Raw genomic sequence first — 566,004 nt, forward strand, 5'->3', positions numbered from 1 at the left:
GTAAGCTCCGCCTCCCGGGTTCACGCCATTCTCCTGCCTCAGCCTCCCAAGTAGCTGGGGCTACAGGCGCCCACCACCATGCCCGGCTAATTTTTTACAATATTTTTAGTAGAAACGGGGTTTCACCATGTTAGCCAGGATGGTCTCAATCTCCTGACGTGATCCACCTGCCTTGGCCTCCCAAAGTGCTGGGATTACAGGTGTGAGCCACCTCGCCCGGCCAAAAGCCAAAGTCTTATAATGGCCCACCAGGCACTACACAGAACGCCCCCCAACCTCTCAGAGCTCATCTCCTGCCTCGGCCCCTCTCCCTCACTCCACCCAGCCCCTCTGGCCTCTGCCATTTCTCCATCCCACCCAATGTGCTCTAACCCCAGAAACTTCGCACTTGTGGTGTTCTCTGCCTGGGATACTCCTCCCCCAGAGATATCCTCATGGCTCCCTCTTACTTTCTTCAAGTCCAATGTCACCTCCATGAGGCCATCCCTGACTGCCCCATTTTAAATGGCAACACTTGCTCAGGCTGAAGTGCGTTCACTGCTCACTGCAGCCTCCACCTTCTGGGCTCAAGCAATCATCCTGCCTCAGCCTCCTGAGTAGCTGGGATTACAGGCATGAGCCACCCGCCTGTCCCAACTCTTTATGTTCCTCACTGGACCCTTCTCTGTTTCTTCAAATAGCCATTTTTACAGTCTAGTTTACTACTTTATTTTGCTTATTTTTCCCCCAAACTGGAATGTAAGCTCTCTCAAGGCAGGAATTTTGTCTTTTTAGTTCATAATTCTATTTCTGGCACCTAAAACAGCACCCAGCACGTAGTAGGTGATCACTAGACAGTTGATTCACTGAAAGAACACAGCGGGACACCTCCCTAGCTCTTAGTCTAGGTGGCCAAGACAGGAGGCCTCACCAGTGACTGTGCCTTCCCCTCAGGGGGTCCGAGAGCTGGCGTCTGAGAGTGGCAGCCCCTGCCTGGCCCTGCTCAGCCGTCTAGGGCACCCCGGCAGGTGCTGTGCCTTGCCTGGGATGGAGGAGTCTCCGTCCACCTCTGGCTGGGTAGGGGCTAACGCTGCAGGGCAGAGGGGCACCTGCTAAGGGGCACAGGCCAACCGGGCCCCAGGGAGCCGCTGGCCACCTGAGATGGCAGGACAAACTCGGGCCAGCCTCTCCCTACCCCTCACACCCGGCTCACTGGTCCCGTCAGGCGGTGACCTTCCCCACGGTCACTGCCCTTTCTTGGCCCTACTCCTGGGGGTCCAACCCGCTCCCAGGCTGTCGCTAGCTCCCTCCTGAGTCTCTCCCTCCCCTTCATCCTGCCCAGACCCCTCACCCTTCTTGGTCAGATCTCTCTCCTACCCGGCTCCCCCACCCCCATCCCCACTTGCCCTCCGTCTCCACCCCGCCCCAGACACCCCCAGTCCCTGCCCCTGCCCTCCACGCCCACCCCGCCCTTCCTCCCGCGGGCCCCTGTTTCCCGCCCTAGCCCCCGCCCCGGCCCCAGCCCCGGCCCCGGTCCCCGCCCGTGCTGCGGCTCCGGCCCTGGCCGGCAGGGGCCGCTCCTCGCGGCGCCCGGGGCCCCGCCGCGCCCGCCGCCGCCGCCCGCCTCCCCGCCCCTTCCCCAGCCGGCGCTCCCGTTACGCCGCGGAGCCGGGAGCCGGAGCCCGAGCCCGCGGCGGCGGCGGGAGGCGGCGAGGGGGCGCCGCGGCGGCGGCGGCGGTGGGGCCTGCGGGGCGGGCGGCCGGGCCCGGCCAGGCCGCGATGGCGACCAAGAAGGCAGGCTCGCGGCTGGAGACGGAGATCGAGCGCTGCCGCTCCGAGTGCCAGTGGGAGCGGATCCCCGAGCTTGTCAAGCAGCTGTCGGCCAAGCTCATCGCCAACGGTACGTGCCGGGCGCGCCGGCCTGGGCTGCGGGGGGCGCCGCGGCCTCCGCGGGAACGGGCCCCCGAGGCGCGGCCGGGTGCGGGGCGCGGGCAGGGGCGCGGCCGGGCCGCGAGGGAGCTGCGGCCCAGGGGATGTGCGCGGGGCCGGGGCCTGGGGGAGCCCGGGTGCCCTGGAGTCACGCGGTGTGGGGGTCCGGGGGGCGCCAGGAGCTGTCCCGGCGTGTGGGGCTCAAGCGTGCAGGGCGGGCTTCTGCGGAGTCTGGGGTGTCCGGGGGTCTCAGCGAGTCCGCTGCTCCACTGGGACCCCAGGAGGTCAGGGGCCGGCCTGGGGCTTCTAAGAAGTTGGAGGTAATGGGGGTGAGGGGGGTTCCTCAGGACATGGGTGAAGTCCACAGTGTGTATATGGTGTGCTCAGGGAATCAGGATGTATTTATGGGGTCTTGAGAATGGGGTGTTGTACACAGACCCCTGGGGAATCTAGTTTGTAAACATATGGTGTTTAAGGGGTTCTGGGTGGAAGCGCAGACTCGGGGTGTGTGGGGTGGTGGTAGAAAGCAGGCTGGGATGTGCGTCCTGGCGTTTGGAGAAGTAGCATCAAGGCTGCCGACCTAGAGAGGTCAGGGTTGGGAATAGAGGAGAAATAGAGTCAGGGGGACCTGGAGGGAGAATATTGTGAAGCGAGATGGGAATGTGGTTGAAGAATGTCGGGAGATGGAGTTGGGTGGGTGAGGGGTTGGTTCTTGGGCCAGAAGGGGGTCTGAGGCAGCCTCTGAGTAGGAGCCTGGTGCCTGGAGTTGGTTCATGACCCCTTTAACTGGATTGGTTCTTGTACCCAATCAAATAAAATTGCATCCAGAATCCCATTCCAGTGCACAGCTCCACGTGGCCTTATTTGTTTTGGAAGCGAGTATCTTTAATATTTGCTTGTCTTTTAGTACCCGCCTAAAGCGCAGGCACCAGCGCACTGTGGCCAGAGGGCAGAGGGTTTGTCTCATTTCATCCTGGGCTTCCCCAGGCCGAGTGAGCACATGTTGGCTGAACAAATGAATGAAAGAGTGAATGAATGGATGGCGGCGCTGCTCTAAGAAAGGACATCTGCACTATTTTCAACCTTCTCACTTCAGACTACCCAGAAAGGAGAGGGATGTTACGTGTCCTCCTGGAGGGTAGTTTATGTTTGTGTCCTATGGTATTAGTGCCTGGAAATTAGAATTTGGTTTTGCGCACTCTCAATGATGGGTGCGTGCTGTAGGCAGGTACCTTCTGGGTGAACGCAGGTGCCATGGTGTGTCAGGGGCATGGAGATAGCACAGACCCTACCCGGGCTCCGCTTGGTGGAAAATGTGGACTCTTCTCAGTTATGTCAGCCTTTGAGGAGATGGTGTTCAGTGCCCTGGGCCCCAGAGGCAGCTTGCCCTTGCCCTCCGTGTCGGGCTCACCTGCTTCTCCGCTTACCTGCAGCATTTTCTCTTTCCCTCTCGGAGTTGCACAGGCCTGGGTCTACTTTGTGGCTTCCCAGCTGTGTAGGCATAATGACACCTTCTGTGCAGGTTGATGTTAGGATTAAATGGGTTTATTTGTGAGCCTCCTAGTCTTTTTTCTTCTGAATCCACTTGTTTCCTGCTGTCTTTGCTTATTCATTCACCCAATATTTGCGTGCCCACCTGTGCCAGTCACAGAACAGTGGTGAACAGCACTGACCAAGCCCCTGCCCTCATGCCCTCATCCTGCTCTCAGGAGGCAGGTGATAAGCAAATATGGAAATAAATAAACAGCACAGCTTCAGATAGTGAGAAGTAATTGAAACAAAACAGATGAGTTAATGTGATTGAGAATGACAGGCAGATGAAGGGGGACTCAAGCTATGGTGGTCCCTGGAATGAGAGGGTAGATGGGTTTTTGGTGGCCTGGGCCCTTCCTATTCACCTTCATGGCCCCCGAAAGGCTTAGCTCTCTTCCCAGGGGCTGCTCCTGATGGCCTAAGATGCAGTCATGAGTGGGGCTTGGGGAGTGGGGTTTGCGGGGACACTGTGGTCCATGGGTCTGTGTGCAAGTTCAGTTTGGGGAAACTCATGGGAGATAGATTTTTGTCCTAGAGACTCACATGGTGAGTGGTAGCCATTGATGACAAAAAGTTACCCAGACTTGAAAAGATCAGACAGAGTGAGTGCTCAGAAAAATAAAACGATGAAGCCAAGCAAAAGATGAAACCAAACTGGAATGATCGTGGCTCTACTTTGGTGTTTGCAGGAGGAGCCTTCCCTCCCTTTGACTGGTGAGGTCTTCCCACTCTCGGACTGGTAGAGGGACTTCTTCCTGGCTTTTGGGGCACCGGCTCCCCCATAGATTCTCGGGTGCATGAGCACAAGTTCTGGGCAGATTTTGCAAAATCCTGAAGTTAAAGCATCTTCTGCTTAGAATAAGGAAAGCAAGTGAATGTCACGTTTGTCACACTAAGACAGTTGCCTTGAAAACAACCACAGGCAAAAAAAAAAAGAGTACAGTGTTTGGAGCCAGCCAGACGGGGGCCTGATTCTTGTGACCTTGGCCACTTCTTGACTTCGTGACATTGGCCAAATCACTTAACCACTCTGAGCCTCAGTCTTCTCATTTTAGAATGGGATTTAAATGACTTAGCTTGCAGGGGTTGTTATGAGGGTTCAAGTAGCTAATGCCTCTCAGGGTCAGCCACTCATTCCTTCCTTCCTTCCACAAAGATTGAGTACCTGCTCTGTGCTAGCCACTGTTTTAGGCACTGGAAATACACCAGTAAACAAAACAGACAAAAATGGCAAAAATCTCAGCCCTTATGAAACTCACATCCCAGTAGGGAAGGGGCAGGGAGACAGATAATCAATATAATCATTAGGTAAAGTTTACAGGGTGTCAGATGGTGGTCAGTGCTATCAAAGAGAAAAAGGGGAAGGGGAATAGGTGCTTCGGAGTGGGCTGGGAGTGGGGGATGCAGGAACTACTAGTTTAAATAGGGTGGCCCTGAAAGGCGTCCCCAAGAAGGCAGCATCCGAGATGAGACCTAAGGAGGTGGAGATGCGTGTTCTAGGGAGGGAACTTCAAGGGCAGAAAGTGGCGGGGCCTGGTAGGCCGAAGGTAAGGCTTTGGCTTTCCAGTGAGTGAGACAGGGCCACGGGAGAGTTCTGAGCAGAGGAATCCCTCCTTCCCAAAGCTCCCACTTGTAGTGGGCTTCCCCACCCAGCAGCATTAGCTCCTTACGGGAAGGAAGCGTGGCAGCCCCTCCCCGTTAAGGACTCTAAATAGTGGACACTTTCAGAGCATACTGCCCCAGCCTGGCTCCTTTGAGATGAATTGGTTTAGACGTTTTGCCAAGAAGTGGATAAGGAAGAAAAGGACAAATGCCAAGTTGAAAACTGAACCCAGAAGTCTGTCTTCTTCCTTGTACCCTACTGTAGTCACCATTTTCATTGCACCATCTCAAAACACCCAAATGTGGTGGTAGCTAGCTGTGTGCCAGGCCCGGGTGAGTCCCAGCGAGAGAGTGGTCACCTAAGTTAAGGGTGAGGGTGGGAGACAGACCCCCGGAAGCTTAGGCCCTCGTGGGCTGAAGTGTGGCCCGGGGATGAGCGGCAGGAGCACCACCGGGAACCTGTGAGAAATGCGGATTCTTGGGCCAGCTTCAGACGTGCGGGGTTAGAATCCACATCTCAGCAAGGTGTCCAGGGGTTTGGGGGACTCAGAGAAGCCTGAGGTGTCCTGGCTTGGAGCTGAGGCAGCAGCCTGAGTGCTCAGGGGTAAAGACAGAGCTGCACACTGGCTTCATGTGGGCTCACAGGTCGGTCCTGGTCTCTGGGAAGACAGGCCCAGCTGTCCTCTCTCTCCAGAATGTCACCCTCCAGCCTCCCCATGATGAGGTCACCACTGTGTGTGAAAGTGCAGTGACCTGGCACCGGGGCTAAAATTTGGACCTTACCTGTAGTGGCTAGGTGATCTCCAGCCAGGTTCTTAGCCTCTCAGAGCCTGCCTTTCCTCCCTGCTCAGCCAGCTCAGAGTGCCCACTCTCGGCACCTGTGAGGATTCAGTGGGATGGTACCTGTCAGCCAGGGCACATGGTCATAATGGGGTTGGTTCCCTGCAGCTGACCCCGTGTGACCCTGGGCAAGGTAGGCCAGGTCCCAGCTGTCAGCCTGGCAGGGAAAAAAGAGAGTGGGGGACCAAGAAATGACACACTTGAGCTAGTGCCTGGTCAAGACTCCCGCCTATTGCAATGACACAGACAGGCACATTGGAGGTCTGTGACCGTCCTGATGGACGGCCGCTCCCTTTTCTGAGGCAGTGTGGCTTCCCTCCTTCCCCAGCTTGTTAATCTTCTTAGGCAAGCTCAGCGACTGAGTTCACTTAGAAAGATTAGGCCCCAAATGGTAGCTTGTCCCTTAGGAGATCATTGCCTGTCAGATCCTACAAGATTTTGAGACATTTTAATTACCTCGTGGTGACGGGTAGGTAGGGAAATGGTGCCTGAAACAAAGAGTATTTCTGGGGCATAGTTTGGTAAGCAAATGTCTCCAGACCATGAAGAGGGTGCGGAGATCTGTGTTGTTTTAAGCGCGGGCATCTACAGCGATGTGGCTTCCCCTTGGTGGAGGGTGCAGGGTGCTGGGCTCCTAGACGCCACCTGGTCATGCACACCCTCCTGTGAAGGAGAGGGGTCGGGGTGGACTGTGGTCCTCCCTGGCTGGCCTGAGGGTCTTCTCTGGAAACATGACTGGGGTTTAACTGAGAGTCTCTGCTGTGGGGTGAGGCCGCCCCTATTGTTTAGAGGTGGCTTCTTTGGACATACCTGGGGCATCACAGACTCCTGGGAGCCCAACTGCTCCCAGAAGGAGGGGAAGGACACCAGTGAGACCTCCAGTGACCCTCTGTTTTGGCCTTTCTGGGCCAGTCTTCCTGCTTTCTAACACTCTGTCCTCTTGTCCTCAGAAGACCACACCTTTGTGGCAGACCATATGTCCTGATTTTTGGATTCAGAAGACTCATTTATTTGACAGTGGCTGATTGATGGCACTGAGCTAGGATTGGGGCTCGTGGCCATGGTAGTCAGGGCAGAAGGACCTGGATGTCTTGTGGCTGTGCACAGTGGGACTGGGGCTGCGCAGCTCGTCCCCAGCCTCATCCATCTGCTTGGTCTGGCCAACCTTTCCAGCATGTCCTCATGTCACCTGCTGCACTGCCTTCATTCCCCCGACTTCCCTCAGCTACTTTGGCCTCCTGGACCCTCCCACACACCTTGCTTATTGTCTGTGCACCTTTGCTCACACTATTTGACTCGAATCCTCTCTGCAGATCAAAAGCCTACCCATCTGTCAAGGTCTGGTTCAAGTTCCTCCCAGCTGTCCTTTCATCACAGAAAAGGCTGTTTGCCTCACAGAAGACAATCATACAGTGCTAGAACCAGAGAAGACCTTACAGAGTATGCTGTGTAGCAGTTTTCAAACTGTGCTGTTAAGGAACCCCTCTGGGAACATGCTTTAGGACTCTGGTGGTTGGGTGAGCAGGCCTCACTCGCTGGAGCAGTTATACTTTTCCTTAAGGTTTCCTTTGAAGGAAGGGCTAATACACTTTTAAAACAAAGAACTTTGAAACCCATTGATGTAGTCCAACCTCTTATAGATGACAAAACAGTGCCGGAGAAGGAGATGTCTTCCTTAAAGCCACCAACCAGCAAGTGGCAGAAGCAAGCAGAGTGGGTAAGAGCCCTGGCTTGGAGTTGGGTTGCTTGATTTCAAAGCGTGGCTCACCTGCTTCCTATGGGGGGTAACCTTCAACTTGCAAAGCCCCCTTTGGTGACACAACATCCAAAACCCTTTTCGGAAGCCCTTGGGGCCAGATGTATTTCAGAATGCAGAATTTTTTGGAACATGTTTTGTGTACTGCACATTATGTGACATTCCCAATGGGGTCTGGGGTGGCATTTTGTAATAAAACGGGTCAGTATTTCTGCATCAAAGCATATGAGCAGTCACTGCAAAAGGGAGAAATAGACTATAAATAGCCTCACATGGGTTCAGTTGAGGTTTCTGCCATCCCATAAATGATTAACAACAAAAAACAACTTTTGGTTTTGAGAGAGTCCTGGATTTCAGAAACTGTAGGTAAGGTATTATGAACCAGTAATAATAGTGTCAAACTTATAGGGAGGTTGTAAGGATCAAATGAAGAAAAAACCAAAATACCTAAAAGTGCTTCTTAGTACCTGCATAGAGTGAGCCTTCACTAGCTACCAGCTGTTGTCTGTTGCTGGTAGTGGTGGGTGTTATCCACTCCCATCTCCCAACTCAGGGCTGTTTCCCTCCCATACTCCACTGATTTTGGCATGTGCCTTGTCTTCTTACCAAATGGTCAGCTTCTAGAGGGCCAATTCTACCTTTCTGGCCCCATGACATGAGTTGGGTTCATAGCACACGCTGTGTTGAATTGGCTCGGCTTTCATGAGCAGTTGGAACAGGTGTAAGTAAGGAAGTCAGGCCGAGGGTTTTCCAAAATGGAAGCGAGGGCCAAGTTACATGAATATTACGTGATGACTCTGGCCCTGAGAAATGGCGTCCTGCAAGGACAAATGTTTGCCCTTGGGGTTGGTGGGGTCTTGTGAGTCAGGGCCAGCCAGAGGCTCCCTAGTTGTTAATCAGCATTAGCCACCCCTGTCCCCCAGCCCAGACTCCCACCCATTTTCCTCCTTGATTGGGCCTAGTTTTGTTCAGCTGTCAGCAGTGGTGCTGTGTGCTTCACTGTAGGGGCCCTGGCCCCAGTAGATACACTCCCTTGCCTGTGATTGGCTGAAGTGCAAGCATGTGAATTAGTTCTGACCAATGAGACATCAGGGAGCATTTGCTCAGTGGAGGGGCTTCTGGGAAAGATTTCCTTGGGCTTAAGGGTGACATCCATGCTTAAAAAGGAAGAAGTAGTCTCTCTTTTTCCCCTGGAAATCGTTCATATCTTTGAGGCCTGGAGCTGTGGCCATCTTATGGCCATGAGGGCACCTGACCCAGGAGTAAGGCAGACCCAAGGAGGGTGGCAGTGCAGAGAGACAAGAAGAATCTCACTTGATTATATCACTAGGCTGCTGATGGCAGTTGGGCCTGGAGCAGCCCTTCTCTGGACTTCCTGTTATGTGGGAGAATAAATTCCTTCTTGTTGAAGCCACCCTGACTCAGGCGTTTGGTCATTACTGGCTGCTGAAGGCATTCTAACTGGTACACCTCTTACTTACCCAGAGCACCCCTGCACCCCAGCTGCCTGGCCAGCTGTGCCCTGGGCACTCAGGAATGGCCTTTGGTCCTTATTCACACTGGCCACACGTGGGTGGATTCCTACCCCTCTGAGTGACCTCATGCTTGGTAGATGGTGGCGGGTTGCAGGCCTTTGACATATGTGAAAGCCAGTGTCTCCCACCTGGGAAGCCCAGGAAGAGGGATGAGGTTTTCTGAGACCTCAAAAGCATTCCCATCAGCCACCAAGACAAGGATGAGCGGATGTCTGACCCAGAGATAGGTCAAATGGGTGCCATATAAATATGAAAGATGGCCACAGCCACAGGAAAGCTAATGGAGTGGCTGCAGCCCTTCCCCCCATGGGATCTGTCTGTCCCTGCTCATTAAGTGTGGCTAGTGGTGGCAGCGCCAGAACCATGTAGACCAGATCTGGTCTGGTCCTTTCAGAGGCCACCAGGCCTGGAGTCAGAATCTTCTGCATTTGCCCTCCAAGCCACCTTGTATACATCACTTGATCATCTGAAACTGTAGCTGTCCTGACTTGATGAGTGTTGAAATAGTGCTAGCAGGGAAGAAGAATGAACTGCATTTCTTGGGTCTCTCTCCCTCTATCTCTCTCTCTCTCTCTCTTCATTTTTTTGTAGAGACGGGTTTCCCTATGTCGCCCAGTCTGGTCTCAAACTCCTGGGCTCAAGCAATCTTCTTCCCTCGGCCTCCCAAAGTGCTGGGATTACAGGCATGAGCCACTGTGCCCGGCCTCTTGGGTCTCTCTTGTGTGCCAGATTCTGGCTATGAACTTTTACATAGATCTCAGTTAATCATCACAACAAGCGAATGAGGTCAGGGGTAATTCTCATTCAGGAATTGAGTAGACTGAGGCTAGAGCTGTTAATTGAACTGGATTCTAGCCCACTTCCAACTAGTTTCACTGTTCTTCTATTACACTAATGTTTTTATAAACTGGTTGGATCAAAGAATCACTTAGACAGCTTGTTAGAATCCAGATTGCAAAGCCCCATTCCCAGAGATACTGATATAGTAGGTCTGGGGTGGAGCTGGGGTTCTGCATTCTTACGCTCCCAGTGCTGCAGCTATGCGACATGCTTTGAGTAATACTAAACTAAGTGTCGTTTACAGATTACCAGACATCTTGGCTGAGGTTGGTGATTCTCTCGGCCCAAGGTAGAAGTTGGAAATCTACATTTTTAAACAGCCTCAGGTAGTTTGAGTAGGCAAGTGTGGGAGCCTTTGCTCTGAGCCACAATGGTTAGCATTTAATGAGCACCTACTATGTGTGGGCACAGCACCAGGTATCAGAGGGGCATCAGAAGAAATAGAGTGAGCAGGTCACCAGGCAGGGAAACTTACAGTTCAGGATTGTCTTTCAACCTCTGGACAGCAGGGTCCCCTGGGGGCTAGTTAGCAACTCCGACAGGCAGGCTGGACCCGACCTTCTGCTTCAGGAGGTCTTAGTGGTTTGGGGACTCAGGAAGCGGGATCCCAGGGCCCCAGGTGATTATGGTGCCCGGAGTTCTAGGACCAGACTTTAGACATGGTTGTCTGAGTGGGAGACAGAATGTGACCCTGTAGCCTGAGGACAGCAATGACAGCATTGCTTACAAGGCACAGAGGGTACAGCTGGGAGCCTGGAGAGGCCAGACTCAGTGGCAGTGAGTGGGTAAGCAGGGCCTGGCAGGGCACCAGGAGGAGGATCTTGGGCAGGGTGGTGGCATGAGGGTGACCAACTCGTCCTGGTTGGCCTGAGACTTTTCTGGTTTTAGCATCCAAAGTCCTGAGTCCCAGAAACTCCCTCAGTCCTGGGCAAGTGGAACAGCAGTTCACCCTTTCAGGTAGATAGAGGTATTTTAGCAAAGGGGAAAGGAACCCCGGGCAGGAGAAAGCAGTGGGCTTTGCCCTGTTAGACCTGGGTTCAGATCTTGGTTCTGTCACTTCCTGCTTGTCTGGCCTCGAGTGAGTGAGTGACTTAACTTCTCCGAGCCTCACTCTTTTTGTTTTTGAGATAGGGTGTCACTCTGTCGCTCAGGCTGGAGTGCAGTGGTGTGATCATGGCTCAGTGCAGCCTCAACCTCCCAGGCTCAAGCAATCCTCCCACCCCAGCCTCCCGAGTAGCTGGGATTACAGGCATGTGCCACTATGCCCAGCTGATTTTTGTATTTTTTGTAGAGATGAGGTTTCACCATATTACCCAGGCTGGTCTTGAACTCCTGGGCTCAAGTGATCTGCCCGCTTTGGCCTCCCAAAATGCTGGGATTACAGGTGTGAGTCACTGTGCCTGGCCTAAGCCTCACCTTTATCTGCAAGGTTGTTTTGTGGAGTAAATGAGACAGTGCAGTTTCCGGCACCAGCATTATTTGAAAGCAGCCTGACTGAGTCAGGAGTCTTGTGTGTGGAAGTAGGATAGAAAGGTTCAGATGCTCGGTTTCTTTGCAAAGGTTGCAGGGGGCAGGTGGGCTGATAACAGCAGCAGTGATAGTGGATGTAGCAAGCCCTGCAGCGGGGAGATGGGGTTCTGGTTGTACTGATTGTGACTCAGGCCCAAAGCTAAAGCAGCGCGGTGTTGGCTGGGTCACAGAACGAGGCAGTGCAGAACACGGGCTTCAGCCCACGGCTGCCAGACTCCACAGTCCTCCTCCTTCAGCCGTTCATTCAGTGCTTTGGCGAGCCCAGCACAGAATGTGGGGGTGCTATGTGTGTAGTGGGAATGCAGACAGGAATGTGACCACTAGACTCTCAGCCCCGGGAGGGCAGGGCTTTGTTCATTGCTGTATCCCAACCACCAGTAACAGTGTCTGGCATACAGTTGGTGCTCAATTAATTATTCAATGAAACGGAATTGTTGACTTTTTTTTGTGTTCCTGTCAAGTACTTCCAGGAACAGAGAAGAAACTCTTAAGTTTTTTCTTTCTCATCTGATCAAATCTTTGCATGTCAGCTGCTTATCCTGCAAGGTTAAGCAGTCCCTTCCAGAGGCAAAGGCCACAGCCCCACCTTCCGGCGGGGGGGGGGGGGGATCAAGGAGGCCAAGTGCCCCGGGGCATTGAGCCATGCCCGCTGCAGGGCTCACAGGAGTGGCTCCGATGAGCTGAGGCAGGGCACGGACCCCCTGCAGGGCGGCTAATTCCCCATATCTCTTTGATGAGAGTCTCACTAGTGGTCTCTGTTCCGCTTCAGGCTTTATCTCTATACAAGTCGTTGGGAGCTGGTTACTGCAGCCTCACTTAAACCCCAAATAATGCCCGAGGGAAAAGCGAAGCCAGGTCTGGGTACTGTTGAGTCCCTCCTTACCCCTGTTCCAACCTTGCAGGTAGAGGTGGGGCTTAGGCTGGCGCGGTGGCCCATGCCTACAATCCCAGCAGTTTGGGAGGCCAAGGTGGGTGGATCCCCTGAGGTGAGGATTTCGACACCAGCCCAGCCACATGGTGAAACCCTGTCTCTACTAAAAGTACAAAAAAATTAGCCGGGCGTTGTGGTACACGCCTGTAATCGCAGCTACGCGGGAGGCTGAGGCAGGAGAACAGGAGAATTGCCTGAACCCGGGAGGTGGAGGTTGCATTGAGCCGAGATCGCACCACTGCACACTACCCTGGGTGACAGAACAAGACTTTGTCTCCAAGAAAAAAAAAATAAACAAAGAAAATTATTAAAAGAACACCTTGGCCTCTGCCCTTGAGGAATTTACTTAGATTCATTACTCATCAAACTCTTACTGAACACCTACTGTGTGCCAGCCACTGGCCTGAGGCCCTGGACTGATGTCTAAGATGCACCTGGAACTCTTAGCAGACCCGGGCAGGTGCTCAGGGCCAGGAGTGGCTGTGGGCGTCCACCTGAGACCTGGTCCCACACCGAAGACTGTTGGTGTCATCTCCAGGGTGGCTGTGTGGCCCTGCCTGCCTGGGGCTCCGGGTGAGTCCTGGCTTGCTGGTGGGGCTGACGGAATGCCCACGACCTTCCCTTCCTGTGGCTTTTGTGGACCTGCATGGTGGACACTTGCTGAGCAGCCTTCCCCAGGGAGGGGTTCAGGTCGCTTCCACCGCCCCTCTGTGGTCCTCATCTCTCCGCAAATGCAGATGGGCTCAGCCCTTTTGCCGTGAGGCCTGGTTCCCTTGAGGAACTGCCCCCCGCCCCCGGCCCTTGCAGGCCTGAAGCCTAACAGGAAGCAGTGTTTTCTCTGAAGTGAGCTAGCCCCAGTGAGCGTCCAGTTGACCAGGTGCCAAGCCCTGGGACCCACAGTAAATGCTGCCTACCAGGCCAAGGGAGGTGAGTCGCCACTGAGTCTCAGGCCCTGAGGCCTGGGGAGGTGGTCTCTGAGACCCTTTGCAGCTGGCTTGCAGCCTGTGGCACCCCTTCCTGGCCTCTGCTCCACCGCACTCACAACCGTGCTGAGCCTCCTTTCCGCCTGGAATCACACTTGGGAAACTCCTGCCATGCTTGGAGAAGTCCCTCAGGCCCGGCCCAGATCTCACTTGCTCTGGACACTCCTCTCAGCGTCTCGGGGGCCTCTCCACACCACCAGGCCAGGACTCAGTGCCACTTGTCCGCCCACAGACCTGCAGCCTTGAGGCTTCAGCTCTTTCTTTTCTTTTTTTTTTTTTTGAGACGGAGTCTCGCTCTGTCACCCAGGCTGGAGTGCAGTGGTGATCTTGGCTCACTGCAAGCTCCGCCTCCTGGGTTCACGCCATTCTCCTGCCTCAGCCTCCCGAGTAGCTGGCACTACAGGCGCCCACCACCATGCCCGGCTAATTTTTTGTATTTTTAGTAGAGATGGGGTTTCACCGTGTTAGCCAGGATGGTCTCGATCTCCTGACCTCATGATCTGCCCGCTTCGGCCTTCCAAAGTGCTGGGATTACAGGCGTGAGCCACAACGCCCGGCCACAGCTCTTTCTTTTGGCTCTCTGCGAGGGTGTTGAACTCGCCTGTGTGGAGCTGGCTTCCTGAGAGGCCATTTCCAAGCCCTCTGGGCCGGCCTGATAACATCCCCCTGCCTGGTAGAGTCACTTCCTGCCCTGCTGGGCTCCGGGGACAGGCCAAACCAGCTCTACGCTAATGACTTTCAGGTTACCTTTTCTTGTATCAGGCTTCTCTAGGAATTTTGTGTGTGTGTGTGTGACCAGCGTACTCATCTCTTCTGCCAGTGTAGCGGAAGGATTGTCTTCTCTTCCCACACTTTACTCTCCCATCCAGTTCTTCTAGCCTCTGCGCTGTGTGTGTAGATGTGGGGGGAGGCTTGGCACAAAGCCTGGTCTCTGACTACCAAGATTTTCCCAGAATATTGTTTCTGCCAACTTCTTCTGGGCCCCTTCATCTTTGCCTTTTGCCATCTTTGCTTTTCAGTCAAGAGTTCCAAATAGCCAGGCCCTCTGAACTGGGCCACAGTTTAAACCAAGAGAGTTATGGGAGTTGGGAGGAACCAGCGGGAGCCCTGTGGTGGGAACGGGAAGGTCTGGATTCTGGCCCACAGTCATGGCCAGACTGTGTCCCAGGCACCCCGAGGGACAACCCGCTTGGTTGGGCTCCGTCTGTGAAGGGGAGATATATTGATTGGTTGATTCCAGAAATATTTATGGAGCCCCTCCTGTGGCCCAAGCACTGCAGCTAGAACATAAGTATAAGGGGATAGATGGAGGTAGGGGCTAGGTGGTAAGTTACAAGGATTTTGGCCTTCACTTGGGGGGAGAGTGGAACCACTGGAGGGTTTAGAGGGGAGGGGTGACCTGGTATGGCTTACATGGGGTCAACTCATTCATATTTTCTTTTTTTTGAGTCAGAGTCTCGCTCTGTCACCCAGGCTGGAGTGCAGTGGTGTGATCTCAGCTCACTGCAACTTCTGCCTCCTGGTTTCAAGCGATTCTCCTGCCTCAGCCTCCCCAGTAGCTGGGATTACAGGTGTGTGCCACCACATTCAGCTAATTTTTTGTATTTTTTTTTTTTTTTAGCAGAGACGGGGTTTCATCATGTTGGCCAGGCTGGTCTCGAACTCCTGACCTTAGGTGATCCGCCTGCCTTGGCCTCCCAAAGTGCTGGGATTACAGGCGTGAGCCACTGCACCCGGCCTCATCCATGTTTTCTAGGAGAGGTGTGTGCCCTTCTCTTCTAACCCCGCTGCTTGACAGCATCCCTGCCCTGTTATACCTGGCTCTCTGCCTCTCCACACCTGCACCTACGCAGCTGTGTCCCTGGGGAGTACCCGTCAACCCTGTTGACCACTTGCAAATGGTGACCAAAGACCTGGAGGAGCACCGCCGCTCTTCAGTAGGTCAGATTCCCATGCTCCAAAGTGTCTGTTCCATGTGCTTCTCCCTCCCTTCCTTTGAAAGCCACCCTTTCACGCCTAGCTCATGACCTTGCCTCATACTTTACCGAGGAAATAAAAGCAATTAGGAAACTCCCTTGTTTCATGCCACTAACTCGACCAGCTTTCCCCTCTGTCACTGCTGGCGCCCTCTGTCACTGCTTGGAGCCCTCACTCCCTTCAGAGGCCAGCGGGTCCTTCACCTGTGCTCAGAATCCCTTCCATTCTCACCCTCTCAGGACCAGGCTGCCGCAGCCTTCACTTCTCTCCTGACCCTTCCCTTCAGCAGGCACAGGCACACTAGACTTCCCTGCTAAAGGCTCCCTGAACCCCCATCGCTGTCTAAGGACTGGCCCAGGCCCCGCCAACCCTTCCCTAGCAAACCCTCAGTCCAGTGAGTTAGGCTCGTACCCTGCAGTCCCCTGAGATGCCTCACGTCGAGGCTGCCCACTGATGTGGCCCGTGTGCTGCCAGGTCTAATGGCTAGTCTGTGATCTTACACTTGATGTTCCAGCTGCTTTCTTTTTTTTTTTTTTCTTCCTGAGATGGAGTTTTCGCTCTTGTTGTCTAGGCTAGAGTGCAATGGTACGATCTCGGCTCACTGCAACCTCCACCTCCAGGGTTCAAGCAATTCTCCTGCCTCAGCCTCCTGAGTAGCTGGGATTACAGGCGCCCGCCACCATGCCCAGCTAAATTTTGTATTTTTAGTAGACACGGGGTTTCACCATGTTGGCCAGGCTGGTCTCGAGCTCCTAACCTCAGGTGATCCACCCGCCTCGGCCTCCCAAAGTGCTGGGATTACAGGCGTGAGCCACCGTGCCCGGCGCTCCAGCAGCTTTCAATGCACTCAAATACCCCTCTTTCCAGAAACCCTTCCTAATCTTGGTTTCAGTAGCAGACATGGTCGCGGTTTCTCTTCCCAAGTCCTTCCCACTCAGTCCTCCAGCTTTGATCTGGACTTAATTTCTCTGCTTGGATATTGAATGCTGTCTCACATTTCACTTGGCTCAAACAGAGCTCTTGGTTTTATTCCTCCTCGCCTCAGTAAATGGTAAAATGGCTCCACTCTCCACTCCACTGTGCTATCTCAAATCGAGGATTTATCTTCAACCCCTCTCCTTTCCTTATCTTGTGTGCTCATTTCCTGTGGCTGATGTAACAAATTATCGCTCATTTGCTGGCTTCAGACAATGCAGATGTCTTCTCTTAGCGTTCTGGAGGTCAGAGTCAGAAATGGGTCTCACTGGGCGAAGTTCAAGTGTCAGTGGTTTCGTGTTCCTTCTGGGGACTCTTGGGAAGGACCTGTGTTTGTGCCTTTTCCAGCTTCTAGAGGCCACCGGCACTGCAGTTATGCAGTGCCATCTTTTTTTTTTTTTTTTTGATAGAGTCTTGCTCTGTCTCCCAAGCTGGAGTGCAGTGGTATGATCATGGCTCACTGCAGCCTCGACCTCCCGGGCTCAAGTGATCCTCCTGCCTCAGCCTCCCCTGTAGCTTGGACTACAGGCATGCACCACAAAGCCTAGCTAATTTTAAAAATTTGTATAGAGACGAGGTCTCACTATGTATGCACCATAACTCATTTAACAGGTCTCCTGTCAAGGACCGTATATCCTGGTCTCAAACTCCTGGGCACAAGAAATCCTCCTGCCTCAGCCTCCCAAAGTTCTAGGATTATAGGTGTGAGCCATCGTGCCCGGCCACCTTCCTCCTTCTTTAAAGCCAGAGGTTTAGTGTCCTCTAGTCGTTCTCCCTACTTCCGTCCTGACATCTCCTTGGACTCTGACCTTCTAACTTCCCTCTTCTAAGGACCCAGTGGGCCCACCCAAATAATCCAGGATAATTCTCCTATCTCAAGATCCTTAATTACATCTGCAAAGTTCCTTTTGCCATGTAAAACAACATATCCACAGGTTTCAGAGATGAGGACGTGGACATGTCTGGGGGCCATTATTCTGTCTGCCACACTTCCAGTTTAATCCATTAGTAAGTCTTGTTTTCTTTCACCTTCAAATGATGTCCCCACTCAGTCTATTTCTCTCTTTCTGCATATTTCTCACCTCGTCCTGCCCAAGTCACCATCACCTCTCACTTGACTACTACAGTAACCTCCTAACCATTTGTAGCCTTGCCTCCAGCCCCACCCTGGGTCCATTCTCCACAGGGCTGACAGAGGCATCTTTTAAAAACTTAAATCAGGCCGGGCGCGGTGGCTCACGCCTGTAATCCCAGCACTTTGGGAGGACGAGGTGGGTGGATCACGAGGTCAGGAGACCATCCTGGCTAACACAGTGAAACCCTGACTCTACTAAAAATACCAAAAATTAGCCGGGCGTGGCGGCGGGTGCCTGTAGTCCCAGCTACTTGGGAGGCTGAGGCAGGAGAATGGCATGAACCCAGGAGGCAGAGGTTGCAGTAAGCCAAAATCGCGCCACTGCACCCCAGCCTGGGCGACAGAGCGAGACTCCGTCTCGAAAAAAAAAAAAAAAACAACTTAGAGCATTTCATCTCCCTGCTTAAAAACCTTCAGACTCCCAATTGCACTTCACATGAATGCCAGACCCCTTGCCACAGTCTGTGCTTACCTACCCCTCTGTCTATCTCCACCCCAACGCCCTTCCTTCCACCCAGCCACATGGGCCTTTCTGCTGTTCCTGGAACACACCAGCTCTGTTCCCACCTTGGGGCCTTTCCAGGAGCTGCTCCCTCTCCTGGAATGCTCTTCCCTCAGATCTGGGCATGACTGACTCCATCTCCTCATTGAAGTCTTGGATGCCCTGCCCTTGAGTCTTTCCCTGATCTGACCATCCAGTCCACAGTAGCCCCAGTCACCCTCTTTTAATTCTCTGCACAGCTCTTACCACTGTCTGGCCCTTTTCTGGTTTATCTCTTTGTCTTCCCTGTCTAGAGTGTAAGGTCCTTGAGGGTAGAGACCCACTAGGTCCCGTTCATAGCTGTAAGTCCTTGGTGCTGGCAGTTGCTGAATGAATGGGGGTGATGTGCAAAGTGCCACCAGGACCCTCATAGCCCAGGCCGAGGGAGCAAGGGAGGCTGCTCCAAGCTGACCTGAAATGTGTCTTAAAGGATGCCTGGGATTTTGGCAGGAGAAGGGAGGGAGGGCATGACATGTCCAAGCACCCTTGGGTGAGTCAGATGGCCATGGCCTTGGAAAGATGCTGAGGACCTGGAGCACGGGTGCGTGAGGCTAGAGGCCCAGGGAGAGTGGGAGATGGGCTCTCGGTAGTGATCGTAGATGTAAAACTCCTTCCTTGGCTCTGAGATGATGGACTGAGCCAGGGGAACCCCTCTGGGGCAGCCAGAATAGCCACTCTAGACCAAGAGCACACAGTGACATGGGTCATCTTTCTTCTTTTTAAATTATCTGGTTCATGTTTTTTGTAGGTAATGAATGTACATGATAGTAAAAATCGAATTATAGGGTATATGGTGAAAAACAGCCTCCTACATCATGTCCATGTCCTCTTGCTCCCTTCCATAGGAACAGCCACTCTTTAGACTTCCAGGGGCTCCTTTAGGAAGTATTCTGAATATCTGCACATTTATAAGAAAACATGTTATTGGTTTTTTTTTTTTTTTTGAGATGGAATCTCACTCTGTTGCCCAGACTGGAGTGTAGTGGCATGATCTCAGCTCACTGCAACCTCTGCCTCCCAGGTTCAAGCAATTCTCCTGCCTCAGCCTCTTGAGTAGCTGGGATTACAGGCGCCTGCCACCATACCAGCTAACTTTTGTATTTTTAGTAGAAACGGGGTTTTGCCATGTTGGCCAGGCTGGTCTCGAACTCCTGACCTCAGGTGAGTGTTGGGATTACAAGTGTGAGCCACCTCGTCTGGCCTATTGTTTTTTACACACAATAGTGACTATATACCCTCTTTTGTATCTTGCTTTTTTCAACTCTCTATCTTTGTGATTGTTAGCTATTGCTGTATAACAAACCATCCCAAAGCTTAGTGCCTTAAAGCAATCACCTTTTATTATTTCTCGTGATCCTGGGCTTGCCAGGGCTCGCTTATCCATCAGTGGCCTGCTATGGGTCAGCCCGGTGACTTTGCTGCTCTTGGCTGGGCTCTCTTACGCTTGTGGAGTCTTGCCTAGACAGCTCAGCTCTGCGCCACGTGGCCTTTTATCGTTCAGCAGGTTGGCCTGGGCTAGGTACGGGCTGGCCTAGGCACGTTCTCGTGTCGTGGTGGGCACAGAGAAGCAAGAGGGAAAAAGTGACTAAGCCCTTTTCTAAGCCTCTGCGTGCATTAACATTTCCACTGTTCCATCAGTCAGAGCAAGCCCTGGGGTCAAGCCCAGGGTCAGTGCAAGAGGCCACAGAGCATGGGATTCAGGAAGCATGAAGACACGGTCTTTCGTACAGCCAGGCCACCACGGAGTCGTATGGAGATCTGCTCCGTGTGTTTATGGGTGCACCGTCCTGCTGCATGGGGTGCACCACAACTCAGTTAACAGGTCTCATGTCAAGGACCTTATAGGTTGTTTCGTATCTTTTGCTATTACCAGTAGGGCTGTATGTAGTAAACATCCCTATCTGTACATCTTTGTGCTGAAGAGTGCATATATCTGTGGGATAACTACCTAAAACTGGAATTTCTGGGTCAGCTGGTATGGGAGTGTGTCAGTTGCTTTGTGGCAATTGCTACATTGCCCCCTGGAGACACTCATGCTAATTTATACCCCCACCAGCATGACACAGCAGTGTCTGTTTTCCTGTTAGCACTCTGGAGGCAGGGGGATCACAAGTACTGCAAATGCTGGGTTACCCGGGATTACAGGAAGCCCAGTAAACGAGGGGCTGGAGTTCACTCAGGTCATTCTGAGGCTTTTTTTTTCTTTAGACTAAGTCCCATTCTGTCGCCCAGGCTGGAGTACAGTGGAGTGATCTCGGCTCACTGCAACCTCTGCCTCCCAGGTTCAAGTGATTCTCCTGCCTTAGCCTCCCGAGTAGCTGGGATTAACAGGTATGTGCCACCATGCCCAGATAATTTTTGTATTTTTTTTAGTAGAGATGGGGTTTCACCATATTGGCTAGGCTGGTCTCGAACTCCTGACCTCATGATCCACCCACCTTGGCCCCCCAAAGTGCTGGGATTACAGGCGTGAGCCACTGCACCCGGCCTTCTGAGCCTTAAGAAATGGAGAACCTGGGTCAGGCAAGTTGGCTTGTGCTTGTAATCCCAGCACTTTGGGAGGCCAAGGCGGGCAGATCACTTGACACCAGGAGTTCCAGACCAGCTTGGCCAACATGGGAAAACATTGTCTCTACTAAAATACAAAAATTAGCCTGGTGTGGTGGTGTGCGCCTGTAATCCCAGCTACTCAGGAGGCTGAGGCAGGAGAATTGCTTGAGCCTGGGAGTCAGAGGTTGCAACGGGCTGAGATTGTGCCACTGCACTCCAGCCTGGGTGACACAGCGAGACTCTGTCTCAAAAAAAAAAAAGAAAAAGAAAGAAAAAAAAAAGAAATGGAGAACCTGGCTGTGTTTTGGGGCAACAAAGGGGACACTGAGGAGCCAGCTCCTCCCTGAATAGCGGTGTGTTTCTTCCTCCTGGATCCCAGCTGCAGCAGGAATGGTTTGAATAGATCTAAATGCTTCTCTAGCGACACAGAAATCGAGTTGTTGAGAATTTTTTGTGTTGATGTCAAGTACTCCCAGGAATAGAGAAGAGTCTTTTTTTCTTCCTCATCTGATCAAATCTCTGCATGTCAGCTGCTTATCCTGCAAAGGAGGAACTAGGAGGAAGGGCAGTCCCTTCCAGAGGCAAAGGCCACAGCCCCACCTTCCCCTGGGTGGGGGATCAAGGAGGCCAAGTGCCCCTGGGCATGGAGCTGTGCCAGCCACAGGGCTCCGGGGACTGGCTCTGTTGTGCTGAGGCAGGGCACGGATCCCCTGCAGGGTGGCTCATTCCCCATATCTCCTTGGTGAGGGTCTCACTAGTGGTCTCTCTTCGGCTTCAGGCTTTATCCCTATATAAGCCATTGGGGAGCTAGTTACTGCAGCCTCACTTCACCCCCAAATAATGCCCAAGAGAAAAGCGAAGCCAGCCCTGGGTACCCTTGAGTCCCTCCTTAGCCCTGTCCCCTGAGAATCCTAGCAAGTGAAGGAGAGGGACTTCAAAACTGTCCATCCAGCCTCTGCCCCAGGGGGGTTAAGTGGGCCGGGGTCACCCAGCTGGTTGGGAGGGAAGCTGGGCCCCTTCCGGAGGCTGATGGCGTAGTTTGTGCACGGCGTGCTGGAGAGAGTGTAGGGAGACTGCCTGGGTTCAAACCCAGCTCCAGGATGAACCAGCTCTGTGGCCTTAGGGATGATGCTGCTCCCTTCTCCTGCCTGCTTCCCTGTTTGTGAGATGGAGGTGATAATAGCATCCTAGTATTGTTTCCAGGACTATTAGGATCGGGGAAACTGCTCATCACACTGCATGGCACTTAGTATGAGCTCAGTTCTGCTGGGCTGTTAATGACTCACACAGCATTCATATCCTCCTGCTACGTTGCAGGCCTGTTGAACACAGAGCTTGTGTCTCCTAGAGCTTTCTGGCCCCACAAGATCCAACATAACTATTCTGGGAAATAGTCAATCCTAAATGGATGGTAATAACAGTAGCTAATATTTATTCACCACTTACTTCAGACTATATGCGTTACATATTATCTCTAATCCTCACGACACCCAAATGAGAAAACTAAGGCTCAGAGAGGTTAAGTGTCTTGCCCAGTGCCGCACAGCTAGCGAGCAAGGGAGGTGGGATTTAAGCCCAGGGCTGCCGGAGGCCAAAGCTCTTTCCCCTGCATTGCACTACCTGTGGCCTCTCCTTTCTGTAAACTGCACTTCTGGCCCCACTTTGCAGTCCGGCTGCTCCACGACCAGCTGTGTGCCACGCTCTGCCTGGTGAGTGTGTAGGCACATGGGGGATTTAAGCCTTTCCTGCGCACAATTCTGATATAAGGTCCCCGCTTCTGTGTTGCACCTGGAAGCTCTGAAGGCCATAGTGGGCTCACCTTGTTTGTTACCCAGCTCTCAGGGGTCACTGTTCTTTGTTGCCTGATGCCCGATGTCTTGAAAACATTTTTTTTTGTCTTGTTTTTGTGGTTGTCTCAGATGGGATAGTAAATTTGGTCCCTATTACTCTTTCTTGGCTGGAAGTAAAAGTCTATCTTTAATGTTTTGATCTTGTTTTATATTTAATTCTTTAATCTATCTGGAATTAATTTTCTTGTATGCCCTGGAGTGCCTTTTTTCCCTCTTGTCACACTGTCCTACCTTGCAGCTGGACACGTTATTAGGTAATAAATGTTGGTTAGGTGATGTCTTTTCTTGCTAGTGGGTTCTGAATTGGGAGCCCACGAGGTCCCTGACAAGGGCAGGCAGTGCTCATGGAGTGTTGATCACACCACCCAGTGCCCCTCTATCATTTAGGACTGAATTATGCAGCCTCTGGATGATTTCTTTGGCCTGACTCTTGATGTTTTTAATATCTCTGCCCTCCTGATTGGGAGAGTGAGTGGCAGGGAATTCACCTTTTTTGAGGGAAGCAAAGAAAACGTAATTTGTCTGAGAGATTAACTTAGGGCCTGGACATTTGAAAAATTTCAGAAATTGTTTTGCAGCCACCATGCTCAATTTCAAATGAGATTGTAGCCTCTCTGCCCGGAGCAGGCAGCTCCTTTTGGAACTGAGGAGCTGATACTTACCTGCCTAGCACGAAACTCCCCTGACGGTTCCCCCTTTCTCTCTTTATTAGTCTATTCTTACACTGCTATAAAGAAATATCCAGCTAGGGCTGGGTGCGGTGGCTCACTCCTGTAATCCCAGCACTTTGGGAGGCTGTGGCGGGTAGATCACGAGGTGAAGACACCGTGATGAAATCTTGAAACCCCATCTCTACCAAAAATACAAAAAGTTAGCTGGGCGTGGTGGCAGGCGCCTGTAGTCTCAGCTACTTGGGAGGCTGAGGCAGGAGAATCACTTGAACCCAGGATGTGGAGGTTGCCGTGAGCCGAGATTGCCCCACTGCACTCCAGCCTGGCGACAGAGTGAGACTCCATCTCAAAAAAAAAAAAAAAAAAAAAAAAAAAATACCCAGCCAGGTGCAGTGGCTCACACTTGTAATCCCAGCACTTTGGGAGGCCAAGGTAGGTGGATCACTTGAGGCCAGGAGTTTGAGACCAGCCTGGCCAACATGGTGAAACCCTGTCTCTACTAAAAATACAAAAACTAGCCAGGTATGGTGGTGCGTGCCTGTAATCCCAGCTACTCAGGAGGCTGAGGCATGAGACTTGCTTGAACCTGGGAGGTGGAGGTTGTAGTGAGTCGAGAGGTGCCACTGCACTCCAGCCTGGGTGATAGAATAAGACTGTTTCGAAAAAACAAACAAACAAACAAAAGAAATACCTGAGACTGGGTAATTTATAAAGGAAAGAGGTTTTTGTTTGTTTGTTTGTTTGTTTTGAGACAGAGTCTTGCTCTTTCGCCAAGGCTGGAGTGCAATGGCACAATCTCAGCTCACTATAACCTCTGCCTCCTGGGTTCAAGTGATTCTCCCTGCCTCAGCCTCCCGAGTAGCTGGGATTACAGGCGCCCGCCACCACGCCTGGCTAATTTTTGTATTTTTAGTAGGGATGGGGTTTTGCCATGTTGGCCAAGCTGGTCTCGAACTCCTGACCTTAGGTGATCCGCCCACCTTGGCCTCCCAAAGTGCTGGGATTACAGGCATGAGCCGCTGTGCCTGGCCAGGAAAGAGATTTAATTTACTCACAGTTCCACATGGCTGGGGAGGTCTCAGGAAACTCACAATCATGGTGGAAGGTAAACGGGAAGCAAGGACTTTCTTCAGAAGGCAGCAGGCAAGAGAGAGAAAAAGCACAGGGGAAATGGCCATTTATAAAACCATCAGGTCTCGTGAGAACAGAGTATCATGAGAACAGCATGGGGGAACTGCCTCATGATCCAATCACCTCCTACCAGGTCCCTCCCTTGACAGGTGGGGATTACAATTTGAGATGAGATTTAGGTGGGGACACAGAACCAAACCATATTACCCTCCCAGTACTTCATGGTTTGGTTCTAACAAACGACTTGTAATTCCCCAAACGAGTAGGGCATGCCATACCTTTGCATATTCAATTCCTTATGTCTGCAATGCTTTTCCCCACATTTTCCATCTTGCAAATGTGTAACATCACATTCTTGGTGCAGCTTTGTCTCCTCTCCTACCCCCATCCAATACTGTACACATCTTCATTAGAGCCTGTATTAATGTTGAATGGTCTTGAGAGACTGGGGCGCCGTGAGGGAAGGGACTGTGTCTCCTAATTCTGAGGAAAAACTTTTTTTCTCCTTTGATCATTTTCCTGCACTGTGCTCTCCCAGTTGCTGCTTCTGTTGTTGTTGTTGAGACAGAGTCTTGCTCTGCCACCCAGGCTGGAGTGCAGTGGCACAATCTCGGCTCACTGCAACCTCTGCATCCCAGTTTCAAGTGATTCTCCTGCCTCAGCCTCCCGAGTAGCTGGGATTACAGGCGTGCACCACCATGCCCGGCTAATTTTTGTATTTTTAGTAGGGACAGGGTTTCTCCATATTGGCCAGGCTCGTCTTGAACTCCTGACCTCAAGTGATCCGCCTGCCTTGGCCTCCCAAAGTGCTGAGATTACAGGCGTGAGCCACCGCACCCTGCCCCCAGTTGCTGTTGATGGAACTGAGCGCTCTCCACATCTTGGCATCACGACCCTGGCGCATTCCCCCAGCATTAGGATATCAGAGAAACACAAAGGCCCTGAATCCGCATAGCACTTGGATAGCAGTTTTTACACCTCTCTGCAACTATGAAACCCATTGTTTAAATGAAAATTTGGCAAGCCTGGGATGTAAAACCAAAGCAGCAGGAGAAGTGCAGGGTCTGTGGATTCTGCAAAGGCCCTCAGTTGGGTTCTAGGAATTCTGTCTGGAGACCAGTAAACTTGAGGACTTGAGGTTGATGCCGTGTTTCCAGATAGGAGTTCTCAGCCTGAAGCTGGTTTCTTGTTTGGGAGATCTGGTTAAGATTCCGTTTTGGCCCCTGTAACAAAGGTCAGAATCACAGTGACTTAGAAAGTAGAACAGGATAGAAGTTCATGTTTCAATCTCACGTAAGCAGCCGGGGGCTCGGTGGCAGCTCCTGGTGTTGGGGATCTAGCAAGCCTCCTTGTGTGGTGCTGCTCTGCTCTGCTCATCCTCAATAGGTGGCTTCCGGCTTGTGGTCTCAGATGGGCGTGACATTTTCCATCAGCACTGCCAAAGTCCAGCCTGTGGGGGAGGGTGAACAGGGACTGGCGGGCAAGCCCATTCCCTCTAAAGGCCAAGCCCAGAAGCTGCATGCAACACCTCTGCTCCCGTCCCATCGTCATAACGTAGTCACGTGTCAGCATGTCGCCATCAGGGAGCCTGGGAAGTGTAGTCTTTAACTGGGCAGCCATGTGCTCTGATAAAACATGGGAATTTTAATACTAAAGGAAGAAAGGGAGAGTGAATATTCTGGGACAACAAGCAGACTCTGCCACAGGTAATGACCACCCTAACCCCGGGGAGGATGCAGATGCCTTCCCCATCATCTAATTAATTCACCATTTATTGAGCATGGACTCCATGCCAGATATTGTGCACAACACACAGGTTCTTCCTTTAGGCCTCCTCCTTACAGTCTAGAAGGGGCAGACAGATTGATAAACACCCAGGGTGCTCAGGGTTCCAGGGGCTGCTAGAGGTGGTTTGGGATGGGGCACCTGGAGGAGAGGTCCGCAGCGCTTGGAATATTTGTAGGTGTTTACTAAGTAGCGGTGAATGGTGTCCTCAGGATGCCAGAGCATTCCAGAGGGGTGGCACATATGACACTCGGCCAGGACCTGTTTTCCATTGCTGAGGGCTTTGGATGTCTTCCTGTGGTGGGGGTGCTGAGTCGGGAGGTCGGGAGGGGGAAGCATTGACGTCTGGGCGTTCTGATCCCAGCTTGATTCTCCAGCTTTCTACCCACATCCTATTCCCCTGCCACTTGGTTCTCTCCGCTTTCCTGGGCTCTGTGCTGTGGCTTTGGTTGTGCTGTTCCTTCAGCCTGGTTTGCCCTTCCCTCTGCTCTTTGCTAGCCCAGGTCCTACTCATCTTCTGAGGCCCAGCTGGGAGGTGTGTTCACTCTGGGCCATAGAGTTTTCCCGCTGAGAACTCAGTAGCTCTAGCCCACAGTCTGTAAATGGAATTGCGGCTCTGAGAGGGTAAGTCATGTGCCCCCACAGCTAGAGTAGGTAGCAGGGGTCCTGATCTCCCGTTGTTTCTGCTCCCTGGCTTGGAGATTCTGCCCAGAGGAGCCATTTTCAGATGCAGGGTCCCTGTGGCAGGGAGGCGAGGAGGGGTGGGGTCGCGAGGAGGGGCAGGGAGACAGGGGTCCTCTGCTCAGGCTGAAAGAGGCGCTTTCTTGGAATTGCTTCCCAGAATCAATGAGGTTAAATCATTGGGCCAAAGTCACTGAGTGACAAGCTTGGGTTTAAATCTAGGACTCTGAATCCCAAGTTCTATTTTATTTTACTTTTTGGAATTTTAAAATATATAGAAAAGAAGTTCTACATAGATGGATAATCTTACCACTCAGAAATAACCACTATTAATATCCTGGTATATATACTTCCAGTTTTTAAAGAAGAGACGGGGTTTCACCGTGTTAGCCAGGATGGTCTCGATCTCCTGACCTCATGATCCACCCACCCCGGCCTCCCAAAGTGCTGGGATTACAGCTGTGAGCCACTGCGCCCAGCTGACCTGATAGTATTTTGGTTATATTTAGTTAAATAAAATATGTTATTTAAATTAATTCCACTTTTTTTCTCTTGCGATGTTGTCCAGGCTGGTCTCAAACTGTTGGGCTCAAGTGATCCACCTGTCTAGGCCTCCTAAAGTGTTGAGATTATAGGCATGAGCCACCGAGCCCTGCCTTCTTTTCCTTTTTTAATATGGCTATTAAACTTTATAAATTAAGGCCAGGTATAGTGGCTCATGCCTGTAATCCCAGCACTTGGGGAGGCCAAGGCGGGCGGATCACCTGAGGTCAGGAGTTCAAGACCAGCCTGGCCAACATGGCGAAATTCCATCTCTACTAAAAATACAAAATTAGCTGGGCATGGTGGTGGGTGCCTGTAATCCCAGCTACTCTGGAGGCTGAGGCAGGAGAATTGCTTGAACCCAGGCGAAGGTTGCAGTGAGCCGAGATCGTGCCATTGCACTCCAGCCTGGGCGATAAGAGCGAAACTCTGTCTCAAGAAAAACAAAACAAAACAAAACAAAATTTTTAAATTATATATGTGGCTTGCATATATTTCTATTGAACAGCACTGGTCTATTATTATAGTATTAATAAGTTTATTCATAAATATTAAAAGGAAAATGAACTTAGAGGAATTTTTTTTTGAGGCGGAGTCTCGCTCTGTCGCCAAGCTGGAGTGCAGTGGCACGATCTTGGCTCACTGCAACCTCTGCCTCCCAGGTTCAAGCGATTCTCCTGCCTCAGCCTCCCAGGTAGCTGGGATTACAGGTGCGCACCACCATGCACAGCTAATTTTTGTATTTTTAGTAGAGACAGAGTTTCACCATGTTTGCCAGGATGATCTCAATCTCTTGACCTTGTGATCCGCCCACCTTGGCCTCCCAAAGTGCTGGGATTACAGGTGTGAGCCACCACGCCCTGCCTAAAGGAATTTTTGAGCTCTAAATAAATGGTTCTTCATTATTTCCTGAGAGTTCACTAAAATTTAAACAAATTTTTGAAAAATAGTAAAAGATTAGATTGTTTTTTTTTTTTAAGAACACATGGTAGAGTGTTTTGAAAGCTAAAGGCATGACACTCTGAAGCTCCTCCCAATTTCGGATATATGATTGTTTTTGCAACGCATTGCTTTCTGACATTCATATTTTTTCTGTGGCTCTAATTCTTGTGGGCATTTAGTATTCTGTAAGAAACACTCAGGCTTTTGCCCACATGTCCTTCGTTCCTGAGTCCTGGGTTTCTTTATGAGCTGGGTTTCATTTCTTGAGAAGGGCTTGTGTGTCTGGGAGGAGGCTGCTTGTTGCCTTGGTGCCTGGCTGGTGTCTGGACCGGCCCCATGCCTTGGGGTCGCACTTTGTACCCCAGTATACTCTGTATGCACCACTTCATTGTCTTCTGGCATTGGATGCTGCTGTGGCCTTGCCTGATTTCCTCTTTTTTTTGAGTCAGAGTCCCACTCTGTCACCCAGGCTGGGGTGCAGTGACGCAATATTGGCTCACTGCAACTTCCACTCCCGGGTTCAAGTGGTTCTCCTGCCTCAGCCTCCCTAGTAGCTGGGATTACAGGCACACACCACCATGCCTGGCTAGTTTTTCTGTATTTTTAGTAGATACAGGGTTTCACCACATTGGCCAGGCTGGTCTCAAACTCCTGACCTCAGGTGATTCCCCCGCCTCAGCCTCCCAAAGTGTTGGGATTACAGGCATAAGCCACCATGCCTGGCCAGATTTGCTTTTTCTTCTTGGATGACTAATGAGTTCTTGAGTTCAGTAACTGAACTCAGCCCTGTTTTCGTGTTAATTGGCTCCTCCCAGGACTCTAGGTCTCATCTCTAAAAGGTTGTTTTAGGCTTCCCAGTACATAGACAGAGCACTGCTAAGACCTATAGATTCAGCAGTTTTGGGCCAACTTCTCAGAACGTGTGGAAAAGGCTTTTGTTTTAGCTCTTGACCTTTGGTGGACTTACCACCCAGAATCTTAGGGGGTCCTCGCTGATGACTTTTTGAATTAATTTTAGATTGCATATATAATAGGTAAATCTAGTCTTCTCTTTAGGACCAGGATGTTAAAGACAAAGCTAAAGTCCATTTTTGCCACCAACCCCAGTTGAGGTCCCCAGCACCTCAACTGTAACTACTATCATGGCCTTAAGATATGTCCTTCCAGACCTTTTAAAACTGATTTTATATTTTAATACAATTATGTTCTGTCCCATCCCAGAAAAATAGACCATGCTTAGGCTGGTGTATGAGTTGTTCTGGGTTTATTCAGAACAATCTGGGGGGTGGTGTGGATTCCAAAGAGCTGCTCCTGGAGTGAACTTTTCATTCGAATTAAGCCAATATAGACATCAACAAGTTATAACCATAAGTAGTATGCTCTCAGGAGTAAAAGCTTCATGTAAGCATTCCCAGATATCTGTATAGTTATGACTTTTAGACAGAAACAGATGAACACTCTGTTACTCTGCAAGAATACAGACTTGCATTCAGGTCATTTTGACACAGACTCATTTTAAGATCTGGCTGTACAGACATTCCAGCAGCTCCACAGAATACAGCACCAGAGCTGGGGATTTCATCACGTCTCTCTTGAAAATACATAACACTGGGGTTTGTGTGTGTTTTATAAAGATCATAATGAATACATCATAAGCCACCTTTGTTTTTTTCCTACTGAACTTGAACTCTCTCCATGTTAATGTGTATCTACCAGCAGCCAGGCGTGGTGGCTCATGCCTGTAATCCCAGCTCTTTTGGAGGTTGAGGTGGGCGGATCACCTGAGGTCAGGAGTTTGAGACCAGCCTGGCTAACATGGTGAAACCCTGTTTCTACTAAAAACACAAAAAATTAGTCGGGCGTGATGGCATGTGCCTGTAATCCCAGCTACTCGGGAAGCTGAGGCAGGAGAATCGCTTGAACCTGGGAGGTGGAGGTTGCGGTGAGCCGAGATCACTCCAGGCTGAGCAACAAGAGTGAAACTCCATCTCAAAAAAAAAAAGTATCTACTGGCAAATAAATGAGTGAGTGTTTGAGCCAACACCTATTTGAGTACATGCTACTGGAACATTCTTTAAATGAACTGAATTCACTATGAGGTGGTGCCCATTTAGACCCTGTGAAGGCTATGAAGTTCCAGAAGGGCCTTGCTGGGGGCCTGGAGCCTCGGAGTGTGGTGGTTCTGGGGTCCCTTGAGTGAGGGGGGGTCCTACATGCAGGCCATTCCTTGCTGCCACTCTGTTCTCACTTTGTTTGGCTTCTCACTTTGTTTTTGTAGATGACATGGCAGAACTTCTCCTCGGGGAGTCGAAGCTGGAGCAGTACCTGAAGGAACACCCCCTGAGGCAGGGGGCCAGTCCCCGAGGCCCCAAGCCCCAGCTGACTGAGGTCCGCAAGCATCTGACCGCCGCCCTGGACCGAGGGAACCTTAAGGTACCATGGGCCTCTGGGCTGAGGCGACACTTCCTTTGGACAGTGTGGGGTTGAGAAGGGTGCCCAGGGTTCAGCTGGGTGACGTTTGGAGCTCACCTGCACACCGCCATGGCTTGTCTTCTTAGAAGCGGGCCAGCTCCCAGTTGGGTGGATGTGCCAATCTGTAGGCTGGCTGACCACTGTGGGGGCTTCTGGCCAATAGGGTCTCTCTGATGAGAGTCTTCAATGACACGTCATCTGCACAATGCCACTTATCTCTCAGATGCTTGAACTAAAGCTGTCCAATATAACCCAGAGCTTAACCTGACATGTTACCCAGTTCTAGAAAAGAGAGAAGTTAATCAGAAGGGTGCTCAATGCACAGCTTCCTGCTCATCAGTGTAACAAGCCACTATGGCCCAGAGCTGTAGGAGGTTCCATACTGGTGCCAGCAGGCCTGGCGTCACAGTTGGGAGGGGGCCAGGAACTTCCCCGTGTCTCAGCAAGGACCTTCACCCTGTGGCACAGGGAATCTTAGGTGCTGCCCCTGTCTGTCCATTCTGTTTTCTGGTCTCATCACACCCAGGTTTCCTTTCCCTCTCACGTGGCTTTCCTTCCTTTCTTCTTGGACTCCTCATTCAGTTCCTTTTGCTTTTCATGGGAGTCATCTCCTCTTCCCACCCTGCCCTTCTGCCCCCCGGGTGGCTCACACTTTCTTGGCTCTAGATGCTTCCCCTAGTTCAGATGGCTGTCTGTGGCCTGCTCCATCCTGCCTGTCTTCCCCAGGATGTATTTCCCACTGAGGACAGTCTTTGGTGAACTTCTGGAGCTCTGATTTCCGTTTCCTTTTAACTTTGATGACTTCTTTCTCATTTTTCTTCTCTTCCTGTCTCGGAATCCTCTGAGGCTCCATTTTCGGTCTTTATTCTTGTTTGCATGTGCACGCTTCCCCCCAGGAAGCCATGCTTTCTTTGGCTTTACCTTTCATATCTGTACTGCAAACTCAAGCCTGCTCCCGACTTGCTGTGTGACTCCGGGGAGGTTACTCGCCTCTCTGCAGCTCAGTTTCTTTAGGTTTGAATGGAGTGGGCTTTTAAAGGGGTGAGCTTGGACCTTCCCGGCTCTAAGCCTGTGAGCTTTCAATTTGAGCTGTTCCTCTTCTTGGTCATCTGGCCACCTCCTTGGCCCTGCTGCAATGGAGGGCCTGGACAACCTTTGAGTAAGTTAGTATTGGTGCTGGTCAGTTGTGCAGCAACAGGCTTCTGGAAACCCTGATAGAGAGCTGCTTTCAAAATGGTCTCTGTGTATGTTATCTGCATGGACACAGCTCCAGGCCGCTAGGAGGTGGCTGGAGAGCATCACCTCAACATAGGGACCCCGCCCCAGGCCCCTAGGGGGTGGCCGGAGAGGTCACCTCAGCATATGGATCCCAGGTACTTAAGGACTCCCTGCTGCATTTGGCCTTCAAAAACCAGGTCTTCTCTTTCCCCATTCAGTTTCTCTGTAAGGGCCATGCCACACTTTGGTGTGTGGCAGATCACTTGAAGCCAGGAGTTCAATACCAGCCTGGCCAACATGGCGAAACCCTGTCTTCATCTCATATGTTCTTTTTTTTTTTGATACAGAGTCTCGCTCTGTCGCCCAGGCTGGAGTACAGTGACGCGATCTTGGCTCACTGCAAGCTCCGCCTCCCAGGTTCATGCCATTCTCTTGCCTCAGCCTCTCAAGTAGCTGGGACTACAGGCACCCGCCACCACGCCCGGCTAATTTTTTGTATTTTTAGTAGAGACAGGGTTTCACTGTGTTAGCCAGGATGATCTCGATCTCTTGACCTCGTGATCCGCCTGCCTCGGCCTCCCAAAGTGCTGGGATTACAGATGTGAGCCACCGCGCCCAGCCTCATCTCATATGTTCTTAACCAATGACATGATGACACAGGTGGACACGGGTAGGTCTTGATCTGGGGACACAGGTGGTAGGTCTTGATTAGCAGGAGAGGGTGGAGGGACAGCAGGCACATGGGCCACAGCTCACAGTGATGGCCAGCCAGACTCAAGTGTCCTGCTGGGAGGTGTGAGGGGAGATATCTGGCTAGTTTCTTTCCCCTGTCTACCCGCCCCCCAACTTCATCTTGAAAAATTCACCTTTCATTTCACCAGGTGCTGACAGGTTTTGCTTTCCATCCTCTACAACGCAGTGTGGTAGTAAACACATTGAATTTATTTTATTATTTATTTATTTGGTTTTTTTGAGACAGAGTGTTGTTCTGTCACCCACATGCCATCTCAGCTCACTGCAACCTCCACCTCCCAGGTTCAAGCAATTCTCCTGCCTCAGCTTCCCAAGTAGCTGTGACTACAGGTGCGTGCCGCCACACCTGGCTAATTTTTGTATTTTTAGTAAAGACGTGGTTTCACCATGTTGGCCAGGCTAGTCTCGAACTCCTGACCTCAGGTGACCCTCCTGCGTCAGCCTCTGAAAGTGCTGGGATTATAGGCCTGAGCCACTGCACCCAGCTGTTGAATTTAATTCAAGTTAAAATGCTTGAGTCTGAGTCCAGTTCTGGATTTATAAGCTGTGTGATCTTGGGACGTTACTTAACCTCTCTGAGCTTCATGTTTCTCAGCTGCAGGCCTACTTAACCCAGGATTGTTTTGAGGCTCAAATGGAGAAATTCTTTCAAAGCTGTATAGCACTAGATACACATCATATCTTGCTATGTTATTAGTTCTACCTAGAGAGTTTTTTTCTCCCATTGCTGTTTTTCACCTTCCTCTGTCTTATAAAGAATGTTCCAAAGCCACACATCTTTTGCATGGGTGTGCTGTCCTACTCACACTGACTAACGTGAAACTTTCTCTTTCCTTGAGCTTAAGTCCAGCTTGTCTTACGTGAATTGAGGCTGGGAAGACCAGAGCCAGCCAGGCATGTAGTGGGATGGAAGGAGTCCTGGACTAGGAGTCAGGACATCTGGCTTCTGATTCAAGGCAAGAAAATGCTCCTTATTGTGAGCAAGGTGGCCCCTGACACTGTGTTGGGGTTGTTCTCCCACTGCCCAGGCAGCCGAGGCGCCCTGGCCAAGCTGTTTCCTGTGCTTGGGTGGAGACTGGACTCGCCCAGGGAGGCTCTTCCAGTGTGTCCAAGCTGTGCCTCTGGGCTTGCAATTTTCTTCAAGCTTTTTCTCCACCTGGCTCTCCAGTTTGCTCTCGTTAACCATTTTTTTTTCCCTTTTGGTAAAATATACATAACATACAACCTAATGTTATAGCTCTTTGTAAGTGTACAGTGTAGGGGCATTAAGTATATTACCGTTGTCACTCAGCCGTCACCACCCTCCATCTCCAGGACTCTTTGCATCTTCCCAGACCGAACCTCTTGTGATGTGTCCATTAATGCTAACTCCTCATTCCCCCTCCTCTTTCCGTTCACCTTTAATCCAACGGTTCTCAGAGGCTAGAAGCCTGGGGAAGGAGGGAAGACTTCCCAGAATTACCTAGGAAATGTTTTCAAAATACCCAAGCCTGGCCTGTCCCCCACCTGGGTGGAGAACCCCTGTGGTGGATGCTTTTTTTTTTTGAGATAGAGTCTCGCTCTGTCATCCAGGCTAGACTGCAATGGCGTGATCTCGGCTCACTGCAACCTTTGCCTCCTGGGTTCAAGCGATTCTTGTGCCTCAGCCTCCTGAGTAGCTGGGATTATAGGTGTGCACCACCATGCCCTACTAATTTTTGTATTTTTAGTAGAGATGGGGTTTACCATGTTGGCCAGGCTGGTCGTGAACTTCTGGCATCAAGTGATCTGCCTGCCTCGGCCTCCCAAAGTGCTGGGATTATAGGTGTGAGCCACCGCACTCGGCCTGGATGCTTTTTTTCTCTTTTCTAAGTCTGCTTTGACTTCTCTGTCTCCAGATGTAATTCTAATTCCTCTGGTGCCTCTCTCTTGGGCCACCCATAAACACTTTTGCTCCTATCAGTCCTCCTTGCCCACTCCACCATCCTTTCCAATGCTGCCTGATGTCCCTCCCTCTTCCAAGAAATGCCTGGAAGCCGACCACGCTGGCTAAGATAGCTGCTATAACACACTGTACCTGGCTACCTGGCCATGTTGTCCACTCATCAAAGCTCTAGGTTACAGTATAAATAGTGCGGTTTCGTGGTGTGCTTCTGTAAGCAAAAACCTCAGCTTTGAACCGCTTGGGCTCTGAGGAGAAGGTCTGGCCACGGAAGATAAATCTGTTTCCTTATATAGGTGGCAGGGTGGCCTGTTCTCTCCCTAGGTGCTGGGGGACGGGTCAGGGAGGAGGGCAATGATGAGGCTTTGGGGAGAGGGGGACTGGCCAGGCCAGCCTTGCTGACTGGGAGGAAGGGGGGCCCACAGAGAACTTCCAGCTCTCAGTCTCTGGGGAGGGTACCAGGTCACCTCAGTTTAGAAACTTCAGTGGCTCAGTGAGAAACTTCACCCTGGAAAGCAAGCAAGTCCTGATCTTCGCATCCATTTGGGAAGGCTCTCCTTGGTTATTTGGATTACAGGGTTGTGGTGCGTCTCCAATGCCATGGCCAGACCCACCAGGATGTCTGGGCCGCTTCCTTTTCTGAGACAGGTGCTTGTATGTTTAACTTATGAAGCATTCCTTCCTTCCTTGGCCCAGCCGGCCCAGCCCAGCCACGGGCCTGATGAGGGAGAGCCGCAGGGTTTTGTTTTGGTTTGTTTTTTCCAACAGCTTTATTGAAGTGTAATTCACATACCATACAACTCACCCATTCAGAGTCCACTTCAGTGGTTTTTAGTATATTCATGAAGTTGTGCAACCATCACCACAATCAGTTCTAGAACATTTTCATCACCTCCCAAAGAAACCCCATCATCATCAGCAGCCACCTCCCATTCCTAGCCAAGACTAATCTGTTTTCTAACTCTAGACTTGACTACCCTGGACATTGCATACACGTGGAAGCATACAATATGTGGCCTTTTGTGACTGGATTTTTCACTTGGCATCATGTTTTCGGGGTTCGTCTATGTTGTGGCACATAACAGTACTTCATTCTTCACTACAGCTGAGCAATATTCCATTTTATGGCTAGCCCACATTTTGGTGGATGCTTGGGTTGTTTCCACTGTTTGGCTATGGTGGATAACACTGCTCAGAACATTCATGTCCAAGCTCTTGTGCGGGGAGCTGTGGGATTTTATGGCAGCAGCTGGACGGGCTCCGAGGGAGCATCATGCCTGATATTGTAGGAAAATGCTTTTCTTTCCTTTTCCTTCTAGTCAGAATTCCTACAAGAATCCAATCTGATCATGGCCAAGTTGAATTATGTGGAAGGTGATTATAAAGAAGCTCTGAACATTTACGCCCGGGTGGGCCTGGACGACCTGCCACTGACAGCTGCCCCGCCCTATAGGCTGCGGGTGATCGCAGAAGCCTACGCTACCAAAGGTGAGGCCCGTGCCTTCTAACACAGTGTCCCGTGGCCTGGAGCCAGCAGCGCCTCTTGGGAGCCGCCTGTTTGACCCCTGGCCCTTGGCTGGTGATGAACCTGGCAGTTCCCAGCAAGGCTGCTGGGGCTGCCCTGCAGCACGTGCTGGGTCATGCTAAGCCCAGCAGGGGTTTGTTCCTCTGAGCCAGTGGCCATCAGCTGTCACTGAAGGGGATGAAGGAAAAACATTTCAGCAAAGTTTCTTTCTTTCTTTCTTTTTTTTTGAGATGGAATTTTGCTCTTGTTGCCCAGGCTGGAGTGCAATGGTGTGATCTTGGCTCACTGCAACCTCCGCCTCCCAGGTTTAAGCGATTCTCCTGCCTCAACCTCCCGAGTAGCTGAGATTACAGGCATGCGCCACCACACCCAGCTAATTTTGTATTTTTAGTAGAGAGGGGGTTTCTCCATGTTGGTCAGGCTGGTCTCGAACTTCTGACGTCAGGTGATCCGCCCACCTCAGCCTCCCAAAGTGCTGGGATTACAGGCGTGAGCCACCGTGTCCAGCTTCAGCAAAGTTTCTTGATAAGTAATATGCAACTTCAGCGGGGGCCTTTCTTGGTAATTAAAATCCTGCACAGCATGTAGGGATTCATATCATATGGTCAGTTGGACACATGGCTGATGATGTTTTTATTCATTAATGCCACCTCTGGGTTGATTAAGGCTAATCGGTTGACACATAGCAATCACTAGTAATCAGTCCTCTCTTAGTTAACTGTGTACCTATTCAGAGACAAGAAGAACGTGTAAATATCTCACTGCCATGAAGCAGTTTGCACTCTAGTGTGAGATAATGCAATCTCACGGGAAGAAAAAGTATGGAAGCACAGGACACACAGACGATTGGAGCATTCCAAGCTGCCGCTTCCTCAATCTGTAATGGGCATAATCACACTCACTTCATGGGGCTATTAGGATGATTAAGTGAAATAATGTATGTAAAGCATTTAATGTAGTACCTGGAACATTGTAAATGCTGCATAAATGATATTTTAAAATCTTGACCAGGCACGGTAGCTCACACCTGTAATCCCAGCACTTTGGGGGGCCAAGGCGGGCGGATCACCTGAGGTCAGGAGTTCGAGACCAGCCTGGCCAACATGGCGAAACACCATCTCTACTAAAGGTACAAAAATTAGCCAGGTGTGGTGGCAGGTGCCTGTAATCCCAGCTAATCAGGAGGCTGAGGCAGGAGAACTGCTTGAACCCGGGAGGCAGAGGTTGCAGTGAGCCGAGATCACGCCATTGCACTCAAGCCTGGGCGACAAGAGTGACTCCATCTCAAAAAAATAAAAAATAAAATAAAATAAGAAATAAAACCTCAGCCCCAAACAGGGCAGCAAATGGTAAAAGCTAGGGATGGGTAATACGGAGAGGTCACTTCAGGCCAGCAGGGACAGGAAGGCTTCCTAGAGGAAGACGGACACTTTGAATGTGACTTCTTAAGGCCATGGCAATAAGTGGACTATCTGGAGTGGCTCCTGTCCTTCTGGCCATCTGCTGTTCAAACCATGTACCGTGACTGACTGTGGCTGGCAGAGGCCAGGGCCCTGGGTGACTCGTCCCTCCAGCACAGTCATGAGCTGGCCATTGTGTGCTGCCAGCACTTTCTGGCTGAGATGAGGGGGCTACAGGTGGTCCAGCCTGTCTGACTCAGTTGTCTTAGGCAGCGTTGAACAAAGACCCAGCCCGGGGCACACTTGTTAAGAGCTTTGTGATGGGGATGATGTATTCACCCAGTTCCCTGGGGACCCTTGAGTACTGCCAGGCTCCTCTAATTAATCTTCTAAATGTCCCCATGGGTTAGGAAAAAATGCCATTGCTCTCGACAGGGCACTCTGGCAGTTTAATGGGCATGCCCCTTTGAGGCTGCCTCTGGGGTCCTGACAGCATGTGGCTTTGTTTGCATCTGTCTGAGCTATGGGGAATACTGGGGTCTGTGCCACACGGCTATGCTTTTCTCTCCCTGGTGCTCACCCAGCTGCCTCACATGCCTCAGGAGCTGTGTGTATATGGCTAGCAACAGTATTCTGGAAGGACAGCAAAGCATCATCTGGCAATTTCCACCTGCCCAACTGCCCTGGGGCTGATGGGTTGTACCAGGAGTTGGCTTGCTATTTGGGGGTGGGAGGTGGCTTTGGGGCCTGCCCAGTACCCAGAGCCCACGTCCTAGGATTGGTTCTGAGATAGTTTAATGGAGGCAGGCTGTCTACAGGTGGCACTGTCAGCTCAGTCTTGTAGTTACCATGAAAGGTGGGCAAGGAGGACAGGCAACTTGGGCCCTGAGCCTGGCCCTGGGTGATATGTGGTCACCCTACCCATGAGGTTGTGACATTGGCTCTTGGGACACCTGCTGGCTCAAGGGAGACCTGGCTCTGGCTAGTTTCTGACTTCCGTGAGTGCAGGTAGAGTCACATATGTACCGGGAGAGGGAAGGGTCACTTCTGCCTAGAGGAAGTGGCCAGCAGCCTGGGGGCTCCAGGCCCTGGAGAGCCTGGTGGGCCAGGTGAGAGGCAGTGTAGAGGGACAGTTATGAGCACCTGCCCTGACCATCTGCCTGGGTCCCACTCTGTGTGTCACGTGCTGGCTCTGGGGCCTTGTGCAAGTTCCTTAGCCTCTCTCTACCCGTTTCCCCGCCCATCAAGCTCTCATTGGCTTGTCACGAGGACTGCATGACATAGCACACATAAAATGCTTCTACAGTGCCGGCACTTAGTGAGCGTGATGTAAATGTCAGATGAAGCCGAGTGTTGGGTGGGCCCTGAGGGACTAGAAGTGACTTGTACTAACAGGGCAATTGCGGGCCCGATTCATGGAGATGCCCAGAGACAGGCCTGCTCTCTGAGGAGTTCAAGAGGCCCTCGGTCCTAGCTCTGTGTAGGATATCCTTGGCTCTTCTTTCTTCACCAAGGTCCCTGAGGATTTTTAAGGGGAGGCTGCTGTCAGGGGGTTCTCTGAATGTTGGTCCCTCCCCTATGCTATGTGCACACTGCTCTAGGCAGCACGATTGACCTGCACACTTTCTTTGTCACCTCAACTTTTCCCTGGTGACCTGAGGTCTGAGTTGGCCAGGGTTTTCAGATAGAGTCCCTTCCCCTGGCTAGCCAATGTTAGCCTTTGCTGATTAGGAATCGGAAGCCCGCACGGTTCAGCTCCCAGAACCTCCTATGGGCCAGCACTGTGTTAGGGGATTTCCTGTCTCTTTAACTCTCCAAACCCCAAATTTACAGAAGAGAGAAATGAGACGAGGTGAGGTTATGCAGAAGCGTAGCAGTGGCCGTGATGTACTGAAAGATTCCTGCGTGCCAGGTGTGATGGCCTTTATCCCAGTATCTCATTCACTCTTTTAAAAAAAAAAAAAAAAAAAAAAAAATGGAGTCTCGCTCTGTCGCCCAGGCTGGAGTGCAATGGCACAATCTCGGCCCACTGCAACCTCCGCTTCCCGGGTTCAGGTGATTCTCCTGCCTCGGCCTCCGAAGTAGTTGGGATTACAGGTGTGCACTATCACACCTGGCTAATTTTTGTGTTTTTTTTTTTTAGTAGAGACAGGGTTTCACCATGTTGGCCAGGCTGGTCTCGAACTCCTGATCTCAGGTGATCCACCCACCTCGGCCTCCCAAAGTGTTGGGATTGAAGGCGTGAGCCACTGCACCCAGCCTTCATTCAGTCTTTGCCACCACCTATGAGGTAAACACCATTATTCTTTCCATTTTACAGAAAATAAACCTGGTGCACAGGGAGGTTAGGTAAACCTGCCCTGGGTCCTACAGCTAGGAAGTGGTTGAGCCAGGACTTGACCTCAGAGACTGGCTCTAGGGCCCTTGTTCTCCTCTGAGTGGCAGAATGGGGTCTCAGTCTGACGCCCATGTTCCTAATTGCTCTCCTCTATTGGCACATTGACTGGAACTCGCCTGGGCCAGGTAAGGTTTCTTCAGGGAGAAAACATTCAGGTCACTCAAGAATACCCTAGATTTGTACTCCTGCCCTTGGTTCCTCTGCCTTAATGCCTCACCCTTGCCGGGTTTCCTCCTGTAAGTTCTGTCCTTTGAGCTCATATTGCTGTCTTCTCTGAAGCCCCCTGGGAAGAGTCAATCATATTTGATGCTGTCATAGCACAGTACATTAGAATTATGTAAGAAATGACTGGAGTTGTATGCATGCTCACTTAAGGCGTTCTTCCCTTGCCAATCTAGCATTCCTAGAAGAAGGTCATCTACCAGTTACACTCCGCCATTTTGACCTTTAGTGTGCATGCTTGAGCCCCTCGCCCAACTCCTGAGAACTTATTGGGAAGCTGCTGATCACCAATTTCAAGTTTCTTCTATCTGCTGGAAGGCTGCTTTTTCCTGATGCAGGCTGCTACCAATTATTATTTTAGAGAAACAGTTAACAACTGCCTGACCAGCACCTGATGGTCACCTGACATTCCTGGTGTGTGTGTGTGTGTGTGTGTGTGTGTGTGTGTGTGTGTGTGTGTGTCACGGGGAGCCCTCTCCTGCCCTGCTCATGCCTGACTAGCTGCCTACTATAACAGGGCTACTTGGCTTCCTCAGCATTTTCTGTGGCCTTCTTTTCTGCATACACAGAGGAAAGTAAGCACCTATCTCTGCTTTATAAACAGAAACATAATAAAAGAGACAAAAGGAACAGTTCCCTTTTTAGTAAAATAAAATTTTAAAACTGGAAATTTTAAAATTTAAAAATTTAAAACTGGAAATTTTAAAATTTAAAAATTTAAAAAATGGGGCCTGGAAACAGCAGGGGAATTAACTTCCTTTCCAGATTGCATGGCACCAAAGCAGAGGACTGGCTCCGAAGAGCAAGTGGGGTCAGCACAGTCATCTCCCACCAGCACAGTCATCTCCCGTGCAGACATTTTATTTCCCAGTAGGGGAGACTGTGCCAGAGAGGAGAAGGGACTTGCCCTATGTCACACAATCCAGGGCAGGACCAAGATATGGGGATGTTGCTTGGCAGGAAATTTTTCCGTCAAGCTAAGTGACTTCCGTACCCAGATGGAGGAGGTCACACCATGTCCGGCGCTTTACAGAGCTCCTTTACCTTCTCCATTCCTCCCTGCTCCTGGGTGGAAATTGCTCTTCCATGCACTGGTTAAGGGCATGAAGCTTTGGGGTCAGACTGTCCAGGTTTGACCTCTGGCTTTGTCACTTACTAGCTAAAGGGTCTTGGGCAAATTATTTTCACCCCACTGGGTCTGTTTTCTCATCTGTAAATGGAGATAATAATAATATCTGCCTTACAGGCTTGTGCAGGGAATAGGTGAATACATGTCAAGCACTTAGCACAATGCCCGGAAGATCAACAAATGTGTTATTTTTATTCTTATGTATCCCTTGGGTTTGACCACAAATGACTGGCCTCTTCAGATGCCCCAGGTAACAACATCCGGTTATGGGGAGAGGGGAGAGGCCGGCTTTTTTCCATGAATACATTGGTGCCTTAGTGGATCTGCTTTGTCAGGCAGAGGGTTTGGCCATCAGGAAGTGGGACCTGGGATCCCTACATTTACGGGTGGAATCTTTTTTTTTGAGACAGAGTTTCACTCTTGTTGCCCAGGCTGGAGTGCAGTGGCACAATCTCAGCTCACTGTAACTTCTGCCTCCTGCGTTCAAGTGATTCTCCTGTCTCAGCCTCCTGAGCAGCTGGGATTACAGGTGCGTGCAACCACGCCCAGCTAATTTTTTTTGTATTCTTAGTAGAGACGGGGTTTCACCATGTTGGCTAGGCTGGTCTCAAACTCCTGACCTCAGATGATCCACCCGCCTCGGCCTCCCAAAGTGCTGGGATTACAGGCGTGAGCCACCGTGCCCGGCCTATCGGGGGAATCTTTAGGGGAAGATTACATGAAGATCAGAGGCCTGGAGTGCGGCTTAGGGAAGGGAAAGTTGTTGCTGATGTTGGAGGATGGGGAGTACCTAGAAGTCAGGGGCAGCTGGAGAAGCTACCTACATCATCCCTTCTGCCCAGCCCCAGCCAGATGCTTGGCAGGCAGATGGAGTGAGCAGGCATGCTCTGTTCACAGAGGGGGTGGAGGGGACAGTGCAAATCCAAGTCAGCCTCGACAACTCCATCCCACAGGGCTTTCTGAGGGCAGGGCCTAAGCTCCTGCCTTAGGCATATGCAGAGGGGTAAATGGTGTATGCAGCGCTGACTGCCCAAGCCACGCTGCGGATCCATTTTCTAGTTTCTGCCAAGATCTGGGCATTAGGGCCTTTTCAGTCGTAGGTGAAAGAAACCCCAGTTTAAACTGACTTCAGTGGCAGCTGGCTTCAGGGCTCAAAGACATGGATTCTTCCTCTCTGTTTCCCCTCCCCTCTTGTCGCTTTCCATCTCAGGCCCCAGGTGAGCGGAGCGGCTCCAGACTCTCATTCTCCTGGGTGTGATCCTCAGACATCTCGGCCGGGTTCTTGTTGTGTCTTATTGGCCCCAACTGGATCACATTCTCATCCTTGATCCAGTTACCATGGTGAAGAGGGGCTGGTCCCATTAGGGGGATCAGAGGAAGGGCAGTGTCCAGTGTCCATGACAGATGTCCACAGCAGTGGCTCTTCCGAATATAAGCCTTTCATCAGATAGGCCCAGGGCTCTTTATTTTTTTCTTTGGGGTGGCCCCTGCAGGGAAGAAGAGAAGGGAAAATCGGGGAGCAGCCAGGTGACTGCTCTGTGAGAGGGTCACTGTGGACTAGAGATGACCTTGGGACCAGACCGCGTGAGGCTGATCAACACCGAAGGAATGGGGCTTTTTGGGGGAAGAGCAGCCTCCAGGGGTGGAGGAGCAGGCCTTACCTGTGTGGAGGGCTCTTGGAGGAAGAAAGACTCGGTCTGTTTTGGCCTCAGGGACGGGGCCAGAGCCGGGCACTGGAAACCGCGAGAAGTTCAATGTTAGTCCCATTTATGGAAGCCGATTTCTAACCTCACAGCTGCCGGAGAGCTCAGCTGCACTGAGAGGCAGGGGTTCCCTGTGCCTGAGCATTTATTGAGTGCTGATGGAGAGTCTGGCATGGTGCGTGGTGATTTACCTGCGTGATTGTGCTTATCCTGAGAACAATCCCGGATCCTAGTATTATCATTCCCTGCAGAGGGGTTAAGAGGCTGCCTTTCAGAGTTGAGATGGGATTCAAAGCAAGGCCTGTGGACTCCAGCATCCATACTCTTTCCATTTTACTGAGCTGCCTGTCAGTGGGAGCGTAATCACTCATTGTGAGTGAGGATATGGTTGATGCGATTCTGTTGTGAGATAACCTGCTTAGCCTTGATTGTGTTCTGTGATTTGTGAATGATTTAAGTCTGGCTTTTCTTATCTGCAAAACAGAGCTAATAATACTCTCACAAGAGTACTGAGAAGACTAAATAAGACAAAATGGGAAGATGCTTTGAATTTATAAATCCAAGATCAGTGGAAGGGGATTTGAATAGTCAGATCTCATGGACAGCTGAGGCTGGGAGCAGCAGGTGGCTGTGATGGCCTTGCCCCTCCTGTCCCTGAAGGCCCTGCCTGCCATGCTCCTTAGCTGAGCTAGCCAGCAATACTTCTAGCTGTCCCTGGTATTGATCTCTTGTTTCATCCCCCACAATTTTATTTTATTGTTCTTTTTAAATATTTATTATTTATTTACTTTTTTGAAACAGGATCTCGCTCCGTTGCCAGGCTGGTGTGATCTCGGCTCACTGCAACCTCTGCCTCCCAGGCTCAAGCGATCCTCCCACCTCAGCTGGGACTACAGGCGTGCACCATCCTGCCTAGCTAATTTTTGGTATTTTTTTCTAGAGATGAGGTTTTGCCATGTTGCCCAGGCTGGTCCCGAACTCCTGAACTCAAGCTATCCTCCTGCCTTGGCCTCCCAAAGTGGTGGGATTATAAGCATGAGCCACTGCACCCAGCTTTATTGTTCTTAACATAGACAAAATACATGTGTTTTATATAAAATTCAGAAATGATGACTAATCAAAAGAACATAAAGATTTCCATTATCCATCTATTCAAGGCAGTTGCTGTTAACACTATAGTTCATTTCCTTCCAGATCTTCTCTACACCTCTTATATGTGTGAATTTTTTTATATAAAAGTGGGATTATACCACATATACTGCTTTGTGACCTGCTTTTTCTACTTCACTATAGATCGTAAACACTTTCCATGACAGTAGATAACTTTCTGCAACATTTAAGCAGCTGTATAACATTTCATAGTATGGATGAAGTATAATCTATTTAACTAAAGCCTCTATTTTTGGACATGTAGGTTGTTTTCAGCTTTTCACTGTTATACACAAGGCTGTGATGAGTACCCTGTCAGCCTGGTCTTTGTGCCTGTTCTTAATGATTTCCCTAGGAGAGGTTTCCAGAGTGGAGTTTCTGGGTCGAAGAGAGGTATTTCCAGATTGCCCTGCAGAACGGCGGTACCTGTGTGCTTTCCTTCCTGCAGTGTGAGGAACCAGCCTCCTCCCATTCCAGCCAACACTGAATGCAATCCCTTTGATTTAAAAATGAGCATTTATTCTTTAGCTGTGTATTGAGTGTAGGCTGTTTGGAAAATAAAGAAAAAAAAATATATATATATACTTAATATTTATTTTTAAATATTTATAAATAAAATCAGGTACCATACTGTTACTTGAACTGGTTAACCACTGTTACACACACAAGCACACACACACACAGTACATATATTTACTATTTTTATATACAATTGAGATTATGCTTTATATACTATTTTATATTTTTTCACTCTGTGTGTGTATGTGTGTACAATTTTTTTTCCACGTCATTAGATATTTTTGAGAACATAGTTTGTAAAGGCTGCACAGTGGTGTGCCTTATGGATTTTTTCCTTTTTTTGAGATGGGGTCTTGCTTTGTCACCCAGGTTGGAGTGCAATGGCGCAATCTCAGCTCACTGCAACCTCCATCCCCTGCACCGGACTTAAGAGATCCTCCTGCCTCAGCCCCCACAAGTAGCTGAGACTACAGGCATGCGCCACGACACCTGGTTAATTTTTGTATTTTTTGTAGAGATGGGGTTTGGACACGCTGCCCAGGCTGGTCTCGAACTCCTGGGCTTAAGCGAGCCTCCCGCCTTGACCTCTCAAAGTGCTGGGATTACAGACGTGAGCCACGGTGCCAGGCCTATGAATATTTTTTAAATAGCTTCCCATGAAACATCTAAGTCATTTCAGTTTTCATATTATAAATATACTCTATAGCTTTTTTCCCTAGTTTATTTTATTTTGGTAAAACACATATAACAAAATTTCCCATCTTCGTCATTTTTAAGTGCACAGTTCAGTGGGATTAAATGTATTCTTCACATTGCTGTGTAACTGTCACCACCATCCGTCTCCAGAACTCTTTCCCTTTTAAAAACTCGTGAAACAATAACTCCCCATTCCCCTCCCACCCCCAGCCACTGGCAGACACCATTCTACTTTCTGTCTGTCTGATTTTGCCTACTCTAGGTACCTCATATAAGTGGAGTCATGTGGTATTTGCCTTTTTGTGATTGGCTTACATTTCACTTAACATAGTGTCCTCAAGGTTCATCCATGTTGTAACATGTGTCAGAATTTTCTTTCGTCTGCAGGCAGAATAATACTCTATTGTGTGCACATACCACGTTTTGACTCAATTTGTGACCTAACACGTGGTCTGTCCTGGAAAATGTCCCATGCATACTTGAGAAGAAAATTGGGTACAGTGACTGTTTATGTCTCTTAGGTCTAGTTGGTTTATTGTGTTTTAAGTCCTCTATGTCCTTACTTCTGTCTGGTTGTTCTTTTATTTATTTATTTTTTGAGACGGAGTTTCACTCTTGTTGCCCAGGCTGGAGTGCAATGGCACGATCTCGGCTCACCGCAACCTCTGCCTCCTGGGTTCAAGCAATTCTCCTGCCTCAGCCTCCTGAGTAGCTGGCATTACAGGCATGTGCCACCACGCCCAGCTAATTTTGTATTTTTAGTAGAGACGGGGTTTCTCCATGTTGGTCAGGCTGGTCTTGAACTCCCGACCTCAGGTGATCTGCCTGCCTCAGCCTCCTAAAGTGCTGGGATTACAGGCATGAGCCACCGCGCCTGGCCTGGTTGTTCTATTCATTCTTAAGAGAGGGTTATTGAAGTTTCCAACTACTATTATAGAATTCTCTGTTTCTCCCTTCAATTCAATGTACGAAGTTTTCGCTTCATGTATTTTGATGGTCTGTAATTACGTGTGTAAATGTTTATAATTGTTGTATCTTCTTACTGTATTGACTCTTTATTAATATATAACATCCTTCTTTGTCTCTTATTTGTTTTCTTATTTTTAGAGATGGAGTCTCATTCTGTCGCCCAGGCTGGAGTGCAGTGGTGCTATCATAGCTCACTGTAACTTTGAACTCCTGAGCTCAAGAGATCTCCTGCTTCAGCCTCCCGAGTAGCTGGAACTACAGATGTGTACCATCATAACCCTGCTAATTTTTTTATTTTTTGTCAAGATGGGGTCTCCCTATGTTGCCCAGGATGGTCTCAAACTCCTCATATCAAATGACTCTTCTGCCTCAGTCTCCTGGATAGCTGAGATTACAGGAGCATGCCACCACATCCAACGCCTTTCTTTATTTAAAGTCTATTTTGTTGGATATTAGTATAGCCATCCCTGCTTTCTTGGTTACTATTTGCATGAATATCTTTTTGTTTGTTTGTTTTGAGACAGAGTCTCGCTCTGTCATCCAGGCTGCAGCACAGTGGTGTGATTACAGCTCACTGCAGCCTCAGCCTCCTGAGTTCAAGTGATCCTCTTGCCTCAGCCTCCCGAGTAGCTGGGACTAAAGGCCCATGCCACCATGTCTGGCTAATTTTTAAATTTTATTTTGTAGAGATGAAGTCTTACTGTGTTGCTCAGGCTGGTCTTGAATTCCTGGACTTAAGCAATCCGCCCACCTCAGCCTCCCTGAGTGCTAGGATCAGAAATGTGAGCCACTTTGTCCAGTCGGAATATCTTTTTCCATTCTTTCATTTTCAGTGTATTTATGTCTGTGGATCCAGAGTCTCTTGTAGACAGCATATAGTTGGATCTTTTTTAAAATCCATTCTGTCAATCTCCATCTTTTGATTGGAGAGTTTAATCCATTTCCATTTAAAGTAGGTACTGATAAGGGACTTACTTCTGTAATTTGCTATATTTTCTACATGCCTTATAGCTTTTTTGTCCCTTGCTTTCTGCATTATTGTCTTTTTTGTTAGTTGATTTTTTTTGTAGTGAAATATTTAAATTTCTTTCTCATTTCCTTTTGTGTATATTTGCTAGCTATTTTCTTTGTGGTTACCATGAAGATTCCATTTAATATCATAAAGTTTAACACTCTAACTTAAATGTATACCAGCTTGACTAACATACAAAGACTCCATTCCTGTAAAGCTCTATCCCCACCCCTTTCTGTTAGCGATGTCACAAAATTATATCTTTATACATTGTATGCCCCAAAACATAAGCTAATAATTCTTTTAAGTGCATTGTCTCTTAAATTATATAGGAAACAAAACATGGAATTACAAGCCAAAGTTATAATAATACTAGTTTTTGAGTAATAATTTAAAAATATATTAGTCTCTTAAGTCATGCAGATAATAAAAAGTGGAGTTACAAACTATTGTTACAATAATACTAGTTTTATAATTGCTAATGTATTCACTTTTATTGAGATCCTTAGTTCTTTATATAGCTTAGAGTTATTGCTTAGTGTCCTTTCATTTCACCTTACACGGCTTCTGTGAGCATTTCTTGCAGGGCAGTTCTAGCGGTAAAAAAAACTCCTCAGCTTTTGTGTTTACTTGGGAATTTCTTAATTTATCTCTCACTTTTGAAGGATAGCTTTGGCAGATATGGGATTCTTGGTTGATATGGTTTGATCTGTGTCCCCATCCAGATCTCATTTTAAATTGTAATACCCATGTGTTGAAGGAGGGATCTGTATTCCCCATGTATCAAGGGAGGGAGGTGATTTGTTCATGGGTGCGGTTTTCCCCATGCTGTTCTCCTGAAAGTGAGTGAGTTATCATGTGATCTGATGGTTTTGTAAGTGTTTGAAGTTTCTCCTTCACTCTGTCTCTCTCTCTCCCACTGCCTTGTAAAGAAGGTGGCTGCATCCCCTTCCACTGTGATTGTAAGTCTCCTGAGGCCTCCCCAGCTATGTGGAACTGTGAGTCAATTAATCCTCTTTCCTTTATAAATTACACAGGCTCAAGGAAGTTCTTTATAGCAGTGAAAATGGACTAATACATTGGTTAAGAGTCTGTTTCTTTGAGCACTTTGAATATATCAGCCTATTGCAATCTGGCCTCCTATGTTTCTGATGGGAAATCTGCTGATGATTTTATTGAGGATCCCTTGTATGTGACAAGTTGCTTCTTGTTGCTTTTAAGATTCTCCCTTTGTCCTTCAAAAGTTTTATTATGATGTGCCTTGGTATGGATCTTTCTCAGTTCATTTTATTTGGAGTTTGTTGAGCTTCTTAGATGTTTATATTCTGGAGCTGAAAAAGTATAATAAATGATAATTGTACTTTTCACTTAATATCTTTCACCAAATTTCAAAAGTTTTCAGTCATTATTTCTTCAAATATCCTCTCTGCTCCTTTCTCTCCCTCTTTTCCTTCTATAATTCCCACAATGCGTATGTTAGTTCTCTTGATGGTGTTCCACATGTTTCTTAGGCTCTGTTCACTTTTCTTCAATGTTTTTTTCTGTTTGTTCTTCAGTGTCTTAGTTATTTTTGTGCTGCTGTCATATAACACAAGAAACTGGGTAGCTTATAAAGAAAAGAATTTATTTCTCACATTCCTGGAGGCTAAGAAGTCCAATGTGAAGGTTCTAGCATCTGGCAAGGGTCTTCTTGCCTTATCTTCCCATGGTGGAAGGTGAGAGGGTGAGAGAAAGAAGGAAAAGGGGGCTGGACTTCCTCTCTTATAATGAATCTACTCCCAAGATAATGGCATTAATCACTCACTCTGTCTTCATGGTATGGTCACCTCTCATTAGGCCCTACCTCCCAACACTGTTGCAATGGGGATTAAGTCTTGAATACATCCTTTTAATGGGACGCATTCAAACCATAGCACTTATTCTCAATAATTTCTATTGTCCTGTCTTCAAGTTTACTGCCTGCTCAAGTTTGCTTTTGAGGCCCTCTAGTGAATTTTTCATTTCACTTATTGTACTTTTTCAGCTCTAGAATTTCACTTCTATTTTTTATTGAGACACGGTCTTGCTCTGTCACCCAGGCTTGAATGCTGTGGCACTATCACAGCTCACTGTAACCTTGAGCTCCTGGCCTCAAGTGATGCTCCTGCGTCAGCCTCCCAAAGTGCTGCAGTTACAGGTGTGAGCTACTGCACCCAGCCCAGAATTTCTTTTCTTTCTTTCTTTCTTTTTTTTTGGGGGGGGTATATAAACTATTTATTAACAGACAAGGCCTACAGACTTATTTCTTCTTGGACACACCCACAGTGCAGCCACGGTGGCCAGTGGTCTTGGTGTGCTGACTTTGGACATGAAGGCCCCAGGAGTGGCGCAGCCCTCTATGGGCCCGAATCTTCTTCAGTCGCTCCAGGTCTTCATGGAGCTTGTTGTCCAGACCATTGGCTAGGACCTGGCTATATTTTCCATCCTTTACATCCTTCTGTGTGTTCAAGAACCAGTCTGGGATCTTGTACTGGCGTGGATTCTGCATAATGGTGATCACACGTTCCACCTCATCCTCAGTGAGTTCTCCCGCCCTCTTGGTGCAGTCAATGTCTGCTTTCCTCAACACCACATGAACATATCTTTGGCCCACACCCTTAATGGCAGTGATGGCAAAGGCTGTTTTCCACTGCCCATCGATGTTGGTGTTGAGTAGTCGCAAAATATGCTGGAACTTTTCAGGGATCACTAGAGACATGGAGGCAGCGCAAGAGGCGGCATTTAGGCCTCCTGTCCAGCATTTCTTATTGGTTTCTTTTTAGGTTTTCTGTCCTTCTTGACATTTCAATTTTGTTCATACATCATTTTCTTGACTTTCACCACATCTTCCTTTAGTCCCTTGAGCATCTTTAAAATGGGTGTTTCTTTGTCTGGTAGATCTGCCATCAGGTCTTTTTCAAGGACAGTTTCAGTTGATACATACTTTTCCTCTGAATGGGCTGTTCTTTCCACTTTTGTCTGTGTGCCTTCTGATTTTTTTTTTTTTTTATGTTGTTGAAAAATAGACATTTGAATCTAATAATGTGGTAACTCTGGGAATAGGATTCTCCCCGTTCTTAGGGTTTGCTGTTTTTGTTTATTTAAAAAAAAATATTGTAGGCTGTCTTTGTGCCAAGGATCAGCCTGGAGTATACATTTGAGGGTCTTCTTAGGTCTTCTCTGAGTCTGTGCCTTTCCATGGGCATGCATGGTCAACCATCTAATTTTCCCCATGTATGTAGTTGCCTTTGAATTCTCTAGTCTCGAATGTCTGGCTCTCAAAAGGGAGAAAGAGAAAAGTGAGGCTGGGGGGAAGGGCACTGGCCCTTTAAATCCTCTAGATGTCACTTCTGTTGGTGTGTGTGGGGTGGCTTGCAATAATGTAGGGAGGTGCAGCAACAATGGCTACTGCCTCTTGTCTGCACCCCTGTGATCAGAAGCAGCAGTCAGTGATCAGAACACAGATACTCAATATTTGGAGGACAGGGTGCTCTTTGCCCACCCTAGCTCCTGCAAGCTTCATATTTGCTTCTCTAGGAACGTGTTCACAGCTTCTACTATGCTAAAAGCTGAAATTAACTGCAATTTACCATCAAGCTTTCCCCTGGAAATTGTAAGCCTTCAAGAGACCCTGGAGTTCCAAAATAGTTATATTGAACAGATTGTGCCAGTACAGTAGTTGTCTATGTGGGAAGATAGATTCCTGGTGCTTCATAGTCCACCATCTTCCCGGAATTCTGTTTATAGCTTTTTTAAATAACAGACTTATTGATATATAACTCATATACCATACAATTTGACCCTTTAAAGTGTACAATTCAGTGGTTTTTAGTATATTCAGAGTTGTGCAACCATCACCATAATCAATTTCAGAAAATTTTTATTACTCCAAAAAAGAAACCTTTACCCATTAGCAGTCATTTCCCATTTCCTGAACCCCCACCCCAACTCTGTAGCCCTAGTCAACCACTAATCTATACCCTGTCTCTATAGATTTGCCTAGTCTAGACATTTTGTATAAATGAAGTCATGCGTTTGACTTTTTGTATCTGGCTTCTTTCATTTAGCATAATGTTTTAAAGGTCCTTATATGTTGCTGCATGTGTCATTTCCTTTTGTGGCTGAATATTACATTGTATGGATATACCATTTTGCATATTTTGTTAATCCATTCATCAGTTGGTGGACAGCAGGTTGTTTCTATTATTTGACTATTAATAATGCTGCTATGAACATTTGTGTACAAGTTTTTTGGTGAACATAATCCCATCCAAAACATTTTGGATTTTCATTTTTCTTGGATATATACTTAGGGGTGGGATTATTGGATTACATGGTAACTCTGAATGTAAGTTTTTGAGGAACTGCAAGCTGTTTTCCAAAGCAGCTCACCTGCATGAAGGTTCTAATTGCTTCACATCCTCATCAACACTTGTTGTTATCTGTCTTTTTGATTATAGCCATCCTACAGAGTATGAAATGGTATCTCATTGTGGTTTTTATTTGCATTTCCCTAATGATAAGTGGTATTAAGCAATTTTTCATGTGTTTATTGGCCATTTGTATATCTTCTTTGGAGAAATATCTATTCAGATTCTTTGCCCATTTTTAATTGGGTTATTTGTCTTTCTATTATTGAGTTGTAGTAGTTCTTTATATATCCTAAATACAATTTCTTTTACAGATATATGGTTTGTAAATATTTTCTCCAATTTTGTGGGTTGTCTTTCACTTTCTAAGTGATGTCCTTTGAAATGCAAACATTTTTCATTTTGATTAAGTCCAGTTCATTTTCTTTCTTTTATTATTTTCGTCCTTTTGGTTTTATATCTAAGAAACCATTGCCTAATCAAGTTTATGAAGATTTACTTTTGTGGTTTCTTCTATGAGTTTTATAGTTTTTACCTTAAATTTAGGTGTCTGATCCATTTTGAGTTAATTTTTGTGTATTTTTGTGAGGTCAGCATCCAACTTCATTCTTTTTGTATGTGGATCTTCAGTTGTTTCAGCACAATTCGTTGAAAATACTGTTCTTTCTCCATTGAATTGTCTTGGCATCCTTGTTGAAAATTAGTTGAGCATATATGTAAGTGTTTATTTCTGGACTCTCTGTTCTATTCCACTGGTCTGTATGTCTGTCCTTATGCCAGTACCACACTGTCTTTATTACTGTAGCTTTGTAGTAAGTTTTGAGTTTGGGGAGTGTGTTTTCTAACTTTGTTCTTATTTTTCAAGATTTTTTTTGGCTTACATTTCATATAAATTTTAGGGTCAGGAGCTTGTAAATTAGTATAAGAAATAATACTTGATAGGGATTGTGTTGAATCTGTAGATCGATTTGGGAAGTATTGCTGTCTTAACAATATCAGGTCTTCCAATCCATGAACATGGGATGTCTTCTTTAATTTCTTTCAAAAATGTATTGTAGATTTTTTTGGCATTCAAGTCTTACATTCCTTTTGTTAAGTTTATTCTAAATGTTCTTTTTTATGTTATTATAAGTGAAACTATTTTTTAAATTTCACTTTCAGATTGCTCATTACTAAGGTATAGAAATACAGCTCATTTTTGTTTATTAATCTTGTATCCTTTAACCCTGCTGAACTCATTTATTAGCTATTATATTGTTTTCGTGGATTCTTTAGGGCTTTAAAATATATAAGATCATGGCATTTGCAAATAAAGATAATTTTACATTTTCCTTTCCAATCTGGATGACTTTGTTGCTTTGTATTGCCTAATTGTGCTGGCTAGTATCTCCAGTACAATGTTGATTAGAAATGACCAGAGTGGACATCCTTATTTTAGGGGGAAAGCTTTCAGTTTTTCACCACTAAGATGTTAGCAGTGGCATTTTCATAGATAGCCTTTATCAACTTGAAGAAGCTCTTTTCTATTTTTAGTTTGTTGAGTGTTTTTATCATTTAGGGTGTTAGACACTGTCTAATTTTTTTATTGCATTGTTCATGTAATTTTTGTGCTTTATTTTTTAAATATGGCATTTTACATTGAATGATTTTCATATATTAAACCAACCTTGCATTCCTGAATTAGATCCCATTTGGTCATGGTATATGATTTTTTAATACATTGCTAGGTTCTATATGCTAATATTTTGTAGGGCATTTTAATACTATATTCATAATAGATATTGGTGGTATTCTTGTGATGCCTTTGGTTTTGGTGTCAATGTTATGCTGGTGTCATAGGATGAGTTGTGAAGTGTTCCCTCCTTTTCTGCTTTTTGGAGGAGTTTGTGAAGAATTGGTGGTAGTTCTTTAAGTATTTGGTACAGTTCCCCAAGGAAGCCATCTGAGCCTGGGCTTTTCTTTGTAGAAGTTGTTTGATTGCTAATTCAATCTCTAGTTACCCTGTTGTTTTAATAGATTTTAATAGCCTTTACTTGCTCTCCCTGTTCTTTTGTATGGTATGTTTTCATTGGCGCCCTTAGCCTCTTGATCATGGCAAACAACCCTGATCCAAAAGTAGTTATCTTTAGTTATTTCCCAGTTTCAGGGGTGATGACTTTGAGGAGTAGTCTCTATTCTGTTCTATAACAATAATTTGAGTAGGAGCCCATCTCATATTATAGAGCAAACCCGATACATGTCATAGTCAAGGGAAGCAATACTTCCTATATTTGCAATTGATTGACAAAATCAGCCTGGTGGATAAGTCCTATTTTTTCTGCCAGGAAACTGCCAGCCCCTGCCAAGTTTTAAGCAGGAGGAATGACTTAAGTTTTTAAGCAAGAAAGATCTTTCTGGCACAGAGTGGAGAATAGATTAGAAAGAATTAAAGATTCTTGTGAAGGAGACTGGTTAAGGGGGTTAGTTGGATTTGGGCCCTTTCTCTGTTCTGTATTCCAGTGGGCTGAACTCTGCAGGCTTTTTCCCAGGTACCCAAGTCAGTGGTTTCTGCCTGGGTTTGGTCAAGCAGAGGCACTGGTAGGAAATTGGAAGAGAGAGATAAGCCAGGGTATTTCTCTCTGCCTCAGGCAGCACCTTTGCCAGCAATGGTGTCTCTTCAGTTGTCCTAGCTCCTGTCAGATGAAACCTTTCTCTGTAGTTTTAGTGCCCATTAGGGAGCTTCCTCTGGGTTTTGGCTCTCTAGGGCCCCAGCTTCTGGGCTCTTAAGACTCTACCTCCTCCCCATGTTCTTTCCAGGCCTAGGGATGTTAGTGGCTTCCTGCTATTTCAGAATTCTGGGGTACAAAACCATCCTGTTTGGCCTCTTATCTCTTTCATCTTCTATGCAGACAATTCCATACATTCAATTCCCTTTATTTGAAAGAACTAGAATGTTTTCATTATCCTAACTGGATCCTGACAGATATCAGAGGTATTGCAAAAGCCTAGATTCCAAGTACAAAGGGCTGAACCAAGGCAGGGGCAGGCAAGTCAGAATCCAGAGTCATTTGAAAGAGAAGCAGTAGGCCAGAGAGATAGGCTGTGTGTGTTGGGAGTTGGTATGGGAAGGTGGTTGAAGGAGGAATCCAGATGACAGTGAAATTTTTAGCTTAGCTCACTGGGCAGGTAATAATGTTGTCAAACCAAGTGAAGACTGCAGGAGTGTAATTGCCCATTGCATTCTTCCTGCCCACTGCACAGACAAAACCAACTCACTGAGACCATGGCATTGCAATAAAGAGTTTAATTGACATGAGGCTGGCTGTGCCACATGGGTGATGGAGTTATTAATCAAATCAATCTCTGAAAATTCAGAGGCTAGAGTTTTTCAAGGATAGTTTGGCAGGCAAGGGAATGGGTGCTGCTGATTGGTTGGGGATGCAATCATAGGGGTGTGGAAAATGGTCTTCATGTGCTGAGTCTGCTTCTGGGTGGGGCCACAAGGCATGGCCCTGTGGTGGATCTGGTGGGGCTGCTGGTTGTCAGAAATGCAAAAACCTGAAGAGATACCTCAAAAGGCCAATCTTAGGTTCTACTGTGGTGATGTTATCTGCAGGAGTAATTGGGGAAATTGCAAATCTTGTGACCTTTGGAACAATGACTGGTAATCACTTATGCCTTAGCAGAATTCAGGCTCTCTCATCCTCCTAACCTGGTGGTCTTTCATTAGCTTGACAGAGGCAGTTGAGTTTTGGGGAAGTGCTATTATCATTTAAACTATAAACTAAATATCTCCTAAAGTTAGCTTGACCTAAGCCCAGGAATACCAATGTTTGGGGGTTAATGGTAAGATAGGGGTTGGTTAGATCAGATTTCTTTCACTGTCATAATTTTCTCACTGTTATAATTTTTGCAAAGGCGATTTCAGGAGAAGGAGCCCATTTTCCTTGGAGGGTAGAGGGAAGATACTGGATTGGTTGAACATGGTGAAATCTCTTTGTCCACAAGAGGGTGCTATCCTGGGGAAACATTGGAATTCTTGGCTAGTGCTCAGCATAAAGGTTTCCAGGCTATTGGCTTGTTGGTCAGGATTCAGGAATAGGTCTGTGTATAGGTGCAGGACTTGGTTAAAACCCAGGAGCGGCTGAAGCTCGTTTGGAGGGCATGGCTAGAGGCTGGGCCCTGCAAGGCCCCAGCAAGTAACAAGACAGCTCCACCTATAAGCAGAATGCCCCCCAGGGCTCTGGGCTAGTGAAGGGGTGGAGGGATGCCGATGACACAGAGCTCTCCCCTGGGGTTTACAATGCCTGAAATACATGAGCATTTGGACATTTGTGCCGGATTTACATTCTCAGTTAAGGTGATGTTAAAATGTGGTGAAGAGTGTAAATAGTGGCCTGAGTGTCAGGACAAGCCAGTGTGAGGTTTAAATGTACCATGTTGAGATAATCAGGAGCTAATTATCTTGAAAAAGAGTCATCCTCTCCCTTATTGCTTGAATCTCGAGTTCAAGTCGTCCTGTTAACCCTGGCAGGTCTAGGTATGGCATGCACCTCTCCAGACTGTGGAGGATATGTCCTAGTCTTGGCAGGCTGGCTGCATGTCCTGCTGTGTCCCACCCATCCTCTGCTCCAGGCTGCCTGCCTCCTTGCCCACCTGCCCTCACCCCTGCCAGGCCAACCCCCCACCTCTGTTTATCTTCTCCATCCAACTGGGAGTCATCTCTAACCTGTGCTGAGTCCGCCCTTGGTGACACCCGTTGTTGCATACAGACCTCTCCAGCCCCGTTTGTCCACACCAATCTCTCCATCTTCTGATTCCACCTCTATTTATAGCTAGTACCATCTAATTTGGCATTCAGATTTTAATTATTTCACATCTGCCATTTGCCTTTCTCAAACTAGACTGTATAATTAATTAATTCATTAAATCAGCAAATATGTGAGTGCTTATTCTGGGTTGGGTGTTGAGGCTGTGTCATATCTAAGCTGCCTGCTTTATCTCCCTGTATTTGCGCCAGGGACAACAGTGCCTGCTGCACAGGGTGCCTGTGACGGGGCCATTCTTTAACATTTTGCCCTGGCATCCAGGGGCACACTATTGAAGATAAACTCTAGCTGAATAACACACAAGGTGCCTAGGCAAAAGGGCATCCTTCTCAGTATATTCTGAGATCCACTCCATTTCAGGTGAAAATAGATTTTGGTTTGGCCCTGATATAAAAACAAATACTCTTGTGTCTAATGCCTCTTCTGCCTACACTCACCGACGAGCTGGTTCATATCAATTTGTCAACTTTAAAGCTGTTTGGCTCTCAAGGGACTGCCTCCCACTGCTCATTTCCTCTGACAGCAGGTGACTCTCTGGGCCTCCTTAATGCAGTTTTCGCCTCTGTAATGTGTGGTGGTGGCCGCTGTAGTTTTTATTCTTAGGGTTTGGGTGCTTACTTCTAGGATCTCCTTGGGGCCTAGACTGCTTACAAAGCTAGTGAGGTTGTAAGACATCACCTAGGCCAGACTCGTGTTTTATATTTTAAAACTCCTAGTACGGTGCTTGTTCCGTCACCACCCATCCCTTGGCTTCCATCGTTTCCAAACCATGTCTGGTGTTCATTTTCTTCTCCCAAATGTTCGTGATGCTTTGGGAATGCAAAAAGCATCCATATTTGGAAAGCTCAGAACTCTCTCGGGGGCGGGAGCAGAACACAGATTGTTCCGTGGAGAAGGAGAGAGTCATGTGCGGCTCAGAGTGTGGCTCTCCGGAGTGGGTCGGAGTGGGGCAGAAGAGCAGGAAGGAAGCTGGGGCCGGCCTGGCTGGGCCTTCCCTGAAGCAGGCAGAGGCAGGCAGCTGCCCTGCAGGGCCCACCGCAGTCTCTCAAGACAGAGGAACGGTTCGTTGAGTGCCTACTGTGTGCCAGGTTCTGGAATTGTAAAAATATAATACATTATTAATAATGACTACAGCATTAAAATAATTCCTTCTAGACACTGTTCTAAGCACTTGTCCCTTAGCTCCCTTTATCCTCACAACAACTCTAGAGCTAGAGACAGGAATAGAGCCCCCATTTGAGAGGGGGAGTGAGGGGTGCCTGCTTCCTGGACTGGGGCTGGCGGGTCGTTTGCGGAGGGGCTTCCAGGTGCAGATTCCGCCAAGTCCGGACTGAAGGAGGACACGTCGATCCTGGTGTGCTGGGAGGTGCCTTAGTTTGCGTTTAGCGGCCTGTGAACGAGTCTTGGGACCTCTAAAAGCTGACTCAGGGCCACATCAGCTAGGACTCGCTGCTAGCTGCCGCCCAAGATCGTCCCGCAGCCCCTCGGCAGCCGCCGCCAGGGGTCGCGGGAGCCGCGTTCTAGCGCAGTAGCGCGCCACAGTCGCGCATGCGCGGAGCTGCTCTGGGCGTCCTCGGCCGGGTAGGGCTTGGGACCGTGCCCCCGCCCCGCCCAGCCCGCCTCCCCTCGCCTCGCGTTTCGTCCCGCCCCGCCCACTGCTCTCCCCGACCCCGCCCCGCCCCACACTCTTGCCCCGTCTCATCCTGCCCCTCCTCGCGCTCTCGCCCCGCCCCGCCGTCCTGGAGCCCCTGCCCTGCATCCTGCGCAGGTACCGCCGCAGGACTGCAGGACTGGTTCCTGCCGCGGCCACCGGGACAGTGGTCCCCCAAGGCCGGCTGACCATTTGAAGCCCCTGAACTTGGGTTGATTCCACGATTCAACTCGAGTTCAGGGATGGAGAAGAAAGGCAAACTTGCCAACTCTCTTGATTAACCTCGCATTAGTGAGCCTCCTTAGGGACTCACCAAGCCGAGCTCTCTGGGAGGCGTTCACACCAACAGGCCCTGGCTGTTCCCAGACGGCAGCTGAGCCTTCACTGATGTGCCCCTTTATTGTTTTCTGAGACCATATCTATAGAGACTCTCGTAGAAGCTGACAGCATTTAATGCGTTAAACATTCAATGCGTGGGTATTTACAAACAGAAAGGATGTAAAGGTGTGTTTCCTGCTTTAGCAGGAATTGAAGTACGTCCTAGTTTTCGTGGACCGAAAATTCCTGATCATAAGGACTATAGAAGCCCAAAGAGGATTTTCCTGGAGTGTTCCTTGAGAGCTTCATGTCTTCAAGTGAGATCTAATCCCAGCCTTTATGAATTGGATATTTGCTAATGACCATGATCTTCTAGGTGGCATCCTAGAGCCGTAGGACAGACAAGTGACCACTGACATTGCCTTTTCCCCGGCAGAAAAAGTCTCCAGTCTATTGGGAGCTGTGTGGCAACTGCTGTGGACCTGCTGTGGTAGTAAGCTCGTTGGATCAGGATTTGCCCATGTGACCTTGGGCAAATCATCTCTGAGCTTGAATCTCCTCATTTGCAAAGAGAGGGCAGGAGAGAAGATAGAGCTCAATCTTTTTTCCTTGAGAATCTGCTTTTCTTTTCTTTCTTTCTTTTTTTAGAGACAGGGTCCTGCCCTGTCACCCAGGCTGGAGTGCAGTAGTGCGATCATAGCTCCCTGCAGCCCCAAACTCCTGGGCTCAAATGATACTCCCACCTTGTCCTCCCAAAGTGCTGGGAATACAGATGTGAGACACCGCGCCAGGACTGCTTTTCATTTTTGGAAACATTGAGATCACTTCGGGTGCAGTGAAACAAGTAGTTTTATAGAAAAGTCCATGAGTGGAGGGAACGGGGTGGTTCAGGGGAGCTTTCCGGGGTGCTTTCTTTTGCCTATGTAGGAAACCCAGAGATGTGGGAGTAGGGGTTGTGAGGGGGCGCTGTGGGGCCATGCCTGGTGGAGATCCACCACGTTAAGCCTTCTGCTAGCTGTTTATCTCTGACTCCGTGATCTCTTCAGCCTCTTCCCATTCTGGATTCTGCTCATGGTGGGCGGCTAGATGGGGGTATTGCATGTGGCCACTCATCTCAGGTTGCTGGTCAAAGCTTCCTGTTTATATTTAGACAGTGTAAGAAGAGTAAGAACCCTTTGATTGCCACTGACCCATATTCATATTTAATGTTGCTTGTGTTAGTCGGCTCCTCATTGGTTCTCTTTTTGGAAGCAAGCAGGGACTTAGAGAGTCCAGAGGAAGCTCAGAGGGCTGGAGCTTTAGTTCAGGCTGGCTGAGGTGCTTGTTCTTAATTCTTCCGTGACACCATGTCTGTCTCAGTCACTGCATTTTTAACATTGTTTTGAAAACATCTTTCTCGGCCAGGCGCGGTGGCTCACTCCTGTAATCCCAACACTTTGGGAGGCCGAGGCAGGCAGATCACCTGAGGTCAGGAGTTTGAGACCAGCCTGGTTAACATGGTGAAACCCCGTTTCTACTAAAAATACAAAAAATTAGCTGGGCGCGGTGATGCACGCCTGTAATCCCAGCTACTCAGGAGGCTGAGGCAGGAGAATCACTTGAACCCGGAAGGCGGAGGTTGCAGTGAGCTGAGATCGCGCCATTGCACTCCAGCCTAGGTGACAAGACCTAAACTCCGTCTCAAACAAACAAACAAAAAAACCAAAACAAAACAAAAAAAGAAGAAAAGAAAACATCTTTCTCTTCCATTAGAGGTGAAATTTCTCAAGGACAAGGAGATTTCTTAAGGGCAGAGTCCTGTTCTGTGAAGCCCACCCCTAGCCCAGAGTGCTGCCCGCAGTTGGTGCCTGGTGAGAATTTGTGGAATGGAGCAAGTGCAGGACTCCTGTTCACTGGCTGCTGTCACTCCTTGCTATAGTTGGGGACCCCAGAGGCTACACTTACTCATCACTGGTGTGATGAGTCCCCTCTTCTTGGGAAGGAAACTAGAACCAAGACCAAAATTACAAGGCATCATGTGTTAGTAAGGTTGTGGGTCTGTGCCAGAATGTGAACTGTGTTTGATTTTGAACGGTGGGAATATGGGTGGTTGTTATTGTCTTCTTGATGCTTTTCTGCATTTTTCAGCTACCCCTCAAAAAAATTGAGGCGGATTATCATTGTCCCAGGAAAGGCATATATTGATGAGTACTTACCGAGTATTTACTGTATGCCAGGCACTGGGGCGAGCCTTCTAACAGTCAGTTGAAACAAGTGCTATTTTCTCATTTGCTTGATGAAGAACAGAGGCTCTGCGATGTTAAGTAGCTTGCTGCAAATCACAGGGCTGGTAAATGGAGAAGCAAGGGTTTGAATCCAGGTCTGTCAGAAGCCCAGACATTTTCTTGTTTTGTTTTCTTTTTTTTTGTTTGTTTGCTTTTTTTAGTGACAGGGTCTTGCTCTTTTGCCCAGGCTGGAGTGCAGTGGCATGATCATGGCTCACTGTAATCTTGAACTCCTGGGCTCAAGTGATCCTCACATCTCAGCCCCTTGAGTAGCTGGGAATACATGCGTGCACTACCATGCACAGCTAATAAAAAAAAAAAAATTATTATTTCTTTTAAAGATGAGGTCTCACTATGTTGCCCAGGCTGGTCTCAAACTCCTGGCCCCAAGTAATCCTCTTGCCTTGGCCCAAAAGCACTAGGGTTACAGGCATGAGCCACTGTGCCCAGCTCTGCATTTTCACTCTTAATATTTGACCCAGCAGTTCAGCAGTTACATAGTGGAGGTGATTTTTAGAAGAAAGATGAAAAATAATATAACAAGACAGGTTACCACGTGGTCCACCCTGGGTGTATGTCTAATTCCATCCCTAGGTATATATCTAAGAGAATTGGAAATGTGTGCCCACACAAGAGCCAATACCTCAATGCTCATAGCAGCATTCTTCATACATCCCCAAAGTGGAGACAACCCAATTGTTCATCAACTGATGAATGCGTAAATAAAAAGTGGTATATCCGTATAATGGAATATTATTTGGCAATAAAAAGGAATGAAGTTTTTGTGTTAGATAGAGGTCATGGTTGTGGAATATTGTGAATGTGCTAAATGCTACTGAAATAATCATTTTAAAATGATTAATTTTATGTCGTGTGAATTTCACCTCAATTGAAATAAAAGAATGAAGTTCTGATATTTGTTATAACAGCTATGAATCTTGAAAACATTATGCTAAGTCAAAGAAGCCACATACGAAAGATCGCATACTGTATGATTCCATTTATATGAACCATCCAGAAGAGGCAAATACATAGAGACAGAAAGCAGATTAGCGGTTCCCGGGGGCTGGGAGAAGGGTAGAATAGGGAGGAACTGCTGATAAAGATGGGACTTTTCAGGGGTGATGAAAATGTTCTGGAATTAGCTAATGGCAACTGTGTGAATATACTAAAACCACCAAACTGTACACTTTTAATGGGTGAATTTTATGGTATGTGAATAGTATCTTAATCAAGCTGTTATTTAATATATATAAAAGTAATATAATAAATAAAATTCTTCTACTTGGAGACTTTCCAGCCTACTGTTCCTAAATTTAATAGTGAGGTAATAAATGATAATAATCAGAGTTACTGTTTTCTGTGTGTCTGCTATATGCCGGGCACTGTTCTAAACACTTAGCGTTTTTGCATATAAAGCCAGCTGTGTATTAGAAAGCAAGGAGTCTGGCTTCAGATCCCACAGTCTTAGCCACTCCGCTTTACTGCTTTACATATAAAGACAGATACATCATAGAGATGAGAGTGTGAGGTAGATGCTGAGAACGAGAACTCAGGAGTTAGGCTGTCTGGGTTGGAATCCTAGCCCTGCTGCTTACTTACCAGTTGTACACTCTTGGGTGAGTTACTTGGCAGACTAGAGCCCTAGTTTCCTTATCTCCAATGTGGAGATGATAGTAAATCCCCCCTTGTAGGGTTTCACATAGGGTTCCCTCATAGTGTTTATAGATGAATTATCGCAAACTCTGAGAACAGTATCTGGCATGTAACTAGCACCCAATACATGTTATCTTTATTGCTATTATAGGTTTACTAAATAGAGACTGAAAGAGCATAAATTCAAGTTGCAAACTCTCAGTTAGTGAGCATTTCAGGTTGACCTAGCATCTCATTTGCTCACAGAATTGTGGAGCCGGAAGGGACGTTGAAAGACCATCTGCTCTAGCAGGGGAATGTCTAATCCAAGGCTGGCGTCTTCTTCTTTTATGAGGGATGTGTGTGTACCTGTGTGCACAACCCCTAAGAAGGATATGCTGTCTCTGGTAGGAAAACAGCAATTCAGGAAAGCACCCAGAAGGGACCAAATGTGGCTCCCAGCCAAGAGACCTCCAAAAATCATAGATGCTATGGATTCACAGGGACATCACAGGGGATCCAGGCCGGCGTCCCTGTCCCTCTGCTTCCCCCCAGCATTTGGTGGTTTCCATTGGCATCTTCTCCTCCCCTCTACACCCCTGCACAGGGCCTTGTCCTCCTATTGAGCTAAGTCTATCTGACACCTGTGGGAGCCCAGCCTTTATGGAGGCAAGAACACAAGACCAGCCATCGGGGCTGCCCTTGCCAAGGCTTTGCTTTGTGTCTCTTGAATCTCTTTTCCTGAGTCTCTTTTCAGCCTTGGAAATTGAGAGCCTTGGACGTTGTCTTACCACCTTTGAAGGCTATACCATGGGGCTGGGTTATTAGAAACTTGCTATTATAATAAAGTCTTTCTGGTACTTTCAGTTATAAACACCCCTGTGGGTCATGTTACGGCAAAGCATCAGGGTGTACCTGTCCCAGGCCTGGCTTCCAGAGATGTGGTTAAGATAAATGAGGAAGCAGTGCCTAGAGTTGTAGTACATAGTTCATGTCATTATATTTTATAGTCTTTTCTTGCATTCCATAACTTTATAAGGAATTAATTTCCTGTCCATTTCAATGCAGTTCAAAAAAATCAAAATATTTGTTTTGGCTGTTAGTCTCTTAGACTTGTACAGCTCAAGGCAATATCTCAGTAGTTCAACCCTTCGTGACACAAACAAGGAATAGGAGGCCCAGCGATCTGGGGAATTGCCTAGGGTGATGCAGCTCTTGGTAGGAAAGAAAATCAGCACCCTAAAGTTCTAGACTTTGATTTCTTGCCTTTTCAATTTGAAATTCATTTCTGTTGTCATTGCTGTTATTGAACACTGAATAGGCTGCTGTCAACAGCTCAGTGAGACAGGAGATTGTGAGCAGCACTTTGTAGTCAGATAGACCAGGGGTCGGAACGCGGCTTTATCGTTTACTAGCTGTGGAGGCCTTAATTCAGTCTTATCTATAAGGTGGTGTTAACACCTTCCTCTCAGGGTGGCTGTGGGAATTAGAAATAGTGCCTGTCATATCCTAGGCATAGTGCTGGGTGCTGAGTAGGGCTTTGATAAATCAACCTTTATTATTATTGAAACTGAAGTCTTACATACCCAGATAAGGCTCCTAGCTAAAGGATCTCAAATTTAGACAGACCTGAAAGAATTTGGGGTGCTAACCCCTCAGTGATCACTGGATTTTCAGGCAATGAGATGTGTAGCTTTCTCCACATCCTCAGCCAAACTTCCAGAAAATCTACAGGCCTTGGGGAGAGAAAATAGCTCCCTGTCAGAGGTATTGAGCCTGAATCTTTCTTTTTTTAAATTAAATTTTTTGTAGAGATGCGGTATCACTATGTTATGCAGGCTGGTCTCGAACTCCTGGGCTCAAGCAATGCTCCCACCTTGGCCTCCCAAAGTGCTAAGATTACAGGCATGAGCCACTGCACCTGGCCCTTAATCTTGATGTGGAAGGAAGCAAGGAGTGGAGAGTCTGGTTTGTTATACTGTATTCTGTTAGTTACATCTACATAGAACAGTTCAGAGGCTGGGCATGTTTGAGCTTTTAAAAGTATAGAGGGTCCTCAGCCTGCTTCTCAGCTGGCTGCCCAGCACCCCTCCCAGTGTGATGTCTCATTGGTCTACTGGCTTCTGTCTAGCACCTTTGCTTTCCATACTCCACCCTGTGCACTCAGCAGTCCTTGTTGCCCCTCTAGGACATTACCTACAGCAGGTGCATTGGCCTCAGCTAATGGGCTCCCTTATAAGGGGCTTGCACTTCTGACTCCTGCATAGACCTTGGGCAAGTCACTTAACTGTTCTGAGACTCTCATTCTTTTCCCATGAGATAGAGAGGAGAATAGTACCTATTGAACAGGACCAAACAGACACATGGAAGGGGTTTGAAAGCAAGTGTAATTATAATTTTATCATCGTTAATTTATTTAAAGTGTGTTACCTAGGCTGGAGCCAGTGGCTCATGTCTATAATCCCAACACTTTGGGAGGCCAAGGCAGGAGGATCTCTTGAGGTCAGGAGTTTGAGACCAGCTTGGACAACATAGTGAGACACTGTCTCTACAAAAAAAAAATAAAAAAAAAATAAAAATAAATAAATAAAAAGAAATTAGCAAGGCGTGGTGGCACGCACCTGTAGTCCCAGCTACTCAGGAGGCTGAGGCAGGAGGATTGCTTTGAGCCCAGGAGTTCAAGCCTGCAGTGAGCTGTGATTATGCCACTGTACTCCAGCCTGGTAGACAGAGTAAAACCCTATCTCTTAAAAATAAAGTAAAATATGTTACTCTTCTTAGAAAGGGCATTTCAGGAGTGAGTTTATCTGTGGGAATGCTCTTGTGTGGCAGGGAGATAAATTTTGGGTTGTGTGGCAATTCATTGTTCTTTAAATCACACAACTCAGTCAGCCACTTTTAGCACTCATTCTTTACAGCTGGTCATGGTTGGTGAGAAAGCACTGAATTTCCACCCTTTTTGTACATAGCTTTAACTTTGAAGATGTAGATCTTATTGAGATGTTTACTAGGCATTGCTGTCATACCACTATTTTTCAAGTCTGCTTTTCACTTATTTTTGTCATGCGTGTCTCTGGAAAAAAGAAAATAAGTAAAAACATTATTGATGATAGCTTCCCAAATTGACAGTACATCATCTGACATTTTAATGGGGACCAATTTTGTCCATGACCTCAGGACTCTGCTTCTCAGACAGTGTTGATATGATCCTGGACACTGGAAAATTTATAGACCAGTCCAGAGGGCCTGTAAATAGCTTCTGACAGAGAACTAAATTTTCTGGAACTGAGCTGCATAGGCACAAACTCACTGTGATAAATCAAGACTCTGCCATTGCTCTGAGATGTGTCCATGGAATAAATGTGTACATGGAATAAATGCCATAGCATGTGGGAGAGGGAAAGGAACAATAATTAATTTAATACCTTAAAGGGCCTCCTGCTCAAGAATGGACTTGTTGCTAGGCATCAATTTGCCAGCTCAGACTTTGGGTGTCCACATACCTGCCTAATTAGAACATGAACCCACAGGAAACACTAGTTTCTCCTCACTATGGAGGATTAAGTTGTGTAGCTGGTTTGAATCTTCTTACTGACCATACATGACTGTGGATTGCTGCCCTAGATGATTGGTTTTCAAGTATTTTAGAACACGATAAAATATAGATGATAGTAAAATTATGTTGAGCTGGATTTGGCCTTTCTTTGATTCACTGGGCTTGGCAGGTCTCTGAGAGCCTTGGCCATTTTCATGAGCATTAGTGGTGAGAGTCCAGCCTGAAGCAGTACAAAATGCCTAAAAGTACACTCAATTTTTCCTGACCCTTTGACATACTCTGGGAAATTAGTTTTTTAAATATTAAATCCCTGATATCAACTTGCACAATATTCTTGCTTTTCATATAAGCAGAAGGCAGACTATGAAATGATCTGTCTCTTTGTGTTCTTCTTGGTGGTTTTAATTTTGCACAAGTGAGCACTTAAAGCATATTTGGGAAGGTAATGCTTCCAAATCTACGATTTGCTTTTGAGTAGCTTTGGAACTATTCTGGCAAATGGTGAATTTGTTCATTTTATTGATATTCTCTTCCAGTGAAAATGTCAAGAGGTTATAACAGTTCACACTAGAGAGAGGCTACTTATTGATTATTTTCAATTGCATAAACAACATTGGTGCTAAATGGAAAGAGAAGGAATATTGAGCACCTAGGCTGGAGGGCCATTGAAAGTTATTAGAACTGTATTCCTTATTTCAGAAAGTTCAGTAGAGACATGGAGGATAAAAATAGACCTATATCAAATTTCTAGAGATGAAAACTACCATGTCTGATATGAAAAGTACACTAGATGTGATTAATGGCAGATTAGACATTGCAAAAGAAAAGATTAGTGAACTTGAAGACATAGCAATAGAAATTATCCAAAATGAAAGAAAAATTATTATTATTGGCCAGGCACGGTGGCTCACACCTGTAATCCCAGCACTTTGGGAGGCCGAGGTCGGTGGATCGCCTGAGGTCAGGAGTTTGAGACTAGCCTGACCAACATGGAGAAACCCCATCTCTACTAAAAATACAAAATTAGCCGGATGTGGTGGTGCATGCCTGCAACCCCATCTACTCAGGAGGCTGAAGCAGGAGAATTGCTTGAACCTGGGAGGTAGAGGTTGCAGTGAGCTGAGATTGTGCCGTTGCACTTCAGCCTGGGCAACAAGAGCAAAACTCCGTCTCAAAAAAAAAAAAAAAAAAAGACAAATTATTATTATTTTTTAAGTGGAAAGACCATAAGTGATCTGTAGGACAACTTCACATGGCCTAATATGTGCGTAAAGTCTCCTAAGGAAGAAGGAGGGTGACGTAAACATTTTTGAAGATAAAATGGCTGGATGTTTTTCAAATTTTATGGAAACTATAAACCATCAGTTCCAGGAAGCTCAACATAGCCCAAGCACTTCATAATCTAAATTACTCACAACCAGTGATAAAGATAAAATCTTAAAAGCAGCCAGAAAAAAAGACATATTATATACAAATGAACAAACATAAGGGTGGTAGTAGAATTATTGTCAGAAACCATGCAAGTGAGAATACAGTGAAGCAGCACCTTTGAGAGTAATGGAGGGGGCAAAAAGCAAACTGTTAACCTGAATTCCATACTCCATAAAATTTCTCTCCAAAATTAGAGCCAAATTAAGCATTTTCAAGGCAGATAGTAGCTGAAAGAAATCAACAGGAGCAGAACTACCCCACAAGAAATGTTGATACCAGGAGGAAATATGAATTTACTCAAAAGAACAAAGAAAGCTGGAAATTATAATTTGGTGAATATACAAGAATTTTTCCTTATGATCTAAATGTTTAAAAAATTGACTAAACAAAAATAATAACCACATAGGGTAAGGTTTTTAACCTGTGTAAAAGTAAAATGTACATAAGATAATAAAGGCTGGGAGGGGAGAAATTGAAGTATGTAATTGTAAAGGTCTTATACTATATATATGTGAAGTAGTATAATATCATTTAAAGTAGGGGCTGGGCATGGTGGCTCAAGCCTGTAATCCCAGCACTTTGGGAGGCCGACATGGGCGGATCACTTGAGGTCAGGAGTTCGAGACCAGACTGGCCAACATTGTGAAACCCTGTGTCTACTAAAAAAAAAAAAAGATTAGCCGGGTGTGGTGGTGTGCACCTGTAGTCCCAGCTACTGTGAGGCTGAGGCACGAGAATCGCTTGAACCCAGGAGGTGGAGGTTGCAGTGAGATCGCGCCACTGTGCTCCAGCCTGGGCGACAGAGTGAGACTCCATCCCAAACAAAACAAAACAAAGTAGACTATGCCAAATTAAACCTTGAAGCAATCTCTGATATGGAAAATAACAATTTTAGTGAATAAGCCAATAAGTAAAATAAAATGTAAAAATGCTCAAATAGACGACAGAAAAAAGGAGAAAAAGGAAAAATAGAACAGATGGGACAAATAAAAAATAAATAGCAAAGTGGTAGATTTAAACCTATCTGTTTAAAAAATTACATTAAATATAAATGATTTAAATACCCTATTTAAAAGGTAAAGATTGTCAGATTGGAAAATAAGCAAAACTCAACTCTGTTGGCTACAAGAAATACACTTTAAATACCAAGACACAATAGATTAAAAGTAAAGGGATGAAAAAATTTACCATGCTAACACTAATCAAATGAAGGTGGTAGTATCTATATTAATATCAGACAAAGCAGGTTTTAGAGCAATGATGTCAATCCATCAAAAGAATATAACAATTCCAAAGGTTTATGATCTTAATAACAGAGTTCTAAAATACATGAAACAAAAACTGATAGAACTTCAAGGAGAAGTAGGCAAATGTACAGTTATGCTTGGGGATTGCAATATCCATGTTTCAATAAATGATAAAGCAAGTGGACAGATGATTGGTAAGGATATAGCTGCCTTGGGACAACATAATATACCAACTTGACCTAATTGACATTTATATGACATTCCACCCAACAACAACAGAGTCACATTCTTTTCAAATGTAGCATTTACCAAGATTGACCATATACAGGGTCAGAAACAAGTTTTAACAAAATTAGGAGACTTCGAGTGTGTTCTCTGGACTGTGTCAGAGGTCCTCAAGACTACCATCAGGCATTGATATGCTGGAAAGACTTCCATAGCTTAGAAAAGCTGTTATACTCATGGTTACAGTTTATTACAGCAAATGGATACAGATTACAATCAGTAAAAGCAAAAAGGCACATAGGGCAGAATTCAGGAGACACCAGGCTCAAGCTTCCAGTTTTCTTCTCCCAGTCAAGTCCTATGGACAGTGCTTAATTCTCCCTGCAACGGAGTGTGACAGTACTTTTGAAATATTGCCAATCAAGGAAGATCACCTGAGCTACCTTGGTGCCTAGGGATTTTATTAGGGGTCAGTCACATAGGCATGGAGCACCCATGTTACTGACCTTAGTCAGTCTCCAGCCCCTGCAGAGATCAGACTGATATAGCATGGCCCTAGTCCTCTGCCATAAATAACATTGTTAGCATAAACTATCTGGTATGGCTTAAGGCCCCAAATAAACAAAGACACTTGTCAGGTAGGATATTCTGAGGGCTTAAGAGTTTTTCTCCCAGGAACTGGTAAGGGTCAGTCCTTCCTTTGGAATGTACAGGGTTTGAACATCCCAAGGCTGTGAGTCAGCCCTTTACTGCACAGATCATGATGGAACTAACCTGGAAATCAGTAAAAGAAAGATCTTTGGAAAACTCCCAAATATTTGGAAACTAAATAACACACTTCTAAAGAAGAAAGCAAAAGTTAAATTAGAAAATATTGTGAACTGCTGGGCGCGGTGGCTCACGCTTATAATCCCAGCACTTTGGGAGGCCGAGGCGGGCGGATCATGAGGTCAGGAGATCGAGACCACGGTGAAACTCTGTCTCTACTAAAAATACAAAAAATTAGCCGGGCGTGGTAGCGGGCACCTGTAGTCCCAGCTACTCGGAGAGGCTGAGGCAGGAGAATGGCGTGAACCCGGGAGGCGGAGCTAGCAGTGAGCCGAGATTGCGCCACTGCACTCCAGCCGGGGCAACAGAGTGAGACTCCATCTCAAAAAAAAAAAAAAAAAAAAAAAAGAAAATATTGTGAACTGAAAATCAAAATTTGTAGGATGCTGCTAAAGCAGTCCTTACGGAGAAATTGCTGACACTAAATACCTATATTAGGAAATAAAAAAGGTCCAAAATTAATAATTTCCACCTCAAGAAACTAGAATAGGAAGTACAAATAAAGCCCAATGTATTCAGAAGAAAGGACATAATAAAGATCAGAGTGGAAATAAATGAAATCAAAAACAGAAGAAGGATAGAGAAAAATCAATGAAACCAAAGTCAATGAAATCAAGAAATCTTTACTGAGAATTTCAGTAAAATTGATAAACCTCTGATATCAGGAAGAAAAGATAGAAATTGCCAATTATCAGGAATGAGAGAGGCGCCATCTACTAAAGATTCTACAGGTACTAAAGGATTATAGAATATTATGGACAGCTCATATGGTATACCAATAAATTTGACAACTCAAAAGAAATAGACAAACGATTTGGAAGATATAAACTACTAAAGCTCACTCAAGAAGAAAGAGATAATCTGAATGACCCTATATCAAAGAAATAGAATTTGTAATTGAAAAGCTGCTCATAAAGAAAACTCCCAGGTCCAGATGGCTTTACTGGTGAATTCTATCAAACATTTAAGGACAAAATAATATCAATTCTACACAAACACTCTCAGAAAATCGAAGGAGAGGGAATATTTCTCATTTTATGAGGATAGTATTTACCTAATATCAAAACCAGATACGGAGGCATTTCAAGGAAACTTTAGGCAAATATTCCTCAGAAACATAAATGACAGAATTTGAGGCTGGGCACGGTGGCTCACACCTGTAATCCCAGCACTTTGGGAGGCTGAGTTGGGCAGATCACCTGAGGTCAGGAGTTCAAGACCAGACTGGCCAACATGGTGAAACCCCGTCTCTACTAAAAAAAAGAAAAAAAAAAATTGGCCAGGTGTGATGCAATGCGCCCGTAGTCCCAGCTACTTGGGAGGCTGAGACATGAGAATCACTTTAACTCAGGCGGTGGACGTTGCAGTGAGCCGAGGTCGTGCTGCTGCACTCCAGCCTGGGTGACAGAGCGAGACTACATCTCCAAACAAAAAAAGAAAAACAAAAATTGAAGGCAAATTTTAACAAATCAAGTCCAAAAATATAAAAAAGGATAATTCATCTGGCCAAGTGATATTTTTGCCGGGAAAGGAAGGTTGGTTTAACATTTGACGATCAGTCGGTGTAACTTACCACATTTAAAAACTAAAAGTGAAAAAGCTATATGATTATCTCCATGAACATGGAGAAAGGATTTGAGCAAATCCAACATTGATTCTTAATAGAAACTCTCAGCAAAATTGGCGTAGAAGGCACCTTCTTCAACCTGGTAAAGGGCATCTAAGAAAAACTTATAATCTCAAACTTAATGCTTTCTGACTGAATGCTTTCTCCCTAAGATCAGGAATAAGATAGGAATATTTATTCTCACCACTTCTTCTTCTTTTTTTTGTGGGGGGGGAGACAGGGTCTCCATCTGTTGCCCAGGCTGGAGTGCAGTGGTGCAGTCATGGCTCACTGCAGTCTCAAACTCCTGGGCTCAAGTGATCCTCCCACCTCAGCCTCCCAAGTAGCTGGGATCACAGGTAGGTGCCACCACAGCTGGCGGTTGCTGTCACCCCTTCTATTCAGCATAGTACTGGAGATTCCTGCCAGTGCAATAAGGCAATCAATAGAAATAAAAAGCATCTAGATTGAAAAGGAGGAAGTAAACTGTCTATTTGCAAACATGATATTCTACAGCCATCTTCTGGCCCTCTAGAGCAATATTTAAAAATGAAGCCTTATGAAAAAAAATTCACTCAGTTTTTGTGTCTGATATTTTTTTAAGGACTTTGTTTGGAGAAGCTGCCTATTTCTTCTTCTACCAGTAATCTCCATGTGGACCGGGAACAGGATGTCATCACCTGTTATGAGAAAGCAGGGGACATCGCACTCCTGTATCTCCAAGAGATAGAAAGGGTAAGTGAGGACCATGTGTTTGTTCCTGATAACTTTTTCCCTCAAATCAGATAGTGGACAACTGTGATTAATCTCTAGGAAGCTTTCAACTTGTCTGTCTCTGTGTGCAAAGCTTTACTTGTACTCCTTAAAGCTAAGAAGAGGGTAGTAGTGATTGCTGTACCTTATGAAAAATAGATGGTTGGGCCAGCGTGGTGGCTCACACCTGTAATCCTAGTACTTCAGGAGGCTGAGGCAGGTGGTTCTTCTGAGGTCAGGAGTTTGAGACCAGCCTGGCCAACATGGTGAAACCCCATCTCTACTTAAAATACAAAAATTAGCTGGGCATGATGGCAGGCATCTATAATCTCAGCTACTTGGGAGGTTGAGGCAGGAGAATTGCTTGAACCCAGGAGATGGAGGTTGCAGTGAGCCAAGATTGTACCACTTCACTCTAGCCTGGGCCATTGAGCAAAACTCCATCTCACAAAAGAAAGAAAGAAAGAAAAATAGATGGTTCAGTGTTTGTGAAGCATTTTAGCATCCTCTGAGCAGAAATGACAGTGTGCATCTGTTCATACCTTCAACACCCTGAAGCTGGCCAGCCACCCCTGTTTTCGTAATAAAATGGGTTGAGCTTCATTTGTACTTGCATGGACTCTGTGCCAAGACCTGTTCATCCGGGGTTTGGGAGGCCTTACCTTGACGGATGTGGCAAAGGTCTGCTGGGGACGTGGACCGAAGTGGACTGAGCTGAGTACATCGGGTATCCCCGGAGACCATCAGGGATGGTCTGCTCTCAGCTGTCAGTGCTTCGCCTGTGGTGTGGGTGATGGAAACAAGCAGCTGACAAGAGGGCCTCTGAGCAGAGAACGAGTGAGCTCGGGGTTCTGAGCTCGCAGCGTCAGACAGAGGAGGTTGGAGGCTGGAGGCTGGAGGCTGGATGGGGCCAGGGAGGTGGAGGCAACATGCCTGTTTCAGATTCTCATCTTTGGGTTCTGCTCTTTTCTAAGTTTCTTCACCTCTCAGCCTCAATTTTTCCATCCGTAAAAAGAACATAATCATAGTTCCTACTTCATGAAGCTTTTGTGAGGATTACATAAGGTCTTGTGAATAAAGGCACTTAGCCCAGATTCGTGAACATATTGGATTCTTGGTAAATGTCACTTATTTTTAAGTAATTAATAACAATAGCTCCTAGCAGTTGCTGTTGCTGGCAGTGTTTCCTGGAGTTCTCACCAAGGACACTGCTATTGACCCCTTCAGATCCAGAGATGTACCCTACAAGAGTGTTCGAAATGATTAGAAACCCTGTGAGACTTTGAAAATGATCGGAGGTCTTGTTTTCCAGCAATTTTCTGGGCTCCTTGTTTTTATAAGGATTAGGATAGAGAGAGACTGCCAAAGTCTCCCTAGCTTTTGTTACTTTATAAATGAACAGACAGGAAGTAACTTTTTTTTCATAAATCATGTTGTCGTGTGTTGGTGCCTATGATGTGCATCAGAATTGCCTTTTTAGGAGGCAGGGAGATTAGAGTGAGAATCACAGCAGGAGAGGTGGAGAACGTGGTGGGAATAACATTTGACCTGGCCTCAACCAGAATGGATTATAAGCCATAGTTTAAGATATCTGGGAATTCAGGAAGATACATGTCTGTCTTGCCAGAATTATGTTCTATCAGAAGGTTGCTATGAGAAGAGAATTTGTTGTTGTTATTTAGAATTTACGATATGATCTTTAAAGGATTGCTCATCCAGGCTCCTTTAAAAACCCCCATTATTTCCTCTGTCTGCCTCCTTGATGGCCTGTGCTTGGCAATGGAGAAGTCTGCTTATCCCAACTGAGTTGTTCCCGCTGACTACACAGCCCTGGCCACTTAGGGCCCTATCTTGCTGCTTACCCTCCACTGTTGTCCAGCCCTGTCACTTTGGAGCCATCTTCTCCCGGCTGGGAGGAAGGAGGCTCATCTGTTACGTGTGTCTGTAGTGATGTAGGAATTGGTAGATCTGAATACACTTCTGTTATGTTCACTCACAACACCCCATTCAGTGCTGGGTTCTTCAGCAGGACCATCAAGGAGACTTGTATAGTCGTAGGATTTAAAAGAAATCCTTTTCTTTGATTTTGGGGAAATGGTGATCATAGGATGTTGGATTTCGAGAAGAAACTTGAGGTCTAGAAAGGGAGAGCCCAGGCACACACAGAAAGTTAGGCCAAAACTAGTTTTAGAACTCAACTCACATGACACCTAGCTTAGTGCTGGCTCACTTCATTCTCCCAGGCTGCTGCAAACAAAGAAAAAGCATGACATTTCTCCACACTCTTACTTAAAGAAAGTGCTCAATAAGGCTGGGTGTGATGGCTCATGCCTGTAATCCCAGCACTTTGAGAGGCCGAGACAGGAGGATCACCTGAGGCCAGTTTAAGATCAGCCTGGTCAACATAGTGAGACCTTGTCTGTACAAAAAAAGAAAGGAAGAGAGAACGAGAAAGAGAGAAAGAAAGGAGGGAGGGAGGGAAGGAGAGAGAAAGAGAAAGAAAGGATGGAGGGAGACAGGGAGGGAAGGAGAGAGATAAAGAAAAGAAAAGAAAGAAGAAAGAAAGAAACGAAAAGAAAACAAATTAGCTAGGCATGGTGGCACGTGCCTGTAGTCCCAGCTACTTGGGAGGCTGAGGTGGGAGGATTGCTTGAGCCCAGAAGTTTGAGGTTGCAGTGAGCTATGACTGTACCACTGCACTTAAAAATAAAAAAGTCAATAAATATGTTTTATTTGACCAAGTAAGCTTTAGCTTTTGGTAGCATTTGGGAAGCAGCTTCTTTAGCCTAAGGTTAAATTTCAGTGTAGGTACATGATTTTCAAATTTCTGGCTCTGATTTTTCAGCATGAGTTTTCTTTTTTGGAAAACCAGTTTGGACCTCCCCAGATTTCAGCGAGCTGAGATATTAGCAATGAGAGAGATTGAATGAACCCAACATCTGTTTTGACTGTAGTAAGTACTCAAGAAATTAGCTGTTGATTAAGCAGAAGGCTAGCGGAGAGAATAACCTTCCTTAGGTGACCAATGGGCTTGGTGGAAGTTTGCAGGTTTTTATGTGGCAAGATACTGTGTGCTATGTGAGAGATACTTGATTGGCCTTTTTCTTTTTTTAAATGTTGAACTTAATTGGCTTAATTTTGAACTCAATAAGAATTATGTTGGATTGAAAACAGAAAAGGAGTTGGAATCTGATCAAAGCCTTGAGCAAGCCAAGGCAAATAGGGCTTTGTTTTGGGATCAGCCCTGCCAGGTAGGAAATCACACATGCTGTTCCTGTTTGCTCCGCTGGGCAGAGGCGGCCTCTCCATGGTGCCCTGTCACTTCCCCGCCATTCTGTAGTGAAGAAATTTCTGCTCGCTGGGGCCTGTGGGCATTTTATTTATTAGTGCTGGCGTTTAACTTTAATCACTAGCAAGAGTAAAATTTGGGGAGGATTTTTGGAGACAGTTGGGAGTGTCGTGACCAGTGACTTTTCATAATTGTGCTTCTGAGGGAGTGCCGTTCTCTGAGTTTCTCTGGTAGTGGGGATGTTCAGTGATGTTCTGGGATGTTCTGAGTTATTGGTTTCCTGAAGGGCAGTGACACTTCAGAACGAGGACTGACCTGGCTTCCCCTCGAGGCAGCTGACAGGAGCTGCGGGAGGCTGCAGAGCACTGCGGGGGAGTGACTGCCAGTGTTGGGACCCTGGCCTTGCCCCCTTTAGCTATGGGACTTTGGGCAGGTTGCTCAGCCTCTCTGTATCTCAGGATCCTCGTCTGTAAAACCGCAGTCCTAGTGCCATGAGGCTGCTGTGAGGTGAGGTGGGTTAACTTATGTGCCTCCCAGCACATTGTCAGCGTGCAGTAAATGTCAGCTCTCTTGCCCTTATCTGTTCCTGTGTCACCTGGCTGTGGAATCTTTCCTAACCTTGGACAATTTCAGATATTTAGGTTAAAATCTGGAATATTATAAACATACTGTTTCATTAAAAATGTTAAAGAGGCCGGGTGTGGTGGCTCACACCTGTAATCCCAGCACTTTGGGAGGATGAGGTGGGCGGATCACCTGAGGTCAGGAGTCGAGACCAGCCTGGCCAACATGGTGAAACCCCGTCTCCACTGAAAATACAAAAATTAGCCAGGTGTGGTGGCAGGAGCCTGTAATACCAGCTACTCAGGAGACTGAGGCAGGAGAATCGCATGAACCCGGGAGGTGGACGTTGCAGTGAGCCGAGATCGCACCACTGCACTCTAGCCTGGGCAACAGAGTGAGACTCCATCTCAAAAAAGAGAAAAAAAAAAGTCAAAGAATTTCAGGGGAATGTTTATGCAGTAACTTTTTCAGGAGAATTTGCTTTTCCCTTTCTTGTGCTGAAGCCAGTGGAACAACGTTTTGCCTGGTGTCCCCGTGTCTGGACCTCTCTCTTCACTCCTGGTCGTTCGACCTTGGTTTGTTTCTGTGTGCTTCCAGGGCGGGGCTTATTCTGCCTGACTTGCCTGGTTTTCTGGGGCGAGAGAAGTGGCCCTTGCTGAGAGCAGCAGCATGTGCCAGGCAGTACCTAGGAGCTTTCCAGGTGTTCCTCTGCCCTCTAGTTCCAGACGCAGAGGCGGGGCCAAGAAAATGGGAATAAATGAAAGCTGTGTGCATCAAATATTTGTTTAATGTTGTCCTTGTTATATCAGAGTCACAGGGACACCTACGAATAGTCTCTGATAGTTTGTTTTCTGAAGTGGAATAACAGATAAACTACCCCTAAAATTGAGCATATAAAATAATTTAACCAAATAAATTACATTAGAGCAGATAGAATTAGAAATGGCATAGGATGGCCTTGATTAGTTTATCTTCAGATGATGGCATTGTGCCAATAGTAAATAAAGTTATCCGCCCTCAAGGAGCTTCTAGTGGTGCAGTGATGGGAATAAAGATGACTTCACTCATGGATATCATAATATGAGCCCTGCTGTTGGCAGATGAAATAATCCTGTCTCTGTCCTTTGCATGTATCAGCCAACCAGCTGGTTATGCCTCTCTTGAGCAGGAGTAGAGCCAGGGTGGAACTTGACCTTCTGCTGACAGTTCATTTCTCTACACCCTATTTTAGAAAAGAAGTTAATGCTAAGTTAGGGGGTACCCATGACATTTTATTGGCTGTTTTAGTGCTAAAGTTTCTAGAAGAAACACCAGGTCCCCAAATATTACAGTGCCCCACCTAGACTTCGCGTGTTCATGAAGGGGCTGTTCACTGGCAGCCTGGCCATGCCTTGAGTGGATTATGTTCTCCCGGCAGGAGGGGTTTGCAGTGATGTCGCTGAGGTGTTGGATTCCGAACTGGATTAGATGCAGGTTACTGCGGGTCTTAAACTGGAACCAGGTGTCCTAGGAAAAGCACTCAGTGCTGCAGCTGAGAAAGGTGGGGCTGTGGCTCTAGAGGGCCAGGTGATTTGTGCTTCTGACTTTAAAATGTGAGACAATAAAGAAAAGGCCAATTCCTCCTTTCCTTCCCGTTTCAGGCCTACCTTTTCACTCAGGCCAAAGCCAGAAGGGGACAGTTCATAGCTTGATGTAATATTTCCTTAAAGAGATGTCTAGAAACTGACTGGCCAGGCAGGTGTTTCTGCTCTAGGCACTTCTGACTTTGAGCCCTTTATCTGGGAGCCTGGAGTAGGAGGCTACAACACAGTGAAAACTGAGTTGGGAGAGTCTGGATACCAGGCAAGAGCAGTTGCTTATTTTAATTTTTGTATGTTTCCTGTCTGTGTTTTTTTGTTGTGTTTTGAGGCAGGGTTTCTCTCTGTCGTCCAGGCTGGAGTGCAGTGGTGCAATCTTGGCTCACTGCAGCTTCAACCTCGCAGGCCAAAGCGATCCTCTTACCTCGGCCTCCCAGGTAGCTGGGACCACAGGCACGTACCACCATGCCCAACTAATTTTTTTATTTTTATAGAGACAAGGTCTCTCTGTGTTGCCCAGGCTGGTCTCACGTGTGTGGCCTCTGCGATACGATGAACGTATTGTTGCATATAAGCTGTTGTAAATAATGCTTCCACGCCAACTTCCTTCAGGTTGCTTTTTCTCTTGCTTTACATTATTCCCCAAGGACAAATTCTCAGAAGTGAGGATATTTTTACTATTCTTGTTACTATGTATTGTGTCCAGAACCTCTTTTTTTTTTTTTTTTTTGAGCCGGAGTTTCGCTCTTGTCTCCCAGACTTGAGTGCAATGGCGCAGCAGTCTTGGCACACTGCAACCTCCGCCTCCTGGGTTCAAGCGATTCTCCTGCCTAAGCCTCCCAAGTAGCTGGGATTACAGGTGCCTGCTACCACGCCTGGCTTATTCTTGTATTTTTAGTAGAGACAGGGTTTCATCATGTTGGCTAGGCTGGTCTTGAACTCCTGACCTCAGGTGATTCGAGAGCTTGGCCTCCGAAAGTGCTGGGATTATAGGCATAAGCCAACGCGCCCAGCCTCTACTAACTTCTTCTACCTATGGCTGTATGGGAGAGTAGTGGTTTCTTTGCAACCTTGACAGGGCTGCTATTGTTTAAAAGTTATTTTGCTGAAATTGCTAGATGAAAATCGTACCTTGCAAGTTTAGTTCACATTTTTTGGATTACCAGTGAGGTTGAAATTTTTTTAATACTAATTATATTACTAGTAGTATATACTAGTTATATTTCTATTTTCTTTTCTCAAAAATAGCATTACTGTTACCATACAATTTACCCATTTAAATCGTACAGTGATTTTTAACATATTTCCAGAGTTCAGTAACCATCACCAATATTTAATTCTAGATTTTCATCACCTCAGAAAGAAACCTTGCACTCAGCAGTCAATCCCCATTTTATGTCCAGCCTCCCCAGCCCTAGGCAACTATTAATCTGCTGTCTGTCTCTGTAGATTTGCATATTCTGGACATTTCATAGAAATAGAATCATACATCGGGTGCAGTGGCTCACGCCTGTAATCCCAGGACTTTGGGAGGCCGAGGCGGGTGGATCACAAAGTCAGGAGTTTGAGACCAGCCTGGCCAATATGGTGAAACCCTGTCTCTAATAAAAATACAAAAATTAGTCAGGCATGGTGGTGTGTGCCTGTAGTCTCAGCTACTTGGGAGGCTGAGGCTGAGGCAGGAAAATTGCTTGAATCGGGAGGTGGAGGTTGCAGTGAGCTGAGATCGTGCCACTGCACTCCAGCCTGGGCGACAGAGCGAGACTCCATCTCAAAAGAAAAAAAAAAGAAAAAAAAAGAAATAGAATCATACAATGTATGATCTTTTATGGCTGGCTTCTTTGGCATAGCATCATGTTCTGAAAATTCATGTAGTAGCATGTATCAGTACTTTGTTTCTTTACATTGTTAAATAATTGTGCCATTGTGTGGATATGTGCTACATTTTATTTATCCGTTCACCAATTGATATGCATTTGGGTTGCTTTTACTTTTGGCTATTGTGAATGATGCTGCTATAAATATTTGTATGCAGGTTCCTGTGTAGACATATGTTTTCAGTTTTCTTGAGTATATTTACCAGTGGAATTTCTGGGTCATGTGGTAACTTTAACCGTTTTTTGTCTGCATATCCTTTTTGTCTAATTTTTGGAAGTGTTGTTTTTCTTACAGTTTGAATAAACCATGTCATAAGTATGTTAACTCTGTATCATATTTGCTCTGAATATTTTCCTAACCAGTAATTTTCCATGTTTAAGTTGTCATAAATTTTGAATCTGTATATAGTTGAATCTGATTATCTTTTTAACTATATTTTATTTTACTGTTTTTAAAGCTTGAATGTTGGAATAAACCTCCCTAGGATTTGATAATTTTCAACCATTTTCCATATATATGTATGTATGTGTGTATATATATGTATATATATATATATGTATGTATGTGTGTATATATATGTGTATGTATATATATATACATATATATATACATACACATATATATACTTTTTTTTTTAAGAGACAGGGTCCTGCTCTGTTGCTCAGGCTGGAGTGTAGTGGCGTGATCATAGCTCGCTGCACCCTCAAACACCTGGGCTCAAGAGATCCTCCTGTCCCTCCTGCCCCAGCCTCCCAGTTAGCTGGGACTACAGCCGCATGCCACTGTGCCCAGCCTATTTTTAAATTTTTTGTAGAGACAGGTTGTCACTTTGTTGCCCAGGCTGGTCTTGAACTCCTGGCTTCAAGCGATCCTCCTTCCTTAATCTCCCAAAGTACTGTGATTACATGCATGAGCCACCAAGCCTGGCCCCATTTCCCACCCACTGCGCCCCCCGCCCCCCCCCCCACTTTTTTTTGAGATGGAGTCTCGCTCTGTCGCCGGGTCTGGAGTGCAGTGGAGTGATCTCGGCTCATGGCAACCCCCGCCTCCTGGGTTCAAGTGATTCTCCTGCCTCAGCCTCCTAAGTAAGTTGGGATTACAGGTGCCCACTACTACGCCCAGCTAATTTTTTGTATTTTTGGTAGAGACGGGGTTTCACCATGTTGGCCAGGCTGCTCTCGAACTCCTGACCACGTGATTCACCCGCCTTGGCCTCCCAAAGTGCTATGATTACAGGCACCACGCCCGGCCTCCTCCCCTTTTTTAAAAAAACCAAAAAACAAAAAAAATTTTTCACTATGTACAAAGAAACCTTTAAAAACAAAAACAAATACACAAATATATTTTAATTTCCAAATACAGTTGGGGTTCATTTTGGTAAATATATAGCTCTAAATTAATTTTTCCCAATTAAAATTAAAATTTCCCAAATTCCCAAATTTCAGTGCTACTTTAAGATGATCTTTCCTTTTCACATTTTCTGTCATATATTTTTAGTCATTCAGTAAAATTCTAGATACTACAGTAATTTCTGGCTTTTTAATTTTGTTGCACTAATCTGTGTTGTACCAACATGACACTGTTTAATAGGCACTTCTTTATGATAGGTTTTAACATTTAAATGATTAGTAACTACTCATTACTTTTATTTTTCAGATTATCCTTTGTTCTTGTCTCATTCTAACACTTTCAGATAAATTTCGGAATAATTTTGTTGAGTTCAAGAAAAATCCTTTTGGGATTTGGTTGAATTTTTAATTCCATACATTAATTTGGAGAATTATATTTAGTCTCCTGTCATCTATAACCCTCTTCCTATTTTGTCAAGAGTTTTTGTTCTATATACTTTAGTAGGTTTTTTTAAAAAAATTATTTTTAAAAAGTGATGAGGTTTTGCTGTGTTGCCCAGGCTGGTCTTGAACTCCTGACCTCAAGCGATCCACCCACCTTGACCTTCCAAAGTGCTGAGATTACAGGCGTGAGCCACTGCACCTGGCCAGTAGGTGGTTTTATTCTCAGATCTTTTCTATTTTTATTGCTTTGTGAATAGGATCTTTTTTTTTCTTTTCTTTTTTTTTTTTTTTGAGACAAGGTCTCACTCTTCACCCAGGCTGGAGTGCAGTGGTGTGATCATAGCTCACTGCAACCTCAAGCTCTTGGACTCAAGCAATCCTCCCGCCTCAGCCTCCCCAGTAGCTTGGACTACAGGTACACACCACCACACCTGGCTAATTTTTAACATTTTTGTAGAGACGAGGATCTCACCATGTTGCCCAGACTGGTTTCAAACTCCTGGTCTCAAGCAATCCACCTTTCTTGGCCTCTCAAAGTGTTGGGATTACAGGCGTGAGCCACCGTGCCTGGCCTGGGTCATTTTTGAAATTATATTTTAACATATAAGTATGCCTGTGATGTTTTAATTCACTTGCACAGTCATGTATTGAGTGCCTTCTATGTTCTGGATACTGTTTGACTGCAGGGGCACTAGAATGGGTATGTCACAGAGCCTGCCCTTAAGTGGTTCACGCCTGTAATCCTAGCACTTGGGAGGCCAAGGCAGGTGGATCACCTGAGGTCAGGAGTTCAAGACTAGCCTGGCCAACATGGTGAAATCTCATCTCTACTAAAAATATAAAAATTAGCTGGGCGTGGTGGTGCATGCCTGTAATCCCAGCTACTCGGGAGGCTGAGGCAGGAGAATCACTTGGACCCGGGAGGTGGAGGTTGCAGTGAGCCGAGATCATGCCACTGTACTCTAGCCCGGGCGACAGAAACTCTGTCTCCAAAATAAATAAATAAATAAATAAATAAATAAATAAATAAATAAAATAAAAATTAAAAAAGAAGCTCATGAGGACACAAGTCCTTAGCCAGGAGGAGTGCTGTGGTGGGAAGTCTCAGAGAACTCTGGCAGCTCCAGAAAAGGCCTTGGGCCAGTGTGGGAGTTCAGGGATGTCTCCTGGAAGAGATGACACCTGAGCAGCATCTTGAAGGCTGACAAGGATAGCAGTGTTGAGGATGGCAAGGATGGTGGTTATTGTCCATAATACTGAATTCTTCTATAGAAACAGAGTTGATGCTTTTCAAAGAATGATAGTGATCATAGCTCATTGCAGCCTATGGATCTATGCGGTGGAATGATTTTCGTCGTTGTTTCCTCCTTTCTTTTTTTTTTTTTTTGGAGACAGAGCCTTGCTCTGTCACTCAGGCTGGTGTGCAGTGGTACAATCTTGGCTCACTGCATTCTCTGCCTCCCAGGTTCAAGCAATTCTCATGCCTCAGCCTACTGAGTAGCTGGGTCTACAGGCATGCACCACCACGCCTGGCTAAGTTTGTGTATTTTTAGTAGAGACGGGGTTTTGCCATGTTGGCCAGGCTGGTCTCGAACTCCTGAGCTCGAGCAATCCACCCACCTCAGCCTCCCATAGTGCTAGGATTACAAGCATGAGCCACCACGCCTGGCCTGTTTCCTCCTTTCTAATATTTTCCATCTTATATCTCTCATTCCTTATTGCCATAATTTATAAAACAATGTTAAGAAATAAAGATTTTTATTTTGTTTCTATTTAAAGGTAACTCTTTAATATATCTCCATTAAGGATTATACTATTTGTACAATAATGTATGTTTGTTCATGCAGTTAATATAGCTCCATTAAGGATTATAATATTTGTATAATAATGTATAATATTTGCTCATGAAGTTTCTCATTTGCAATTCAAACCAACCTTGTGAGGTAGGTATTATTATCCCCATTACATAGATGAAGGCAGTGAAGTCAGAAGGTCTGTGAGGTCAGAGGTGTTGTCCTAAGTCTGCAAATGGTGGGTGAGCAGTGTCAGAACCAGACCTTGCGCCTCGGTCTTTTGACTAAAATCTTCGGCTCCTTCCCCCGTGCTTCCTCGGTCATTGGGTACTTGCTTCTGCCAGAGCCAGCTGCGCTTGTTAAGGACGCTTGTTGGCAGTCTCCTCACTGGAAGTGTTTATCCACAGAACAAGTGGTGGCTTCAGCACTGCCAAACAATGCTTCTGCCCAGGCCCATGTGTTGGAGGCTCTTTGTGAGGAAGGGATTAAGTTCAAGATGCTTAGACTTCAGGGTAAGCCCTGAGCTATGCTAGTCCCTCCGAGGCTTCTCTTGCGTCTTTCCCATTCTTCCCATTTATAACCTTAAGCCACCTCCTGGCTGCCCTTGTGTTTTGGACTTTGTTCTGCAAGCAGACACAGATGAAGGGGAAGGAGCCGGGCTGTGGAGTCAGGGGGACCTGGGTTTCTGCACCAGCTCCACCGCTCTCAAGCCACATGATTCGGGCACCTCACTGGGCGGAGCAGTCTCCGCTTCCCCTCTGGTAAAGAGAGGACAATGGTGTGTATCTCGGTGGGTTTTTGTGGAGGAATACATGAGATAGCCATGTACCCACATGGTGCCTAAGACACAGTGGGTTATTTTCCTGTTGGCTTTTCTCTGCATTTATGATTGGCCTTGAAAGTTTATTCGTTTACTATGTATATTGAATGCTTATCCTGTGCTAGACACTGCAGTAGACACTGGGTAAGTAAGATAGGCGTGGCCTCTGACTTTGTGGAATTTGTAGCACAGTGGAGAGAGACAGCCAGAAATCAAGTGAAGAAATAACAATGCCAAATGCAATGAAGGAATAGGAAAGGATGCTGTGGGCAGGCGAACAGGGCAGACTTCCTTTATGCTGATTGTTAGAAAAGGCCCTTCGGAGGAAGCAAGAAACAGAAGCAAGCTGATATCTGAGAGATGAGAAAGAGGAAAAAGAGCCTAGGAGCAACATAATCCAGATTGGATTATGAAAAATTTTTCAGGAGCCAGGCACAGTGGCTCATGCCTGTAATCCCAGCACTTTGGCAGGCAGTTGGATTGCTTGAGCTCAGGAGTTCAAGACCAGCCTGGGCAGCATTGTGAAACCTCATCTCTACAAAAAATACAAAAATTAGCCGAGTATGGTGGCACACACCTGTAGTCCCAGCTACTTGGGAGGCTGAGGTGGGAGGATCGTTTGAGCCTGGGAGTTTGAGGCTGCAGGGAGCCATGCTCATGCCACTGCCCTCCAGCTTGGGTGACAGGAATTATTCAGGCTGCTTATAGAGAGTGAGGGAAATAGGGAGCAAGAGAGGACGTGGAGACTCCATTCAGGAGGCTGTTACAGAAATCTAACAGGAAGTCCTGGCAGCTCAGATGAGGTAATGGTAGTAGAAATGGATAGTCACAGACATAGTTGAGAAATAATTAGGAGGGACAAACTTTCTAAAGTGTAACTTTGGTTACACTTTAGTTCCTTCTGTTAAATTTAACTAAATTAAATATAATGGTTTAAATTTAAAACTAGCATATATAACATGATCTCATTTTTTTTTGTAAAATGATTTTTATCTTTCTCTGCTTGATACATGTGTCCACAAAGATATCTGGATTGTCGTTCAATAAATGTTAACGGTGGTTATTTTTGTGTGATGGAATTGTGAGGTGATTTTTTTATTTTCTTTTTTGTGCTGTACTGAATTTTTTGCTTTAAAATAATCATGGCATGTCAAAATTAAAACTCTGCTGAAAAGCAAATGAAGGATGATTTTTAAAAGTTTCCATGCTGGACCTCCAAGTGCAGCAGTTGGATTTGTGAGTCTGAAATTCACAGAGAAAGTCTTGACTACAGCTATAAACTTGGGCGTTGGCAGCATACTGATGATTTTGAAGCTCTTAGGGATGGATGCGGTCATCTCAAGAGACCTAAGAGAGAAAAGAGTGTGGCTCCGATGGCGCCGTGTGCATCTCTGGCACTTGATGGATGAGTGGAGGAGGAGCCTGTAGTGGGTGGAAATGAGGTTCCCAGAGAGGAGGGACTCCTGGAGAGTTGGGGGTGCAGAGCTGAGGGCTAAGTTAGGACGGAGCTGGGCAATTTCTATAAGATGCTGGGATCCGGTTCACATGCAAGGGTTGCCCACCTGGATTTCATTCCTCAATGTCTTGTTTATCATGTATCTTCTACCTTTCTTTTCCCCAAAGCTTGCGGGTTAGGGAACTAGTAATTACTTCCACTCTGTTTGGAGACTAAGGTTTCAAGACCTCTAGGATGTTTGGGGTTTGGCAAACAACTGGGTCTTTTGAAGAGCTGCTGACTTTCAGCAAATGTGGACAGCATGTTTGGAGAACATTGGTTTTTACATGAGCCACAAGTAGGCTTTCCTCTGAGAAATGCTTTGACTTGTGAGTTTAAAGAGGGTAGCAGCAGGCCGGGCACAGTGGCTCACGCTTGTAATCCCAGCACTTTGGGAGGCCAAGGCAGGCAGATCATGAGGTCAGGAGATTGAGACCACCCTGGCTAACATGGTGAAACCCCGTCTCTACTAAAAATACAACAAAAATTAGCCGGGCGTGGTGGCAGGCACCTGTAGTCCCAGCTACTTGGGAGGCTGAGGCAGGAGAATGGCGTGAACCCGGGAGGCGGGGCTTGCAGTGAGCTAAGATCGTGCCACTGCACTCCAGCCTGGGCGACAGAGCGACACTCTGTCTCAAAAAAAAAAAAAAAGAGTAGCAGCTACATGTTTACGCTTCAGTATACCCAACCCAACTTGCAAGTCTTCCTCCTGATTAGTTGGCAGTCCTTCATGCAGGGCTAAAAAATTAAACCTTTAAAAACCCCATTATCTGTTGACAAGCTAAGAAGTCAAGTTTGGGGAGAGAGGGTGTTTTGCTCAGCTCTCCCCTTGAGAATAGAGGACTGCCACGCAGCCCAACCTCACCAGGTTGCAAGGCTGCAATGTCCCTCAGCTCTGGAGCCTGGGGAGTCTGCCTTTTTCTGGTTGATTCCAGGGCTAGTGAGGATCATAGCACTCATCAGCCCATCTTGGAGCTCATCAAGCTCATGCAGGGCTACAGCTGCAGTCTGCCTGTGCGTGACCTTGGCCATTGGCGGATCACAACTATTTCCGCCCTTTGCTAGGACCCGCTTCTCTGTCCCTCAGCCTTCCTGTCAGTATCCTGGCATTCAGCAGGGCCTCTCTGCCTCTAGTGCTTCTTACGGCACCACCTGCTCATCAGCACCCCCGACTCCTCAGCTCTCGGTACCAAGAGGGCCCTGTGTGCCCCTGGGTTGCTGGTTGCTTCCTGTCTAGTAGAACCATTCTCCCTGCTTTTCTAATGCTTGCACTTCTACACCTGTGGCTCTGCACTGATATTTGCCTGAGGAAGTTGGATTTTTAGGTCGAGCAGTGCATTTAGAGATAGGGTTTGAAGGAAGTAGGCTTGGATGTGCATCTGATTAGTTTTCCAATTTTCTCCCCTTCTAGGTAATACTTTCTAATATTCAAAACAGAAGCCCTAAGCCTGGCCCTGCTCCCCACGATCAAGAACTAGGTTTTTTCCTAGAAACAGGACTTCAGAGAGCCCATGTCCTCTATTTCAAAAATGGGTAAGCCTTCTTCATTTTTTAAATCCACTTCCTAAAGAAGGAAAGTAGAAAGCCTTACAATGCTGTCTCCAGTTTAGTTATTATAATAAAGGAATTTTAAATATGAACTACCATTGGAACTTTTTTTTTTTTTTTTAAAGAATGAACATTGGCTGTTTTTGTCTCTTCTCTACCTGGCTCTCTTGCTTTCCCATGAGATGTGAAGGTGGGAGAAGGGAGGGAGGGAACCCGAGTCACAAGTACACAGCCCCAAGACCAGTGGGGTGGGCCTGATGGGAGCCACGCCTTCCCATGCCCTCCCTCCATGAATGGCTCTGCACCGGCCTCCCCATTTGTTAAGGAAAAAGTTAATGAATTGGAAATCCCGGCACACAGGAGCATCGCCCTTTCAGTGGCTGATCATTCAGGGAATTGGATTTGCCAAATCTCAGCCAGTTTTTATGAAAGTGAGTGTGGCTTTGAAAAGGCTTTTAAGAAGGGTTGAAGGACATGAATGGGAGGGACAGCTCTCGAATGCATTTGATGTTTGTTTTCCTTTTTGTGTTGCTCTTGTGAGAAATGTGCTGATTCTGTTCCAAATCTCTTCAGTTATCCCTTGTTTTGACATTGTGCTGCAGGATAGATGTGCATGAAGACCAACAGTAGGTATCTGGTTCCTCTGTAGCACCCCCGTAGGCTTTGCATGGGAGGCCCCTAGAGGCCCGTTCCCCTCCTCTAGAGTAGTCCAGTAGTGCTTTGAATGGCAGAGGGGACCCAAGCCCCAGCCTCTGGAAAAATGAACAATGGAGTTGCTCCCTCTTCATTTTTAAGAGCTTCAAACCTTGGGGTGTAGCTCATGAAATTGGGATTTCATCTGCCTGGTGGCCCAGAGCCGCGTGCATCCATCTCCCATTAGTTGAAAATAAATGCCTATTTTTCAAGTCCTATTAAACGGCTTGTGAGAGAAGGCCTGCTTTGGTCCAGAGGCCTCTGGCTGAGCGCCACATGACCCACGAAAGGCCATGACACACACCCCAAGGTTTGCAGCAGCTCAATGGCCTTGGCACAAAGATGCTCTTGCATTCGATCTCATCTACCACTGACTGAGATCATTTGAGCAATGGCGCACGTCCCCTAAGCTAAGATGAACTTCTGTTTTCTTTGTTGTTATAAATAGAATGAGAAGGGAGGGAACATGGAATATTTTTCTAGTGATGTTTCTTTTCCCTTTTCATGATAAATGGTGGTCATCGCAGAGGAGCTCCTGGCCCTTGCCCTCCTTCTCTCTAGCCTGTGTCTGTATGTGTTAATATGGAGGTCCAGACCTGGGAGTTAATCCCCCTGGGGGTCCCAGGGGTGCCATACCCATACATTCAGTTGAAAATGTTTTGTGTGAGATTAATAAGAGTGGGTTGGATAGTGTATTTTCATCTTTGAAGCCTGTTCCTTGGGGAGAAAGGAAGACTACTGGGCCCTGAGACACTGGCTGCCCACTGGAATCCACTAAGAAATAATGAGAGGTTTGCACTAGGTGATGGATTACGTGCCATGGATTGCTTACTGACTCATTTCTCATTTTATTTTACTTTACTCGAGTTCAAGGAAATGCCTATTGATGTAGCCTTAAGGGACTGCTTAACTTTGAAGCTTTTTCTGTTTTCTTGTCCTCTTGCTGTTCTCTCTGGGCTCTAAAGACCAGTGATGGGATTGGGCCAGGTACTCTCACTCTTTTTTAAAATTTTTTTTGGGGGACAGGGTCTTGCTGTGTTGCCCAGGCTGGTCTTAAACTCCTGAGCTCAAGGGATCTGCCTGCCTTGGCCTCCCTAAGTGTTAGGATTACACGCGTGAGCCACCACTCCCAGCCCTGGGCCAGGTGCTCTCAAAGGTCCCTGCTAGCTGCAGTCCCTGCTGGTGCAACCAGCTCAAGGCTGGGATGGTGCAACAGTAGTGAGGAATTACTTTTAGGAGGTGGAGGTGAGGGCCAGTTTGGGGGCCACAGAATGTACCCCAAGGAGAAAAAACACTGGGAGGTTTTGAAGATGCCAAGTGTTGTCAGGGCTGCTTGACCCATACCAGTGGGCTACGCAGGGCCCAAGGGCCACAGCCAGGGCTCATTTGTCAGTGGATGCCTACAGCAAGCGGGGACAGAATGGAGGTAACTGCTGTCCCTAAGCATCAGCAGCTTCCCACACTTCCTTGTGAGGTACTTGCTCCCAGTTGTCTCACTCCTTTTGCTCTTCTGCAGTTTTCTTCTGTGTATCTGGAAGTCTATAATGCACAGGATTGACTGATTTTCAGTAGTAGGAAAATACACTAGAGTTTGGCAATAAGAGATGGAATTGATGAAACACAATGTTTTTCTTTAGAAATATACTTAAATGTATACTTAGCTTTTTAGTTGTCGTTCCTGAGGACTCACTGAATTATAGTCTTGAATCTGATTCTTCTAGAACTCTCCCATCTTTTCCAGAAGTCACTGCTGAACTGGTGGACTTAGGTATCTTTTTCAGAAAACCTGACGCAGGGACCAGTTCCTAGGCCCCTTCTGATGCGTTAGATCCAATGGCTTCTTTTAAGTTTGGCTTAAACCTTTGTCCTTTACGGTCACTGGTCCTCACAGTGTTGCCGCTCCACCGTGTGCAGTGGGCAGTGTGAGCAGTATTGCCTCTATTGTTTAGAAAAATTTAGACTCACAGGGGATGTGCCTTGCTGCAGGTCACACAGTTCCTTGGGCTCCAGTCCTTTCACCACTGTACCACTGTGTGGGAAGTGCTGTAGCACGGTGTGGAGGGAGTCGATGGGAGGGATTGACTGTCCATCACCCTCCCTCTGTGAGGGAGCACTTGACCCCCAGGACAGGACATCACCCACAGACAGTTCCCAGCCTCTGTTGGTTTGGTGATTTCTCCTAAGGCTTTCCCTCGTGTCTCATCTGCAGCGCGTCACAAAGCATCTCTTTCTTCTCGCCCTCCTCTCCCGGCCTCCCTTTCTGGCTCCTCCTCTTCCCTCTCCCACCCCTCTTTTTCTTCTCCTTCACGTCTTTTCCTTCCCTTCTTTCCTAGTTCCTCTCTTCCTGGGCTCCCTCTTTCCTTATGAGGCAGGAGAGAACAGCTAGTTGTCATCCAGGCCGTTAACTTCCTCCGCCTCCCAGTCCCGAGTCTCTGGGCGTGGTCCGACTTGGAATGTACCCAGATACATTTCACATCTATTTCTCTTATCCCTCTGGGTGGCAGCAACAAGCCTGTTAAGGCTGAAAAAACATCTTGTTGAGGCTCCGCAGAGGGTGAAAGCAGAACAGTAGCCTCAGAGGGCCGGGATTGCCGCCTCCGAGGGCTCCAAGTCGCCTCGCCAAAGCAAGTGCTTGTGCGAGGGCAGCTCGGGTGCTGGGTTTGGAACCAGCCCTTTCTTCCTCTGGGTCTCGGGTTCTTTATCTGTGTAATAGGGTGAATATCAGTCACCTCATAGAGCAGTAGTGAGGAGCAAATAAAAATATGCACATGGAAGCACCTCGTGGGGTGTCAGGCAAACAGCAGGAGGTAAATTGTGACTTCCAATGGTGACGATGCCTGGCTGACTTACCAGCTGAAAGTGGGACCAGATTAAGGTCACATCCTGGTTGAAGTGGGAGTTTGTGGAGAAGCAGATGACTGAGCCGGAAATTGCCAGGGCTTGGAGGCAGGGCATTTCTTTACAGTGGCTGCTGGCTTAAGGAAATGCTGCTCAAGATGCATAACCATGAGCTTGGATAACATTCTAATCACTTTCAGAGAAAATACGTGGGACTGACTGGTCTGACTGCGGTAGCACTGGGTATTCATTTCACAGGCCAGCTAGCAGCAGAGAAATGGCTTCACCCTCAGGTTCCCCTCGGCCTTCTGAGAAGATAATGTTACTCCCTACTTGAGTCATTACCGCCAGAATTGCAGAGAAGCTTGATTTGGGCATGTCAATCAATTTTGGATTTTTACCTCTTTGTAGAGTCAGGGTCTTATTCTGTGGCCCAGGCTGTAATGCAGTGGTACGATCCTAGCTCACTGCAGCCTCGAACTCCTGGGCTCAAGTGATCCTCCTGCCTTGGCCTCCCAAAGTGTTGGGATTATAGGCATGTGACAGTGTGCCCAGCTGGGATGCCAATTAGTTACTGCAGGTTGCTTTAGGAATAGTTACCCATCTTTTGTAAACAAAGGGTAGCAAAGCACATTTAAAGTAACCCTGCTTCTTGTTAGCTGTGTCAGGTGTCCTGGGCAAGCAAAACGGATTGTAGTGTGTTTTCACTAGCTTTGAATTGATTTTAATTCAGGTGGGGTGGAGATAAATTGATGCAAAAGGCAAATGACTGTCAGCTGGGAGATGCACCCATGGGGTTGTACCATTTTCTAGGTTACATCACCGAGTGCTGCATGGGAGGCCTTGACTCCGAAAGCAGGAAGTCAGGCAGGGCTGGTTCAGACCCTGGGCTTCCCTCAGGTACTTGCAGCCAAGCCAGGGAATAAAGTGGTATGGAAGGGCTTTTGGACCTCTTGTTTTTATAATCAAACAAATAGACCACTCATCACCACTATGCATCGACTTTAAAAAGCTTGCAATCTTCCCATATAATCTCTTTGCAATTGTTTAGCCCTTCTCAGTGTAACCTAGACTTAGAAGGCAGGAAAAGGAGTCCAAGAGGCCCTTCTGTGTCCTATGGGCTGCTGAGGAGGGTGCTTTGTGGGCTTATGTCTCAGATACAGCAGCAGCAGCAGCAGCAGACAGGCTCCCACATCCCATGTGATTGTGGGGAGGTGATCATGGCGAGGGCGCCCGCCAGGACATGAGTGTGATTTGCTGGATGCAGTTGTCTCTCTTGGTGTTTGAGCAACTTAGCCTTTGCATTCTGGCCTTCCGGAGGTCAGCTTCCCTCTTGCAGTGGTAGCAAGTGTTCACGTTTAAAACTGCACACTACTTTTGACAGTATGAGTCCACTGCAGTGAACATAAGAGAATTCACACATTTCCTGTAAGCATTTAATAACCACCACTTTTTTGTATGCAACCCTCTTCAAGAGATACAGAGATGAAAAGGAAATGGGCCTTGTCATCTGGGAGATGGCAGAGAAAAGAAAAAAGGTGAAGACATAAACATTAGTAACTTTAAAGGTTATGACATCGTTCTATGAAGGAATAAACAATGAAAGAACACGTGATCACTTTAAATGAGCTGAAGCTTCCAGGCCCATTTATTCATGCATTCGAGTAGGATCATTTGTTCATTCAGTTAATGAGGATTCATTGTGTACCATCCATGCCAGGGCTGTGTTAGCCCATTCTCTCATTGCTATAAAGAAATACCTGAGACTGGATATTTTATAAAGAAAAGAGGTTTAATTGGCTTACAGTTCCACAGGCTCTACAGGAAGCATGATGCTGATATCTGCTTGGCTTATGGGGAGGCCCCAAGAAATTTGCAATCATGACGGAAGGCAAAGGGGGAGCAGGGCCATCACGTGGCCAGAGCAGGAGCAAGAGAGCGAGGGCTAAGCAGGGTGCCACATACTTTTAAACGAACAGATCTCATGAGAACTCACTCATTATCATGAGGAGTACCAAGGGTGATGGTGCTAAACCATTCTTGAGGAATTCACCCCTACGGTCTGGTCATCCCCTACCAGGCCCCATTTCCGACATTGGGGATTACATTTCAATATGAGATTTGGGTAGAGACACACATCCAAACTATATCACAGGGCCCACGTTAGGTTGTGGGGATGAGTGGTGAAGAGAAGAGACAAAGTCCCTGCCCTCCTAGAATTCATGGAGAACTGAGTCTCATGGAGAATTAGGAATTAAAATAAGCCATTTCAGGATAATCATATGTGTTATCAATGGGGAAGTCCAGGTTGCCACAGAAGCAAACAGGAGCGCTGCTCTGCTGGGAGGGCCATATGATTTGGAAAGGGGAGTGAAGATTTGGAAAAGTGGGCTTGAGATGGTGTAGATGCCTACAGATGGGGAAGCACCAGAGGGACGTTCCAGTGGTTGGTAGAGTATGGAGTTAGAACTGCACTCGGTATTGTGTGTATTCTACAGGGTATGAGACCAGTCTGGCTGGAGTGATGGTTTCTGTAGACATCTCGGGATGTTCCTATAAAACTTTCAGCATGGGACCCGGCATGCAGTGGGTTTGGTCAGTTATTCAACGAGTATTTGTTGAGTTCTGCTAAGTACCAAGTACTGTGCTCAGTACTAGTATATGTTGGTCAATATAAGAGACATAGTCCAGGCTCTCAGGGAGGAGACAGTCTAGTGAGGGAGATAGATAATATGTAAGTACTGGCCGTATATAATTACAAATTGGAATACGTGCTAGGAAGTGAATAGGTGCAGTGAAAGCAGATAACAGAAGGCCCCTGCTTAGATAGGGTGGCCTGGCCAGGTCTTCAGAGGAGGTGACATTGAGATGAGACCAAGACTTGAAGGGTGAGAAGGAACTAACCAGGTCAAGCACAGGAGAAGGAGAGTTCCAAGGAGAGGGTGCAGAATGTGCAGAGGTCTTGACCCAGGAAAGAGCTTGGTGTGTTCAAGAATCAGAAAGGAGTCCAGTGTAGTAGAAGCATTGGAAGGAGGAGGGTCACAGACTCTCTCAGTCTGGCTTACCCAGAAGAAGGAAGGTCCACTGTGCAGCATATAGTAGGAGAGTGATGGTTGTCCAAAGAGAAGTCCCCAAGTCACCAGGACAAAGGGTAGGTGATACTAGGTGGTGAAGACATTAGATGTGTATCTTAGAGATAACAAAGGGTATAGAGACCAAGAGAAGTGGATGCATTTGAGATGTCTGTTAGAACTACTAGAGTGAGGACTGCTGGTGGATTGGATTTGGGGGACAGAGGGTAACGGAAATGGAGGAACCAGAGATGACTCCCCAGTTTCAGCCTTGAACAGTTGGTTAGATGGGTGGAGACAAGGAGAGGATCAGATCTGGAAAAGGAGAAATCAAGAATTTGCCTTTGGGCATGTTAGGTTTAAGATGCCTGTGAGATGTCTAAGTAGAAGTGTCAACATGACCAGAAGACGGGTTTGACTTGAGTTATAAATGGGGAATTTCAGCATATTGATTATATTTAAGGCCACAGCATTGGATGAGATCAGTGAAGGCGCAGAGAGTAAAGAGAGAAGACAGCCCAGGACTCGGCCTGAAGACCTGCAAGAGTTGGAAGTTGAGTAAAGGAGGAGGATCCTGTGAAGGAACTGCCAGAGGTGGAAGGGAAATCGTGAGGGTGTGTCCTTGTGAAAGCCAAAAGGGGAAACCTGTGCTAGGAAAGAGGAAGTGGTCACCTGTGCTGAATGCTGCTTAGATGTTAATAAAGAAGACCAAATTGTGACCCCTGGATTAGATACCATGGAAGACATCTGTGACCGTGAGCAGATTTTGGTGGAGTGGTAAGAGCAGAAGCTGGACAGGGAAAGTTGAGAAGCAGATGATACAAGATGAATTGCAGCTCTGTATACAGGCCACTTCCCAGAAATGTTCTTCCCCTTCCATTTTCTTTTCTAAGATGGAGTTCGTGCTGGAAGGACAGATGGCAGAATGATGGTGGAAGATTAAACAGCAGGCTAAGGAATAGGGAATTCATTCTCTAGGTGTGGAGAAGCCATTGGATCTGGAAGGTGGGGTTTTGGGAAGTGCCAAGAACAGGGTAGTTCATTTGGCCACCAGGAATCTAGTGCCACCAGAGCCACGTCCCCTATTTCAGTAGGATCAGGTTCATTTTACTTGGCTTTTGGCCACAGGCTACATTTTAACCTCAGCAGGAACCATACTAGGAAGGTGGGGGTGATGGAGGGAGGGACAGAGCTGGGAGGGACAGAGCCAGGAGGGACAGAGCCCAGAGGGACAGAGCCGGGAGGGAGTCTGTGTGAGAGCTGCTTTAACAGCTTCAGAATGGAAGTTGATGGAGTAGCGTGAGGTATAGGGCGCCTTCCTGCAGCCTGGCCAGCTAAGGCCATCTTGGGGATGCCACATGTCGCCTGGGCACTCACATGTCTGGAAGACTTGACTTACCTAGATCGCTGTTCCACGCTCTTCATATGAGTCATTTCACTTTGAAGGGAGATCTTCGTAATAGTTGAACTGATGGTGCAGTTTCTATTCAGAAAATCTGGAAGCTCCAACAGCTGTTAGAGAGCATTTGTTTCCATCACTTCTCTTGATACATGAGATTCAGAGAAATCCTGTTCACTCATTATTCAACAAACATTGATGGAGACCCTTACTAGGTTACTTACTAGTGCCAAATACTGTTCTAAGTGAATGAGTCAGACCCAGTCGCTGGCTTTATGGGGTTTACATATCATTGGGGAAACAGTCGATTAGCAAGGTAATATGATTTTCTTCAGGGTCACACAGCTGACTAGGGCAGAGCTGGGACCTGTCCTCCTGCTCCTGGCTTCCAGTTCAGTCCTCTCATCAGTTGGGCCATACTGACCATGCCCTGTCAGTACCTTCTTGAAAATGGAGTCATGAGCAGCATAGCAATATATTACACTTGAAAATTAAGGACCTTAAAAAGCTAGTCTATCATCTTCCAATTGGTCTCATATAATTAAAAAATAAAAAATAAAGCAAGTCTAGACGTAATTATGTATGAATAAAAAGCATCAGCCATATCTTATCTGTTCTGTTTAAATGTGGGCTAGGTCTTGCTCATCCCTTAACGCCATCAAAACCTTAGTGTGGAAACAAAAGAATCTCTAACGATTTTAATTATGAAACTCCGAAACCCCTCTTTTCGGTGATGAATTATGGGGACAGGTAATTACTTTCAGTGTACTTTACGATTGCTAGCACTTAGTGAGGGTTAGAGACCTGATGCCGTCAGAAAGCTTCCTCAGCATTCAGCAAGATGGGTGTATTTGTGTTGATCTCTCCTTGGTTTCAGCAGAAGAATGGGGTGGGTCATTCTAAGCTTCCAAAGTCGGGGAGGAGGTTAGTGATTGGCATTTAATTGTATCTCCCAAAGGCCCCTCCCTGCATGGTTTAACGGTGATATGCTGCCTCTTGGAAGGCAGGCTACAGTTCCATTAATCACCACCAAGAGACTGGAATTCCGACAGATGAACTGGTTAGCATTTGTCTTGGGTAGTGGTTTTCAGTTTTAATGGGAGCAGGAGTGGAGGAATAGATTTCTTGCTTGTTTGTTTATCCATTCACATATTTATTCATCTGTCAAATATTTACGTGTTAGGAACTAGGATCGAGACAGCAAATGGTCCCTGTGGAATTTCTAGTCCAGCAGGAGAAGAAAAAACAAGGAAATTACCAGTGGGCTATGCCTTTAGGAAAGGGGAAGATAATGCTATTTTCTTTTCTTACCTTAGCTTTTCACCTGCAGCTTTTCTTTTAGAAAGATGGTTGTATAATTTCGTGTCTAAAAGTCAGAGTTAATTTTTGTAGCATCTCCCAGTACCTCTTGACATAACTGGAGACTCATTCCCTGGGAATTGCTGATATAAGACCTTATCAGACGGCAGTGTTTTCAGAGCAGCTCTTGCTCGTGCTCTGGTTGGGAGTATCGTGAATGAACACACTGCAGGAACACACCATGTGGTCTGAGGGATACTGCCCTCCGCTGTTGGTTTCAGATGATGTGTTACGGCATTCACTTGTTCTACCAGTGTTTATCAGCTTCCACTCTGAGCCAGGCATTCTTTGGGTGCTGGGGATAAAATGGTGAGCAGCCAGACAGGCTTTTGCTGTCAGAGGGAAATCAGATCGTTATACTCTTGGATGTATAACTATAGCCTAAGATAGTTATAGCATTGAGGAGGAAAGGTACCCATTTCTGAGAGTCCATTTTAAAATGAAATTAACCTACAATTGGTGGTTATGGGAGGTTTTCCTGAGGAAGTGACTGAGCAGAAACCTGAAGATGAATTGGAAAGTAGGAGCTAACTGGCAAAGGTGAGGCAGGGTGAAGGGAGTGGTGATCTCATTGTTCAGTCAGGGGTATCCAATCTTTTGGCTTCCCTGGGCCACATTAGAAGAAGAATTGTCTTGGGCCACACATAAAATACACTAACATGAATGTAAGCTGATGAGCTTAAAAAAAAAGATCTGTGCATAAATCTCATAATGTTTCAAGAAAGTTTATGAATTTGTGTTGGGCAGCATTCAAAGTCATCCTGGGCCACATGTGGGCTGCAGGTTGAACAAGCTTGGTTTAGATCCAAAAGAATCCTCAAAGGCACCTTGTCCAGCCAACTCATCCTTTATTCTCTGCTTTATTTTACTACTTAGCATTTAGCTGGCATCAAATACACTATAAACCAGGGATCTTCTTAGGTTTAGTGAAAGATTCCAACTCACAAGAATTTCATAGGCTGCCCTTGACACCCATCTACTTAGATAGATACAGAATAGAACCAAAAATTGCCAGCAGGGAAAGGTCAGGGGCTTCTTTCCACATGAGTTCTCCCAGCAGTTCCTACGGCCACCCAGGAGCTTCTCTGTTCCTTTTCACCTCAAGTGACAGCTCAGGTGCTAGGGAATGAGACTCACATTGGGTAGGTTTGCCATCTGCCCTGGCTTAATATCTCAGGCCCCACGTCTTCAGGATCTTCCAAGGGATACGCTAGGTTGTAAGAATCAGCACACTCAGGGAAGTCCAAAGACACAATGTTCCTATCAGATATTTACAGTTCCTCCCAGTCTGGCTGCAAGTTATCAATCAGGGGCCATTTTTATCATAGGAAGTGTTGCCTAGTAACATAATTGACATTTTATCTTTTTAGGCTTTCTAGGGAAACAAAACTAGAAAGTTAACCTAAGGTTATTTTTGTTGTTTTTGTTTGTTTGTTTTGAGGCGGGGTCTTGCTTTGTCACCCAGGCTGGAGTGCAGTGGTGCAGTCACGGCTCACTGCAGCCTTGACCTCCCGGGGCTAAGCAATCCTCCCATGTGATCCTCAAATAGCTGGGACTACAGGTGCATGCCAGCAGGCCCAGGTAATTTTTGTATTTTTTTTTTTTTTTTTTTGTAGAGATGGGGTTTCACCACGTTGCCCAGGCTGGTCTTGAACTCCTGGGCTCAAGTGATCTGCCCACCTGGACCTCCCAAAGTGCTGGAATTACAGGCGTAAGCCACTGGGCCCGGCCAACCTGAGGTTAAATTCTCAAAAGAAGAGGGAAGGAATTTAACCCTTTGCCCCCATTTGTATTTTGTCTTATTTAATTTGTTTACACTTGTCTCCCATCAGTAGAACCTAAGTTCCACTTGGGCAGGAATTTTGGTCAATTTTGCTTGGGAACAGATCTGTACCTGTATGCCCCAGTGTCTGGTGTATAATTGTGCATCCATGAATGAATGAATAAATGGATGCACTTTTCATTTTCAGCTGAGACGGCTGTGGCTCGTAGATGTCTATCTGAGAGTTGGATATTGTCTGTAAAAGTAGTTGATGTAAAACGTGTGCACGTTGTGCTAGGTGCTGGGGATCTAAGGCCGAATAGGACAGCCCAGACCGGCTTCATGGAACTCACGGCTCCTATTCTTGTTTCTTTGTGGTAAAGCAGGAGATACACTACGACCACCTAGGTCTTCCTGTATATGAGCTCATTCCGTTAAAGGAGAATGGAGAGTGCCAGGCATCAAACAATTTCCTTGACCTTAGCAAGAAATAACACGTTTTCTGGAAAGATCATAGAGACCTCTGCTTTCTACCCTGTCTTTGCGGTTGGAGGGAAATACAATAACAGTGGCTTTATTAAGTTCCTCAAGCTGGCTCTGACAGAGTCTTTTCTGGGAAGATCCTAGCCTGGTGGAAGTTTGGTCTTGTAGGCCTCCTTCTGAGGAGGGTGCCTAACCCACACATCTGGATGGGATTCCAGAGTTCCCGTAGCAGGAAAGGGAGCTATCATCTTCCCTGGTTTAGTTGTTGAGAACATTTGCTCCCACAGCCTCCCAGACTTGAACTTTTTTAAGAATTCAAATATGTAGCTCTTCAAGTTGCAACCTCATGGGGTGCAGCTGGACAGAGAAGCCCACAAGAGAGTTTAAGTGTGGCCTCTGCAGGCCACCCCTCAAGGGCAGAACATTGAAATAACACATGTGTGTGGGGAAAAAGGAATTCATATCCTGTCTGGTCAAGAAGGAAGCCAAGTTTCACCCTCTCTGAGCCTGTCAGACTGTAGGGAGCTGTCTTGGTAATTTAGTGAGTCTGCATCACAGAGGGGGGTCCACATGTATCTGTTGGGGAAGCAGGGTGGATGGGAAGGAGAGGAGGGGGAAGCACGCATCCCTGTTCTGACTCTGGCCCAGAGCAAAAGCTCAATCACCTACCTGCCTTTTCCCTTCCCGGGTTTAGGTGTCAAATGCATTAGTATTTTACACGAAGGTGGGCTGGGGGTGGGGACCCAGCTCTTTTCAAGGGATATTTCCTACCTGTTTTAAAAAAATCATCCTTTTCCTCTCCATTCTTTTTTTGCAGTGATATTTTTAGTCAACTGTTAGAGAAAATTGCAGAGAGATTGAGCTAAAGCCCAGAAAATGACTGAGACATCTTGGGATAATTTGTGACTCTTCTTAGGATACACTAGAGCCTTCTATTGAAAATGAGAGGGGATATAAATTTTTCTACAAGTATCCACCTTTATATTTGTATGGCAATGTCTGCCATAGACCTACCCACCAACAAGGAAATCTATAATATGATTGTATGTTCTCATAGCAAATTCCTGCATTAAATTACAGGGTTGGTTTAGAAAAGTCAAGGATTATTTCCTTTTTTTTTTTTTTTGAGATGGAGTCTCACTCTGTCGCCCAGGCTGGGGTGCAGTGGCGAGATCTCAGCTCACTGCAAGCTCCGCCTCCCGGGTACACGCCATTCTCCTGCCTCAGCCTCCTGAGTAGCTGGAACTACAGGCGCCCGCCACCACGCCCGGCTAATTTTTGTTGTATTTTTAGTAGAGACGGGGTTTCACCACATTAGCCAGGATAGTCTCGATGTCCTGACCTCGTGATCTGCCCACCTCGGCCTCCCAAAGTGCTGGAATTAGGCGTGAGCCACCGCACCAGGCCGGATTATTTCTTAATTGACATTTGTTTTTTCCACCTTCCTCTGTATTTTGGCTTTGAATTTTTACTTTTTATTTATGAATGCCTTCTGGTGATGGTTCTCCAGGTTTGGCGTGGACACGCTGTATCTTTTTTTCTGCTAGCTCTTCCTCCTTCTGCCTCCCCCTGGCATAATTTGCATCTTCTGTCTCTCTGTTCTGGCTGACTGATGGTTGTGGTAGCTGGTTCTCCTCTGAATCTCCCTGGCAAATTAGCAACAGAAGCAGTGATCCCTGCATCCTGGAAATAAGCAGTTAAAATACCAGGAAGAATCTAAAGCTATATTTCTTCTGAAGAATACCCAGAAAAACTCATTAGCTAGGCTTAGTAAAACCTGAATTACAGATCTTTTTAAAAGATGCAATTATGCTGCTTTCAAGTACATTTTGAGCTAGTAAATTAAACACACATACACACACACAAAAACAAACAAAAAAAACTGTGGCCTGCTCAATTCTATGAATGTTTATTGAGATTCTACTGGGTAAGCTCTGGGGATATAAGATGAACAGAAAGCATTCTTTGAGCTATGGGAAAGACAAGGATGTCAACAGACAAAGATTCCTTGCTTGGCCAAACTTTAGTCATGCTTCGAAATCTTCTGCTAGGCCCATCTGTATACGTCCATGTAGAATCCAGTTTTAGCAAAAGAACCTGTGAAGTCATTTTAGCCAGAATCCCCCATTCTCTAATACCTGATCATCCTCAGTGTCTGATTGGGTTCCTCAGCCACTACCATCCCCCAGGTGCTATCTGATCACCCTGGCCCATCTTCAGCAAGAATCCTGTTAGATCAGTTTAGCCAGAATCTTTCCTACTCCTCATGTTTCCTCTTAGTGATTTTCCACTCACTGACCCCCAGCCTCCTTCTTGGCTATAAATCTTCACCTGTTTAGGCTGTACTTGGAGTCTAGCCACTCCCTCCCTCCCACTGCAAGACCCAGTTGCAGTGGTCCCTCTGCTTATCGTGATGGTCCTGAACAAAGTCCTCCTTACTCTGCCTTAACAAGTCTCATTGAATAATTTTTTCTTTAACACAACAAATAATTATATCACCCTGTGAAAGGCAGTATAATGAAGGTCTGTACTGGGGGAGAAGGAGAAAGGACAGGAGGAAGGCGGAAGTATTATAGTTAACTACTTGGGTGAATTCATTAGGTTTCTTAGAAGAATTAACATTTGGACTTTGTCTTTGAAGGAGGGATAAAACATACCATCTGACAGGGGTCTTGGGAGAAGTGGGTGGGGTGGGGGTCATGGTTGAGTGCTGAATCTACAAGGCCAGATACACTTTACGTGCTCGTGAGAGGCAGTGTTGTGCAGCACTGACTCTGGATCCTCCTCCTGAGTTCACATGCTTGATCTTCTATTGATCAGCAGTGTGACCTCGGCAAGTCCCTTCACTTTCCCTCTGTTTCGGTTTCTTCATCTGTAACTGGGGATAATAATAGGACCTGATTCATAGGATTATTAGGCTGATTTAGAGAGTTAGTAATTGTAATGTGCTTTGAACACATTATCATTACACATAGCAAGTACTATATAAGGGTCTGATAAATGAATAAATCAAACCCTACAGAGTAGAGGGTTTGCCAGCTCCCACAGAGAGAAAGGCAAGAATTGGCAGCTAAGAAATCTGAGAAGGTGGAAGCACCAGTGGCAGTGTAGTTTTGGGTCTTATCCTATATCCACGTTAAAAAAGACAGAGCAACTAGAGAGCGGACCCAAAGCCCAGGAACAACATTTAGAGCTAGACGAGGTGGCAGAGTATCCTCATGAGCCCCAACATACCAGCTGATGGGGACACACTACCAACAGCCTCACAGCTGGCATATTATTTGCATTTGTGTGCAACAGGGCATCTGATGGGCCTGGGAACAGGAGACCCTAAAATAGCCATCAAGTATTTACTGGGAAGCTTGTCTGGCCAATTTGAGATTAGCAGCTGAAAATGAGAGGATTTTTGCCCAGCAAGGTCTAAGGGGCCAGAGCAGTCAGGCCCTTCTGATGACTTGAAACTGACTCACTAGGGCTGTCTTCTGGGACTGGGCCCTGCTACAAGAGAAACTGCTGAGAGCAGAGTGAAAATTGATCAAGAAGTGATGTAAGAGACGAAAGAATGAGAAAATAGAGGTAAAAATCGGGGAGGGGGAGATAGCCAGGAATTGTCATAAAGGAAGCTGCTGTATTTTTTAAAGCAGCTTTGTTTGTGTATAATTTATGTATTTAAAAAGCCTATAATAATTATGTAATTTGGTTGTTTTTAATAAATGTATACAGGCCGAGCATGGTGGCTCACACCTGTAATCTCAGCACTTTAGGAGGCTGAGGTGGGTGGATCACCTGAGGTCAGGGGTTCAAGACCAGCCTGGCTAGCATGGTGAAACCCCGTCTCTACTAAAAATACAAAAATTAGCCAGGCTTGGTGGCAGGTGCCTGTAATTCCAAGTACTCGAAAGGCTGAAGCAGGAGAATCTCTTGAACCCAGGAGGTGGAGCTTGCAGTGAGCCAAGATCGCGCCATTGCACTCCAGCCTGGGCGACAAGAGTGAGACTGTCTCAAAAAAAAGAAAAAAAAAATTTATACAGCTGTGCAGTCATCTTCACAATTCAGTTTCAGAACATTCCCTTTAGCCTGAAAACTTCCTTGTGCCTGTTCCAGTCAATTCCTACTGCCAGCCCCAGGCAACCACTTAGCTCTGTGGCTCTGTGTCTATAGATTTGCCTTTTCTAGAAATTTTGCATAAATGTAATCATAGAATACGTAGATGATTGTGTCTCACTTTTTTTTTTTTTTTTTTTTTTTGAGATGGAGTTTCGCTCTTGTTGCCCAGGCTGGAGTGCGATGGCGTGATCTCAGCTCACTGCAACCTCCGCCTCCCAGATTCAAGCGATTCTCCTGCTTCAGCCTCCCAAGTAGCTGGGATTATTGGCATGTGCCACCACGCTCAGCTAATTTTTTTGTGTTTTTAGTAGAGACGAGGTTTCTCCACGTTGGTCAGGCTGGTCTTGAACTCCCGACCTCAGGTGATCTGCCTGCCTCCACCTCCCAAAGTGCTGGGATTACAGGCATGAGCCACCGTGCCCGGCCTGTGTCTCACTTCTTTCACTTGGCATACTGTTGTTGAGGTTCACTCCCATCGTAGCATGTATCAGCAGGTCATTTCTTTTTATTGTGGAGTCGTCATTATTATTACATTTCACTTTTTAGGAAACCATCCAATGGTACCATTTTACATTCCCGCCAGCAATGTATGAGAGCTCCAGCTTTTTTTCTCTTTAACTCTTGGCATTGTCAGTTTTTTGAATTAGAGCCATTCTAGTAAGTTTGCAGTAATATCCCACTGTGATTTTAATTAATTTACATTTTCCTAATGATTAATGAAGTTCAGCAGATTTTCATGTGCTTCTGAGTATTCTTGCTGGGCGCAGTGGCTCAGGCCTGTAATCCATGCACTTTGGGAGGCAGAGGTGAGCAGATCACCTGAGGTCAGGAGTTCAAGACCAGCCTGGCCAAAATGGTGAAACCCCATCTTTACTAAAAATGAAAAAATTAGCGGAGCATGGTGGTGCACAGCTGTAGTCTTAGCTACTCAGGAGGCTGAGGCACAAGAATTGCTTGAACCTGGGAGGTGGAGGATGCAGTGAGCCGAGATCACTCTTCTGTACTCCAGCCTGGGTGACAGAATGAGACTCCATCTCAAAAAAAAGTATTCTTAGTATTCCTCTGTGGTGAAATGTCTGTTCAAAACTTTTGCCCTGTTTTCAGTTGGATTGTTGTCTCCTTATTTAGTTGTTGAAAAATCTGTTCTTTTCACATTGGATTGCATTGACACGTGAGTAAAAAAATAATTTAACATAAACATAAAGGTTTGTTTCTAGAGTCTCTATTTTGTTTCATTGATCTGTATGTCTGTCTTTAAGCCAATACCATACTGTCTTGAATATAGTAGCTTTATAGTAAGTTTTGAAATTAGGTAGTATAAGTCCTCCAACTTTGTTCTTTTTAAAAATTATTTTGGCTATTTTCAGGCTTTGATATTCCCCCATAAAATTTAGAATCAGCTTGCCAATTTCTGTCAAAAAAAAAAAAAAAAGCCTGCCAGGATTTTGATAAAGATTGTACTGAATCTTTAGATCAATTTGGGTGGAATTGCCAGATTCACAGTTGCAAATCTTCTAATCCAACCCCTCTCCATTTATTTAGATCTTCTTTGATTTCTCTTAAAAATGTTTTGTAGTTTTCAGCTTTTGTATTTTCCGTTAAATTCATTCCTAAGTATTTCATTCACTTCATGTGATTGTGAATTGCTTTCTTAATTTCATTTTCAAATTATTTTTTGTTATTGAAAACTTTTGATTTTTATATATGGATGTATCCTGCAAACTGACTAATCTCTTGAATTAATTTTTATAATTTTGTAATAGATTGCTTAGGATTTTTACTTATAGGATCATGTCATCTGTGAACATAAACAATTTTACTTCTTTCTGTTCAATCTCGATCCCTTTTATTTCTATTTATTGCCTTATTGCACTGTCGAGAATCTCCAGTACAATGTTGAATAAAAGTGGCAAGAGCAGACATCCTTATTGTATTCCTGATCTTAGAAAGCATTCAGTCTTTTACCATTAAGTATGATGTTAGCTGTAGGTTTTTAATAGATGCCTCTTGTGTCTAGTAATATTCCTTGATTTAAAGTCTGTCTTACCTGATATTAATATAGCCACACTATTTCTCTTATGGTTACTGTTTACATAATACATTTTTTTGTGCTTTTGTTTTCAACCTATTTGTGTCTTTGAATTAAAGTGTCTCTATCTCTTATACATAGCATATGGGTGGATCTTGGTTTTTTTAATCTAGTATAAACCTTTTTGCCTTTTGAATGGAATGTGTAGTCATACACATTTAATGTAACTATTGATATGATTGGATTTACACCTACTATTTTTGCCCTTTGTTTCTGTATGTCTCATGTCTTTTTTGATTCTTCATTCCTCCTTTCTACCCTTTTTAATGGTTGTTAAAAAATACTTTTTTAGTATACCATTTAAATTCCTCTGTTGATTTTTAACTGCATTTTTTTGGAAAAAAATTTTCTGTTTTCAGCTGGGCACAGTGGCTCACACCTGTAATCCCAGCACTTTGGGAGGCAAAGGCGGGTGGATCACCTGAGGCCAGAAGTTTGAGACGAGCCTGGCCAACATGGCAAAACCCTATCTTCACTAAAAATACAAAAATTAGCTGGGCATGGTGGCGGACACCTGTAATCCCAGCTACTTCAGGGGCTGAGGCATGAGAATTGCTTGAACCTGAGAGGCAGAGGATGCAGTGAGCTTCTATCGCACCACTGCTCTCCAGCCTGGGCGACAGAGCGAGACTCCATCGGGAAAAATAAAATAATTCTGTTTTCTCTATGGATTATAATATATATCTTTAAACTATCACAGTCAACTTCAAGTTAGTATTGACTTAATTTCAGTATTAGCAACTTTGTTCCAATATAGCTTCATTTCCCCCTGTCTTCTTTGTGTTATAAAAACAATGTAATATATTAATTTTCTCTTTACACAATGTTATTTTTTACAGAAATTAAAAAAAGAAAAGATAAAACAATATTTATACGGTCTTTTATATTTACCCACATATTTACATTTCTGGTGCTTTTATTAGTTTATTCCTATATATTCCTATGACCCTCTGGTATAATTTGCCTGTCATGTGAAGGCTTCCCTAAAATTTTGTATTGGGCAGGTCTACTAACAATGAATTCTCTCGCTTTTTGCTTAGGTGGGAATGTTTTTATTTTTTCCTCATTTTTGAAGGATAGTTTTACTGGATATAGAATTCTTGACTGACAAGGTGTTGTTGTTTTTGTTTTTTCTTCACAAGTTTGAGTACAGCCATACCTCAGAGATATTGTAGGTTTGGTTTCAGACCATACAATAATGTCAATAAAGCAAGTCACATGAATTTTTTGATTTCCCAGCACATATAAAAGTTATATTTACACTATACGGTAGTCTGTTAAGTATGCAATAACATTATGTCCAGTAAAAGGTACATACCTTAGTTAAAAAATATTTTATTGCTAAAAAATGCTAACAGTCATCTGAGCTTTCAGCAACTCATATCTTTTTGCTGGTAGAGGCTTTTGCCTTGATGTTAATAGCTGCTGACTGATGGGGTGGTGGTTGCTGAAGTTTGGGGTGGCTGTGGCAATTTCTTAAAATAAGACAACAGTGAGGTGTACCACATTGATGGACTCTTCCTTTCATAAAAGATTTCTCTGTAGCATGCAATGCTGTTTCATAGCATTTTACCCACAGTAGAACTTTTTCAAAATTGGAATCAATCCTCTCAAACCCTACTGCTGTCTTGTCAACTAAGTTGATATACTATTCTGAATCCTTTGTTGTTATTTCAACAATGTTCACAGAATCTTCACCAGGAGTAGATTCCATTTCAAGAAACTTATTTCTTTGTACATCTGTAAGAGCAATTCCTCATCCATTCAAGTTTCATCGTGAGATCGCCACAGTTCAGTCACATCTTCAGGCCTCACTTCTAATTCTAGTTCTCTTGCTATTATCACCATGCCTGCAGTTACTTCCTCCACTGAAGATTTCAACCCCTCAAAGTCATCCGTGAGAGCTGGAATCAATTTATTCCAAGCTCCTGTTCTTCTTGATATTTGGACGTCCTCCCAGGAATCACAAGTGTTCTTAGTGGTATCTAGAATGGTGAATCCTTTCCAGAGGTTTTCTTTTTTTTTTTTTTCAAGTAGAAAAGTGTATCCAAAATATTAACAGTTAGCAGCCCGAAAATACAATTTTTTTTTTTTCTGGCACATAAGGTTTTTTTTAATAAAAGAGAAACTATAAAAATGCACATGAAATTACACTCATTAGAAGAGATTTAATTTTTACATAAACTTGGATTTGCCACTGGTTAGATTTGAGCCCTCAAACATAAACTATATATAAATAAGGGTTGATGTCAATTAATATTATGCTAGACTTATGTCATGACTAAAGCATTATAAAATAATACCACTCTTTAAGATATAAATTATGTAATTGCTCATAAATATTCTTCTTTTTTTTCAGGTTGAGAAACTATTATTATTATTATTATACTTTATGTTTTAGGGTACATGTGCACAACGTGCAGGTTTGTTACATATGTATACATGTGCCATGTTGGTGTGCTGCACCCATTAACTCGTCATTTAGCATTAGGTATATCTCCTAATGCTATCCCTCCCCCCTCCCTCCACCCCACAACAGTCCCCAGTGTGTGATGTTCCCCTTTCTGTGTCCATGTGTTCTCATTGTTCAATTCCCACCTATGAGCGAGAACATGCGGTGTTTGGTTTTTTGTCCTTGCGATAGTTTGCTGAGAATGATGGTTTCCAGCTTCATCCATGTCCCTACAAAGGACATGAACTCATCATTTTTTATGGCTGCATAGTATTCCATGGTGTATATGTGCCACATTTTCTTAATCCAGTCTATCATTGTTGGACATTTGGGTTAGTTCCAAGTCTTTGCTATTGTGAATAGTGCCACAGTAAACATACGTGTGCATGTGTCTTTATAGCAGCATGATTTATAATCCTTTGGGTATATACCCAGTAATGGGATGGCTGGGTCAAATGGTATTTCTAGTTCTAGATCCCTGAGGAATCGCCACACTGGCTTCCACAATGGTTGAACTAGTTTACAGTCCCACCAACAGTGTAAAAGTGTTCCTATTTCTCCACATCCTCTCCAGCACCTGTTGTTTCCTGACTTTTTAATGATGGCCATTCTAACTGGTGTGAGTTGGTATCTCATTGTGGTTTTGATTTGCATTTCTCTGATGGCCAGTGATGATGAGCATTTTTTCATGTGTCTTTTGGCTGCATAAATGTCTTCTTTTGAGAAGTGTCTGTTCGTATCCTTTGCCCACTTTTTGATGGGGTTGTTTTTTTTCTTGTAAATTTGTTTGAGTTCACTGTAGATTCCTTTCCAGAGGTTTTCAATTTGCTTTGCCCAGATCCATCAGAGGAATCACTATCTATAGTAAACAGTAAGTCAGAATTACTCCTTGACCCTTGGGCTACAGAATGGATGTTGTGTTAGCAGGCATGAAAACAACTTTTATCTCCTTATACATCTCCATCAGAGCTCTTGGGTGACCGGGTACATTGTCAATGAGCAGTAATATCTGGAAAGGAATCCTTTCTTCTGAGTGGATCTGAAGAGTGGGCTTAAAATATTCAGTGAACCATGCTGTAAACAGATGTGCTTTCATCCAGGCTTTATTGTTCCATTTACAGAGCACAGGCAGAGTCAATTTAGCATAATTCTTAAGGGCCCTAGGATTTTCAAAATGGTAAATGAGCATTGGTTTCGACTCAAAGTCACCAGTTGCGTTAACTCCTACAAGAGAGTCAGCCTGTCCTTTGAAGCTTTGTAGCCAGGCATTGACTTCTCTGTAGCTATGAAAGTTGTAGATAACATTTTCTTTCAATAGAAGGCTGTTTCATCTACATTGAAAATCTGTTGTTTACTATAGGCACCTTCATTAATGATCTCAGCTAGAACTTCTGGATAACTTTCTGTAGCTTCTATATCAGCACTTGCTGCTTCACCTTGCACTTTTTTTTTTTTTTTTTTTTTTTGAGACGGAGTCTCGCACTGTCGCCTGGGCTGGAGTGCAGTGGTGTGACCTTGGCTCACTGCAACCTCCACCTCCTAGGTTCTAGCTATTCTCCTGCCTCAGCCTCTGGAGTAGCTGGGATTACAGGCACCCACCACCACGCCTGGCTAATTTTTTGTATTTTTAGTAAATATGGGGTTTCACTATGTTGGCCAGGCTGGTCTCGAGCTCCTAACCTCGTGATCCACCCACCTCGGCCTCCCAAAGTGCTGGGATTACAGGCGTGAGCCACCACACCTGGCCACCTTGCACTTTTATATTATAAAAACAGATTCTTTCCTTAAACCTCGTAAACCAGCCTCTGCCAGGTTCAAACTTTTCCTCTGCATCTTCTTCACCTCTCTCAGCCTTCAAAGAATTGAAGAGAATTAGGGCCTTGCTCTAGATTAGGCTTTGGTTTAAGGGAATGTTGAGGCTGGTTTAATCTTCTATCCAGACCATGCAAACTTTTTCCCTATCAGCAATAAGGCTCTTTTGCTTTTTTTAAAAAATTATTTTTATCATTTGTTTGTTGACTGGAGTAGGCACTTTTAATTTTCTTCAAGCAGTCTTCATTTGCATTTTCAACTTGACTAAGTGTTTGGTACAAAAGGCCCCACTTTCAGCCCATCTTGGCTTTTGGCAGACCTTCCTCACTAATCTTAATTATTTCCAGCTTTTGATTTAAAGTAAGAGATGTGCAACTCTTCCTTTCACTTGAACTTTAAAGGCCATTGTAGGGTTATTAATTGGCCTCATTTCAATATTGTGTCTCAGGGAATAGGGAAGACCAAGGAAAGGGAGAGAGATGGGGAAATGGCTGGTCAGTGGGGGCACATATACAACATTTATTGATCAAGTTTGCCATCTTAGGTGGGCATGGTTCGTGGCACCCCCAAACAATTATGGTATTATCAAAGATCACTGATAAAAGATAATGATAATAATTGATGGTGGTATTATTAGTATTATTCTGAAACTTCTCATATAACATGGAATAAAGCAACTGAATAGTTATGGAATGTTCTAATTCCATCATCCCCTGTGTCCTTGAGAATGAATATTCTTGCTATGGAAGAAAGGAAAAAACAGATTTAAGATAGGAGTAGTCTAGGAAAAACTGTAGTCCTGAATTTGAATAATCAAATTGTAAATAGTTTGAAATCTGAGGTATTTGTGTCTATGTGTATGTGTATATGCATGTGCATATACATACATATATACATGTATGTGTGTATGTGTTTATATGTGAGAGAGAGAGAAGTTCTGGCTAAGGTGACCGACCCATTAGCAGTGAACATCCCTGGCTCCTGGATTTTGATCTTGAAATATCAGATTTCAATAAAAGAAACCTCATGCCGGTTCTGGGGCAGGAAATGTGTAAGATGAGCCTGGAACACCTTTACCTACGTCCATATAGCAAAGAAGCTATCAAAGATTCCTAGGTCATTTTAAAAGGACTTGGGTAAAATATAGGATAGTTTGAATTTCAAGAAGGGTAAAAATTGCGATAAACTAGTCAAATAAGCTTAAGTTCGTGAGCTCTAATTCAGTATTTTGAAAACTAAGCAAATAAATGGAAAATATAAAACATTTTACTATGTGTACTAAGCCACTGGAAAACCAAATATTAGATGAAACATCTTATAAAAATTATTCCAGGGCCAGGAGTGGTGGCTCACACCTGTAATCCCAGCACTTTGGGAGGCCGAGGCAGGTGGATCACGAGGTCAGGAGATCGAGACCATCTTGGCTAACACAGTGAAACCCCGTCTCTACTAAAAATACAAAAAAATTAGCCAGGTGTGGTGGCGGGTGCCTGTAGTCCCAGCTACTTGGGAGGCTGAGGCAGGAGAATGGCATGAACCCGGGAGGCAGAGCTTGCAGTGAGCCGAGATCGTGCCACTGCACTCCAGCCTGGGCGACAGAGCGAGACTCCGCCTCAAAAAATAAAAAAATAAAAAGTATTCCAGCTAATAAATGAAAATGCAGTGGGAGAATTAGAATGTCACCACTTAGTAACTCCCAGGAGATTGATGCTATAAGTGTTGAATATCAAGGGCTCCTAATGTCAGAACAAGAGCACAACACTGTTGAAGTCTTGCCAAAGGGATCGACCCTGAATTGATCAAGCCTCCGGATCCAGCTGCCAAATTGCAGGAAATACAGAGAACAGAGGCATGTATTGAACTGTAGCATGAGTGTGCAGTTTTCTAGCCAGTGGGAAACTCTACAGGCCGAACAGTTCAGGTTTTCTCTAGCAGATAAGTTGTAAGAAAAAGAGGTAGGGGGGGAAGATGTAAAGCAAGAGTGATTTTAAAGAATCATCAAGTGAGGAAAAGTGGACAAGGCTATAGTGTAGGGATGCCTATATGAGTAATGAAGCAATTAACCAGAAAAGTCAGGGTAGTTGTTACTTTTAGATGGAGGGGGTTGTTCATTGGGATGAGGTGAATGGCAGTATCTTTATTTTTTTTGGTGGTGGTTACATGGTGTGTGCCTTCTAATAGTCCCCTATGCCATATAATTGTTTTATATGGCTTTCTGTATCTATATTTTATCGAATAAAATATTAAGAAAGAATTGAGGGGATCAATGAAATATGGGCTAGAACAGTACCCAGCAGAGGGCAGGGGAGGGAATCCCTGCCCTGGGAACCCAGAGGCCGGGAGTCAGGTCCTGGCTTAGTCCCTCTTAGAGCTGTTGGGCCAGACTCCCTTCTTCTCTCTCTGGGACTCAGTTTCCCTCCTTATCAGTTGTGAGTAACAAATTCCTGCCTGTGTCACTAGGTTGGCTGGCAGATCATCTGGAATAATGAGTTGGGGAATGGCACGGAACCAGTTAGTGGTATCTCAGAAGAAGATGATGGCTGACCTTTCCCGGGTGTTGTGGGAAGTCAGGGACCCCAAACGGAGGGACTGGCTGAAGCCATGGCAGAAGAACGTGGATTGTGAAGATTTCATGGACATGTATTAATTCCCCAAATTAATACTTTTGTAATTTCATATGCCTGTCTTTACTGCAGTCTCTAAACATAAATTGTAAAGATTTCATGGACACTTATCACTTCCCCAATCAATACCCTTGTGATTTCCTATGCCTGTCTTTACTTTAATCTCTTAATCCTGTCAGCTGAGGAGGATATATGTTGCCTCCGGACCCTGTAATAATTGCATTAACTGCACAAATTGTACAGCATGTGTGTTTGAGCAGTATGAAATCTGGGCACCTTGAAAAAAGAACAGGATAACAGCAATTGTTCAGGGAATAAGAGAGATAGCCTTAAACTCTGACCGCCAGTGAGCCAGGTGGAACAGAGCCGTATTTCTCTTCTTTCAAAAGCAAATGGGAGAAATATCGCTGAATTCTTTTTCTCAGCAAGGAACATCCCTGAGAAAGAGAATACGTGTCTGGAGGTATAGGCCTATGAACGGCCCCCCCAAGGTGCGCCTGTCTTTTATGGTGGAGACTGCAGGGGTGAAATAGACCCCAGTCTCCCATAGCGCTCTCAGGCTTATTAGGAAGAGGAAATTCCCGCCTAAGAAATTTTGGTCAGACCGGTTGATCTCAAAACCCTGTCTCCTGATAAGATGTTATCAATCACAATGGTGCCCGAAACTTCATTAGCAATTTTAATTTCACCTCCGTCCTGTGGTCCTGTGATCTTGCCCTGCCTTCACTTGCCTTGTGATATTCTATTACCTTGTAAAGTACTTGATGTCTGTGACCCACGCCTATTCGCACACTCCCTCCCCTTTTGAAAATCCCTAATGAAAACTTGCTGGTTTTTGAGGCTTGTGGGGCATCACGGAACCTACCTTCATGTGATGTCTCCCTCGGACGCCCAGCTTTAAAATTTCTCTCTTTTGTACTCTGTCCCTTTATTTCTCAAGCCAGCCGACGCTTAGGGAAAATAGAAAAGAACCTACGTGAATATTGGGGCAGGTTCCCCGATACCTGGCTAGTGACTGTGCCCTTTCATCCTCACAACAGCTACATGAGTAGGTGTGCAGCTGGATCTTACTCCATTCTAGTGGGAGGGACCCAGTCTCTGTCCTGAAGAAGACCAGTCTCTTGTGGGGACTTCCTTGATGAGAGAGTGCAATAATTTTAATTACTGTGTCAGTGGTTTATTAGTAAATGGCAGCTCCTCTATATGGCTTAGAGGGGCTTGAAAATAGCTTATTCCCCTGAGCAAATTAAATATTCTCCTCACAGATCATGTTTGCTCTGCTGATGTGCTTAGCAAAGCTTTTTTTTTTCTGTAGATAGAGCCAAGGTAAACCTGAGCTTCCCGTCAGAGTGAGTGAGTGTGAACTCTGACTGGGAAAACTGAATAAATGAGGTACTGTGCAATGAAAGAATTGACTTCAGAAGGTTGACTTGTGGTCAGAGCGTCTTCTGTGTTGTCACCATCTTATCAATGTTAGTCTTTTTCCCCGACACCATCTTTCTTCTGAGTCTTGTGTCTGCTGTGAAGCTCAGACGCCTCAGCATAAATTCTCTGCTATCCCTTTGTCACCCACTCCCAGTGGGATCCCATCCCCTTCTTTGCAGCCAAATGTGTCTACTAGGTTCAGTGACTTCAGTTGGCCTGTGCCGCTGGGAGCCTTCCTGGGCTGCTCTCCTGTCCCTGGGATGCCTTTGTTTTGTGTCATAGGAGGTAGTCACATTTTCCAGTTTGACTGCAGGCTTCTGCACGACGGGGATCATCTTCACCTTTCCTTAGCACTGGCATCAGATAGGGCCTGAGTTCAAGTCCCAGCTCTTCTGCTGTGGGCTGTGTGATCATGGGCATGCTCCCTGTTATTTCTAAGCCTCTGTTTCCTCATGTATAAAGCTACAATTGAGAAGAAGAGTTTGGTTTGGTACATCATAGAAACCAGTTCTGATTCTGCACTGTTTTCTATTAAACCAAAGGCTCACAATCACACCAGTGGCTGCTTTTGGCTTTTAGCCAGTAAATGTTTGTATGTGGAATGAAGGGCCGGATGGTGGGAAGTAGCAGCTGGTTGGGGAAAGGTGGGGGATTCACGTGTTTTTGAGCATGGAGTCAGAAGCTTTCCAGGTGCCATCTCATTCAGTATGGCAAGTAGGTGTTAGTCCTATTTTGCAGATGAGGAAGAGACAAGGTGAAGCCTGTTGGCCAGTCCTTCCCCATGTCAGTGCATGCCTGGCATCTGGTACTTGTTCCCCTTGCCATGTTCCCAGATGGCTCACATTCCACACTCGCTTCCGGTCCTTCTTCTCATGAGCCTCCTCAACCGTTGCCCTTTTTGTCTTCTCGCCCCAGCAGATTTGCCTTTCCCAGGCCCAAGTGGGTTATCTGGCCCCACTCCTGAGAATGTGTGACAATCCCATCGGCACCGTGCTGCCTCAAACCGAGCAGCACTGCTTTGTTTCCCCAAGAAAAATATTAGAGGCTTTTATTTACCAATTTAATGGCAAAGAGCCTCCCTTCGCTGTTGAGTTTCTATGTTATGGTTTTGAATTGGAGGCCTGCAGGCTTGCAAGGCCTGTCGCCCCACAGTCTGTCTTCACCCACCTCTGCTACCTGCTCGGCTTCTGGAGCCATTTGGGCTGCTGACCCCTGCACATTTAATGGTCTTTTTTTTTTTTTTTCCTTTTTTCAAATGATCCCCTTGGATTTTTTCTCACTGTCCTAGCTTTGAAATGTGGCCCCCAGAGTTGTGTTGGAAACGCAGTTCTCCTGTCAATTGAATGGAAGTGAACGTTGCACTCTTATCCTCACACTCAAACTTCCAGCTCAAGTGCTTGTGGTGCATTTGAAGGGACTTTCCTCCCCTTGACATCCTTTCTGCCTTTTTTTCCTCTCCATAGCCCAGTTGAATGGAGGGACAGGGTGGCCAGAAGTTCTTTTCCTATGTGACTTTGCCACTCAGAATTGATGAATGAAGGCATTTTGTTAGCAGGACATTTCTACCTTCCAGATTGTCTTTTTTCTGCACCTTTCTGGACTGTTAAAAATGAATATTGTTGGCCTGTGCCCATCAGTGTCCTGTGCAGCTAATTGAGCCCCGTTTTATGAAGCAGGCTGACGGGGACCCCGCCCTCATGCTTGTCTTCCAGCTCCGGCCTGGTCCGGAGCAGACACTTCCCCAGTGGAAGTGGCGAGCTTTCCTCTCCAGCTTTGTGTTGTGGGCTTATAAAGCTTCGGTGGTTCACTTTTGAGTTCACATTTTTTAGTGTGATCTGGCCCTTCTTGATGAACTCAGAACAGTCTCCACATGCTCACTGTGCTAAGTGTGATGGAGCAATCAGGATACACACCTGCCAGACGTGGTCATCTGTCCGTGCCCTGCCCCAAAGCCGTGGCTGGAGACTGTTCCCCTGCCCCCGTCAGGGGCACCAGCACTCTTAGGAGATGTCACATCATTTCCCAGGAGGGTGACCACAAGGCCCCAGAGAAAGTTTTTTACTGTTCTTACCTCGCATGGGTTGTTGTCTTTTGTCATTGTGAGCCAGACCTGGGAATTACGTAGGGAGTTCCTGGGACGTGGTAGACTTTCTGTAAACAGCAAAGAGGATCAATGAATCAAACTGGGGAATATATTTTTTCCTTCAAAATTAAATGACTTCAAAGAAGTAAAGCAGATTTTCATATGCTATAAATTGACTGGAAAACAGATTCCAGAATTCCAAAAGTTTTTTTTTTTTAAAACAATGGTAAAGTTTTGAGGCTAACAGAAGTAATAATGGCAAATACTTAAAAAGCACTTTCTACATGTATTGACTAGTTTAATTCTTACAACAAATCAATGAGGTGGGTACCGTTGTTACTGACTAGTTTAATTCTTACAACAGTGAGGTGGGTATGGTTAAATGAGGTGGGTACAGTTGTTATTTCCATTTTATAAGGAAACTGTGGCACAGGCACTTGCCCAAGGTCAACAATTAATAAATGGCAAAGCTTGGACTTGAACTCATGCTGTGTGACTCCAGGGTCTGTAACCACGACTCTTATTTTGTCTCTTTATGTTCAGGTATGTAGATAAGCATATGGATTCCCGGGTGAAGGACAATCCTTATATGATAGATAAGTTCGGATTGGTTTGTTTTAAGTATTGAAGGACAACACTTTGAAAGACAATCCTTATATGATAGATAAGTTCGGATTGGTTTGTTTTAACTATTGTTAGGTTGAGGAGTCCAAGTGTGTTTGGATACCGTTAGGGTTAAACTGAACATCATTAAAATACAAGTTCATGAGGACTCAACGTCTGCTGACTGTCTTACCATTTCGTTCACTCTGCCTCACTTTTTAGTGCATAGCAAGTATGGGTGTTCTCTCTCTCTCTCTTTATATATATATATGTATATATATATACACACACACATAGACATATATATATACACATATACACACACACACACACACACAGATATATATGGAGAGAGAAATATATATTTGTGTGTGTATATATATATGTTTCTTTTGGAATGAGTACTGATATTCTTTGACTCAACCCCAGAGGTTGAAAGGAAGGATGTGAGATGGGGCAAGCCTTTCTACACTTTGTGTTTCTCAGAGACTCGGAGCTTAGGGGAGTGGAGGGGACAGGTGAAGGGTAGGCGAGTTGCTCTTCTGGCTGGGCTGTCAGAGCAGTCTGGCGACCTTTCATTCATAGGCCTTGTGCACGCCTGTTGGAAGGGCTTGTTTATGTGTTCCTGTCCTGGCCCATGAAGTATGAACTCCAAGAAGCCACTCTCTGTGACTTCTTTGACTTTATGTGTCTGGTGCCACCTACACTGCCTGGGCCGTAGTCCCTACTCCCTGTACTGTGTGCCGCCTGGCTGGCTGACCAAATGTATAATTGACTCTGCTTTTGTCACGAGGAAGCCTCGATTGCTGAGGTAGTCCAAAAAATGTTGTTAAGCCCAGTACAGCTCTCATTAGGTTTGAGATGAGACATCCGGAAGCCTCGCCTGCTTGTTCTCATCCCGGCGTGGATGGCTGTCACACCCTCTGTCACTATATCCAGGCTGCAGCTGGCTTGCTCCGTGGGTAAGAGAGAGCCCTTCGCTAACGAGGCCAAGGTTGTGGGTTTGATCCCTGGCCCCTGACTGCAGCAAGCCATCTGTCTTCACAAATGCGTGTCATTGGATATGAGGAGGAGAGTGTGTACAGAGGGGGAAGCTGGACTCCATTCTGGGAAAAACAGCTCCCTGACAGCCGGCCACAGTGTCCTTTTGGACTGTGAAGGGTATCTGTTCTTCTCCCACTTTCCAGATCTGGGTATCTGGTTTTGATTTCAGACTTTTTCAAGATAGATGATGCTAAGGGTTACATAAATTCTCAAGCCTGAGAACTAAAAGTGATGGACCTAGAAGATACATGGTATGTGTCTGCTTTTCCGGAGTTGTAAGTGCTGACAATATCCAGAATGACATTGTCTTTGTCAACACTTACAACTCCGGAAAAGCAGATACATACCATAAGGTATACGTATATGATGATGGGATGTATCTTGTGGTATACCAAGTACCTGCTTTAGTTGTCCCCTTTGTAACTAAGATAACTCTTTTCAGCAAGGAGTTGGGGAAAGGGGTCTGGGAATATAAGATGGTGCTCACTCTTTTCTTTCTTTTGGGGGTGCCCAGCTTGTTAAACGTCACGGGTACTGGCTGGCCCTGTGAGGCAGTTGAGACAAGGAGTGGTGGGTACACAGGGGGCCTTTGCTTTCACAATGATTGCAGTTTGGTTGGTGAACAGATATAAACTCAAATGAAAATCAGTATGGAAAGGTAGAAAGTGCTATCTAGGCTGGCCTCGGCCCTGGGTCTTGACCCTGCAGACAGAGGAGCATGTGTGAAGGCACAAGGGCAGGAAAGTTTCCCTGAAATGCCTGGAACTTTTCTTTAAAAAACCTCAAAATCTCCATTATCCATGTAGCCCTCTAGAAGCTGTTAGGCTGGGCATGTCACTGGTGTAGGAGTACTGCTCCGCCAGGTCTCCAAGCTACAAGGAAAGCCCCCGAGGGCATACTAGGCTATTCTAGTTAGGAGAGTGTGGTGCTTTGCTGCCTGCTGGACTGTGTTCAGTGAGAAAGAAGGAGATAAGAAACCGGTAGGAAATGTATCCCCTCGTGGTCTTGGTTCATTTGGCTCATGATGGTTCTTTTTCATTCAACAAATATTAATTGAGTGCTTCCTGTATGCCAGGCTCTGTGTCAGAGGCCTTGGGTTATGTCAGTGAATAAAGCCAAGGCCTCTGTCTTGGAGGCACTTACATTTTTGTGGGGATGTGAAGCCATCTAAGCTCCCTGAGGCAGGGATGGTGTCCCCTCCTCAACGGTGCGTCCTCAGGGACCAACCTGGCCTCTGCGGTGAAACATTGCTCAGTCACTGTGGAAGTAACGTATTGCTTCAGCGTTTCGGGAGTGCTGGTTGGTGAGAAGAAAACATGGAGAAAGGCAGACAGTTTCTTTGCTCTTTGAGATCTACTGGGTTGACTTATTGCGTTTGATCTTTAGTTATAAAATTCTCAGCCACGTAAGAGAAAAAAAATATTGAATAGACTGTAGCAGGCCACCTTTTCCTCATTACCCAGGAAATTGACCCAGTCTTTTATTCACACCACTACTTTGAGTTTCCACGACAATGACAGTTGATATTGAATTTATGTGTATTGGTGCCTGGGTCAGATTTTGAGGTCTGAAGATAATTTGGAAGGACAAGTTAAAGGGAAGAATTGTCTTTTCCCACCCTACTCCCAAGAAATAAAAGGAGAAATAACAACACAACAAAAATGTATTGAGCTTGTTATTGAAGTAGCCACTCGTCACAGGCTGAAATGATTCTCTAGCCTTGGTTTTCCATTTTGATTTTGGAGCTCTGGCTTTCTTCCCATTTACATTTCCTCCTTGGTTTGATTACAGAGGGACAGATGGCAATATTAAAGAGCCGAGAATGTTGTTCAGAGTCAGAACAGGACAAAACCAGGTGCAGTAAGCTTGTACATTAGAATGTACATTTCAGAGCCTGGAAAGGTGCTGCCATGTGGCCCAAGGGGGAACTGGAACCTATTGCCAAGATAGAGGGTAGAGAGGGAGGGTCGAATGCTGGTGAGTCAGCAGACAAGCCCTGGAAGGAGGTTCAGCAGGAGGAGGATAAAACCAGATAGAAAAGATAGGAGAGAAGAAAAGATGGAAGTAGGTCAAAGGAAGAGTAGACTATGTCCCCATGAAAAGTGGTAGGCTTTCCTGCCAGTGGGAAAACAAGGATTTGAATGAGAGCAAGGCTGTGGGACTCTGGCCTGAGCTCTCCATAATGGGCTGAGGACAGTGATGTTGGTGAGCGGAAGCAGAGCTTTGCCTGTCAGGCAGAACGAGCAGCTGGCGCTCCGGGGACCTGCAGGCCCTTTCCTCCTTGGTCCCAGCCGCACTCCAGGGACCTGCAGGCCCTTTCCTCCTTGGTCCCAGCCGAGCTGTTGGGAACCATTCCATGTGGAAGGAAATGCACTCAGCTCAGGAAGCTTGTGAAGTAAAGTGCAGGAGATGAACCCCAAGTTCTGAAAGCTTGCCAGAGTGCCCGCTGCGCGAATGCTGGCAGGAACATTTGTTTTGAGAATAGTTTACCATAATGAATTCTGACATCATTGCACTCTCTCAGGCAAGGGTGTTGAAATGGAATAAATGACCTAATGTCAGGGATTTGTGGAAACCCTCAAAACAGGGAGATTGGGAGATTCCTTGGCTCTCTTATCTTCATTTTGAAGTGGAGTTTTAAGCAACAGTTCCTTCTTAGATACTTGATTGATCTCAACATTTTAAGAATTAACTAACAGTTTGGAGATATGAAGGCCATCGTGTGGGTTTTGTTTGCCTCTCTCAAATTGGGTTATCTCATAGCATTTGGAATAGAATTCTTGCAAGTTAACTTCCTCTTTTTTTTGTTCTGATTGTCCATGTACTCGAACGTTTTTCTCTTTCTGCTCTCATGGCAACAGTGGAAGCGATTAGTTGAATAAAATTGTGTGATTTAAACATGTTTGGATGGCAGGATTTCTTGGGACTCATGTTTTTGCATTTGGGCACTTTAAGATGTGCCTGTTTCACCTCTTCTTGCTGTCCGATTGATCTGTGGTGGGGCGGGGACCCTTCTGGGTGCCGCATTCATTGCAGTGGGCTGTAGCTTCAGGCCGCCTCAGCTCTGTGGTTACTGTGGCTTCTTTGTTTACAAGCAGATGCTTCCCAGCTTGAGGAAGAATTTGCTTCTGAATCTTAAACTCTCTCCAGGAATAAACTGGAAACAGTTTGCGAAAAACTTGTATTTGCTTCAAAGGCTTAATTGGGAATACGCACCCAGTGGCTGGTGTTGCCTCATCCTGCCTGGCCTCTTTTGGGGCGGATACTTCCTCCGTTCCTCCACCAGAGGGCCTCGGTCCTGCACGGGAGAAACCCTCTTGCACCTTAACGGGGGAATTGAATTTCTCTACCCGTCATTGATCTCATTCCACAGCCCAGGGCATTACCCGCATTCACTGGACTTCTTCACCTGGGCCAACGGACTTTCTTTCCAGTTTTGGACCAGTAATGAGTATCTCATTAGCTGTCATCACTGGGACACACAGAATTTATGTTATAAATATATGAAGTAATTTGCATATTAATGATGCAAAACATAGACCTGAACTCTTGGATTCATATTTTGTTCCTTCCTCTAGAGTTACACTTCTGTTTTAGAGCTTATGTGTACCCAGGAAGGTAACAGAGTGTGGTAGAAAGCTCCCAGCTCACTCTCTCACTGGGCCTGTGAGCTTGAGCAAGCTCTTCACTTCTGTGTCATAATGGACCAGATTCTGTTGGATCATTTATAGCTGGAAAATTCTGTGCTTCTGTAACTGTCTAAGTAGCTCATTCTATTTCCTAGGACACTGAAACATTCTGAATGACCAGTTCCTATTTGTAGGCTTCCCTGGGTTACAATATTTAGGTTTGATACTGCTTATTCCAGGCCTGATTTCTACCTGGTAAATCAGCCCCTTCAGCCAGGGTCTCCACTTACGTTGCCTCAGTCACAGCTTATTTCATACAATTCAAAGTACCATCCCTTCTGTACCCAGTAGGAGTTTAATCCGTGATTCTGGAACAAATCCATTCCCATATCCATTCCCATCCTTTGTTTAGCTGTAGCTATTTCCTTCCCGCCATGTTACTTAAGAGAACTGAGCTTCAGTCCAAAGCAAATGTACTTTGTTGCCTGTGAACATGGATCCCATAAAAACAAATGAAGGAGAAAGCAGAGTAGATTGCATGTCCCAGGGCCTGTTACCTAATCTTTATTCACGTCTCTGTTAGGTTTCCTTTAGTGCTGCTTGGCATCCTGAGCACAGCTTCTCTTTTTATGCCACCATCAAGCTTCTGATCTGATATCATCTGATATGTGTGGGTGAGAGGACTATGGGAGTATTTATGTACCTATGCCAATAAATCATTATCTTAAAGTTCTGGGGCCATTCTTGTGCATGAGAGCCCTGGGATGTCATGTAGGTATAAGATGCGAATTAATAGCCCTCATGAGTGCTTGTAACTTACAGAACCCACATTCAGTTTGATTTAATATCTTTGCGTGATTCAAAATGTCATCCAAGAAGACAGCCAAATACCTAGAGCATCTGCCACGGCCTGCAGAGGCTGGCTGACACGTTTGCACTGGCTGACCCACACTGTGGCTTTTTGGAAAGATGAGATATGTTCTAATGAGCAGGTTATAAATATCCCTGAGTTATGTCATAGGTGGTGGCAGCGCTTAATGTAAAGGGACTGGCTGGGGAGTGTTCCCAGCTCAACAGGCTGGATGCAGCTTTCAGAGAGGACAAGTGGGGTTTGAAAATATTGACCAGGATGTTACAAAATAATTATTTGTCTCTTAATGAAACATGTCACCAAATGTGTCCCTGTGGGGTGTGAGTAGCAGCGAGATGAGGTGTGCTCTGCTCACACTCAGGGAGCTCGGGTTCCAGTCGTCACATGCTCGCTCTCAGAAGGGGCCTCTGCCCTTTGCTTCTTTTTGTCAGTGTGGGGTTTGGAGGAGGGTTGGTTTGATGAATTTACTGGGCTTGATAAGTTTACCTTCTCAAAGATGCAGGGTGGTTGCTTGGTGGAGTTCCTGGTTTTTTTGTGCCTTTCATCTTCATATTTTACCCTTACCCATGTTGCGTACAGTGCCTTGCTCATATTCCTGTGCCCTTTTGCCCAGTGTTGTCTCCCACCTTTTAAATGACAATATAGATTTCAGTCCCACTCTACAGAGCCATTGAGAGTTTGAACACAGACTCTTCTAAGGTATCTTGCTTTTTAATTTGTTGGCCTCAACTGATTTTCAAATTTTTATTTTTTAGAGAAAATGTGCTCAGGGTTAGAAAACACAAAAGGCCATCAATCTTAGGTCAAATGTTTCATTTAACCAAAGATGGCTAGACACGTGCAGAGTAATCGTTTGCTTAAAATCTAGCCAACAGCTTTTATGCAGACAAAATGCATTGAAATGTGCATATAAAATATTTAATATTAATACTTGCCAGATGAAAACCGTCAAATTCTGTGTCCATACAGGAACTTGACAAGAGGAGTCGGAAGATTTAGAGAGCTTCTCAGAGCAGTTGAAACGAGAACGACTCAAAACCTGCGAATGGTAAGTGTGACCAGTGACTTGATTGAGGCCAGCAGGGCACTTGTCTCATAGGTATTTACATTCATATTTTTTTACATTTATGTATTATAAATATATGTGACATATATCACTGGGCTTGTGAACTTGGGAAAGCACTTTCACTTCTGTGTCATAATGGATATTTATGTGATGTATATTTATAATATATAAATAGCAGTTTACTCATTTAAAGTTCTTAGCATATTACAGAATTGTCCGGCTATCACTAATATTTAATTTCAGGACATCTTAATCACCCCCAAAAGAAACTCTATACTCATTAGTAGTCAATCCCCATTTTCCCCTCCCCCTAGTCCCTGGCAACCACTAATTTACTTTCTGTTTCTATGGATTTGCCTATTTGGGGCATTTGCTATAACTGGAATGATACAATTTGTGGTTTTGTTTTTTTGTTTTGAGATAGAGTCTTGCTCTGTTGCCCAGGCTGGAGTGCAATGGCACAGTCTTGGCTCATTGCATCCTGCCCCAGCCTCCGAGTAGCTGGGACTACAGGCGCGCATCACCACACCTGACTAATTTGTGGTCTTTTTGTGATTGGCTTTCTTCACTTAGCATAATGCTTTCAAGGTTCCTCTGGGTCACAGCATGATCAGTATTTCTTTCCTTTTTATTGCCAAATAATATTCCATTGTATGGATATATCACATTTTATTTGTCCGTTCATCAGCTGATGGACATTGGGTTGTTTCTACTTTTGGGCAATTACAAGTAATGCTGCTACGAACATTCATGTACAAGTTTTTGTGTGGACATATGTGTTCTTTCTCTTGGCTGTATACTTAGAAGTGGAATTTCTGGGTCATACGGTAACTGTGTTTAACAATTTGAGGTGCCGCCAGACTGTTTTCCAAAGCAGCTGTACCATATTACATTCCCACCAGCAGTTATGAGGGTTCCAATTTCTCCACACCCTCAACAACAGTTGTTATTATCTTTTTAGGTGTAACCATCCTGGTGGGAGTGCAGTGATATTCCACTGTGGTTTGATTGGCACTTCCTTGATGGCTAATGATTTTGAGCATCCTTTCCTGTGTTGTTGGCAGCGTTCTCTGCTGAAACCTGAGAATTGCACCTGTTAAGGCAGGTAGAATGTAGGCCCTCATGGCTGCCAGGGTGTTGAGGGGTTGGTATATGCTTATGATTCATACCAAACCCAGACAGAATAAAGCAGATTGGATCCTGAGGGCTGCTAGTTGTTTGGCTAATTACATTGACTATAAAACTTGGAAGAGAAATATACAACATAGTTAAATTAACTGGTTGGTTAGCAATTTGGCTCTCCTGTTGACCTGAATTCTTTCTTTTCCTTTTTAATCCTTTCACTTTAGTATCTAGGGATGTTCATTAGGTAGACTTCTATAACTTGCCCTACACAGCCATAGCCAGTGGGTGCTTGAGTGGAGGGCTGGTGCTTATTAAAAGCTAAGCAAATGCCACATGTCACAGTTGATGTAGCAACCTCATGTAAGATTGTAATTTATCTTTTTTTGCCCATACTTTTGTCTTTTCTTTATCATGAATCCTTTAAATGCTGTAGGAGATTATTCAGATGGGCAAGGCTAAGAGATTCATGTCATAGGAAATGACTTCATTGTGGTGTCTCCAGAGTTTTATGAGATGGAGGTACAACTCATGGGGCCAGATGGCCAAGCTGGGCTTTCCTAGAATTATGGGGGTGAGACAGGATGGACAACTTCACACACACACACACACACACACACACACCCCCTGCCATCACCACCACCAAGAGCTGTTGGCCTTCAAAATTTACTTATAGATCAATGTGATTTACAGGTGCCTTAAGAAGTTCAAACAAAATATTTCCATTTTTAGGATTCTTCAAGGCAAAAGAACCTACAAGAATATGGATAAAAGTTGTTGCCAGCTGTCTTTTCTCTCAAATTTACCTCTTCTTAGTATTTCATAAAACTTCCCAACTGGTCGATATGAACAGCTTCTTCCAAGATTTGGAAGCACATTGAAAGTAACTGACTGAATTGGCAAGTGTTTTCATAATTGTTTTAAAAGTGCATTTAAAAAGTCAGTCTTTCAAAATTGCTTAAATATGGAGCATTTGTTCCTGTTGTTGACTCTCACTGGTATCTTGATTTACATTGGATGTTAGAAAGTTTCTCCATCTAATGACATTCATAAGCAGCGTTTCCATCAGCCTTAATAACTATGATTTTTTTAGATTAGCTGATAATTACAAATTTATAATATTCTTATGAGATGGAAAAGTTGTTTTGTAAACTCTATCTGGTGTGAGATCGTAGCAGAGAAGGATTTAAAAGTATATTTTCAACAGTTCCACTCTTAGGTATATACTCCAAATAATTAAAAACAGGTGTTCCGCAGTGAGCTATGTGTGATTGCACTACTGCACTCCAGCCTGGGTGACAGAGTGAGACCCTGTTTCAAAACAAACAAAAAAACCCACAGATGTTCAAACAAAAACTTGTACATGGATGTTCATAGCAGCACTATTTATGATAGCCAAAAGTTGGAAGCAATCCACATGTCTAGAACTGATGAATGGATAAGCAACGTGTGGTATATCCATGCAATGGAATATCATTCAGCCATAAAGAAGAATGAAGTACTGATACATACACAATGATACGGATGAACCTTGAAAACTTTATGCTAAGTAACGGAAGCCGGTCACAAAAAGACCCATATCGTATACTTTAATTTATATAAAATGTTCAAAATAGGCAAATCCACGGAGCCAGAAAGCATGTTGGTTGTTCCCAGAGTCTGAGAGGGAGGGGAAGTGGGGAGTGATTGCCTAAAGGATATAGGGTTTCCTTCTGGGGTGATGAAAATGTTCTGGAACTAGATAGTGCTAATGGTTGCACAACATTGTGAGTGTCCCAAATGCTGTTGGATTGTATACTTTAAATAATTAAAATGGTGGCTTTTATGTTATGTGAATTTCATCACAAGTTTTAAAACACATACACACACAAAAAGGGCATTTAATGACCAAATTTGTACATAAACATCCACGTCTTATTTCAGGCCCACTTCCTACCTTTCTCTCCTTTGATTCTGAATTTATTTTATAATTACCAACAATTTAATGCATTTAAACTACAGGCTAAATGTAGGTTGAGTGTAAAAAGTAAAAAGTATGCTAGATATTGGTGATCTTGCTGGTAATTTCATATTTATTGTTTTTTTCTGAACTTCATTTGAGCTTTCAGTGGACATAACCAAATGGCCTTCTTAATAGGTAGAGCATTGGTAAAGTGATGTCTTTAAAATATGCAATCACTTCAAAACCCCATTTTTAAAAAATCTCTCAGGAAGGTTGATACCCTGAGGGAAAAGTAGACCTAGCATGAGCTATCTAGTAGTGAACAAGCAAACTGTTCAGGGCAGAAATTTTTACAACTTTAAAATCCCTCCATGGCAAATATATTCAGAAAATGAAATTCCTTGTTCATTTTTTTTCCTTTTAACATTTATTTCTCAGTTATAGTGAGTCAAAGTTATTTTTGCCAGTTGAAGTTTCCAGCAAAAGTCATTAGCTTATATGACTGCAATGAGATCAAAATGAAACTATAATGGAAGGTTTAAGAAAACAGTTCAGGAGCTGTTTAGGTCCTGAAAATTGTGTTCTTATGAGATCTTTACAGATTGCTCAGTTGGGGATGATCAGAGTGCATTTAATTTCACATTTTTATAGACATTTAATGCCAATGGGTCTTACTTGGGAATAATCAAGAAAATTTGCCTTTACCCAGTGGTTATCAGAAACCACTCTGTTGGTGATTTGGTTGGATTTAACTTTCCTTGTGGTGTTTTAAGAGATTTCATGGCCCGGCGCAGTGGCTCACGCCTATAATCCCAGCACTTTGGGAGGCCGAGGTGGGCGGATCACAAGGTCAGGAGATAGAGACCACCTTAACACGGTGAAACCCCGTCTCTACTAAAAATACAAAAAATTAGCCGGGCGAGGTGGCGGGTGCCTGTAGTCCCAGCTACGCCGGAGGCTGAGGCAGGAGAATGGCGTGAACCCCGGGGGGCGGAGCCTGCAGTGAGCCGAGATCGCGCCACTGCACTCCAGCCTGGGCGACAGCAAGACTCCGTCTCAAAAAAAAAAAAAAAGAGATTTCATATGGATGAAAGCTTAGCAAAGCCCTCCTCTTTTTAAAAAGGCTCCTTCTCAGAAGATCAGCAGTCTTTGTCTGCATCTTCAAAGAATGCTAAAACCTGGTGGAAAACCATGCTGGTTTATGATGCCACCTCTGGCTGATCATGGGCAGAGTGAGCTACCTTGGAATGCGGTGCTTCTCTTTTCAGAGGGATTTCTTTTAAATTACTTATCCTCTTCTTTGTTACTGGAAGATTATAAGCTAAGTGAACTGACATGCATCAGTCAACAGAACACTTCTTAGTACATACCACACATTCTTTCCCTCCATACATTATATTATACATCGTACTGTTTTAGGCAGTGGAGTTACAGAAGTTTGGGAAGCATATTAATCTGCATCTAACTTGGAGGACAGGATCCAGATGTTTCTGGGTTTTCACTGTGAAGAAGGGGATACCCATCCAGCTTTGAAGAAAGGACTTTCTTGATCGGGAACCATGTTCCCACTTTGCCTTCCCTATTGCACAAGGCCAGTGAGAACCTCTGGGCCAGAAGCCCAGGATGCACTGAGAATAGACACTCAGGTGCTGAGTCCTCGGGGTGGGAGGTATAGGGCCTGCCACTGGTACATTTAAGAAAGAAGATGTCTACAGTGGACATCGGATTGTCAGTGAGGATAATTTTTTCAGGGATAGCATTATCTAAGCTGAGTACAAGCATTCTGCCACGCTTAAGGTTTAGCACACATCATTAGTGATGCTAATATCTGCAGCTCACTTGTTACTTATAAGAGCTCTTGGGAAAGGGCTTAGCCAAAAGCTTCCGTTGTTTCAGGTATAAAACATGTTTAGTATTCCAGAGTGTGACAGATGGGGTGGCATTTGAAGTACATGAACCTTTTAAGTGTTCAAACATCTTAGTGAATCATATTTTCTTTTCTTTCTTGTCATAAACTGATATAATTGCCATCGTAAAAGAAAAATTTTTAATTATGAGCCTTGCAGTAGTGCTTAGCACAATGTGATGATATAAATATTTATTGACTGACTGAATGAATGACTAATACAAAATAGATTCATGGCCATGCTTTTCCTCGTTTATGTTCCCAGACAATAGCCAGGCAGCTGGCAGAGATCTTGTTGCGGGGTATGTGTGAGCAGAGCTACTGGAACCCTCTGGAGGATCCACCGTGCCAGTCACCTCTGGATGATCCTCTCCGCAAAGGAGCGAACACAAAAACCTACACTCTCACTCGGAGAGCCCGTGTCTACTCAGGAGAGAAGTATGAAAGTTGATGTCCTCACTTGTAGGTTATGGGATGGGAGGAAAACTTGGGAAAATTCAAGGATGATGAGAAGTACAAGAGTAGATTTTTTCCTTAAAAGAAAATCAAATGAACAAGTCTCATTTTCCAGTTGAGTAGAGATTCCTCATTACTGTTCTTAACTTCAGCAAATATCTGCGCACTAGCAGGGACATTTTAAGTAGGAGAATGCTCTCATCTCAGTGCTTGGGTGCCATTTGCAGCCATCAGTGTTGGTTTTTGGAATTTTCATTCCATTTATTATAAGACCTCAGCATCAGACAGCAATCAGAAATAAAGCTATCTGTAAGCCATCTAACATCTAACATCGATCTCATCCATCTAACATTTCTTTTCTTCAGCAATTCCTTGATCCTTTTGTTTAAAATCTTGTTCTAAATGGAACTAGATGTAAGAAGGAGAATCTAATATTTGCAAGTGATTGGAAGGTGATGTCTCTTTAGAACTTCTTTATCTTTTTTAAGTTTTAAATTTGAGACTTGATCACCTTGGAGGAAAATGGGCCAGAAAGTCACTACAGTCTTAGCATGAGCCTTCCCCAGGCCAGGGGAAGCCAGACAGAGGAGGGAGAGACAAGGAGAAGGGCTGGGAGGCCGGAATGGTTGTTGACTCATTCTCAGTGCCTCCCATTCAAGTCTTGAATTCCCATCTTTGCCTGCTCTTTTAAATTTTTAAATTTTTTTTATTTTTTATTTTTTTGAGATGGAGTCAGGCTCTTCTGTCCATGCTGAAGTGCAGTGGCACAATCTGCAACCTCTGCCTTCCAGGTTCAAGCGATTCTTCTGCCTCAGCCTCCCAAGTAGCTGAGATTACAGGCACATACCACCACACCTGGCTAATTTTTTTTTTTTTTTTTTTTTTTTTTTTTTTTTTTTGAGACAGAGCCTGTCTCTGTCACCAGGCTGGAGTGCAGTGGCGTGATCTTGGCTCACTGCAACCTCCACCTCCTGGGTTCAAGTGATTCCCCTGCCTCAGCCTCCCAAGTAGCTGGGACTACAGGAACGTGCCACCACACCTGGCTAATTTTTTGTATTTTAGTAGAGACGGGGTTTTACCATGTTGGCCAGTATGGTCTCGATCCCCTAACCTCGTGATCTGCCTGCCTTGTCCTCCCAAAGTGCTGGGATTACAGGTGTGAGCCACCACACTCGGACAATTTTTGTATTTTTAGTAGAGACAGGGTTTCACTATGTTGGCCAGGCTGTTCTCGAACGCCTGACCTCAGGTGATCTGCCCACTTTGGCCTCCCAAAGTGTTGGAATTACAGGCATGAGCCACTGCTCTGGCCTTTGCCTGTTCTTATAAGGACAAGACATGATGGCTTTTCAGAATCTCTGTGTGAAGGAAAGGGGAACACACATGAATAAATATTGAAGACCTTTTCCATGTTTTCAAATTAGAAAAACAGCTGAGAGGATGAGGTGGCTGCGTCTGAAGTCCCAGAGAAAGCACTATTAGAGATGGCGTGACTACACGCTTTCTCCATCCGAAGATCAAGATTTCAAACATCTGAAAATGATTGTTGTACTTTCAGAGGAGTCAGCATTTCTTCAAGGTTGCCACCTCTTAACAATCCTCTTAAGTTGACCCTTGCATTTCTCTCTCTTGTCACCTTCTTGTTCAAGTTTGTGTTTCTTACATGGATTCAGATGAGTTAGCATATTCGTAGCTTTTTCCCTAGGCTTATCTTAATTTAGTTTTCATCCCCCTTTTCTACAGCTTTGTTGAACCGTGAGTTTGCTTAATTCACAATCTGTGTTTACTCTTTAGTCCTTATCTGGATTCATAAAACATCTGTTCTAGCAATTTTCAATGCTCTTATTTTTAAAATGCTGACCCCTCATTATGAAGCAGGTTTGGGGTTCATTTTTAAGTGATATTTATATCATAAAAATAGACTAGAGTTTTCCCCTGCTTTAGACGCTTCTTAATAACCAAGGTGCCAGGTGCATTAAGGACCTCCATTCTCACCCTCTTCCCCCAGTCCACTTTGACACATGGCCGGAGCTCTGTGTCTCTTTGGGTGCCATCCAGTATGGCCTCACCCTTTGAAGGCAGAGAAGCTCACAGTGCTGGCCATTTCTCCAGTTCCTGAACCACTCAGATTTTGTCACTTTTCTAATGCCAGCTTTCCCATGTGTACAAGGAGAATTATAGAAGCAAAATGCAGCTCCAGAAAATGCAGTCATTAAAGGGAGCATTCCCATAGTAGCACTGGCTACTGAGTCGCAAGTTTCAGTTCACATGGATATGCGTGATCAGCTTTTAAAGAAACTGTTTTATTGAAACATAATTCACCTATTATACAATTCATCCATTGAAAGCGTGCAACTCAGTGGCTTTTAGTATACTTGCATAGTTGTGCACCCATCGCCATGATTGGAACATTTTTATTACCCCCAGAATGAACCCAGCACCTCTTAGCTGTCACCTTCCTGTCTCCTAAGCCCCTGAATTTCCATATGAATTTTAGAATTAGCTTGTCCATTTCTGAAAAAAAAAAAAAAAAAAAAAAAAATAGGCAGCTGGGATTTTAATAGGAATTACATTGAATTTGTAGATCAATTTGAGGAATATTTCCATATTAAAAATATTAAGTCTTCTGATCCATGAACATGAGATATCTTTCCATCTATTTAGGTTATCTTTAATTTCTTTCAACAGTGATTTGTATTTTTCAGGATGTAAATCTTGTATTTCTTTTGTTACGCTTATTCCTAAACGTGTGTGTGTGTGTGCAAACATGCATTATTCTTTTTGATGCTATTATAAATACATTTGTTTTCTTAATTTCATTTTTGGATTGTTCATTGCAAGTATATGGAAATACAACAGATTTTGTCAATTGATCTTGTATACTGTAACCTTGCTGAATTTGTTTATTGGTCCTAATAGTTTTTTTGGGATTTTCTATATCAAGATTGTGTCATCTATTAATACTAATAGAGATGGTTTTACTTTTTCCTTTCTAACCTAGATGCATTTTATTTTCTTCCTTAATTGTCCTGGCTAAAACTTCCAGTACAATATTGAATAGAAGTGGCAAGCGTGGACATCCTTGTCTCATTCCTGATCTCAGGCGGGGGAAATTATCTAGTCTTTCACAGGGTATGGTGTTCGCTGTGGGCTTTTTATAGATCCCCTTCATCAGGTTAAGAAAAGGACTTCCTATTTCTAGTTTGTTATTTTTATTATTAATGGGTGTTGAATTTTGTCAACTGCTTTTTCTGCATCAATTGAAATGATAATGTGGGTTTTGTCCTTTATTCTAATGCTGTGGTGTATCACATTAATTGATTTTCACACATTAAGCCAGCCTGCATCCCTGTCCAAGTCATGGTATATACTCCTTTTTATTATTGCTGGGTTCTAGTTGCTGATATTTTGTTAAAGATTTTTACATTTATATTTATAAAAGATACTACTCTGCAGTTTTCTTACGATGTCTTTGTCTGGTTTTGGTATTAGAGTAATATTGGCCTCATAAAATGAGTTGGAGACTATTCCCTCCTCTTCTTTTTGAAAGAGTTTGTGGAGAATTGGTATCAATCCTTTAAATGTCTGGTAGACTTCACCAGTGAAGCCACCTGGACCTAGGCTTTCTTTGTAGGAAGTTTTTTTTTTTTTTTTTTTAAATACAAATTCAATCTCTTAACTTATTATAGGTCTATTTATATCTTCTATTTCTTCTTGAATCAGTTTGAATAGTTTGCATCTTTCTAGAAATGTGTCTGCTTCATCTAAATTACCTAAGTTGCTTCCGTACAGTTGTTCATAGCATTCCTTTATAATTTTTTTGTATTTCTACAGGGTTGGTTGTCATGTTCTCTCATTTCTCATTTTAGTAATTTAAGTCGTTTTTCTCTTTTTTAGAGTCAGTCCAACTAAAAGTTTTGTCAATTTTGTTGATCTTTTTGAGGAACCAACTTTGGGTTTTGACTTTTTTCTATTGTGATTCTGTTCTCTGTTTCATCGATTTCTACATGAATCCTATGCCTTCATTTATCACCATCAGTTTTTAGCTTTGTCAATTTGTGGGTTCAGAGCTCTACTTCTTAGAATATTAGTAAAGAGGAACAGCTGTGGGAGTTATTCTTGTTTGGAGCTTCCCTTCTTACCAAGGCTGGACTCTGACCCATCCACATTGGCAGAAAGCACATTCTCACCATTCAGTTATGCCGGTTTGGAGGTGGGAAAGGGAATCCGTAGATAATGTGCAAACCTCATTTTGGCTAACAGTCTCCTTCCCCACAGTCTCTTATGAGAAGTATAATAAGTGTCAAGCAAAATTTAGATGGCAGAGATCCTTCTAGCTCCAGAAAACCACAAGGACCAATCAGAAGAGTTGGTCGTAATGGAACATAACTGAAAAACAAGCCCTGCCAGGAAGCTGCACCCCAGGTCAAAGAGACCTGGACGTGAAATGCATACAGGATGCTCACTCTGCCCATCTTGAATTTGAAAGGAAATACAATGTAGAAAATCCTGGATGGAATGAGAAGAGGGATCACCTGTCATAGGCTTCCTTGCTTTCTTTTCTTCTGGGTGGTTTCTGTGAAGAATTGTATCAGCTTTTGTTTACTTATTTTTTAGAGTCAGCTTTTTTGGATACACACCATACATAGAGAAAAATAAATCAAAAGTATGAAACTTGATGAACTTCCACCAAGTTCATCAACATATCCATGTAAGTAGCATTTGGTCAGGAAAGGACACTGCTGGAGCCCTACACACCCTCCCGTGGCCTCTCCCAGTCACCACCCCCATCCAGGGCAGCATTCTCCTGACTTCTGTCGCAATAATTAGTCTGGCGCCTTTTTGAAATTTATATACATGGAATCATACGATATGCACTCTCTAATGTTTAACTTCTTTTGTCTAACTTTATATTTGAACTATTCACCCATATTTTTTCATGTAGCACTGTTTTTCATTGCTGCGAGGTATTTCATTTTATGACTGTCCTCCAATATATCGATCCATTCTACTTGTGTTGTGAGTTTGAGTTGTTTCCCATTTGGGGCTAATAGGAACAGTGCTTCTATGAAGAGTCCTGTACATGTTTCTTTTTTCCCCCTGCATCTACATGTTTCTTAATGTATATATATATGTGTGTGTGTTTCCGTCAGTCAGGTATACTTTTTTTTTCATTGTATTTCTTCTTGTAAGAAGCATTTAAGGTAGCTTCAATAATTAAATGCACATTAGACTAGATAGTTAACACAAAGTAAAGCAGAAGATTAAAAACAGCTATTGTGGATACTGGTTAATATTGGATAATATTGCCAAGAAGCAGATGATGAAAAGATTCATTGAATGCTAGTGAGTGCCAGGCATTGTCTAAACTCCTTTGTAGGTCTAGGCGGAAAAGGTAATTATCATGGAATACTGAGTGTAGATCTGAACCTCCTGGTTGCCAGGAGTTTTTGGTAAGGATGGGGATGCTGTTTAAAATGGAAAATGGAGGGGTCTTGGCTGGGGAGGGCAGGACAGCCCGAGCCAGGCACTGGCCAGGCCCTTCCTTGGACACAATAAATCCTCAAGAGCTTGCAAAAATAAATAAATAAAATAAAATGGAAAGCAGAGGGATGTGGAAGGGTCAGGATGACTTCTTGATGGCCAAACCAAAGCTGTGTAAACGACCAGCTGCACTGCTGGCTGCCTGTCCTCTCCTTGCCTCTGGTGTACACAGCCCACCTTGGAGTTGTGGAGAGACCCGTCCTCTCAACAGGAACATGGAAGCACTTGTGCAAGGTGATGTTCTATGTGGGATTCACCTGACCCACTCAGCAGAGTGTAGCCCAGTGGACCGGCACTGGGCTGCATGAGGGACCCCTCTTTCTTTGTCGTGGGGAGATTTCTGACCTATGTGAATTGACACAAAAGGGAAGCGTGGTGAGGCCTCGATAGTCCTTACATCAGACTAGCTGATCCCTCATAATCAAGATGCACTCTTAATTTTCAATTTAAGTCCTATTCCTTTTTGGTACCCATTTATCCACATAAAACTGGGATCGATAGTAGATTCTGCCTTGGCATGTTTGCAGACAGTGTGACTTGGGGTCGGGGTGGGACTTCAGCCATTCTTGGCCTCCATGCCCCAGCTCTTATCTGGCTGGCTGTGGTTCAGAGGCTGTGTTTCTCCAGGAATTTCCTGGTAGTATCTCAGCCAGACATATTAAAATTATAAAGGAACCATTACTAGACCTTAGAGTTGATGTTGTCATTATTTACAAATCAACTTTCTCGTGGGTTGGCAGTGTTCAAGGCCCTCCCTGCACCTAAATATAGAGTTTTAGGGAGTGCCAGTGACCTTTAGACCTCAACTTGTCATTAGTTATATAATGGCTAACGATGACAGACGAGATGAAATGCAGTTGGGTAAAGTTGGATTAATTTCTTTTGTATGATTGTGTCTACCATTAAGGTAAAGTTTCTACCTTTCGGAGGAAATTTTTTTTTTTTTTTTTTTTTTTTTTTTTGAGACGGAGTCTCGCTCTGTCGCCCAGGCTGGAGTGCAGTGGCGCAATCTCGGCTCACTGCGAGCTCCGCCTCCCAGGTTCATGCCATTCTCCTGCCTCAGCCTCTCCGAGTAGCTGAGACTACAGGCGCCCGCCACCACGCCAGGCTAAGTTTTTTGTATTTTTAGTAGAGACGGGGTTTCACCGTGGTCTCGATCTCCTGACCTCGTGATCCGCCCGCCTCGGCCTCCCAAAGTGCTGGGATTACAAGCGTGAGCCACCACGCCCGGCCTTTTGGAGGAAATTTTTAAGAAAAAGCTATTATGTGGGAGCCCTGGCAAGATGATGATTACTACTTATACCTGAGAATTCTCGCCCTTGTTCCCTGTGTCTTCTGTAGAATCAGAAAATGAGTTGGTAAATTCATCCAAAGGAAGAAAATGGGCAGTTTGCCTAAAGGTCACCCAGTGAGTTGGCAGCATGGCTGAGACAAGGATGCACCCTCCCATTCTCAGCACAGCAGCTGCCCGCACTGCCGCCTCCTTTGCCAGCCCGCCAGCTCTTGGGAGCTTGTCCTCATGCCTGCTGAGCCCTGTTTTCTTCTTGTCCCCTTTTGTCCCCCACCTTCCCCTTCACGCAACTTCCTCTGGATCTAGGGCCCCAGTTTTCCCACCCTCCAAGGCTGAGGCCTGGGTACCCCAGTATCTCCCCCTGAGGCTCGTGGGCCCCAAAGAGGAGAAGGCCACAAAAGGAAGGCCCCAACAGTTTTGCCCCATTCACCCTGAGCTCCATCCATGCTTCCCTGAGCAAACAAGAGGGAAGAAATTGGCCGGAAATGGATCTAGAGAATTCATAATGATTGAGAAGGAGCCTTCCAATGTGTAGTTGTTTAGGTATGTCTCTTAAAACTACCTTTTCTCCCCCCACTTCTGCTGGTCTTGGGAGCTTTGCAGTGCTCCTGAGTACCCACCTTGCCTGCCACAAATAGGGAGGGTAGAGGAAGTGGAGCTGGATTAGGTTAATGTGCCACTTGTTAGCAACTATGGTAAAAATAACACAAACTAGCATTTAAGCAGGCTGGATGGCTCAAACAGAATTTGGAGATTAGCCATGGACTGAATTGACTGCTGTTAAGTCACAATTAGCATAGGCTGTCTCTCTTTTCAATTGGTGTGGACAATGCAGAACCGGCTAGCCATGAAAAAAAAAATGATTCATGTTACTGCTTTATTTGCAAGGTCCCAGTTGCATGTAACCACAAGCCAGGATATCAGGAAATGATTGCTGGGCATGGGTGTGCCCGTATGGGTGTGCACGTGCACACACACACAGACACACACAATGGTTCACGTTACTGCTTTATTTGCAAGGTCCCAATTGCATGTAAGCACAAGCCAGGATATCAGGAAATGATTGCTGGGCATGAGTGTGCATGTACATGCACACGCACACACACATACACACAACAACAACAACATACTGAGGTGGTTGTTTGGGAGACACTTAATTCAGAGCCTTTAGGCTCTATTTCAGAATCTAAGGGGAAAGAAGTGTCCCATCTGAAAAACCCAGATCATCTGAAGCTGACTTCTGAAGCAAGTCACTGCACATCCCCGAATCTTGCTCTTCATTCTCAGGCCAGCCTTTTCATAAAATTTTAGCCTCAGAAGAGCGATAGAAACCATCCTGCAGGTGGCTTCCTTACCTCTGGCGGTGTCAGCATTGTAACGAGAATACCAGGCGCTGTATTCCTTCTGTCTTGCTCTTTATCATTCTAAGATGCAGTACTAAAATTGCCAGCACTTCAAAGAAAACAAATGTTTATAATTATGTGGAATATCCTTTTTTTTTTGCCTTTTATTTGGGGGGGGGAGAAATCCCTTTAATTAAATGATTGTAATATTATCCCTGGGAAGACATAAACTTAGTTGTTTTTAGTCATCTTCAAAATATCTAGGAGTTTTTTTTAAACCACGTTCATTTTTATTTATTGCACACTGTTCTTCCATTTCATGAAAAAATATTGAGTTTAACCCAATTGGTGATAACATTCACAATTCTGCTCAAACGATTCTAGAGCTTTAGAACAGGAGAAAAAATGCTGCAATTGCTCACAACACAGAAAATAGGCTCTAGAGAATACAGATTGGGGTTCTGCTGAGTTTTTATTATTCTCTAATCTTGAGCAACATTGAGCTTAAAAAGCTCTTTCTTTTAATCCAAGATTTAGGAGTTCAGCCAAATTCCATAAAATAGATTAATAAGAGCTCTTGCATGCTACCCCATAATAAAACTTATGTGTCTAAGTAAGATAGCCCACTAAATTCTTACAGTATTAGAGAAATTATTCAAACTCTAAAATTGCTTCATAATCTCTTATTTCATCTAAATGACAGTATAAGATATGCCAGTTAGCAGGTAAGAGGTAAGAAGAGTACTGTTTATGAAATGCCTGCAATTTATACCTCTGTAATGGGTTTAGGAGAAAGCTTGTATTATGTAGATAATGTCAATTTATTGAAATCTAAAAGTCTGCCTCTATAATATGCACATATGTTATTTGGGCTTTTAACTTGGTTTTTACAGCTTTACTTTACCCTTCTGCCTACCACTAAAATGCATAGCTAAAATGTATGAATTCCATAGATTACCATAGAAATAGGCAAATTAATTCAAGTGTCCAAATTATACAGTATTTTTCATGGGTATTATATAAAATTCTGGAAGCTTTTACTGTTCAGTTCTGCTTGTATTTGTATATTTTGTGTTATTTTGAAACTGCCATATATCAAAGTCGGTTTTCTTTCAACTGCAGCATTTTTTGTCCTCAAGAAAATACGGAAGAAGCCCTGTTGTTATTGCTGATTAGCGAATCAATGGTAAGTGGAATGTATTTTTACATTGTTCTTTCCCCTGGCCCTGTAGTCCCTTTTTTGATATAGCCATTCTGCCAGTATCATGACTCTTTTTCTTAAGAGAAAATACTTTCTAGAGGGTATACCTGGATGGGAAAAAACAGTAGAGTTTTAAAAAGAGGGTTGTTTCTTAATTCCTGGACCAGCTAGCAATGTCCGTTGGTTAGCCTGGAGCTTGGAGCTTCTCTATCTTCTATCTTGAAGCAGGTATCTTAGTTCATTCATTCATCCACCCAGTACTGGCTGAACATTAATGCAATTGTATCTAGGTAAACCACAGCTAAAATGACCACGGGAGGAACCTTAAAAGGAGAAAGAGGCCCCCAAAGGGTGACCTTTATAAGCCTCTCAATTTGCCCTGGAGTGGGGGAGAATTTTAGGATAAGTCATTTATTGGATCTATAAAGCTCTGGTTTTCACAGCAGGAGCTTGATGAAAGTCTCATCGTCCTGCCCTGGTTGTCTCTTCCATCTCCCAGCTGTTGCCAGACACTGTGAAGTCCCAGGCTGTGAGAGCTCACTTCTGTTCCCTGTCACTGCTATTGTGAGGGAGTTTTTGCCAGACCCTCTGATTCCTTTGAAACATTTTCTTAGTATTTGGCCAGGATATCAAATTTTAGGTCTATTTCACCACTCATCATTTATTGGGTTTCGGCCTTGTGTATCTATCACTAGGCGTTGTGGCCCTGACTTGAAACCTTCAGGATCATGTGTGTTGTAATAGTGAATTCCTTAGCAGAAAAGTGATGTGTACTGAGCACCTGAGCAGAATGGGCGGGCTCCTGGAATCAAAAGATCTTGAGGGCTCACGTCCCCTTCCCTCATTTTACACATGAGGAACCCGAGGCCCAGAGCAGGCAGAATGCGTGCATCACACAGTGGTCTCCTGTTCCTGCTAGGAGATTGTGCTGCCCCCTCCCCATAGTTGTCACCGCTTACCGCCAACCCCCGGGGCAGCCCAGGGGAGAAAAGGGAATCATAACTAAAGCACGAGAAGGGATTTCCCTTCTTGCCCTCCCCACACATACTGTTTAGTGGGAGGTATAAAATGGACTGAGGTGAGTATAGACATGGAGTCTGAGCATAATAACATACATGCATGGAGAGAAGGAGGGGTCAGAAGAGGCCAGAACTCATGAGAGGGCAGCTCTCTTGCCTTTGATTAAAACTTTGAATGGCCCACCGATGTTTACAAGAGCAAATCTGCTTGAGTTACCACCTCTTTTGATTTGGAGGCTCTTTGGTGTCATTGGGCTTACTTCCTCTCAAGGAAGCAGGTTGCCCAATAGTCAGCTGGTAACTTAGGATGGTGTCATTTACATTCTCTACTTGCCTTGGTGCAATCAGGGAAGCATATAGGTGAGCAGGCTGGCACTTGATGGCATTCAAGTGAACAAGTCTCCCCAGGCTTCCCCACCAGGTCATCCATGGAGCCAGCTCATCTTGGCCTCCTGGTCAGCATTCCCTCATCCCAAGCTGGGTCCTTGGCAGGTAGTTCCCTTTGGGCAAACTTGGTTGGTTATGGTGTAAAAGTTCTGAAAGCATGGTGACTGTACATTTCAGATTACCTGGACAATTCCGATTGAAAACATTATGTTCCATTGTCAGATGGTATGTTCAGTCTGCAATTTGGAAAACATGGCCACCTCTCTAAAATGCTTGCACTAAGTGGAGATGTCTTTGGAATGATGTCTCCAACTCTCCTGCTTCTTAATTGAAGTGATAGAAACTAATAATACTCAAACATTTGAGATCCCTTTGAGACAGTCAGATTTGGCTCTGTGGTATGTAATTTCCAGAAAAATCTCTTCAGGGGATGTTGAAATCCAGTGATGTCATCAGTGGATATGAAGGACAAGGTTTCTAACCAAAATGATTATGTCCTCCCTGTAAATCATTTCAGAAAATGCAGGTAGAAATCTAAATGAAGTTGCCTCTGGAAGCCTTTTTTCCATATCCTTTGACTTCTCGATTTTTTAGTTTTTAGACAGAAAATGAATGTGCTCAATTTCAAAACCAAAATGAAAATTGCTGTGTTTTTTGGATGTCAGAAAATTGTGTTCTTTGTTGGTTCTGACTTTAATTCAGAAGGATGAATTTGTCCATAGCTTCTCCACCTGCAAGGTGTATCATTTAGAATTGTGCTATTTTCTAACTACAAATCAAATTAGTTTCCCCTAGGAGAATGGGATTATAAGAACTTGATTTGCAGAACTACCACTGAGGGAATATTCTGGGATATTTATTATTTGTCGGTCTGTTTGAGGTTCTATATTGTACCTTTTTAATCAAAAGATACTGATACTTTCTCTAAAAATGAAAAGAATGCATTTGGTATAACTTGAAAATCTCTCATAAATAGTATGTTTGTTTTGTTCTCTTCCAGGCATTGGTCTCAGTATGGAACATATATAGCAAATAAATAAAATGAGACCATTTGCAACAGGCCCTGTTTCCTTCAGAGCTGCTTTTTTTGGGCTCAAGAGGGACTCCTAACAAGAAAAACTTAGAATGAAATCTTCAAAAGCAGGCTTGTTTCCGTAAGAGATGACTCACTTTGTAGGAAGTGGCCTGTCTTATATATTCTTATTTGTCTTTGACATTTAACAGCAAGGAGTTTTAAAGTGAGTAAGTACTGATGGGTGGCTAAAAGTAAATGCCTTGGACTCACACACAAAGAAAATGCATTTTGTCTCATTAGTGAGAGGGAAGGTGTGTGTGTGGCCTTTCTGAATGTCAGGGGGAAGATCAACGTCAGCCTGCTGGGACAAGTGACCCTGGAACCTCATGTACCACTTTCACAGGAAAGACTGGGGGGGCCTTTCTCTGCTCCTCCAGACAGATGGATCTGCAGACTTCTGTTAATTAGCAGGGGGAAAAAGGCAGGCGAAATCTAACTTTGTTGATTCTGAACTTCCTATTAGTGAAAAAAGGAAAATGAGCTAGCTGTTGAGTCTCAGACATGTCATATATTTGGAGGAATCTGTAGAGAAATTAAATTTTAGAAGTAATGGGAACAAGTTGCCATAAAGAGCATTGGATTTCTGGATAGATGAGATTAATAAGTTTGAATGTACCAGATGTATTTCTGTGCTAAGCATAGAAAATTGACGGTGTTCTCTTGAGTCCTCTGTGTTAATATCTTTTAAAGTAAAAATCTGCTTTCTTCTTGTTTTCTCTTATATATCTGTGTTGTGCTTCCTTAAACAAGATTGAATCCGTCTTTGTGTTCTGTTCAAGTGAAGATGTCATATAGGGATTTGAATGTTGCTTGGTGATAGAGGAAAAGTAAGATATATCTCTGTAGGACTCATGGAACTTGATGACACAATTGGATGTTGGGAAATGCAGGACTGGGAATTTTCTCCCACTCTTTAATGTAGAGCAGAAGCAGATTCACGAGTGAGGCGCAGCAGGGCCTCACTTGATGGATGATTCGGCTGCTCTAGAGTGCAGCTGCGTCCTCCATGAGGCTGGCTATGAACCCGAGCCCAGGGAAAACTTTGTATCGGCTGCCAAGGCTTCCTCCAAATGCCTGTCCACAGGTACAGGTGCCCTCTAGGTTCACAATTCCAGGACTTCAGTGTTTGGATCATCCCGTGTATCATGTTCTGCGGTGCCCAGGGGATTTTGAATAAATAACCCAAGATGAGAGTCCTCTGCTCATTCCTACCCTTGTCTCCATACCCTTGGCAAATTGGTAGGGGCAGGAGGGCCTAGGTGGCCTCCCCACCATGCAGCACTAGGTTCTCTCTCCATCTGCTTCTCTCTTCCGTGTTTTTTCAGGCCAACCGGGATGCTGTGCTGAGCAGGATACCTGAACACAAGAGTGACCGCCTCATCAGTCTGCAGAGCGCGTCTGTGGTCTATGACTTACTTACCATTGCTCTTGGAAGAAGAGGCCAGTATGAGATGCTGTCAGAGGTACAGCTGCTGAGTCTGGTTGACATCCAGATGGTGGGTGGCAGTTGCACGGTGACCCCAGGGAAGTGCTGTGAGACCTGGTCCTGGGCCCCCCTCTATTAGTGGCAGCCGTGTGATCTTGGGCCAGTCACTTCACTTTGGTTTTCTCCCCTGTAGAATGGGCCTTGGGCTAAATGATTAGGTGGTGGAATTGATCTAGTCTTTTACCATGAGGGTTCCATAACCCACCGGGCTGCGAGTTTGTGTGTGAGGGAAGGCAAACATTTCTCAAGCAGTTTCTCTTTCAGTTAATTTCCGCCAACTGAAAATCTCCCATCTGTGATATTAATTTCCTCATAGAACAGGTTTCGTTTAAAGTATCAGTGTGTACAGTGAAATTGCCAGTGGCCTGACAATTTCAGGCACAGAGTGTTATGTTAGCTGGTGTAGACCGTTTCATATAAAGGAGACAGTCTTCTTTTAGAGTCTTTTGCTTGTTCAGAAGGGACCCTCGTGGATTTCAGATCTTGTGCAAGGTACTGTCATCTTCTCACTCCCTCAGTTTCTAAGAAACCCTTAGGATGGAGGCTTGACTCTTTCAGTTTCAGGAGAAGCTGGTTCATCTTGGGCTATGGTTATGCATTATTAGGTTCCTGCCCAAAATATCAAATTCTACCATGGTAAGGTAGAATAACAAGAACATCATTTTATCTTTTCTTTAACAAAATAGAAAAAAATCCCTATTTTTTAAAAGGAACTTTTCCATGTTATTTATCTTTCTCTTTCTAAATTTATACCCATTGCAACAGCCTCTGGGCACGAGGACAGGGAATGAAATACAGTAACAGATTGGCTGAAATCAGATAAGTGCCCGACTCACCCTCTAGCCTGCCAGTGCATCGCCACATTAGGCAGGAACCTTGGGGAAACAGATGAGCCTGTGTGGCTTGAATCTTTTTTTAGTCCATGGTTTGGTGACTCTACAGGGCAGTGGTTACTCAGCCTCACAATCCAGCCCGTCAAAGCAGTGTGTGCAGATGCCCCCACCACATGCGGCTCAGCCCCGGGACTCAGTCCAGGCTTAGGATTGGCCTAGGTTGCTCATCACTAAATGGATCGAACCTCTCCCGGTACCTTGATTTCCTGGACCCCCCTTCTCCCCACCACCTAAGTTCCTGTCAGCTGCGTCCACCACAAAGCCCGTCACTGGGGACGCCACCCAGCTCACAGTTGAATTCCTTTAAGGTGAATTTGTTCCTCCAGACAAAACACATATCACCTCTCTAGGTCCAAGGATGACAGTGGTACGCACACATCTACTTCCATCCTATTGGGTAGCAATGTTGCCTTTCCCAGCTCGAAATCTCCTAGGTCCGAAACAAGAGTGAGGAGCTTGAGGTGTCTGGCCCTGTTGACTGGCTGGGTGGTCTCTGCCCCCGGGCTTCCCATTGTTCCATGAACATTCTAGGGGGTGGTCATCACCCTGGTGGTTTCCTCTGCAAGCTGCGGCTCCGGGGCCTGTGCCTGCTCCTGGCACAGAATACTAGGACCTTGTTTTCACCCAGATGACTTCTGTCTTGATATCATATGTAGCTCCCATCTCGTGGTGGTGACCTGCCTCCCAGATGACTGGGTAGTGTGGTTGCGGGAACCTTTGCAAGTCAGAACTTCACTCCCCTAGTCACATTGCAAAAGGTGGTGCGGTGCCAAAGGTTGCCTCGGAGAAGCTGGAATAGGAGGGTAGAAGAAAGGCAAATTTATTACTTTATATCCCCCAGAGCCTTTTGAATTTTGTACCGCATCTGTGTTTTATTTACTAAAAATCTCAACCAACCAATAAAATATATGAAATGGAAGATGTTTATTTCTTCAACACGTGTATGTACTATCACCTCTTCTGTGCCAAGGGCTCTGACTAAGGCCAGGGATACAGCCAGGAGCAAGGTGTGGCTCCTGCTGACAAGCTGCCCCCAGCCTGGAGCTGCCAGGTGTGACAAGCAGCTGAGGCCCGTGTGCTGACGGGGGCGGGCCTAGCACAAGCTCTGCATGCCTTATCTAGGGGTCTGATACTTGGCTTCAGCCTTGCCTGTGCCTACCACTTAGGCAATTGGAGCGAGCATTCACCAACTGTGTTGTCTCAGATCATCCGACTAAAACAGTAGATGTCGTAGGAGAAAGCTCACAGCATCTCAAGGCTGCCTGGCTCATGGTCGGATAGCTCAGTTACTGAAGATAGGGGTTAGGTCCACCCTTTGCTGAGCGTAGACCCTCTCTCCCTCTGTCCGAGGCCACATCCTACTCTGGGTGTTCCACTTGTCTTATTTCCTCATTTACTGGGGTTTTTCTGAATCCATTTTTTTCCCCTCCTCATCTGCCTTTCCATTTTTTCAGGACTTTAAGTTAAAAGGGTAACTGGATTTTTTTTTAATTGAAGTACAATTCACATAACAAACCTAACCATTTTAAAGTGTAGAATTCAGTGGCATTTAGTACGTTCATACCACTGTGCAACCATCACCTCAAATTGCAAAACCTTTTCCTCACACTATAAGAAACCCTATACCCATTAAGCAGCCACTCCCCATTTCTCACTCCCACCAAGTTCCTGTCAACTACTAATCTGCCTTTTTTCTCTATGGATACTGATTTGGGGTATTTCATATAAACAGCCAATATTTGGGCTTTGGTGTCTGGCTTCTTTCACACAACATAATGTTTTCAAGGTTATCCACATTATCCATTGTACAGATCTACCACAATTTGTTTTCCCACTCATTAGCTGATGGAAATGTGGGTTGTTTCTACCTTTTGGCTACTATGAACAGTGTTGCTGTGAGGATAACTGGATTTTAAACTTCCTATATTACCTTTCTTTGAGCTCCATAAATGTTAGCAATTATCGTTATTATCGTTTGTCTTAGAGATATGTTATATTTGTCTGTCTTCATTTCTTCCCCTGTGAGCAGGGCGATCTTTCTGAGACACAGGAGTAGACATGCCACCCTTCTGTTCAGAAATACTCGGCAGACCCTTGTTCCTTCTTTTTTCTCTTTTTGTTTTGTTTTCCTTTCCGCCCATAATGAAATTGACTTCATTGTTTATGTTTCCGCCATATGCAATAGTCCTGCATGCTCCTTGGAGAATCAAACAATACATGCAAAATATAGAAAAGGAAAGAAAAGTGCCTTAGAATCCAGCTCTCCTGAGATAGGTGATTACTCATTGACATTTTAGAGGCAATCTTTACATCTGTCTTTATGCATAAATGTGTGCATTATGTAAGTTTTGTTGAATGGGACAGTATCTTGCACATTTTATTGTGGATATCCCCTATCTCTCTTCTCTCCTCAATTGGCACTTCACCCATCTCTGCCCCCTCAACCCCAAACTCAGGTCATCAACATAGTGTGTCACGGGCTCTAGAGTCAGAGAGCTTTGGTTTGAGCTCTGGGTCTGCTATGTACCAGTCGTGTGAGCCTAGGCACATCATTAACCTCCTATGCGTCAGTTTCTTTTCCTGTTAAATAGGGGTAATAATTGTGTGTATGTATATCTCAGACAGTTGGGAGATACACATTTGTTAATCCACGTAAAGTACTCGGAACAGAGCCCAGCACTTAGAGCTCATTAAGTGGCATCTGTATGCTGCTGCTGCTGCAGTTACTACCACTGTATACACAGGAGTTACTAGGCACAGAGGAAGCAACAAAGGATGCAAAAAGATCTTTTGCCTTCAAGAAATTTCTATTCTAATTAGGGAGACCACATAGAAACAAACAAAAAGATAATCAAATTAGAGAATACATAATAGTGCAAAGCATGTTAATTGGCAGGTGAATGGAATAGGCCAATTGCAGCAGAGTTTATAGGTTGAGAGTGCCAGTAAGAGATTATGAATGACGGATATATGAACTGGCTCTTCAAGGCCTGATAGGCATTAAGTGGTCTAGGAGGAGAGAGACCCTCTTCATCCTTAAGCTTGCGGAGCTGTGAAGGCACTGGACCCGAGGGAACAGGAACCCAGGGCTTCTCTCATGGAGAAGTGGGAGGAGAGGAGCTTGGAAAGAAAGTGTGGGGCCTGATTGTCAGTACCACAACCTGTTGGTAGACTTTACGTGTGCCCCTTGCAGATGCAATCTACACATATCACCCTGTGGCTTGTCTGTGAGCAAGTCATCTTTGCCTCAGAAACGTTGCTAGATCTTCTTTTACATGGGTGGAAGCTTTTGTGGACAGAAATGTCCATAAAACCATCAGTCAATTGTGAGAGAGAGAAGAGGTCTTACCTCCTTCTCACCCTGTCCTTGTGCTTTCCATCCTTCTCTTGTCCCCAACCAGCATTAACACTTACACATCAGGGCACAGCATGTCTTCCTGCTTCTTGGCTCCTCTCCTTGGCTGACCTGGGCCCACAGGCACCACAGAGGGTGGGGGCACCTCTGCTGCCACTGCCAGCACGTGTTCCTCTCTCTCCTGTCCTTGGCACCCTTGTGCGGTGGGTGTGTTGTGCAGCACTGTGCAGACCCAGCCTTTTAATAACTGCTCACAGGGGTAAGCGGGAGCGGAGCCTCTCTTTCTCAAGGAAGCTGGCCTTTTTCTTGTGCTTATTCAAGATGGAAGGCTGCTCTCCCATCTCAAGACCGGCCGCCTCTGTGTGCACCACATCATCGTGCCTTTCTTTCCTTGTGGACTTTTCAACCAGATGCTGGCCAAAGAGCATTGTACAAAGGAGACTCAGACCAAAGGTTTATCACATCCTCATTCTGACAGGTTTAAATAGAAGAACAGTGTTTACCATGTCTCCAGTGCTGTGAGTTTTTGTGTTTTTAAAGACTAATTGTGAGCCCTGCTGAAAGGTTTGTGTAGGAAGGAACACTTCTTTTTTTCCTCTTCATTTTAAACAGCAGCACTAGTTGGCATGACAACCTGCGCTATTAAAAGTAAAGCAGCCAGCACCGCTTCCTCTGTTTTTCAGAATGAACCCAAGCTGCTAAGGAGGTTTGTTTCTTGAATTTGACTATTAATGGCTCCATTTCGACAGGATATTATGGGGTCCTTTTAGAAGGTTGTGCGTGTCCCCCCTCCATAGGCAAGGCAGCTTTAAAGACAGGAATGGTATTTTTATCTTTCCTGTTGAACTCATATTCATGTGTTTATGGTAAATCTCAACAGCACCATAGTTCTGTGGGTAGAACTGTCTGACTAGTGATTGTACCAAAAGGACATTTACACCTCCCTAACCTAAATGCTTATTTAATCAGGGAGCACAGTGAAAAGCATTGCACATCTAACAACGTCTGCTTGCCAGGCCCACCATTTGTTTAAAGTTCAGCATTGCCTGCAGTCCCGCTTGTACTGCAGAAACCCAGCCTTGAGCTAGGTGCCAAGGTTTCTAGAAGGTATCAGTGGGCATGACACAAATGGAGCCGTAGACTTCTGAGAAATCAAGGCAGGGTGTTTGGCTAATGCTAGGTGGTCCATAACAACTTGCTGAATGCACCAGTGCTTCAAAGCCAGTGTGCACCCTCATCCTGCCCCCTTTTCTTTGGTTTTAGAGGTCCCTAGATTTGCAAGGAAGTGTATCTTCCCCAGGCGGGCCCAAAGGTTAAAGGTCATTGAGTGGAAAATGGGCAGCAGACTAAGGGATGGGCCTGGCTTGGGGCAGAGCACCTGGACAGTTCCCAGCTCTGGTCCAGCTTTGTGAGTCGGCTCAATAGGAACCATCTTCACCATTTTTGCATGACACCCTGCCCCAAAGAATGTCAGCCTCTGACATGGCCCCTGGGATCTCCATTCTCACCATTATGGAAATGTTCTTTCGAATTAAGCATTGCTTTCTTAACGTGGTCCTCAATGAAAATGCCAACACGCTTGGGAGGAATGGAAGGGGTTTAAACTCTTAGGGTAGCATTGTTCCGAGAAACAAGGAATCTGGTACATACCTCATGGTTTTGTTTTAGTTCTTTGTTTAAAAATTTTTTTTAATATGCCCTATTAACCTTTTTAAAGTGTAAAATTCAGTTGCATTTAATTACATTCACGATGTTGTGCAACCATCATCACTATCTATTTCCACATTTTTCCATCATCCCAAACAGAAATTCTGTACCCATCAAGCAATAACTTTTCATTCTCCCTTCCTGATACCCTAGTAACCTCTAATCTAATTTTTGTCTTTATGAATTTGCTTATTTTGGGTACCTCATATAAAAGGAATCAGGCAATACTTGCCCTTTTATGTCTGGCTTGCTTCACTTAGCCTAATGTTTTCAAGATTCAGCCATGTTATAACAATATATCTGATAGCATTAATCAGAACTTCAGTCGTTTTCATGACTGAATAATATTCCATTGTATGTATATGTTACATTTTGTTTATCCCTTCGTCTGTCAGTGGACACCTGGGTTGTGTCCACCTTTTCGCTATTGTGAATAATGCCACAGTGAATACTGTCCTTGGACTTTCCTTCCTTCTCCTGTCCCAACCAACATCAACACTTGCACATAATGACACAGCATGTTTTCCGAGTTCCTTTTTTCAGTTCTTTTGGGTTTGCACCTAGGAGTGGAATTGCTTGATCATATGATAATTCTATGTTTAACTTTTTGAGGAACTGCCAGACTGTTTTTCACAGTGACTGTACCACTTTACATTCCTACCAGCAATACACAGGGTTCTAATTTCTCCACTTCTTCACCAGCCCTTGTTATTTTTAAATTATTAGTAATATAGACATTCTGGTAGGTGTGATGTGATATCTCATTGTGGGATTGATTTTCTTTTCCCTAGTAACTAATGATGTTGAGCATCTTTTTATGTGCTTATTGGCCATTTGTGTATCTTCTTCAGTGAAACTACTATTCAAGTCTTTTGCCTATTTTAAAGTCTAAATAATAAACTCTGGTCAGCTATATTTTTAGAGATACCACACCTGCTTTTTTTTTTTGTAGAGATGAGACTGTAGAAATCAGCTTGGGCTGGTCTCAGACTCTTGGCCTCAAGTGATCCTCCTGTCTTGGCTTCCTAAAGTGCTAGGATTACAGGCATGAGCTACCATGCCCTGCTTCACTTTCTTGAAATGTCTTTTGATGTGCAAAAGTTTTAAATCTTGATTAAGTCCAGTGTATCTATTTTTTATTTTGTTGCTTATGCCATTGGTGTCATAACTAAGAATCCATTGCCAAATCCAAGGTCATGAAGGTTGACTCCTTTGTTTTCCTCTAAGGATTTTACAGTTTTGCTCTTATATTTGAGCTGTTTGTCCATTTATGGGTTTTTTTAATATATGGTGTGAGGTAGGAGTCCAACTCCATACTTTTGCATGCAGAAATCCAGTTGTCCTAGCACCATTTGTTGAAAAAACTATTCTTTGCCCTATGCAATGGACTTGGCACCCTTATCAAAAATCAATTGGCCATAAATGTATGAATTTTTTCCTGGAATCTTAATTCTGCTCCTTTGGTCTGTATATGTATCTTTATGTAATACCATACTATTTTAATTTCTGTAGCTTAGTAGTAAGCTTTGAAATCAGAAAGTATGAGTCCTTTAACTTTGTTCTTTTTCCAGTTTGTTTCTGGATCCCTTACAATTCCATATGAGTTTGAGGATTGGCTTTTCCATTGCTGAAAAAAAAAAAAAAAAGTTGAAATTTTGATAGGGATGCATTGAATTTATAGATCACTTTGGATGGCATTGCCGTCTCAACAATGCCTCAGAGTTTAACATCAGACCTGTGTTATAATCTCAGTTCTGCTACTTTACATGCTGAATATGAACTTGAACAGATTCCATTACCTCTCTGAACCTGTCCCCTTATATGGAAAACATAGAGAATAATAAGATCTACCTTGGAATGTTCTTGTGATGATTAAAGAGATAATGTATGTTACTGCAAGAAGTGCATGTTACTATTATTATTGGTGGTATTAATAATCTGCTTTCTAATGTAAAAATCTCCTTTGTATGAAATAATAACTCTGGCAGATGATCCTTGACCCTTATATAGGGAAGTACCCATTGTACAGTAAAAAAAAAATTCAGCCCTGGAGTCAGGGAGATGTGTGTTCAAATTCTGGCTCTGCCCTTTCCTAGCTGTAAGACTTTGAGAAAGATACTTGGCTACTCTGAGCACCTACCTCAGAGACTGTTAGGAAGCTCAGTGAGATAATGGCTATAATGTAGCTAGCACAGCAATTGATGGGTAATATATATCATTCGATTCCTCTTTGGTTATTAGAAAGGATTAATCTAAAATGAGTTTCCTTGTAATTTCTACCTATTCTGTCTTTTTGGAGCAGTAGGGCAAGTCCAGCCCCACCTCACTGACAGTCTACCAATTTTTTTTTTTTTGGTTGGTCTTATTATCTATTTTGAGCAGGTAATATATGCACAAGGGAAGTATTGCAACAGAGCCAAGGGGAAACATGAAGAGGAAGTTACTTGTGTATTCTTCTAAAGACTGACTATGAATCCATAGGCCACTATGCATATGTGTGTGTTCCCCTTCAGTGCAAAAGTAGCATGCCACAGGACGTAAAATCTATGTTTTATCCAGCTGGTGATCTATCCTGAAGATTGTACCACATTCATGTGTCTAGATCTGCCTCTTTCTTCACAGGTGGGAGAATGTTCCATAGTAAAGATGCCCTGGTGATGGATGGCTCCTTCTCCCTATTGAGTCCACCAAATTTTGAAGACGGTTGTCATATTGTCTTTTTTCCTTCAGCCTAAAGTGCCCCCAGTTCCTTTAGAACAAGGGTCAGCAAATTAAAGGGTCAGATGCTACATATTTTAGGCTCCAAAGGCTAAGAGACAAAACCAAGAATAGCATGTAGGTATAACAAGAGAGAAAACAAATTTCTGCAAAATTTTAATCAATGAAACTCAAAATATAATGAGTACAACTTTTGTAACATAGATCCATGAATGAGAAGAATGGGGTTGTTTGTGGGGGTAGGGGATAACATTTTGCTTAATTTGGGTTTAAAGTTAATACTCCCTCTCACCAAATTGATGGTGAATGTTCTAAATGCAATTCTTAACTTTTGGGCTCTAAAAACAAGCAGTAGGTCACATTGGGCCCTCAGGCCATAGCTCAGCGACCCTGCTTCAGTCCTTTCTGCTATGTCATCATCTCCAGTCTTGGCAACTCCAGTACTCCTCCCTGCCTCCATGTTTGCTGTGGCCCTCCTTAAAGGATCTCCAAAAGAATGGGTCCCAATTCTCTGTCCAGCCTTCATTCAAGCATTTACTGTGCGACTATTTTGTACATGGTATGTCCCAGGCTGCTGCACTCTCAACTCCTTACTTCCTCCCTTAGTCCTGGCATGGGCTAAGTGGTAGCCATGGTTGAAGGGTTAAAAGCCAGTGCCCCAAGCCAGGGAAGAGAGACTGAAAAGACCAAAAGGTGAGAGGCAATTAAGGAGACAGGAGGAATGGAATGCCCATTTTGTGAATTCACCGCATTTTGCAAGGAACAGCTACAGTGGCAAAGCAGCGGATGGAGTAGTATTTGAGTAGGACCCCGGCGACCCCTTACTCAGCGTGCAAGCTTGGTCTACTTGATTTGTAGAGTTGAGAGGAGAGCATGCCAGAAAACTGCATCCAGCATTCAAATTCTATAATAAAGCCTGTGACCTTTGAAAACAACCCACTCTACTCCTCTCACCGTGGTCAGAGGCAGTGATATCCTTTAAGTGTTTGCCAAAGCAATAAAACTCTGAGACTTCCCTGCTTGGAGCAGTATTGCTGTTTTAAAGCAAAAAGAGAAATGGGAAGAGGTGGGGCATGGATACATTTGCTTTATTTCCAATATAAGGAGAGAAAACTTGGGCAAGCTTTGATGTCTATGTTTTCTCCAAACTTGGGGCAAGGAAGGGGACTTTTATTTGTAGCCAAGAGTCCCATAAGTATGCCTTTTAGAAGCTTTTCCTGGACCCAGGCCCCTATAGATAGACCTCTCAAACTCCGTTTTAATTTGTACTTTCATTTTTAGTTAATTTAGGAGTGCCGAGCACGGTGGCTCACACCTGTAATCCCAGCACTTTGGGAGTCCAAGGCAGGCATATATCACCTGAGGTCAGGAGGTTGAGACCAGCCCAGTCAACATAGCGAAACCCTGTCTCTACTAAAAATACAAAAGTAGCCAGGCATGGTGGTGCACGCCTGTAATCCCAGCTATTTGGGAGGCTGAGGCAAGAGAATCACTTGAACCCAGGAGGTGGAGTTTGCAGTGAGCCGAGATCATGCCATTGCACTCCAGCCTAGGCAACAAGAGCAAAACTCTATCTAACAACAACAATAAAAAATTTAGGAGTAAGAGCTCTGAACTGAGGATCATGAGATGTTGGCTCTGACTCCTGTCTCCTCTCTGGGTCTTAGTTTCGATATCTGTAAAGTAAGAATGGGATCAGATAATCTCAAAGGCCTCAAATTGCTCTGTGATTCTGTCAGTCTGTGGGTCTAAGATGATGGCCCAAAATGTTTGAATAGCTTACAGAGTTTTTTATTGCTAAAAGTTAAGGAAGTGAAATATTTTGTATATATCATGTTTAAAAACAATCAGTTACATAACTGCAAGGAATTTGATTAACTGACTCGTGAAGTATACACGATATGGAAGAGAAAGTCTCCCTGATGAACTGAAGGATCTATGTCATAAGAACTTTTAGGATGTGGCTGACTTGTCTATGAGGTAAATAATGATGACAGTTCACTATGCTATTTGTTGTCTTTTAATAGTGATGAATTTTGGACGTAGACTTCAGGCTAAATTTGAGGCGTGTCTGATTATTTTATTTCTGCCCCCTCCCCAGTGGGATTTGGATGCAGAATCTTACTCTTGAATTCCAAAAATAGACTTTGGCTTTGCTGTGCTTGTGGTACTGTACAGCTGTCGCTGCCACGCACCCAGTTTGTGTAATTGGGCTTTGTGTACTAGGGAGGTAATTGCTAAATCCCTTTCTGATGCCAGAAAAGCTTCTCATTCCTGGAGCCCCCTCAAAGATGGCTGATTTATGAAAAGCTGGAAAAAGAGACTGGAAAGGCATAAGAAAGAAAAGAAAACATTTTTGCAAGTGACATTTTGACTTGCACTTAAATGATTAGGATGCCATTTAGAGTCTAATTATTGTTCTACCAAATATTCATGGTATTAAATGAATGTTATCTGGGATTAGAGAGGTGGCGGTCATGTGATTACAGCGAATGGACCTATCTTTCCTGGTAGAAATAATACCACTGCCAAATCCATCTTCTTTTCTTGTGAGGGAGGTGATTTGGAGATGTCACCTGCTGTTTTGTGTGGGTGACTCAGGGATCTGCAGCTCTGGACTGGCCCCACTTTGCTTCCTAGGCCCACATTGCCATCCCTCCACTGGAGGGGCCAGAATCTAGCTCATGCCACTCAAAGACTCCTATTCACACTGCCTTTGCCATCCACTGGCGTGCCCACCCTCATTCCCAGGGGTTCTCATTCTCCCCTTCATCTGCCCTTCAGAACCCTGCAGATCTACTCTTGCTTTGTTTCATAAAAGCCAACCCATCGATAGCCTTCATTGTGGGCCACTCTTTTGAGCATTTCACGTGTATTTCTGCATTTAACCCCCATTACAACCCCATGGCTGGGAGTGAGGAGCTTGGATTAAGCCTAGGCAGCCTGGCCCCAGAACCAGTGCCTTTACCATGTGACTGCTCTTTTTGTCCTCACGCCCTGAGAGCTGGACTTGAGTGATTAAAGCACTCTCTTATATGTCCCCCATGCACAGAACACCTGCCATCTTCTGAAAAGTCCATTTTCATCAATGCATCTTTTTCACTGGAACCATTATTAAAATGTGAATGCAGCTAGGTACGGTGGCTCAGGCTTGTAATCCCAGCACTTTGGGAGGCCGAGGTGGGTGGATTGCCTGAGGCCAGGAGTTCAAGACCAGCCTGACCAACATGGTGAAATCCCGTCTCTACTAAAAATACAAAAAATTAGCCGGGCCTGGTGGAGGGCGCCTGTAATCCCAGCTACTCGGGAGGCTGAGGCAGGAGAATCGCTTGAACCCAGGAGGCGGAGGTTGCACTGAGCTGAGATTGTGCTACTACACTCCAGCCTGGGTGACAGAGCAAGACCCTGTCTCAAAATAAATAAATATTAAAAAAATTAAAAATGTGAATGCTTTTATTTTATGTTCTCCATCTCCCCACAACATTAAAACTGCAGTTTTTTACTCGGTCACATACACATATGATAGGATTCTTAAAAAGGGATAGGCAAACAGAACTGGGATGAGAAAACAGCCTAAGTGGCAAGGGTTGTAGATAGCAAATGCCCCCAGTGACAACCCACGTTCCTTTTTACCGTGGGTGCATTTTTCTGGCAGGGAGTCTCCTTTTGTAGTTGAGGTATGGTTGACCTGAGCTGCTTAGGGGTTTATGTAATCTTCATGTTTACGGAAACATAGGGGAGGACATGTTATATATCCAGGCAGCATGCCTGGCATCAGCATTTCAGGAGCATCTGAAGCTGTCTGGGCGCTTTTCCAAAGCCGGCGTGCCGTCACTGTATCTCATAAGATGCCAAGAGCCCACTGGCAGGCAGCGCCATCGGCTGTGATGCCAGAGCTCACACACCTCTGAATTGGGGTGGAGGGCTAATTTGTAATTGACCCAGATTTCCTAACTCTCTTTAGGACACCCTCATGGATTGTTATGGGAGGTGGGTTGTTATCATTATGAGAAAGAGGTCCAAACTAGGAGGGAACTGGGAGAGATGCTGCCTGTAGAGGAAACACAGGACTCATGTAATCTTTGTCGATTGAGAACTTTGCGATGGGCTGGAGACATGGCACCACTGGCTGCCGTGGTGCTGGTGTATATCGTGGGATCAGTAAAGTTGATTGACACTTCTACTAGCTGGAAAGGTCTCAGTCCTTAGTAGCCTCAAGCAAGCGTCCCCATTAGCAGCAAAAAAAAAATATTGCTGAGTCTCTGAAACAGTTCAAGAAGCATGTGGCCTTTTTGGGGGCCTTTTATTTAGTTGTCCTTTGTTTTCTGCAGCATGAGTGGGCCTGATAAGTGAAGTGTGAGTGGCATGATATAATTAAAGTTTCAGAGGCAGTAGTGTTGTGGTGAAGAACTCAGTCTCTGGAACCAGACCGCTTCACTCCCATCTGGCCCCACTACCAACTCTGAGGCCCGTGTACCCCCTTAACAACTCTGCACCTCAGTTTCCTCACCTGCAAATGGACGATGATAAAGGGACCTACCTGCCTTGTACTTTGCAGGGCCCTTAGAGTCACCCAATGAGGCAATGCTTGTAAAGTAATTAAAATAGTGCCTGGCTACAGAGTGTTACCACACTTGTTAAATAAAGAATAGGCATACATTCTGGTCCAGTTCTGTAAAGTTGTGCCCTATTCTCAAGGGTCTCAGATTGAATCCTTTTCTGAAATGAGGAAACATTTCATAAAGTTTTGTAAATATTTTGTAAAGATATTTATTTCTGATATAATGCATTGTAAATTTGAGTTTTCATACATTGAATCTGGGTAAAGTGATAGGTATGATACAATTTGTTGTGTTTCCATTCCTAATGTAAGAATGTTAAAATTTTTAAAAAGGAATAATAGCTAACGTTTGTTTAGTACTCACTAGCCTGTTTCTGAGGAGCTATTTCCTGTGGCATTGTATGTAGTAACTAATTTAATCTTAGTAACTCTGCATTAATTACTGTCATAGTTCCCATTTTACAGTGAGGAATCTAGGCACACAGTGGTTAATTGCTTGCCTGAATTCACACACCCAATCTGTTGTGCACCTTGATACTGTATTTCTAGCTGCCATTCAGGTTGTGTATTCCCTATTCTGAAGGGTTCTCAGGCAGAAGCTCTACAACTTGTTGGGGGCTGGAAGGTAGGGGTTGTTACAGGAGGAATCTGAAGCGTTTGATTGGGCGTACCTTTAGGGCCTTGGCTGTAGGTGACTAACCGGACTTGTTAAGCAGAAAAGGAACTTATCCCTCTGCACTGCTAAGCTCACCAGTTCCACCAGAGGCTGAAGAAGAGACTGGAACAGATTCAGGGAGACAAGGGCCCTGCCCCAATTTGGGAGGCCCCAGCTCACTTAGGTTGCTTGGAACGAGGTCCAGAGGCCCCTTCCCTGTCTCCCTACCTGCAGATTCGGAGGCTGGCAGGAGCCTGTGATTGGCTGTCTGTGTGCCACGCGTGTGCCACATTCCTATCGCTTCTCTTCTTGGGAGTGCCAGCTCTTCCCCCCTGCCAAAATCAGAAGAGTTTTGAAGTAACAGGCAGCCAGAATGACAAGGGCCCTCTCCTTTGAGGGCTTCAACTAGATGCTTCCCAAGTGATCTGCCAGCCACAGGATCGCGTGATTCTACTCCTCATGAGGACTGGGGCTGTTTTTCTTTCCTGTAGCACCTGGAACGCAGCTCTGTACCAATTAGGCCTCCGGTGAATGTGCTTCACAGAGTTTAATGAGGCTGTTAGCCTTTGGCATGCAAGAAAAGAAGGGTGCACACTTATTTATAGCATCTAGCTTTTTGATTCAGAACAGACTGTTTCAGCTGCCGAGCTCCTTTTGTTGATCAGGAAAACAGTTGATATTTATCATTCCTCTTAGCAAAAGGAGGTTAAAAACCATTTAAACATATAAATGTTTAAGTACTTAGTGTTTAAGTACTTACTAAGTATATTTAAGTACTTAGTGGTGTTATTGCAACGTATTGGTTGAGTAGGGCTGTTAGAACAATCCTCATTTTTGATTATCTACCATCTCTCCACATACTGGCTCCCATGTCTCATTTCAGCCACAGTGATCATTCTCATCTCCTCCTCCTCCATCGTCCCTCATCCCCATCCCCAAGTCAGTTTCTAGGCACTGCTGGCTTTTCACTGCTTAGCATCCTCCATCACACTTGTCCTCCCCCACTTAGTCCCAGCCCATGCTGGGTTAGGTCTCTCCCGCCACCCTGTCTTGCCTACTTGATCTCAGCACGCTGCTTTCATTTCTCCCTCCCCGCTGTGCTCCTTAAAGGCACAGTGACGCCTTCCTCAGTACAGCAAAGCAGCTAAGAGGGCCCTGGGTTCAGGTTCAGATTCCAGGTCTGCTGCTTGGTGTCCGCACTAGTGAGGAGTATATTCAGATGTAATTAACAAAACCAGCATGCAGTGGCTTAGCCAAAGAGGAATTTATTTGGTTCCCCCTACAAGAAGCCTGTGAGAGGCTGGAGCAACAGCTGCAGTACCTCATGGCATCAGGGCCACGCGCTTTCTCTTTCTGCTCAGTGTGCCTGGCCACCCTACTTCCGGCTTTGAAGGGGCAGGGCTGAGGGCAAAGTGTGTGCTGGCAGAGAATGCCCTGCTTTAAAGGACTCTCCTGGAGGCCTCGCCCAGCCACGCCTGCCAATGTCCCATGGCGTAGGATGAGGCCCGCAGCCAGCCCTGAGCTGAACACATTGCCCATGTTCACCTTGCTCAAGGTCTTCGGATGCCCACCCTGTGTCATCACCAAGCACTAGGTGCTTATTAACGCTCAGTACTTTGCTTTTAAATAGAATATGTTTTTGTCGGAACAGCTTTTCACAGTAAACCAACTAGCATGATATTTACTGTGTGACCTCTGTATATGCCATTTAAAATTCTAGAATTCTTTTCTCTCCTCTCCCACCACCTCACTTTACCTTTACTCATTTATCACCTTTGCTGCGGCTCCTTGTCTCCAGGTCCCCAGCTCCTTGCCCTCCTCCCTTGACTGTCCATGAATCCTGAGCATCCCATCATTTTCCTCTGCTCCTGCACTGGCCACCTAGCAGCACGAGAGAAGGTGGCAACACCGTGGTGCAGGCTCCACTGCGTGGTCGCACCAGTCTCTGAGCTGACCCTGCTGTGAGCTTTCTGTCCTCTTTGGTGGAGGGGGCTTTTGTTGTTGTTTAAGCCTTTTCTATTTTTTTGCATTGTTTTCCTTTTTCTTTCCTTTTTTTTTTTTTTTTTTTTTTCTGAGACAGGGTGGTCTTGCTCTGTTGCCCAGGCTGGAATGTAGTGGTATGATCACAGCTCGCTGCAGCCTTGGCCTCCTGGGCTCAAGCTATTCTCCCTCCTCAGCCTCCTGAGTAACTGGGACTACAGGTGTGCACTACCACACCCAGCTAATTTTTACTAATTTTTTTGTAGAGACGGAGGTCTCGCTATGTTGCCTTAGATGATCTCGAATTCCTGGCCTCAAGTGATCCTCCTGCCTCAGCCTCCCTAGTGCTGGGATTACAGGTGTGAGCCACTGCGCCCAGCCGCCTCTGTTCTTTTTAAAACCTCCTGCCATTATTCTTTTCTTTTCCTCCCAGCACCCACCTCATTCCATCTTTACAGAGAAAACTGGCTGGGCCCGACAACACCTGCCATTCTGTCCTCCTTATCTGGAGGATCTTGCCTCTCTAAGAGAAGGCCTCTCAGCAGGGATACATTTGTTCCGGGGACCTGGCTCTCTCTAGTCTTCTGGGACCTAATTTATCTCCCCAGACTCTTCACTCTGTATGCTCATTCTGCTCATGTTAGCGAGAGGCTTGAGTTGCCTCTATGAAAAATTAAGCACATAGATAAAAAGCCTTTCTTCACCCCACACATCCTTCCTTCATGCCTCATCTCCATCTTTTCTTTGCTTATCGGTCCCCATGGCCTGTGTTCTCCTCCCATGTCCCCTAAAGCCACACTTGCAGAGCTCGTCACCCAATCGATTGCCATGGCTTCTTGGCCTCCGTTGCCGCTGGCTCCATTGGCCCCTTCCCAGGTCCCTCTCTGTGTTGTGGCACTGCTGCATGCCCTCCCACCCAGTTCCCTTCTTCCCCCTCCTTTCCAGATCCCTTTTCTCTCCCTTTCCACGGTCTTGCCCCTCTGCTTTCTCTCTGAATACTCTTCTGGACTGATCTGATCTCTTCCAGTAACTTCAGCTCTTTTCTCAAATGTTTGTCTTCTGTTAGCTCTCTTTCTTGAGGTCCCAGAATGTCTCTGGTAAATTACCTCATGATGCCTCGAACTCAGTATTTCCCATGTCAAACTCGTTCATGACAGCTTCCTTCCCCATTCTTCCTTTCTCCTAAAAAAAAAAAAAACTCCCCTTCTCTCCCTGTCTCTCAAACACACACACACACTCTCTCTCTCTCTCACACACACACACACACCTCTCTCTCTCTCTCTCTCTCTCTCTCACACTCGTGGATACACAAGGGCCCTCTGTGGTATGGATTTTCCTCCAGGTATGCAAGCCAGAAACTTCGGGCACCTCCTGTGCCTCCCCAGTCCCCGCATGTTTCCACAGGTGACCCAACCTTGCTGATTTGACCTCGGATACATTTCTTGATTCTGAAACCCCTGGACCATTCTATCCACTTTGTTCCTGGCCTGCCTCCGTTAAGGTCTTCCACCTCACCCCACTCACCCCAGTCCCCTACGATCTTCCTAAAGTTCTAACATCATCATGTCACTCTGTGCAGGGACCAGAGGCTCCTTGCTGACTGAGAGGGAAGTCTGTTTGTAGATTACTCACCATGGCAGGCAGTGCACCAGTACTGAGAAGATAAAGAAGCTGTGGTTTCTGCCTTTGATGGTGTCTCATAGTGGGGCTGGGCTGGGCTGGGGAAGGCCCAGCTCAGTTTCCGTTCTCCCTGATGCCATTCCTGATTCCTGGGATCACTTCACCACAGTCCTGTTTCTCACCCTGGGGGCACTCCTGAGTTTGGCTTTGTCTTTGTGTTGTTGGTGTGTTTGCCTCTTTTCCTGTGCCAGATACAAAGCTACTTGAGGCAGGGATTGTCACAGCTTTGGTCAATTGTGGGTTGTCCTGGCCACCAGCGTGGTGCATCGTCCTGTGTGGGGACTCCGTAGGAGCCGTTTCGTGGTGGATTATGTTTTAAGCATTCAAGGGAAGCAGATTTTATGGGACTTACCTTAGTGTGCATAGACACAAGCTCACACTTGTGCAGTTGTGGCACCCGTGATTCTCAGATGTCTGCATTTGTTTTTCTTTCCCAACCAGTGCCTAGAAAGAGCCATGAAGTTTGCCTTTGAGGAGTTCCACCTGTGGTACCAGTTTGCTCTGTCCCTGATGGCTGCTGGAAAAGTGAGTCCTCTTTGTGATGGGCCGTTTTTTATGCCTATCCTATTAAGGCCAAAGAGATGAATGTCATGGAATTGCACAGAACGATAGACTTTGTGGAAGTGTTTCGAGCCACTCTGGGAAACTATCGTGGTCCGTTCTCAGTGAACAATCAGATTTAATTGTTTGGGGAGCCAAGATGGCCTTATCACTGAGAAGAAAAATTCTGAAATATTTGTCTTTTTCTAGTCATTGTGACTTCATCAGGTGTCATGGACACGGCTTAAACTAGAGCTAATGTTTTACACAGACACCTCCACTCATCTGAGAGTTAAGCCAATTCCTGGAGGGGAAACCTGTTGGTTATCTTGAGCAATGTGTTATATTAGGCAGTGCATGATACTGGGTGAAAATGTGGACTGAGGGAGTCCAATGGCAGGAGGGAAGCTTGGTGCTGAGTGACCCAGGCAAGTTACTGAGTAGCTCAGTTTCCTCAGTGAAATGGAGTAAGAACAACACCCGCTCCATAGATGTGTTATCAGGGGAATGAGATGCTATGCCAGAGGTGTCTAGAGGCGCGCTCCTTGCTGTGTATACACTCAACAGAGGTCGTAGCTATTGTTTTCCTTGCTAATTTGGGCCATTTAGCGAATGAAGCCTGAGATAGAAGATTATTTGAGCTAAGTGAATTCAGAAATTTAGTATTCTGTGCCTTAAATTGGATATTTACCTTTTATAAGAACAAACTTCCACCATCTTTACGTTTTTCTTAATTTTCCAATAGCTACACAAGTATGGAATGAAATTCAGGTGGCGCCAGGGAAGCAGTCCTGCTGGCTTTTAACCCAGTGTACTCCCCAGTCACTCAGAAGCCACAGGCTCTGGTTTTCATGCACTCCAGGCCCCCGCTTGCTTGGGCTTAAAGTTGGACAAGCCCACGAGGAGGCCGCCCTGACCAAAAACCTCTCTGAGAAGGCTGTAGTATTCGGTTCTGTCAAACACTTTGAGTTTCACGGAAATAATCTTCTCTTGCCAAGTCTGCCCGTGCCGTGAAGGTGCTGAAAGAGTGTATCCGCCTGAAGCCAGACGACGCCACCATCCCTCTCCTCGCTGCCAAGCTCTGCATGGGCTCCCTGCACTGGGTGAGTAGGGGCGCCCCCCTCCCCGCTCCTGCAGAGGACTCCAGGCCAGGACTGCCCATTTTTTTCATGTCGAGGCACAGAGAGAAAGCGAGGGTGGTTCATCAGCGGTACAAAGACAAGACTGTGTAGAGCCACGGACCATGGGCCTGGGCCCCTGGCCTCCTCAGGCCTCATCCACTCCCCCAAGGACTGAGGAGTACTCTGGGGTACTCCAGGGGTTTTTTCCTATGGGATTGTTCTTCAGGAATAATGATAATAAGATAGAGTTATAATTCATACTCCCATACATCTTGCTTTATTCAAGCAATGTGAGACTGAGAAGAGACACATCACTGAATTAGCATCCCTGGCTGAGCCTGGTTTGTTTTTGCTTTTGTTTTTGTTTTTGAGACAGGGTCGTGCTCTGTCACCCAGGCTGGAGTGCATGATCATAGCTCACTGCAGCCTCAACCTTTTGGACTTGAGTCATCCTTTCACCTCAGCCTTCTGAGTAGCTGGGACTACAGGTGTGCTCCACTGCACCCGGCTAATTTTTTAATTTTTTTGTAGAGACAGGGTCTCACTCTGTTGCCTAGGCTGGGAGCCTGGCACCTTCTGTAGAGCAAGGAGTCACCCTATATTTCAGCTCATATGTTAAATTCAACTGTCTTCATTTCTCTTCCTTCACATACGTGTTTTTCTTCAAATATTGTTGTTCAAATTTGAATTTGGCAATAGCCTGATTTGTAACAATTCTAGTACCTCAAAAATTCCATCATTTGAGTAGAAAATAGAAAACTCAGTCTAATTGCCGAGATGGTGGTATAGATAATTGCCACATACGATGGAGTTCTAATTTCTTTTTTTAACTTCATGTCAACATTAGCAATAAAAAGGATTTGCTCAAAAAAGACCGAAGCGTCTTACAGACTCAGGTTGTTCACCCTTATATCCTTGCTTTTTGGTTTTTTCCACATATTCTCACCCAGCAGGAGAAAAGTAAGCCTAGTGAAGAGTGTTCCACTTTAGTTCCATTTTGCTTGGGAAAATGTAGAAAAGATGTTTTGAAAGCACAGGCTCTCACCTGAAACGCACAGTTGTGAAGGCGTAGTGTGGTCATGTGGGTTTTGACAGTTTGGGGCTGTGAGCAGGCAAGGGGATGGCGCAGGCGGCTCCAGGAGTGGGCAGGCGGAGGAGTGGACACAACCTTTGCATTTGGAGCATGCCAGTTCCCAGCAGTGACTACCGCCCTCCTCCCAGCTCTGGCTTTATTTCTTACCGTAACATATACATCTTGAAATGCCTTAAATAAACCTCTTTTAAAAATATATATATATATATAGGAGTAACAAATCTTTTCTGTATATTTTTTTCTTGCATTTTTATTATTAAAATTTCCAAACACCATAAAACTCAAGAGTATATGAACTCCAGTGTCTTATCACCCAGCTTCAATATCATCAACATTTGCCATACTCCGAAGGAACAAATCTTACTATTTTTGCCTCTAATGAATTGTGCACCAGGTCTTATTGTGGGTGTAGTTTACAGGTGCACATTTTCTCATTGGAATCTGTTGGCACGAGGTACATGTGTTGTGGTTTGTAAAATAAGTGGATGAAGTTTTGAAATTTGTAACAGCTCATGGCAAAGAGAATCCAAGCCTAAATGGATTCTTTATATACTGGGGCGGGGGAGGGGGGGGAAGAAAGGCTCAAACATAAAATATTTCAAGAACTTTATTCTTTACAAATATATTCAGTTCTACTTCTGAATACCTAGCACAACTTCATTATAGAACCAGTCAGTAAAAAATAAAGATGAAAAAGATAGTCCCCCACCAAATATGAAAGCAACTTTGGAAAAGAAGGCAAATAAGCAGTAAGGAAAACTTCATGGAGAAAAAGCAAGGTAGGAATCCTGCGAACTGTTAGAGAGGCTCAAGAAAGAAAACAGAATCACCAGAGTGGGACTGGGAGATTTGAGAGTCATTTTCAAAGTGACTCATCAGAAATCCAATTTTGGCAGCAGATGCTTATGGGAACTCATGTTAGAAATTCTGCAGGTTGTTGTTGTTTTAAACTTGTCTCATTTTTCAGTTGGAAGAGGCTGAAAAGTTTGCCAAAACTGTCGTTGATGTGGGAGAGAAAACGTCAGAGTTCAAGGCCAAAGGCTACTTAGCTCTGGGGCTCACGTACAGTCTGCAGGCCACTGACGGTGAGAGACGTCCCACCCCCCAGAGCTGCTGAGCTGCAGGGCTGGACTGCCTAAGTCTACACTGCAGGATTCCCACAGTCCCCTTCTGTCTCAGGAGGGTGCAGAAGCTGGGGCATTCTGGTGTGCCGTCCGATTGGGCCCCTGGTGCTGCTGTCCTCTTTGCTTGGTCTGATGGGAGAATGGGAGGGCAGGGAGGAAGGCCCTGTGCCAGGGCTCCCAGGCCCCATTATCAGGTACATTATGCTGGTGGTGCACTGGGCATCTCGCTGGGCTTTGAGGGATGATTCACCCACCAGCCTTGCACCTGCCCCTGTCCCACCACTTGGTCTGGGCTGTCCTGTGTGAAGGGATGCTGGGTCTTAAGTACAGGAATGTGGAAGAGTCAGGGCCAGACACTTCCAGTAAGCTTCCCTTGACTGGTCAGGAAATGCCCCTTCTCCATTTGCACATTTGAATTTGTAGATACGTACATGTGCAGTGCAGCAGCTCACAAGACACCTAGGGGTCTTGGGCGCAGTGATTTTGGACGTGCTTACAGTTCTGATGGATGGGATTCTAGCTAAGAAAAAGTCTTGTATACTTAAGTTTTCAGTGATATTTGCAGAACGTTTAACAAACTTTTCCTGAACTGTTACTATTCTTTTATCATGTTGTTGTTAAATATGACACAAATGCAAAACAAAAATCCCAGAAACAAATGGATACTTTAATGAATTTGAATTAGTATAAGGCAAAATATCCTGTAGCCATTACCCTGCTGAGGAGCTAGAACCTTGCCAGCCCCCTGGGGAGCCCTCTGTGTGCCCCTCCCAATCACAAACTCCCTTCTCTCCCTTATGAGGAAACACTATCCTGGCTTTTATAATACTTCTTTTTTTTCTTTATGGTTTTGTTGTAATTTATTTTACAAATTACTTCAAATTCTTTTCTCTGCCCTAAAATATCAAAGGTCCTAGGGAAGTTGTGCATATTAATTACTTTTCAATATGGATTACTTGCTAATTTTCCATATACACATGATACATTGGCAATAGCTTTTGATATAGTAGACTTTGAGTGAGGGGCAAATTTAATGCCACATATTAACCCAAGTAAATTCTGCAGACTCTACCCCTCATTATTCCTGCAACTTTGGGAGAGTCGCTTGACCCTGTGGAGCTTCCTCTTCCATTCTTGGCTCAGTTGGGTCCTTTCTGAGGTTCTCTCTAGCTGTGTCACTGCTGTTCTAAGTTAGCCATGGTCTCCAGCCACATTGACCCCCTGGCAGCCTTTCACTGCTCTCAGTCTCATGCCAGGCTGGGAGGTGCCATGTTGGAGACGTTAGGTAACGGCCTCTTGCAGTTCCAGCCATAAACAGTTTCCTCCAGAACTTTTTCTCTTGCCCTAGTAAAAAGTACCTTTTTCATTCCTAGCCAGGTTTAAGGGGCCATTTCTCACGTGCTTTGCACAGGGGAAGTGTTGACTCACAGCCAGGTGGCCTCACGCTTTTGAGCTAATTTTCCATGATCAGTATTGGGTTTGCCTACTCCATCCTTTGTGTTCACATGAAGGTGTTAAAGGTCCTGGCCATTACCCAGTGTGAACCAAGCTGGCCTTTCAAGGCAGCAAGCTACTGTCGGTGACCCAGGACTGCAGCTTCTCAGTGGCAGAAGGAACTCTGAAGGCAAGGCTGTCAAAATCAACACTGCCGGCACTTGCATCCCTCCCACCCCATCCTCATAGAGTTTGTCATTCCCCTGAGTTACATGCCTACATGCCTTGAGAGGGCAGTCATGCTCCTTCTGGAGTTCCCAACTGGTCTTTTGCAAATGGCCCCCATATGTCTGGGAGTACCAACAGTGACCACCCAACTCACACTGTCCCCTTGGCATTGTTCCACAGTCATACCCAATGAGTGCAGGCACCTTGGGGGTAGGGCTCGGCTCTGTTTCCTGTCTTCTCCAGGGCCTGGTGCAGGACTGGGCACACAGGCACTCAGACATTGTTGCTTTTAATCCAGTTGAATGTACAGGTTTTGTGATGGGTTTTGTATTTGTCAAAAACTCCCTGATCTCCCATGCCACTGACTAATTGAACCCTTTTCTTAGCTTCTTTGCGAGGGATGCAGGAGGTCCTACAGAGAAAGGCGCTTCTTGCATTTCAGAGGTGAGTGGGAGTTCATCTTTTCACTAGGCTGTACATAATGACACCAAAGTATGATGAGTATAAAAAGAAGAGATATTTATAAAGATTATGTAAACAGTGTTTTACCCCTGAGAGTCTTTCGTCCTGAGCACCGAACACACAGCATGCAAACCCTGCTACATCAGTTGTTGCTGTGTCAATCTGCACTCTTAATCTGTTTATCCATTTGGGCACATTTTATTCATTCCTAATAAAGTGATTTCAGCTCGAAAAAGATAGATACTTTGTATGCCAAGGGAGATGAGTCCTTTATTAAAGACATTTGTCATCATCTAGAGAAGAGATTATTCTTTTCTAGCTTTTTTTTTCTTTTTTAAACATGTCAAGCTGCAGGTTTTTGTATTAAGGAATGAGAAGGCCGATTTCAGGAAGTCTCTGAAATACTGAGTGAAGACAGTCAGTCCCAAACTCCCCACCCCCACCTTGTTCCGTAACACCTTGTGCTTCTCTCTGTCATTGTGCCTCTCAGGAAATTAGGAGAAGGCCTTGCAATTATAAAATGCTCGAGCATCACAGCATGCCTTCACATCCCTTATTTAATTTGTTGCTCACCACACACAAGTGAGGAAGACGGACAGGCAGTATGTCCCTTGCAGGTCAGGGACTGAGGCGCAGGAGTTACAGAAGCTGCTGGTCCTGCAGCTGTTGAAGTCAGTGTCTCCTGACTCTAACCCAGTTTCTCCTGCCCCACCATACTACACCACCCTCATTTTATTCTTATTACAGCTATAATCACAAAAATGAAGTCGTCTGGAAGTATAACCCCATGATGTGAAATCTAGCATTGGTATTGATCCTGTCACTTTAAATGTATCTGAGTTACACTGATTTCTTGGAATTGTATTAGAAACTTAGTTGCGAATATTTCATGAGGCCTTCCCAATACCTGACAAGCTTTGTTAGACTCTTTCCTTAGAACTGGGGCTGCCTACCGATTTATCATGATGTCCATGTGCCTTTTTCCATGAAATCATGATCACTGGTTTCAGTGAGTCTGAAACTGTGCCGTCTCATTTCTGTTTCCTAGCAGGCTTGCCGGTAGCTACTTCAGGTTGCCAGCCCCAGTCTGGGTATTGACAAAAAGTACCAACTGACATCTGCAAACAGATCTCCTGTCTCTGTGCTAAGCTTTTGTTGATGTTCTTCAGCACGGAGTGTGGAAAGCATTTCCATTTCAAATTATTTGGAGTTTTAAATTTTCCAGTCCTAGTTTGTAAAACCCACACATGGATGCTTAAGAAAGTGGTCATTACATCTGTTTCACTTTTCTTAAATCAGCACATCTTACTGGCTCTCTAAAAACAGCCACAGTGGTGGTCTGCCTTGAGCTGCCAGTATAACTTCATGTTATATAACAGCTGCTCCATTGGCCTGAATTCTTTTTTGTTCATCTTTTGCTTAAGTTTAAATTCAAAGAGATTTTTAAAATATTAGTTCATATGGGAATAAAGAGTAATAAAATCCCACTAACCTAACTGATGATATTGCAGAAGGCTAACCTAAATTAGAATTTGTGTGAAATATAGAATGTTTTTCAAAGGAATGTTTTTCATTTTATTTCAAGTACACATTAACTAGGACTATTCTAGTGAATTGCAATCCTAACAAAAATCTTTAAGGGAAAGATTTTAAGTAAATGAAAATGATTTGTATTACTTCTTAAATGTAAATGGATAATTTAAAACTACTTTGATGAGAATTACTTTCTCTACTGTGTATTTTAAATATTCTCCCCACAATTCTGTTTGTACTAATGTTTTACATTTTTTGTTTAAAAAGAAAACACAGTTCAAGAAGGGATGGGGTTGCAGATATAGCACAAGAAAGTTAACTCTTAATTATGACTGGAACCAGAATTCAGAAATATTTGTTCTATAGTGGATCCAAAGAGGTGATTTTTGAAGACATCCAGGTTGGGTGGCTGCATCTGAATGTGAGACCCTCAGCTGTTCCTACACTCATAAGCTCAACCCAAGCAGCTGAACCAATTCATTTGCCCTGTACAAAAGTATAGTGAAGAAGAACATAATATTGTTTGCAAAGCTTCTGAAGATGCTGAATTGATCTGAGCTGCTGCTTCTGCAGGCTCTCACATCCTACTGAGAAAAGCCATCCTGAAAACAGTTGAGAGCACCTTTCATTGCATGGCCCACAGTATGCATAAAGCCTGGTGCTCCAGGAGGCAGGGGTGGCATGGTGGTGTTTGTGTTTGTCACTCATTGTGGCATAGGGTACACAATCTTGCTTCGTTTTCCCCTTTCTCTCCTAGCTTGAGTTTAAGTGTGGTATGATGTGTGCATATAGGGTGATCAGCCATCCCAATCTCTTGAGGACTGAGCAGTTTCCCAGAATATGGGACTTTCAGTGCTAAAATCAGGAACATCCCGGACAAACCAGGACAAGTTGGTCACCCTGTGTGTGTTACTAACAAGAGATTCCTGAACAATAGATTTAACCAGGGTTTGCACTTTTTAAAAACCTTAATGCACATGGCCCCTGTAATCAGGACTGAAGGGAAATTCAAGGAGAATTGGCTAAACAAGGCAGCAAGGTTCTGGCTTTCTCTTATTTGCTGGCTGTTCTTGGACAAGAAGCTTGATAGTTGATAACTTCACAAATTATAGTTATTATTGTTACAAGATATGTGCCTTATGGACTAGGGTCAACATTGATCAGCCTTCTCTATATTCTTGGTTCAGCTCTAGAGAATGTTGGAAATGGAATCTAGGAGAGCCCTGGGGTAGATGCCACAACATCCTTGGGTTCTAGCCAGGTGATCTGGGAAGCCCATGCGATGCTTTCCAGTAGCAGCCCAGCATGCCTATCTCTGGGCACTGCTCCCACTGCATTGTAATGATGGTCATTCTGGGTCTCTCCCTCTGGGGCAGAGGTGGGAGCTCATCAAGGAAAGGCACTAGCATGATTCATCTCCATGCTCCCCAGAAGTTAGCATAGGGCCTGGCATCACATTATAGATATTGCATAGTGTGGATGGATGGATGAATGGATGGTGGATGGATGGGTGGGTGGGTGGATGGTTGGATGGTGGATGGATGGATAGATGGATGGGTGGGTGGATGGTTGGATGGTGGATGGATGGATAGATGGATGGGTGGGTGGTTGGATGGGTGGATAGGTGGGTAAGTGGATAAAAGGATGAGTGGGCTCTTCTTCATGGGAGAGAAACTGAATTAATTATGTGGAGGTGCTCTGATAAGGGAAGCATTTTGTGAGCATCCCTGTGGTGACATTTTTAGGTCTTTTAGGTATTTCTGAGCAGTCTAGCCAGGTGTTCAGTATACGGGCACGGAGTTTATGAGGCTGCTTTAGAGTCATTTACAGAGTTCAGAAGGCTTGCAGTTTTTCTGATCGCTAATGTCCTCTCTCTCATCTGCCTGGCCTGAGGATTTCTGTCCCGTGAGTTGCCTGTGGCATACCAAAGGGGCTTTCCCACAGGAAGCTTAGCTGCTGAAGTTGCTCCACAGGAAGCAAGTATTTTAGCATCTACTTGAGATCAACACAGGGAGCTTTTTCTTGTTTTGTTTGGCATTTTCCTCATTTCCTTTTTTCCTTCAGAGGGTAAAGTGGTCAGTTGAATTCATTAGCCAAATTGTAGAAATAAGGTTTTTAAAATGTGTATGTTTCAGTTGTGCCTCATTAGAAATTTGGCAGTTGAATATGCATCATTAGCCAAGTTGGAAATCCTTCAGATGTTGCCCTAATCCACTCCAGAAATACCAAAATCTCTAGCACTTCTGGTTTGTTCCTTTCACGGTGCTGTGGTTAACAGAGAAAAGTCATTTGATGAGGCCAGCACGGGGCCTTTAGCCAGAACTATCTTTATACACACCCTCAACTCAACAGATCATTGCCAGCTCTTCAGTTGGTTGGTATTGCATAGAGGCAACCATGACTTGATTTATTCGTGAAGAATATGAATTGAACTGAGAAAATTATAACTCGAAGAAGTTCTTTTTGAGGGTTGTGTAAACTTTATTATTTGTGAAAGAAGATAAATCTAAAAAGTTTCTTCATAATTGTGTATTCTTTTTCCTGAATAATTATGAAAGAAACCATGATTTTTCAATCTCACTTTTATAAACACCAAAGAAAAATATTCTTTGATGTACAAATTCATGGAAAGTCAATATTTATAAAATTATAAAAGCTGCTATATACTAAGTGGACCTTAGAAATAAGACATTTAGTAGCTGGGCGTGGTGGCTTATGCCTGTAATCCCAGCGTTTTGGGATGCCAAAGTGGGAGGATCACTTGAGCCTAGTAGTTCCAGACTAGCCTGGATAGCATATTGAAACCCCGGGTCTACAAAAAATTCTATAAATTATCTGGGCATGGGGAGTGCGCCTGTGGTCCCAGCGCCTTGGGAGGCTGAGATGGGAGGATCGCTTGGGCCCTGGGAAGTTGAGGCTGCAATGAGCAGTGATCATGCCACTGCACTCCAGCCTGGGTGATAGAGTAAGATCCTGTCTCAAAAAAAAAAAAAAAAGGAAAAGAAAAAAAAGAGAAATAAGGCATGTAAAAGGATAACACAGGCAGTATCAGCTTCAGCCTCTTCAACTAAGCTAAGAAAAGTCCTAAGGCTATGCTTGAGGCCAAGTGAAGATTCCCCTGGAGTGGAAGTCTAGGTGCTTTGCTCTTAAGATTAATATAAGGACACAGAGATCAGCTTTGCCTCGCCCTGGACCTGCACATGAGCTACTACATTTGCATAAACAATGCCCTAAATTAGTGAACTTAGCATATTTTCTGGGTGGCAAACACCTGGGAGGCTTGTTAGCTCCCTTCCCTGCAGCAGACAATCCAATTAAAAGGCCTTATTATTGTAGAAAGCCATCTTTGGCCTGTTTGCCACAGTTGAATCCATAATGATTTGGTTTTCTTTTTTATCTCGAATTTGTTTTCTGCTGGTAGAAGATCCTCCTTTAATCACAGAATGTTGACAGAACAGCATGAAGTTTTGTTTACTATCTGGGTCCCACCTAATTAGTCTGCTCCATGGTGCCTTTTAAAGAAAGTAGAAGTTTGTTTTTCTCTTCCCAGCATACTGTTAAACACAGAATTATGTCTTGTACGTAGTCACATTTTGAGTTGCTTATGCTGAAATACAAATGACTTCCACATAGAAGCAGAGAAGAGCACGTTTGCAATCAGCTAGGAGGCCAGTATGGTCCCTTTCCATCTGACGTCAAAGGCCAGTTCTTAAAACTCAGCCTAGTGTCTCACCACACTCTTACACATCACAGGTATCTGGAATAAATCAGTGAATGGCATGGAATTTCGTTGAAGCTTCAAAAGACTGAATGAGTGTCTTTCTCTTCCCTTTTTTCACCAAAAACCAAAACCTCATTTTATAAGTAAAGCTGGGTCTTTGATTTTCATATGGTTTCTCTGAAATCTAGAAATTTGGATAAAGTAGCATTAAGGAAGGCCAAGCCAAACTTAACCAAAGCAGCCATCGCCTTGCCAAGTGCACACATGGCTTCACTGTGTCCCAGCATGACACAGAGACCCATCTGCTGGGGAGAACAGACCACAGGGCCTATGGATTCTTCACCTCAAGGCCCTCCACAAAGCCGACAAGCTTCGGCTGCCATTTTAGATGCTAGACAAAACACAGAACCGCACTCCTGTTCTGTACCTTTATGCAGTGGTAAGAGGGAAACTGTTTACATGTGTAGGTGGACAAAGAAGAAGAGTTTAAATGAAGCATTACATAGTTAAATAAATACGGGGCCTTAGTACAAGAATGCAAATGTGGAGAAGACTTGTTTGATAGGGAAAGTAAAAATGGCCTCCTCTCCCATGTACTAATAGCCATAAATACTTTTTCAGGGCCCACAGCCTGTCACCCACAGATCACCAAGCAGCTTTCTACCTGGCTCTGCAGCTTGCCATCTCCAGACAGGTCAGTTTCTCTAATCTTTCCTATACTTGCTGCACTCTGTATCTTGACACAACTCCTTCAGCTCTTTGGCTTGAAGTGGTAGGTGATCTTCCTTTATTCCCTTGAGGCTGACGTGGAGCCAGGAACCCTTCAGAGGTTTCAGCAAAGAGCCTGGTGTTTTGGTTGGTTTGAGCATCAGCTATGAAGACACAGGAGTTCCAGGCTCTGCTATTGGACATTAAATCCACACAGCTGGGGGGCCCAAGCTAGGGTCAGATGGCAACCTGGGGAGCAGCACATGGCATATACCCTGAACCCAGGAGTCATCAAAGCGCCTTTGTCTCTTGCCAACAGGAACCAGGTAGCAGAACCCAGTGCTGAGCTGCATGGTGGGGATTTAGCCACTGATTGGGGTCTGGTTGTCATAAGGGTATCATTGATTGGCAGGAAGATGCCAGCAGGCAGTGACAAAAGAACTAGGTCCTTTACAATACGTGGAAAACATGAACAGTTACACACTGTGGCTACTCGAAAAAGGGGACTTAACACTATCTCCCTGCGGGAGGGGCAAGTTTTGCCGGCCTTCATCTTCCCAAAGGCATCTTTTAGATGCTGCCTCTGCCATTCCCAAAACCCTCCTATCCCCTCCTAGCTGTTCTGGGGATGTTGGCCACATGCCTGCCCACCCACCAGGTGCAAGACACTGGTGGCAACCCCAGCACATTCCTGAGTGCTGACTGGGAGGGTGATTCAAAGGTCAGCTCTCCAGACATGCCATTCCCCTGGCAGGCCTGGACTGAGGTATGCACCTGTCTTCCTGGTTGCTTGGGAATGGCATTGAGAAGTGGCTTCCATTGGCAACCTAGGGACTGAGGAAACCAAGATACCTCCCCTCTAAAGGTCCTGTCACCTGACTGTGGCTCACAGCTGGGCTTCTGCGGCAGGTGTGGGCATTGATTGACCATCTGATCTCTCCCCTACGCCGACAGCTTCTCTCACTTCCTCCGTGAAGCCTTGCTCCTGTAGCAGCCTGCACTTCTTCCTTTTGCCCAGCTTTCTTGTTCAGTATCTGTCTTTCTCACTGGACTGTAGGTTCCAGGAACCCGTGCCCCTCATTGTCATTGCTTTACCCTGGCACTTGGAATGCCACCTGACATGTGTTCAGCACTCGGGAATATTTGCTAAATGAAGGAACCAGCTTTGAATTCCTTCAAGGCAGCTATCCCTTAAAGACATCATTTTGATCCCTGTTATCAGTTTGTCCCTGGTTGCTCTGGTCATCCCTACAAATCAACATCATGCCTATGCTGTGCCTTTTGACCCACCCATCAATACCAGGTTGAGTGCTGTTCACATAGTAGGTTGTCACCTGGGGAAGGATGAGTAAATGGAGCCTTGTGGCTGTGGCAGCAGCCTTTGTGGGCATGTAGTGTCAGAACACCAGAGCGTCGAGGGAGTGTTTCCCTGCTTCCCCAGGGGAGGGGGGTTGGACCAGGAGGAGAGGATGGACAGGAATCACTCCCTTGTCAGACACTCAATAGCTGGGATGACCTTGCCCAAGCCATTTCACCTCCCGGGACTTCAGCTTCCTCCCTGTAACTGAAGGATTGGGGTGAATGGTCTCCCTTCCAACTGTGAGAGCTGTGAGTCTATGGTTCCAAAGCAGAAAGCCTCCACAGCCAGCAGTTATAACCTATATCCATCAAGAAAAGAAGTTCATTGAGGAAAAGTAGTTGCTTTGGGAAAGAGAAGTTATAGCCTTCTACTAAGGAGGGAGGTTACTGAGGGTTTGGGAAAAAGCAGGAGAGCTGAGAAGAGGCCCCACAGAGGACTGGAGTTGGAGCAAGACCTGAAGGCGTCTGTGGGATGGTTGTGCAAGAATGCTTCAGTCCAGAGCTCTATTTCGAAATCCAGCTTCGGGTTCTAATTCTCCCTGGTTACTGCCAAACCTGCATGGAATCCAGGGTGTCAAATACCCATTTTGTGTGCATTTTATCAACCCTTGTGCTTGGATGATTTTGAAGAAAGTCTTGAACAGCTGTTGCATTTAAAGGTTCAGGATGTGTCTGGTCCTACATGAATTTGGACACATCTGCTTTGCATGTGGCATTGCAATTTGTTTCTCAGATCAACTTATTTTGGGTTGTAGTTTGGAAAGGTGTGGGGCCTTTGTTGTTTACTTTTTTGGCATGTTTCCTTGATGTCTAGTGGAGGTCCAAGACAAAGGAAACTGAAAAGAATCACAGGCCTCTGATCACTCAGAAAGCTCGTTAAAGGTTTTATGACTTATTAAGCACTTTAATTTCAGTTATACTTGAAAAAATGAGAACAGTTCAGCTAAGGCAGTTTAATTCCACTAAAAACCTCTGACACTTTGTATTTGTCTCCACTTAGAGCAAAATCATCTTGGGCATAATCAAAAGTAGATCAGTTTTGTGGAAAGAATGAGAAAGTGTTTACTCAGGGAGAAGGGAAAGACTTGGAGCAGTATTGGCAGCTATGTAGAGAAACAGGGTCTCCTGTATCACTGTCAGTCAGAATGTCTCGAAGGTGGCTTCTGCTTTCATGTTTGTGGTTAATATCCTGGGGCTGCCATAAAGATTTGGCTTAAAATGTGAATGAGGCACAACGTGAAACAACTCGATATTTGAAGAGAATCAGACATTGAAAAGATGGCTTCTTTCGCGCGCACATGTGTGTGTGTGTGGGTGCATGTGCGCGTGTGTGTGTGTAAAACCTTTTTTGGTTTTGTTTTAAACTAGATCCCAGAGGCTCTGGGGTATGTCCGCCAAGCTCTTCAGCTTCAAGGTGACGATGCCAACTCCCTGCACCTCCTTGCCCTCCTGCTGTCAGCACAGAAGCATTACCATGACGCTCTGAACATCATCGACATGGCCCTGAGCGAATACCCAGAAAATTTCATGTAAGTGATCCTGGGCTTCGGTTTTCCCTTACTCAGAAGTTATTAAATTTACTTATTCCCCTGCCTTCTCTCCAATCTGTCTGAGTCCCTCACGGACACCCTGGCAGTCAATAATATAAAATCCCCTTTACTGTTATTTTTTCCTAATACTAAAAACAAACTTAGGGCTGGGCGCTGTGGCTCACATCTATAATCCCAGCACTTTGGGAGGCCGAGGTGGGTGGATCACCTGAGGTCAGGAGTTTGAGACCAGCCTGGACAATATGGTGAAGCCCTGTTTCTACTGAAAATATAAAAATTAGCTGGGTGTGGTGGCGGGCGCCTGTAATCCCAGCTCCTTGGGAGGCTGAGGCAGGAGAATTGCTTGAACCTGGGAGGCAGAGGTTGCAGTCAGCCGAGATTGTACCCCTGCACTGCATTCCAGCCTGGGTGACACAGCGAGATTCCATCTCAAAAAAACAAAACAAAGCAAAAAAAAAAAAAACAAAAAAACTTTGGCTGTTAGGTCATCCTAACATCAGGTCATCCTTATTTATTTAAAATACTTTATCCACTCTTTCCCAGTGTGTACCATTGGAGCACATGAGACAATTTTAGATGGACTGTGGATGAACATTTTTAATAGTTATACATTCCTTTTTTTTTTTGAGATGGAATATCGCTCTGTTGCCCAGGCTATAGTGCAGTGGCATGGTCTCGGCTCACTGCAACCTGCACCTCCCAGGTTCAAGCGATTCCCCTGTGTCAGCTTCCCTAGTAGCTGGGACTACAGGCGCCTGCCACCACACCCGGCTAATTTTTTGTATTTTTAGTAGAGACGGGGTTTCACCATGTTGGTCAGGCTGGCCTTGAACTCCTGACCTCATGATCTGCCCTCCTTGGTCCCCCAAAGTGCTGGGATTACAGGCACGAGCCACTGTGCCCGGCCTAGATACACACATTCTTAAATGTACATTAGAATGTAGTGATTTGATGAAAATTATTGCTCAGGGGGCTATTAAGAATTTTCCAAGTCAATTTAAAGAAAAATATTAAGTAAATACTAACACAGATATACTTGGATATGGCAGAAGTGATGTTAAACTCCAATGGCTGAAACCTGGGAAACGGGGCTCTATAGCTTGTTTGTCCTGAGTTACTGAGGGCTTCCACTAGCTCTCGGTGATTCTCCTATTTTAGGCGACTTTGATTAAGATACCTTCCCTGTCTGTGTCTTAGTTTTATTCTTTAGGAAATGGAAGTTCTTAAACCATCAATATTATACATAACCTAAGAACTATCAATGTAAACCTTCATATGCTAGAATCATCCACCTACCTTCTTATCTTTCCTCTGAATCACTGTAACCCATTGCCTGTTGGTTAGGCTTTGTTGAGAAGGACTTTGTCTTTTGGGCTACTGGGTTACCATTTCATCCTCAGTGGCAGTAGCTTAGTAACCAGTACACAATGGCCAGAAATAGTAAACATTCCTGCACGCTGGAAGGTTCTGACTGTCTACAGAGTTGCAGGGTCAGTAAAGGGGGCAGGGACTGCTTGGGGTTGGGGAGAAGGGAAAGAATGTAGAAGGTGGCCCAGGGTTGCTCTCTTCACTTTGAGAAGGAAGTGCAGCCACAAACTTTAAGTGGGTCAGCTCTGGCTTTATTTCACTGCCTCATCACCTCACTGTGTTTTTAATCAGCGCTTTTCAGCAGCTCTCCTTGGAAAATTGGTTCACACATTTCCATTACAAACATTTCTTTGTCTTCAAGTGAAAAGGGCACTTCTTCCCATCGAGAGAATTCTTGTTAAAATCCAGGAAACCTCTGACTAGAGATTTCTTTTGTAGGCTCAGCTATTTATGCAGAGTGAATTAAAGAGCTTTGCTGCAGTGTTTTACTTCTTGCAGATCTCAAACTTGCTCTTTTGTACACCAACTATATTTCTGGATTTCACCCCAAGCTGTTTATCCCATGGAACCTTAAAATGGTTAAAGCACTTTAAAAAATATTCGATCCTTTAACCATCGGTAAAGTACAACCTGATGCAATTGAATTCAGTGTCTCTCATCAATATTTATAAAGCATCATTCCCTGTCTCACCCTCCAACACACACACACACACACACACACACACACACACACACACACACACATATGCTCTTTTATTAGGCATTGGATCTCAGGGTATGGTTCCTTCTTCCATAGCCTAGGGTGTCATCCAAGAGGAGGCTTATTAAGCTAATAGCCATACCACATGGTAAGCAGTAAACAGTGGTGGCTAATATGGTAATGCCTCCAAGTGACAGCAGCTGACAGCCTTTTCAAGTAGTGGAAGTAAGGAACAGCAGTAGAGATATTTGAGGAATGCAAGGCTGTTATTTTAATGTTAAGCCGTAAGCTCAAAAAAGCAAAGCATATGGCAGCAGGTCTGAGAGCAGTCCGTGACTTGTTTGCTTTTTAAATATTTGTATTTCTTTGCGATGGGAAACTTCTTCCCAAGAATACTTTATTAAAAGTTGGGGCCGGATGTAATCAGTGGATCCTATGGTTTCTTCCCAACCTGGCTAAAACATTTCATCACCAACCTAAACAAGATTAAGTGGGCACTTGTTGCAACTGCCATGTAGTATTATCTGTTTGTTTGTGACAAGCTTGTCTGCAGCAGAACTGTAGACTCCCTGAAGCCTGGGAGTGGAGGACATAGCTGATGGGTAGTCAGGACTTGATGGAGGTGAAACCTTCCCTCCGTGAGGGTCAGCTCTGTCCACCTGTTGGGCAGTTAGCAGAGGAGACAGCTGAAGGCCCTTGGAGGAGCAGCTGGTCCCTCCAGCGTTACCTTCCTGTCACCATGAAATGATAAAACTTGCTGTTTAAGTACTTTGAATAAGCTTAACAGGGTCCAAAAAGTTCTAAGCTGAAAGGTACCATCTCAGCCACTTTGCCACTCGAAGCAGGGCTGAGACAACAGTAGAATCAACAATTGAGAAGATGTTTCTAACTGTAGGGATTTGTGAGAATCAGGAATCCTTTCTTCAGGGAACCCCCAAAATAAGCTCACTACTCTGGAGAAGCAGGCATTTTTGGAAGTGTTATAGGGTTAGTGCAGTATGGAAGGAAAGGAACAAGGAAGGCTTTTTTTGTAGTGGTTGAGAGCACAGTCTTACAATGGGACAAGTTGAGTTTAGGACTCCAGATCCTTCACTTTTAAGTTGTGTGACCTTGAGCAAGTCACTAAATCTCTCTGAGTCTCATTTCCTCATCTACAAAATGTGAATAATAAAATATCCATCTCAGACGGTTGTGGTCAGAATTGATTTAGCTAGTGCATTTGAGGCATTGTACCTGGTAATCACATAATAATCAGTAGAAACTCATATTACTATGACTATTACTACCAATACTACTAAAGTATGTTCAAATATGGTATTTTAGAATCCCTTAGAATTGTTCTTAAATATTGAATAAAATCAAATGAATATTTATTAAATATATCTAAAATCATACAATGAACATATGTGTTTACCTATTCGTAGTTTAGAAAAAAGAACATTAATATTACCTGTGAATTTTCTGTGTAGATTTATTTATACATATATACTTACACGTATCTTAAACATGTATGTGTACTTCCTAGGTATATGGATTTTCCGTGTAATATTGCCAATGACTTTTCTCTGTATCCTGTCCTTTTGCCTCTCACCTGACAGGTTAATGACCATTCTAAATTCTATGTTAATCATTCTCTCATGTTTCTATACCATGTATATTGTGCTTTTTCTTTCTCTCTCTCTTTTTTTTTTTTTTTTTTGTGACAGGGCCTCACTCTGTCACCCAGGCTGGAGTGCAGTGGTACAATCACAGCTCACTGCATTCTCAACCTCCCAGCTCAATGGATCCTTCCACCTCAGCCTCCCGAGTAGCTGGGAGGACACTTGTGTGCCACCATACCCAGCTAGTTTTTGTATTTTTCGTAGTGATGGGGTTTCACCGTGTTGGCCAGTCTGGGCTCAAACTCCTGAGCTCAAGCGATCCGTGCGCCTCGGCCTCCCAAAGTGCTGGGATTACAGGCCTGAGCCACTGCACCCGGCGTGTACTCCTAAATAATAAAAATTGTGTTTTGCCTGTTTTAAACTTTTGGTAGAAAATGGAATCAGACTGAATATGTCCTTATTCTGCTTGTGTTCATTGCTTAACATCCCATTCCTGAGGCTCCTCCTTGTTGCACACAGCAGTGACTCGGTTTGCATGAATGAATAGTATTTATTGTGTAAATGCACTAAGATTCCCTTACTTAGTCTACTGTGAATAGATACGTGGGTTGTTTTCAGGTTTTGGCTATTATGAACAGTACTTGTAAATCTTCTTTACAGGGCTCCTGGTGCACACGTTCAAGGATTTCTCTCTGAGTGAAATAGTGAGGTTGTAGGATGTGCGTATCTTCAACTTTACCAAATAATTCCAAACTGTTTTTCAAAGGGATTGTGTTAGTTTACACTCCCCCATCAGCAGTGCCCAAGAGCCCTGTGGTTCCACACACCAATACTTAGTGCTGCCTCACTTCATATTTTTGGCAGAATGGTTGCTGGTTAATGATGTCACCTTGTGAGTTTAAGTTGTGTGTCCCTCATTACTAATGAGTTTGGACATCTTTTTATTTGTCTATTGGTCATTCAGCTTTTCTCTTTTGTGAAGTGTATGTGAAATTCCTCTTTTTTATTGGATGGTCTTTTTCTTAATAATATTTCTTTATGTATTATGGTTACAAGTATTTTTCTTGGTTATATGTGTTGCAGAAATCTTCTCCCAAGCTCTGATTTTGTTTTGTTTTCTCTTCATGATGTCTTTTGATAAACAGAAGTTCTTAATTTTAAAGTAATAGAAAGTAGAAGTTGTTTCCTTTATGGACAGTACTTTCTATGTCTAGTTTAAGAAACCTTTCCCTTCTCCAAGATCATGAAGGTAGTCTCCTAAATCATCTTCTAAAAGCTCTCTTGTGCTGTCTTTCACACTGAAACCTAAGGGCTCACCTAGAATGGACTGTTTTATGTGTGTGTGGGATGAGGGAGCCAATGTGATTTTCCCCATAGGATATTCAATTGTCCCAGCATCAAACACTGAAAAGATTCTTTGCCCTGTTGCTCCACAGTGCCACCTTTGTCATCAACCAAATGTCCGCAGGTGTTTCTAAGCTTCCTATTTCGTTCCATTGGCCATCGTGCCAGTCCCATGTGACTGCCACTGTCTCGTCATTGTCGTAGCTTCATTATATGTAAGGTTGGTCCCTCTCTGTATCCTGCTGTTTAGGTTGCCATGGCTTGTCTTGGGCCTTTGAACTTTCATATAAATTTTCATATCAGCTCGTCAAGTTCCACAGAAAACTTCTGGAGATTTTGGAATTAGTTTAATTTAATAGCTCAGTTTGGGGAGAATTGTATATTTATGACAGTAGGTTTTCTAATCCATAGCCATTATAGCTCCCTAATTATTTAGGCCTTTATAAGTATTTTTGGATGTTTTTATAATTTTTTAATAAATATTTTGCCTATTTTTTACTAGACTTATTTCTAGTTACCTGAAAAAATTTTTCATGCTTTTATATGCACTATATGTATACAGAATATTTTTGTAATCAAATTTACTATGTACTTGTTGTGAAGGTATAGAAAGGTAACTGGTTTTTGCACATTCTTCTTGACCCAGCTAAATTCTTAATAAGTCTAATGACATATATAACTCAGTTTGGAATTTCTACATAGATAATGACTTTTTTTCTGAGGTGATTAAAATTGTTTCTTTTTCTCTAATCTTTCCATTTTTTTAACTTGCCTTACTGTACTAGTTAGGACCTAGTAGTTAAATGAGAAAATTCTTTCAATGTTTTACCATTAAGAATTACATTTAGCTGGGTGCAGTGGTCCACGCCTGTAATGCCAGCACTTTGAGAGGCTAAGGCAGGAGGATCGCTTGAGCTCAGGAGTTCAAGACCAGCCTGGGCAACATTGTGAGACCCCCAACTCTAAGACAAAAAAAAAAAAAAAAAAAGGGTAGCCAGATGTGATGGCGTGTACCTGTGGTCCCAGCCACTCAGAAGGCTGAAGTGGGAGGATCAGTTGAACCCAGGAAGTCAAGGCTGCAGCACTACACTCCAGCCTGGGCAACAGAGTGAGGCCCTGCCTCAGAAAAAAAGAATTGTGCTTGTTACAGGTTTGTTTGTAGATACTATTTAAGAGATTAAAGAAGTTTCCCTCTTCCTGGTTTGTTGAGTTGTTTTTTTTAATGATGAATTGATAGCAGATTTTATCAAATGCCTTTTCTGTATCTATTGAGATGATTATATGACTTTATTCCTTTCATCTATGAATGTTATATATTTATATTTTTAAATGTTAAACTCACCTTGTATACTTGGAATAAGCCCAACTTGATTATGATAAATTAGCTTTTTTATGGATTCACTTTGCTTATTTTTTAGAGAACTTCGCGTTTGTGTTCATTTGCAAAATAGGCCCATTCTTTTCCTTTCTCCTTCTGTTCTTGCCAGGTTCTGGCATCAAGGTTAGGCCAGCCTCATAAAGTGAGTTGGAGTAGTACTTTTTCTCTTTGCGTGTTTTGGAATTATTTGTTCTGAGAATATTAAGTTTTGGTAGAATGCATCTGTAAAACCATGTGGGGCTGGGTTTTTCTCTGTGGGAAGATTTCTGATGCTTTTTAAAAATGATTATAGTCTATTCAGGTCTTCTATTTCTTTTTTTATTAAGCTATGTATAATGTATAAGCTGTAATGTATACTTTATGTGAAGATTTGTCCATTTCATCTGAATTTTAAATTTTATTGGCATAAGATAATTCATAATGTTTATTTTTCATATAGCATTTGTTGGTTTTTTTCGATTCTAATATTGTTTAATGCACCTTATTTCTTTTCTTGAATAGTCTTGCCAGATACTTGTCTGTTACGTTGATCCTTTCAAAGAACCAGTAACTTTTTTGTCAACTCACTTGTAGGTTTACTTTTTCTTTCATGAGTTTCTGTTCTCATTTTCATTATTTTCTATCTTCTGTTTTCTTTAAGTTCTGTTTTGTTGTATTTTGCGTTTTTTTTTAATCTCTTAGTTGGGTGTTCATTCATTTTTTGCCTTATTTTCTGACATAAGCATTTAAGACTAAAAATTTTCCTCTAAATGCTGCTGTAGCTGTAAACTACAAGTTTTAATATTTGAAATTTTTATTATTGTATAATTCTAAATATTTTGAAGTTTCTGTTATTCTTTTCTTTTTGATCCATTAGTTGTCTTTGAACTGTGTTTTACAATTGTCAAATATGAGTTTTTTCAACTTATCTTTTGTTATGAGCTTTTAACTTCATTAAATTATATTTAAAGACTATATACATTTGAAATTGGTCGAACTTATTTTGTGGCCCAGTGGTTACTTCTTGTAAATATTCCATGTGTGCCTGAAAAGAATGTTTTCTGCATTTGTTGAGGAAATTTTTATGTATTAATTTAAGCTATTAATTATGCTACTCAGAGCTTTTTTGTTTTTATAGATGTTTTTTGTCTACTTAATCATTTGTTGAGAGGAGGTATGTTGAAATCTACCACTGGGATGGCGGATTGGCTTTTTTTACTACATCGTTATAGCAGTTTTTCCTTTCTATTTTTTAAAGCTGTGCTACTAGTTGCATATAAATTTAGAGTTGCTGTGTATTGTGGTACATTCAACCTTTTATGATTATGTTGTAAGATACAAGGCATTTTGCTTCAAAGTCTATTTCGTATGATATAAATATAGCCACATACATATATATGTGTAGCTATACATCTGTACAAATATGTGTGTGCATGTGTGTGAGTGTACACACACGATACTTATACACATATGTAGACTTGGACTATCATTTTCCATTCTTTTTGAACTTTTTTTTTTTTGAGACGGAGTCTCGCTCTGTTGCCCAGGCTGTAGTGCAGAGGCGCAATCTCAGCTCACTGCAACCCCTGCCTCCCGAGTTCAAGTGATTCTCCTGCCTCAGCCTCTTAAGTAGTTGGGATTACAGGCGTGTGCCACCACACCCAGCTAATTTTTGTATTTTTTAGTAGAGACCAGGTTTCACCATGTTGGCCAGGCTGGTCTTGAACTCCTGACCTCAAGTGATCTGCCTGCCTTGGCCTCCCAAAGTGCTGGGATTACAGGCGTGAGCCACTGCACTCGGCCTCTTTTTGAATTTTTAAAATATGTTTTGGATGTACTCTTCTGCTTATTATATATAGAAAATTTCTTTTTTTTTTTTTTTGAAACAGAGTCTCACTCTGTTGCCCAGGCCGGAGTGCAGTGGCACGATCTCGCCTCACTGCAAGCTCTGCCTCCTGGGTTCATACCATTCTCCTGCCTCAGCCTCCCGAGTAGCTGGGACTATAGGCGTCCGCCACCATGCCTGGCTAATTTTTTGTATTTTTAGTAGAGATGGGGTTTCACTGTGTCAGCCAGGATGGTCACGATCTCCTGATCTCGTGATCCTCCCGCCTTGGCCTCCCAAAGTGCTGGGATTACAGGCGTAAGCCACCACGCCCGGCCTATATACACTGATAATTTTTTAAAACCCAGGCTTATGGTATCTGGAATATTTAGTTCATTTCTATTTATTGTAAATACTGACATATTTATATTTGTGTCTACCATGCTATTTATGCTTTCTATTTGACTTGCCTTTTGTCCCATATCATATCCTCTCCTTTTCTGCTTTCTTTCAGATCGATTATATTTTTATGATATATTTTTTCTCTGCTAATATGGAAAAGAAACATTCTCTTTTAGTTCTTCTTCTTTAGTGATTACCCAAGAAATTTTAGTGAGGGTCTATTGCTGGCAGACTTTCTTAGACTGTATCTAAAAGTGTACTTGGCATTACTCTCCAAAGAAGTTTTTCAAATTGGATGTACAATTCTAGGCTCAAACATTTTCTCACAAATAGTTGACTTCTCACAATGACAAAAGGAGCACAAGTGATCTTGCTCCTTTTGTAGTTGTTAAGAAGTCAACTATTTGTTTACTTGTAGTTCATTTTAACATCATCTGTCTTTTCTCTCTGGCCACTTGTAATTGCTGTTGTTACTGCTGTTGTACACTTTCGCTATGACACATTTAAGGGTGAATCCTCTTCAGTATTCACTGGGCTGTTTAAAACTGTATTGGTATTATTTGTATTATTTATCGTTTCCAAGAAGTTCCCAGCCATTCTTTCTTCATATATTACTTCTCTTCTTTTTTGTTTTGTCTTGTTTTTTTGAGACAGTCTTGTTCTGTCTCCCAGGTTGGAGTGCAGTGGCATGATCTCAGTTCACTGCAACCTCTGCCTCTCAGGTTCAAGCGATTCTCATGCCTCGACTGCCCGAGTAGCTGGGACTACAGGCACATGCCACCACACCTGGCTGATTTTTGTATTTTTAGTATAGATGGGGTTTTGCCACGTTGGCCGGGCTGGTCTTGAACTCCTGACCTCAGGTGATTCACCCACCACAGCCTCCCACAATACTGGGATTACAGGCCTGAGCCACCCCACTCGGCCTCCCTCCCTTCTTCTATAATAAATAGCAGATAGGTCTTTCTTTTTTACTTAGTCTGATAACCTGTGCCTCCTGTCTCAAGTGTTTGGTCCATTCACATTTAATATAATTAATGCTATGGCTGGATTCACATCTGCCATTTTCATGTGTCTTGTCTTTTTGTTGCTCCCCTTAATCTGCCTTCTTTTTGTTGAAAAATTATTTTTTAAACCCCTGAACTATTAAATATCTACACAAAAGGATGAAAAGTTAATATTAACTGATTATGTAATAATTATCTCAGACACATTGTAAGTTTGGGAAAAATTAACAATGGGCTGGGCGCGGTGGCTCATGCCTGTAGTCCCAGCACTTTGGGAGGCCGAGGCGGGTGGATCACCTGAGGTCAAGAGTTTAAGACCAGCTTGAACAACATGGCAAAACCCCTTGTCTACTAAAAATACAAGAATTATCCGGGTATGGTGGTGCATGCCTGTAATCCCAGCTACTCGGGAGTAGCCGAAGCAGGAGAATCACTTTTTTTTTTTTTTTTTTTTTTTTTTTTTTTTTTTTTGAGACGGAGTCTCGCTCTGTCACCCAGGCTGGAGTGCAGTGGCGTGATCTCGGCTCACTGCAAGCTCCGCCTCCTGGGTTCACGCCATTCTCCTGCCTCAGCTTCTCCGAGTAGCTGGGACTACAGGTGCCTGCCACCACACCTGGCTAATTTTTTTATATTTTTAGTAGAGACGGGGTTTCACCGTGGTCTCGATCTCCTGACCTCGTGATCCACCCGCCTCGGCCTCCCAAAGTGCTGGGATTACAAGCGTGAGCCACCGCGCCCAGCCTAGGAGAATCACTTGAACCCGGGAGGCTGAGGTTGCAATGACCTGAGACCGTGCCACTACACTCCAGCCTGGGTCACAGAGCAAGACTCCGTCCCCACTCCCCAAAAAAAAAAATTAACAAAGTACACATTTTTATATTGAAAGGTGTTCATGAATTCTGATGGATTCGATGGATTCACTATCTATTATATTTGCCATAAGAGCCCTGATTTTTCGTCTTTCGCAGTACAGCTTTGTAGAAATTTCCCTTCATTAATACATTTTACTTAGTGATTTTCCTCATTGGCCCAAAAAGGTAGAAGGTACCAGGTGATGTTTGGAGTACATAATTGTCTCTCCCAATGGCAATGAGGCACTGTTGGTCGAGAGCTTTGATCAGGCCCTCGGACTGTGTTTCTGCCACTGAAATTCATTTTTAGAAAAAAGCATCAGGTTAAGAACTGACAGTTTGTTATTTTTTGTCTTTGGAATATGTATCTGATAGTATCATACTTCTATGGTGGCTTTTAAGAACTTCAGAGTATTCATAGTTTGTATTCTCATTCAGCAAGCCTTACAATGGCTGCTAAGGAAAGCCAGTGCCAGAATTTAACTTTCTTGCCCTGAGACAATTGTGGTTATGCAATTCTTCAATAGATTTTTAATTGATTTGAATTTTTATTGTTTCCTATTTGAATAGAACATATACTCACTCCTATTCAAGTGCTCCCAGAGAGGTCATCAAATCAATAGCACACTTAAGAAAACATCAGATGTCACCACAAAGCAAACCTCTCAAGATTACTAATATAAATATGAGATCATGATGCTGTACGCACAAGTGTTTGAAGTGTTTTCTCTAACCCATAACTATAAGACATCAGGTGATATTGAGACACACCCTCAGTCACCTGATTGGAGGCACAGAGGTCTTCTAGAACACTTCTGTCCGTGGCCTCAGCTCTTATACATGTGAACACAGATTTTATCAGACAATCACATTTCTTTTTACATCAGTGGAAACTAACTGTATGGGAAGAAGTGAACATATATAACATGCATTCAATTAATCAGTCATTCTGTCAGCATTAATAACCACTAATGTTTATACCCTGCATTGTGACAGGCACTCTTAATAGCACTTTACACATTTTAAACTAATCCTCGCAAGAGCTATCTACAGTGGGTAGTTGTGTTATTATTTTCATTTTGTAGTTAAGGAAACTGAGGCACAGAGAAGTTAAGTAATTTGTCCAAGATTATATACCTGGAAAATGGCAGAGCCATGATTTCAACCCAGGCAATCTGGCCTCACCATCTGTGCTCGTAACCACGAACTGACTTTGAAGCATTGAGTTTCTGCCACATGCCAGGGGCCATGCTAGATGTTGGGGATTACTGCCGTGAACAAGTCAGCTTCTGCTCCATTAGAGCTTATAACCCAGATGAGCAGGAGTTTTATGCTATCTCCCCTGTTAATCTGGAATCAAAAAACTAGGAAACATAGTTATAATCATTCTTTACTTGAGTGGGGTATACACATAATTTTTTAAAAAATCATTACTTGGCAAGTGAGACTAATGTTTCTTTTTCACTCGGGCACACACACACATACTCTCAGAGAAGTTCAGTTTAAGTTGAAACATCATATTGAATAATGTTTTGATTTAGTGATTAAAACAATTTTAGTGATTAAAATTGACCAGGGGTTGTGGGCAATTTTTTTGCCTGAGCTGAGTGATGAAGCGATGAACATGCCCACTAAATTAGCATTTGATAAGAAGTTAGGCCACAAGGAAAGAGGCTGTTCATCTCATTAAACTAGAGAAATGACCCACTGATACCTGAAGGATGTCTGGAAGGAGTGAGCACACAGTAGCCACCCCAGGGGTGCCAGTAGGGAGGGAGGTCTTTGGACACAGGTGAGTTTGAGTGGGTGGCAGCCTGGAAGACAACAGGGGTCACAGTGGAGTGGGACTTAGTGGTGCAGTAGCTAATTTAAAATCAACTTTCCATAACCCAAACAAAACAAAGCAAAACCCCATCCCCATTTAGGAAATGGAAAAAGGAAAGGAGTTGCATAGATGTTTCTCCAAAGAAGATATACAAATAGCCAATAAGCACGTGAAAAGAGTCTCTACATCACTAACCATTAGGGAAATGCAAATCAAAACCACAATGAGATACCACTTCATACCCAGTAGGATGGATTTCATCAAAAAAACAAAGTCACAAGTGTTGGCAAGGATGTAGAGAAATAGGAACCCTTGTGCATTACTAGTGGGAATATAAAATGGTGCAGACTCAGGCTGGGCGGGGTGGCTCATGCCTGTAATCCCAGCATTTTGGGAGGCTGAGGTGGGCAGATCACGAAGTCAGGAGTTTGAGGCCAGCTTGGCCAACATAGTGAAACCCCGTCTCTACTAAAAATAAAAAATTAGCCGGGTGTGTGGTAGCATGTGCCTGTAGTCTCAGCTTCTCGGGTGGCTAAGGCAGAAGAATCGCTTGAACCTGGGAGGCGGAGGTTTCAGTGAGCTGAGACCACGCCATCGCGCTCCAGCCTGGGTGACAGAGCGAGAATCTGTCTCAAAAAAAAAAAAAAAAAAAAAAAAAAAATTGGTGCATACTCTATGGAAAACAGTATGGTGGTTCCTCAAAACATTAAAAATAGAATTATCATGTGATCCAGCAGTCCCACTTCTGGGTGTCTGCCCAAAAGAATTGAAAACAGGGACTTGAACAGATCTATACACCCGTGTTCACAGCAGCATAATTCTCAATAGCCAAAAGGTGGGAACAAGCCAAGTGCCTATCAATGAATTAATGGATAAACAAAATGCGGTTTACACATACAATGGAATATTTTATTCAGCCTTAAGAAGGAAGGACATGGCTGGGCGCGGTGGCTCACAGCTGTAATCCCAACACTTTGGGAGGCCGAGGCAGGCAGATCACGAGGTCAGGAGATCGAAACCATCCTAGCTAACACAGTGAAACCCCGTCTCTACTAAAAATACAAAAAATTAGCTGGGCGTGGTGGCGGGCGCCTGTAATCCCAGCTACTCGGGAGGCTGAGGCAGGAGAATGGCGTGAACCCAGGAGGCAGAGCTTGCAGTGAGGCGAGATCATGCCACTGCACTCCAGCATGGGCAAGAGAGCAAGACTCCATCTCAAAAAAAAAAAAAAAAAAAAAAACCAAGAAGGAAGGACATTCTGATGGATGTACCAACATAGATGAAAATTGAGGACATTATGCTAAGTGCAATATGCCAGTCACAAAAGGATAAATAATGTGTGACTCTACTTATATGAGGTACCTGGAGTAGTCAAACTCCTAGAGACAGAAAGTAGAACCGTGGTTGCCAAGGCTAGGAGGGGGAATGGGAAGCTATTGTTCAGTGGGTGTGGTTTCAGTTTTGCACCACGAACAGAGTACTGGAAATGGAGGCTAGTGATGGCTGCACGACAGTGTGAATGTACACAATGCCACTAAACTGTACCCTTAAAATGGCTCATTAGCAAATTTTATGTTATGTATATTTTACTACATTTTAAAGAAACGAAACTTTCTGAGCTCCCTCTGTTGACCTGCGTGGCTGCAGGAGGGTTTCCAGCATTCGTGGATGACAAGGGACCCTTCTGCTCTTGAGATTCTCTGGCTCTGCATCATGGAGCTAATGTTCTTCTGGGATGGACTTGCTGAGCCACGGAAGCAGCCCCCCAGCACCCCACATGCATGGATGTCCTCTTTCTGTGAGGCTTTGGCTCTGTGCTGTTGCCTTCACTAAACATAGATGCTTGTCAAGAGGGACAAAATCCCCCAAATGCAATGAAAAATTGTTTGGAAACTGAAGATTTGGTTTATGAGGCAAAAGTAGAAGAACTGGAAGAGGGGAAATGGCAGGAAAATGTATTTGAAGCCACATTTGTTTATGAGAGGATCCTCCTTTCTCCAGGGTTGGAGACAGCCATGTCCTGAGATTAAGAGTGGTGCTGGCCCAAACCCCTCCCCCCATTTTCACAACCAATACTAGGCTTGCATATAACTGGAGTCCCCCAGTTTAAATCCTCATGGGATATTCTGCTTCCTTTCCAGGGAAGTTCCCTTTTCTAGTTTTTTTTCTGAAGATGCTGGAGAGCAAGCCTTCAGGGCATCCCAGCCTCCCTGTCAGCCACACAAGAGAGCACTGGCTGGCCGCCCAGGGCTCAGAAAGCCGAGCAGCTGGGAGAGGCCAGGATGGGCCAGGAGGGGCACCATGGTGAGGCCCACACCAAAGCCACTCCCCGCAGGTCATAGCATCCGAAGGTTTATTTATTTTCGTGCTTTTCTTTCCAAGACCTCCAAGTTCTCCCCATATCTCATTCAACAATTCAGAGTATAGGAGTGTCTTCTTCAGAGTTCTTGCAGGTGTTTCCTGGAAACCTCTGGCTCCCCAGCACCTGGCCCTGGGCTGCCTGCTACAACATTAATACCTGCCTGTGCAATGCATGCTTGAAACTTTTGTCCGTGCGGAGTAGCCTGGTAGCTCTTCGTTCATAGCTAAGCTTGTGTCTGCCTGTGTTTCATCTATTATCCATTTTGATTTCTACTCTGCCGAGTTTCACTATCTGATAAAATGATGGCCATACTTTCTGCAAATGGGTGGTATAAGGTGCCTGCTGTTTACCCAGCCAGCTGTGAAAAGAACATCAGATATTCCAAACACAGTTGAATTCTAGTTCATTTGTAATGGTCTTTTGCACTTTAAAGTAAGGAAAGTTTACTATTTTAAAAAAGAAAAAAAAAAGGAAGCTGAGAACAGGGAAGAGAAATAAGAGAATCTCCAAATTTATCCTATAAGTATTCTTGTGGGGATCCTGAGCTGAAAACAACTGGTGAGAATTGATAAGCCACCTTCAGATGATCAGATTCACTGTCCTTTGAACAGCTCCCCCAGTTCATGGGTAGAGAGCGCCTGCTTTCAGCCAGGCATGGTGCCAGGCTCAGGAGGGCCAAGGCCGGAGACAGCACCATCCCAGTCTTCACACAGCACACACTGAGATGTGGAGGCAGAATCACACTGGGGCGTGCTGTGCCTCCGAAGAATCGCTCACCTTCAGGGAGGAGGGCTGTCTGTTTCCGAGCTCTAGGCCAGGCATGGACAAAGGTGCTGCCTTCAGTGTCCCTTAGCACAGTGGAATCAAGCCATGCAAAACCAAACAGCCCCTCATGGAAACACACAGGAAACGAAGGCAGAGAAGGCAGGAAATGTAAAACAGGCCAGGATTCACAGGAGCGGCTGATTGATGCAAGGATGCGTGGTCCCATGTGGCCCTGGAGCCCAGAGAGGCACATCATCCACCTCTGGTCCTGGAGAGCCGCTTGGGCTTCCCAGTGCCCTGCCAGGCCCCTTCCTTCCTAGTTCCCTCCTGACTGTGCAGAAGGCGCCATTTCTATATCACAGAGCTTCATGGATCAAGTCTATATCACACTGTGGCCCAGGCCCTTCCCCTTCTAGGTCTAGGTGGTGGGATTCCCATTCTTCTGGCATCTCCCGTTGTCTGCTGAACTGGTTCCCAATGTCTCATTTCTTCCCTGTGCTCCCCTCCTCAAATTGGGGCATGTGGAGAAATCAGGGCCTTGGGGGCTCAGCCAGAAATAAAGACTGAGAGATCCTCCAGAGAGAAGGTCCTCTAGGAGAGGCAGGGTGGCAGAGCAGAAGAGGCCCGGGACTTGCTTCCCAGATGTCAGAAATTACCAAAAAGCTTTACGGTTCGGAGAGAACAGTGTATTTCTTTTAGGAGCCAGAGTAGTCTGACAAGAAGACTTGCTTTCAAACATGTCCTGTTCACGTATGTACTTAGCAGATGGCTATTTGACACTTCCTGTTCCAAAGGCACTTTTTCAATTCATTTTCCAAATATGGGGGCAGGTTTTGGGCCCCTCACTTGCTTTGCAGGCCCCCAGCCCTAACACCATGCGCTCAGGTAGCTCTGGCTTCACGGATGGCACTATATGAAATGGCTCCCTTCATTAAAATGTCACTCACAGGGACTGGAGAGGTCTTTGGAACACGGGCAATAAGGTTCAAAAGGTGTTTTCAGTTGCACCTGACCAGGTCATCTCCAGCTTAGGTGCCGGCTCCTAGATGCCAATCTGAGTGGAGATTAATAGCTGACGTGGGAGCAAAAAATGAGCCAAACTGGGGTTTCTTGAGGTGATTTATTCCAGCTAACTATGTCAGTTGTTTGTTCGTGCTAAAAATACCACTAGAAGGATGGGGGAGTATTCCAGATTGTTGACACTTTGACTGAAATGAGAAGCAAAATGTAACTGATATGAGCTCTAACAGGAGCTCCTGCCTGTCATAAAGAAGAGGGAGGATTAGGACACCAAGAGGAGCAGCCAAACCACCCGGGGCGGCCCCGGCCCCGGCCCCAGCGCTGCCACTCACCACAGCCTCCCAGCTAAGATAAGGGCTGCTAAGTTCTGGAGGACGAGGTATCTCCTCCTCATACTTTGGCCCTGAGAAACTTTGTTTTGCTAAATAGATGTGGCCTGGATTTTTCCAGGACAGTGGATCTGGGAGCCTAGGTTGGGATGATGCAGCCCTGCGCTCACACTGATGGGGGAGACTGGAGTGGCAGAAACACCGTGTGAGTGTCCCGGATGTGCTCGTGTGCTGCGACCCCTTCTCCAGCAGCTGGAGACATTAAATGTGGTCACATGGGCCGGGTGCAGTGGCTCACACCTGTAATCCTAGCACTTTGGGAGGCCGAGGCAGGAGGATCTCTTGAGCCCAGGAGTTCAAGAACAGGCTGGGCAACATCATGAAACCCCCATCTCTACTAAAAATTTTTTTAAAATTAGCCAGGCATGGTGACGCGTGCCTGCAGTCCCTGCTACTCAGGAGGCTGAGGTGGGAGGATCTCTTAAGCCCCGGAAAGTCGAGGATCTTGACCCTTGAGCCACTGCACTTCAGCCTGGGCAACAGAGCAAGACCCTGTCTCGAGCAAAACAAAACAAGATAAATAAAAGTGGTTAAGTTTCTAGAACTTCCTTGGTGGTTAAATAACTCCCAGACAGAAGTTTGCCAAAAAGCTCCCCAGGCCAGTGACTTGCCAGGGCTTCATTCCTAGAGAAGATGCACTTAGGAGAGGAGTCATCCATGCTCTTTAAACCCCCCGTTACTGGTTCTGTTGGCAGACTGGACTGACCGGGGCTGGCACGTGGTTGGGGTTTTGTAACAGAAACCAGGTACTCAGGTTTGATGTATGAAAAGCATATAGACATGGTTTCCAGCTGGCAGCCCGTAAGCTGGCATCTGCTAGCAGGGTTGTGTTAGGCCAGTGTACATTTCAAAAAACTTTGAATTTGCTGACCTTCTGGTCATCACACTTGCCTGTTTTGGAAGACATTTGAGTTTTCAGCCCCTGGGGAACCCACAATGGGAGGGGGATGGTTACTCAGTGTTCTGCAGACTCAAGCAGGTGCCCTTTATGGGGGTGACAGCATGAATAGTACCCCCTCAGTGGGTACATTGTGGACTCCCCAGCTCCTTCACTGGAGGCATGTGGAGGACCTGGGCAGGGCTATAGCACCTTCAGAATGTGATCCAGGGGATCCCTTCAGAAGGAAGGAAGCATTCTGTTCAAGACACGGGCAGGGGTGGCCTTCTTTTGGGAGCTTAATGTAAATGCTTGTTCAGAATTCTCACTGAAATTAAGAACAAAATACATCCTGAAAAATGTCTTCCAAGACATGCTCCCCCAGTTCTTATTGGAATGAAATGAGCACAGAATTCCTAAGTGCAGGGACTGTGAGAACTCTTCCCTGGGAAGTCTTTTTTCTTTTTAAAATCAGACCATGGCAGGTTAGGATGGAGAGTTATGAATGAGAGCAGTGCTTCTTGATGTTAAATTTGCGCATGAATCCCCTTGTGATCTGGTTACATGCAGATTCTGACTCAGTGAGTCTAAGGTGAGTGGAGAACCTGGAGATTCTTCTATTTCTTGCAAGCTCCCAGGGGATTCTGAGGCTGCCTGCCCTGGACACACTCTGAGTAGCAAGTATTATTGGACCTCAAGGCCTTTTCCAGCTTTGGGTTAATTGGAAACATCTATATGTTTTCTAATGAACCCCAGTGAATAGCACATCAATGCAGCAATTGGGTAAGCCAGATGATCTAAGAATTGTTTATTTCCTGCGTAACCGTTGAGGAATTCGATTATTCACGTGACATTATTGAGGATGTGCATTTTGGGAGGCCCCATGCAGTATTTGGTATCTAGTGGGAATGGTCACATGAACTGTTCCATCCTCTCTCATCCCTTCCAGCTGTTGCCAGAGGGGCCTCGGGGTGGTTTGAGGCCTCCCAGCTCCAGGACATGCACAGCTGTCATCCCAGCATCATAGGCTCACCTGGCGGCGGTCGTACCAGTGACAGTATTGATTTTCAGTGACAGTGACTCAGCCTGGGACCAGAGGCTGCTGTTTGCAGGGATATAACACCTTCTGAGATTGGGGTGCTTTGGAAACCCAGCCAGGAGAGCAGTGGCTCCAAGAGCAGCGTACGGTGGGCCCTCAGAAATGGTGGTGAAAATGAATTGCGATCAGTTTCCTTCCAGCCACATGGGAACCTGAAAGGAATCCCTCCTCCCTGCTGAGGGCCTGGGTCGATGGATTCGATGACATCCCTCTCCCTGGGCAGCACTGGGCTGATCTCAGACTCTCTGTTACCAGCCGAGTTCTCTGGTTTCACATTCCCATCTGCCTTGTCCTAGTCACCACGTGCTACTGGCACATCTCTTTTGACTTCTCTTACCATTCTGACTGGCCAGTTGCCAAACAGCCTTCTCAAGTTAAAATTTCAACATACTTGCCCGCTGCCCCCTTCAGCCTGATCCATTATTTCTCTTACCTGGTGACAGATGCTCACTTTCCTTCGGATGTTTGACAGCCAGCCGCACTCCAGCTCCCCCGATCTGGACAGGAGGCAGCAAGAGATGGGGAAGGTATCCAGGGCCCCCTCAGCCGCTGCCCCGCTTGGGCAGATCCCGCATGCTTTTCTGCACAGCCATTTTGCATTCCTGCCTACATTCAGTAGATAAACAAAGAGCAGGTCCCTGGCATGCAGAGCCCAGGGGCTCGCAAACACAGATCAGCACAAGATACGAAATGTTCAAGGTTCCCGTGATGTTACCTCTAAAGCAATTCCTGAGACTGCAGCATTCACGGATCACCTAATTAGTGAAGGTTTTGTGTATTAATATGCATGTTTCTTCCTTGATATAATCAGCGCATTTTTTATACTGACACAGAAGATGGGAGGGCATTATTACTTTAGTATTTCTCTGAACTTCTCTAATTTATTTTCATCGAGAGTTCTTTGGACGGCTCAGAATTCAGAAATATCTGCCCTTTTCACTTTATCTTTGGCCCCTGCCCAAGTCTGGGACTCAATGGGGTGGGGCCAAGGCTAAAACTAAACTAGGGTGTGAGCTACTAGAGGTGCGTGTCCAGTAGTTGGGAGCAGTTTCCAGGGAGTCAGCGAAGTCTTCCTGGGGAATGGCATGAGACACTGAGCCTGGCCCTGACAAGTGCCGCTCTGACTCATTTCCTGAGATGAACAATGGAAAGTCACGATGCCTCGTGCCCCAGAGCTTCCCCAGGGGCGGCTGTGTCTTCTTTCTAAGCCCTACCGTAGCCAAACATGGTTGTTATTTCCAGAGTTATCTTGAGATTCTTAAAATATTCCAGAAGTACAGTAAAATAATATTTCTATTTGTTTTAATGAAAAGTAAAACTTTGATTAACGAGGTCCTTCAAAAAACTAGATTTTATATGCACCAGACTTTTAGATGAAAGACAAGTCACAAAACACACACGTGCGCACACACGCACGCGCACACACACATGCACACGACAGGCACATGCACACAGGCACACTCATGGGTTTTGTTTTGTTTTGTTTTTGTTTTGTTGTTTGAGACAGAGTCTGTCTCTGTCACTCAGGCTGGAGTGCAGTGGCGCCATCTTGGCTCACTGCAACCTGCGCCTCCTGGGTCCAAACAATTCTCCTGCCTCAGCCTCCTGAGTAGCTGGTACTACAGATGTGTGCCACTACACCTGGCTAATTTTTGTATCCTTAGTAGAGATGGGGTTTCACCATGTTGGTCAGGATGGTCTCAAATGCCTGACCTCAAGTGATCTGCCTGCCTTGGCCTCCCAAGGTGCTGGGATGACAGGCGTGAGCCACCTCGCCCAGCCAAATGTGATTGTTCTTTAAAGAACTATGTATGAAAGATCCCAGGAGCAACACCCTGGTAGCCCAAACGCCTGCTCACCTGTAGCCCTACTCAAGTTTCAGGGCCATCATCTGGCCCAAAACTAGAAATCCTGCCCAATAGTAGTGGTCAAGTCTTTTTCTCCAATTGGATTGTAAATTTTTTGTAAGCAAGAAGGGAGTATATTTTATATCATTTTGTGTTCAACATAGCCAGCACAGAGCTTTGCACATTTTAGAGTTTTAAATATATGGCAATGGATGAGAAAATGTCCTGTATCTTCATTAGTGTCAGTAGTATGGTGGGATTTTCAGTCACCCTTCTCTGTTTCTTATTCACATGGATTTGGGTTTAAATTTCTATCCTACCAATCACTAGTGGCGTTAATTTGGGCAAATTACTTAACTCAGCCTCATTTGCAGGGTTGTCGTTAAGAATCTGGAATTAAATATTTAAAGTGTCTGGCAGCTGCTGTTGTTATTGTTATTATTTTGCTTGTCTTCAAAGCAGAAGTTTCCTGGCTTGTAGCTTATGATTTCACAGTTGTGAGCTCTTGTGTTTTTTTATAATTATGTTTCCATTTGGAAGGTTTAACTCCTATTACTTAAGGCTGGCTTCAGTGAGGGGTTGCTGTTTGACCTGAATCTTGAAGGATGAGTAGATGCTTAAAAGGCAGAAATGGATTGAAAGAGTATTCCAAACAGAGGGAACAGCATGTGCAAACACCCAGGGTCATGGAGGAGAGTGACACATGGGGAAGTTGACCACGGCTCGAGTGGGGGTGTCGGTGATGGGCAATGGACAAATCCTTTGGTAGCTAAGCATGTGGGTGGACAGGAGCCAGACCACAAAGGCATCGTATGAGATGCTAGATTTGGGTCATCAGTGATGGAATCAGATTGGTATTTTAGCAAGATTCTTCTTTTCTTCATTAATTTTCTGTAAGTTTTTAATGAGTCTGTGAACAAAATAATTCTTTTTGGGGGGAGTGGAGGCAGGGTCTCACTCTTTCACCCAGGCTAGAGTGGTGTAGTGGCATGATCTCAGCTCACTGCAGCCTTGACCTCTAGGACTCAAGCAATCCTTCCACCTCAGCCTCCCGAGTAGCTGGGATTACAGGTGCACGCTACCACGACTGGTTAATTTTTATATCTTTTGTAGAGATAGGGTTTCACCATGTTGCCCAGGCTGGTCTTGAACTTGTGAGCTCAAGCGATCCACCCGCCTCAGCTCCCAAAGTGCTGGGATTACAGGCTTAAGCCACCATGCCTGGCTAATATGTAAATTTTTTAAATTAGATTCGTGGCTGGGCACGGTGGCTCACGCCTGTAATCCCAGCACTTCGGGAGGCCGAGGCAGGTGGATCACTTGAGGTCAGGAGTTCAAGGCCAGCCTGCCCAACATGGTGAAACCCTGTCTTTACTAAAAATACAAAAATTGGCCAAGTGTGGTGGCATGTGCCCGTGGTCCCAGCTATTTGGGAGGCTGAGGCAGGAGAATTGCTTGAACCCGGGAGACGGAGGTTGACAGTGAGCCAAGATCACACCACTGCACTTCAGCCTGGGCAACAGAGCAGTACTCTGTCTCAAAAAAAAAAAAAAAAAAAAAAAATTAGAATCATGAACTTTGTGTGGCTAGCTCACAGTCTCACCTGCATCTCCCCTGCACTCTTCATCATGTTGGCAGTTAGACATATTGAAATGTATTAAATGTTAACTTTTCCCAAGTTTTTCCATAACTTTCTTTTTGCCTCAGGGTTTCCTCAGCACATTGAATCTATATCTTTGGGTATCAGCTGTAGCAAATGAATGCTGATCATTGTTTGTGTACTCTTCCTTTCTGTGCTAATGTAACGTACACCCAGCCAGATGTTTTCGAACAGTCTTGAAGTGTGTAAGCAGGTTCGGCAAATAGGATGACGAGCATCACTGCTTGTTTTCAGTATTGTTTTGTATCTTGTAAACAAGCTGAGGTTTGGGGAAATGATGGAAAGGCGGCACGTTCTGTTCCTGCTTTCCCTTGGGCATCCCAGAGAGTGTTGGCGACGGGCGGGGCAGGTGTTTCTGCCCATTGTACTGCCTACAATTGTGTGGCTTCTGCCCATTGTCCCGGCTGAACCTGCGTGGCTTCTGCCCATCATCCCGGCCATACCAGCATGGCTTCTGCCACTTGTCCTGGCCGTACCCACGTGGCTCCTGCCCATCATTGCGGCTGTACCCATGTGGCTTCTGCCCATCATCCCGGCCGTACCCACGTGGCTTCTGCCCATTGTCCCGGCTGTACCTGCGTGACTTCTGCCCATTGTTCTGGCCGAACCTGCGTAGCTTCTGCCTATCATGCCAGCCATACCCGCGTGGCTTCTGTCCGTCGTCCCGGTTGTACCTGCGTGGCCTCTGCCCATCATTCTGGCTGTACCCACGTGGCCTCTGTCCATCATTCCGGCCTTACTCGCGTGGCCTCTGCCCATCATTCTGGCTGTACCCACGTGGCCTCTGTCCATCATTCCGGCTGTACCCAAGTGGCCTCTGCCCATCATTCTGGCTGTACCCAAGTGGCCTCTGCCCATCATTCTGGCTGTATCCACGTGGCCTCTGCCCATCATTCCGGCTGTACCCGCGTGGCCTCTGCCCATCATTCCGGCTGTACCCACGTGGCCTCTGCCCATCATTCCAGCTGTACCCATTTGGCCTCTGCCCAACATTCTGGCTGTACCCACGTGGCCTCTGCACATCATTCTGGCCGAACCCACGTAGCTTCTGCCCATCATCCAGGCTGTACCTGTGTGGCTTCTGCCTATCGTCCTAGCCATACCCACGTGGCCTCTGCCTATCATCCCAGCCAAACCCGCGTGGCCTCTGCCCATCATCCCGGCCAATCCCATGTGGCCTCTGCCCCATCATCCCAGCTGTACCTAGGCAGCAGCTGCCAGGCTTTCCTCTTTGTCCCTGCTGTGTCCCTGGCTCCTTTTCTCTGCCAGCCTCTCTCATGCTGTTCCTCTTGAGAGGTCTTCCAAGTGCTTTTTTCCATCGTTTGTGCTCAGCCACTCTACCATTGTTCTTCCTGTCTGGTTCTCTGAAATCCAAGCCCACACCTTTTCAACTCCATATCCTGAGTCAAGTGTTTGAAAGCTGTTATTTTATGTTAATTAGAAGTTCTTTTTCCAGCCAAGAAGGCTTGCTCAAAACTGTTCCCCCAAGCTGAGGCTTAGAGACGCACTCTGGCATTCTGTCCTTTGGGTACAGTTAAAGGAACCACAGTTCATTGCTGTTAGAGGCACCTCGCTGCCTGCTGTGAGGCAGGCACCTCCTCTGGGGGGCAGGTGCCATTGGAGGGGAGTTCTTGGCATGGCCCCCAGAGAGCTCCAGCCTGTGCAGCACGTGCATGGCTTCCTGGACCCCCCACAGTCCTCCATGGGGCCTCCCCTTGCTTGGCAACCACACCTTACCACCCTCTCTACCCAATGGTGACCTATTTGGCAGCTTCTCCTTCCTTTGTCAGCTCTCCCAGTTGACCCCAGTTTGGTGGGAGATTCTGGTGGAAAAGTACTCCCATCATGTTCTGGACTCGGGCAGGCTTCAGCAGGAGCCAGCTTCTGGTGTCTTTAAATCCCCACAGAGGCACCATGAGCAGCTGCCATCCCATTTAGGCAGTCTTGGTAAGGCTTCCAAAGCATTTCCGCTTCTTGAGATGTTTTTGAGCAGAAGCTGAGCCCTATTCTCACATCTAGCCTCACTCTTTATGCCCACCTGCTTGTAGATCAGGGACTGCATCCCTCCCTTTACCTGGCCCTCGTCCCATCATTCCAGCCTTCTGCAAGCCCAGGCATGGGGAGGCTGCAGCCGTGGCCCCACTGGGAGCGCCACACTGCCCTGGACTTCCTGTGTTTCATTTGGAGGGGTCGCTGGGGGCGCTTGGTGTGAACCCATCCTGAGCTTGGGCAGTGATGGGTTAGGACCACTTTCATTCCACCTCTCACACATGAAAAAGAGACTTTCCTCCTCTAAGGTACCTTTGAATGAGGACATCGCAACATGCAGGGTGAAGGAATTCTCCTGGATGTCTAACTGAAATCTCTAAACACCTTGCTTTATAGAAAAAGTAGTCGGTGAGTAAATGCTGATTTAAGGCCCATCAAACTCAGAGCACAATTCTTGGAACTGGAGGTGAGGCTACAGAGAGGCAGAGAGATGTCAGGGCTCTTGTCCTCAGGAAGAAAATCACATCCAGAAAACAACCAAAGGGCACCAGAGCTTCAGTTTCCATATCTGTTGAAGAGTGTTAGACACCACCTGCCTTGACAGCTTCTTCCAAGGACGTTGACAGCGTGTGAAGTGCCAAACACAAGGCCTGGCACGTGGGATGCCTTCGGTCAGCAGGAGCGCCTCCCTCTCTTTTTCTTCTTTTTAACAACAAACGCCAGCTAATATGGCACATACTGAGTAGAGAACATAAGGGGGTAAAACTTGAAGACTTACTTATTTAAGTGGGGTTTTGGCTCGGTTTGGGAAGAATTAAAGAAAGATGTGCATGAGTAGAAGTTACAATTGGGGACGTGGCATGTATAGCCATAGAGTTGTGCCAGAAAGGTAGCATTTGACCTATGAATTACATTGGCAGAAGTAAAGGGTCCAATCGGATGAGATGGTGAAAGGAGAGTGGCTAGTTGGTGGAGTGCCTTAAACGATGAGATACAGAATTTTGACTTATTACAGACAGTATAAGTAAGGGATTGTTGTAGTTTCTCGAGGTGGGAACAAAAATGATTTTTGGGGGCTGGGCGCGGTGGCTCATGCCTATAATCCCCGCACTTTGGGAAGATCACCAGGTCAGGAGCTCAAGACCAGCCTGGCCAACATGGTGAAACCCCACCTCTACTAAAAATACAAAAATTAGCTGGACGTGTTGGTGGATGTCTGTAATCCCAGCTACTCAGGAGGCTGAGGCAGGAGAATCACTTGAACCCAGGAGGCAGAGGTTGCAGTGAGCCAAGACCGTGCCACTGCACTCTAGCCTGGGTGACAGAGCAAGACTCCGTCTTGGGGGAAAGAATGATTTTTGGAGATCTTTATAATAAGATGTGTGAGAGCAGGTAAGTCACGGGACAGGAAGAACACCAGGAAGGAAGCTGGGCTCATACTGGGACTTTTACTAGGATAGTGGTGACAAGTCCAGGGACCAGGAGAGCTGATGTCTACAGGCACCTAGGCTGATGTTGGCAGAGAAGCATAAGTAGAATCTGGAAATGGCATTACCCTGAGGGGCCACGAAAGAGAGAACATTCTGAGCTTAGTGCCCAGAAGGTCTAGATGGAGGGTGGAGCAGTTGATGGTAACAAAAATACGGAAGAGAGACCTAGGTGATTGCGGAACCAGCCCTAGGCCCTCAGTAGCAGGAATGGGAAGACACAGGAGCTGAGGGCCTATGCCGGAGGCTGCCCTTCTTCATGGGACTCCCGTTCAGGCTTTCGAAGCTCACAGGACGGTGAGCATCATTGTGGAGGGTTATCCGTAGATATTTATATCAACTGAGTCATATCTCCTGTGTAATTCTGTCAATAAACCAAGGTTCACTTTTAATGGGTTTTTGAGGTTTCACAAATAAATTGGTTTGGTTCTAAAAAGCATGCTTTTAATAAATTCCCTGTGTTCTGAATAAAACTGGCCACTCTAGTGCTTTCAGCCTGACCACAAATAGTCACGTCGTGCTTGCATTTGCGTTAGTGGTGAGACTTATGCAAAGCAACACCTTGAGCCAGGAGTTCTGGAATCCTGCTTTCCTTGGACCACACATGTGGATGTTCACTTTCTGAAATGAGTACAGTTGCTTCTGGGTCTAAGCCCACCACTTGTCTTGTTGGGATGGGGACTCTATGGCTTGAGCTGTGGTGTTTTCTCCCTTTGTCTCCCCACTGCAGACTACTGTTTTCCAAAGTGAAGTTGCAGTCACTCTGCCGAGGCCCGGACGAGGCACTCCTGACTTGTAAGCACATGCTGCAGATATGGAAATCCTGCTACAACCTCACCAACCCCAGGTAAGAGGCCAGCAGGGCCTGCTTTGCGTGGCTTTTGCATGGGTCCCTGCCTGTCAGTGCCTTCTCTGATTGGCATTTAGCAGGCATTAACTCTGTCACCCCTGTGTACCTCCAGGCCCCCACAAGTGGCAGATGATATCAATGGAGCTTCACACTCCATGTTTAAGGGGCTATTTTCCCAGTGGCTGATGAAGCCTCCAGATCCTGGGTTTCTTTTGCTTTCACTGCCATAGTGACCCACTGGACTCAATTCACAATGGAACTCTATCCAGTTTCTGTCCAACACCCGTTTACCTAACTCCTTTACCAAGTCTTATCTTTCTGGGAATTTATGTATAGACCAGTCACTTATGTGTTCCAGATGGGGTTCCTGCAGTAATATTTAAAAGACCTGCGCAGACAACAGGCCACATACTACTAAGAAGAGAAGTGGCTATTGGCATAAAATATCACTGTGAAAAAGTTAAAATCATGATGCATACAGCTATCAAACACATGTCAAAGATTTTATTTACCTTATTAACTAATGCAGGAACCAGGAAAATGTTAAGACCTATTCACAGAAGAGTTTGAAGAACAGATACTCATAGGCAGGAATGCTGAAATGATTTGCAAGTAGATACAAAAACAACATCCTATAAGATGATGAAAGATATCGTTTGGGGTTCTTTACTACAGGGTGACATCAATTGTCTCTCCCCCAAACAAAATTCACTTGCCTTATTATCAGTTTTCTGCGGGTTAATTTCTACCCCTACAGAGCTATAAAGTGGCTCAGTCAGTGGGAAGTGAGTCAACAGTACCTGCCCTTTACAGTCAGATAACCCGGGGAAGGTCTGCTGGTCAACCCCCAGCATTCCACGGACAGACACCCCCCTATTTGCCCATTTCCAAGTCTTGCACAGTTTTCCCTTGCATGTGCTTAGATTACTAAGTGAAGGAAGTCATTTAATGAGAAGGGATGTAATGATTCAATTGAATTCACACAACTGCTCATATACTGAGAGTATTTTTTACCTTCCTAGCAAGGTGTCTGGGTAGCTGATATCGTGCTTTTAAGAGTCAGGGGCCTAAAAATGTGTCACCTAAAATGTAAATGAGTACTAAGGGTGAGGTGGGCAGTGGGCCAGTGGCCGTGGTCTGCAGAGACCAGCAGGGAGGGAGGGCTACAGAGGCAGCAGAACAGAGATGGGGTTCCCTGTGAGATTTTGTTTTACAAATGTTTCTGCAGTTTAAAAAAAATGTTCAAAGTCAGAGCCCTGTTAAGGGGATGGACCCCCTGGAAACTGATAGACAGACCTGTGACCCCAGGCCCTGCGGGCAGTGCATGTGGAAGGAAGAGAGCTCTGCCTGGAAAGCCATGTGCTGTCCAGCCCCTGCCCCGCCCACCCCCAGGCAGCCCCAGCCCCCACCCCCCTCCCCCGGCTGGAAGTCCCCTTCCCAGGCACAGGAACGGTGCTGTGCTCCTGGGCGCATCCGCCCTTCGCTTGGTGAAAGGTAATCATGAGACTGGCCTCTTCCCTTTTGTGGATATGTTCTCAAAATAAAGATCATTTTAATTTTTTTTAAATTCTACATTTCTAAGTCTGGAAGCAAAAATAGAAACTGTCCATATTTATCTCCCCCGAAAGCCCCCACTCCTGGCCTATGAAATCTTCAGGATTTGGGGGAGTCTGCCTCCGAACCAGCTAGCAGGAGATGCTGCCCAGGCAGGTTGCCTCGGCGCCGGAGCGCATTCCTTTGCCTGTACCCCCTTTAGAAATGAAAAAATAAACCCATCAGCTTCGTGTTGCCAATTTCCCCTCAGTTCCCCACACCTCTCCCACCTCCCCACATTCCCTCCCACTTAGCAACCAAGAATATTGAATGTGAGGAGAAAAAAATAGCAGAATTGGAAAGCTTTTTAAAAATACTTAACCAAATGCCTGGGCTGTGTCCATACTTCCTCCGTTTCCTGAAGGTTCCTTCAGGGCCAGAGTGGGGAGGACCCTGGCTCCAGGCAGTGTCTGGTGGGGACTGGCGGATGGGGTGGGCGGTAGAGGCCCCACTGGTCACTCAGAATTCCCCCTCCAGCTCCCCACAAAGCCTTGAGGGAGGGGTGGTGAATTGAGCAGCCCCTTATTAAGGAGTGTCCTGTCTGGTTTTTTAACTTGATTTTCTCTGGGATAGAAATAAATATTTCTCCTGTAGCCCTTATCATTATGTAAATGTAGTCATCCCTGCCAGCCTGCTCAGTAAGAGGTGACCCTGGCTACAGAATAAAGCCTGAAGGAAGGGCTGTGTCTAGGGGACAGCACACCTTGCAACACTCCGTAGTGGGGCGGCTGCGGCTCCAGCAGCCTGGAGGCTGGGATCAGGGCATACAGTGTTTTAGAGGAGGGTGGAACCACATGAACAAGCACCTAAGAATCGTGTCTTCTTTAAAATAAAATGAAAACTGAGCAGAAAGCATTCTGGCAGGCAGCATTTGGCTTCTCCCCGGAGCTGGTCTGTGCTGACTTCCCAGCTTCCTTGCTTCTGAGTATGCTGGGTTGTAATGGGCCCTCCGCTCTACCTGCCAGTTTCCCAGTCTTCCCCACCCCCTTCCAGATCCACCCCAGGCTCTGCACAGGCCTCCAGGGCAGTGAGATGAGGAAGACATGGGCAGTAGCAGGGAGTGAGTGGCCAAATTGAGAATAGACCCTAGCTTCATATTCTCAGCAACCCATTCCCTCTTCTCGATTTTTGCTTGAAGGGGGAAAAAAATTACACTGAGCTAGTCACTAAACTGAGCGTTGGAAAACTTGCAAGTAGTGTTCCACCTGCAGCTGGAGATGCGTCTCTTGCTGTGAGCAAAATGGTGGGTGGCATTCTCTTACATTTGGCGAGGTGTTTGTCATTTCAGAAGCCTGGATTCTATTTCCCTCGGTCTGCGGTTTTGCTTGCATTTAGGATAGAAATCTGTCTCATGCTTTGTCTCCTCTCTCTGGGTGAAGTGTAAGACTCCCTCAGTCCTTGTGCATATTGACCTGGCCACTCAAGACAGTGTGAATTCTGACCAGAATCTCACCAGAAGGTCCCAGCAGGCTCCCTGAACTGAATCTCACAGCATTTCAGCCAGGGATGGTAATAACCACGTTTATTGAAACTTCTCCGTGCCAGCACTGTACTAGGCCACTGATGTGTTATCTTCAATCCCTACATTAGCCTTGCAAGATAGCTACTGTTACTTCCATTTTACAGAAAATAAAATTGAAGCTAAAAGTGGCTAAATAACTTGCCCAAGTTTTTCCAATTGAATATGTAGCAGAACAGTGATTCAGCCCCAGGCCTAACATCAAAGCTCTCTCCACACTAGCATGCTGCCTCTCTTGAGCTGACAACCAGTTTCTTTTCATTTTTTATTGTTAACCACTTCTTTCCCTCTCTTGTCACTGCTGCTAGACCCATCTCCATCTGTACCCATGAGGTGACATCTCCGGGTGATTCAAAGTCCTGTTTCAGTTACTTGCCAACAAACAGCATTTAAACACACACATACCCACATTCACATTTTTTTGCTCTAACCTCAGTTAGGAGTCAGAGATCCCATTTCATCCTTACAGTCACCAGCATTTGGGTGGAGCTTTTCTATTTATAAAGCATGTCCTCATTCCATCTTTGAAGCAGCTCCATAAAATGTGCCAAGGTCGTGTGATCGCATACCCATTTTATTGATGAGACAATTGAGGCTCCAGGATATTGGGAACTTACCTTGACTCTTATCATCCAGGCCTAAGAGACCTGGAGAAAAACAGAAGTTCCTCTCCCATCTGCCCCTGCTCTGGTTTCCTAGCTGAGGCCCTTCTTGTAGGTGCAATATTTACTGTGTGCCAGGCACTATTCCAGGAGCTGGGAAGAGGCTCAGCTGAGACAAGAGCACCAGGGTTCTGACTCCGAGCCCACCCCACCGCCACCAAGCCTCTTGTGTTTAACCTCTGTGGAAGATAGAGGATTTCCAAGAGAGGCTTCTAATAGCCAGTATAACTTTAACTCTCATGACAATTCAGTGATAATAGGGAATAGAAGTCCCTGCATCTGCGCATCTATGCATGTGGGCATCTCCCGCTTACATACCATGGATTTGGGGTCCTTCCCGTTTCCTCTCCCTCTACTACAACACTCACCAGGAATGATTTTCTCTCCCTTCCTGCCTCCCTCCTTGGGAAGTGCTCCTGGCAGCCTAAGGGCCCAGCAGAGAAGAGGTGAGGTGACTGGGCTATGAGGAGGAAATGGGTGGTTCACAGAAGTGCCTGAGCAGATGTGTCCCAGAGGGAGAGAGGAACGTGACTTTCCATCTTGCCTGAGAGACTGGCCAGAGTGAGCCAGTTAGGGAGACTCAGGGTTGCTCAAGGCCCCTCCTTGCCCCTTGTTCTGTATTCTAGGAGTCAAATGCAAATCTTGATTGGTAAAGACTCTATACCATGTAAATGAAGAACTAAAAATTGCTTCAAGCACCCAGTAAAATTCTCAGTCGGTCACAAATACCTAATTATTTTTAATTTTTTTTTTTTGAGACAGTCTCACTCTGTCGCCCAGGCTGGAGTGCCGTGGCGTGATCATAGCTCACTGCAGTTTGTCTCCCAGGCTCAAGCCATCCTCTTGCCTCAGCCTCTCAGATAGCTGGGGTCACAGGTTCACGCCACAACACCTGGCTTATTTTTTTATTTTTAATAAAGATGAAGTCTTGCTATGTTGCCCAGGTTGATCTTGAACTCCTGAGCTCAAGCTATCCTCCCGCCTCAGCCTCCCAAAGTGCTGAGATGACAGGCATGAACCACTGTGCCCAGCCCTAATTATTTTTAGAGAGAAAACATTGACTGCGGAAACAAAAGCATCTCTATGTTGAATAATTGATTGTTGCGTACACACTGTTTTCAAAAGGAACTAAGGCAGACACACTAAGGATGTAACTGAACGCTGTTTCCCAGCTGGTGGAAGGAACGTGGATCCTGTGCCATTGTCAGGGGGTGAGGTTCAAAATTCAGATGATGGTTTGTTTGGGGTTTCTAACATTTTAACTCAGCTTCCCCATACCTCCTACAATTGCACCAGAAGCCTAGGGATAAGTTGGCTGCAGCAATTGGCTGGCCATGTTAACCTCAGATGTGTGTTGTAGCTATGTGGTTTTATACACACCTGGCATGTACCTAGAAGTTGTAAGTCTTCAGAATGCTCCATCTATGTGACTTTATGTCATCCTCACACAATTCTATGTAGGACAACAATCTTTATCTTCACCTGATCAGGGAAGTCAGTGAGGCACAGGGAAAGCTGCCTTGCCCAAAGTGATCTCCTTGTTAGTGACTGCACCAAAACGTGGTGAGATGGGAGGCTCGTTAGTGATAACACCGAAACGTGGTGAGATGGGAAGCCTGGAAGATGAGAATGTCTGAAACAAACCTCAGATTTGGACCACCAGAAACCCAGGCAAATCCTTCCTTTGCAATGCCGATACCTCATCGCGTGTCTTGGAATCCCCAAGGTGGTGAATAATATGTCATTGTTTCACTGCATTTGAGATAAATCTTCTGAAAAACTCCTAAGTGGAGAGCCATTGCAATATTCAGATAATTTGTACTTAGTAGTATTTATGTGAAAAATGCTACCTGGACAGACCTGTGCCAGAAATATTCAGTCAGTGTTGTGATGAGTGAAAATTTGCATGTACTTTTATGTTGTCTTCTGTTCAGAGACATGTATTGTTTCTCAGTTATGGAAACAATTAAAAGAGCAGTTTCCAAAAAACATGTCTGGGATGATGTAATAAGTATAGGCTGACAAATAGTCTGTCCTGAAGGAAGTTTTCTTCTGCTTCCTGTGGATTTCTCTAATGTAGTTAGAGAAATCGCTGGACGTGGAAACTGTAGCCTGTAAACTGTATTAAGTTTCATGCCAAATCTTGTTTGTACTGCTTTAGCAACAGCTGCATAAAGGAAGGAAATTGTGTCCCTTTATTGTAGAATCTGAACTTCTTCACAACAAAAAATCATTCTTAAAGCCCCCAGATTGGAAAAGAAAATAGATTCAAAGAAAAGCATTGAAGATTCAAACCTCAAGAGACAGATGTGATTCTTTTTGGAGCTGCTTTGATAGGGTATCACGATACAGGAAAAAAGCAATAGTGTTTACCTACAAGCTTCCTAGAATTTAAAAAAGAAATCCATGTTAGATGAGATCCCTTAACTGTTTCTCTCCCAGTTAGGCCCGCTGTGATTTCCCGTGTGGCATTACCGGGTGAACAGTGCCAAGCCTGTTTTATAGGCACAAGCTGGAGAGGGGACTCAGTAGAGATGGGCAGTGCAGGAAGCTGGTAGAAGTGGTGGTATGGAGGCTGCCACCAAAACCCTGCCGTGTTCTCTCCCAGTCCCTGTGTGTCCCTATCAGCCAGCTTTCTCCAGCTTAGGAACACTAGACACCAGCAGGAAAGTTAACCACACGATGTAGCACAAAGGCCTACATTCTGGGGACCCCAGAAATGAGTGCATGACGGTGATCACACTCGGAAAAGGGGGTCAGGGGTTCTTGAATCCAGCAGCTGCTGCACCTTAGAACCATCTGAGGAGCTGTGAAAAATATCAATCAGCCCAGGCGTTTTGATTTGTTTGGTCCACAGTGGGACCTAGGCGTCTGTTGTTTAGAGATGTCCTGGGTGATTTTCCCGTGCAGCCTGGGTTTTAGAAGCACATGTGTGGAGCATTGGTTCATGAAGACAACTCTTCATGGATGGCGTGTTCATGGACTCACTTGCTAAGACTTCACTTTCTAAGGTTGCTAATGCCAATCAGTTTCCCCTTCTAAGGTGGATGGAAAACGGAGCTTGAAGTTTTCATTTTTGTGTCTTCTAATGACACAAAAGAGGCCAAAATTAGCCAGGGTCTGTGGGTGTGGTTTATGCCCTGTTTGTGATAGTGAACACTGAAAGGAATCCCAGCCCAGGCCGAGCCAGGAAGCAGGATGCCTCCTTCATAAGAAAGATGCTGAAGAATGTAAAAAATGCACAGAAGGTATTCATTGGCCTTCAGGAGTCAGTATTGGTTGCCTCTCTTTCCTTCCCTCCTCCCACCTTGCAGGTGACTGACATTTGTAGCTGTGTTTTGCAGTGATTCTGGACGTGGGAGCAGCCTCTTAGATAGAACCATTGCTGACAGACGACAGCTTAACACAATTACTTTGCCAGACTTCAGCGATCCCGAGACAGGTGAGAATAAAAAGCCAGAGGGGACGAAATGGTGTCATGGAGAATGTGGGGGCCTGGGACCGAGTGACATGGGATGAGACTGATCGGGTTGGGGTTGGAAAAATTTCTCGCACAAATAGTTTAAACACTCAATCGAGGTGCATTTCTCCAGTGTCTTTCTCAAGTGTTTCTTCACAGTGGGGACAGTCATATGATTTGCCCAGCCCAATGCTTTCTTTGAAATCTATTTCCCCCTTTGCTCTTGGAACTTAAAATTTGAAACTAAAGTGAGGTGGTTTCTGTCCCCATCAGGTGTCCCCTCTGCTTCCCTGTGTCTCCCTCTCTCTTTGGGTTTCAGACCTTGCTGAAAGCAAGGTTCACTTTCTAATCAGTTGCACATATAAACACACAAACACCCAGCACAAGACCCCGTAGGGTGGCAGGTGGGTTCCACTGTCCCCATGTGGAGGCCCAAGGCACTTCCTGCCTATGAGCAAATCTGCACACCTCGTTGTGTGTGTGTTCCACATTTGCCTAAGTACAGGGGAGTGAGTCCACCTGCGTAGACCCCACAGCGGTGACACAGGTGAAGTGTCCCTTACCCGAAATGCCTGGGACCAGAAGTGTGTTGGGTTTGGGAATATTTGCATAAACATAATGAGATATCCTGGGATCGGACCCAAGTCTAAACACAAAGTCCATTTCTGTTTCATATACACCTATACGCAGAGCCTAATTTTAGGCAATTTTATACAATAGTTTAAAGAATTTTGTTCATGAGACAAAGTTTTGACTGCATTTTGACTGCGGCCCATCACATGAAGTCAGGTGTGGAATTTTCTACTTGTGCCGTATCAACACTCAGAAACGTCTCGCTTTTAGAGCATTTCAGACTTTGGATTTTCAGATTAGGGATGCTCAACCCATACCAACGATTCAGTGGTAATCTAGGTGACTCGACAGGCCCACAGAACATATAAATTCGCTCTTCTTTGAGCCTCAAAAATCATTCTGGAGCATCATTTGGTGCTCCTGTTCCTTCCCCACCCACAGGGGACCGGGTACGGCTTAATCTCTATCTGGCTCTGCCTGGTCTTTTATGGGCTGGCTGCATGAAAGGGACCACGAGGTTATTTTCTTGTCCTTGTGCCACATCCCAGCTCCTGCCAGAACCTTTCAAAAGAAAGCCCGAAAGCAGCTCTGAGTCTTGCACTGCCAGGCTTGTCCCCTGGAAAAACCTGTCCAGGTGGGCTGAGAGGGATAGGGCCTTTGAGAGCCAGATGTGATGCTCAAGCCAGGCCCACCCCCCGCCACAGCTGCCTTGCAGACTGCATTTCTGCCCTAGGCTCCCTTCTACCAAATTTAAATTCAGCTTGAGAAATCAGATCCAAAGGTCCTGCGGCTCCTGGATCAAAAGATTTTTGGGTGCTGGAAGCGGCACAAATCGTAAATTGGTGCAGTTTAATCTGGCTTGCAGCCGCTGCTTAAAATGTGGACTGAGCCATGGAGAAACTCACCCCCTGGAGTGGCCTGACCACTCTCTGGACAGGTCAGCAGTCATTGGTGGGCTTAGACTGCACACCAGGCCGAGACCCTGGCTGGAATAGCACAGCAGAGTTCTGTCTCATCCCAGCTCCTGCCGAGGGACCTGTCTAGGCCCCGTCATTGTAGGAAAGAGGTCAGGCTGTCAGGACTAGCCACTGCAAGGTGAGGCTCAGACATGGGGAAGAAGAGGAAGTGAAACTCACTATAGCACCAGCAGCAATTTCGGCTGATTTAAAACAGCTGCTGTGGCTACCCAGTGCTGTCTCCCCTCTTTTCTCCCTCCTAAGTATCCTGTGAGAACAGCCACACTAAATTCAGACCCTGTTTCCTTCCAGCTGGCCTGGACCTTAATTTCCCCGGAGGTCCCAAGACTTTAATGCCACATCACATTGAGAACAGATAGTGTCAGAAAATAAATGAGGTCCTTGTTATTCATTCTTCCCGTTACCCCCTGGGACATTTTCCCTAGAGTGCTTGAGAGTCTCCCTCTTCAGATTCAGCTTTCTCAAATGCCACGGTGTTTAGGGAAGATGTGCCTGTGTGACACAGTCTGGGGTGTCACTGCCCTGGGTTGGGCCTGGCCCCCGGGTCTTCCTCCTCCCCCTCTGCTTGGTGGTACTGATGCAGCCAGTCTCTCGGCTGGGCCACCATTCACTTCCGGAGAGCCTAGGTGTTTGGAGTCAGGACCGCGGGCTCCTATGCCCTTCCTCAACAACAGGGGGGAGGCCACAGCCTCCCAGGCACTGCCACAGACGGTTTCATTGTTGAGTCGTCCATGAGAGTCCCTCTGAGACTCCTGCCACCAGCCCTACACCACCCCCAACCCAACCAGGCAGCTGCAAAATAATGATTCGCACGCCAACAATTTAACCAAGAGACCAGGGAATCAGAAAAACGGAAGGCCATTTTAGGAGGCCTTATCATATTTGTAAATGAGAGTAAAACATTCTGAAATGGCAGTGAGCATCAAAGAAACTTACACATTGGGAAGGCTTGCTTAAAAATGGGGAAAAATGCCTCCACCTTGATTAATAAAGCCCAGTTGCATATGGTTCAGCTCATGGTGCAGTCACAAAAGGGGCAGATGCTCTCATTCACACACCTGTGTGGAGAGCCCACCTGGTGAACCACCCACAGATTGTTTATTTCCTTCACCTTGATTTGACTTGAAGAGGAAATACATTTACATAATTCAAAAGCTAAAAACTAATTCACAAGGTGCTGTAGAGAAGTTTGGCTTCCATCCCTGCCCATCCATCTTATTTGTTCCTAAAAATAACTGTATTTATTAGCTTTTTGTTTACCCTTCCAGTATTTTTTCATGCAAACAAGCATATATATAATTTCCTCTGCCCCTTTACAGAAACGACCAGACACTATATATGCTTTTGAGCACCTGCCATTTTGTACTTCACAGCGTATCTGAAGATGCCTCCATATCCATCTGTGGAGAATTTCCTTATTCTTTTTTACAGCCATATAGTATTCCATGACACATGGATTTTACATTCTGGATTCTTATCCATCCAGCACGACCACAGTCATTTTTCCTCCCTTTGCCTTTGAACAGTTTTCAGTTCATGTGCTAAAAGAGCCTGGCTAATTTTGAATGTCCACTGCAGCACTGCTCGTCTAGAAAAGCAACTGGGCTATAGAGGCAAAGAGAAAAGGAACTTATCCGAGGTCAGAATGGTTCCCAGTGAAACAGAAGTGACCCTGGGATGAAATGTGGCCTGGGAGAACCCAGCCCTGGCGGGTGGCAGCTTATCAGCGCCATGCCCAACAACTGCTTTTCTAAATCCCCTTTAAAGGGCACAGGCGTCCGACACAAGCAGAGCCCTGCAGTGTTAGCATCCGTGAGGGTGCACAGCCACAGCCACAGTGAACTTCCACTGTCGAGATCCTGCCAACCCTGGGGCACAGGCCCAGGATCACCCGCTGTGCAGGCAGATTCCTTCGTGAGGCCCCAAGTCCTCTTGGATCTGTTTTGTTTTGTTTTCCCCCAGAACTAAATTTATTTTCTTTTTCTGTTTTTTAAGTTCTATTATGGAAAAATTTCTAATATGCCAGAACAGAGATACTAATATTCCCATTACCCACCAGTTGAGTTTTAGCAATCAGCATGCTCGTTTGATCTCTCTATCCTGTCCCACACTTGCTTTTCCTGGAGTATTTTAAGGCAAGTCCCTAATATCCTATTTTGCCTGTTAAAATTTCAGGATATATGTGTAACTGATAAGAGCTTAAAAATATATAACTACAATACTATTATTATATATCCTGGGTCCTTGTACAGTGCAGCCTCAGTGTTCATGATTTTGGAAGTGGTTGGTTAACTGGAATACGGTTTCCTACCTCTGAAATTGTCCATATGCAGAGCTGTGGAATAACATGAGGAGTCACCCACGTCCATAAGCTTTGAACTGGCCAAGTCCACTGTAGCTAATAGAGTGGAATTTTGTTTCATTAAACAGACGTGTCAAACCAAAATAGCCCCCCTTACAGAACATGACTTCCCCTTAGGTATCACCTTGGGCATCCCTTCCTCCTGCCTCAGCCATCTCATAGGTCCCAGCCAGTGAAAGAGGACTCAAATAGAGTGACAGTCTTTACTTTGAAGCTCTGAGTCATTGTCTTTTCTTTGGAATAAGTTGGTAGTTCCTTAAATAGAGAATGAAAAAAAAATATTTTATTCCTTTGCCTTTAAAACAGGATGTAGGGTAAAGGGATTTATCTTTAATAATTGGTAGATATCAACAAATACCTATGCAAAGCAAAATAAGTCTTTTAACTTGAAAGTTTGATCCACTTTGTTTGGGAAAATTTCTAATTGCAGCTGCGGTGGTCTCCCCATTGCCATGTGTTCCTCCAGCTGTAAGACATGAAGGCAGCCGTACTGGCTTTTTTCCCCAAAGTGCCCAACCAGCACACCCAACCATAGACCACCCCGGAAAGCTTAGCACCCCCTTGTCATAATGCTGGGACCGTGACATAGTGTTGCACCTCAGTACTCTGCACCTTGGAAAACCTTATTTTCAAGTAAACTGTATATAAGTGCTTCTCATAAAAAACAAATCTATGTAAAGTCAAGTCCTAACCCTTTCCAATTGAAAAGCAAATTGTTTCCTCTAGAATGTTCTGGATATCGTAGGCTAAAGATGTATTATTTTCAGCAGATCACACTGCTGAATCTGTGCCCAGGTAAATTTTGAGTTATTTTCATTCCGTGGTGGTGTTGTGGACCAACTAAATAACCAGTGGAAAAACAAATTTGTTTTCTTCGAAAAGCACTTGTATTCTATTGTCAAGTAGAGGAATGATTGTGTATTACATGACCTCATTTTCTTTGCAGCTTATGTGAGTATATTAAAAGCGAGTTTATTTTTTTCTTTGTGTTTCTAAAGTTTTTTTTTTGCCTTCACCCTTTTTTTCTCTTTCACTTTTTTAGTGTCAGATTCCTCCTCCTCCTCCTCTCCTCTTTCAAGAACCGAATCTCCTCTCCACCTGTTTGTGTCTTCTCATCTTCATTCTCCCAAACCCGATACCTTTGTGTGGCCCCCTGCAGCTCATTCATTCAGTGACGCAGGTCCCCGCCGGGAACCCTCTCTCTGTAAACATGGTTTTTCCTTTCTTGTGAGACCTACTTCATTTGCCTGTTTTACCTTCTGATAATCTTCCTAACTGATAAGCTGGAGAGGAAACTTCATCAGACTTGTCAGAGAGAAATCTTGCTCACTTGAAAATCCAAAAGCCGCTTGGGGCGGAAGGAAACCTGAGACTGCAGGCATTGGAGCCCATGTTCCAACCTCCTCTTTGCAAAGTAAAGGAAACCTTCTCGGCAGGACAGATAGAGGTTTTTCTAGAATATTGCCTCTAATTCTTGGGTCCTTCCATGCTTTCCTGGAGTTGATATACATGCATAAAAATTAATCCTATTAAAAGGCAAATTACGACAGTTTGTGCAAAAACTCCTGTTTTCAATTTAGAAATGAATTCAACCAGTGTATAATCGTCAAGGCCGTATTCTACAGATCAGGGCCACAGCCCTTTCAGTATGTGGGTCTCAAACTTTACCATGCATTAGAACCACACAGAAAGCCTGTAAAGCAGCGGATCCCCTGGTCCCCACCCCCAACTTTGTATTCACTAGGCCTGAGGTGGGGCCTGGGAATCTGGATTTATAAATTGCTCCCCTATGTTTCCAATGCCAGTGGGTTTTAGACCACATTTTGAGAAACAGTGCTGTAAACCGTTTTCCATTTGCAGTGAAGGAAAATGTAGGGTTTGTGTCGTGAAACTATGCAGAGAAATTGAATAGTATTTTAGTCTAATCTCGCTTTTAAATAACACAGAAATTTTGAAAGTCAGCTTTAGGGAGTTCCAGAACCTGTCCATGAACAGCAACAAGAAAGATCCCTGTGTGAAAATGAACACTGGTTGGTAAAACCCTTAAATAGGACCTAAATGTGAATCTGACCCGGGGAGCCCATCCTTGTTTTCTTTTGCTCATTTATTTAATGTTCATTGCCAGCACTGCCAGAAAATTTAATCTCTATATCTATGATTTATAAGGGATCATCTTTGTTCCAAATGCCCAGTTATATGCTGAACAAAAGCTCTTAAGGGGAACTGCTGCCAGAAAGAACCACTTTCTCTAATGTGCACATCTTTTGGATGGCTCACCCGCTGTGTTCAGCTCTCACACACACAAAGCCAGGGCAGAAATTAGCTTACCATTCAAAATAAACCATCCACGCCGAGAAACCCACTGACCGTACTTATCTGCATATTAAGTGTTCTGAACTTTGCTTTAATGGCAATCCCAGTTGTATGAAATGGAAGATGAAGATACTGTGTAAACACCGTGTATGCTGTTTTTAATGCATTTCTTAAAATAGACATTTTCTCTTAATACAATGCCTACTGGCAATTGCCAACTTCGATTTTTCTAGAAAAATTCTTTACATTGACTTTTGATGAGTTTATTGTCTGAAAATGGGATCTTCCCATTCTAGAATAACATGGTATGTTCCCACTGCCCTGTCCACTCTTTTCTGCACAACAGACCCACCTGCCTGTATTTTTCATGTTGCATCTTGGGAGCCCTGTGATCCTGTAAGCCTTTGAAGATTGCAGTCCCAGCTCTTCAGGGGAGGCACTTTATGTCTGATTAATCAGTGACTTTCTGGGGTGATGAGCACCCACTGGGCTTTCTGCTGAATGGAGTATGTCCCGGGCAGTGCTCAGTTGTTTATTCTTAATAAGCTGAAGTCATCTTTCCATCCTCAGGGAGTGTCTAGCCAGTAACCAGGTGTTTCAACTAAGACTGAAGTTCTCGAGAATCCACCCCCTCCCATAGAGTCAGCATTTAGTTAAAGAGGGGGAAAACATACTGACAAATGTAAAACTTCTTAATTAAAATTGTAATGATTTTAAGTCCCAACTTTTCCATTAGGACAAGCAGATAGTCAAGACTTGAAGTTGTATGAATTTCTCCCTCCAACCCTTTGACTTCATAGAATGGAAAATTAGCCCAACCCTACAAACCACTGGAATCATGATTAGGGTTAATGTGTGGAAAGACCCAAAACCTGCTTGTTTGATTATTTTTCACTTCCCTTTGGAATTTCCTGCTCTGGAAACAAAATACATTGCACGAATTGGTCAGCTTTCATGTGCTGGGTGGACATTTCAATGGATAGGGGAATGCCCTGTTGGCCTTTCTTTGGTTTAAAAAAAAAAATGTTAGTGGAAAAATGTGTGCACACTTGAATGGAAATATGATCCTAGACAGCCAGACTTAAAGTTGGAAGGTTATTAGAACTCTGTTCGCTTTTTTAGCCTTAATTTTGATTTTTCAAATGTTTTGTTTCTTGGTTTTAATTTTTGGTTTGATCTGTTGTTCCAAGGCAACTCTCCAGAAGCATACTTTCATGGTTTTCCTTCCCTTTTTTCAGTTAGTAAGTAGTTTACCAATCTATTAATCCTTCCAAGGGCCTCCAGAATCACACTCCCCCCACCACGGAATGTGCATTGTGGTTGTTGAGTGCTGAGAATGCTCAGATGACGTGGACATCCCTCTGCCACCTGCCTGCCCACTCTGCCACCTGGAGCCCATCCCTCCTGAGATCCTAATGCATTCAGCACAGCTTGGGTTTATATATGAGGAGGCAGTATTGATCTGAGAAGGACTACAAAAGAAGGCATTGCAGGGAAAAAGGCCAACTCTGGGTGTTCAGTGGGTGGATGAGAAGCACTCCTGGCACTGATTGGAAGCATGAGATGCCCCGCCTTTCCAAGGCAGGTGGCCAGTAAATTTTAGGTAGAGGGAACCAGTTGGATCTTGAAATTTCTGTAACTAATCCAACCATTATTGTTGCATAGGAGAGCAATTCTAACTGTTAATTTTTCTAAAAATAAGCAGACATCATAATACTTAAAACTGTATCTACCAAAATTTAAAGGAATTGCTTAATTCCCTGGATGTAGGATCAGTGCTTTTTTTTTTTCTTTTTGAGACAAGATCTCACTCAGTAGATCAGGCTGGAGTGCAATGACACGATTACAGCTCACTGAAGCCTGGAACCCCAGGGCTCAAGCGAGCCTCCCACCTTGGCCTCTTGAGCAGCTGGGACACCAGGCACACGCCATCACACCCAGCTAATTTTTGAATTTTTAGCAGAGAGGAGGCCTCACTGTGTTGCCCAGGCTGGTTTCCAATTCCTGGGCTCAAGCGATCCTCCCACCTCGCCTCCCAAAATGCTGGGATTACAGGCGTGAGCCATCACGCCCAGCCTAACAGTGCTTTTGGCGGTGTTTAAGTCATTGGTGAATTGTCACATCTGCCAAAGGATGTTTCTTAGACCACTGATTCTCTTTGGTCAAATATATTTGGACGATAGTCCATCTCCTGCCTAGTGCTTCGTAGTTCTGAGAAGTCCCACACTTTGACCCAGTGTTCCCAAACTAATGTAATCATTTTTTCCACCCTAGGAAATCAGTGTTCCATGGATTGCATTTGGGGAAATGCTGGTGGATATGGGGATCCAGTGCATTTGAATGACCTGAGCCTTTAGCTTATGGCAAATGCTGCCACTCACCCTTAAGAGCTGATTCCACCCTCTGAAATCCAGCTCAGCCTAGATGTGCCTTTATTTCTGGCCTAAAAACAGTCTATAATAGAAAAGAGGTATTTGTTGGTGCTGTCATCACACATTAGGTGCTTCATAAAAGAGATTTCCCTGCCAGGTTCCTTTCACCATCAAGGGCCAGCTCTGGAGTCACCCGGCAACTCACCGCATCACCCTGGGCCTCATTTCCTCGTCTGTAAAAATGTAAATTCCATAGTTATTCTATGTACACCGCCCTTATGATTTGGCAGCCATGGATCCTGGTTTTAAGGGTGAGTCAGGTGCCTTCCCCCTGAGTCACACCCTGGGCAGCTAGGACCAGAAGAGTGGAGGTGGCTGAGCAGGATTGGAATGAACCAGCAGGGCTCTCTGCACGCTGCTCATCACTTCTTAGAGGACCCTGGGCGCTCCCCTGCAGGTGCCCTAGCAATTGTTTTTTTGGAGAAAAATCTGTGCTGATGTTTTATTCCCCTCTCCGAGAACGTGCTAAAATCAAGATTACCGACTTGAGTTCATGGCTGCATTTTTCCTATCACTGATTCTAGTGTAGTTGCTGCTCTCTTTAGCAGTAATTCACCGGGAGAAGAGAGTAGACACGTTAATGAAGAACATACCTCTAAAATAAAATAGGAGTGAGGAACGAATTCAAGAGAGTAGCGATGTTTTTCTCCTTCCATCATGACTAGCATTTTATTGAGCTGCATTTTCTAACTCTCAAGAATGTATATCATGATCAGGAAGTGACTAGTCAATTAGGTGGTTTTAGTCTCTGTTCCTGCTTAATAGAATAAAGTAGCTTTGAAAGAAATCTATGTATATATGGGAACATCATTCTGTGATGACTGTACCATTTTTGAGGGGTGGTAATTTTTTAAATTCAGCTCTAATATAGAACCTTTTTTTGCTATTTTAATTAAACTAAAATTAATTTAATATAATTTTCCTTAATTAGTTCTGTAGTATCTTTCTTTAAACAAGATTGAGTGGAATGATAGGAGACTGACAAGCCAACAGTAAGTGGCACTCAGGTAGAAGTTGGGGAGTGTGTCCAGCATTAGAATATCATCCCAACCTGGGAGGCTTTCCCCAGGACGCTGGCAGTCAGGCACTTGGAGGCTCAGAGAGCCTTCCCCAGGCAGAAGGCACTTCCACCCCGAGACACAGCCTCATGAATATGCATCGGGGAGGGTTCAGGTGGAGATGGAAGCATCTGCCCAATGTAGTCCTCCAGAAGGTACTGTCTCTAGCGTGGAGCCACCGGCAGCGGCTCGCTCTGACAGCTGGCACCTTCCTGCATGCGTGTGAACGGCTTCCCTCCATGCTTTCTGTGTGTCCACCTGGCCCTGCCAGCACCCGCCAGCAGCATGCTGCGCTAGCCCCGCATGCCCACCGGTGACGACATGTCCCCGGCCCTCCCTGCCTTACTGGGGTCCTTCCCTGGAAAGAGCTTTCCCCTCTCAGGACAAGACACGTGCTGTCAGGTTTAAACGGTGCTTGATATTCTGTTAAAGTCAGTGGGAAACTGATCCCATCTTGGGGCTATGAGTCTTAATCCTTTTTTCACTTGGTGAAAAACGGAAGTGTCTACTAGAATGGTGACCAAGGTGATTTATCAGAGGAACCCACAGCAGGAGCCCTCATGGTTGGTGGGACTGGGTGGGCAGCGCCCCCCCTCCCCCGCTGTCACACTGGGGGACACAAGGTGTGAGGGCAGCTCCCAGGGAAGCAGCAGATGGAGAGGAGAGCTGTGACAGCACGGTGCAAGGAGCCACCACCTGGAGTCGCCTCCTCAGAAAGCAGGACTACCCTACAGCAAAGATGGGAATTGTCCTAACTCCCAGGCACCAGGGAGATGAGGGGACAGCAGTTATGTTTTTTAAAAGGTATGGAGAAATATGCCTGCTTTGAGGGCCGAAGTGAGAGTGGACACTTATGCCTCTTCCTCTCCCTTCAAGAAATAAGAGACAGCCATCACTAGCTCCTCCGCCTCCTCCCGTCCTCAGCCCCCAGGACATTCTGGTTCTTCAAGCACAGGTGACACACAGAGACAGAAGGGCACAGAGCTGCCAGCAGTCTGCAGTGTTGGACTGATTTATTTCCAAGCCCTATCTTGAGAAACAGAATTTTTTTTTTCCTGTTAAGAAATGAAAATTCTAAAGCAAAGCTAGCTCACAGAATGCTGAGTCATTCAGATTGCTGCTTAATATTCAGGTTCTTTAAGAGATGGCACTTCTGCCTTTTCCTATTATTTTAATTGTGAATAAGTTGACAGAGAATTTGGAATCATTTCAGGGTCAAGGGAAAACAGGTACAGCAGAAATTCATTAGCAGCAGGTGATTTCTGCATGCCCACGACTGCAGTGGCTCAGCTACATGTCAGAAAAATGTGGGGAGGGCAGGTGTCTGCTGCTGCAGCATTAGGCAGAAAGAATGTGGGTGCCAAACAGAGATGGGGCTTGGGGTGCGGCCACGTGCCATCGTTCTCCCACGTTCACACTCATGAGGCATGGAGTGAGTTCTCCAGGGCTGGGAAGCAAGGAGCTGCCCCAAATCCTGCCAGCCTCATGTGAGGTGGTCGGCTGACATCTTTTGGTAGAGGGTGTTGTTCACACGTCATGTAATGTGGCTGTCCATTGTTCCTGGCACTGGAATGCTCGCCAAGTCACCGGGTGGGCAGGATTCCATCTGAGATCCAGCTCATCTTCTATGTGCTGTGAGGGGAGAGGGAAGGCGAGGGATCCTTCAGACTGTAGCCACTTAACTGAGGCCACCAGATAGTTAGAAGGAGAGCTGGAATATAATATATCCTATTTATTCGGCAACACTTGCGTGTGACAAATACAGGGATATGAAGCATAACTAAGCCACTTAATTTATCAGTTATGTTTTTTCCTTTTTTTTTTTTTTTTTGTTTGAGACAGACTCTCGCTCTGTCACCCAGGCTGGAGTGCAATGGTGCCATCTCAGCTCACTGCAACCTCTGCCTCCTAGGTTCAAGCGATTCTCCTGCCTCAGCCTCCCGAATAGCTGGGATTACAGGCACCCGCCACCAGCCCCGGCTAATTTTTTTTGTATTTTTATTAGAGACAGGGTTTTGCCATGTTGGCCAGGCTGGTCTCAAACTCCTGACCTCAAGTGATCCACCCACCTCAGCCTCCCAAAGTGCTGGGATTACAGGCGTGAGCTACCATGCCCAGCCTGTGCCTTTTCTTAACAGAATTATTGGTGCTGGGATCCCTTTGGATGATGAACTTTGGTGGAATAGGGCTCACATGTGATTGCCACAGCTGAGGTCTATGTGAAAGTCACCATAGGTGTCATGTGCATTGGAAAAAGGATTTTTGGAAAAGCTTCACCTGCAAAGGCAATTTGAGCTAGCCGTCCCAGTGTCCTACTTGTGGCAGGCAGGGTTTCTCAACAGCCCTCAGTGTACAATAGGAGCATGGGTCAGAAAACCTCAGGAGGGTTTCAGAGCTTGAACTCATGGTGCCCTGAGATCAGTGGCCTTGGTTCCTCTTGGTTCCTGGTCCTCTTGGCCCATGAGGAAATGCCTTCCCATCACAGTTCCTAGGTCCTCAGCTGCCTTCCCCCCTCCTTACCCCCACACACGGTGATGGAGAGAGGAGCCTAGAAGGAAACCCTGGCTCAGAACGTTCTTCAGGTGGCACTTTGCCTCTGTATCAGGTGTCCAAGATAACATTTTCGGTTGAGGATCTAGGTGGGAGGGCAAGGAAAGCCACTGGCTTGTGGAAATGCAGATGGCCTCCGCTCCTGGACGTCACATGCCCCTGCACCATTCGGGCCGTTTGACGACAGACCTGTGCTAGATTTCAGAGCGAGCGCTCACCTGCCTACGTCAGCCCTCGGTACAGTGGGTCTTGCAGTGGCTTTTCAGAGCCCCTGTGTCCTGTGACTGCAGGGGAGAGGCGCATTGTCTCCTAGATGGAGCACGGCAGCCGCTGCGCAGCACATAGTCCTGTGGGCTCTGGCAGTGGCGGGACCTCTTGAAGCCGGTGGCAGATGAGAGATGCACCATGGCCCAGGTGCTCTCCCTGGCTTACCTGTTGAACCTGATTATTTGGAAACTTATTTCTGCAGAGCATTGGATTTCAAATTGGAAATATGTCCTATATTCTAACTTGTGATTCCTTTTTCAAGCCTCAGTTTGCCCATTTCCACCTTAAGTTAATAGTGCTCTCATTCTGATGTACGATGCAGGAACATGTTTGCTGTGGTGAGAAAGAAAGGGGTTCTTTAAAAATGTGCTGGTTAGAGCCAGTGTTTCCAGCTGTTCACCTGTATAAGTCAAAATCCAGTGTCTATATAGTCACTTACCATTTCAGTTCTATGAAACAATAAAATACAGTACAGGGGTTTTTTTAGATGGAATCTCACTCTTGTTGCCCAGGCTGGAGTGCAATGGTGCAGTCTCAGCTCACTGCAACCTCCACCTCTGAGGTTCAAGCAGTTCTCCTGCCTCAGCCTCCTGAGTAGCTGGGATTACAGGTGTGCACCACCACACCCCGCTACTTTTTGTATTTTTAGTAGAGACAGGGTTTCACTATGTTGACCAGGCTGGTCTCGAACTCCTGACCTCAGGTGATCTGCCTGCCTTCGCCTCCCACGGTGCTGGGGTTACAGGCATGAGCCACCGCGCCTGGCCTGCTTGGTTTGTTTTTTAACCAGCTGTATCCATTCTGATTAAAGTGATGTTTTGCCTTCCCCCTCCTTCCAATACTAATTCAATGAAAGACTTTTATTTGTTGTGTTATTTTCAGGAATAGTAGATACCAACTTACATAATTTCACTATTGTTAGTTATGTGCTATTTTTATGTGAGTGCCCTAGCATTTATCCCTGGTTCAGAATATGAAGGCTCTCTGCCCTGATGAAATGTGTGTACCAAGAAATTGACTAGGAAGAAAAACATTATTTCTAATAAGCCTGTTATCCTTCTCTATATTTTAATTTTACATTGGGGAAACGTCCATATTTAATTGGAGCTATTCACCACTGTCATTTTTAGTCTGGATTGTTGGAAGTGATGAACACTACACTGAAGTGCCCTTTGAGTGGGTGAAGGTTCTGGCCTCTGAGCCATTGTTAGGGGGGAAGAGTAGAGCACACGTGCATCCAGAGAGGGGGCCGCCCTCTTCTGAATTTCAGACAGTGATGTGTCTATTGACAGCACTCGTTCATTCCCTGCACGCTCATTTACCTAATACCTAGTGTGGGCCTGGTATTGTTAGTCCCTGAAAATCCCTGTACTGAGGACGTAGTTCCCATCATCTAGACCCACACGGTCTAATAAGGGAGGCAGTTACATTAACTTTAAAACACGTGGTCTGTGCATTGTTAGTGACAACTGCATAGAAGCACCAAGGACCAGAGAGTCTCACTTATTGTAGGGAGAAGTGGAAGACTCACAGCAGCCTTCCTGTAGGAGGTGGCATCAGAGCTGGACTTAGAGGACAGATTTGGAATCAGACTAGTGTTTGTGTTCCGGTTAAAGATTAGTACATATAAAGTGCCAATCGCAGAGCCTGAAACATGGTATGTTCTCTAAAACTGACAACCACTACTGCTGTCATCATTGTCGCCATCATCGTCATCATCTGCCAGACCTTATTCATAGTAAAATATATTGTGCTAGGAATTAATTGATGTAGTTGTGTATAAATATCACAAAGAGAAGAAACTTTGGCAGTAGTTCTGATTATTTGTGGACCAAACAAAACAGTTCATCCAAAAACCAAAATTAGCTCCTCCAAAAGTCACAAACTCTTGTAGCAAAAGCTTCACAGAACCTGGTAGAAAGTGTATGGAATGTTTCCAGAGCAATAATTTATTGTTGTTATTTTTTAATGAATTAGTAAGTGAATATTTTAAACATGTCTGTTAAAACATGTTAAAAAAAACCATGTTTTTACTTCTAATGTGAATATCAATAGACATAACTCATATAAACAATCTCTTTAGGGTCTTCAATGACTTTTTAGAGTCTGAAGAGATTCTGAGACCAAAAAGTCTAAGAACCCCTGTTCTAGAGAACAAGGTCCTCCTGGAACTCTGTTCCCCAGGTGACCCTTGTGCTGCAGGGAAGCAGGAGAGCTCAGGCTGCCTGGCCCATGTACAGGCTTTTTTTGACCAAATATTTGTAACATTTGCTTCCTGTCTCTCCAAGCGAGTGGTTCTCAGTCTTAGCTGTACATTGGAATCACTTGGGGTGATTAACAAAGATGCTAGTCCTCACCCCTAGACTGAGTGATGTGGTTGGTCTGGGATGTAGCTATAACATCATGATTTTTTAAATCCCAAATGATTTTGATGTGAAGTTAAGGTTGAGAACCACTGTTCAAGCCAATGAGAAGGTAGCCAACTTGGTAATGGCAGAATAGGGCAACAACAGCCTCTAGATTACTCATTTATTTAACTATCATTGCTACTAAAAATCTCAGGGAAACTACATCAAGTCCTTGTTATCAAAGTTAAAAATATTACTTTCCACAAAAAGGTGACGAATAAGAAATTTTGACAGCAGTTTAATCATTTTGCTATGTAGATTTTTTAAAAATAGTAGTTAGACATACTTTGTCTAAACAAGGATAGATTCTTAGCACACTTCCTAGGTTCCCCCTTCATATACCATCAATTAGACTCTTTTTTTATTTATTATGTATTTATTTATTTATTTTTCTGAGACAGAGTCTTACTCTGTCACCCAGGCTGGAGTGCAATGGAGTGATCTCGGCTCACTGCAAGCTCTACCTCCTGGGTTCAAGCAATTCTCCTGCCTCAGCCTCCCAAGTAGCTGGGACTACGGGCATGTGCCACCATGCCTGGCTAAGTTTTATATTTTTAGTAGAGATGGGGTTTCTCCATATTGGTCAGATTGGTTAGGCTGGTATCAAACTCCTGACCTCAGGTGATCCGCCCACCTCAGCCTCCCACTGCGCCCGGCCAATTAGACTCTTTTATTTATTTATTTATTTATTTATTTTTTGAGACGGAGTCTCGCTCTTTCACCCAGGCCGGACTGCAGTGGCGCTATCTCTGCTCACTGCAAGCTCCACCTCCCGGGTTCGTGCCATTCTCCTGCCTCAGCCTCCTGAGTAGCTGGGATTACAGGCACCTGCCACCGCGCCTGGCTAATTTTTTGTATTTTTAGTAGAGACGACGTTTCACCGTGTTAGCCAAGATGGTCTCGATCTCCTGACCTCATGATCCACCCTCCTCGGCCTCCCAAAGTGCTGGGATTACAGGCGTGAGCCACCGCGCCCGGCCACTAGACTCTTTTAACTCAGCCTCTGAGTTCCGTATTGTGCAGCAGGACTTGTTAGACCTTTCCAGAGGCTGCTCTCCTCTTGGTCATCCTTGTGGGCACTGTTGGCCCACTCTGATTTCCATCCACCAAGGCCTCACCAAAGGATTCAGGTGCATTTAGAGGCATCCATGTTACCATTATATTGGAGCAATCAAAACATAATATGGATGGTGCATCTATTCCTGTGAATACTCTTTAAATTTATAGATGATGATTGCATTCCAAAGCACAACTGAAATTATTTTTATGCTCACAATTTTGTATTATCAAGAATATAACTCCATTTATTTTGTAGTCAGCATTTATCTTTATAGATTATTACTATTTTAAACTTTATGATGAGTTGGTAGTTACCACTCTCCATGTTGGAATGTTTATGTCCATACTAAACTTTTTGATGAAGTACAAATTAAGAATGATGCAGGTGAATAGAAATATTAACGGTTTCAAATTTGAAACAATTGAGAATCCTGCTCTTGATTCTAAAACCGCATCTCCAAGAGTGTATGTTGGAAAGAGGTGGGAAGCAAGCCTCTGTTTAAGGAGGTGGTCTCTAATCATCAGGACCTCCGAGAGGTCAACGTGAAGAGAAATGAGTTTTGCATTTTGACTTGTGCACTCCCCCAACCCTTGACTAGTGAACATGCTCAATCGAACCCTCTACTTAGTCTTTCAGGACAGCAGGTTTTACAGAATAATTAGGCAGGTGCATATTCTGAGCCCCAGGAGTCTTTGCTACAAACCCATTCCATCCCATCCCCTGCTAGTCTAGCCTTAAGGATAGACATCTGCTTATTCACAGGGCAAAAGTGTACTTTTTTCTGCAGTTTTTAAGTCATGCCTTAGAATATGATTCTAAACCGAGGGTGTAGCCCACCTCTCCAAGGCCAGGCTTGCACTAATGAAATGGGAAGTTGCTGGGTTTGTCTTGAGAATGGCCAGTACATCTACTCCAAATGCTACCCCAGGAGGCAAGTATATTCCTCCCCCTACCCTGATTAAGTTTCTAGGTTTAGGCCCTTCCAGGGGTGCTTTGTAATGTCCCCTTATAGCACTTCATTTATGTGATTTTTAAACACTAGTATCATCACAGCTGTGTATCTGGCCCCCCATCTCCCAGCACTCACACTGCTAGGCTGGGCTCCTGGAGGGGGCATGTGCTCTGTTTGTTGACAAAAAGATTAGCTAAAGCCCAAGGATGGAAACTAAGGCCCCAGGCCATGATTGCCCACATTTCCTTGTGGACAGTAAATCTTAGAAACATCACAGGGGAAGGGGTGTGTTGTGTTCCGCACTTGTCTGTGTGGGAAGGGGTTGATTGGTTGGGTCTGTTCTTTCGCTCCTGATAGAGTCTTCTCAAAAACCTCTCACAGGCTCCGTCCATGCCACATCAGTAGCAGCCTCAAGAGTGGAGCAGGCACTGTCAGAAGTGGCTTCGTCTCTGCAGAGCAGTGCCCCTAAGCAGGGCCCACTACACCCCTGGATGACGCTGGCACAGATCTGGCTCCATGCAGGTACCACTCCGCCCATACCCACAACCCGCTGCTGTGCCAGAGCCCGGGCACTTGCCTGTTTAGCCCATGCCCCTCATTAGGAGAGATCAAAGCTTCGCAGTCATGCACCAAAATGTTACTACTTCTTTGCAGGAACCACGAGTGACTCTATATCCCCCGATCCCTTTCCCCTGCCTCGGTGCGCTGGCACAGAGCAGACATCTAGGAAAGTTTTCTGGATTTGACTCTAAGGATTCTTGGAGAGTTTGCCATGTGGGGTGCAGGGTTTGTGCTATAGAGACTGTCTTTGTGAGTGACTTAGAGTCATAGCTGTACCAACTGGGTAGATTTGAGTTAAAGTATTTAACTCAGCCTCAGTTTCCAATTCTGTATGATGGGCTTAGGAATAGCACCCATCTCCCAGGGCTGATGAGTGCAATGCCTGGCACATCTTGACAGTGAATTCTTAGAGTCCCTGAGAGAGGGCCAGGAGGTGTTAAGGACACAAATGTCTTTATAAAGCCAGGGAAGGGGCTGTGTATTTGGTGCCCCTATGTTCCTATGCTCCTCTGCCCCTCTCTGATGGCTCTCTCCGTAATTTCATAGAGAGACAGCAACAGCCTCTGACCTGGAGACTGGCCCGGAAGGGGGGCGTGAGTGCCCCTTCCCCAGTTCCCAGGGCACTCTGCTGGCTCAGTGATGCTTCTGCACCACTAAAAAGCCCAAAAATAAATGCAGTGTCCAGGCTTTTTTTTTTTTTTTTTTTTTTTTGAGATGGAGTCTTGCTCTGTCACTCAGGCTGGAGTGCAGTGGTGCAATCTCAGCTCACTGCAACCTCTGCCTCCCAGGTTCAAGCGATTCTCCTGCCTCAGCCTCCCAAGTAGCTGGAATTACAGGCGCCCACCACCATGCCCGGCTAATTTTTATGTTTTTAGTAGAGACAGGGTTTCACCATCTTGGCCAGGCTGGTCTCGAACTCCTGACCTCGGGTGATCCACCCACCTCGGCCTCCCAAAGTGCTGGGATTACAGGCGTGAGCCACCATGTCTGGCCTGTGCAGGCATTTTAATAACGAGAATCCCACTACACTGCGCTTCCAAGAAATAATGGCTGTGGATTTACTTACATATTTATATTTCAACATAAAAGGTAATTCCCCTCCTCAGGTTTCATCACTTCATCTGTACCGCCCTACCTGGGCCTTCTCAGGCTTGACTCTTACAGTGTGTGGCTGAGAAGAGTGCTTCTCATTTGGCTGAGAAGAGTGCTTATTATCCACCAATTGTCCTTCTGTTGACTCCTTTTTTGCCAAGGCTAATCGTATGATATTCCACCCTGTTTGACACCACTGGCAGGCCTTCGCATTGAAAACATGTTTGGATTTACCTGGCCTTGGCATGCCACAGAGCCCAGCTCAGTCAGCCTTTTCTGTGTTGGCATCTTCAATTGCACCACAACGACTACCATAAATTAACAAATTATATTCTTCTAAGCAGAATACAAAAGGGGTGATTCATGAATTCGCAATTGTTCTTCTCTGCTGCAGACACCTGCAGCATTTGGCCTCTTGCTTAGAGAGGTCCCAGACATTCTGGCTCTGAGGGCCAAGGAGTAACAGTAACGCCTCCTCCACAGCTCCCTTATGCAAAAGTCCGGTCCCTGGCTGAGATCTCTGATGCCTGTCCTACTCAGTCACCCCCATGAACAATGACTACAGACAACAGAAAGGGAAGGAGTATGGGTTAGTGTCCAGGCCAGGTAAACCTGAACTGGTGAGGCTGGTGTAGGGGCAGGGTTGCCTTTCAAATTGGTCTCCAAGTTGGGTTTCTGAAGTGCTGAAGTCTAAAACACCAGAAGGGCTGAAGGCCATCCCTCCAGGGTGGAACTAGCTCCCCTGACCTCAAAGGTGGTGCTTCTCTTGCTTGTTTCTCGGAAAACTTAATGAGCTGAAAGTCAACATATTCCAGGAGAGCTCCGCGTGGTGTCTTGCTGCCCCCAACTCAGTTATCCAGAGACTTTGCCCCACTTTGCATGGCCTGCCGTGACTGTTGGGGAGGAAATTTTGCAGCTGATTATTAGAATATTGAAGAACTTAATGGCTAAGATTCAGCTGGGAGCTATCCTTTCATTTTATCTTTTCGGGGGGTTGGAGTCTCACTCTTTCGCCCAGGCTGGAGTGCAATGGTGTGATCTCGGCTTACTTCAACCTCTGCCTGCCAGATTCAAGCAATTCTCCTGCCTCAGCCTCCCAAATAGCTGGGATTACAGGTGCCTGCCACCATGCTCCGCTGATTTTTGTATTTTTAGAAGAAACAGGGTTTCACCATGTTGGCCAGGCTTGGTCTCAAACTCCTGACCTCAGGTGATCTGCCTGCCTCAGCCTCCTAAAGTGCTGGAATTACAGGTGTGAGGCACCGTGCCCAGCCTCTTGGAGTTGTCCTTGAATTTTAATATAATCACACGAGATCCATTTCTCATTGCATGGCCCATAGGACAGAGTCAAGTTCTCCTTCCTAGCGAATGGGTGTGGCTTTACTATTCTAGAAGGTGGTGGAATTGAACTATGGAAAGTGACTGTAGACCCTGTAGACCCTGAGCAAACTGTGCTGTATGCATACGGTAAGCATTACGTGTAGGACGAATGAATGGAGTCAATTAGGATCTTTTTGGAATTTGTGCCATATTGACTGTTTCAAAGGAATGACTTTGCTTGAGTCAAGATTTAGAATCATATCATATACTCACATAGTCCTTCAAGAGGAAAATTTAGAAGAAGACAGTGTCCACTGCACTGCCAGGTTTTACCTTATGTGATTTGAGCTGCACTGTTCTGAGAGGCAAAATAAATGTGACTCAATTTTTTGGCAGTTCATGGAAACCAGGTAACCTCTGTTTCCTGTGTCCATCATCAGCTCCCACAATACTGCCAGAGCCCATAAGTTTTGTAAGCTTTAGAAGAAATTAGTTAGATCAAGGCCTGACACCCAAAGCCATGGTGTCTGGGTGGCATTTGTGGGCCTGTTCTCTCCTGGTGGTTTTTTCTGGTGAACTGAGTACAGTGGGAGCTCGTGATGGGAGTACAGTGGGAGCTCGTGATGGGAGGACAAACTTTGTCTTCTTGTCATTATTCCCTAAACAATACAGTATAAGAACTATTTAAATAGCATTTACATTGTATTAGGTATTTTAAGTAATCTAGAGATGATTTAAAATACACAGGAGGATGTGCATAGGATAATTTAACATATACAGGAAGATGTGCAAATCCTGCACCATTTCATATCATGGAGGTGGACCCAGATTTGAGGCTTGCAGGAAAGGTCACTCGGAGATGACCTTGGATTTCCAGCAGAGAAATCTATTGTAGCAGAGAGTCCCTAGGCCACTTTTCTGGGCATGTGCACGGCAAGGAGATAGTGAGTAGGACACCTGTGCCGCCAGCTGCTTTGTAAGGGGACAGGCCCAGGAGACAAGGGATGCTTGCCCACAGCAGGTCCCCACTTTCTGTGTGAGAGGTACTCCCTTCCATAGGTCCATGGCACACAATTGAAAAGCCACAAAGTGAAAAGGCTCCCTCTTATCCCTGAGCCTCAGTCACCCCCGCCACAGGCAACCACTGTCACAGGTTCTGTGCATATTCCAGAAATCTCACATGCTATACTTTGTCCTCCACCGCCCCCTGAATGTGCTACCCGGTAGGTCAGTGCACATCAGCACCTGTAAGGTGACTTATACTTTGTCACAGCTACAGAGTATGTCTACTGTATGGTTAGACCATCATTTAACCAATACTCTACTGATTAACATTTAGATTTGAATCTTAAATTCAGCTGATAACATTTAGATTATTATGACAATTTGTGCCATATTGACTCAAAGCAATGATTTTGCTTGAGTCAAGATGTAGAATCATATCATACATTCACATAGCCTTTTAAGGGGTAAATTTAGAAGAAAACAGCTTTCACTGCACTGTCGGGTTTTACCTTATGTGGTTTGACCTCCCCTGCTCTAGTATTTTGCCATCACAGATAATGCTTCAATAAATATCCCTATACGCAGTCTACCCTTTACATTCTCGGGTTCTGCATCCATGGATTTAACCAACCTTGCATTAAAAATATTTGAGAAAAATGTGTCTGTACTGAACAAGTACAAACTTTGTCTTCTTGTCATTATTCCCTAAACAATACAGTATAAGAACTATTTAAATAGCATTTACATTGTATTAGGTATTTTAAGTAATCTAGAGATGATTTAAAATCATCTCTAGTCACAGGAGGATGTGCATAGGATAATTTAACATACACAGGAGGATGTGCAAATCCTGCACCATTTCATATCAGGGACTCGAACTTCCATGGATTTTGGTATTCGAGGGAGGTCCCAGAACCAATTCCGCATGGATACTGAGGGCTGACTGTGTACTTTTTTTTATCTGTAAGATAAACTCTAAACAGTGGAACTGATGGATGAAAGGGTGTGTACTCTTTAATTTTGATAAGTTTTGTCCATTGCCTTCCACAGAATTGTACCAGTTTACATTCCAGTCAACAACGTGCTAATGTCCACTTCCTCACACTCTTGCCAACACAATGAATTCTCGGAATCCTTGATCTTTGCCAATCTGACAAGTAGAAAATGGTATTTCAGTTTTCTGTCCGTAGCTTTTGACCATTTATCTTCTTAGATACTGAGCTTTTCCTTTTTATTTCTAAGCATTTATTGTGCGTCAAAGAAATCTGCCTTGTCCCTGAAATAGGTGCTGTAAACATCTTCTTCCAAGGGTTTTTTTGTTTTGTTTTGTTTTTTAGTTTTTGTTTGTCTTTTTTGCCATTTTTAAAAATAAATTTATCAATTTTTTTCTTATGGCATCTGTGCCTCCCATGATATTTGGAAAGCAACTACCCATGTTTATGGTTTCTTTTCCTAAAAGTTCCGGGTATCTTCCAGTGCCATTTGTCTATATACTATCCTGTAAAGAAGGTCAGAGGAAGGTTATTTTCTCCATTTCTGCAATGTGGGAGCCCAGGCTGGATAGAATGAGCACCTTTGCAGTCTCGCTGTGCAGAAGTCAGGAGACCCCCATTAGAGCATGGGATGTGGCACTGCAAGACATGGTTCCTTAGGAGCCATTCCTCATCTTCCTTGAGTGCACACCTTACTGCTGGCATTGTAAATTCGCATGTCCACAGCCCTTCAGCACTGAGCCGGGTCTTTTCCAAACCAAACAGCTTCTTGGTGCCCATTTTTCAATTTCCACCTTGGGATGGCAGCTAAAAATGACTTTGCGGTAGGTGGTTAATTTCTGCTTGTTACTTACTAATAATTATAGCTTTCACTTTGGCACCTCTCATGGTTGAAACCAGCGGCTATTCTTAGATGTGCAAGATCAGATTTTCTGATTTCTGCTGGAAATTTAAGGCTGTAATACTCTCACAAAATCCTTGGCCCTGGCCTGGCCTGGCCCCTTTGCCCAGACTCCTCCCAGGCACCAGAGGTTGCATCAGCAGGGTCCAGGGGTAATCCCATAGCCTTGCCCCGTTCGTGACGAGATGAAGACATCTCCCAGACAGGTGGTGTGTGCAGTCACTGTACAGGGAGCGCCTGTGAGAGGGAACACAACGTCCCTGAGGGTCAAGCCTGTCCAGCTAATGTTTACCACACATTGTGGATGTGTCAGATGCTATTCCAAGGACTTTAATATGTCTTAATTTGTTCAGTCCTCATAATAACCTTATGAGGTATAAATACCCGTATTCACCCCATTCCACAGGTGAAGAAACTGAGACACAGCTATCAGGTCACTTGCCTAAGGTTACATGGCTAATGAGTTAGAAAGCCAGAATCTAAACCCAACCAGTGTGGCCCCAGAACCCTAGCTCCAACCCACAGTAGGCACTCAGTTGTCAACACAGTATCGTCCAGCATCTTCACGTGCCACAGTGGAGCAAGGCACTGGAGTCGTATGGTTATGAAGACAGACACAGCTCCTGGCCTTCATGGCATTTGCAAAGTGAAACAGAACAATGACAGAAGCACTTAACTCCTTGTGCCGAGTGCTGGGGGGAGCACTGTAGGCCCCTGTGACCCCTCATAACACAAGGCCTCCTCCAACCAGAGGAGCCAGAGGGGGCCTGCACACACTTGGGCAGTGACCTCAGCAGTGACTAGCACCAGGTCAGGGAGGATGGAGACATAGAACAGCACGTGGGAAGTCCTGGGGGCAGCCTGAGCTCTGAGTGTTAGAGGAATGCTGGTCCCTGGGGCATGAACCCTGAGGAGTAAGCAGTAAAGCAGCCAAGGGGAGCCAGGAGAAGGGCCCAGGCTCAGGTCATGCCAGCACCCCTGGTAGCCATGTTAAGATCTTTTACTTAATCCTAAAATCATTGGAAAGCTACTGAGGGACTTGAAGCAGGAGCATGAAAGGACCACATTCAAACTTTCAAAAGATCACTCCAAACTGGGCACTACTCAGGAGGCTGAGGTGGGAGGATTGCCTGAGTCCAGCTTGGGCAACATAGCAAGACCCTTCTCCGGAAAAAAAATCACTCCAGCTAAATGTGGAGAATGGGATGGAAGACAGTCAAAGTGGACGCCAGCAGAGCAGGAAATTGGAATCGTTGGTCCAGGTGGTGGAGGAGAGCAGCTTGGTCTGCGGTCTCAATGGAGATGAAGAGGAGGGGACCCTGAGATGCCTTCTGAGGTGGAACTGATGGGACTTGTTGTAGGTTGGATGTTGAGGGGTGAAGGAAAAGGAGGAATACGGAAGAAAACCTGAGTGTGGGGCTTGAGTCTGTGGGTGACTGGTGACACCAGACACATGCGAATTTACAATGCCAGCAGTAAGATGTGCACTCAAGGAAGATGCAATGAGGAAACCTGGGGAAGAACTGATGAGTTGGGGTCAGGGAGGCAGAGACTTCAGAGTCCCACTTGAGCTTGGAAGCGTCGGGTGCCTGAGGACAAGGAAGTCAGGATGCCAGGCAGGCGGCTGGATGTTCCGGTCTACATATCAGATCTGGGCTGGAAACATACCTTTAAGAGTTGGGTTTTAAAGCCCCCTTTAAAGGCCTAAGATAGGTGCTAAGACGGCCTAAGAAGAGAATGTAGGTGGAGAAGTGAGACTGAGCCCCTCCACATTTAATGCTTGGGGAGCAGCCAGGTGCCGTGGCTCATGCCTGTAATCCCAGCAGTTTGGGAGGCTGAGGCGGGTCAATCACCTGAGGTCAGGAGTTCAAGACCAGCCTGGCCAACATGGTGAAACCCCTCTCTACTAAAAATACAAAAGTAGCCAGGTGTGGTGACGGGCACCTGTAATCCCAGCTACTCGGGAAGCTGAGGTAGGAGAATCGCTTGAACCTGGGAGGCAGAGACTGCAGTGAGCCGAGATCGCACCACTGCACTCCAGCCTGAGCAACAAGAGCGAAACTCCATCTCAAAAAAAGAAAAAAAGCTTGAGGAGCAGAGGAAGAGCCACAGCAACTGAAGGGGAGTCGTCGGCAAGGCGGGAGGAAAGCAGCGCAGACGGCATCGCGGCAGCCAGCGGGTCGGGAAGGAGCCCATGCAGTGAAGGCGAGAACCTGGGTCTGACTCATCAGTTACAACCCTGGCCCCACCGCACACTAGCAGTGATACCTGGGCAAGCTATTCCCACTCCCACTGAGCCTCTGTGTCCTCTGTTAAAGGAAGAGAGTTAGGACAACCACATAACATAGCAAACACTTAACAACTACTAAAAGAACAATTTTTAAGGAGGATGTGGCCAGTGGGCAGTGCCGCTGAGAGGTTGGGAATGGTAGAGACAAAAGCATTTGCTGGACCTGATGTATGGCAGTGTTGGTGATGGTGACGAGACTGGATTTAGTGGCGCGGTGGAGATGGATGCTGTCTGGTGTGGGTTGCAGAGCAAATGGCAAGTGAGGAAGTTGAGGCATAGAAGGTACACAGTTCTTGCAAGAAGAATCCCTCTGGAGCAGCAGTGAGGGATGTGATGGGGAGCCTGGGGCTTGAAGGGGGCTGAAGCCCATTGGAGCATGTGGACTGGGTGTGTGGAGCTGCGTGGGGACTGAGGAGGCTGAAGCCCATTGGAGCACGTTGATTGCCCACAGGAATGATCAGGTAAAAATGAGGCCCTCGGCATCCAGAAGAGAGGAGGGATGTGTGGAGGTGAAATGAATTCCTCCAGCAAGAGTGTGGTGGGTCCAGGGCACAGGCAGAGGGGTTGGCTCTCAGCGACGAAGGCAGAAGAGACACAGAGTGGACGGAACAGAGGACACAGATGAGTTGTCGTTTTGGTGCCCAGAAGAGACTCGGGGTCCACTTGGCTGGCTTCTGACTTCTCTCTGAATGATTTGTCAAGGCAGCCGAGGGGATGGGTCAGGAGTCAGAACAGCGGGGCTGAGGGCATGAAAGGCTAGCGCCTGTCACTGCTGCAGCTAGGGGAGGAGGAGCTTGTCTTGCTGTGCCACGGAGCCCCTGGAGAAGGGATCCCTCTCAACAAACCGACACAGCCAGACGCAGACTCAGGGACTAATGGCAGTTGCACAGCCCGACCCTGGCAAAGACATTTGGCTGGGCCTTCAGTGAGGCCAGAGCCTGAGCTGTGCTCAATTTGGGGACTTCAGGTCCCAGCATGGGGTCTGGCCCAGAGAAGCTCAGGGTAGGTCTGCACCTGAAGACAAAATCACTGACTCCTTCCACTTGCTAACCCTCCTCAGACAAAAAAAGAATCAAGGCTAAGTCCAGTGAGAGCTGACAGAGTTGAAGGCCTCTCTAGGCCTTGAGGGCTTGGAAAGGTGACAGGAGACCCATCAGGACACAGGATCCCTTTCTGCTTGGCCCTTGCGCTGATTTTTATGTGAAAAAGAAGGTGGGCTCTAGGAGCATCCTCTGTGCTAGCAGACACCCTGCGTTTCAGGTGGGACCCCTCTGCCATCCACAGCATCTCTCTTTAGGGAGGCAGGGTCAGGGGTAAAGGACATGGTTTGGAGGGGTCAGGGAGCCTGCCGGCTTGAGCTGCGAGGTCGGGAGGTACTTACTGCCGTGCGTCCTTTCCGTCACGTTTCTCTGCCAGGCGCAGGTGAGATAGAAGATCCCGGGGCTGTTCTGAGGGCTGCCTCCAGCCTAGACTGCTCCTTTGTGTGCATTTCCGGAAGATGTCCCTTCTGAATAGACTAAGCCCCCAGAGGGAGCAGCCTTGGCTAGTGGAGGACACCTTTGTGAGAAGGAAAGGGCTTCCTTGCATTCCTCCGGGCTGGTGCAACCCCGTCCAGGCACACAGCCTACAGTGGGGCCCAGGCTGGTTGTCAGCCCCCTCAGCCCAGTGCCTGTGCACACCCTGCACAGCCAAGCCCAGGGCAAGCCCCTTGCAGCTGACATGAAGTAGGGGCTTGACAAGCATTTGATGAATGAATGAATGAATGAATGAATGAATGAATGAAGAATGAGGAAACTAGACCTGCGTGAGGTTCTGGGTGCATCTGGCACCAGGTCCCCCAGCCAGGAACACCACTTCACCTCGAGAGAGAACCCTTCACAGTGTAGCTCAGCCCTTTTAGGATCACATCTCCAGTCTGGTTCAGCAAACGGTTCCAGGAAGCCCTCTGTGCGCAAGGCAGAGTTAGGGTGCGAGGAAGGAACAGGCTTGACCCAGCCCTGCAGGAGGGTTGGCACACTTGTGGCTCACTGTGACAGGGCAGATGAGGTTGAGGGGTGTCCCAGAGCACACACAAGGTAGAGGAAGAATGGGAGGGTGAAAAGTGCTTGCCCTGGGTTTCTGGGGGGTCCTGGGCAGAGGGAAGCTGAAAGGCATTTGGGGCAAAAGATGAGGTTGGAAAGGCGGCAGGGCCCTAATTTTGAATTTTAAATGCCAAGCAAAAGCATATGGGTTATGTTCATGCCAAATAAGCTTTGTACACAGTGGAGAGATTTTGTCCACGGTGGGGAGATTTTGTCCACAACATTTTTCATAGTAACCCAATAGCAGGGACAAATCAAGGGTTCCCAAGAGAACATTCAGAGCTTATGGAGCTCTCAAAATAAGGTAGGAAGTATCCACACCCCTTACCTTTGGTGAGAGGCAGTCAGCCACCAGCGGCCAGGACAGAATATCTGTCCCTGGAACCTCTTCGGAGAGTGACCTTCCAGACCCTGCCCTGCAGCTGGAGCACTGACCTTGTGCTGAAGTGCATTCTTGTTGGCAGCTGATGGCGTTGAGTTCCCAGAGCCTGCTTCGCTGTGCTTCTGTTCCTTTGGTACCAATTCTTGTATCTCTTAATAAGCTCACAAGGCCCTTTATTTTCTTTAAATTGAATTCACTCATTGGTGAAAGGAACAGGGAGATTTCATTTGCTGTTGCTTCCCTGGCCTTCACCTGTCTTCGTTGACCTGTCCCACAGAAGTGGCTGCCCTGCTCTGATCCACACCCAGCATTCATTAATCTGCAGACTTTTCTTGAGCACCTACTAAGTTGTGTCCTAGGGGACCAGCCTCTAGATCCTCTGCTGAGGGATACAGAGATGACTGTGACTAGGAGTTGTCTATAGTTTAGTGAGAAAGCCATACTGTTTCTATGTGGGGGGCTTTGGGAAAGTATAAATGATATTCTTTTCTTCCTGAGTTCCAGACCAATGAAGATGAGGGAGGCAGATGGAGATCAAATCCCCAGCTCTGCTACTGGGGAGGCTGGGTGGAAATATGTGGTCCTTGTTTGGGTGGCGGACTCCCAGGAAAGAAGGCTTTTCAAGTAGTGCAGGTTCATAGTCGATACTTGTGGCCTCGTTCTGTCCTAGAGGCCCAGCCACATGCCTAGGCAAAGAAGGCTACATCCTGGGGTGATCTCAGAGGTGGTGGGAAACCTTAGAAATCCTTTCCTTTTCCTCTCCAACTCCATCTCAACCTACCTGATTGGTGTCTGAATCCCCACCACTAAAGCTTCATTCCTGGAGCCTAAGACGTTGTGCCCCATGCAAGTGTAATTTCCTCTTAGAGAGGGAATGCCTATTCAGAGTCATTGTCTTAAGGGGCCATGGTGAAGTGGAAAGGCTAGACCTGGATCCCCCAAATACTCTGACCCAGCGAAATAGAGCTGCGGGGCTCAAATGAGTCTGGTTATCTCTTCGCACCTCAGCTTCCCCACTCTGCGGTCTCCAAGAGAGCTTAGGCTTGACTAAGAGTTACCCTCACCATTCGTGACTCGCTTTGAGCTCCAGGCTTCCTGGTGAATGGAAGTTGCTGGAGGAAACCCAGGCACTGGTATAAGGCCTGTGCTCCTGACGGATGTGGCAGGAAAATGCTCAGCCTACGGTTGATCCCTTGGCACGGCCTTGTCTTGATCCCTGCCACTCTTGTGTTGTCTGATGCCTGCCACTGCCCTGGGAGAGCTGTGGGCCAGGCGCAGGCCCCCCACCTGACAGGTGGACAGGCCCAGAGAAGGTGACCAACTTGCCCAAGGCCACACACGAGGCCCAGGGCCAAGAACCAAGTCCTCCATGTTCTCATGACACTGTGGCTTGCAAATTGGAAACCCTAGTGTTCCCAGTGGTGCCTCAGAGGCAGAGAGAGGAGGACAGACAAGAGGTAGCCACACTGCCCACTCTTAGGAGTATTTTGTATCCTGGGGTAAGAGCTCTTTGGAAGAAAGAGCCTCCACTGGCGAAAATGGTTTGAAAACCGCTCCAGGACATTGTGCCTTCAGTCTTTCCTTTTGAGCTGAAAATGGAGGGATTTGGGAGCAACCCTAGGCCGTGCATTTTCCTGCCACATCTGTCAGGGTCACAGGCCTTATCAGAGCCATAGGTTTCCTCCAGCAACTTCCACAGCACTGAAAAGTGCCATGGGGGGGCTGGATTCTTTCCTTTTCCATCATGATCCTGACTTGGTTCCGTCTGCATCTCCCGTTTCCCCATCACATGAAGGGAGCGAGAGCGTCAGACCTGAGGCTTATGCAGGCTCGGCGACCAGTGAGATACTTGGAATCACATTTGGTCTCACGGAGGACCCCTGGAGAGGAGGAATGACATGCACACAGTCTTATTGGCATTTACGGCTTTCCCCACATTGATTCTTATTCTGGGCATGTTCATCCCTGCTCTCCCATGTCGGCCTTTGTTCATAATGCTCTAAGTGGGAGAGGCTGGGCGGCCTCACCAGCCCACAGCATCTCCAGGATTGGGATCTTGGAAGTGAACTCACTCCCAGCTTGGCAGCAAGGCAGGAGCCAGGCGTGCAATGAGAGGGACGCTCTGTCCTGCTCCCCTGTATTGCCGCCGCACTCAAGAACCAAAACCTCAGTGGGCACACATTTGACTCTTTGGTGAGAGCGTCGAGGGAATTGTGCTACTGAAAGGCGTCAGACAGCCTGATGGTGTCATTAGGAGGGTGTTTGTCTCCCAGAAGGGAGAGGTTTTGCCTGGTCCAAACTAAAGGACAGAGAAATGTCTTCTTTGTCCCTATAGAGTCCCCTGCGTGTACAGAAGTTCAGGAGGTACCTTCTAAGTTGAGTCTCCTGAGATCAGGAGGTGGGCACGGCTAGGCGGTCACCTTCAAGGCTCAGTGCATGGTGCTGGAATTGCCCGTTTCTGTGTCTGCAGGAGTCACCCAGTATGCCCCTCCACAAGCCCTGGGGCCCTGTCATCTCTGGCGAGGAGGGGCTGGCAGGCGCAAGGACAGACAGAAGGTACTGGGTGCATCTGGGTCAGGCGAGGCCCGCTTTTTCCAGGCCCTTCTCTTAGGGAGAGAAGGCCTGGGGAGTCAGTCGTTGGTACAAATATCATCACCAGGGAAGTGAGGTGTTCCAGGGAGGGACCTGCCAGGCTGATTGAGGTCAAAGGTTCAGCATTATCGCCACTAACCACAGCCATGAGATACACACCAGCCATTTCCCCGCCCCTGGGCCTGAAGCTGGGAGCCAGAAAGATGGATCTGCCCCAGCGCCTGCCAGGGCTATCCCTGGCATACTCGAGACCTCACAAAAATACTTACAGGGACCCGGCTATCAGGAGCTGCAGAAGCTGGGCTTTCCTTTCAGCTGAGGTGGGTGGTCAGAGAGCTCCCTGGGATGGCGGGATCCATCTGGGCCCTGAAGGAGGCTGGAGCAGAAGCAGCACTAGCAAGGCCAGAGCCCGGGGGTCTGGGGAGGCGGTAGGAAGCAGATAAGGGCAGTGTGCCCGGCTCCCAAGGCCTGCAGAGGAGTCAGATGTCTCCCTGGGCCAGAGGAGATGCTGTTCTCTGTGGGGGCTGCAAGCACAGGCTCCCAGCCAGGTGGCTGGGGTTCTAATCCCAGCTGTGTCTCCAGTTTGCCCTGAGAACTCGGGCAGGGTGTTCATGCTTTCTGCACCTCAGTTTCCTCATCTGGACAATGGGGATAAAATAATAGTACCTACTGGATCACCATGCAGATACAATGAGAACTGAGAAGGCCTCTAGGTACAAAGCACATGTTTAATAAGTGTTAGCTACTACTGTTGTTAGTTACCATTCATCCATTCAGCAGTTCAGTGAGCTCTGACTATGTGCCAGGCACTGTTCTAGTCCCTGGGGATGCAGCAGCGGGCAGCACAGACACCATCCCTGCCCTCATGTCACTTACAGCCCATATTCCGGTGGGTGCACACAGACAGAAAACCAGAGCACAGGGCCTCGGCGTGGCTGCCTGTTGGGCAGGCGCAGAAGCCACAGGCCCCAGGGAAGGAGGGCTTCGGAGCAGGTGGCTGCCGCCCCAGAGGTTGGCCTCAGGGTTAACCTGGCAGCAGCTGTGGAGGACAGGCTCATGACCAGGGCAGGAGGCAGGGAGGGGAGTCTCTGCATAATTGAGGCAGTTTCCAAAGTGGGCTCCGGGAGATGACATGGTAAGGTGCACAAAGAAAATAGTAAAACTTTCTTGTTTCTTTTTGTTGTTGTTGTTTGTTTGTTTTGAGACGGAGTCTCGCTGTGTCACCCAGGCTGGAGTGTAGTAGAATGATCTTGGCTCACTGCAACCTCCACCTCCCAGGTTCAAGTGATTCTCCTGCCTTAGCCTCCCTAGTAGTTGGGATTACAGGTGCGCAACACAATGCCTGGCTAATTGTTTGTATTTTTGGTAGAGACGGGGTTTCCCCATGTTGGCCAGGCTGGTTTCAAACTCCTGACCTCAAGCTATCTGCCCGCCTCGGCCTCCCAAAGTGCTAGGATTACAGGCGCAAGCCACCGCACCCTGCCTAAACTTTCTTTTTTTGTTTTTGTTCTTTTAACATTTCTATTTTGTGTGCTGTTGTGGATCATATGACATGTAAGATATTAATTCATACAAACATACACATAACTGAGAGATGGGGGTGCAAACCTCTTTTACTGCAGGATACGCCAGTGGTCAAGGCAAGAGTGCTGAGGAAGGGTCTGGCCTGCAGGTGGGAGAAGGGGTCCGTGAGCCCCGACAGAGCAGGCGGCCCCTGTGTGGGGCTCTGGGCTGCAGACTTGACCATGTGGCCCTGCTGGCCCTGAAGAGGGGTGGGAGGTGATTCAGATGTCCCTGAAGCCTCAGGCCCAGCTGACTAGAAAGATGGTGGTGCCTCAACTGGCAAGGCTTCGGGAGAAGAGGCCCTAGGGGCCAGGTGACACATTCCCCCTGGATATTTGACAAGTGTGCACCTGGGAGGCAGGGAGGCCGCCCTTGGAAACACTCAAAAGGGCTCTTCAGGGAGGCCAGGGCTGCAGAGGAGCTTGGCTCCACATGGAGGTGACAGAGTTGAGGCCTGGGATCGGTAGGAGATTTATTTTCCTGCTTGTTTTAAAAGCGATAGCTTGGCTTGTCAAAGGGCTTTGTCATTGTGACGCAGATAAGAGTTTACAGGGTGCACCAACTTTCCCTGGTCAGAGGTGAGCTCAGGGGCCAGGTCTGGTGGGGCAGCCATCTTGCCTCACGCCTGTGAACATGATAGCCACAGCCTGCAGCCCCATCATGCTTCTTGGCATCAGGAGAGTGGGTCAGAGGGCAGAGCCGTTGCCCTCTGAGGGTCTGTGTGCCTCTGGTCTGCTTGTCTCCTTGTTCATTCTGGCCCTTTTTCTATGGTGGTCAGAGCCGAGGGTTGGACCAGGCCAGCCTCTGTCCAGACACTGAGGAGCCCCGGGTGGGCCCTGAGGGTGGGTGTCCTCAGAGGTTGGGGCAGGGACCAAGCAGGCCTCACTGCCCCCTGCCTGGTGGTGACCGATGCCTGCCCTGCAAGGCCCACAGGTGACTCCAGTCCCTGTGTAGGAGTGGGCAGGAGGGACTGTCGGCGGCAGCCATTTCCACTCGGAGCAGGGATCAGCTGGCTCCGGGCGCCGCCAGACTCCCGTGCGGGTAACATGAACATCAGAGTGGTGGCTGCTCGCAGGCCCTCAGTAAGGCACCAGGAAAGCATGTGCCGTTGCTCTCTCCTCACAGCTGAAGTCTACATCGGCATCGGGAAGCCTGCAGAAGCCACAGCCTGTACCCAAGAAGCTGCCAACCTCTTCCCAATGTCCCACAACGTCCTCTACATGCGCGGCCAGATTGCCGAGCTCCGGGGAAGCATGGATGAGGCGCGGCGGTGGTATGAGGAGGCCTTAGCCATCAGCCCCACCCACGTGAAGAGCATGCAGCGACTGGTGAGTCCGTGAGCCCGGCGGTGGCCCCCTCTCTGGCATGGTGACAGCCCTTGGAAGCAGCAGGTAGCACATGACCCTCACACCCTCTTCTGCTTCCAAAGGCCCCATGCAGTTAGCTTGCCAGGCCGTCACATGGCCTGAAGCCAGAGGGCACCGTTTCTACCATAGCTTATGCAAATGGCGCCCCCAGAGTTGGCTGTGCATAGCCTCAGCCGCCCTACCTGACATCCTGTTAGGTGCTGTGGTCTCCTGGCCAGCAGTCTAAGCCACCCTGTGGCTCTCGGTTTGATAAAGACATTCTTGTGGCCATGGGGCATTGTCACTGTCATCTCAGCCTCTGCGCTGCTTGCAGTAGCCACCTTTGGGGGTTTCCACATCCCGGGGAGACTTCAGGATGAGAGTCAGAACACTTTACAAACTGGGAGGCTCTCTTCCCTTAAGGGAGCCTGAGACTCCAGCAAGTCTCTGAGGCCATTGGCTGGGAGGGAGCATCCTACCAGCGGGGGTGTCTGGCCATGTTGCCCTGAGAGGTGGGAGGCAGATGAGCCACCCCAGTGTCCGCGCTGCGTGGGGTTGTGGCGGTGCACATCCTTCGTCTACAGCCTTGGCCGGAAGCCTGGGGTTGCCCTGCTACCCCCACCCCTTGCCATGGATCATTCTTGAGAGACCCTGGAGCCGGCCACCTGGCTGTGTCGGTTTCAGTTAGGTGGGGAGACTGCTCGCTCAGGAGGGTTCTGTCCGTTATGAGCGTATGTTAGTGCAGCTGCCTCACCAGTCCTCTGTCATCTTCCTGCGAGGGTCTGAATTGAAACTCACAAGTTACCAGGGTCTGAGGAACTTGTGAAAAGCCGTGCCGTGTTCTCTGGGCCTGCATGCTGGGCTTTGGTTCTGAATTGTTGTTTCATTTTTAGCAGTAGACATCGGTGATGTCATGAACCGCAGGAAAGAAGAACCTTTTATTTTAAAGCTGAGGGCCCTTCGTGTCCGCACCCGTGGAGGCTTTAGCACCCATAATCAGGTGGTGGTGTGTGATATGGAAGAGTGAGCACTGGACAGGGAGTCTGAGGACACAGTTCTGGTCCCAGCGACATCAGCTGCTTTCTCTTTGACCTCAGGAAAGGCCCCTAAGCTCTCAGCACCTCAGTGTCCTTTCTGCAAAATGAAGGCATTTGACTAGACAGGCTGTGTCTGTCTAAGATTAATAGGATGTGGTTTTGTAACTAATAAGTAAAATGTTCCCCGAAGCATCCCAGAGCCTTCATTATCTTGCCATTTCTCATAGTAATGTTGCAAAATGTAGAAGGGGATGGGCACTAACTGCTGGTTTCCAGCAGAAGAATGCTGACGCACTGGGAATTAGGCCCCGTGGAAAGAGTGTCTGCTTATGAGTTACATCTGCACTCGAACTAAGCCCTGGTCCTGACTCCTGGGGAAGCTCGGACTTGTCACATAACCTTTAGGCGCCTTGTTGTGTTTCGGTGAATTGGGCTCCTACCCCAGTGGGATGTTGCGAGAAAGAATGAAATGACTTACATAATAATCTTAGCAGAGTTCCTGGCACCTAGTAGGTGCTCATGAAATAGGAAACTAAAGACAGTCATTTTCAGTTTTAAACAGAAATCAAACCTTACCATAATTACAGCTACTTAATTTTTTCCAACTTCCCTTTGTGAGTTTTCTGTAGCCCCATACAGATTTATAAATAATTTTACATATTATCCAAATGTTAGTCTGTTTGATTAAAAATATTACATGGCTTTTAATTTTTGTCTCACTATTAGAAGAAGAATTTGTGAAGAGCTTGTCAGATACCTGAGCTTTTGCTGAGAGCAACCAGAAGAGGTACAATCCCCGCCACGTCCCAGCCTTTTTATTAAAAAGAGGCTGCATGTTTCCATCTCGGGGCCTATGAATTATTCAGGGAAGTATTTCTTGTTCATCCCCAAGGGGAACACATGAGACAAAAGATCAAATAGGAAAATCGCACCGGGAGAGTTTTCTGTTTCACCTTTGGAGCTTTTCAAGATACCTGAGATGCCTGACACATGCCAGGCGCTTTCCTTTCTGAAAGGAGCAAGCAGTTGACCCAGCACGAGGGAGCTGGTGAGCGAGACCAGGGCCGTGGAGAGCCCCGCCTGCCGGGTGCATTGGCAACGACTGAGCCTTACTAGGCTCAGAGGCGTGAGCTGCTTTGGAGACCTTGCCAGTAGAGAGGGGTCATCATAATAAACTGTTAAAACCTCTCTCCATGGATCCTGAGATACTGAAAAACCATCCAGATCGGAGGCAGGTTGAAAAGAGCGAGACTACAGATTTGAGGAGTTTGGAGTCTCGCAGTCAGAAACTTTGCCCAGTGACTGATGAGTGTGGCTCCTGAAGGTAGCTTGAGCACGCCTTCTTGGTGATTTTCTAAATGATGCATCTGGCCTGTGTTCTCCCCAGCCTGTCCCCAAGAGCCCAGCCCACAGCCAGGGGGAGCCCCAAGCAGCCAAGGGCGGGTGCCCTTCCCACTGGTGCTGCAGGACCCTCTGGTGCCTGTGGAGGGGCAGCCCATGGACCCCACAGGCTCTTCAGCCCTGAGATATCACACTCCCTCTCTGTCCTCTTCCCTACAAGCTACACAGGGAAGCTGTGTTTCTGTGGCCTTGGATGGAGGAAGGGAGGAAGGGGCCCAGGAAGAGGCCCTGGAGCCAGGCTGGCCTGAGTTAGAATCACAGCTCTGACCTCACTCACCGTGGGGCCTTGGACAGGTTATTCACCCTCTTGGTGCCTCATTTTCCTCAGCTATATAAATGGGGATAACCACACCAATACATCATAGAGACAGAAACCCAAGAACTGACATCTCTTGCTAAGTCACAAAAGGTTCTGTCTGTACCCTCGTGGAAGGCGGATTGGTTTGCAAGCCCCTGAGTTAAGAGGAAGGTGTCAGCAGGCAGATGAGAGGCTGTGTTACCAGGTCAAGCCCCAGGGAGGAGGCAGGGGCCCTGACCTGTGTGGCAGAGGGCGGCGGAAACAGAGATGAGCGTTGACAGTTGCCTGGCACACAGGGAGAGCGGCGAAGGGGCGGCCAGGGAGGCCAGGGTCAGAAGGTCAAGACTAGAAGGAGTTTAAAGAACAGAGCCCTAGGGAGCATCAAAGAGCCAACTGCGGAGGCTCCAAGGGAAGGAGCCAACTGTGAGACAGGTCGTGGGTCATGGGAGAGGGTGGAAAGTGTGCTTGCAGCAGCCCTGATGCTCAGAGAGGAAGGCAAGGAGCCGGGGGACAAGCAGTCAATGGGGGCTGTTGGGGAGAAGGAAGCCGCGTTGTCTGTGTCACAGGTGGTGGTCAGGTGGCTGATGTGACGGCAGAGAACAGTTATGCCAGGAGTTGTAAGTGGCAGCAGGTGCCAGATCATCAGCTTGCAGGAGGGCTACGGCTTAAGCAGAAATGCAAACCTGTTAGTATTGTTAAAAAGCAAGAGTGACTTTAGTATTCATAAACAGCAAATCGGAGGTCAGACTTGCCAAGAGAAATGTAAATTCAACCCCAGAGGAAACGGACGATCTTCTAATAGCTTTAGCCTTCGTGTGTGTTTAAATTCATGTGCAGTGAGAAGGGAGCAGAGAAATCAGGTGTTTGTTAGCGATAATGAGTTAGCACAAGACAAGGGAAGCAGAGATTGCTGAGGATGGGCAGGTATTAAGGGAGCAGCATGCTAGAGGCATAAGGAGTTGCCAAGTAATGTTGTTGACAAGGGGAGGAATTCATAGACTGACCAGACTTTTTCCAGAAAATCTAAAGGCATATTTTTATATTATTTTTGCATAAGTGTATAAATTTACATTTATTTGATGTGCTATGTTAAAAAGCCTTTAGCTCTCAGTATGCAAAATGAATTAAAGAAACATAGAGCAACTTTTTCCAAAGCAGTTATTCCATGTTCTGGGGTGGGGAGAGGAGAGAAGCGTGGCTCATGGTGGACGGAGGAGCAGAGAACCAGCATCCCTGGACAGTCATTCCCAGGCCAAGGACAAAATCACCAGGACAGGGACAGGCTGTGCAAACAGGGACATCTGGTTGCCCTCTGATAACGTCAGCCTGGGCTTTTGAGGGCAAGTGTGAGATTGGAAAGTAAGAAGAGAACAAGGGCTTTCAAGAGAGAGAACATGGAAGGGAGCCAAGGAGGTTGCGTGGAGTGGAGCTGATAAGGCCGGGATGGGAAGTATTGCTAGGGAACAAATGCGTGCTGGAGAATATTAGCAGGAGGCTCGGGTCCGCCTCCAGTCCCTTTGACAGGTTGAGAAAAGGTGTGAAGCAGAAGCAGATGGTGGGGGTCAGCCAGGGCTTGGCGGAGTGGACAACAAGTGGGGTGAAGTGGGGTGAGGCCGCTTTGAAGAGGCCTGTGAGCTGAGAGGGACCGTGAGCTGAGAGGGACCATGAGCCAGAGAGGGACCGTGAGCTGAGAGGGACCATGAGCCAGAGAGGGACCATGAGCTGAGAGGGACCGTGAGCTGAGAGGGACCGTGAGCCAGAGAGGGACCGTGAGCTGAGAGGGACCGTGAGCTGAGAGGGACCGTGAGCCAGAGAGGGACCGTGAGCTGAGAGGGATGGTGAGCTGAGAGGGACCGTGAGCCAGAGAGGGACCGTGAGCTGAGAGGGACCGTGAGCTGAGAGGGACCGTGAGCCAGAGAGGGACCGTGAGCTGAGAGGGACCGTGAGCCAGAGAGGGACCGTGAGCTGAGAGGGACCATGAGCCAGAGAGGGACCGTGAGCTGAGAGGGACCGTGAGCCAGAGAGGGACCGTGAGCTGAGAGGGACCGTGAGCCAGAGAGGGACCGTGAGCTGAGAGGGACCGTGAGCTGAGAGGGACCGTGAGCCAGAGAGGGACCGTGAGCTGAGAGGGATGGTGAGCTGAGAGGGACCGTGAGCCAGAGAGGGACCGTGAGCTGAGAGGGACCGTGAGCCAGAGAGGGACCGTGAGCTGAGAGGGACCGTGAGCCAGAGAGGGACCGTGAGCTGAGAGGGACCGTGAGCTGAGAGGGACCGTGAGCTGAGAGGGACCGTGAGCCAGAGAGGGACAGTGAGCTGAGAGGGACCGTGAGCCAGAGAGGGACCGTGAGCTGAGAGGGACCGTGAGCCAGAGAGGGACCGTGAGCTGAGAGGGACCGTGAGCTGAGAGGGACCGTGAGCTGAGAGGGACCGTGAGCCAGAGAGGGACCGTGAGCTGAGAGGGACCGTGAGCCAGAGAGGGACCGTGAGCCAGAGAGGGACAGTGAGCTGAGAGGGACCGTGAGCCAGAGAGGGACTGTGAGCTGAGAGGGACCGTGAGCTGAGAGGGACTGTGAGCTGAGAGGGACTGTGCACTGAGAACCATGGAAAGAGCATCAGGGGACAGCAGTGAGATGGAGCCCCCACCCCGCAGTAGGGAAGGAGGAGAACTGCTGCGTCCACCTGCAGGATGAGCATTCCCCAAGGCTAGGACGGAGGCCATGATATTTCACAGCCAATGCTGAGAAGTGATGACATCTAGATTAAAGCACAAAGGGGCCATCCCCTTAAATGAAGTTTCCAAGGCAAGGCTGAGGGCCTGGAAAGGGACAGAAAGCCATCAGCCCTTTGTGAGAAGATGGCAGAGGGGCTGTGTTTCACACACCGCTCCCTACCCGCACCCCAAGGAAGTCGTGATAAAAGACTACTGGTGAAGCTCACCAAGGAGAAGGGGAAAGTGATGGGGAGGAGAGACGGGCGGTGGCTAGGGGTTGGGCTGAGGCAGTTGACCCAAAGAGTACGCTGGGGGCCATGTGCCTCATCTGGAGGAGTCTTAGGGGTGGTGGGTTGGAGTGGAGTGGAGCATGGGAAGCATTTGGCAGGGAGCTTGGATCAGGAGCGCTGCTTGGTGGAAAAACACATTTTTCAGGTTACCATAAGGGGTCAATCTAATAATAGAATAAGCTTTTTGTTCCGGGCATGGTGGGCCCAAAAGTGCTCGTTTGTCTTCTGTGGACGGATTGTGAGACAAGAAAACCTCTTAGTTCAATCAAGATGGCTGTAGGCTAAAGGTTTCATACACAGGCTGTCTTTGAGGAGTTCCTCTGTGATCTTCTGTTTTCTGAAACATCAGAAATCTGGAATAACATCAAATATAAAAACTTGAGGAGTGGCGCTGCCGTTCTATTTCAAGGGACTACATTAGTAGCAGAAGACTTGCAGAGATTGGCCGAGCTGTTTGAAAAATGCCTTTTCTTATGAAATACCCGAAGGTGCAGCAGATTGATGGTAGGTTTGGGAGACAGCCCCACGATGTGAGGTGCAGTGGATATGTCTTATGGATTATGACTACATTTTCAGTTGTTTTAACAGCTCCAAAGGCTGACTAACGACACTGCTGACTAACGACACCACTCTGAGAAGGCGGCTCTTCTGAAGTTCAAAGAGGGGCCTGAAGTCGGAGCTTTCTTTAAACTGTCTTCCAGCTTACATGCATGTTTACTGTGTGAAAACATCTCATCCCATTATGTGTGATGAACTGGAAGTATGGCAGAGAGGGCTGGAATCGAGGGAAAGAGGTGAGCTTCGGCTTGCCTGGCATTGCTAAATTATAAAACACTGGTGTTTTTCTCTCTCTCCCATCTCTTAAATTGTCCATCTGTTCATTGAGATTTGGGGAAAATTGCTGCCTCCTATTTTCTTAGTTAGCACCATGTTTTCCAGTTTGTGACCCTGTGAGAGGAGAGATTCAGCATGAAGATGATGAACTTCCCAGGGGGCTCCTCCAGAAACTGGCACTCGGTGTCCGTGTGTCTGTCCAGTTTACCATCAGCCTAGTGAGGGCCACCCAGGATCCAGACAGGCAGGACAGGCTCGCACTTCGGCACATCTGCAGTTTTCCCTTGGAAACACGTCTTCAAGAGACATCTTTGGATCCCTTCTGTTCCTCTGGATAAGGCCCAGGCACAATTAAGCTGATGAAATAGACTTGAAATACCCTTCCCCTTTCAGATGGCCATCTTTAGACGTGGATCTCTTTCATCCGAAGTATCAGTTTTCCTTCCATACATAGAAAGAATGACTGGCAGGAAACAAAACTTCAGATAGTCCAGTGAGAAGGCCCTTTCATCTGTTAATTGTATTTTGTTTTCTTTCATAATTAAAAAATGCTTTCCAAATTGAGGAGAATAACTTTTTTTTCCTCTAGAGCAAGGCTTATGAAGTGTTTAGTGCCCAACCTTCCGACACATCCGTGTGCTTGTTGAGAGGATGCTGAAAAGTGCATAGACCCTCATTTCTCTCTTCCCTTTACTCGCTGTAACTGCAGTTCCAACTCACAGTGCCGAGGACAAAGTAGCGCCTCCTACTGGACACTTCGTCTTCAATCTTTGCTCTGTCTTCTGTCCAGTGACACACACTCTTCGATAGCCGCTTGATAGTTTTAGCCTCTTTGATAGCTGTGTGAAGCCCTTTCAACAATTATTGATACTTGGCATAAGGATAACTTTTCTCTACAAAGAACTTTGAAGCCTCATACGCTGTGTCTGCTGCGTGTGCTCTCCTAGAACACAGTGAGAGGGGACTTACTTGTTTACTGATGGGGACCCTGCTCTTGGTGACCTGCCCCAGGTCACACGTAAGTTAGGAACAGAAGCAGAACAAGAAAGTCGTGAGATCGTATGTTGGTGTGGTCCCTTAGGAACCCAGAGCTTCAGTGACAGGCAGTGCAAAGATCAGGAGCACGGTGCTGGAGCCAGCTGCCTGGGTTCCAGTCCCAGCTGTGTCACTTACTAACTGCGTACCCTGAGATAAGTCCCTTCATCTCTCTGTGCTTCCATTTTTCTCGACAGTGAAATGGGAGTAATAACAGTGCTCGGTGGTGTTGCTGTGCGGGTTAAATGAGTTAGCAGGGTGCCTCGCACTCCGCAAATATCAGCTCTGAATGTCGCTGTCATTCTCTGTAATCCAGGTCGCGCCTGGGCTGGGAGCTCCTTTGCGTCTGTTTGGCAGTGAGTGAGTCATCTCCTGGCCCCGTGGAGCTTCCCTTTCTGCACCAGCGTGACTGACTTTCACTGGTTGGAGGAGCCGAAATGAGAATATATCTTGGCGCGTGGTCGGCCGTGAGCACGATGCTTCGCTTTTGAGTGTGACTTGCTGCCTGTTTTTGCGGAGCCAGGGCCCTGGTTTTGAGGTGGAGAAGGGTGGGAGAGTGCACTGGTGGAGGCCCCTGGGGTGATTTGTTCCCAGGCGGAGATAGAAAGTGTTGGATTTTGAGCAGAGGTCATCAGAACCAGCTGTTTCTCTCCAGCCAGGGCTCCTGCCTTGGTGCAGAGGCTTTCAGTGTTTGCCGGCTTGGTCTGGGCACAGCCTTTGCTGACCATGAGTGCGGGAGATGACTTCGAGGCGGGATTGGATGATGCAGCCATGTGATTTGACATGAGACCACGAGGCTTGATCAGGCAGATTAATAGAACCCTCCAGCACAGTGGGATGTCAGTGTATTACAAGCCAGGCCTCAGGAGGCCCTGTTAGGCTGTAAGTGGGGCTCTCACTCAGTGTGCTGGGGACATCCAGGTCCCCAGGCTGATCTGCAGGCTTGACTCTGGGCCTGAACATGGGAAAAGGCTGGAGGAGAGCCTGTGCTTGAGGGCCCTTGGTGGAGGCAGTCACCACCACCCCCGAGTTCATACACTCAGCCCTGTTGTCCCCAAGCACACTCTTCCTTGTCAGACTCTGTATCCCATTTGGGAGGCATGGACGTCACTATCCTTCCACAGAGACTACTGTGGAACAGTGCCCTGCTGGAGCCTGCAGAGTCTCCCCTGGCCACGTGTGTGTCCCTGGCTGCTTGCTCTCTGTCCACATGGGCAGTCACAGCTGAGAGAGGCTCAGGAGGCAGGCACCTGCCTGAGGGCTGTTATGTCCCTGTGTAGGCGTGTCCAGGCGCAGGCGTGTCCAGCTGCAGGCATGTCTAGGCTCAGATGTCTGTTGGCTTCACAGGACTCCAAGGCCTGGTCCTTCTGTTCTCTCAGTTCACTCAGACAAGATCCCCTTCTGAGAAACAGACTCACGCTAATCACGCTCTTGACAGATTGAGTTCCCAACCAGAAACCAAAATGATGATTTATAAGGATTTGCACTTTTCCTGGGCCAGACCCCCTGTGCTCTCTCTTGCCCTCCTCCACAGAGGAACTTGCCCTCTAGGCTAGACATCAGGCCCCTCCTCCCTCAGGTCAGATGAATTCTCAGCTAGTGGAGTTTCTATTAGTCACTCCCCAGTTGTCTGTTGGGACACACTCTCGTCCCTGGATGGTGACTTGGGACACATCCTCAGCCCTGCATATGGCAGTTCCCTCTGTAGATTGTGATCATGGTGTCCGTGCAAGGCAGGATCTTCCTCCCATCCTGGTCCAGGGAGAGGGAGCTTCTTCTGTTGCCTCCACCCTTACCCCAAACCTAGATGAAAGCAGCCTCCCCTGCTTTCCACAGCACCAAGGCCTTTTCATGGCTTTCACCACCGCCTGAAGGAGGGCGGGCTCCTCTGGGGAGGAGATACGGAGACCATGCGGGTCTCACCGGGTTTGCAGTGCCTGCCACCTTGTCTTTGAGGCTGCAGGTGATAGCAGTGGCAATAACCAATTAAAGATGAGCCTGTCAAATCCCATCAGAGGGGCAAACCCAGTGGAGAGGATTGAGTGGGGGGGGAGATACTGGTGGAACAGGTGTGAGGTGAGAACCAGGTAATTGAAAGTTTTCTTATGATGTTAGCTATTTCCTCACATCCTTTTGAAACTGCACTTTTTTAGCTTATAATATTTTCTCCTTGTTGAGCATCTGTGTCCTCCTTGGAGTAAAAGGAATGTCCCTGGGAATAAGAACCTCTGCCGTCCATCCACATGACTCCTGTTTGGTGACTTGCCCACCCCTCCCCAGCAACCCTCCCGCTCAAAACAACATCATTTGGCACAGAGATAGTCTCTGCAGACATTTTCTGCTTGGTGCTTGGATTTCTCCTACCACTGCAGCATTTTTCTCAGTGCTGGCCAGGGGGGCATGGCACCAGGCCACCCTGTCCTCACCGAGGACTAAAGCCACAGACCCAGAAGATTCATGGGCCCAGGGCAGGCTCTGAAATGCAAGCGTGTGGTGCCTTTTGTCACTAGGCATTCCTTTACTTCAGCTTAAGGAAAAAATGAATGCTGTGTTTATTTCTGTTTTCTGTCTTGGAGTCTTAGATGACTAATTACGGGCAGTACAGTTCAGTCTGTCATTAGTAATTATGATCTAAAATCATTTAAAATCTGACATACTCTAGCCAAACCATTTATTCCTGGAAATTCTGCCCCGTTATGTCAGTGTGATGTGACATTGAGGTTCCACCGCCTTCCTGCTTTGCTCCCCAGCTTGGATCAGGCCTTTCATTTTCACTTCTGTGGATTGTTCTGTGTTCTCAGATACTGGTCCCGAATTCCCGCTCCTTACTTCCCACGTCCCTAGATTTTAGCCCTGCTGCTGCTTTTCATTCCTCAGCCACCCCCCTCCCCCACACCACCTGCCTCTGAACTCAGCCAGAGGGGATGGCTGTCACTCAGAATGTGGCATTCTGTGCCAACTGGGCCTGCTGCTTCCAAGCCATCTTGGGCCTGAATTGCTTTCCCACCATTTGGTGCTGGTCCCAGAGACTCCCCATTGAGGGCTTGGGAGCTCTCTTTGGGCCATGTCAACCCCACATGTGGTCTGGACCTTCAGACTGAGTTTAAATCGCTGAGCCCAAAGGTCTAAGGAGAATATCCTGTAAGAAGTCTCTCCCAACATCAAGGCTGAGGCCCTAAAACAGTTGGAGACCTTTGGACCTGACACTCATCAGAGAGTTAAAGGCATTGCAGACTGAGAATCCCATGAAATGCCCTAATCTAATCACCCCCTTTTACAGATGGGGAAGCGGAGGCCAGACAGGGGAAGGGACTGATCAAGGGCACAGAGCAGTGAGTGGCCAACCCACCAGGAATCCTGATTCCATCACTTTTGAAGGTTTCATGTCCACTCTTCCTATCTGTAAAATGGGAGACTAGCACCTGCCTTCTTGAGATGGGGGTGGAGATGGAGGTAAAAGAGATCAGCTCTCTGAACTCCTCCAGGGCTGACGCTGCCCTAGAGAACTTTGTCTCCACTCTAATGGACGGGTGGAATTTCTCACTGTTCTCTGAGGCTCAGACAGCCCCAGCTCTGGGTCTCGTGGTCATGCAGCATCCACTGAGCTTGGTGCCTTTCTCTTTCGCTCTCCACTAGAAATAAGTCTTTGTGTCTCCTCTTGCCCCTTACCCGCCTAGATGTGTCTCTCCATGCTGTGTGGCATGTCTGCACTCACAGCTGCCCTGAGTCCAGGACGTGCCTGACTTGCCAGCCTCAGCGTCGATAGACCAGCTTATTTGGATACAGAGAAGTTTCCAAGTTAGCCTTTGGCACTCATGTTGCCAACGTGGGGTTGCTTAGGAGGAAGGAAGACAGATCTACCAAGAATCAGCAAGTCTCAAACCCTCAGGCTCTTGGGGGGTGCTGACCTGGAGCCAAGGCAGGCCTCTCTCCCCTGCACAGATCCACGGATGCCTGCTCTGGGCCCTGGCCCTGGAGACCACCCCCCGCCCCCGCCGTCCCCTTTCAAATTGATGAGTGCAGCTGACCAAGGAATGAGGGTGCAATTGTGTGAGGCTCCACCCGGAGCGTTTGGTGCAAGCCCAGTCTGGGATCAGGAGGTGGCCTTGCCGGTTACCTGGCTCCTGGAGGCCTCAGCAATCACCTGGGGAAAGGAGAGAATGGAACAAACCAACCAAGGTCTGAGGGCCCCAATGTCAAGAACACTCCAAGTCGCTGAGAGCTTTGGAAAAGCCCTTAGAGAACTCCTTAGCTAAAGGGAGCCTCTGCCAGCGTTCCTGGGCTCTAGACCACTCTGCCCCAGTAGGAAATTCCCCACCCCATGGGCCTTGCCTATTTTACTGCCCACCACGTTCACTGATGAACGACACGTGATCTCTCCCTTCCCTCCTCCAGTTGGCTTCCTCTCTTTTCTTATCTGCGTGGTATTTATATAACAACTGTCTCTTAAAATACCTTTCCAGGTGTTAGTGTTTTGATTCTTTTTTGTTGTTGTTGTTGAATCTTTCAGAACATCAACTAGTCACCCCAAGGGCTTGCAAAGGAGGAGGGTACAGGCACAGACACACCTTGTCTTATTGCCCTTCACCTTATTGCACTTTGCAGATACTCATTTTTTACTAATTGAAGATTTGTTGCAACCTTGCATCGAGCAAATCTATCAGTGCCTTTTTTCCTTTTTTTTTTTTTTTTTTTCTGGAGACGGAGTTTCACTTTTGTTCCCCAGGCTGGAGTACAGTGTGCGATCTTGGCTCACTGCAACCTCCGCCTCCCGGGTTCAAGTGATTCTCCTGCCTCAGCCTCCCAGGTAGCTGGGCGCCTGCCACCATGCCCAGCTAATTTTTGTATTTTTAGTAGAGACAGGGTTTCCACATGTTGGTGAGGCTGGTCTCAAACTCCTGACCTCAGGTGATCTGCTCACCTCAGCCTCCCAAAGCGCTGGGATTACAGGCATGAGCCACTGTGCCTGGCCTATCAGTGCCATTTTTCCAACAGCACATGCTCACTATGTGTCTCTATGTCACACTCTGGAAATTCTCACAATATTTTAAATTATTTTATTATTATTACATCTGTTGTGATCTTTGATATTACTATTGTAATTGTTTGGGGGCACCATGAACCACACCCATATAAGACAGCGAACTTAATAAATGTGTTCCTGACTGCTACACTGACCAGCTGTTCCCCCGTCTTTTTCCCTCTCCTTGGACCTCCCTATTCCCTGAGACACAGTAATGTTGAGATGAGGACAATTAATAACCTTACAATGGCCTGTGAGTGTTCAAGTGAAAGGAAGAGTGGCATGTTTCTCACTTTAAATCAAAAGCTAGAAAGGATTAAGCTTAGTGAGGAAGGCATGTCAAAAGCTGAGACAGGCCAGAAGCGAGGCCTCTTGCACCAGTTAGCCAAGTTGCGAATACAAAGGAAAAGTTGTTCAAGGAAATTAAAAGTGCTATTCCAGTGAATACTCGAATGATAAGAAAGCGAAACAGCCTTGTTCTGATAGGGAGAAAGTTTGAGTGGTCTGGATAGAAGATCAGACCAGCCACAATATTCCCTTAAGCCAAAGCCTAATCCAGAGCAAGTTCCCAGCTCTCTTCAGTTCTCTGAAGGCTGAGAGAGGTGAGGAATCTGCAGAAGAAAAGTTGGAAGCTAGAAGAGGTTAGTTCATGAGGTTTAAGAAGCTGTCTCATAACATAAAAGTGCAAAGTGAAGCAACAAGGGCAGCTAGAGAAGCTGCAGCAAGTTATCCAGAAGATCCAGCTGAGAAGGTGGCTATACTCAACAACAGATTTTTATTTTTATTTATTTATTTATTTATTTTGAGGTCTCACTCTGCCTCCCAAGCTGGAGTGCAGCGGCGCAGTCATAGCTCACTGCAGCCTCGAACTCCCGGGCTCAAGTGATTCTCCTGCCTCAGCCTCCCAAGTAGCTAGGGCTATAGGCACATATCACCACAACCTGCTAATTTTTTAAGTTTTTTGTGGAGTTGGGGATCTCACTGTGTTTCCCATGCTGGTCTCAAATTCCTGGCCTCAAGCAATCCTCCCAACTCTGCCTCTCAAAAGTGTTGAAGTTACAGGCCTGAGCCACGGTGCCCAGCCCAGCAGTTTTTTAATGTAGATGAAACAGCCTCCTATTGAAAAAGATGCCATCTAGGACTTTCATAGCCACAGAGGAGAAGTCAGTGCTTGGCTACAAAGCTTCAACGGATATGCTGATTCTTTTGTTAGGGGCTGATGCAATTGGTGACTTTGAGTTGAAGCCAGTGCTCATTCACCATTTTGAAAATCCTAGGGCCCTTAAGAATTATGCAAAATTGACTCTGCATGTGCTCTGTAAATGAACAACAAAGCCTGGATGATGGCACACCTGTTTAAAGCATGGTTCAATGACTATTTTATGCCCACTGTTGACACCTATTCAGAAAAAAAGATTCCTCTCAAAATATTATTGCTCAGTGACAATGTAGTTGGTCACCCAAGAGCTCTGATGGAGCTGTACAAGGAGATGACTGTTACCTTCAAGCCTGCTAACACAGCATCCACTTTACAGCCCATGGATCAAGGAGCAATTTAGATGTATATAGTGATTCCTCTGATGGATCTGGGCAAAGTAAATTGAAAACCTTCTAGAAAGGATACAGCATTCTAGATGCCATTAAGAACATCCATGATTCATGGGAGGAGGTCTAAATATCAACATTAACAGGAGTTTGGAAGAAATTGATTCTGACCCTTATGGATGACTTTGAGGGGGTCAAGACTTTGTTGGAGGAAGCAACTGCAGACGTGATGGGAATAGCAAGAGAGCAAGAATGGAGCCCGGAGATGTGACTGAATTACTGCAGTCTCATAAAACTTGAATGGATAAGGCATTGCTTCTTGTGGATGAGGCAAGAAAGTGTTTTTGTGAGATGGAATCTACTCCTGGTGAAGACATTGTGAACATTGTTGAATTTAGAAAATATGTCAGCTTGATTGATAATGCAGCAGCAGGGTTAGGGAGGATGGACTCCAACTTTCAAAGAAGTTCTGCTGTGGGTAAAACGCTGTTAAGCAGAATCACATGCTACAGAGAGCTCTTCTGTCCAAGGAAGGGTCCATCAGTGAGTCTTATTGTACCCACTGTTGTCTCATTGTAGGAAACTGCCCCAGCGCCTCACCTTCCAGCATCCACCACCCTGATCAGTCAGCAGCCATCAACATGGGAGGCCAGACCATCCACCAGCAGAAAGTGTATCACTTGCTGAAGGTCACATGATTGTTAGCATTTTTTAGCAACAAGATATTTTGCAATTAAGTTATGCACTTTTTTTAGGTATAATACTATTACACACTTAATAGACTACACTGTAGTGTCAACACACCTTTTATTTGCACTGGGACACTGAAAAGTTCCTGGGACTTGCTCAATTATGACATCTGATTGATTGCGGTGGCCTGGAGCTGCACCTGCGGTAGCTCCGAGGCATGCCTGTGTCCTTCAAGCTTTACCTTTAAGCATCACATTTACTCAGTCACCAGTTATTGATTCAGCATAACAGCCTCCTAGGATTGTTGGAGGGATTAAACGGGATGATACATGTAAGATAATGTAGTTTGAGTCCAATACTGGACTAGGACCTGAGGATGTAAACATGACTCTATCCTAGTCCCTCCCCTCGGGTGCTGAAAGTCTGTAGGGAGAGACGTTAACATATACATGTGAGTATAAGGGTTGTCAAGGAGACTCTGATAGACAGATGTGCAGGGTATGGTGCGGCGGGGGTTGGAAGGGGAGGTGTGGGTCCGTGCTCGTGATTTGTGGGCCAAGTGCTGGCAGCTGAGTAGAGGCGCAGACTCTCCCACAAGTGGGAAGACAGGTGGAGTTGACATAGGTAATAAGCCAGCTTTTGGAGGTATGCATGGGACATTTGGGGAAGTCTGAGTATGGAAAGGCTAGTGGATGATGGAATGGAGGTACTGTTCATTTTGTGAGGTGGAATATGGTTACATGGTTATATAAGGAAAGGTCCTTATTTTTTAGAGATTCATCCTGAAGTATTTAGGGGTAAAATGTCACAGTGCCTGCAATTTACTTTAAAATACTAGCCCTTGCCCCCAACAGATGAAGCAGATACGAAGAAGATGAACGGTTGTTAAATGTAGGTGGTAGGTCTAGAGATGTCCATTATGTTAGCTGCTTTTCTGCAGGTTGGAACTTTTTCAAGATACAGTTTAAACAAGTGAGTGAACGTGATCAGGTCTGCATTTTAGAGAGATTGCTCTGGAAGCTGTGGAGGATAGGTTAGGTGAAAAGTAAGAGACACTAAGGTCTGGACTCAGCTCATCATAACCCGTTGACAGTCCAAGGTGGGAGTATTGAAAAGGGAGACTTCACAAGGGTTGTTGGGGGAACCAGAGGGTTTGAGGCTGACTCAGGCACATGGTTCAGGAGCCTGGATGGGTAAGATGCCTTCACCAACATGAGGGGACACAGAGGGAGGGGCAGGTACGGAATGAAGGGTGATGGCAAGTCTGGTTGGCTGTGTGGAGGTGGGCTGACCGGGGTTTTTCCTGGAAGGGTTGCCTCTTCCAGCCATGTGGCTGGGTGGGTCTGGAGGTTGGGGCATGGCCAGGCTGGGACAATGGGTTTGGGGGCAGCGGCAGTTGGTACATGGTACCCAAAGCTATGGGAAGAGACAAGACTACCTGAGATATAAATTCCAGAGAGTAGGAAAGAGAAAGGGCCTAGGACAGAACCCAAGGAGCACCCACGTTTGGAGAGCAGGAGGGAAATGAGGCTTCTGAGGACAGGTCGGTTCTGATGTTCATATGTTTTTTCAGTCCACCTTGCTAATCCCACCTATAGCAAGCATTTGGGGCTGGCTCTGCCAGACTCACCAACCCTCCTGTTTCCACAGCCCCACTCTGCTCTCAGCTTAGGGCTGTAGCGAGCCCTGTTCCTTGCCATGGTTTATGTGATGTCCACCAAGCCACTGTGCATGGGAAGGGTCTCAGCAAAATCACTCTTGGATAAGTGTCAGGAGCAGAAGTGGCTTGAATTAGAGACGGCTTCCACAGGGAGGAGCTGGGGCCCTTGGGCAAGTCATGTCGATTCCCTGGCCCTCAGTTTTTCCTTCTGTATGTGGGGACGATGGTGTTCATCCCACCGGGTTGTGGGAAAACTAGATGTGATCACGTGTGAGCCAGAGGGACTTCAGTGGTGTCTGACAACAAATGCCGCAACTTGGTTCTTAGGAGAAATGTGAAGCGTCCCCTCTTTATGCTTGTTTGAGACCTGATTCTCTTGCCAGGTGTCCATCCCTCAGGGGACAGTGGGTGACCCCAAGCCCATAACAACAGTGACTGCTCCTGAAAGGAATCTTGGACATGCACACACTCACGCACACATGTACAGTATGCCTGGGGTCCACCCTTGCCAGTTCAGTCTTGATTAGATCCAGTTGAATGCTGGCCAGCGACCTTCTGAGTGAAGCAGAAGTTGCCGGCCCAGCCCCTCGGGGGAGCCAGTGGGATGTGATGCTGTGTCTTTCTTCATAAACAGAGGAGCGGAGCATGCCCACTGCAGGAAATGGCCCCTCCCCTCAGGGATTGGTGTCCCTGCAGGTTCTCTCTCATTCTCTACATCAGGGCACCCCGCACCACACAGATACACGGGGCCAGATCCAAAGCGCAAGTGAGCGATCCCTGCGGGGATCTCCCAGAACAAACTAGAAGCAAAATCTGCCTCTTCCTGAGGACAACATGCATTTTTCCAGGCCTTTCAAAGCAAGGCAGGTCAATTGAGTTATAATTGGCTCTCTAATTAGAACTCCCACAAGCTGTTAAATTCTTTACCTGCTGCCTGGTATATTACACAAAGGTGACAAATCTGCTTCTGCCTTTGCAATGATCAAAGAAAGCCAGCTACAATCTCACCTTCCTTGCCGCCAGCAGCCCCCACCAGCTACCCCTACTGCCACTCAGACGCCCACACACCCACCAGCAAGTATGACATGGACACAGCCCAGTTTACAAGGAAATTGGCTGTAGGGAAATCAAGCTCAGAAGGCTGTGTTGCTGAGCCACCGTTTGGAGGCTGAATGGGAGGAGACAGAGCCTTCTCATTGTTCTAGATGTGGGAAGTGTTCTGAGGATGTTTCAATGATACTTTGAGCCTCTCCTCATTCTGTTGTTCTGTGATAGAAGAAAATGTATCTCTTTTCCCTTTCTGAATCCTCAACACTGAAAAGGATAGTATTTTTGTGTTGCTCCCCTCAACCATCAAGACAACAGTGTGCTTTGGATGATGGAATCAGTGTGTTTCGCAACATCCAGTGTCACCTGTGTCTTCTGTGTGGTCTCTGCTCTAGTGCCAGTGCCTCTTGCAGGTCCTGCTGGTTCACAAGTGCATGCAGTGCAGCTGGAGCCAGTATGTCCCTTCCTCTCACCTCTCCCTGGCTGCACCCACAAAGACATCATATCAGTAGCTTGGAATCGGCCATGGTGGAAGTGTTTATACCATGGAAATTGGCAAGCGCCACAAATCAAGGCTTTTTTCTCTTTCAGAGAGGCAGTTTGCTGACACCACTGGACTCAGATGGTTTGAACTGTGATGGGGGGAAGGCAGGCACAGGAGGATGGGAGCAGAGTCGGGAGAGCACTGGACATTGGCAGAGAAGAACAGTGCCAAATGGCCCTGACCCGGGGCTCCTGGGGCACATGGCGCTCACGACACAGATCTGATGGAGGTTCTCTGCCATTCCAGAGGGACGGGGGCCAAGGGGGAAGGAACGAGCCTTGGAATTGCCCAGTATGGTGGCAGGAAAGGTAGCATGGTGGGGAGCGCGCATTGTGGAGCAAAAGAGCCCCTTGTTTGAATTCTAGCTCTGCCATACACTGGCAGTTTGTAGGACCTTGGCCATGTGGCCGTGTGATTTAGCCTCTGTAATACAGAAGTGAATTCCAACCTAGCAGCACTGTCATACGGGTTCAACATGGTTCTTAGCACCTGCCCAGCATATAGGATGTACCCGGCAGCTGTTAGTCTACTGTGCCTTCCCTTCTCCCAAAACAGAGTGGTTGTGAGAATCGTGTGTGTTGTGAGAATCATGTGTGTAGCACAGAGGCTCCCACCGCAAGTCCATGTAGGGTGGGCTTTAGGGCCTTGTAACAGATCTGCCTCTTCCCTGTTCTCTAGAGAAGGAAAGGGCCTACTTTTCCACCTAGTGTCCCAATCTGAGAGCCAGGGGGTGCCTAGATGGGTTGCAGGGAGGCTGATCTCCTCAGTTCCTGAGAAGCCAGAGCTGCCCCGCCAGTGCCCTCTGGCTGTAAGCAGCCACCTCTGTGGCCCCCTGGGCACAGAACTGCCACTACATTCGCAAAGACTCCTGTGAGCACTGCAGAAGCAATATGTGTTGTTGCTTTTACTCTTCCAGTTTCCTGGTCTCCCTCCAAGTCATTGTTTAGCCTCCAACCCTGGACCCATTTTGTGAACCCCTGCAAGGGCTTCTGGCTTCTGAGGAGGCTGGAGATGCTCCTTGTTAACTGACCCATACATGGCAGGTGGCCGGGTGGATCCTCCAAGCTCCACGTTTGCCCGGCCTGGGTAAGCGGTCACATCACTGTGCCCTGCCCGTCACAGCTGACTGGAGGTTTTGAGGAAATGGTTCTATTCTTGATATTGAATTATTCCATATTGAAGTGGTAACTGATAAGAGCTCAGTTATGTGAGGAAAGAAGGTGCCGGGCTGGGTCTCTGCCGTCACCCAAGCATCATTTCCGCGCCCCCATGCAGTTTCCCAGGCGGCAGTTGCTCCCCTACAGTGTTCCTGCCTGTCCGCTGTCACCTCTGCTCCAGCCCTGGGCCTGAGTCTAGGTCCAAGCCCTGGGGGCCCTGGGGAGAAAGTTTGTAAAAAAACTCCAGGAGTGAAGGTCCCCACTTCTGGCAAGCTGCCCATTTCTGTTTTCCTCGCTAACCAGTGTTTGTCGGCGCTAATGCACTGGAATCACCCCGCGGTGTGAACAGAGGCCAGCAGGGCAGAGAAGCGCTGGCCGGGGAGGCCCCCCCGCTTTGGGGTTGGGAATTCTCTTGTTATTTGTGGAAAAAAATTTTCCAAGGCCTATCAGTTCCAGGCCTCCCTTCATCAGAAGGTGTCTTATCATTTCTGTTTGTTCCTATTTAAAAATGGAAAAATAGTGAATGCCAAACCCTGGCAGTGATGGGGGAAGCCACTCGCCAAAATGACCGGACTCGCCGTGGCAGGTAGTGAATCATCCGGCCTTTGTGTCACACAGGGGTGTGGAAAAAACAGTTCCTCTCCAGCTGCTGCAGAGCAGTGCCTGGGGTGGGCTTGGCAGGGGCAGCCCTAAAGCAGAGCCCATCCTCTCAGCCCTCTGTGTGTTGAAGCTGGGACTTTGGCCTGGGGTCGTCCTGGCAGCTGTTTGTGTCGCCAGCACTCTCCATGGAGATCTAGATGGGGCTTACCTCCCCAGGCGGCCTTCACAGCCAGGGTCTGGCAGCCTTGCTGAGGACCACCTGCCATCCCCCACCCAGGCAGCCATGCCAGGCCAGAGGGGCACCCTGGAACGGAGGTTGGCCTTCCCAAGTGGACCCTGGGCTGGACGGCAGGCGCGGCTGCAGCACAGCTGGGAGATAATACCCCTTCCACAGTCATCTATCGAGTGCCGACGGTATGCCAAGAATGTGCCGGGGACTGCAGTGACTTTTAGCCAAGGAGCGCTTATTGAGTGTCTACTGGGTCCTCAGGACCACACAGGTGTCAGGAGATGCAGCGATGAGCCCCTGTCTTCAGGAGCCTGGCAGCTCTTCTCCTCTGCACCATTGGTATTTTTGAGCTTTCCAGAGTTTCCTGTAAATCCAATCGCCTTCCAGAACTCCCCACTAGCCCATCCTCTGTCACCACTCCACTCCGCTGCCTGCCTTTAGAGAGTCAGGGAGAAAGTTGGGCTGCACTGCTCAGTGAGCCCACGGTCTCCACACCCCAGGCAGCACCAGAGCAGGGGCACTTCCCCCACTCCACCCGAGCATAGGCAGGGAATGGGGTTCCAGGGCTGCCATCTTGTTTGAGCTCAGTGTTGCTGCTGGAGGTGGGGACTCCAGCCAGGCCTCTGCTCCTGCAGGCTGAGTTGCCAAGGACCCTCCTCCAGGAAGCCCTCCCTGGCTGCGTTGGCCGCTGCCACTCAAGTCCTAGAAGAACAGATACACACTAAGGATACAGTAGGTGCTTCAACAAATATTCCTTGGGTGGAAGATTTCATCAAACCCTAGAATTTTCAGCTGGAGATCAAACCCTGGAATTCGCTGCTTCATTTTCTTGATTAGAACACTGAGGCTGAGAGAGAAGCCTCTGCCTAAGTGGCAGTTGATGGAGGTCACACAGCAGGTGTGGGAGCACGGCCCTCTGCCCCGCATGACTTCTACCAGCCCCGCTCTCCCGCAGGGGGAGCACACCTTCAGCCCTTTTGCTGAGATAACTGGGGACAGGCCTTTGCTGCCGGTGTTCAGTGATAAAAGGTCAGCCCTGAGTACAGTGAGGCCCTCGCAAAGGGATGAGCCCCGCCCCGCCCCGCCCCACCTGAGGACAGGTGGAAGCAGAGGGCAGATGGGGCTCTGTCAGGGTCTTTGGGAAAGAGTGGGGTCAGAGTTTCTAGGACCTCCTGTCTCAGGCCGTGGGACTCTCAGGAAGCCTCCCCCTGCAGCACTGCAGTGGCCACATGGGAATGGCCTCCTGACCATGGAGACCCTCCAACACTTCCACGTCTGACACTTCCCCCACCAGAGCCCTGGGGTCATACCCCTGCCCATGTCCCCCCCTTCCCTGGCTTCTGGGGAAGCTCAGCCTCTGCCTGGGCCTGCACTTCTCCCCTGTGGAGGCAGTGGTCCCAGGACCCCAGGGAAAGCCTGTGCCTGCAGCAGGGCCAAGTTCCCTCAGAGTGTCCCTGACGCCTGCATCTCCCCAGCCTGGCGCACATGGCCTGGGGCACAGCGCCACCTTCCCCGATGTGCAGGGGCACTGGCTTCCCCAGAGGGCAGGAGGGGGTCTTTGGGGGTGATTAGCACTAAACTTTCCACCACAAGGATCAGCTGGGCCGTGGGGGAGTGCCGCCTTCCAGGCTGCTCTGTGCTGTTGGCCTCTGCCTGACTTGTTGGGGAAGATAGGTAAAAATAAGTCAGCCAGGGAAATGTAGAAATAAGTGAATAGGAGTCTCTTGCCCATTACCAGTGGAAAAGTACCAGCAAGAGGGGCTGTGTTAGCACCCACAGAAGACACTGGCTGGCGTGCAGCAGGCCCCCCAGCAGCAGGACCCAAGCTTCCTCCCTCCTATGAGCTGATAGCTACCGAGTTCCGGCCAGCCTCTGAGCTAAAACTCACTGCCTCAAAGCATGTGATTTAAATGGCAGATGGGGGAGGGGAGGCTGGAGACTCTGGAATGTTACCAAGGACTGCCTAGGCTTCAGGGTAGGGGGGATGCCTGGTGTCCCCATATATTGCTGGGGACCCCAAGGCTTCCTCCTGTCTCCTCTCCACCCCCACAGGGCCCCCACCCAGCCTGCGCTACTGCCAGTGGACCTGGCCTTCCTTTCTCGCTGACTGTCCTTTGATGTTACATGGGACTTGCTGGCCTGACACTTTCAATTAGGTCAGTGCACCACGCAGCACGCCAGAGGTGCTTGTGCTGGCGCTCCTGTGCATGTGTTCGCTGAATTTGTGAGTGCTATGCCTTAGGCTGCAGCCGGCAGGGAGCTCACGTGGACCCCGGGGCACCGGGATTCCCCATCACCCTCCCCTGACGGGTCCCCGGCGACCCTGCCCGCAGCAGCACCCAGGTGCATGGACACAAGGGTGACCAAGTTATTCCACTCCCAGGGCTAGGCAGAGGCAGCTCTCAGCTTGCCTTCATGCTCTTTTCGAAGGAGAGGGCAGATGCCTCCCTTGGTCTTTCCAGAGCTGAATTCAGAGAGGAGCTGAGAGACGACTGATGTTGAGGTCAAGTCATCCTTCTATTCTCACAGCCATTTCTCCCTCTCTTTCCTGACTCGCAAAATCACCACACCATTAATCCCAAGGGCAAGGAAAAGGACTCTGGGTTAGGCGGCTGGGCTGGAGACACAGTTGGCAGAATGGCGCTGGTGCAGGTTGCAGGGAAGGGAGCCGTGCTATCCCCATGCCATCCTGTCCTCCCAGCAGAATCCAGACTGTGAAGAGGCTGCTTTTTAGATTACCCTCCTGGACCCCTCAGCGGGCACGGGATAGGGCAGCCATTCTTCAGGTCACACAGAGGGAGACATCCCCATCAAACACCCCCCCTTCCCTAGGTCCTCTTATGTCACCTGGGTCCCAAGATCCCGTGATCTGGCTCACTGGTAATCTGGCAGCCACCAGGTGGAGGAAGGGCCTGCAGTGCCGGGCAGACTGACAGAGAACAGGAGGGAAGTTGGCTGCGTCACTCTCATGTTCTCGGAGCTTCCCCCAGGCTCGTGTAGGGAGTGCTGAGCCGTGGGGTCCAAAGTCAGCTGACCATCAGGGAAGGACTCTTGGAATGTGTTTCCTGGTCCCTAAATGCCTGCTACCCTCTCTGGAGATCTCAGTAATCTCCCATGGAGCAGAGAGACCTGAGCGGGTCTTCACAAAACCTGGGTTCTGACACCTGACGTCTACCTGGCTTGGTAACTGAACCAGGTACTTGGCCTCCTTCTCCTGACCTGGAGTGAGGTACCCTGTCACCACTAAGACCTCCCAGGCAGGGCTGCCGAGAGCTAGGAGCCTGCCCCAGATCATTCAGGTGTGATCACTAAGAGTCGATCCACTCCAGGAAGAATCAGACCTCTGTTCACAGGAAGCTTTTGGAGCAGAAACATCAGATCCTATTTGAAGTTTCAGCTCCTCCTCTTCAGCTGTGTGGCCATGAACCAGCACCCTGACCCTGAGCTTCCGCCTTCTTCTTTGTTTAAAGTGGGGAGAGCGTCATATTGTCTCTTTTGGAATGGACTCCCTCATTCTCCTTCCAATAGGCTTTGCTCTGTGGCAGATGCTGGGACTACACATATGAATGACTGAGGCTCTGGGGCAGGACCCACAGCAAACCAGCCCCTCCAGTCCCGAGCCTTGAGCGAGGGCAAGAGCGTGGCCTGAGTGACAGCCTGTGCCACTGAGTTCCCCGCACCTGGCACAGCGGCGGGACATTGGTGCCAGAACACCCACGGGCACTCAACGAATGTCTGAAGAGGGGAGGAAAGAACTAGAAACGGCTTTGGTTGGAGCAGAGCGAACAGAGCCCCACCCCCGGAACCCAAACACCCGGATGCTGTTCCTTACTCACATCCGTGCTCTTGGCGGGACACTTACCCTCTCCGGGCTTCTGTTTGCCCTCCTATCAAATAGGACGGCCGGTCCTTTGGGGAATGCTCTAATGCCCTGCTCACTGCAATCCCGACCACCCTCTGGACACCTGCTGCAGATTGGGTGGGGGACTGTGGGGCTTTGGGGCTCAGAAGCTGCTGGCAGATGGGCTGCGGTCCCTCTCCGGATGTCCCACTGATTGCCAGCAACTGTTCTGTAAAAGCCACCACAGTCTGTGGATATGTCAGCACCAATGCCGAAGCACCCAGTTTCACAGAAATTAGGCCAAGGGGAAATTGGGGGCCAAGTCTGTGGGATTCACGCAAGGCTGATCAAGCCCTTTGGCTTCTGGCCAGGCTGCCAGCACCCTAGCTGCTGGCGTTTACTGCCTGACAGCCCATTACTTTGCACTGCTAATTGCAGAATAAGCTCCTCCAGAATATTCCAAATCATCCTGGAAGAAAGCAGCTTTAAGATTCTGCCAGTCAGATGCTTTAAAAAGAAGACAAAAGTCAAAGCCATGCTCATATTTTCCTGGGGCTTAACAGAGCCTTCATCTGGACCCACAGCCAGGTCTTCTTCGAGGAGCTATGTTAAGCAGCAGAATTCAGGCAGGTGGGGAGAGTGGGCGGGAGGTCTGAATCTGCCATTCCTCCAAGGCCCCAGAGAGGGAGCGTGCGCTGTTCTGGAAGCTTTCTTCCTATCCTGAAGGACCATCAGGTGGAAAGAGAAGGGGGTTTTCCACGTGGTTCCAGAGGACTCAGAGAACTTCAAAGTGTGGGGATTCAATGAAAAGGATAATGAGGGCTCCACATTTAACCAACAGTTCAGACTGTCCACTCATGGTGTGGGCTGCCTAGGGAAGTCACAAGCTCCTGGTCCCTGGAGGGGGCGCTGCCCATCAGGGACAGCAGCAGGGGCTGTGCGTCGGAGAGCTGAGGCCCAGGCACCCCCCTAAACCCTGAGGAGTTCTGCCTCCATAGCTGGTTGGCTGTTGGCTTAGAAAAATAAGAGGTTTTTTGAAAAAATGAGTATTGTTTCCTTCTGAGTGGAGTTCAATGCTGGAAAGGCCTGAACCCCAGGAGCTGCATTTCTCCAGATAAAATGTCTGACCTGGAAAAGGGGCCCCATGAGAGCGCAGCCCCTGCCGCCATCAGCTGTCCCGGGTGAGCAGAGGTGCTGCATCTGGGGCTGCCTCTGGCTGTGCTACTGCCCGTGGTCCCCCCAGTGCTCTAAGAGGGCGTGCCAGGGGTCTCCCCTGCTCCCCGCTGGAATACTTGGGACACTCCCTGAGGAGGAGCCCCCTGGGGGCGTCTGGCCTATGCCTAGACCACAGCCCCCAGTCCCTGCCTCAGACAAAAGCATCACTCCCCTTCCTGAGGTTCTTTGGGTCTCAGTCTTTTCTCTGGGGCTCCACACCCCTATGTCTGACTGGGACTGGCTGCTGGTAACTGGGGGCATTTGTTTGGCTAACTTGAAGGGAGTGAGGAAGCAGCCACCCTGTTTCGGTTCTGACATTTGAGCAGGGAGGTGGGAGCCACGGGGACTGGAGGAGATTTGCCTTCCGTGTTCGACCCCAGGCCCAAGGGAAAAGGTGTCCGGCCTGGAGGCCAGGCTCCCGCTCATGTCCTCTGGAGCCCTCCTCCTTCATCTGAGCGGGCCTCTGTCAGAAGGACGCCCTTCTTAAGGCAGCGTGTCCCCAGGAGCCGCGCTGCAGGTGCCTTCCCTCCTCCTGCACTGCCCTTCTGCGTGGGTTCCTGGACCAGCACGTCAGCGGCCTTCGTAGATCTGGAGGTGAAGTGGCCACACGAATGTTCTATCCCCACCTGAGAGCCTGGGGGTGGACAGGATTGGAGACCACCCGGCGACAGCGGCAGCCATCATGTCACTGGGGAGAGGGCCGTGTGCAGGCCCCGGCCACCTGCTGTGTATGAGGCTTAGATGGGCACAGGCTGTCAGGAAGACCTAGGGTTGGCCTTTGGGGAAACTGGGTCAGTGCTGAGTAAAATGGGCCAAATGAGTAAATCAGCCCCACACCTGCCCCTGCCCAGAACTTGTGACCTGCTGAGAGGAAGGTGGGCCTGCCTGGTGCCCAGAAGGTCCTTCAACTTGCTCTTGACTGGCCTGGTGAGGGGCTGAGTGAGTGGCAGCGTGTGAGTCCCACCCCACGGTGGAGCTCTGACGGGCAGAGGTGTGCAGGAGGTGTGGGGCTGTGGGGCTGGGGATGCCTCCCCTCAGCCAGAACACCGGGACCTGGCCCCTGGGGAGCTTCTGGCCTGGGGAGGCCAGCCTTCTGGCTGGTGTCATTAGCCAAGACACACACACTTGGCCCCCTGGCAAACTGGTGCCATTTCTAAGCACTCAGAACAAACAGAAATGAAACACAAAACAGAGCCCCATAGAGACCAGGCCTCACCCAGAGCTTCTAGAATCCAGGTGGAAAAGCTGGCACAGCCCCCACCCCACCCACACATGTTTTCAGTTCCTTTTCAAGGCATTGTTGGAAAGCGGGGTGGGGCTCAGGGCTGCCCCCTCAGCTGTGCCCACAAAATGCTTGTACTCAGAACTGACAGTGCCTCTGACACTTGCCAGAGAAGAAAGGGCCGCCCGGGAGGAAAGGAGGCAGGGGCAGCCCTCAGCTCTGTGTTCCCAAGCTGCTCCAAGGAAACCCTTTCAAAGCCAGTCTCCTGTGGGCTTCTCAGAGTGGTACTGATTTGCAGTCTATTTATATTCTGATTTAAGAGAAAAATATTTTTGAAAACACCACCGCTGCCACCCTGCTTCCCTCTGATCAATGGCATCCTCTAGAAGGAAAATGCAAATTCCTGAGAAGCGGTGACTCACGTGTGCTGGTGTTTCTCATTTCATGCCTACATTTCAGCGAATGCAGACGGCCAGACCAACTGTGCTGCAGCTTATGGGAAGGGGCTGGAGCTCTTGTGGGGTTCCCATTTTCCTTAGGTCAGGGAACCCACTCTTAGGGGCCTGGTAGGCTTCCAGAAAGCCTAGTCTGCCATGGACATAGCCCCTGACAGGACAAGCAGAAAGCAGCTGGGGTCAAGGGCAGAGTTGGAGCACTGTAATCGGAGTCTAAAACTTGGAGGCTGGCCCTGGGCCAGGCCCTGCACCAGGCTTTCCAGACCCAGCCCTTCAGGAGCCTGCCATCTAGCCCCACTCTGTGTCCAGCAGGGTCAAGGCCTTGATCAAGGCTGTTCTCCTCTCTGGCCCTCTGTTTTCTCCTCTAAGAGTGTTGGCTCTGTGGGTGGGTTCTCGGATTTTCTTAGAGAGCAGTGTCAGATCTGTGGTGTACGAGCAAATAGCCTGAGGGGAAGCCATACAGCCCACTGGGCTCAGCTGGGAGCAGCGCATCTTCTCCCAGGGGGTGCTCTCATCCCCCAGAGACCATCGTGCTAATGCTTTAGTAAGGAGAGGAGGCTCTGAGTATGCTGGCCTGACTTGGGAACATAGACAAGGGTGACCTGAGGCCAGAGCTTTCTTTGGGACTTCTCCTTCCCTACCATCCCACAGCATCCCACACCATCCCTCCTCCATCCCTCCATCTATCCAGCAAGCATTCTCCAAGAGCCTCTTCTGTACCAGGCCCTCTCTAGGTGCCATACATGCAAAGACAAATCATGGTGGTCCTTGCTCTTAAAGAGGGAGACAGATGGAGGTGAAGAGTCAGCCAACTACTGGCATCATGGAAGGGCCCCCCCTCCTCTCAGAGTCACTAATAGTGTCAACTGAGGAATCAGGAGGTTCATACATTTGCAGAAGAGACTTCATTTCTTACAAAGTATTGCAGTCTGCAGGGTGACCTTGACTGGGTGGGAAATGTAGCCTCAGGCAGAGACCAAAAGCAAGCACTTTGAGAGAGGGGAGGGTGGAACAGGGATTTATGTGGAACTGGTTGGCCAAGTATACATATTCAACAGGTTATAGGAGGAGCTATGAATATTCACAAAAGGGGGATGTGTGCATGTGTGTGATAAATATGCAAATTACACGCATCCCATGTTCACTTTAGGGTGGAGACATAACATTTAGGTGCATTACAGTTCGGTCCTATACATCAACAGATGAGGCAGAGGCAGGAAGACACACAGTGCTCAGCCTCTTACTAAACCAGTCAGAACCATCCTGTGGTTGGTGGTCTCTTGTCCAGTCAAAGCTGCAGTTGCAACTTGCGGAATGGGAGCTCAGTTAGGGTCTGGTGGTAGGTGAGCTGCAATTGTTTCAATATTGCTTATCTCAAGGCCAGTGCTTGTTTAGCTGCTAGAGAAAAAGAAAAACCTTGTGGCAGTTAGAAGGCAGTGTATTCTTTCAGGGATACGTGACTTAACCCTTGCCTGGCGTGGTCTTAGGTCTGGTTTATGATTTGGTATCTTATCACACAGCGAGTCTGTTCCATCAGTTGTATGGTCTCTAGTTTAACAATGGTAATGAGAACAGCCATAATCCTAATATTGCTGAGAGCAGCCACCCACTGAAGGCGTACAAATGTGCTGGGCGATCTGCTAAGTGCCTTGCAAACTTGCAACCTCATTTAGTCGTTACTAAATGAGTTAGTCCAACTAACTCCCCCCTTGGTTAGTATTTCTCCCCATTATGCAGATAAAGCAGCTGACACTCAGAGTAAGTTGTCCAAGTAAACAGTGGAGCTAGGATTCAAGCCCAGTCTGCTGGGGTGAGCCTAGGACTCACCCCCAACCTCCACGCTCCGCTGTCCCAGAGAGCACCATGCCCTCTGGCCAGCCAGGTCCCTCCATGCAGAAGCCACCAGCAGCAGCCAGGGCCTGTAGCACCTTTCAGGCCCCTCACCTACACCCTGAGCCCCCAGTGTGCCATCTGTGGCCAGCACAACTGCAGCTCCGGCCACAGCCAGCTCAGCAGCACTGTCATCTTCCCAAAGGGAGACAAAGCTGGGAAGATGGGCTTTCTACCCCAGAAGCTGCCACCACAGTCCCTGACACCTCACCATGAGGAGGCTGTGTGACTTTGTTCAAAAGTCGTGGTGGTGCCCGTTCGGCTCAAGTGGCCCCAGCAGCTCAGGTGGGCGCTGAGCCATGGGAAAAGCCACTGATCCTGGTCCTCAGCCCCCACCACCCTTGCCTTTGGGCCTCACTCCCTCTGGAGGATGAGGGGCCCCACTCCACCAGTGAGGTTTGACCTCTACCAGCTGCACGAGCGGCTGACTTGCAGATGCTGAGAAAATCCTTCACCCTCTCCATGGCAAGCTGTGGTGGGTCAGAGCACAGGCCCTGGACCAGGCAGACAGACCCATGCCCAGTCCGTGGTAGCTTTAAACAGTATGCTGCTCTCATCAAGTTTCTGGGTCTGCTCATTTATTCATTCCGCCCCAATTTACTGGCTCCTTGCCCTCCAGGCACTCACAGCAAAGCCTAGTGGGGGAACAGAGATAGAGATAAGCCACCTCAATTAATGTGGCACCTATCACACAAGACGGTGTCAAAAGCACTTTGCAGTCAGCAAAACATACACTACATTGATCATAATGCCTTGCACATGCAAAATTAATAGAGCCTGGTGATCCATGAATTTGTCCTCCCAGGTTTACTTGTGTTTTTGGAGAGGCCACCTGGCAACACTGCCTTAAGCCACCCATGCCCTCCTCTACCCCCTGCAAAGGGTAATGGTGGAGTTTCTGACCCAGGAGCAGAACAGAAAGATCTTTAAGTGCTCCAGTGCCATCCCTGACACTAGACTTCCTACCCGTCAGTGGCCCTGGTGTGGCCCAGCAGGCTCTGCAGAATCCAGGCCGGCTGTGATGTGGTGAGGGACAGCTCGCTGCTTTCTGCACTAACACTGCACTGCTGCTCAGAAAAGCTGAGAGCACTACCTGCAGGGGAGCCTGCCCATCAGCCACGCCCTGGCGTAGAAAGCACTCGGAGTGGTTCACCTCCATCCCTGCTGCTGAATGCTTGATTTCCAAAACATAATGCCTGGGGAAAAGCAATAACCAGGTAGACCGACTGACTCCCGCCCAGAGGTGGGCCACAGGACTTCTTTTCAGCAATGGCTTCTCCTTGGGAAGGATGCTTTCAGGGACGTTATCTCCCTGTACCTGTACCCTTAGAGGGACAAGCAGTGGTCTGTGATGTGCTCTTGAACCCAGCAAAGGGCTGACTTTGCTTTTGTGCAGAGTGCCATGGGGATGTCCAAAATCTCCCAAAGGAGCTTTTTTTTTTTTTTTTTTTTTTTGTCTATGTCACCTAGGCTGGAGTGCAGTGGCACAATGATAGTTCACTGCAACCTCCACCTCCAAGGCTCAAGCAATCCTCCCACCTCAGCCTCCCAAGTAGCTGGGATCACAATGTGTACCAGCACACCCAGCTAATTTTTGTATTTTTTTAGTGGCGACGGAGTTTCACCATGTTGCCCAGGTCAGTCTCGAACTCCCAGGCTCAAGCGATCCACCTGCCTCAGCCTCTGAAAGTGCTGGGATTACAGGCGTGAGCCACGGTGCAGCCTCCAAAGTGGCTTCTGTCTTACAGGCTTCTGCCTCAGAGGATAGTGCAGGCCCGCCCTGCTAAGGGCCTCCTACACCAAGGCTGCAGCAGGAAACCTTGCGCACAGGAGCCTTCCAGGGGCTCTGGCACAGGCGCCCTTGGGGTCTGGCAAGGTGTTTAGCCCCTGGGCAACAATTAAAAGCAAAAGCCAGGAAGATGCTAATTGCTCTGAAACTGGCCAAGTCCATTTCATCTCATTTGAAATAACAGGTTTAATTTAATCTCTTATTGCCAATTTGGTGCATCATCAAGATCCTATTTGTACAAAACACCTGATTATGATAATTACCAGCTTGGGAGGCAGCCTTCATCTGTGTCTGAAGAAAGGGACTAATAAGTTACTTCCTCAGTGATTTCCCAGCTCTCTGAAGCTCAGCCCCAGCCGGCTCCCAACCCATAGTGGCTGCAGGAACACCAGTGCTGGGGAAGGTGGAAGTCTGTATGCGCATCCTCTCCACACACAGGGGAGGGGAGAGGGCCCGGTATTAAGGGCACACGCAGCACAGCTGCAGGCCTCAGCTTTGCCGCTAGCTACCTGTACAAGGGTTGTAGGCAGGTCATCTGGTCTGTGAAACTCAAGCCCCAGCAGCACTGGCTCCTGGAGGTGAGAGAGGATGGAACGAGACCTTAATGCTTAGTGCCGTTGGTGATTTGCACTGGACCCTGAGCTCTTTGAGAGCAGGCCTGCACTTACCCACTCTATCCAGCACCAAGCAATCACTCGGTGGGTTTTGTTGGGTTTGATACGGGTGCAGGGAGTAGCAGGTTATATGGTAATATATGGTAATTTGTCGTCATTGGAATCTGCCTCCTGCAGGCTGATGGCTGGGAGCAGGAGCTGCATGCTGCTGGGCAGCGCTGCTGGTTGGGGGCACTGTGGCCGCCTGGCTCTGCAGGGATGGGGTGCATTATGGCCTCAGGCAGATGGACAAGGGCTCTAGCAGGAAGGCCCCAGGCTGACCAACGGCAGCTGGGAGGCAGGAGCGGGCTGGGGCTGCATCCTGCAGAAACACGTTGGCTGACAGACAAGCCTGGCTGAACCCAGGGAAGGTTGGACCCAGCTGGTGCTGACGACAGCTCCATGCCAGCCTCAGGAGTTAGGCCTTTGATCTCTGGAGGAGAGAGCAAGCCGGGCCCCTAGAATTGGAAAGGACATGAGGGCTGCAGTGCAGAAGAGCACATGGAGCCCAGGGAAGGGAAAGGAAGGAAGGTCCCTGGCCAGCACTGTGGGGCTTGGGCGGTGTGTCACTCCTGACAGCAAGACACAGCCAGGTCCCTGCCACCTCTGGCCCGTCCTCTAGCTGTGCTGGCTCCAGGCAGTGGCTCTGACTGCAGCTGGAGCTTGTTCTGGTTGATCCCGTCATGGGCTGATTTCTGAGCTGCTCCTGGCTCACTAGGGAGAGGCCTATTTTTCATTCCTGTGCCAAGCCTGAGCTGGCAGCCCCTGGCAAGTCTGCGATGTCTCCCTAAGCAGCTCCAGCTTTAGGAATTAATTCCACTGAACAGATTGCTCAGGAAGCTTCAAGGTCATCTGAAAATGGCAGTTCCTACGTTAGGACTACAATTCCAGGTAAATGGGCTGGAAATTTCCAAGCCAGCAAGAACCCTAGAACACCAGAGCACTGCAGAGGCTCTTAGTGGCCAACACGGAGGGTGCTGGCTCAGATTAGCCCCTCGGGGCTGGTTCTCTGCAGGACTTTTGAGGGCAGGTAGACATGCCCCTGCCTTATACCCTGCAGCCCCCACAGATGGCCAGATTCAGTGGCCTGTCACTTTCTAAACAAAAATCCCAGCAGGAAGGGACTGGTGGGTTCTCCCCACTCCAGCAGGGTGCTGAGACCGGAGGCCTCTGCGTCCCACTGGGCCGAGGCCCTGGTCCTCTTGGTCTCCACATCTCACCCATCCACTTTCTGGTGGACAGAATGGCCCAGTCCTTTGGCTGTGGCAGCCTTCCCAAGCCTCAAGATCACAGCTGTCCTGAGGCAAGGAGCCCTCTGGTCCATGAGCAGATATACAGGATGCCTCTAAGACGCAGGCTGTGCCTTGGAGAGGAGCAATTTCCCAATCATAACATGGGAAGGAGCAATAAAATCAGCAGTTAGTGGTCAGAGAAATGAAAGGGAAGACACAGCGTGGCAGATGCACCTTTCCTGTTGCTTGGATGTAACTGGGTTATTGCCTGAGTGCCCTGGGGCCTGCATTGAGAGAGCTCCACTGAGCTCTCCTCTGCTGGCCCAGGGCTTGCCTCTTAAAGCGACAGAGGCAATGTGGACCAGGTGGGAAGTATGGGCAGCTTCAGGACCAAGCAGACCTGGGCAAGGCTGCAGCTCGATGTTGATTGGCCCTGGGACCTGGGGTGAGAACGTGGCCTTTCTGAACCATGTCTTCTTGTATCTAAAGCAGTAGTAATAGGAGGTGGGCTAGCTACAGTGCCTAGCGTGGTGCCCAGAGGGAAAAACCCTCCACTTGGAGGAAGAAAACAGCACGGGGCTGATGCTATGGTGGCAGAGCCTAGTGGGACCTGAATTATATTCTCCACCGGCAACAAGTAAGCACAGTGGCTTACCGCTCATCACCTATTTGCCAGAAGCATTCAGCATGTGTCTCCCTGCCGGGAGAGCCACTCAGAAACCTGTTGTGTGTATTCAGTATCTTGGTGCACCAAGAAAGCCATGCCAGGAAGGCGTGTGACGAGCTCCTGCCATAATCTCTCCAGGCTGCTGCTCACAGCCGCTACCCAGAAACCTCCGTTCCCTTGTGGTTACATTGGAATGTTCTAGGGTGAGCACAGGTGATAATCTCCCCTTAAAGAAAGGGGGCAGGATCTCATTCGGCCTCACGTCCTACTGAGTACAACCTGGGTGGGTGGCCTCCCATTTGTTCTGCTGGCCTTTGAGGTTGGGAAGCGAGGATGTGGAGTTGTCAGATTCCCTCTTAAGGAGGTCCAAGGTAGTCCAGAGCACGGTCCTGGGAGATGGACATGATTATTTGCCACCCCCACCTGGACTCCGCACCCAGAAGCCCTTCAGGCAGGCACCAGGAGTCAGGAGGTGTGGCTCTGCAGTGGCCTGCTACCCTCGGCTGTTTGGCCACCCCGGAACCTTCTCTGGCAGATGCTATCAAGGACCTGGTCATATGCAGGAATTCCAGCACGGACACATGTTTGGATATTCATAAGAAAAGAAACATCAGGTGTTTCTGTTGTGTTCTTTAGAGGGTAGGGCTGACCCTGGAGCCTGCTGTTCCCAGCCAGGGGAGGGCAGCCCTCTCTACCTGAGGCAGCGTGGCCTCCGCCTCCTCCTCACCCAGGAGAGCTCCCTAAACTGCCTCCTCCTCCCAGAGCTGGGGGTCTCCTTCCTCCACCTTCCACTCTGAGCCTCCACAGGGCCCACACACTGCCCTCGGCCATGGGTCTCCTTGGCTGTCACCCCAACCACATGCTCCTCCTGGGTGGACACCCCAGCTCCCCCATTGGGGGCTTGTGGAAGTCAGGTTGTCTGTCAGGCCCTTGGATGCTACTTCAAGGCAGGCACATTCCTGCCGTCACGCTGGCTGGTTCTGCTCCTGACAGCCACCTGCTGCCCTCTTGCCTGTTGGTGAAGCTGCGGCCTGTGAGCAGGCTGGGCTGCCTCGTGAGTGACATGCTCACACTGCCTAAAGCGAGGGCAAGGCTTTATTGGGAGATTTAAGATGAGATTTGAAAGAGCAGAGGGCCATAACTCATTGCTCAGTGGGAAGACTAGACATTGTAAAGATGTCAGGATTCTCCACACTCTCCAAGAGAGGTAAGGCAAATGCAATTTGACTTCTAAAGGGAATGAAGAAACTGATTTTGAAATTCATCGAAAATAGTACAGGGTAAGATTGTCCGGAAACATATACTAAAAGCAAGGAGCAGTGAGAGAAAGCTCTGACTCTACCTATTAAAACATGATTTTGGGAGTAACAGAAATGAAAACTGTGGTGCTGTTCCTGAAGTTTGATATTGTGGCTTGTTGGAAAATAGTGGAAGGCCCCTGATTCATGTAATAATTCACTCTAGGATGGAGGCAGTGCTTTATAGAGTGAGGGGAGGGAGGATGAGCTAGTTGGTGTCTAGCAAAGTAGGAGGAATCCATCACTCTGCCAAGATAAAGTAGTCATCTACTTAAAAGAGGGAAAATTAAGATAAACGGAGTTGAACATGTGTCAGCTCTTTGAAAGGATTACTTTCTAAGTTTTGAAGTGGCAAAAAAATCATCAAAGATCAACAAATTTAATTTTTCAACTTAAAACTTTTCAAAGAAAAGGATCTCAAAAGTCAAAGAATAGGCGGGGAAATTATGGTAGCAGATGAATAGCAATCTTACGAAAGGCTCCTAAACAAAAGCATGGGAAATATTTAACCTCAATGGTTATTAAAGAAATATAGATTTCAACAAGGAGGGACATTCTGCACGTATGACATTAGCAGAAATAGAGTCATGATAGAAGGTGGCAGGTGACCAACCACAGAAACTGCTGATGGCTGAAAAAGTGAGGCAACCTTTGGGGATAAAATTTGCAAAATGTTTGGGGAATGCTAAAGAGAGTCATATCCTCTTACCCAGTGACCCTACTTTGGGGAGATTTGCCCTAAGGGGAGGATCTCCAAATAGTTGTCAAGCCCGTTCCACTGAGCCTCCCCCACGGCCACTAAAAGGAGCCCATGGGGGACACTGGACTCCCCTCCCCACCACCCCCCCAAGCTGTTCCTTTTTGTCTGTTTATACATAGACTGCGTGGGTGTTCTCAGTAAGATTTCATTTAACCAAAGGTTTTCAGGGATACAAAAAGGATTGGAAATCCACTGATCTAAAGAACAAAGAGGTGCTTTCTGGAAAGGTGTTCATGTCTGTGCGATTCAGAACAGCAAAGAGATTGGATGTGACCTAAATGTTTCTCCCCCGAGGGAGAGGTTGAGAAAGTGAGAGTGTCCATTGGATGAGAGAGTACACGCTTCGCTTATAGAGGTGTGCAGCTTGGAAACGCCATGATGATGAAATAGGTGGGACCAATGGGTGCACCCCAACCAAGGAAAACGAAGATGACAGCTGGGCACAGCCTGGGGCAAGCAGGGACATTGAGGTCAGGGCCTTGGTGGGGGAAGGGGCTGTGAGCAATTTTAAAACTGTCATCATCATTCTGATAGTATAATTCCACCAATGATGTTTCTTTAGGTTAAAAAAAAAAAAAAAAAAAAAGATGACAGGCCGGGCCCGATGGCTCACGCCTGTAATCCCAGCACTTTGGGAGGCCAAGGCGGGCAGATCACGAGGTCAGGAGATCGAGACCATCCTGGCTAACACAGTGAAACCCCGTCTCTACTAAAAATACAAAAAATTAGCCGGGCTTGGTGGTGGGCACCTGTAGTCCCGCTACACGGGAGGCTGAGACAGGAGAATGGCGTGAACCCAGGAGGCAGAGCTTGCAGTGAGCTGAGATTGCGCCACTGCACTCCAGCCTGGGCGACAGAGCGAGACTCCATCTCAAAAACAAAAAACAAACAAACAAACAAACAAAAAAGGATGATAGTCCCGTCCCATGCTGACGCCACGCTGGGTCAGTGCAGACTGTGGACTTCCAATTAGTTCATTCATGGTTCTTAAGTTTTCAGATGAACCATATGACATTGCCATTTTTATATCCAAAACATGGCTGAATATTGGCAATTTCATATTAGTCAGCTTGGCGACTATTTTGACTGTTGCCCCTGAACACAGGAAATACTGGAGAACTTACTATGGGCCCAGCCTAATGGCGATATATTCCCGGCTCCGAGGAACTGACTGGAAACTCAAGGACAGGTAGGTTGCAGAGCTCCTGAAGCCTCCATGGCTGACTGTCTCTCTCTCTCTGACCCCACCAGGCCCTGATCCTTCACCAGCTGGGCCGCTACAGTCTGGCGGAGAAGATCCTCCGGGACGCGGTGCAGGTGAACTCGACAGCCCACGAGGTCTGGAACGGGCTGGGCGAGGTCCTCCAAGCTCAGGGCAACGACGCGGCGGCCACAGAGTGCTTCCTGACAGCCTTGGAGCTGGAGGCCAGCAGCCCCGCCGTGCCCTTCACCATCATCCCCCGCGTGCTCTGAGCAGGCGCCTGCCAGCCTCACTTGCCGCTCAGGCCTCAGAGGCCCTGCCGGGCACCAGGGCTTGTCCCATCGCCCCAAGGGGATGAATCTGCCGCACTGAGGCCAGGGACGAGTGTTCAGTGGGCCACAGTGAACCAACCAAACCAACCCCGAATCATCGCTCTCGCCACGTGCGTTTCTCTTGTTTTTTTGCCAGCCCAATGATAGTTTCTGAACCTATTAACATTGTTCAAAATGGATCATGTGCCATATTTTGTTAGTTGACATCTGAGTTTTCAGTAAAATGATTATGGAATTAATCAGCAAATGTAGAAGAATATATTCAAAGTTAAAATTCAGTGGCAGCACAGATTATTTTTATCAGAGCTGTAAGGCAAACAACTGTCCTCTTCTCTCCACCACCCCTCCTGCCCCACCTTGGCCCAGAAACCAAATGTGAACTTCCTGTTTCCCACCTCAGCACTAGTCCATGCCAGGACACCAGCTGACAATTTCTTGGTTTTACTGTCAATAATCGTACCATGTGATCAATTACTGTCCTCACTTAGAACAAAGCCTGAGTCCGAGAATATTTATATTTTACCAATATATGCCTGTTACAAGAGAAGGAAATATGAGTTATTTAAGTTTAACTTTTTTATGTGAATTCAGAGTTTATTTATCGAGGGAAATATGTACAAAGAAGCTTCAAATGGAATATTTACCGACATTCCTTATACATGACAGACACTTGGCTACATGGGAAGATGATGTTAATAATAAAATGATTTTTAAATGGACTCATAGCCTGTGTCATTCGTAAAAGCTCAAAGACCTGAGAAAGGCTTAGTTCCTGGGGTGGGGAGCTGTCTGTACCTGGGGGCCCACTCTGGACATGTCAGCCCTTGACACTAGAAAGCCCAGCCTCTCTTTCCCCACTTATTTTATTTTTATTTTTTGGAGACAGGGTCTCACTCTGTTGCCCAGGCTGGAGTTCAGTGGTGCGATCACAGTTCACTGCAGCCTCGACTTCCCTGGTTCAGGTGATCCTCCCACCTCAGCCTCCTGAGTAGCTGGGATCACAGGCGTGCACTACCATGCCCGGCTAATTTTGTTTGTTTGTTTTTGTAGAGACGGGGTCTCACTATGTTACCCAGGCTGGTGTTGAACTCCTGGACTCAAGCAGTCTTCCCGCCTCAACCTCCAAAAGTGCTGGTGTGAGCCACCGTGCGCGGCCATCTCCTCACTTATAATTTGAAGATGATCCTTAGGTAGGGACGTGTTTCCTGAGTCCTCAGCACCCAGGCCTCCTTTTTGCAGCAACAGCCCTGGTTTTCGTTTGGGAATTCGCCTTAGCTCTCCCCCGATGGGGCTTTGGAATTGGAGCCTGCAATTCAGGCCTGCCCAAGCAGCCTCCTGCACTCATGGGCCACAGAGGGTCAGGAGTGAGCATGTGACCTAAAGGGGTCCAGTCAGAGCGGGAGCCACAGGGAAGGCTGTCACTCTTTCCTGCTGCCTTTCAAGCTGAGAAGTGAGGCTGGAACTGCAGCAGCCCTCTTGCCACCATGAGAAGAAGGTGTAGAGGTGTTCGAGCCAAAGTCCGAATCCCACAGAGTAGACAGCAAGACCAGGAACCAGAGAGAAACTGAGCAGGTATCCACAGTCCCTCAGGGACAGCTGTAGGGTGGCCCCACCTTTCCAGGACCCAGGGAAATATGGAGGGCTGAGCTCTGATCTTAGGTGCCCTGAAGCCTAGAGGACTGCATTCAAAACCGGGCACAACCTCCCTGGCTCACTGAGGCAGGCGGGCTAGGGGGCAGCCAAGGAGGGAGAGACAGTAGGTGGGGAGCCCCAGCCTCAGCACTGACCCTGCCAGGCAGCACTTGGTGGCTTTGAGTGGTCATAGGTCATGGAATTTGCAATGTAGGACCTGGGGCAGGTACTCAGTGTGGTGGCAGCTTGCCCTGATTGGAGGCACAGGGCTGGGCCCTGCCATCCCATGCGGGAGTGTGGGGCAAGGCCCACTGGATCAGGACCAGGAAGGGAGGAGGCTGGGCCACCAAGGTGGATGGTGCAGGCGCTGTACCAGACCTTCTCCGCCAGGCCCTCACCTCAGAGACTCCTGTGTGTATCAGCCCTGCAGGGCGCGGGAGCTGGCTCCTGTGTGTCTGCCCGGCACCCCTCCATTGTCTTCATCTCCTTCGGGGAACCACCCCCACTCTCTACCCACATGGCTCAAGGATGGACACATGGGCCCAGCCTTAACAACCAGAGCCCTCCAGCTCCCTGGTGTCAGTGACTGGTTTGGGTTTGGGCATGTGATCCATGCTTGGCCAATGAGAAGCATCCCTGGGACTTTTGTTATGAAAATATTAGAAAAAAAGCTTCTTTCTGCTGGGTTTGATGTCCTAATAGGATGCCAATAGGGAGCTATGGGTGCCATTTGACATTGTATGGGGTGGCCTGCCTGAGAATGATGCCAACGCAGAGAAAGAGAATGAGGAGGTGGAAAGAGAGCCGGGCCCCAGGTCACCGCTGCAGCACTGCGGCCCGAGATTTTTCCACCATAGGAGTCCATACAGTTTCCCGTCTTGCTTAGCGCAAGCACAGGGGTTTCCGTCACTTCTACCTAAAAGGTGCCTAAGAAATGCAGGAAAGTCCTGCCGTCCTTGGTACTCCCCACTTGAGCACTCTTCCAGACTCCTCAGTCCCCCACCTTAATCCCACTCACCCACCTTATATTCTGTTTTCCAGTAAATCTTGTCTTTTCTACCCAAATCGCCTCTCAAATCTCTCCCATTCACCTTCATCCCCAGCACCTTGGCCCCAGCCCCACACAGTCCAATGTCTGCACAGTCCTCTTAGAAGGGAGGATTGGGTCGGTTCTCTCTATAAACCCCTGATGGCTTCTCAAGCTCTTGCCTGGAACCAGACTCTGTGTCCCAGCCCCCTGTGTGCCTGGCTGCCTCTCTTTCCCCAAGCCCTCTCGTGGCTCTGGCCTTCTTCCTAGTCTTCTGACCTGCTGAGCCTTTCCCAGCTAAGGACATTCATCCATCCATCCACCCATCCATCCATCCATCCATCCATTCATCCATTAACAAATGAGGACGCAGACGCTAGACACTAAGAGGGCAGGACACCTGCCTGGGGTCATTGTGGAATTACCTGGCAGGACTAAGATTGAGACAGGCCTGAGGGATAAACCTTTCAAAAGTGCCCAGGTCTGCCCAGTGGACGCATTTTTTGGACAGTGAGATGCGGGAGATGCCGCGTTTGATTCCAGGACTAGTGCTGACCCTAACTTAGGCAAGGCATTCCTGTTCCCTGGTCTTAGTCTCCCCATCTGTAAAATTTTATTCATTCATTCACTCATTCATTCATCCAACAAATATCTATGGAATGCTCACAACATGCCAGATGCTTATTCCAGGCACTGAGGGCACAGCAATGCGTGACACAGATGCCGCATCCACTTAGGACCTACCTTCTAGTAGAAGGAAACAGACAGATGAGGAATATGGCAGATGGGGTGACGCATGGAGAAAGATGAAGCCAGGGAAGGGGTGTAGGGAGTGGCAGGGCTGCCCTTTAGAAGGTAACTAGGGAAACCTCGCTAAGAAGGTGACATCTGGCTGAAGAAAGGCAGGTAATCTGGGAGGAGGACATCTCAGGAAGCAGGAACAGCAGGTGCAAAGGCCCAGAGGGGAGGGGCATGGTCAGGTGGTGAAGGATGAGAAGAGGTCAGAAGTTTAACAGGGGCCACACAGGTGGGGCCTTGTGGACCATGCTAATGGTGTATATTAATTACCTGTGGTTGCAGCAAATTACCATAAACTGGCTGGGCATGGTGGCTCCTGCCTGTAATCCCAGCACTTTGGGAGGCTGAGGCAGGAGAATCAGCTGAGGCCAGGAGTTCAAGACCAGCCTGGACAACATGGTGAGACCCCTATCTCTCCAAAAAAAATAGCCAGGTTTGGTGGCATGCACCTGTAGTCCCAGCTTCTTGGGAGGCTGAGATGGGCTGATTGCTTGAGCCCAGGAGGTTGAGGCTGCAGTGAGTGATCATGCCACTGCAGTCCAGCCTGCATGAGAGAGCACGACCCTGTCTCTACAAATAAAATAAATTTAAAAATTTTAAATGACCGCAAACTTAGTGTCTTAACACAAATTTATTCTCTTTGTTTTGGAGGTCAGAAGTCTCGAATCAAGGTTTCAGTGGGGCTGTGCTCCTTCCCCAGGCTCTGGAGGAGGACGGGCGTCCCTGCCTTCTCCAGCAGCTAGAGGAAGCTTCCTGCGGCCTTGGCTCGTGGCCACCTCACGTCGCCTTTCCTTCCTCTGCTCCGTCACTGCGTCACCCTTCTGCTTTGACCTCCTGCCTCCCTCTAAGGACTCTGCTGGTTGCTCTGGGCCCCCTGGATAGTCCAGGGCCATTGCCCCACCTCGAGAGCCTTCGTTCAATCACATCTGCATGGCCCCATCTGTCATGGAAGGCAACATAGTCCCAGGTTCCAGGGCTCAGGATGTGGACATCTTTCGGGGGCGGGGGGAGCACATTATTCTGCAGGCCACAGCGTGGGAGCTGGGAGGCTGTCAGGCTCCTGCCGTCACACAGCGACCGTGGTGCTTAGACCAAGGGGCGTGGAGGAAGTGGCGAGAGTCACTGGACTGTGAAGATTCTGAAGACAGAGCCAAGAGGGTTTGCTCACACATGAAGCTGGGTGTGAGGGAGGGGAGACGCCAGGGATGAGGGTGAGGGTCTTGTCCTGAGCTACTGGAAGGGTGGCACTGACGGCCAGGAGACAGGAAGAATAGGCTGGGGAGGAGAGGGGAAGGCAGGAGTCTGCTTTCAAGCAGGTTGAATACAAAATGCCTGTGGAGCCTCTGAGGGGGAGGCAGCTGGCTGGGCAGGAGCCCAGGCGAGAGCCCGAGATGAGGCGAGAGTGTGGGAGGTGTCAGGGATGCGGGGCTGGGAGCCATGGGCCTGATGGGGTCACTTCGGGACAAGCATAGACAAAGAGGAAGAGGTCAGGGCTGAACTCCGGGGCTGGCGGGGTTTACAGGCTGGGAAATGAAGAGATCAGGAAAGAAGGCACAGGAGCAGCTGCGAGGGAGGCGGAGAGCAGGCAGGGTGAGCTTCCTGGAGGAGGCGGGTGGGCTCTCTCAATGCCTGGAGATCCCAGCAGGGTGGCCTGAGAGCTGACCGTGGGCCTGGCCATGTGCAGGTTGGCAGTGACCTTGACCAGAGCCATGCTGGGGATGCAATTTTGCTCCCCCAGATTCATAGGGTGGAGCTCCCGCCCTAGTGTGACTGTATTTGGAGATAGGCCCCTTAAGGAAGTAATTCGGGTGAAGTGAGGTCATCGGGAGGGGCCCTGGCCCAGTAGGATTGGCGTCCTCACCAGAAGAGACTCTGAAGTACAAGTGAGCTCATGCTCAGCCACGCCAGGACACATGGAGAAGGCGGCCACCCGCAAGCCAGGAGGGAGCCTCGCAGGAACCCAGATGGGCTGGAACCTTTGCTTTGTTCTTTGAGCCTCCAGGACTGCGAGAAATTAAGTTCATTGTTGAAGCCACCTGTCTGTGGCGGTTTTCTTACGGCAGCCCAAGCTGACTAAGGTGGGGGCAAGCCAGGTTGGAGTGGGCTCAAGGGGGAAGAAAAGGTGAAGTCTCTTTCAAGAGCGTAGCTGCAGAGGGGAGCTGAGAGCACAGGGTAGGAGGCCGGTGGGGAAGGGGCCGTGTTGAATGTTGAGGGCGGGCCTCGCTGAGCACCTTGTGTTTGCAGCGGGGCAGGCGTGAGGAAGGAGAGAGGGAAGCTGAGGGGGGCTGCCTTGGCTGGGGGCCTGGTGGTTCCCCAGAGCAGCAGCAGCAGGGAGGCAGAGGCCTGGGTACCCCCAAGCCAGGGAGTCCTGGGGAAGGGGCACCCACTCCTCAGTGAGCGGGGAGCCAACTTCGGGCAGGGTGGGGTGGCGAATGGACCAGGAAGGGAAGGAGGAGGCAGAGGAGGGAGTAGGCCCTTCTGTGAAGGAGCCGCCCCACTCAGCCAAGAGGATCTCAGGACAGAGCCAGGCTGGGGGCCTGGGCAGGTGCAGCCGGGGCAGGCCACTTCCCATCCCCAGCCCCACTTGGGATCCATGGGCTCGTCTGTCTGTCTCTCTGCCTCCTTCCAGGTCCTGGGCCCTGGGCTGTGGCCAGGGCTCTGCTCACCCTCGGGGCTGGGTGGGGACCTCCCCGGGTGGGGAAGGGAGGGAACCAAGGCCTCCGGTTATCCTCCGTGCCCCCTACCTGTGGTCGTGGCCTGGGGGAAGGTGCGTGCTCGTGCACAGGGGGGCATGTCTGTGATCACAGGGAGCAACCCCAGACTCCTCCAGATGGTCCCACGCATCTCCCCGGTGGCCACACGGTCATCATTGCGGGCCCAGACTGTCTGCCTGCAGGAAGTCCCCCCTTTGCAGGCACCCTCCCCATCATCCTTGGAGTTCTCCACCTCTGCCCTGTCGTGCTGGGCCTGGCACCAGCCTGTCACCTGCTGCCCCAGCCCCAGCCCAGGTCCCTGCAGCACAGCCAGCTCCAGGCTGGAATGGGTGACCCAGCCCCACTGAAGGAATTTCAGGGCAGGGTCAGCCACTCTGGCCACTGTCTCTCTCCAATGCCCCCGTACCCTCCCAGCACTCGGCCCCTGACACTCAGCCCCCTCTCTCCATATCTCCACCTTCTCATTCCTGCTCCTCCCCCACCACCTCTCAAGGCCGACAGGGCGGGCATTGCCCAGTGAGGGGACACCACTCATATTGAAGTTCTGTAAACAGTGTCTTGGGCACTGTGCCAGGTGGCTGCTCCCATCCCTCCGCTAGCCTCTGCCTGCCCCGTCCATCCTGCCTACTCCAGAAGCAGCCACACACTTGACCACAGACCTTTGAGGCCTGGCTAGAGTCCTCTGGGGGAAGCGGGCAGTAGCAGCTGCACTGGGCCTGAGGACCCAACACAGGAAAATGGCTGAGCCCCAGGGCTGAGCCTCAGGGCTGTGGCCGCTCCCGCCACTAACCTTCCTCCCACACTCGTGGTCACACATTTCCTGCTGCCCCTGCCCACGCTGCAGCCGGATAGGAACAGAAAAAGGACATCCTGCACCATTTCAGACAGGCATGTGCTCCTCCTGAAGGTCTTTCGGGGGCCAGGCTGAGGCCCCCACTCAAGGTCATGCCGTGGGGGACCCACTCCAGCTCTGCACCTGCTGGGAGTGATCCTCACTGTGCCACTGTCCCTCCCTGGACTCAGAATCAGATGGGGACAGTCACCCCTGCCCAGTCTGCCTTCTGGGCTGAGATGTGAGTCTGCAGGCAGCTGTCAGAGGTGGTGTGTGCCATGCAGGGGACACGAGGGCCACTGTCCCTCAGGACCACCACACAGGGCCTCAGGGCCAGGCCAGCAGGCAGGACTCCTCCTGGACACTCAGGCCCTGAGTGGGGCTGACTATGGGGAGGTGGCAGGAAGGTGGTGGGCGACCTTCTGCAGGTCTGCCTGGAGCCAGCAGCTCCTGCTGACCATCCGGGCCACCCACGGCCCCCACCACCCTCCTCATCTCCCTCATCTTCTGCTGTTTGGCCCTTGACCCCCTGAGGACAATAAGGTTTCCTGGTGATCACTGGGCTGTGGGTCACACAGGTCTGGCTGGAATCACAGTTCTGTGTGGCCGTGTCACCTCTGATGGGGAAGCACTCTGTCTCCTCGTCCCTATGGTGGGGGAGTAACTTCCCTTATGGGCTTTTGAGAATATTAACTGAGGTCAACCTCGACAGGGCGTGGAGCCCCCAGGGTGCACCATAAAAGCTTTCCTTCTTTTTTCTATCCTCAGGCGAGGGGTGAGTGGCTGCTGGGATGTGCTGAGGGTTCCCTGAAGCAGGAGAGGAAGGGCAGAGCTAGCTGCAGCTGAGACAGAGTCTGAGACTCGCTCTGCATGGAGGAGGAGGTAAGGGGCCTGGTCAGCATGGGCACGGCTAGGGGCCTCTGTGACCACCACCACTCTTGACTTTGCCTCCTTGACCCCACAGGGTCATCCTCAGGCCCCGGGTCCAGCCAAGGCCTGAGAAGGGTCATGCATCCCTGTCCCGCTCGGTCACAGCACAGGAGGCTCCCATCCGCCGCTGCCTGAGGCAGTGCCTCTGGCCCAAGGGCTCGGGCTGTGGGCCTGCTGGGCTGGAGCCTGCATCGGGACCTGGCCACCCACTCTCCTAGGAGCCTTAGGCGAGTCACTAGTCCTCTCTGAGCCTCGGTTTCCTCATCTGTGAAATGGGGAGAACAAGGTGGTTGTAAAGATTCAGAGAGTGTGTAAAATACAAGCACATGGCCCACCAGAGCCCAGCCCTACCCCTGCAGGGCTCCTCCCGCGGGCATGGCAGGAGGTCGGGGTTTCCAGCCTGAGCTTAGCCTGCCATTCAGCAGTACCCAGGAAGGCACAGCTACCAGGAAGGTGACCTCCCCAAGCCCACGGAGGCTTCCTGGGCACCCAGCCCAGCCTGAACCTCCACCCACCCAGGTGGCAGTGAGGCCTTCCTGCCTGTGTTCAGCCACAGCGTATCGAGGACCCCTGGCCAGACACAGGTACCTGGCCTGGGGAGCTGGTGGCCTTATTGGGGACTGGGAAGACAGACTCCAAACAGAGGGGTAAACAAGTAAGATAATTACCAGCTTGGCAGGGATGATTAGAGCAAATTTTAAGTGACAGGGGAGGGTTACTTTAGATCAGATGGTCGGGGACACCTCTGTAAGACAGTGACATTGAGTGACAAGAAGGTACCCACCCTGGAGGACTCTGGGGTTCTCCACCTTTAAGAGGGATCGTGAGCAGAAGCCCAAAAGCTTCAGGTTCTCACACTTTCTACTAGATGACTAGGCCCAGCCAGTTTGCAAAAGGGCTAGCCCATCCTCACATTGGCCCATCCTCACATTGCCAGCAAGGACCAAACCATGTGAAGAGGGAAGAGCATCCTCCTGTAATCTGCAAATAGGGGATCAACTTTAAATTATCTCCAGAGTTTCTTTCTTTAATATGTTGTCCAAAGGTAACTATGTTAATTTTTACAAATATTTTATGTAGTTTTATATAGTTTTACAAATAGCTTTATGTAGTTTTGGTTTTTGTTTGTTTTTGTTCTATTTGTGACTGGGTCTTGCTCTGTCACCCAGGCTGGAGTACAGTGGCACGATCTCAGTTCACTGCAGCCTCCACCTCTCAGGCTCAAGTGATCCTCCCACCTCAGCCTCCTGAGCAGCTGGGACTACAGATGCCAAGCCCCACTAATTTTTTGTAGAGACAGAGTGTCGCCATGTTGCCCAGGCTGATCTCCAACTCCTGGGCTCAAGTGATCTGGTCCCCTCAGCCTCTCAAAGGTCTGGGATAACAGATGTGAGTCACTGCGCCTGGCCTATGCAGCAGTTTTAAAAACCACAAAATTAAAGAAGAAAGGGGCAGAGCTCAGACACAACGAGACTTTTCAGTCCAGTGTTTTCAGATTATCTGGCTTTCAACTTTATAATTTCACTTCAAAAATTTCAACTTCAAATTTCACTTCATTGCTTTCAAAATCTTGAGCCAGCTTGTCCTTTGGATCTAGGTTCTGCCTGTCTGCATTGGCAGATGGACAGAGCTCCTGTGTAGAAATGAAGCCGGTTCACCCACAGCCTTTTTTTTTTTTTGAGAAGGAGTTTCGCTCTTGTTGTCCAGGCTGGAGTGCAATGGCGCAATCTCGACTCACCGCAACCTCTGCCTCCCGGGTTCAAGCTATTCTCCTGACTCAGCCTCCCGAGTGGCTGAGATTACAGGCATGTGCCATCACATCCAGCTAATTTTTTTTTTTTTCATATTTTTGATTTTTTGTATTTAGTAGAGACAGAGTTTCACCATGTTGGTCAGGCTGGTCTCGAACTCCTGACTTCAGGTGATCCACCCACCTCAGCCTCCCAAAGTGCTGGGATTACAGGCGTGAGCCACCGCGCCTGGCTGTTTTTTTGTTTGTTTAAGCAAGCAGCTTTTTCTTTTCTTTTGTGATCGTAAAACCTACACCCACTGTATCAGCTGCCTGTTACTGCTGTAACAAATTGCCACAAATATAGTGGGTTAAAACAACATACAACGTTTTCTTTCTTTTTTTTTTTTTTGAGACGGAGTCTTGCGCTCTCACCCGGGCTGGAGTGCAGTGGCACAATCTCGGCTCACTGCAAGCTCCGCCTCCTGGGTGCACGCCATTCTCCTGCCTCAGCCTCTCCAAGTAGCTGGGACTACAGGCGCCTGCCACCACGCCCGGCTAATTTTTTTTTTTTTGGTATTTTTAGTAGAGACGGGGTTTCACCGTGGTCTTGATCTCCTGACCTCGTGACCCGCCCGCCTCGGCCTCCTAAAGTGCTGGGATTACAAGCGTGAGCCACCGTGCCCGGCCTGCTTTCTTTTTTAAGTTATAACAATATATTTTAATCTCATAACAACTTCAATTGAATACAAAACTCTTTACATTTTCAGCTATTAATATTAAAATTATATCATTTTATATCCTGTATCTATTAACAGATTTATGCAGATTTACATTTTGTTCTTCAAATTCCATAGAATTTTAATTTTTTTATTTTCATAGGCTATTGGGGAAAACAGTGTTTGGTTACATGAGTAAGTTCTTTAGTGGTGATTTGTGAGATTTTGGTGCACCCATCGCCCAAGCAGTATACACCGCACCCAATAAAACAACACACATTTCCTGTCTTACATGTAGTTCTGGGGGTCAGAAGTCTAAAACGGGCCTCATGGGGCAAAAGGCAAGGTGACGGCAGGGCTGTTCCTTCTGGAAGTACTAGGAAAGACATCAAACTTTGACCTTTCCAGTTTCTCGGGGGTGAGCTTGGCACATGGCCATGTTCACAGCCAGCAGTGGCATCACTCCGACCTCTGCTGCAGAGCGATCTCTGTGACACCTCCTTCTCTGCCTCTGACCCTCCTGTCTCCCTCTTTCACTTGTAAGAGCCTCCTGATTACATTGGTCTTACCTGGATAATCCAAGACACTCTCCCCATCTGTAGATCCCTCATCAAATGGCGTCTGCACAGCCCCTTTTGCCGGGTAAGTGACCACCTTCACAGGTTCCAGAGAGTAGGATGCAGACATCTTTGGGGATCATCATTTCACTTACCATAGTCACCATGGGGACAATTTCAGACATACGAAGACTAAGATCATTAAATTCCACTATTTAGTGCTCAACTTCTCAGCATTTTGGCCTGTTGCCTTGCAGCATTTTCCCATGAGTATAGATTTTTTTTTTTTTTTTGAGATGGAGTCTCGCTCTGTTGCCCAGGCTGGAGTGCAGTGATGCAATCTCAGCTCACTGCAACCTCCGCCTCCCAGGTTCAAGCAGTTCTCCTACCCCAGCCTCCCAAGTAGCTAGGATTACAGGCACATGCCACCACGCCTGGCTAATTTTTTGCATTTTTAGTAGAGACGGGGTTTCGCTGTGCTGGCCAGGATGGTCTTGATCTCCTGACCTCGTGATTGGCCCGCCTCGGCCTCCCAAAGTGCTGGGATTACTTACAGGCATAAGCCACAGCGCCCAGCCAAGTATAGATATTTAATGAAGTGAAATCATACTATCTATAACACCGTATGGATCTTTTCACTTAATATTCTCTTGTCATTAAAACTCTTTCTAGATAACTTAGAGACAGCATAACCTCCCCTCACATGGATGCACTGCAGACTGTTTAACCCATTCTTTGTCAATGATTTAAGTGGTTTCACATCGTCATATCACATACAATGGAATGGGTAATGCCAGCTCACAATTATTGCACATTTATTATGTACCAATCATTCGACATGTATTAACTCATCTAATCCTCGTGACAGTTCTATGATATGGATACGGTTATTACTGATACAGGTCCAGGTGAGAAACGAAGCCCTCTTCAGAAGATGAACAAACTTGCCCAAGTTTGGGTAATACTACAGCAGGCCTCGAACCCAGGTTGCCTGACTCCAGAATCCATACTCTTAGTCACTCACATGCTCATGTTTTCCCCTAGCATCTCTGATTATCTATCTTAGGATAGAATTAGGATAGGCAGAATGGCAGTTCATCAGGCTATATTTATTGAGGGCTTAGTTTGTGCATTTTCCATGGGCTCACTCCGTTAATCCTCATGACTCCAAGAAGTGGTGTGTTAACTGGCTGAAGCCACCCTGGTTGGCTCCAGTAGCTAGACTCTGCTTGGAACGTCTGTGTGGTAGCCAATCATTAGTGGTAGAGAGGGCTACGGCCTCTCCCTGACAAGCTCACCTTGCCAGACAGTGCCCCCATGAATGCAAAATGCAGTCAGATCCCGCTATTGGAAACAGGTAACAAAGCGCAGTCAGGTCACACCCTCAGAAACAACCATCAGAAACAGGTAACAAAGCACAGTCGGGTCACGCCATCGGAAACGGGTAACGAAGCGCAGTCGGTCCGCCATCGGAAACGGGTAACGAAGCGCAGTCGGGTCACGCCATCGGAAACGGGTAACGAAGCCAGTCGGGTCACGCCATCGAACGGTAACGAACACAGTCGGTCACGCCATCGGAAACGGGTAACGAAGCGCAGTCGGGTCACACCTTCAGAAACAGGTAACAAAGCACAGTCGGGTCATGCCATCAGAAACAACCATTAGAAACAAGTAACAGAGTACAGTCAGGTCACCCATCAGAAATGGTAACAAAGCACAGTCGGGTCACGCCATCAGAAACAACCATTAAAAACAAGTAACAGAGTACAGTCGGGTCACACCATCAGAAATGGGTAACAAAGCACAGTCGGGTCACGCCGTCAGAAACAGGTAACAAAGTGGGAGGTGGAGACTGCAGTGATTGTGCCACTGCACCCCAGCCTGGGAGACACAGCAAGACCCTGCCTCAAAAGAATGACAAAAATATAGTAAGTTGCTCTACCACTTTGCATGGTCACCTGCAGAGTGTGAAAGTGTCCACTCACAATGTGGCCCTGATTCTTAACTGACCATTTGGAAGGTTGTCTGTAGCCACTGAAACCCAGACTCCAGCTTCCTCCAGGCTCTCTGTCCAGCTGGACAGAAGGAGGAGCTGGTGCTGCTGTTTAGCCAGCCGGGGGATTGGAGGCTCACAGCAGGGGAGCATGGGGCTGTCACCCATTCCTGCTTCCATGGTTTGTATGGGTAACCGAGAGGCAGCAAGTGACCCCATGGCTATGTCATCCACAGACAGAAACCTTATCACATATGGAAGCTCTTATTCATACAATATATTCCGAACTTGTCAACCAATAAATGCCTATGGAGCATTTACTCTGGACCAAGACATCCTTCCAAGTGATCCACTCGCCTTAGCCTCCCAAAGTGCTGGGATTACAGGCGTGAGCCACCACACCTGGCTGGCCATTTTCCTTTAACTTGTGATGTGATCATAAAGTGAGTCACATCTGCCAGGCACGGTGTCTCCTGCCTGTAATCCCAGCACTTTGGGAAGCTGAGGTGGGTGGATCACGAGGTCAGGAGATCAAGACCATCCTGGCTAACACAGTGAAACCCCATCTGTACCAAAACTACAAAAAATTAGCCGGGCGTGGTGGCGGGCACCTGTAGTCCCAGCTACTCGGGAAGCTGAGGCAGGAGAATGGCATGAACCCGGGAGGCAGAGCTTGCAGTGAGCCGAGATGGCGCCACTGCACTCCAGCCTGGGTGACAGAGCAAGACTCCATCTCAAAAAATAAAAAAAAAACAAACGAAACAAAACAAAAAGTAAGTCACATCTCTCTCTGGATCTCAGTTTCCTCATCTGTAAAAATGGTAAAGAAGGTTTTGACTAAGTGATCCCTGAGCCTTTGTAACTGCGAATTTGCTAAGTTTAGAGATTATTAGGACCTCTACCAGAGGAACAGTAACAGGGGTGGGGTTAAGTGAAACATCAGTGTGAAGTGCTTGGTGTAGAAGATTCTCAGAGTCAAGTAAAGCTTGGGGAGCTTCATCACTGAAGTGTGGGCTGGACTTGGTGACTTGCATTCAGAGAGAAGGATGTGGAAATAGGAAAAATAGGAACATTACCACAGAGAAACCTGGCAGGACATCACCTTCACCAGTCAATGAAGGTCAGCATTTCCAGTGATGAGTTGTGTGAATACCAGGTACCCCCAGAAATGATGGGGTGAGCAGGGCACCTCATCTCTGTGGTCTTCTTCCCCAAAACCCATAACTCCAGTGTAATCATGAGAAAATATCAGACAAACCCAAACCGATGAACTTTCTACAAAATACCTGACCAATACCCCTCAAAACTACCAAGAGCATGAAAAAAAGAAAAGTCTAAGAAACTGACGAAAACCAGAGAAGCCCATGAAGACGTAACTAAATATTAGGTGGTATGGGGTCCTGGATGAAAGGCACTGTATTAGTACGTCCTCATGCAGCTAATAAAGACATACCCGAGACTAGTAATTTATAAAGAAAACGAGTTTAATTGACTCACAGTTCAGCATGGCTGGAGAGGCCTCAGGAAACTTACAATCATGGAGGAAGGGGAGGCAAACATATCCTTCTTCACATGGCAGCAGGAAGGAGAAGTGCCGAGCAAAAGGAGGGGAGAAAAACGCTTATAAAACCATCAGATCTCATGAGAACTCACTATCATGAGAGCAGCATGAGGGTAACTGCCCCCATGATTCAATTACCTCCCACTGGGTCCCTCCCATGACATGTGGGGATTATGGGAACTACAATTCAAGATGAGATTTGGGTGGGGACACAGTCAAACCATATCAGGCACATTCATATTATAAGCTGCTGACATCTAAATAAAGTCTGGAGTTTGGTTACTAGTAATTTACCAATGTCAGTTCCTTTGTTAGCACAAATGTGCCAGGTAACATAAAGGTTATATTAGGGGAAACTGAGTGAAGGGTAAATGGGAATTCTCTGTGTTATCTCTGAAACTTTTCAGTGAATCTAAAATTATCCCAAACTTAATAGTTTATTCTTTTTTTAAGTAAGGTCTCGGCCAACAAGCACATGAAGAAATGTTCAACATCATTACTCACTAGGGAAATGCAAGTCAAAACTCCAAGAGATACCACCTCACACCCACTAGGATGTCTATAATCAAAAAGACAGACAATAACAAATGTTTGTGAGGATGTGGGGAAACTGGAACCCTCATACGTTGCTGGTGGGAATGTAAAATGGTACAGCCGCTTTGGAAAACGGTTTGGCAGTTTCTTAAAAAGTTAGACATAGAATTATCCAGGAATTCCTCTCTTAGTATGTACCCCAGAGAAAAGGAAATATATATACAAATATAAAATACAAAGACTTCTCTGCAAATGTTTATAGCAGCTTTATTTGTAATAGCCAAAAACAGATCACAATCCAAACGTCCACCAACAGATCAAAGGAGAAGCGAATTGTGATCTGTCCATACGAGGGGCTTGGTGCCTGCAGCAGCATGGGTGAATCTCCAGATAGTGGTGACGAGTTGAAGGAGCCAGTCAAAAAAGAATGTGCTGTGTGATTCCATTTATAGAAAACTCTAGAAAATGTGGACTAATCTAGAGTGACGGAAAGCAGACCCGTGATTGCCTGGGGCAAGGAGCCTTGGGGGTGGAGGGGGGCCAGAGGGAGGGGTTTCAAAGATGATAAGGACATTTCGAGGGTGTTGGATATGATCCCTATCTTAATTGTGGCGATGGCTTCACGGATAGATACAGATGTCAAAACATTGAAATGTATACTTTAAATGCTTGCACTTTACTACATACCAATCACATCTTCATAAAGCTGTTTTTTTTTTGTTTTTTTTTTTTTGTTTTTTAAAAGGCCTGGAAATGGAGATGAGGACAGCCTGGCCTCAGTCTCCCCACCTGCAATGTGGGGGATCCCCGTGTGCCTTGCACCCCCTGAGAGCTCCAGGCTTAGGAGGAGACCGAGGTGAGCCCTGCTTCTAGCCAGAAACCCCAAGGCCCTAACCCCCAGGGCTGGGCAGCTGCAGGGCCCAGGCTACTGCCCCTCCAGGGATGGACGGGTGCGAGGCCCCTCCAGGGGCATGACCTGTTTCGGGCAGGCGGTGGCCGTGGGGAGAAGAGTGGGGAGGTCCCTTACTTTTTGCTTCCTGAATAAAAAAATGCATGATGCTACATGTGCCTTGGGATTTTTCAACACAATTATCTAAAAATAGTGTGGGCCACCACAGGCTGACTCCTTTTTAGGAAGGATTTTGGGAGCCCAGCCTGTCCTGGCGGCCAGCTCAGGAAGTGGAGACTTGTCTGGGTGGGGCCAGGGCTGCGGCGACCCTTCCCTAGCTCCGGCCAGGCCCACCCCATCTCCCACTTCCCTGAGAGCCGGGCTGCCAGGAGTGCATGGAGGGGCAGCCAGTGGCTTCCTGGCGGGGCCCACAGCCCCAGTGAATTTCAGCCCTGCTGCTAGGGCACTGCATGACTTCTCTGTGCCTCAATTTCCCCAGCGGGGAAGTGGAAGTCATCGATCACAGTCAACAAGGCCCAGCAGAGACAGGAAAGATGCTGCTGAGGGAGGGTTGATGGGTGCCTGCTTCTCAATTGAGCCTCTGTCCTTGCAAAGTCAGGCGAACCGTCTGGGTGTCCTGGACAACTCTGATACCTTCCTGCCCCACCCAGGCCTTGGGACCAGCAGGGTGAGACCCAAGGCCTGGACTCCCAAGGCCAACAGTGGCCAGCTCAGGTTGGTTCCACTGCTCACCCTCTGCTGACACATCCTGTCCCTATGGGGAGTTAAAGGTCAGACCCTGCACGTGGCCTCCTTTGTTTCCAGGGAGCACGGCGGGTTCTGGAGGCCCAGCACAGCCCCCTGTCCACCCACAAGCAAAGGCCTCGGCCCACTGCTGTGGTGGCCCCCAAACACTGCGTGGCCTGTGGCTGAGGCCTGGACCACCATGCCTGTGGGCAGGGGTCAGGACACATGTTCTGCTCACCTGCTGAGTGGTTGGTGCTCTTCTAAACCTGAAGGCCCAGTTCTTATGTCTGTGGTCCAAGAAAGAAAAATCCAGCAACTCAAATAATTTTGGAATGACTCAGAACCTTGCATTTCTGTCTTTTTTTTTTTTTTTTTTTTTTGACACAGAGTCTCACGCTGTCGTCCAGGCTGGAGTGCAGTGGCACAATCTTGGCTCACTGCAACCTCTGCCTCCTGGGTTCAAATGATTCTCCTGCCTCAGCCTACTGGTAGCTGGGATTACAGGTGTGCACCACCTGTAATTAGCTTGGCTAATTTACAGCTTGGCTAATTTCTGTATTTTTTAGTAGAGATGGGCTTTCACCAAGTTGGTCAGGCCAGTCTCGAACTCCTGACCTCGTGATCCACCCGCCTCAGCCTCCCAAAGTGGAGGGATTACAGGAGTGAGTCACCGCGCCCAAAAACTTTGAGGGAGCTTTAAGCACCCAGCCCCAGGCATCCCGCCCTTCTCTGATCAGTGAGGCCATTGGTGACCAGCTCTGCGGAACCCAGGGCCAGCAGCACCCAGACTGCAGGTTCATGTGTGTACACACAGATATGCACTGTGCACACACCCAGGTGCTACACCTCCCTGGGAGCAGGGAGGGATGGAAGGGCTGGGCAGCCTCCTGCAACGCTGTCAGGCCTGCCTCTCATGGGCTGCTGTTGCCCTGGCAACCACCACAGGCTCAGGGCTGGAAGCCAAAGGACCAGCTCCCCCCTCCCCCGCTGTGGTGCCCATGCGGGGCGGGGGTCTCTCTTTGAGTGCTCCGGCCACAGCTGTTTTCACAGAAAGGTAGGGGGAGGGCAGAGGGTGGCATGGAGCGCTGCTGTGACTGCAAAAAGGGACATGATTGGGTGGGGGCCAAAGAAGGCACTGGGGCCAAAGAAGGCACTCCCCCCAGGCACATCCAGCTCCTTAGAGAGATCTCAGGGGACAGGTGACGGAGTAGGCGCTCAGAGTACACACTCCAGAGGCCAGGGAAGGACTGCAGCCAGGAGAAAGGGGAGGCGCCCAGGTCGCGGCACGAGGAGGAGTCTCCCCTGTCGTCACTACCACGCCAGGCCAGGACCAGTGCCTGGAGGAAGCCACTCCTGACCACAGCCCCCGCGGCTTCTCCTCCCACTACTCCTGGCTGGTTTTCCTGACCAGAGCCTCCCCTGGTGCTGTCCGCTCTTCTGCTCTTTTCGAATCCTCACAGACGCCCCCACGTGTCCTTCCACTCAGGCAGAGAGGCTTGAAACCCAGAGCTGGCGCTCTTCCCACAGCAACAGCGGAGGTGAAGAGTTTGCCCTTGACTTGCGTGGCCCACAGTGACGCACTGTTGTGAGCGCCTGAGTGTGTCTGCCCAGCCGAAGGCCCCTCCCCGCCTCTGTTTCTCCCACAGGGGTCTCAGCCCGAGCGCCCTGTGCTGAGCAATTGCTGAGCCCACCTCACTCAACACAGTGCCACGTTCAGCAGGCACCCACCGTGCACCAGGCGCACTGCACAGGGAGCCCAGCAGGCGGTACTCTGGACATTCTTCCCCCTCCTGGCCCAGGCGTTCAGGGAGTGAGCAGAGAATGGAGGACTAGGTCAGCTTCTCCTGGCCCCACTGAAGGCCACAGCCACAGGTGCTGGAGTCACGTACCCTGGGTTTCAAGTCCGGCTCCACTGTGTATCTGCTGCGTGACTTTCAGTCTGTCACTTGCCCTCTCTGTGTCCCACCTTACTCATCTCATCTGTAAATGAGGGGTAATAAAGGCACCTACCTCATTGATTAATTTGTTGTAAAAATAAAATCTGATCATGTCCTGAAAGCCTCAAGTACAAGATGCCTGGTGCAGTGAGCATCAGCCCCTTTAGAGGGGCATGAGGCAGGGAGAAGCAGGACCTGTGCCTTCTTGCCCGTGTTCCTCTTACACGGGTCACATGCCCATGGGAGTTCCCACTCTGGGCCTCAGTTTCCCCAGCTGGGGGCTGAGAAGGTGAGGCTCACCAATGACGCTGTTTCTGGCTGTCATGTCTCCTACAGGCCAGGACTGCAGGGGATGCAGGCCGAGCCAAGGGCATCCAGTTGCTGCATGACGTTGGACAGGTCACCCCTCCCGGGGCCTCTGCTCAGTCTCCTGTCCTGTAAGAGGCTCTGGCTGGCGCTGTTCCCTCCCAAACACCTTTGTGAGCTGTGGAAAACATCAGAGACCTCAGGAGGTCCTTCTAGCTGGGCCTGCTGCATGCCAGGTCTCCATGGCACCCAACCCTGCAAGGTCACGGCTCCCAAGAGGCTGGGCACTTGCTCGAGGCCTCAGCAAGAACAAAGCTGGTCGCTGCATCTCGGTCTGTTGGGCCCCAAGACCTTTGCTATAACCGTCTCCTTCTGCCTCAGCCCCTGGCCCCCACCCTACCTCCCAGAAAGTTCTCCCCCAAGTTCCTGGGTGAGAGCCAGTGGCCCTGGCGTGTGACAGCGTTTGGCTTTCTCCCATCAGAAGAGCAATTTTTTCCTCTCCTTGGCTGTACTTTCTTTTAATGACTTTTTGGCTCAAGGCCCAAGTTGGATCAAAGACTCCCTGGGGGAGGACAGTAGGAGAGGACAGCGGGTTTGCTGTGAGAAAATCGTGGAGGTGAAGCTTGTGTCTTAGGGTCTGGAGGGGACAGATGGGCCCAGAAGGCGGGGCTGCCTCAGGCTCCAAATGGGGAAGGGGTGTTGGACCTCTCTGTCTCTCACCACAGATGCAGAAGAGGTGGTGAGGTCAAGGAGCACAGGGTGGAGAAAGGAGCCCTTTAGGGTGAAGTGAGAACAGGAGTTTCCCAGTGTGTTAGTTGTGACTAGACAACCTCTGGACCCGAGCTTGAGGTCCCAGTGGACCCCTGTCTTCAGAGAAGCCTAAAACATCTGCTCAGACAAGGAAGGGGGTGAGAGTGGGGCAAGGAGCCTGGGACTGTCTCTAGGAGCTTCTGACTCCCTTCACCTTCTTCTCTCTCAGTCAGCACCATCCCTTCCCCACCTACCAGGCTGGACCCAACTGGGGAAGCCTGGGAAGTACCCCTTGACTTGGTGGGTCCTGGTCTCAAGGGAAAAGGAAACCCTCCTGAGAGTAGCTGCCCTGTAGCTGGGCCTCAAAGGTGCCAGGAGGGGAGAGGGCCAGGGCCTGGAAAACACACCTGCTGATGGCAGCCTGGAGCTAGCCCTGCAGGGCGGGGGCCATACAAGTGGTAAACAGGAGGGAGGTGGCTCACCCCTCGGGAGCTGCTGCTGATGTTGTTTTGGAAAAGGGAGCAGGAGGCAGACACTGTGGAGCGCCAGGGCCCTGGAGAGCCAGAGAGAGCCACTGCAACAGAGGCAGTCCTGCTGGAGCCCAGGAGTCTGGGAGAGCCAGTAAAGATTTGGGTGGGGGAGGCCCAAGTGCTTCTCTGAGGAATAAGGAGAGCCCCTCCCTCTAGACAGAGTCATCAGGGTTTGTCCAGAATGGCTTGGGTTTCATACACACTGACCTAAGTGACTTTGCATGTGCACACTCCCTGCACACAGACCCCTGCATACATGTTCACATGCACTCCTGCACACATGTGCACACACCCTGCACACACACCCTGCACACACACCCCTGCACACACACCCCTGCACACACACTCCTGCACACACACCCCTGCACACACACCCTGCACACACACCCCTGCACACACACTCCTGCACACACACCCTGCACACACCCCTGCACACACCCCTGCACACACACCCCTGCACACACACCCCTGCACACACACCCCTGCACACACACCCCTGCACACACACCCCTGCACACACACCCCTGCACACACACTCCTGCACACACACACTCCTGCACACACACCCCTGCACACACACCCTGCACACACACCCCTGCACACACCCCCACCCCTGCACACACACCCCTGCACACACACCCCTGCACACACACTCCTGCACACACACTCCTGCACACACACTACACTCCTGCACACACACTCCTGCACACACACTCCTGCACACACACCCTGCACACACCCCTGCACACACACCCCTGCACACACACTCCTGCACACACCCTGCACACACCCCTGCACACACACCCCTGCACACACACTCCTGCACACACACACTCCTGCACACATGCACACCCCTGCACACACCCCTGCACAACACCCCTGCACACACACTCCTGCACACACACCCCTGCACACACACCCCTGCACACACACCCCTGCACACACCCCTGCACACACACCCCTGCACACACACTCCTGCACACACCCCTGCACACACCCCTGCACACACACTCCTGCACACACACTCCTGCCACACACACTCCTGCACACACACCCTGCACAACACCCTGCACACACACTCCTGCACACACACCCCTGCACACACACTCCTGCACATACACCCCTGCACACACAGGTTCTGTGTGAGGCCACATGGTTCAAGTCTCAGCATCACCACTTCTTGGCTCTAAATGTGGGCATTTCACTTACGCTCTCTAAGCCTCAGTTTCCCCATCTGCCAGGTGGAGCCAGTACTCTTGTCCTACCTCTGGGTGATTGCGAGGTTGGCAGTGCCAACTGCCAGCTTAGACCCATGTAAGTCATTGTCCTTCCCATTTAGTTAAGGAAATTGCATCTCAGCAAGGTCAAGGGAGTGGCCCCAGTGCCTGGGCCAAGTAACAGAACAGGACTTGAATCACATTTTGAACCAGAGGTCACCTGCACGTCACACATCCATATTCACCCATATGTGCCCACACAAGTCAGCAACTTGTGCACACTCACAGATGCACATGATGGTAATAATAGCCACCATTTATGGGCAATTACCATAGACGGCATTGTGCTAAGTGCTTTATCCATGCTCACACAGCACCTCACACCTCAGTGCTTCCCTGATGTGTTTGGCTGCAAGTAACAGAATTCAACAAAACCACAAATACAGCCATTGTTACTTCACAAGGACCCTGGACATAGGCAGTTTCAGGGTGGCTTGGCCGCTTGGTGAGATCATCAAGACCCAGGTTCTTTCCCTCTCTCTGCCCACCATCCTCTGTGTTAACTTGGTGCCACATAGTTGCAGGATGGCTGCTGCAGCACCAGCCACCACGTCTGCACTCCAGCATGAAAGAAAGTGAGGGTGGACCTAAGAGAACTCTCCTTTCATGCCCTTCCCTTTTGTTAAGAAGCAAAAGCTCTCCCAGATGCCTTCCCACCAAAAACTTACCCTTACACTTCATTGCCTGAAATTGTGTCAATGGACCCTAGCTGCAAAGGAGGCTGGAAAAGAAAGGGCCTGGCACAGGGGTACAAGGGCCATCATCATTGACTTATACAATGAAGCAAGACTTGTCCCTGGGGCTGGGCGTTCTGCTGCCTCGAACAAAATCAGCATTCTGTTGGCCAGGAAGAGGAGGTGAAGGTGGATGCAAACATCTACCGCTTGTGCCCTTCAGCACCATCCTTCATCCCTCCTCCAGGGGGCAGTGTGGGACAGAGGACACAGAAGGCACAGGGGTTTGAACGCCTGGCGGCGGGGATGAGGGGACCCCAAATTCCAGTGCAGCTGCGTCCTTAAGGGCAGCAAACCCAGCCAGCAACAGGCCTGCTGCAGACAGCTTCCTGGAACAAGGCATGTACCTGGTTGTGCCCACCCCAGGCACCAGAATCCAGGTCACAATGGCACGTGTCCCTGAACCCAGACATCTAGTGCTGTGGTTCTCAACCTTTGTTTCTTCCTGCCATGACACATGGATGGGATGGGTGCATGCCCATGGCCGTCCTACCCTTCACCAGCCCTCACCAAGACATATCTGCCTGCGAGTGCCCGATGATGCTGTCATGGGGTAGCCTGGAGTCCCCTCTAACTAAAAACAGGAAGTCAGTAGCTCACCTCCCCCAGGCATCACATGTAGCCAGCCGGGAGTCCCTCAGGCGGGGAATGACTGCCTCGTGGAGCATTTGTGAAGATGGTTTGTTGAGAAGGGCTGGTTGTCAGGTTCCTTCTGGAGTGACATTAATCTGGACTGCCCTTCAGTCAACACAGCTTGAGGACCAGCCCTGGCTGAGTGCTGAGGGTGGGGCTTGGCTGTCCAGGACCAACCACGGGTCTTTTTTGGGAGATGTGTCCCTGTTTGGATTTTATCTGAAAGCCCCCTATCCAGGGTCCTGCTGACACCATGTGTGCCCTGTGGGCCTTGGTCCGGGTCATGCATTCTGGGGACGCTCTCCTGAGCTGGAGCACTAGCCACTGTGCACACGATGTCTGGGGTCTCTGACCCTGCAAAAGCTCCAAGCTCCCTGGAGCACCCTTCCTGCCTGCTCAGCCAGCAGTTTCTGGTGGAAGTTTATTCCCTTCTGCGTGCTCTGCAGTGCTGGCCGCCGGCCTAACGAGCACGGCTTCTTGCTTTATGTTAGGCCCTGCAGATCTCCGGCAGCAGCTGTCTCTGTCCCAGGCACAGGCAGAGGGAGGAGATGGAATCCCTTCCAGATGAGAGTCAGAGATGGAAGCAGAAGCCCCTCCAGGCAGTGCATGGCCCCAGGACACTTGCTGGGGGAGCCCTAAGAAATCTCGTACTTGGGCAGTGCAGCACTCAGCACTCTTTTGACAGATCTCCCTCCCACTGTCTCCCTAAACGCTGAGAACTGAACTTCTTATAAATGCTTTTGGGTGTTAAGAATGGGGCTTGGGAAGGCTGTGATCACACACCACCACACTCCAGCCTGGGTGACAGAGCAAGGCCCTGTCTCGAATTAAAAAAAAGAGTGTGGCAGTAGATCCGGGTGGCCCTTCCCTTTGAGAGAGCGGGTGGCAGGGAGTGGCTGGGTGTGAAAGGTGCATGTGCCGCGACTCAAGGAGAGGGAGTCCCCACAGGTCCCCACATGGCTGTGTCAGCAGCTCTGGCTTCCAGCAAGTGGCGGGAGGGGAGGGCGTGTTTGTCTGAAAAGGTTACTAAAGTTTGTTTCACTCAAAGGATTTGGTTCTTTGCATCCTGGCCGCTTGGAGCCCAGAGCTGGGGGAGGTGGGAGACACACTGGGGTTTTCAGCTCATCTCTGCTCTGGGCGGGCTGGGGGCTGGGGACAGGGGCAGGGACTGGGTGTCCTCTCTGGCTGCAGCCGCACTCCTTGCAAGAAGGGAGGGGGCTCTGGTGAGGAAGGGCCCAGGTGTTCACACCTGCTGTGTGCTGAGCCTGTGCGGGGTGCTGGGGACATGGGGACCCTGCCCCCGAGGAGTGTTCAGCCCTGGAGAGGGGCTGATGGCCATGCAGGTCACCATGGAGCTGAAGTTCTCAAATGGGGGTAATTGTGTCTCCCTGGGACCATTTGGCAATGCCACAATTGCCAAGGGATACTGCTGGCATCTAGCAGGTAGAAGCCGGGGCACTGCTGAAAATCCCGCCATACACAAGACAACTCCCCACCATGTGGACCTATCCAGCCCCCAAATATTAACAGGGCGTCTTGGGACCACCAGCGTGCTGCCGGGGAGCCAACTTCTGCCTGGTCAGCTAACTCCACGGTCCCAGGGCCCGGGGAATAGCGAGGAGTGGCTGGAGACTGGCGCATGCCATCCCCTCTCATGGCGCGATGCTGCCTGATCAGGTAACTGCACTTACTCATCAGGCCACCATCCCGTGGCCCTGGAGAGTGGCTTGTGGTCTTTGGCTCTGGGGTAGTGAGAGCCTGCTGGCCATGGGAGGGTCCAGCCCTTTTCTTAGGCTCTTCAAGTCCCAGCACACACACAGGGACTGGCTCTCTTCTCAGGGTGGCCGAGGCCCCACTGGACTTGGAGAGATGCAAGCCCTAAACAGGGGGCTTTCTTCATAACTCAAGCATCCAGCTGCCTCCTCTGGCCTGTCTCTCTCAGAAAATGGGCAGGAGGCTCCCGCCTGTGTCCCTGCTCCAAGACTTTCCTGCCCGGAGCACTGAGGCCCAAATGAGAACAACCAAAATAGGGCAGAGGCCAGATCAGAGTCCATATCTTATCTTACTTTTTTTAACTCCACTGCACCTTCCAGATAAAACCTCCATCTGCCCTTCCAATGATGTGACTTTGCTTCAACTTGCTTTTCTTTTTTCTTTGAGACAGAGTCTCGCTCTGTCGCCCAGGCTGGAGTGCAGTGGCACAATCTTGGCTCACTGCAACCACCGCCTCCTGAGTTCAAGCAGTTCTCCTGCCTCAGCCTCCTGAGTAGCTGGGATTACAGGCATGGGCCACCACACCCAGCTAATTTTTGTGTTTTTGGTAGAGATAGGGTTTCACCATATTGGCCAGGCTGGTCTTGAACTCCTGACCTTGTGATCTGCCCGCCTCAGCCTCCCAAAGTGCTGAGATTACAGGCGTGAGCCACCACACCCAGCCAACTTGCTTTTCTAACTGCCCCCCTTGTCCCTCTCAAAGCCCCGGACTCTTCGAAGTCCCTGCCCTCCTGCCACATAGCCCACCTCCCACCCCATCAACACTGACTCTGCCTCCCCCACCTCGTCCCCACTGACAAGCCCAAATTTCACTGTTCCCTCTTTGGTCACTCATGCCTCAGTGCTTCCGTTCAGCACTTACTGCATTTGAAATTCAAACAAAAGAAAATAGCTTTAGTAAACTTTTTTTTTTTAACCAGAAAAAACACTTCTTGTACTTTTTAAAAACACAGAAAAGTGTAGAGAAGAAAACAAAAGCCTTAAAATGCTTCACTCCTAGAAAGCCGCTGCTAACAGCTGGAGAACATCCCTGCCCGTGTCTCGGTGGAAATACACGCCAATAAATCCATGTTTCCAACTCCACAGAAGCGGGATCTCTTAGGCGTGGCTGCCTGCTCATCATGCATCAATGTGACATGGAGAACCTTCCGTGTCAATACAAACACCTGTGCGCTCGCTGACCCAGTTGCGGAAACGTATTCCATGGGACCCACAGATTCTAATCAAATTCTTCAGTTCCCAGTTAGAGGACTTTAGAAGATTTCCAACTTTTTATTTTAACAAACAAGATAAGATTGTCCAATGTATACTTTGAACCAATGGTGATCATAAAAATAGAAACTACAGTGCATTAAATACCAGTTACATGCCTGGCATCCGTCGAAGCACTTTATACACAGTAACTCATTTACTCCTCCCGACAAACCTGCAAGGCGGGTACTGTTAGTGCCCATTTTACAGACAAGTAAAGTGAGGCATGGAGTTTATGCTAGAGGTCAAAAGTTAGTAAGGGGCGGCTGGGTGCGGTGGCTCACGCCTGTAATCCCAGCACTTTGGGAGGCCGAGGTGGGCAGATCACAAGATCAGGAGATCGAGACCATCCTGGCTAACACGGTGAAACCCTGCCTCTACTAAAAATATAAAAAATTAGCCGGGCGTGGTGGCAAGTGCCTGTAGTCCCAGCTACTCAGGAGGCTGAGGCAGGAGAATGGCGTGAACCTGGGAGGCGGAGCTTGCAGTGAGCGGAGATGGTGCCACTGCACTCCAGCCTGGGCGACAGAGTGAGACTCCGTCTCAAAAAAAAAAAAAAAAAAAGTAAGGGGCAGAGCCTTCATAACCAACTTGCCCATGCTAGGGGAAATGTTTCTAATCTTTTTAATAATCTAATGGGGGGTGCAGAAAATCTCAGTGTGGCTTTTATTTTCATTTTTGTTACTCATCAGGTTGATTTCTATTTTCGGTTTTTTTCTAAGTGTTGATAAGCATTCATTTTTTTTTTTAAGAGATGGAGTCTCCCTCTGTCACCCAGGCTGGAGTGCAGTGGCACTTGCAACCTCGAACTCCTGGGCTCAAGTGGTCCTCCTGCCTCAGCAGCCTGAGTAGCCAAGACTACAGGTACACACTGCCACACCCAACTCACTTATTTCTATTTTTATAAAAAAAATTTTTTTTGTAGAGATGTGGTCTCACTGTGTTGCCCAGGCTGATCTCACGTGATCCTCCCACCTCGGCCTCCCAAATAGTTGGAATTACAGGCATGAGCCACTGTGTCCAGCCTTAATTCTTTCATGAATTACTTAGCCAAGTCTTTTTCTCATTTTTCAACTGAGGCCTTCACAGTTTATTGATGTATTATAGTGCTTCGTACACTGTGGAACTAGCCCTTTGTTTTAGAGAGGGATGCCCTGTGGGCAGGGATTGCACCGTCCTCACCCCATTTCCCAAGCCTGGCATGGAGTCGGCTGCCAGTACCTGGGATTCCAGGAGGCGTGACGCCTCATCGTTCAAAAGGGGGCTCTGGAAGCTCCTAGTGCTTGACAGGGGCCCGACCGATTTATCATCAACTCTAATGTCTGGTCTGCCCCTTTGGCCCAAATAATAACTCCCTCTGTTTGCTCAGAGCTTGTAGAGTTTAGAATGAACGTCCTCACACACGCATCTGATTTGATGTGCACGCAGCCAGGTGAACCAGGCGTGCTGCATGAGCCCCTTGTTAGAAATGAAGAGACTGGGACTCGTAACACAGAACACGCCAAAGCTCCCATGGCCGAGACTGACGTCCAACTCAGGGCTTCTTGGTCCAAGGCTCACCCGCTCCATCTCTGAGTGACAAACTCAAATCAGGGGCCTCTCTGAACCCCAGTTTGCTGGTCAGAAGAATGGGGTGGAATTTTCTGCCTGCAGAGGACAGGGACCTCTAAAGGCCTGGCTCCCCGACACGCCTGGAGACTGGCACACAGCAGTCCTTGCACCCGCCCCGTTCCCCGCCCAGTCAGGCCAGGGCTGTGGGCCAAGCCAGCCTGCTTCTCAGAGAGCTCCCAGCTGGGGCTGAGCTCAGGGAGGGAGCTGAGGGAGCAGTGAGCAGCGAGCAGCGGGCGGCACAAGGGCCCCTTTGTGCCTGTTGCTAAGGGCCCGGCTGTATTTACTCAGCTTCAGTAAACAGGAGGTGCTGGAGGCCCCGCTCTGTTATGACAACTTAAAGAGCATTTTCTTTCCTTCCTCAGCTGCTCACGCCCCAGGTAGCTCCAGGTGAGTCCCCACAGTGGAGGGGCTTCCCCGGGGCTGAGCTGGAGCTGAGTGGCAGGGCTAGGGAGCATCAGAAGGGTCACTTGGCTCAGCTCTTGAGGCTCTGATGGGGACGCTGACACTGGAGGGGGTCCCTGGCCCAAGGTCACAGAGGAGGGTCAGGCCAACACAGGCCTGACAACTGCGGTCTGTCCTCTGCACAGAGCTGATTTGGGAAGCGTCCACCTGTCCCTCACATGCTGACAACCAGCGTTTGGCTAAGTCCCCAGGCCATTCCCTGGGGAGGTTATATTGTTTGTAATGCTTACGATGAACAAATTACCACTTTCAGTCCCCGCTGAGGCAACAGCCTGGTGGTAGCTACCAAGTAGATACAGGATTTATTTCCGACACATCCAGCTTTAGGGGCCATAAGAGGTGCGTCCAGTGATGGGACCCTACCTGGTGGCTGTAAAACAAACTTCCTCTGGCCCTGCAGACATCGTGGTTGTGCCTGAGGCTGTAACCTGCTTTGAAGAGAATGTCAAAGGCTTATGTTTGAGGCCCTCAGTGCGCAAGAAGCCTCCTGTGACAGGCCCAGCCCAAGGTGGCCGGCAGCCAGGGCTCCTGCGTGACCTTTAGCCAGTGCCCACCCCCTCTGAACTCCCTTCCTCCTAGGGAGGGGTGAGCTGTGCTGGGGCTCTGCCTCTCCCCACACTGAGGACTTGGAAGGGCTGGGGTGGAGGCTTTTCTGGACTGGAAACTGATCTCCAAGAATCCCTGTGACCCCTGGGCAGGTGCCTGGGGGCTTCCGCAAGGCGGGAACCTTCTCCTGCTGGAGCCCCGCCCTCTCCTCCTGCCCCACACAAAGGCTCTGTGTACTTTGGTGTGGCCTGGACTCCAGGCAGGGAATCCTTTGGGGAGCCGGCTGCTGTGTGGATTTCCTCCACGGTGTGGGGCAGCCCATCCTGGGGAGGCCTCCTTGCCCCAGGGCCACCTTGTCCTGGCAAACAATCCACAGCCCAGGGTTCGGCCTGGGGTGGCTGCGATCCTGGCCCAGTGTTCTTTAAAAGAGACGGCTCTGGCTCCCAGCCTGGCAGGGGAAGGTCAGGGGCACGCAAGAGCACACAGGCCGCCTCACCTGGGTTGGTGTAGCTGGGCTTGCCCCCAGGGGAAGCTCACCCTGCAGTCTGGGGCTCCCACCGGGCCCTGAACATACCCATCAGCGCATTGCTCTGGCAGAATCAAATCGTGTCAGTGGGAGTTTCTGAGTGAACCTCAGACAGATGGTGAACAGCAAGGAGGGGGCAGCACCCTGTGGGGCTGAGCCCTCCCCCAGGCCCAGCCCTTGGGCCCCACAGCTGGCCTTATTGTCCTCATTTACAGATGAATAATCTGGAGCTCACAAGGCCCCAGGGAGCATGGGGGAAACATAGGGGACGATGCTGTGTCTGGAGATGGGCCTGGAGCAACCGTGTGTCCCATCCCCGGCAGCTGCCTCTCAGAAGGAAGCCGAGAGCGCCACGTGGCCATCCATCAGCCACATGACATCAAGCACGTTACTCGACCTCTCTGGGCCTCAGGGTTCATAAATAGTACCCACCTTATGGGGTTGCGGCAGTGAGTGAATTCATACCTTTTAAGCACTTAGCATAGTGCCAGAAATAATCATTACATACATTTCTCAAATAAAACAAATATACTGTAATGGGATGATGACAATGAGAATGGCAACGATTACAGGATAAAACTGTCTTGGGGAAAGCAAAACAGCTCAAGCCTGCAGACCTCAGAGATTTCTTCGGCTGAGGCGCCTCTAGGGTGCCTGGATTCTGGGAGAGGGGTCACTGCCTAAGGTAGTCTGGGCTGGACTGGTCCCTGGGCCACTGTCTAGGAGTTCTCTGAAGGCCAGGTGGCTCACAGCCTTCCTCCTTGGCCTTCCCTGATCCCTGCCTGGCCTGGCAACTTACCCCAAAGTGCTGTTAAGACCCTTTTCTCCTGGGCACTCAGCCCTGCTGCGGGTGTGACGTCACAAATTGATCAGCCTCTGCTAATCTGACCCAGGTGGGGTTCTCTGTGTAGGGCTCTGTACTGGGCACAGGTGCTCGCAGGGGACACATTGGGAGGTCCGGCCATCAAGGTGCCCAAAGGTGAAGGGCACACTGACCCGAACACGCATCACCCTGGATTTCTTTTTTTTCTTTTCTTTTCTTTCTTTTCTTTCTTTCTTTCTTTCTTTCTTTCTTTCTTTCTTTCTTTCTTTCTTTCTTTCTTTCTTCTTTCTCTTTCTTTCTCTTTTTTTCTTTCTTTCTTTCTTCTTTCTTTCTCTCTCTCTCTCTCTCTCTCTCTTTCTCTCTCTCTCTCTCTCTCTTTCTTCTTTCTTTCTTTCTTTTTTTTTTGAGACAGAGTCTTGCTCTGTTACCCAGGCTGGAGTGCAGTGGTGCGATCTTGGCTCACTGCAACCTCCGCCTCCCAGGTTCAAGCAATTCTCCTGCTTCAGCCTCCTAAGAAGCTGGGATTACAGATGTGCACCCCTACACCCAGCTAATTTTTGTATTTTTAATAGAGACAGGGTTTCACCATGTTGACTAGGCTGGTCTTGAACTCCTGACCTCAGGTGATCCACCTGCCTCAGCCTTCCAAAGTGCTAGCCGGGGAGCAGTGGCTCACGCCTGTAACCCTGTCGGACTTCTGTATGGGAGGTCAGGCGGCAGGAATTATGGACCCAGGAACAGGAGAGACCAAATCAAAGTGGCCTCAGAGAGGCAACATGGCTCAGCTCAGAGCCAGGCAGGAGTGTACAGTGCCCCAGGGCTTATACTACTGTCCCTGTGTCAGAGGTGACAAAGCTGGAGCTCAAAGAGGTAAAGGGACTTGCCCAAGGCCACAAAGCTAGTAAGGGGCAGAGCAGCACCTCGCAAGCCTCTGGGGTTTCATGTTGCTTCCAGGGGCCAAACCTTGATTCATTCTGAGCCTGATTCAAAAGCCGGATTTTGATACCCCTTCTTTTACTGGGCCCTCCTTTCTGTTTTGTTTGGGGAGAAGTGGACAGGAATGAAGGGGGAGTCAGCGGGAGTCTGCCCAGGCAGAGGGAAGAAGCTCACTCTGATTTGCACGCCCAAGAAGGCAGGCACAGGGGGAGCTGGCTCTGCGGCGCTGGCTCCTGGGTTTCTTCCAGCAGAACAGTGATGGGGGCGGGGATGAGGTGTGTGCTGGCTCACATGAGTGACACACTGGGAGCAGAGCAGCATCATCTAATGAGAACAACTGGGCCGTGCGCCACCAAAGGTGAGGCGGGGTGGAGGGGGCAGTCAGAGCTGGGTGAGCCACCAGAGATGGGAACACGGGGCCACTCGTGCCTTGCCTGGCTGTCTGGCTGCGTCACATGCAATAATGACAGTCCCTGTTTGTTGTATGCTACTATGTGCCAAGCACCAGGCAAAACACCTTCTACACATTACCTCCTTGATCCTCACAACAGCCTCAGGAGGAGTGCTGTTATCCCCCTTTCACAGTAGGAAACTGAGGCTCAGGGAGGTGAAGAGATATGGCCTTGGGGTGCACAAAGCTGGGGTGCAAACCTAGGTTGGCCCTGGAGCCTGGGCTTTGAGCCCCAGCCCTGCCCTGCCTCTCTGCACCTCTGTCATGACTCCTAAAGGATGTGGGTGCTGGCTGGGCACAGTGGCTCACTCCTGTAATCCCAGCACTTTGGGAGGTTGAGGCAGGTGGATCACCTGACGTCAGGAGTTCAAGGCCAGCCTGGGCAACATGGAAACCCCATCTCTAAAACAAAAATTAGCCAGGAGTGGTGGTGGGCACCTATAATCCCAGCTACTTAGGAGACTGAGGCAGGAGAATAGCTTGAACCCGGTAGGCAGAGGTTGCTGTGAGCCGAGATCACACCAAAAAAAAAAAAAAAAAATGTGAGTGCAGGAGCTTGCCCCAACCTATGGCCAGAGGGCATTGGAAGGAAGCAGAAGCCTCCGGGTGGTCATGGATGGTAACACCAATTGGCCCAGACTTTCAGGAAAATACCAGTGCTGGGCTCTTGGGGCATCAGGATGCTGGGACCAGCTGCACCTCATCCTGAATGGGCGTGGGGGTGAGATTCAGGGGAGAGCTGAGTGGAGTGGCTGCTGTCAGTCATCTTGGAAAGAAGGTCCATGAAAGAGGAGTGTCTGGGGTCCAGGAGGGAGAAAGGACTTTCTGCTCTCCCTGGGCTCGTGTTTCCCTTCAGAGGCCTGACATGGTCCTGGTGGTGGGTGAGTTTTCCCAGGTCGCATGGAGGCAGCTGGGAGTTAAAGACAAAACCGTGCCTCAGTATCCCCCTCTTGGTAGTGGAGACTGCAGCAGGAGCCCAGAGTGGACAACAGTTTCTAGGACAGCCAGTATTGAGGACTGGTGTATTCAGTGACACTGGTTAAGGCAGGGTAAGGGGGACTTCGCTCAGGACCATCGTGACAGGTATAGGGGCCACTGCACCAGGGTCTTGTTGAGGGAGAGAATTGGCTTGACTTCAAAGACCAGCCCTGCAGGTGGGGATTTATAGCAGGGGAGGCAGAGCGGGTGTCAGTGGATGGAAAATCACTGAGAGGAAACATCTGGCAAAACCGCCCCAACAGGATTCTTGCTGCAGGCAGGGTGATCGGACAGTGCCCGGGGGATGGCGGAAGACAAGGAACCCCGTTCAGGTACCAACGGTGATCAGTGAGCTAGGATGGGGCTTCTGCCTAAACTGACTTCACAGGTTCTTTTGCTAAAACTGGGTTTTACAAGGAAGTGCACAGGCGGGTGTAGCAGAAGATTCAGAACCCTGACTAAAGTTTGGCCAAGCAAGGAATCTTCATTAGGATCATGACTGAGGGGGCCTCTGCCTCCGTGCAGGGGGCATCTGCTCTGGCCACCCTAAGGAGGGAAGCAACTTAAGAAGAGAGGTGTCCCCATGCGCCCCAAGGCCTGGGAACATCTGCAGAGGTCCACTCCCAGGAGAAGGAGTCTCAGCGGATGCTAGAGGAGAGAGCAGAATACCCCCTGCCACCAGGAGAAGCTTCCAGAGAGCACCAGAGGAAGGCAGGGCCCGGGAAATGCACAGAAGCAGGAGTGCATACTCTGAGGGGGAAGGTATGAAAAGTGAGGTCTCAGAACAGTGAGGTAGGAACACTGGAGGCACTAATGACACACCAGCATTTTTTGTTCATTGTTCTTTAGGTAAAACATCACCCCCAACAAGATTTTGTTACTACGTCCCACAGTCCTGGGGGTTGACTGGTTCTCCCTGGGAGCCTCTCCTGCCATCACGATGGCTGGGGCCAGAGTTGTTCTGAAGATGTCTTCCTGCCCATGTCTGGCAGCTGAGCCTCAGCTGGGGCAGTTGGCTGGAACATCCACATGCACCCTCTGTGTGGCTTGGGCTTCCTTACACCATGGTGCCAGCCTTCCTTCCTTCTAAGGAACTGGGCAGAAGCAGAACTGGTGTTGCCTTTCATGACCCAGTCTCAGAAGTCACATAAATTTCCCTCTGACATAGTCAGAGTCCTGCCAAAACTCAAGGGAAGGGAACAAAGACCCCGCTTCTCAAAGGGACGGGTATTGGCGCCACCCTATAAGAAGCACAGTGGCATGGGAGGTATTGTGGTCAGCTCTGGAAAAGACAACTGCCAGGCCGGGCGCGGTAGCTCACGCTTGTAATCCCATCACTTTGGGAGGCCGAGGCGGGCGGATCACGAGGTCAGGAGATCGAGACCACGGTGAAACCCCGTCTCTACTAAAAATACAAAAAATTAGCCGGGCGTGGTGGCGGGCGCCTGTAGTCCCAGCTACTCGGAGAGGCTGAGGCAGGAGAATGGCGTGAACCCGGGAGGCGGAGCTTGCAGTGAGCCGAGATCGCGCCACTGCACTCCAGCCTGGGTGAAAGAGCAAGACTCCGTCTCAAAAAAAAAAAAAAAACAAAAAACAAACAAACAAAAAAAAAAACGAAAAGACAACTGCCATATTAGTAAATATTTATTGCAAACCTACTATGAGCCAGGGACTAAACACTGGGAATCCGGACATGAACCATAGATACCAGTCCCTGCCTCATAGAGCTGACATTCTAGTAGGGGAAGCCAGACCATCGAGCAAATAAATAAATGCAATGGCCCATTAAGTGGAGGTGAGTGCTAAGGAGGACAAGCAGTTGAGGACCAGGGCAGGCAGGGAGAGGGCTGAGTGACAAGAGGGTCCTCTCCCCACATGTCCTGGTGCCCTCTGCGGTGACGTCTGGGGATGAGACTCCAGGGGAGGGATAGCCTGAGCAGAGGCACTGAGGTGGGGGGGTGTCAGGGGCTTGGGCCACGGCTCAGAAGCAGCAGGGCTGGAGTTGAGAGAGGGAGGAGAGTGAGAGGCGAGGGCGGCCAGGCAGTGGGGCCAGCACGGGCAGGTGGTCAGCCTTGGTGGGGACTTTGGCCTCTGCCTTGAGCAAAGCAGGGACTGTGGAGAGTTTTGAGCAGGAACAGAGAACCTCTCACCCTAAGAGCAGGACTGGATGTATAAGAACAGTTCTCCCCCACCACCATGGCCCACATTAACCTATGTAGCATGTAACAAACCTGCACATCCTGCACATGTACCCTGGAACTTAAGATAAAAATAAATGTTTTTTAAAAAAAAGAACAATTCTCCCCAACCCCCAGCCTCTGCTTGCATGCCTCTAAGAATATGGGACTCACCCCTTCATTGCTTATGGGGTCTTTCTTGTCGTGAATGAACATGAGCCTCTTTGCTACGTCCCCCGCATTACGGTTGGGCTCTGGGGCCATTGAATGGATCCGTCCCCATCCCTTGGTGTTTTAGGGGTGGATGCCTAACTCTCTGAGTCTTCACACTAAACCAACCCCACCCAGTTCTTTCCTCAGTCCATATACACGCGCCACTACCTCCTGAACGCTCACCATTTTGGTCATTTATATGTGTCCTTTTTCTAAACCGGGGATGGCAAACTACAGCCCAAAGGCCAAATCTGGCCCATCGCTTCTTTGTGCAAATAAAGTTTTATTGGAACACAGCCACACCCATTCATTTACTGTTGTGCTTGGCCACTTTTATGCTATACTGGCAGAGTAGTTGAGTTACTACATCGGAGACTGTATGACCCACAAAGTTTAAAATATTTACGCTCTGGCCCTTTACAGAGGATGTTTTCTGAACCTCTCCTAGATGTGTGTGCCTTAAGTTTCACCCCAATCACTCAGCTGCTGCTGAAAGCAGTTTGGAAGGGGCAAGGAGGCCTATTAGAAGGCCAGGCTCTTAAAGATGAGAGGTAACAATCCCAAAGTATAATACTTTCACACATTTGCTATAAATTTGTACAATTCAAATATTAATTTAGGCTGGGCACAGTGGTTCACCCAGTGTTTTGGGAGACCTAGGCACAAGGATTACTTGAGCCCAGGAGCTTGAGACCAGCCTGGGCAATGTAGCCAGATCCTCTGTGTTAAAAAAAAAAAATTTTTTTTTTTTTTGAGATTGAGTCTCACTCTGTCACCCAGGCTGGAGTGCAGTGATGCAATCTCAGCTCACTGCAACCTCTGCCTCCCGGGTTCAAGCGATTCTCCTGCCTCAGCCTCCTGAGTAGCTGGGATTACAGGCACGCACCACCATGCCTGGCTAATTTTGGTATTTTTAGTAGAGACGGGGTTTCACCATGCTGGGCAGCTGGTCTCAAACTCCTGACCTCGGGATCCACCTGCCTTGGCCTTCCAAAGTGCTGGGATTATAGGCATGAGCTACCTACCGTGCCTGGCCCAAAGCAATTTTTAAAAAATTAGCTGAGAGTGGTGTTGCGCACCTGTAGTCCCAGCTACTCAGGGGGCTGAGGCAAGAGGATCGCTTGAACCCAGGAGTTGGAGGCTGTGGTGAGCCATGATCACGCCACTGAACTTTAGCCTGGAGCAAGACCCCGTGTCAATAAATAAATAATAAAAAGATGAATTTATACAAACACATGTTTTAAAATTAGACTCTATGCCTAGTTCTCTATAAAGATTTCTATGACACATCTCTGGTTGTATAAATACATATTGCTGTGTGTTTTCGTGAATGACCACCCCAACACAGAAGGCCTGGAATCTTACCTTCAATCCTTCTGTTCTGCCTGTAGAACACCAGCTAGGAACAGAGCAGGGGGGCATCCTCAGATGCAATTAAAAACTGCAGATTTTTAACTCTGAAAAATAACATAAAAAACTGCAGTCGGTGCGAGGCCCACAAAGGGCTGAGTGTCTGAGGCCTGGCGGCAGGGATTGGCCAACTCCGCACAAGAGAAGGCGAGAAAACCCAACCACTCGTGGCAGGGCCGGCCTCCCTGGGAAACTTGGACTTGCCCCCGACTTTCCGAAGCAGAGGTTCGTTCAGTCTCTGTGGTCTGAAGCATGGAAGGCAATCTCTGAATCGTTTTCAAGAAAGAAATGGAGAAAAAAAAACACTAAGTTGCAGTTTGAAAATATCTGTTTTGTTTTACTTGAAGAAAACAGGCAGCAGAACACACACTTAGATGGAGAGGCTAAAACAGGGAAGTCTTTTTTTTTTTTTTTGAGATGGAGTTTTGCTCTTTTTGCCCAGGCTGGAGTGCAATGGCGCGATCTCGGCTCACTGCAACCTCCGCCTCCTGGGTTCAAGTGATTCTTCTGCCTCAGCCTCCCAAGTAGCTGGGATTAAAGGCATGTGCCACCATGCCTGGCTAATTTTTGTATTTTTAGTAGAGACGGGATTTCTCTATTTTGGTCAGGCTGGTGTTGAACTCCCAACCTCAGATGATTCGCCTGCCTGGGCCTCCCAAAGTGCTGGGATTACAGGCATGAGCCATTGCGCCTGGCCAAACAGGGAAGTCTTTACCTCTCTTCGAAGGAAACTTCCAGAATCTGTATCCCTCGGTCACTAAACTGTATGGCCTCTTCTGATCTCTCTTGCCTTTAGTTCTGGGTCCGTGTCTGTATAATAGAAACTCCAGGCCCCTCCCTTGACCCCCACCCCAGGGCTGCTGGAAGGCTCGCTGAGAGGGTGAAGGTGGAAGTTCCAGGGGAAGTAACTGCCAGGTGTCCCAGCGTGGGAACTGTGCATGGAAGGAGATTGGAGAAGGGAGTGGCTGGGATCCTAGGCATGGATCTTCTGGGTCATTGCCACCCACCTGGGATGCAGAGATGCGGGGCGGTGTGTGGATACCACAGGTGTGCAAGCATCTTCTGGAAACCTCATTAATGAAGTTGGTGGGTGAGGAGCTGAGAAAGCTGGGGGCGGGGAATGGTTGGCTCATGCCTGTAATCTCAGTGCTTTGGGAGACCAAGGTGGGAGAATTGCTTGAGCCCAGAAGTTGAAGACCACCCTGGGCGACACAGTGCGAGCCTGTCTCTATGAAAAATGTAAAAATTAGCCAAGCATGGTGCTGCATGCCTGTAGGCCCAGCTACAGCTACTTGGGAGGCTGAGATAGGAGGATTGCTTAAGCCCAGTAATTTGAGACTGCACTGAGCTATGATGGTGCCACTGCACTCCGGCCTGGGTGACAGAGCAAGACCCTGTTTCTAAAATAAATAAATAGGCCAGGTATCGTGGCTCACGTCTGGAATCCCAGCACTTTGGGAGGCTGAGGTGGGCAGATCACCTGAGGTCAGGAGTTCGAGACCAGCTTGGCCAACATGGTGAAACCTCGTCTCTACTAAAAACATAAAAATCAGCCAGGCGTGGTGGTGCGTGCCTGTAGTTCCAGCTACTTAGGAGGCTGAGGCATGAGAATGGCTTGAACCTGGGAGGCAGAGGTTGCAGTGAACCGAGATCACGCCATTGCACTCCAGCCTGGGTGGCAGAGCAAGACTGTGTCTCAAAAAATAATAATAAATAAAATAAAATAGATAGATAGATAGATACAGATAAATAGATAAAAAAGAAAGAGAGCAGAAAGTGCTACCAGGAGAGGAAAGGGCTGGGGACACCAGAGGGGCTCAGCTATTGGACCTTCACCATGGGGGAGGAGGTGAGGGCACCAGGGACCAAGGGGCCACAGACACTTCCACACCCAGGCCCCATTCTGGGTTCAATGAGGGCACTCTGACCTGCCTGCTCATCTCCCCCAAGGGTTCCCTGGGCACTCAGACCAATGCTGCCCAACATTTTCTGTGTCATGGCCCTGGCAGGGTGCCTGGGTGCTGGCACTGGGTCAGATCTCTTCTTCCTGCTCCAGAATGTGCCCAGGGTCACATTCCATATGGAAAGGCAGCCGCCCCTGCCCCGGCCTCCCCAGCCTCAACCCTTGGTTGAGGTCATTTCCCTTTCTCATTTGTTCCATGAAAAATCTCTCCCTAGGTTAGCGGTCAGTAAGGCCTTTCTCTGAACGAGCCTCCAGAGAGATGGGAAGTGGAAAGTAGAATGCAGTTAGTTGAGTTAGCTGAGCTGAGCTCGTTAGATATCGCAGGACCTGGACATGACCTCGACAGGCTGAGCCCATGTCCTCTGAAACCACCTTGAGTCTATTAGACTAACTGGCCTCTAGCATTCTAGTTTTCCTTAATAACCACAAATAGATTATTTGTTTATTGACTAAGGTCAAAATATACAAGATAAATGTAGCAGATCAGGCAATGGAGGCCAGCTGCAGGGGCCACCTGGGAGTTCCAGACTGCCTTCTCAGGGAGCTGACCAGCTGAAGGGGTATAAGAACTGTCATGTCTAGCCATAAATCCAGGCATCCAGGCATTGATTCACCCATCCTTCCATTCTTCCTTCTCTAACCTCTTACATTGTTCCTTTCAGGCTTTCATTCTTCCGTCAGTCCATCCAAACATCCATCCATCATTTCATCCTTGATTTCCTTTCATCCTTCCATTAATTTATCTCACTATTAATAGAACCCAACTATCCAACTAATAGAATCCAACTATTCTTTTATCTATTCACCCTTTTCCCTTCCTTCCTTTCTTTCATTTTTCTGTCCTTCCTTCCCTCCATGCTAATGTAAATCTTTCCCCCCATTCATCCATGCATCCTTTATCCTTCTATCCTTCCACTCAATATCTATCCTTCTTTCCTCCCATTCAACTGTCCTTTCTTTCTTTCATACTGTTTCCATATATATCCATTCAACCATCCATCCATCTTTCCTTTTCCTCACTTCCATCCATCCATCCATCATTCAATCTAGCCAATCATTCTTCCTTTCCTCCTTCCATTGGTCCACCCATCCTTTCTACCCATCAATACATTCATTAATTACATATTTATGAGTACCTACTGGAACTGGATACTACTTATAGTTAAATATTTACATTTACATGCATGTCCAAATTTTTGAATCTGAATAAACCATAAGCCTATTCTAGAAACATCTCATAGAGAAGAAAGACTTCAGTTACTTAAGGTACAACTTGAGAAATGCAATATAATAGATGTGTTTCCAAGAAGTAATGCAAGTTAGGGTGGAGTCGCCAGCCCTCAGGTGGTCATAATGGGTTCCCTGGGTGCTCTTGGGGGAGGTGGGAAGTGAATGTTTATCATGCAGATAAGGAAGGCCTTCCAGGCTGAAGGAAGGGAATGGGCAAAGGCACAGAGGCATGGGAGAGCAGGGAGGTGATGAAGAGCACATTCTGTGTTAACAGGACAGAGCGTGGAGAGGAGGGGCTGGAGAGCCGGAGCCCAGTCTCCATGAGCCACGTGAGGAATTTGGATTTTGTTCTGAGGACAAGGGGAGCCCTAGAAGAAAGGCCCCCCTGGCTGGGAGGGGAGGAAGGAATGTTCAGGGCTGAGGAATGTGACTGCAGGCAGGGGGAAGGTCACCCTGGGAGGTAGGAGAGAAGATGGTTTGCTCTGGTGAAGGTGCTGGAGCTCAGAGGGATAGTGAGCGGAGTGGAGAGTGGTGTGGGTGGCAGCGAGAGCAAGTGATGGGCAGGAAGAGGGCGGTGGTACTGAAGGGGGTCCTGCGGGTGGCCAAGGGTGATGATGCTGGAGCTGGGAACATGAAAGAGCAGCAGGGGTCAGAGGGCAGGGTGAGTCTAGGTTCAGTTAAGGAGAGTCTGGGGGCACCCCGGGAGAGTGGGCACACAGATCTGTAGCACTGGCTTTTGCTGCCTGTTAGCTCCCCTGGTCTCCAGTACTGACCAAGGCTAGGCAGGCTAGGCATTCATTCATTCATTCATTCGTTCTTTTTTTTTTTTTTTTTTTTTTTTGAGATGGAGTCTCGCTCTGTCACCCAGGCTGGAATGCAATGGCGAAATCTTGACTCACTGCAACCTCTACCTCCTGGGTTCAAGTTATTCTACTGCCTCAGCCTCCCAAGTAGCTGGGACTACAGGTGCCCACCACCACATCTAATTTTTCTTTTTTGTATTTTTAGTAGAGACAGGGTTTCACCATTGGCCAGGCTGGTCTTGAACTCCTGACTTCGAGTGATCTGCCTCCCTCGGCCTCCCAAAGTACTGGGATTACAGGCGTGAGCCACCGCGTCTGGCCCATTCATTCTTTCATTTACTTGACAAACACTTTCTGAACACCATGTACCTGACTCCACTGTAGACCCTGGATACACAGCAAACAGGTCACCAGCATCCCTGTCTTCCTGGGACCTGCATTCTGGTGACAGCAAGTCCCGCTGGACAGTTCCGGAGCCTGAGACTTACAGAGGGGCAGTGGCCTGCACAGGGATGCGCAGTCAGGAGGTGGACAGTTGGGAGCAGCCGCCAAGGCCCCTGGGGCTGCAGGGCCGGGAAGTGGAACTGAGTGGGGGCTCTCAATAGCCAGAAGAAGCTCCAGGCTGTGCACGATGCTGGGTGACTCAGCAAATGGATTTTCTGCTGCAGCCCTGGACTGAATGCCAAAGCAAGAGGGGACTGTGGGGGACCCAAAGGGACAGCCAGGTGTGTGTGGCCAGAGCTTCCACTGCCCTTCCGGATGTGGTTGTTCTTCTCCCTCTTCCGGCCGGAACCTGCCTCCTCTCTCCTCCCCAGTCCCCCAATCCTGCTGTCTCCTCTGCTTCTGGCCGCAGCTTAGGTTCCAACTGCACCCTCACTCGATTCCTTGGCCACTGCTCGTCTGCTGAGTGAGACCCTGGGTCTCTGGCTGAGTTTGCCCTGGGCCGGCAGTGGGGTCTGAGACGTGTTATTTGGCCACTCTGAGCTGCCTCCATGTCCTTCTCCATAAAGCAGAGCCGCCTGGGCTTATGAACTGGACCAGGCTTGTGAGATGGGGCGGACCTGCCAGGGTTTGCTCAGGTGAGCAGGAGCTGAGGCCAGTCCCGCACCAGGCCCCCACTGTGATCATGAATGCTCACATTCCCTGAGCCCACCATGTCTGGAGTCTTTCCAGGCATGATCCAGTCATGAGCCCACTTAATCTTCACACAAGTCAACAAAGTAGGTCCTGTTACAACCCCTTGTCTGTAGACTAGGAAAGCGAAGCACAGAGGAGTTCGGTATCTTGCGCAACATCACACAGCTCCAGTCTCCACGGCATCAATGCTGGGCTATGTCCCCTCACAAGACTCTGCCCCAGGCACTACCTTTTAAAGAAGGGCAGGATCACTGGCTATGGGAGAGGGGCTGGCAGGAGCTGGACATGCTTAGTGTGAAGACAAGATGGCTTGGGGACCTGGGGGCTGGAGGGGAATTCTTGGAATTCCTCTCCCCATCTGTTCCTCTTAGGTTAACTCTTGCCCATCTCTTAGCACTTAACTCAAGGGTCTCCTTCCCCACCAGTGCCCTCCTGGATACTTGCAGGGTCCAGGTGATTATCTCGTTGCATCTAGCATTTTCTCTGCACCAGGCACTGGGCGAAGCATTTGATGCATTCTCTCTTGGAATCCTCGTGGCTTCTCTGTCTGTATGTGGCTTGGCCAGGCAGGGGTCTCTGGTAGCAGTAGCAGAAGCCCCTGGGGCCAGCTTAAGAGAAAGGGGGCATTTGTTGGGAAGCTCTGGGAGTGTTGGGGACCCCTGGTCTCACCAAGGATTCCAGCCAGGCACTGGGAACTTCCTATCTCCTCTCTGCCTCTCATTCTCTGAGGCTACAACATTTCTTCTTGTGCATTTCTCCTTGTGGCCCTGAGGCCCCTGGGACAGAAGTCCCTTCGGTGTAGGAAGAACGCCTCAGTCAGGGCTGTCCAGCCACAAAAATAGACTAATAGATTCCAACTATTATTTTATTTATTCACCTTTTCTTGCCTCCTTTCTTTCATTTTTCTATCCTTCCTTCCCTCCAGTCTAATGCCCATTCTATCCATCCATCCATCCATCCATCCATTCATCCATCCCTCCATCCATCCATCCATCCCTCCATCCATCCACTCTTTATCCTTCTATCCTTCCACTCAGTATCTATCCGTCTTTCAGCTGCCTGGGAAGACAGTGGTGACCCACCCTGGACGCATGCAGGCAGTGATGCAAATGGGGTGGAGAAGAATGTCCCAGCTCTGATGGGCCTTGGGTTCAGGTGGCCTTCTAAGGGCGGGTCCCATTTGAGCCACTCTGGGCTGTGAAATCCAGAATCCTGTTTCCAAATCCCTCCTCAGTGTCTCCCTGGGATGTCCAGTGGGCACTTCAGACAGAACACATCCAAATCTGACTCCCATTCTGTCCCCCAGGCTGCGCCTTCTGCAGTCTCCCCATCTCTGGGGATGGCAACTCCATGCTTCCAGTAGCTCAGGCTTCCAAGTCATCCTTCAATCCCCTCTGTCTTCCATTCTGATCCATCTACATATCCTGCTGTCCCTACCCTCAGAATCTATCCCAAATCTGACTTGTCTCTCCACGGCCCTGGCCGTCACCCTGGTCCAAGCCGTCACTTCTCATCTGGGTAACTGCTAGAGCCTCCTAACCAATCCCCTTTCCTCCACAATCCATTCTCGCCACAAGAGCCCTTTAAATCTAAGTCAGATCATGTTCTTCCTTTGCTCTAACCCTGCTGTGACGCTGAGCAGAAGCCAGTCTGTATGAGGGCTCCCCATGGCTTGGTCCCCTTGCCCCCTCACTTCCTTCCAACCACGCCTCCTGTGCTGGGTCCTCCTCCAGGCCAGCCACATTCCCCTCCTCCTGGCCTTTGCACTGGCTGTCCCCTCTGCCTGAAGCCCTGTTCCCCCACATCTGCATGACCAAGCCCCTCAGCCCCTTTGAGTCTTTGCTCAGAGGTCACTTTCTCAGTGAGGCCCACTCTGACCTCTATTTAAAAAATTGCAGCCCCCTGACCCTTAACACATTACCCAAGCCCATCCCCGCACTCCCCACCCCCTTACCCTGCTAAGCTTTTTCTGTTTTTCCCAGAGCACTAACCACTTTTAATGTGCTGTATAATTTAAATTACTTTGTTCATTATTATCTGTCTGCACCCACTAGGATATGAGCTGTCTGGGGGCATTAACTTTACTTCTGCTGACCAATGCATCCTAATAATCTCCGGTATCCTAATCACCTCCAGCTTCCTAATATCAGCTCCAGCATCCTAACCACCTCCAGCATTCTAATATCACCTCCAGCATCCTAATCACCTCCAGCTTCCTAACAACCTCCAGCATCCTAATATCAGCTCCAGCATCCTAATATCACCTCCAGCATCCTGATCACCTTCAGCATCTTAATCATCTTGTGACTGATTCAGTATAGTTGCTCAAATGGTAAATACAGTGGCGAGGGAGGGGCTGCAAGTCAGGAGCCAGGGGCCTGGGGATGCCCCTTGCAGCTGGTCGGGGAAGAGGTCCCCCTACATCTGGCTTGGGGGTCCAGGCAGACTCAGCCCAGTCCCTCTTTCCCTCTTCCCCACTCCCATGTAGAGAAGGTCATAACCTGGAGGGGCACTGGTTCTGAGCTGTATCCATGGAGGGCTCAGGAGAGCTAAAAACCAACTTTGTTCGTTTAATTCCAGAGGTCACTTGTTTTTCAGGGGGAGAAAGTTTTCCTTTTTTCCTCACAGCATTTATCAATTTCTAACATACCACACCATACATTTACTTACTTGTTACGTTTCTTTCTTACTCTGTTGCCCAGGCTGGAGTGCAGTGGCGCAACGACAGCTCACTGAAACCTTGACCTTCCAAGGATCAGGTGATCCTCCTGTCTCAGCCTCCCAAGTAGCTGGAACAGCAGGCATGCGCCACCTTGCCTGGCTAAATTTTGTATTTTTAGTAGAGATGGGGTTTCGCCATTTTGCCCAGGCTAGTCTCAAACTCCTGGGCTCAAGCGATCCTCCTGCCTAGACCTCCCAAAGTGCTGGGATTGCAGGTATGAGAAAACATGCCTGGCCTTATTATGTTAAGTTTCTAAATGTATTATTTACCATTCATCAGATTATCAAAGGGCTTCTGATTTTAAACAGTAGAGAACTAGCTGGGAGGCCAAGGCAGGAGGATTGCTTGAGGCTAGGAGTTTGAGGTCAGCCTGGGCAACATAGCAAGATCCTGTCTCTACAAAAAAAAGTTTTAATTAGCCGGGAGTGGTGGTGTGTGCCTGTAGTCCCAGCTACTCAGGAAGCTGACGCAGAAGGATTGCTTGAGCCCAGGAACTGGAGGCTGCAGTTATCTATGAAGACCTCACTGCACTCCAGCCTGGGTGACAGAGCGAGACCCCATCTCTAAAAGAAAAAAAGATGCCAGGCGCAGTGGCTCACACCTGTAATCCCAGCACTTTAGGAGGCCGAGGCGGGCAGATCACGAGGTCAGGAGATTGAGACCATCCTGGCTAACACGGTGAAACACCGTCTCTAATAAAAATACAAAAAAATTAGCCGGGTGTGGTGGTGGGCGCCTGTAGTCCCAGCTACTTGGGAGGCTGAGGCAGGAGAATGGCATGAACCCAGGAGGCGGAGCTTGCAGTGAGCCGAGATCGTGCCACTGCACTCCAGCCTGGGTGACAGAGTGAGACTCCATCTCAAAAATAGAAAGAAAGAAAGAAAGAAAGAATGAAAGAAAAAAAGACCGGGCCATGCGTGGTGGCTCACACCTGTAATCCCAACAGTTTGTGTGTTTTTTTAAAATTATTATTACAATATTACAATAACTAGGGATTTATTAAACCAACAAGTCATTCTTACAAAATTACAGTTAATATGGGGTGGGGGGCAGTGATGGAGTTGGGAGGTGGGACCACTGCACCTAAGAGAGACGGCTTTGCTAAGGAGGGCCTGGGGTGCCTGAGTCCACCTAGCCTAGATAGGGGAGGGGAGGATGAGGAGGCAGAGGGTGTGCAGCAGGAGCAGGGTGGGGGACGGTGAGCTGAGCCAGGGGATGGGTTGGAACCAGCAGAATAGAGAAGATCAGGAGACAGGAGGGGAGGGCCTGGCTCCCCAGAGCTGGGAGAGTAACGTGGGGTGTGGAGGGGAGCGGAAGGGAAAGAAGGGAGGAAGGGGAGGGGAGGAAAGGAGAGGAGAGGAGAGGGGAGGAGAGGAGAGGGGAGGAGAGGAGAGGGGAGGAGAGGGAGGAGAGGAGAGGGAGGAGAGGAGAGGGGAGGAGAGGAGAGGGGAGGAGAGGAGAGGGGAGGAGAGGAGAGGGGAGGGGAGGGGAGGAGAGAGGGGCCACAGGCCACAGGAGCAGTGGTGCCTCAGAGCTGCCAACTCTTCCAGGAAAGGCTGTGGGTTCTGCCAGTGGTCTTGGTGCACTGGACCTGGGGATAAGCACTTCTCTTCCAGGAAGAGAAGAGGGGGAACCCCTCTCTCATGGAGGGGGTCCAGGAGTTTGGATTAGGGGACATTCTGTCTGCTTTTCCCCCAACCTGCCCCTTGTTTGACAGGGGCCTTCATCTGGCCGGAGTGGGGTCTGTCTGGAGGTCTCAGCTGGACTCTGGGCAGGGTTGGATCAGGACTCTTCTTGCTGAGGGTTGGGAGACAAGGAACCCTACCACAGATCCCACTGCAGCAGCTCATCCCCTGGGCCTGTTCCCTGGGCTGCTGAATCCCAGCACTTTGGGAGGCTGAGGTGGGCGGATCGCTTGAGTCCAGGAGTTCCAGACTAGTCTGACCAACATGGTAAAATCCCAACTCCACAAAAAATACAAAAACTAGCCAGGCGTGGTGGTGCATGCCTGTAGTCCCAGATACTTGGGAGGCTGAGGCAGGAGGATCACTGCAGCCCGGAAGGTCGAAGCTGCAGTGAGCCATGTTCACACCGCTGCACTCCAGTCTGGGTAACAGAGACGTAGAGAACCACTTGTCTCCATCATCCCACTGTTTTCCTTGTGCTCAGCAGGGTTCCTGGGCTCCCAGGCCTAAGTGTGACTCACCAGGCTCCCCTTGGGTCTGTGACTACAACCTTCATCCAGTTGGAGAGCTGACAGTTGATTCCCCAGACTTAGCTGGCCCCCGGACTCTCCCTCCTTGGCCCCCAGCCTGGTGGTTTCCGCACCCCTAGACCCTGTCCTTCGTCTCCTCAGGCTGTAACCCAAGCGGGGCTCTTTAGGTAATTAGCAAGAGCAAAATGGTGCCTGGAAGAGCACTGTGGTGCTCTCCATGGTCCTGAACCTCACTGGTCCCTGCTCAAGGTGAGTGAGGTGGTTTCTTAGCGAAGTAGTCTGCGGGGGAAGGGGGGATTGTGTGGTCCCAGAGGCTCCTCTCCCTCTCCTGTCCCTTTCCATGTCATACTTTTACTTCTCCACTTCCTGGAACTCTAAACCTGCTTTTCTGGCTTACATTAAACCATCTTATCTTTGAGGTCTTAGCTGAGTTGTCAGCTTCTCAGGAAAGTCTTCTTGGACTCTGCAGAACTGAGGTTGGTCTCCTCCTTCGAGTTCAGGCAGCGTCCTATATGTCCCACATTCCAGTGTGCAGTGACCACCTGTTGGGTCCCATTGGTCAATTGTAAGCTCTCAGTCCGTTTCCCTCACTGTTGTGTCCCCAGCATATAGATAATGACATTAAATTTTGGTTGAACAGAAAAATGAATTCATGAATGAAATGAATCTGTGGTGGATGGTCTAGGGGAAAGAATGCTCTCACAATCTGTGCCTACGCTTTGATTAAGCCAGGGCGATTCTTGTAGCCTCTATGTTAGAAACACGGAAGAGAACAAGAGCACAGTCCTTCCCCAAAGGAGTATATGACCTGGTGGAGGAATTATAGTGGCTGATAATCTGAGCTCCATTTTACAGATTTGGAGACTGAGGCTGAGGGAGTGATGTGATTCTCTATGATTACATAGTTCAGGAGTGACAAGAGATGGAACTTGGCTCTGGACACTGTAGCCATCCCCTGCCTGTGCCATCACTTCCCGTCTCTAGATCAAACTGATGCTCTTGTGTAATGAAGACATCTCTAGGGAAATGTCCCAACACCAATTTCCATGAAAAATTAGAACCCATGGGTTTAGTCTCTATTTTGGGGGCCACAGCTTCTGGGGCCACTGAGATGGCACCAGGGAAAGCCCTTGGTACCCAGCGAGTAGTTTCGTTGTCCAAGTTTTATCATCAGAAACAGGGTGGGAGGCCCCTTCTTTCCAATAACTGGATTCTTGGCAAGAACCACAAGGACATTTCACACTCCCAAAATGTCTGAGCAGTTGAGTCCCATGGGAAGTTTGTGGTAGGCATGATATGGCCCAGTCTGGCCTCAGTCTGATCCATGGCCAGAGCTCCTGGGATGACTCACATCCCATCACAATGTGGGCCTCCTGGGAAATTCCACTGATGTCATCTTGGGAACCTTCATCTGCAGGGTTCTGAGGGATGAGGACGGTAGGCCCTGCACTAGTGACAGTGTTCAGCTTATGGAACTGTCCCACATATCCATCACAAGACCATATAAGAACCTGAAGAGTCCCGTGTCTCTGGGGTAGGCAAAGCCTGGATTCTGTGGGGCTTTGATGATCAAAAATGGGCCATTGTGTGTGTCGTTACTCAATATAGCTGTTTGCTTAAGAGACAGCCAGGGGTGGTGGTTCATGCCTAGACTCCCAGCACTTTGGGAGGGTGAGGCAGGTGGATTACTTGAACCCAGGAGTTCAAGACCAGCCTGGGCAACATGGCAAAACCCCATCTCTACAAAAATATGAAAAAGTAGCCAGTTGTGGTGGTGTGCACCTGTGATCCCAGCTACTCAGGAGGCTGAGACTGGAAGATCCCTTGGGTCCGGGAGGTTGAGGCTGCAGTGAGCCATGATCGTGCCACTGCGCTCCAGCCTGGGCAACAGAGTGAGACCCTTACTCAAGAAGAGACAGAGAAAGAGAAGTTTTGAAAACATGGTATCTTAATCCATTCAGACTACTATAGTAAAATATCATAAACTAAGTGGTTTATAAACAACAGAAATTCTGGAGGCTGGAAAGTCCAAGATCAAGGTGCTGGCTGCTCTGGTGTCTGGGGAGGGCCTGTTTCCTGGCTCACAGACAACTGTCTTCTTGCTGTGTCCTCACATGGTGGAAGAGGTAAGGGAGCTCTTCAGTGCCTCTTTTATAAGAGTATTGATCCCCTTCATGAGGGTCTGGCCTGGTGACCTCATCACCTCCCCAAGGCTCCCACCTCCTTATACCATCACAATGAGGATTAGATGACAACATATAAACTTTTGGGCAACATGAAACATTCAGACCATAGCACATGGGGTAATAAAAGAAAAATAACGCAGAAGGAGTTGGGTGGGCAGAAGGCAGGAGAGAGCTGGTTAAGGACCTACCAGCCTTGAAGGGAGGCAGTTGGCCTCTGCTGGAAGCAAACTTCGGGACCAACGTTCAGCCTGCTGAGGAGGAGGAAAAAGAGGAGGGGAATCAAATAGGGGCCCCCAGGACCCTGGCAGGGAGGTTGCTAAAGGCTGGCTTGGCTGGGAGCGGTGGCTCACACCTGTAATCCCAGCACTTTGGGAGGCTGAGGCGGGTGGATCACGAGGTCAGGAGATCAATACCATCCTGGCCAACATACTGAAACCTCGTCTCTACTAAAAATACAAAAATTAGCCAAGCGTGGTGGCGTGTGCCTGTAGTCCCAGCTACTCAGGAGGCTGAGGCAGGAGAATCGCTTGAACCCAGGAGGCAGAGGCTGCAGTGAGCCGAGATCACGCCACTGCACTCCAGCCTGGCGTGGCAGAGTGAGATTCTGTCTCAAAAAAAAAAAAAAAAGAAAAAAAAAACAGGCTGGCTTGTGCCATTCCACTTAGTCTGAGAGCTGGGGCTGCTGAGAGTGGAGCAAACTCAGCACCCCAACAAATTCACTGTCTGAGTCAGCTCAGGACGCTGTAACTCATTACTGTGGACAGGGCGGCTTCGACAATAAGTATGGATTTATTGCAGCTCTAAAGTCTGCAGCATGGTCGGGCTGCAGAGGGCCTTCTCCCTGGTCGCAGGCACCCTCACGTGGTAGAGGGATCGTCTTTCCTGTCTCTTCTCACAAGGGCACTAATTCCACTGTGAGGGCTCCTCCCTCATGCCCTAATCACCCCCAAAGGCCCCACCCCAAATACCATCACACTGGTGACTGGGGCTTCTGCATGTGAATTGTGGAGGGACACAAGCATTCAGTCCTTCGCACCCACCCACCACTGTATCTGGGAGAGAAAAGGAAGGCAGTGTCCAGCTTCCTGGAGTCCCTTTGTCTTCTGCATCCCCCTGGCACCAGCAGCTGGCCTGCTTTCTGGGACTGGCCTGCCGTGTGGCTAGTTCCCTGTCTGCGATGTTTCCGGGTGCTCCGTGCCCACCTGACTCACAGCTGAGCCCAGGAGGGAGACCCCAGGGGGTCTGTGCGGCTTTGGACATGCCACCGATCCTCTCTGGCCCAGTGTCCCATCTGTAAAATGGCGAATCTCCCATCCTAGATCCTATGGGGGCAGGGCTGGGTCTTGCAGACAGGCCGTGCTGGCCCCAAATCCTGGCAGCAGCCGGAGCTGGCTGCCCACGCACAGGCAGGCGGGGGGAGGCAGGGTGCTGCAGCCTCGTTGCCAAGAGCACAGAGAACTTTCCACTGGGTCCAGGTTTTCATCACCATGGCAACTGCTGGGGGGGTGGAAGCAGAATTTCTCAGCATTCCAGAGAGAGATTATATGGGGGAAGAAAGAACAAGAAAGTCAGACCTGAGCCAGGCCTGAGCGGTCAAGGCCAGCACCCCAGGGAGCCCCATTTCCTCTCTGGCCTCTTCACACCCTTCTCCCCACCGTCTTCTTCTTTTATGGTTTCTCTCTGCCCCCTGTTCTCTCGACATCCCTCTTTCCTGGCTCCCTTCCCTGAGCCCCTGCTCACAGGAGGTGGCTAATCCGCATGTGCCGTGTGCCAGGCGCAGGTTCATGTGCTTCACAAGTGGGGACTCATTTAATTCCCCTGCTCTATGTAGGAGGCACTATGATCACTCCCATTTCACTGATGAAGAAATGGAGGCTTAGGGAGGTTAGGTGACTTGCCTGACTCACAGTAGATGGTGGACTTGGGAGTTTGATGGGACTGGGACTCCAGCGACTGCACCCTCAGTTACAAGGTATTTGGATGGTCTCCATTGTCTGAGAAACTCAGGGTCCCCCATTGAAATGCAGGTGAGGGTGGGAGGCAGAAAAGGGGCACAGGTGGCCCACACTCTGGAGACCCCGTTGGGCCTCCCCACTCTCTGTTCCTTCTGTCTACACCCCATACTGACAATCCTGGTTTGGGCCAGGGCAGAGGATGAGGCTGGCAGCCCATTCCTCCTGAAAGACTGCTTTGGGGCTGATTCCCTGGCCTTGGCCGACCAAAGCACTCTCATTCAGGCTCAGGAAAGACTCCCTAGTTTAGGGATGGCACTGGGAAGTCCAGGGGGCCTAGAGACCTAGGTACCACTCCTAACACTCACACGTTCCGCAGAGATGCCCTGCAGAGAGAGAACCTGGCCCAGGAAGCCTGGCTTATGCCACACCATAATCCCGCAAGAAAATTCCCCAGAATTTCAGGCTTCAATGCCCTCCTTGCTGCCTCTCCGGTGAAGGTGAGGGGCAGATGGGAGGCCACATATAAGGATAGCAACTCAGCCATGCCAGTCACTTGGCATGGCCTCCATGGCTGGCCACTCACCAGCTTCTAAAGACCAGAACAAACTGGGGACTGGGAAAGTCCTGCTTCACTTCTGGGGACAGAGAACCTTCCATTCGTGGCTTTAAACATGGCTGAGTCCTCGCCAGGCTGGCTTTGCCTGTGCCTCACTCCCTCCTGGCTTCTGTATACTGCAGCGCAAGCTCCTCCACTCACTGCCTTCAGTGTGATTTTTGTCTTCTGCTCCTTCTACAGATTGCCCCATATTTCTTCCTAATCTCTGGCTCAAATCTCCGGCTCAAATCTCCAAGACAGAGATCCAGCCTGGACCTCTTAACTATTGGCATTGTGATTGGGCAGAACTCCCCCTCCAGGCCATCCCATTGGCTGCTTGCCAGGCTGCTGATTGGCTGCCCTGGGACTGGGGCTTCCCTCTGGTCCAATCAGCTATCACCAGGGAGGTGGCGTCCTCCTCCCTGGTGATACCGAATGTTACTGAATGTTGTTGATAAGATCATAGATGCAGTTTTTCGTTGTTTAAGCCAGTCATAGTTGCTAATCCTTTGACCTGAACAGCCACCACCTCACTACTTGGAGTCATGCCATAAGCCTCCGGCAAAGAGTCAGTTGCTTCTCTGCTTCCATATGACAGTTAAGTTGGGGTTTCTGTTATTTGCAACCAAAGCCGTGTGGCTGACACCCATTTCATAGGTTTATGGCAAGACTGAATGAGTTGGGACCTGTTTCAGGCTTAGCCATGACTTTATAGAGCTGAGGTGAGGGGATCCAGAATGGTGCCCCAGGAAACCTGGAGGTTCCACTCCCACTCATCAGCCTCCTTCCAACGGCCAGCAAAAAATGACTGGCGAGGCTTGTGTTTCATCTGCAGTCGTTGGTGGCTGCTCCGTGGTCCCAGGATGCCTGTGCTGGAAAGGACCAGAGAAATTAACTCATCCAACCACCTACTACCATTTGGACCAGGGGGGAACCCCAAGGCACAAACCAGGCTCTGAGAGCCCAGCTCTGGGCCAGGCCTCCCACCTGAAGAGCCAGCTTTCCATCACCCATATGGTAGGGAGGGTAATCGGCAGCCAGAGGCTTCCCCAGCCCCGCAGGGCTTGCTGAAATCTCTCATCAAGCCAGCCTTACAAATGTCTCCTTGATTCCTGGAGCCTCTTCATTGAAGGGATTGCGGCTGTGCCTCCAGGGTATTATTCATGCCTCACTATGTAGGCAGAATGTCCCAGCCCAGTGCTGGGACAGGGAAGGATGGAAAGACAGGGCCATTCCAGGAGGCAGAGGCCAAGGTGTGGAAGATCACCCGACCCAGTTCCCCCATCCCTAGCCTTGGATAATGCAGAATCACTCCTTTGTTGTTTTATGGGGTCTTCCCTGGCATGGATGAAAATAAGTCCCCTTTTCACATTTCCCCACATGGCTCTTCATCTGGGACCGCTGAGGGGGCATGCCTACCTCTCCCCACTGAGCCCCACCTGGTTCTTTTACCCATCCACACTGGCCTCCACCTCCAGAACCCTCGCCACCCTGGTCATTGATGTCTGCCCTTTTTTCCAAAGTAGGGAGGACAAACTACAGCCCAAGGGCCAAATCTGGCCCACCACTTGTTTTTGTAAATAAAGTTTTATTGGAGCACAGCCACACGCATTTGTTTACTATTGTCTGTGGCTGCTTTTGAGCTACAAAGGCCAAGTGGAACAGTTAAAACAGAACCTGTATAGCACAAAGCTTAAAACGTTTACTAATTGGTCCTTTACAGAAAATTTCTGACTTTCGTTCTAAAGCATCAGTGGTCCCCTCCGTGGCACAAGGGACCTCAGGGATGACCATTTAGGATGGATACCTTCTTTCCCCTCCTTGGACCCCGTGTGTGACTGCTCAGCGCAGCCTCAAATGCCATGGGCTTCAGTAGCCATGGCCCAGTACTGGCTTCCCAAGAACTCACGTGGCAACAGAGATGCCCAGGTCACATTTGCACAGCCTGCTGCTAAGGCCTGTTGCCAAGACAAGATCCCCCAGCCCTTGAGTTCTGCAGGACTCGCATTCATCTTTGGTTCCGTTTGCCTTTGTCACCTTTGTCCCAATCTCTTGCTTTATGAAGACCATTTTGAACCATGGTCTTCTCATCATGGGTCTCTCATCCACTTGTGCATTAGCCCTCTCAGTTTTGTGTTTTGTATACATTTCAACTTCTTTTCCGTATGTTCGTTCAAGTTGTTGACTTTAAAAGAGCCCTATGGGGCTGGGAGCAGTGGCTCACATCTGTAATCCCAGCACTTTGGGAGGCCAAAGTGGGAGGATCGCTTGAGCCTAGGAGTTTGAGACCAGTCTGGGCAACACAGCAAGACCCCATCTCTACAAAAATATTTGTAAAAATGTGCCAGGTGTGTTGGCCTGTGCCTGTCATCTCAGTTACTTGGGAGGCTGAGGTGGGAGGATCATTTGAGCCCAGGAGGTTGAGGCGGCAGTAAGCCATGATTGTGCCACTGCACTACAGCCTGGGTGACAGAATGAGATCCCATCTTATGAAATAATAAAAGAGTCCTGTGGCACATCACTAGAGACTTCCTTGCCAGGCTGTTATTGATCCATACTAATCAATACTCCTTAAGCGTCATTACTCAGCCTGCTGTGACCCATCTCCACCTGCAGCCTGCAAGCTTCCACTTGACCATCTTATCAGTCAGGATACTGTCAGACATTTTGTCTAATATTTGGCTGGGTTTTTATTCTCAAAGACTGCTGTCCACCTCTTAGAAAACAGAATCACAGAACAGAAGGGACTTTTGGAAATCACCTAACTGATCCTCTTTCCTCACAGATGGGAAAATTGGGTCTCAGCAAAGTGACAGTCCAAGATGACAGTGAACAGGTGGCTTATTTTTTGAGTCAGGAGCTGGGTGCTATTTGCATGACCCCATGATGACACAGACTGTGTATTAGGGGAGGCATTCTGCTGTAACAAACAGGCCCACACAGGTAACATCTCCCTGCAGCAGAAGCATGTTTCTTGCTCATACTCACACTAGTCCCAGGGTAGGTATTGAGGGTGGGGGTCAGCTGTCCTTTACATGGTCCTTTGGAGACCCAGGCTTCTTCCCTCCTGTGGCTCAGCCATCCTGTAGGGCCTCATCGTGATCTGCCTCCAACAGACAGAAGAAGACAGAGCCCTGGCCCAGTTGGGAAAATCGTCCTTCTACTTTGCTGAAATCCCAAGTGATTCTTTTCTGGATCTCACTGCTCCCCTCCTCCTGCCAGACCTCGGCCTTCTCTGGGCCCCTGTGTCACAAGCTCAGCCCTCTGCCCACTGGGCAGGGCCTGGTCTGGGCTCTGAGCTGGCCAGGTGGGAAAGGCTGCAGTCCAAGTCACCAAGCAGAGGGAGGCTGGGCTCACTGAGCAGCTGGTGTGTGCTCAATAATCATCCAGTCTGCAAGGAGGAGGGGGGGCTGTCCCCCATCCTGTATCAGGAGAGAACAGGAAGCAGCAGCTGGCAAGGTCACAATTGGAGCCTGCCCACATGGAATTCACATCCCTCTCTGAATCTAAATGTGCCTGGTGCCATGAAGAAGGAAGCAGTTCCTACCTCTCAGGAGAATCCATCAGATGAAGGGGTCTGCAAGCCAGGCTCTCTGAGAGGTGGGTGTCTGGCTGACAGCTGCTGCAGTGGCTGGGTGAGATTATGACCCCTGGCCTTCTTAACATTCCATGTCCACCAGCTCCCTTCTCTGCTAGCAGTTTTCTTAGAATCTATGTTGGTGAAGTTGGGCTCTTGCTCCTGGCATCCAAGGCCTTCTCTTGGGCTCATCCATATCTCACCTCTCCCTACCATCTGCCCATGACATGCTCTTCCTTGAGTCAAGGTAGCATTGGGGTCTTTGGCATCATGCAATTCCTGATTCTGCTATTTACTAGCAGTATGACCTTGGGCAATCTCTCTGTGACTCAGTCTTCTTATCTGTAAAATGGAGCTCATAATAATTAGTTAGCAGGGATATTGTGTGGATTAAGTGACATGAAGGTATGTATAGGAGCCTAGGACAGTGCACCATGAATATTCATTTGCCCCATGCCTTTCCCCTTTCTCATCTGGACTCACAAGGCTTCCTCTTCCTCGCTGCCCAGCCAGCTGTCACTTACATCTCTGCTTCCAATAGTTCTCCAGTTCCTGCTGAAGGTAGAGCTTCTCTGATCGGCTCATTCCCGAAGGATCTCTTTGTCATAGTACTAATTGATGGAGAAGAGCTATATATTTGTAACCTGAATAAAATGCAAGGCTCCACATGAACCAGTCTTTGCATGAATTTGCACTCAAAGACTCATAGTCTGGCAACCAAAAGAAACGTAAAATTACATTTCAATCATTTTCTGATTCTTGAAAAACAATGGAATTCTTGACCCTCAGCTGACTTCTCAGAAGGTCCTTTGCCACACCTACTGCAGCTCTCGCCAGCCCACCCTGTAAACTACCCCCAGCCCCACTCCCACGGTCTGTCTCTCACCCTCTCCTCTCTAGTTCTTCACTGTGTACCTTGCTGGAGCCGGGGGTGGGACCTAAACACCACAGATAAGTATGTCTTGTCCTCTTCACCTTCAGAGGCATTTGGGCTTGCCAGGGGGTATCTCCTCTAATTTTAAACTCCTGAGAAAGGGACTCGGGATTTGGGAGATTGACTTTTTTTTTTTCTGGGACGGAGTCTCGCTCTGTTGCCCAGACTGGAGTGCAGTGGCACGATCTCGGCTCACTGCAATCTCCGCCTCCCAGGATCAAGCGATTCTCCTGCCTCAGCCTCCCGAGTAACTGGGATTACAGGCACCCGCCACCACATATTTTTTTGTATTTTTAGTAGAGATGGAGTTTCACCATGTTAGCCAGGCTGGTCTCGAACTCCTGACCTCAAATGATCCACCTGCCTCAGCCTCCCACAGTGTTGGGATTACAGGCATGAGCCAGCGCACCCAGCCGACTTTTTATTTTATAAAATTTCAAACGGCGGAAAATTTGCAAGAATAGTACAAGGAGCTCTCTTATATCTTGAACCAAAATTCACCAATTGCTTACTTTTTACCCATTTTCTTCCTCTCACTCTCTCTCTACATATGTGTATATATACACACACATATGAAATATATGTATATGTAACTATATAATCATATATTTCACTATATACATACATTTTACACTGTACATTGTAATGTGTGTATTATACATACATATGTATATATTATATATCTTTTTTCTGAAATTATTTGCAAGTAAATTGGAGATATTGTGCCTTTTTATCCCTAACACTTCTGTGGGAATTTCCTAAGAACATACTATTGTATAACCATAGCCCAGTTATCAAAATCAGGAAATTAAACATTCCAGCAATATACTATTATCTATTTCACAGTCCATATTAAAATTTAATCAATTGCCCCAATACTGTGCTTTATAGCTCTTTTATTTTCCTGGTCCAAGATCCAACCCACATTCCCGAATTGCAGTTAATAGTCACATTTCTTTAGAAAACAATATTTTATGTTTCATGGTTTTTTTTTTTCTGAATCCTGACCCCTACCCAGCAGTGCTTAGAACACTATGAACTTAACAGCAAATTAGTAAACACTGATTTGAATTGAGAAAAAGTGATTTAAATATAGTAACTGAAGATTCTTGGCTGGGCGCGGTGGCTCATGCCTGTAATCCCAGAACTTTGGGAGGCCGAGGCAGGCAGATCACCTGAGGTCAGGAGTTCAAGACCAGCCTGACCAACATGGAGAAACCCCATTTTGACTAAAAATATAAAATTAGCCAGGCGTGATGGCGCATGCCTGTAATCCCAGCTACTCGGGAGGCTGAGGTGGGAGAGTCGCTTGAACCTGGGAGGCAGAGGTTGCGGTGAGCTGAGATCACGCCATTGCACTCCAGCCTGGGCAACAAGAGCAAAACTCCATCTCAAAAAAAATAAAAAAGATTCTCATACTCTATGGCAAGCTGTTGGTTATATACCCAATAGTCATTCTCCTGGATTGCTGGGCATGGTAGTGGTTGGATGGAGGGATAGGTGGATATATAAATGGATAGATGGATGGCAGATGGGTAAATAAGGAATAGCTGGATAGAGAGAGGAAGGAATGGAAAGGTGGATGGATGGATACATGGATCGTAGATGGGCAGGTAGAGGAATGGATTATATGAATGGAGAAATGGAGGAATTTGGTGATTTGTGGATGCATGATGGATGGTTGGGGGGAATGGTTAAACGGGGAGAATCAGTGGGTGGAGATTGTTTATGCCCAGTATTCACAATGATGGACGGAATGAAGTACTCGGACGGGAGTCAGAGGTCCTAGGTTCAGGCTCCAGCTCTGCCTCCTCCTAGCTGGAGCTTCTGGAGAGCTCCTTCCCCAGTGGGGCCTCAGCAGCATTCTCTGTGAAATGAGGTTGCCGGGCTGAGGGGCCTTTTTGACCCTTCTAGTTTGAAACAACTCATGTCTCAGAAACTTTCAGTGGTTTTCTGAAGGTGGTGGAGCTGGTGACCATGGAGCTCAGATGTGGATCTGGACAATCTGGCTCCAAAGTGCATGTTTTTTAACTATGCTGCTTCCCTGCCACTATAGGGACATAAGAAGAAAGATTCCGAGGCCAGCCAGGGGGTCTTTGTCTCCAGTGCCAAACCCCACCTCCCCAGCCCACCAAGCCACCGCCTCAGCCAACCCCTCTGAGACCCCTACACCAGGAAGCACCTGGGCTTGTTCCACATTTTGCTGCCTCTCCCAGAGCCCAAGGGATGACGCAAGTGGCATTTTCCACAGGCCCCTCCCTGCTCGCTTTCCTCCCAGCTCAGCCTCTCCATTCCCCTCCTGTCCCCATCCCCAGCGCCCTTTGTCACACTCTCACCCCACACACGGCAGCTTGCAAGACTTCCTGCCCCCTCCATGCACCACAGGAACCCAGGAAAGGTGCCGCAGCTCCACAGCTCTGAGACTTGGCTCCTTTCCAGCCACGTGCCAGTGAGGTATCAGCACCTGCCCACATGGACAGGAATTGGGCTCCGCTCCCACAGATACCAAGAATGCAAGATTTTCAAGGTGGCTTAAGATAGGTATCACTTGCCTCCTGGATTCTCCAACAGGAGGCCCAGCAGATGCTGAAGATGACAGCAAACAGGGACACCAAAAGCTAAATGAGGAAAAAGAAAATATTTTAGAAAGATAGTGATATGTAACACTGCAAAACCACTATCAAAGTGATAATCATGAAACAAATCAGAACTCAGGTGCACTATAGTATTTCCATTATAGTATTGTTTTAGTTTTGTCTGACTTGTGGGGTGGTAGTGAGCACCAGACTCTCTCTGGAATGCAGGGCCTTAGGAAGTCTTGATGTGGCCCTGCCTTCCAGGAGTTTGGAGCAGCTTGATAGCTGGGGCCAAGCTCTTGAACAGGGAGAGCTGAGGCCTAGGCTCACAATCTGACATTTCAGAGGTCTGCGGACATGAATGCCACACGGAACCTCAAAGAAGCCCTCCTCCAGCCCTTCTCCAGGGCTGCCTCCTCCAGCCTCAGCTCCCTGCAGCTTGGCCTCCCTAGGCCCACCTGAGGTAAGGAGTGGTCTCTCTCCCCACCAGATCACAACTGTATGAACCCTCAGGGAGGTAACACGCCTAAGGCCTCATAGCTAGTTCCAGACAGAGCCAAGACTTGAACCTACCATGGTAGGAAATAAAGGGCCCATGAAATACAATCCACGTCATTTGTTCCAGGAGCCTTTACTAAGAGCTGTCCCTGGCAGTGACCCAACATTGTAACTAGGTCGACAGTTCGCTTTGAACTTAAGGTTGGAAGAGATGGTTTATGTATTATTGTTACACCCTTTTGCAGAGATTTCGTACACATCAATTTTTAACCAGAACATGTGCTTAATACATCTGCACACGACATACTCATCCCTCATCCAGCCCACTAACCCCTTCTGAGAACTGGCTCTGGACCAGACACCTCACTGCACTGATGGCCAGAAAGATGTGTAAACAAAGAATTCACAACCCAGTTTGTGATCAAGAAAGGGCTTGCACTAAGTGCTCTGAGAGCACCAAAGACCGAATGACGAATTTTACCTGAAGAGGTGGGAGAAAGACTCACCAGGGAGCTGGTATTTTGAGCTGGGATAAGAGGGATGAGAAAGAAGAAAGTGGGAGGAAGAAGTCACATTTCTTGAGCACAGTATTAATTAGGATAATGTTTGTTGCTACAACAAACAAATCCTGAAATGGACAATGGGTCAAATATGATAGAAGTTTATTAGTTTTTCATGTAAAATCCAAAACCATGTTTTTGATTAGTGGGTGACTCTCTTCCAAGTGGTGATTCAGGGATCCAACCTCCTTCCACATTGTGGCTCCACCATCTTCACCTTGCTTGTCTGCATCAAACTAGCAAAAGGAAAAAGAACGTGGAAAATTTCATGAGAGGCTCTTTGTAGGCCTTACCAGAAAGTGGTACACATCATTCTGATCACGTTCCACTGGCTAGCACACAGCAGGCTTCTCCCACACCATCTGCAAAGAAGGGTGGGAAATGTTATCTAAGCCTATGCCCAGGAAAAAGAACTGGGCTTGGTGAACAGCTCTAACAAACAGCTGTTCATTGTGTTATCTTTTTAAATTGTATTACGCTTATCGGCAACCCAGTGAAGTGAGGCATTGTTAGTATTCCCATTTCACAGATGAGAAAGCTGAGGCTTGAAAAGATTCTTTGACCTGCCCAAAGCTTCAGACCTGGCAAGTGGCTGAGCTGTGATTCAGTACCAGGTTGGTCTGTGTGGGTCCAAGGCTTGTTCACTTTCCTGATATCATAAGCTTCCCCGGGAAGGGGAAAGAGCAGAAAGTAGACAAGAAGGTGAAAGGAGGAGTCTGAAAGACCAACAGAGGGTGAGGCAACAGGAAGCACAGAGGAGTAGATTTTGAAGGTGGTGGCAGCAGCCAGTGTGGAGGAAAGAACATGCAAGGTGAATTTCATGAGAATCTTTGCAGTTCATGCTGTCACCCACACATAGGCTGTGGGTACCAGAGAAGGGTTTAAAAACAGGCCCCACTAACCTCACTTGATTACAGATAGATCTTAAATAAACCCAGATAGAAAAATCTTAAATAAAGTACTAGCAAACAAAAACCAACTGCACATTAAAAAAATAACACATCATGACTGTTGAACATGATGCTAGAGATATTAGCCAAAGCAATTAGACAAGAGAAAGCAAGAAAAGGCAGAAGAATTGGAGAGGAAGAGGTAACACCAATCTCTATTTTCTCTATTTGCAGAAAAATTAAGTTTGTCATGAATGCATAAAATATATGTAGATAGATCTTTTTATCATTTACTACCCTAAAAGATACACAAATCTATTACAAAAAGTTAAAATTTATCAAAATGTACACAAACACAGATCATATATGATGCCATTTGCAGTTGAGAGAAATGTAAACAAATGTAAAGATACAGTATTAAATCACAACTGCATAAAATTAACTATAGTACACACTGCACTACTGTAATAATTTTGTAGCCACCACCTCTTGTTGCTATTGCAATGAGCTCAAGTATTGCAAGCAGTTCATCTCTCCAGTAAATTGCATATTGCAGTACAAAGTGATCTCTCAGTTCTTGCATCTTTTTCATTGTTTAGTGCAATATTGTACACCTTGAATAGCACAATGGGTCCCATATGAAGTGCCACTAGTGATACTGGAAGTGCTTTGAAGAAGCAAAGAAAAGTCATGACATTATAAGAAAAAGTTGAGTTGCTTGATATATACCATAGATTGAGGTAAGTAGCTACAGTTACCCACCATTTCAAGATAAATTAATCCAGTGTAAGGACCATTGAAAAAGAAAAGAAAAGAAAAGAAAAAAAAGAAAAGAAAAAGAAAAGGAGTCCAGTTTACAGTGGGTCATGCCTGTAATCCCAGCGCTTTGGGAGGCTGAGGGGGGAAGAGGGCTTGAGCCCAGGAGTTCAAGACCAGCACAGGTAATATAGGGAGACCCCTGTCTCTACCAGAAATTTTAAAAATTAGCCAGGTGTGGTGGTGCACACCTACAGTCCCAGCTACTCAGGAGGCTGAGGCAGGAGGATCACTTGAGCTCAGTAGGTGGAGACCACAGTGAGCCATGTCATGCCACTGCACTCCAGCAAGGGAGACAGAACGAGACCCCATCTCAAAAGTTAAATAATATTAAAAATAAAGAGAAAATTGTGAAGCTTCACTGCAGCTACACCAGCAGGCATAAAAACTGCGCATTTTTTGTGAAATAACCTTTTCATCTCATGTTGAAAGTGCAGCTTTTATATAGGTGTGGATTGCTGGAAGAAAGGTATACCTGTTGACTCTAATACCGTTTGAGAAGAAGTGAAGTCGTTATATGACAACTTAAAGAAAAAGGAAAGCAAAGGATCTAAAGCTGAAGAATATAATCCCAGCAAAGTATGGTTTGATAATTTAGAAAGATATTTGGCTTTAAAAATGTCAACATAACAGAAGCAACCTCTGCTGATCAAGAGGCAGCAGAAGAGTTCCCAGGCGCCATTAAGAAAATCATTGAGGAGAAAGGATAACTGCCTGAACAGGTTTTAAATGTAGACAAAAGTGCCCTATTCTGGGGGAGGGGGGAGTCACAAAGGACATTGGTAAGGAAAAGAAGCAAGCATCGGGATTTAAGGCAGGAAGGGATAAGCTAAGTCTACTGTTTGTGCAAGTTAGTTGAGTTTATGATCAGGACTGCCCTTATCTATGAAGCTGCTAGCCGCTGGGCGTCGAAGGAAAAGGATAAACACCAGCTGCCAGTCTCTTGGTTGTAGAACAAGAAGGCCTGGACAACAAGAACCCTTTTTCTGGACTAGTTCCATTGATGCTTTGTCCCTGAAGTTAGGAAGTACCTTGCCAGTAAGATTGCCTTTTAACATTCATTTGATATTGGACAATGCCCCGGCCATCCAGAACCCCATCAGTTCAACACTGAAGTCAAAGTGTTCTACTTGCCCCCAAGCACAACATCTCTAGTTCAGCCTCTAAATCAGGGAGTCATAAGGACCTTCAAGGTTCATCACATGCAGTGCTCTATGGAAATGATTGCCAACAATGCCGAAAAAAATGCTGATAGAGAGAACATTATGAAAGTCTAGAAAGAGGCTGGGCGCAGTGGCTCGTGCCTATAATCTCAGCACTTTGCGAGGCCGAGGTGGACGGATCACGAGGTCAGGAGATTGAGACCATCCTGGCCAAAATGGTGAAACCCCATCTCCAGTAAGAACACAAAAATTAGCTGGGCATGGTTGCACATGCCTGTAGTCCCAGCTACTTGGGAGGCTGAGGCAGGAAAATCGATTGAACCCAGGAGGCGGAGGTTGTAGTGAGCCGAAATCGTGCCACTGCACTCTAGCCTGGTACAGAGCGAGACTTCGTCTCAAAAAAAAAAAAGAAAAAGAAAAAAGAAAGAAAGTCTAGAAAGATTACACCATTGAAGATGCCATTGTTATAGAAAAAGCTGTGAAAGCCACCGTGCTTAAAACAATAAATTCCTGCTGGAGAAAACTGTGTTCAGATGTTGTGCATGACTTCATGACTTCATAGAATTTATAACAGGTCCAATCAAGAAAATCATGAATGGGCCGGGCGCGGTGGCTCACACCTGTAATCCCAGCACTCTGGAATGCTGAGGCAGGCAGATCACTTGAGGTCAGGAGTTAGAGACCAGCCTGACCAACATGGCAAAACCCGATCTCTACTCAAAATACAAAGAAAATTAACCGGGCATGGTGATGCACACTTGTAATCCCAGCTATCCAGGAGGCTGTGGCAGGAGAATTGCTTGAACCCAGGAGGTGGAGGTTGCAATGAGCCAAGATCACACCAGTGCACTCCAGCCTGGGCGGCAGAGCAAGACTGTGTCTGAAAAAAAAAAAAAAGAAAAAAAAAAAGGAAAATCATGATTGATATTGTGAATATGGCGAGAAAGGCGGTGGGCGTGAGAGGGGTTGAAGGATTTCAAGATATAGATCTTGGAAAAATTCAGGAGCTCGCCTTTCAAGTCGTCTGCTTGATCCTTTTCCAAGTGTACTTTCCTTCCTTTCATTTCCGCTCTAAAGCTTTTTAATAAACTTTCACTCCTGCTCTAAAACTTGCCTCAGTCTCTCCTTCTGCCTTATGCCCCTCAGTCGAATTCTTTCCTCTGAGGAGACAAGAATTGAGGTTGCTGCAGACTCCTATGGATACGGATTCACCACTGCTCCTGCCCCTTCTTCCTCCTCTTCTACCTCTGCCACTCTTGAGACTACAAGACGGGCCGGGCGCGGTGGCTCACGCTTGTAATCCCAGCACTTTGGGAGGCCGAGGCGGGCGGATCACGAGGTCAGGAGATCGAGACCATGGTGAAAACCCATCTCTACTAAAAATACAAAAAAATTAGCTGGGCGTGGTGGCTGGCGCCTGTAGTCTCAGCTACTCGGAGAGGCTAAGGCAGGAGAATGGCGTGAACCTGGGAGGCGGAGCTTGCAGTGAGCCGAGATTGCGCCACTGCACTCCAGCCTCGGCGACAGAGCGAGACTCCGTCTCAAAAAAAAAAAAAGAGACTACAAGATGAACCCCTTGTCTTCCTCCTCCCTGTCAGCCTACTCAACTTGAAGAAGCATCCTCAACATGAGGATGAAGATCTTTATGGTGATTCACTTCCACTTAATGAATCTTAAATATATATTTTTCTTCCTTATGATTTACTTAGTAACATTTCTTTTCTCTAGATTACTTTATTGTAAGAATACAGTATATAACACATATAAAACCCACAGTATGTATTAATTGACTATGTTATCAGTAAGGCTTCTGATCAACAGTAGGCTATTAGTGATTAGGTTTTTGGGCAGTCAAAAGTTATACTCGGATTTTCAACTCTACAGGGGTCAGCATCCCTAGTCCCCACATTGTCTGAAGTTCAAATGCAATTTTAACAGTGTCTAGGCAAAGCGTGGTGGCTCACACCTGTAATCCCAGCACTTCGGGAGGCCAAAGTGGGCAGATCACTTGAGGGCTGCTAGTAGCTCACTTTTATGGTTATTTCTTGATTATATACTAAACAAGGGGTGGATTATTCATGAGTTTTCTGGAAAAGGGATGGGCAATTCCCAGAACTGAGGGTTCTTCTCTTTTTTAAACCATGTAGGATAAATTCTTCACGTTGCCATGGCATTTGTAAACTGTCATGGTGCTGGTGAGAGTGTGGTATTGAGGACAACCACTTGTTGCCATCTTGGTTTTGGTGGATTTTAGCTGGCTTCTTTACTGTAAACTGTTTTATCAGCAAGGTCTTGATTACCTGTATCTTGTGCCGACCTCCTATCTCATCCTGTGACTAAAAATGCCTTAACTTACTGAGAATGCAGCCCAGCAGGTCTCAGCCTTATTTTACCCAGCCCCTATTCAAGATAGAGTCACTCTGGTTCAAACAACTCTGACATATTTCCTCCCTCCCTTTTATAAGAACACTCTTAATCCTAATGGTTGTAGAGAGACAAAAATCCATCTTCTGTAACTTCTTTAGGCTGAATAGGGGCAATGATATTCCTGCCTAACTATTAGAGTCTCTAGTATTCAAGGTAGAGAGCAGCTCAGTCAGAAATCATCAGTATGGTGAGGGCTATTCATAACTCCAATGAAAGGTGATATCTGGATTAATAAATGTATAATTTAAGAAAACATTCATTAAGCTCATCCTGCATTCTTACACAAAGAGCACAACAGCAACATATTTCACAACAGTAAAGCAAAATAAGCAAAATTATTCCAAGTAAACTAAATTAGAAGGCTTTCTATGAACTGGACAGCTGTTGGAACCAAGCTGATATGGGGTCACAAGCTGATTCCAATGTGCCCAGAAATAAAATATTGCTCCAGATTCTTATGTTACCCACCCCTTTGTTTCTTCTGAGCAGTAGCCAGAGATCACTGGTTGGTTCACAGAAATAAGCATGGTCAGTCTAAATTGCAGGAAAAAAACCCAAAAACAACTGATGAGACTAGAATCTAACAGGTGTACCATAGTTCTTGAAATATAATTTTTTCTCTTTTCAATTTCCCATTTTTACTAAAGACAAATCATGGTAAGACCAATTTCCTTTATTATACTTGGCCTGATTGTTTGTATAAAGTGCAGCAAGAATAATTTTTTACATAAGCTTTTAAAATTGGCTTTGATGGAATCTTGTTCCATGGAAGGAATCTCAGATAAGACTCTTTTTTTTTTTTAAAGCTGAGCCCAGCCATGGATTTGTACCATCAAATACCTATGAGTTGGGTAAATTCCTCTCGTCTTAAAGTCCCAAGATAACTTGGGGCTCCTGGGCCTATCAGAAAGTAACATTTTTTACTTACCACAGGTCAGGAACCCTGTACGGGGACTGTGGAGACAAGATATGAGGCCAGTTTTCCCAAAGAGCTTCTATTGACTCTGCAAGTCAACTTTGATTCCCTAAAGGAGAGCATGCCATTCCAGTCAAAACCTTGGTAAAATAACCAGTTTCTCCAACTGTGTACTGTTACAAAAGAAAACAGATTCTTACTGCACTTATGCAAATAACTATGCTGCCATAAATTAAGAATACTAACGAATAGTTTCCAAATTTTGGAGAAATCAGGTAGAGAGAAACAAATATGCTCCAAATTTTGTTCACAGAAGTATACTTTTCTCAATTATTAAAAGCTGTAAATAGCTCAAAAGAAAAGTTTCCTTGACTCAAAAACAAAACAAAAGAAGTCGAAAAGATTACTTCAGTCTTCTATTAATGCAGTTCATGCAGTTAACTCCTGTTCTGCTTGATATTCATTAACATTTTAGCTTTCCGTGAATCCTGAAAGTTTTTTCCTCTATTCTAGTGTCACAATCTCCAAAGTTATCAGAAACCTGCATTCAAGAGCACCTGTAAAATTCCTATAGCTGATTATAAAACCACCTTTTGAAGAGGACCAAAACAAGACAATTGTCAGTAGATGACAAAAAGTTTTAGGACAGCCACTATTAAAGCCACAATTAACAAAGAAATTTTGGTTACTTCTGTGGCATACAACAATTTTACATAATAAGTATAGTTATTGATACCATACACTAAGTCACATTAAAATTACAGGAGTTTTCCATAATTTTGGAACACATCCCAATACCATATTTATAAAAATACAGCCCAAAGAAAGCCAAACATCATTTCATATTTGACAGTTCTTCCTGTATGATTTTTGTACTAAATGAGCTCAATTTCACCTTTGCATTAGTGCATTATTGATGTTAACCCAATTCTTACTAAAACCTTATAGACAAATCTATCCAGTTTAATCAGTTTGACCGTAAGGTAAAATTCTCATAAATCTTTTATAACCCTTTACAAATTTTTGTTGAAGAGCAGATCAATGCTCTAAAGAAAACCTGTTGTGCTTTTATTTCAATGCTCACTTTATGAAAAAACTGAATAATACCCCTTTAACTTTAGCCAACATGTACACACACAGAATTTCTTTTACAACATTAGTTTTTCACAAACCTTCCAAAACTGGCTTAAACCTTCAGCTTTAGCCTATCTAACTTGACACAACCCTTTAACCCTTTAATCTAGGCAGAAAAATCTACATTTCCATGCCTTCTTATAATCTTTTACCAAAACACATTTCACTTTTCTTACACACCTTGCATGTAAAACTGTTTCTCCAGTAGTCTCAATTACATATTACAGTGTTAACTCTTAGCGACTTTTATTTTTGAAAAACCTTGGTAAGTAAGAGATTTTAATTATGTACTAGATGTGAAACCTAGGAACCAGACAGAAGTGCAGATAAGGGCTGACTCTTTTCAGCATAGCTAGGGGGCATGGCTCTCCACATGTCCCCAGGCCTTATCTAGAATCTAATACCCCAAATTAGGTAAACTGAACAATTTTCAGAAGCCAAAGAAGCATTTTATGACCTTAAAGCATTTGACAAACTTAATATCTGGCCTGCCTAATTTAAATGAAATGTCTAAACTTTGAAGATATTTTTATTTTACCAATAATCTTTACAACTGCCTTTATTTTCCAAAGCTTGTTTAAGTTACATGAACTAAAAGGCATTACACTTTTTACTCTTCTGAAAAATATTTTATTTAAGCTCTTATTTTTTAAGCCAATTAATTAAAGCTCTTTCATATCACATACACAACACATATAAATACACAGAAGAAGATTTAGTACTTGCAAGATTTTTCATTTGTCACTTTTTAAATTGGATTACTGGCTTCAGAACGGAGCCCTTGGAGAAACAGGGCCAGGAAAGCATATTGTTTCTATGGCCTAATAAGCAGGCACAGCTAGAAGGCAAAACAGATCACCCAAAATTAAGGGTCCCATTTTTATACCAGATCCTGAATTCCAAAAGGAGGAATCAGCCCATCCCCATGGGAGTCTTATTTCTCAGTGAGGGGGATGTCTCTATACTTGCTAGGTGGGCAAGAGCATGCTTCTCTGATCCAAATGTGCAGAACTGAGTATTCCCCCATAACTGCCATTAGCTAGCCCCAAAAGTATATTTCCTACCTAGTTATTACGCATCAAATCTCTCTTATAATACAAAGTAATTTCTGATACTCCCAAAGTTAAAACCCTCAGATAATGCAATGCAAAACAGAACAGAGCCTTAGATTTTGAGAGGGATTTATCTGCTTTCAGTCCTGGGGTTTCATGAGGAAAACTGAGTTTTTTCCCAAAACGGGGTCTGTGGTGTCTCCTGTTTTTCCCAAGGAGTCCCAGACTGTTAGAGTGTGAATACCCACTTTTCATTAAGCTGACTTTTCGCCACAGTGCATAGTGTTCTTTTTAAAAAGTCCTTTTAAATTTCTTATTGCCTGGCATTAGCCAGGCCAAAAAGCCAATGTTTCTGTGCTCAGAGAAAGAAAAATTCAAGATGGTTTGTGGAGGGGAAGACAATAACCAAATGATCAAGGTTACGCAGATATCAAACCAGAAAGGACTCATTCTCTAAGCCAGGATTGAACACGAGCCACCATTGTAAAATGGCAAAGCCTTAACTCCTGAGTTACGACATTGGGCAGTTTCCATTGCTCTCCCAAGAAGGAGTCTAGAACAGCCAATTTTGAGCTTTCAAAGACTTTTAACTACTCAAGATAATTTTTGGAGCTATGAACCCCAAAATTCCTGTCCCTTGGTGGCAGAGACTAGGAGGAAGTACCACCACAGGTTTACAAGGTCAAACTCCCAAAGACATTTTTCCACATGTGGTCTCTGGCAGGATGGTTGCCCTGAGTAACAGAAAAGATAGGAAAGGGAAATGAGAGAGAAAAAAGCATTGTCTGCAGCAGGATGGGGAAGGCCAAGAGCTCAGGAAGGCCAGAGAAAGACCCACCCATTGCAGCGATGCTGAAAAGTTCAGGCAGCTACTTGTCAGTTGCAAAAAGATCTTCTCCAGCAGTCTCATCAGCTCTCAAGTTTCCGTCTTTTGGGGAGAAAAAGCTTCCCATATCCCATGATCCTGTACATGCCTAATCCTGTCACCCATAGCTGTCAGCAAAGAGTGCAAGGCAGATTAATCCAAACAGAATAGCAGTTAACATCCCATAGTGCTAGATCCATTTTTAGGCAAGAGGAACTTTGAATTTGAAATGTCAGCATAACTCAGGATTTATTTCATCAGTATAACTCAGGATTTATTTTCCTCTTTCTAAACCATATATATACATATATATATATATATATTCTAAACCATATATATATATATATTCTAAACCATATGTGTGTATATATATATATATTCTAAACCATATATATATACATACATACTGCTTTGTGTACTGAATAGCCTTAGAAGTGATAATACCCCAGTAGCAATAAACATATTTAGCATCTTGATTGTGATCTCTAAGTACCATTTCCCACCAGAAGAATCCAGTGTTCCTTGAGAAGTGGCTGATTCTACGGCTGGAGCACATTTTGATATGGTGCCTTCAGGTACACAGCACCACCTGTGACTCCTTTATTCCCCGGAATACTACACCAGAATCTACATAAGTCTTTAGATCAACCTCCAGTTTACAGGAAAATGGAGGAGAGAGGAACATGATGAACACCAAATCCAGACTGTGGGAACTTGCACAGTGTGAATGACCAAGTTTCTTTAACAAATAAATGGCATTTTCAGAAGGAGGGGCAAGTGATACAAATCGAAAGAGTCTTAAGAGACATGCCAACCAAAAGCAGTGTGTAGACCTTGTTTGAATTCTAATTCAAACAAACAATTGTAAAAAGGCCTGAGACAATTGGGGGAAATTGAACATATTAGATGGTATCAAGTGATTAAATGTCAATATCAGGGGTGATGATACTGTTATGGTTTATATTAGTTACTAACAGATGAAGCAATATGACAGAATGTTAAAGCTAAGTAATGAGTGTGTGGGAGTTCTTTAGACTACTCTCTCTCTAATGTGTGCTTGGACATTTTCATAACAAAAAGATATTTTTTTCAAAAAGGCCTTGTTAGAGGCAGAACTGCCATTCTTCAGAGACCAGCCCCCTCCTTTGGGCAGGGAGCAGCCACAAGTTCAGGTCCATTCAGGTAGCTGGGGATTTGGTCCCTGTGGACTCAAACCACTGCTTACGATGAATGAAAAACAGACTTGTTCCCACTTTTGCACAGCAAAAGAAACTGTCATCAGAGCGAACAGGCAACCTACAGAATGGGAGAAAATTTTTGCAATCTATCCATCTGACAAAGGTCTAATATCCAGAGTCTACAAGGAACAAACAAATTTACAAGAAAAAAGCGAACAACCCCATTAAAAAGTGAGGAAATGACGAACAGACATTTTGCAAAAGAAGACATTCATGTGGCCAATAAACATATGAAAAAAAAGCTCAACGTCACTGATCATTAGAGAAATGGAAATCAAAAGCACAATAAGATATCATCTCACACCAGTCAGAATGGTGATTATTAAAAAGTCAAGAGACAACAGATGCTGGTGAGGTTGCAGAGAAAAAGGAACGTTTTTACACTGTTAGTGGGAGTGTAAATTAGTTCAACCGTTGTGGAAGACAGTGTGGCAAATTCTCAAAGATCTAGAAGCAGAAATACCATTTGACCCAGCAATCCCATCACTGGGTATATACCCAAAGGAATAGAAATCATTCTACTACAAAGATAGATGCATGCATATGTTCACTGCAGCACTATTCACAATAGCAAAGATATGGAACCCACCCAAATGCCCATCATGATAGACTGGATAAAGAAAATGTAGTACCACGGAATACTATGCAGCCATAAAAAGGAACGAGATCATGTCCTTTGCAGGGCATGGATGGAGCTGGAAGCCATCATCCTCAGTAAACTAACACAGGAAGAGAAAACCAAATACTGCATGTTCTCACTTGTAAGTGGGAGCTGAACAACGAGAACACATGGATGCACTGGGGAGTTAATCCACCATTAACTATCAGTATGGGCTTTAGTCTCTCTGAGACTCGGCACTTCGCCTATTAAATCTCTCTGCTTAAAATGCTTATTTGGGAGATACAAGTCCAGCTGGTCCCACTAATCACATGATTGCTCCAGCAGATGATCACTCAAGCATCCAAGCTCACCTAAGACCCAGGCCTGTTACCTTGTAAATGATCCACCAAGCCACAGGAAAGTGGGAATTGCTTGAAGGAATCATTAAGCCCTTTGGAGCATTCGTTTATTCAATCTGTTAAAATCAAGCTTAGAATTTGTACCATGTGTAATGCTAAACACGGATCACTTGCTTGGAACTTAACACCACACATAAAAGTGCTTCTGAGAATTGTTTGCGTTCCTGAGCATGTATTTATTTAATCAAATAATTTTCTGTGGATATTTAAAAATGTTTATTTGATTACCCAAGGGTTTAATCTGCGTGAAAATGGTTGAATCACGTGTAACAACCCCTGAAACCCATAGAAATTATGCTAATAAGCATAAGAAGGACAAAGAAATAGTCTGTAATTGGGGGCCTGGGCACCTCAGGGGCAGGAAGATAATATTAGAATTTTTATTCATATCTTTGTGTAAAAATGAGGAAAGAAATGAGGATTTGCTCATATTTAATTTACAAATTGATATTGAGGTAATCCTGGGTCAGGTGGCCATAGTGTGAAGGGGTTAATGAGCTTCCCTCATTAGTGCTGTAAGGCAGTTCAAGTTTGTCCAGGAAACTGGGTTTGCAAAGTATCTACTCTTCATTAAATCAGCCCTCACCTACTGGATAGATGACTTAAAAGGACTCCTGCAAAGGACCTACGAAGTGAAGACAGTACTAGTTACTTAAGCACAGGAGAAAAAAAATAAAGCACACGACAGAGTATGAAATAAAACTAGTGACAAATCCGGAACAATTTCCTGCCCTCGAATCTGAGATTCTCCAGGAGACTATTTGAAATGTGGATTTATTCCATCATTGCACTAAATGCATACCAAGCCTTGAGATATTAATTTCTGACAGTGGTGCTTGTATATAATTTGCAGGCATTCCATACATATATTGGAGGAAAACATGCTCCAAAATGTTTACTGATGGAGTGTATGATCAAAAAGTTTGGAGACTACTTTATGATGATCAAGGCAGGCGTACAACATCCAAAAAAGAGAGAATGGTTGGAAATGAGAAAACCCAGGAGAGGCAGATTAGCTGAGGGTGATGGCACAGGCTCAGGAGCTAGGAAGCCTGGGTTTGAATCCCACTTCCTCACTTCCTGGCAGGTTTACTTGATCTCTCTGTGCTTCAGCTTTCCATAATGTGGATAATGATTATACTTACTTCATAGGACCATTACGAGGACTAGATAAGTAAACACCTAAAACGGTATTCAGCTCATAACAAATGCTCCCTAAGAGTTTGTTACATAAGTTGCAAAATCCCATAGGATCTCATCAAGTGGAAATACTGGCTATGAATGAACAACACACCAGAGTATAACCTAGCATAGGAAGTATGCGTCATAAATGTGAGCTACTGGGAGCAAGAGTCAAACACATCACATGTATGGTGGATGAGTGGCAAATGCCAGGCTGGGTACAGCTACTGGAATTCTAGCCCTTGGTCGTTCTTCTCCTGTGGGATGTACAGGACCTCATCGACTCCATCAAGCCCTACACTGGCTCCTGAGATGACAGAGATGAATCAAATTCAGATGCTGCTGGAGCCCCGAGCCTGATGGTGGAGGCAATAATAATGTCAGTAAACATGAAGACTCCATAAGACAGTGGCGGGGACAGGGGAGGGTCTAGCCTTGGATAGGCCTTTTCTCTATTTGTCTGCTTCCCTCTGGCTTGGAAAGCTCTTTTCCTGAGCCAGTCTCCCTCCCCTCTCCCTTGCTGGAGCTCAGGGCATCTGCCCCCTTAGCAATCAGGGTCCCCAAGGAGGAGCTCTGACCTCAGCTACAGAGGTTACCAGATGGGGTAGCTACTCCACGAAAGCCCACCTGATGTAAGGCGAAGGGGGTCTGGTATGGTTTGGCTGTGTTTCCACCCAAATCTCATTTTGAGTTGTAGATCCCATAATCCCCATGTATCGTGGGAGGGACCCAGTGGGAGGTAATTGAATCATGGGGGCGGTTACCCCCATGCTGCTGTTCTCGTGACAGTGAGTTCTCATGAGATGTGATGGCTTTATAAGGGGCTTCTCCCCCTTTTGCTCAGCACTTCTGCTTGGTGCCGCCATGTGAAGAAGGACGTGTTTGCTTCCCCTTCTGCCATAATTTCAGTTTCCTGAGGCCTCCCCAGGCATGCGGAACTGTGACTCAATTAAACCTCTTTCCTTTATAAATTACCTAGTCTCGGGTGTGTCTTTATTAGCAGCATGAGAACAGACTAATACAGGATCTGTCCTCAGGAGCAAGGGACACAGGGAACATGGAGTCCTCATACACCTGCTTGGGCTTTCCAATGGGAGGATCTATTATTTATCCAAGTGGTGTGGGCTAGAAGTCAATTTGTTTCACAGGAGCCCGGAGGGCTGGGTGCCTTGTTCTGTCCATCAAAATAATAACTAAGCAATTAGTAAATAACAGAACGAAATCGATCTTGCAAAAGACAAGTCATTATGTGGCCCGTGGGCCAGGACCATGAGAGTCAGATGCTGGAACAGGAATGACGGCCTGATGAGGACTGAAATCCTGAGCAGCTGGGAGGGAGCAGGGAGGTTGTGAATGAACAGGGCAGGGGCCACGCTGCTCTTCCTGCCTTTCGCCCTGGGGGTGGCTGCTTGCCCACACCCTACTCAGGTACGACTACATCCTCAGCCTCACTACTTCCCTCCACCCCTCCTTCCCTCCTTCCTGAACTGCAGGCCTCCAGGTCTCCTCTTCCCATCTCAGTGGCATTGAATGCCAGGCCAGGGATGGGAGAGATTGGCTAAGTCCTTTCTACTCCACTGGTGGTCAGTGGGCCAGGAGCACTGTCATCACCTGGGAGCTTGTGAGAAATGCAGACACGCCAGCCCCACCCCAGACCTACTGCACCAGAAACAACTCTTAGACAAGGCCCAGGGGACTTGTGTGCACATCAAGGCTGTGGAAGCACTCAGAGTGGTTTTCAACCCTGGCTGCATATTAGAATTTCCTGGGAGCAATTGAGTCAGGATCACTGGGCCAATCATATTTAGGGCAATTCTGGGCCATCTGCATTTAAAATGATCTCTTGGATCTATTGTTTGAATGAGGCACATTTTAAAGAACACTATACCTTAAAGGAAAGTCAATTATCCTTACCTAAGTTGACGAAGGACCTTTTATACATACTTTCTTTTCTTTTCTTTTTTAGAGCAAGAAAGGAATACACATATACTTTTTATTTTATTTTATATTTATTTATTTATTTAGAGACAGAATCTCTCTCTGTTTCTCAGCCTGGAGTGCAGTGGCACAATCTTGGCTCACTGCAACCTTCACCTCCCAGGTTCAAGTGATTCTCCTGCCTCAGCCTCCTGAGTAGCTGGAACTACAGGGGCCCACGACCATGCCCGGCTAATTTTTTTAAATATGATTGGATGATTCTCTCTGGGCTTATGGAGATTTGGGGATGCTGCTTGCCCCTTCATGAAATGGCCTCATATTGCTGTATGATTGGTCTCTGGTGTGTTTCTGACTTGTTTATCTTAAGGCTATGATAACAGACAGTCTCTCTCCCTCTCTCTGTGTGTGTGTGTGTGTGTGGTGTGTGTGTGTGTGCGTATCTGTCTGTCTGTCTCTCTCCATCTCTAATTTGGGCCTGTGTGACAGATCAACATTCAGCTGTGGTTGAGAAGATCCAGCCTCAGGAAGCTACCAGGGTTGCCTGGAAGGTCCTTGCCCTGCTTTGCACCCTGAGTTCCTGGTATACCAGTCTCCTTCTCCAAAACTCAGCTCAAGGTGGCTTCCTTGAGCCCAATCATTCCCACCTTCCCAGACACCTTACCTTTTGCCTTCCATCAGATCACTTAGCACATCATTGTCCACATTTTTTGGTCATTTCCGTTGCATTTCAGCCGCTTGCAGGTAGGAGGCAGGTCACCTTCATCTTCAACCTGGACCTAGCACAATGCTTGGCATCTAGTGGACACTAGGAAAATTTTGCTAACTGAGTGACTCCATATCCCATTTGGGATGGTGATGGGGATTATATCACCTATCACTGAAAAAAAATCCATGTCTCAGCTGGGCACGGTGGCTCACGCCTGTAATCCCAGCACTTTGGGAGGATGAGGAGGGTGGATCACGAGCTCTGTAGTTTGAGACTATCCTGGCCAACATGGTGAAACCCTGTCTCTATTAAAAATGCAAAAAATGATCTGGGCATGGTGGCACATGACTGTAGTCCCAGCTACTTGGAAGGATGAGGCAGGTGAATCGCTTGAACCCGGGAGGCAGAGGTTGCAGTGAGCCCAGATCGCGCCACTGCACTCCAGCCTGGGCGACAGAGCAAGACTCTGTCTCAAAAAAAAAAAAAAAAAAAAAAAAAAAAGCACGTCTCTTCATTTTTGAGTCATACTTAAAGAGTCTGAACTATTCCCTTCGTTTCAATTATATTAGCTAATTACTTCAGTGCTTATGCTTTTTCTTGGACATTTTCCACCAAAGATAGAGTTGGTTTCCATAAATAATTTCGGTGCACACTGCATATCCCATTTAGAAGACAGTGAGAGCCTCCTAATACTTCTGAGCAGGCTGGAACTGCTAAGAAAGAGAAGGTGCCCACTCTGAGGGGCTTCTTAATAACACAGGTGGTGGGGCGCAGTGGCTCACGCCTGTAATCTCAGCACTTTGGGAGGCTGAGGTAGGTGGATCACTTGAGGGCTGGAGTTCAAGACCAGCCTGGCCAACATGGCGAAACCCCATCTCTACTAAAAATAGAAAAATTAGCCAGGTGTGGTGGGACACGCCTGTAATCCCAGCTACTCAGGAGGCTGAGGCATGAGAATCGCTTGAACTCAGGAGGCAGAGGTTTCAGTGAGCCGAGATCACACCACTGCACTCCAATCTGGGTGACAGAGTGAGACTCTGTCTCGAAAAAAAAAAAGAAAAAGAAAAAAAATGTGCCAGGGAGGAGGGACACCGCCTGTGCCAGGTTGTCATTTCCAAGGATGGCTGCAGCAGTTCCATCTGCGAGCTTTGCTGTGATGTGACCTTGACACTCCTCGCATTGGGAGATGGCACCTATGCCTGCTCCCTCTTGAATCTGGGTGGACTTGTGATTTCTTTGACTAATAGGAATGGCTTGTTACACTGTGGTGCTAACTGAAATACTGCCTGGCACTGCAAAGCCAAGATTCCTCACTCCCAGGGGTCATCTGCTCTCTCACTCACCCAAAAGCCCAAAAATGCTCCTTATGGCCTCAAATCCTCACAGGCTTCCACAATCTGGTTTATTTGACCTCTTTGGTGTTATTTCCAATGATACCTTCCAGACCCTCTTATAATCTATACACACTCACATACACACACTCACATACACACACTCAAGAGAACCTTCCCACCAAGTCAGGTTGATTTCCAGTTCTCATTGTACATCAACTCATGGAGCTCCGTTCACCCTCTAAACCTTTACTCAGGCTGTACTCATGGCCTGAATGGCCATCTTCTTGTTTTTTTTTTTTTTAGCTATTCCCAAATATTATCGATTGTATTAGTTAAGGTTAGGCAGGGCTAGTATTTAGCTGGTTCTCAGCTGTTCTGCATTGCTATGACTAAGCTGGTTGTTAAAATATTTAAATACTTTCATACCGATTGGTAAATATCTGTGGTTCTAAGCCTTCTGCTACCCTAAACCCTTCCTCATCAGTGCCTGTGCCATTCTGATTGTTAAATATTTTCAATACCGTCCCTGAGAGTAAGCTTGGCTGCATTTAACAGCAAAAAGGGGGACTTCAACAAGATAGCTTATTTCTCTAATACCTAAATGAAGTAAAGAGATAGGGATATTATAGTGACTCCACATTGTCATCAGAAACCCAGGCTCCCATCATGCTCTATCATCCCTGGTGCATATTTTTATATGCAAGGTCTTGTTAAGAATCCCTTAACTCACTCCCCAGCATGGATGCTGGGGCTCAAGCCATCACGTCAGGATTCCAGACCAGCAGTAGAAAGAAATGGGACAAAAGGATTCTCTTTCCCACTCAACCAGTTCCTTTTAAGCAACCTTTCCAATAGTTCCACATAACACTTGTGCATCCATTTCATCAGCCAGAAGTTAATCACCTGGCCATATCGAGCAGCAAGGGAGGCTAGTAAATGTAGTCTCAGCTTTGTTATTAAAGGAAATGGGGAGAGTCAGTAATGGGGAGCATCTGGCAGTTTCTGAGTCTTATCCTTTAAGGTCTAGTGCAAGACTTCCCTGTGACACCGGTCCTGGAGGATATCTTACATCACACATCATTCAGAATCACAGTTTACTATATATTCTTTGCTAAACACTCATGGTTTTGTATAATAATAATGATAATAATACAAAAAGTAACTGCCATTTATTGAGGCTTACAATGTGCCAGACCCTATTAAGTAGTTTATCTGCCTTATCTTATTTAATCCTCACAAAGTCACAATGAAGTACCTAGAAGTAGCTATTAACTGTCATTATCCCCACTTTGCAGGTAAGGAAACAGGCCCAAGTGGTGGTTAAGTGCTTGCCTAAAGCTATAAAAGGTAGAGCTGGGATTTGATTCATGAGCTGTTAAGACAAAAACCATGTCAGCTACAGCACCCAGCACAGCGTTCAGCAAAGAGAAGACATTAAAAACAAATAAACCTTGTTAGTTTTATTGTTGGATCAAATAATTAACTCAGCATCCGGATAAAAACAGGAAATAGACAAGGGACTTAACAGAATGACCTGGGCCTCCTCCAGGTACAGGAAACCACAAGTCTGAGCTTGCAGCTACAGCTCCAAAAGTTGGGAGATTTGCAGAGGCCACACAATGAAATAAGGTTGATGTCCAGGTCTTCTCACTGCTGGGATCCCAGTCCAGGACCTGCCTCTGCCCCACTGTGGGGCCTTCTAGCCCATGTTCTGCAGGGATCTTTTACGCTCCAGGAGTGACCCTGGGGGCTGCCTTCCACAAGCAAGAAGAATTTCCATTCGATGCCTGGTCTGCTGCTTGTTTGGATTCCTTTAACTTTTTGTTGTTCCTTATTGAGCAACTAAGACATTAACGAAGCCATCTTCTGCAGTTCCAACATATCCAGGCACGTTGCTCAGCGTTTGCTGACAGCGACCAGTAAATTATTATTATTATCATCATTATTGCTATTACTACTATTATTAGCTGAACAGAAATAATTCATGCAAGTTACAGCTGCCTCTGAGAGTCATTTTTGGCTTTAGTAATGACAGCCCTACAGATTTTAGTGCGAGTCTTGGGTACCTCTTTCCTGGGCAGAGCCTCCTGCAAAAGCAGGTTTGCCCTTCACCTTTCGCTTGAAAAGAATGTTTTATTGTGAAAAAATTTCCAGCATACACCAAAGGATTGCTTTGCACCACATTAAATCATTTTGAGAGTCAAAAATGGTGAAATAATCACAAGTTTGTAAGACTCGAATTAATAGTGTAGTATCATGACCCCCATGCACCCATCATCACCCAGCTACCACACTGATCAATCAGCTCAGGGCAAATCTTGTTTCATCTAAACTTTTACTTCCTTCTTCTCTCTGCAATGAATTATTTTAAAGCACATCCCAGACATCTTTATTATTATTATTATATTATTATTATTATTAGAGACAGAGTCTTTCTCTGTCGCCCAGGCTGGAGTGCAGTGGTGCGATCTCCACTCGCTACAACTTCCTCCATCTGGATTTAAGCAGTTCTCATGCCTCAGCCTCCCGAGTAGCTGGGAACAGGCTCCATCTGGGTTCAAGCAATTCTCATGCCTCAGCCTCCCCAGTAGCTGGGACTACAGGAGTGTGCTACCATGCCCGGCTAATTTTTGTATTTTTGGTAGAGACGAGGTTTTGCCATGTTGGCCAAGCTGGTCTTTAACTCCTGGCCTCAGGTGATCCACCTGCCTCGGCCTCCCAAAGTGCTGGGATTACAAGAGTGAGCCACTGTGCCTGGCTTCATTAATTCATCAATAAATATTTCTGTATGAATCCCTCAACAATTAGGACTCTTTTTAAGCATAATCCCAAATACCATTTTCACATTGCTCAAAAATAAAAATAATTCCTTGATGTTAAGTATCCAGTCAGTGTTCAAATTTCCCCAATTGTCTCATGAATACTTCTCATTTTTATTGTCACTGTTGTGTAGTTTGTTCGCAAGAATCAGAATCCAAAGTCCATATGTTGTAATTGGCTGATATTTCTCTTAAGCTTCTGTTAATCTATAAATTCTCCTTATGTTTTTTTTTCTTTTATTCCTTTTCCTTCCACTTTGTTGATGAAACCTGTAAATTTTTCCTTAGATGAAATCTGGCCGCCTCCCTGTGGTGAGGTTTAAACACCTTGACATATTAACATGCCCCCCAGTTCTCTAATTCCTATAGCTGGGAGTTACCTCTAGAGGCTTGATCCGATTCAGGTTTGATTTTTCAGCAGCTGTTGTGGTCTTCCGTCAGAAGGAACATCATATCTGGCCATGTATCTTTTTATGATGTTAGTTATCATTGGTGGATCACTGCCTGGATTCATTGTCCTCTTAAATGGTGGTAAACTGGCCACGGTGATGGACAAGTGGCAAATTCAGTTAAGGGACTCACTTTGCCCTCCCTCCTTCCCCATCCCCGGCAGTATTGTGGGCGAGGCTTGACCTACTCTGTGATGGGGTTGGAGGCAACATTTCCTGCCCACTTCTCCCCTCTTCCTCCCCACCCCCACATCCATGTGGGAAAGCTTATCATTAAGGGAAGGCTGGCAAATTAGAAAGAGCCTTGAGTCTGGGCCTAGCCCTGCAGATGCCAGCCTCAGAGGTTGCTAGGATACGCCGCTCCCAGAGCCTCCTCAGAGCTGCATCCTTCTGGAGCAGCTCAGGGACACTGATGGGCTGCCTGTGCAGTAGGGAGGTGGGAGGAGGAGTGGCACCCCACAGACAGGCCTGCAAAGAAGGGGTTGGTCCGCACTCCTCCCGGAGCTCCACGGAGCAGGGAAAATGTCACCCCAGAAGTACCTGTATACAGGGATCGATTCAGACCGCCCACAGTGAAGGCCACTCTGAATTGTAAAAGTTCCCCAGTCTTATTCTTCACTGTACTTGCATTTCTTCTGCAACATGTCCTTCTATATATAATTCAGAAAACATAACCTGAATGGACAAATGCCAGCCCTCTCCCCTGTCTGCCCGGTAAACTTCTGGTTCACCACAAGGCTCAGCAACGAGCTGTATCCTCATCCTCAACGCAGCCTTCAGGACTCCCTCCCTGTGCTCCAGATGCCACATGCTGACCTCTGCTCACACTCACAGCAGCATTGCAAGTGCCTGTTTCCCCACTGGGTCTTGTTCTCCTCTGCACTCCCAGCGCTTAGCACAATGCCTTGCATAGGTCAGCTCGAATGCATAAGTGAAAGTGCCCTGCTTGCACGCCTCTGGAGACAGGGAGCTCACTATCCCAAGACAGCTCATTCTGACAAATTCAAAGTTCTTCCTTAAACACAGCTGAAATCTACCCGCCAGAAACTTCTACCTGGGAACCTTAGGGAGATTGCCAGTGCCACACTGAACAAGCCAGCTGCTTCTTCCACAAGACCACTATTCAGAGTTGAATCTCTCTCCATTGTCCTCTGCAGCACCCACCAAAAGGTAGTGGGATATGGGTCAGACATTCACCTTCTAAGTCACCAAGCTTGGCTCCCAGGAAGCCTCCCTAAGGTTAGAGGTTCTGGTCCTACTACGCCCTCAGATACCTGCACCCTCACCCTGGTCCCACTGGGACATCATCCCAAGGGCCCAAAACCATAGGGCACAAGTCTCGATGCCAGAGAACCCAGGTGGAGGGTAGAGGGTGGGTCTTGCAGCCTCCCTGGGTGTGAGAGTATCTGTCGCCACCCTTTCCTGATGCAGGTTAGGGGATGCCAAGTCCTAAAGAGGAGGCAGTTTTCTCAAAAACCACCCAGGGAATCTGTGCCGATCTCAAACTAGAGCTGAGAGAGTGAGAGAGGCAGGCAAGGAAGAGAAGGTAGCAATGCGCTAGGATCAAATTCCACAGTCGACCTGACATAAGCCAGCTCACTGTGATTTACGCACCACCATCCTTGGGGTGGCAGAAGAGCTGAAATCTTCTCTGACATCTCAGGACCAAACATGTCAAATCTCAGCAACAGCTTTTCCCCATCAGCACCCAGGCTCTCTGAAGACTGTTTCTCGGAATAGCCTGGAGCTGCCGAGCCAGCCAGGGATGGCTCCCGCCAGACTACACGCCGGGCTGAGAGCGCAAACGAGTCACAGTGGGGAGGCTAGTGACCCCCATCCATTCCCGTGGCATCGTTTGAAGGGCTCTGGAGCCAGCCACCTGGGTTCGAATCCTGACTGTCCCCCTCACCAGGTCCGTGGCCTTGGCCATCACTCAACCTGGCCCAGCCTCAGAGTCAGTAAACAATTAGGGCTGCGTGGGGGGCTAATGTTTATGACACGAATAAAATAATGTATAAGGCTTAGCCCAGTGTCTGCTCTTTAGAAAACATCAGTTAACATTAACTATCATTCCATATGTTCACTTCCTGCCAGGCTCTGGGGAGGAAAGGAGCCCATGGCAGACCAGACCCCTGGCCGGCCAGGGTCCCCGGGCCTGCGAGGAGGATGTTCATGGGCGAGTGTGTGGTGGTGAATGAATTGCGGCAGAACCCGAGATTGACAGCTGGAACCCTCTCCTCTTACAGGTGAGGAAGATGACGCCTGGCAACATCATGCCTCACCCCTAGTTAGTGGCTCAGCCCAGACCTCGGGCTCTCGCCTAGCCCAGGACTCTGCCCGACAGTGGCCTTCTCGGCAAAGCTGGCACCAGGGTGCAGAAGCCTGGGGAGCAGAGACGCCCGTTGTTAAGGCTGGGAGGCGGAGTCAGGAAGCCTAGGATGTCAACCAATGGGAGACCACAGTGATGATGTAATGCTCGGCCTTCACCTTCATTGGCTGCCGGTCCTGCCACTCCAGACCCTGCTCTGGGGCTGTGTCTTTCGCCGCAGGTTCTCCCGCAGAGGGGGTCATTGGTCTGGGAAGGAGATTGGAGAGTGGGAGTTGGGGGCTGAGGACTGAGCCGGGAGCCGTCGTCCCTACCTGAGCCTACCAGGGAACTGACTGCTGCCTTTACTAAACTCAAAGCTCCTGGGGGAGCCCGGGGAGCGGGTTCTAAACACCCCACCTCCTGGGGCAGCGCCGCGCCTGGCGTCTGCGGGGTTGCAAATCTCAGGAGTGTTGGGAGGAGACAGAGGCACCAGCCCTGCTAGCCTGGGAGGCAGCCTAGAGGGAGGAGGGCGGGGGCCTGGGTCAGCAGAAATAAAGCGTGCAGCTCTGTACTTACGATCTCCTCTAAACATCTGTGATGATTATAGGTCTGGGTGAAAAGCGTGGGACCCTCAGCCCAAAGCCGCACAAGACTTGGATTTGCTTTGGAAACCACTGTGCTTTTCAACAAGATCGTTCAAACGGCCTGGGTGGAGACGGGGAGCTGGGGAGTTGGGATGGAAGCCGTTTTTAAGCCTGGAGGAATCCAAACCCCACACAGTCCAAGGCCCTGCCCCGCCCCCGTCTATCACCACCCTCCCCCTGCCCCCGCCATGAGGTCCATGACTGTATCCTCATTTCACAGATGAGGAGACAGGCACAGAGCAGCAGGCATGGCCATGTGGCCGGTCACGCAGTGGAGGGAGGCCCGGGGGCAGAAGAGGGGCGCCTAAGGCCACACAGCAGGGCTGCGCCAGTGCGCATGGCTGAGAGGCAGGTTCCAGGAGTTTCTGGAAGTTCTTGCTCAACATCAAGAAACTTCTACCAGGATCCACGGGGGGGAAGTGGAAGCAGCCTTGTGATAGGAGTTTCAAAGGCCTGGGCGCTGGCAAATAGGAAAAAACAGGCTGAGAAAACATGTCAGGCAGGCCTGCTTGTGAGGGAACCTGGCAGACATCCAACCAGCAGTCTGGTGGCCAATCCGGTACATCAGACATGGGCTTAATCCATCATTCCGCTGCAGGCAGGTCACTGGCCACACAGGCTTCAGGCCTCCTGGCTTGAGGGAACTTGGGGTTGCCATCAGGCCCATATGAATCAGAAATTCTAGGCTGCTCATCCCCCATCAGGCACCCCCACTGTCCTTCCTCTGCATGTTTGCCTCTCCATTCTCTCTACCTTCACTGTCTCGGTTACCCATGGTCACAGTGATACTCAATAAACCACGAAGTCCAGTGGCTTAAGAGCATGCGCTTCCTTCAGCAGGGCAGTTCTGACCTTGGCTGGTCTCACCCATGTGTCTGCATCTGTGGTGACCTGGCAGATGGGGTGTAGATTGGGCTCTCCCACTTGTCCAGGTCCTCAGCTGGGACACCTAAGCTGGCTTGGCTCTGCTCTGTGTGGCCTCTCATGCTCCAAGAGGCTAGCCCTGGCTTAAGTACACCGAGGTGGCAGTTGCAGCCTGCAAGGCCTCTCGTGGCTTAGGCTCAGGATTGGCACATCATCATTTCTGCTGCATTTCCCCTGCTAAAGCAAATATTGAGGCCACCTAAGATCCAGATGGTGGAGTGGAGCAGCAGAGCCTCACTGCAAAGGGCATAGATGCACAGAGGCCCTTCTCTGGATCCACAAATGCAGCCAGTGTACAGCAAACACCATCTCCACCCCTCTTCTGTCCACCTGTTGGCATACTTACTGTTCTTCAAGGCCTACCTCGAGTCTAGCTCTTTGTGAAGTTTCACCTAAATATTCCACCCTACACCCACCATAGACTAAATGAATACCAGGATACTATCTGGGCGCTGGGTCCCAAAAGGAGGTGCCTAAAAGAGAAACAGGATGTGACTGGCCCTGTGGGCTCTGGCTGGGGAACTCTGCAGCTGGGCAGGAACCCAGAGACACCACAGCCCGCCCCTGCCCAGGCCTTGGGGGAGCCCCTTCTGAGGACGAGAACCAAGCTCTGAAATCCCATGCTGCAGGCAAAGGCAGGGACTTCCACCCATCCTCCTCCCATCTACCAAGTATCCACTGAGGGCCTACGGGTTGTTCCTGGCTCTGTGCTAGGCACTTCCACGCATCATCTCATCAAACCCTCCCAGGAACTTACAAGGTGGTTATTGCTTTCCTCCCCATTTTACAGATGAGGAAACCAAGGAAATCAAGGGTGTTTGAGTGACCGACCGAAAGTCACACAGCTAGGAAGTAAAGGAGCCAGGCAGGATACAGGCCCAGAGCCCTGGTTTTATCTGAAACCAAAACCAGAAGTTCCTCTTCCAGCTGCCACCACCTCTCTGAGTATCAGCCCTGCTAATGACAATGGTAACATCAGCTCCGCAGCATGGTTCTAAGCACTGTACGTTAATGCAATCAGTTAATAAAAGCATCTTGCCTTAATTAATTTACTCCTCTCAATAACCCTTTCAGGTAGATACAATCTTTACTGCCATTTGACAGATGAGGCACAAGGAGGTTAAGGGATTTGCCTAAGGTCACACCACTGGGAAGTGACGCAGGCTTTGAATCTTCACACACTTGCTACCACACACACCATTTTTGTAGTCAGGATTTCATAGGCTCAGGGTCCGAGGGGACCGGGGCATGCCAGGGGGGCAGGAAGGTAGGATGCAGAGCCGAAATAGGAGACACTGGAGCTGGGACAGGAGCCCAGAGAGAAGATGAGCAGCAGAGCATGGTCTCTGGCAGCCTGCATCCCTCCTTTCCAAGTCACGATGCCAACCAGAAGCCCTGATCGAGGGTGGTGCTGGAGAGGCTCTGGGAGGAGACCGGGAGGGTGGCGCATATGGCTGTGCCACCTTAGACTGCCCTCCAGGGAGGGTCCTGATGTCCTGGCTTGGCTTTTCTGCAGAAGCATCAGCTGGGGACAAGTAAGGCGGGGGAGGGAAGCGAGACGAGACAGAACTGCAGACTGGGCAGACCGGGTTCCCCATTAGCCAGGCCATATGTCCAAATGTGGACACATCAGTGCGAGCAGGCACCAAGCCTGGCGAGCCCAGCTGCAGAACAGCATGGGGAGAGCTCACCCTGGGAAGCATGGCAGTGGGCTACAGAAAATAGGGAGGCTGCTGTGTACCCTGCCTGAGGCTGACATCTGCTGTCAACCACCCTCTCTTCTAGCCACCCTGGGAGGCAGGGGCAATGGAGGCTCAGAGAAATTCATTGATTTGCCTGAGTTCACAGAGGGACTAATTGGGGAGGGCAGGATTTGAACCCAGGCCTGCCTAATTCCAAAGCAGGTCCTTAGCCAATGCCCCAGACCCCTGGCCAGTTTGTAGGGTTAGAGGGAGTGCCCCCTTGGGCCTCAGTGATAGTGGCTGGGTTGGCTGACACCCCACCCAGCCTGCCAGAGGGGCACAAAATAACCTAGGCCTCGAGTGAGTGGGCAAGGCCTGGGCTCACATTCCAAGATAGGATCTCAGAGGGCGTGAGACGATATCACAGGGCTTAAGCATAAGGATCGTGACCTCTAGTTAATGGAACACTTTTCTGTGCCAGGCACCAGCTAATGCAGTACATCTGTGAGCCGTCACTTGCTCCTCACAGCAGGACCAGGGGATTGATGCTGTCATTACCATCCTCCTCACGTTATAGATGAGGACATTGAAGAGAGGTGACATCTAAATGCAACCTGGCATCCTGGATTAGATCCCAGAACAGAAAAAGGACATTGGTGGAAAAACCGGAGACATCTGGATAAAGTCTGGAGTGGAGTTAATAGCAATGTACCAATGTTAATTTCTCAGTTTTGATGAATGCACTAGGTAATGTCAGATGCTAATATTAGGTGACACTGGGCAAACAGTATACGGGAACTCTTGCTGCAACTCTTCTGTAGATCTAAAATTCTCTCAAAATAAAATGTTTAAAAATAAAAGAGGTTAAGTGACTTGCCTGAGGTCACGCAGCTAGTGAGTACCACAGTGAGGATTTGGTCCCAGGTCGTCTGGCTGCAGAGCCCAAGCTGTGACCACCACACTCTGCCAACTCAGGGTGCCACTCTGTCACCTGCCCCTCCCTAGGAGGCTTTCACCCAGGGCTGCAGGTGCCTGCGGGCATTGTGTCAGAGGGTGGACAAGCCTATGCCAGCGCCGTGGCAGGAGGTGCCAGGGCAGAGCTCCCCACAACCCAGCATTGGAGGGAGAAGCACATATACCTGGGTCTGTGCTCAGTCCCAGCCCTGCCCCATCCTAGCCCCAGGACCTTGGATAAGCAAATTCTTCTTTCAAATGTCTTCAATTATCCAAATCCTGACTGTCTTCTGATGCCTGATCCAACTCCCATTCTCTCTCTCTTGCCTTTCCTTCTCCTTGGGCGTCTTCTTTGCATGTGGAAACAGTAGGGTTCCAGACTGGATATTTCCAGTCCACCCTACCCCCTACAACCAGCCAGCTGTGTTCCTTGATGTCCTTGGCATTGTTCAGTCAAAAATAAGAGCTGGCCAGGCACGGTGGCTCATACCTGTAATTCCAGCACTTTGGGGGACCAAGGTGGGTGGATCATCTGAGGTCAGGAGTTCAAGACCAGCCTGACCAACATGGTGAAATCTCGTCTCTATTAAAAATACAAAAATTAGCCAGGCATAGTGGTGCACACCTGTAGCCCCAGCTACTTGGCAGGCTGAGGCAGGAGAATCGCTTGAACATGGGAGGCAGAGGCTGCAGTGAGCCAAGATCGTGCCATTGCACTCCAGTCTGGGCAACAGGGTGAGACTCCGTCTCAAAAAAAAAAAAAAAAAAAGAAAAAAACAAGAGCTTCCCCTGAGAGGTGCCAGACAAGGCCCCTGTTCTGCAGGGTCTTCCTCCCAGCTGTGAGGCTCTGATAACTCCCACACTTCCCTTTGTTCTCTGTTGTAAGGGTGGCTGCTGCTTCCTGCAGTTTCCACCTCTGTGTTATCCTGGTGTCTCCTTCTCACCTTTTCAGTTCTCCAAAACAGAGGGAATGGCATCAGGGAGAAAAGGGGACTTGGATTGGGCAAGTGTTCAATTGTTATATTGAATACTGTAGGTTTCTTATATTAAATTATATTGGAAAAACAAAACCAACAAGGGCTGTGTGACCCATAGTTTGACCTGAAGAATGGGGCCACTTATTCCCAAGAAACCCCATTAACTACAGTGCCTGTGCCACCTCTCTGGCATAGCTTTGAGAGGTAGACCAGCCTGTACTTGAATCCAAACTCTACCACTTATTTGCTACGTGACCTTGGCCTTGTTTCTTAACCTCTCTGAGCCTCAGGGCTTTTTTTTTTTTTATCTGTAAAGTGGAAATAATCATGCCCGCTTCTTAAGGCTGTTGCAAGAATTCGACGAGATAATATATACGTGGCACTTCTCACAGAGTCCGACAGTGAGAGTTCAATAAGTGGTAGCTTTTGTTATTATTACAGTGATCAGTGTTGGAGAGATTCTTACGCGACAAAGGAAGGAGTTCATTTCATCTTTGTGTGTGGCTAGCAGCCTCACGTGGAGAAAAATTCCACTTTGTGTCTATCTCAGTTAGAACTGCTGCATTAAAAATCACTTTAAACCTCTGTTGCTTAGGCCAGGACCGGTGGGTCACACCTGTAATCGCAGCACTTTGGGAGGCCTAGGTGGGCGGATCACTTGAGGTCAGGAGTTCAAGAGCAGCCTGGCCAACATGGTGAAACCCCATCTCTACTAAAAATACAAAAATTAGCCGAGTGTGGTGGCGCACGTCTGTAATCCCAGCTACTCAGGAGACTGAGGCACAAGAATCGCTTCAACCCGGGAGGTGGAGGTTACAGTCAGCTGAGATCATGTCACTGCACTCCAGCCTGGGCGACAGAGTGAAACCCTGTCTCAAAAAAGAAAACAAACAAACAACAACAAACAAACAAAAAAACTCCGTTGCTTAAACCAGCAGTCATGTATTTTTTGTTTTTTATGTGTCTGTGCATTGGGTGGGGGTCGGCTGACTTACGCTGAGTTGGTTTGGTGGTTCTTCCGGGCGTTGGGGACTCATGCATTTGTCTGCAGCTAGCCAGCTTGAGGTGGCTCTACTGCATGTGTCTTTTGTCCTGCTCCATAGATCACGACACTAGCCTGAGCATATTCTTCTTACAGTGATGTCAGAGGTGCAAGGGGACAAGCTCCATCTTGCAAGTGCTGTGCCATGTTTGTTAACATCCCATTGGCCAAAGCAGGTCACATGACTGAGGCTAGCTCAAAGAGTGAGAAACTGCCCCCTGCCCACCATGGGGGGGCACTGCAAAGTTACATGGCAAAGGACATAGTTATAGGGAAAGGTGAAGAATTTCGTCCATTAATGTCATCAAACTACCACACTCCATGCCCATGACCCCAATTATCCAGGTCCTTCCAGTATGCAAAATTCATTTTCTCCCATCACAAGACTCCAAAACAACCCCAAAGCAACCAACGGCATCGAGCCAAAATCCACTTTCTCATGATCTCATCAGGTTCAGATGCAGCTCCTCGTAATCCAGAGATCTATGGGTAAGTTATCCATCTTACCTGCAGTAAACATTGCCACTCAAACAGGGGAAGAAACAGAGGCCCATAGCTGTCACTGGTCCATAGCAATTCTGAAATCCTGCTAGGAAAATGTTTCCAGTTGACTTTGCCCTGGCGGTAGGTAACATTCCCTGATTAGCTCCCAGATTTCCATCCAGAGAGACGTTCATCTCCATTTTCTGCATGGCTCCTGCTCCAGCCTCTGCGATGTTCTTCCTTTTCTATCACCCTCCTTATTCACTTCTGAAGGCATTGTAAAACACATCCTTTAGGCAATCTTTTCAGACTGCTTCCTACCCAGAGGCCTTTTTGCATTTTAAACAGCCTTGGTATTTTTTCATGCAGGCTGGGAGTCCTTTTGCCAACATAACACTCTAAAAACTTGATGGGTTCCCTATATCTTGAATTCCGTTCTACTCCATGTGCTAAAACTCATATCAACAGAACACATTCAAACTTCTCTATATTCTTTTTTTCTGAGACAGAGCCTCACTCTGTTGCCCAGGCTGGAGTGCAGTGGTGCAATCTCAGCTCACTGCAACCTCTGCCTCCCGGGGTCAAGCGATTCTCATGCCTCAGCCTCCCGAGTAGCTGGGATTACAGGCAAGTGCCGCCATGCCCAGCTAATTTTTGTATTTTTAGTAGAGTTGGGGTTTTGCCATGTTGGTCAGACTGGTTTCGATCTCCTGACCTCAGGTGATCTGCCCACCTCTGCCTCTCAAAGTGCTGGAATTACAGGTGTGAGCCACCACACTGGGCCTTTTCTATATTCTTTCTAATACTACTTTCAAACTAGGCAGTTATTTTCTGAAGTCATCCCTTTTTTTGCAGTACCTTATCAAACACAACCATAAAAGCCAAAGGATGCTTTCAGTATTCTGCCTAGAAATCTCTTTGCCCAAGACCAAGAGTTCATTAGATATATTTATTTCCCAATAAGTTATTAAAGACAACAATTTTACCTAATAATTCCCTATTACACAATGGGGTTGCCACTTCTTCCACCTCCAATTGCAGTTTCTTTGCTATTTTTCCTGCCTCCCCTAATAGTTTACTCATTCCTACCACCCAGTCCTAAAAAACCAATGCTGCATATTTTAAGTTTTGTTATGGCAGCACCACACTTCTGGGTACCAATTTATGTACCTGTTAGCAGTTGTTCCATAATGAACTATCCCAAATCTCTGTGGCTCAAAATAGCAATCATTCCTCATTCCTCACATGTCTGTCGGTCAGCTGGGCGTTGGCTGATTCAGGCTGAGCTTGACTGGTTCTCCTCATCTCTACTGAGCTTTGATCTAGGTGATCAGCTGCCTTAGGCTGGGTCAGTTGGGGATGCTCCTGTTCCATGTGTCTCTTGCCTCCTGCTGGGACCAGTGAACTAGCCTGGGTATGTCCACCTGAAGGCAATGATAGTGGCACAAGAGAGGAAACTCAGTCCTGCAAGCCCTTTGCAAGTCTCTGTTGAGCCGTATCTGCTATCACCCCATTGACCAAAACACGTGGCTGAGGTCAAATCTCAAAATCAAGAGGTAGGGAAGTACCTCCCACCTGCAATAAGGAGGGCACTGCAAAGTTACATGGCAAAGGGTGTGCACAGAGGGAGGGCTGAAGAGTGGGAGTCATTCATGAAACCTGCCACTGTGGCCTAAGGCAAACACTCTCGTGCTTCTATTTCTCTGCACCTGTTCTTTCTCTTCCTGGAATATTCTTTATAATGGTACAACCAGATGGTATCTTCATTTTTCAGATGAAGAATCTGAAGCTTGAAGAGGTGAGGTTGCTTCCTCAAGATCACAACAGCTAATGAGTGGCAGAATCTACATTTGAATCTAGACCTGTTTGGACACATGTTTGGTACTAGAGCATATGAAATGTTGGGTACAAAAAAAATAGAAAGAATAAATAAGACCTAGTATTTGACCACATAACAGGGTAATTATAGTCAAAATAATTTAATTGTACACTTAAAAATACCTAGAAGAAGCTGGGCGTGGTGGCTCATGCCTGTAATCCCAGCATTTTGGGAGGCCTAGATGGGTGGATCCCTTGAGGTCAGGAGTTCGAGACCAGCCTGGCAACATGGTGAAACCTCATCTCTACTGAAAATACAAAAATTAGCCGGGCGTAGTGGTGCATGCCTGTAATCCCAGCTACTTGGGAGGCTGAGGCATGAGAATCACATGAATCCGGGAGGCAGAGGTTGTGGTGGCTGAGATCGCACCACTGCACTCCAGCCTAGGTGACACAGTGAGACTCTGTCTCAAAAAAAAAAAAAAAACTAGAAGAGTATAATTGGATGTTTGTAACACAAAGGATAAATACTTGAGGGAATGGATAGTCTATTTTCCATACTGTGATTATTACGCCCTGCATGCCTGTATCAAAACATCTCATGTATCCATAAATATATATACCTGCTATGTACCCACAAAAATTAAAAATTAAAAAAGTAAAGTATACAAAATGAAAGGCAAATCACTTCTGTGATGGCCATATCCATAGGGTTCTTGAATTGTAGAACCTAATTTTGGCTCACGAGCAGAGGAAAAAAGTGCCATTTATTAGGAACAAACTGGATAGGTTATAGAAGTTAAACAAAAGCTGAAGAAACAAAGCCAGTTTCAGAAAACTTTGTCAGAAGTGGGGTTTTGGAGGGCACCACTGGGAGGGGGACTTAAGGCTTCTTTGTCATTCAGCCTAAGTGACAGGCACCCAGAGAGTCTGATTGGCCCAGCCTGAGCATTGTGCCCGCCCACTGATCTCATGGGATGGAAGAGGGGTGGTTTCTTAAAAAGAAATGGTGACCAACATGGTGGCTCACCCCTGTAATCCCAGCACCTTGGGAGGCTGAGGTGGGAGAATCATCTGAGCCCAAGAGTTCGAGACCAGCCCAGGCAACATAGGGAGACCACATCTCTAAAAAAATTAAAAAAAAATAATAAGCTGGTTGTGGTGGCTTACACCTGTGGGTCTCTGCTACCCAGGAGGCTGAGGTGAGAGGATTGTTTGAGCCCAGGAGGTCAAGGCTGCTGTGGACTGTGTTTGACCTATTGCACTCCAGCCTAGGTAACAGAGAGAGACCCTGGCTGAAAACAAAACAAAAAACCAAGGAAAGAAAGAAGAAAGAAAGAAAGAGAAAGAAAGAAAGAAAGAAAGAAAGAAAGAAAGAAAGAAAGAAAGAAAGAAAGAAAGAAAGAAAGAAAGAAAGAAAAAGAAAGAGAGAGAAAGAAAGGAAAAGAAAGAAAGAGCAAGCCAACCTGAGTGAGTGAAATTACCACAGAAAGGAGAAAGGAGGAGGGAACCTCACTCTGGGAAAGCTCATTTCCTTCATTTCCTTTACAGTGCAATTGTTGGGGTCATGGACTTGAGAACCAGGCTGTCTGCGTTTGCAATCCTGGCTTCACCGCTTACTAGTTGTGCTTAACTAATACAGGCAGGGCACTTAGACTTGCTATGCCTCAGAGTCCTCATTGGTAAAATGTTATTGTGCAATAACCCATCAGCCTCAGTGAGTTATTGTGAAATGTAAATGAACTAACCTGTGTCATGAGCACTGTCATGCATGTGTAATGAGCATTCCATTTGTGTCACTGTGTCAGGGGAACCAGGAGAGTGAGTGGAGCACTTAGGAAACATCCACTCCTGGGAGAGAAAACACAGGCTGCCAAGGTGGGGCCTGCTAGCCGAGGCACCTGAGGCCATGGCCAGGCGTGTCCCCTTGGCCTGGAGAGGCACAGAGAGCTGCCAAGCCAGTCCTACTCCTGGGCGCTCTGTTTCTGGATGGAGGAGTTCTGAGAACTCAGGGGATGCAGCTGCTGTTGAGTCACCATCACAGAAGGTTCCCTTGCAGAATGGGACAAGCTCACTTTCCTGTTTCCGAGTCTCCTGTTTCTGGCATTGCCGTTGGGGCCTCCTGGGTGCTGGAACCAGTGTCGCAGAGGGTATGGCTTCCTGCACTGGTACCAGATGAGAAGGCATGTGGGCAGGCAGAATGAGCACTAGACTTGGTTCCAGAGATTCTGCCTGAACTGTCACTCCACCCTCTCATGAGCTACGTGGACTTGGGCAGGCTCCTCCCAAGCTGACAGTGTCATCTGTCCAGGGAGTGGGGGGGCCCAGGGGCTCCAAGCGCTACCGCAACTTCGATCCTGACACTCAGAGCTTAACCCCAGAGATGGTGCCACCTTTTCCTCTCTCTCACCCCAGGGCCTTGTTTGTTTCCAGCATGACCAGGTGGCTCTTCCGTGCCACCCTCTATGACTTGTCTTTGCTTTTCTGCTTAAGCAGGCTCCAGGGTTAAATCAGGCCAACGAAAGCATTGGGTTACTCGACTCTGTGTGGGTGGACCCCACCTTATGCAGACCTGGTATTGCCCAATGGCGAGAGGATGGCAGAGGCCTGTCTTCAGTCCTCTCACTGGCATTTCTGATGGTGTGTGCTGGCCAGGCACTGGGTTGGGCAGTGGGTGGGGTGTCCTGGAGAGGTAGGGTGAGCTCCCCCAGCATTAGAGGTAGGAGGCAGTGTATGCTTGGTTCAGAGAGGCACAAAGCGCAGGGGAGCTTCCTAGGACCCTTTGCTTATGACCGCACTCCACAGGCCACCAGGCAGGATGTGCCCCCAGCCTGGCTGTTCTCTCATAATCTCATGATCTCAAGGAAGGAAATCGGGTTAGCTTGACAGGCTCGTCTTTTACAAAGCAGCTTGTTTTTTTTGTAAGGTTTGTTTCATTGCCCTGTGTGACCCTAGACTGCAAGAAAGCCAATAGACAAGACCATCAGCCACTCGGATGGTGGAATAGGAAAGGACCGTGGGTCTTGCCCAGTCCCATCCCCTCATTTTTTAAACTTTTTTAAAAAATTAAGTCAGGTGGCCAGAGTTTCACATCCTGGCTCTGCCACAGGGCAGCTTCAAGCATTGTTGTGCTTCTGTTTTCTCACCTGTCAAAAGCGAACAGCACTGTTCTCTTTCAAGATAAAATAATGATGCCAATAAAATGTGCTGGGTGGTTGTAAGCCTCAAATGACCTAAGACATGAGCATATTTACAGCAGCGCCACACATGTCTCCAGGGCTCCCCAACATCCAGTCCAGTGCCTGCTGCTCCATCTGAGACTGGGGGGTCCCTGGAGAAAGCTCTGTGCCCTCCTGGAAGGGGCTATGGCAGGAGCACCCTGGAGGACCTGCCCTATCCCAGGGGCTGGGCCAAACCATTATTCTGCCCACCCTGCCCCCTCCCCAAACACTTTGACCCCTGTGTTGTGATTTCCAGGCTGCCATTCCCACACCCCAGGCTCTACCAGTCCAATTTGCTCAGATATTCATTTCCTCTCCCTTCCTATCTCCCCTCTGCAGACAAGAATCCCTCCCTCCCCACAAATCTCATCCCAGCTGCTAATTTCTTCTGAAGACCTGACCCTCTCTGCATGCTAGGATGTAAATGACTTGCCAGGGGCTCCACTTAAGAGGATATGAGGAAACCACTTTATGCCCCTGTTGGAAGCTGTTTGATTAATAGCGCTTTTCAAGGTGTTGTTCAAGACTGGGGAGGTCTCTGGCATGAAGTTGAGGGTCCAGGCAAAGGCAGGGGTAACATGAAAGGACAATTGTCCAAGCAGAAGCTGGAAGAGTTGGCCCTGCGGGCATCCAGCTGCCATAAAATGCCATGATTTTATGTTAGTTTTGTGTCAGCTTCATGAGCAAGAGTGAGGAGAAAATTCAAAGCTTGGAGAAGAAATTCAGAAAATCAATGTTTCCATCAGCTTCTTTTGCTAACTGTTGAACTGAGAGATGAGGATGCCTGATGTGTTCTTAGGGGTTGATTCTGACACTTTGTCCTAACTTGTATATTAAGAAGTGAGACAGGAAAAATTAAAAATGACTATCCTTCATTTGCACAGGACAAATAAAAGAACATGTTGTTTTTGGCTGTCCAGCATCCATCCCCTTTCTAATTTCACCCCCATTTCCTTTTGGGGAATTACACCCCTGCCATGTTTTTTGTCTCAGTGGGAAGATGATTCCAGGTACAGCACCCTACCGTGAAGCGCAGGGGATAGAGGCTCCTCATCTGGGGCCTGTGATCTCAGCTCAGCCATAGGGACCATCTCTCCTATTCTCAGGCTACCTAGTCCACCATATTGCTGGAAATGGAAGTCACCACCAACAGCTGGTCACTCTGGGTAGTGGAGTGGGCGGAAGGCGTGGCTCACATCCAGCTTTGCCGTGACTAGTTATGTGACCTTTGATGTGTCATTTATCTTCTCTGGGGCCCCATTTTTTTCATCTGTGTAACAGCCACATGTCACAAGCGTGATTTTGAGTAAAAGAAGCTGAACACAAATAACACATATCATGAGTTAATTTATACACAGTTCAGGAATAGGCAACACTGAACTTTATTATTTAAGGATGCATACATAGCAAAATCATTTTTAAAAAAGGAAATGGGCTGGGCACAGTGGCTCACGCCTGTAATCCCAGCACTTTGGGAGGCAAAGGCGGGTGGATCACTTGAGGTCAAGAGTTGGAGACCAGCCTGGCCAATATGGTGAAACCCTGTCTGTCCTAAAAATACAAAAATTATCTGGGCGTAGTGTGGCATGCCTGTAATCCCAGCTACTCGGAAGGCTGAGGCAGGAGAATCGCTCGAACCTGGGAAGCGGAGGTTGCAATGAGCCGAGATCACGTCACTGCACTCCAGCCTGGGTGACAAAGTGAGACTCTGTCTCAAAACAAAAATAAAATAAATTTTTAAAAATAAAAAGGAAATGATCGTTATGAAAGTAAAGCAATGAATACCTAGGAGACAGAGGGAGTATGAGTGAGGAGGGCCACCTGGGGAGGCTGGTATCATTCTGTCATTCGACCTTGACCTGGGTTGTTGGTTACACAGGTATTTTCCTTATGATTACTACAATTACAGTTATTCATAACACTTCCCATTTGTTTATGTCTGCCATGATAATGATGATGAAAAAGAAAAAAATGGATGATGGATTTAAAGAGTCTTGTAGACTGAAGTGCTGTCCACATATTAGAGCTCAGGAAGAATCTCCTCTTCCCACCTGTCCTTTTTGTCTAGGTTCAGAATCCAGCATGTCCACACTAAAAGGAACCATTGTAGTCCAGCCTCCCATGTCCCATTTTACAGAGGGGCAAACTGAGGCCTAAGAAGGCAAAGACATCTCCTCTTCCCTTTCTCCCCCTACCCTCCCAAGAGTTCCAGCCCTGAGATGTATGCCTTCCTGGACCCCAATGCTCCCTTCTTGCCTTGAGCACCGGAGTGTGTGTGTGAATCCAGCCACCTTGGAATTAAGAGCCCACAGGGCGTTCCCGCTCCTTGGGAACCAGTTCCAACGCCTTCCATCTCAGGCTGAAAAAAAACATTTGCAATTTCCTCCCACCCACGACTCCCTTCAGAAGCACTCAGCCTCAGGCGTGGTCGAGGGCTTTATTATTTTTTTAAAGAACGCACACACACCCTCCCAAGCTCCCATCAGCCCTCTGAGCATCCTTCTGCAAACCTCTCCAATGGCATAAAAACCAGGCTGGGGAAAGGGCTGGGCCTGCTGCAGGTGAATCAAAGATCTGGCTCAGACATTACAAGCGTGCAAGAGGCTCCCTTGTCTCCTTGTTCCCTCAGTAGATGCAGCCTTATTTCCCTTTGAATAAACTGCCTCCAGCTTGGTGCAACCAGGAACTTTACAAGCAGTCCTGCTCCCAAGCCCAGTAATTTGCCAGAAATTAGCAGTGACTAAGATGCACCAGCCTCTCTTTGTTCTGGGCAGTGGGGATCAGCTTGTCCTGAGTTTTCCTTTTCAGCACTGGTCAGAGAGCTGTGGACACTCAGCCACCCAGAGGCCCCAGGCCTGGGGTTAGGGGTGGGGGCGCTGCTCTTCCCTGACATTCGCCTTTGTCCCTGTGGCCTGGCTCAGGCTGATGAGGGAGGTGCCACTAACTTTGCATGACATTTGTTCTTCTTTGTTTCTTTCCCATTTCCTTCTCACTTGTCTTCCAGAAGAAGAAAGAAACAAAGAGGCAGACAGAGGCCATTTTCACTGCTTCGTTAAAATCTCAGCTGAAATTCAGAGGGCAAGGTCTCCCTTAAAGGAGTGGGGATGAGCTGGTGGCCTCTTTCTCACTTGGGTGCCCACCAAGTCTCCAGCCCTAGCCCTAGCCCCTGATGCTACAGAACCTCCTGGAATCATTGGCTCCTCCTAGGCTGGCTAAGAGCCAAGGGCCCAGAGACCCTTTGAGTGACTGCTTAGAAGCCAGGGAGTCACCAAGGTGAGAAGGGACATCAACAGGGCCACACAGAGGGTCTTGGTTACCAATCCAAATGTCCCAATCATTCTCAAAGGGACAAAGAGAGGTGACATTGCAAGCCAGACGTGACTGCAAAACTGACTTAAATTTCATAAATGCACCATCTGCCATTGAGAATATAAATATGGTCATTCCATCAATAAAGAAAGTAAATTTCTTTCCAACTCAAAAATGTAGCAGAGGCCAGGTACAGTGGCTCATGCCTGTAATCCCAGTACTTTGGAAGGCCGAGGCAGGTGGATCTCTTGAGATCAGGAATTGGAAACCAGCCTGGACAACATGGTGAAACCCTGTCTCTACTGAAAAATACAAATAGTAGCCAGGCATGGTGGAACATGCCTATAACCCCAGCTGTAATCACACACTTTTAATCCCTCTGTGCCTCGGGAGGCTGAGGCACAAGAATTGCTTGAACCTGGGAGGTAGAGGTTGCAGTGAGCCAAGATCACACCACTGCACTCCAGCCTGGGCTACAGAGCAAGATTGTCAAAAAAAAAAAATAAATAAGTAGCAGAAATTGCACTGGGAGATGGGAGGTTTAGATGAGAAAGATCACCTACTGTGAGCTTGGCACATAAAGGGAGCTGAGTATGTGCTAGTTCAACCTGAAAATAAGTTCCTCACTAAAGTGGACCAAGACCAGCCTTTAGGCTCCAGAGCAAAGATCTGTTGGGCTGTGTTTGCCTCAAAATCAGGTGTCTCTTCTTCCCAGACCAGGCAGCCACGTAGAGGAGTGTAGGTTATGCACTGCACAACAGGAATGACAGACCTGGAGTTAGGCAGCCTGCAAGGGAGCCGGATGAGGTGGATCTGCTTCCTTAAACCACAGGTAGATCCCCAGAATGGATAGCAATGGACTAGTGCCTCCCACCCCACCCCGTTACCCACTGAGCCCACCAGCCTCAGCTCCTATATAAAAATCCCTGCCTGACCTTTCAGAGCTGACAGTGAAGAGAGAGGCCCCTACAGTTCCAACTGTTGAGGGTCCCAGACCCTCTTTAGGGTGTCCACACTCATTGCCACACTACCACCATGTGGCTTTGGGGGCCCAGGGTGCTGCCCCCTCTTTACCATTCTTTCTAATTTCCCTTCACTCCCCTTTGCCCACCCAGCAGCAGACCAAAGCCTTTAATCAAGACTGGATTAGGATCGGCCAGGCATGGTGGCTCACACCTGTAATCCTAGCACTTTGGGAGGCCGAGGCAGGAGGATCACCTGAGGTCAGGAGTTCGAGACCAGCCTGGCCTACATGGTGAAACCCCGTCTCTACTAAAAAATATACAAAAATTAGCCGGGCGTGGTGGCAGGCGCCTTAATCCCAGCTACTTGGGAGGCAGAGGCAGGAGAATCGTTTGAACCCGGGAGGCGGAGGTTGCAGTGAGCTGAGATCAAGCCATTGCACTCAAGCCTGGGGGACAAGAGTAAGACTTCTCTCAAAAAAAAAAAAAAAAAAAAAAAAAACCAAAGACTTGGATTAGGATCCCTGCGATGCCAAAAGGGAAATAAACAGTTGCCCGCAGCCAGGCCATCTGGCTCGCTGGCTCCAGCTCTCTCCGAGCCCACAGGCCCTGCCCCAGCCCCATGGGATTCAGGGCAGTGTGAGGGCTTCACCCACCAGCTGCTCCCCCGCCTCTCCTGCCTTGGATACCCTACACCCTTCTGAGAGTAGGCCACTGCTACTTTTCTTTATGTTAACCCAAAGAAATAGAGGAAGTGGGTATGTGGGAAACAGAATTCTTTTTTTTTTTTTGAGACAGATTCTTGTTCTTGTTGCTCAGGCTGGAGTACAGTGGAGCGATCTTGGCTCACTGCAACCTCTGCCTCCTGGGTTCAAGCAATTCTCCTGCCTCAGCCTTCTGAGTAGCTGGGATTAAAGGCACCCGCCACCATGCCTGGCTCATTTTTGTATTTTTAGTAGAGGTGGGGTTTCACCATGTTGGCTGGGCTGGTCTCAAACTCCTGAGCTCAGGTGATCTGCCCGCCTTAGTCTCCCAAAGTGCTGGGATTATAGGCATGAGCCACCATGCCCGGCCCAGACTTTTTTTCTTCTGAGACGGAGTCTCACTCTGTCGCCCAGGCTGGAATGTGGTGGCGCAATCTCGGCTCACTGCAGCCTCCACTCGCCAGGTCCACGCGATTCTCCTGCCTCAGCTTCCCAAGTAGCTGGGATTACAGGCATGTGCCACCACGCCCAGCTAACTTTTGTATTTTTAGTAGAGACAGAGTTTCTCCATGTTGGCCAGGATGGTATCGAACTCCTGACCTCAGGTGACCCACCCACCTTGGCATCCCAAAGTGCCAGGATTACAGGTGTGAGCCACTGCACCTGGCCTAGGAAACAGAATTCTAAGCATCCTCCTCCTCTTTGTCTCTCTCCACCAACGTTCATTTATTTTCCTGAAGTTTCCATCTCAGGAGGTCTCAGGGAAGAAGCACTGGAGTTGGGGTCAAAAGATCTGTATTTGAGTCTTGACTGCTGTAAACTGGCCGTGTGACCTCTGTTGAGTCACTTCGCTTGCCATTCTGTCCCTCAGTTTCTCAACCTATAAAATGAGGACAGTATTGGCCTCCCTCACAGCACAGCTGGGAAGATCCTGTGAATGCTACAGGGAAATAGTGTTGTGTCTTAGTGTTAGGGCAATCCTCTGCCTTGCCCAGTGTGGATATTTTGGCTCCCTCTGGAATTGAATGGAGCCCAGAGCAGGAATTGACGCTCAAGGCCCCCAGTGGCTGCCAGGGCACTGTTAGTGCTTCCCATAGAGAAACCAGCTTCTAACAGCCCCCTCCCGTTCCTAGGGCAAGAGTAGGGGAGAATAATGGGAAAGGGGGGCTCACTCTGAAGTTTGAACAAGAAAGCGTTTTCCAGTGTGATTTTGGTCTCTTGGTCTGAGTGGTGCAATTAGCAATGGAGTGGCAACTGTGAATTCAGAGCAGCCAGGCTCTGCTCCTATTAGCAACAAAGGAGGAAGAAGCAGGCCAGCGTGGTGGCTCACGCCTGTCAATCCCAGCACTTTGGGAGGCCGAGGTGAGCAGATCGCTTGAGGTTAGGAGTTCCAGAGCAGCCTGGCCAACATGGCGAAACCTCATCTCTACTAAAAATACTAAAATTAGCCAGGCATGGTGGTGGGCGCTGGTGGTCCCAGCTACTCAGGAGGCTGAGGCAGAAGAATCACTTGAACCTGGGAGATGAAGGTTGCAGTGAACCCAGATCACGCCAGTGCACTCCAGCCTGGGTGACAGAGCAAGGCTCTGTCTCAAAGAAAAAAAAAAAAAAAAAAAAGGAGGGAGAGGCAGAGAGAGAGGAAGAAATGGTAACCCAGAGAGACAGACAGACAGAGCCTGTAGGGAAAGAATGGATCATCCAGGGAGACACAGCAAGAGCCTGGGACAGTGATGAAGGAGACAAAGATAGAACAGAAGAGTCATAGGGGCTGTGCTGAGAATATGAATATTAAAAAGAAAAACCAAATCACGATTTCTTTGCTGCAGGCGTACTGCCTTCCACCTCAGTGTCTCAGGTGAGATCACTAGGAAGGTGCGTGTCGAGTAATTTGCATGGGTAAAGCTGCAAATTCATATCAATAGAACTTGAGGTTCAAGGTTGTCCCCTAATAGGCCCCCCTTGCTTCCTGCCTCCCATGTTTCTGGAACAGGACTGGGAATGCTGGGGTGCAGCAAGTGAGGACCCCCAGCCCCAACCTGGGCATGCCATTCCTTGTCCTGCAGAAGCCTGGCTGAGAGCAGCAAGTCTTCATGGAAGGAGGGAGGGGACTGCCCCGCTGCCCCTTCCTCTGAGCTCCCCAACCCACTCACTATCTGGGCTCTTTGCAGTCGTTAGCCGGTGAAATGCAGTGTTCCTTCTTCCTTGGTCTGACCTCCCCATCAAGCCCGTGGGCTCCCCATGAGTTCCCCTCATTTCCTGGCAGCAGGGCACTGTGAGTGATGCGCAGGCTCAGAGTCACACGTCCAGGTCTGGATCAGGTCTGATTCTTCCTCCCCGTGGGCCCTGGCAGCTTACCCTTTCTGTGCCTCAGTATCCTCGCCTGTCAATGAGGATGATAGTAGCAGTGGTATTGTTATTGCTAGGTTGTTATGACTGAATTACATCCCCATCCCCAAATTTCTATATGGATTCCCTAACCCCCAGGACCTCAGAATGTGATTGTGTTTTAAGATTGGGTCTTTACAGAGGAGATTTTGTTATAATGAGGTCATTAGGGTGGCCCTAATTCAATGTGACTGCTGTCCTTAGAAGAGGAGATTAGGCTGGGCATGGTGGCTCATGCCTATAAACGCAGCACTTTGGGAGGCCAAGGTGGGTGGATCATGAGGTGAGGAGTTCGAGACCACCCTGGCCAATATGGTGAAACCCCATTTCTACTACAAATACAAAAATTAGCCAGGCATGGTGGCATGCGCTTGTAGTCCCAGCTACTCAGAAGGCTGAGGCAGAAGAATCGCTTGAACCCAGGAGGCGGAGGTTGCAGTGAGCAGAGATTGCACCACTGCACTCCAGCCTGGGGGACAGAGCAAGACTCCATCTCAAAAAAAAAAAAAAAAAAAAAAAAAAGAGGAGATTAGGACACAGACACAAAGATAAGGCCTTGTGAAGACACAGGGGGAAGAAGACCATTCTGCAAGCCAAGGAGAGAGGCCTCAGGAGATACAACCCTACTGACACCGTGATCTTAAACGTCCAGCATCCAGAACTATGAGAAAATAACTTTCTGTTTTTAAGCCACCAGTCTGTGGCATTTGTTATGCAGCCCTAGGTGGCTGATACAGTCATGGTGGGGATGAAATACAAGTCCTATCTTGCACCCACCCAAGGTTCACTTTGACCACTGCCTAGACAGAGCCGATTTATCAAGACAGGGGAATTGCAATAGAGAAAGAGTAATTAACGCAGAGACAGCTGTGCAGGAGACCAGAGTTTCATTGTTACTCAGATCAGTCTCCCTGAGCATTAGGGGAGGGGAGTTTTTAAGAATAACTTGGTGGGTGGGGGGAAGCCAGTGAGCCAGGGGTGCTGATTGGTCAAGGATGAAATCATAGGGAGTCGAAGCTATCTTCTCATGCTAAGTCAGTTCCTGGTGGGGGCCACAAGATCAGGTGAGCCAGTTTACTGATTTGAGTGGTGCCAGCTGATCCATCAAATGCAAGGTCTGCAAAATATCTTAAGCACTGATCTTAGGAGCAGTTTATGGAGGGTCAGCATCTTGTAACCTCCAGCTGCATGACTCCTAAACCATAATTTCTAATCTTGTGGCTAATGTTAGTCCCGCAAAGGCAATCTAGTCCCCAGGCAAGAAGGAGGTCTGCTTTGAGAAAGGGCTGGTACCGTCTTTGTTTAAACTATAAACTAAGTTTCTCCCAAAGTTAGTTCAACCTACGCCCAGGAATAAACAAGGACGGTTTGGAGGTTAGAAGCAAGATGGAGTCAGTTAAGTTAGATCTCTTTCACTGTCTCAGTCATAATTTTGTAAACGCGGTCTCAATCTGAAGCACTGAGCGCAGTGCCTGGCACGTCCTGAGGCTCAGTAACTGTTAACCCTTCCATCGTGTGGTGCTTCAAGCAGATATGGAGCACTGGGCACAGTTGCTCACACCTGTAATCTCAGCACTTTGAGAGGCTGAGGCAGGAGGATCGCTTGAGCCCAGGAGTTCAAGACAAAGGCTTATCTTTGAACAAAAGCTTGTCTGCAAAATTTTTTTAAAAAATTAGCTGGGCATGGTGGCGTGTGCCTGTGGTCCCAGCTACTTGGGAGGCTGAGGTGAAAGGATCACTTGAACCCAGGAGGTGAAGGCTACAGTGAGCTGTGATCGCATCACTGCACCACTACAGCCTGGGTGACAAAATAAGACTGCCTCGAAAGAAAAAAAAAAAGGGCCAGGTGCGGTGGCTCATGCCTGTAATCCCAGCACTTTGGGAGGCCGAGGCAGGAGGATCACCTGAAGTCAGTAGTGTGAGACCAGCCTGGCCAATATGGTGAAACCTTGTTTCTACTAAAAATACAAAAAAAGAAAAAATTAGCTGGGCGTGGTGGCAGTTACCTGTAGTCCCAGCTACTCAGGAGGCTGAGGCAGGAGAATCGCTTGAACCTGGGAGGCAGAGGTTGCAGTGAGCCAAGATCGCATCACTGCATTCCAGCCTGGGCGACAGAGCAAGACTCTGTCTCAAAAAGAAGACATGGAGCAAAGAGGCCAGAGACGTTTGTTCTTATCTTGGCTGCAGCTGTAACTCAGGCAGGTCACTTCCCTCCTCTGGGCTCTGTTTCCCAAACATGAAATGAGGGGATTAGAGTGAACGGCAGTGATTTTCCAACTTTTTGATGGCAAGTCACAATGCGAAACAACTGTTTACTTCCCAGTCAGGCAAACACCTGTGTACCATGGAACCGAAACAGAACTGACACATACCAGCACTCACCCCTACCGTGTGCGATGCACACTGGCGTTTTTCATTCTATTCTGTTTAGGTGGTGACCTCTGAATTGATTTCATGATGACTAACCTAGTGGGTCACAACTGCAGTGTGAGGAGTGTGGGGCAAGTCTCCTCAAGGGCACTGAGGAGCCCCCACTCTGGAGAGGAGAGACCCCCATTGGTCAGGACTCCAGCCATGCACCACCCACCCTTCCTGTCTCAACCAGAACAGTCCTGCTGCTCTATGCTTTTGTTTGTTTGTTTGTTTTTGTTTTTGTTTTGTTTTTTTGAGGTGGGGTTTTGCTCTTGTTGCCCAGGCTGGAGTGCAATGGCGCAATCTCTGCTCACCCCAACCTCTGCCTCCCAGGTTCAGGTGATTCTCCTGCCTCAGCCTCCTGAGTAGCTGGGATTACAGGCATAAGCCACCATGCCTGGCTAATTTTTGTAGTTTTAGTAGAGACAGAGTTTCTCCATGTTGGTCAGGCTGGTCTTGAGCTCCTGACCTCAGGTGATCCTCCCGCCTCGGCCTCCCACAGTGCTGGCATTACAGGTGTGAGCCACCACGCCCGGCCTGCTCTGTGCTTTATTCATTGGGCTTACCCATAAGGTTCAGTTAGACAAAGGTGTTCTCTAGTTAGGACCCCACCCCACCACCCCAAAAAAACACAGAAAAATATGAAAACCAATTGGACTGGGAGACCCTGGGTGATTATGAGCTCTGGCGTTCTGGGGTTCTGTGGTTTAAATTGAGTTGAGCAAAATAATTGTAAAAGCAGAACAGAAATTTCTAGGAAAAGATGGAGTTGGAAGTATTTCAATGGAAGAAGACTTACTAATTTATTTCAAGTAAGTACATAATTATTATGCATTAAAGAAAATGATTACCTTTATCGATTGTCTTCTATGTCCCAGATCTTTTACATTACTTAATGTAAAACAGTGTGAGGAAGGACATCAGATGCCCATTGCATAGATAAATAAACTGAGGCTCAGAGGAGTTTCAGAACTTGTCCACAATCACATAGCTATGAGGAACATCTTGCTCTCCCAAGAGAAGCTAAGGGGAGAAAATCCTGAGCAAGAGAAAGCACCATGGCAGGCCCCTAATGTAAAATGGAGAAACCCTACTACCAGGCACCTCTCAAGGCTACTATGAGGATTGATTGAGACAATGCAAGTGCCTGGCTCATAATAGTTGCTCAATAAACGGTAGCTATTGTTATGGTTGTAATCTTTCGCTTTGGAAAGCTAAATTTAACCCACAGAACACCACCACCACTCCCGTAACACACACACACATACACACACACACACACACCCTATATGCTGGTGCTAAAATCCTGCTCCATGGTGTTTATTGCCAGTTCAGTTTTCAGGAGAAAGGACCACAGTAAATATGGTCCCTAATCAAACAAAACAAACATCACATTATAAAGAAGGCACGTGAAGACACACTGCTTATATCGCCTTGAACATGAGTACTAAAATGACGGCCAGACGCAGTGGCTCACACCTGTAATCCCAGCACTTTGGGAGGCCACAGTAGGCCTGACCAACATGGAGAAACCCCGTCTCTACTAAAAATACCAAAATTAGCCGGGAGTGGTGGAATCCCAGCTACTCGGGAGGCTGAGGCAACAGAGCAAAACTCTGTCTCAAAAAAAAAAAAAAAAAATGCTAAAAGGACATGTTCACTCCATACTCCTCCCCTCTTGCAGATAACAAGAGCAAAGAGAAAGGGAGGAATTTTCCTTCCAAAGCAGGGATCCAGGGCTGTAGCATCTCTGAAATAGAAGTTGCCATAGAGCTCATCCAATTGCATCCCCTAGCTCATTTTCCAGGTGAGGAGATTAGGGTCAAAAGAAGGCAAGGAATGGACCCAACGTCACACAACATGCCTGCAGGAGAGAGAGATGGCCCAGAACTACAGAAACCCAGTTTTAAGCTTTTACAACTCGGAAGGCAGGGATTTCCTCAGCCTCCATGGGTTTCCTGGCATGTTAGCTTTCATGCAGTTTGGTGCCAGATGGTAACCTCACTGTCCCCTGACTTCCTAACAGCCCTCAGCTTCAGGGGCTGTGCCTGAAGATAGGAGTGAAGCAGACTTTCCTATCAAAACTGCCAGTCTGCCGTTTGCTGCCTTGCTACGGAATCCATACTTGGACAATAAGCATCATCAGTCCAGTCGCACAGACAGGCATGCACGAGTGTTTGCCACTAACATGTCCCTCTTTGCTAGACTGTGAGTTTCCTGAGAGCAGGGACTGGGTCTTTCCAGCCATATGATCTGGAATAGGCCATTTATACTCTCAAAGCCCCGGTTTCCTCAGTTTCTTCGTAGGAATATTGGGGAAACGAAATGAGATCAACACAATGCCTGGAATCCAGTAAGTGCTTAATAAAGGTTGGTTATTATTATTATTGTATTGATTTTTATTATTTGTATCTCAAGCACCTAAGATATCATAGTGCCACACAAAACAAAACAAACAGATGCTCTGTAAATGTGGATGTAATACATGTGCCAGGAATGGTGCCATTTATCAATCACCCATCTACAGAACTTCTACTACATACTTGTATCAGTCAGCTACTGTCATGATATACTGTGTAACAAACCACCCCAAAACTCAGAGAACTAAACAGCCATCATTTACCCTCACTCGAGGGTCTGCAGGTCAACTGGGGCAAGACTCTGCCTGCTATGTGTTCACTCTGGGGCCCAGGCTAAAGGGGCTACAGGGGAAATGGTTGCTACAGAGATGGCAGAAGTGCAAACAACAAGTGGAGGCTGGGTGCAGTCGCTCACACCTGTAATTCCAGCACTTTGGGAGGCTGAGACGGATGGATCACCTGAGGTCAGGAATTTGAGACCAGCCTCCCCAACATGGCGAAACCCTGTTTCTGCTAAAAATGCAAAAATTAGCCAGGTGTAGTGGCACACACCTGTAATCCCAGCTACTTAGGAGGCTGAGGCAGGAGAATTGCTTGAACCCTGGAGGCAGAGGTTGCAGTGAGCCAAGATCGCACCACTGCACTCCAGACTGGGCAATAGAGTGAGACTCTGTCTCAAAAAAAAAAAAAAAAAGCAAACAAAGAACGAGTGGAAACACACAGTCTCTTAGGGCCCAGGCTGAGAACTGGTACACTGTTCCTTCTGTCTCCTTGCCATTGGTCAAAGCAAGTCACATGCTCAACCTCAATGTCAGTGGGGTAGGGAAATCTACTCTGCCCCATGAGGCTGTGGCAAGCACGTGGGTGTATAATAAAAGCATAAGGGAGTAAAGACTTGCAACCAATAATCCCATATGCCCAGGCAAACCCATCAAGTTGATCTCTGTCTTGCAAGTGGCTGAGGATGGGCCACTCCACCACTGTTTTCCTCCAATCCATATCCAAGAATTACCAGAAGGATGCATTCCCACAGGGATCTTGGTGGAGGGAAAAAAAGCTCAGACACAAAATCAAGTGCATTTTGGAGCATTTTGCAAGCGTGAAGTATACAGCGTAAATAAACAGACAAAGTAATTCTTCTCATTTTGCCCTGTGCTGTTAGGAGTGTTCATTCAAATCCTTCCTAACAGGGTGTTTAATTTCAAGAAGCTGAAGAATTGAGCTGACGATGTGTTGTTTATGAGCAAATTCCAGGGTCTGGAATTAAGAAGAAAGCATAGTTCAAGCCTACAGATTATCTTTCCCCGTTAGGATAGAGCCTCCACTTTCACCTGACAACACCCCTTCCTTTCAGCAATGCCCCCCTCTTTTGCTTCTCCAGGGCATCAGACCCGGTCTGATGGGAGTGCGGGGAGTCAGAGGGCAGGAGGTACTTGGGGACCCTAACTTCTGGTGAGACAGAAGCATCTGGGGCTCCAGGTGCCACCCCCCACTGTGGGGCACCCTCCATCCTTGGAGCCTGGCCCTCTCTGACCTCCCTGGGGACATTGGACGGGGCTGGAAGGAAGGTCGAGGAAGCAGGGCTGCCGGGCGGGGGATGTGGAAGGAAGTCTATATTTGTTCCCTTGCAACAGCAAAGACTGTTTACCTCCAAGTCTGTGTTTTTCAAGGAAATGGAGGCCAGCAGAGGAAAAACGCCCTTGTGAAAACATTTCCATGAATTTATGTTGTTCATCTGGAGAGGCATGGCCCCCCGGCAAGGCCTCTGGGATTCGACATGGTCAGGATGAGGCTGGCCTGCTGGATCCAGGATGGAAGAACACTAGCCAGGCCAGGAGGTGACAGGTGCCACCTTGGCTCAGCAGAGCCAAAGAGCAATGCACACACATCCCCCGAGGCCTCTCACTCGCATCCAAATCTGTCTCTCATCAGCCGAAAGAGCAAGGGAACACAGTGGGGTAGAATCAGAACACCTGGGTTTGAGGTCACAGGTCTGGTCGCTGTTTTCACAAGGGCAGGGAAGTGTGACTCTGGACAAGTCACTAGGCTGCTCTGGGCCTCAAGGTCCTTTTCTTAAAGTGAGATTGAAATCTTGTACCTCTCAGGGTTGTTGTGGGGACCAAAGGAGGAAACGAGTATGAAATGATCATTGCATCTCCTTTCTGAACAGGGCAAGGCCAGGGCCTTGGGAGAGCTCTCCTGAGGCACAGCTCCCGTGCCGGAATGGTTCTGTGGAATAAGTTCTAGGAAGCTATTTCACACCTGTAATCCCAGCACTTTGGGAGGCCGAAGTGGGCCTCCCACTTGAGGTCAGGAGTTTCAGACCAGCCTAGCATGGTGAGACACTATCTCTACTAAAAATGCAAAAAATTAGCCGGGCATGGTGGCAGGTGCCTATGGTCTCAGCTACTCGGGAGGCTGAGGCAGGAGAATCACTTCAACACAGGAGGCAGAGTGAGCCGAGATTGCACCACTGCACTCCAGCCTGAGCAACAGAAAGAGATTCCGTCTCACACAAAAAAAGTTCTAGGAAGCTGCTGAACTACACCAGGGATGATAATCAGTGTTCTAGTACCACCTGACGTATTTTGTCCAGGCCAGACGAGAAACTTGGGCAGCCGGGGCAATGCATGGGAGATTTGCAAGGAAGTCTCACTGGACGAGGGAGGAAGGCCTTGGAAGGTAAGTAGCTACTTAGAGGAGTAGCACTTAGTGCTAAGGAAGCCGTATGTAGATAATAAGTGGGGCAGGCACGCGGGGCAGGGAGAGTGCTGACAGCAGCGGTCTGGTAGATGGACTCCTGCCAAGTGCTTGGAAGAGGCCGACTGGATCCGTGTGCTGAGTGAAGGAATAGCACCGAGCAGCGGTGGGGGTGTGGGAAGAAGGGAGAGAAAATGAAGGGGAGAGATGACAAGACCCTTGAATGCCAGGCCCAGGGTTGAGTGTTTGTCCCAAGTAGAATTTTTTCAGGAGGGGATGATCATAAAACCAACTCAAACTGGCTTCGGCACAAAAAAGAATGAATTGGCTCATATAAAAAGAATGAATTGGCTCATAAAAAGAATGAATTGGCTCATATAACTGAAGAGTTTGGGTGTGGGGCTGGGTAGTACAGGCTGCTTTCTCCAGGGAGGCTTCCCCATTCGTGGGCTCAGGAGGACTGCCTTCAAAATCACGCTTCCAGGTTCCAGGCCAGAGGAAGACGGGCGTCTCTCTCACTCCAGGCCAGCATCTAATTACAGGTCACTTGCTCCAATTGGGATCCTTACCTGTCCTTTAACCAATCCCTGTGGCAAATCAGGCCTCTCTCCTGGAACTGGGGAAGGGATTAAGTTCTATACAAATACATGGTTGAGCCCGGAGGATGGTGATTTCCTGTGAATGTGAAGGAAACCGTTCCCAGAAGAAGAGGGCAGCAGGCAAGCCCTGGGGCTCCTCCCGCCAGCGGTGTGGAACGGCAGCAAGGGGCCCACCAGGGCGGCATCCCCATCCTCCTGCCTCAGCCTCCCAAAGAGCTGGGATTACAGGCCTCAGCCACCACACCCAGCTGGACCCTGCATTTATTTTATTTTATTTTATTTCATTTCATTTCATTTTAGAGACAGGGTTTCACTCTGTCACCCAGGCTAGAGTGCAGTGGCACTATGTTGGCTCACTGCAACTTCTACCTCTTGGCTTAGTGCAACCTGTACCTCCCAGGCTCAAGCAATCCTCCCACCTCAGCCTCCTGAGTAGCTGGGACTACAGGTGTGCACCACCACGCCCAGCTAATTTTTGTATTTTTTGTAGCAGTGCGGTTTGCCATGTTGCCCAGGCTGGTCTCGAGCTCCTGGGCTCAAGCAATCTGCCCGCCTTAGACTCCGAAAGTGCTGGGATTATAGGCATGAGCCACTGTACCTGGTACAGACCCAGCATTTAGACGGTGACCCAATGGCCTCCACAAAGAGTGAGTGAGCTCAGTCCCCACTTACCCACAGCAACCCCATGCAACACTGAGGACACCCCCTCACCTCTCAGGCCCTGCAGACAGAGAGTGCAACAGGCCAGCTGGGGCTGGAGTGATGGCTGAGCCGAGAGCTGGGGTTTGGGCAGGGCCTCAGCTCCCAGCCTTCCCTCCACCAGTGCCCATTTGGCTTCACCAGCTCCTCCCCACCCTCATATGATCGCTCCCTTTAATCCAGCAAAAAGCTTTTACCTTGTTTCATCTGCAGAGGAGCATGAGGATTTAGATTTTTGTATTTTAAATGTTTATTCATGTTTTGCTTTAAATCCCTAAAACTAATTCTAGGCATTCCATGAGCCACATGGCCCCCTAAGATCCTGAACCCTTTTCTGGTTCCAGGCCAGTGTCTCATCAGACTAATGTGATACAGTGGGATTTGTATGTGTGTGTGTTTTTAATAGAGAAAAACAAAAACCAGGAGGGTTTTGGAAACATTAAACTGTTGTTTAGGTCTTTTAAATTTTGGATGGTTTCCATGGTAACTGGTAAGTTTGCTTCTTTGTTCTCTCCAGTTTTCTGGAGAGGCCAAGGCAGCTCTCCACAGCTTCTCAAGTAGGCTTGGATCAAAGTCCAGGCATGGGAAGGGGGCAAGCCGCAGCCCCAGTGTTACAAGCTGCCCCCCAGGATTCACCACCGACTGGGCGAAGCTGGAGTCTGAACAGGCCTCATGTAGACCTTACTCCCCTTCCCACGTCTCCCTGAGGCTCAGGGCAATTCCATCGAGCTCCGAAGAGTCCACGTGTCAGAGGTGTTTGAACCAGAGCATCTCTATCTTAAATAGGCGCAGGGTGAAATGAAGCTGAGACCTACTGGGCCGCATTCCCAGGAGGTTAAGGCATTCTCAGTCACAGGATGAGACAGGAGGTCGGCACAAGATGCATGTCACAAAGACCTTGCTGATAAAACAGATTGTGGTAAAGAAGCCGGCCAAAACCCACCAAAACCAAGATGGCGATTACGAGAGTGACCTCTGGTCCTCCTCACTGCTACACTCCCACTAGCACCATGAGAGTTTACAAATGCCATGGCAACATCAGGAGGTTGCCCTATATGATCTAAAAAGAGGAGGCAGGAATAATCCACCCCTTGTTTAGCATATAATAAAAAAATTACCATAAAAATGGGTAATCAGAAGCCCTGGGGGCTACTCTGTCTATGGAGTAGCCATTCTTTTATTCCTTTACTTTCTTCATAAACTTGCTTTCACTTTGCACAACGGACTCACTCTGAATTCTTTCTTGCGTGAGATCCAAGAACCCTCTCTTTAATCGGGACCCCTTTCCAGTAACACATGTGCCTGCTAGAAGCCCAGGTCTCAGGCTGCAGGGTTCGGGGGCGGGGTGGGAGCGGGCACCCTGTCCCAGCCTTCCTGAGATGCCTGTCTGCGCACCCGGACACCCTAATGCCTGGGCCTGTGAAGGGCAGCCTTGAGCTCTTCCTCCTGGGAGCCAGGCTGGGGTCCCCCTCGCTGTTCTCTGGGCTCAGCTGGTTGTGCAGCCTCAGCCCCAGGGCCCCAGCTGAATCTGGAAAACTGCTATGCTCAGAGGTCTCGCTTCCCAGAGGGGCCTATTCTGATGTTGAGCCTCCGTTTTGCCAGCTGGAGTCCCCAGAGTCCCACTCACGATGCTTTCTGCTTTTGGCCCCTTCCCCTCATTCTCTAAAATGGTATCTGTCAGCTCTTGTCCTGATGCACCATGTCGTAAATACAATGTAGTGGGTATGGCACTAAATTGGCAGGACACACTGCCAGTGTCCTGGCAGGCAGGCGACAGGGGCCACACTCAGGGGGATTGGGGCTGTCTACAAGGTATGGGCAAGGTTAGGGCTACCAACACAGGATGTCGAAGCACCCCAGGGCTAGACAGGCGCCAGCCCCTAGCGTTAAGGGGTCGAAGGGTGGGCCTGAGCCAGAGTGGCAGGAAAGGGCTGTCCACAAAGGCTGGGACCCTCACTGAAGGACACAGCCATTGCTAACGCACAGCCCAGCTGCCACTTGGCCATCAACACCTGGCCTCACTCTCTCCCTCCTCAGTCACCCATAGTGCCTCCCTTTGGCCAGCCCTGCCTGGAAGCCAGAGGCAGGGACGCCCATGATGACGTGGAGCCAGGGCAGGGAAGGGCCAGGAGTGAGACTGGGTGGCAGAGCAGAACCAGCTCCACAGGGCCCAGCAGCTCCCCACTGCCCATGGGAGGAGCCGAGGTGCCCCACAACCTACGCTGCTGGTGAGTCCCAGACCTCTCCCCAGCCCTCCTATTCACAATCAGGACACTTCTGCCGGGGAGGGGGCGCTGGGCCTTGTTGCCTCCAACTTGCCTGCTCAGAGCTGGGGCCTGCGCCGGGCTCTGTGAGGATGGGTCGATAGGACCAGCCCTGGCCTCTGAGACGCTCTCAGCCTAGTGCACTGGGTGGGAAAGAGGACTGGGAACAAGAGGCCTGGGCCTGGAAGATGCCTGGCTCCAGGCACCCATGCCCATCTGTCACCACACACACCTCGGGCCAATGCTCGTGGACCAGGGTGGCAGGCTGAGTCATTTGGACCTAGCTTCTAGAAGCAAGCCAGAGAATCCAGGGGAGGAACTGATGGGTGGTGTGCCCGGAAGTAAATTTGGGTTAAATGCAAATAATTTTTAAAAGGTCTAAGCAGGCCAGGCGGGGTGGCTCACACCTGTAATCCCAGCACTTTGGGAGGCCAAGGCAGGTGGATCACTTGAGGTCAGGAGTTCAAGACTAGCCTGACCAACATGGTGAAACTCCGTCTCTATTAAAAATGCAAAAGTTAGCCAGGTATCATGGCACATGCTTGTAGTCCCAGCTACTCAGGAGGCTGAGGCAGGAGAATTGCTTGAACCCGGGAGTGGAGGTTGCAATGAGCCGAGATCATGCCACTGCACTCCAGCCTGAGTGACAGAGTAAGACTCTATCTCAAAGAATAGATAAATAAATAAATATTTAAAAATAAAAAAGAAGGTCTAAGCAGCCATCATCGAAAAAGACATACACCCCCCGAGTCTCCAGAGGCACGGGGGTCGGGGTCCAGGCAAGACAATGTGGCTGCTTTCTGGGCATGAGAAGAGACCACAGGATGGGGAGAAGGAGCCATCTGGCCGTCTGGAAGGAACAATGTTCTAGACCGAAGGAACAACAAGGGCAAAGGCCCTGAGGCAAGAGCACATTTGGTGAGCTCAAGAAGCAACAAGGCAGAGTGTGAGACAGGTAGAGGGATAGGAGAGAGGCCACAAAGGAGGCCAGGGGCCAAGACACATAGGCTGTCAAAGGAAGGAATGAAAAGGGGAGCCACTGGAGGACGCTGAGTAGAGAAGAGACGACTTCCATGCTGAGACACTGTGTTTGCACCAGAGGATGGGCAGAGGGTGGGGACGAATATTCTGTCTTCGCTCAAGGGAAAGCTTTTAAAGGCCAAGTCCCAGTGGCCATGTGCGGTGGCCCACAACTGTAATCCCAGCACTTTGGGAGGCCTAGGTGGGTGAATTATCTGAGGTCAGGAGTTCAAGATCAGCCTGGCCAACATGGTGGAATCCCATCTCTACTGAAAAAAAAAATACAAAAATTAGCCTGGAGTGGTAGCCTGTGCCTGTAATTCTAGCTACTCAGGAGGCTGAGGCACGAGAATCACTTGAACCCGGGAGGCGGAAGTTGCAGTGAGCTGAGATTGAGCCAGCCTGGGTAACAGAGTGAGACTCTGTCTAAATAAATAAATAAATAAATGCCAAGTCCCAGGGAGGGAGAAAGGCTGGGGCATCGCGTAGAGGCCAGAGGGAGGCCTGGGATATTTGACCTGGGCCCAGGACTCAGGGCTGAGTGCCACAGGCCTCGGCACACCTGCTGGCAGCCCAGGGATGAAGGCTTCGCCCATCTGCCCACCTGTGTACTCCTCCCTCTGCTCCCAGGAGTTTTGTCCCCACCACTGTGACAACACTGACCTTTGAAAATGATCACTGTCAACTGAGCTATATCCTCTCCATGCTGTAGGCTCCTGGGGGGACTCTGTGCTAAATGAAAGTGATTGTCACATGGATCCATCAGCCCTAGGGTCAGGGGCTCTCAGGCGTTCAGCCTGGAGGCCCCTCTGTTTCATGCAGGTCTCATCTGCTCAAGGCCAGGCCCCATGCTAGGACACAGCGGTGTAGAGACAAGTGACTGATGCCACGAATCCCCAGAGCAGGTGCTGAACAATGCTTGAGTAGATGGGATGACCTCTGAGGCTTTGTCACCCATCAGTAGGTCGCAGTTTCCCACCGTGGTGGGGAGGGGACACACATCTTCCCAGCTGTCAGCAGACGGGCTAAGACAGCATCTGTAACCCAAGGCTTTTCAGGGAGAGTGCATCAGTCGCAGTGTTTGAAGAGGGAGACTGGCTCCTTGGAGGACATGACAGTGAACCTGGGCCTGGAAGGACCAGTGTTGTCTGTGAACCTTGGACTTACCAAGTGGGAATCTCTGGGGCAGGGGCTGGAATTCTGTGTCTGTAACAGCAACTTGGCTGATTCTGAAGGGAGGCACCCCAGGTTGAAGGTGCATCTGGAGCAGAGGCCCAGCAGGGGTCTGGCAGAGTGTGTCTGGGGGACAGTGCGTGGAGCTGTGCAGTGGACAGGGAGAAAACCACAGGGAATGGCCCTGGGAAGGAGTGTGTATGGGGTCGAATAACCGAACGAAGCAACTAACGCACAGTGTGACATGCCCACGTGCATACAGCTGCAGCCCGTGTGGGTGTGGAAGATCCCATAGGCCCCTCCTACTTATCAGAATCGCTTCTTGGGAGGCATCCCGAGCCTATGGATTTTAACTGGGTGAAGGTCTCCCGAATACCCAGGAGAGGAAATTAATTAAAATACATCAGGGCCGGGAGCGGTGGCTCACGCCTGTAATCCCAGCACTTTGGGAGGCCAAGGCGGGCAGATCACGAGGTCAGGAGATCGAGACTATCCTGGCTAACACGGTGAAACCCCGTCTCTACTAAAAATATAAAAAATTAGCCGGGCGTGGTGGTGGGCGCCGGTAGTCCCAGCTACTCGGGAGGCTGAGGCAGGAGAATGGCGTGAACCCGGGAGGCAGAGTTTGCAGTGAGTAGAGATTGCGCCACAGCGCTCCAGCCTGGGAGAAAGATCAGACTCCGTCTCAAAAAAAAAAAAAAAAAAAAGCATCAGGCCAGGCGTGGTGGCTCATGCCTGTAATCTCAGCGCTTCGGGAGGCCAAGGTGGGCAGATCACTCAAGGTCAAGAGATCGAGACCAGTCTGGCCAACATGGTGAAACCCCATCTCTACTAAAAATACAAAAATAAGCCAGGTGTGGTGGCAGGCACCTGTAATCCCAGCTACTCGGGAGGCTGAGGCAGGAGAATCACTTGAACCCGGGAGGCAGAGGCTGCAGTGAGCTGAGATCGTACCACTGCACTCCAGCCTGGGTGACAGAGTGAGACTGTCTCAGAAAAATAAAAAAGTGCATCAGTGTGTTCATCAGCTGGCCAAACAGGTAGACCTATTTGACACTGCCACTGGACCACCTGCGAGGTAAGTTCTGTTGGGAGCTGAGAAAGACAGGCCTCCAGAATGGCATGGGGCAGAACTGGAAGAGAAAACTTGGCCGATTAGGCCATTGTGTTCATGGGGGACTGCCCAGGAGGCAATCAGAACATCGAATGGGGGAATCTAGTCCTTTGTGGCTTGCTGGGTGGAAGGTGCTGGCTGGGGCATCGGGAGGCTGGGGTTCAGCCCTGGGCTTACCACCCTCTGCATGTGGGACCTTTGTTGGTTCTCTGTCTCTGTTTGGGACCAAATTCTTCACCTATTAAGTGGGAGCCTAGGGCTGGCTGTGGTGGCTCATGCCTGTCATCCCAGAACTTCAAGAGGCCAAGGTGGGAGGATCACCTGAGGCCAGGAGTTCAAGACTAGCCATGGCAACATAGCTGGATGCTATCTCTACCGAAAAAAAAAAAAAAAAAAAGGAGAGCCTAGACCAGTTATCTCAGCATAACTTTCCAGCTCCAAACATTAAGAAAACCAGCCTCATTCTACCTCTTCCTTGGGAGGACTCTGGAGAAACCCTGGGTGTGGCAGGGTTTTCTCCCTGCCAATATGCTTGGCATTCAGGGAGAGCAGGATGTCACTGAGGCTGCCTGCTGCCAGCGCCCGGGCCAGGAGGCCTGCAGGCCCGCCTGGAGCAGGTGAGGATTCAGGATGTGAGTGGGTTTTTCCCTGAAGCTTCTCAGGCCAGAGCCGAGGGAAATATCAGCATCCTGGCAGTTTGCCACCTGAGTCAGCCCAGCTTTGGCTCATTCGAGGAAAACTAACTGCAGGAAGCCAGGAAGTCTGAAGTGTGGCAGGATGTGTGTGTGTGTGCGTGTGGGAAGGCGCATGCCCTTGTATGGGCCTATCCATGAGAAAGGGTTCACAGGTGTGCAATGCTGGCATTCGTCCGATACATACCATCGTGGCCATAACAGCCTTAAAATATTCTAAAGCTTCCTTACCTGCTGGTAAAAGCCACCAGCCTCAACACCCCCTGAGGGCCCCCTGCTGCCCCAGCTCCCTCCCTGGACCCCTGGGACCTCCCCCATGAGCCTCCAATTGAAGGCTCTCAACCCTGCACCAGCAAAAGCAAGAGAGTATTCTGGTTGGTGGAAAGAACAGGGGACCCTCCCTGTTGTTACATATCTTGACAATTGCCCTGTGAGTATGTACATGTGTGTATGTCCGTGTGAAGGTTTGCATCTTCAAGCTCATACAGGCCAGCTTCACTAGAGAGCCTGTCACTCATTCCACGGCAGTTTAATAAAAGGTGTCCGCTTCCATTGTGTCAGAGGAAGGAGTCTGAAGTTTGGAGGCAGGAGAAAGGGGTTCCCTGCCCAGCAGGGCTCAGGGGCCCTGGTAGGGAAAGTAGCTCAGAGAAGCTGACAACCTGCCGAAATCGCTCAGCTAGTAAGAAGAGGAGCTGAGGTCTGAACCCAAACATCCTGGATTGCACTAAGCCTGGGGTTTTGTGCTCTGAATCAGCCTGGGGACGAACAGCAGCAGCTGCACCTCAGCTCAGCTTCCCAGCTTGCAAAGGTTTCTTACATCTATGGAGCCTCCCAACTCATTCATTCAGGTGAGGTCCCGAGAGCCTAAGTGGCAGAGCCAGGACTCAAACCCAGGTATCAGTGACTCAGCGACTGGGTTCTTAGCACTGTCCCCACAGGCAGCAAAATGGGCACGGGGACTGTGGGGCACAAGCTATCTTCTCACTTGTGATATGCAGCATCACACACACTGGGCCAGCATTTTCTTTGGTCACCGAAAACCTGCTAAGATACATGTATCACTCACCAAAACAAGGGAGACCAAAAGATGGGAGCAACCAAATGTCCATCAACTGATGAATGGGTAAACAAAATGTGGTATGTCCACACAATGGAATATTATTCAGCCATAAGAGGGACAAAATACTGATACCTGCTACAATGTGGATAAACCTTGAAAACACCATGCTAAGTGAAAAAAGCCAGACAAAAACCACATATGGGGTCCGGGTGCGGTGGCTCAAGCCTGTAATCCTAGCACTTTGGGAGGCCGAGGTGGGCAGATCACGAGGTCAGGAGTTCGAGACCATCCTGGCCAACATAGTGAAACCCTGTCTCTACTAAAAATACAAAAAAATAGCAGGGTGTGGTGGTGGGCACCTGTAGTTCCAGCTACTCGGGAGGCTGAGGCAGGAGAATGGCATGAACCTGAGAGGCGGAGCTTGCAGTGAGCCGAGATGGTGCCACTGCACTCCAGCCTGGGGGACAGAGCCAGACTCTGTCAAAAAAAAAAAAACACACACATATGGTACCATTCCATTTATATGAAATTTTCAGAGTAGGTAATTCCATAGAGACAGAACACAAATTGGTGGTTGCCAGGGGCTGGGAGGAAAGGGGAATGGGGAGTGAGTGCTAATGAGCACAGGGATTTCTTTTGGGTGGATGCAAATGTTTTGGAACTAGATAGAGGTGGTGGTTGCACAACACTGTGAATGTACTAAATGCCATTGCATTGTACACTTTAAAATGGCTAATTTCATCTTATATGAATTTCATCACAGTTTTTAAAAAAACAAGGGAAGGCTGGGCACAGTGGCTCACGCCTGTAATCCCAACATTTTGGGAGGCAGAGGCAGGAGGATCACTTTAGCCTAGGAGTTCGAGACCAGTCTGGGCAACATAGTGAGATCCCTCCTCTATAAAAAATAAATAAACAAACAAATAAATAAAAACAACGGGCCAGGCACGGTGGCTCACGCCTGTAATCCCAGCACTTCAGGAGGCCGAGGTGGGTGGATCATGAGGTCAGGAGATCGAGACCATCCTGGCTAGCCCAGTGAAACCCTATCTCTACTAAAAACACAAAAAATTAGCCGGGTGTGGTGGCACGTACCTGTAGTCCCAGCTACTCAGGAGGCTGAGGCATGAGAATTGCTTGAGCCTGGGAGGCAGAGGTTGCAGTGAGCCGAGATCTTGCCACTGGACTCCAGCCTGGGCAACAGAGTGAGACTCCGTCTCAAAAAAAAAAAAAAAAAAAAAAAAAAAAAAAAAAAACCAAGGGAGAAAGGCAATTATACTGTAATATTTTAAAACAAAAAAGCTATAATGTATTAAATTTTGCTGTATGCTAGACTCTATATGAATACAATCAGAACAACATTACATTAAAGCCTCTTGGGTCCTGCCTTGCCTCTCCAGCCAGGACCATTCCTCCAGGACTGAACCCTGCCATGAACTTGCTGACCTCCCCACCTCCCCCAAACCTGTGAGGAAAACTGATACACAGTCCTTTCCCCGGACTCCAATTCCTGTTACAGTTGATTGGTCCAAGGGTGGGCAGCTTAGCTAAATTGTAGCAGAATCCTTTCTCAAAAATGAAACTGGAACTAGGTGTGGTGGCGTGCGCCTGTAGTCCCAGCTATTGGGGATGCTGAGGTAGGAGGAGTGCTTGAACCCAGGAGTTTGAGGTCAGCCAGGGCAACACAGTGAGACCCCATCTCTAAAAAAGTAATAAAAATAAAAAGTGTTGGAACTGGAACTGAGTCAGATTATCTCTGCCTGGCTAAAGCTGTAGGATGTAAAGCTTAGAAGTCGTGCTGGCCACGTTTCCTGCTGCAGGGAAAAACCAGTCTGCAGGAAATGGGAAGGAAGGCAAGGCACAGGACAAGAGAGACAGAGTCTTGGTGGAGGAGTGGGAGTCCTCAGTTCCAGAAAAGCCGAAGCGCAGGACATCTGCCCTTTGATGGGCTTGGTTGTTAGCCTGTTCTTCCCCTCATGGGACTCTCTTCTTCCACTGAAATAAGCATTGAATTGTTGGGTGAAAACCAACATGGTCATGATATGTTTTATTTAACGCACTGGTAAATTAAGTTTAATATTTAGATTTGTATATTTTTGCATCTATGTACGTAAGACCAGCCTGTAATTTTTTTTCCTTCTTCTGTTCTTATCTGGTGTGGTAATTGGTCTTAATATCAGCTCTTTTCTTTAAATTCTATTTTTCTGGAAGAACTTACCAAGAATAGGTAAAAAGTCACAGTGTGATTTTTTTTAATTCTCTGGGATAATTGTTTTGTTTTCAGTAGTGTTTTATCTATTAGTTCAAAATAGAGGACTCCATATGGTATGGAGCTTAAAACAACCACTATTTTATTTTATCTCATGATTTTGTGGGTGAAGAATTCAGGCAGAGTTCAGCTGGATGGTTCTTCCGCTCCGTGTGGGTCAACTGAGGCTACCTGGTGTTATTCAGCTGGTGAATGACCTTGTCTAGAAGATCCAAAATGGCCTTGCTTACATGTCTGGCACCTGGATGGGGATGGCAGAAAGAATGGCCTAGTTGACCAGGTGAATGGCTCATGCTTATAATCCCAGCCCTTTGGGAGGCCAAGGTGGGTGGATCACTTGAGGCCAGGCATTCGAGACCAGTCTGGGCAACATGGCGAAACCCTGTCTCTACTAAAAATACAAAAAAAATAGCTGGGTGTGTTAGCACACGCCTGTAATCCCAGCTACTCGGGAGACTGAGGTGGGAGAATTGCTTGAACCTGGGAGGCAGAGGTTGCAGTAGGCCAAGATCGTGCCACTACACTCCAGCCTGGGAGACACAGTGAGACTCTGTATCAAAAAAAAAAAAAAAAAAATGATGGGACAAAGATTCCCCTCATTCAGTGGGAAAGTAACATCATTTTATAAGCATCCATCACAAATACATATATTTTTAACTACTGCTTCAATTTCTTGAACAGTTTGTTTTAAATTTTCGATTTCTACTTGAGTCTATTTTCTAGGAAATTTAGGAAATTGTCCCTTTTATGCGTCTTCATATTTACTAGCATCAACTTTTTTTTGTCTTTTTTCTTTCTTTCTTTCTTTTTTTTTTTTTACAGAGGGGGTATAGCTATATTGCCCAGACTAGTCTCAAACTCCTGGCCTCAAGCTATTCTCCCACATCAGCCTTCCAACGTGCTGGGATTACAGGCATGAGCCACTGCACTTGGCCACATCAACTTTTCAACAATATGCTTTAAAAAAAAAATCTCTGGTTTATGATTGCACTACTGCACTCCAGCCTGGATGACAGAACAAGACCCTGTCTCTAAAACAAACAAACAAACAAAAAAACTATTTTTTAAAAAAAATCAGCACTCCCTGAAGTTTGTCTAATAATCTTTTTTTCACTTGAAACACCAGAAATTAGATATTATAAAGCTATAATAATTAAACAGCATATGAGTGGATGCAATAATAGGAGAAAATAATCAATGATACATGAAACATCGCCTGCAATATAAGCAGATTCCAGGATAACATTGTTTCTGTAATGTTCTCATCACTTTCTTGACTTTAAAAAAAATTGTGGTAAAACACATAAAATTAATCATTTTAACCATTGTTACGTATACAGCTCAGTGACATTAAGTATATTCATATTGTTGTGCAGTCATCGCCACCATCCATCTCCACAAGTTCACTTTTTTTTGTTTTTGCTTTTGTCTCACTCTGTCATCCAGACTGGTGTGCAGTGGTGTGATCTTGGCTCACTGCAACCTCTGCCTCCTGGGTTCAAGCGATTCTCCCACCTCAGCCTCCCAAGTAGCTGGGACTACGGGCACGTGCCACCATGCCTGGCTAATTTTTGTATTTCTAGTAGAGACAGGGTTTCACTGTGTTGGCCAGGCTGGTCTCGAACTCCTGACCTCAAGTGATCCACCCACCCCGGCCTCCCAAAGTGCTGGGATTACAGGTTTGAGCCACTGCAGCCGGCCCAGAAGTTTTTCATTCTACAAAACTGAAACTCTATACCCGTCAAACAATAACACCTCATTCCCTTGTCTGTGGCAACCATCCATTCTACTTTCTGTGTGAATTTGACTACCCTAAGTACTTCATATAAATGGAATCATACAGTATTTGTTCTTTTGCACCTGGCTTATTTCACTTAGCATGTCTTCAAGATTCATCCACATTGTAGCATGTGTCAGAATTCCCTTCCTTTTAAAGGCTGAATAATATTCTCTTTTATGTCTATACCATATCTTGCTTATCTTTCCTTCCATCAATGGACATTTGGGTGCTTCCACATTTGCCTATTTTGAAAAATGTTGCTATGAACATAAGTGTACAAATACCTATTTAAGTCCCTGCTTTCAATTCTTTTGGGTCTATAACCAGAATTGGAATTGCTGGATCATATGGTAATTCCATGTTTAATTTTTTTGACAAACTGCCGTGCTATTTTTAAAGAGCCCACTTTTTGTCTTTGTCGATCTTCTTTGTTTTGTTTCTCATTAATTTCTGTGGTTATCCTTGATACTTTCCTTCTACTTTCTTTGAGCTTATTCTATTCTTTTGCTAGGCTAAGTTGGATGCTTAGCTTATTTATTTTTAGCCTTTCTACTTTTCCATTATAAGCATTTTAAGGCTATAATTTTTTTATTTTTTTAGATGGAGTCTTGCTCTGTTGCCCAGGCTGAAGAGCAGTGGCACAATCTCAGATCACTGCAACCTCCACTGCCCAGGTTCAAGCGATTCTCATGCCTCAGCCTCCTGAGTAGCTGGGACTACAGGTGCCTGCCACCACACCCAGCTAATTTTTGTGTTTTTAGTAGAAACTGGGTTTCACCATGTTGGCCAGGCTGGTCTCGAACTCCTGACCTCAGGTAATCCGCACGCTTTGGCCTCCCAAAGTGCTGGGATTACAGGCATGAGCCACCACACCCAGCCAAGGCTATACATTTCTAAGTACTACTTAAGTTGTATCTCATTTTGAAATGTAGAATTTTCTTTCATTCAATCCTAAACATTTTCTAGATTTTCATTATGATTTCTTCTTACCCATGTGTTATTAGAAGTGGATTTTAATTTTCTAAAGTTATTTTTGAAGTTGTATTTTTGGAATTATTTTCTAGGTCAATATGACAGGATTTTTAAAGTAGTTGTTGAGATTTACCCTACGATCTAACAGGTAGTCAATCCTAATTATCTATTTAATTAATATCTTCTTAATTGATATTTGTTAGTAATTTTATTACACTAATATCATTAATTTGTTGTTTATATAATTATATATTTGTATTTACAATCATATATTATAACCACATAGTTATATTATTAATTTGTGATTAATAATCGTGCTGATTAATATTTAATATTTCAAATGTGCATTCTCTACTTGCTGGGTCTAATATTCTATGTATATACAAGAGATCGAACTTGTTAATTCTGTAGTTCAAATCTTCTATTGTCTGGTTGATTTCTCAATTACCAGAAGGATATTAAAATCTCTATAATAATGGATTTCTTATTCTTACCATTGTTAATTCTTACTTTATGCATTTTCATGCTATGTCTGCATCAGTTCTTACATATTAAAGTTGGTATATGTTGTAGGCCAGGCATGGTGGCTCATACCTGTAATCCCAACACTTTGGAAGGCAGAGGCAGGCAGATCACTTGAGGCCAGGAGTTTGAGATCAGCCTGGCCAACATGGCAAAACCCTGTCTCTACTAAAAATACAAAAATTAGCTGGGCGTGGTGGCACATGCCAGTAATTCCAGGATTTGAACACAGATGTTTGAATACACAACCTGGGTAAATTTCATTACATCTCGTTGACTTCTCTCAAAGAGTGGTTTTAAAAAAGAAGGAGCAACCAACTCAAAACCAGTGCACTTAACGAAAACACAACCAGCCAGGTGCAGTGGCTTACGCCTGTAATCCCAGCACTTTGGGAGGCCAAGGCGGGCGGATCACCGGAGGTCAGGAGTTCAAGACCAGCCTGGGCAACATAGTGAAACCCCATCTCTACTAAAAATACAAAAAATTAGCCAGGTGTGGTGGCGGGTGCTTGTAATCCCAGCTACTTGGGAGGCTGAGGCAGGAGAATCACTTGAACCCAGGAGGCAGAGGTTGCAGTGAGTGGCGATTGCACCACTGCAGTCCAACTTGGGCGACAGAGTGAGACTCTGTCTCAAATAAATAAATAAATTAATAAAATAAAATAAAAAATAAGAAGGAGCAAATGTTAAGCCTGACAAAGAAGTCGGGAGGGGTCCATGACAGTGAGGAAGACCAAGGTCTGCCTTGTGGAAACAGGATTAGATGTCCAGAGCTAGTTCCACCAAGCTGCAATAGCACCAGTGGGTGGGGTTAAAAGGAAGCAGATTCCAGCCTAGTAAGAATGTGCTCACAGTTAAAGCGGCTTAAAATTGAATGTTTCTTGGAGAAATAAGAAAAGAAAAATGGGAATGTGCCAAATGGCCTTTATTAGGGTATTGGTTAGCTAAACGATGCTGTATTTATACAGCCAGATCATAAAAATTATATTCAAGAATGTAAAGCGATGGAGAAATGTTCAGTAGAAAAAGTAAAAAAGAGGCTGGGTGCAGTGGCTCACGCCTGTAATCCCCGAACTTTGGGGGCCCAAGACAGGTGGATTACCTGAGGTAAGAGTTCAAGACCAGCCTGGCTAACATGGCAAAACCCCATCTCTACTAAAAATACAAAAATTAGCCGGGCGTGGTGGTGTGCACCTGTAATCCCAGCTACTTGGGAAGCTGAGGCAGGAGAATCACTTGAACCGGGGAGAGGGAGGTTGCGGTGAGCCAAGATTGGGCTACTACACTCTAGCCTGGGTAACAGAGAGACTCCGTCTCACAAAAAAAAAAAAAAAAAAAAAAAGTGAAAAAGAGGATTTTAAAAGTATGAATACATGATTTCACTTATATATGTCTAGAATAGGCACATCCATGGAGAGAGAAAATATAGTAGTTTCCGGGGATTAGGAGATGGGGGGAAGGAGGCAGAAAGGAAGATGGGAATCACTGCCAGTGGGTACAGGGTTTTTCAGGGTGATGAAAATGTTCTAAAATTATATAGTGGTGATGGTTGTACAACCCTGTGAATATACTAAAAACCACCAAATTGTGTATTTTTAAAAGGTGAATTTTATGGTACATAAATTATTTCGTGAGGAGAAAAAAGTATGAGTAAGAAGATTATAAAATATTTGTATATACACAACATGTAATTGTACATACTAAAGAATATTATGCTTATTTAAAAAAAAAAAACTTACACATACAGTGGGACACCATGTTGTAAACCCTATCTCTGCATCCATATGGTGAGAAAAAATTCCAAAAGGAAATACAGAGTCTCAACTATAGTTTATAGGATATGGGTCATTTGACATCACAAATTTTAAATAATCAACAGCATTTCTATTAAATTCAGAAAAATGCTTTTGTAAAAATGGGAATGGGTTGGCCGGGCGCAGTGGCTCACGCCTGTAATCTCAGCACTTTGGGAGGCCGAGGCAGGCAGATCACGAGGTCAGGAGATTGAGACCATCCTGGCTAACACGGTGAAACCTCGTCTCTACTAAAAATACAAAAAATTAGCAGGGCGTGGTGGTGGGCGTCTGTAGTCCCAGCTACTCGGGAGGCTGAGGCAGGAGAATGGTGTGAACCTGGGAGGCGGAGCTTGCAGTGAGTGGAGATCGTGCTACTGCACTCCAGCCTGGGTGACAGAGCAAGACTCCATTTAAAAAAAAAAAAAAAGGGAATGGGCTATTAATTAACTTCTTGTCATTGAAAGGGAGAAAGCCCAAGTTCTGCCTTGTGGAAACAGGATTAGATGTCCAGTGTTAGAAGTATTCCAAGTTTGAGAATCACCAGATATGGATACCTGCACTCAGAGGAAGTTTTACCTATAATATATGACCTGTTCCTTTTAACTAAGATATGATTTTATAATTACTTTTTTACTTATTTTCCATTTTTAAAACAATCTATCTCAAATCTTGATTCTGATATGTCTATGTGGGAAAAAATCTATCTTTTGCTAAAAAATGCAGTAACTTAAAAAAAAAAATCACAACTTGAAGGGTATACAAAGACTCAAAATGAAAAATTAGTTTAAAAGCAAACATGCTTACATACAGCCAGGATCTAAAGATCACGTTGTAACAAAATGTTCAAATAATTATGTTGCTGGAGGAAACTCTGGATTTTCCTTTTAGCCTTTGTAAAAGTGAAAATAAAACTTTAAGATATGACATTGAAAAGACTATCTGGGGCTGGGCACAGTGACTCATCCCTATAATCCCAGCACTTTGGGAGGCCAAGGCGGGTAGATGACCTGAGGTCAGAGTTCAAAACCAGCCTGGTCAACATAGTGAAACTCCGTCTCTACTAAAAATACAAAAATTAGCCAGACGTGGTGGTGTGCACCTGTAGTCCCAGCTACTCGGGGGGCTGAGGCAGGAGAATTGCTTGAACCCAGGAGGCAAAGGTTGCAGTGAGCCAAGATCACACCACTGCACTCCAGCCTGGGTGACAGAGCAAGACTCTGTCTCAAAAAAAAAAAAAAAAAATTTTATCTGAGCCAAGGCACAGTGGCTCACACTTGTAATCCCAACACTTTGGGAGGCCAAGGTGGGAGGATTTGTTGAGCCCAGGAGTTTGAGACCAGCCTAAGCAACATGTGAGACTGCGTCTGCATAAAAAACTTTAAAAATTAGCTGAGCATGGCAGCACATCCCTGTAGTCCCAGCTACTGGGGAGGCTGAGGTGGGAGGATCATTTGAACCTGGGAGGTTGAGGCTGCAGTGAGCTGTGATTGTGCACTGCACTCCAGCCTGAGAATGAGACCCCACCTCAAAAGAGAAAAAAAAAACCCACAATCTGAATGTGTCAATTCACACTCATTCCTAAGGTTGCTGACACAAAGAACATAATTCTCATGAGGAAAACTGCCACTTGATTTAATCGGAGTTCAGGGGCTTTAATGGGAGTTCTGGTCCATGAGCTAACTCCTCCCACTCCTTGGCAGAGAGTTGAGGGCAGTGGGAGAGAAACACCAAGCTATAAAAAGCTTTATGTTTTATTTCCTTCTAAGGCATCCTGAGTCATTGGGTGCTCCAGCCCCCCAATGCCCGGGAAAGTTCAGCTTGAATCGGAAATGTGTGTTTTTCTAAACCGGAGCTGCTGAAAACCAGATGACGTCACTTGGACTGAATCCTTCACAGGCCCAGTGGTAGCCTCCTATTTCCGTCCTGGGAGAATGGAAGTCACTTAACAATCAGTTTCTCTGACCCAGGTTCCAATATTACATCACGTCTTAATAGCAAGCTTAACCTCCACTCCACTCCCAACATGAAGCTGCTGAGAATTTTTAAACCCCATTTGTCATCTCAAAGGACACAGCACTCCTACACAATTTTGCCTCCCATCCTTTAGGCTGCAATTTCATCTATCTAAACACAAAGTGATGCCAAACCAGGTCGGTCATAATCCTAGAAAGCCACAGGCAGAAGGTACCAAGTCCAATATGATCTTACCAAGGGGGATACCGAGGCCTGGGAAAGGTGAAGAACCTGCCTAAGGCTGGAGGGACAGAACCAAATCCAGAAGCCGGGTCTAAAGCCTCAGAGCAGAGGGCGGTCTCCATGGTGATGTCCACGTCCTTGTAGTCCCAGCTCCTGTGTGCAGGAGGGGCTGTTTAAATGCTTCCTGGAGATGTGTCTCAAGCCTTCTGTTGAAAGCAGGGCCTTACCCCGCCCCCCTTTTCAGCCCTCTCACTCCTTCTGGGCAGAATGGGAAACACACGAGGCAGCCTGGAAAAGGCCTTTCTGGAAGCAAAGGGGGCAGAAGCAGGTGGCCTCTCCTGCTACATCTAAGAACCAGGGTCTGGGCCAGTTGACTAAGGGGAAGGCTTCAATGCCAAGGTCCTAAATTGGAGTTGCATCCCACCCCGCTTTCCTCAGCTGTCTCGCTCTTGACATGAACCAAGGTATGTGCTTGTCATCTAAAATTCCCATCTTATTGAAAAAAAATGTATTTCTTTATACAAGTCCTAAAGAGGCTTGGATTGGGGTTAAAAGGAAACTAATCTTTATGATGTAAATTTTCCACATAAAAAGCAAGCATGGACAAATTAATAGGCTAAGAGAATAGGTTAAAATGTCAGCTATTAACACTCAAACTACTTAAAACTAGGGTAAGGCTGTTGTGGGATGTGTCTATGGTTATTTCTGGCCCCTCACTCTCACAGTACTAGAGACCCAAGGAAATTAAATCAGAGGGCAGGTCTATCTTGTTCAGAGGAAAAGGGATTGAAAGCTATGCAAGCTAGAAACCTACACAGTTCGCAGTTAGAGATGAAAGGCTGCAGAAATGTTTATTGAATACAGTGCCAGGTTTATAAATAAAACTTATTTACAATTTCCATAGAGTTGGTCCCCCATCAGAGAGGTGGTTAAATCTCCAAACAGTTTATCTCAAGATTTACAGAAACGTCCAAGTACATCTCCTTTTCAAATAGCCATGGTGAAGGGCAACTTCAGTAACAAAAGAACTACCACCATCTTTGCTACAGAAGTGTTTAATAAACATCATAATAGATTTGGAGAAAGAACACACACTCCACCCATGCCACTACCTTCTTACTCCAAGGGATACAGACAGCAAAGAATTTCTGTCTCCTACAGGACAACTTCAAGGGATTAAAAAAACAGTAACTGCCAGCTGGAGGGATAGATTAAGACACATTAGTGGAAATCTAGTCACTGCCAAAGGAGAAATATATTTAGGATATACAATAAATAATTCAAATGCTTAAAATAATTGAATGAACGGAAGAGTAGACTTGACCAAATTTACATTCTTTGTTCAGGAAGAGGTTCCCAGTATGCTGAGGGGTTCGTGGTAAGCTATTCCTCTGAAGAGACACAGCAGCGCTGGGCCTACTGCACAGCCGTTCATTACAATATTGTTACAAGTACAATCAGACATGCATTTATAAAGAGAATATAAAAATATGTACAATAGCTCATTTTCAATGTGTGTAAGTTGCCGAAAGACACCAATGAAAGTGTGCAAAAATTCATTTGTCAAAAAATCAGAAAAAGCCTTCCTTGGCAACAGTGCATCAAAAGCCCATCTGAAATATCGAGATCCATTTGCCTCGCTCAACACCTACCCCAAACAGATGGAGAACAAAACTATGAAAGGATTTGCCAAGTACTCAGCAGTTTCTTATGGCAAGTCTCAGGCTAAAGCAGGATGCCAGTTCAACTAATCACTTTATATATAAATATATGTATATATTTATAGAGTAGTTAGAAGTAGGGGCAAGAGTTTACAGGAAGGTCCTAACCAACTTCAAGGGCACTGCCACGACACCCAGCTATTTCCTCTCACAAACTCATGCAGACTAACACCCAACGCCTGGGTCGGTCATCCCCCCAAATGCCGGGGGGAGGGCTACAGTGGATTCTGCCTCACCTCTGCTCAAAACTGGAACTCAGCATTCCCTGGAGGGGGAGGGTATAGGGTTTCTGGTTCCCAGACAGGATCCTGGCCATACAAGAATCCTGTTTCAAAGGTAGTCTTTTAGGATAGGCTGCAGGATCACTAAGAGTCCACCCAGCTTCTAAAAAGACTTAAGGGGTTAGAAGGCTACATTTCAAAAAAACAAGTCAAATCACCCCCTCCTGCCCCCTTTGAAACTACTGAGGTCATGGAGCACAGGCCTGAGACTGGGTCAGCCAATGAGGCTCTTTGACCACCCCCTGCCACAAAAATATCCAGGACATTAACTTACTCAAACCAGGAACCCTATCTCACCAGAAGAGAAACCCCAAGGTATCCTTAGGCATTCCTTTCAGGTTCAGGGAATTACAAAAGCTCATAGTGTCAACCTCTCCTCTACCAACCCCCCAGCCCAAGGACCAGTAGCAGCAGCACATGGGCGATGTCTCCTCTCCACTGCTCCGACCCACCCCTCTGGCAGAAAATCTAACCAGCTACAAAATGCCAGAAAGACAGGGAGTAGGAGAAGGAGAAGCCAAGGGTCTCTATAAATCAGCCCTGAATGCACCTATTTGGCTGCCAAGAGCTTCTCACTGCCTTGCTAGCAGCCTGCCACTGTTCCCTGGCAAATTGAAACCACCCACGCAAACACTCAAAACCCCAATCTCCTTGCTAATAAGATACAACCAGTTAACACCGTGAAAAATGCACATCTCCAACCTTCATTTCAGAAAAGAGCTCTGTACTAAATGCAATATGCTTTTACGGGGGGTTTTACAGGGACCAATCTCAATGCAAAGACCAGTACCAGATGTCTGAGTTTTGGTTACAGGTTTATAATTAGACACAAAATTCACTCCACACTGGAGTTTTACTTTCAAGCTGGAAGCTAGCATTAGTTCTACTTGGGGGGGGAGAAAAGCAAAGTCAAGTCAACTTGGGAAAAAAAAAAAGTAAAAGGAGGCTAAGTATAATCATAAATTAAAAGTCGCGAATCAAAGGTGACTGGTAGTGTCTTTTAGGCATGAAGAGACTGGCTTACAAAAGTGACTACTGCTTCTATCACACACAGCGAAGATTGAATTACAGACACACTAAATCATGTCTCTTGCAGATGGTCTCAAGTAGTTACATAAGACAGGTAATCAGCAGCACAATTGAGAACAACCCCTAAATACATGCTTGAGAGAAAGTGGGTTTTTTTTTCCTTAAGAGCTCTACTGCCTGAATAGATCATTAAAAGTTACCATAATTCACCTTCCCCCCTCCCTCCAGTGAAAATGCAACTAGACCTACATGTCCATAAACAGGATGAAGCAATCGGTATCTGCTTGTTTTCAGGCAAGGTCTTGGGATCAGAGGTTGGTGCTGGGGCCTTGGGAGGGAAACCCAATGCTGAGCTGTGGGCATTTAAATGTACACTGGCCTCCCCTCCATCTGCCTTGTCCCCATTTAGATCTCAGCTTTACAAAGCATTTAACACCACTTTAAGTTAATGGTCTTTTTATTGGAAAAAAAAAAAAAAAGACTAGCATTTACAACTTGGAATGGACGTAAATTGTAATTTCTTTGAACAGCAATGTTGATGGTTGTGCTGAAGTCCACAGCCACAGCCTACTCTGCCGGCTCCAAGTCATGGTTCAGAAGGTTTTAAAAAGAGAGAGTCCAAAGATGCTCCCTTGGTAAAGGTTTCTTATTAAAAATTTGTGTGAACAGTGACAGCCTGACACCTGTTTCACTCTAGAACAATGCAGACAACGCTAAACCAACATACATGGGCATGCCACCAGGGTGTGTCATCGTCACCATGGGTGGGAGCACACGAAGTACAAGAGGACCATCCTACCAGTGGGGCCACGTCTCAACAATTTATCCTTCACCCATTTTTCTGCACGTCATCCTGGGGTAAACCAATTTTAAATGTGTTTGTTTTCAGTAAACCAGCTATGACAATTTATACTAAACAAATTGAACTAGAACCCATTTGAATAGGTTTTGAATTTGTTTTTTCATTTTTCATTTTTAATACAAAGGCCTGACTGTGCTCAATTGTCAAGCTGCATGCATGAAAAACTGGCCAGCCCAAACAGTGTATTAATCATTAGCAAATGGAACTTTAAGGAGTCCTTATCATTAAGGTAGTACAAGTATTTATATTGTAAAACTGATGTGTAGCTTGATCTTTAGGGGACAGGACCACCAACCAATACATGCAGATTTTGTGTGTGTGGACAGAAGGTACTTTTGACATTCAGTTTTGCTATATAGAAACAGAATGAATAAATGAACTTTTTTCTTTTTTCTTTTTTTTGCAAGAGGTAAGTAAAAGATTCAATTTGATTCTTCTAGAGGGGGGAAAAAGGAGTTGAAAGTAGGTCTTCATTTTGCAGTCATCATCTGTACGAATTCTGAAAAGACAAATATAATTGTAACTTTTGGTTATCTTTGAAAGCAGCTTTAATGAACACAACATCTTTACTGTCATAAAATAAAGTTAAAGGGCTGTCTAGTGAAGCAGTTGGCTTGCTACAGATCCTAAAGGTAAGACTATGAAACACTGAGCTCAAAGAATTTAGTTTTACCTTCATAGTTGACTTGTCCGTCTCCATCAATATCTGCTTCTCTGATCATTTCATCTACTTCTTCATCTGTTAGTTTTTCTCCTAAGTTTGTCATGACGTGACGTAGTTCTGCTGCACTGATATAACCATTGCCATCCTGTGAACATTGAGCAATTGTTATTGCTAATGATGTGGTGTGGGGAAGTAGGTCTTTGACTTAGCTATGCCCTCTCAAGTTACTGCTAACTCTGCTCCCATCAGCAATTCTCTGATCTCTAGCTCCCACCTCTAACCTACTAAATACATGCAAACAGCTAATGCAGAAAACAGGATTTGCAAAAGCTCACAACAACTCAAAGTAACAGTCAAGAAACGTGGCCCAAAATTCCTATTTATTATGCCTACCCTCCCCTGATACGGTTACTGTAAAGAGGATTTTTGAAAGTGAGATCAGAGGCTCAGGCAGTTAGATTTAAGTCTTCTGCCTATAACATTATTATAGCTTTCAGAAGACAGCAGAAGAAGCCATACTTAAGTATCATCTGCTATGTAGATGCTGGATTACCTTGTCAAAGACTCGGAATGCCTCACGGATTTCTTCTTCACTATCTGTGTCTTTCATTTTTCTAGCCATCATAGTCAAAAATTCAGGGAAGTCAATGGTGCCATTACCTCGAATTAAAAAACAAAAAGCTCATGTAAAGTAAGCACTCCATTAATGCTGCTCTGCAGTGATCATTTCAGAACCACTGTACAGAATGGTAAACACGTACTAGGACAAAGGGGCAAACTATCTTACTAGGTTCAATCATCTGCAGGTCTAAAACGTTCAAACACTTCACAGGGCAATTTCACATAATTTCAAACTCATCATCAGTGCCCAGGATAGTATTTAATTATACAAAGGAAACTGCATATCTGGATTCAAGCCCATGGAAAGGTCGTGAAGGGCTGTACAGTTCAAGAGAAAAACAGCACACACCAACTCTGCAGGCTGAATCTTTCCACTCCGAGGGAAGAAAGCGCCCCCGACTGCCATCCCTGAGTTAGGGAAATCACTCAGGTCTCACTCTGCCTTGGCTAGTGATGGTAGTGACGCAAAAAAGGCCTAGAATTGAGCTGCAGGTTAAGAGTATAAAGTGTTTCAGAGGAGAAAAGATTATGAGGGAGGAACATTGATTCTGTTATGCCATGCATGGGCCATAAAGTCTTACCAAGTCTTCTCCAGGATCATTTCTTGGCCACACTATGATGGTTAGCCACCTGTTTTCTTCCAACTCAGTATCTTTATTTCCCATTAAGGGAAAAGCTCAGAAGCATTCTCACAGCTCAGACCAGTAACACTTAGGGAACTGTCAGAAGAATCTGTTCAATGGCCAGTACTCCAAACAACTCCTCTTTAGAACTAAGAGATGAATACCCCCAAAGACAAGCACTCCAGACTAAGTGTAATTGAACTAAATGGAAATAAAATTAGAAAGAAAAACCCAGGTTAAGTTACTCATTTTCACCAGTACCTTTAAAAGAAAATACCTCAGGGATCCCTTCAAGACTTTTTTAGCCTCAAAAATTTTAAGATATTGTCCATATTCCGCAAAGACAAAAGAAATTATTTTAAGCTATCTCACAGCCATGCAGAGAAGGTCAGGTACCATCCTGTTTTCTCAGTGCAAACACAGGATTCTGTAGCCTGGCACAACTTCTCCTTCTTCCACACAATCCAAGAGCCTAACAGACTTCTCCCCTCCCCAGGCACAGATTCCCAGGGCTCCCACAAACAAGAGGAAGTTACTCCATGTTCCCGAATAGCTGATCATCTTAGCAAACTAGAGAGAACTATGGACAACCTTTTCTTTCCAAAACACTATTAGTGAAAACCACTCTAATGTGCTGAAAGCTTTGTCAAAGAACCTAATCAAAAGTTCTGCTTCCAAATGTTTGTGACCAGACAAGCGATTTTACTACACCACCTTTGAGTCAATCATCTAGAAAGTAAAATCTAGATCCGAATTGTTTATTCTTAACACTTATTTTTTTTTTACCCTTTTCTCCTCCCATCTTTTAAAAATCATGTTCTATACTGTTATATAGTACATTAGAATATATACAGGATTTACCGAAATACGTGGGTTTTTTTTAGGGGTGGGGAAATGTGCTTCAAAGCCTGCTTACTGATGGAAATCAGCAATCAAAGGTCTGTTGTCCACTGCTCTAGAGTCGAGAGGAACAGATGACAAACCGCTATCGGGGTTACTCCTGATTCCCTCTGGCCCTGCACCTTACAGCTTCCCTTTCTGTTAGGTTCTGCAAATCTATCCCCTAGAGTCACCACACATCCGCCTCCAAACCTCACATGCTCCTCTGCAGCAAACACATCTACAGCTCACACTGTACTCACTTTTATGGTAACTTCTAAGAGTGCTTGTCACCCACTTCATCTGGGGGTTCCTCCTCCTCTTTAAACACAGTAAGTTTGTTAAAAAGCACTTTCTATGGCTATTTAATTTCACCTCCCCCTCAAGACTCAGTGCAGACTCATGGGCCAGTTGATAAAAGCTTTGAGCTCGGCTAGGAGCAGTGGCTCACGCCTGTAATCCCAGCACTTTGGGAGGCCGGGGAGGGCAGATCACGAGGTCAGGAGTTTGAGACCAGCCTGGCCAACATGGTGAAACCCCATCTCTACTAAAGATACAAAACACTAACTGGGCGTGGTGACACACGCCTATAATTCCAGCTACTCAGAAGGCTGAGGCAGGAGAATCGCTGGAACCCGGGAGACAGAGGTTGCAGTGAGCCAAGATCGCGCCAGTGCCACTCCAGCCTGGGTGACAGGGCGAGACTCCACCTCCAAAAAAAGTAAAAAAAAAAAGATTTGGGCTCTAGGTCACACCAAGCAGGAAAAAAACAATAGTGATCCCATGCAGAAAACGTTCTAGACACTAAGCAGGATGGACGCAAGGCCCATCATCTTCTATTTTAATTGTCAATGGCCCTAAAGCAACCACAGAAAGGATCTTTGCACATCTGCTTTGCTCTGGGGACCTGAAAGACAATCCTGTAACATGTCTGAACTTGAATTACACAACAATGGCTCTCATTCATGGTTTTAAAGCTCTTACCATCAGCATCCACTTCGTTGATCATATCCTGCAATTCAGCTTCTGTTGGGTTCTGACCCAGTGACCTCATGACAGTTCCAAGTTCCTTTGTTGTGATGGTGCCATCGCCATCTTTATCAAATAGGGAGAAAGCTTCCTTGAATTCTGAAAACAAAAGTTGACCCGTTAGAATGAATGTCTTTATCCAACCCAGTCACAATACACACTTGCCAGGGGCTTGCCAAAAGCAAGCCATTCAAGTTGTGCAAGGTATCAGAAGTCTGGTCTTTATCTACCGAAATAAAGACCACAATAGTCCCGTTGGACTGGCCTTCATACAGCAGCCCATAAAGCAAGCACTGCTCCCAATAAACGGTGCCACACACCACAATATTCCCACAGGTTTCAAGGCGGCTAAGCTGGAACATGTTTAAATTAGTCCTAAATCCAATCTTTTTTTTTTTTTTAAACAATGGAGTCTCGCTCTGTCACCCAGGCTGGAGTGCAGTGGTGCAAGCTCAGCTCACTACAACCCCTGCCTCCCAGGTTCAAGGGACTAAATCCAATCTGACAAGATTGGTCCATGTGCCCCCTTCAAGTCCCTTCCTGTTACATTTCTAAAGCCATAAGAATCCCTCGTTTCATAAGAAATAAAATGGTTACTAGAAATGTACATTCCCAGGTAAACGCTCTCCACATGACTTTTAGGATATTTCAGAAGCATTCCTGGTTCCCTAAAGAGAAACAGTCTCAAAACAAGTCCTCCAGGAATACTAAAAAGCTAAAATCTGCCAGGCGTGGTGGCACATGCCTGTAGTCCCAGCTACTTGGGAGGCTGAGGCAGGAGGATTGCTTGAGCCCAGGAGTTAGAGTCCAGCCTGGGCAACAGAGTTTAACTAATATAACTTTCTTCCCAATTACTACAGTGGTCCTAACACTCATTTTCACCCATTTCCATTTATTTTAGGATAGCAAGCACAAGCTTTCGTGGCAGATTACTGAAAGACCCATGGCACAAGAATTGTTAACTAAATTGTTGAGTAGAAGGCTCAGTACAATTTAATCATAGACAAACTTTGCACGTTGTGAAACATGGTCAAATTCTCCAGAGTTTAACAAGTGGGCATCCTTAGTTTTACTTCCTTTCACCTCATCTATAAAGTACTGGCAAGAATAATATCTGACCTAAATGTTTCTGCTCACAGTTCTTATTTAAATAAATTCTTAGAAAACTGCCCAGACTGTAGCAGGGAGGAACAGAGGAGTCACCAAAACTGAGTCAGTGCCTAGTTCTGGCCTTCTGGGGACTCCTTGGAGTTGTCAACTTACCAGCAATCTGTTCTTCGGTCAGCTGATCAGCCTATATGAAGAAAGAAAAGGTTATCATTCAGTCCACGACATGTTTGGTTGATTTCAACATAGGTTTTCCAATTATACTTTTAATACTGTGATCTTTCAAAATTCAATCTTAAAAAAATCCATTGAAACCTGTAGTACGGTCATTTAATGAAAGTAAATAGAATGAAGAAAACTCCTTATGCTATTTTAACAAAGGATTACAAGGAAGTGACAACATCTGCTCACTTCAAGTTTTCTTTTCTGGGCCCATGGCTTACAGCTTGCTCTGCGATCTAACTAGGCTAAGTTCATCATGTGAAAAATGGCACCTCTAGTGGCAGAAGGCCCCATGGCACCAGCCGCAGTGGCAGCAGGCTCTAAGACAGAAGAGCGCCACCTACTGCACCATGGACACCGCAGTCCCCCTTTCCACTCAACAAGGGACCCAACCCACTGCCACTGCCACCACAGCCAGGATCAGGATCTCATCCAGGGGCAGGCTTTCAGCGCACCTTGCGCACTGCTCCAGGCCCTCGAAATCTCCAAACTGGCGTTACATAATGGCATTGGGTTGGATTAACAGGCTTTTATATCCATTTTATGAGAAATAATTAAGTAGAAAAAATAAAGATACAGCAACTGGGTACGCCACCAACTTCATTTCCATGTAACAAATGCTTTCCAATCCTTTAAATTAGGCAGTTGTTTGTTAAAAGCCTACCATTTACAATGGCTAATGCCCTGGGTCAAATTATCCTATGATTCAGAAGCCAGGAAAAAATGGTACCATCTTATAAATGAAGTGTTAGAAAACTGCAAAAATTAAGTACACAGAAAACTACACAATAATTATCAGACTATATATACTCCTCTCTTTTCTGGCAAAGAGGATCTACTAAATTTGCTGGAGAGTATTAACCCTACCTACCTTAAAAATGACATAAGAACTGTTCTTAATAAACACACTTCATTCGAGGCAGTAATGGCCATGAAGGTAATTCTCACTTGCATTATTTGGTCTCCACTGAGCCTGTGCCTCCAGCCGAGGGAACTCGAGACCTCAAGGAAAGTTAATGTGTATTTCTCTTTTAAAGAAGGATACCTAAGAAGCCAATTACAAAATAAGTCCTAATAGAAAGCTGATGAAGTTTATTCTCTTAAGTGAAAACTTTAACGGTAGGAATGGTGTTCCAATATATTGATTTTGGGTGAAAACTTGTTTTTACAAATTATAAACGGATTTTTCTTTCTACCTCAATCACTAAAAATTGGCTTTTTTTAAGCGAGAGACACGATGATTTATGTAACGCCAAGGCAACATCTGTCTTGTACAACAGGAAGCGCTGCCACACCTCGCAAGAGAAACTGTCACCTTATGGGGAGAAGAGTCCCACCTCGCTACAAAACTCTCTTGTTAGAGGGGTTACCAGGGGCATCCAACTTTCTCGACAACGAAATCCTCCTACCCCAAATGGCGCTAGCCTTGGGGGCAAAGGTGTACCAGAACCCTGCGGGGAACCATCTCCCCACCCACCAAACCAGAAACGCAGTCGGTGATGTCAGCCCTGCCCGCCGAGGAGGAAGGGGCTGTGGAAAACACACCCAGCGAGGTGCACAGTCGCATCTGGCAATCTAGAGGCTGCAGAGAAAGCAGAAAGGTGGAGGACATCTCTCTGAAGACTGCAAGTGGCGCGGGGCGAGGGGCCGGGCAGGGCGCGTGCCCGGGGGCAGGCGGGGGACAAGGCGGCCTCTGAGCGGGCGTCGGGACGCCGCCCCTCCTCGGCCACGAGGGTCACCACCCCCAGTCCCCGCGCTCCAGGGCCGCGGCCAAGGCCACTCGAACCTCCCACCCGCTTCTGCTCCCCTAGGCGACGAGCCCGCCGCGCTGCCGCCTCCTCCCGGAGCAGAAACTTTGCGTCTCTAATGGAAACCAAGCCGCGCGCCAGCTCCCTCCTCCCCCGCCCCCCCCCCGCCCCAATTAGCGCGAGCCGAGCGCCTCCCGCGGGAAGGGCCTCCTGGTGCACCGAGGCTCACGCCCGCCCGCACTGCTGCACTGGGTGGGGGTCGCAGGGTGCGAAAGCGGCAGGAACAAGCCACGGCCACACCGCAGGGCCCCGCCCGGGCGTAGGGCGGCCCGGCCGCCGCTTCCGCCCTCTCCGCCCCCAACCCCTCGCCTTCCTGCCCCCAACCCCACCCTTCCCCGGCTCCTTCCTTCCCAGCCCACGCCCGCGTCGCGCCCCCCGGGAAGGAGGGGAGAGCGACCGAGGGAGGGCGCCTAGCAGAGCCGGCCAAGGTAGGGAGGTGGCGGGCGCTGACTGCGCCCCTCAACACCCGGCCGGAACAATGTGCGCCACCGGCCAGCTCCAGCCCATTCATTCTCCACTGCCCGCTCGACCTGCCACCTTCGCGCCGGCGGAGAAGCGGGGTGGGGAGGGGCGGGCGGGGGGGGGGGTCTAGTGCCCGGCCCCGCCCGGCTCCCAGGCCGAAACGCTGCGCTGCAGGCAGCCCGGGTGCGGCGCTAGTGGATGCAGTGGGTGCGGGGCTGGGCGGGGGACGGGGGGGTTGGATGCAGAAAGCCCCGCTGCAGTTGCGGCCGGAGCCCCTGCCCGTGGACGGCCTACGGCCAAGTCCAGCTCCAAGGGGAACCAATACATGAAGCTCCCTGGCAGAGGTCGCCGAGATGCAAATCCAAAATGCATCCTCCTTTAAGCGCAGCTGCTGCGTAACACTCAGAAAAGAAAAACCTCCACGAACCAAAAACAAACAAGAAACAAAACAACTAGAAATCTGGGAAGAAATCTCGGGCAGCTGCTACGCCGGCATTTGCCACTCCCGACCTACCATGGTGCGAGCGAAGGGAGGAAGAGCAGAGGGAGCGAGGGTGGCTGCACCAGCGCGGGGGCTGTGACGGCGGGGGTACCTCCGATGCTGATGCTGCTGCTGCTGCTGCTAAGGCGCGCTGTGCGCTGTGCCGCCGCCGCCTGCGCCGCCGCCTGACTACGAGTAACGGCACGGCGTCCACGAGACTCCCAGCACCACTGCCGGAGCGCGAGTCTGCGCCCCGCGGTATATATATGGCGCGCCGTATCCCTCCGCCGCGGCGGAGCCGCTTCGCGCAGAGTGGATCTGCGGCAGCCGGGCCTTGCCCGCCTGGTCCCGCCCCCCGGTTCGCCAGGCCTCCCGCCGCCCCCTGCGCGCCAGTCGCGGCGGCAGTAGGCTGGGTCGGTGACTGGAAGCGTTCTAGGCTGGGCGCGCGGTCTCCGGTCAGGTGTGGCGGGGAGTCCTCAGGAGACGCCCATCCTGGGCGAGGGCGAAGACAGAGCGCCTGCTTAGTCCAACCTGGGGGCGGCCCAGAGCCTCGGAAGCCGTTCGCCCCGCTACCCACCCCAGCCTCACCCCACCTGGGTGACCCTCCCACCTCAACATCTTCAACCGCTCCACTGGGGCTGCCGGCTCCCGCGTGCTCCTCGTCCTTGGGTCTGCAGCGGCCACTTCCAGTTTGGGGTGCTGCGGGAGGTCCTGAGAGTAGGGGGTCCGCGGGGAGGTGGTGGCAGATTGGCCACACTCCTTCAGCTGCCGAGGAGAGGGGTCGGCAGAGGACGAGGTAGTTGTCCTCCTGGAAGAAATTGGTCCTCTTCGGATTTTGGAGCAATATCCGAGCCAAATTATATATGCTCAGTTGCTAAATCTGTGTCATGCTGCGATGTTTAATCAGTCTTTAATGTTTTTACGTTTCCACTGAATATTTTTTAGGATACCTGAATATTTCTCCCCTACTATTTTGTTCTCTTTTTCCTGTGGAGAATACGATTCATCCTGGCGCTCGTCTTACTAAAATTAATGTACCTGTGCAGCTTCTACAGACCTTAAACCCAGGCTTTAAATTTTTCGTAATTTTCCTGATCCTGAGAAGGGTCAGAGTCTTTATTCATAAATCCATAGAAACAAAGAAGGGAAAAAATAGATGCTTCAAATCCCCTGCATTACAGGTGGAACACAGAGCCAATTGCCTCTCTTATAGAGCTAGATTGTATTTTAAACTACAGTTTTGATTATATTCCTTTTAAAAGACTATTTAAATCTTTAAATATACTAGTGTTTTCCATTTTTTATTATATTCCTTTTAAAAGAATATTTAAATCTTTAAGTTTACTAGTGTTTTCCATTTTTCTGTAAAGCAGAGAAAGAATAATTTCAGCCAGTAATGTGAAGCCAGGACTTGTAAAAATCTTGACAAAATGCTGCAGTTTCTTTTCTTGCCAAGGCAGAACACAGAATTTGATCTTCTGTTTACAGGGCCCGGGCAACAGTTAGAGGTTATCATTTGCTTACTGTTTCACAGAATATGGCAAAGTGTGTGATTAACATGCTGTGCTAGAAAGGGCTTTGCTTGATTATGTTTGTTTCTGGTTTCAACAAAGTCTGCAGAAGATGTGTTTTTTAAAAAGGGAAAATGTACAGGCACATTGCAAATGCCACAGGACTTCTTGGGATAACCTTAGACAAGACGTCAGCATCTGTGGAGCTGTTCCTACTGATGTTCCTTCTGGAATGCCGCAGAAAGAGTGAACCTGCTGTTTAATTTAAAGAGAGGCTGCAGCAGCAAGCCAGGGGATGGTGCTGCCTTCCCTCTGCAGATTAGAAAGACACTATTCACTTCACAAACCTAATCCTAATCCCTGCAAAAAAAATAATACTCCTGGGCTCATAGGGGAAAACCTGAGTAGGCATAAAGCGTGCATACTAATGGGAGAGTTGGAAATAAGGAAATAGAAGAAAAGGGACTAATACAAATTAATTTTAAAGAATATTCAATAATCCAGTCAGTTACAAGCCTAAATGGCCAAACCCCTTATTAAAACTGCATCTGGGCCGGGCGCGGTGGCTCACACCTGTAATCCCAGCACTTGGGGAGGCCGAAGCAGGCGGATCACGAGGTCAGGAGATTGAGACCATCCTGGCCAACATAGTGAAACCCTGTCTCTACTAAAAATACAAAAATTAGCTGGGCGTGGTGGCACATGCCTGTAATCTCAGCTACTTTCAGTAGGCTGAGGCAGGAGAATCCCTTGAACCAGGGCGTCGGAGGTTGCAGTGAGCCAAGATAGCGCCATTGCACTCCAGCCTGGTGACAGAGCGAGACTCCATCCAGTAATAATAATAATAATAATAATAATAATAATAAAACTGCCTCTTTCCTAAGGGTATTGGTATTCTTTCTCTGGGGCTTTTCATATAGTAGTTAGTGAAACATATTTTTCTTTTTTTTTTTTTGAGACAGAGCCTCACTTTGTTTCCCAGGCTGGAGTGCAGTGGCACAATCTCGGCTCACTGCAACCTTCGCCTTGCGGGTTCAAGCTATTCTTCTGCCTCAGCCTCCTGAGTGGCTGGGATTACAGGTACAGGCGCCTGCCACCAAGCCTGGCTAATTTTTGTATTTTTAGTAGAGACGGTGTTTCACCATGTTGGCCAGGCTGGTCTCAAACTCCTGACTTCAAGTGATCCATCTGCCTCGGCCTTCCAAAGTGCTGGGATTACAGGTGTGAGCCACCACTCCTGGCCAGTGAAATACATTTTAAAACATGGTATGCATTGTATAAGTAGGGGGAAATAATGGCCTAGAAATGTGTTTAATTATTAAGGATCTACTCGTTTCTGATAGTCTTCCATTCCTTGTAATTATTTTAGTTAAGTTGCTACAATCTATGGTTTCGAAAGCCAAGCACTCTCTAAAATAATATTTTTCCTCTGTCATTAACCTTATTTCACCCAAATACAACATTTTAAAACTTTTTATGACTTTACTTGCTAAAAACTGTACATTTCAGAATCCTTTTACTTACTATAGTAAAATTTATTTTCCTGATTCTTCGTATTTTACAAACTAGAGTTCTATTTTGGTAATTCTTTAATGTATCAAAGCACATCCTTGTTTTCAAGTTCATCGGGTTTATAATGAGGTCATGCTTGCACAGTTTTATGGACATGCTTTTCACAGTTTGACACTCTGAAATATAAGAAAGTCAAGTGACTTGCCCAAGATCTACTGTGAGTCAGGGATGGGGCATAAAATAGAGCTTGAGTCCTTGCTCAGGGGCTCTAATATTAGATAATATATTCGTGGTCTTGATATCTGAACATTTTAAAGGCCCAATGTTACGGGTTTGTCTGTTTCATAAAGCGGATTCTTCTGAATGCCTATTTAGAAGTCACTGGGTTTTCATTATCAAATAGACTGCTTTAAGTGAATACACGTCCTAATTTATGAAGAGATCAGCAATCAGGAAAATAAACCACATTATTGTAATATCATAATTTACTGAGAACCAAAAACCTATGGAACATTTCATATTTAAAGGAAATTGTTCTATAGGAAGTTATTTAAATAAGATAAAGTAAATGGAAGAAAAGTAAAAACGATGCAGCCTCAAGCCAGGAATCTCATGTTTAAGTATGATTTCCGTCACTAACCAAATCACTCTAACCCTCTGAATCTGACAGAAAGGACACAGATGTAACAAGTGTTTTGTACTTGATGTAGAAATTCCTTCTAGCTGTGAAACCCTGTGTCTGAGGTTATATGATTATAACATATACATATATAACCTCTGTCATATATATGTGTACACACATATACATATATTGAAGATGGAGAAATGGAGAACGCAAATGGAGAAATGGAAATAGTTTAAAAATAACAATTACTTGCCCAGCACGGTGGCTCACACCTGTAATCCCAGCACCTTGGGAGGCTGAGGCATGTGGATCATGAGGTCAGGAGTTCAAGACCAGCCTGGCCAACATAGTGAAACCCTGTCTTACTAAAAATACAAAAAATAAGCCGGGCGTGGTGACAGGCACCTGTAATCCCAGCTACTCAGGAGACTAAGGCAGGAGAATCACTTGAACCTGGGAGGCAGAGGTTGCAGTCAGCGGAGATCGCACCACTGCACTCCAGCCTGGGCAACAGTACAAGACTCTGTCTCAAAAAATAAAAATAAAAAAATAACAATTACTCAGCATTGACTATGACCAGGCTCTGTGCTAAATGCATTATTTCAGCCTCCTACCCATCCTGTGAAACAGGTATCATTATTCTTACAAAGGAACTGAGGCACTGAACAAGTCAGTGACTTGCCTAACTTAAGTGGAACCCAAAAATCTAGCTGAGAGCCCAAGCACTTAAGCATTACACTATAACTATCTCCTGCAATTTAATAGAATTTATTTTTATTTTAATTTTGGGTAGGAGGCAGAAGAGACAAAGATTAAGATGAAAATTTGGTTTCTAAAGAGATACTTCTTACCCAATAATTTAAAATAAGATCATAGGAATGTAGTAATGGCTGTATTTCCTACATAAGGAATATGGAGTGTTTGGGGAAGAAAACCTAAAGCAAAACGTTTAATTTGTGATGCTTTCTAGCTGGAAATTTCTCATTTTGCCTCTGAGGTCTAGAGAGGTCAAAAGCCTTGCTCACTGTCAGACATCCAATTGTGTGTGTGAGACAGAGGTAGAGACAGATATGGTTGGTTGGTTGGTTGGTTTGATAGTCAATAATACCTCTTTACCATCCTCAGCTCCCTCCTTCTCCACCCCATGGTCCAATAGTACTTAGATGAATATCCACCATTCAGGATTCTCCACTTCACTAATCATCTCCAATTGCCAGAACAGATTCTTGCCATTTGTGTTTGGATTTACATTTCATTAAATTCTATTCAGGATTATTATAAAAAGTTTTATTATCTCTATCAATAAATAAAATACTCCATTATTTTTCCATTTAAAATTTTGTGATTATCTTTTTTGTTGTTATAATGTTTATGAATGACTCATATAGGTAATGAGCAGAGGGAACATTCTTACATTACATTTAAATTTGAAAATATGTTACCATCAGAACATAATAAGCAAGTGTTAGGCCATGACAACTTACCTTCAGAAAAATATTATCCATTTTAGCATATAGGGCGTCTGTTTAGTGTCCCATGATTTTAAATGACTCATAGCCAGACTAACTGTCCTGTTGTATGTTCCAGCTTGTGAAGGTCACCAGTATACTCAGTGGTCTGAAGTGCAGTATTTCCAAACAGCACCATTCACTAGCTTTGAGTGCCTCATTCTTGTTTTTTTTTTTTTAAACACTTTGTATAGGAGAAAACATACCTTATCCTCCATTCACAGGGTTTGTGCTTGTTTTGCTAGTAGCTGTGGTGATGGATTTGCCTTCCTCTGTTCCCTCTCTGGTCAAGCCACCTTCGTGACCACCGTCATAAATATGCAACACAAAAAGCGGGGTCAGGGATATAGAATGAGAACAGAGCAAAATAACTGGCCATTAATGAGATTGGACCCATCACTTGAGCCTCAGCTTTGGGCTTTAACCAACTGAGCCCTTAAGTCAAAGGCAGCCAATGGTTATACAGACTTAGGGACCAAGTACTGTGTGTGAATTCAGATAGTAAAATGCCCAGTGGGATAAGATCATAGTTTTGTGCTTTAGTTGTTTACATTAACTTCAAGCTGGGTTTTTTCTTTCTTTTTTTTTTTTTTTTTTTTTTTTTTTTTTTTTTTTTTTTTTTTTTGAGACGGAGTCTCGCTCTGTCGCCCAGGCTGGAGTGCAGTGGCGCGATCTCGGCTCACTGCAAGCTCCGCCTCCCGGGTTCACGCCATTCTCCTGCCTCAGCCTCTCCAAGTAGCTGGGACTACAGGCGCCCGCCACCACGCCTGGCTAATTTTTTGTATTTTTAGTAGAGACAGGGTTTCACCGTGGTCTCGATCTCCTGACCTCGTGATCCGCCCGCCTCGGCCTCCCAAAGTGCTGGGATTACAAGCGTGAGCCACCGCGCCCGGCCTTTTCTTTCTTTTTTTGTTTTCTGAGACAGAGTCTCACTCTGTCCCCCAGGCTGGAGTACAATGGCATGATCATAGCTGACTGTAATCTCAAACTCCTGGGCTCAAATGATCCTCTTGCCTTGGACTCCCAAAGTGCTGGGATTACAGGAGTGAGCCACCACGCCTGGCCTGGAGGTTCTTTTTTTTAAATTTAATTAATTAATTATTATTATTATTATTATTACTATTTTTAGAGATGGGGTCTCAACTATGTCATTCAGGCTGGTCTCTAACTCCTGGGCTCAAGCAATCCACCCACCTCGGCCCCCCAAATTGCTGGGATTACAGGCATGAGCCACTGTGTCCGGACAGGCCTGGAAATTCTTAAACTACCATTGTCCTCATTAATCCGAAAGCAAGGGCAATAGTAACTTCAATTAGCATCCAAACGATAACCAGCAACTTCATATTTCAACATATGTGCTAGAATGCAGGCCAAACCATAGAACAGGTCTAAGGCTTATCCACGCAACAATAGACATTTAGCAGCTTACAAAAGATTTAACAGCTATTCAGTTGAGGGATATGTGGCCACAGCGATAAGCTGAAATGGCAGGTTTTGGGGTGACTCAGTTTGCCTGTAGAGCAGAGCCAGTGATTGGCACAAATGGGTACTTTCACTGAGGTCTTGACACACGGAAAACCAGACCATAATGATAAATCAGGTAAATTGATGCTGATTGTGGGCTATATTAAAGAATTGGCCCCACCAATTCCAACAGACTTAAGATCTAATTTGGCAACTGTGTGGTTTGGTTTTCAATCAATAAATAGCCTCTGTCTTGCCTTCTAGAGCTGTGCTGCCCACTCCAGTAGTCACTAATCACATGTGGCTATTTAAATCAAACTTAATTAAAATTTAAAATTGAGTTCCTCAGTCTTTATAGACATATTTCAAGTGTTCAATAGGCCCATATGGCTAGTGGTTACCATATTGGGCAGCATGGAACATTTCCATCATTGCAATAAGTTACATCAGATAGCTCCATTCTAGAAATTTTAAAAAAGGAAATATCTGTGTTTGCCTGGATCAGGAATGTTGAGGATCCCAAAATTTCTAATAGCACATCCATGATCTTTGTTTATCCCAATGAGCTTGTCCCCTTCTGATCCATCCAATGCACAGCTGCCAGCAGTTTCATCACGTCACTCCCATGCTCAAAAACCCTCAATGGCTCCCAATGCCTTTCAACAGTTTGCCAATCTACTTTTTCAGCATTACCATCCTTTGTTATTCTACACATTCTTTACTTCAGACAGATCAGTATAGTCTCTGTCCTCTGAATATACATTGTCCCCTCTCAAATTATTGCCTTTTCCATGCCATTCCTAGTGTCCAAATGCTTGTCTGTATCCTCACCATCTATCTAAATCCTACGGGTCCTTCATGCCCAGTTTAAATGCAACATGTTTCAAACTTTCCTGATTATCACAACTCCAAATGAACTTCCTCTCCACTGAATTCCTACCCCTCTTGTCCTTTTCTACCTGATATTATTGTTTCATATATCTAACATCAACCAGGTAGTAGTAGAAGCCAAGATATACTTTTTGAACTCAGCATAGCATTTGACTCGTTAAACACCAGTCGACTATTTAATTGATTAGTGTTGAGCTCGATTCACTCTCAGGACTGAAGAGGATATTGAAAGTGAGTTTCTCAAAATACAAAAGGAAAAGAAAGTCCTTTGCTTTAATTCTGAAAGCAAGGTGGGAGGCCACACCTCCTCAGGAACATCCTGAACTATCCCTGCTTTGATCCCAACCTGTATCCTTCTACAGTCACGAGCAAGTGTATACTCTGGCTGACTCATCCCTTGGCAATTTTCTTCAGACTTTCACACAACTGGATCCATTCTCTGCTTCCTATAATGGAGAAAATATGGTCAAAGGGAAATTGTCTTTGAACAGAAAAACCACCTCCATCTAAATCTAGTGAAGATGCTTATTGAGTTTTATTCATTCTAAGTCGAGGCTCTGAGTCATTGGCTAATAAACCAACTCCAGGTGTCAAAACGGGATGATTGAATCATTTGGCCACTGAAAAGATGTACCTTCAGGAGTGTTTTCAAGTTGTACAACTGAATATCAGTGTGTCACCTTCCTTCTCATTCTCATTCTCATAAACCAAAAGCATAGACAGAAAATTTGTCTTATTTCAATGAAGGGTTACTTAAGGCTTTGTTATTTTCATTGTTTTGACAAAGCAAATAGCTTTTTCCCAAGAAGAGGACCATATTGCTGCATCTCATTTGCTAGGCTAAATGGCTGCTTCGTTGGCCGCTTAGCCAGGCAGACTCAGCTACCTCATCTGTAACATTAGTGTAATAAACAAACCCTAGGGAAATATACGATGTGGTTGCTTATAATACTTAAAATATCATTGTGCTAAATGGCAATGGGTAGGTTAGAAATCCATTCAGAACCTAGGTTAGAGGGTCTGACTTAGTCTGTGGAAGGGCTCAGCAGTGGGAAGATCCAACTCGGTCTCCCATCATTTGGCGGCACCCCCAACAGGTTGGTGCCCAGGGCAGCGAGCCCTCAGCCGCCTCACCCTCCACCAGTCCTATGCAATGCTGCTGAGTCATCACTGTCTTCCAGAGCAGCCCAAGAGATTTGTGACTCAGAGAACTGATTTATAGTTTCATGTTTCACTGCTCTAGCTCTTCCCTGCCACACAAAAGTTCACAGTTGCACCTGTTTCGCACAAAGTTTGAAACTTAGGAAATGACCTTAAAACTGAATAGCAGCAAAACATATGAACCATATTTTAAATGGTCCACTGACACAGAGATTCTACTAGAGGCATTTCTGATTTTCAAATCCTAAAGAAGGGGAGAGAACTGAGAAAAGGTATTCTGTGCCTTGTACCTGTGGGAACTTTATTTTTATTTTTTAATTTTTTATACAGATTCAGTTGAGACCTGTGGGAACCTTTGCATAGGGGAATACTTCGTGGTTTGAGCACACATTTCAAACTGTGTTCCGTATGGTGACACCATACGCTCCCACCGAGCCATTCTGACTTTCAAAACTTGTTTTGCTGTGAATATTTGCTAGACAGCCAGCTAGGTTAGGGGGTTAGGATACTGCTAAAGCCTTGGAACAAGTTTCTGTTTCTGTGAAAGAGCACCATGCTCTAAACAAGTCCAATCATACTGTTTTAACCACCTGAAGAAAAGAAATCAAAATTTTAGAAAGCAGCCTAAAAGTCGCATAATGGGAAATAAAGACAAACATTATTCTTTTTTTATGCAGAACAAAGAGTTTATTATAAATGTTCTTCATAAAAAAAAAAACCCTTAGCAAACTAAAGCTAGAAGGATTTATTTTTTATAGATTTAAAGGGTACATTTTTGTTACATGTATATATTGCACGGTGGTGGAGTCTGGGCTTTTCGTGTGACTGTCACCTGAGTAGTGTACAATGTATCCAACAGGTAATTTCTCATCCCTCACTGCCCTCCCACTTTGTGGAGTCTCCAGTGTCTTATTATTCCACTCTGTATGTCCATGAACATGATTTTTTTTTATTAGCACTTTGCAACACCCTAAAAATACCTCAGAACTTTATGAAATAATTAGAATTGTGTAGCCACATTCCTTTTTATGCATCACTCATCTCAAAAAATAAGCTTCTCTGAGCTCTTCTGGGAATAAGAAAGGGAAATGCTGCTAGCCTAAAGAAGACAGAAGAAATTATGACAAAGTTTCACAAGGGGAAAGTGTCAGCAATGTAAATGAAGGTCAAAGATTTAAGGCAAGCGGTTTAGATAAGGCCTAGCACAGAGAACAATTCAGAACAGCCAGTCCCTAAATGGATAACAAAGTCCAAAGCAAAGTCTCCCAAGATTTTCCACAGCCACTTGGAAGCCCTGTGAATGATAACACTCCTCTACTCACCTTACTATGATTGTTCTTTGATTAAAATGTTTTCAAAGGTCAAAGGAAAGAGCAGTCTAAAAGCCTGCTCTTTCCCTAACTAGTCCCTTCTCGGGACTTAGTTTTCTTATCTGGAAAATGTAAAAGTTAGACCAGATGGACTTTCTCTGGTTCTTCCCAGATTTAGAATTTCATGATTCTAAATATTCTTGCTTGTGAATTTTGTGAGGAACTTGTGCGGAATTCCCTAGTAACCAGGAGACTCTTAGAGATGTGGATGTATATACATCTGAGGTCACAGTGGACTTGTCTCAAGGGTTACATCTTTTTAGAAATGTTAAAAATCGGCCTGGCATGGCAGCTCACGCCTGTAATCACAACCCTTTGGGAGGCCAAGACGGGTGGATCGCTTGAGGATAGGAGTTCAAGACCAGCCTGGCCAACATAGTGAAACTCCATCTCTACAAAAAATACAAAAATTAGCCAGGTATGGTGGCACATGCCTGTAGTCCCAGCTACTCCGGAGGCTGAGGCACGAGAATCACTTGAACCCGGAAGGCAGAGATTGCAGTGAGCCAAGATCATGCCACTGCACTCCAGCCTGAGTGACAGAATGAGACTATCTCAAAAAAAAAAATGTTAAAAATCATTATAGAATTCTGACTTTGTCAAATGGTACTCATATAAAATACTTAGGACAGACCAGACCATGCCTACTCAAATTGACTAATCGACTGTGACATTTATTTCCAAAAATTGCCCCCACCAAAAAAAAAAGGAAGGACAAAAAAGAAAAAAATCCAAGGCCGGGTAGAAGACATCATCTCTTTCCAAAGACCAGAAAAGCAACAATAGACCAGGAAAGTGAGCAATTTTGTTTGAGTGAGTCAGATAGGTTTTTTAAAAATCATTTTCTTCTAAATCTTTGTATTCTTCAAAGAATGTAACAGAATACATACAAAGGAGAGCTTGGAGATAAGCCCTGATATTTAAGATCATTAGTGTTCCACAATGATATTTCCTTAATTTAAAAATAAGAAATGGAGACAACTCAACCAGAGGGAAAAAAAATTGTGTTGAAAAAAGAAACTGAAACTTCTACATTGTAGATGCTCCATAAATATTGGTTGATTTCTTTTTTGAGACAGGGTCCTACTCTGTCACCCAGGCTGGAGTGCAGTGGTGCGATCATAGCTCACTGCAGCCTCAAACTCCTGGCCTTTGGTGATCCTGCCACCTTAGGCTCCCAATTAGCTGGGACCATAGGTGCGCACCACCACGCCCGGCTAATTTTTGTTATTTTTTGTAGAGACAGGGTCTTCCTATGTTGCTCAAGCTGGTCTCAAACCCCTGGGCTCAAGTGCTCTGCCCACCTTAGCCTCCCAAAGTGCTGGGATAAGTGGTGTAAGCCACTGCATCCGGCCTTTGATTGATTTTCTTGAGACTCAAAGACCCTTTCAAATGCAGATTCTTCTACTATTGTCCTAATTACTGTTCATTCATTCCTTCAGTAAATCTTTATCTAGAAATGTAAGGGAAATTCACTAGGCACAGACAATATAATGATGAATCGAATAGGCCTTGTCCTTAAGGAGTTCACAATTTAGTGAGCTCATTTGCTGACCACTAAAAAGCAAGTTTTACATGTGCTAGGATTGAAGTAATAAGCCTCAAGGAGTATTTTGTGGCACACCAATTCACATTTAGATAAATGTAGTTCAGGCTTCCTGGTAAGCCTAACTTCTTTGTAAAACTGGGACCCTTCCTCTGGAAGTATTATAAATATTGGGAAGACTGAATATAAAAATAAACATATAAGCAACTTGTACAATGTCAAGCATTATACACAGAAACAGATAAACCTAAGTATAATGACACAATGAAGTTATGGTCCAATTTCTCCACAGTGGAATCATATACTAGAGCTGGAAGGGAATCTGGAAATTCCCTAATCCAATCCTCAAATTCTACATACTAGAAAACTGAGGTCCCAGTCAGGCGCGGCGGCTCACGCCTGTAATTCCAGCACTTTGGGAGGCTGAGACGGGCGGATCACCTGAGGTCGGGAGTTCAAGACCAGCCTGACCAACATGGTGAAACATGCCTGTAATCCCAGCTACTTGGGAGGCTGAGGCAGGAGAATCGCTTGAACCTGGGAGGTGGAGGTGGAGGTGGAGTGAGCCGAGATGGCGCCACTGCACTCCAGCCTGGCAACAGAGGGAGTCTCCGTCTCAGACAAACAAAAAGAAAACTGAGGTCCCAAGAACACAGGAAAGGAACTTACTCAAGAATTCTCAATTTGTTATTGGCACAGTTAGATCTCTTTTTTCACATCAGGATCTGGCTTGCTACAAAGAAGTCACAGAACATGCTTCCTATACCATATAAATTGCAAAAGAAACATGTCGTATTGTTTTTGGGGCAGGTATTTTTACAGTGAAATGCTCATTTGGAAGTTCCAATATATTTGCTCACTTGGCAAACATCTTTGGGAATGACTACTAACCGCCTACAGAAAGAAAACCACAGCTTTTCTCCTTTTTGAAGAAGACTTTGAGTAAAAGTTTAAGAAGCAATAAACAGCAACTGACAAGTATAGCCTTAGATCAAAGAACCTTCACTTGACTGCAGCGCAGACACCACCACTGGTTGTAAAACCTCAGGAAAAACCATTAGTAACACAATCTTAGAAACAGGATGTGAATATAGTGCAATCACAAAGATCAGACATCCAAGCCACCTTGTGCCAAAGTCACAGATAGATGTTTGGAGGTTACACGAAACAGCAGTTTTAAGAAATCCACACGATCTAATTTTCTTAGCTAGCTTCTTGGAACAGTGACAATAACCAAGTAATGTTTCTTCTCTACTTTTTTTGTAGGCCACTGATTGAAAATTCTGCTCAAAGAAAACGATTCTCTTCATTACCAGGTCTGCCTTCCAGTTCCCCCAAATGCTTGAGCCATCTCACAACTACAGCTTCAGCTCTGGAAGATGCAGTATTACTGTGGTAGAGAAACACAGGCTTGGGAGACAGCCAGCCTGGGTAGCTTCTATTCTGTGCTGTGCTACTAAATTGCTATGTGACGTTAGGCGTGTCAATCGACCTTCTTGGGTGTCAGATTTTTCACGGCACTGAGGGCTAAGAGGTACCTTCTGGCACGACACAGACCATGGCAGCAGATGTGGCCCATGGGAGAGGTTATCTCCTCGGACCTTCGCCTCCATCTAGGAGGGCCTTCCCCAAAGAAGTAATAAGGGGCTTAAGGGAAAGGAGGCCAGGAGCTTCCCCTCGGTCTGCCCGGCCAGTGAGGGCCAAGCAGCGGCTCTCGGGCCTCTGCCCGGATCCCAGGCGCTGCGGGCTCCCAGGCGGGCTCCTGGCCGCGTTCACTCCGCAGCCTCTGCAGCTCCAACGCAGCTGAAAACCCGAGCCTAGCGGGCCCCTCCTGCCGCAGGAGATAAGGAAACCTTAGGAAGGAAATGGAAACGGGCCCTTCTAGAAACAAAGTGCCCACGAGGGTGCTTCTCGGGTGGCCGGGCCCTGGGCTCCAAAACAGGAAGGGTCGGCTCGGTGGCAGTTCGAGTGCGGGTTTCGAGCTCAGGGGCGTTTATCTCATTTCTGCGGCACCAACTGTTTTCACAAAACGCGAAGGACGAACGGCAAAGAGCAAGGGGGCAGGCGAGGCTAGTTCAGGTAGCCCTATGGAGGGCCACGGGCCGCAGCACGGGAATATGGTATTATTTTTCAGTCAAGTTTCTGTCTCGGGGGAACCACCGCCCGTCAAGCGGAGAGGAAGAGCTAGCCCCACGCCCAACCCTTTGGAGCACTCGCGGGCGGGGCGAGGCTAGGGCGAGGGAACTATATCTCCCAGCGGAGGAGCACACGGCGGTGTCGTCACACACGCTCCGGTAGGCGCTCTGTAGCCGGTTGCTTAGTTGGCGCTGCTGAGGCTTCTTTCCTCGTTCAGTTTGACAAGGACCTTCTGATAGGCCGGCGCGACCCTGCAGTGGTTGGCCGAAAAGAGCCGCGCCGCCTGATTGGTCGCGCTGCACCTGCAATGCGTCAAGCCGCGACGGGCGTGGAGGGCTCCGCGTGAATGGTCGTGGCCGGCAGGGTAGCCCGCGACCTTCGGGAGGAGCGGCTCCGCCTACGGCCGCCATCTTTACTAGTGGCAGCGCGGACAGCCCCGGACGGAAGGGGTCTTGGCGGCGCTCTTTGGCCAGTAGAAATAGGCTCAGCGCCCAAGTTTTGTTTGGGGTTTCCTTTTCCTCTACAGCGGGCGGTTTTGTTTTTCCCAGGTCCTAGGGATGTGGTGCGGGTAGAAAGCGAGGCCCCGGGGCTCGGGGCAGAGCTCAGGGTCTGAGGAAGGGTTTAACTACCGTTTTAATTAAATCGCTTGGTTTGCGTTCTGTGGGCTCGCGCAGTGGGGTGCGATTTGATTCCGTTTCTCCCAGCAGAAATGAGATTTGCTGCCTGGGCATCTTGCTCGAGCCGGAGAGCCGTTCTGGAAAACTCTCCCGAATACGTCATGGTTGTTGCTCACGCTGTGCGCGGTCTCGCCTGCACGGAATGCGTTTTTGTTTTTGAGAGCTGTAAATCAAACAGCCGCGCTGGAAACTATTTCTCAGCTCCAGCGGTCGCCTGCAGAGGCAAAACTCAGCTTGCCTGACAGACGTGCCACGAGACGTTGGCTGAAAATTATTTTGATCATATCAACTAACTTGCCTTTTTTAGGCAAATGTTGTTTGTGTGTGCATCCGGTTTTCATTCGTCTCTGATGTCCAACCCCGCAAAAAAAGAGGGGGGGAGGGGGAGGAAAGGAAAAAATCTCTTACTGTGTCAAAAGTGGTCGTTGTTTAGGACTCACCCTCCCTTCAGTGGATATGGGTGAAAAATTAAAGACATGTTCCCTGAATGAGAAATCGGGGAAATGGAAAAGGTCGTGGTTGTCTCAGTTTAGGGGGTGGGGATATCTTTTGTTGGTTTATTTGAACTGCGTGGGTGCAAATTCGGTGGATTGTGGATATCCAAAGGTGAAATCTGGAGCTGCTTGGGTGTGGGTGTTGCCATGGCGACAGGAAGAGGTAGCTGGTGAATTGCAGGGCCAATAAACCTGGCAGGGCCAGGCCCCTTAAGTGTATGGAGCATTAGTAGTACATTGCTACCGTGGTTTATCTATCCTGGTTTTCACCATTCCATCCCCGGTCAAGATTCCTGGATCATCAATGCAGGCACACACGGGCATGTTGATTTTCTGTATTGACTAATACAGGTACACTCACTACCGTGTGTAGATTTTCTGATTAGATGCTGCATCTGGGAGCATAGTTTTTGTACCATTTGCCATACATTTTGATTTGCAGATTATTGCTGTTCTTGCTTAATCTTACTGGTTTTGGACATTTATTTATTGGCTTTTATGCCTTTTACCTTAGGTCAGCCGACACCTTACCTTAGGGTACCTTGTGCTTAAAATTAACACTTCATATTATTGTAAATCAGTGTAATGTCAAAGCACTGAGTTACTGGACATGGCAATAGAAAGAAACTTGCAGCTTTGCATAATCTCCGTGTAGCAACAGCCACTCTTGTCTCTGTAGAGCACACAGTGTCTCAGTGTTCTTTGACAGCTGCAGTGCTAGGAGCCGGCCACTTTGCTTGCTGGGTGAGGTAAAGCAGAGTAATAAATCTTGCAGAGCCTCGGTTTCTGTGATATGAAGAGAATCAAGTCTACCTCATGGAGTTCTTGTGAGGATTGCATGATATGTGGATGTGCCAGAACTGTATAAATTGTAGAACTGTTGACATAATGATATGCAGTTACTAATGGATTTGTTGAGTCTGACCTTATGAGAGGAAGATTTTCCTTCAGGATTTTCCACCTCATGGGAAGAACAGATGGACAAACTCAGATCTAAAAGAAACCTTAAATAGCATAGTTTTGTAATGTAGATAGTATTATTATAGCCTTATTAGCATACAGTGCCAGATTTGAGGGGCTCTTAGGATGATGAGCTCATCATAGTTTGCTTGGATTTTCCTGGTTTTAGCATTGAATGTGTCCTGGAAAACCCCTCTGTCCCAGGCAAACCAGGAGAGTTGGTCACCCCTGGACTCTTTTCAATGCCGAGAGATGGGAGGAGAAACAGAATGAGAAATGCAGATTCCTACTGTATAGAGATGATTCAGGTTCCCTGCAGCTGAAGGCGACTGGGCATAAGAAATCAGATGTCCTCTTATGAGGGTGGGCTGACACCTGAAACTCGACACATCCAAAGTCAAACTGAGAACTTTTTCCATTTTTACTACTCTTCCTTCCCTCAGTCCCCACACATTGTTGGGTTTTGTTTTTGTTTTTAATGTTTTAAAATTTTCCTATTTAATTGTAGTGTTTGTTTCTGGTAAAGACATTACCAGACTTTTAGGCCATTAGAGTGAAGAAGTTCTTTTTTATGCCATGGATCCCTTTGCCAATCTGATGAAGTCCGGTGCCGTTGGTGTGTTGCCTGTATTCGTAATTGAAGGCATGCTACATTTAACTTAGTGGTTAATGAAAATAAAGATGTTCTATTTTTCTGTCCAAGTTTATGGACCCCCCCCCAAGTTCTCTCCATAGACTCCAGGTTGAGAACACCTGCTTCTTCTCCATCACCCCCATTGAAGTTCTCTTTCCACTCTGTTTCCTTTCACATCTTGCCTCTTTACATTCTCACTGCCACCACTGTAGTTCAAGATACCATCACTGTCTTCCTAACTATAGCGAAAGTCTCTAACTATTGGTCTTTGCCTTAGTCCATTCCTGATACTGTAACAAAATACCACAGGCTGGGTAATTTATAAACAACAGAAATTTATTTCTCACAGCTCTGGAGGCTGGGAAGTTGAAGATCAAGGCACTGGTATATTTGGTGTCTGGTGAGGGCTTGGTCTCTGCTTCCAGGATGGCACCTTGCTGCAGCATCCTCACGTGGCAGAAGGCAGATGGGTGAAAGGAGATAAATGCTGTGTCCTCACGTGAATGAAGAGCTGGAAGGGCCAAGCAGCTCTCTGATGCCTCTCTTATAGGGGCATTAGTCCTACTCACGAAGGTGGAGCCTTTATGACTTAATCGCTTCCCCAAAAGCCCTAGTTCCTAATACCATCACCTTGGGGTTTAAGTTCTAACATATGAATTTTGGAAGGACACACACATGCAAACTAATGGTCTCATCCCTAGTTCCATTGTATGCCCAGCTGATAGTCATTTTTCTAAAACATGCATCTTACTATGTCATTTCCCTGCTCAAAAGCCTCAGTAGCTTCCCATGGCCTCAAAATTGAGTCCAAATGCATTTAGGAGCTCCTTCAGGGCCCTCCATAATCTGCCTTTTCAGTCCTGACAACCTGCCACCGAAATTTTAGCCATGCGAATTGTTCTTCAGTTGTGCATTTCCCTCTGCACCTTTATTCATGTCGCTCCCTTGGCCTAGATTCCCAATTTCCATCATTTCTGCCCAACACAGTTCTAATATCCTTAAAGGTTTACTTCAAATGTGAAGGCAACTGAAATAAACTCTTCCTCCACTGGGCTCCCTCAGCACTTTATTTCACTGTCTTCTGTTACCACATTCTACTTTCATTATGGGTATTTGTACTAATTATGAGTGTGAGCCTGGGCCATGAGTATGTAAAAATGTAACAAACGTGAACCTTGGTTTTTAAAGGACTTATATTTTAGGTTGAGAGATAATGTGAACCTAAGTAACCCTTTTTCAAGATAGGAGAAAATGACAAGTATTTCAGGAGTCCAGAGTGATTTTGCTCTGCTAGAGGGATCACAGCCTTGTGGGGGAAGGTGGCATCTTCATCACCCCATATGGATGTACATAGAGAAGGCATTCCACACACACAACACCAGGAACAAAGGCAAAGAGGCTGAAAGAGCAGGGTGTGTTGGGGAAGGGGAAGAAGTTTAGTCTATTATTAACGAGTATCATGAAAGACCAAGCTGGTATCAGGTTTGTTAAGGCCAGATAGGGAATGGCTACACATTCCAGGCAAGAAGGTAAGACTATCCTGTATGCATGGAATCCACTGAAGAGTTTTGAAAAGAAACTGACAAACTCAAAGGTGATGTAACTATATCAAATGTGTTAGCAAGCAATGAGTTGAAAAAGGGGAAAAAAATAAAAGAATACCAAATATGACCAGGTGCCACAGCTCACGCCTGTCTGTAATGCCAGTACTTTGGGAGGTAGAGGTGGTTGGATTGCTTGAGCCCATGGGTTCGAGACTAGCCTTGGCAACATGTCAAAACCCCTTCTCTACAAAAAATACCAAAAAAAAAAAAAAAAAAAAAAAAAGAAAAAGAAAAGAAAAATTAGCTGAGTGTGGTGGCGCATGCCTGTGGTCCCAGCTACACAGGAGGCTAAGGCAAAAGGCTCACTTAAGGCTGGTAGGTCGAGGCTGCAGTGACCTGTGATCATGCCACTGCATTCCAGCCTGCATGACAGAGCAAGACCCTGTCTCAAAAGAAAAAAAAAAGAAAAAGAAAATAGCCAAATGTGTTAGCAAAGTACAAGGTGAACTTTTTTGTTTTTTTTTTTGTTTGTTTGAGACAGAGAGTCTTGCTCTGTCGCCCAGGCTGGAGTGCAGTGGTGTGGTCTCAGCTCACTGCAACCTCTGCCTCCCAGGTTCAAGCGATTCCTGTGCCTCAGCCTTCCCAGTAGCTGGGATTACAGGTGTGCACCACCACACCCAGCTAATCTTTCGTATTTTTGGTAGAGACGAGATTTCAACACATTGACCAGGCTGGTCTCTTAACTCCTGGGCTCAAGTTGATCCACCGGCCTAGGCCTCCCAAGGCGCTGGTATTACAGGCATGAGCCACCATGCCCGGCCACATGGTGAATTTTACAAAGGACTATAGATAGGGAGACTAGTGAAGGCAGTAATGAGAATAATAGCAAATACTTATTGAGCAGTTACAGTATGCCACGCAATATTTTTACTTGGAATATCTCATTTATTCCTCACAAAAACCTTGTTATTTACTCCTTTTCACAAATAAGGAAATTTAGGCTTGCAAAGGATAAATAACTTGTCCAGGTTCATCCAGAGCTGGACGTTGAACTCATTTTATGGTTTGTAGTAGTCAGCTCCTAAGTTAATTATCTGAAAGTGGTTGCAGTGGGTTTAGGGAAGGAGAAAATATAAGAAATGATAACTTTTATAAGTGATAGTATTTTTGTTTTGCTTATTTGTTTAGAGACAGGGTCTGACTCTGTCACACGGGCTAGAGTGCAGTGGCATGATCATAGCTACTGCAGCCACAAACTCCTGGGCTCAAGCGATCCATCTCAGCCTCCTGAGTAGCTAGTACTATAGGCATTAGCCATTATGCCCGGCTAATTATTTTAATTTTATTTTTTTGTAGAGATAGTGTCTCACTATGTTTCCCAGTTTGGTCTGGAACTCCTGGGCTCAAGCAGTCCTCCCACCTCAGCCACCCAAAATGCTGGGATTTCAGGCATAAGCCACTACACCTGGTAGTATTTTTGTACTCTATATTTGAGGTGAAGAATGAAAAAACAACAAATATCACCATAGTTGGACTAAATTCCTGAGCTTTTTCCCCCCAGTAATGGCCTCATCACATATTTCCTAGATACTTTTCTATAGTAAAAAAATAAGATACCAGTAAGCAAAATATGTTGTTGCAGATATGCCTCACTTTAAGAAAACTCATAATAGCAAAATGGGGAAAGAGTTTAGATACCAGTTGGATTTGGCCTTCTGCTGGAACTTCTCAGAAGCTTCACAGAAGGAAGTGGCAGCACCACTGGCTTGGAGGTGTACTTTTATGCTTTCAAATATTCCCACTGGGTACATTTCCCAAATATAAACTGGAATTTTTCAAGGCATTTGCCTCTGGGTGAAGATCTTTCTTGGGCTAATACCTGTTTCAAAATCTGTAATGGGATCAGGTGCGGGGTGGCTCATGCCTGTAATCCCAGCACTTTGGGAGGCCAAGGCGAGCGGATCATCTGAGGTCAGGAGTTCAAGACCACCCTGGCCAACATGGCAAAATCCCATCTCTACTAAAAATACAAAAAAATAACTGGGCATGGTGGCACATGCCTGTAGTCCCAGCTACTTGGGAGGCTGAAGCAGGAGGATCACTTGAATCCAGGAGGCAGAGGTTGCAGTGAGTCAAGATTGCTCCACTGCACTCCAGCCTAGGCAACAGAATGAGACTCCGTCTCCAAAAATATAAAATAAAAACAAATAAAAATCTGTAATGATTTCAGGTCACTGGAGGAGTGATTTCCTTATCCTCTGGTCAAGTCAGCAAACTGCTCCCAACGCCCCCCGCCCAACACAAAAGTAGCATAAGGAGGTAGAGCCAGGAATTGCGCCCTTCAGAAACCGCTGGATTGCTTTGCATTGCCCTGGTGCTCTCTTCGCAATAGCTGAAACCTGTAAAAAGAGGAGCAGGAAGGGGCAGTTTTCATTTATTCCAATACCTTCTATTCAATACCTCATACTTCCAGTCTTTTCCTATTGCAGATGGCACAATTAAACCCTGTATATGTCAAAAACTCCTTCAAACCTAGGCTTTTCAGTCAGAGGCTATCACCTTTAGAAATTCTATTGTATATATTGTATAATACATTGACCGCTTTTTTCCTTTTGTTAATATTCTTACACCACTTTGTATGTTTTATCATTCCAATTAGATCATATGTTCCTAAAAAGCAGAAATTACCTTAACAAAGTCCTCCCACCACCTGAACCATCGTCCTGAATGTAGTAGTCACGCCATCTTGATTTGTCACTTTTCTCTTTTCTCTGATTTATCTTTCATACTGGTCATATATCTCTGATGACAGCATTAAAAAAGTTTAGTGATACTCTAGATAAAAGTTATTTACTCAGATTTCATTTAACAATGTTTATTGAATTCATTCCATGTGCCAGTTTCCTTAGAATTCGAGTGCTGATTATTTTCTTTTGGGGTCATAGTTCTTAGGAAGTTTTCGGATCATTAACACCTTTGAGAATCTAATGAAAGTCATAGGAACCTTCTCCCAGAAAAACACACATACATTAATGTACAGTCATGCATCACTTAACATTGGAAATATGTTCTGAGAAATGCGTCCTTAGGCAATTATATCGTTGTGTGAACATCATAGAGTATGTTTACATAAACCTAGGTGGTGTAGACTACTATACCCCTAGGCCATACTGAATAACCTATTGCTTCTAGACTACAAATCTGCACAGTATGTTACTGTACTGAATGCTGTAGGCAATTGCAACACAATGGTAGGTATCTGCAATGCTTGGTTATCATCTTGAAAAAATATTTTCATCAAAGAGAACAGCGATTGTGTGAGTTATTTTCAGAACCACTTACCAATGGGTTTTTTGTATTCTTTCCTTTGTACTGATGTTTCTAATTCACATCAGCATTTGCTAAGTTTTATTATGGAAAGGGCGGGACATGGTGGCTCACACCTGTAATCCTAGAACTTTGGGAGGCCAAGGCCAGCGGATCACTTGAGGTCAGGAGTTCAAGATCAGCCTGGCCAACATGATGAAACCCCATCTCTACTAAAAATACAAAAATTAGCTGGGCCTGGTGGCTCATGCCTATAGTCCCAGCTACTCAGGAGGCTGAGACAGGAGAATTGCTTGAACCTGGGAGGTGGAAATTGCAGTGAGCCAAGATCATGCCACTGTACTCCAGCCTGGATGACAGAGTGAGACTCTGTATCAAAAAAAAAAAAAAGATTTTTTATTACAGAAAGACTGATGAAGCCAGGCATGGTGGCTCACGCCTGTAATCCCAACACTTTAGGAGGCTGAGACAGGCAGATCACTTGAGCTCAAGAGTTTGAGACCAGCCTGGGCAACATGGTGAAACCCCATCTCTACCAAAAATTCAAAAAAATTAGCTGGGCATGGTGGTGGGCGCCTGTGGTCTCAGCTACCTGGAAGGCTGAGGTGGGAAGATCACTTGAGCCTGCGAGGTGGAGGTTGCAGTGAGCTAAGATCACAGCAGGGCGCTCCAGCCTGGAGACGAGCCTAACCCCGTCTCAAAAAAAAAAGACTGATGAAGAGTAAGCCCCGTCATCTAGAACCTGAGGCTGTGTATATAAGATCAGTTAATTTGTGTAAAATGTGTGTGTTAAAGGGTGCAGAGAGGGAGCAAGAGCTGTCATTTGAGAATTTATTCTGCATGTGAATAACTAACAATGGGATTACTGGACACTGAACAATGTTTACAAAGGTCCACAGCTCCTTGCCTGTGCCTGGAAACTTGTTGCAATTTTTATTATTTCAGTAAGACAAGTCTATTGAGATTACTAAAAAGGATGAGATTCCAAGTGACTTTTAGGAATCCGGTATGACAGATTTCTTTCTTGCTGGATGAAGTCTTTTCTTTTCTTTTTTTTTTTTTTTTTAAGACGGAGTCTCGCTCTGTTGTCCAGGCTGGAGTGCAGTGGCCAGATCTCGGCCTACTGCAACCTCCGCCTCCCGGGTTCAAGTGATTCTCCTGCCTCAGCCTCCCAAGTAGCTGGGACTACAGTTGTGTGCCACCACGCCGGGCTACTTTTTTGTATTTTTAGTAAAGATGGGTTTTCACCGTGTTGGCCAAGCTGGCCTCAAATTCCTGACCTCAGGTGATCCGCCGGCTTGGCCTCCCAAAGTGCTGGGATTACAGGTGTGACCCACTGGGCCCGGCTGGGCTGGAGTCTATTTTTTTTTCTTTTGAGACGGAGTGTCGCTCTATTGCCAGGCTGGAGTGCAGTGGCGCAATCTCAGCTCACTGCAACCTCTGCCTCCCAGGTTCAAGCAATTCCCCTGTCTCAGCCTCCGAAGTAGCTGGGACTACAGGTGTGCACCACCATGCCAGGCTAATTTTTTGTATTTTAGTAGAGACGGGGTTTCACCATGTTGGCCAGGATGGCCTCTAGCTCTTGACCTCGTGATCTGCCCACCCTGGCCTCCCAGAGTGCTGGATTACAGGTGTGAGGCACTGCGCCCAGTCAAAGACTATTTTCAAAGGTAAAAAGATCTGATTACAGCTTGAAGAATCTCTCTTCTACCGATAAGAAAGATCTATAGACAGTGCAGACATCATCAGTATCATCAGTGAGTGTTATTGTGGTTCTTGCATGTGCAAGGCACTCGGCGGGATACCAAGCTTGTAAAACTCATTCCTGCCCTTTAAGTTCTCAGGACTAGATTGTAACCAGGATGAAGCCAGAGACCATGTTTTTGTTTATGCAGGTTTTCATTACATATTACTTGCTTATATTCTCAATACTTAACAACCATGTCTGGCATGTACTAGTTGCTAAATAAATACATGTTGAACATCTTGAATCAATTAAAATAGCTGGAGAGAAAAAAACAGTTAAATGAAATAAGGAAAACGTCTATTTTGTAATGTTGCTTGTATTTTATGTATGTAGTGTATGTATTTACTTATTTATTTTATTTTGAGACAGAGTCTCACTCTGTCTCCCAGGCTGGGGTGCAGTGGCGTAACCTCGGCTCACTGCAAACTCCGCAGCCTGGGTTCAAGGGATTCTCATGCCTCAGCCACTCGAGTAGCTGGGATTATAGGCATGAGCACCACATCCAGCTAATTTTTGCATTTTTAATAGGGGCAGGGTTTCTCCATGTTGACCAGGCTGGATGAATTCATATTTTTAAGAAATGGGGGCCAGGCTTGGTGGCTCATGCCTGTAATCCCAGCACTTTCGGAGGCCAAGGCAGGCGGATTACCTGAATTCAGGAGTTTGAGACCAGCCTGGCCAACATGGTGAAACCCCGTCTCTACTGAAGATACGAAAATTAGTTGGACGTGGTGGCGCATGCCTGTAATCCCAGCTACTTGGGAGGCTGAGGCAGGAGAATCACTTGAACCCAGGAGGCAGAGGTTGCGGTGAGCCGAGATCACGCCACTGCATTCCAGCCTGGCAAACAAGAGCAGAACTCTGTCTCAAAAAAAAAAAAAAAGAAAGAAAGAAAGAAATGGGGTTTATTCTGTCACCAAGGCTGGAGTGCAATGGTGCAATTGATGCAGGTGTTCTTTTTTAACTTCTGCAATTATTAGTTTACTATAATAGTATCATCCAGGACTCAGATGTTCAGTATTCCTCCTGAAATTACATAAACAAATTGGGAAGAATCCAAGTCAAAATTATATAACAAAACAGCACTTCATCACAAAAGCATGGAAAATAATCTAGAGTCCTCATGTAAAGATGAGAACATACTTTTGTTCTTTTCAAGGACGGACTTTCAAAATGTTTTATTCTGACGATCCCATGCTCTGAGTAGATCGGTTACTCTTCACTTTGTAAATATAAGTGGGCTGTGTGAAATTTGATATCAACTGATCAAGATTTTTGAGTTTCAGATATGGATGAAAACCATCTCAGTTTAACTTTAATTTATCCCCATTTTGATATGCAGGGTATATACACAAAAGCTTCTTTATCAGCTAACTATATGAAAAGGTAAACACTGGACCAGGCACAGTGGCTCATGCCTGTAATCCCAGCACTTTGGGAGGGAGGCTGAGGCGGGTGGATCATCAGAGGTCAGGAGTTCGTGACCAGCCTGACCAACATGGTGAAACCCCATCTCTACTAAAAATACAAAAATTAGCTGGGTGTGGCAGTGGGAGCCTGTAATCCCAGCTACTCAGGAGGCTGAGGCAGGAGAATCGCTTGAATCCGGGAGGTGGAGGTTGCAGTGAGCCAAGATCACACCATTGTGCTCCAGTCTGGGTGACAGAGCGAGACTCCATCTCAATAAAAGAAAAGAAAAGAAAAAAAAAAAAAAAACCAGAGTGTTTTAACTTTGAGATGTGTAAGTCAGAAACAAGTATTTACAGAAGAAAAAGCTAATTTTTAAAGTTTACACGTACTGAGCAACTGAAAAATAAATATAGTTTTTAAATAGTCATATGGGAGATCATTTGCCCTTTGAAAATCATCGTGAAAAAATATTAAACAATGTCATTTCTATGTGCTAAATCCTGAGAACAACAGATAATCTACCTATGCATACAGGTGAGGTATAGACCAGAATTTATTGTCTAGTGTCTTGTTTTATCTTACCATTTGTTGATATAACATGATGTTTTATTTTTTTGAGATGGGGGTCTCACTATGTGACATGGGGACACTATGTGTCCCCACCCAAATCTCATCTTGAATTGTAGTTCCCATAACCACGTGTGGTGGAAGGGACCCAGCAGGAGATAAGTTAATCATGGGGGCAGTTACTCTAATGCTGCTCTCTTAATAGTGAGTTCTCACAAGATCTGACGGTTTTACAAGGGGCTTTTCCCTCTTTTGCTGGGCACTTCTCCTTGCTGCTGCCATGTGAAGAAGGATGTGTTTGCTTCCTCTTCTGCCATGATTGTAAGTTTCCTGAGGCCTCCCCAGCCATGCTGAACTCTGAGTCAATTGAACCTGTTTCCTTTATAAATTACCCAGTCTTGGGTATGTCTTTATTGGCAGCATGATATAGTTATTATATATAAATTTTTTAAACCCCAAGAAATAAACTACAGAGTGTCATTATAACAATATTTATCAAATAAGAATTTTTAGATGAGTGTTCACCAGATGCATCCTTTTATACAAGACACAGTATGGCATAGTATGTCTATTATCTCAAACTCATAAATTGCAAAGAAATATGAATAAATCGGCTTCTCTTCAACTGTAATTTTGCCTTCCTCATTAATCTTTCTACATCTGGTTTCCATTGCAGTTCTATACGCAGCCATCAAACAGGTTGTCTTTAAGATTTTTTCTTTTAATTTTTTATTTTAATATAATTTCAGTCTTACAGAAAATTTACAAGAATAGTACAAAGAATACCTATGTACTTTCACTCATATTTCCCAGATTTTAACATTTACCACACTGGCATCTAGGCTTGCGCTCTCTCTCTCTCTCTGTCTCTCTCTCTCGGCGGACATGATGCTCCTTTGTCCCTAAATGTGTCAGTGTGTAATTCCAGAAACAAGGTCATTCTCTGGCATAGCCATGGTACAATTATCAAAATCAGGAAATGGATACAACACCATTGTCTAATATTGCCTGTGCTGTAGTGGTCATTTGAATTTTGCCAGTTGTCAATAATGGCAATAACATTCTTCATAGCAAAATAAAATCCTGGATCATGTATTGCATTCAGACGTCCTTTCTGTAGTCTCATTTAATCTAAAATTGTTTCCCAGTCTTTGTTTTTCATGACATTAACTAATTTACTGATTTCTAGCCAATCAGTATACCGAGAATTTTTAAGGAGGTAAGTATATTCCGAGAAACTGAATTAATCAGTGTCAAAATGCACAGGAAAATGCTTAGGTGCTAATTATCTTTTGTTACATTCATTTAAAAAATTATGCCCAAGGAAACGCTAGAGCAAAGGGTGATCAAAAAACAATTTAGAATTCTAAATTTTTCCTCTGTTCTAACCCAATCCAATCTCCTTTTTATAGATGAGAAAATAGAAAATAGAGTAAGACACATTAGATGAGTGATCAAAAATCCTCCAGCTCTCCTGCTTCTTGGATCTCTGTACATTTCTCTATAGCATAATGCTTACAACAGGTAGTAGGTTGGTTTATTTTTATTAATTCCATCCACCGTGTTTGGTTTATCTAAGAATTCTGCCCAGCAGTGGCCTCTGTTACATATTTATCATATGTGATAGTTGATATTTGGTGAATATTTTAATGTTTATAATGTAATGCTTGTCATATAGAAGTTACATGTGCCTGAGGACTACCCACATAGTATTTGGATAGCAGTGTGTCGATTTTTCCAGGACACAAGTGTAAGGTGAGCTTATTGTATACATCACGGAAGACAAGGTGCGCTCCAGGTTATGTACTGAAGGAGGGAGCCTCTTAATGAGATACTTCCCTAAGCTTTCCACCACAGTGTCCCTGATAGCACAGAGGACTGAAGAGCTGTATTGCTGCAGGCCTGCACAGTGGCCTGATCTAGCCTACACAAAGCTACACGTTGCTTTGAACCTTTATGCATTTCATGTTTGACATTCATACACATTTTATGTTCCTTTTAATTAAAAAGATGTTTCCTCCCGCTGCCACCAAAATTATCAAAGGAGATAGTACTTATTTATCTTGTGACTTCAAGTACCGCATACATCACCACACCCCAGTTTGAGATGCACACAAGTGGTTTATGAAGAGAGTTGTGGAATTCCATGCTTCCATGCGGAGTCCAGATAGGACAAGTGGTGACTCATGAATGACTCTTTGACAAGGAAAGAGCAATCTGTGGCAAACTGCAAGGATAGGGCTCGACAGCAGAGCAGTCATTTGGACTTTGATGCCACCATGAGGAGTTGAAGAAATATTGGGAACGATAGGACTGATACAGATTGGGAGGAAGGAGACCAGGATTCTGGTCCTCTCTCTGCTGCTCACTTTGTCATGTGATCTTGGGCAAAGCTCTGATATCTGCACTCCGGTTTATTTACATGGAAATAGGCAGGACTAAAGTAGATGATCTTAATTTTCTTCCGGCAATAATATTTTGTGATTCAATATGAATTAATAGCATGCATTAACCTGGTAATAGTTGCTATGTTTTTTAATTTACAAATTTAATTTGATAGATGCCCCTAAGATTGTTACTAGCCACATGCTGCTGATAATATGATGTATGTTTTTTTCAAAGCAATCAGTGTATATACACTTAACAATTACTACTGTGAAATCTAGGCCTGCCATCTTATGGATCCTCAATGGTACTACCAGAAGGGGTGGTATGTCTGATGGTGTCAGGAGATAATTTTGACACAAATTAAGAGAATACCTGCTTATGTACATGTAACTTGTATCCATGGGAGTTTATACAGTAGTTTGAAATTTATTTTCTTTGATAATTCTTAACTTTAAATCTGTAGGAAAAAAATCAAGTAAATCTAAGAACTTCCCCGCCTCCAATTTTAATTGTTTATTGATTCCAATAATTATTTTCTAGGCAACATTTCACTTTCTAAATGGCTGGCTACAGGTAGGTCTTTTGCTGTTGAAATGTTTGGAACAAGAGACTGGTTCTTCTAGGTAATTGTGTGGAAGTGCTGGCATGCATATTTTATGAAAGCTGTGATCAGCTACTCATCCATGATTGTGAAACAGTCTTCCTTTTTTCTTTTTATATAGCTGAAAGAAGATGAGAATAGATGATTTTCTGTTGCAGAAAACATTAGGGTGAGCATTTGTGGAATTCACTTCTTCCACCCTCTGCTGATGCACTTAGTATTTATCTTCTGTCACGTAGAGGATCCAAAACACAGAACTTCTGTTCACAATGAGCACGGGTACAGTTAGATAGTGAAAACACTTTTCAACTCTTTCAAAGCTGTAACTTCTCAACTCTTTCAAAGCTGTAACTTTAGAAATACTGTAAATAGGCTGGGCACGATGGCTCACACCTGTAATCTCAGCACTTTGGGAGGCTAAGGTGGGAGGATTGCTTGAGCCCAGGAGTTTTGAGGCCAGGCTGGGCAACCTGGTGAAACCCTGTCTCCACGAAAGATGAAAAATTAGACAGGGATGGTGGCGTGTGCCTGTACTCCCAGCTACTCAGAAGGCTGAGGTGGGAGGATCGCTTGAGCCTGGGAGGTCGAGGCTGCAGTGAGCCATGATTGCTTGACTGCACTCCAGCCTGAGTGACAGAGTGAGACTCTGTCTCAAAAAAAAAAAAAAAAAAAAGAAAGAAAAGACAAGGGAAAAAGACCTGATTCCCAGTTAAATTATGGAATTTGTCTCTAATTTAACTTTGGTTCAGTGCAAATCCAAATAGAATTGTTTTGCCTCCTTCCCACTAATACAATTTGAGACCCTGAAATACTTAAAGTATTGCTTCTGATGGGCATCCTGAGATTTTATCTGGGGCAAAATGGTAATTCTTCTGTTTAAGGTTGCTGGTTTTGTGACGCTTTTTAAACTGCATTTTGTTTCCCACTGGTTTTCAATTTACTTTCAGTACACTTAAGTATTTGTGGAGGTCCTAATCCCTTTCGAGTGGAAATGTAATTATAGTGTAGTAGAAGGCAATAGTGGGTCATGGCTGACAGTGCAAGCTCCTGCCATAACCAATTTTCATTGATATGGATTCCTACAACTGAATCAAACATAGCCCATATCAATCAGAGAGAACTACTGTAGAGTTCTCCCCAAACCATTTTAGCTTCTCTGGGCTCCTTTTTTTTTTTTTTTTTTTTTTTTTTTTGAATAGAGATATTGGCTGAGATTATCTCCTTCCTGCTGCTTCCCAGAAGGTTAATGCCAGGAGGTCCAAGACACATCTCATGATTTAATTATCAGATCCTCTTTCTTTAGAATTTCCTCTTGAGCTGATCAAGTCTTATTATTGATTTTTGGGAGTACCCGGGATTACAGGCTAATGCTGTCACACCTGGCTAATTTTTAAGTTTTTTTGTAGAGATGGGGTCTCACTATGCTGCCCAGGCTGGTCTCAAACTCCTGGGCTCAAGCAGTCCTCCCATCTCAGCTTCCCAAAGTGCTGGGTTTCCAGGCATGAGCCACCATGCCTGGCCTATTTTTCTGTATAAACTGATTATATATTTAAGATTTTTATAAATACTTTAAAAGTTTTAAATTGCTGGTCAAAGTTAAAAAGTATTCTTTTGTAGGTGGACTCTGATAGTTTACTTAAAGCATATTTGATAAAGCTTTTCATTGCTACTTCCAGTTGCTCAAATCATGTTTCAAAATTTCTAAATCATGTGCATATACTTTTGTTCTTTTTGTCCCCCATTTTATCAGGTAGCAGTGTTTAATAATCCATAGGCTATAGACCTCTGCAGGACTCTCTGGAATCTTAGCCACTTTGAATTTCCTTACAGCAGTGACATCATTTCTATTGCTAATTATATGTCAGTGCCCCTTTGGGGAATGCATTTATTCCTAAAATACACTTTCATAAAATTAAATGACTATACCAATTGCCAACAATATATTTTACAGAAATGAAATTTTGTTCACAAGAATAAATCACTATGAGAAAGATACCTCACAAATAGTGTTTTGTGAGGCTCTAAGTTTCACATAAAAAAAGATAAGGCTTAAAATAATTCTGAAACATAGGGCTGGGTGCAGTGGCTCACGCCTGTAATCCCAGCACTTTGGGAGGCTGGGGCAGATGGATCACCAGAGGTCAAGAGTTCCAGACCAGCCTGGCCAACTTGGCAAAACCCCGTCTCTACTAAAAATGCAAAAATTAGCCGGGCATGGTGGCGGGCGCCTATAATCCCACCTATGCAGGAGAATCACTTGAACCCAGGAGGCGGAGACTGCAGTGAACCGAGATTGCGCCACTACACTCCGACCTGGGTAACAGAGTGAGACTCCCGTCTAAAAAATAAATAAATAAAATAAATCTGAAACTGGGCTTCAGTGAAGGACTGCAAATGTGTAATTTACACGCCAAAACAAAAATGTATAGCTATCTATTTAATTTCAAAGTTCAGTTTACTTTCTGTCCTAACACAGGAATGTTCCAGTGGCCATAAATCCAGAAATAAAATCATTGCCATTTTTTTGCCTTTTACTTAATTATGCAACTAAAATATTTTTCTTTAGGCAATTACTTTTGGGAGAACAAGGTACCGGTGTACATTTAAATTGAGCCAGTTGGCTACATAGGACCTTGTGTAATAAGATGTATTTTAAAAGATTGTTAAGCAGAATTGCTTAATAATGGAATAAGGGAATAAGGTGGGTAGAAAAGAGGCAAACTAGATCCTTCTTCTTCTTTTCTTTTTTTGGCCCATTTCATCTTGCATAGATCCTATTTCTGTGAAGACTCAAGCATAAGTTGAGGATCACTATTGGTATTCCATAGAATTTTTTTATTATTAATAAGAAATAATCCAGATGTACTCAGAGATCCCTTCTAAGAATCTAAGATTTTAGTAAACTTCAAATGATCTTTTATGCAGTTAACCTTAACACTTTCAGAGGGTATGAATGGGGGGCATTTTTAGGGTATCCAGTCATTGTTAATGGAAATATATCCTGAGTTGGGGCTATGCAGAAAAATCTGTTTCCCACCTTGGTGTCTTAAAGCCATCCTGATAGTAGAGAGAGAAAAAAATCCAACTCCTGTAGCTTAATAAAAGCAATTATTCATTTCAAGTTTCTTTTCTTTTTGTACAATCTTCAGCAAGTTCTTTTTTAAAATCTTTTTTTTTTTTTTTTTTTTTTTGAGTCAGGGTCTTACTCTGTCACCCAGGCTGGAGGGCAGTGGCACAATCATGGCTCACTGCAGCCCTGACCTCCCAGGGCTCAGGTGATCCTTCCACCTTGGCCTCTGGAGTAGCTGGAATCACAGGCACATGCCATAATGCCCAGTTGATTTTCATATTTTTTTGTAAAGACAGAGTTTCACCATGTTGCCCAGGCTGGTCTCAAACTCCTGGGCTCAAGCAAGCCCTCTGCCTCCGCCTCCCAAAGTGCTGGGATTACAGGCATGAGCCACTGTGCCTGGCCAGGAAGTCCTTTTTAATAGGATGTGAGGTTCATTTCTTTTATTAGGTTCTAGAGTTTGATCTTCCCCAAAAGATGACTATCCTTCGATAACTAGCCATGTTTGGTGGCAGTACCTTGTAGGATCTGGAGGTTGGTTGATGGTGAAGATTATTCCATTTAAATTACAGCAGAAGAGCCTTGTGATCAGAACTCAAGGGCATGATTCTTCCTTTTGGGTAGATACCAGCTGCATATCTTCCACCTCCCCTTAGTATGCATTTAGTTGAAAGAGGAAGTGGCTCCCTGGCTGCCAGTGCCTGCCCAGCGTCCATGCAGCACTGCATTAGAATTCCATGCAGCACTGCAAAGGGGTCTTGTTGACCAGGGTGAACTGTGGTTTGTTTCTGACCAACAGTAAGCTGACCCTTAGCAAAACTATGACATAAGGATGGTGAATGCTTTTTGACACCATTGACCATGGTCTTTACTTTTCCTACTCCATGGTCATCAAGCCACAGCTTCCACCTTCAGATGTTCAGGGTATTTATTTATTTATTTATTTATTTATTGTGGCTGCGTTTTGCTCTTGTTGCCCAGGCTGGAGTGCAGTGGTATGATCTTGGCTCACTGCAACCTCTGCCTCCCGGGTTCAAGAGATTCTCCTGCCTCAGCCTCCTGAGTAGCTGAGATTACAGGCACTCGCGGCCACACCCGGCTAATTTTTTGTATTTTAGTAGAGACAGGGTTTCACCATGTTGGTCAGGCTGGTCTCGAACTCCTGACCTCAGGTGATCCACCTGCCTTGGCCTCCCGAAGTGCTGGGATTACAGGTGTGAGCCGCCGCGCCTGGCCCAGGGTATTGATTTAGTATTCTCCATAGCATAACTTCTGTGCAAGCTTTCTGGAAAGGAAGTGTTATTAATATGCAAATGCATATTTAGGTTAATGTCTTACCTCTCTCAGGAGTATGTACATTTCAAACTTTTCTAGTTATGGAATGATAGATTCACCTGGCAGCAAATGAATTCTAGGGCCCTTCTGGAAATTATATCCAGTGAAACTCTCTTTTATCCTGCCTTCTTTTAAGGTCTAAGCCTCCAGTCTCATCTCCAAGATGCCTCCTCCTACTGCTCTCTGTCCTTCATTTATTCAGCACCTATTTATAGAGCTCCAGTATGTGCCATGCACTAGGCTAGGCACAGGAATGCCAAGATGAGCTAAAGAAAGGCACAGTTCCTGCTGTTTGTAGTCTCATGAGAGATTCTGGTATTGTCAAATAATTATATGCAGCAAAGTCAAGTCACAACTGTGGTAAATGTTATGAAGGAGAAACAGCGCTATGTGTATCTATCCACCTGGACCCAGCCAGGGGGTCTAGGACACATTCCCTGAGAAAGTCAGCTGAGTTAAAGAGACAAAGGAAGTGGGAAATAAATTTGCAAGGAGAGGATTTGTTAAAGATGGTGCTGGCAGCGTTTTCCTCAGGATCCACTGCTTCTCTGCTTCCCTCCCACATCCTGTGTGCTTCTGCCCTCAACAGAGTCAACATCTGAGCAGCAGGGTCACTTGAGTGCTCTCCCTCTGACACTTGATAGGTAGGGGATCACTGTGCCCACCGTCTTGCCCTCCTGGCTTTCCAGTGTGACAAAGCAAAGTAGGCTTCCAGTGTGTTAGACGGGAGATCCCCACTCCTCCTGCCTCAAATGGGCCTTAGAACTGGGTTGATGCCGCAGGCTGGGACAGGGGGCTTCTTACTTCCCTATTTGTTAGAGTCTAATCCGGCAGCTGCTGTAAATATAGGAGGATCCAAAGGTCAAGTCTTTAGTAAGTCAGTTCTGGTAATTGCTATAGACTTAATGTTCATGTCCCCTCAAAATGCATGTGTTGAAATCCTAACCCCCCAGTGTGATGGTATTAGGAGGTGGGACCTTGGACAGGGATTAGGTCATGAGGGCTGGATGGCATTAGAGACCCTGGAAAGCTCCTTCACCCCTTCTGCTATGTGAGGATGCGGCCAGAAGACAGCTGTCTATGAACCAGGAAACGAGCCCTCACTAGACACAGAACATGCTGACACCTTGGTCTTGGACTTCCCTGCCTCCAGAACTGTGGGAAATGAATTTCAGTTGTTTATAAGCCACCCAGTCTATGGTACTGTGTTATAACAGCCCAAACAGATGAAGACTAATCTGATGAGTAAATCATGAGACATGCCAAGGTGGCAAAATAGGTGATCATTCCCACTTAAAAAACAAAAACAAAAACAAAAAAAACAAAAAAAAACTTAGTAATTTTCAGTCACTTCAAGGCATTCCGCCTCCTCCTCCTCCTCCTCTTCTTCTTCCTCCTCCTCCTCTTCTTCTTTTTGTTTTTGTTTGTTTGTTTGTTTGTTTTTTAGACAGGGTCTTGTTCTGTCCCCCAGGCTAGAGTGCAGTGATGCGATCATGGCTCACTGCAGTCTCGACCTCCTGGGCTTAAGGATCCTCCTGCTCCCCAACACCCCAGTACCTGGGACCACAGGTGTGCACCACCACACCCGGGTAATTTTTTTTGTTTTTTGTAGAGACGAGCTCTCGCTAGGTTTCCCAGGCTGCCCTTCTATTTTTCCTTCTGAGGCAGTGGGAAAAAAGTTATATGATCAGGGCTTAGTCCAGGTTCAACCCAGAACAAAGGCCATCGAGTCTTCTCCATCTGGGAGATGATTCATCTTCTTGTATTCACTATTTACAGCTCCTTTTGTTTTTTGAATTCTAGATTAAATTGGTCCTTGATATGGGCATTCTGGACATTCTCTAGTGTTTTCCTGTTCTAATGTATTTCATTCTGCATTTTCTACATCCAGTTTTGTGCCCAAAGTATGCCTGTGTAGGCTGGCTTTCAGCTGAGTCTTCTTGGGCGCACTGATGCTACTGATAATGAAAGACTGAGCCCCAGCTGGTGACCAACTCAGGAACACTCCAGTTCATCCTGGTTTATATAGCCTTAGGGTTTCCATGAAAACCTTTCTTTTTAATTTTTGTCTTTTAAGAAATTACGGATGGGTGTGGTGGCTCACACCTGTAATCCCAACAATTTGGGAGGCCGAGCTGGGTGGATCACTTGAGGTCAGGAGTTCTAGAACAGCCTGGCCAACATGGTGAAACCCAGTGTCTACCAAAAAATACAAAAAAATTAACAGGGCATGGTGGTGCATGCCTGTAATCCCAGCTTCGTGGGAGGCTAAGGTGGGAGAATAGTGTGAACCCCAGAGGTGGAGGTGGCAGTGATTGTGTCACTGCACTCCAACCTGGGCATCAGACTCTGTCTCAAAAAAAAAAAAAAAAAAAAAAGAAAGAAAGAAATTACATATGCATTTCCTGAAATTTTTTTTGTAAAAGATTTTTAGGGTGCAGTGGCTCATATCTGTAATCCCAGCACTTTGGGAGGCCGAGGTGTGTGGATCACCTGAGGTCAGGAGTTCAACACCAGCCTGGCCATCATGGTGAAACCCTGTCTCTACTAAAAATAAAAAAAAATGGGCTGGGCGCGGAGGCTCACGCCTGTAATCTCAGCAGTTTGGGAGGCTGAGGTGGGGGTATCACCTGAGATCAGGAGTTTGAGACAAGCCTGGCCAACATGGTGAAACTCCATCCCTACTAAAAATAGAAAAATTAGCCATGTATGGTGGCTGGCACCTGTAATCCCAGCTACTCAGGAGGCTGAGGCAAGAGAATCGCTTGAACCCGGGAGGCAGAGTTTGCATTGAGCCGAGATTGCGCCATTGCACTCCAGCCTGGGCGACAAGAGTGAAACTGCATCTCAAAATGCAAAACAAAACAAAAAAATTAGTCGGGCATGGTGGTGGGCACCTGCAATCCAAGCTACTCAGGAGCCTGAGGCAGGAGAATCACCTGAACCCAAGAGGCAGAGGTTGCAGTGAGCCGAGCCAAGATCCCACCACTGCACTCCAACCTGGGTGACAGAGTGAGCAGAGTGAGACTCCATCTCAAAAAGCAAAAAAAAAAAAAAAAGAGAGAGAGAGAGATTTTTAAAATACAGAAGTATTTAGGGTAAGATGCTAAAAAAAAAAAAAAATACCACCTCTGCCATCTCTCTCTAGCTCTCCCCTATCAACTCCATCCACTCTTTTCTCAGTGGGGTTTCCATCTTTTCAATATCTTTTCTGAAATACTTCTATATTTTTGAATATATATGAATATGTATGTTTGGATGTGTATGTGTATACATACACATATATTCATGAATATATATGTATATATATTTACATATTTATAGGTCTTTTTACATTAACAAGTTTATATTGTACATAATATTCTATGACTTGGTTTTCTTTTCCTATGTTTTTGCAGTCTTTATCTTCCTCCTCCCTTCTTCTCTCCCTTTTATTCCTTTCAATCACTGCAAAGTATTCCATAATACAGATGTATCATTATGTAACCAATCTTCCATTGATGTGTTTTGCTGTTAACAATAATGTTGCAGTGAACAGTTTTACTCTTCCTTCTTTGTCCGTATTTCTTTTTTTTTTTTTTTTTGGAGTCTCATTCTGTCGCCCAGGCTGGAGTGCAGTGGCATGATCTCCACTCACTGCAAGCTCCGCCTCCTGGGTTCACGCTATTCTCCTGCCTCAGCCTCCCAAGTAGCTGGGACTACAGGCGCCCGCCACCACGCCCGGCTAATTTTTTGTATTTTTTAGTAGAGATGAGGTTTCACTGTGTTAGCCAGGATGGTCTTGATCTCCCGACCTCGTGATTCGCCCGCCTCAGCCTCCCAAAGTGCTGGGATTACAGGCGTGAGCCACCGCGCCCCTCCTGGGAAAGTATTTCTTTAGGTTACGTTCATAGAAGTGGTATCCTAGGCATATGTATTCGATTTTTTGGGGAAAAGATCTGTGGCATCCCTTCTACCTCCACTACTTCCCCAACATGTGCTTCCCTGGAACTCTCTGTTCTGCTTTGACAAATCTTCCAAGCTACTGACGAGGGAGCTGACCAGGGGCTGGGGACTGAGTGGGCACCATGACAATGACTGCTGCCAGAATCCATTCAGTCAGAGATCCAAGAAAGTCTGGAAATGTGGCAAAAGCAGAGGTGTCTTAGGAGGACCTGCTGACACCTCTTCCTGGATGCCCAGGAGCACAGATAGTACTCTAGAAAGCAGAAAGCTAAGATTCTGGGCTTTGAAGGAGGATATAGCACATGTTGGAATCTTAGTTTGCTTTAGTGGAAATTAACCTCTTTCAAGTCTCTACCCGATGACATAAGTTAAGACAATTGGCCAGTTTGTGTTTAGGGAAAAAAAAGTTTGATTTCTATTTTACATCATACATCAGCATAAAATTTCAGATTAATTAAAGATTTAAATGTATGAATTGAAACGAATGTACTAGAAGAAAATTTTGATGAACATTTATATATTTTAGGGATGGCCTTGACTTTTCTAAACATGGCACCAAAAGCAGAAACAATAAAATAAGCTGGTTTGACTAAGAGGAAATTGCAAAAACTTTCACATGACAATAAATTCCAACATAAGCAAAATCTTATGAAGCACAACAATCTGTGAGAATATATTTGCAGAATATATGTCATAGATCTGCGTAACATCCTATATACATATATGTGAAGAATTCTAATACATACATAAGAAGGCTGGGAACTATGGCTCACTCCTGTAATCCCAACACATTGGGAGGCCGAGGCAGGAAGATTTCTTGAGCCCAGGAGTTCAAGACCAGCCTGGAAAACATAGTAAGAGACCCTGTATCTACAAATAATAAAAAAATTAGCTAGGTGTGGTGGCATGCACCTGTGGTTCCAGCTACTTGGGAGGCTGAGGTGGGCAGATCACCTGAGTCCAGGAGGTCGATGTACAATGAGTGGAGGTTGTGCCACTGCACTCCAGCCTGGGCAGAGGCTCTGTTTAAAAAAATAAATAAAAAATAAAAAATAAAAGATAAATAAATAAGTAGAATAAATATATAAGAAGACAAAGGGCTATTTATGCCTAGTGTTTCATTATTGGTATGCTAAGCATGTGGGAGTTATTTATATCCTACTGCTCAAGGTCATTGCCAAGTTTTGATTTTTCACACATGTCTGCAGTTTAAAAAATTACAACCTCTGGCATAAGTGAGTTCAACAATTTGACAAAAAGGAAACACAAAGGACCATATATATATATATATATTTTTTTTTTTTTTCTTTTTTTAGACGGAGTCTCACTCTGTCACCCAGGCTGGAGTGGAGTGGTGCGATCTAGGCTCGCCGCAACCTCTGCCTCCTGGGTTCAAGTGATTCTCATGTCTCAGCCTCCTGAGTAGCTGGGATTACAGGCCTGCAGCAGCACACCCAGCTAATTTTTGTATTTTTAGTAGAGACAGTGTTTCACCATGTTGGCCAGGCTGGTCTTGAACTCCTGACCTCAGGTGATCCACTCACCTCGGCCTCCCAAAGTGCTGGGATTACAGGTGTGAGCCACTGTGCCCAGCCCTGGGACCGTAAATATTAAAGTATAAATTGATACAATATTTCTGGAGCTAATCAATGTTATATATTAAACTATGTATATTAAAAGTTTTGGCCGGGCATGGTGGCTCACACCTGTAATCCCAGCACTTTGGGAGGCCGAGGTGTGCAGATCACTTGAGGTCAGGAGTTTGAAACCAGCCTGGCCAATATGGCGAAACCCTGTCTCTACTAAAACTACAAAAATTAGCCGGGCGTGGTGGTGCATGCCTGTAATCCCAGCTACTCAAGAGGCTAAGGAAGGAGAATCTCTTGAAGCCAGGAGGCGGAGGTTGCAGTGAGCCGAGATCGCATCAGTATACTCCAGCCTGGGTGACAGCGAGACTGTCTCAAAAAAAAAAAAAGTTTTAAAATCTTGACTCTCCGTGACCCAGCAATTCCACTTCTTATAATTTATCCTAAGGAAAAATAATGGGTGTCCACAAATACTTAATTCATAGATATTAATTTCAGTTTTTAGATAATATTTTTGAATGGGATAGAATGTTAGCAGAGAGCAGTCATCCATGAATGGTACAACAACGTAATTGAAATGGATTTGTAATATGTCATTGATGTTGTAGTAAAATCATAACAGGCAAAGATGCTCTTGGTATACTGGTAAGTGAAAAAGTCAGGTCCTCTGAAGTATCATGTCCATATGATGCCCGTACCTTTTGTTCCCTAAGATGCACTTACTCATAGGGGAAAGAACCAAAATGCTAGTAGTAGTCATCGATTTGGAGGTATTATGACTGATTTTAACTGTATTATATTTGCTTATCTATAGTTTCTCATATTTCATGTATTACTGAAAATTATTTTTAAATAAATTAATATTTTCTATGTACTATTTCTTTTTTTCTTTTCTTTTTTTTTTTCTGAGACAGAATTTCACTCTTGTCACCCCAGCTGGAGTGCAATGGCACAATCTTGGCTCACTGCAACCTCCACCTCCTGGGTTCAAGCAACTCTCCTGCCTCAGCCTCCCAAGTAGCTTGAATTACAGGCATGCACCACCACACCCGGCTAATTTTTTTATATTTTTGGTAGAGACGGGGTTTCACCATGTTGGCCAGGCTGGTCTCAAACTCCTGACCTCAAGTGATCCACTGGCCTTGGCCTTTCAAAGTGCTGGGATTATAGGCGTGAGCCACCGTGCCCAGCTCAAGTAGTCAATTTTAATTAGCTTATTATTTTGAGTTTGGTGAAATCCTTTAATGAATATTTGAGATATTCACTTATTTTTTCATTCAACAGACTATTATATGGCACCTACAATGCCCTAACTCATTCATTTCTTTTCTCAAACCTACTGTGTACTGAGTGCTACGTTAGACTCTGAGGATACCATGTTGAGAGAGACAAACGTGCCATCTGCCCTCATGGGGCTTGCCTTCTAGTAGAGGGAAAGACATATACACATGAGTGCAAACTACAGGTGTGTGAGACTCGTATGTTGGGGAACAGTGGAGGGAAAAAGAATAAGATCAGAAAAGGCGTCTCAGCGAGAGGAGTCATGTAAAAGATGAGGAGATGCTTACTGTGCAAAAGAATGATGACATCCTGACAGCAACGTGGGAGGAAGAAGAGGGAGAAGCTGGACTAGGCAGGAGGACAAGGTGACTGATGACAGGACCCTGGACTAAGGAGACAGCAGTGGAGGGAGCGAGAAGGGAAGAGATGCTGTATAAGGTAAAGAGGTAGGAACATGTCTTGCCTGGATTTGAGGAGTAAAAGAAATAAGAGGTGACCAGGTGTGGTGACTCATGCCTGTAATCCCAGCACTTTAGGAGGCTGAGGAAGGTGGACTGCTTGAGCCCAGGAGCCAGCCAGGGCAACACGGCAAGACCCTGTCTCTACAAAAAATACAAAAATACTAGCTGGGCATGGTGTCGAGTACCTATAGTTCTAGCTACCCAAGAGGCTGAGGCAGGAGAATCATGCGAGCCTGGGAGTTAGAAGCTGCAGAGAACCAAGATCACACCACTGCACTCCAGCCTGGGCAACAGAGCAAGATGCTGTCTCAAAAAACAAAACAAAACAAACCAACAAAAAACACGGAAGACTCCTAAGTTGGGAAGCCTTAGAAGTCCCCTAGGAGCATGGATATTGCTACTGTCTCTGGACATGGGAACAGGTTTGGTGGAGATGAACAAACTGAGTTTGAAGCACCTGTGAGACCCTAAGTGTGTATAGGTCTGAAGTCAGGGAGATTCTGGGCCAGAAGCACAGATTTGGGAGGCGTCTGTATCTAAGAGCTACACACCAATGACAGCTAGGAAGGAGCCCAATGCGTTAGACGCTTAGACTCTCAATTATTATATTCACAGAACTACTCATTCATTTTTTATTTTATTATTTTATTATTTTTTGAGATGGAGTCTCATCCTGTCGCCCAGGCTGGAGTGCAGTGGTGCAATCTTAGCTCACTGCAACCTCTGCCTCCTGGGTTCAAGCGATTCTCCTGCCTCAGCCTCCCGAGTAGCTGGGATTACAGGCACCTGCTACCATGCCTGGCTAATTTTTGTATTTTTAGTAGAGACGGGGTTTCCCCATGTTGGCCAGGCTGGTCTTGAACTCCAGACCTGAAGTGATCTGCCTGCCTTGGCCTCCCAAAGTGCACGGATTACAGACATGAGCCATCAGGCCCAGCCTAGAACTGCCCTTTCATTTCTACTATTTCAAATTATTCATCCCATAAAGGAAAATTCCCAGTAATAGTTAATCACAGTGACTGTAATGACTAACTTTGCATTATAATCAGCTGGGAAGTTTGAAAATAGAGTCCTGGATCCCACCCCTGAGAGATGCTGATTCAGTAGGTGAATTTTGCACATTCAATGCTCATCAGATATCCCAGCCTCCCACCTCCCAACCCCTCACTCAGCCCCTCGCACTGAGTGGGCTCCTGGAACAAGTTCTGGCCACCAGCTTGTGAGTAAATGTGGAAGGGGCTTCCACTCTCTTCTTCTCCACCAGGGCGGCAGCAAGGGGCCTTGTCTCCAGGTGGTGCAGCCACGAAGAAGAAATAGCATGCCTCAAGCCCCAGCTGCTTGACAGGTTCCCTGCAGGATTCTCAAACCCAAAGTGGATTTTGCATGAGGGAGAGACAAACTTTTTAGTATTAAACTGCTGCATTTTTAGTGCATGTCTGTTACTGCAGCACAGCCTAGCCAGTCTAGCTTTTTTTTTTTGAGACTTAGTCTCACTCTGTTGCCCAGGCTGGAGTGCAGTGGCGCGATCTCGGTTCACTGCAGCCTCTGTCTCCCAGGTGCAAGCGATTCTCCTGCCTCAGCCTCCCGAGTAGCTGGGATTACAGCCACCTGCCATCATGTCCAGCTGATTTTTGTATTTTTAGTAGAGACGGGGTTTCACCATGTTGGCCAGACTTATTTCGAACTCCTGACCTCAAGTGATCGTCCCACCTCGGCCTCCCAAAGTGCTGGGATTATAGGCATGAGCCACTGTGCCTGGCGGAAACCAGCTTTTTAATTTAATTTTATTTTATTGAGACAGTGTCTCATTCTGTCATCCAGGCTGGAGTGCAGTGGCACAATCACGGCTCACTGCAGCCTCAAACTCCCAGGCTCAATTAATCCTCCCACCTTTGCTTTCCAAGCACTGGGATTATAAGCATGAGCCACCATGCCCAGCCAAAACCAGCTTTTTTTTTTTTAATGGAGTCTCGCTTTTTTGCCCAGGCTGGGGTGCAGTCGTGTGATCTCAGCTCACTGCAGCCTCTGCCTCCCGGGTTCAAGCAATTCTCCTGCCTCAGCCTCCCGAGTAGCTGGGATTACAGGTGCCTGCCTGTACAGGCTGGGCACGGTAGCTCATACCTGTAATCCCAGCACTTTGGGAGGCCAAGGTGGGAGGATCGCTTGAGCCCAAGAGTTTGAGACCATCCTGGACAACATGTGAGACTCCATCTCTACAGAAAATTAAAAAACATTAGCCAGGTATAGTGGCATGTGCCTGTGGTCCTAGCTACTGGAGAGGCTGAGGAGGATCGCTTGAGCCTAGGAGTTTGAGGCTATAGTGAGCTGTGATTGCACCACTGCACTCCAGCCTGAGTAACAGAATGGGTCCCCATCTCAAAAAAATAAATAAATAAAGTCAGATTTTCAGCTAAGCATTTTTCAGGCTTTGGAGATTGCTATGTAGCATACTCTCAATTTTCCTAACAATACATGAGGTTTTTTTATTTCTAAGGGCTGCAAATGACATTTGTTGTGGGATTACAATTCCTTCTCTGCAGATCCCAGACTTGAATGAGTTTGCATATCAGCAAACCAAATCTAAAGTACGTATTACTGATAATAGAATTTCTTTACAATTCTAGGCATTGCCTATGTCTAGAAGTCTAAAAGCTGCTCTCCAAATCAGCAGTCTACATGGTTCACACTCCCTGGATTCTCAGCTACTCACTGTCCTCTTCTACTTAAAAGCAGAACTGTTTCTTCTTGAGATGCAAGGATTAAATTCTTCCAATCTTCTCCTGGCCATATAATTTTGCATTTTGCAGCCTCTTCAGGGCAGGTGGCAGGATGGTTCCTGCAAACAAAGAGAATGGTTATGACCCCCTCAGAGTTTGTCTAACTAGTGGATGGACAGTGGAGCAGTTGGGAATGTTTGAGTAAGCAGGAATAACAACAACAACCAAATACCTCAAAAGGCTTCTCAGTAAGAGAAACTGTCGTTCCAACAGACTGTGGATGTGCTTTTCAAACTGCTAAATGTCAAACCAGTTGATAGGGCCAAATATTGACAAGCATTCAAATGGACTTTTTCTTATCAAATAGAGAACCTTATTGCAAAATCATTATTTAAGGTCTACAACAGTTGATAATCTTGTTAGAAACATTGACTAAGGCTGGGTGCAGTGGCTCATGCCTATAATCCCAGCACTTTGGGAGGCCAAGGTGGGCAGATGACTTGAGGTCAGGAGTCCGATGCCAGCCTGGCTTACATGGTCAAACTCCATCTCTACTAAAAATACGAAAATGAACCGAGCTTGGTGATGCACGCCTGTAATCCTAGCTACTCAGGAGGCTGAGGCAGGAGAATTGCTTGAACCCGGGAGGCGGAGGTTGCAGTGAGCCAAGATTGCAAAACTGCACTCCAGCCTGGGCGACAGAGCAAAACTTCATCTAAAAAAAAAAAAAAAAAATTAGCCGGGCATGGTGGCTCACACCTGTAGTCCCAGGTACTCAGGAGGCTAAGGCAGGAGAATCGCTTGAACCTGGGAGGTGGAGGTTGCAGTGAGCTGAGATTGCACCACTGTACTCCAGCCTGGGTGACAGAGGGGACTCCGTCTCAAATAAACAAACAAACAAACAAAAAACCTTGACTAAAAGGCCTCCTGATTTTTTTTTTTTTTTTTTTTTTAGACAGGTCTGACTCTGTCACCCAGGCTGGAGTGCAGTGGTACAATCACAGGTCACTGCAGCCTCGACCTCCAGGACTCAGGCCAATCCTCTCACCTCAGCCTCCTAAGTAGCTGGGACTACAGGTGCACACCACCATGTCTAGCTAAGTTTTGTACTTTTGTTGAGATAGGGTTTCACCATGTTGCCCAGGCAGGTCTCAAACTCCTGGGCTCAAGTGATCCTCCTGCTTCAGCCTCCCAGAGTGCTGGGATTACAGGCATAAGCCACCACATTCAGCCTGGATTTTTTTTTAACTTCCCCTCAGAAATGCGTGGTAAGGAGGGAGGAGTAACCATGAGATACCATAACTGGGAAAGTGATTTTCCCTGCTATTGCTAAGAAGATTGATTGGTTGATATAATTTAATGCCAACTTTCAGAACAGTTGAAAATTTTAGAATAATTACCTGCAAGCCCATGAAATATCACCAGGCATAATTTGCTCAGGTCCCATTTACAAACAAAGGAGCATGGAAGAAAAATGCCCCTGCAGTTCCAAAATGCCCCCCATCCAGGAATCCACACCTTGCCTGTCATGAGGAGCCACAGAGGAAGGAATTTGCCCTGGGTGGAAAGTTCATTGAACATGCTGTGCTGACTATTTGAAAATTGCTTGTTCCAAAAGTCCTTCAGAAACCAGTAATCCTATTAGCTTGGAACAGTTACCTACCTGCAGTAAAAAGTAATTACAAGTGTCAGCCTGCAAATAATTGCTTCAGTGTCTAAATGAATGGGGAATCTTCTTTGGGAAGAATTACTGTTCCTAAATGAGTCAGCTCAGCCCATTGTCTCTGCCTTGGTTGCTGACGAATTGGGCCATCGGCCTACACCAGTGAGGAAGGGTGAAAGGGTGAGGGAGCAGGGAAGGACAGGGCCTGCCTGCAGCTCATCAGCAGGAGGGCTGTCCTGAACCATACTGGCATGAAGGTGAGTGCTCTGCCGAGCCACCTTCAAGCCTTTCCTGCTGTCATGGGCACCCCAGGCAAGTTTCACGTCCCAGACCTTGGCCACTGGTTACATCATAAAACCTCTGAAGCTCTGGCCCTTTCCTTCCATTCTTTGCCAGTGCTCACTGAGCTTGACGAAGGGGTCTAGTAGACTGGGATCCCTGAGTACACAACTGGGTAACAGTGTAGGCGCAATAAGGTAGACTGTTTCCAAAGGAAACGAATGGGAAGGGTCTGGCAAGGGTAGAGGATCAATCTGTATAAGGAAAATAATCCAGTATATTGGCGTCATATCTTTCCAGTAATACTCAAAAACTCAGGTGTTCAGAACTCCTAAAGCAGGGGTCCCCGGCCGGGCGCGGTGGCTCAAGCCTGTAATCTCAGCACTTTGGGAGGCCGAGGCGGGCGGATCATGAGGTCAGGAGATCGAGACCATGGTGAAACCCCGTCTCTACTAAAAATACAAAAAATTAGCTGGGTGTGGTGGCGGGCGCCTGTAGTCCCAGCTACTCGGAGAGGCTGAGGCGGGAGAATGGCGTGAACCCGGGAGGCGGAGCTTGCAGTGAGCCGAGATTGCGCCACTGCACTCCAGCCTGGGCGACAGAGCGAGACTCCGTCTCAAAAAAAAAAAAAAAAAAAAAAGCAGGGGTTCCCCAACCCCCGGGCTGTGGACCAGCACCTGTCCGTGGCCTGTTAGGAACAGGGCCATACAGCAGGCCAGTGAGCGGCAGGCGGGTGAGCATTACTGCCTGAGCTCCACCTCCTGTCCAATCAGTAGCGGCATTGATTCTCAAAGGAGCACAAACCCTTTTGGGAACTGCATATGCCAGGGATCTAGGTTGCAGGCTCCTTATGAGAATCCAATACCTGATATGAAGTGGAGCAGTTTCATCCCCAAACCATCCCTTCCCTTCAATCTCCCCTCCTCCTTTCCCCTCCCCACCCGTGGAAAAATTGTCTTCCACAAAACCAGTCCCTGGTGTCAAAAAGGTTAGAGACCATTAGGGACTGCTGTCCTAAAGGACCCTACTTGCACCTCCTGAAAAGCCAGCTCTCTTTTGTGTGGTGTTTCCACCGTCACCAGTAGCTGGAAGGACGGGGATCCTGTGAAGCCTACCCCGGACTGGGAGGAGCCAGGATACGAGCCAGCTGCCTGGTCTGTGGCCCAGATCTCAGATTTTCCAGACCTCCTTGTCACCTCCCGTAACATTTTACACAGGAGCAGTGGCTGTTGTGAGCTCTCCTGTTTTGAAATTCTCCTCTGGGCTTGGGGCGCAGCTGTGCTGTGCAGTCTGAGCACTGGTGGAATGCAGTGGCCAGCCAGCCTTGGGGATGAGGGTTTGGTGGAGGGCTCCAGTGATTTTTTTTTTTTAAGACAGAGTCTCACTCGTCGTCCAGGCTGGAGTGCAGTGACACGATCTCGGCTCACTGCAACCTCCGCCTCCTGGGTTCAAGCAATTCTCCTGCCTCAGTCTCCCAAGTAGCTGGGGTTACAGGGATGTGCCATCATGCCTAGCTAATTTTTGAATTTTTAGTAGAGACAGGGTTTTGCCATGTTGGCCAGGCTGGTCTCGAACCCCTGACCTCAGGTGATCTGCCTGCCTCGGCCTCCCAAAGTGCTGGGATTACAGGCGTGAGCTACCATGCCCAGCCTCCAGGGATTTCTTTCTGGAGCTATTAGGAGCTTAGTGGAAAGGTTTTTAGCAGGCCCTCTGTGTGTGGAGGCCCAAAGGGGCCTGCTTAAGTCCAGAAGGAAACTTAGAGATACAGAACCACTGCAGATTGGGGAAGGCATAGATTGTCAGGTGGAGGCCTGGTCTAACATTGCTATGTGCCTAGAGGCTGGGACCTATGCACGTGACTGAACTTTCCTGGTCTTGATATTAGCCATTATCCTCTTCCAATGAAGATAAGCACTTGCCCGAACCTTCTACTAACGAACACCGTGGACATGAAGAACAAGCCCCATCTTCTGAGCCACCAGCTTCCTGCTTGGTCTTCCATTTCAGTAACGCCTAATTAGGCAACCTGGGGCTGGGTGCAGTGGATCACATCTGTAATCCTGGCATTTTGGTAGGCCAAGGCCGGTGGATCACTTGAAATTAGGAGTTCAAGACCAGCCTGGCCAACATGGTGAAACCCCATCTCTAATAAAAATATAAAAATTAGCCAGGCGTGGTGGTGTGCGCCTGTAATCCCAGCTACTCAGGAGACTGAGGCAGGTGAATCTCTTGAATCCAGAAGGCAGAGGTTTCAGTGAGCCAAGATCACACCACTATACGCCAGCCTGGGCAACAGAGTGAGACTCTGAAAAAAATAAAATAAAAAAATAAAAGGCTGGGCGCGGTGGCTCATGCCTGTAATCCCAGCACTTTGGGAGGCTGAGACGGGCTGATCACGAGGTCAGTAGATCAAGACCATCCTGGCTAACACGGTGAAACCCTGTCTCTACTAAAAATAAAAAAAAATTAGCCGGGCATGGTGGTGGGCTCCTGTAGTCCCAGCTACTTGGGAGGCTGAGGCAGGAGAATGGCATGAACCTGGGAGGTGGAGCTTGCAGTGAGCCGAGATTGCGCCACTGCACTCCAGCGAGACTCCATCTCAAAAAAAAAAAAAAAAAAAAAAAAGAAAAAGAAAATATTAGGGGCAACTTGGAGTTGCCTGCATAAGTAACAGGTGAGAGAATGGTTATGTAGCTGTGCACTAGCCCATTTTTTGTTCTCTCTTCAGCCCAAGTTTAAAATTAATATTGATTCATAATATTGAACACCTAACTTAGCTGTGAACACATTTACTCCTTAGAGACCAACAATATCAGTTTAGAATGTGTTCTAAGAAGACCCGAATTCTCTCCTGAATAATTATGCCTGGGGTTAGTTACATTTTTAATCGTAATTAATCAAATGCCTGAGATGACTATTAATTATTAAGTCAAAGTGTATTTTCTTTCTCTCCACTTTAAATTGACTTTGTAATCATATCTATGACAAATGTTACTAGAAAGGTGTGTATTTACTATACACCTATTAAAGATGTCATTCGACATGTAGTGCTTAGCAACTTTCATGTTGCTTAGCAACTACCATGGTTTTGTAAATACCATTTTGAATGCAAGGACTAGGGCAATAATTCATCTACTTTTTACAAAGTAGTTTGCTCGACATATTTTACTGGCAAATTTTGAACATGTGAAACTCCCAATCCCCTTTAGATAGGAAGGGGTTTTATTTTATTTTTTAGAGATGAGGTCTTGCTATTTTTTTGAAGGGGGCTTGTACATCCTTATGAGTGGAATTGCTGGGTCATAGATATACATATGTTCAGCTTTAGTAGGTGATGCCATACGGTTTTCCATAGTAGTTGTACCAGTTTACAACCCCACCTGCAGCCCATGAGTGTAGGTTACTCCCTATCCTTATCAATCTGGGCATTTTCTTTTTCTCTTTTCTTTTTCTTTCTTTCTTTCTTTCTTTCTTTTTTTTTTTTTTTTTTTTTTTTGAGACAGAGTTTTGCTCTGTCACCCAGGCTAGAGTGCAGTGGTGTGATCTTGGCTTACTGCAACCTCCGCCTCCCAGGTTCAAGCAATTCTCCCACCTCAGCCTCTCCAGTAGGTGGGACTATAGGAAGGTACCACCTCGCCCAGCTCATTTTGTATTTTTTGGCAGAGACCATGTTGGTCAGGCTGGTTTCGAACTCCTGACCTCAGGTGATCTGCTCATCTCGGCCTCCCAAAGTGCTGGGATTACAGGTGTGAGCCACCACACACAGCCTGGCATTTTCTTTTCATTTCATTTTAGCTATTCTGATGGTTAGGTCATGGTATTGTATTATTTAAATTTGAATTTTCAGGGTGGCTAGTGGAGTTGAACAGCTCTCAAGAGTTAATTAGGCATTTATTTTTATTTTTTAACTTTTATTTTAGGTTCAAGGTCTTGCTACATTGCCCAGTCTGGACTTGAACTCCTGGGCTCAAGCCATCCTCTCACCTTGACCTCCTGAGTAGCTGAGACTACAGGTGTGCCCAGCTCCATATGTCTGTATGTATGTATGTATGTATGTATGTATTTATTTATTTATTTATTTTTTGAGATGGAGTTTCACTCGTCGCCCAGGCTGGAGTGCAAGGGTGCGATCGCGGCTCACCACAACCTCTGCCTCCTGGGTTCAAGTGATTCTCCTGCCTCAGCCTCCTGAGTAGCTGGGATTACAGGCATATGCCACCACGCCTGGCTAGTTTTGTATTTTTAGTAGAGATGGGGTTTCTCCATGTTGGTCAGGCTGGTCTTGAACTCCCAACCTCAGGTGATCCACCTGCCTCGGCCTCCCAAAGTGCTGGGATTACAGTGTGAGCCACCACGTCTGGCTGCCAGCTCCATATATATATTTTTTGAGACGGAGTTTCACTCTTGTCCCCCTGGCTGGAGTACAATGGCATGATCTCAGCTCACTGCAACCACTGCCTCCCAGGTTCAAGCAATTCTCTTGCCTCAGCCTCCTAAGTAGCTGGGATTACAGGCCTGCACCACCACGCCCAGCTAATTTTTGTATTATTAGTAGAGACGGGTTTCACCATATTGTCCAGGCTGTTCTCGAACTCCCGACCTCAGGTGATCCACCCACCTCTGACTCCCAAAGTACTGGGATTACAGGCGTGAGCCATCGCGCCTGGCCTCCATATGTTTTATTTTAAATACAACATTCCGCCGGGCGCGGTGGCTCACGCTTGTAATCCCAGCACTTTGGGAGGCTGAGGCGGGCGGATCACGAGGTCAGGAGATCGAGACCACGGTGAAACCCCGTCTCTACTAAAAATACAAAAAAATTAGCCGGGCGTGGTGGCGGGCGCCTGTAGTCCCAGCTACTCGGAGAGGCTGAGGCAGGAGAATGGCGTGAACCCGAGAGGCGGAGCTTGCAGTGAGCCGAGATTGCGCCACTGCACTCCAGCCTGGGAGACAGAGCGAGACTCCGTCTCAGAAAAAAAAAAAAAAAAAACATTCCACATTTATTCTGTAAATGTCAAGTGCTACTCTCTCCTAAGCACTGGGCTAGGCGCCTAAGTGCGGTAGAAATTGAGAATAAGCACTTGACTGCTTTCTGCTTTTATTTACCTTGGAGAGCTCATCTTTTTACAAGGGTTTAGCTCTGTGCAGATATCCAAATGTTTATTATATATTAACATTTATTATAATAATATTATTATGTATTATGATATATATCATATTAACATTTCCAAATATTTATACTCTGGAGCCACATGCCCACTCAGTTATTCTGTCGTCTGAAACCAAACTCTCTCTGGGCTGCCCTTGGTCTGTGAAGCATCTTTTGCTGGGCCTTGAAGTGTGGATAGGTGTGGGGAAGTGGGTATGGGAGGGGTTCTCGGGAAGAAAGCAGCAAACAAATTAGGAATAGAGGTGAAATGGTGGCGCCAAGGTGAGTAGACTGGCCTGACTCCTGCAAACCTTTCAGACGAGATCGGGCGTGTTCAGGATGGTATGGCTGTAGACTCCTGCAGACCTTTCAGACAGACAGGAGTGGGAGCGGCTAGCTCCTGTATTCCATTGATTGAAGCAGTGGTGTTGCGTCCTCATCCCGTCCTGAATGGGCTGGAAGGAGGAGATGGGAGTGACCTAGTCAGGATGCTGTTTTCTTGGTTTGTTTGTTTTTTGTTTTTTTTGAGACGGGGTTTTGCTCCGTCACTCAGGCTGGAGTACAGTGGCAGGATCTAGACTCACTGCAACCTCCGCCTCCCAGGTTCAAGCTGTTCTTGTGCCTCAGCCACCTGAGTAGTTGGGATTACAGGCGCGCACCACCATCCCCAGCTAATTTTTTTTTTTTTTTTTTCTGAGACAGGGTCTCGCTCTGTTACCCAGGCTGGAGTGCAGTGGCGCGATCTCGGCTCACTGCAAGCTCTGCCTCCCGGGTCCACACCATTCTCCTGCCTCAGCCTCCCGAGTAGCTAGGACTACATGCCCAGCTAATTTTTTTGTATTTTTAGTAGAAATGGGGTTTCATCGTGTTAGCCAGGATGGCCTCGATCTCCTGACCTTGTATCCACCTGCCTGGGCCTCCCAAAGTGCTAGGATTACAGGTGTGAGCCACTGCGCCCGGCCTTTTTTTGTATTTTTAGTAGAGAGGGGGCTTCACCATGTTGACCAGGCTGGTCTCGAACCCCTGACCTCAAGTGATCCGCCCGCCTTGGCCTCCCAAAGTGCTGGGATTACAGGTGTGAGCCACCACGCCCAGCTGGTTTTAATAGTACTAGCATTATGTGATGATGGCATGGATTAAAATGGCAGATCATTTTGATCCTTTTGGAGGAGGAAAGAGCCATGAGCTCCTTGAGAATAGCATGAAAGCGATGGGTTTTCTCCCCAGAAAAATATGCGTACATGTACTAAGTAATTTGGGGAGGTTCATGAGTCCCAGTGGGTGAGAAAATAAATGAATTTGAGATCCCCAAAGGAAAGAGGTATATTTGCACAGGGCAACTGATGGAAATCAATAGAGAAACTTGGAAGTGGAAGTAGTTTGGGAAAGAATTTAACAAGTTTATTTTCATGCAACAGGACGTGTGACGGGAGCTGTGCTTTTGACAGCATGTGGGGGTGCGGGGGGCAGAGATCTGAGTCATTTGGTTAAATCGCAGTTTCCATTTCGAGAATGAATGAGCTCCCTGAATTAACATAAAAGCAGAAAGCAATCAAGTATCTTCCAGAATAAATAATAGGGGCAATATTTGTGCAGGTAATATTCATAGAAGAGTTTGGGATCACTGTGATTAAAACCATACAAAAAAAATAGACACCAGGTGAATTCCTAAGTAAATTATTCCACTAATATTCATTATAAAGCTTACAAATTCAGTTGTAAGAGTCAAGATCAGAATAGAAGCAGATAATTTAAAATTATAGTTATAATAAGCTTGGCTGGACATAGTGGCTCACATCTGTAATCCTAGCACTTTGGGAGGCTGAGGCGGGGGGATCACTTGAGCCTAGGAGTTTGAGACCAGCCTGGCCAACATGGTGAAAACTTGTCTCCACAAAAAATACAAAAATTAGCCAGGCATGGTGGCACATGCCTGTAATCCCAGCTACTCAGGCTGAGGCACAAGAATTGCTTGAACTCGGGAGGCGGAAGCTGCAGTGAGCTGAGATCGCACCACTGCACTCCAGCCTGGGTGACAGAGTGAAACCCTGCCTCAAAAATAAAAATAAATAAATAAATAAAATGATAGTTATAGTAAGCTTAAGATGAACAGACATGCCAAGATCTCTGAACTTTTCAAAATCATTTTCCAGAACCTCTTTGCTGCATGGAAGCAGTGTGAGTCGAAGTCGAAATAGCACGTCTCTGCTGTTCTAGGTTCTCTGCCTAAATCACTCCCTTGACAGCCGGAGCATCAGTGTCTTTTGACCCTGTAACCTGTACTCAGATGGGAACTCTTTGGTAACCGCTCTCCTAAGAGAGGTAAGGGAAAACAATATGGTTAGTTTCCAAAATATCTGGGGCTGTCGTCCACCTTGTTCAAGAAATCATAACTCTGACATTTGGATTTGGGGAATTCATCAGTTCTGACTGGGAGCAAAGTGACACACCTATTCCAGACACTGAGATGGGAGGTCTCTCTGAATCTTCCCTCAGTCTCCCTCCCAGGCCGTTGCCACCTTCCCGAAGGGTCTGGTGGTCCTTGGACAGGCCACACAGAACCCTGCATGGGTCCAGGCTGGGACTGACCATGCCATATCCACCCCAGATATGAATGCCAGTCATGACTCTCAGAACCTACACCCTCTGTTCACTATAACCTACACTTAGCTGAAGAACCCGGATGGGTTCTTCAGATGACCTGAAAGCAGACACGTTAGAATGCATTATTTTGGTATTTCTGGGCAGAGAGGTTTATTTGCTAAAATAACTTTCTGTGTCAGTTTCAGAGGCCAAAAGCAATCTTTACTTCCCAAGGGCTACATAGCCTTTGGAACCCATTAGGATGGTTATGGCATAATAGGCCTAAAAGACTGTCACTCTCCAGAACTTGCAAAAACTGGAATTATTTTGTTTTATTTATGTATTTATTTTATAGATGGGGTCTCACTCTGCTGCCCAGGCTAGAGTACAGTGGCACAGTCATAGCTTACTGCAGCCTCGAACTCCTGGCCTCAAGGAATGCCTCGTCTTTGGCCTCCCAAATTCTGCCATTTGTTTGTTTGTTTATTTATTTATTTATTTATGCAGAGTCTTGCTCTGTCACCCAGGCTGGAGTGCAGTGGTGCAATCTCAGCTCACTGCAACCTCCGCCTCCCAGTTTGTGCGATTCTTCTGCCTCAGCCTCCTGAGTAGCTGGGATTACAGGCATGCGCCACCATGCCCAGCTAATTTTTCTAGTTTTTGGTAGAGACGGGGTTTCACCATGTTGGCCAGGCTGGTCTCGAATTCCTGACTTCAAGTGATCGGCCTTCCCAAAGTGCTGGGATTACAGGTGTGAACCACCATGCCCAGCCAGATGCATATCTGATTGCCTCCTTTGAAAAGGCTAATCAGAAGCTCAAAAGAATGCAGCCATTTGTGTCTCACCTATCTGTAACCTGGTACCCTCCCTGCTTCCTGCCTTTGCTTCATGTTGTTCTGCCTTTCCAGACGGAGCCAATATACTTCTTACATATATTGATTGATATCTTGTGTCTCCCCAAAATGTATAAAGCCAAGTAGGCCGGGCGCGGTGGCTCATGCCTGTAATCCCAGGACTTTGGGAGGCCGAGGTGGGCGGATCATGAGGTCAGGAGATCGACACCATCCTGGCTAACACGGTGAAACCCCGTCTCCACTAAAAATACAAAAAATTAGCCGGGCATGGTGGCAGGCACCTGTAGTCCCGGCTACTCAGGAGGCTGAGGCAGGAGAATGGCGTGAACCTGGGAGGCAGAGCTTGCAGTTAGCCAAGATTGAGCCACTGCACTCCAGCCTGGGTGACAGAGAGAGACTCCGTCTCAAAAAAAAAAAAAAAAAAACAAACTGTGTGTGCCCTGACCACCCCGGGCACATGTCGTCAGGACTTCCTGAGGCTGTGTCACGGGCGCATCCTCAACCTTGGCAAAATAAACTTTCTAAATTGACTGAGACCTGTCTCAGATTTCCTGGGTGCACAGCAATAAGACTTGAAGCAAAAGATTTTTCTCCTTGGCCCCCCAAAAAGCAAATGATCCAAACCAACCTTGGTTCTGCTCAGCTGGAGGAACCAGGGTCAGTTTGGTGGGCACCTGTCCTGAGTGAGGAGTTCCTGGAGGATCTTACACAGGCCTCATCAAAGGGACAGGTTGAAGTCAAGGAGGACACAGGGAAGGAGCTCAAGCCTCAAACTCCCAGGCTCAAGCCATCCTTCCACCTCAGCCTCCTGAGTAGTTGGGACTTTTAAATTTTTTGTAGAGAAGGGGATTTTACCCCCATTTCTGAGCATGCTGTTTTCAATGTGGACTTCATGAGCAAGAAAATTCATCTGACTGAGAATGGGATAAGGGCAGATATACAATAATCTACCTAGTTCATTAAACTCACGAAAGTTGGAGATTTATCCTGGTTTCTAGGAATACTACTACTCTCATTGTGTCTACTGATTGGCTATCAGAACCTTAGGCTGGACCTAAATAGATTGGTTTCATTTCTAACCATCCAATTCTGCATGTAATCATAATTCTACCATAAGTCATCTTTGATTTCTGGACATAATACATTTTTCCCCTTAAAAAAAAAAAAAATGCCAGGTGTGGTGGTTCATGCCTGTAATCCCAGCACTTTGGGAGGCTGAGGCAGGAGGATCACCTGAGGCCAGGAGTTCAAGATCAGTTTGGCCAACATGGTGAAACCCCGTCTCTACTAAAAATACAAAAATGAGCTGGGTGTGGTGGCGGGCGCCTGTAATCCCAGCTACTCAGGAGGCTGAGGCAGGAGAATTGCTTCAACCTGGGAGGCAAAAGTTGCAGTGAGCTGAGATCGCGCCACTCCACTCCAGCCTGGGCAACAAGAGTGAAACTCCGTCTCAAAAAAAAAAAAAAAAAAAAAGAAAGAAAGAAAGACAAGTGGGTTTCACTAGGTTGCCCAGGCTGGTCTTGAACCCCGGGCTCAAGCTAAAATGCTGGATTTGCCTCTCTAATCACTGGGATTAAAGGTATAAGCCACCACACCTGTCCTGAAACACTTCCCTTTCAATCGGCACATTTTTCTCCTTTTGTTTTTTATTGGCACATTTTAAATACCTGTAGGTCTAGGACCACCAGGCAGAGTGGGCTGAACAGACTGGAAGGAACCTTCACTCCAGGGACTACTTGGAATCCCTGTGGCTGTGTGTTTACCACAGTCAGGCCAGCTGGGCTTGCAGGTGCTGAATTTGGACTCCCACTGAGCCCATTTGCGGCTTCTGTCGCCTTGCCAACGGCTCCTCCTCGCTCCCCACTGCTCTAGAAGTGATTCTGGAAGCAGTCCAATGAGGCCTCCTCTAACCTTTCTTTGCCTCAGCCTCACCTCCCTGTGAGTTTTACAGCAGGGACCATGTTCCAGTGGCATGCCCCTCCTGGCAATGACACAGGGTTTCCAGGAGATTAAAACCTCCCCCGGGGGCATGTCATCTCGGTGTTATATGCTGTCAACCCCTAGAGCCCAGGACAGTGCTAGGAATCTTGAAAGGGCTATAAAATAAATAGGAGGGCCAGGCGTGGTGGCTCACGCCTGTAATCCCAGCACTTTGGGAGGCCGAGGCGGGTGGATCATGAGGTCAGGAGTTTGAGACCATCCTGCTGAACACGGCGAAACCTCGTCTCTACTAAAAATACAAAAAAATCAGCCAGGTATGGTTGCAGGCACCTGTAGTCCCAGCTACATGGGAGGCTGAGGCAGGAGAATGGCATGAACCCAGGAGACGGAGCTTGCAATGAGCTGAGATGGCGCCACTGCACTCCAGCCTGGGCGACAGAGCGAGACTCTGTCTCCAATAAATAAATAAATAAATAAAATAAAATAAATAGGAAAAGAAATCAAATGCATGGACACATTGAGGTCTTGGTGCATAGCATAGCAATCACTGCTGGCACTTCGAAAGGTTTGTAGGATGACATGACACAATGTCAGTCCTGTCAAAATCTCAGCTTCCTCTTGCTAATACACTGGATCTTTGAGATTCTTGCTTTTGAGCTCTGTGAATAAGGATGGCTTGCTATGACTTGTACAGTGACCCAAAGGCAGAAGCACAGGATTTCCCATGCATTCTGGTTGTGAAAAGTTCACTTCTGGAAGGTTATTCACAAGCTCACAAACATGGAAACCAGTGTTGCTGGCTGGCACATTAGAGATACTAATTTAGTCTTTTGTCTTTATTACGGGATACCATTTAAAAGAAAATCTCCCCAGTACTGTTTATCTGGTTTCTCAGAGTCTCATGCTGTGATGCCTAAAGTTTTACAGTAATTGAAAAAGTAATGACTGACACCCAAGGCGGTAAATAAATCACCAAATTCACTAATTCAAAGCACTGAACGTCCATTTGTAGAACACTACAGCACGATGTAAAATGACGTTACCCGACAGCATAAAAACAGGAAAGTGGGAATTAATTTTCTTTTAATTTTTATTGCACTTTGGCTGATAAAGACATTAAATGTTAACAAAATTTAACATATACGCTGGCATTTATTAAACCACTGATTTGCGAGCAAAATAAGCGACATGTATTTTTAAAGCATTAAAGATTCCCTGGTGATAATTAGCTTGAAGGTCAAGGAGGAAACCATTATCAGCATATTCTGCAGAGTCCCCTGTAGATTATACAGCCCATATGCTGAGGGAATGTGAAAAGTTGCAATCAGCTGCTTGATACTCCTGAGAGATGTTGAAAGACATTATGCTGTCACTAGCTCTGATGAATCCGTTAGCTAAACATTTGAGGATAGTGAAAAATAAGGGGGTGAATTTCCATCCTTGATGCCACCTTTCAGTCTAACATGGAAAGATCTGTGCCTTCTGCTTAAGCCAATCAAGCTGCATTGTGGAGATTCTTGTCCATGACATAAGCATCTCTAATGAGGCAGGATGGAGAACTGCACTAGGAATGGTGCTTCATCTAAATGACTGTCACCACCATGCAACATTTCATTGCTGAGGTCTTTGAATTTAAGGGCCCTGACTTGAATTTTGATTCTTTAAATACAAAAACGTCTTCAAAATAAGAAGCAAATAGGGATGATTTTTCACTAAGGGAAAGCGATGTCATGCCTGGGACTGAATTAGTTGGTAAACCAATCAGGTACAATACCAATATGTGCTGATGTGGTGATTTTTTGTCCCGAGTTATAAAAGTAGATTTATCTGCAGAATTCCATTTGGCTGGAATACACAAAACCCCTCTGTCCTTAGACCTAACTCATGATAGCGGTTGCTTTGGGGGAGACAGTGGATGGAAGTGTGTTTGGGTTTGGGGAGGGGTACAAAGGGACTTCGATTTTATCTATAATATTTTATGTATTTTATTTAAATTGGAGTTTTTCCATCTCAGCACTATTGACATTTGAGGCCAGATAATTCTTTGTGGTTGGGGCAGTCCTGGGCATTGTAGGATGTTCAGCAGCATCCTGGGCCTCTCCCCTCTAGATGCCAATAGCACCCCAAATTTTGACAACCAAAAGTATCTCCAGCCTTTGCCAAATGTCCCTAGGAAATAAAATTGCTCCCTCCACACCCCCCCACACCACCCCCAGTCCCCCCGACACCATCATGTTGAGAGCCATTGATTTAAATAAAAAGCAAATAAGCACAAATAGGACAAGTGAAGACAATGTTAGCATGTGCTAAATTGGGGGTGGGAGAGAGCACTCAATCATTTGTTTTATTATTATTATTTATTAGTTTATTTTTTGAGAGAGGGTCTTACTCTGTCACCCAGGTTGGAGTGCAGTGATGTGATCTTGGCTCACTGCAACCTCAAACCTCCTGGGCTCAATCCTCCCAAGTAGCTGGGACCACAGGGGTGCATCACCATGCCTGGGTAATTTTTGTATTTTTTGTAGAGACAGAGTTTTGCCACATTGCCCAAACTGGTCTTGAACTCCTGGGCTCAAGTGATCTGCCCACCTTGGCCTCCCAAAGTGCTGGAATTGTAGGCATGAGCCACTGTATCTGGCCTGTTTTATTATTTTGTATTTTTAAATTCTTCCCAAAAACTCAAAAGGAAAACGTATCTTTAAAAGACCCAAATCCGAGCCGGGCTCGATGGCTCACACCTGTAATCCCAGCAGTTTGGGAGGTCAAGGCGGGCAGATCATGAGGTCAGGAGATCAAGACCATCCTGGCCGACATGGTGAAACCCCGTCTCTAATAAAATACACACACACCCAAAAATTAGCTGGGCGTGGTGGCATGCCTGTCATCCCAGCTACTTGGCAGGCTGAGGCAAGGGAATTGTTTGAACCTGGGAGGCAGAGGTTGCAGTGAGCTGAGATGCACCACCGCACTCCAGCCTAGCGACAGAGCGAGACTCTGTCTCAAAAACAAAACAAAACACAAAAACAAAAACAAACAAAAAAACCCAAATCCTTTAGCTCACCAATAATCTAAAGTGATATGTTGCCAATAAACTGCTGTCTTCCTCCTGTCCCACGCCAGCCTGGTCACATGCAGAACTAACCCCTGGGGGTGCTGCTCTTTCATCTGCCTCTTCGCACACGTATTTCACAGAGATGTTTGTAATTCATTCTCTTAAACACACTGTTGTCCTAAAAGTTAACTCAAAAAGAACAGTCTCACTCCTGATCACTGTATATTGACCTGGTTTATTGATCATCCTGATGCCTAGCCATCTGCAACACACCCTCCTTCATATTCTATGCTGTCTAATCCATTCTTTATACTGCCACAGACTGGTTTTTCTGACACAAGTATTTGATATTTCCTTACTTAAAACTTTTCAAAATAAGGTGTATGCATTATGAAATACTGGATTGCAATTCTTTTTTTTTTTTTTTTTTTTTTTTTTGAGACAGAGTCTCCATCTGTTGCCCAGGCTGGAGTGAAGTGGCCTGACCTTGGCTCACTGCCACTAAGGGAGGAGACCACCCCTCATATTGTCTTATGCCCAATTTCTGCCGCCAAAGAAAGAAAAAGTAAAAACTAAAAGGCAGAAATGAAATCCACAAGCAGACAGCCCAGTGCCACACCCTGGGCCTGGTAGTTAAAGATCCACCCCTGACCTAATCAGTTATGTTATCTATAGATTACAGACATTGTATAGAAAAGCACTGTGAAAATCCCTATCTTGTTTTGTTCTGATCTAATTACCAGTGCATGCAGCCCCCAGTCATGTACCCCCTGCTTGCTCAATCGATCACGACCCTCTCACACGCACCCCCTTAGAGTTGTGAGCCCTTAAAAGGGACAGGAATTGCTCACTCGGGGAGCTCGCCTCTTGAGACAGGAGTCTTGCCGATGCCCCCAGCCGAATAAACCCCTTCCTTCTTTAACTCGGTGTCTGAGGAGTTTTGTCTGCAGCTCTTCCGGCTACACCATCTCCACCTCCTGGGCTCAAGTGATTCTCCTGCCTCAGCCTCACTAGTAGCTGGGATTACAGGTGTGCGCCACCATGCTTGGCCAATTTTTATATTTTTAGTAGAGACAGGGTTTTGCCATGTTGGCCAGGCTGGTCCAAACTCCTGATCTCAAGGGATCCACCCACCTCAGCCTCCCAAAGCGATGGGATTACAGGCTTGAGCCACCGAGCCCGTCTGGCAATGCAATTCTTACGTGAGGCACCCAGAGTAAGCACAGACTCCACAGATTCAAGAGCATAGTTCCCAACTAGACCACCCTGACTTCAGATGCCAGCTGCAAGTTCCAGAGGTCCCCAGGCCACCCACTCTTTATTTTTCTCTTCTCCCTTCCTTCCCTTCCTTCCTTCCTCCCTCCCTTCCTTCCTCTCTTTCTTTCTCTCTCTCTTTTCTTTTTCTTTCTCTTTCTTTCTTTCTCTCTTTCTTTCTTTCTTTCTTTCTTTCTTTCCTTTTCTTTCTTTCTTTCTTTCTTTCTTTCTTTCTTTCTTTCTTTCTTTCTTTCTTTCTTTCTTCTCTTTCTTTCTTCTTTCTTTTTATCTTTCTTTCCTTAATTTTTTTTGGCAGGGTCTTGCTCTGTCACCCAGGCTGGAGTGCAGTGGCACAATCTCAGCTCACTGCAGCCTTGACCTCCTGGGCTTTTCCTGATCATCACCTCACCCTCCCAAGTAGCTGGGACTACAGGCATGTGCCATGACATGTGGCTAATTTTTGGTATTTTTTGTAGAGATGGGGTTTCACCATGTTTCTTAGGCTGGTCTTGAACTCTCCTGAGCTCAAGAGATCGTCCCGCCTCAGCCTCCCAAAGTGCTGAGATTACAAGTGTGAGCCACCGCACCCAGTGTCTCCAGTGGCAACAAATTTGGGAGTTTCCATGACACCCTCAGGTTCCATAATTCCCTAGAATGACTTGTTGAACTCAGGAGAGTGCTATATTTACTATTACAGTTTTATTATAAAGGATACAAATCAGGGCCGGGCGTGGTGGCTCATGCCTGTAATCCTAACACTTTGGGAGGCCAAGGCGGGTGGATCACTTGAGGCTAGGAGTTCGAGACCAACATGGCGAACCCCCCCCCCCCCCCACCGTCTCTACTAAAAATACAAACAATAGCCGGGCATAGTGGCGCACAGTTGTAATCCCAGCTACTTGAGGCTGAGGCACAAGAATCCCTTGAGCCTGGGAGGCAGAGGTTGCAGTGTGCAGAGATTGTGCCACTGCACTCCATCCTGGGCAACAGAGGGAGACTCTGCCCAAAAAAAAAAAAAAAAAAGATACCGATCAGGACCAGCCAAATGACAGTTCTGAGAGGGTCCTGAATGTGGAATTTCTGTGCCCTCTGAGAATCAGGATGCATGCTGATGTGTTTACCGACCAGGAAGCTTGCTCAGCCTGTGTCTAGAGTTTTATTGGAGTTCCATGACATAGGAATGATGGACTGAATTATTGGCTCATTATTCAATATGATCAAATTCAGTCTCTAGCTACCTTCACTCCCTGGAGGTCGGGCTGGCTAGAAGCCCCACCTCTCTAATCACAGAGTTGGTCTTTCCAGGCATCCCCCATCTGAGTCATCTTGTTAGCATAAACTCAGGTGTAGTCTGGGGCGCGCCATGAATAACAAAGACACTCCTATCCTATCACTGGGGAAATTCCAAAGATTTAGAGTTTAACCCCCCCCCCCCCCCCCCCCGGGAAGAACCATTATTATTATTATTATTTTGAGACAGAGTCTCTCTCTGTCGCCCAGGCTGGAGTGTAGTGGCACAATCTCAGCTCACTGCAACCTCTGCCTCCTGGGTTCACGCCATTCTCCTGCCTCAGCCTCCCAAGTAGCTGGGATTACAGGCGCCCGCCACCACACCAGGCTAATTTTTTGTATTTCTTAGTAGAGACAGGGTTTCACCGTGTTAGCCAGGATGGTCTTGATCTCCTGATCTCGTAATTTCCCCGCCTCAGCCTCCCAAAGTGCTGGGATTACAGGCATGAGCCACCGTGCCCAGCCGAACCAGGGACAAATTATTAAACAACCTATGACATCAGAGTTCTTCATGTCCTGATCCCAGACGGTCTTCGCAGGTTCCCCAGCCTCTCCCATTACATTGCAGTCAGAGAACCCTTGAGAATCCTTGAACACACCTTGCTGTTTTATAACCTGGGACTTCTGCGCATGCTGTTTTCTCTGCCTATGTTTGTTTTCTCCTTTGTCTGTCCCAGGAACTACTTCTCATTTGTAAGACCCAGGTAAGTAACTCCAACTCCTTGGATCCTTCCAGAGGGGCAGAGTTAATCTCCACCTCCGCGGTGCTGGTAGTAATCCTTTGTTCATTTATAGATCATCTTTGCACTTAACTCTTCAGGCAGACTTGTTTGTTGAGATGCCCGTATGTACCGTTGGCACGTAGCCTATGGCCTTTGCTGAATACGCATTGAGTAGAACCTTGCCTTTATTATCTGAAGTTGTATTTGTCTGTTTTGTTTTGTTTTTTGTTTGTTTGTTTGTTTGTTTGTTTTCAGAGATGGAGTTTCACTCTTCTTGCCCCAGGGTGGAGTGCAGTGGCACAATCTCGGCTCACTGCAACTTCCACCTCCTGGGTTCAAGCAATTCCCCTGCCTCAGCCTCCCGAGTAGCTGGGATTTCAGGCACCTGCCACCACGCTTAGCTAATTTTTGTATTTTTAGTAGAGACAGGGTTTCACCATGTTGGTCAGGCTGGTCTCGAACTCCCGACCTCAGGTGATCCTCCTGCCTCGGCCTCCCAAAATGCTGGGATTACAGGCATGAGCCACCGCACCAGGCCATATTTGTCTTTTTAGAAAGTGTCATCGTGCCCCTCTTGGTTCCTCTTTTCACACCTCGTTCCTCATGCTCCAGTGAAGTGGCTGTTCATCATCACCAGTGTCTCTCTTGGCTGCTGGTGGTAAAGCTACAACTTAAAATCCTATGGTTGGCAGGGCACAGTGGCTCACGCCTGTAATCCCAGCACTTTGGGAGGCAGAGGTGGCTGGATCGCTTGAGGTCAGGAGTTCGAGACCAGCCTGGCCAACATGGTGAAACCTCATCTCTACTAAAAATACAAAAATTAGCCGGGCATGGTGGTGGGTGTCTGTAATCCCAGCTACTTGTGAGGCTGAGGGAGGAGAATCACTTAAACCTGGGAAGCGGAGGTTGCAGTGAGCCAAGATCACACTGCTTCACTCCAGCCTGGGCGACAGAGCAAGACTCTGTCTCAAAAAATAAAATAAAATAAAATCCTATGGTTGACAGTCCTGACCAGCCAGTTCACAGTTCGGAGAACTCATAGATAACATTGATGAGATGACATAAGAGGTGAGGTTTGCTAAATATCTAGCTACAGGGAGTCGTTAAGTATATTGTAATTTCATCTATTGAATGAAATATTACTCATCCTTTCAATGCCATTCCTCATTGAAAGGAATGGCAAAACCCTCATGAAGGAATGGCAAAAACCGCACTTACTTTTGCACCAACCTAACACTACATGTTTATGAGGTTTGTAATAAAACAGAAAGGCTTCTGTATAACATGAAGAGAAAGAGCAATCACAACTATGATGAAACAAATTATCCATAATCTAAGCCACAGGAAAAACCTAAAAGAAAGAAAGACCTGTAATCCCAACTACTCAGGAGGCTGAAGCAGGAGGATCGCTTGAACCCAGGGGTTTGAGGCTGCAATGCACTATGATTGTACCATGACACTCCAGCTTGGGCAACACAGCAAGACTCCATCTCTAAAAAAAAAAAACAAAACAAAGCCTAGGCAACAAAATGAGACCCCACCTCTACAAAAAATTAAAATATTAGCCAGCGTGATGATGTGCACCTGTGGTCCCAGCTACACAGGAGGCTGAGGAAGGAAGGTCCCTTGAGCCTAGGAGATTGAGGCTACAGTGAGCCGTGATCTCACCATTGCTTTCCAGCCTGGGAGACAGAGGGAGACCTGTCTGAATAACAAAAAATAATAATAAAATAAAATATAAAACAAAACAAACTCCAAAATAATATTTGTCTTTGGGTAATGGAAACATGGGTGATCATTCCCCATCTTTTTTATACTTTCCTGTATTGAAAACTTTTCTTGTATCGTGCTTAAAGTGGTAGGAGAGAATAGTTCCTCTCTGTATTCCTAAATAAATAGGCAAAAGGTGAAAACAAACTTAATTTGGATACTTTCCCCTGTAACTGGAAATTTACAGGTGAAAAAATTCATGCTTTTGCTCTTTTTGGCAATGAGAGGAGGCAATGAAGAGAGATGCAGATGGGAATACAAGGTGGAAGACAGGAACCAGCCAATACCTCTGGCCACACTTTAAAAATGGGCACCCACAAGCCAGGAGAACTGCCAGAGAGACAAAAGTCAACAAAAAAGGAGATTTTAAATGGAGACTGGGACCAAACCAGTTCCTAAAATGTCATTTTTCTAGTCAAAGAAAGGCAGCCTGAACAGTGGGGATTTAACTATTTGCCTGTTTTTAAATTATTTTTTTAAGAAGAGGTTTGTGTTATTTCATTGATCTCTTTCATTATCAACATAACATAAAACCTATCACTTTCTGGAAGAGCTATAATCACAACGAAAGCTGAAAATTGTTTCAGGGCATTTTGGGAAGAGGGGCCAGTTTAAGAGTGAGCTACCCAAGAAGACTGATTTAACCTTTTAAAACGCTGGTTAAAGTCACTCTTATCCAAGGCTCTTAAAAATGTCCTCACCCAGAATACACCAGCCTCCATATAGGACAATAAACCCAAGCAGGGTTCTCTTAATGATTATTCTAGATGGTGGTATAGTAATTAAGTGTTATTGGTGTCATTCTTCTCTAATTTCTGCATAACCTTACATATTTTAGCAGGTTCTGGAGTGCGTGAATTGTGAGTTAGGCATAAATAGGCTGGTTTAGCTATGACTGAAGATCTATTACTTGGGATTGTGTCCACATATTGAGACATTTCCAACCTGAGACCCCCCATCACCCCAAAACAAAACAAAATAAAATAAAACAGAAAAAAGATCACACCAGTGAAGTGGCTCAGGCTGTTTTATTTCCTTGCTGATATTTCTGATTTATAAAGGGCACATTTTCTTTTGTTTGATTTCATAGGAACTACCAGAAAATTCCTAAAGATTGATGGAGTTGATAGACCCGTTTCTCCAGTTTTCTTGATCAGTGAATGAGGATTCTTTCCCTCTTAAGATGAATGGAGTTTGTTTATACATGTTCTGAGGAGACCATTTTAAAAGTGTAATTTGTCATTCAAACTATTAATAATCGGAGTACCCTCAGGTTCTGAGATTGTGACTTTGAGTGTGGAAATGGTATCATTTATTTATTCATTCATTCGTTCATTCTGTATCATTTAGGACTCTTGGTAGCAAGTGACAGAATTTGTTTCCTGAAATGTGAGATGTATTATAATGATATTGGGCTGTTTCCTAGAACCCAAGCATAGGAATGCAGCGGAGCTCCAGGGAGAATTAGAATTAGAGTTTCAAAATCCCGGGGCCCGTCCTGCCCAGCTCACTCCTGGTTTTATCTTCTCTCTACAGGCAGTTTACTCTGCATCTCCACCAGCTCCTGGACTATTATATCTTGCAGTCTAGACACACAAAGAAAGACAACTTTTTCCTTTTCAGTTCTAGTTTCAAAATTCATGGAAAAGAACTTTGCTTGGCCTGGCTTGGGTCAGAACTGGGTTGAGCACCTATCAACTAAGGACATGACCAAGCTGGGTCATGCACTTACCCTAACCTGTCAGATGGGGCTGGGACAGCCAGACCACATTGTACTGATAGGACTTCCTGTGGATTCAGAAAGGAACCTGCCAATTAAACAAAATAAAACATGTTCACTACCTATTCCTTTTTCCTTTTTTAGTTTTACTTAAAAAATGATAGAGATGAGGTTTCAGTAGGTTGCCCAGGCTGGTCTCGAACTTCTTGGTTCAAACAATCCACCCACCTCAGCCTCCCAAAGTGCTAGGCATGAGCCACCATGGCTGGCCCCCTATTCCTTTTTCTATAATATCCTTTCCAAAAGTGAGTGGGAATTACGTATGCAGTATTTTGCCAACAAACAAATACTGAGTACCTACCTATTTTGTATCTAGCTGCCTCTTGCCGATCCTTTTGTTCACATCATGTCTTCTGGAATGACCTAAAGGCTGTTTTCCATAGTTTTCAGCTCTCACTCATACCCACCTCTTTTCCGTTCTTTTTTTTTTCTTTTCTTTTTTTGAGACAGGGTCTCTCTTTGTTGTCCAGGCTGGAGTGCAATGGTGCGATCGTGGCTCACTGCAGCCTTGATCTCCTGGGCTCAAGCAATCCTCCTGCCTCAGCCTCCCGAGTAGCTGGGATCACAGGTATGCACCACTATGCCTGGCTAATTTTTAACTTTTTCTGTAGAAACAGTATCTCACTTTGTTGCCCAGGCTGGTCTCAAACACCTCATCCTCCCACCTTGGCCTCCCAAAGTGTTGGCATTACAAGCATGAGCCACTGCATCCAGCCTCTTGTTTGTTTTTTATGGACAGACTAGCTGCCTGCTTTATTAAGATCAAAACTCTTATCCAATTCCTCTGCAACTAAAACAAAGCCTCTTTTCACATTTCTCTCCTGCAGTTTTTTTTTTTTTTTTTTTTCTTTTCCTTCCTGCCAGCTTCAGGAAAAGATTCACTCATGTCAGGGTCCAGAGGCGATCAAGATCCGTGACAAATACAGGCTAATGAGAATACCCCAGAGAATGAAACAGACGCAAAACAGCAACTTAACAGTCTAGAGTGAGTTATTTCTGCCACAAAGAAGAAAGATACTTAAAAGTGGTTGAGAAATTCAGTCCCTTCCTTTAATCAAGCTATATACAAAGCCAAATCATTATGTGAAAACATCCTTGTTTATTCTGAGAAATCCCTGCCATATGCACTGGAAATACCCAAAGCCTGTAGATTGAGATAGTAATAACAATAATAATAAAGTGAGTTGTTTTTATTCTTTCTGGGATTGTTTTTCAATGCAGAGAAGACTACTCAAAAGTTTACTTTCAGTTGACTCTAATAATAAAAAGTTTGCATAGGTCTAGAAAATTATGGCAATGGGTCAGGTTAGCCCACTGCCAATTGGTATGACCTATGCATTAAGAATGATTTTTACATATATAAGTGTTGAAAAAATAGGCAAATAACATTTTATGACATGTGAAAATTGTATAAAATTCAAATTTCAGTGTGGTTGTGACCACATGTCTCTTTTTTTAGGTGGAGTCATGCTCTGTTGCCCAGGCTGGAGTGCAGTGGCACAATCTTGGCTGACTGTAACCTCTGCCTCCCAAGTTCAAGCAATTCTCCTGCCTCAGCCTCCTGAGTAGCTGGGAGTACAGGCACCCGCCACCACTCCCGGCTAATTTTTGTATTTTTAGTAGAGACGGGGGTTTCACTATGTTGGCCAGGCTGGTCTTAAACTCCTGACCTCAAGTGATCCACCCGCCTCAGCCTCCCAAAGTGCTGGGATTACAGGTGTGAGCCACTGCATCCAGCCAATACCATATGTTTTATATGACTCTTTCCAGAAAAAAATTTGCAGACATAGTGTTTAAAGGATTGGCATCCAATGTATTAAAAAACAAATTCAAAACCCTTGTTTGTTCATAAGCTTTTAAGAACTCGGTCAGTTACACACCTGTGATACCCCCACCATAAACAAGATTCAGAATATTTCCATCAAGCCCAAAACATTCTCCACACCCCTCTGTGGAATATCCCTCTCTTCGTTCCCAGAGCAAGGCAAACACCGATCCACTCTCTGTCACTATATATTAATTTGTATTTTCTAGGGTTTTGTATAAAGAGAATAATACAGTAAACATTCTTTGTGCCTGGCTTTTTATACCCAGCATACCAACTTTGAGATTCATTCATGTTGTATGTATCAGTAGTTTGTTCCTACTGTTATTATTATTGTTGAACAGCCATTATTTATACTCATTCTAAGGCTTCTAACTTCTTGTCCATAAGCTTTTTTCAATAGGGAGGGTGAGCTTTGCTCATGGTGTCTATTCCGTGAGCTCAAAGCTGCCTTGAAATGGAATCTGCAGCCTCCCTCATGCTCCTGCCATAGGACCCCATTATTCTTATAAAGCTAATCAATTACACTTACAAATATGGTGAGCTTTAGATTCTCTTGGATATCCTGAAACTGCTTAAACCTCATTAAGATTTCAATTTACCACCGGCCATGGTGGCTCACACCTGTAATCCCAGCACTTCAGGGTGCTGAGGCAGATGGTCGAGACTGCAGTGAGCCATGATCACGCCACTGCACTCCAGCCTGGGTGAGACAGGTAGACCTTGTCTCAAAAACAAAACAAACACAAAAAGATTTTAACTTAAAACCAGGAGTCTATATCAGTTACTTGATTATACACTTTCAGTTGTTCTTATGAGGAGGGTCTCTTGAGCAACATTCTCTTATACATTTGTAAGTACACAATATACCTAGTATACCCAGATTCCTTTGTATTACAGAAACATTATTATGGTTTTAATTTCTTAAAACTTCCATATTAATTCTTACTTTTCTGGGGTGGAAAGATAGGAGGCATTGGGATAGACTATTTCCATCCCAGTTACCTGAAGTGATCTGCTAAGAAAGACAAATGCTGCCCCAATTAATTGAGGTAACTTAGAGTCAAAGATTTTGGCAGAACCCGAGATTTAAAGTTGAAGACATACAGGAATTACTGCCCCTATTGTCATACTAAGCTCCTTTTTGTAAGTACTCTGCCAGGGACTTCAAAGCATTAAGGGTGTCTATTTTGGACTCATAGAACCTAATTCGTATGCAGGTCTGCAGCCTTCAACAGAGTCCATCCATTCCTTGATTAGATGATTACATTTGCATCTCTGGTTTATAATGTATTTCCTAACTAAAGATCTTTAACTCCCTAGGATCCCAATAAATATATCTTCATTTACCTATTTTCACTTGCAAATACTTCAGTATATATCTCTAATATATAAGAACTTTAAAAAGTAACCTCAGGCTGGGTGTGGGGGGGGCTCAGGCACAGGCACCCAGCACTTTGGGAGGCAGAGGGGGGCAGATCGCTTGAGCCCAGGAGTTCGAGACCAGCCTGGGCAATATGGTGAAGCCCTGTCTCTATTAAAAAAAAAAAAAAAAAATTAGCCAGACATGGTGGTGTATGCCTGTGGTCCCAGCCACTTGGGATGCTGAGGTGAGGGGATTGCTTGAATCGAGGAGTTCGAAGCTGCAGTGAGCAGAGATCACACCACTACACTCCAGCCTGGGTGACAGAAGGAGACCTTGTCTCAAAATAAATAAATAAAGGTCACCTCAGTGACATAAGTACCTTAGTACATCTAACAGAATTCACAAGAATTACTTGTGAATTGCTTGTACTCTGCCTACCTTCTTATTTCTCCATCTATCTTAAAAAGGTATTTTTACAGTTTGTGCAATCAGAATCATAATGAGGGCATAAATCTATTGTATTTGTTTGATGTGTCTGTAAGATCTTCGTATCTATTACAGTCTCCCGCCCTCTTAAAGCCATTGATATGTTAAGGAAGCACGGTTGTTTTCTATAATTACCCACATTCTAGATTTGGCTAATTGTTTCTTGGTGGTACGAAGTCTTCTAAGTTGTTCCTTTACTCTCTATATTTCTGGTAGCAGGTGTAATTAGATTTTGGGTGGGGGGAACTGGGGTCAAGAATGCTTCACAGACAGGTATTTTCTAACTATCAAAGACCCTTGAACTTGATGGGACTTTCCATTTTTCCTTGTTCTAGGGTATTTAATATGGTAACCTGATTGAAGTTTGGATATCTCACATGACTTTAGCCGAACTTGCAGTCGTAATTCACATAATAGCTAACATATTAAGTGCTTTTCATGGGCCGGACTCAATGCTAGGCCCTTTATAAATATGTTCATTTAATCTTCTCAACATTTTGCAGATAAGGAAACTAATGCTTAGAGCGTTTAAGCTGACCCAGTTATCGAGGATGTGTGAATTTAGGGGTCGAATTGGAATACCAATTTCCTTAGCCCCTTTCCGCGGTGAACAATTCCCTGCCCCGGTTTTCGCAGTTCCGGTTCTCACAAGGTCCCAACCACTAGGAACCCGTCACTCCTCGCCCCGCCCCCCCCTTAGCCCCGCCCTGCTTTGCCCTGCCTCTCCCTGCCCCGCCGCGCCCCCGGTCCGTTGACGACTCTCCTCTCTGGGCCCCGCCCCTCCCGCTTCGGGGTCAAGACCCAGAGAGCGCCGCGAAAACCACATTTCCCAGAGTGCACCGCGACGGCAGGGGTCCTCAGACCGGCGCTCGCTCGCCGGCGTCATCTCTATAAAGAAGAACGGCGGTGCGGCCTGTGGTCATGGCGCTGTTCCCAGCCTTTGCGGGGCTTAGTGAGGCTCCCGATGGTGGGAGCTCCAGGAAAGGTAAGCACACAAACGAGCCGAAGAAGGCACTTGGGGGGCTTAAGAGGCTGTTTCTCGGGCCCAGGTCTAGACTTTTGCATTGGATTTGTGTTTCCATTTGTATCCCAGAGTTCTCCGCGGCGCTGCAAAGCCTTCTGGGAAAGGCTCAAGCCTTCCTCCGAGGTCTGGGGCTCAAAGGCCTGTTCTGGGCCAAGGTTGTAGAGTTATGGAGGGATGGAGAAGGACCAGCAGATGCCCTGGAGCTGGGACTTCTGTACGATGTTGTTAGGTCCTATTCTTTTTTTCGAGCCTCAGTTACTTCATCTTTAAATTGGGAATAATGATACTCGACAGCTCGAGGAAACCCTTGATGCAAATGCAGAATGTTTTTATTACGTATTACTTCCTTTCCTGTTATACTTATTTCTGGAATGCTTATTAGGTTGGTATTACTTAGCGGCCTAGAGCTAGGGGATTAGTATCCAAAACCTAATCAGTTTCTCTCTGGAGGGGCGCAGCACCCAGTGAAAAGAACTAACATTTATTCTTGAGGGCCTACTGTGTATCAGGTTATGGCTTTACACATTTTAGTTAAGTCCCAGACATTTCCAGCAGAGCTGCATTGTTCAAAATTGGGGTACATAGGTCATTTAAGATGTAATTAATCCTGGCCAGGAGCGGTGGCCCACACCTGTAGGTGGACGGATAGTTTGAGCCCAGCAGTTCATGACCATCATGGTCAACATAGGGAGATTCCTGTCTCTTAAAAAAAAAGCCAGGCGTGGTGATGCACACCTGTAGTATCAGCTCCTCAGGAGGCTGAGGTGGGAGGATTGCTTGAGCCCAGAAGTTTGAGGCTGCAGTGAGCCATGATCGTGCCGCTGCATCCCGCCCTGGGGTGGGGGGACCTTGCCTCTAAAAAAAAAGTAATTCTAAATTATGTGCCACGTGCCATATGTCGGCCGGGCGTAGTGGCTCACGCTTGTAATCCCAGCACTTTGGGAGGCCAAGGCGGGTGGATCACGAGGTCAAGAGATTGCGACTATCCTGGCCAACATGGTGAAACCCCGTCTCCACTAAAAATACAAAAAAAAAAAAAAAAAAAAAAAAATTAGCCAGGCGTGATAGTGGGCGCCTGTAGTCCCAGCTACTCGGGAGGCTGAGGCAGGAGAATGGCGTGAACCCAGGAGGCGGAGCTTTCAGTGAGCCAAGATCGCGCCACTGCACTCCAGCCTGGGCAACAGAGCAAGACTCCATCTCAAAAAAAAAAAAAAAATATGTGCCATATGTGACAGGGTGCAATTGAGTCTTACACGTCTGTTATATCCTCTCATATAGTTCCTACACTTTTTGTAACGTTTCTCCTAATTTTTTTTTTTTTGGGGGACAGGGTCTCACTCTGTTGCCCAGGCTGGAGTGCAGTGGTGCTGTCATAACTCACTGCCGCCTCAGACTCCTGGGCTCAACTTCCTGCCTCGGCCTCATGAATAGCTGGAACTACAGGTGTGCACCACCAGGCCTGGCTAATTTTTTTAAATATTTAGTAGAGATGAGGTTTCACTATGTTGACCAGGCTGGTCTCGAACTCCTGAGCTCAAGCGATCCTCTGCCTCAGCCTCCCAAAGTTCTAGAATTACAGGCATGAGCCACTGCGCTCGTCCTATTTTTCATTATTGTGAATAATTTCTTGTGTAAAATTGTAGTCTTCCCTTACTAGACTGTAATCTCTATCAGGTTGGGCAGTGTTTGTCTATTCATTGTTGCATAGTTAGCCCCTAGCACACGTCCAAAGTATAATAGGGGTTCAATAAATATTTTCTAGATGTACAGATCAATAGTAGTTACTTAATAATTATGTGTTGCAGGAATGCATGAGTGCACCTAAAAAAAGTGTATAGTACAAGGCAGGATGTTACAGATACTGTAGGTGAACTACAGGATTAATTACTTCTTCTTTTTATTTATTTATTTCTTTTTTTTTGAGACCAAGTCTTGCTCTGTCGCTCAAGCTGGAGTGTAGTTGTACGATCTTGGCTAACTGCAGCCTTTGCCTCCCAGGTTCAAGTGATTCTCCTGCCTCAGCCTCCCGAGTAGCTGGGACTACAGGCACTCGCCACCATGCCCGGCTAATTTTTGTATTTTTGGTAGAGACGGGGTTTCACTGTTTTGGCCAGGCTGGTCTCGAACTCCTAACTTTAAGTGATTCACCCGCTGTAGCCTCCCAAAGTGCTGGGATTACAGTTGTGAGCCACCACACCCAGCCCAGGAATGATTACTTCTAATGGAAGTTTCAAAGAAGGCTTTATGTAGGAACTAATATTTTTTTCTTTTACTTTTTTTTTTTTTGAGGCAATCTCACTGTGTTACCCAGACTGGAGTGCAGTGGCACAATCTCAGCTGATTGCAACCTCTGCCTCCCGGCTTCAAGTAATTCTTGTGCCTCAGTCTCCTGAGTAGCTTGGATTACAGGCGTGCGCCACCACACCCAGATAATTTTTTGTATTTTTAGTAGAAATGGGGTTTCACCATGTTGGCCAGGGTGGTCTCGAACTCCTGAGCTTAGATGATCTGCCCACCTTGGCCTCCCAAAGTGCTGGGATCACAGGTGTGAGCCAACATACCCAGCCTACCTTTTTTTTTTCTTAAGTAGACAGGGTCTTGCTATGTTGCCCAGGCTGATTTCAGACCGCTGGGCTCAAGTGATCCTCCTGCCTCAGCCTCCCAAAGTTCTGGGATTACAGGCATGAGCCACTGTGCCTAGCCAGTAGCTAAGTTTTGGATGGATCTTCAAGAGAGTAGGATTTAGACAAATAAAGATGGTGGAAGTGTATACCAGGGCCTTCAAGTCCTGCAGAAGAAAAGTGTGAGAACTGCAAATCATCTAGTTTGTCTGGAGATGTAGTGGCATAAAGAGGAGCCTTGGGAAATATGGTTGGGCTGGTGGTGATGGAGGATAGTGATCTTTCATAACATGTCAAAGTTTTATCCTTTTATTTTGAGAGGGGGAAATCGAACTTTTGCAGAGGAGTCTTACTCTTAAATAGTATTTATTTGAAATCCTCTGGATATCTACAGTCAGGAAAATGTGTGTAAAAGTATGTTTTACAAAGTATTGTCTTTTGAAAAAATGTAAACACAACATTATCTCTTGTAATGAAAAAAAGCCATAATTCTTTTCTGGTCATTTTCACTTACCAGTCAGTGTTCAAATTTCACGAGATGTTTCAAAAATGGGATTTTACAGTTGGATTGTCCACGTCAATTTCCAAAATACAGCCAACATTGCATTTTGTGGATATATGCCTTAGGTCTCTTTCAGTATAAATCAGTTTCTTCCTCTCCTTCATTCCATGTGATCGATTTGTTGAGGAAACTGTGTCATTTGTCCTGTAAACGTTTCCCACCAAATCCTCATAGTGTCACTTAACATGCTTTTGTATTCCAGTATTTCCTGTAAACCGGTATTTACCTCTAGTCAATTAATTAGATTCAGATTTAATCTTTTTGTTGAAAGTACCTCATTGGGGGAGCAATGCACTTGCTATGGAGTCATTTCAGGAGGATGCCCTGTCTAACGTTCTCTGTTTTAGTGATGTTAAGATTGACCAGTGGATTCATGTGTTTGCAACCTGTTTCATCCCATATGAAGCAGCCCGTGAACCTTACACCTAATGATTTTTGCAGCCATTTATGATTATTGTTTAGGTTCATTATTATTTCATTGAGGTTGCAAAATGGTTCTTTTCTTTTCTTTTTTTTTTTTTTTTTTTTTTTTTGAGACAGAGTCTCGCTCTGTCGCCCAGGCTGGAGTGCAGTGGCGCGATCTTGGCTCACTCCAAGTTCCGCCTCCCAGGTTCACGCCATTCTCCTGCCTCAGCTTCCCGAGTAGCTGGGACTACAGGCACCCGCCACCACGCCTGGCTAATTTTTTGTATTTTTAGTAGAGATGGGGTTTCACCGTGTTAGCCAGGATGGTCTTGATCTTCTGACCTCATGATCTGCCCGCCTCAGCCTCCCAAAGTGCTGGGATTACAGGCGTGAGCCACCACGCCCGGCTCAAAATGGTTATTTTCTAATTATATCATTCCTCCTGTATTTATTAACATCAATTATTCTATGAAGAACTATTGGGATACCCTGAATACAGTTTAGTTAGGCAGGAAAGACAGGATAAATACTTTTTTCTTTTTTGGACACAGAGTCTAGCTGTTGCCCAGGCTGGAGTGCAGTGGCGAGATCTGGCCCACTGCAACCTCCGCCTCTCGGGTTCAAGTGATTCTCCTGCCTTAGCTTCCCTAGTAACTGGGACTACAGGCATGCGCCACCACTCCTGGCTAATTTTTTTTTTTTTTTTTTTTTTTTGAGACGGAATCTCGCTCTGTTGCCTAGGCTGGAGTGCAGTTGTGCGATCTTGGTTCACTGCAAGCTCCACCTGCCGGGTTCACGCCATTCTCCTGCCTCAGCCTCCCAAGTAGCTGGGACTACAGGCGCTTGCCACCACGCCCAGCTAAATTTTTTATATTTTTAGTAGATAGGGGGTTTCACCGTGTTAGCCAGAGTGATCTCGATCTCCTGACCTCATGATCCTCCCGCCTCTGCCTCCCAAAGTGCTGAGATTACAGGCGTGAGCCACTGCGTCCAGCTTACTCCTGGCTAATTTTTGTATTTTTAGTAGAGACAGAGTTTCACCATGTTGGCCAGGCTAGTCTGGAACTCCTGACCTCAAGCGATCCACCTGCCTTGGCCTCCCAAAGTGTGTGAGCCACCTCGCCTAGCCTGGGATAAATACTTGATTCATTCCTTTCGTTAGTTTCAGAATAATGAGTTGGGGATCCCAGTAACTTCTAGAGGTGACCAGTGAGGTGTGAAGTTTTTTGTTTTCATTATGAAGTCATGACTTTTTAATGTTTATGTTTCAATCCATTGCAGGTAGGCTTTTTTTTTTTTCTTTTTTTAAAAATGAGGTCGCCCAGGTTGGAGTGTAGTGGCGCGATCACAGCTCACTACAATCTCCAATTCCTGGGCTCAAGCAGTCCGCCTGTCTCAGCCTCCTGAGTAGCTGGGACTGCTAGTGTGCACCACCACACTTGGCTGATTTATTTATTTTTTTAGAGATAGAGTCTTGCTACGTTGGTCAAGCTGATCTTGAACTCCTGGCCTCAAGCAGTGGTCCCGCCACAGCCTCCCGGAGTGCTGGGATTAAAGGCATGAGCCATCATGCCAGGCCTGACCCAATCATCTTTATTTAATAGCTTTCTTGCTTTCTGTCCTAAGAGATGTCCAGGAATCATCACTTACATTTTCCGTTGTGGCCTGGAGTTGGCCATTTCTCCATGGAATCCTGGTTTCTTTTAGTGGAAAATGGTATGGATATATGAAAACCACACATTGGGTTGTTAGGGGTGTCATCACCACTGTGTTGTCATTACTTCTAGACTTTTTCAGTGGATGGAACCAGGAAGAGAAAAATACATCATGAATTCATATTAGTATTTCCAGTCCAAATGTAAGATTATGAAGCTTTTACTTCTTGATTTAATTTTTAAATTTCTTTATATGTTCAAAATAACAGTATTAATGTGACTAATACTAACAGTTTCAGATTTTTTTATGGTTCTATTTGTTTTAAGGACATAGCCCACAGTGGATATGCAGTCAATTTACTGAGTTTGAAAATCACTTGAAACAATTCCCTGTGTGGTTTTACCACCAGTTTGATATATGGTGATATAAATATAAATGTTTTCCATTTTTAGGGATTGTTTTTCTTTTTAATTTGATTTTGTTTTATAATGATGTAAAATGCTTAGCCTAAAGTTGAGATTGTAAACCAGGTATATTCAGAGGAGAAAAATCTTCTATCTCTGTTTCTCCAACCTGTCACTTTTCTTCCCCTGCAGACTAACATTTTCATTAGCCCATGGTATCCTCCCATTTTTTTTCCCTCCCTTCTATAAGCAACTACATTTCCCCTCTCTTTCTTAAATGCATACTATTCTGCATTTTACCTTAGATCCTGGAGATCGCTCTACAGTCTGTAGAGATCTTCCTCATTTCTTTTTACTAGTGCACAGAACTCCATCATGTGGCTGTCACATGGTTTATTCAACCAATCCCCTATTAAGGACATTTGGACTCTTTCCAGTCATTGGCTGTTATAAATAGAAGCAGTGTACTTTTTGCCTTACACTATAAAAAATGTTATAAAAATGTAAAATAGTGTTAGCAAGAAGGGGGTGCAGAGTTTCAATTAAAAAAAAAAACGTTAAACTCCTGGACAGGAAGGACAGCCAATGCCAAAATGAGTGAGAGGGGTGCTGTTCTCTTTCTGGCTACCATTAAAAGTTAGACCAAGGGCCGGGTACAGTGGCTTACACCTGAAATCTCAGCACTTTAGGAGGCCAAGGCGGGCAGATCACTTAAGCTTAGGAGTTTGAGACCAGCCTGGGCAACACGACAAAACCCTGACTCTAATAACAACAACAAAAACTAGCTGGGTGTGGTAGTGTGTTCCTGTGGTCCCAGCTACTTGGGAGGTTGAGGTGGGAGGATCGCTTGAGCCTGGGAGGTGGAGGTTGCAGTGAGCTGAGATCTCACCACTGCACTCCAGCCTGGGTGACATAGTGAGACTCCATCTCAGAAAAAAAACAAAGAGGCCAGGATTTAAGTAGGCATCACGTTCAGTAAGGAGTCTGGTGGAACTATGTTTAGTAAAATTCATTCTTTCAGGAAACACGAATAGGAGCATCCATTGTGTCAGGAGCAGCAGAGAGCGTCCAGCATCTGACCCCTTCAGTTCTGGAGCGTTTCTTCCTCTCAGATTGTTGACTAGGATTGTGTACCCTAAAACATTGTTGCTTGGGAATCAAATATTTGACAGATTTGGAATGGAAGGTGGTATATTAGTTTATTTAATCTTCATATTGTATGAAGCAGACATATTATCCATATTTGGGGAAGCAACTAAACACATTGTCTTTTTCCCCCAAACCTTTTTCTTCCTGTGTCCACAAATCAGAAAATGGCACTACCATTCACCCAAACCAAAACTTAGACACATACCTTGACTCCCCACTTCCTCCTATTCAATTCTTTAGTCCTTCCAAACAACTCTGAAAGTCCTTAGTTTCTCCATAGTCTCATTACCATTACCTAACTTTTGCCGTCGGCGTCCCCTAGATTACTACAACAGCCTCCTAAAATAGCATCCCCACCGTTAGTCCTACCATTGCTCCCTGAGCCACTTTCCACACTGTAGCAAGAATTTTTAAATGTCCTTATTTAAAAACACTATGTGCCATTCACTGGTTTAAATGCCTTACAAATACTAACTTACTGAATTCTCATTGCAATTCTGTGAAGTTAGCGCTGTTCAAATGTATGCACAGAGGGAGCCAGTAAGTAACTTCTAAAGGTCACATGGTTAGTAAGTCACAGAGCCAGGATTTGAACTCACGCAATTTAGCTTAAAAGTGTGTGCTCTTTTTTTTTTTGAGACGGAGTCTTGCTCTGTCACCCAGGCTGGAGTGCAGTAGCATCTCCACTCACTGCAACCTCTGCCTCCAGGGCTCAAACGATTCTCCTCCCTCAGCCTCCTGAGTAGCTGGGATTACAGGTGTCTGCCACCATGCCTGGCTAATTTTTGTATTTCTAGTAGAGACGGGATTTCACCATGTTGGCCAGGCTAGTCTTGAACTCCTGACCTCAAGTGATCTGTCCGTCTCGGCCTCCCAAAGTGCTGGGATTGTAGGCATGAGCCACCCCGCCCAGCCTAAAATGTGTGCTCTTAAACGCTGTTCTTTGCTGCTGATCTTTCAAACAGTGTATCTGATTTTGTCACTCTCATTCAAAACATGACCATCTGCCCATTGCTCTTAGGGTAATGCCAAGCTCTCAAACATGTTTTTTAAGGCCCTACCTCTCCTGCTTCATTTTGCCCCCATTTCCCCTCAGTCCCAATGGCCAAGCCACAATCACTTCTCCTTTTTCTCAGTGTCTATTTCCCAAACACTTTCTAGGAGCATATTTCCCTTATTCCTCCTCCTTTAGATCTTAGCTGAGAGATTTTCTCAGTCAACTTTCTCTGATCCAGACCTTGTTTGAATTAGAGAGCGTGCTGTCATTATTCCCTGTCTATTTTCTTTCTCTTTGCATTTGTCACATTGCATTGAAGTGACTGCTAGTAGGGCAGCTCCATGAGGGTAGTGTTGGGTTTGTCTTATTCATCGTGCATTCCTAGCACCTAGACCAGTACCTGGCTGTCAGTAAAAAATTACCAAATAAAAAAAAGAGATAAATTATTTTGTTCAGAGTTGCACAGCCGAGAAACAGCCAGTTTGAACACAGGTTCTTCTAACTACAGAGCTTGTGTTATAAGCCATGCTACGATATTAGAACATTGGGTTTTGGTCCTTTATATAATACCTTTGGAATTTCTGGGCCTCTTCAAATTGCAGGTTAACTACGATGGAAGGGCTGACTTTGCTCAGGTTCTCTGTAATAATCATCTTAAATGCAGTTCTCAGCCATGTTTGCTGGTGCTTTTTGTATAAATAAGTTTGTACTCCCAGATCCTTTGTTAGACTTATTCATTTTAAAGGAACAAATCTCTTCCATAATATATACACTACTTTATTTATACAGTTGGCCCTAGAAATGTTTTTTGAATTACCATCTCAGGAGGAGCACTTACCTCTGAGTTCACTTAAACAAACTAGTAATCAGTGCTATTTCGTTATAATAGAAGGGGAATGGATGTAGAACTTGGATATTTTATCCAATTATAGTTAAAAATATATTTTAAAGTTCAAATCTTTTCATGGCAATTCCTTCCTCCCTCTGTGTGTAATAGAATTAAATTAAAGCATTTTTACTAGTGGTAGAGAAATAGGGTTACATAATAAATGTTCATAAAAAGTATTTGAGCTTAAATTATTCAGCGATGATTCATTATATTATTTTCTGTTAAATTGCCCTGAAAATTTATACATGCTACATTTCTACCAGTCACCTGCCTATTTTTGTTAGGCGGTAGTTCTAAAGTGGTTTTTCTGCCTGATGTTTCCACATTTCTTGGTATGTATGCATAATAAAATGTATGGCAGAGTGTTAATTTCCAGGCACATTCCAACTCGTAATTTACTAACCGGCAAGGACAAAAGGCTTGTCAGCCATTGGGAATCTCTTTCTTAAATCATAGGCGTTTGGTGTGCTGCTGGTCTTCTCTATAAATGTTACATCTTGCTAAGTATTGGCACAATTATCTATGTACACATTTTATATCTATCAAGTATGTAAATTATGTGAGGATATAACTGTTGAAAAGGACTTTGCAATCTGATTAAGAAAGCATCTTTTCATCTCATATAACTTTCTCCAGAATTCTGTTGAATTAAAATTGAATTTAACAATGCAAGTTTGTATTTGACAGTGAAGATTATAATTATAAGCCCCATGTGAGCAGAACCTTTCTTGTTCCCCACTGTACCCCCAGTACCTAGACCTGTGCCTGGGTGTGTAGTTGGTGTTCAGTAACTTATGTAATGATTAAATATACATTTACAGTGAAGAAAGGAAGAATTATACTAGTTGTACTTTATACCTAGATAATGGATTTTTTTTTTTGAAGATTTCAAATTTCTTCAGTTCATTTGATTAGGTGTTGGGGGTATAAACATGCAAAGATATGGTGCATATCCTCATTCATTTTACTTATTCAACAGATATTTATCGAGTCCATTTGCTTTGTACCAAGGCACTGTGCTAGGAGATGGGAATACAGTAGTGAATAGTCATGGCCCTGCCCTCATGGAGCCTATAGTTTGAGAAGTGACAGGTGGGAGGAGGGGAGGGAGCTAGAAACTGGGATATAAGAGTTGTAAGCTAGTTGGTGTTAATTTTTTCTTTTGCCACTTCTGTAGTATCACAGTAGTCATTACTAATCTGGTCCCTATAAGGATTGAGTTTTTGACCCTTGGCTTAGAGTATAGTGGGAAGATAATGAGATTACAATGTGAAGATTGCCATAAGAGCCCCGTGTACTAATTGCAGGGAGACTTTAGGAGAACCAGCCTCCTTAGTTGAGGAAGTGAAGAGAAGCTCCATGGTGTGGGGTGGAGAGAACTGGATGAAGAGTCACAGATTCAGGTTCAGATGCTTGCCCTTGGCCACAGCTGGGCCTCCAGCTGTTGGTCTATAGGGGAGAGGGTGGTGTCCAGGCTGTGCTCTGAAGAGCCGTCTCAGACCCAGCCCCTCCCTCTGAACTCCCAACTAGAGAGCATCCCTGCCTTTTCTGTTCTTTTTTTTTTTTTTTTGAGACGGAGTCTCTCTCTGTCACCCAGGCTGGAGTGCAGTGGTGCAATCTCGGTTCACTGCAAGCTCCGCCTCCTGGGTTCACGCCATTCTCCTGCCTCAGCCTCCTGAGTAGCTGGGAGTACAGGTGTCCGCCACCAAGCCCGGCTAATTTTTTGTATTTTTAGTAGAGATGGAGTTTCACCGTGTTAGCCAGGATGGTCTCGATCTCCTGACCTCATGATCCACCCGCCTCAGCCTCCCAAAGTGCTGGGATTACAGTCGTGAGCCACCACGCCCGGCCTTTTCTGTTCTTCATGTTGGACTTCTATGGAAGATTCTGTTTGAAGTGAGTTCCTTGGCTAAGAAAAGTTTGGAAGTCCATGGACTAGAGGACTTCCAAAATCTTTTCAAGCCTACCATACAGTGATTATTACTTCTAGTATTCCCTGCATGTCCACTGCTAATATGCTATCAAGAAATAAAACAAGACACAACTTCTTGTCAGGTGAAAATACCTTTTGCTCCACAGGAGGTCATTCGATTGGTATGAAGGTCACAGAGGGTCCATGATGATTCATGTTCAAAACCCAAGAGCTTTCTTTCTTTCTTTTCTTCTTCTTTTTTTTTTTTTTTTAATAGAGCTGGGGTCTTGCTTATATTGCTCAGGCTGGTTTGAACTCCTGGGCTCAAGTGGTCCTCCCTTCTCAGCTTCCCGAAGTGCTAGTATAATAGATGCACTGGCCAAGTTTTATTTCTTTCTGAATTTTTTTCCCCCACAGTAGTGCCATACAGCAAAGCCTCAACTGTATCCTCAAAAGCCTGGCACAGTTGTGGCACGCCTATAGTCCCAGCTGCTTGGGAGGCTGAAGCAGGAGGATCGCTTGAGCGTAGGAGTTTGAGGCCATCCTGGGCAACACAGCAAGACCCCAACTCCCAAATTTAAAAAGCCTTTCTTGTGTCTTCTGAAGGACTTTGAAGAGCCACACACTGTATGTTGTGATGTCTGTATTTCTTTACATTTTCTTCCAGCTGTCATCTCTATCTAGAATATTTATGTAGAAAATACTGGAATTGTTTGAGAGCATCTTTTCCTGAATACTGTTTGTTCCATCTTTTCCCACTTTTTCATGATAGAATCTGATTATTGTGGAAATAATTTTGATCTCAGTGAGCAACAGGAACTAGTTTCACGTATCTTTTGCCAGGAATTAGGCCCAAATGAAGGGAACCAACCTCAGAAGGAAAAAGAGAGTAGAAGGTTGCATGAGCAGTTGTTTAACACTTACTAAATATGACCTTACTAATTTCTTAACCCCTTTGAGTCTTAGTTTCCTCTTCTATAAAATGGTGATCATAATACCTCCCATAGAGCCTTGTTGTGAGGATTAAAAGATGAAAAGGATGTAAGTGCTTAGCCTGGTGTTTGGCCTGCTGTAGGCACTTAAGTTGGAACCTGTCACTTGTTTCCCTTTTTTCTGTGCTGTTTAATATGCCTTTCTTTCTTTGAGGTTTTCCTTCCTTCCTCTTTTCCTTCTTTCTCACAAGTGTTTGTTGAACACCTACTATAAGCCAGTGATTAAAACAGTACCTGTTGTCAGGAAGCATACATTCTGGTGTCCCTCCATACTAAGATGCAAATACTGATACGGTTTGGCTCTGTGTGCCCCTCCAAATCTCATCTTGAATTGTAATCCCTATAATCCCCATGTGTCAAGGGAGGAACCAGTGGGAGGTGATTGGATCCTGGGGACAGTTCGCCCCATGCTGTTCTCTCGATAGTGAGTTCTCATGAGATCTGATGGTTTTATATGGGGCTCTTCCCCCTTGGCTCTTTACTCTTTCCTCTGCTGCCACCATATCCCCTTCGCCTTCCACCGTGATTGTAAGTTTCCTGAGGCCTCCCCAGCTATGTGGAACTGTGAGTCAATTAAATCTCTTTCCTTTATAAATTACCCAGTCTTGGGTATTTCTTTATAACAGTGTGAAAATGGACTAATATAGTTACTGTAAGGAGCTAGTATCCAGAATAAAGAACTTCTTCAAAGAAGATCTGTGAATGGCTAATAAACACATGAAAAAATGTTCAGCATCATTAGTCATTAGGGAAATGGAAATCAAAACTACAGCAAGATAACACATCACACCCACTAGGATGACTGTAATAAAAAAGATAATATAACAAAAAAGGATATGGAGAAATTGGAATTTTTATACATTGTTAATGAGAATCTAAAATGGTACAGCTACTTTGGAAAACAATCTGGCAGTTCCTCAAAATGTTAAACATGAGTTACCATATCACCTAGCAATTCTGCTCCTAGGTATCCACTCAAGAGAAATGAAAATGTGTCCATATGAAAACTTGTACATGGATATTCAGAGTAGTAGTATTCATAATAGCTAAAAAGAAGAAGTAACCTAAGTGTTCATCAACTAATGGACAGGTAAAATGTGGTAAATCCATAAAATGAGATATTATTTGACAATAAAAAGGAATGAGGTAGTGATACACACTACAGCATGGATGAACCTTGAAAACATTGTGGTAAGTTACAAAAGACCACATATATGAGCTCATTTATATTAAATGTCCAAAATAGGCAAATCTAGAGAGATAGAAAGCAGATTAGTGTTTGGCTAGGGGTGAGGTGGGCGGGGCAGGGAAACAGAAGGTGGGCGATAGGAATGGACTGCTAATAGGTCTGAGGTTTTGTTTTGGGATGATGAAAATGTTCTAAAGTTATGGAGATGGCCACACAACTCTGTAAATATACTAAAAATCTGTTAAATTGTACATGACTAATGGCTGAGTTATGGTATGTAAATTATATCTCAATAAAACTGTTCAAAAATGCAGTTGCCCTCCTCTTTTGTATCTTCAACCATTTAACGGGTTCTTCCTCTTTAGAATATGAATACGCTCTGGCCTCCCATCCTAAAACAAAACAGGACAAAATACAAACCCCACTGTAGGCTCCCTTGCTGCTGCCATCCCATGTTTTTTTTCGTCCCTTCACGGCTAAGACTCCTAAAAGTTAGAAAATAAGTAATTTAGAAATACTTCACTGTAGAAAAGTAAGAAATTATGAATAAGCAGAAAGAAGAACATCTTTAGACATTTATTCACATTTATATAATTTTAGCATTAAAAGTTGACATCTTGGGTTTTTATTTCCAAAGAAGAATACTATTATAAGGAAAAGTTTGTTAAGTTAGTGTACTAAGGTAGAATATGGAATATTTTCTAAAAGATCTTAATCTTCTGTAATAATATTAAGCATGGTGGGCTTTTATGCATGATTTGATTTGCTTTTGTTTTGTTTTGTTTTGTTTGAGGTGGAGTCTAACTCTGTCATCCATGCTGGAGTGCAGTGGCGCGATACCGGCTCACTGCAACCTCTGCCTCCCGGGTTCAAGCGATCTCCTGCCTCAGCCTCCCGAGTAGCTGGGATTACAGGCGTGTGCTACCACACCTAGCTAATTTTTGTATTTTTAGTAGAGACGGTTTTCCACTGTGTTGGCCAGGCTGGTGTCAAACTCCCGACCTCAGGTGATCTGCCCTCCTCCGCCTCCCAAAGTGCTGGGATTACAGGCATGAGCCACCACGCCCAGCCGATTTGATTTTTTAACTTTTAGGAATTGTCTGAATCAAATTTGAGGTCATAAAAGCCTAAATCTTTGGAAGCATTCACACTCATTAGACAGTGTGGATGGATGGAATGCAAAATGCCTTGTTGCCTTTTAGCCCGTACTTGTTACATGGCTTTTGCTTAAGCTGCAGTTTGATATCATGGAAGGATTTTAGTCTTGAATATTTTAGAGTGTATTAAAGCCATGCCCTGTGAAATAAAAATTTCATGGATTCTGTTCAGCTTCTGTGGACTTTGGACTGACTGTTCAAAATGTCTGGCTGACATTGGCTGTGAATTAGGATGTCAGCTGACAAGATGGATAGATCTCCTGCTTTAGAATCATATTGAGCTAATTTCATTGATCTTTTCTCCTTTTGCCTGTGCAGAGTTAGACTGGCTGAGCAACCCAAGCTTTTGTGTTGGATCCATAACGTCCCTGAGCCAACAAACTGAAGCAGCCCCAGCCCATGTTTCTGAAGGGCCACCGCTGACGAGGTAGTTTTTGTTTGACAGATGTGTTTTCGTTTTTGTCAGTTTACTGTCTATAGCTTAGCTGAAATGATGCTCCTTAGAAAACTCTAATAAAAGAGCTATGTAAAACTCTTAAAGTAATGAGGTGATCTTTGACTATTTTCCCTTACCTCTTGTATTATTTTTTTTTCTTTGCTTTGCAGTGGCAAGTACATGACACAGTTAGTGCCTGTAATTAGGCCAAGAGGGAAATGGCATCATTGTGATTCTCAAGTAACTTTACTAGCCTCATTAGTAACCTTTAGAACATCATAATTCAGGTATTTTTTTAGTTACATTTTCAACCCTTTTGTAAAAATAGAGAGGGAGCTTGTATAAGATTAAAAACGGCATGAAAACATCAGGGAAAGCAAGATGGCACACATCTCTCCTCAGCTGTGAAAGAATTTTGTTTTAGATCATTGAACTGAGAAATAAGCTCTCTTACAAATACAAACTAGATGATTTCATTAATAGGGTGAATAGGCTGTGAAACCCGGTGCTCTAAATGTGTAAGAAGCCTTTGGAAATTGAGAAGAGTTGATGCATGAGAGGAAGTTGGTAGATATTAGATATTTCAGTAATGAGGAAGAAGAGCTTGTTGTCATCTCCAAAAAACAAGGACCACAATTAAATGTTTTTTTTTTTATTAACGACATGTTGACATAATATGTGGCACTGAAAATAAACCTTTTTATAATGATTTTTTTTGAAATTTATTTATTTATTTTTTTTTAAATGATGAGGTCTTGCTGCGTTGCCCAGGCTTGTCTCAAACTCCGGAGCACCTTCAGCAGTCCTCTTGCCTTGACCTCCCAAAGTGCTAGGATTATAGGCATGAGTAACCACACCCAGCCAACCTTTAATAATGTCTTAAAAATACTATAGTTGATAAGTGGTAGGTTACTTTCATTTAAAGATGTATAAATAAGAAAGTATAGGTTTAGAAACTATTAAAATTAGAATTTCTTCACCTGTTATTATTTTAGGTCCAATTCCTAAGTCTTGCAGGTGAGGTGTAATCCAGGAAGTTACTGTGTAATATATGGGCAAATAGTAAATCTTTGTGAACATTCATAGAGTTCCCTCTTAAATATTTGTTGACTTATTTACATAGTATTATTTTTCCTACATCTTTTTAGAAAGTAATTTTAAAGTTGATTTTCCCAAACAGGAGTCATCTGAAATCAGAGTCTTCAGATGAAAGTGACACTAACAAAAAGCTCAAACAAACAAGCAGAAAAAAGAAGAAAGAGAAAAAGAAAAAAAGGAAGCATCAGCATCATAAGAAAACAAAGAGGAAGCATGGGCTGTCGAGTAGCAGCAGGTCTGAGACAGACACTGATTCTGAAAAGGACAAACCTTCCAGAGGCGTCGGAGGCAGTAAAAAGGAATCTGAGAAACCGAAGTAGGTTGCTGTTCTCAAGCACCTATGATATTTTAAGTCTTGAGTTTTTCTCCCTTAATTGTTGCCGCAAATTAGATATTTGAATAACCATTTAGTCACTCAGTCAGAAGAGAGCTCTACCATTATATCAGCTTAAAAAAGAGAAGGAAAAAAATTAAGAACACGATTTTATTTGAGAAATGTTATTTAGACACAGTAATGATTGTGTGAGTCTGTTTTAGACAAAAAGTCTTTGGGATTTTCAAAAGATGGCAGATGTGCCACAGTGGGTCTGTGAGTCAGTGCACCACATAGGTAACAGTTCCCTCTTGAGGGCCGTGGGTCTCCACACTCTGGGTAAGAGAAACATCTTCTTTCTCTGCCTTGATATATCTTTCATTCAGTCACTCCTATCAACTCCTGTGTGTATACATGATCACACACACTTTAAGATTAACATAGCACTTAATTAATTGTTACATTTGTCCTTTTCCTTTTCTTTCTCATATTTGTTTAAGACCACTATGTCGAAGGCAGTGGAAAACAGCTCATGATTACAGTATTTCCATTCCTTGGGGGCTTTATTTCTCCCATATTTTACTCTGCTTTCTTTCTTTCTTTTTTTATTGAGACGGAGTTTCACTCCTGTTGCCCACGCTGGAGTGCAGTGGTGTGATGTCGGCTCACCACAACCTCTACCTCCTGGGTTCAGGCGATTGTCCTGCCTCAGCCTCCCGAGTAGCTGGGATTACAGGCGTCTGCCACCACGCCTGGCTAATTTTTTGTATTTTTAGTAGAGATGGCGTTTCACCATGTTGGCTAGGCTGGTCTTGAACTCCTGACCTCAGGTGATCCACCCGCCTCAGCCTCCCAAGGTGCTGGGATTACAGGCAAGAGCCACTGTGGCCTACTCTGCTTTCTACCTTGAGCATATTGTTCAATTCATTCTACAGAATGGCCACAGCATAGGTGCTCAATACAGCCTTTTCTCTGTGCCTAGTTGAACGTCTTCCTAAGTAGAGGGGTATTTGCCTGTAGGTGGGATAGGTGGTATATGGTGAAACTACCTGAATTATTGCTCATTTAACTTTCTCCTTTTTTTGCTCATATGGTCTAGAAGGGAGAAAAGTTAGGTACCTGTCTAGAACATCTCTAAAAAAGAAATAGTGCTGTTGAGATTTTTGCAACTCTTCAGGAATTTTTTTTTCCTTTTTTTAGACAGAGTCTCATTCTGTCACCCAGGCTGGAGTGCAGTGGTACGATCTTGCCTCACTGCAACCTCCGCCTCCGGGGTTCAAGCAATTCTCATGCCTCAGCCTCCCAAGTAGCTGGGACTACAGGCATGCATCACCACACCCAGCTAATTTTTGTAACCCAATCTTGCTTTTTTTTTTTTTTTTTTTGAGTCAGAGTATTGCTCTGTCGGCCAGGCTGGAGTGCAGTGGCACGATCTCGGCTCACTGCAACCTCTGCCTCCCGGGCTCAAGCAAGTCTCCTGCCTCAGCCTGCCAAGCAGCTAGGATTACAGGCATGTGCCACCACGCCCGGCTAATTTTTGTGTTTTTATTAGAGACGGGGTTTTTCCATGTTGGCCAGGCTGGTCTCGATCTCCTGACCTCAGGTAATCCACCCACCTCTGCCTCTCAAAGTGCTGAGATTACAGCCATGAGCCACCGCACCCGGCCCCCAAGCTTGCTCTTTAGAGGAAAAAATAAAGCAGTCGAGCAAAAAGGTTCTGAATTTGACTGAATTTTTGAGGGTAGGAATCAGGCCTGTCTTGCTTACCACCATATTTGCACAGCACTTGCTGCACAGGGCCCATTACAGAGTAAGCACTGAATTTGTTTTTGTTACGTGAATGAATGAACATGTTATTGGTATCCTTACTTTTTACTGTGTCTTTAAAGCAAGCTACTTTAATTGTTATGTCTTCCCGAAACTCACCTTCTAGCTACTTGTCCTTTTTTATAGCTGGGGAAAATGAGTTTTAAAGGATTTCCCGAAACCACACAGGAACTATCCTTAGAACTTGAAGGATAGTTAATTTCAGCCTGTGCTTAATCATGTCAGGGAATCTTTACAGCCTCTTGATAGTTTTATGATCCAGATAGCATTTTTAAGTTTATTGATATTTTATAGAATATCCTTATTAAGATTGTTCTTGTCTTTCTCTTTTGCTGTCTTGTTATTAACTTATGTATTCTCTTCCTGAGAAGGTGACCTGGAAGAATTATTTGTTTCCACATAGACAAGGACTACAATATTAGTGAGTTGTGAGAGTCTTTCTGTGATGTCGGGAAAGTGGGTTCATGAGGGTAGCAGACCCTGTGAGACTCTGTTTCAGGGTGATGACAAATGACTTCCCCAGAGGCCACAGCTACTAATTGACCTTGAGTTTCTGGGATGAGCTTTCCCTCACCTTCAGGTGGAGGCAGCTCCTTCCTTGCACACAGTCCAGACTACCACATCCTGCTTCCTTAGCTCAGTACCGCCGAGGAGAGAGGAAAGGTCTGCAGCTGGCCTCTCCTTTTTTTCTCCCAGTTGGCTTTCCATTTATTTCTCGAATGCATCAATCAGTTTGCAGTAGGCTCTCCATCTTTTCATTGCCCCTTATGGTTTTTGTAGACAGAAAGCCCTCTGCAGTTGTTCTGAAGGGAAATGTGTTAAAATCTCCATACATTAACCTGAGGCTCATAATTCAACAACTATTCATTGAGTAGCTACTTAGTGTTCCTGAAATGCCATTCCCTTATATTCCCTGCCAAGAATAATTAAGAAGCCTCCAAAATCTTTATTTGTACCTGGGCAGAGCTGAAAAGCAGAGATGGAACAACAGTTAATGGCTGTTTTGACTGCTTTGTCACCTTCTTGCGTCAGCAGCATTATGAACTGATTTTCTTTAGAGGAAGAAGATGTTAGATGCCAGAAAAACCTTCCCTCCCTCTCACTTAATGCCCCGGGAGTGGTTCCTTTTGGATCTGAGCTGAAAGTCTGCCAGCCTACACATTGGTTCAGAGAGATAGATTAGGGTCTTGTCTTCAGGGGAGTCTCGTGATTCTGCCCTTTATGTACGAGGTCCAGACATATAAGCAAAACGGCAAATACAGAGTCCAGACCATAAAAATGAGGCTGAGCCGGGCGCGGTGGCTCACGCCTGTAATCCCAGCACTTTGGGACGCTGAGGCGGGTGGATCACAAGGTTAGGAGATCGAGACCATCCTGGCTAACATGGTGAAACCCTGTCTCTACTAAAAATAAAAAAATTAGCCGGGCGTGGTGGCGGGCGCCTGTATTCCCAGCTACTCAGGAGGCTGAGGCAGGAGAATGGTGTGAATCTGGGAGGCGGAGCTTGCAGTGAGCCGAGATCGCGCCACTGCACTCCAGCCTGGGTGACAGAGTGAGACTCCGTCTCAAAAAAAAAAAAAAAAAAATGAGGCTGAGACCAAGCCTAAGTGATGTTGGAGGCTGAGCAGTTCAGAACCATGGCTTTTTAGAGAAGTTTTGAGTTGGAATAAAGTATCTAGACCTTTTCAAGTAAGTTAGGTGAAGTTAGGGCAGCACACTTGATTGCTGGTGTTGTCACCTTTGGAGGTGTGGGAGTTCCCTCTGCCTAGCCCTCTAAGGTGCCTCAGAGCAGGAATACTTTTTAGGAAAAGACCTTGTTTACAAATATATTTCAAATTCAGGTTACAGTAATCTAAATGAAATATTTTAAAAGAACTCCTGTATATGTATATTCTTCAGGTTAATTTTTGAGATAGGAAGACTTCTTTTGTTGGTAGAGTGCCATTTAATGGTGACAAGTTTTGCTTTATTTTTTAAAACTCTTTGCCCAGAGCTAGAGTCCTCTTCCATCTCTATGGCACGTGTACATTTAATGTGCTTAGGTGTGTTTGATGCCATGTGGAGTTTGAAGTGTTTAACTCTCATATTGCTGAAGATGCCACCTGTGTCACTGGAAGATTTTTTAAAGTGCCTCTGCCTTCTTCTTCCTTTGTCCCACAGTCAAGGAAATAATGCTGCAGCTGATACTGGACATCGCTTTGTTTGGCTTGAGGACATTCAGGCTGTGACGGGAGAAACCTTCAGAACAGATAAGAAACCAGATCCTGCGAACTGGGAGTACAAGTCTCTCTACCGAGGGGATATAGCAAGGTAGTCACCTTGTTTTCCCCCGGTTTTCACTCTAGGAAAGTAACCTTTTTCTCCTCGGAACTCTCTTGGCACTGTCTGTCTGCCTGTTTCTCTCTTTCATCAATTCTGTTGGGTTTTATTTATTGCGTTGTTCAGGCACATGTCTCATCTCATATTCTAAAATGAAAGCTTAACACTGAAGTCAAGTCAGATTAATCTTATTTATCCCTGGTGCTTGGCATAGTGCCTGGCACAGTAGGCGTTCAATAAGTATTTGTTGAATAAGTGAATCCAAAAGTACCTTGTAATAATTAATTGTGACAGAATATCTGGTAACCATTTAGTCTAACCTATATGTCATTTTTTAAAGTTGGAAAGCTTTCATTTATTCACCCCCCACATCTGTCATTTAAAAAATGACATTTAGTGGTAAGGACTTTTTCAAAATGTTTCTAGCATACACCATCAGATAATCATAAAAATAGGTGATATTTGCTTTAGTAATGAGTTTGAACTTTTCCCCTCTAATCTGGCAATCAAAAATATTTGAGTACTTACTAAACCCTTTAGACCAAACTTGTCCAACCCAAATTTGTAAACTTTCTTAAAACATTATGACTTTTTTTGTGATTTTTTTTTTTTTTAACTCATCAGCTATCAGTAGTATTAGTGTATTTTATGTGTGGCCCAAGACAGTTCTTCATCCAATGGGGCCCAGGGAAACCAAAAGAAAGGATACTGTGTTAGCCCATTTTCATGCTATTATGAAGAAATACCTGAGACTGGGTAAATTAGAAAGAAAAAGACTTGTAATGGACTCACAGTTCCACATGGCTGAGGAGACCTCACAATCATGGTGGAAGGTGAAGAAGGAGCAAAGGCACGTCTTACATGGTGGCTGCTCTGTATAAAACCAGGGGAACTGCCCTTTATAAAACCATCAGATCTCGTGACACTCACTATCATGAGAACGGCACAGGAAAGACCTGCCCCCATGATTTAATTACCTCCCACCAGGCCCCTCTCACAACACGTGGGGATTATGGGAGCTACAATTCAAGATGAGATTTGGGTGGGGACGTAGCCAAATCATATCTGATACCCCAGCTTTAGACATTTAGTACTTTGTAAGAAACCGTGGGGAACATAAAGAACAATAACACACAGTCTGTTCCCAAATAGTTTACAGATAATGAGAATTGAAGATAGAGAATCATCAATCTTAGAATATAAAGCCAAGAGGAGATCTTGAAGATTATTATTCTTCATAGACTAATGACTTTGTGGAATAAATTTCCATTTCCATTACTTTGCTGTATCTCCAAATTTTAATCCTATTGTCACTCCTCCTGACATTATACCTCACCACATAAGCAATTCCAACTAAAATTTCCTTCCCAATGAGTTAATAACAGTTGTTTTATTCAGTACATATTTAATCTACCTACTGTCAATGGAAACTTTATGGTTGAGCATAAATGACTATTATATTTTCAATGTATTCATATATTTTTGAGTTATCTTAATGCTCCTTGAGGTATTACTTGGTTTTCCATGCCACCACAGGGTACTACCCCAGATGTGGTAGATTCCCAGTAAAAGATGGGCAGCTGGGCCAGGCACAGTGGCTCACACCTGTCATCCCAGCACTTTGGGAGGCCGAGGCGGGTGGATCACTTGAGGTCAGAAGTTCAAGACCAGCCTGGCCAACATGGTGAAACCCCATCTCTACTAAAAATACAAAAATTAGCTGGGCATGTTGTCGCATGCCTGTAATCCCAGCTACTAGGGCAGTGAGGCAGGATGATAGCTTGAACCTGGGAGATGGAGGTTGCAGTGAGCCGAGATTGTGCCACTGCACTCCAGCCTGGGCAACAGAGCAAGACTCCGTCTCAAAAAAAAAAGGGGGAGGGGGCAGTCAACAAACAGATTGGACATGAGGTAGTGGCCGTGGTGCTGTGTGCGTTGTTTCACTTAAGTTAGCCTGTCTGATTCTCACAGCTGCTCTGTGAGGAGGAGGAGGAGGAGAACCCTCTTCATTTTACAGATGAGGAAAAGGAATCGCAGAGAGGTTAAGTAACTGTGCAAGATCATGCAGCCAGGCAGCAGCAGGGTTAGGATTTGAACCTGCGTGTCTCTGACTTCACATTTCAAATGTTCTTTCACTGCCCATGCAGAAAGATGAGACAGGGTGTGTGGTAGGACGTTTTCTAGATTTGGAAACAGAGGACTCTGGTTCTCTTTCTGACTTTGCCATTTACTAGCAATAAAGTCCCAGGCAAGTCACCTGACCTGTCTGAGCCTCTGTTGCTTCATTTGTAAATTGGAAATTGTAACTTCTGCCATGCCTTGCGCTCAAATATCAGAAGATTTGATATGGAATTGGAAATTGGTGTGCAAATATAAAGGGTTAGTATTTATTAATAGATGAAAGGAGGGGACTGTACCAACAAAGAGTGGCTCTTGAGCTTCTGCTAGTGAATGGCACAGACTTAGGAAGAGAGTAATTGGAAACAGCCTTATTAATCTAAACCGCAAGGATACCACTGCTAAAGGGCTTAGGGCATTGTGATTTCCTAGCCATTTGGTAAAGTTTACACAAGACAAATCTTGCCTGGATTAGTAGCTACATAACTGTTAAAGTCCAGGTCTGGGAAGATATTGATCCCGTGGCAGTCTGAGCTGGTCAGAGGACAGTGGGAATACTGAGCTTAATGCCTTAAGCGCATAGAAGTCAATACTATGGCACCAGCTTTTGAGAGAAGCAGCAGCTTTATTGCAAGGTCAACAGGAGGTAGCACTTGAATTTGTCTCCCCCAGATGGAGTCTGTGTGTTTTATAGGAAGAGAGTAACTGTGAGGGAGATAGGAAAGTGCATCGAGGCATGATTTGACTGGGTTACGGAGACAGGCAGTGTAGGGTTCTTGGCTCTTTTTTTTTTTTTCTTTTTGAGACGGAGTCTCGCTCTGTCACCCAGGCTAGAGCGCAGTGATGCGATCTTGACTCACTGCAACCTCCGCCTGCCGTGTTCAAACAATTCTCCTGCCTCAGTCTTTTAAGTAGCTGGGACTACAGGGGCGTGCTACCATGCCCGGCTAATTTTTTTTTTTTTTCCAGTGTGCCACTAAAATTTGCCCAAGTTTATTCTACCTGCATTCATTTTGATTGCCTGGCGCTTTGGATTTAATTCTTCCATCCCACTTTGTATCTTCCATTCGCATCACTCTCTCCAGCTTTTGTTCTTTCTTTCTCTTTTCTCTTAGGCCAATGCATGCGACCCAGCTCACATGCGTGGACTCTAGGAAGGTAAATGCCCGGCTAGTTTTTTTTGTATTTTTGTATTTTTAGTAGAGATGGAGTTTCACTGTGTTAGCCAGGATGGTCTCAATCTCCTGACCTCATGATCCGCCCACCCGGCCTCCCACAGTGCTGGGATTACAGGCGTGAGCCACCACGCCCGACCTGTGGGTTATTGGCTCTTAAGTTCATACTGCAGCAACTCTCGTCACTTCTTAATTTGGTCTGTGCTCCTTGGTTTAGGTACCTTGGTTCCCTGTGCGGTTGACATTTTTGTTCCCTGGCTTTGGGGTCACCAGTTGGGCACATTTGATTCACCTGTGCGTGCTTGTGACTTGCGAGCTATGGGTCCACTGCAGCTGAACAACAACTCATTGTTCTGTTATTGACAAAGTTGAAGTAGTTTGAACTGGTTCTGCAGTTAACAATTTTGTGTCAGGTACTGAATTTTCACACTTCAGGAGGAACACCGACACACCGAGAGCACTGAAATGAAGGTGAATGGTTAGGATTTGACCAGCACTGTCATGTGAGGACTAGATGGGCATTTGGCCTAGGCAGGGATATGATCATTGTCTTTTTTTCTTTCTTTCCCCCCTCCCATCCCCAATCATTGTCTTTTAAGCTTGGTTGGACTGTCCTTTGGAGGCTGGATTGACAATGTTTTGTGTGACTTGTGAAGTTAGAACCAGTACTAATGAGTGGAAGTTCCGGGAAGTCAGATTTGGTTCAGTATAGAGTAGCACATCCTCTACTCCCATGAGCATCCCGCAGTGACACTGTGTATGGGAGTATTGTGGTAAGCAGGGGTTAGGTTCTAAAGTTAGTGTATAACTTGAAAATTAGAGTCAAACTATATTTGGAAAATTCCTTAAGACTAATATACTGTCTGATAGTGAAGTTCAGCTCAGTCAGTTTTTTCTCCATTTTTGGAATAGATTGTTATTTCTTTGGCTATACACCAGATAAAATAGTTGGCTTATGTTTAGGAGCCAACTTTGATAAAATAATAACTTAAATTTATCTAACCCTTACTACGTGGCAGACATTCTTCTAAGGACTTCACATATATAAACATTTTTAGCCAAGTGCAGTGACCCACACCGGTAGTCCCAGCACTTTGGGAGGTCAAGACAGGAGGATCGCTTCAGGCCAGGGGTTCAAGACAAGGCTGAGCAACATAGTGAGACTGCATCTCTACAAAAAATTAAAAAAAATTAGCTGAGTGTGGTGGCATGTGCCTGTAGTCCCAGCTATTCAGGAGGCTGAAGTGGGAGGACTGCTGAAGGTGTTTGAGGCTGCAGTGAGCTATATTGCATCACTGCAGCCTGGGTAACAGAGGGAAACCCTACAAATTTTTCTGTAGATGGGTGCAGTGGCTCCCACCTGTAATCCCTGTATTTTTAGTAGAGATGGGGTTTCACCGTGTTAGCCAGGATGGTCTCAATCTCCTGACCTTGTGATCTGCTCACCTCGGCCTCCCAAAGTGCTGAGGCGGGTGGATCGCTTGAGGTCAGGAGTTCAAGAGCAGCTTGGCTAAATTTTGTATTTTTAGTAGAGATGGGGTTTCACCATGTTGGCCAGGCTGGTCTCAAATTCCTGGCCTTAATTGATCCACCCACCTCGGCCTCCCAAAGTGCTGGGATTACAGGTGTGAGCCACCACACCTGGCCGTTAGTTGATTATTTGATAAGGATTTTATAGCAAAAGTGCCTTCATTTAGGGAAACATTGTGTTAAATTACAGCCTAGGTCCTGTGTGCCACCATGCCCAGCTAATTTTGTATATTTAGTAGAGACGGGGTTTCACCATGTTAGCCAGACTGATCGCAAACTCCCGACCTCTGGTGATCCACCTGCCTTAGCCTCCCAAAGTGCTGGGATTACAGGCGTGAGCCACCACACTCGGCCTACATTAGTGCTATTTTATCTCATCACACCTTTGTTAAGGTTGTTTTTGACTCATAAATGGAATGGCAAGAGACTGTCATGAGATAGTCTAGAAAGAATTGGGAGGGAGGCTAGATAAAAGGTTTGAGAGAGAAAGTTTATGTCTGTTTGAGAAAATAGTCCCCTACAGTGGAATTTGCTGTGTTTGGTCAGTGAGGAGGGCAGAGGCACTTAGAGAGGGGACTTGTTGACCGCAGAGAAGCCACAGAGGTGAGGGAGAGAGCCCGGCCCTGAACCAAGGTGAAGTGGAGCGGAGCTTCCTGGGAGCTGACAGAAGATGAAGGCAGTTCTCCACTGCCTTTTTCTCCCCACAGCATTTCCAATTTTATTAGGAAAAAATTTAATATACAGCAAAAGTTGAAAGATTTTTACAGTGAATGCTCATATAACTGCCCCCTACGTCTACCATTAACTTTGTATCCATTAAGTTTGTATTGTACTGTACTTGCTTTGTCATATGTGTCCATCCATCAGCCCATCCTATTTTTTTGATGCATTTCAAAGTAAACTGCAGATCAGTGAACAACCCCCTAAATACTTCAGCATGTGTATTATTAACTAGAGGTCAATACTTATTTAGTTTCATTCCTTTAATTGAAAATTTACATGCAATGTAATGCACAAAGCTTCATTCTCTTGAGTTTTGGGAAATGTATACACGCCTGTATAACCTGAACCTCTGTTAAAATGTGAAATATTACTCTGACCACCAAAAGTTTCCTCGTGCTCTTTTCTGGTCAGTCTGTACCCCATTTTCCCAGCGGCAATCACCGTTCTTATTTGTTTCCACCATCAATTCGTTTTTGCTTGTTCTAAAATGCATGTAAGTGGAATTATACAGTGTGCACTCTTTTGTATCTGGCCTCTTTCACTCAGCGTAATGTTTTTGAGATCATCCATCCATAAGGCACTTACCAGTAGCTCCTTTTTACTGCTGGTAGTATTCCATTGTATGGCTGTACCTCTGTTTACTTATCCATCTTCTATTGATGGACAGGTGGACTCTTTCAGCATTTGGCTTGTTAGGAATAAAGCTGCCGAGAACATTTGTGCTCATGTCTTTGTGTAGACATGTGCTTTCCTTTTTCTTGGGTAAATATGTAGGAATAGAATTGCTGGGTCATAGGTTATGTCTGTGTTGAGTTTTTTAAGAAACAGCCAGATCTTTTCCCAAAGTGATTATACCAGTTTAGATTCCCGCTGACAGCGGATGAGAGTCCTGGTTACTCCGCAGGTTACTCACCAACATTTGGTGTTGTCAGCCTTTTAAATATTAACACTGTTCTAGTTGGTGTGTGGGGTACCTCATTGTGGTTTTAATTTGCATGTCCTTGTTGACTAATGATGTTGAGTTGTTTTTTTTTTTTTATGTGCTTATTGGCTATTCATGTCTTCTTTTGTGGAATTTCAGTTCAGATCTTTTGCCCGTTTTTAAAATTGAATTGTTTGCTAACATACATACAGAAAAATGTACAATTTTCCTTAGCTTTTGCCTGTGCAAATATTCAGTAGTCATGTGTTTGTTAACTCTGGGGACGCCTACATGTTCCATAAAAGCGTTTTAGAACCCAACCTCTTTTCCTCTAGAGTAGAAAATAACCAAATGTAATTTCATTTGACATACCTTGTTTCAGGATTAAAAAAAGAATCTTAGACCTATATGTTATCTTTTTAAGTAGGGACAGAGGAAAATATTGAGAAAACAGGACTGGTCTAGGAGACAGATGATCCAGGTTCCCAGGCCTCAGTGTCCTTATTTAGAAACAGTTAAGAGAGGGGATGATAATTTTTGCCTTGCCTGTCACATATGGCTGTGATGATCAAATGACAAAATGTGTATGACAGTTCTTTACAAGGCTCCAGGAAAATAGAAATTACTAAGATCTAGAAGACAGGCATGATCTTAAATTCATGAGATGTTAAAGAAGAGTTGAAGTGTTATAGGAATAAGTCAAGCCAGGCAGAAAGAAAGTTAATTGCTAGTCCTTGTGTATCTCCAAATAGAAACAATCTGAAGGTGAGGTGAATTTGGATATATGCAGTGAACCTGCATAACGAGAGTTTAGGTCTAATGCACCTTCAGTCATTCAGAGGTAGTACACATACTCCCTCAGTAACTTTTTTTTCTTTTTCTAATGTCAGATACAAGAGGAAAGGAGACTCCTGCCTTGGCATTAACCCTAAGAAGCAGTGCATATCTTGGGAAGGGACTTCCACAGAGAAGAAGCATTCACGCAAGCAGGTTGAACGCTATTTTACTAAGAAGAGTGTGGGATTAATGAACATTGATGGAGTTGCCATTAGCAGTAAAACTGAACCTCCCTTATCTGAGCCCGTCTCCTTTATACCAGTGAAGGACTTGGAAGATGCGGCTCCTGTTACAACCTGGTTGAATCCTCTGGGGATTTATGATCAGTCAACCACACAGTGGCTACAAGGACAGGGTCCTCCAGAGCAGGAATCAAAGCAGCCAGACGCACAGCCAGACAGCGAGAGTGCGGCTCTCAAGGCCAAGGTGGAGGAGTTTAACAGGAGAGTGCGGGAGAATCCTCGGGATACGCAGCTGTGGATGGCATTCGTTGCTTTTCAGGTATGTGTTGCTGTCGCAATTCTCTTACCTTAGAAGGACATTCCTGCTTTTGGGCAAACTGATGGACTCTGCAGCAATTTTTGAGCTAATGAGGAAATTTGACACTGGGCATACAAAGATTATTAGAATAGAGCCTTTGCCCTGAGCTCGCTCAAAGTCCAATGAGGAAAATGGACATGTGAAGAATAAGTGCACCCTGGGGTAGTAAATGCTGTAATGTGTAACTTGGGAGTGGAGTGAGGGAATGACTTGCGTTGAGGGAGAGAAAGAGCTACCAAGAAGGAGAAGGTGAAGTTCAACACAGTCTTGAAAAAAGAGATGTTCACCAGGTAGGGAGAGGCATTCCTGAAGTACAAACAGAACAGGCAGAGCTCACAGAATTGTGAAAGAGAGAGGGCTGCTCAGTGTATTACCCAGTTAGAGCTGTGCATTCTCTTTCGAAAACTTGTGGGTTTGTCTGAGTCCCTAATTTTGAACCACTCATACAATTATATTTTGTGCAACATTTGGCCCTTTTATTGGTAAGGTCTGCTCTTCAGAAAAGACTTTCAAGGCATTGTATGCTAGTCATTGATACAGAAACCAAACTTAAAATGGCAGAGTGGATAATTAAGTGATAAACACAAGATCAAACATATCAGGTGACACAAGCACCTTAGGATCCAGGTTTTCTTTAAAAGAAATTGTGGCAAACTGGTGGTTTAAGAAAGTCCCTAGGGGGTGGTAAGAAAATCACTAAGCATTGTTGAAACTCTGAGGATCTCCCAGGTCCATTTGCATTTGTAAATTGGTGTTTTTGTTGTTGAGGACGAGGTCATGAAAAGTCCTGGCCTGTATGCCATCGAGGAAGGAGAGCAGGAAAAGCGAAAGAGGTCCCTGAAGGTCATTCTGGAGAAGAAGCTGGCCATTCTGGAGCGGGCCATTGAGAGCAACCAGAGCAGTGTGGATCTGAAACTGGCCAAGCTGAAGCTCTGCACAGAGTTCTGGGAGCCCTCCACTCTGGTCAAAGAGTGGCAGAAACTGATATTTTTGCATCCCAATAATACAGCCCTTTGGCAGAAATACCTTTTATTTTGCCAGAGCCAGTTTAGTACCTTTTCGATATCAAAAATTCACAGCCTTTATGGAAAATGCTTGAGCACTTTGTCTGCTGTTAAGGACGGCAGCATCTTATCTCACCCTGCGTTGCCTGGCACGGAAGAGGCCATGTTTGGTAAGGAGATAACCAGATCCAGTTACGTGGGAGGAGTTAGACTTTCTTTTGCTTAGGCTTTACTTGAAAATGGAGATCTATTTTTGATTTATTCAAGAAAAAGTCTAAATTGTTTGATAGAATTGATTTTTTTAAAAAAGTATTACGACTCTTTTTGATAACAAATTTGCTCCCAGCTCCCAGGGCAGGTGGGGGCAATAGAGCCAGTAGAGTTAAGATATCACTGGACAAGTTTCTGCTGATTAGCCAAGTAAACTTAGGCAAGTCTCTTAACTGCTTTGGCAGTCGGTGGCCTTATCTGTTGAGATGCATGTACCTGTCTCACCCAATTACAGGGTCCCAGGCAGTAATGTCTGTGAGATGCCCTGACTGGGAACCACTGCATAAATAGAAGTTTTGGGTATTATTATGCTGTTAACATTTTTGGTGTGTCCTGAAGGAACCTGGAATATAAATTTTGACAGTAATGAGATGTTGGAGGCTGCATGTTATGCAGAGCCAGAGAGTATCACTTTTGACCTTGAATCCTGAAGGGTTTGCCCTTCACTGGCTCTAGCGTGTCCTTGGGCAGGTCCTCTTTGAGCCCCAGTTTCTCCATCAGCAGCAATACTATAAACCTGCTTTACAGGACTGTGGTGCACAGTAAACGAGACAATCCATGGCGAGTCTAGCTCAGTGTCCGGCACAGAGCAGGCGTTTATTTGATCACAACCCCTGTTATTGAGTATTAATTACTGTTGGCATCTAAAGATAGAAATACATTGCTCTCAAAATAATAAGCATTTATCACACTGACACAGAGTCTTGGATTTGTTACTGTATGTGATCTACACAAATAGCTTAGTGTTATTTAGTAGCTGGAATTGTACCACAAGTAAGATGAACTGGAATGTTCAGACATGGAACCTTGATTTGTTTACAGCCGACTCTGAACATAGGATGAAAGTTGCTGGTGACTAATGCCATCTAGTGATCAATTGAATACAGCTCTTTGCTTTCTGATAAAAATCTGCTACGCCATCCTTTTTCTATAATTTTTCTTGTAATAAGGAGCTCTGATTATTTGATGGCATTCAGACCAACCTCTTGACTTATTTTTATGTACTATATATAGTTTTTATTGTTAATATTTGTGTTCTGTGATGGTTTCATACAAAAATTAGAACAAACATACTTAGATTATAATACTGTGTGAGACGCTTTAAATCAGGACATGTATCACAGCTTTGTAAATTAATAGTGATTGCAGGTGAAAGATGTTCTCAGTGTGTTAATTGCCTGTTTTGAGAAGTTACGTTCTTTCCCTTTAATGGTATCAACGAGGCTTCTTCCCCTTTGCCATCCTGTTCGCAGCACTCTTTCTTCAGCAGTGCCACTTTCTGCGGCAGGCCGGCCACTCTGAGAAGGCCATCTCATTGTTCCAGGCCATGGTGGACTTCACCTTCTTCAAACCCGACAGCGTGAAAGATCTGCCTACCAAAGGACAGGTATCCAGCTCTGCTCGCCTCATCTCTCTCTTCCTGGCTCATCCTCTGGAGGGAGAGGGGGAAGGTGTGGATAATGAGAGGTGGTGTGGATAATGAGAGGTGGTGTGGTAGTGTTTTTAAAATATCATATCCTCCTTTATATCAGTCTGCTGAGGAGGACTTCTCAGAAATAGTCCAGTGATCTGAGGAAAGTTTTGTAATGAAGGTGGTGAGATGTGGATAGGTAAAGAAGCTTCCCCCTCCTTCACAACATAAAGGCTCTCTGAGGACCCACCCTCCCACCCTGCCTGCCTGCCTGCCTGCCTGCCTTCCTCCTTTCCTTTTCCCTGCCCCCTCCCCTCCTCCTTCCTCCTCCCCTCCCCTCCCCTTCTTCCTCCCCTCTCCTCCCCCTTCCCCTTCTTCCTCCCCTCCCCTCTCCCCTCCCTTCCCCCTCCTCCCCTCCCCTCTTCTTCCCCCTTCCTCCTCCCCTTCCCTCCCTTTCCCCTTCCTCCTCCCCTCCCTTCTTCCTCCCCCCTTCCCTCCCTTTCCCCTCCCGCTTCCCCTCCCTTCCCCCTTCCTCCTCCCCTCCCCCTTCCCCTTCCTCCTCCCCGCCCCTCCCCATCCCCTCCCTTTCCCCTCCCCCTTCCCCTCCCTTCCCCCTTCCTCCTCCCCTCCCTTCTCCCTCCCCCCTTTCCCCTCCCCCTCCCTTTCCCCTCTCCTTCCCCCTCCCCCTTCCCCTCCTCCCTCCCCCCTTCCCCTTCCCCTCCCCCTCCCTTTCCCCTCTCCCTTCCCCCTCCCCTCCCCTTCTCCCTCCCCCCTCCCTCCCCTTCTCCCTCCCCTTTCCCCTCCCCTTCCCCTCCCCCTCCCTTTCCCCTCTCCTTCCCCCTCCCCCTTCCCCTCCCTTCTCCCTCCCCCCTTCCCCTCCCCCTCCCTTTCCCCTCTCCCTTCCCCCTCCCCTCCCCTTCTCCCTCCCCCCTCCCCTCCCCTCCTCCCTCCCCTTCCCCTCCCCTTCCTCCTCCCCTCTCCCTCCCCTCCTCCCTCCCTCCTCCCTCCCCTCCTCTTCCCCTCCCTCCTCCTCCCCTCCCCTCTCCCCCTCCTCCCCTCCCCTCCCCTCCTCCTCCCCTCCCCTCCCCTCCTCCTCCCCTCCCCTCCTCCTCCCCTCCCCTCCTCCTCCCCTCCCCTCCTCCTCCCCTCCCCTCCCCCCCATCCCTTTTCTGCCTTTGTTTAAATGCTGGTTAGCTCCCCCAGTCAGGGAAACAGTTGTCATGCCATTTTAAACCTTGTATTACTCTCTTCCACCCTTACACATTCTAGTTTGGGTCTTGCATCACTTCCCCAGTTAACCTTCTAAGTACCCACAATCTTCGCTAGAGTTGCAAATGAAATTACACAGAGGCACCTTGTCAACAGTGATCCTTATTGGGGAAGGGTTAATCCTTTAGATGACAAGCGAGCATTGCCAATGTTTGAGATAAATGAAGCTAAGTGAAGAAATAAAGAATTTTTATAGAGCTGTGCATATAAGAAAATGTATCTTTTCCCTTTTTCCACTAAATAAAACTCAGTTTTCTACTCTGTAAAGATGTCTAGTGGAAGATAAATAGAATATATGAGTTTATGGTGAACATTCAAAAGTGTTTCTTCAGAGGCCAAGGCCTCCGTCATGTGGGAGTTTCATGAATTGCCAGTAAAGACCGTTTTTATCATGATGCCACCTCTAGAAAAAATTGGATTAAAGAATTATACCAGTTAAATTGCTATAATCAATCATTAATAAGCCATATAACAGAGTAATTTTAAGACATGCTGTGAGATTTTAAGAATAGGCTGTAATACAAAAGTGATTCTCAGCTGACTCTAAGGAGCCTTGTGGGTCAGGATCAGAATTTCTCTCACCCCCTCCCCCGGCCCCTTTCCTAAGACCCACGTGATAAGAACAGAGTAATGGGTGGAGGGTTCTGCCTACAAATGTGACCCATCAAAGACCACTGCTCTAAAGTGTTGGGAGACCCTGATCCACGTGCTTGAGGTTTTAAACACGAACAGCACATGTAATTCCAGAGCATTTACGTGACAACGTTGGAATAAAGTTTCTTATTTGATAATATTCCATATTGCTTTTAGAACTGAGAGATGTTACCGTAAACACAGTAGCGTGATTTAACACGGGCAGGTCTGATATTACTGGTCTGTGTTTCTGTGGAATAAACAAATCGATTATACTCATTTATCACACTGTTTTTAAAAAAAATTTTTTCTTAAGTAAACTTTCTTCACTCTTAACAAGAGCCAGACCTCTAAAGGGGGAGCGTAGTCTTCCTGGTTCCCCTTTCTGAGGATGACTGATGTGTCAGGACGTTTGCCCTGCCCTGACGTGACTCTCCTGGAGGCAATACTCTTCCAGGCGTGTGTGGCACTGCCTAGGGCTCAGGCTGGAGAATCCTGTGGCTCCTGGCCCATGTGGTGCCCACTGGAAGCCTGCTTGTCCTCTTCAAAAGGTTTCTTATAAAAGCTTTCATTGAGTAGGTTATTGGCTCACTTTCACAGTCCTATTTCCAGTTGATAACATGATCACGTTTCTGTTCATTGCTGTGTTCACATTCTGTTCCATAGGGAAAGATTTATTGCCAGTGAGCTGCTTACCACACACTGCAGACCTAATGCCGGAATGAATGAGGGAAGCACTAATGGGGCCAGGCTTTAAAATGCAGACCTTTAGGCTGGGCGCGGTGGCTTATGCTTGTAATCCTAGCACTTTGGGAGGCTGAGGTGGGCAGAGCACCTGAGGTCGGGAGTTGGAGACCAGCCTGACCAACATGGAAAAACCCCGTCTCTACTAAAAAAATACAGAATTAGCTGGGCGTGGTGGCTCATACTTGTAATCCCAGCTACTTGGGAGGCTGAGGTAGGAGAATTGCTTGAGCCCGGGAGGCGGAGGTTGCAGTGAGCCAAGATCACACCACTGCACTCCAGCCTGGGCAACAAGAGCGAAACTCCATCTCAAAAAATAAAAATAAAAAATGCAGACCTTTTTACTCCCTGGTTGCCTACCTTGTTCAGATCTGTGCCAACAAGCGTTTATTGAGTCCCTGCTAGGCAGTGAGTATTGTGCTAGGTGTTAGGAATATATAGTTACTTAAGATATGGTTGTGCTCAACCACATCTCATGTAGCTCATGGTCTGTCTTGTTGGAAACTTCCTCTCAAAATATCTTACAAGCAGCATGACTTTAGGAATTAGCTCGGGAGTCCAGTGACACTAGGTGAACTGGCAGTGCCACTGTCCCTGGTTAGAATGGCCTGGCAGGATGAGAACTAGGAAACTACTCCTTTCCTACCCATCTGGAGACCCTTCTTGCTGAACCTCAGCTGGTCTTTTTGTAACCTAATCTCGGGAGTGACCTCCCATCACTTTTGCCATATTTTTTGTGTTAGAATCACTAGGTCCAGCCCACATGCGAGTGTGAAAACCACGAGGCAGGGGTAGGGTCATGGGGGCTATCTTGGAAACTGCCTGCCACGCTAGATAGTTCTTTTTTCTATCTTGGGGTGTGTAGCATATATCTACTTCAAAGACTGATGGCAAACATGATTTCAAGGATCATAAGCTTCTCTTATATCCACCAGCACGGATTTTGCCCACTGACTCAGCAGTTTTGTACAAGTGAGGTCTAACGTCCATTCTAAAATCTGAACAGGTGGAATTCTTTGAGCCCTTTTGGGACAGTGGAGAGCCCCGGGCTGGGGAGAAGGGAGCCCGAGGCTGGAAGGCGTGGATGCACCAGCAGGAACGAGGTGGCTGGGTGGTCATCAACCCAGGTAAGTCACCTCTCAGTGAAGACGTGTACATCTGTTTCTTCTGGAATTTGTTTTTACATCCTCATGATTATTTGTTTATATGCATAAGCTATTTATCAGTAGCTTCAGAATATTGCACAAACATCAAAATGTCAAAAATGTTAAGTAGATGTCATGGGTTCCCCTTAGAAGTTTTAAAGCAGTCGACTTATTCCTTCAGTACATAATGCTTTGAGGATTTGAAAGTTTCTGTAATTTCCCTTTTTCCTTTTATAGGTTGCAACTGAAGAAGGAATCTTGTTAATAACTGCCCCAATCCCCGTTCTTTTTTTTTTTGAGACAGAATCTTGCTCTGTCACCCAGGTTGGAGTACAGTGGCATGATCTCAGCTCACTGCAACCTCTGCTTCCTGGGTTCAAGCAATTCTCATGCATCAGACTCCTGAGTAGCTGGGATTACAGGCTTCTGCCACGATGCCCAGCTAATTTTTGTATTTTTGGTAGAGATAGAGTCGCCATGTTGGCCAGGCTGGTCTCTCTGGTCTCAAACACCTGACCTCCAGTGATCTGCCTGCCTCGGCCTCCCAAGCGCTGGGATTATAGGTGTGAGCCACCACCACGCCTGACCCCATTCTTTTTTAGTGTGTATTTCAGACAGTCTTTGTTATCCTGTCAATGTACAGACCAACAGATACTTTGAAAAATACCTTTTTAGGACTATTATAAAGTAATTATTACCTAGCATTTACATAACTGTCACTCTAAATGACCCCCAAATACTTTCCAGATTTATACTCTAACACAGAGCTGCCCAGTAGAAATATAATGTGAGCCTCTTGTATAAGTTCAAGTTTTCTAGTGGCCACATTAAAAAAGTAAAAAGGAACAGATGATGTTAATTTTGATAGTGTATTTTACTTAACCTAGTATATCAAAACATTTCAGTATGTAATCAATACTTTAAAATTATTAACCAGAGATTCAGATGCCAATTGCATGCTTTAAAAAGAAAAAAAATTATTAACTAGGTATTTTGCATTCTTTTTTTAGTACTCTTTGAAATCTGGTGTGTAGTTTACACTTTTAGCAAATCTCAGTTCAGTCTAGCTACTTTTTTTTTTTTTTTTTTTGAGACAGCGTCTTGGTCTGTCGCCCAGGCTGGAGTGTAGTGGCTCGATCTTGGCACACTGCAACCTCCGCCTCCCGGGTTCAAGGGATTCTTGTGCCTCAGCCTCCCAAGTAGCTGGGATTACAGGTATGCACCACCACGCCCACCTAATTTTATATTTTTAGTAGAGACAGGGTTTCACTGTGTTGGTCCAGGCTGGTCTCGAACCCCTAACCTCAAGTAATCCACCCACCTCTGCCTCCCAAAGTACTGGGATTTCCGATGTGAGCCACCGCACCCAGCCCAGACTAGCTACTTTTCAAGTGCTTGATAGCCACATATTAATGGTGACGTATTGGACAGAACAACTCTTAGACATTCAGGAACTGCTTCACTCCCTGAAAGGCAGTTCCAGCATAGAGAGAGATCTGCCAGGCAGACGATTTTGTGGAAAGTTCTATAGGGAAAGAGTGATGGACAAGGACTCAGGAGACTGGCTCCTTGCCTAGGCTCAGTGAGCCTCTTCTCACAGGTGTAACCTTTCTTTGTTTATTCATTTGCACCATGAAAACTTTGGATTAGGTATTGTCTTGCAAGACAGTTCAGAGCTCCGGGCCAGGGAGCATCTCTAGTACCACTAAGAAGCAAGAGGGGCCCTTCAGGTGTTTTGGGATAACTTTCCTTTGGGCAGTGCTGTCAGGCAGTGATCATGCCTCACTTGGGGCTGTCAGTCTCAGCTGTTTAGATTTCCCTGGAGTGTTCTTTTCCAAAAAGAATGAGAACTATTCATCAGGCTGACCAGTGGTTTTGTGTATGAAGAAAAACAGCCCGCATGAAACGGAAGTAGGTATTGCTCTCAGCCACTGAGTCTGCAAGACCGCATAAGCAAGGGCCAAAAAAACGGAAGTCGGATTAGTAACTCTCCTCTCTGAGTGACTGACTTAGCGTGGGTCTGTGTTTTTAGGCTTAGTTTTTTTGTTCTTTTGGTTTTTGTTAGAGAGCGAGCCCATTACAATGCATAGTCTCTGTTACACAGTTTGCTGTGTTCTGCATTTCTGTGACAATAAAGTTTTCTCTTTTTTTTTGAGACGGAGTCTTGCTCTGTCGCCCAGGCTGGAGTGCAGTGGCGCAATCTCGGCTCACTGCAAGCTCCGCCTCTCGGGTTCACGCCATTCTCCTGCCTCAGCCTCTCCGAGTAGCTGGGACTACAGGCGCCCGCCACCACGCCCGGCTAATTTTTTTGTATTTTTAGTAGAGATGGGGTTTCACCGTGGTCTCGATCTCCTGACCTCGTGATCCGCCCGCCTCAGCCTCCCAAAGTGCTGGGATTACAAGCGTGAGCCACCGCGCCCGGCCAATAAAGTTTTCATAGCAGTGTCCACAGACTAATTTTACCTCTGATAAGTTTCCAGATATCTAATGGTCACTTAAAATCAGGTGTAAAGTTAGTTTTCTCCAAAAGGGAATGCAAATTAATATCAAAACCTTGACTTTTAGCATCAAGTTAGAGACTTGTGTTGGTACTTACATTCTCTGCAAGCTTCTCACACATTTCCATTATGGAGAAACTTTTGCTGAGTTTATGAATTTCTTTCTAATGAATTTAATGGAAATCTCCAAAAAACTAGGAGGGTCAAAAGAAAGGCTGAAAATTTTCTTGATTCCAGCAAACCTAATTGGTAACAGTTTTTGTTTTTATTTTATTTTTAACTTCTCTTATTTATCCTGAAAGTTTAGCGTTGAGAGGGTAGTTGATTTCATCCTGCAGTTGAGCATTGATCATAGCATGTTTCTTCTCTCTTGCCCTCACTTTCTGTTAGTATGTAGTTGTTATACATGAATGTCTGTCCAAAGCTCTGTAATCTTTTGAGTCCTTAATGTAGTAAATTCAGGTATCTAAGTCTGATGTATGACTCACAAAGGAATTTCTTTTATAAGGGTTTTTCAGAGTGATTAAAGGATTACTTTAAACATAGATCTTTAGAAGAAAGTGATAAATACATTTAGTTTTCTTCTTTGAGAAACTCGAGCATTTAGGCAGAATATTGGTGGAATAATAGAATGCTAATATATACATTATGCTAATATATACAATATATTATTATATGTGCACATTATGTGTTTAAGTTTTTAAAAATATTTTATTTTGAAATAGTATAGAGTCACAAGAAGTAGAAAAAATGTACCAAGAGGTTTTGTGTACCCTTCATCCAGTTCCTTCCAGTGGTAGTACCACAGAACAATGTCAGAACCAGGGAACTGACATTGGTACAGTCTGCAGAGTTTATTCACATTTCACCATTTTACATGCACTCATTGGTATGTGTGTTTCTATGGTTCTAGGCAGTTTCTATTACGTGTGTAGCTTTGTGTAATCACTACCACAATCAAGATACAGACTGTTTGATCACTGCAAGGGTCCCTCGCGCTATCCTTTCTTAGCCACATCTGCCCCTTCCCCCTCCCAACTCATGGGAACCACTAATCTGTTCTCTCTGTTTTCCTGTTATCTCATGAAGGTTATATAAATGGAATCATAAGGTATATAACATTAACAAAATTTTTTTAGTTGTAAAATATATATAATATAAAATTGATCATTTTTAAATATACAGTTGAGTGACATTAAGTACATTCACACTGCCATGCAGCCATCACCTCTGTCGACCTCCGCAACTTTTTCATCTTCCCCAGTTCTGTACCCATTAAAGACAAATTCCTCATTTCTCCCTCCCCCCAGGCTCCAGCAGTCATTCTACTTTCTGTCTCTATGAAAGTGACTACGTTAGGAACCTGGTGGATGCGGAATCCATACAGTAGTTGACCTCCTGTGACTGGCTGATTCCACTTAGCATAGTGTCGTCAGGGTTCATCCATGTCGCGCCAGGATTTCCTTCCTTTTTAAAGCCGAACACTTCTCCACTATGTGTGTATACCACATTTTGTTTAGACATCCATTTGTCAATGAACACTTTGGTTGCTTCCACCTCTGGGCCATTGTGAATAATGCTGCTATGAACATGGGTGTACAGTATCTGTTTGAGTCTCTGCTTTCAGTTCTCCTGGGTAGATATTCAGCAGTGCAATTGCCTCATACGGTAATCCTGTGTCTAGTATGCCATGCTGTTTTCCATACAGCAGACGGCAACTGCACCATTTTACATTCCCACCAGCAGGGCCCCAGGGTTCCAATTTGTCCACATCCCTGGGAACAGTTGTGTTTTGTGTAACTTTTTGAGATTGGCTTTTTTAACTTAGCATAATTTCCCTGAGATACATACAAATTGTTGCATATATCAATGGTTTGTTCATGTTGATTGCTGAGTAGTATTCCATTGTGTAAATGGACCACAGCTTAACTGTTCAACCTACTGAAGGATGTTTGGATTGTTTCCAGGTGTTGGCGATTATGCATGAAGCTGCTTCTGAGCATTAGCATATAGGTTTTTGTGTAAACGTAGGTTTTCATTTATCTGGGATCAGTGCCCAAGAGTGCAGTTATGCTAAGTGCATGTTTAGTTTTGTAAGAAACTGCCAAAATGATTTCCTATGTGGCTGTACCATTTTATATACTTTCTTTATTTTTTAACCTTGAACTTTACAGATAACTCTGGCTTTCTTCCTCTTCCCTTCTACATGTTCAGAGTTAGGAAACAAAGTGAAATAAATTATTGGATATCCTGATTTGGCTTTTTTAAAGGCAAGTTCTAGTGAGCATAGGTCATAATTAATTATACGGTCCCTGGCTAAAAATTTGGATGACTTAAGAAAATCTAAACTAGTGCCATCATTAAATGTCATTTAGCATTCTAAAACTGTGTTGTCCAATACAGTAACCTCTAGCCACATGTGGCTATTTAAAATTAAATAAAATTAAGAATTCAGGCCAGGCGTGGTGACTCACGCCTGTAATCCCAGCACTTTGGGAGGTCAAGGCAGGTGGATCACCTGAGATCAGGAGTTCGAAACCAGCCTGACCAACACGGTGAAACCCCATCTCTACTAAATACAAAAAATTAGCCAGGCTTGGTGGCACATACCTGTAATCCCAGCTACTCAGGAGGCTGAGGCAGGAGAATTGCTTGAACCTGGGAAGCGGAGGTTGCAGTGTGCCGAGATTGTGCCACTGTACTGCAGCCTGGGCGACAAGAGCGAGACTCCATCTCAGAAAAAAAAAAGGAATTCAGTTCCTTTACTAGCTACATCTCAAGTGCCCAGTGAGTCACATGTGGCTACCCTGTTAATGCAGGTATGTAGGGCATTTTCATCATCACAGCGAGTTCTATTGGACAGTACTGTTCTAGAGTATGTGTCATTTCCATTTTAATCACTATACTATTAAAAATAATTTGATTTTATCACCTTGTCTTCCTTTGCTTCCTGAGGACCTGACTGATTACAAGAGAGTTCCTAAATGCCACTGAGTATCCTGGGAGGCTGGCATGGCTTTTACACATCTTGGCATTGTGGGCGCCCAGCAGTCCCTGACATAGCAGGCTGATTGAGTGGCGATGGTGGTTTTATTTGCTGATGAGGTGAAGAAGTCTCATTCTTGTCTAGATGAGGATGACGATGAACCAGAAGAGGACGACCAGGAAATAAAAGATAAGACTCTGCCCAGGTGGCAGATCTGGCTTGCTGCTGAGCGTTCCCGAGATCAGAGGCACTGGCGGCCCTGGCGCCCTGATAAGACCAAGAAGCAAAGTGAGGAAGACTGTGAGGATCCCGAGAGACAGGCATGTATCCTCCGCCCCAGGCAGGAAGCTGTCCAGGGGGCCCCTGCCTGCTTTCCATTCCCATGCGCTTTGGTTATCTGAAAGGAGGCCGCTGGAGCTCTCTTAGCAGTTGGCTAGCTTAGGAGATGCTAACCTGCTCCTGTTCTCATCTGTGGAAACCTCCTTACTGCTGGATATCAGTGTAGAATTTCCTGGGCTGCTGGTGATGGGGGAGCATATAGGTGCTTGACCAGAGAGCTCCTGTCCCCTAGTAGGTGGGTGGGCCCTTGTGGTCACCCCTCTGGAGACTGTCTTCCAGGTCATTCAGTTAATTTTTCATGTGGAGCCCTGTGGGATACATACAGATTATTCAAAAAACTCAGAATCACTGTCCTAGATTCTTTCCTTGTGTCCACTTTCCCCACCCCATTCTTGGGTCCGTGAAGCTGTAGCGGATAGACTGGACTCTAGAAGACAAGAGGGACTGGCCGTAGGGTCCATGTTGGACAGTTGGCATCAGCTTGTCTTGTGGAAGAAGAAACTAGCGTTTATTGAATACCTGTGGCGTGCCAGGCACTTCACCTGTGTTATCTCATTTACTGTTAGCATGTGACTTGTTACATGCTGCCCTGTGTTTAGTGGCCAGCAGCTCTGGAGGTTTTAAATTAAAATGAAGAAATGCTGTCTTGATGCCTGGAATTGATCCAGTTTCACAAGATACCAACTCTGTGTCTTGGAGCTCTGTGACCTTTTCTACAAATGAGGTGCCCTGAAGGCAAGGAGTTTATCCCTTTTGCTTACTGCTCTGACGTCAGTGCCTAGAACAGCATTTGTCCTGTGGTGAGCACTCAGTGTATCCTCTTGGATGTTGAAGGAATATTTGTTTGATGACAGAACATCTGCTCTGGACAGAGGGATCAGCACAAGTGAAGGCCCCAGAGTGCCAGGAGCATTTGAGGAGTGGGGAATGGGGTGGCCAGACTGGAGTGAGGACACAGAGAAGTGGGGATAGAGACAGAGGTGATCTCTGGAGGAAGAAGGGGCCAGCTTCTAGGGAAGCCTCAACTCACTGAAAGTCTTGGAGAGGGGACTACCCGGGAGGCCTCTTGCCTCGCTGAAGCTGAATGTCTGCAGAAGAGTGGAATCTTTCTTTGGTATCTGAGGATTTTGTAGAGTTCACAGCCACCCTTCTGGAAGTCATTTCTCAAGGCTTAGAGTCCCAGCAGTCTCCTGGAAGCAGATTTCTGGAGCAGACTGCTGCTGCAAGCAATTTCTTACCATTTAGCTTTTTCTGTAATCAAAGCCTGGGGGAGAAAAGCTTTCTAATTTATTTTTAACATAAAGAAGCAGCTTTCTGATTAATCGATGGTTTTGATTGAGTCCCACATACTCTAGTTTATTGTGCTTATGTTATGATTTCCTCTTTACTGAGAGCCACAAAGACCAATCAGATAAGCAGCACCAGGACACAAAGGGTGGCCTCCTTGGCCTTATGTTTTTAAATTATTACATGAACTCAGCTATAGACATTTACAGTTAGTCTTAGGCTCTTATAATTGCTTTTAATATGTTCCATTGCTCCTGTTACCTTGAGTCTGTTTGTCTAGTTTTGTCTGTTTATCTAGATTTGAGCATATTTTTCATTTCTTGGAGCAATTTTATACAAGGAAACCACAATAGTAAAGTTCTTCTCTTCCATCTTACAATACAAATTTTTCACCATCATGCGTTATCAAAGTACAAAAGCAATAATTATGTATGCTTTCAGAAGTGAACATGTTTCTAGATTTTCTACAAATCCATCAGGATACTTTGAAAGCTTCTGGCTTAAACTTGTTCATGCCTTCTCTCCTCAGGCTCTCCCATGTGTTGGCACCACAGGGCTGCCTAACAGTTATTCTCCAGCTGTCCAGGTTGCCTGGCGAGGCCTCTGGCTTGTGCTGACAGAGAGCTTAGCTCCTGTCTGTTTAAAATTGATTTAATTTGAATAATGTTGAACCATTAGTATATGCATATAAAGAGAATTGTGACAAATGTGCAGGTTTTGTTTGGTTACATGGGTCGCTTTATTTTGTCTCTGTTGCAGGTGTTGTTTGATGATATTGGGCAGTCTTTGATCAGACTTTCCAGCCACGATCTTCAGTTCCAGCTGGTGGAGGCCTTCCTGCAGTTCTTGGGTGTGCCTTCTGGCTTTACTCCTCCAGCCTCCTGTCTTTATCTGGCCATGGATGAGAACAGCATCTTTGATAATGAACTTTATGATGAAAAGCCCTTGACTTTTTTCAACCCTTCATTTTCTGGGGCTAGCTGTGTTGGTCGCTTGGATAGGTTAGGCTGTCCTCGCTGGACCAGGGGTCAGAACCGAGAGGGCGAGGAGTTCATCCGCAATGTCTTCCACCTTGTCATGCCCTTGTTTTCAGGCAAAGAGAAGTCCCAGCTCTGCTTCTCCTGGTTACAGTATGAGATTGCAAAGGTAATTCCAGATTCGTCCTTCCGTGTTTGGGGACTTTTCATTTCATGTCAGTGTTTATAAACGGGATTGTAAGCCTCCGAGTGCTCTCCCTGGAACTATGCCTCAGCACCTCCTCCTCCAGTGACCCTGAAGGCACCTTGTGTGTGTTTGCCCTTCTGAGGGGCCGCAATGAAGAGGAGTAAGACAGGAACGAGTCAGGCTACCTCAGTGACTCTTGAGCTGTTTATTGTATTATCTTGCACTACCAGGTCCCCATCCTTATATGAACAATGCTCAGAATAGTTTTAAAGCAGCGTCAGAGCATTCAAGGGCTTATTAAAATAGATCAGCGTCAGGCGCGGTGGCTCACGCCTGTAATCCCAGCACTTTGGGAGGCCGAGGCGGGCGGATCACCTGAGGTCAGGAGTTCGAGACCAGCCTGGCCAACATGGCAAAACCTCATCTCTACTAAAAATGCAAAAATTAGCTGGGCGTTGTGGCGCGTGCCTGTAATTCCAGCTGCCCAGAAGGCTGAGGCAGGAGAATCGCTTGAACATGGGAGGCGGAGGTTGCCGTGAACTGAGATCGCACCATTGCACTCCAGCCTGGGTGACAGAGTGAGACTCTATCTCAAAAATAAATAATAGATAAGCTACTTATAATACTTACCTTCCTCTTTCTGCTAGAAATGAGTCTGGATCGGCTGTTCTGTCCTCTGCTGGCCACAGTTAGTACTGGCTCTCTTAGCACCCAAGTTCTGAAGCTTCAACTACAGATTATACACACCAGGTTGTATTAGTTGTTAAAATGTTGTGGCCACATCTCTTTGGAGAAGAACATTTGTAGGTAGCCTTGTTTATAGAGATTTCAGCTGGAACCCTGGATTGTAAATCTGGGGGTAGTAGTGGCCCTGGTAAAAATCCTCATTTCTTTTCCAGCTCAGAGAGCCTCAGTGTTTACCAGACCCATGATAAAGGGAGGAAGTGTAGACGCCTTCCTTCCTGTCAGTGCTTTCTACAGTTGGCAGCAGAGGACGCCTTAATTACAGAGCACCTGAAGTCATTCTTCTCTTTTTCCCTGTAGGTCATTTGGTGCCTGCACACTAAAAACAAGAAGAGATTAAAGTCACAAGGGAAGAACTGCAAAAAACTAGCCAAGAATCTCCTTAAGGAGCCAGAAAACTGCAACAACTTTTGCCTGTGGAAGCAGTATGCACATCTGGAGTGGTTGCTTGGCAACACGGAGGATGCCAGAAAAGTTTTTGACACAGCACTCGGCATGGCAGGAAGCAGAGAACTGAAAGACTCTGACCTCTGTGAGCTCAGTCTGCTCTATGCTGAGCTGGAGGTGGAGCTGTCGCCAGAAGTGAGAGGGGCCGCCACAGCCCGAGCTGTTCACATATTAACCAAGCTGACTGAGAGCAGCCCCTATGGGCCCTACACTGGACAGGTGTTGGCTGTTCACATTTTGAAAGCGCGAAAGGCTTACGAGCACGCGCTGCAGGACTGTTTGGGTGACAGCTGTGTCTCTGATCCAGCTCCCACCGATTCCTGTAGCCGCCTAATTAGCCTGGCTAAATGCTTCATGCTCTTCCAGTATTTGACCATAGGGATTGATGCTGCTGTGCGGATATACGAACAGGTGTTTGCAAAACTGAACAGTTCTGTTTTCCCAGAAGGCTCTGGCGAGGGGGACAGTGCCAGCTCCCAGAGTTGGACCAGTGTTCTCGAAGCCATCACACTGATGCACACAAGCCTGCTGAGATTCCACATGAAAGTGAGTGTTTACCCACTGGCCCCTCTGCGAGAGGCACTCTCACAGGCTTTAAAGTTGTATCCGGGCAACCAGGTTCTTTGGAGGTCCTATGTACAGATTCAGAATAAGTCCCACAGTGCCAGCAAGACCAGGAGATTTTTTGACACAATCACCAGGTCTGCCAAACCCTTGGAGCCTTGGTTGTTTGCAATTGAAGCTGAGAAACTGAGGAAGAGACTGGTGGAAACTGTCCAGAGGTAATTCCAGACCGTCCTGTTTTTGTGTCCCACAAATGTTTATGGAATGCTTGCTGTGTTCCCCCGACCTTGCTGGGTCTCAGGAATACAGGGATGAACACGGCACGGTGCCCAGAACACCTGCTGTGGGGCTGTAGGTGTCATAGAATAACGGATTGAAAGGTGAGCGAGACACAAAGTAGCAGCGCCTCTCAGGAGAGGGGTTGGTGGCTGTCGCCTGGGTGTGCTTCTGGGGAGTGTGAATGTTGCTTCTGTGTGCATGGGTGGTGGCCATCAGACCATGGGAATGCTGAGAAGCCATCACGAAAGCCTGATGGCTAAGAGCACAGGGGCCAGGTGGCAGCTCTCTGGATTCCAGTGCCAGCTCTTCTCGGCTGGGTGAACTTGAGCAGGCCACTTCCTCTCTCATAGCTCCCTCTCTGTCAGATAGCAATGAAGAACCTACTTCATAGGGTCTCTCTGAGGGGTCAATGAGGTAAGTGCTTGGCACAAAGTGTGTAGTGACTGGGAGCTTCTGTCAGCATTCCTAGTGACAGAAGTGTCATGTTTAAATTCCATCTTTGATACGATATTTTCTTATTTTATTTTATTTTTATTTTTTGACACAGGGTCTCACTCTGTCGCTCAGGCTGGAGTGCAGTGGTGCAGTCTCAGCTCACTGCAGCCTTGACCTCCTGGGCTCAAGTGATTCTCCCACCTCAGTCTCCCCGGTAGCTGGAACTATAGGCATCACCATGCCTGGCTAATTTTTTTATTTTTTATTTTTTGTAGAGACGGGGTTTTGGCATATTGCCCAGACTGGTCTCCATCTCCTGAGCTTAAGCAATCCTCCCATCTTAGCCTTCCAAAGTGCTGTGATTATAGGAGGGAGCCACAGCACCCGGCCTGATCCAGTATTTTCTCTCTAAAGGTTAAATGTTAATCTGGGGGACACATTAGCTTAGGCATCATTGTTTTCCGAGAATCTTTGCTGTTGCTTCACTCTGACGTTATAAGCCAAAATTGTCTTTGAATAATATTTCACTTGTTTTTTATTTCTTCCATTGGGATTTTTTCACTCCATGTGAGCCTTGCTTTCTCTATTATAAATCAAAAGGTCTTTTCTTCCTGTAAAGTAGAATTTGCATTCTGCTGATTAAAGGGTAGCTTTCTTTCTCTTTTTTTTTTTTTTTTTTTTTTTGAGACGGAGTCTCACTCTGTTGCCCAGGCTGGAATGCAGTGGCGTGATCTCAGCTCACTGCAACCTCCGCCTCCCAGGTTCAAGCAATTCTCCTGCCTCAGCCTCCCGAGTAGCTGGGACTACAGGCACCAGCTAATTTTTGTATTTTTAGTAGAGATGAGGTTTCACCATATTGGCCAGGCTGGTCTCGAACTCCTGACCTTGTGATCCACCCACCTCGGCCTCCCACAGTGCTGGGATTACAGGTGTGAGCCATCGCGCCCAGCAAAGGGTAGCTTTCTTTAGAAAACGGAAGCGAGCGGGTTTTTGTGTGACTTCAAGACAGATTCGGTGTGGAGTGGAAACCACAGAACTCTGGCCTGTGCCTTCTCCTGGCCTTGGAGAAGCCCCGTACACAGCGCCCTACGCCTGAGGGACAGCTCTCCCCTGACTCTCTCTGATCTGGTTGTTGCTGACACTTGTCATCACTAAGGCGTCTCTTCCTCCTGTGATGTAGGATGAGAGAGCTTGTGTCAGAGTCACGTGAGCCTTTGCCTTGCAGGTTAGACAGTAGAGAGATCCATGCCACAATTCCTGAGACCGGCTTAATGCATCGGATCCAAGCCCTGTTTGAAAATGCCCTGTGCAGCGACAGTGGCAGCCAGTGCCCCTTGCTGTGGAGGATGTATTTGAACTTTCTGGTAAGAAAATGTTGAGATGTTTTGTGTTCATGCAGAGCTCTACCTCTTCCTTTGTAAATGAGAAAGTATGGGTGTCCAGTAGCCCCTGCCCAGGAGAGCTGGGAGGCCATATTTCACTCTCATCTTCTTGGCATTGGTGAATCTCTAAGAAATCCTGATGGAATAATGTCAGATCTCTCAGGACTTGGGAAGAGGTTGCAAGTGGTGCATCTCCTCAAAATATTTGGTAGAACGAAGTTGAAGAGTAGTTACTGGGCTATTCAGTGCAATAGGATTTAATGTGGGTTTCTCTGAATTGACTTAAGTCGGCAACTTGCAAAATGGTCTAAGAGCTTTCCTTTGAAAGAGACCTATATTCTTTGCCATTCTGCTCATAAGAATTTCTAGGTCCTGATTGTTTTGTTATTAAAAGAAAAGGTTCAGGCTGGGTGCAGTGGTTCAGGCCTGTAGTCCCAGCACTTTCGGAGGCCAAGGTGGGAAAATTGCTTGAGCCCAGGAGTTCGAGACCAGCCTAAGCAAGATGGCGATACTCCATCTCTACAAAAAAATTTAAAAATTAGCTGGGCATGGTGGTGTGAGCCTTTGGTCCCAGCTACACCAGAGGTTGAGGCAGGAGGATTCCTTGAGCCCAGGAGTTTGAGGTGGCAGTGAGCTATGATCACACCACTGCACTCCGGCCTGGGCGACAAAATGAGACCTTGTCTCTTAAAAAAAAAAACAATGTAATCTAGGATGTAATTTTTAAAATCAACATTTCCAGCTGGGCATGGTGGCTCATGCCTGTAATCCCAGCACTTCGGGAGGCCAAGGCAGGCGGATCACCTGAGGTCAGGAGTTCGAGGCCAGCCTGGCCATCATGGCGAAACCCCGTCTCTACTAAAAATACAAAAATTAGCTGAGTGTGGTGGTATGCGCCTGTAATCCCAGCCACCTGGGAGGCTAAGGCAGGAGGGTCACTGGAACCCGGGAGGCAGAGGCTGCAGTGAGCCAAGGTCATGCCACTGTACTCCAGCCTGAATGACAGAGTGAGACTCCATCTCAAAAAAAAAAAAAAATCAACATTTCCCTTTTTTTTCTTTTTTTTTTTAAGACAAGGTCTTATTCTGTTGCCCAGGCTGGAGTGCAGTAGTGTGGGATCTCGGCTCACTGCAACCTCTGCCTCCCAGGTTCAAGCGATTCTCCTGCCTCAGCCTCCTGAGTAGCTGGGATTACAGGCGTGAGTCCAGCTTATTTTTGCATTTTTAGTAGAGATGAGATTTTGCCATGTTGGCCAGACTGGTCTCGAAATCCTGACCTCAAGTGATCCGCCTGTCTCATCCTCTGAAAGTGCTGGGATTACAGGTGCGAGCCACTGCGCCCGGCCTAAAATCGACATTTCTAAAGCAGCTTTGTGTTCATTTAAAAGTACCATAGAGATTAAATATGGTGAGACACCATTTAATTTTGTGAATGTGAATGTACAAGCTGAAAGGTGGCTCTTTGGCTTAATAGAATCTGTGAATTGGCTCAGCCTTGGGTTAAAGGCCTGGCATTGGGCTGGGCCTTGTTTACTGTAATACATCTGTTGCCAAGTTGCACTTTTTTTTAGAAACACAGTCTTCTAGGCCTCTTGCTTTAGTTCAAGGGTACTCAGTCATATCCAAATGGTCTTTAAAGAATATTGTACGTTTCGGAAATCAAAAGTGATCTTCCTGGCCAGGCGTGGTGGCTCATGCCTGTGATCCCAGCACTTTGGGAGGCTAAGGCAGCCGGATCACCTGAGGTCAGGAGTTCGAGACCAGCCTGGCCAACGTGGCAAAACCCCGTCACTACTAAAAATACAAAAAAAAATTAGCTGGATGTGGTGGCATCTGTAATCCTAGCTACTTGGGAGGCTCAGGCAGGAGAATCGCTTGAACCAGGGAGGTTGCAGTGAGCTGCAGACGGAGGTTGCAGTGAGCTGAGATCGCACCACTGCACTCCTGCCTGGGTGACAGGTTGAGACCCTGTCTCAAAAACAAAAAACAAAAAACAAACCAAAGTGACCTTCCTTACTCATAAATCTTACGTATATATCTGAAGATTTCCATAGGATAAATTCTCAAAACTTGATCGTGTTACACATGACAAAACTGGAGTGTAAAGAGATACAGAGCGAGTATCTGTATCTGTTGGGCCCCCATTCATTCCTGTCTTTGATTCCAGAATTCATCGGGTGTGTCTCTCTGACCTCTGGACGGAGCCAGGCACTGAAGGCCTGAGGGGCTGGGTGGGACCCGTGACCTCAGGACAGGTGCTTATGGGCACACTCAGGAATAATGGGCACATTCTTGGGGGCAGAAGTTGGCATCAAAAATGAATTACCAAGTCCGGGTGTGGTAGCTCACGCCTGTAATCCCAGCACTTTGGGAGGCCAAGGTGGGTGGATCATGAGGTCAGGAGATTGAGACCATCCTGGCTGATACGGTGAAACCCCGTCTCTACTAAAAATACAAAAAATTAGCCGGGCGTGGTGGCGGGTGCCTGTGATCCCAGCTACTCGGGAGGCTGAGGCAGGGGAATCACTTGAACCCGGGAGGCGGAGGCTGCAGTGAGCCAAGATTGCGCCACTGCACTCCAGCCTGGGTGACAGAGCGAGACTCCGTCTCAAAAAAAAAAAAAAAACTGCAAAAGTTTATGCATTTCTCTTAACATTTATTCTTCAGACCCAGAAGCTCTGATCTTATGGTTTGACTCATGTGTGAGCTGGAAACTTGCAGGCAGGATGCTGCTGTTAGTAGAGACAACAGTTTGAGGCAGCAGAGTCAGGAGCCCAGGGTTTTAGTGAAACCTCCGCTCCTGTCATCAGGCTGCTTAGCTGAGGGAGCAGAGCAGATGCTCCCTGATATCCCCAGCATAAAGATTCCACCCATCTTTACATTTAAAATGGTGGAGCTTGCGCATTTGCCAGTTTAACTTACCCAGTCTTTTACAGGTAGAGGCAGGGTAAGGTGCAAATGTACAATATTTTTACTAAGAATCTGCCATGAGCCTAGTTTGGTTGGGTTGTAGACAAAAAGTGCTTATTGGCTTTGAAAAAAAGATCTGGCCCCTTAGAGAATTTCTCTCGTTTTGGAAAGGTAGTATTGGAACTCAGGACTAATTAGAGCAGAGACTGCCCCTAGCAGTTCCTGAGGCATCTGGGCAGGCTCCTAGCACTTTGTTAACACAGTGAAAAATCACATTAGGGCCAGCATGCAAGGTGAAGGTAGCAAGTGCCTGAAGAGGCAGGAGAAGGGAGCCTTGCAGGCCCGGGGGAAGGCTAAGGCTCCCTGGAGGAGGGCTGTGAGGTTGGTTGTACGATTGTGCCTTTTCGTGTATATGTGCACATACATGCATGCTTATACATATGCACATACATATACTCTTGAAACATGCATGCAAGCTTATTTGCTTGCTTGCACTTTTTTCCCTGTAAAAATGTTTGAAGGAGTTCGGGTGTTCAAGACCAGCCTGGCCAATATGGAGAAACCCCATCTCTACTAAAAATACAAAATTAGCTGGGTGTAGTGGCACATGTCTGTAATCCCAGCTACTCGGGAAGCTGAGGCAGGAGAATCACTTGAACCCGGGAGGCGGAGGTTGTGGTGAGCTGAGATCGCACCACCGCACTCCAGCCTAGGCAACAAGAGTGAAACTCCATCTCAAAAAAAAAAAGTGAAGGAATTAAAGCTTATCTTGGCCACGGAGAATATGGGAGGGAAAGGAATTAGACAAACAGCAATTAAAATTTTCCACTAATGTTGGAATTTAGCAGGTTAAAACCTTGTTTTTAGGAGAGACTTTCATATGTGCTGTTTTGCATATACATTAACACTCTCAGCCAAACTTTTTTTTTTTGAGATAGGGTCTTAGTCTATTGCCCAGGCTGCTGGAGTGCAATGGCACTATCACGACTCACTGCAGCCTCAACCTCCTGGGCTCATGCAATCCTCTCACGTCAGCCTCCTGAGTAGCTGGGACTACAGGCATGCACGACCATGCCTGGCTGTTTTTTTAACTTTTTGTAAAGATGGGGTCTCACATGTTGTCCAGGCTAGCCTCAAACTCCTGGGCTCAAGCAGTCCATTCACCTCAGCCTCCCAAAGTGTTCAGATTATGGGCGTGAGCCACTGCGCCTGGCTTGTTTATTGTTTTGTTGTTTTAGCTAAAATTGCAGTTTTTTCAAGATACTTAAAATCCTTTAATTTGGTCATCTACTACACAATAAAGAAGGAACTATGAGTATATAAGCCACTTAGCTGATTTCATGGGATTAATGAAAGACGTCTTAAATAAAAAGGGCGCAGTGGCATTTCTGAATTGTGAATCATTAGATTTCCTTTTACCCTCTGGTATAATTTCTTCCATCCTGTTGACAGCTGGCAGGAGTCGGTATATATTGAAAGGCCATCATTTACAAGAGCTGGTGGGAGGGAAAAGAATCCCCCTGAGTTCTATCAGAGATAAAATAAACCTCTCAGCAGAGTGTCAGTCTTCTCTCAGGAGCACATGGAGGGAGCATTATAGAAATGCATCTTTTTTTGTTTGGACAAGGTTGGTTATATTTTGTTAAATTACTTAAAAAATTGTATAAGCTAACAGTTGCTCAGATTTGTTTATAAGGAGATAAAAAAAGAGAATCAAAAGTTGCAAAAGCCTTAAGACCTTCAGCTTCCTCGTTTTTTAGAGATGTTGCTTCCTCCGTGGGGAGGTGGCACACATCTGCTAAGAAGGTAGACAAATTCCAAAACAAGTGATTACGAAGCACCAAATAGCTTCTCTACAAGGAGGACTCAAACACTTGGGACGTTAGTGATGCGGCCAATGGGCAGCTGCCCACCACTGTCACTCGCCTCCCCTGTGGTCGTGCAGGGGAGAATTATCATGGCCTAGCTCAGGTCTGAGTCATAAGCATTTTTTGTTTTTTTGAGACAGGTTCTTGCTCTGTCATGCAGGCTGGAATGTGCTGGCACAGTCTCGGCTCACTGCAGCCTCAGCCTCCTGAGCTCAAGCAATCCCCACACCTTAGCTGGGATCACAGGTGCGCACCACTGTGCTGGGCTAATTTTTGTGTTTTTGTAGAGACAGCATTTTGCCATGTTGCCCAGGCTGGTCTCAAACTACTGAGCTCAAGCAGTCTGCCTGCTTTAGCCTCCCAAAGTGCTGGGATTATAGGCGTGAGCCACCGTGCCCAGCCAGCGTCTTGTTGGCCGAGTTCTTCAGATGGTTTGTATGAGATTCGGTTCCTGGGGCTTCGTGTGAGGGAAGCGGCCTCTGTGTGAAGTCTCCATTCCTGCTTCCCTCTGGGAGACTGCCCTTGGCCGATGACACACACACTCGGGCACCCATCACGGCAGTTCTGCTCCTCCATTAGCTGTTTTCTTAGGTTCCCAGCAAAGACCCTGTTGGTTCCCTGAGATGCTCCCAGTCCACCTGAGGAGACATTTACCTGGACACAATCCCGTAGGGTGCAGACACAGTACCATGGGAACTCCAGCAAAGAAGAGCTGCCCCCTCTGTTATGTTTCAGTCCTGACTTAGGACTTTCATGAGGGGTCTTAGTTGTCAATTCAGGAGGTGAGAAAGGAGGACCAGGAGAGCCAGATAGTGCCCATGAACTCTTCCCTCCCTCGAGACTCTGCGCCAGTCAGAGGTCAAAGGTACACGCAGGCCACGTCTCAGAATATGAAATCATGGACGGAAGCCACACATGGTCACCACCAAGATTTCACTTGGCATCGAGCCCTTCCATACCTCCGTACAGTGAGGGCATCTCCAGCACTGATGGAGGCTAGCCAGCTGTGTACCTGGATTTGTTGGGTTCCGGGATTAGCTGCATGGTTGAGAAAGCACGGTCTTAAAGTTTTTCTTTTTTCTTTCAAAAAGGACAAAAAAAGCTTACATTTCATCAGTATCTTAGGAAAGGACCCTGAAGTATGTTAGCATGGGAAGGAAAGACAGCGCTCAATGGCTCTTTGGTTATAAATTCAGAGGCTCAGCCTCAGAACTGGAGGCTCCCACCAGGGAGGACACGCAGGAGTCCTCCGAGCCTCACAGCTGGCCCTGTGCGTGGCACTCGCAGAGGCTGGGGAAAGACTGGGCCTTGCCTGAAGCAAGGTTATCACAGTTCCGTCCCTGTGACTGTGGGAGTTAACAGTTGAGAAGGACCGGCCATGGAGTCCCGGCTACTTGGGAGACTGAGGTGGGAGGACTGCTTGAGCCCAGAAGATCAAGGCCAGCCTGGGCAACATAGACAGTGAAAAAAAAAAAAACAAAAACAAACAAACAAAAAACATTGAAAAGGGAGTGAGGCCATCCTTGGTAGATGGAGTTCCTGAGATGTAAATTGGAGATTGGAGTCCCTGGATGCCACTGTTCACGTTTCTGGGAAGCCGGTCAGCAGCCCTCACTGGGCTGGATGCTGTGCCCCGGCCGCTTGGTTGGGCAGGGCCGGTGTCCCCTAGAACCTTCTGAGGGAGGGGAGCCTGAAGGACAGGGTGGGTGGAAACGGAGACTCCACAAGCCCTGCCTGTGCCCACTCCTGGCTGCACAGCCAGCTACCTGTGGAGCTGCCCGTGTCGGCTGTGATTCCTTGGAGGGCTTGAGAGGGGCTGTTGTCAGCGGAGGTCCCAGGCTGGGTCTCCTTCCACACTGGGCTGGGAAGGAGGCTGTGTGGCTGAGTCAAGACCGAGGGTTTTATATCTGGAGAGAACACGTGCTGAATATCCACACAGATACTGAGATTGCTGATGGAACTTGCACCTTTCGTAAGGTCAGTGATCACAGTCCTGGCCGTCTCGTTTCTCTAAAAGATAGTTTTCAGAAAATGGCAAGTATTAAAGCAAGTGTCTTCTCTATGTTTTCTAAGATAAGTATTGTAGAAGATTTTCTCTATTCGTATAATGTCTTCAGCCTCATCTCACCGACACTCCTTGGTTTCAGGCACTGTTACTAACACCCAGACATGACAGCCTACAGCAAAGGAGGAGATCCGAGACTTTAAAAAGTCAGTAGTGTTCAGGGTTGACACTCTGGGGCCATTTGAAGGGGAGGAAACAACCCCAACACAGCAGTGGCTTCTGAGTGCTCCCTGGCACCTGCCCCTGTCCCACGGCCACCGTGACGGTGCCAGGCCCTCTGCACAGGTGGGCTCACTGCAGCTGAGGGCTTGTGCCCGTCATCCAGGGGCATTTGTGTAGCCTTAGCCTCTATGTGTCAACTAATCATGTTTGTATTTTCTCCCCCTCACCTCAGGTTTCCTTAGGAAATAAAGAAAGAAGCAAAGGTGTATTCTACAAAGCACTTCAGAATTGTCCTTGGGCAAAGGTAAGTGTTAAAGGCCATGGTGTCTTCAGCTTCCCAAAGACTTCCCGCCAGGTCTCCGTCCAGCTAGTGTCTTCCTGGCCTGCCCCGCGGTACTGGGGATGCTCGGCTCATGGATGCCATACCCTGTCCCAAGGTACATCCAGAGCCTTTTCCTGGTGAAACTGTCCCCTGTGGAGTCAGAGCCTGGCCCTGCCTGGGGCTGGTGCTTCATGGAAGTGTTGCTGTGGGTAGCTGGTTTCCCAGCATTTGGTCAGAGTCCAGCCCAGATGCTGAAAGAGTTGGGATCATGTCCCAGCCCGGCTGTGAGAGCCCAGGTCAGGTGACACTCAGAAGTGAAACTGAGGGCGATGGCCAGCAATTCCTGGACCCCTTTTAAAAGAGAAGGCCTTGCTTGGCGTTTGCTCACTTTTGCAAGTTCAATGTCCTTCCTGAACATGCCCAGTGCTGCCTGAGTTAAAGTGTGAGCCAAGGGGAGCAGGGGCCGTGGAGGGCGACAGGAGGGCAGGGTCACCAGGAACCTGGCCCTTGCTTCCTGAGCTCCTCCAGGCTGACAGGAAGTGGCGGCTGAGTGGGGTGGCCTTCCTGCCTGCCCCTAGGTGTTGTACCTGGATGCTGTGGAGTACTTCCCCGATGAGATGCAGGAGATCCTGGACCTGATGACTGAGAAGGAGCTCCGGGTGCGCCTGCCGCTGGAGGAGCTGGAGCTGCTGCTGGAGGATTAGAGAGCAGCAGGGAAATGGGCTGTGCCTGCGAGGCCAAGTTACCCACCCTGCGGAGCTAGGAGGCGCGAGCGGAGAACGGGTGTGTTAGGAGAACTCGGCTTTTGAAATGTTCTTTCTCGATAGTAATAACGTGGGCTGCCAGCCTCTCACATCTTCCACACTTTTTGGGTGGGTAAATGACACAAAAGCTATTTACATATTATATATGTGAATATGTGTATATATGTACATAGCCAGAGAGTCATGCCAAGTGGTCGTTAAACCGATGATGATTGAGGTGTGGCAGCGTCCTTGCTCATTCTCTGCCTGTACGCAGCCAGCACCGGCCCCCGCACGGTGAATGTATCCCCTCCGCTGGCGTCGTGGTAGTCCTGCCAGGCCCTCTCTGAGATGAAGGTCTGGTTTTTCAGCACTAGGATGTCTTCCCCAGGCTGGTGAGCAGGAGATTTTGCTCGTGTTCAGACCCGCAGTTAACGCTTAGTGTTCCGGCCCGCACGCAGTGTGTGGAAAGTTCCCTGAGCTTACCCCGGCGGCAATGCCTCCGCCTGGAGCTGGAGGGGCAGCGTGCCCTGGGGCTGCTGAAAAACTCAGGCCTGACCCTATGGAGTCAGAACCCGCTCTCCAGCAGGTCCCAGGCCACTTGAGTGTGGAAGGCTGCCTGGGGCAGTGGCAGCCTCTGCGGGAAGCCTGCTCCCAAGCCGTCTAGGAGCCGAGCACGCTGTACCGCCAGCCCCAGCCCTGCCTGCATGAGGGGCCCGGCACGCTTGTGCAGCAACACTGCTTACACTATGAAGGCCAAGGCTGGCCCGGTTCTGGTGTTGCGTTTGAGGGCTGTGAACAGAATGAAATGTCAACATCCATCTTTCAGACTTGTTCTGCCTCCGAATAGAGTTTTAGTGCTGAGTCATTTTCACTATTAACATATGGCTGGGAGGAATGGTTTTCTTATCTTCTCTGAGCTCTAGACTGGCTAGCTTCTCTCTGGCTTTTTTTGTTTTATTTTGTTTTCCTCTCTTTAGAATTGCTGTATACTTGTATCTCCTCCGCACCACGTTTAGAAAAGCCAGTGTGTAATTTTGGCTGGTAACTGATGGACACGGCGGGCAGCGGCGGGCAGCAGCAGGCAGGGCAGCGCACGAGAGCGCCTCCCAGGGCACGGTGGGAAACTGGCCAGCCTAGCCCCGCTACTGCCCTCTCCTGCTCATCCCCAGTCCCTGAGCTACAGGTGGCTGTAGGCAGAAGCCCACTGGGTGTTCCTTAGCGACAGACAGGTCGTCACCTGCTCCCCTTGATGCCTTTTCACAGAAACAACCCTCAACTTGAGGAAGTTGAGAGCTCGACTCCAAGGTGGACTTGCTCCCCCTCCCCGAGAGCTGACTGGCTTGAACTGTCATGAGTTCCTGGCTGCCCACAAAGAGGGACCTTCTCCACCCTTGTCCTCTGCGCGGGGCGGACATCAGCCAGATACATCACAGACCTGATTGGGGGCAGGGAGTAAGGAAGTCCAGGACCAAACCATGCTCCCCATGACAGCAGCTGGTGCCTCAGTCCCCATCTGACTCATGTTTCTTCTCATCTGGTTCAGAACTTAGAAGGGCGTGGCCTCTGATCAGCTGGTTCCCTCAAACCCCAGTGGCAACCTGTCCCTTGAGAGCCAGGAATGGCTCTTAGCAGTGGGCAGTGAGCCCTCGAGAGGATAAAGCGGCTGCTCGAACAGATTGCGAGCACATTACTTGCTGCATGGGAAGAGGCTTAAAACAAATCAAAGATTCCTTAAGGGCATTTTACAGAAAACAAGATGTCAAGAGCATCACTGTTGTTATTTAAAAGCCTGTTTGAGGCCGGGCGCGGTGGCTCACGTCTGTAATCCCAGCACTTTCGGAGGCTGAGGCGCATGGATCACAAGGTCAGGAGATCGAGACCATCCTGGCTAACACGGTGAAACCCCCGTCTCTACTAAAAATACAAAAAATTAGCCAGGCGTGGTGGCGGGCACCTGTAGTCTCAGCTGCTTGGAAGGCTAAGGCAGGAGAATGGCGTGAACCTGGGAGGCAGAGCTTGCAGTGAGCCAAGATCACGCCACTGCACTCCAGCCTGGGCGACACGGCGAGACTCCGTCTCCAAAAAAAAAAAAAAAAAAAGCCTGTTTGAGATTGCTGACATGAAGTTCTGAAAGACGACTACGTGCCTCCCAAGACTAACCGTCGGCTCAGAGGGCTGAGAAGGGGGTTCTGAGCTCAAGTCAAACAGTGGCTCATGCGTTTCATCGGTAACGCTCGTCATTTCCCCAAAGAAGTCACTGATCACATCAGACCACAGGGGTTGGCCCACCTCAGGTTTGGGACAGTGTTCTTTCCTGGAATGAAGCAGTGGCAATGCCTCTGGCACAGGATTGCTGGGCCTGCAGGAGGCCGGGAGGTACCTCTGTGCTGTGTCCCCAGTTGGAGGAGGCAGCTACTACTTGTAAGGCACGCATATTATTTTGCATTGGAAAAGTGAAGATGGGCTTGCTGCAGAGGGAGTGATGGCAGAGTTCACCTTGAATGGTTCTACTGAGGAAGGGCTCCAAAGAGCCATGGGTTTTCCATAGGCAGACGGGGCTCTCCCTGTCTGGCTCACCAGTGCAGGAAGCCAGGGAAGAAATTACTGTGGGAATTCTGTTATTTCACAAGCACTTCATCCCTGCATCCCTGCACTTGGCACCGCAGGCCTCAGTGACCAGCTGCCGAAACGGTAATTTCAGCATTTTGGTCAATAAGCAGACTGGAGAAGCAGCTGGGGTGGGGTGCAGTTCAGCCCGCTACCCTGACACTTTAGGCCCTGGCATTTGCTTTAGCTGCTTTTGTAGAATTGACATGAGGGAGACTGTCCCTCTAGAGGAAAAGGCTCAGCTATTACCAATGAGGAAAAGGCAATACTGATGTGCTAGGGTTTTTTGTTTTTTTAAATCTCAAACTTACGGAAAAGATGCAAGTGCATTACAAAGAATTTTGTTTCCTGAACCATGTGAGTCAGTTGCTGGTAGTCTGCTACCTGTCCACGATACAGACACTGAACAGGAAGCAGCATGGACACAGTACTCCCAGAGGGTCCTCAGGCCTGGTCATGTCCTCTAGGAAAAGGATCCAGTTCAGGAGCAGGAGCTGCACTTGGTTGTCATTTCTTTGGTCTCCTTCTGATTGGAAGCTTTTTGACTTACAAGACGTGGATACTTTTGAAGTGTTCTGAATTTGTAGAATGTTCCTCAGTTTGTGTTTGCCTGGTGTTTCCTCATCACTGGATTCAGGCTAAGCATCTTTGGCAGGAGTGTGACAGCACTGACACTCTTGGGTGGCACGTACTTTCAAAGTGCCCATTACTGATGTGCGTTTTGACCACTTGGTGAAGACAGTGTCTGCTGGGCCTTTCCAGTGTGCCTTTCCCTTTCTAACTGAACAGTGTTTTGTGGGAGACTCTCAAAATCTGTAAATACCCCTTCCTCAGCAAACTTTCAGAGCAATTCGTATGTATTGGTGTGTGTGTGCAGTTCCCTATTTAAAGGGCTGTACTGTATTCCATTAATAGTTAACTGTTAGGATGCTCAGATTGTCCCAGGTTTGGCCAGTGGAAGCCCCTACACATAGGCTTCGGTGTCCTTTGGACATGTCCCTATCATTCCTTGAGCACTCCCTTGCTTTCTGGCAAAACAGACTTTGGGTTCATCTTGTCCTTTCCCTGCCTAGCCCTGGAATCATTCCTCACTCCTTTTAGTATTAGTGGAGAATAATACTTAGCAGCAAAGGTCTGGGTCTAGGGGTGCTCGCTGCAGTTGGGGTGTCACTGTTCCCAGGCGCTCCCAGTGGACAGAGGTCGTTCTCGTTTTCTTCTTTCTGTGTCTAACTCCTCAGAGAAACCTGGCTCCCACCGTCCTGTTTACCTACCTGACTGCCTCCATACATAAGCAGCCTCCCTCCCCTGCCACCTCCCTCCCCTGCCACCTCCCTCCCCTGCCACCACTCCGTCCCTGCAGATGCCTTCCTCACCCACTTGGGCTCTCATACTGCACATCAGGCTGCCCACACTGACTCCCTGTATCAGACCACCCCAGCCCTGCACGTACACCCCACACGGATGCCAGCCCTCACCCTGCCCATGCTGAGTCCCCGTGCTGTGGTGTTCCTCCACATGGACAGCTCCACACCCTGCCTGGGCTGACACCCGCCCTCCCCACAAGCACCCTGTCCTCACCCTGCACTGGGCCACCCCCACGTGTGGATGTCCTCGGTGGTAGGCAGAGTGGCGCCCCTAAAGATGGCCACACCCTAAGCCCTGGAACGTGTGACTGTTACATGGCAAAAGGAACTTTGCAGATAAAAATTAAGATTGTAAGCTTTAAAACAGGGAAATTATCCTGGATTATCTGCACGGGTCCAATGTAATCACAAGGGTCCACAAGAGTAGAAAAGGCAGACAGAAAGAAGGGTCAGTGGGAGAGAAGGACTGGGCCTGCTGCTGCTGGTGGAAGATGAAGGGCCACGAGTCAGGAGGGAGGGTGGCCTTCACAGACTGGCAAAGGCCTCAGCTGGCAGCCAGCAAGGAAATGCTGACCTCGGCCGGCCCCACAACGCCAAGAAATTAAATTCTGCCAACAACCCTCAGCAAGGAAGCGGATTCTCCCTTAGAGACGCCAGAGAACGGTCCTGCCAACAGCAAGACTTTAGCCTGGAGACACCCGTGTTGGACTTCTGACCTACAGAACTGAGATAAAATTGTGTTATTTATTTATTTTTTTTTTTTTGAGATGGAGTCTTGCTCTGTCGCCCAGGCTGGAGTGCAGTGACGCGATTTTGGCTCACTGCAACGTCCGCCTCCTGGGTTCAAGCGATTCTCCTGCCTCAGCCTCCTGACTAGCTGGGACTACAGGCACCCGCCACCACGCACGGCTAATTTTGTATTTTTAGTAAAGACGGGGTTTCACCATGTTGGCCAGGCTAGCCTCGAACTCCTGACCTTGTGATCCACCTGCCTCAGCTTCCCAAAGTGCTGGGATTACAAGCGTGAGCCACCATGCCTGGCCAAATTGTGCTGTTTTTAAACAAAGCCTGTGGTAACTTGTTATGGTATTAACAGAAAACTAATACACACTGCTCATTCAATGTGGGCACCTACAACCCATGCCAGCCCACCTGTCAAGGGAACGCTTACCTTGATCTGCCCCACTTAGTAGCTTTAGGCCTGATTTGTTGAAAAAGAGAAATGACAGAAATAGATGGAGAAAGGGAAGGGGAAGTTCCGACATGTTTCTGAACACCTTGAAAGGGATGAGGTTTCTGAGCCCAAGAACAAGGGCTTTTGAGATATTTCTAGGAATCCTCAGTCTCTTGGGAACACCAGTAGTTATTTTCTGCCCTCAGAGTGCTGAGAACATGCATGGTCCACAAAACTTCCAAAAAGGAAAGCTGTACTTCCTTTGGAAGCAACAGCCACATTAACTCAGTCTTTATTATTTAAACAATGAGTATCCCTGGCTCTGTGGTAGTGACCATTTCCCACTGTAATTACTGTTGAACGCCAGCTCTGGGGGTATGATGCGGGGAACGCATAGTGAGGTCCACACTCCTTGTGACCACAGCCTGAGTTCCTGTCCAAAGGCTTCCCTGCAGCTGGGTCCACCCACAGGCTGCTGCTGAGCAGTAGGTGTGTGTGAAGACTGCAGAAACAGGAAGTGTTTGTGAAAGAGCACGCTTTATTGGGAAGCAGACTGCTGCACAGTGACCAACAGACAGGCCACCCAATGGGCACTTACACATCGTACTCCAAAAGACACAGGATGTTTTGCTAATAAAAATCAATGAGAACAGGGATTCCTCTGGGCAACTCCCCCAACCTCATCCCTTTCAGGGATTGAGAAATCTCCCAACCATTTTCCTGATGGCAGCCATGGTTCATTAGAGATACAGCCCCTCAGGGGTGCCTTCCTGTTTCTTATAAAGAACATTTTCTTTAGATTTTTTGAAGTCTTCATTTGTTACTTTCATTCTACGTTCTCTTAAGGCCATCAGACCAGCTTCTGTACAGATTGCCTGTAAGAAAGAACAGTGTGTTCAGAAAGTGAAATACTCATTTTTATTCTAACAAGGAATTCCAAAAAACCTATTCTGAGGCCAGGCGTGGTGGCTCACACCTGTAATCCCAGCACTCTGGGAGGCCGAGGCAGGTGGATCGCCTGAGGTCAGGAGTTCAAGACCAGCCTGGCCAACATGGTGAAACCCCATCTCTACTAAAAATACAAAAAATTAGCCAGGGACGGTGGTAGGCATCTGTAATCCTAGCTACTCAGGAGGCTGAGGCAGGAGAATTGCTTGAACCCGGGAAGTGGAGGTTGCAGTGAGCTGAGATCGCGCCACTGCACTCTAGCCTGGGCAACAAGAGCGAAACTATCTCAAAAAAAAAAAGTCTATTCTGAAGTAAAGCATGAGACACGTAGACTAAACACAAACTGTTTATTTGGGAAAGATTTGATTTTTTAAAAAAATGATTAAGCATCCTATTTTCTGAAAGGATGTGAAATGGCTTAAACTGGGAGTTACTGTAACTAAGAAGACTGGCCCAAGGGTCAGGGCTGTGGGTTCTAGTTTTGGCTCAGGTTCTAACAAGCTATGTGGCTTGGCAGATCAGTAAATTCTTACACCACCACTTTTGTTAAGGAGAATAATATTCCTAGGAAATAAACAAAATTATGCCCTGAAACTTAAGAGGCAATTGACAGTATATGTCTATTTCATTTACCTATAGTCATAAAAGAACATGTATTCTGGTTAGATACTGTAAGTGGCAGTATCTATACTATGGAATAATACTACAGAGTATAGCATTTATTTCAATATATTTAATTTCTCAGTAATTACTTGCCCAAAGTAAAAGAAAACAATAACCCATGTTACATAGGTTGCTGTTATTGTTTTAGGCTTGATCTGTTTAGAAAGGAAAGAGAAATGAAGGAAACAGATAGAGAAGGACAGCAAACAAACATATTACGTGGGTTATTGTTTTCTTTTTCTTTTGGCCAGTAATTACTGTGGCAAAAAACACAATCCTGGCACAGAAGTTTGTTTGGTGATGGCCATCAGGTCATTTACTTCAAATGGTTCGGGTGAAAAAGTTTTGTGTACAGAAAGAGAAAAAGCAAATGGGTAAAATGTTAACTCTTGGCAAATCACTGTGCTATTGCTGCAACTTTTTTGAAGGCTTGAAAATTGTCAGTTTTTATCTTAAAAATAAAATTTTAAGATCTTTCAATTTTTAAAAAAGAAGATAGATTTTACTCGCCAACAGAGACATCTAGTTCTCTAGGACTAACTGCCAATGATCCGTGGGCTCAGGGCAGGTGCTGGCCTAGAAAGGCACTGCTTTTGCTGTCCCTACCTAACCATGGCACTTATGCCCGACGAAAACCCAGCTCTTTCCAGGGGAAGCAGGTTGAACCCATATTCAACGCTGCCAGGCCTTGCTGTAAATTCTGGTCAGCTGGGTGGAAATGTCTGAACTCATGTACATTTGTCATAAAACCAAGAAGTATAATCTGGTACAACCTTCCAGAACACAAATTGGGACATGAATGCAGTGGGTGCTTGGTCCCCACTCTGCGGCTCTGGGGAGAGTTCTCCCAGGACATACCCTTCCCCGACCTGGGACTAAGCAGCTACATTTGACACACCTTGAGAAAGTCACCTGGGCCTAAGGCAACTTAGTACCAGAGACTCAGCCTTGTGGCTCCAGGTGATTTAGGGTCATTCGCTGCATAAAATGATGCATTAAAAATGACTTCAAATAACAAGCACATATACCATTTGGATGTAATCGTAAACCAATATGATGATTAAAATACAGACACCCACCTGTCCAGGCCAACCACCATCCCAAGAGGACATATAGACTCTTTCCTGATTGACAGCCACATTCCCAGAAATAAGCTGACACGGCTAGGCTCTCACCTTGATGTCAGCACCAGAGAGGTCATCTTTAGCCATGATCAAGTCGTCCAGGGTTACATCATCAGCCAGTGTCATCCTGCTTGTGTGAATCTGAAAGATGCGCTTCTTCGTCTTTTCATCAGGCAGGGGGAACTCAATCTTCCTGTCAATGCGGCCTGCGGGTACGAAAAGATTTTAAGTCACACTACCATCCAAACCCAGGCTTGGCCATGGCTCAGAGGCCTCAGCCCATCTCCTTAAATATGAAGTTTCAGTCAGACAGTATTCTGTGGGAAGGATGTCCAAATTTTAAAAAGTAAACATACATCTTTGTAGTTTGTAAATTTCTACATTTGAATTCTCTTCATTTAAAAGAAACTCTCTGCTTTGGTACCTTCAGAAATAAATGAAAGGAGCAATTCCTGAGTGAAACTGGACAGACCTATTGTGTTAAAAACATTACAAAAGACAGCAAACAAATCACTGTTTCTTCTGATGCTACCTGAATGTAAAAAGGACAAATCCTACCATCACATGAATTATTTCTTCCAGAAAAAGCAGCAAGTTCTTGAGGCTAAAAAGGGAATATTATGGAAAAGAAAAGATCAAGACATAAGACTGGAATTCAAAGGGCCAAGGTGCACAGACCATATCATGCTCTGTTTTAACTCTCATCTCAAGGGGACCTATTTTTTTGTAAATTATCCTAAGTTTCACTGCAGTATTTGCTTTTTTATGTATCATTTTATAGGCCTCCCAAAGCACACTTAAACACAAATATATAAACACATTAATCTCCATGATGAAACAAAAGCAAATTTAACCTGGTCTGATAAGTGCTGGATCCAAAGTTTCTATTCGGTTTGTGGCCATGATAACTTTCACATCTCCCCTAGAATCAAATCCATCCAACTGGTTCAGCAGTTCCAACATTGTTCGCTGAATTTCTCTCTCACCACCAGAATTGGAGTCATATCTTTGGAAAAAAAAGGAAGGAATGAAGACCCAACTGATCGCCTGCTCAAGGGGAATTACAGCAAAGACCTCATTGTGACAAAACACCTTAACAAACATTCCTGTTTCAACTCACATGGCACTCCCTCAATTATGCTCAGAAAAAAACAAATTCAGCACCCCTTGCCATGGTCTGAATGTATTTCCCCAAATTTATGTGTTGAAACTTAATCCCTACTGGGTGGTTAAGAGATGAGGCCTTTTGGAAAGGGCTAAAGGCATGAGGCAGAGCCTTATACGGCATGAGTTCCTTATAAAAAGAGAAAAAGGCCTTATACAGCATGTATTCCTTATAAAAATGCTGCAGGGAACTAGCGTAGGCCCTTTTTGCTCTTCCGTTTGTCCCCTTAGCATTTGTGCCCTCTACAGAATAGGTGCCATCTTGGAAGCAGAGAGCAGCCCTCACTAGACTTCAATGCCAGTGCCTTGATCTTGGGCTTCTCAGCCTCCGGAACTGTGGGAAATACATTTCTATTCTTTATACAAATACCAGTCCTAAGGTATTTTGTTTAGCAGCACAAATGGACTAAGACACTCCCCATCAGCCAAGTTACACATCATATTTTTTCATGGCAGTTTCTGTGCCTGAAATTGTATCATTTATTCTGTTTCCATGTTTGGTATCTGATCCCTACAACCTGTGAGCTCCTCCAGGGCAGAGACTGTTGTGCTCACAACTGTGTCCCTAGAGTCCAGATGGTCCTGGCTCAGGGCGGGTGCTCAAGACATGGTTATTCACAACTGGCCAACCTCTCCTGGGAGAGCAGAGCCTAAAGCATGCATGGAAGGCCACGCATGGCAAGAACTGTGGCCATATGGAGAGCCCCCCGAGATCGTTCATTTTCAAGAGAAGAGCTATGCGGTGTTCCCTCTAAACAAGGCAAAATAAGTATGAGAAAGTCTACCTTTTTGTCCCAATGGCATCAATTTCATCAATAAACACGATGGACGGTGCATGTTCTTCAGCAACTCGAAACAATTCCCGTACGAGTTTGGGCCCATCACCTAGGTACTTCTGAATCAGTTCAGAGCCAACCACTCTCAAGAAAGTGGCTGAGGTTTGGTTTGCTACTGCTTTGGCTAACAAGGTTTTACCTATTTTAGATGAAAAAAGATAAAAAAAAAAAAAAGACACCTGAAGTGCCGTTTTTAACTTATAAACTCGTATCATTACCACCTTAAATGGACACCAAAAACAGGTGGGCCCTCATGCTAAGGCATGCCACCAATTCAAGTGTCACGACATTCCATTCTCCTAAGTAGATAAGAGGACATTTAGAAAAATCTACTAACATGTTTGGATTATCCTTAGCTATTTTCCTGAACTTATGATAACGTCAGAAAATACTTTTTACTTGGTTATTTTCCAACCTTGACCCAGTTTCCCCTGAAGAGCTGCGAACTATAATTACCTGTACGAAGAATTGCTTCGTACCAGCAATGAAATAAATCTCATTTTTTTTCTCTGGTTGAGTCTTTCTTGGGCCCCTTCAAAATTGCATACATTAACCTGACCCATCTAACCCAGGGCTGGAGAGCCAAACTAAACTCCTAGGAAACCATCAGTGCTGGAAAAAAAGCTCTGGGAATTCTAGCTTTGGCCCTAAGGAGATACACGAAGTGTTCCTGAGCTCCAAGCGTGCAGTGCCTCCTGCTCCAGAAGAGTAGCTACTGGGTGGGCTTGCTGCCAGCTCAGACAGCTGAGACAGGACCAGCTCTCGATGAAGCCCCCAATGAGAGCTGCTGTGGCATGCCCTTCCAAGGGAGAGGCAGTTCCTCCCACTGATCTCAGGAAGAGCTCAAACATCATTTCCAATACTGCTCTACTTGCTGATATTTCTCTTTCAGGTTAAAAACAAGAGTCAGCTGGCCGGGCGCGGTGGCTCACACCTGTAATCCCAGCACTTTGGGAGGCTGAGGCAGGAGGATCACCTGAGGTCGGAAGTTCAAGACCAGCCTGACCAACATGGAGAAACCCCGTCTCTACTAAAAAAATTACAGTATTAGCTGGCACATGCCTGTAATCCTAGCTACTCAGGAGGCTGAGGTAGGAGAATTGCTTGAACCCGAGAGGCTAAGGCAGGAGAATTGCTTGAACCCGGGAGGCGGAAGTTGCAGTGAGCCAAGATCGCACCATTGCACTCCAGCCTGGGCAACAAGAGTAAAACTCTGCCTTAAAAAAAAAAAAAAAAAAAAAAGAAAAAAACAAGAGTCAGCAAAGAGTGCCCAACTTGAGAATTTTTGAATTGGAAGACCTGGGATCCTTTGGTGGTCAGTGAGGATCTTGACAAGGGCTGGGTAGGTGCCTCAGGATACAGAGGCAGTTAGGGGCAGAACTGGCAGCCTCAGGCCAGCAAGGGAGGAGTGTGGAGGTGGCTAGCTAGTGTGTGACAGGCAAGACTTTCCAGAAATGGGATGGTTGACACAAAGCTCAGCTTTGCAACTGTGGCAATGATGTTCCTTCTAGACAGGCAGAGTAGCAGATGCAAAGACTGGACTGCTCCCTGAAAGCATCAATGAGGGAAGGTGAACAGAAAACAAACAGGACCTTTCCAGTGGATAGGATCTTATAGTGCAGAAGCAGCCAAGTCTAGCGCCACTGGGCTGCTTCTGTGGTCAGAGGGCTCACTGACCAAGTTGCCTGCTCCTCTGACAGACTTGCTTGTCCAGTCCTGCCTTCCAGCCCTGTAACGCAGCCACTTTAGTACTAGAGCCCCACAGGGGACCTGCAGCTGTGGGTCAGGAGGCCTGTGTTCCAGCTCCAGCCCTCTTACTAGCTCAACTCCCAGAGAGGGGCCTTGGGCTAGTCACCAGCCATTCTGAAACATAATTTCCTAAGCTGTAAGATGAGGGGCTGTAGAACAGGGATCTCTTCTAGCTCTCGGCCTCTGGGTACAGGTGTCTCCCAGTCTGTCTATTGTGGGTACCCCTCAGCACAGATCCTCTTAGGAACACTGTCAATTTTCTCAAATGACTGTGCTCCCTTTGGAATCTGCGCAGCAATGAACTTCTAAGTCCTGAGCTCTACCAAATGAATCTGATACTGCAGAATAGGGTTTTTTTTGGTTTGTTTTTTTTGGAGACAGTCTCGCTCTGTCACCCAGGCTGGAGTGCAGTGGCACGATCTCAGCTCACTGCAACCTCAGACTCTCAGGTTCAAGCAGTTTTCCTGCCTCAGCCTCCTGGGTAGCTGAGACTACAGATGTGTGCCACCACACCTGGCTAGTTTTTGTATTTTTAGTAGAGACGGGGTTTCAGCATGTTGGTCAGGCTGGTCTTGAACTCCTGGCCTCAAGTCATCCATCCGCCTTGACCTCTCACAGTGCTAGGATTATAGGCGTGAGCCACCATGCTCAGAATAGGGCTTTTGAAGTAGCACTTCTCCACTACGGCTCCCAGGCTTGGCCATACTCCAGATGAATAGATCAAAATCTTTGAGGATGGGGCCAGGCATCAGTTTTTTGTTTTTGTTTTCTTCAGACAGGGTCTCACTCTGTTGCCCAGGCTGGAATGCAGTGGTGTGATCATGGCTCACTGTAGCCTCGACCTCCAGGACTCAAGTGACCCTCCTACCTCAGCCTCTTGGGTAGCTGGGACTACAGGCATGCACTACCACACCCGGCTAATCTTTTTTTTTGAGATGGAGTCTCGCTGTGTCGCCCAGGCTGGAGTGCAGTGGCATGATCTCCACTCACTGCAAGTACTGCCTCCTGGGTTCATGCCATCCTCCTGCCTCAGCCTCCCGAGTAGCTGGGACTACAGGTGCACGTCACCACACCCGGCTAATTTTTGTATTTTTAGTAGAGACAGGGTTTCACCACATTGGCCAGGCTGGTCTCAAACTCCTGACCTCATGATCCACCCGCCTCTGCCTCCCAAAGTGCTGGGATTACAGGCATGAGCCACTGCGCCCAGCCATGCCCGGCTAATTTTTTATAGAGACAGGGTTTCGCCAAGTTGCTCAGGCTTTTTTTTTTCTTTTTTTTGCATCAGTATTTTTAAAGCTCCCAAGGTGATTCCAACGTGCAGATAAGGTTGAGCAGCCCTGTTTTAAACTAAGGAATTGTGGTGTCCTCACTTACTAGTTCAGTAATTATAACTAGCCAATGCTGCTGCTCAAGAGACCAGCTGGGTGCCTGGAAAGTGTCAAAACCAACGCATACCTGTGCCAGGTGGACCATAGAGAATGACCCCCTTAGGAGGCTTTATACCCATCTCTTCATAATATTCAGGATGGGTGAGAGGAAGCTCCACAGATTCCTATGAAAAACAGTGTAAATGAAAGGCTTTACTGAAATTATTAGCATATTTACTAATTGGCAACATGAGAATATCTTGCTTTCAACAAAAATAAGTAAAAATCTCAATTACTCTTCTTAGAGACAATGTGCTTGATTTCTATTAGCAGCAAAGACATACTGAAGATGACACCTGTCCTACTTGAGTTCCCCGCATGCGTTGCATCTCCCTAACCGCACCCAATTCCCCTTTTACTTTCTAGTAGAAGTCAGCCTGGAGCTCTTCTTGAGCAAAAGAGACTTAATAAAGCTCAAGTTCACCCTTTTCAATTAAACTGCAGATAGGACTAGGAAAGACTTCCTGATGGCTGTTCCCATCTAGGGACATTACGGCTATTTCTCAGCTGCCTCAGAGGTCCCTAGCAGAGATCTGTGATGACTTGGAATGACTTCCCTACAAAAGAACATGCAGAGAGCCGACGGCCATCCTCAATGACCATATGCCTTGCAGCCCCCAGGGCCGCTGAAGGCACTGGGATTATGCTCCAACCCCACCGCTGTCTAAATGTGTGCAAGTACACATGCTATCTCCACAAAGCACTGGAGGCTTCCAGATAAACACAACTGAAGTCAACACAATCAGAAACATTACGTATTCACACAGACAATGCACTCAACATTACACTAAAAAGAAGGAAGCTGCAGCTGCTGCAGGAACTATCACACAACTGACTGTTATATCACCTAACTCAGAATTAACAAATACAAAAATACCACAACTGGCAAGCTCTGACTCAGCTACTGGTTTGATTAATAAACAAGCAAACATATAAAACAACTCCAAAGTATCTTAAATGGGACAGCAGAAACCAAAACTCAAAAAAACCCAGAGATGGTTACCAATCATACCTTAATTTCCTGAATTTGGTTGTCCAATCCCCCAATATCCGCATAGGTCTCCTGGGGGGCCTTTTCCACCTTCATCACTGTGACCAGGGGATCCGTGTCATCCATCAGCACCCCGATCACGGCATGCACCTAACAGGAAACATCAAGGTTTAACACAGGAATGTGAGGTTTGCTGGATCTGTTTACAGCAAAGCAATGCCAATCATGGCATCCTTCTCCTGCCTGAGGAGTGCTTTGGTGATCTACTTCCATGGGACAGGAAGATGGATCTAAGCGAGAAAAGAAAGCACTTCCGTGGGCTTTTGAAAAAGACTACACCTCACCTTGTGGTTGAGCAGGACGGAGCAGCCAGGTTCCAGCAGATCCTTGTCTACAAATGAAAGAATGCTGACGTAGTGTTCTGAGCCCACAGATGTAGACACGATGGCATGATTGTCATCAATGATCTCTTCCAAGGTTCCTACTGACATTGGGGTCCCCCTCAGATCATCCACTTTTGATCTTTCCTCCTATATATGAAAATGTGAAGGAAAAAAGCAGACTAGACCTAAAAGTAGATGATCCTGTAGTTCGCTAGATTTGCAAAGCAGCTGATGCTTGTAAAAGGCAGCTAATAATACTTCATGAAAGCCTGGACAGGTTCAGCTACTTGAATTTCATTTATTTGTTGACAATTTTATAGAATTCAATTTGTAAAAAAGAAAATGATAGTAACTTTTCACCTTACCTCTTGCTTTTCTTCTAATGGTTTCATTTGTTCCTGATTTCTAATGAATTCTTCCTCCATGAGAAGATAGTCTTTAATTCTCTCTAACTTCAGTAATTTTAACCGGCACTGAGTGTGAGGTGTCACTGAAATTAAAATATAAAGTTTCATTATACGTGGACCCTGAAGTTTGCAAGTAAGGAAAAAATATTAAGATTTTAAAATAAGCTCATTTTTGTTGGAGACAGCTTCAGAAAAAATTCAGGTTGGTAACTCTAAGTAAACCGGTGCCAAAATGGAAGGGGGAGTGTGGCTGTTATATAATCAAGCCTTTCAAAATGAGGATGGGGTTTATGACCAAATAGCTAGCCCCAAATGACATACCCCGGCTGAATAGTCTGTATACTTAAAGAGGAAAAAAGCTACTGACCCATCAGATACCTGGGTCTGGTTTATTTTTTCCCACAGGTACTAATAAAAAGTTACATATGTTGCTCAGGCAGTAGACACTGTTGTATGCTGGCTGTATACATACTCATCTATTTGCAGAATTTTGAAATATCAGGGTTATTAACCCTGTTTATCACATATATGGCAAATATTTTTTCCATATATTATTGTTTCTTTTGGCTTTGAAGTCTCAAGCCACATAGGAATTGTGTCTTTTTTTTTTTTTTGAGATGGAGTCTTGCTCTGTCGCCCAGGCTGGAGTGTAGTGGCACGATCTTGGCTCATTGCAACCTCTGCCTCCTGGGTTCAAGTGATTCTCCTGCCTCAGCCTCCTGAGTGGTTGGAACTATAGGCCATGCCACCATGCCCAGCTAACTTTTTGGATTGTTAGTAAAGACGGGGTTTCAAAGTGTTAGCCAGGATGGTCCCGATCTGACCTCGTGATCCACCCACCTCGGCCTTGCAAAGTGCTGGGAATTGTATCATTTTTACAAATATGTCAACCTTTTCTTTTACGGTTTCTGGGTTTTCCCAGTTACTTCAAAAACTGTCTTCTTCCCTAAGGTTAAATATATTTCTGAACTTTCATTTATTTATTTTCACAGGTATACCTGTATTCCATTTGGCAAGAGTCAAGAATCTAATTTCATTTTCTTTGGACAAAAATTTTTGAAATGCCTTTTATATATTTTTTTTTTTATTATACTTTAAGTTCTAGGGTACATGTGCACAATGTGCAGGTTTGTTACATATGTATACATGTGCCATGTTGACGTGCTGCACCCATTAACTCGTCATTTACATTAGGTGTATCTCCTAATGCTATCCCTCCCCCCTCCCCCACCCCACAACAGGCCCCAGTGTGTGATGTTCCCCACCCTGTGTCCAAGTGCTCTCATAGTACAATTCTCTCCTATGAGTGAGAACATGCGGTGTTTGGTTTTCTGTCCTTGTGATAGTTTGTTCAGTGATGGTTTCCAGCTTCATCCATGTCCCTACAAACGACATGAACTCATCCTTTTTTATGGCTGCATAGTATTCCATGGTGTATATGTGCCACATTTTCTTAATCCAGCCTATCATTAATGGACATTTGGGTTGGTTCCAAGTCTTTGCTATTGTGAATAGTGCCACAATAAACATACGTGTGCATGTGTCTTTATAGCAGCATGATTTATAATCCTTTGGGTATATACCCAGTAACGGGAAGGCTGGGTCAAATGGTATTTCTAGTTCTAGATCCTTGAGGAATTGCCACACTGTCTTCCACAATGGTTGAACGAGTTTACAGTCCCACCAACAGTGTAAAAGTGTTCCTATTTCCCCACATCCTCTCCAGCACCTGTTGTTTCCTGACTTTTTAATGATCGCCAATCGCCATTCTAACTGGTGTGAGATGGTATCTCATTGTGGTTTTGATTTGCATTTCTCTCATGGAAATGCCTTTTATATTAAATAATCCACCCTATTCCCCACCGACCTGAAGTGGCACCTTCAATGTATATTAAATATCCATGTAACATGACTGGTTTTGGACTTGCTACTCTGTTCTGGTGGCCTCTTTCTGTACCAATATCATACCAATTCATTATGGTAGACCAATGGCTGGTTTTACTGATTTCCTTCAATTAACTGAACAATATTTTTTAAAGTAGTTTTAAGTATTTCTTCTTAGTTTTTTCTTCTAAGCAGGGAGGAGCATATTTACATGAGGGTTTGGGGAGGTATTTGAGCTGAAGCCTAAAGGATGAGAAGCAAGTAGCCATGAGAAGAAATGGGGGAACAACATTTTAAGCAGAGGAGTGAGTAAGGGCAAAGGCCCTGACATGTACAAAAGTCAAAAAAACATAAGGCAGGCAGTGTGACCAGTGAGCAAGGGGGAGTGGCAGGGCTGAGGTCGGAGAGGTGGGCTGGGTCAGGTCACTTGGTATGAATTTTATTCTATGTTCTGCAGGAAGCCACTGAAAAATTTTATTATAACTTCAGGCATTGCATGATCTGAATTTCAATACAGTGGCATTTCATTTCATGAAATAAACATGATTCTGAGTTACTAAAGTTCAACCTGGTTTTGCAATTTAAAACTATACTTTTATTTTATTTATTTATTTTGAGACAGAGTCTTGCTCTGTCATCCAGGCTAGAGTGCAGTGGCACAATCTTGGCTCACTGCAATCTGCCTCCTGGGTTCAAGCAATTCTCCTGCCTCAGCCTCCTGAGTTAAAACTATACTTTTAATCCACTAGAGGAGCCAGTTAAAGAAAAATGGTGACTTTTTTTTTTTTTTGAGACGGAGTCTCACTCTGTCACCCAGGCTGGACTGCAGTGGTGTGATCTCGGCTCACTGCAAGCTCCGCCTACCGGGTTCATGCCATTCTCCTGCCTCAGCCTCCTGAGTAGCTGGGACTACAGGCACCCGCCACCACGCCCAGCTAATTTTTTGTATTTTTAGTAGAGACAGAGTTTCACCATGTTTTGCCAGGATGGTCTCGATCTCCTGACCTTGTGATCCGCCCACCTCGGCCTCCCAAAGTGCTGGGATTACAGGCGTGAGCCACTGTGCCCCGGCACGGTGACATTTCTTAAAGTGAGACACAATCATAATACTGTATTTTAAAACAAAAGATAACTTGTATGCCAACCTAGAGGAATGCCATACTCAAGAGTGAGGTGGAACTGAATCACAAAGCTAGAGCTTCAATCGCCCCTCTACTTCCTGTTACCCCTTTCAGACTCTAAGCTACATGCACAGAGATGGTTTATCCTAAGAACTGGAAAGATGGCAAGGAGAAGCCATGTCATTACCCAGTGGCAGTTTGCTGGCAGCATCTGGTCCCTTTGTTTTCTTCTTCTTTTTCCCCACTCTAGTTGGTACAGGAGGTTCATATTTCTTTTTCTTGTCCTTGAGTTGTTAGAATAGCAGGAAAAAAAACCACATGAAAATCATATTAAAACACACATTTATTTCTGTACCACCATTATCTATTTTCAGGTGGTACAATTTTCCTTATCTTTTAGGATGTTATTAAAAACCTGACTTGTTTCACATTCCTGCAATTTTAATAAGTAAATATGATTATAATAAGTAAATGTAGGCTGGGCATGGTGGCTCACGTCTGTAATCCCAGCACTTTGGGAGGCTGAGGCAGGAGGATCACTTGAGGTCAGAAGTTTGAGACCAGCTTGGCCAACATGGTGAAACCCCATCTCTACTAAAAATACAAAAATTAGCCAGGTGTGGTGGCAGGCACCTGTAATCCCAGCTACTCGGGAGGCTGAGACAGGAGAATTGCTTGAACCCAGGAGGCAGAGGTTGCAGTGAGCCGAGATCGTGCCACTGCACTCCAGCCTGGGCGACAGAGCAAGACTCCGTCTCAAATAATAATAACAACAAATGAAAATAAATGTAATCTTTTTACCATACACATAAGTGACAATCAGCCATATTATTCCAGTAAGATATAGAGGGGTAAGAATCAAGTTATATGCCAAAAGTTTAGGTAACCTGAGACAATCTTCATACCTCAGGCAATTAGACACCAAAATTACAGGCAATTTACTTTAATACTTCTATAATGTCATTGCTTTTACACACTTAAATAAATAACTCATAAATACCTATTTGATGGTTAGGTCAATAACCTTTTCTAAAGCATGAAAAGCATATTTATTGTATCTATAGGACAGGCTAGTTTAAAAACTACTGGATCATTCTACTTTTTAAAATTCATGAATCCCCACAGAACTTTTCAGCCGAGACCCATGACATTTTCCACAGTTTGCTCACATCACAGGACAAATCTAGCATATTTACCTTGTCATCCTTCTTGCCACCTCCAGGACCATGACCACCACTCTGACTTTGACCCTGGGGGAGAAAAATCAGACACAGATGTAAATCCAGAATATGATCACTTCAAAAGAATGCCTTCATACTGTCCTGTGAATCTATAACATGTCCTGTGAGTCTGTCACATTTCTCCCTCATTTTAACATTTCTGAACCCAAGATGTAATACTTGCAGTCAATGTGTGCAATTAGTGTGGCAGAATTTCTTTTTCCCTGAAAAGATGTTTGATAGATTACTGGTGCATCTGGCAATTGATTGCATCTTAGAATCAAGAACAACTCTATTGAGAAGTAGATACAACTAAAGAGGCTGAGAGTCTTAAGATCACCCCCCTCTTGAGGGGAAAATATGGAGCTTCACATCTCTTGATGGGAAACTACCAGACTGAGGCTCTCAAGAATATATTCCGTAAAATCAGGCTATGAAAGCTACGTCATTTTACACACTCAAAAATCGTTTACCAATCATTTACCCCTTACTTAGATCAAACCAAGATCCAGAAGACTTTCCTTCCAATAGCACCTTATCCAATTCCTACCCCTAAAGCCAGGGGGCTTTGGGGCAGGTCTTTCTTCTCAATCTGAAAAGCTCTATCACCTTAAGGTGTTAAGAACTTGGTATATTAATAAACTCAGTGGGATTCCTGATTTTAAGAGACCCTATAGTTATAGGACAATGCTTAACACTGAGCAATGTCTCAGAAATGGTGGCATTTCAAATATGAAGATGAGTGAACTTACTGATTAGAAGGGCCCACTCAGCTCCCTCAAATCAGCTCCACGCAGGCACTTCTAAATTAATACACCAACACTTCTTCACCTCTTGGGCATTTTACATGTTTCTCAGTCTTAAATAACAAGTACACCAATTACTGAACCCCTACTATATGCCAAGCAGTATCCTAAACATTCTCCAAGCATTATCCCACTTAATTCTTACAAACACTATGACACTGGTACTATCATTATCCCCTCATTTGCAGATAAGACCAAGGCCCTGAGAGCTTAAATGACTTGCCTGTTGTCACAAAGCTTGTCAGAGATGGAGCCAGGAATCACACTCAGGTTTGCTGAATGCCAAAACCTGGGTGTTTCTCTACTGTTCTAGAAAAAAACCAATGGGGTTTGTGTTCCAGCACAGCCACTTACTGTGTTTCCATTTCTTCCTTATCAAAATGAGGACAGTAGTAATTACCTCGAGGGAATTGTTGTAATAAATGAGAAAATGCTGGAAAAGTACTTGGTACATGCTTAGAATACTACCCAGAAATCCGTATAAGACCTCTATGAGGCCGGGCGCGGTGGCTCACGCCTGTAATCCCAACACTTTGGGAGGCCGAGGCGGGCGGATTACAAGGTCAGGATTTCAGGACCAGCCTGGCCAACATAGTGAAACGCCGTCTCTACAAAAATACAAAAATTAGCCGGCCGTAGTGGCGGGCGCCTATAGTCGCAGCTACTTGGAAGGCTAAGGCAGGAGAATCGCTTGAACCCGGGAGGCGGAGATCGCGCCACTGCACTCCAGCCTGGACGACAGACCAAGACTCCGTCCCCCCAAAAAATAAAATAAAATAAAATAAAAAAGACCTCTGTGAGATCTGGCCTTCTTGCCGTTCATGATACAGGTTAAACATTCCCATCTCAGGTCCTTTGCACTTGCTGTATCTTCTGCCTGGACCACAGTTCCCTCAGACATCTGCAGGGGTTACTCCCTCAATTTGGGTCCGCTCAAATTTCACCTCCTCAGAGCGACCTTAGCTGACTCTATAAAAAGTAGCCATTCCTCCATGCTATCCCTTTCTATACAATAACGGTACAACAATGACCACCCCACCCCTGACATCATATTACATATTTCGGATTATTGTCTGCCTTCCACTCTAGAATGTACGCACTATGAAGGCAGGGACTTCAATCAATCCTGCTCATCCCCTGTATCCTCAGTGTCTAGAACAGAAGCTAGCCAAAAGTTTAACAACAAAACACCAAGTGCTTAGTAAATACTTGTTTAGTGAATTGATGAATAAATGCTAGCTGTTTTTATTATTACTACTGCACCACGGGCCCTTTCCGTCTGAGCTCCGCCTGTCATAACAGCGTCTTTAAGGCCTCCTTCAAATGGCCCCAGCTCCGAAAGGCCTTCCACGACTCCGCGCTCAACTCCTCAGGTGGAATGAATCCCACCCTCTTCTCCAGCACCCTTCACCTGCCCGACTCAAAAAGCATTTGTCCCGGTGACTCGAGGAGGCGCCCCCGAAACTCCCAGCGCCGATCAGCAAAGCCCTGGTCGGCGGAGCAGCAAAGCCAGCGACCCGATCCGTTCTGCCGCCCCACAAGACCACGCAGGAGACCCTCTCTCTGCGCTGAGCCCCGGCCCCAGGACCCCCGGGCAAGGCCCGCTGGTCGGCCCCGGCCCGCGGTGGACCTGAGCGCGGTCTCTGGGAGCCTCCACCCGCCGAGAAGATCAGGCCGGCAGGAGAAGAGGGCAGTCCCAGTTCCTTGGGCAGCCGCCTCTTTCTCTCGCCTCAGGCCGCTGCGACCCCATCGCACCGCGACGACCAGCGGAAAGAAACCCTTAGTCACTCACCATCTTGCCTTGGCCACTTGAGCGGCCGCTGCCGGAAGTTCCTCCACCACTGCGGCCCGCCAGAAGCGGAAGTCGTTAGGGACGCTACGGAAGCTGATAGGAACCAAATTCTGCGCTGACCAAGTTGTGCTCCAAGGGCTTGCGCAGGCGGACTAGGGCAACGCAGTAGTTTATAAGCATAAAGTGAACTTTATAAATATTTTACTTGAAAGAAATTTTGAATACCCGTTATGAGGCGCTTGTCAGCAACTTAAGACAATGACCCCTACTGTCAAAGAATTAGAACAATCGTGAAAATATAAAATATCTAAATTATGCAAAATTTATAACTGGGAAGAACTTTATTGTTCTAAAAACTGGAATGGCATTTGGAACTGGGAAGTTGACATATACATTTGCACAAATATTTCAGTTCTTATTCAGCTTCTGGAATTTAACCTGCACATCTGGGAGTATGTATGTGTGTAACGAGTCATCTAAACCTGTCTTTTTCTGATAACCTGTGACTTGTGATGATGCCAAATGTCTTAAATTCCTCATCTTGAAGCTGATTGGTAAAGTTCATCATTTGTTACTGAAAGAGTCGGACCCGATCGGGCTCAAACCAAAGACACGCTCGTCGCGGTCAAGAGATTTTTATTGGAGGTATCAAGCGGCACCACGCAAGGAGAAGGAAGAGAAGAGAGGGCTGTTGGTGTGCTGGGTTTTATATCCCTTGGGCCTAGGTGGATTGGGCTAGGGGCGGGCCCAAGGGAAGGTGGGAGATGCTTCTTTCTGATTGGCCCTCCTTTGGCGGGTTCAGACAGTGCCCGGTCAGGGAGGGGAGAAGAACCCGGAACTGGCCCCATCTTAAGGTACCGGGCCATTTTAAGGTACCCCATGTTACCTAACAGTTACACCCTCCAGGACATCAGAAAAATGGCAAGAATCCCTTCTGTTTCTGGAAATTTCATTAACAAGTGCTCAAAATGCTGCATCTTTCTGAACTGGAGAGATGGATTTTTTTTTCTGCTCCAGATTGATTTAGGGATTTTTAGTTGTGAAACACTAAAAACATTTCCTTTATGAACACACAACAGGTATACGTCTTCCTTTTCATCATCACTGGAACACGGTAATAGAAAGTCTTAGCACTATCGACCTCTATTAACAAATCTGGCCTCTAGTGTACATGACACATGAAATCACACGATAGGACAGTATCACACATAGGATAGAGATGGTGAAACTCCCATCTCTACTAAAAATACAAAAATTAGCCGGGCATCATCGCGGGCATCTGTAATCCCAGCTACTTGGGAGGCCGAGTCATGAGAATCTCTTGAACCTGGGAGGCGACGGTTGCAGTGAGTGAGATCACGCCCCTGCACTCCAGTCTGGGTGACAGAGCGAGACTCTGTCTCAAAAAAAAAATTAATAAAATTTTAAAAAACAAAATAAATATCCTTTCCCTAATGCATTTTACAAGAAACAAGTAAATAGTAAAATATATAGTATGCCACATAGTGGTAAATGCCATAGGAAAAATCAATGCCTAGGAAAAATGGCTAGGATTAGGAGCATGCAGCAGTGGTGGGTGATTTTAATTTAAATTGGATGATACTTGAGCAAAAGCCCATAAGGCATGAGGGAATAAGCTATTCAGATATCTGGTGGAAGAGCTTTCTAGGTAGAGGGAACAGCCAGTGCAGAGGCCCTGCAGTAGAAGCTGCAGAGAATGGAGATTAGAGACACCATGTAGTGAAGAAGTCAGAAACAGGCACATAACTCCCAGTGGAAGCTCAGTGGTTAAAGGCGAGTCAATGTAACCCAGTAATGAAGACAGCAGCCAACGTTGGCATCAGACTTTCCTATTGTGGCTGTAAGAAGTGACATAAAGTAAGCAGAAAATTTAAGTTTATCTACATAATGGACAGCTAAGAGAAAGCAGGGAGAGGATTAGAAAGACTACTTGGAGCGCTCAGCACTTGGGGAGGTTGGAAGCTGCAAGTGGAAAAGAGGGAGAGTTGCAGAGATGGCTGTCAACCGGGTGGGGAGGATTGAGAGAGTCAGCCATAGGGCAAAAGAGATGAACAGGGGCTGGGCGTGGTGGCTCACGCCTGTAATCCCAGCACTGTTGGAGGCCGAGGCAGGTGGATCACCTGAGCTCAGGAGTTCAAGACCAACCTGACCAATATGGTGAAACCTCGTCTCTACTGAAAATACAAAAATTAGCTGGGAGTGGTGGCAGATGCCTGTAATCTCAGGTACTTGGGAGGCTGAAACAGGACAATCACTTGAACCTGGGAGGCGGAGGTTGCAGTTAGCCGAGATTGCGCCATTGCACTCCAGTCTGGGCGAAAAGAGTGAAACTCCATCTGAAAAAAAGAAAAAAAAAAAAAAAAAGAAAGTGACCATAAATGTAGTGGCTCAAAGCTAGAAGATCTCTGGGTTAGAAGTTCAACTTGGGTCTTACTGGGCTAAAATCAAGATACCAACAGGTTTCCTCTCCGGAGGCTCTACTCTAGCTGTGTGACGTCAGCAAGTCATCCTCATTTTCTTATCTGTATAACGAGATAATTATCTACCTTGCCGGCTGAGGATACGGAGAGGATAAAACTCTTGTTTTCTGATTCTTAAGGGATTTTTGCCAAAGGTAGATGGAATGGAGGCTGAGGTAGGAAGGTGTCCAAATGTGGACAGAGGGCTCATGCTAGGGTGGACAGAGGGGGCGGGGCCGGGGTGGACAGAGGGCAGGTGCCAGAGGCGAGCGTGCCTCCTGTTCAGCAGCCCTCCTGCAACCTCGAGCACATCAGAACACAGCCCAGATGCTGACAAAATGCAGACTCTGGTGCCATCCCCCAGAGACTGTGATTCTATAGGCCCATGGCAGGGCCCAGACACCTGCATTTTAACAGATCCTCAAGGGATTCTGAGGCTGGATGGCTCATACACCACAGTTTTAGAGCCGGAACTCCAGAACAGTGGTTTGCAAAGCAGGGCAGCCACACCCTGGTGGCCCAGGGGCCCATTCGTGTGTTGGAAGAAGCCATCAGAAAGACTTTTTATTTAAAAAATAAGAATAATTACTAGGCAAACAGCCAAGGGGTTAACGCCAGGTCTCATTTCCAGCCTTGTCACCAGTGAGCTGTGTTGTTGTGTCTCAGTTCTGTCATCTGTGAAATAGGGACCTTTATAGTTCCTCCTTCATGGTGCCATTGTTTGAGGACTAAAGTAAAATGCACCTGGCATAGGACAATTACTCTAGGTATCAGCTACTCTGATTATTTTATTATTTTGAGACAAGGTCTCATGCTGTTACCCAAGCTGGAATGCAGTGACAGAATCTTGGCTCATTGTAACCTCCACCTCCCGAGTTCAAGCGACTCTCCTGCCTCAGCCTCCCAAGTAGCTGGGATTACAGGCACCCAGCCCCATGCCCAGCTAAGTTTTGTATTTTTAGCAGAGATGAGGTTTCACCATGCTGGCCAGGCTGGTCTGTAACTCCTGACCTCAGGTGATCCACCCGCCTTGGCCTCCCAAAGTGCTGGGATGACAGGTGTGAGCCACTGCGCCTGGCCTTATTAGTATTTTTTTAATATACAAATTGCCATTGGCACCCTCATTCTGTGCATATATTAGATGGTCCCGTATCCCACTCAAAATTTACAATCTCTTGGTAGAGTGGTACAGTGATCTTCAAACACATTTCTTCATGCATTCTCTAAAGTAATTTGCAAAATGTATTTCTTGACATATTTCTAGGTTAGCATCTAAATTTCATATAAGTTTAAATAGCTGCAAATGATCCACTTGCCAGAAAGTTTTAAGTATTGACATTTTAATGTATATACACAAAGGAATCTAACTATCATGATAGCTTGATATCTCATCCATTTCAAACTTATGTACACAGGCTCTTTTCTAGCATTGAAAATATTTGCTTTCATCTCTTTTCCCTTTGAAGTGAATATTTCCATTCCATTTATCATGCATACTTTTATCCTAATATCATGTATGTTGATTCTGGAAAACATTTTATTGATTGACCTCTCGCACATTTTTGCAAAAGTTTTATGTAAGTCAAAAATTTTTAATGTATTTTATTTTCTGTGTCTTTTGGGTCCTACATGCTAAAAATGTTTTCTGGATTTTGAATTATTGTCAGTTACCACTAGTACGCACTTGATCAAGATGATAGACAGTTTGTGCTAAGTTAGTGTTCATTTCACCTATCCATGGATGGATATGACAATGTCAGAATGAGGCAGGATTCAGCACCAATTCTAGTCTCATTAGTTATTGTTTATAGATGTTTGGGCTGAGAATTCTCGTTCACATAAATGGGAAAGGAAATAATTTTGTAATGAAAATGTCACGCAATTCTTTCCAATCCTATGTCCTAAACAGAAAATCACACAGTGATTGATCCACAAAATCTATTACTAATGATAACTTGAAATAAGTCTTCAATGTGTTTGCAAGGAACTAGAAAACATTGGAGGTGCAAAACAATTCAGTCAGCAGTCATTAGGGTCATTCAGTTTCTCAGTTTCTGGAAAATGCACCCAAAAGGCTTTCGCACGACTTACCAAATGCTATCCATGAAGACCTGTTACTCCTTCACTCAGAGTTTAAACCAATAGTCTGAAAAAGAACTGAAAAATTTTGAATATCATTAATCTTATTATACCCCTGGAAATACGATTTTTTTTTTTTTGAGACAGGATCTTGCTCTGTTGCCTAAGCTGGGGTGCAGTGGCACGATCTGGGCTCATTGCCACCTCCACCTCCCAGGTTCAAGCCATTCTCCTGCCTCAGCCTCATGAATAGTTGGGACTACAGGCACCTGCCACCACACCCAGCTAATTTTTGTATGTTTTGTAGAGATGAGGTTTCATCATCTTGGTCAGGCTGGTGTCAAACTCCTGACCTCAAGTGATCCACCCACCTCGGCCTCCCAAAGTGCTGGGTTTACAGGCGTGAGCCACCACACCCGGCCTGGAAATACATTTTTCACAAGATTTTAAAATCATAAGAATTTAAAAGTTAACCTTCTTTAAATATATTTTTGTCAAAACCATGGAACAGCAGAGTTTTAGAGCATTCTATTCCTGAAAAATGTCCAATTGACAATTAGTGCTCCACTTCAACCCATTTAGCCAAATCAGATTTATTTCTTGGGAGGAAAAAAAAAACCCTCAACTTTATTTTTCAATTACACAAACCTCTTCATATGTAATTCAAAAAATATTATTTTTTAAATGACAGAGATAAATTATGGAATGCAACTCATAAGACAAATGATCAGAAACAGTTAAGATAAAATTAAAATAATATATTCACTTTATAAATTTATATATAAGAAAAAATTAATATTTGTTTCTCTTAATTTTTAATAATGCAATTATCATGTAGCTAAAATATGAGTTATCTGTGAAGCAAAGATTATAATAAAATGTATGATATTCTTGGGTAAATATGTGAGTGTGTGAATTTTTAAATTAACACTTGGAGAAACTCTATCTCTACTAAAAATACAAAATTAGCCAGGCGTGGTGGCGCATGCCTGTAATCCCAGCTACTTGCGAGGCTGAGGCAGGAGAATCACTTGAACCTGGGAGGTGGAGGTTGCAGTGAGCCAAGATCATGCCATTGCACTCCAGCCTGGGCAACAAGAGCAAAACTCCATCTCAAAAAAAAAAAAA

The 566,004-nt window shown here is 46.4% G+C and overlaps 4 protein-coding genes, 4 long non-coding RNA genes and 1 pseudogene across 14 annotated transcripts; 4 read left to right on the forward strand and 5 right to left on the reverse strand.

The window, feature by feature from the left end:
* The first annotated feature begins 1,571 nt into the window (after positions 1-1,571).
* Positions 1,572-277,706, forward strand: TTC7B (tetratricopeptide repeat domain 7B). Of its 3 annotated transcripts, none has more exons than XM_030802487.1 (21): positions 1,572-1,879; positions 30,518-30,672; positions 35,927-36,091; positions 71,887-72,017; positions 86,656-86,777; positions 122,106-122,184; positions 127,438-127,610; positions 136,929-136,992; positions 140,814-140,951; positions 158,965-159,048; positions 160,062-160,166; positions 162,245-162,362; positions 164,450-164,507; positions 170,401-170,473; positions 173,215-173,375; positions 199,902-200,018; positions 207,140-207,237; positions 214,671-214,721; positions 224,589-224,729; positions 240,112-240,314; positions 276,706-277,706. In XM_030802487.1, exons 3-21 carry the CDS (start codon positions 35,953-35,955, stop codon positions 276,925-276,927), a joined length of 2,277 nt encoding a protein of 758 aa, XP_030658347.1. In that variant the 5' UTR covers positions 1,572-1,879; positions 30,518-30,672; positions 35,927-35,952; the 3' UTR covers positions 276,928-277,706. The 3 variants fall into 3 exon arrangements, with proteins under 3 accessions (XP_030658347.1, XP_030658345.1, XP_030658346.1); XM_030802485.1 differs by having other exon boundaries at positions 1,605-1,879; positions 35,923-36,091; XM_030802486.1 differs by lacking the exon at positions 214,671-214,721 and having other exon boundaries at positions 1,605-1,879; positions 35,923-36,091.
* LOC100596726 lies at positions 49,565-50,150 on the reverse strand (annotated as a pseudogene).
* LOC115832329 lies at positions 118,294-120,354 on the reverse strand. The gene is made up of 3 exons (XR_004027741.1): positions 120,023-120,354; positions 118,943-119,934; positions 118,294-118,899 (listed from the first exon to the last, which is right to left on the reverse strand). It is a non-coding gene; the product is annotated as an uncharacterized LOC115832329 (long non-coding RNA).
* Positions 168,519-175,447, reverse strand: LOC115832328. The gene is made up of 5 exons (XR_004027740.1): positions 174,693-175,447; positions 172,429-172,682; positions 170,444-170,651; positions 170,013-170,170; positions 168,519-169,035 (listed from the first exon to the last, which is right to left on the reverse strand). It is a non-coding gene; the product is annotated as an uncharacterized LOC115832328 (long non-coding RNA).
* Positions 277,707-301,268: 23,562 nt separating the features above from the next.
* Positions 301,269-302,671, forward strand: LOC115832324. Its single transcript, XR_004027734.1, has 2 exons — positions 301,269-301,493; positions 302,590-302,671. It is a non-coding gene; the product is annotated as an uncharacterized LOC115832324 (long non-coding RNA).
* Positions 302,672-357,764: 55,093 nt separating this feature from the next.
* LOC115832507 lies at positions 357,765-360,793 on the forward strand. Its single transcript, XR_004028025.1, has 3 exons — positions 357,765-357,785; positions 357,968-358,119; positions 360,540-360,793. It is a non-coding gene; the product is annotated as an uncharacterized LOC115832507 (long non-coding RNA).
* Positions 360,794-403,739: 42,946 nt separating this feature from the next.
* Positions 403,740-415,010, reverse strand: CALM1 (calmodulin 1). The gene is made up of 6 exons (XM_003260876.4): positions 414,737-415,010; positions 411,887-411,917; positions 410,579-410,722; positions 408,025-408,131; positions 407,481-407,616; positions 403,740-407,306 (listed from the first exon to the last, which is right to left on the reverse strand). Exons 1-6 carry the CDS (start codon positions 414,737-414,739, stop codon positions 407,278-407,280), a joined length of 450 nt encoding a protein of 149 aa, XP_003260924.1. The 5' UTR covers positions 414,740-415,010; the 3' UTR covers positions 403,740-407,277.
* A 68,885-nt stretch (positions 415,011-483,895) lies between these two features.
* NRDE2 (NRDE-2, necessary for RNA interference, domain containing) lies at positions 483,896-540,362 on the forward strand. Of its 5 annotated transcripts, none has more exons than XR_004028070.1 (15): positions 483,896-484,171; positions 498,462-498,570; positions 499,760-499,993; positions 503,978-504,127; positions 511,495-511,942; positions 512,750-513,155; positions 514,509-514,642; positions 518,319-518,439; positions 524,086-524,261; positions 526,327-526,713; positions 527,776-528,704; positions 530,426-530,564; positions 537,819-537,890; positions 538,487-538,691; positions 539,632-540,362. XR_004028070.1 is itself a non-coding variant. In XM_030804315.1 (14 exons), exons 1-14 carry the CDS (start codon positions 484,108-484,110, stop codon positions 539,933-539,935), a joined length of 3,387 nt encoding a protein of 1,128 aa, XP_030660175.1. In that variant the 5' UTR covers positions 483,896-484,107; the 3' UTR covers positions 539,936-540,362. The 5 variants fall into 5 exon arrangements, 3 of the variants coding, with proteins under 3 accessions (XP_030660175.1, XP_030660174.1, XP_003260922.2); XR_004028071.1 differs by having other exon boundaries at positions 539,918-540,362; XM_030804315.1 differs by lacking the exon at positions 538,487-538,691 and having other exon boundaries at positions 539,918-540,362.
* A 3,955-nt stretch (positions 540,363-544,317) lies between these two features.
* PSMC1 (proteasome 26S subunit, ATPase 1) lies at positions 544,318-560,423 on the reverse strand. Its single transcript, XM_003260872.4, has 11 exons — positions 560,318-560,423; positions 557,696-557,749; positions 556,687-556,783; positions 553,453-553,577; positions 553,049-553,234; positions 552,726-552,854; positions 551,742-551,838; positions 548,484-548,673; positions 547,389-547,540; positions 546,586-546,740; positions 544,318-544,674 (listed from the first exon to the last, which is right to left on the reverse strand). The coding sequence occupies exons 1-11, from the start codon at positions 560,318-560,320 to the stop codon at positions 544,540-544,542; spliced, it is 1,323 nt and encodes a 440-aa protein (XP_003260920.1). The 5' UTR covers positions 560,321-560,423; the 3' UTR covers positions 544,318-544,539.
* Positions 560,424-566,004: the final 5,581 nt, after the last annotated feature.

The sequence above is a fragment of the Nomascus leucogenys genome, chromosome 22a (genome assembly GCF_006542625.1).
Source record: "Nomascus leucogenys isolate Asia chromosome 22a, Asia_NLE_v1, whole genome shotgun sequence".
NCBI lineage: Eukaryota > Metazoa > Chordata > Mammalia > Primates > Hylobatidae > Nomascus > Nomascus leucogenys.

Coding starts and splice junctions, on each gene's coding strand:
- TTC7B (XM_030802485.1), top strand. CDS start 1,759: ATGGCGACCAAGAAGGCAGGCTCGCGGCTGGAGACGGAGATCGAGCGC. Junction 1,880..30,517: donor GGCCAAGCTCATCGCCAACG/GTACGTGCCGGG, acceptor TTGTTTTTGTAG/ATGACATGGCAGAACTTCTC. Junction 127,611..136,928: donor CGTGTCTACTCAGGAGAGAA/GTATGAAAGTTG, acceptor TTTCAACTGCAG/CATTTTTTGTCCTCAAGAAA.
- CALM1 (XM_003260876.4), bottom strand. Junction 408,132..410,578: donor CAACGAAGTGGATGCTGATG/GTAAGAGCTTTA, acceptor TTTTAATTCGAG/GTAATGGCACCATTGACTTC. Junction 407,307..407,480: donor CGGACAAGTCAACTATGAAG/GTAAAACTAAAT, acceptor TTGTCTTTTCAG/AATTCGTACAGATGATGACT.
- NRDE2 (XM_003260874.3), top strand. CDS start 484,108: ATGGCGCTGTTCCCAGCCTTTGCGGGGCTTAGTGAGGCTCCCGATGGT. Junction 484,172..498,461: donor TGGTGGGAGCTCCAGGAAAG/GTAAGCACACAA, acceptor TTGCCTGTGCAG/AGTTAGACTGGCTGAGCAAC. Junction 518,440..524,085: donor CTGGGTGGTCATCAACCCAG/GTAAGTCACCTC, acceptor ATTCTTGTCTAG/ATGAGGATGACGATGAACCA.
- PSMC1 (XM_003260872.4), bottom strand. Junction 553,235..553,452: donor CATTAGAAGAAAAGCAAGAG/GTAAGGTGAAAA, acceptor TTTCATATATAG/GAGGAAAGATCAAAAGTGGA. Junction 544,675..546,585: donor TCTCTGGTGCTGACATCAAG/GTGAGAGCCTAG, acceptor TCTTTCTTACAG/GCAATCTGTACAGAAGCTGG.